The sequence below is a fragment of the Leopardus geoffroyi genome, chromosome E2 (assembly GCF_018350155.1).
Source record: "Leopardus geoffroyi isolate Oge1 chromosome E2, O.geoffroyi_Oge1_pat1.0, whole genome shotgun sequence".
NCBI lineage: Eukaryota > Metazoa > Chordata > Mammalia > Carnivora > Felidae > Leopardus > Leopardus geoffroyi.
Genome location: NC_059335.1, coordinates 29,879,481 through 30,456,196, shown reverse-complemented (window position 1 = coordinate 30,456,196; position 576,716 = coordinate 29,879,481). Strand labels below are relative to the sequence as shown.

The following is a 576,716-nucleotide window of genomic DNA, read 5'->3' as shown; positions in this document are numbered from 1 at the left end:
ACCTCTGCTTTCTCTCCAAGGCATGATAGTTTGGTAATGGAGAACACACTAGAAGAGTCAATTCAAATACTGCCCAAGATGGACAACCTCAGAAGTGGCACACAATGACAGCAGTTGACAAAGGACTTTTCAGAGCTGACTAGCTTGAAATCTACAATGACCTGGCTTAGCATCTTTGGCAAGTCACTTTCTCTCTCCAGATTTTGATGTTCTCATCTGTACCATGAGGGGGTGGCGTTGGGGGCCCTGAAGCATTTCTAGCTTGGGCAAACTCTGGATTCTAAGTGGAGTGGACAGACATCTACCAAAGTGCCCGGTACTTAGGAGGCTTTCAATAAATCTTGCTTGAATGCATTAATGAAAACATGAATGGAGGATACCTCCTCTCTCCCCTGGGTACACAAGGTTTGGGGGCCCCAATCTGTGCTAGCAGGGGAGGCAGGAAGCAGCTGTTTACCTTTGAGGGAGCGGCTGGGTGATGTGCCTGTGCAAACAGCCATTTACCCAGGTGTCAAGAGGAGGGACAGAGAGAGAACACACATTTATTCCTTTCCTCGTGGTAATGATCCAGAAACCCCAACCTGCCTCTCTGCATTTTTCCAGGCAGTGCTGGAGTGGGGGCCTGTTGTTTTCTGACCAGGCTTGGGGCCAAGCAAGACTCCCTCCCTCATTATTCCCACTTGTACTCCAAGTCACTCCCTTCCCAGTAACTGTCCGGGGTAAATATCGGCACCCAAAGTTATCTTATTATTGGACGTTGTTTTCTGCTTGCTGTCTGTATCCTCTCACTGGAATAGAAACACCTTGAGAGTAGGTCATTTGTCTTGTTCATTGCCTTATCTCCATAGCTGGAGGGGTGTCTTGGACGTGGTGGGCCTGCTCAATAAGTAGATGTTGACTGACTGATGGACAGGTGAGCTGTGCCCCAAGCCTGGTCTGGTGACATCACCAGCCTGGAATTACCACCATTAACGTCACCTCGTTGGGTACGTCAGCATCCTTGAGTCAATCATGGCAGTCATTCTCATAGTGTCTGTCTTACCTCCTACTCGTTCTTACTCAGTGTATTTCTCTAATTGAGGTCTCCTCTGTAATTTAAATAAATGTATCTAAACTCTACATTGTATGTCATGACTATAAATGGAAACCAATATCACTTCCCATAAGGAGAAAGTAATCATAAATATGAGGACAATGGTCATAAACCTTAGTGCCAAGGGGATGGCAAATGGAACACTATTTCAACGTGTTTCATCCTTTGTAAAACTAGGCATTGTATTGTATGCGTTTACCAACCTTATTTTGATACAGGGTCCATAGGCTTCATCAAACCTTGTAAGGAGTTTATGTCCTCTTCCTTAAGAGCCATGGAGAAGACATACCAAGGTGCAGTCTTCCAATGGTCCAAGTTTGAGGTCTTTCCTTTTCTAAAAAGGAAAATCCAGTCATGGTAGGATGGTGTGAAAGACATGTTAGCACTGAGCTGAGACCCTCCATGACGTAAGAAGGACGTCATAGATATAGATATATATATGATAAAATTTAATTTCTCCCATGGTAGGTGAATCCCAAGATGTCATAAGATTGATGAGAATGTAACTTAGTCCAGTGTTGGATGGCGGGGCTGAGAAAGGATTCCTAAACTTTGAGCCAAATCCTAAAGGATAGGCCCTCTATTATTCAAAATTGCCTGGTCATGAGAACTCCCCCTGGGACTTGTTAAAATAAAGATTCCTGGACTCTATTTCAGACCAGCTAGACCAGAATCTCCAGTAGAAGGACCCGGAAATCTTAAAAAAAAAAAAAGTACCCCAGGTGATTCTTATCATTAGACAAATTTGGAAACCAATGTGCTACCTAAGTCAGTGGCTTGCAAAGTTGCCTGTGCATTGGTAGCCTGTCAATATATAGATACTGGGCTTATCTAATCAGATTCTCTGATTACAATGGCATGGCCATTTTAAGATGTTCCTAAGATAACTTTTGTGCTCACCATATCTTGAGAATCACTGAGCCTGGTTGGAGATGGGTGGTGTAGAGGTTAGGGTGTGGATAATGAATATCCCAGGCAGAGGGAAGAGCGTAAATAAATACTACCTGGTGTAGTATTTGGGAATCTACAAGTACCAGAGCACAAAGAGAGATCACAGTAAGAGATGCCGTGGCAAGGAACTCGGAATTTCTCCTATAGGTCAGCGCTTCTCACTGATAGATGTGTGTATGTGGTTGGAGATGCACCCATCAGAATCACCTTTAGAACCTGATAAGATGAAGTGTTAGAAGCAGAAGTCTATGAAGTAAGAAGAGCACTAGGATATTTTGTTCTGGTAACTCCTCTAGCTTTAGAGTGAATTTTAAAAATTATTGAAAAAGGTGCGTGGCTGGCTCAGTTGGTAAAGCATGTGACTCTTGATCTCAGGGTTACACGTTTGAGCCTCCTATTGGGTATAGAAACAACTTAAAAATAAAAAATTCTTGAAGTATAGCATGCTTGCGGAAAAATGCAGGAATATAAATTTAAAGCTTGATGAATTAACACAAAGTCAACACCCAACCACCAGCCAAATGACGAGGTAGAATGCTACCATCAACTCAGATGGTCCACTTGTTTTCCCTACCAGTTGTTACCTTGCTTCATCCCCGAAGTTAACCACTGTTCTCGCGTCTAACATCATAGGTTAGTTTTCTTTACTTTTTGAGCTTAATATAAATGGAATCATGCAGTATAAACTTCTTTGGGTCTGGATTTTTCCATTCCACATCATGTTTGTGAAACTTGTCTGTGATGTTACACGTAGAAGTACTTTATATTTTCATTTTTGTATAGTATTTCAATTTACAAATATACAATACTTTGTCTATTCCATTGTTTCCAAATGCTGGCAATTATAAATAATGCTACTATGGACATTCTTGGATATAATCTTTGGTGTACATGTGTGTTCATTTCTGGTGGGAATATATCTCTGAGTGGTATTCCTGGATCATAGGGCATGTGCATATCCAATTCTCTATGCACTGTCAATAAGTTTTTAAAGTGTTTTTTTACCAGTTGACAATTCTACCAGCAGTGTGAGCGTTGTGCTTGCTCCATATCCTCACCTCACTTGGCATTAACAGTCTTTCTTATTCTTTCTTTCAGCTATTCTGCTAAAATACAGTGGTAGATACTTGTAGCTTTACTGTGCATTTCCCCAGTGACTAATAAACTTAAACACTTTTCTATGTGTTTATTGGCCATTTGGGTACCCACTTTGTGAAGTTCCTGTTTAAATTGTTAGCCCATTTTCTATTATTTTTCTTATCTATTTGTAGGAATTTATATATATTCTGGATATGACTTTTTTAGCATTTCTAGTTTATTTTTTACTCTGCGATTTGCTTTCCCACTCTCGTAAGGATGTCTTCTAATGAAGATCAATTTCTTCATTTTAATGAAGTCTAAAGTATCAATGCTTTCTTTTATGTGTTTATTTATGTCATGTTAAGAAAGCCTACCCCCAAGAGACAAGACATGTCCTACATTATATTCTGAAAACTTAAAAAAAATTTTTTAATATTTATTTATGGAGGGGGAGAGAGAATGAACGGGGGAGGAGCAGAGATAGAGTGAGACACAGAATCCAAAGCAGGCTCCAGGCTCTGAGCTGTCAGCACAGAGCCTGACATGGGGCTTGAATTCATGGATCTTGAGATCATGACCTGAGCCAAAGTTGGACGCTTAACCAACTGAGCCACCTAGGAGCCCCAGCGAGTCTATTTTTTAAGGTATTAATCATGGATATTTTAAAACCCAAGTCTAATAAGTTCAGTATCTGGACACCCCTTAAGTGTTCCTCTTTCAATTATTTTTTTAATCATGTAGTTTTGTCTCCTAAGATGGCTGCTAGTTTAGAATTAGATGCCAGATATCATAAGTTGACCTTTGAACAATGGAGGGGTCGGGGTGCCAACCCCATGCAGGCAAAACTCCATGTATAACTTTGACTCTCCCAAATGTAACTACTAAACAGCCTACTACTAACCAGGGGCATTACCAATAACATAAAGTCAATCAATGCATATTTTTATGTTATATATACTCTATACTATATTCTTACAATAAAGTAAGCTACAGGAAAGAAAATGTTATTAAGAAAATACATTTACATTGTACTGTATTTATTGAAAAAAAAATCCACAGATAAGTGGATCCATACAGTTCAAACCTTTGTTGTTCAAGGGTCAACTGTGTATATATAAAATTAAGATCACTTGAGACTCTGGGTAACTTTATTCTCTTACAAAGAAGATTTGCTTTTACCTCTAGTAATCAGGGTAGAGACAAATCACCTAATCCTATCAGAGATTGAGTTTATTCAAAACTGGACTTCAAAGAAAATTTTACCTCTTCAAAAAAAACAAAACAAAACAAAACAAAACTGGACTTCATTCTTTGTGAGGGTTGGTTTATTCTGATTCACTGCCATTTCTTTACTGGGTTCTAAATTCCCATTTTCCCCCTTAGTCTGGTAAGACTGCCAGAAGCATTGCTCAGCTTCTCTGTCCTCAGCCACTGCTTGTGAACCAGATAATAGTCTTTGGGGGAATAGCATGAATGTTGAGCTCACTGTTTGGTATTTGCCTTTTCTCAAGAATCTTAGCCCCTTAAGTCCTCGTAGTCTTGGTAGCCCTTTCATTCCTTCAAACCTAATCAAATATTTTGTCTGGCTTTTCTAGTTGTCCTTGGCTGATGAATTGGTATACAGCAAATAGGTCTACCATTACAAGCCCTAAGATATATGGTTACATAGGAAAATAAATTTAAGAAGAATACATATGTGGAGTGCCTAGGTGGCTCAGTCAGATAAGCATCCAACTCTTGATTTCAGTTCAGGTCATGATCTCACAGTTCATGGGATCAAGCCCTGCATCAGGCTCCATGCTGACAGTGTGGAGTCCACTTGGGATTCTCTCTCTTCTTCTCTCTCTGCCCTTCCTCTGCTCATGCTGTCTCTCTCACTCTCAAAATAAATAAACATTAAAAAAAAGAAGAATATGTAGGTGATCCTATATTCATTAAAATAAAAATATTGATAAGTTGTTAGAACAGAATGCATAGGAATATCATCTGAAAAAAGAGTAGTCACCTATTTACATTGGTTACATATTATGCAGTATTTCATTTTCTATACTACATATATTTATAATGATTGGACTTCAGTTTTCAGTGGGATATATTCATATATAAGAGGAAAATAATAAGGTCTTTTCAAAAAATTAAATAAATAGAAATGGCATAATAGATAAAGTAGCTGGAAAGTGAGCTTATCTTTATGTTTGTTTCCTAATTTAGGAAAGCTGGGCTTACAGAATATCCACCTATATATAGAGAGAGCATGGTTAGGCTTATGCTGTATTTTACCAACTTTCCCCTTGGTAAGCTTCATTATGGAGGGGCTTTTTAGTTAAAGGATTTTCCAGGTTGATGAGTTACCTGTGGGAAACTGACATTACTTACTGGGCCTTGTTATCCATTTGATCTGCAAATAAAAGGGAGACCAAAATTATAGGAGCCCTCCAACTTTAGGAAAACATTTACTTAACCAAACTAACTTTAGCACATAACTAATTAAAAAGGAATTTCTTCTTGGGAAGAGAAGATACACACTTACAGAGTGCTACAATTTATAAAAGGACTCAATTTGAAAACTCCATCCCATTGTTTTGCCAGCGAATACTGGACTCCAAATTTGGGAGTTAATACTAAGCTGAGCTAATTTTCGTCCTATTCATTCTACCCACGTTTCCAGTCTTTCATGATCATTTTGAATCTGAATTTTGTCTCCAACTATATGAAACGACACTTCCATCATTTTATCAGTTGAAAGTTCAGTAGGCAGGCCTCCATGTCCTAATCTAAGTTACTTATTAAAATGTTGGGGAAAAAAATCAGAATCAAGGGTGGAATAAAGCAAGAGTTTACTTAAGGCTTCTCTGCAGGTTGTCGATAATAAATCAACACCCCTTGGGCATGATTGTTCCATCTACTTCAAATCCACCTGCTACAGTATAAAGTTATCCATATTTCCTTCATTCCACTAGGACTGCCAGTTATTTCATTCCCATTCAAATCCTCTCCTTGGTGAACTAACTTAGTCACAGCCCCTAAGAGCGAGCCCTTATGTACCTGGCCACATTAGATTGGACTAAGGGTGAACTAACTGAGGCAAACAAATTTTCTATCTCAAGAGCTTGGTAAAGACTTGATAAGGGAGTAGATCTTAAAAGTTCTCATCATGCGAAAAAACATTAACTACGTGAGGGGATGGATGGCAAGTAAACCTATTGTGGTAACCATTCTGCAATATACACATAGATCAAGTGATTATATTGTACGCCTTACACAACTTATACAAAGTTGTATGCCAATTACATCTAAATAAAACTGGGAGAAAATGAAGAGAAATATACGACCTGAAGTCTGAGTCTGCTGGCTGTAGGAGCTAAACAGGAGGGTCATGTGATTTAGGGGCTGGGGCCACCATCACGGGGTTACCATGATGGGCCATGTATAAGCAGAAGATTAGGGGCTGATCTGTAGGGAGAAAGAAAGAACCAAAACATACATGCTGAGAGAAACAGAAATTTGAAACCAGAAAGAAGGAAAAAGATGAAGAGAGTAGCTGTCTGTTGGCTTCCCAGTTCCCATGAGGTGTCTAACTTTATAACCTGTACTTTGATTCTGTGAGTTTTTCTGTAGTTTTAAAATTAACTCCTTTTTTGGCTTGAGTGAGTGTTGCAACTTTGTTCCCTCCAAAAGTCATATGCCGAAGCCCTAACCCTCAGTACCTCACAATGTGACTGTGTTTGGAGACAGGGCCTTTTAACAGGCATTGAAGTTAAAATGAGGCATTGGGGGTGGGTCCTAACCCAATCTGACTGATGTCCTTCAGAAAAGACATTAGGCTGGAGAGAGAGACCAAGGATGAATGAGGCCACCGGAGAGTGGTCATCTGCAAGCCAAAGAAGGAGGTCTTGGGGAACAAAACCTGCCAGCACCCTGATCTGGGGCTTCTACCTTCCAGAACTGTGAGAAAATATATTTCTGGTGTTTAAGCACCCTGCCTGTGATATACTTATTGTATGGAAGTCCTGGTGAACTACTACAGCAAGTTCAAGTGAGTTTCAGGGCTTTTAATTGTATGAACAGAAGACTTAGACTTAATTGGATCCAAGGATAAGAATATGTATTATTTCCCATCACTAGAAACCAGGAGGAAAAGAGCTCCGGGGTTGGTTACTTCAGAGATTCATGACATTGTCAAGGATCTATGTTCTTTGCATGTTTCTGCTTCACCATTCTCATGTCGGTATGTCAGCTCTGACCTGAGGCTGGATCCCCTCATGTTGACAAGATAGATGCAACATTGCCAGACATGATATTGCCTAGAAGAAAAAAATTATTATGTCTTTTTGAATGTTTGTTTTTAACAGCAAGGAAACCTTTCTCAGAAGCCCTGCTACACTCTTGTTTATGTCTCATGGGCCCAAAAAGCATAACAGCCAATGAAAATGGGTCTGTCACGATACCATCCATCCTGAATGAATATGGCCCCGTGGAGGATGGTGGGACCTACATAAAATGGAGGTAGGGTTGCACAAGGAGAAGGGAGAATGAATTTGGAGTAGGTAACCAACAGTGTCTTCCAGGCTTCTTTTACCAAGATTTCCTAGACAGCAATTATATGCACAAGATTATCACGGAAAATTTTGACAGATGCGTGGCTGAAAGAGAGATCCTTTTTTTAATGTCGCTCAAATGGCTAAAGGTCTCATGTCACATGGCTTAAATTAGAGATATAAGGCAGTAAAATCATAGACATCCAGGTCAGATTATGGGGACCTTGAATGTGAGGGGGAGGGAAGAATATGAAATTGAAAAATATATGGTAAAACCTTAATCTAATAGGAGGCAAAGATATTTCAGGAAGATTGATCCACCACTGATTTCGGAAAACAATTCACAGGTAGATTAACTAAACAGCATACAGAGACCAGACTCCATTTTGGATTCATTCACTTTCCTTCCACCAATGTCTACTGAGCCTATGCCATGTGGCAGGCCCTATACTCAGCCACAGAAATCAGGGAATGAGCAAGACAGATATGGTGCCTTTCCTTGTGTGCCATTTCAAGTGAGGGGGAACTGTATTGACCAGGGTGGGCTAGGCTGCAGTAACTAGGAAACGCTGCTATCTCATGGCTCAACACCATGGAGATAGATCTTTGCTCATGTACATTCTGAGGCTTGAATGGCCCTCCTCTGTCTTCTACCTGTGGCATCTGGACTGCCTGGCCACCAAGCACACCACAGTAGGGCAAGAGAGGTGCATGGAGAAGATGTAGGAAGAGTACCAGCTTTTAGTTGTCTCAGCCTTGAAGAGACACACACGTCTGCTGGGGGTCCACTGCCCAGGACTGGCCATGTGACCGCTCACCTACTGGCAGGACAGGTTGGGGAATCCATGGCGGAGGCTGGGGAGCAGCACGTGGACATTTAGTACACAGCAACGGTCTCTGCCACAGGATTTTATAATAAATACCTCAGGTAAAGACTTGTTTCTTCTTCATCCGCTTATGAAGTTGTACTAAACAAGGGGTGGTTATAGAAACATCATTTTAATGACAACTTCTGCTTGAGGAGAAAAAGATTCATATTAACCTCGCTCTCAGATGGTGGGTATTAGGAAGAGATGGGGAGTAACAGGTCAGTAGTAAAGCAAGGTGACACTTTTATTTCTTTGCCCTGCAGTGATGCAGTGGAAAGAAGAGACCTCAATTTGCATCTCCGCTCCTATGTGCCACTTTTGTGTCCTTAAGCAAGTCATTTAACCCCTGTTTGCCCACTTCTTCAACTAAAAAAGAAGGGGAATTACAATCTCCCTCAGAGAGATGTCATGAGGATTAAAATTTAAAAAATATACATATGCAAATGCAAATGTCTACATTGTGCCTCAATGGGCACAGGGTATAAACTCGTAAAATGTGAATGAATCTGCTGTAGATGAGTTAAAGCAAACTTGAGATCAGAGCACGCAGCCATGTTTTTCATGTCATTCTCCCTCAAATCTAACTCGGCCGCCTGGCCCTCAAGACTCCATGGTGCTTCCGGTCTCCTGCCATCTGTTCCCTGGGCAACTTCCCCGCATCTCATCTCACCAACCCCTTCTCTTCCAAACTCACTCGACTCGCTGCTCCTGCTGAACAATTTTACTAGTTTTCAGACTTTCGCTAAGTCTCTCAAAAATACCCAACACAGGGGCGCCTGGGTGGCGCAGTCGGTTAAGCGTCCGACTTCAGCCAGGTCACGATCTCGCGGTCCGTGAGTTCGAGCCCCGCGTCGGGCTCTGGGCTGATGGCTCAGAGCCTGGAGCCTGTTTCCGATTCTGTGTCTCCCTCTCTCTCTGCCCCTCCCCCGTTCATGCTCTGTCTCTCTCTGTCCCAAAAATAAATAAACGTTGAAAAAAAAAATTAAAAAAAAAAAAAAAAGAAAAATACCCAACACAATGACAACAAAACCTCTTCCCGTGTCACTGACCACCTTATTGGAAAATACAGGCCATTCCCTGCCAGGGGGATCATCCTTTCTGTCCCATTGGCATCAGGCTTGGCCATCTCACTGGCTTTGGCCAGTGTCGTGGGTGGGAGCAATGCGAGCAGACACTTGGGAACACCACAGCATGCTTTCACAATCTCTTTTGCCTCTGCCACAAGACAGCCTCAGTCCTGAGATGAAAGTGTGGAGCAGGGCGGCAGCTGGCTCTTGGTAGGCAGAAATGTGGGTGACCAACAGCCCTTTGTGCTGGTAGCCCACTAACGTATTAGGGGGTGTTTGTTACAGTAGCATAATCAGTCCAAGAAGTGGCCAATATGACCTCATATCCCCACCACCCGTATGACCTCTTCTCTTTCGTTAACTGTGTTGGAAACCTCTCTTCCCCTAGGGCACTTTTTCATCCCCCTTGCCTCCCCTAAATGCTTTTTACTTTGAAATGTCTTCACTAGGAAGCTTCCCCTGATCATCCTGATCGTAAATGATCTCTCCTTTCTCTACGCAACATCCTAACATGTTATCTGGGATACCTGTAAATAAATGTTTGCTGACTCCATCAAGGAAGGAATGCTTCTCCCATGACATGAGGAGAAAATTTCATTATTATAATACTTTCCCCGTGTCTTAAAATCTTCAGGGTAGACATTGATCACGCTTTTTCTTTTTACATTTCTGGAACCCTAGCGCCACATACTTACAAAGGTAGAGGAAGAATCTGTTGAACAGTAACTGACAGGAGTTTCAGTTTTGGGTAGGATGGAGGGATCACAGGCTGAAAGCAGCTATAATACTTGGGACTTCAAGCACAACAGTGGAAACTCGTTTGGTGGTGTTTCCAGATTATGAGAGCTTAATCTTTCAGGGCAACAATAGCTGACAAGTGGCTTCGGACTGCAGAATGGGTTTGTTTAGACCAATTAAATGCAAAAACTGCTTTCTCTGGGCCTGAGAATTGGCCATTCCCAGAGATGTTAACCAGAAGGTTGGACCTTTAATGGTCATAATTTTGTTGTTGTGCGGGTATGTGAATGACCAACAAGACTTTGTAGTAATCTCTCCAGATTTCTGGCTGCAGCATCCCCAGTGAAAGGTGGGGAGGGACACATGATGAAAGACCCCAGGGGATCAGAAGGAAAAGAAAAGGCGAGGAGAGTTGGCCAATCCTGGTCAGGGTAGTGTTTGCATGGCAGTCTGCATACCTCGTGACACTGGCTTCATTTTCCAGCGAAAAAGGTATTTTTTGAAGAACAGTAGAGAGTCCTTCTTGAGCAACCAGTCACGTATTCCTGGGGAAAAAGAAAAGAGTTGAAGACATGGTGGCACTGGACAGGTAGGACAACAAATGAACAACCTGAGGAGAAAAAAGCCAGTTACCTGTAGATTTTAATTTAAGGACGAGAAGGATCCAGGACACTCATGGAATGTGTTGTGGATGAAGGAAGGAGGAATCCCAAAGGGATTCCCAAAGGGGAAAAAGAAGGCAGTAGTTGGTAGGAATCCCAAAGGGGAAAAAGAAGGCAGTAGTTGGTAGCAGAGGCCAGCCTTAGGACCAGCCACGCAAGTTATGAGGGTGTCCCTTGTTACTAGTGATTCTACCTGAAGATGTTTCAGTCCGCCACCATCATGGTTTTCATGTCCTGCCCGCCCTGGGTTTCTGGACTGTGTGGGCTGAGGTGAGCTGGGGGACCGGAGCGGGAATGAGAGTACGACTTTCAGTGCACAACTCAGGTCATGATCCCAGGGGCATGGAATTGAGCCGCGCATGGAGCTGAGCATCGAGCCCTGCATCGGGCTCCTTGCTGAGAGTAGAGCCTGCTTGAGATTCTTTCTCTTTCTCCCTCTGCCCCTCTCCCCCGCTCTCTGTCTCTCTCTTGAATACATAAATTAATTTTTTAAAAAGGCATATTTTGGGGCACCTGGGTGGCTCCGTCGGTTGAACGTCCGACTTCGGCCCAGGTCATGATCTCACATTTCATGAGTTCCAGCCCCGCGTCGGGCTCTGTGCTGACAGCTCGGGGCCCGGAGCCCGCTTCGGATTCTGTGTCTCCCTCTCTCTCTGCCCCTCCCCCACTCTCAGTTCGTCTCACTCTCTCAAAAATAAATAAATGTAAAAAAAATGTAAAAAAAAAAAAGGCATTTTTCAATTCCCAAAGCTCTAGTTCAAAATTTTAAATATTTTCCTTTTCTTCAACAAGTTGTTGACACAGGACACACTGAGTAGATAAAACTAAATGATTTTACAGCTGGCTTTAAAAAGACAAGCTCTTTTGCTAACTAGCCTTACTTCTTTAAACATGCTTTTAAAAAAAAGTGCAAATCCTCTGACCTAACTTGTAAAACATTTAATATTTTGGATATGCGGCTTTAATGACCATCTAAAAGTCAGGCCGGCTGGACAATGGGGAGCTGCTGGAGTATTATTCATCCTTCACAAAGCCATGAGGTGGCTCTTTCTCCTGGGTCAAGAGGTCAAGCTCCACAGCATTAATTTCGCTGAGTTTCTTTGTTATAAAGAACAAACAAGGTCATTTATTTTCATTTTCTTGTTTCTAATTGCGTGCATGTACTCCCAAGGATGAACTCCATAAACAGGTGGTGGGAATGCTGGGGAGAAAGCTCGAAACTGTTCCAGAAAAGAGGGCATGTCCCACTCTGGCGAAACAGTTTGATGAGTTAGAGATTTCGTCACTGCAGGATATGCACCTGTGCTATTACTCGAAAAGCAAACACTCATCTGTTTGGCACGCACAGATCTATGTAAATTAGGGGAGATTATTTTGCTGCTAGTCCTTGGCTGTTTTGTGATCAAATGCAATTGTTTCTCATTTCTTAAGAAACAGAATCTCTATTAGACTCCATTCTCCCCCCAGTTATTTTGACCATTTCATTCTTTTCTGAGGTTATTAATAATAACATGCCCTATGAATTAGGCCTAGAAACAAGGGGTGCTTATCAAAGAAAGGATGTCATCAGAGGCTCCAACTATGAGCAATACGTATGAGTGATGGTATACAGACCTATCATGAAAAGGTTTAATATCTGCTTAATAATTTTCTCTCCTTAATGCTTCTTTAGCTGCCCCTTGGTGAAGAATAAAAAATGGACACTCCCACCCCCCACCCATCCCTAAGAGAGTCCTGACCCTCAGCTTTCATTGTTTGGCAGTGGTTTTTGTGGGCAACACTGCAGGGCCCCTCCTGCTGGGAAAACTCTGAGCTTCCTGATTTTTCACTCCTGTAAAAACCTCCTCCCCCATCACTACCTTTGTCTCTTTGGGGGAAAAAAAAAGGGTTTTCACTTGAGCAAAATAAAAACTACCCCGTATTTGTTTCTGGAGTGTAATTATAAACTTCATTGTACATTCTTCCTGGCTTTGATGCTTATCTTGAAGAGTTCAGTGAAAATAAATTGTTTTTATGAAAGCAGAGAAACCATTTGATAAACACGCTGTCTCTGAAAATTGTTCCTGCAAAAGAGGTCATTCTTTCGCTTCAAAAGAAATAGAACATATTTCAGAAAACAGGCAGGACAACAGTTTAGGATTTCTGTGAATACAGGATATTCTTTTTTTAAGGCAGGGTGTAAACACACTGAAAATTACACACCTTCCGATTGTGTAGAGTGTATTGGTTTTTAAAATAGCTTTATTGAAGAGCTACTTAGGTCACAAGCAAATACTTGCTACATTTCATGTTTCTGGGAATGAATTCTCAGCTCAGTACTTTTTTGCTACCAGGGGTTTGGGGGGTGAGCATTCCATAATTACTATGTATCTGTCAAAACCTATGGGTGTATCTGTTCTTAGTAAAAGTAATAGTCAACTGAGAAAATGATTGGTTTTTCTGAAGTGGTTCTTATGCCTGGTAGTACAGAGACCAATATGGCCAAACTTGGTTGTAGTAATGTGAGTAGCAACCTCATGCATGCATATATATATATATATATATATATAGAGAGAGAGAGAGAGAGAGAGAGAGAGAGAGAGAGAGAGTTTCTCAATTTGCTCATTTCTGTATTTTTTGACCTAAGTAAAAATATCAAAATAGTTCTTATTTCCAGACCTGAAAAGTTTGGATTCACTGAAAACTGAAGCTAACAATGACAATGCATGGGGATTCCACCTGCCCCACTATAGTTCCTGTGTGTAACTCTCTCCTGGTAATTAATTTTAGAGCCTTCCCTGAAGATGTGTATTGAGGGTCCAATGCTTCCTCTATACCATGTGTACATTCACTGTTATGAAAGCCTTGGTCGGTCTTGACTTGATTTTGTCTGCAGGTGATTTAAAATATGAATGTAAGTGTTGATTCTCTGACATGAAACTCCAAATTTCATGGAGATGAGTTATACAGATACTAAGAATCCATGCTGGATAGAAATGCTATGCTTTATGACATGAAGCCAGATTCAGACATAAAACCAAATATAAAATGTTTTACCAATACGATACATTAGCTGTTACTATGGGAATAGGATGAGAAGAAACTCGAGTAGTTCTGGCCTTGTTAATTTCCATTTGGAGCTGCTGTTAATTTGGCTACATTACATATTGCAAACAAGGATCATAATATTTGGATAGGGCTTTTCATGACCAAAACTCAAGAAAATTACACTGTATATAATGTTCAGTGGTATCCTCACCTCATCTGGGCAAGCAATTCACAGAGAGGTTAAATTACTGTTCACAGATTCCGAAAAGCTGGCGTCTCAGTAAGTAAAGATCTTTGGGTATAAAGTTCAGCAGGTTTAATGCAGTCCTCATGGGAACTTTCTTAATGTGGAGACAGATAAAGTAGAGAAATAAAGTTTTTGAGAGTTCTGTCAAGATGTAAGATAGTTTTCTCATCATGCTTTCTCTGCTTTTATAAAAACAATCTATTTCCACCGAATTCTTCAAGATAAGCTTGTTTATCCTCCTCACCCCGCCCCCATTTTTTAAAAGAGATTCTTGGACAATACCTACTGTTCAATTGGAAACATCAAGCTAATAAGACTGACAGTTTTGACCCAAATCATACAGAAACCCGACAGGGATTTTCTTATGCCTAGAAGTTGAATTTTGGCTGTATAACTGATGCTTGTCCTGCCCTCCTAAATCAGTAACTGTTAGCACTGTTCAGCATAAATTCAAAGCATGTTTAAGATATGTTCTTGGAGAAGTTTCTTCAAACTCAAGGCTAACCTAGTACAAAGGAAACCTTTGTGGCATTTCAGAAACAAATGCTGACAGCCTGAAAAAGGTGACACCCTTAAGAATGACAAATAGCATGGCAGTCACAATGGCATTAACGTTTTTAAAAGCCTCATTCTAATGTTTTTAATGGATGCGTTTCAAATCCACTGGAACCCTTAAAATTAGATGGTATTCTGAATGCAATGGGGAGTTCACCCAGATGGGCTCTAAGTGAAACAACATATAATTCTAGTTGTGTTGCGTACAAGAGGTCCAAAACAGCAGGGCGCAGAAGACCCCCATCCCTCCCGCACCCTCATGTAGTGTGTTCTTATTCACGTGATAGGTCTTGGGTTCCCTCTTCCCGAATCTTCCCTTAACCTGGTTCCCTGGGAATGCTTTTCCACTATTCAAACATCTTCCCCCCCTTTCCCTTTCTCCCTCTCTCCCTTCTTTCCCTTCTCCTTCTCACTTTCCTTGCTTAAATGGATATTAATTTATTGCAAACCACCCAAGCACCAAGCAAGGTCCAAGGGGCTGGGGATACAGCAGTGATCCAGCTCCGGCTCCGCAGAGGCATGTCCTACACCCACCCTTGAGCTTTCTTTTACAAATAACCAAGAAGGCACAGAGCCTGGCATCCCTCCCACTGTATGTGAATTTATCAGATTGCTTCTCTCCATAGCAGTGGTCGTTGTGACAGGACAGGATCTCCAGGCCAGGTGAGTGGATGGGACAGGGCGTGTGTACATGTGTGCATATGGAAATGTGCGTGTGCGTGTGGAGTGTGATGGGTCCAAATCATAGCCTCCTTTGATTTCCACGTGCGCCATCCAGGGATCCTGTCTCTCATACACAAGTGCCTAAAACAGTGCCCGGCACAGAGTAGGCAAGCAAAATATAGCTGCTGAGTGTCTGGAGACTGTGGGCAAAACCTTGAGGTCGGCAGCTGTCCCGAATGACCTGTTTCTGCACTAGCGATATTTTTCATTCTAAATGCCTCAACATACATACCTTCAGACTCCTCAGTTTCTCCGCCCCCCCCCCCCACCGGCCACTCTTTAATAGAGATCTACACTCAGAAATCAGCTACCTAAATCATCATCATAATAAAATAGTGACTGATGAATATTGTTTCCTTCTCCAAGGCATTTGCATCTTAACAGGGAGGGGGATTTTATGAGGAAAGCCAAGGGCCAAGAGGTGGTATTGGATATGACCCAGCATTCCTAACTCCTGGGAGCCTCCTGGGAGAAGGTTCTCGCTTCACTTTGTAGTGTGTACAGCTCAGGGCTCCATGCAATTCATCAGCCCACATGCAATTCCCATTCTGGCAGCTAGTGGGGTTTCCACTGTGAATATTTGTATTCTTGATGCTCAAGGTCTGATTACAACTTCAGGTTTAGTCTCTGTGTAACTTTGATTATACTTTCCTTCATCCTGTGTAATCAAGCTCAGATTGCTCCAGAGGCACAACAGAACGGGCACAAGGTGAGAAATGGGAGCGTGCAAAGAAACATTCGGCTTCCTAGCCTTTGGGGCTCCTGTTAACAACTACCTGGGAGAAAATAATTTCTTTTTTGGTACCTCAGATCAGCAAGCTGCTCCTCTCCTGCGGCCAGATGCTGCACTATCCGCCATTGTTAAATACTAATAGTGAAACTTAAAAGATGTTCTCTTGCGAGACAACAGGTGGCCACTGCAACCTCCCGCTCTGATTGGTGGAAAGGCCACAGGCGCCCAGTGGCCCAGAGAAAGGGCCTCCACTTCTGCGTTTCAAGAACCTGCTCAATGGGGTGTTGTCCTGATAATATCTCCGCTCGCTGCCAATTTGTGCAACCCGCTGGGCCATTAGGGAGCGCCGCTGGGTTGTCAACGTTAAATGGAGACCCGGGAGAGAGGACCTAAGCTTTTTCGAGAGGGGGGGGGGGGGGGGAATTGGAGTCAACCCAGGGACAATGTGAGCGGTTGTTCCTCTCCTGAATACACACCGCTCTCACGGGGGCAGTATCCAAACACACGTTTCAGCTAAGAGCAAATACACAAACTTTCACCTAATTGACGTTTATTTTTCCTGCTTGGTTCCAGAAAGATAATATTGGGTGAAGGTACATATACAGGTGTCACCAGGCCGGAGTGCCTGCTTTGGAGAACTGAAGAAATGAAAAGCAACCCATCTGATGTTTGTCTGAAAAAAAGTTCAGGCCCTGGTCCGGCCAAGTGTGCTCAGGGGAGGAAAGTGTTAGCGAGTGTCCGCTAAAATATTTGAAAATTTCTCCCTTCCGGTTGCAGCAGCAACTAGATAACCAAATTGGGGGGGGGGGGGGCTGGCACATCTCACCGCCTCTCCCTAACGTTCTCATCTAGCAATAAAGTCACTTCCCTTCGCCAAGGCTGAGGGCCAAACTCTCAAATTAACCCAAAGCAGTAAAGGGGGGGGGGGGGGGGGATAGGAAGGAGGGAGGGAGAGGGAGAGAGAGATAGCTTAAAGAAAGAGAAAGAAAGAAAGAGGAGGTGGGTGAGTGCAGTCTGAGGAAGTTAATCACCCAGAACCTTTTAGGAAAATGGGGACATTTTCTCTCCGAGAGCAGTGAATGATCCGCCTAGATCCAGTTACTCAAATGCCTTTCGAATACAAACAAGAGCAAAGGAAATACGAAGAGAACCGACACGAGGCTTAACCCGGGAAGCTTCAAGTCTGCCTACCTGTGAAAGGTCAGGCCCCAACACCCCTTCTGGAAAATACCACAGGTGTACATGGATGGGGTCCCGGCTCCCAGGAGGCCCTCCTGCAGGTTAGCTGCCAGGATAGGTGCCTCCAAGCAGAGGACATTCGTGCGGGAAGAAGAGTAGGGTAGACGGGACGGAGGACCCGCACCACGAGGGACTAATGCGGGGGGGGGGGGCGAGGGAAGGAAGCCCATGGAACGGGTGGCAAGGGAGCGGACGGCTTCGGGATGCCGGTGGCAGGAGCCGGGGGCCGAGGGAAGCGGGGCTCGGAGAGGGGGTTGGGAGGGCCACACCGCGCCCCGCGGGCTGGCGGCGGGCCGGCCGAAGCGGCGGAGGAGAGGAGGGGAGCGAGGAGCGCTCCGAGGCATCGGGGACAAAGAGGACCGGAGAGGGAAGGGGGGCGAGGTGGGGAGAAGAGGGGCCCCGGGGAGGGGGAGGCCGCGGCGCGCGCGACGGGCACCGCCGGAGCTGCGCGAGGCGCGGGGTGAGCCGCGAGGGGCCGCGCGGGGCAGGGGCCGCGGCGGGGCGGGGTCGGCGCGCCCGGGGGCGGTCCGGGCCGAGGAGCGCACCGGCGGGGCGGGCGGCGCGCCAGCTGCCCGCGGTGGGAGGGGCGGAGCGGCGGCGGCGCGGGGAGGGGACCGGCGGCGAAGGCAGGAGGGGGAGAAGGAGGGGAGGGGCCGGGCCCCTTGTCTCCGCGGCTCCTCTCCTCAGTCCGCCCGGGGAGGAGGAGGAGGAGCGGGGCCAGCGCCGCCGCCGCCGCCGTCCCAGCCTCGCCCCGCGCACCTGAACTCGCCGCTCCGCCCGGGCCCCCGCGCCGCGCCCCGGGCGCCCGGCCCGCGCGCAGCGCTGCCTCGGTGCCCCGGCGGGGCGCGTCCCCCGGGCCGCCTCCCGCTCTCCCGCGGCTCGCGTGGCCGCGCCTTTGTGTGCGGCGGCCGCGGCTCCCGGGCTCCTCGGGCTCCGGTCGCGGCGCCCCTCCGGCCCCGAGCCCCGCGCGCCGCCCCCGGGCAACCCCGGCCGGGCGCCCCCGACGGTGGATCTAGCGGCTTCGAGGAGGCGGGCACCGGCCCCGGCGAGCCCTAGCCCCGGCCCCTGGCCCCGGGCCCGGCTCCGGCATGGATGTGAGATTCTACCCCGCGGCGGCCGGGGACCCCGCCGGCCTGGACTTCGCGCAGTGTCTGGGGTACTACGGCTACAGCAAGGTGACCGGGCCGGGGCCGGGGGGCGGCGGGGCGGGGGCCACCTCCCCATCCCGGGCGCGCCCCGCGCTCCAGCTCCCCTCGCGCTGCACTTTTCTCTCCCCTCTCCACTCCTTTCCCTTTGCGCCCTCGTCTCTGTCCAACTCTCTCTCTCTACTCTTTCTGCCCCCTTCCCACCCTCCTTTTTGTCCCTCTGCCGGCGCTCCACTCTCTCTCTCCCCCCACCCCCCTCCAACCCCGCCGACTCTCCTTTGCCTTCCCAAAGAAACCAAGAGCGGCCCAAGGACTGAAAGGGGGGGGGGGGGAGGACACGCTTGTGATTCTTTGTTGTTATTAGTAAACACGATAGCAGCGCCCCGGAGTTGGGGGGGGGGCAACGCCGGAGTCAAGTGATCTCGTGGTCCGACGACCTCGCCGCCCTCACCCCCCACCCCCCCCCAGCCCCTCTTACCTTCCCCGCGCACTAGAGAACTGGACCCAGGGCAGCTCGGGGAAGGAAAGGAACAAACTTTTGAGCGTGCCCTGGATTGAACGGAGGTGGGGGGGCCGCGAAGTGTTGGGACCCCCGCAGGTGGCCTTTGCTGCCCTCTCGCTGGGGCGCTTTGACCGCGGAACGGAGATGCCGGGCCCCTCCCTGGTTAGCGCAAGTGGCTTCTCATCTTTCATTTTTTTGGGAGGGGTAAGTTTTGCATTTCGGGGAGATCAGGCTTGGAGACCTCCACACCACGCCCTGGGTCACCCTACCTCCCGCCCCCCCCCCCCCGGTCCCCCGCGCCAACTTCGAGGACGGAGCGTTTCAGGTGGGCGAAGGTGGGTCTCAGAAGGGCAGCTGCGCAGCTCGGACCGGCGAGTCGGTGCGGGAGTCACAGCCCTTGGGCCTGGGTGGCGCGGTCTCCCCTTCTCGGTGTTTCCTGAAGCCCCCAGGGCCAAGCTTTGGAGGAAATATCACCCCGAGGGCGATGTTCGGAGACCGAGCAGTGCTCTGGATGGCCTGTGCCTTTTGAATGTGGTTTTTCTTTCTCCTTCCCCCTGCTCCTCCCTCCTCCCCCCTCCCCCTTTCTTTCAAATCGTAGTTTGTTTATGATTGCTTGGATAACAGAGGAGGAAATAAGGAGCCGCTGAAAGAAAGGTGCTATACAAAACTAATGAATAAATAACAGGAAGAGAAGGAATTGTATCAAGAGTGAGGAACAGTTTGCTGTGCCCCGTGGCTGATGGAGGCTCCTGTTCCTTTCTATTTGTTTATACTCCGTTCCCAACTCCAGTGCTGAAGTTTGTGAAAGACCATTGGGGTCTCTCTGCCTCACCCTTGTGTCCTCGTCGTCCAGCCCCGCGCCTGGCACCGCGGGCCTCCCCACGAGTATAGAACGAAGGGACATTATTCAGTGTGCTTTAACCCTTTGGTGGTGTTGGAGGGGGGGGGGGTCGTTCATGGTCTCCAAATTCCAAGAGTGGTACGTTGAGCGTTGAAAGGGAAGCAAGAAAAGGCCTATCGCGGTAGCAGGGTTAAGGTTTTACTTTCTGTCCTCGGTTTTGGACTTACTCAGGTTATTAAATGCTTTAAAAAGTCCCCCTTGTATGCTCAGTGAGGGACTTAGGCAGCCTAATTAAGTATGTCGTGTTTCTGAGAATCCACCTAATTGTTCCGGCGGGGTATTATTTATCTCCTTACAACTTAGCCTGTGTATGCAAGCCTTGGATAACTGGGCATGCTCTTATTTTTGGAAGCCATTACCTTGCTTAATGTAACTTCTTTCTCTGATTTAAGATCAGCAACACTCGAATGACACCAAAATAGAAACCTTTTGTACTAATCCAGTCACTGCAATGCGTGGCAAATCTCTCTGTTCACTGAGATCCCAAGGGTACTTCAAGGGACCAGAGGAAATTGTGGGTGTTTTGTGTGTGTGGCTTTTTTTTTTTTTTTTGAGAAAAGCTATTTTGAGTCCATTTAAACTGAGTAGTTACTTCAGGGAGAGCATAGAAAGCTTGAAAATCGACATTGTTTATTGAGATGCTTGTTCAACTTCGGGAGGAGGATGCAAGTTGGTTTGCTATCATTTGTTCTTAATGCAGTTTTTTGCCTGAAATAACCTGGTTTCTTAGTAAATCAGCAATCTGGTGGTCATAAGTGCTGTGTGTACCCGATTTGCGAAAGTTAGACACAGCGCTCCATATTGGTAGAAATCAAATTGTACTTATTTTAAGGGATGTTTGCATTTAATTCCTTGCAGATAAAAATACAATAGTCTTTAATTTGAGCCCCAATACTTTATTTTCCTACTCTTAATTTCAGCAGTGAAAAACCCAGTTTTATTCCCTGTAATTTTTCTTTATAGGGAGAATGCAGTAGAAGACGATGTATTAACTTTATGGGTATAAAGCAGCAAGTGCTAATTAAGGGTTTATAGCATTTTGTTTCACAGCTAACTTGTGTGTCTGAGTGGTGCTATTCAATATAGGTCTATATTGAAAATGTAAAAACTAGCATACAAAGACCTACATTTATTTCACTTGGAAATACCTGCATTTATTAATCTCTTAAGACTTAACTTTTGCTGCCGTGTATTATCATTCTGGATGGGAAATGATGAGTTTCAAAGAAGGCATGTTTCTGCCCTTTCTTGTTTTAACGACCATCTGGGAAACTTTAGAAGAAATACAGAACCCTTTGCTCCAGGCTTAACAAGTGAAAAGTTAGCGCTTATCTTTAAATTTATTTACAAACCGTGAATAATAGGGGTTCATTCATTTCTGTCTTTAACAAACGACCAGAGAGTCCTTTGTGTAAATTATATGTGTGTGTATTATCTTTACATTCTGTGAGTATATGGATCCTTTTTAAATGTCAGCGCTCAGAAAGTGTACTGTCTACGGAGAATGGATGAAAGAGTTTTGAGGGTTCAAAAGTCCTTGCAAGTAAGAGAATAACTTCAAATAAAATATAGCCAGGATCATTAAAATCAGTTAATAATTCATGAACCAGCCACTGATGTATAAACTTACAGTCATCTCTGTTTTCTAAGGGCTAATTTCCATTTTAATTTCAAGTGGAAAATCTACTGTTTGAACATTTCTTTTTCTGATGTGGCCAACAAATGAAACTAACACCTACATTTTTAAAAGGGGGAGGGGCCTTATGTTGCTCAAGCGAATTAGCGACCCATTGTCTGTGTATCTAGAATTTTTCTTCTCCTGGGTTCAGTTTGTCTTTTCACCAGCAAGCAGGTAATATGCAGCATATCAGTTGGCATGTCATTAGAAGTCTGCCACCCTGAAATAAACTATTATATTTTAGGTGGGCGTGCACAAGATGAAATCACACAGTGGGTTAATAATGAACTTGGACCAAACTCAATATTTCATAGCTTTTTCTTCATATTCTTAGGTGTTTTTTTTTGTTTTTTTTTTTTTTTGTTTTTTTTTTTTGTTTTTTACCAGCCCCCAGTCCTTGCAAAATCTGGCTATTGACTTCTTATCCTATGCAGAATAGTCTTTTGTTGTTTTTACTCCATCAGTCCCAAACCTTGCTTTGTAATTACTATATGTGTTATTGATCATTCTGCTTAATTAAGACATTCTGATGTGAGTGTTTTCACTACACCTCTTTGGATTGGCCTCTACCTTGGCTAGCATGAAGAGTTAGAAGACCTGAAGGGTAGTTTGTCATTTGTCTATCTTCTTCGAGACCATGGTTCAAATTGAGAATACATTGAGAGGAGGATTTGATTGCAGCTCTCCTTAAATTGATACTTTGCACTGGCGTGAGAACTAATGATTTCATTTTAGGGCCTGCTGCATGGGGGTGTTGAATTTTGAGAGCAGGTTGAGAGATTTTTTTCTTTAAACATATTATTTATTGTCAAGTTGGCTAATATATAGTGTATATAGTATGCTCTTGGTTTGGGGGGTAGGCTCCTATGATTCCTCACTTACATACAACACCCAGTGCTCATCCCAACAGATGTTCTCCTCAATGCCCATCACCCATTTTCTCCTCTCCCCCTCCTCCAACTTGAGGGATTTCCATGTGAGGTCTTCAAGCAAGATAATGGGGCGCCTGGGTGGCTCAGTTGGGTGTCTGACTTTGGCTCAGGTCATGATCTTGCAGTCTGTGGGTTCGAACCCCACATCAGGCTCTGTGCTGACAGCTCAGAGCCTGCAGCCTGCTTCAGATTCTGTGTCTCCTCTCTGCCCCTCCCCCACTCACTCACACACTCGCGCGCGCGGGCTCTCTCTCTCTCACAAATATGATAAACGTTAAAAAATTTTTAAAAAAGAAATTGAAGTCATATTGTGAAAGAGATGTAAAGTTTTTCTAAGAACCTTGGACAAGGGGTCATAAACTCAAAATGCTCCTCGGGACAGCCAGTTTAACCTACAGAAGATAGGGTTTGTGGTCAGGTGGAGAGCACGCCCCATGTAAAGGGGTAGCCTTGTTCAGCATTTGTGGATTGTTGCCATGCCGACATCTGGGCCCAGTGTCTCCACGTTTTGCAGTTATTTTTCCAAGAGAATGATAATCTGAGTTTTTATGTAAGATATGTTGAATTCTAAATGTTGGCAGCAAATTCACATATTACTGAAATCCTTATGTGGGACCCTTAAAACATGCCTGTGGCTTGTGTACTGCTTCTTTGCAGTTTTTGTCTTAGATAAACTCATATGCAGATGAGGTTCAAAAATCAATTTTTAATAAGTCATTTATGGTTTATGGTCAACTATGCAAACAGGTTGGACAGTTCCACTCTCCTGTTCGATCATGCGGACAATTCAGCCGAGTGAGTACAAGAAGTAGAATCTAACCACTTTCAGTGTACTTCTAATTGAATAGTTTGAATTCTATCATTCATTCATGTTAGGTCTCAAGGCAACGGAACAGTTCTAGATCAGGGGCTGGCAGACGGTGGCCCACATGTCACATCTGCCTGTTCTTGTTTGGTTTGTGAGTTAAGAATGGTTTTTATGTTTTTAAATGGCAGAAAAACAAAAGAAATATTTCATGACTGAAACTTACATGACATTCACATTTGTGTCCATAAATAAAGTTGCAGAACTGGCAGCCCCACTCACTTGTTGACATATTGTCTATGGCTGCTTGAGTGCATCAGTGTCCAGGTTGAGTAGTTGTAACGTGTAGTATGGTCCCTTTACAGAAACAGTTTGCTGATCTCTGTTCTAGATAATCAGAGCACTTGATGTACCAGGGTCTTCCTTTGTCCCAAGACTTGGCAGTAGAAGGAAGACGTAGTTAACAAGATGGTATGACTGGAGAGATTACCATTTCAGAGAACGTTTCTCAGAATGTTTCTAAAACAGTGGGAGTTTAGCCTTGGCTATCCTCTAGTCATAGCTGGTGGGAGGAAGCTTGTGAAAGATATTCCAGGTCACCCTTACCTCAGACCAGTTCAATAAGAATCTTTGGGGATGGGAACCAGGTAGCAGTGTTTTTAAAGCTCCCTAGATGATTCCAGTGTGCAGCCATGGCTGAAAACTTTGTTTTAGGCTAGGGATCCTCGTTTGGAGTAAGTAACCTGGAGGGGTAGTAGTAGAACTGAGTAAAGAAGTTTGTGATTGCTATAAAGTACGTAAGACTTACGACAGATGATTGGTTCTAGGTTGACACTCAGGGCCTTTTCAGAACCCTGGTGGGTCCTAAGCACCGCTGACCTGGCTCCCCTCCACATCATATCAGACGTGAAAATGCTGCTTCCACGTCCTGCATTTTATGTTCTGTGATGTATTAATATATCATGGCTGAGTTGCTGCTGATTAGTTGACTTATGTTTGCATTTTGTCAGCATCTGTTAGTTTTAATTTTGTAGTGTGTGTGTGTGTTGTGTGGCCAATTAATTTTTTTCCTCACCTTTTAAACATTTTTGTGTGCCCTTGAGAAGCTTATACTTCTAGGTAACCAGTCGTTGGTGACTAATGGATAAAATAGTCCAGCTGACACTAATTGAAGTCCATAAACTTACCATTTTGACACCCCACACAGTGGAATGTTGATGAAAACCCTGTGCTCCGTAGAGACTGATACACAGTAAGCCAAAGAAAATTAATTTTAGTTGTTTTGGATGAAGTCAATGGAGGTATGTGGCCACGACATTCAAAGTATGTGTAGCTGTTGTAAGAACTATCTGTTTTGGGTCACAAGCTGTCAGGGGGATGCTGAATCCACTTGTCCACTTGAGGACTTGCTTTACCTCATTTGAACCAATATTTTAAAAAATTCAGTAGCTGTCTGTATCTAAAAATCTTTGCAATATAAATCTGGATTTTCAGCCCTTCCTCCCTTCCTTCCTTCCTTTCCTTCTTTCTTTTAAGAAACAATAAATTTGGCAATCTTGGACCTGTTCCCTTGCAAGGCAACATGTTCCTCTCCCCACTCTAACTTCCTCATATTCTGCCCTTGGTATTCCTGTCAAGTCCCAGGAGGCTTTGAGTTTGAAAACTTGAAGAAGAGATGAAGTTAAACAAGCGACCAATGTGATGCTCAAACCCTAGTGAGGTGAGGTTGCTGTCACTGGAAAAATATTCCTTATGGTATGTAGGGTAGTAGGTGAATGGAGACAGGTAATCTGTGATCATATTATTATACGCAGTGTTTCTCAAGCTTCAGCATGAACAAGAATCAACCTCAAGAGCTTTTTGTAATACAGACTCTTGGGCTTAGCCCTAGAGATTCTGAGTCCTGGGGTCTAGGCTAGGGCTCCCACATGATGCTGACGCACTGTGAGTAGCACAGCACAGAGGGCCTTCCAGTGGTAAGGTAAGGAGTTTGTTCTTTTTAAGAGTCTGTTGGTCACAATGGATTGGGCTACAGGTAACAGAACACCCAACAAGCAGTGGCATAAAGCATAAGGACGTTCGTTTACTTACAAAGAAGTCATTAGTTAGGTGGTCTCAGGCTAGTTTGGATGAAGGCAATCATGTCTTTAAGAACCCTCTTTTCTTTTTATTCTGCCATTCCTGAAGTTTTAGCAGTCTCCTCAAGGTCACAAGTTGGCTGCTGTAGCTCCAGACATCACATCTTCACATGATCACATGTAAAATGGGAAGCAAGGTAGTGGTGGGGATGGGAGTGATAGCAAAAGTTCTTCTGTACCTCTCTTAATAAGAAGGGATAAGAACTTTTCCAATAGTTCCATTGCATTCTTGTTTATTGATCAGAAATGGATCGCATGCCCACCCTAAGCCAGTCGTTAACAAAAAAGAAGGAGATTGCTGTGATCGGCTTAGATCAGTCCCACGTCATCTGGTGGGGGCCAGGCACATTGTCACATGAGCATAGATGATCTTTTATACTCTATTAGCAAGGAAGAAGGCCATTGGAAAGACAATCGGCTTTACTGCTGAGCATATTGTGAGGACTTTGGAGTGGGCCAGTGGTGTGGTTGGAGTTGTAAGTTGTGAAGAAGTATCTGACCTTTTGACTAGATCACTGTAGGGCCTGACAAGAGATAGGGGGACCAGGGAGGATGCCACTGCCCAATCGAGATAAAGGTGTGTTAGGATTCGAACTGAGGTGATGTGAACGTGGGTGGGAAAGAGAGGAGGGCACTGAACAGAGCATCTCTCACTTAGAAGGGAGGGAGAGGAGGCAGAGGTGACTCAGAGTGTTCGAACTTGGGCCTCGGACAAATGGTAGGACCTTGAGCAGAGGCAAAGAGGTCAGAGGAGAAGCTGGTTTCGAAGGAAAGGTAGAGGTGATATTGAATATTTTGGCGGAATAGCCCCACAGAGATATCAAGTAGGCACTTGGCACCAATGCCCTGGAATTCAAGAGAGAACTCAGGAGGGCCAAGGGACCCAACTGGGGGGGTCTTCCCGTGTGCAATGGAGCCGTAGAAATGAAACTGCCTGCTCCCAGAGCGGGGAGACAGGACTTGCTAGGACACATCCTTGGTTTGAGGTTTCGTTGGTGTGGTGTTTGCAGACTCACCTCCCCAGGCAGCCAGGCAGTGTTTCAGGAAGTAACGTGTGGAAGTCAGAAAACTTGGAAATCCGCTGTACCATGATCGTGGTATAAAGGAGTACGTGCGCTCATGTGCATGTGCGCGTGTGTGCATCTGTGTGCGCATGCACGTATGCTCGTGCTTCTGTGCGCAGGCACACATGCACTCGTGATGGTTTATCCTTTCGGTCTTAGGAGTTGTTTGGAAAGAAACATTTTTAAATGGTTGCCTATTAAGGGGGGGGGGGAGGATGACATAAAATTTATAGTAACGTAATTTAAAACTGTACAAGCCATATGAATGAAAACGTTTCACGTTTTTTTCTTCATGTAAGAGGTGCAATTTCAAGTTGGATTTTATGACGTGTGAGTGAAGTTGTAAGTATCTTGGAGAATCTGTTTAGATTTTGCTTAATAAGGAAGGACAGGATTTTTGCTGAGTATTCTTACAAATAAAATGTATTTGAAGGTGGGTTGAGCTCTTAAAAAAAAAAAAACAACCCACAAAACCCTATTTAAAATGGAAGTAGAGGCTGGTACTCAAGGTCTGCATGAGCTTCTGGTCGGTTATATCTTCACTCCTTGTAGCACCTTATTTTATTTTCTTTGTTTCCTGGGTTTGTATCCTTAATCCCCTCCTCAGGGAGGCCATGTTCTCTTAAGTATGTCCTATGCTTGTGTAAAGCACATCAGCCATTGGAAAGTGGCCCTTCTTGTATGACTAACGTTCTGTCTTTAATCTTAATTTGATTTTACTTCATTTATAAAAGGATAATTTGAATGTCTTGATAATCCAGAAGTTAAACAAACTGGCCAATACCAAGAAGTATTTGGATTTCACTCTAAATACATATTTGAATGATATGGATTCCTTCTTTTGGAGAAGACACATTTTAACCTGGGCCTTTCTATTCCAAATGTTGGAAGGTGAATGTGGCCTTTTCTACATTAACTGATTTGGTTATACGGAAGAATTATATTAAATGTGATGGAGGTGAGTTTTTTAATATTTCAAATTGATGGGATGTCAGTGACTGTACCATATTGTGAAAATTTGCAGCAATATTCCATCCAATTTGTAATGAGCAAGGGATTTGACATACTGTAGAATAATAACAAGTTTTACATTTTCTTTTAAAAATCATCTTGGTACAGGAAGTAGAAGTCCCTAAGGTTGACCACCTAGAAAACTTTTCTGGAGTGTGTATGATTGGTTGTAAGTTGATTTTCTTAAAAAAGAAAAAAAAAGGTGGGTTAAACTTTACGAGAAATATTGGACACTTAAGCATACTCTGTGGATCTGTCTTGCTTCTCCTTTATGCCTGTGTGTCTTTAATGAGAAACTCAACCCTTATTATTTGGCTTTTATATAAATTCCAATAAAAAATGTTTAATGGAAAAGCAGTTAAAACTGCTGTATTAGCGAAAATGCTTTTGATTGCAAATGGGCAAAAGTCCTTAAACTGAATTAAGTGGAAAAGGGATAGTGAGTTTTGTCTCTGGCATAGTTGGGCCCGGAGTTTCAAGGGATGTTACCAACACTTCCTTACATTTATTTGCCCTGCTCTCATCAGCATGGCTTTCCTGTCTGTCTCCACTCAGGTGGTGGGAAGGTGTCTGGCAGGAGCTGCAGGGCACATCCGCGCGGCTCAGCCTCCCCAAGAGGGACAGAGTCTCTTTCCTCCTTGTTCCAGAAACTTCTCTGGGTTGTTGGACAGACGTGGGTCCTCTGTGCAGGCCCAAAGCCACATACCCATCTCAGGAGCAGGGGTGGGTACTGCTGTTGCCATGGAAACCAGGTGGGCTGGTGGGCTGGTGGGCTGGTGGGCTGGAGCGGTGCTTCCCCAGAGGGAGAGCACAGTGCCGATCTCACCGGGTGGGGGAAGTGACAGTGGGTAGGAGAAAAAGTCTGCTTTTCTCCTAAAGGAAATGAAGCCTGCCAATTTTGTAGATTTCTGAGGACTTGAGTTGTCTGTGCTTATTATTATTCTTTGTGGAAACCAGAAATAGCCTGTGCTTATTGAGGAGATAGGAGATACAATAGTTATATATGAGAGCTAATAACTATCGTTTATTAAGAACTACTTATTAAGGGCTGATGTCAGATGTGGCCCACCTTCAAGAAACCTCTAGTTTGGTAGGGGAGCAGCTGTGTACACATGAGCTGAGCATTCATGAAATGTGTGTGTGTGCGCACGCACGTGTGTGTGTGTGTATATGTGAGAGAGAGAGAGAGAGGGAGGGAGACTATTTTTGTACCTAAGGGAGATACTCTAGGAGGCAAAAGTGCTCCAGGAGCAGATTGGACGAGAGCAATGGTTTCTGAGGCAGCGTGTGGTCAAGTACAAGAGCTCCCAGAGGCTGTCAGGCTTGGAATGGACAAGTAGGAAAAATGGGATGTTAGACAGGCGAGGGCAGGAGAAGGCGTTCCAGGCAGCGCTTCTGCATGAGCGTGGAGGTTCCCCTGGAGGCCTGTGCAGGATGGTCCCATTGACATTGTAGGGGGACGAGTTCGCATCTGTGTGGGAATTTTCTTCTGGTGGGGGATACGGGTGTGGAGGCCCTAGGGCGTCCAGTGAAACATCTGAGGTTTTACCCAGCAGATACTAGTAAAGTTTGTGTGCATGGATGTGTGCGTGGGTATATATACATTTGCGTGTGCGTTTATGGACGTGTTTCCGTGTGTGTGCGTGTGCACACCAGTTTGTGGATGTGTGTGTGTGTGCGTAGGGGAGACTGAATGGAGGAGAGGAGGGTAATGAGAAGATGTTTTGCAGACTCCACCTGAGAATGTTTGAAGGAGAGATTAAAGGGGCACAGAGAGTGATGTAATGATGGGCGGGATGAGTGGTCAGTTGGCGTTGGGATAAAGGCTGTAGATAGAGGGGGATTAGCCTTGAAAGTTGGGTAACCCTTTCTCTGAGTTAATGGGGCAGAAAGAAAAGATGGGTGAAGATTCAGATACACATTTTAGTGAAATGGTGTGGGAGGGAGGGAGAGAGACAGAGACAGAGCAAGAAGGAGGGAAGGAAGCAGGGAAAAAGGGAGATGAGAATGTGGAGGAGGAAGGGGTGGGGGAGTGGACTGATAGGCCCACGATCCATCACTGTTTGTTTCTACCTCGCTTCTTGCCATTACCCCCCCTCCTCTTGACTTTGTGTGTCTTACCCACAGGAGTGTGGCCTGACCACTTAAAAATATCTGAATATCTCAAATCTCTACCCCCCCTCCATTCCTCCAGTCACTGTCTCATTACTTTATTCATAGCCTGTATCCCTGTTTGAAAATTTTTAAAAGTTTATTTATTGATTTTGAGAGAGAGAGCATGAGAGGGGGGAGGACAGAGAGAGGAAGAGAGAGAGAGAAACCCAAGCAGGCTCTGTGCCCCCAAGCAGGCTCAGTGGGGAGCCCCATGTGGGTTTCGATTCTGCAAACTGTGAGATCATGACCTGAGCTGAAATCGAGAGTCAGCTGCTTAACCAACTGAGCCATCCAGGCACCCCCCTATTTGAATTTTTTGTTTATTCATTTATTTATGTATTTTCAGTTTACTTCTTTCCACGAGTATCCAAAACTCTGTAGTGATGACCACTACGCCTGGCTTCTAGAACAGTGCTTAAGCACATAAGAGAAAATGCAATAAAGAGCGAACTAGAGATGAGTAAGAATATTGTTGAGTAGATCTGATTCTAGTTTAATCTGAATAAACCCATGTTGGACCTGTTGTGTGCCAGATACTTGGAGGCAATGAGAATGCAATGGTGACGAGTCAGTTGTCCAGTTCTTAAGGAGCTGGCCTGTGGTTGTAATGATGATCCCTCTTAGATGTTTTTAAGTTTAAATTTTATTTTAAGTTTTTGGATTTCATGTGTTTCATGCACTGCTGGCAGGGAACGGAGCGATGGGTGGTAGGGATGAGGTAGTGAATCTTGTTCAGGCAGGAATAAGAGAAGAGGGGTGGAGAGAAGGGGAATTTGAAATGACTGTTTTCAATCCAAGTATCCAGGCTGGTCAAGGAAGGTCAAATGGTCAAGGACAGGGAGACTCCGATAAAAGGCAAAGAAGAGTATGTTACTTAGCGTTGGCCAGCAGGAAAAAATAACTTGAGTAGCAATGGCATAAATGAGGTAGATGTTCGTCTCTCTTTTCTCTAATGAACTCTAGAGGTAAGTAGTCTAGAGCTGTTACTGGGGCTTTGCAGACAACTGGGAGCCAAGCTACCTCCAACTTTCTTGTAGCCGTTGGCCCTTCAGGCTAGAACTCCAGTCATCATCCCTGGTCCAACCAGGAGGAAGGTGGTCAAGGGAAAAGGGAGGTTTTCAGGACCTGCCATGTGACACTTGCTTATTTCTCACTGGCCAGGACTGAGACGCATGGCCACATCTATGACTTTAAGGTGTCCAGGAAGTGCAGTCTATATTGTGGTTTGCAGTGTGCCCAGCTATGTACTCCATTGCTGTGGAAGAAGGGGATGAGTGGATAGGCAGGAACAATATATGTGTTTTAGCAGGTGCATGGGAGTGAATGATGGGCGAGGTCCAAGAAACCCTTCTGGGATATTTTCATGTTTGAGGTTTTTGCATACCGATTACAGCACTCCATTTTGGTAAACCTTATTCAGTATTTTAGTTTTCATTGCTCTTTGGAAGGTCCCTTTTTGGTGATGCACTGTGATCAGATGACTTTTCAATCCTTTCTTCATTTGGGGGGTTTTATTTGGGGCATGCTTAAAAATCCCCAGTGATTTATGTTCATCTTTGCAGGCACTGCAAACCCGTATGTCCTGACTTTAATTGATTACCTATATTTCAGGCCCAAATTTCTCTTCTTTTTTGAAATACCTCTTGAATTTTTATACTGCCATTTCTCAAGTCCTGACTGTTGGTAACAAAAGTTTTGAGTACAGGTCAATCTTCAGTCAACGTTTTTAAACTAGATTTTTTTTTTAACTGATATTTTTCTTTCTTGATCAAACCCAGCTTACCTCTGACTCCTCATATCCCTGCATCCACTGGACCTCCTTCCCTAGAAACATGAAGTTCTTTATGCTCTTTCCTCCTCATTTCCTCCACTGGCCCATCTTGTTAGCCCTTGACTGTTCTACAGCCTTGGCTACAAGGGTATGTCTGCTGTCCTGGGCACCACCAAACCCCTCAGCCCCCTTCCCTTTTGCTGTGCGTGTTGTATCAGACTTCGGGATATGGCATTTCTCAACTTGAGGGTAACTGAACCCTATGAATGCTGTCGGAGAATACTTGGGCCTTTGGTGTGTCATCTTTTTGTTTATCTGTTGATTCTCTTGGACCTTCTTCACAATGGACAGTCCAGGACTTGTCCAGCAGTAGTTCAGCCAACCCTACCCTCATTCTTGGAAGGTAACTCTGATCTTTCAGTTTATGGGGAACGTTGATAATTTGCTGTCCTCCCTTGTCTGGAAACCAGTTCTCTCATTTTTCCAGACCCAGGGGAGAGCAGTTCTTTGGGACAAATCCTTCCAAAGGTGCTTGTCCCTTTCTGACTGCTCTGTAGTCTTGGTTTTACAGACAGCTTCCTGATTTGTTCCTTTCTACCTTCCTATGTGCCCACGTATCTTCTGACCCCCACCACGGATTTTCCAGTCTTTAGCTTGTCAAGTGCCACCTCCCTTGTGACAGCTTTTGCTAAGACCTCATTCCATCCACATTAGGATACGGTTCATATTTTTTGTCTAACTCCATTTTTTCCCCTTCGATAAATGTGAAATGAAGACCACCACAAATGAAAAATCCTATCACTTCCCTTACATAGAAGAAAATCCTGAAAATAAACACAAGGGGAGTAAACACTATTACCAAAAGCGCACTGGAGACCTTGCTTACCTAAGGCTTTGCCCTGTGTTTGTTGAAAGGGATATTTGCAAGTGTGAGGAAGGTGTTGAAGACCCCTTAGCACCAAACTGAGACTTTGTCTTTGATTTTATTTGGGGTGGGAGGAGGGCTTGAAAGGGAATTCAAAACAGGAGGACTTTCTCAAGATGTAATAAAAGGCTCTTCGGGTTTGTTGTCTTGGTATCTTCTCCTACGTGGGTGCAAGTCCATTGGGCATCTGGATACAATACAGATCTGCAGGGCTGGGGTGAGCCTGAGAATTGGCATTGCTCACATGTTCCCAGGGCACGCTGCTGGCCGCTGGCTGCTGACCACACTCGGAATTGTAGAGTCTGAGAGAAAGGACTGCCTATGTTCACATGTTTGCCTGACTCTGCGGACCCCTGTTATAACACCTCTCTGAACAGTTCCTCAAACAAGAAATCTTGACCTGGGGTTCCATGTCTTTCCCACCCAGGCTGTCCTCAGCACTCTGCAAGTTACTTCCCTCCTTCGTTATATTACCAAAACTATCTTTCCACTTTTCCCCAGGGAGCTCCGCCTTGCCAGATTGGACTCCATTCATTGTCATGCAAGAATATGGAGTGTCTGCTTAGGCCAGATACTGACTGCCCTAAGCCCTGGGGTTACGCTTTGCTGATGACTCCTTGAACTCACCTATTTTTACCCTATCCCTGTTTCTCTAACCTCCAGTGTCCCTGGTTCTCTAATATATCTAATATCATCCCTGCTTCTGATTGCTTTTGCTCTGTCATCTTGTCCACTCTCCCGCCTCTTTCCGGCACTGGGGCTATCCTCCCAAAGCTTGGTTTCTTACTCCTTTGCCTCTGTATTCTTTTCACTTTGTGTGTGGATCTTGTTTTCTGCCTTCAGCTGTTCCCTCTCTGGTACTGTTTGTATCAGTTATCTATTGCTGTGTAACAAACTAAGCTTTGAGGCTTAAAACAAACAAACAAACAGAAACCACATTTCCCTGGTTCCGCAAGTCCACAATGTAGGCTGGGTTCCCTTCTGCGTTTGCAGTCAACTGCAGGTTTGACTTAGCTTCTGGACGTTGGCTAGCTCTATCAGGGACCCCTCATTTCTCCTGCACAGACTCTCTCTTCCACCACGCTGAGGCATATGCAAGAGCTGTCCTGGTGGCAGCATTCCGAGGGGGTACACTAGGGCCCTTGAGCCCAGGTGCAGACCTGTCACACTGTTTCTTCTACCACATTCTGCTGCCCCAAGCAAGTCTCAAGGCCAGCCCAGATTCAAGGGGAAAGGAAAGAATACATTCCATTTCTTCCAGAGAGGAGCTTCAACATTCACACTACAAAGGGGCACAGATACAAGAAAGTGGGAAGAATCGCCTGCCTTTTTGCAGTTTCCCCCAAGGCCCCAAGTCCTCACCCCTACCTTGATCTGCACCTCTCACTTTCTAGATGGCGGGCAGCTCTGTGCAGGAGGCTAACCCCTTCATGGTCTGCTGTCAGTTCAAGTCCAAAATGAGCCCTATGGCAACCTGCTTTCCTTCTACATCCAAAGCTCGTCTTCAGGTTCTTGCCATTTCTCTCAGTGTCCTCGTGATTTCCAGGTACAAAAAATTAATTTTTAGGGGTGCTTGGGTGGCTCTGTTGGTTAAGCATCCGACTTCGGCTCAGGTCGTGATGTCACGATTTGTGAGTTCAAGCCCTGCGTCAGGCTCTGTGCTGACAAAGCTCTGTCCTTGAAAAATGAATAAACATTAAAAAAAATTAATTTCGATTACTTGTCCCCTTTCAATCCCTTAGTGCAGTGAGTCTTTTTATTGGTTTTATTTTGCCTTCTAATGGTCTCTTTTGTGTCTGTCTTCCTTCTTCCATGGATCCTGGTTTAAGCTTCTGCTAGAACCACGGGGTCCTCACTGACTCTCTGTGCTCTGGATTTCTTGTATCTCCACTTGAATCTATGCCCCAATTCTGCGTTAATCCTTAGGAGGATGTCAGTCTAAGCTATCATTCCCCTTCCAGAAACACCCCCCGTTGCTTGTCTTTGTTCATGGCAGCGCTTTCTCAGACTTTACCACCTTCGTTTAGGCCATATCTATTCACCATTGATATTACTCTTTATTTCAATTTTTTTACATTACTCATTTTGAAATTTATACCACTGTTGCCTAAGGCAACCTTGTATGGCTCACAATATATGAAGATTACCCATATAATAAATGCATAACTATTAAGATTTTATAAATTTAGTTATATATGGATTGAATTAGCCCAGCATGCATAATACCGAGAGAATTGGCCTACAGGATAAGTTGCAGTGTCTCCAATTTGACAGTGAGGACCCTTCATATCTAATACTAAAGTTACTGCATTAAGGAAAAATGAAATTCTTTAGAAAAAAGCTAGTGAATTTTCTTAAATTTTAGAGTTCTGCTCAAGGTCATTGTAATGGTTATAGATCAGCACCACAAAGTAGGATTGCCTGCCTTAATATTTTTGCATAGTGCTAAACATATTGGTTGTTTTGAAAATACTAATTTGAAGTAGTTATTTTCCCTGCCCCTCAAAGCCCAATTGTTCAAAATAAATAACTTTCTTTGTGGCATAATAGCCTTGCTCTGTCTTCATTAATTTATCAAATGTCCTCTTCAGTCTTGGCTTTGGCTTAACAGGTTTCTAACTACCAGTGGGCTAAAATCGTATACCACATATTCCCTTTTTGTATAGCTTATCTCAACTTTAGATTCCTGGAAAACACTGTAGTTATGATATATACTGCTTTGATAATCTGGATTTCTCTTTGTAATTAGGCACTTTGAAAATACTGGCACTTAAGCAGGTGTATAATGGTGGGTTACAGTTACCGTTCCCCTCCCTCCACATTTCTTGTCTACGTGGGAGACACTTGTGGAAGGTTCAAGGCAGAAACCAAGGGAAGTCCGAGTTCAGTTAAAGGAAATTCTGATAGACTAATAAGAAAAGTACAAATAGTGGCAACAGAAGACAAGAAGAGTGACAATGGATGAGAACGATCTAGAAGATTCTTACGTAAGGGTGAGAGACAAAACAGTATCAGTTGTGGAGAGGAAAAAGAGATGGTATATTTTTAGGAAATGAGGCCAATTCAACCTAAAGCGAGCAGGCACTTTAGATGACAGACCACACCTCATTGCTTGTTTATGGTTGCTTAACTAAAATTTCCGAATGTGACATAACCCATATAGGTTAGAATTCAGCTCTCTGGGAAAATTTTTTCTGATGATAAATATTGCCATCATACTTAACAGCTGGCACAGAATTTTTGTCCTTTGGTTTCTGATAGCAGAAATTATAGTCTTGACGTCTGCTGCTCAGTCCTTATTGAAGGCTTTGTCGTAAGAAATAATATATTTATGGACAATGGCCTGAAGAAGATTCAGTGCTTCCATTCATCCAGACGACCTGATCTGATGGGAAGCTTCTGCCAGACTCAGAGCCGAATGCTCGGGGTGGTGCAATGTTGCGAACACCCCTTCGCACTTGCCTTCACTGGGTCTCTCACATCTATGGGATTGGCACATTCACTTTGCATTGAGGGGAATTATGAGTAATAGTTTTGTGTACATCCTTTCTTCGGGTTCTGTTTAGATACAGCCTCTTACATAGCACAGTGTCCATTTGTATGACACTTTACCAGAAAGTCATCTTAGGTTACTATATCAGGAAGAGCTGCAAAAAAAAAAAAAAAAAAGAAAAAAAAAATCAGTTTTATCTTATGGGTATTATTAATCTTGCCCTTCTCATTTCTTTCTTGGCATTAGGGTCTGTGAAACCAACATGTAACTAACCACAGTGATACGTGCATTCCTGTGCTCTGACCATCTTGGCTTTATAGCTTTCTTAATTTTATTTTTCCTTTGTGTTCTTATAAGTGTTACCCCTCCTTTTAGAATCAAATATACTTTTAAAAAGTGACCCCCGATTCTTTTATGGAGAAAAGCAGGTTGTGAATAAATACTTAAAGTACTTACAAGTGCGATGAATATGTTTGTATAGTGTCAAGGATACTTTGCTTATCTTTCTACAAGAGAAATTTCCACTTAAAAAAATTGAAGTCTACTTGTGCCAATATTATAAAGCTAAAAAACTTAACACTTCCTCTTTTGGTCTTTAAGGATGAATGTAATTCTCAATTTATAGCACTTCCTTGAATTTGTTTCTTATAGGATATTTCCCCTGGCATTATGTAATCTGCTAAAACGATGAAACTAGAGAAATTGCTACACCCCCTGAGCCTTTAAATTAATGTGTGAGCTCTCTTATTATTTAAAAAGTATTAATTCCTGGGGCGCCTGGGTGGCTCAGTCGGTTGAGCGTCCGACTTCTGCTCCGGTCATGATCTTGCGGTTTGTGAGTTCAAGCCCCACGTTGGGCTCTGTGCTGACAGCTCAGAGCCTGGAGCCTGCTTCCGATTCTGTGTCTCCCTCTCTCTCTGCCCTTCCCCTGTTCACCCTCTGTCTCTCAATAATAAATAAACATTAAAACAGTTAAAATAAAAAGTACTAATTCCTGAAAGTTCGCATTGCACCATAATCAACATCTGTCTTAATTAAGGTGCAGAGTAAGATGCTGAGACCCAGCTAAGATTACCCTGTCATTGGGGGTCCATTGGAGCAGTCATCAAGTGTTGACTGGTCCACACACACATCCCATGATCCATGAGTTGACTTCCCAGTGGTCGGAAGGAAGTTTCTGCACTCTCACCCAAGGCATTTGTCCTTTGAGAAAGCACCACTGACTTGGCCTGGGGAAGCCTGCCTAGTGCTTTGTGAGCCCTGCTCAAATTAAGAGAAGCAGTTAACATCTTGTAAAACCGGCCACCCTCTTAGATTGCTTTCAGGTGACTCATGGCAATGCAAATACGCTTCACCATTGTCCTGGGGTCACTGTTTTGTTTAATCAGCTTCCTGAAAAGTGGAAAATTTTATTTGGTAGCTTTGGAAAGCAGCCTGATTCATTCCTGCTTAGGTTGTTGTTGGTTTTGTTTACCTGAGGTTAGGCCCAAGAGGGCCTTTGGATTTCGATGACTTCACATATCTAGTGGTTGGCAGGCTGGCAGAGGGGGAGCACAGAAGCCTAGTTTGACCCAGTTTCCACCACTTACTTACTGGCTGTGTGATCTCCAGCATTTTCTGAACCTCTCAGTGTCTTCATCTCTTAAATGGGCATTTTACTCTGTTGGGTGCCAGATAAACAGTGGTGAATGAAACAGAGAAAGTCCCACCCCATCGCATGTAGATTCTGGGGAGTTACAAACCCAGATAGGGAATATTATCCCTATGTAATAGGGTGTATTATGTAATAGGGATATTACCTCTATGTAATAGGGTGTATTCCCCTATGTGTGTAATAAATACACTTACCATGTGGAGAATCGTAACAGTATTTACAATATAGAATTGTAAATACCGACTGTAAGTCTCTATATGAAGTACTTCATTAATGTTAGCCATAGTCACCATTATTATTGTAAGATACTATTGTTATCCTAAGATCTGGTAAATTTCTTAACATATGGATAGATTGCTGAACATAGACTATTGGAAGAAGAATCTTGCCTCAGAACTCTTTGGAGGACTTTTCACTTTGAGCATTGATAGGCAGACCCTCTGTTCTTTGCTTAATGTGTAACTTTAGCAAGATTTCTCAGCTTCAGCACTTTGCCGTGGGGGCTTTCCTGGGATTGGGGTATGTTCAGTTGCACCCCTGGCCTCCGCCCACCAGATGCCAATAACACCCACAGCAATAACAACCAAACATGTCTCTAGACACTGCCAGTGGTCTCTGGGGGCCAAAATTGCCCCTGCTTGAGAACTAGTGAGCTTGAGGAATATCGGGGAAAACTTTCTGGTTTTGTCATTTAGAGATTGCTAACCGGGATGAGTTACTCCTTTGTTACAAAGGGCATCTGTCTAAATATAGGTCAGTTATTTCTCTAGGGCCCAGTGAAGCTAAAAGGAGCCGCCATCACTGTGTGTTTCTCAGAACAGCTAAGAAGGCCAGCGTCCAGGGAAGGAGGCTCCAGGACCCAGTATGCAAATCGACACCTGTCCTGGCACACCTGCCAACTGGTTTCTTTCGTTTTCCTTCTCTCGCTTTCTGTGTGGGAATCTCTCTGGCTTATTAAGAGTGTCTTGAATCTTTAAAGCTGTGTGATATACAGCATTAAGAGGAGAAAGTCTGTGTTTATTAGAGGGAATAATGGACCATAAACTGGGGAATGGGCTCATTTAGGGCTCACTTGTGTCTCTAGGTGCTTAACTAAGTCAGCCACAAAACTGTTTGGGATGAATTACAAAAACACCCATGACCAGCTGGTGACTAGTTCTGTGTGATGATTGTCTTACAATAACAGATAGGACTTGGATGTCAAGAATTTCAGCTTCTCATCCTATTTCTTTTAATTTGGGGGCACACTCCGGTTGATTATTCCATATGTTTTGGCCAATCCCGGTTTATATGCTACTAAGTTTTTTTTTTTTTTTAAGTCTTGAGTCACATGAACCCTAAGCAAGTCTTTTCTTCATTTCTTCCTCAAATATTTATGGAATGGCTACTGTGTGTGGTGTGGCATGCATAGAAGTTTAAGAGAGAGCTTTGCCCTTTAAGCTGGCTGCCAGAGAGGAATGACCATATCTGTTTGCACGGTCTTCAGTGCCTCACACTGTGCCTGGCGTGTAGGAAATTTTCAACATGTAACTAATAGTAAGATTTTTATGCTAATATTCAGTGTCCCTTGCCTAATGGTTTCCTAGGCTGACCTACTTTACAAATTTTTTGAACCACTGGCAGGGTGTCTTAAGGAAACTGTAGCGATATGTTTGAAAAGACAGATCCCAAAGAACATGTCTTAGTCGTGGTCCAGCATTTCCCAGGCAGTAAACCGCAAAGCCTACCTGGTTGATCTTTCCCAAAGCAGTTGTCACCATGACCCCTTCCTTTTCTACCATGCCTGGTGTTCCTAAAGGAAAGGGGGAGCGCCCGCAGACAACAATGTCCCCTCTCTGGCTGTGATCAGAGTTTTATTGTCAGGAAATCCCCCTTTTCAGGGACTTCATTGTCCGCATCCTCTGGCCAGCCAGCTCCCATCCCCCCATCCCCCGCACACCGCCCCCCCCCCCCCCCGACAATTTCAAGGCTTTATGGAAATGAAAAGTTGCTCTTCTTCACAAAAAAGATTGGAGGAGATAAAGTGATTAACACTTATTTTGTTCGGGAATCCATCCGCTACCATCCTTGAACACTCATTTGGCTTGTTGGAAGGGTAATCTCTTTCAGAAACATTGGACAGAATTGACCAATTCATTATGTATGTAAGTCTGCTTAAGAATGTTTAATTCAGTGAGCCCTCATCTCCTGGCTTCGTAATCTCCTGCCTTGGCTATTCTGTTCTCTTTGAGTTTCTGCAACTCATTTCTCCCCTGATTATTGAATCTTTCCCTGGACATTCCAGGCTCGGTAGAATCTCAATGAATAGATTTATGGGGGGAAAAATTCCATGCTCTTTTAGATGGTTGTCGATGACTGAATTGTTCTGGGGTAATTAAATTTGGGGAACTACAAATGTAGACAAAAAGTATGAGAGAATGCTTCAGCCAATGGGAATGTTGGAGAATGTTTTAGAGGTAGTGGGAAAATTTTATAAAAAGTAGCTATGTGGGGCCTCATGGACAGTTTCTGTAGAGCCAAGTCTGGATCTAAATGTAAACAAATCAGCATATATTCCTTTATCACAGACCAATATTTTTGCTATTGAAAGGTAGACACAAATATTTCACATAATTTCATGGGTATCTTTCAGTGGGATATATTACACATTTTTATTTATTTATTTTTTAAGTTTTTTATTTTGAGAGAGAGGGAGAGCACGAGTGGGGCAGGGGCAGAGAGAGAGAGAGGGAGAGAGAGACTTCCAAACAGGCTCCACACTGTCAGTGTGGAGCTGGAGGCAAGGCTCAAACTCACGAACCATGAGATCATGACCTGAGTCGAAATCAAGAGTTGGACACTTAATTGGCTGAACCACCCAGGCACCCCATATTACACATTTTTAAAGTTTCTCTTCCTTTTGGGTTTACCTGGTAGGTACATATCGCAGTATTACTGCCTTATCCCTAACAGAGAAGAAGAGAGTGGGTAAAATATAAAAATAGTGGAAAACATTGTTAGGATGTGTGTGTGTGTGTGTGTGCATGTGTGTGTGCGTGTGTGTGCATACGTGCGTGCACACACACTTGCTCAAGCACCTGCACTCCTGGGATTCACGTGGACTTCCCAGCAGCGGGGAGAAGAGCAAAGGCTGAAAAGAGATCCTTCTTTTGGTTGCTGCCTTTGTAATTCATGCTCCCACTATCTCTGATAGCAAAGAAGCAATAAGATAAATTCATAAATGCTTGACAGTAACCGCTGATTTCAAATTAGTGTTTGCCCCTCTAGGTGTAGCTGATAAAGTTACTGATGGCAGGATGCATGCTTCTTAGCAAGTGGTCAGGATGCCTGAAGTAGAATTTGATTTATTATTTTATTTTGTATGTGCTCTACTGTCTTAGTAATTTAGGTAGGCACTCTGGGTTCCAGATAAGTTTTCTTTCCTTTTTTTTTTTTTTTTTTTTTGCAGTAGGAAGGCTTCAGGGAAAAGAACAAAAGAAAAAGAGAAGGAAGAAACAACCCCAGGAATGTATTCAAGTGTATTACATCATACCCTATGGATAGCCCCTCCCCAGCTATCAACCACTGCATTCATCCGAAAGATTCTCCAGTCACTTTATCTGCTGCATCTACTGTATTTACAGTATGTGCAGTGGGATCCACAGAACCACTCCCAGTCAGGTCCTGCGGTTTTATTTTTTAAAAAACCAACCCAAAAAATTAACAAAAAAACCCCCAACAACCTCTCTCTCCCCTTTCCCCTCAGAGATCTCTCTCCCCCTCCCCCTCAGATATTCTACAGGACAAAGTAGAATTTTTCTTTTATAATTATCACCCCCTCTAAAGAAACTGTTGTAGGGAATTTTACCTCAGCGGAAGAAAGAACATCGGGGTGGGTGTGCCAGCAGCATCATGCAGGGCATGGGGTCAGGAAAAGGCGGAAAGGGGGGGCGGTTCTCAGAGAGGAGATCCAGGAAGGAGCGTTGAGCCCAGATTTTGGACGGTCTTGGGCTGCCATGCTTCAGAGTTTGGGTTTTATCTTTCAGGTACTTTTTAGCACAATGGGCATCAAGGGACATGCTTAGATTTCTGTTTTGGAAGACAGGAAGTGGGGTGAGGAGCCCAGGGGGAAGAGGAGAAGAGGACAGAGTGGCCGTGTTCCTGTCCCAGGAGCCAAGCCCCTTCAGCCCTCTATGGAAGGAGGAAGGGCCTGGAAGCCTCCGTTCCCTTTATGTCTTGTGCAGCGAATGCCGACGTCTTCTGAAATCTCATTAGGAGACTTTGTGATCATGCACACGTACCCGTGGTGATTTGAAATCATTTGCATTTACTGCTCCATACATGTAAATCATAGTAATTTTAGGAAGAAAAAAAAATTGCAAACATCTAAAAAATTCATTTGAATTCATTTCACAAATTCCATCTTTAATATACCCTTTTCTTTCAGGCAATCTAATGTCCTACCAGATTTAAAAAAAAAAATGAAATAGACCACTTTTAGGCCCTTTTGCATTCAGCGAGTTATTAAATTTCACATCTTCCTGGGTTTATTTTTTTCTGATGCCATAGTTCAAGATAATGTTTTTTTAATACTACATGCAGAATTCCAGAGATTCATAATAGCTTATGACATCTTAATGTCCACAGTGACATTCCACTGGTCATATCCAACTGTGATAAACAGCTCTATACTCCATAAAGTCGACAGTCACTAAGCAAAATGCAGAAAGAGGCAAACAGTCCCTCAATCTTATGAATAATGTTACAGATCTTGAATGTTAATTTTGAAGAAAACACATACTTAAATTTAAAGTTTATGCCTTCAATTCATAGTCCTTTTCTTCTTCTAGGAAAAAAAAATATCAAGCAGCTATACTTTAAATGAATTTAATGAACTGCAAAGACTGACATTTTCACTATAAAAGTCACACTTCATTTAATGAGTAGTTAAATATTGATGCTATATTAAAATACAGGCAGAATAAAAATGGCACAATGGATTTCAAAATAGGAATTCAGGGTTCTTTTATGTTGAAAATTTCATGAACGGAAAAAAAAAGTACCGTTCATCAGAATGTCTTCATAAACACAAATATTCCAGTGAAATTGCAGAGTAGCCTGTGGTACATAAATCCCGGGGGAGGAGCTGAGGTCAGTCTTTCATTTCAACTACCTCATTCTGTGTCAATCTTTGTTGCTTAAAGACCCTATGACGTTAAATGTGGTTCCTGTTTTTGATGGGAAGAATGCTGAAATTCTAGAAGGGGTAGAATCTACCTTCCTTGAACTGATTTGGATATGAAGAAAAGACAACTGTATGTTGAGGAATATTCTAGAAAAGTAAGCTAGCTACTGTCGCTCCTATTACTCCTCTGGTCAGAGCTCTCCAGTGGTTTGGTTTCATTCACCAAGTCAAGGTCCACATGGAGGCTTGCACAGCCCTAACTTGGTGACTGCCATGATATCCTTGACCATGACATTTCTTCCAGGCAAGGCTCACTCTTGCTCTTGCCACACATTAGCCTCCTTGTTACCACTTGAAACTCTAGGCACATCCCCTACCTCAGGGTCTTTAGTTTACCTCTCTCTGCCCCAAACCTTCCTCTTCAGATATTTCCATGTCTCCCTTCCTCATCTTCTCAGGGTCTTTTCTCTGGGATGCCTTTTATGACCACCCTGTTCAAAATTGAACCCCCTTTGCTCCCCCTCTGATATTCTCCACCCCGCTTCCCTCTTTCATTTTTCTCCAAGTACTTGGTCTTAAAACATACTCTGCATTGATTTTATCTCTTCCATGTTGGACATAACTTTGTGAGGACAGAGATCTTTGTCTCTTTTCTTTGTTGCTTTATCCCTCTTGCCCAGAATTGTGCCTGCCATTGAAGAAGCGTTGAGGCACTGTTTGTGGAATGCACAGATGAATGAAGGAAAGTGTTTTTGGGGGCAAAAGTGGGATTTGCAAGGGAAATGTTCCCCATGAGAGTTGGGAATGGGGACCGGCATGCCAGGACACCTGGAATATAGATCTGGTAACCATATGCATGGAGAAGGTGACTGCTGTGTTCTGGGTTTCTTGGGACTTTCCCAGTTTTAGCATGAAAGACCCATACCCTGGGAACCCTTTCGGTCTTGGGCAGGCTGGCATAGTTGGTCACCATACGCACAGAGAATATACCGTAAAATGTTAGAGTTTGCAGGAGGACAGCGGTTGTAGACACCGGGAAGATGATACATGAGTGCTTCTCATCTGCTCGTGTATGTAGCGAACAGGAGGACACAGGCTCCTCTGAGGGCAGTGGTTGCGACTCTGGCCAACAGTAGCTCTGGGGAATTGGAGGCCAGCATTTCCTGTGCTCCTGACTTCTTAAGGGGAAGATATTTTGATTCTGTGATAGTTTTTAATTTGTAAATGTTGGCAACCAATCTGGAACCGGCTAAGGATTACATATGGCCCGGGGGCTGTCAGTTGGCTACCTCTGCTGAGGTAGACCCAGACTTCGTTTCATTAGGCGAGAGGGCCTGTGAATCTTAATTGTTAAGTGGTTGGGGCGCCTGGGTGGTTCAGTCGGTTAAGCGTCCATCTCTTGGTTTGGGCCCAGGTCCAAGTGGTTGGGGCGCCTGGGTGGTTCAGTCGGTTAAGCGTCCACCTCTTGGTTTGGGCCCAGGTCCTGGTGTCACAGTTCCTGAGATCGAGGCCTGCATTGGGCTCTGTGCTGACAGTGTGGAGCCTGCTTGGGATTCCCTCTTCCCTCGCTCTGTGCCCCTACACTGCTCGCTCACTCTCTCTCAATAATAAACTTAAAAAAATCTTAAGTGGTAAATGAACATAGTTATTAAATATCTGTATTGTTTGGAGAAAATAAATGTCATTATTAGCTGTAGATAAAGGTTTTATGTAGCTTCCATGGAAGAATAATACTATTTGTAGAATATTTCCAGGATCTGTTCTGAGCACTGTTATGTGTGTTAGTAAATTCAATCCTCCGCAACTCTGAGGCAAGTTCTATTAAGTCTCAATCTACAGATAAGGAAATAGAGGCTTGGCTAAATTAAATAACTCGTTCAAGGTCATAGGCTAGGTAGGAGGTGCTAGATCTGGGATTTAAACCCAACGGTTCCAGGGCCTGTGCTTCCCCCCTACCCTCCTCCTTGCGTCTCAAATTATAATGAGCATCTGAATCCCCTGGCGGGCTTGTTAAACTCCGGAGTGCTGGGTCCCACACTCAAAAGTTTTTGATTCAGTTGGTCTGGGGTGGGGAGCAAGAATTTGCATTTCTAACAGGTTCCCAGATGATGCTGATGCTGTTGTCCTGGGATCTCAACTTGAGTACTGCTGCTCTGAACCATGCAGAGGCCTCTGAAGAGACCGGGGACCGTTGGACAGAATATACTGGTGTCCACTGGAGCTGTGCACACACAGTTGTTCTCATACTTTGGTGCATACTTTGGTGCTTAACAGTGTCTTCTGCACGGGCAGCCATAGACAAAGGCAGAACATATTTACCAGACACCAGATGGGTTTTATGTGAAATGAAGCACTTCCTGGACCCGCATGGTCTGACGCATGGGTATACTGAATACTGGAGGCCTCTGTGTGTTTCCAAACGTCTAAAAAAGAAGGTCAGGCTGGCCAGGGTCACGAGCAACCATTGGGATGCGTTGGTGTAGGGGAAGAGGAAGCTAGGTGGTATGAGTTACTACCATTGGTAGTATGTGGTTTGATTTTTAGCTACACTGACGTATCATTTAACCATATTGAATTACATAGAAAGTGTTTTCTTTCCATTTCCCTTCCAGTCTCTCTTATTACATCAATGAGAAAAATCTCCGTTTGGTGCCAGTATGTCTTTAACACCTAACACTTGCTAATCTCTTTTTTTCAACAGAGAGATTGAGAGACTGAGAGAGATGAAAGGGAGAGAAGGAGGGAGGATGAAGGGAGAGAGAGACAAAAAAAAAAAAAAAAAAAGGAGGAAGAGAACACAGGACTTAGTTACAAAACCCTTCTGTTGCCAGTAGTTTGGTAGAATGAAATCGATTATTTTACTTTTATTGTATGTCTTTTGGTGATTATGTTCTATTTATGGCAAAGAATACTGTTTTTTTTTTTCCACTTAGGATGTCAAGTTTCTTTTCTGTTAATAAAAAACACAATTGTTTTTTATTCAAATGGCTGACTTGAGAAATAATAAATTCCAAAATTCTAAAAGTTCTGGGAAACAAAGTTTGTAAAAAAATAAGTTTATGGCAACATATTTGCAGCAAAACTGCAGCTGAACTCACATGAGACTGTTTTTGTTCTGTATTTATATCCCTTTGTGTGAATACTGAGACATTTTGCTGCAGAAATATTTGTGGGTTATGGGGTGCTGCCTCAGACCACGAGAGGTATTATATAATACATAGAATATGCCCCACATCGCTTTTCTAAATCTTAAAAACTCTCAACTGTAAAACACATTCTGGCCCCAAGGTTTTGGATAAAGAAGAATGTGGATCTGCTTTAAATTTTTTTTTAAATTTTTTTATGCTTTATTTTATATTTGAGAGAGAGAGACAGAAAGAGAGAGTGAGCAGAGGAGGTGCAGAGAGATAGAGACAGAATCCGAAGCAGGCTCCAGGCTCTGAGCTGTCAATGCAGAGCCCTTCATGGGGCTTAAACTCACAGACTTCGAGGTCATGACCTGAGCCAAAGTCGGACGCCCAACCAGCTGAGCCACCCAGGTGCCCCTGCTTTAATTTTTTTTTAAATATTTTATTTATTTTTGAGAGAGAGAGAGAGAGCATGAGCAGGGGAAGGGCAGAGAGAGAGGGAGACACAGAATCTGAAGCAGGCTCTAGGCTCTGAGCTGTCAGCACAGAGCCTGACATGGGGCATGAACCCATGAACCTTGAGATCATGACCTGAGCCAAAATCAGATGCTCAACCAGCTGAAGCCCCCAGGCACCCCTGCTTTAAATGGCAAATACATAAAGGTAATGTATGAATACTGATATTTGGCAGACACTGATCTAAGGTGAAGAGCTATAATCTGCGGTGAATATATTAACATGAATGGAACAAACATGACATCCGATAGAGTACTCAGCTGTTGCTTGCTATAAACAATTGGTAGTGTTTGCATCTCTGTTAGAAGATAACTGTCTTCTGAGTAAGGTAAGGTGCTAGTCCTGCTGCTAAAGCTGATCTTAAAATAAAAGCTTTTCAGGGGAAATTATAGTATAAAAAATTACCCTACTTTCATTGGAAAACTGAAGACATCCAACCAAGAGGCAGTTTTTAAGTAGATTTAGAGGTACTATCTCAAGACTTTTTTTTAATACACTGATTACTTCTATGGACCTACTTTTTATGTCTGGATTTTATATACCAATACATTATACAATTGGGTATATCTGACATGTGGTATCTGCATCCACATTTCAGTTTCCATTGGCCATTTTACTACTTCTTACTTGGTAAGAAGTGCTGTTGGGTGTTTAAGCCCATCTTCTCACCAGAGAAGAAAAATGACTGATTGCCCAGCCATCTCTTCCTTTCTTCTTTTGCTCAGCGAGGATTCACCTCTTCCACCTAAGGCAATCGAGCAGAGGCACAGAAGAGGCAGAAGTGGCAGAGAGGAAAGACTCAGAAGCTCCCAGAAGATATAGGGAGGGGTGATTGCCTGGCTCAGGGAGCAGAGCATGTTGACATGAACTTTGGTTACCTGATAACCACCTATCTGATAGTGAGACCTAATCTTCTGGTAAGGTTGGCTAATGGATCCTGGTGGGCCAAGTGGCAGTGTGTTTTATCAGTTTGTGTGATGAATGAACTAGCCCTTGCATTTCTAGTTTCAAGAAGATGAAAGAGATCGGGAGTAACAAGGTATAAATTTCAATAAAACATGTGGGAGCTAATGTCAATTTCGTGAGCTTTAAGCAGTTTGTAGCCTCCAAAATATTTGTAGATAACTCAAGACAGCTTAGCCCATCCATCTGCCGAGGAAGGACATTCGGTGCTAGAAGAGGTTGGTTTTGCATGCCTTGAGTGGTACTGTTTCCCTTTGATCTTCTTGGCTATAGTTGTCCTCACTGCTAGGAAGGATTTCCTGATAACTGACATTCTGCCCTTCTGTACCTTCTTCCTGCTCCTAAATCCAGGCTCATCAGTCATTGTCCTTTGTGTTTACACTCAAGTGTAAAGTTTGGTAGAAAAAAGATGAAATGATTTACTCAACCACAGAATATTAATGACCATAGAAATATGATTCAAATCAGAAACATCCTACCATGGAAGAGGATGTTTGGAAAAGCAGTTCATTGCTCATTATGCTTGAAATCTCTGAGAAATATATCAAGTAAAGTAGCTGTTCCTTTAATTTATATTATTCAGGCAAACACTAAGCATCCTAAATTACTATAAGGTACTCTTCATCTCTGTGCCATATAGTATTGCCACGGTTGCCTTTTACCAGAGTAAATGTGGATATTTAAGAAATATGTTGCTGACAGTTCTTGTAAATATTAGAATTCTGTGTGGGAATATTGATATTAAAGCTGTATTAGGACTGATACCATTAGCAGCAATATAGAGAAGATGTTTTATTAAATACTAATTTCATATGTTATTTAACAAGTAGCCGGCTTTGAACACATTAATCTCTCTTTTTAATTCAAGGTTGATGGTCTGGGTCTTACATATTGTATCCCTGAATAGGCCATTCAATAACTATGCAAAATATCTATTTCTCCCATGGGTATTTGTGCTTTGATATATTCTGATCCTTATTAAATTTAAACAGGATCAAATTTATACAGCTCTGGCAGAGATTTATTAAAATACACTGAATGGACAGCTTGTGGGAGTGCAGTGTACTGTAATAACATATGCCTTTTACCAGAGAATAGTAATTATTGAGAATCAAATAAATCTGTAGGAGGTTAAGTATATATGGAAAAGATATCAATTGCAGATCTTCAAAACTAGCCTGAAATATTATTTGAAGATGTGTTACTGTGCAAAATAATGAACCTCATCCTTTTAGACTCTAAATATTTAGCAATATTTGAAATGCAGGCTTTTAGGGCTGTTGTAAATTCCAAAAGCAGGGGGTGGGGTGGGGACTTGGAATTATCAGAGGGGTTACACGTGTTTAGCATACTCCATCTGTAGAGGCACCTGCTTTTTACTTTGCCCTACTTTTTATTAAATAAAGTTGAAAGCACATGTATTATACAGTTTGTAAAAAACTATTTTTTTGGAAGCAGAAATCTGTGTCTCCTTTACTTGGGGGTTTGAAAGAGGGATCACAGATGGATGAAATACAAGTGTTTTCAGACTCTTAGTTTATATTCTTCAAATATAATGATATGTTTTGTTACTTTTGGGTTTTCCTGCATAATTTCAAAGTGGTCTTGGTGTCTTCATTCTGATTGAAGAGATCACGGTATTCCCCAATTTGTTAGTTTTTGTGGTGTGATGGCACTGTAGAGAACAGTTAGGTTTTCAAGTACTGAACTTGTGCATAAGACACATGTAGCCTCTCTGTTCTTTCAGAGCTCCCCGTGGCTCTAATATTTTATCCTTCATAAATTATTTAATTATGATATATTAGTCATTATTAGTGCTTTTGTCTTCTCTTCTCTATTTATAGACACTCTTGGGGGCCGGGCAGGGCACCTCCAAGGAGAAGGGTGTTATCAGTGGGGGCAGGAAGAGATTTTGCCATAACAAACCTGGCTTACCACTACATCTTTCTCCTTCCAGTATTTGAATTTATTTCTCTGCCTGGCTCTTACTAGTGTAGGGGCAGAGGCACAGGTATATTACGGTGAGCCATTCTCTTTCCTGGTCAAAATAATTATGAGCATCGAGACTAGACCAAAGTGTCTGGAAACCAAGAGAATCTTTGAGGGCTGGGTATCTAGAGAAAGTGAGTTAAGATCTGGAAATCCCCCCAATTCTGCCCTAAATTACAGTGAATATTATTAAGGGATTGTTAGGACGGGGTGGGAAGTCTGTTTTCTGCTCTGTATTATGGTGTCTAACTTAATTTTTGTACTTATTATCCCTTAACATACAGTGTGTGTGTGTGTGTGTGTGTGTGTGGTTTTCTAGGAGAACACTATTTACTTTATACATGCTTTGTAGCATACGTTGGGTCATAGTATTTGTGTGTACATGGTGTTCTAGATAGGTACACCATAGAAATTATTCTTAGGAGGCATCAGGGTATGGGATTTTGCGGGGGGGAGTGGAATTCAGATATATTGAGATATAATTTACGCATGATAAAATTTGCCAATTTTAAGTGTGTAGTTTGATAAGTTCTGATAGAGTTGTGAACAACCACCACCGTAATCATAGAACATTTCTGTCCCCTCAAAAAGTTTCCTGTGTCCCTTTGTACAACTTACCCCCAACCACTCATCTGCTCTCTGTCTACATGGTGTTTGTGATAAACACTTATGTGTAAACCAACTGAGTTAAGCCAATAAGTATATAAATGTTTAAATATATGTATATTGGTGAACCTTTATGGTTTAGCATATGTTTTGTTTCTTCAGTCTCTTGCTACTTTTGGTAATGTTGAGTCATTATCAGAAAGAAGGAATGTCCGAAATTTTAGTGAAAAGTTTGTATCAATTATAGCAAAAAGATTTTTAAATGTCCCAAATTGTTTGTCTCTTGGAAAATAAGTATAATTGTCTCCATTGCCAGCCTTTCTTTTTCATTGTTGCTGATGAAATGAGATAGATTTTTCTAAAGGCGTGTAAGTGATGCCTTCAGTTCCCTTTCTCTTGCAATTATAAATTTTCATTTTTATATTTTTATATGGGAAAAATATTATAATTTTTCTTGTATAGTGTGTTGTACATGGCTATGTGGATCTAGTTCCTGAAATTTGAAAACTGATAAAAATGTTAAATGAGATGTTATTTTAATCTAAATGTGTTAGTGTTAATTGATTGGCTGATTTTTGTAACTGTTATATCCATGACCATGTTACATAGCTGTGTGAAATTTGAAAGTTATTTTACATTTGAGATCATCTGCAATACTGAGTCTGGACCAGATGAACTCAGGTGCCGCTTTCAGTCCTGAAATTCTTTGAGGGTTTTTTCCCCCACATATATGTGTGTGCTGGATTTGTGTTTGTGTGTATAGAGGTGTGTATATACAGACCCCCCGCTCCCCGTGCACATACGTGAATAATAAATGAGAAAGAAAAGAGAAAAACCCAAAGCATTGTACTGTTGGTATTTTAGAGTTATTGGTTTAGAGGATTGATTATAAAAATAACCAAAATAGTTTAAAACCATTCTAGATGTTGACTGTGTCCATGAGAAAATGAAGAAAATGGAAAGCTAACTACTATCGTTTGCTATAGATCTTCTTACTACCAAAAAGAAGGAAGTTACAAGGGCAAAAAGCTTAAGCTAGTCTTCTTTTACCTCCTTCAAATTGAATGTAACATGATCACTAGCTTCATGAATGCCAAGCTCTTAAATCCTTTGCAGTAACAAGGGCATGTTTTAGTGTTGTCAGAACTTTTGTTTGCACCTGGTGTTACACTTGATCACTGAATAATTGAGTGATAATGACTGTTATTTTTAAACTGAAGTATAACATCAGGGGAGGATGAGAAACACATAACGCCCAACTTCCCAAGGGGAGTAGGGGAAATATTTATAAGTACAGCATGATAGAAGTGTTGAAAGTACGTGCAGCCAGCAATGCAAACTAAGAGCAGAAGTCAGGGGATGATTTGTTCTGCAGCTCAAAAAATCAGATTATTTTCTTTATGTCATAAAGATGGAAAATCAAACTGAAAAATCTAGTAGAATCTGGACACCAGTGAATTGGAATTAGGAAACAATCCTATCTAACCAAACACCATTATTCAGGACCAAGGACAGGGACACAGGCACGCCTCTCCCCACTTAAAAGTTGTTGTTTTTTTTTTTTTTAATAAACTTCAAAGCTATGCTTTTAAGTTATCTATTTGCTTCATTTATTTATCCAGCAATATCTAGTGAGTATCTACTGTGTGACCAAACAAGGCAAAACTCTGCCTTCATGGGACTGCATTATCTTGTGTCCCTTTATGAAAGTTTGTTCTTTTCTAAGATTGTATATGCTCGTTCTCTTTTTCTGGGGCTTGGCTCTTCCAAGTAATTCGTATCTCCCATATTAATACCTGTTCTTAGATTCTCAATCTACTTGCCTTCTTCCAGCATACGTATCCTCTTAATCGGCTTCTAGAGTCTTCTGTTTCCTGCTCTATTGAGCTTGCTAGAACCGTTCTTAACCTCAGCCTTTACAACCATACTGTGAAAATGGTACCTGTTTCCCCTTCTTTTAAATGACTGCTCCAAACGTGAGTGACACATGCTATGAGTAGTTTAGGGGTTAAGTATCAGTCGGGGATCTTGCTGAAGACCAGTCATGCGGAGTTAAATTAGAAAGCACTGGCTCTTTGATTTATGCTTGCAATGATACCCAGAAACACAAAAGAAGACATAAAGTGTTTCATTAAAATATATATATTTATTTAGGTCCCAATCATTTGGAATTTGTTAAATTTGTATATCTGAGAGGCAATCTGATATGGCAGAAAAACACCTAAATTTGGAGCCTAAAAACCTTCTGTTTGACTCCCACAGTTTCCACTTACTGGCTTTGTGCCTTCGTTAACATTACTTAATATCTTCGAACCATGATTTCTTCAGAAGTAAGGAGATTGTAACATCCACCTCAGTTCCATTGCAAGGTTTAATGTATGTAAAGTATCTAGAAAAATATATGTAAATTCCCTGCCCTTCTTCTAACTAGTTTTAGTGGATCAAATAAGTAGCGAGCTTATTTTGAAAGTTCTGCATTTTAGATTTTTCAATTTAAAATTTTTTTTTCAACGTTTTTATTTTATTTTTGGGACAAAGAGAGACAGAGCATGAACGGGGGAGGGGCAGAGAGAGAGGGAGACACAGAATCGGAAACAGGCTCCAGGCTCTGAGGCATCAGCCCAGAGCCTGACGCGGGGCTCGAACTCCCGGACCGCGAGATCATGACCTGGCTGAAGTCGGACACTTAACCAACTGCGCCACCCAGGCGCCCCTAGATTTTTCAATTTTAGTTTGGCCTTTCCATTGCAGTTCTAGGGTACTCTCCTTTTACTAAGTAGAGTTAGCTTTAGAACTAGGGCAGAAGCAATGCAGAAGAAAACTGTGTCCCTTTCATTTTGGGAAGGAACTAACATTTACTGAACCCTTATAGGATCCTAGGTACTCTGCTAGGAGCTTTGCATATATTATCCTATTTTAACTACAAGAGAAATTGTTTTCAGTGTATTTTCAATTTCTGTCTCATCTAGGCTTCTGTGATTTTCACTCATGCCTTTACTCCTGCAACAGCTCCAGTTATGTGCATGTTTGGGAAATATGTGCGTGGTCCTAGATATTTCTGTACATTGAGCATACAAAGAGGAGATGGTTATTTATCATCCTGTAGCAAATATACTATAAATCTCCAGTTATCATAACACAGAATGTTTGTAGGACACAGGTAACATTGTGTGTGTGTGTGTGTGTGTGTGTATACATACACACACACACACACACACACACACACACACATCTGATTGCTTGGAAGTTTACTGGTAATGATGGCTGTCAGTGGGCATGAGTGAAAATGGAGGACCAGTTGCTTTTTCTACAGCTTATGTCCCTACCAGTGTTTATTGAGTAAGGCTGTGATTTATTCAACCTTTTGTATTGGTGTCTCCACCTCTATTTTCTTAAGCCCCTAGAAGAATCAGTTGCTGTCTATATATATTATAGCCATTCTTTCCTTTTGATCCACTGCTGTTGTACCCAACATGATATTATGTACCTACATAGTGTTTGGAATTGCAAAAAGAAAATTGATCAACTTGTGGATGTTAAGAGTGGTATTATTTATTATTTTTGCTTACCTTGCTTATATTATGTTCTTTAGTGCCTTCCTTCCTGTCCTTCTGAGCTCAAGTCATAATATTCACTGGCATTCACTTTGCTGAAGCCATCTTAGTTTCCCTGCTTTACTTGCTTTTTTCTCTCTTCCCTTCCCTTCCCCTCCCCCTGCCCTCTCCCCTCCTTTCCCTTCCTTTCCCCTTTGCTTCCCTTTCCTCTCTCAGGCACATTCATTCTTAACTCAGGGCTTTTATACTGTTTCTTTCTTCTGCAAGGAATTCTTTCCCCAGCTCTTGGTTAAGGCTGTCTCCTTGTTGTATATGTCTCAGCTCAAAGTGTCACCTCCTCCAGGGAGCTTTTCCTATTCCCCTTTCAAAAGTGTCCTTCTACCAACTCAGTTTAAGTAATATAATCTTGCTGTATTTCCTTCCTCTGCAGTTCTCATCGATTGTCCTCTGTCTCTGCCTGTCACCACTTGTCAGGCTCGGGGACCTTGTTCTCTTTTGTTGCTATCCACATCTTCAGCACATGGTAGCACCTGGCATATGTTGTATAAATGGGCATACTGAGCAGTAAATATGCTCTGGGTAAATAGAAAACAGAGAGGTTCATGTTGGTTGGAATATCCCTGGAGTAAAGTTCTGGATTATAAAACATTTGGAATTGGAATCACTTTGAGGAGGTTGACCACAGTCTGTCAGCTGTGTAGTGTTTCCTTCTAGAACCTTCCTGGCACTTCAGCAACTGTTTCTGAGGCAAATTTTTATCTCTTTGATTCAGTCAGAAGAGAATCAATTGGAGCTAATATTTATGTTTTCCAGAATGAGTCCTGATTTCTGAAATGTGGTAATAGAAAAATATCTTATTCTTTTCATGGTCAAACTGTCTTAAAGATGAACCAACAAATACAGTCAAACAGATAGACGCCACAGGGATTGTCTCTTTAAACACATTATTTCACATTTGATCCTCTCGTTTTCTCTGAGAGGGAGGCAGGGCAGGCATTAACGGTTTTGTAAACTGGGAAATAGGCAAAGTGGTGTTTGAACCTGGAATATCTGATTCCACGTTTGTTTCTCCTCTGTGCTCTGCTGCCTCCCTCAGGAGTTCTGTGTTTATCCAGTTAGTTACTGTGTTGCTTGCTTTTAAGGATTCTTTGAAATGATAAAGTCAAATGGGATTTTATACTGAAGAATTTATTTTTAAGTACACTAAATTGTTTCTTTGATGCTTACTTATTTATTGAGAGAGAATGTGTGTGAGCAGGAGAGGCGCAGAGAGAGAGAATCCTAAGCAGGCTCTGCACTGTCAGCACGGAGCCCAAAGTGGGGCTCGATCTCATGACCCGAGCCGAAACCAAACGTCGGACGCTCAACCAACTGAGCCACCCAGGCGCCCCAAGTACACTAAATTTTTAAGTCATGAGAGTATGGGTTAAGAGTTCTCAAACTTCCTGACTTTTTAAAGATCAGTCTTTCAACTGTTGGTGGGATCCTTCATGTTTTCTCAGAATATATCTTTCTTTTCTGGAAGTATTTGGGTTACTCAGAGTTCTCGTATTCGTTCTTTTGTACAAACACAACATAATGAAAAATGCAGGTCTATACTTTGTAAAGAAACAAATGCTTTATAGAAGAAACAACATTCCAAATCTCTCACTCCTTCACCACCAATTGAAATTTATTTTAAAATACTTTCTTATCCTCACTCTTCTTTTGTATTACAAATAACCTTTTTGGTATACTTTACATTAACTTTTCTATTTTAGTACCCTGAACTCAGAGCTTTTAGAAGACACACTTGCTCTGTTTAATTATACTCCATATTCTTACACTGCTTCTCAAATGGTCACAGGGTGACCTGTGGGGCTTCCTCCTTGGCCCTGTCTGCATCACCCCCAGGCATTCCTGAAAGCATTTTTGTTTTCTGAGAACCACAAGAAGTTCCAGTCAATCTTGATTTTCTTCTGTTCCAACACTTGGAATCCGCTATTCTCCAAGGAGCTCTGATTCTTTTTAGTAGAGAATAGTATTAGAGTCCAGAGTTTGGCTACTGTTCCACTCAAGTGCTTTTGGAAGGAAGAAATGACTTCTCCATTAGGTCATTTTTAGGAGAGAGCTGAAAAGATAATTTTTTGTTAAGGTCACGAGATCAAATACCTATTTTCAATTTAAAGCCAGCATTACTAAAGCCATTTTTATTTTCTTCTAATATAAATGTTTTTATATATATTTCTGCTCAGCATACCTACGTTAGATCTTTAAGGCCCTCATGCTAAATACTTTTATTCCTTTCTCTGTTTTCATCTTTCTGTCCCATGCATCACTTTATGGACACAAACATTTTAAGATTATCTAAGGTTGTCATAATAGAAAGGGGAAAGACAAGTAAAAAAGAACCTTGCATTTTATCTTGTAAGTGGCATCTTTTTTTTTTTTTTTTTAACCAAGGCTTGTATCTTTGTTCTTTCTCTTGGAAATGCAAGTATGTTTTTTGAGGCACAGAGGAGGAGGAGGTGGGTTTCCAGGGATTGGAGGAATATAGCGGATTTTGTACTTAGAAGCTCCTTTCTCACTGTAACTAATTGCAAGTATCTCTGGTTTCTGGGAGGGGAGAACGGAGGGGTCCTTTTAGATCTGGAAATACCCCGACTCACCGTTATGGCACGAGCTTGGGAACCATCTGTGGACCTTAGACTCTGGACTTGTCAATTCACATTTAAAGGTTAATTATATTAATAGAACTGCTGCTATCAATCATTATGTTCAGCGTGTAACGATATGGTATATGCTAAAAATCTGTTTGTTTGACGAGTACCCAGCAGGAACTGTTTCTGTGTATCTAAGTATTATGTGTGCTGTGTGTGCCCACGTATACACACATACACATGCACATTAGGCCACACCGCATCATCTGGAGGAATCGTGCGTGGGTGTGTGTGATTGGCAAGTGTGAAATTGAATTTAATATGAGATTCTCTGTCTTAGGTAAAATATTTGAAAGAACGTTGATAGCATAAAGCTGTCGAGCTTTGGGAAAAAATGGCTTCTGTGTTTTGGGAGCAAGAGATCTGAATGTTAAAATTGCATTTAGCTGGCAAAACACTTTCAGGACTAAGTGAAGAATTTGGCTTTAGTGGGAAAACTTTAATTTGCCTATAACATGAAGTACAAGTTATTAATTGCACCAAAGATAACACACTAATTAAAAGGTTCATGTATAGTTGTCAGAGGTTAGCAGTGCACACTGACAGACTAGGAATAGAAACTAATTATATTATGTTCTCTAAACGGAGTATTTTTACCCACTAATGTAAGATACCTTATTATAGTGCTGGGTTTTTTTTTTTTTTCTTAGCTTGGAAAGAAATCGTTTAGATGTTCTTTGTAATAAAATTGCAATGATAAGCATTCAAACCAATGATGAGGCTATATAAATAGCTTCCCTTGCAACGTTGGCTTCAAGCATAGTTATAGAGATAATTCTAAGTAAACATTTATTCATACTTGCAGCTCAGAAGAAAGATACACTAAGTGGAACTTTCCTGAACTTGGTTGTCCTGGGCTGAAGGAACATCACAGCAACCAGGATTTTTGGCCATACCCTAAACGCTTCTTTTTTGAATTCTCTCATCAGTAACAATCATCTTTTGATTGTTAGGATGCCACAGATTTGGGCTTGTCCGCTCTTGGGTTGCATTTTAAGCCTCTGAATTGTTACATATGTGATACATACATGTATATAGAACTACCCGTGTGGACTTAAATAATGAAATGCATTTTATACATAAAAGTACACTTAATGAGAACATTTAAAGAATAATAAAATGATCACCTGTTTACCCAACACCCAACTGAATTGGAAGTTGTCAGGGATTTTGAAGCCCCCTAAGGGGTCCTTTTCTGTTGCAGCGTCCCCCATCCCCACCCCCAGAGGTGGTCACCCTCCTGAATTTTACATTTCTCATTCCCTTGTTTTTCCGGATGGTTTTACCAGACGCCTAGTGATCCCTCAACTATATACTATCTGGTTTTGCCTACTTCTCATCTCTGTAGCAGTACAGTTGTAACTTGCCTCTTCTTCTGTGACTTGCCATGTCCCCCTCAATATTATTATTGTCACACTCTTATTTGATGCACCTGGCTGCACTTCTTTGGTTTTCACTGCTCTGTAGGATTCCCTTGTATGAAGATACCACTACTGTGAGTGGACACTTGGTTTGTTCTGAACATCCTGCCATTAGGAACAAACGTCCCTGCAAACATGCGAATGTCCGTGCCCCAGTGCAACATGCAGGAGTCCCTTTCATCTGTTTACCGAGGGGTAGAACTTCTGGGCTTTCAGGTAGGGTCACTGGCTTGAGTAGGTCCTGGTGAACTGTTTTCCAGAGTGGCTATGCTAGTCTGCACTCCCACCCAGAACCCATCGGTGCTAGACATCTTGTCCAAATCAGTCGCCATAATAATGTTTCCAGATATTTGTGGACTTGCTTATTTCTCTAATTAAATCAAAGGGAAACTTCTTATATAATGGAAACCTAGAGGAGTTCTGCTTTCATGGCATATTTCTTTGCTCACAGTGTTTCGTCAAAAGTGCTCAATATTTTTGATCAAATATTTAACATGTTCTGTAACCAACCTGAAACTTACTCACAATGTTGCTGTAGGTACGCCAACACCATAGCTTGGTTGGGACATAGTTGAATCATCGGATTGACTCACTCTTTCCTGGGCTTTTCTTCTGCCATGCAGCATGATTAGAAGTCATTACTTTCAAATAATATAACCTAGATACCAAAAGAAAAGAGGGAAAGTGAAGATAGTGTTAGCCCTCGTAAAGTGTAATTAAGATCATAGATAAACTGTGAAAAGTCTGATGTATATCATTTCTTAGGGTATGACTTCTAGACTTCAGTACCGGTTCTGGACAAACTCATCTCTTGGGTTATCGGTGGCATTCCTTTGCTCCATTAACATGGACATACTGAGTGTATATCATTTTCCTTAAAAATGGTCTTTGGCATCATATTATCGTCACTATTTCTTTTCCTGGTTTGTGGTTTCTTTTGTTTACTACAGTATGTGCAAACAATTGAGCATAAATGTTGAAATGAAGACGTCAGTGACTTCTGAAAGATTCACTTGCCTGACTTTTATCACAGAAGCTCCCTGATGGTGAAGAAGGTAGAGAACTCATATTCTTCAAAGTCACTCAGCTTCTTGCAGCAACTCTTTAAAGTTCTTTGTTTTATTTTTTTAATGCAGATTTTGCACTCTTGTGTAGCGTCTCTGTGTTTGCTATAATACACAAGTCATGCTTCCTTTTCTTTCCACACTCTGTATTTTTTTTTAAATTTTTTTAATGTTTATGTATTTTTGAGAGAGAGAGACACAGAGTGTGATCAGGGGAGGGGCAGAGAGAGAGGGAGACACAGAATCCAAAGCAGGCTCCAGGCTCCGAGCTGTCAGCACAGAGCCCGACCCGGGGCTCGAACCCACGAGTTGTGAGATCATGACCTGAGTGAGCCGAAGTCAGACACTTAACCGATAGAGCCACCCAGGCGCCCCATCTCCCCACTCTTTGAGTAAAATGGATTCTTTGGGAAACCATCACCTTCAGTCCGCAACTCTGAAAATGTTTCGTATGCATCCCAGGTGTCTGTGTGCCACGGTAGTGGGATGCCTCACACCACACATTTTAACAATAAAGATGAGCGTATGGGACTCATCACCTTGAGGGTCAGTGACCACTTTTTTTTTTATTTAAAAACTTTTTTTAAATGTTTATTTATTTTTGAGATAGAGACACAGAGTGTGAGCAGGAGAGGATCAGAGAGAGCGGGAGACACAGAATCCGAAGCAGGCTCCAGGCTATGAGCTGTCAGCACAGAGCCTGATGTGGGACTCAAACTCACAAACTGCGAGATCATGATCTGAGCCGAAGTTGGCCGCCCAACCGACTGCGCCACCCAGGCACCCTGAGTGACCACTTTTTTTTGGAAGCTTTGAACACTGAGCAGAGTTCACATCTCTCTGGGTGACTCTTAACTGGGACTCCCAGCTACTTAGTCTCCATGATAACCTTTGACACAAACAATACTACATTATAAATGGTAACACTTCATAGATGAAGTAGATTTAGAAGGACATTCTAAAGAAAGGCAGAGTTCTAAGGAGGAGAGTGTTAAGATGTGATTTAGTCATGTTTTTGAATCTTTGCAATGATTGTAAATAGCATCTCATTATTGACGACCTCTCCAGCCACCCCTCTCCCCCGTCCCAATAAGAGTCGTCTTTCTGGTACCTCGTCCTTAGCTTCTAAAGGGTCCTCGTTACTTTATGAACCTGACCAATACGCTTATGGTAATGAGCATCTTATGGTAGGTGGCTGGCCACACCACGAGCCTGTGGTTATACCACTGTCCAGAAACCCTCCTTCAAAGGAAGAGCTACGAATTCATGAAGCCCTCAAGCTGTATACAGCAGCCACTTTATAAAGCCTCTAATCTGCCTACCGTCCAGGTTGATACATTACTTGTGTGGGTTGGGTTGAGATGAAGGCACTGATGGCTCTGTGTTTTGAATTCTTATCTGGGAGAGGTTGTTCACTTTCTTGTTCTAGCCTCTTTCTTCACCTTGGACTTGGGGAAAACGTTCCTCTTTATCTGTTCTGTTTGTTCTTGTCTTTTGGCAGCTAGACCTTTGGGTGCATGGGTATTAGAGCTTGAGCATGCAAGAAGTACTTTATCCATTGTTTTTAGCATGAGAAGTTTGAAGTACACCGCTCCCAAAGTTCTTGGATGTAAATAAAATACGCTAAGAGTTTAGTACTAAGCCCCTTCTCCTATGGTATTTGTAATTTTGACTAGAAGTATCAATTCAGGGCTAAGTTAGTAAAATTTATCATTGAGGTTTCAGAGAGGGTTAGATAAAAACTGAGACCTTCCTGGAGATTCTGAATTTTTATTGTGATATAAAGTTATTAGCTCGCTGAATATGTTTTTGACTGTTTTGCCTTCTCCGGAAGGAACTTGGGGCTTATCCATGAGGCCATTCTTTGGACGCCAAAGCAGTTAGTGATTTTTTGTGGCAAAATCCAGTCATCAGCTTCATGAAAACCCAATCTTGTTGTATTGTCTAGCATAATCTGTAATTATTCCCATGCTTCCAAATTATCAATCAATTTGTTTAATGCTTAGTTTGGAGACCCTGGCATTCAGAACTTATTGTAGCTAAGGAAACAAGCAAATAAGTAATCCCTCTGAAGCAATAGATTAGCCAGATGACTATTGTTTGAGAGATTAATAAAATCAGAACTTTTGGTGGCATCTATTAATCATTATACCTTACCCGCATTGACTAAAATGGCTATTGTCATTTTAGCGGTAAGATTCAGAGATTCCTATCCGGGCCTTTTCTTTCCCATATATTGCCCTCCTTACCTGATCTTCACTGTCCTGTTTCTTCAAAGGTTTTACATCTTTCAGTACATCACCAGGGACTGCTGTTCTCTTGGACTGCTCTCATCTCCTCTTCCCATTTCCCTAGATCGAGCCCCTCGTCTTGCCTTTCTGTCTTTCATGCCTGATTCCCCGCTCGGCCATCTCAGGAGACGTTTATTCCCTTTATTCTCCTTTATTCCCTCGCTGAAGCAAACCACATCTCTTCCCTTGTGCAGATCTCCCCTGGGCTTTGAAGTATTGGCATGTGAGCAAGAGAGAGAGTAGAGCTAACTGGGCCCTCCAGCTCACGTGTGTCTACGGGGCCCATAGGCACATAGACCTTTCCTCATGCGCCCCATTTTAGAACGTGAGCTTCTTAAGGGAAGGTACTTTTTCATTGTTTCCCAACAATAAAAATTATTGCACAACTCGGTTGGCCTACGCTGCCCTCATGTTCAATTTTGCTAGAAGAAACTACTTACCCTGTATTTTCCCGACCTGTTATTTGTTAACTATCTCATCTCATGCTGTAGTGAATAGGAAAGTGGTGATTCTGTTGGGGAACAAATACCAGCATATGACCACTTGATTTGAAAAACAACAAAGCCGACTTTGGAGTGATGGGTAATTGTTGGGCACGTTTGTTCTTGGAGTATCGTTTTGGGCTGTTCCACCGAACACAACCTTTGGTTCAAGTCCTGTTGTACAACAGCAGCTCTTTTCATTTACTTTTTATGTTTTCTTTGGGAGTGCGGGAAAAACAAATTGTATGGAATTTTCTCTAGAAAACCTATCGATGCAGTTTACACATTAACTATTATTTTCTGTTGCCTTTCTCTTCCGTAAAACATTAGGAGTTTCAACTTTTGTTTTAATTTGGAAACGAAGGCCAGAATTAGCCCCCTCCCTCCATGCTTTTACTGTTTTCGTTTGCTTGTTCTTTGCATCTGAGTACATCCCTGCTTAGTTATGTTGGCATTAGGCTGGGTGTTTTTTAATGTAATCAGAGATAAGTTAGAAGAAAATTGATAGCAGTAGTTGTGATAGGGCAAGTGGTGGGGTTATGCTTTGCACACCTTCGCTTGTCTGGTCCTCACTGTGAATGGCACAAAGTCAGGATGGTCATCGTCTCGATTTCCTAAGTGAGGACACTGGCACTTTGAGATGGTTGGTCACTAGCCTGGATTCACATAGCTCGTGTGGAACCTTGCCCTTTGACGTCATAGTCCAGAGTTCTTTTTTCATCCTGCATTTTCCTACTTTCCGAATTTTTTTAATGAACAAACATAATTTTTATGATGTAAAGAGCCTGGTAAACATTAATCTTTAAAAGAAACTAAGTAGCTACAAATAATGGTTTAAACCATGGGTCAGCCAACTAGGGCTCATGGGTTAGTTTGCCTGTTTTTGTCAATAAAGTTTTATTGGAATGCAGCATGCTCATTCATCCATGTCTTCTGTGGTTGCTTTCATGCTACATCAGGCAGAATGGATGGCTCACAGAGCCTAAAATGTTAATATTGACGACCTGGTCCTTTAAGAAAAGGTTTGCCAGGGGCACCTGGGTGGCTCAGTCGGTTAAGCGGCCGACTTCGGCTCAGGTCATGATCTCGCGGTCCGTGAGTTCGAGCCCCGCGTCGGGCTCTGTGTTGACAGTTCAGAGCCTGGAGCCTGTTTCAGATTCTGTGTCTCCCTCTCTCTGACCCTCCCCCGTTCATGCTCTGTCTCTCTCCGTCTCAAAAATAAATAAACGTTAAAAAAAAAAAAGAAAAGAAAAGGTTTGCCAGCCCTATTTAAAGTAATATGAAAAAATGCAGTTATTTTTATTAGTAGTATTAGTATTTTACCAGAAAGCCAATGTTTTACTTAATGTAAGAAACGATATTGTTTGACAGTGTTTTCAAATTCCCAGAAACTGAGTTACTAAGATTAGTCTTCAGTAGGGTATCATGGAACTCTTCAGTTAGTTTCTCAAAAAAATGTTTTTTGCAATGATTGTAAAATACTTCCTCCGCTCTTAGTTTTGTTAAAAAGCCACATTTGAGAGCTCTTTGGAAAGTTCTTCATTTTGACTACAGTGCAATTAATTTATTTGGTCAAACTTCAATACTAAAGATTTTCTTAGAAACCTCACTGCTTTTCATTAAACATGGCAGCATGGATCTGAGAATTGTTTCCTTTTCTTGAAGATCTGTTCTTGTAGGTTTGACTTGCATTGTATTTATTGCTGCTTATCTTACTGGAAACTGGCTTTCTGGCTAATGTATAAGGGACAACATTTTAGAAATAAGAATTAAGCTTGAAGCATGGAAGAGTGGGGCTTTTTCCATCAATGTTAGATTTTTTTTTTCCTCCTAGTTTTTACTGTGAAATCTTGTTCCTGAATGATTGTCGCTTTTATTTTTGTGCTCCTGGTACTGCACACGGGCTGGCAAACAGTGGGCACTCAAGAGATGCTTAATTTTTTGTGCTATTGGAGGGTTGGAAGGAACTTTCAGGAAGAAATGGAGTTGCAGTGTCTCAGGATACCATGTATTGACAAACCACCTGGGAGATGGTTTCCTCCTCTCCCTTATTGATATGGCCCAAATTTTATTTGGTGGGTATTGAAATGACAGTCAAGTGCAATATTCTCCTTCCATTTTCTGTTGCTTCCTTCCGCAAGTAATTGTAGGATTTCAGTTGAGAAGAGTCCATTCTACCCCAGGAAGGAAAGCTGAGGGAGCCTTAGCTGGTGGCATGATTGTTTCTTACAGATTATTCCAAATAGGTGAGGTTGTCAAAAGGACTCTGTTTAGATTAGTGGCTTGGGGCAGTGGTTTCCCCAATATGGTACCCAGAGCGCAGGGAGTGACCTTTATGACTGGAGAAAATATTAGTAATTCTGTATTTTCAAATATTACAATACTTGATATTTTGAAATATGCATAATTTGTCAGATGATAGCAATTGTGTATAGAATTTATAAACAGATCGGCATATGTTGGGGGTGGATGCCCATTTTTTAGAGAGACCATACAGTGGCTCACAAGAGTGTGCACTGTGGAGCCCACGTGTCTGCATCACCATGTAAGGCGCTCAATTTGTTCTTCTGTAGAATGGTTATAAAGACAGTACCTGTCTCCTAGGTGGTTGTGACAAATTAATGAGTTACCACATGGACGGGGCTTTGGACTGTGTTTGGCACGATGGCAGGTAATAATAAATAGCTGTTATTATTATTTATATGAGTGTCTTTAGTAGAGGCATGTGATAAAAATAACTGGAGACTACTCATTTAGAATTTAAGATGTCAGAATCCAACCGTTCTTAGTTTGAGCACGGATTTTCTTTGTGTGTGATTATAGACAGGTTACTTAACCTCTCTGAGCTTTGAGCTCTGAGCCTTAGCTACAAATGAGAATAGCAATGATGATGATGATAATAATAATAATACCATATTTCATTGACTAAGGCACACATTTTTTTTCACATTGTAACATGTCTTCAGTTGGATTTTTTTCTTATAACAACGGTGTCTTAGATTTTGTGAAATACGATAGTTCTACCTCCTAAGATAGTGGTAAAGGATAAATTAGGTAATGGGAGGTGATTAGCACAATGCCTAGTGTACAGAAGGGGCTCAGCAAATACTGTTATTAAGACACATTGGCACGTGGATTATTCTAAAAGGGAAGCGTGAAAGCAAATCGCAGTGGCAGTGAGTGGAGGGTTTTGGAGATCAGCCCTTGATATCTAGTAGGAGCATAACTGTCAGCCATCACAACTCTTGGAAATGCTTCTGTGGTGCCCTGCTTGAGAAAGTTGGCAGCATTTAAATGTTCCTGAACTCTCTGTGAAGCAATCCAGCATGGTACCGTTGGTTCGTGCTGATCAGTGCTGCTGAGGCAGGACCAATACCGGTCAGTTAGCTGGCAGTTTGTTGATGACAGGGCTGCGTCAGGACTTCGTGGCCTGTGCTGAGCGGGTGATGTGCATGGGATGTACCTGTTTTATTTACATAATCCTCGGTTTTTGTTTTCGTTGTAGTGCCGTCTCCTCCAATAACAGATGTTTAAACATGCAAAGGGAGTATGGAGATACGGGATAAAATTTGATGTGATGTGGCTTCCCTCGCCAGCTGAACGTTAGCAAGTTGTTTCTCTTAGGTCTCTTAAATGTAGCAGAATCTCTTGTATTGGGAGAAGGAAACCATGTCCTGCAAACCCTTCTGCAGTTCTAGAAAGCCCTGTCTTTGCAGAGGTGGAATACTTCTGTCCTACATGAACGTATCCTTTCTTAAGCCAGAAGCCACAGTTCACAGTTGTCACTTTGGAGCCAGTGTGACTCTTGTGTTTAAGTCAAAGATTGATGCTTGCCATGGTTTCCACTTGTCTTAGACATCTCATACACCCTCAGAAACCGAGAAAGAGCTGACTTGGGAAGAGCTTTTGTGAAGGGCCTTCCATCTTTATCTCGTACCTGGGGGGACGCTGGGATGTCGTCCAGCAGCTTCTCTGCTCATGACCTCTACCTGCCCAGGCAGGTCTGCATTTGAAGCACTAGGGAAAGTGTAATTTCAGCTTGGTAAGACCTCAGGTGCAGGTGTGCATATCCTGACATGGGTCTTGGATCCTTCCAAGACTGTGAGGGAGGAGATTGGTTTAGAAATCATCACGAGGTGTATGTCCTTTTTATTTAGGGTGGAGGACAGGGAGAGAAGAGGGGCCTTTGACCAGAATCCTTCAGGCAGTTTTGTTTCATCATTCTGTTTATTGTGGATTTTTGGAATCCGCCTGGTCCCAACGATCTGGTTCCAGGAGTGATGGATCCTTCATACTTACTGTAGCATTCTGTCATTTATGGCTGTCTTTGAATCACAAAGCGGTGCATTAATACTACCCTCGAACATGGCTTAGCTAACGCTGTGAGTCTTTGGAGCACATGCCATAAAGGAAAACGAAGGGAATACCTCTCAGATAATTCACAAGGACTGGGCTTTGGATGTCGTTCGATGTAAATGCCGCCTGGCTTCGTATGAGCAGGTGCCCGCATTGCTAAGACTGGTGAGGGAGCACCTAATTCCCTTCTTGCCTACTGGCTTTCTAATTTTTCCCCTGTGATCAGAGTTATAAAACCTAATTTCCAGGGGGTCTTGTGAATCATATTAGTAGCTTTGTGTTATAATAGCAATTTTCTATTGCATCGGTATTCATTTTCACTATTACGGAATAATCAAATCAGCACCTCTCTTATTATGCCGTTGAAATAGAAAATAATGGGGCTGTAATGTAAAACTGCTAATGTGATGAAACCCGCTCATTGTGTTAGGGTAAGAATGCCCTCCTTTCTTGTTCCAGCTCACTTGAAACTGTGATTGAGGAAGGAAATGGGAAGCATTTCTACATCTGTGATAAGGCCCGCATATATCCTTCATTTGAATACCTAATTGTCTTCCCCCCCCCCCCCCCCCGGCTCAGGGGGTGCTCGTCAGCCCCCTTGGAGGCCTCCCCTGCCACCCTGGCGGTGCGCTGGCGAGCAGGGGGCTGCACGGACCTGTCTTGCACCATGGTTTCCCTTTTAATCATAAGTAACGTTTGATGTCTCTTTGCATCCAGAGGAATTGTTCGCACCCTCTTTCATGCTCATGGAGGGCCTTCTTCTGGGTTTAAAAAAAAAAAAAAAAAAGGAAGAGCACATTTAGGCTACATTGTTAGAAAGTACAACAAGCCCCCCAAAGGTTCTGATTTGACAGGGATGTTGGGAGGCAGGTCAAGTGACTGCCTAATGAAGATGAATGAAGAAAATTGCTGGTACCAGGATCACGCGGGGGCTCCAGCCCAGGTTGTTGAAAGTGTGATGGAATCTCATCGCTCCATTTATCAGTGTCATATTTGGGCTAAAAGTGAGCAGTATTGTTCTCATTTCTCCCAGATGGATAGGTCAACTTTAATATTTATTGCTCTTGTAGAACATTTGTTTGATGTATTTCCATTAGCTAGGCAATAATAGAAAAGCAGTGGAGAGAAACATAAAACAGTTCCCTTCCTATTCAGTTGAAATACAGCATACACTAATGTGTAGCTACGGCTTGAAGTGCCATTGATTTCCCCCCTTTTGGTTGATGACATGATTGTATATATTAAAGATTCCCATGAAAATAATGGGGAGGCAGCATGAATGTAATATATATTGAGAGCAGCTGGCGGGGTATAAATTGTGTTGTCTTTTGATTTTCACGATTTGGCCATATAATTGGTGAATTTCTCTTGGCTATATATTAAATTCTTAGCCCACTATCATCTTTTAGGATTGGGAATAATGTGCAGTAGATCGCATCATCCTCCGGGTTCTACGGCGAATCTCAATAAGGCCAGAATTTTCTTCACATTACAGAGCAAATTGTTTTCGGTCACTGAATTATGTTGATTTTTTCTTTATATCTTTGTAGGAGAAAACCACCCTTGGTATAAAAAGTATTTCCCCATATGTTTTGAATATATTAAAGATAAGACCCTGAACACTCCAAAGAATTGGCTCTGCAAGGACATCTACCTCCGAATTCATTAGCTGATGTTCACAGTTTGCAGGAATCCGAACGTTGGGATATTATTTTATACTGTGGAGCAAACCCAGCTCTTTGTGAGGAAGGTGTTGTCTTAAGTGCAAAGCAAACATCCTAGCCGTATGTTTCTATAATTTAAATTAATTTGGTACAGTCCTACTGTTAATCTTTAGTGACTTGTTGATTGGCATTTTGCAGACATATTTCTGGAAGGCTCCCAATACCATTTTCTGCAGCCTTTCTGGCAGTAGCAAAGAGCAACATTTCCACAAATTGGAATCTTGTACAGCACTGGGAAGCGAGCCAAGATTTAAATTAGACAATAACCTCTGCTCTGTATATAGCTTCTATACTTCAGCTGTAGGCAGAGTGATTTGTTAATACAGTCAGCCCTGTAGCATATAATAGACTGATATATGAGTCACTCCTTGGCAATGTGTGTTTCTTAAATTTATATAGATTGAACAACTGGTTGGTAATGTACTTGGTTACAGTTGTACAAACAATAACTATTAGCAGGGCTGAGACAGGCCTGGAAATGCTGCACGGGGCTGGTGTTTGCGAGGATGCTGACGTATTGCCGAATTTCAGAATAATTCCCCTTTGGAGGCTAAGGGAGACTCTATTTCATAAACATGAGTGTGCTTTTTTAGCAAAGTAGCAATAAAAGTTTTATGTTACAGTTTTCTGTTTCTCATTTTCTATTTGTTTAAAATTGAATTGGGGAACCTAATTTGCTTCAAAAATTAAACTTAACATCAGTCTGTGTGGGGCAGGATAATTTGGTGGCAAGGGTTTGTGTGTTTGTGCCTGTGTGTGTGTGTGTGTGTGTTTAGCATTTGCCATTTCTTTTAAAAGAACATTGGTAGAAATACAGATTTTCCATTCCCTCCCCCCCCCCCCCAGGTTAGATTGTGGCTGGTGTTAATGTTCATAGGTTGAAAGAGATCTTTCTGAACAACAAAGATCTTTTCTTAAGGGAAAAGCTTGTGCTCCAAGTTCAGTTCATGTTTATTTAAAAGATTAAAATCATTAGAATAGATCTTACTTTTTTGTCCCAAAGAAAATTGATTTTGCTCCCCCATAAAAGTGGGATCTGAAAGAAGATATTCAGGAATACGCAAATAGAGGCGATGTCGAAATCTGTTTGTGCAGCTGAACAAAGCAATTCTGTTTTTACCGCTGAACATTTACTCAGCCTTGGTGTGAAGATGTCTGAACGGAATCGTCACCTGTCTGTAGAGAGCACTTCTTTTGTAAGGCAAAGGAGATCGTTTTGATCCGAGATGTTTTAATGTCTTTTTTTTTTTTTAACGTATGCCAGCTCGAGCATTTATAAAATAACACACCCTATAAATATTGAACAATACAAAGACATCTCTCAAAACAGTTTATAGTATGTTGCATGTGCTTGGTGGCAGCCAGGCAGTAGTTAGTGGCAAATGATATGCCAATCAAAAATTATTATTGCGAGTGTAACCTGGTATAATGCGGTATCTTATCTGGAAGTGTCAACTTGATATAAGCCAACTCTTTGTCTTTTAAAGTTAAGCTCTTGTTTGCCCTCAGTTAATTCTGTTTCCCAAAGGCTCATTTGAATTGCATAAAGGATAATCTACTTGACAGTTTTATACATTTAAACAATCTTGATTATATGGTATTTTACATGTTTTTTTAAGCTCCCAGTTACTATTTTATGTAGGCTTTTAAGTCTTCAGTTAAAAAAGAATGAGAAAAAAACCTCAGAGGTAGAATACTGTACTCGTTTGTGAGCAGCGTTTAGTGAAACTGGATAGAGCACCTCTTTTCACCAGCCCGTGGCTCACGATGGTAATATCTGACCGTTGTTGATGATGGGGTGGGGGTTGTTGTCGAAGTTTCTCAGGGCAAAATTCTAGTGAGAATAAATGGAAGAGAATGTAATACTCAAGTTTCACTATATCGAGATGGAGACTGATGGATAATCTTCTGCCCTCTCCCCGTCCCCCATGATGATTTAGAGAGTTTCTAGATGAATTTTGGGAGAAATTTTAGGATCCAGTGCCTTGCTGGAAGAATCTAGAGATCGTAGATGTGCCAGCTGGGCTCTGGAAGGACAGGGGTGTGTATAAACACTGTGGTGATTGTGAAAACACGCCATCTGGCAACAGACAGGCTGCCTTCAGATCCCGTGTGCAACACATGTGCGTGTACCGTGTGACTTTTGAACAAGCCACTAAACTTCTCTGAGAATCCGCTGCATCTGTAGCCGGGAGAGGTAGTGATACTTTCCCCACAGGGCTGTGGTCAAGACGGTGTCCTGAAACTTGCCAATAAATGTCACTGTCCGTATGGTCTCCCCCTTAGATGTTTTAGAGCTTGTAAGGTCTGGAAACGCTGATTCAGAGTGCTAAACGTGGTACCTAACCTTCCTATCACTGCCAAATTATTTGATAATTATTAGCGAAAAGTCACATGGCCATTCTTCACGTCTCCAACGAATCTTCTCTTCAAATTCGTCTCCGGTGCATTTTGAAGAGAAGTAAGGCCTCAGGGAATTGCATTTTGAGGACTAGGAAGACCTCTCCCCCTTTTCCAGAAGCACTTTCTCAAGTCTTGACTCGTTGGAAGCCCATATGATTGACATCCTCAAGGTACAGGGGCTTTCTTCACGTCTCTTACCGGCTGATGGACAACAGTCCTGTAAGGCCAACTTCAGTATTATCTCCACTCCGTAGACGAGGAAGTAGGAGCTCAGAGGATTTAAGGAACTTGGGAAGAGCTGGTCTACCTAGCTGGTGGGTGGGGTTTGAACCGATGTCTCCCAGACTGCAAACCTGTGTCCTTTTCAACCACAGCAATAGGCACCATTCCTATTTCTAGGAAGTCTTCATGGAGGATTTATTAACCACCCCTCCTTGTAAGGTGCTAAGGACGGTGTGGTCATAAATAAGCTAATGAGACCCTGTTGGCCAGTTGACATAAACTCTTGCACCCACTGGCGTGTGACCCAGGTGGATGGTTTGTCCCAGGGAATCAAGCCAACTAAAAATAACCTCTTCTCCCCTCCAGTTATCCTGTGATCAGGCTGGCAGAAACTTTGCATCTGAGGTTAAGTACTGAATAAATATTTGCCAAGGGAGGGATTGAAAGACTGATCTAACCCGATGCAAGTGAATGACAATGTAAACAATATGTGTGTCCAGAGGATGATTTTTGCTAGAAGTTTTTATTAGATGAATTTGGTCAAAAACTTGAATGACATGAAGGACACAGGATCATCTAAGTAATGTAGAAGCGTTGGGATGGCCCCAGAAGATATGAGAAGTGGGAGTAAACAGGAGACGGCCGCCCAGTGAGAATAGCCCAGTGGCTATAACATATAGATCCCAAATGGATAATGAGTACACATAATAGAGGCGTATTTCTCGTTCACCTGTACAGTTCAAGGTTGGTCTGGTTGGTGGTAAACCCAGGCTGATGGAGGCTCTGCTGTCTTCCTTTAAGTGCCAACAACCAGCTGGGAGAGAAAGCGGGGAAGCCACCCTTGCTTCTCAACTGCTTTGGCCCAGAAGTGACGCACATCCTTTCTGCTCACACTGCGACGGCAACAGCGTGCAAGGGAGCTGGTCCCACGGCCTCACCAAAATGCGAGGGGCTTGCCAGTAACTCTACCTGATGGAGCGAGGAGCCCGACTTTCAGAAAATAATTAGCTGCAGCCGCCACAAATGACAAGCAGATTTGTTTGCCAGTATTAGAGGATTCTTTGGGGAGTTGGAAGAAGAGATTGTAAAATTCTTCCCAAACCTGTGGATGGAAAGGTTATAGGGGAGTTTTGGATTATCAGTCAGAAGCTGTCTGCACTCCTAAGATAGAAAATTCAAGCCTTTCAGTATTGGTGGAGATAAATGTTTAAAGAGCACGTGCCTGCAAGGGAGAGGCAGAAACACTGGAAAAGCATCTGAAGTATTGACATTGAATAGAGGAAGTGTGGCAGTGACCGAAGACATGTCTAGATAATTATGTGTTTAAATGGATGGGAGTTTGGGAGATAGTTACTGCCTTTCTTCCAAATTAAGGGAAGGACTTTGTAAGAAAGGTGGGGTTTCTAGAGGAGGAAGCAAAGGTGCTGAGTGTTTGGAGGAGAAGGCATGCTGTGCAAACAAGGCACAGTTGTGAAGAAGATTCTCTGAGACGGACCGGGATGAAAATAAAACAATTGAGGATGTTTCCTTGGGAGGAAACGGGGGGTTGAGAAGGACAAAGAGAGTATTTGGGGTTGTCAAACATGTGTAACCAATTGTTTCTCTTTATTCCTGCCAGGAAGTAATTCTCTTCAGATGATATTTAGTATAAAATGTTGCTTATTGCTTTTCATCACCCTGTGGTTTATTTATACGTTTATTTTTTGACGCCTCCTGGGAACTCGCCATTACTACATTTATTTTATGGTCCAATTTATGGATACGCTGAACCTGTAAAGATTGTAGCGCTCACTATTCCAAAGAGCCGGTTTCTGAGAGGAAGCGGGTCGACGTGCATGGGGGCTCCTATGTGAGAGGCAGGGTGTGTCCAGGGTGAAATACTTCTTAACATTAAAAAAAATAAAAGTAAAAAAATAAAAACTCCTGAGGGGAGCCTGGGTGGCTCAGTAGGTTAAGCATCCGACTTCGGCTCAGGTCATGATCTCACGGTTCGTGGGTTCGAGCCCCGCTTCGGCCTCTGTGCTGAACGCTTGCTCAGAGCCTGGAGCCTGCTTTAGATTCTGTGTCTCCTCCTCTCTCTGCCCCTCCTCCACTCGTGCTCTGTCTCACTCTGTCTCTCAAAAATAAATAAATGTAAAAAAATTTTTTTAAATATTTCTTAACATTTCCTTAACATGTATTTCTCCCCTGCACATGATTCTGCGCGAGTCGTTGGGATTACGGCTGCTGAGTTCCTGTCCCCTTTGCCTCGGTGACAAGTCACTGGTTTCCGTCCCCTTTTCCTTTGCAAGACAGGAGTCTGTCCCGTGCAGGTGTGAGTATTTGACGAAGCACAGAGAAGCTCGGTTCTGTCCACTTGTTCTGTGTTCAGTGAAAGTACAAAGTACATATTTGTTTCACTTGTAAGTATAAAGGGGAAAAACCCACCTGTTTTGGCTTCAGAAAAATTCTTTTGATCTGACTGTTCTCAGAACGAAAGCTGGGGTGAACTTTTTTTTTCCAGTTGGGTTGTCTGATCTACCTTGCGCCTCTCATGAAAACAAAATCGAGAGTTGAAAGACTCCACTCATGAGGAAAAAGAAAAAAATGAAGATGCTTTTCATCATCCTGCAAATCAGACGCAAGGATACGGCCTTTTATTTTTCTTGTCATACCCGATAACACCTGGTCACGTTTGGAGCCCCGACTCAGTTGGGAAGGGGAAGAGCGACTTAATTTTGATTGGCCATCTGTCTTCGGTCCCAGATACAGGATATGAAAATTCAGCTCCTCAGGAGTGTTCTACATAAAAGGAAAAGGAAGGCATTTTGGGTTTTGGTAGCTTTGAAGGTGACTGGCGTTAATAGCTCCCTTAAAAAAGTTTCGGAATATCGCCAGAATAATTTGATAACCAAAATTCGTGGGCCAGATCCATTTCGGAAAATGGCTCTTATGTATACAGCCAGGAACAACTGAGAGAGTAGTATTTCGAGGGCAGCCTTTACTGTGTCCAGGGGGCCTATCAGAGCCGCTCAGATGGGAGTCTCTCAAAAGCTGGACTTCCTCTTGCTCCCGGCAACGTGGCATACAGCCCCGAGCGCAGCTTGGCATATGGCCGTGGGTGTCTCCTTTCACGAGAGACGAGAAGCAGTCACAAAAGTTGTTAGGGGACGTCGAAACATACTGGCGCGTCATCGGCTTTTTGCCGTGAACCCCCAACCGAAGTGCTTGCCCTGGAGTTTCCGCTCTTTAAGGATGAAGATTATGCCGTTAATGACCTCACGGGGGCATTTGTTCATTAATGCGGGAAATATTTATGTGGCACCTACCACGTTCCACCCGGTGTGCCCAGGATTCGGAACAGAGCAGTGAGCAAAAGGGGAAGCAGTTCATTGTGACGTTTACAGCCAAGGGGGAAGAGGCATGTATGTCAGGCAAATACTCGTCCGAATACGTGTAAAACCGCAACTGTGAGGCTCGAACGACATCTGACGGGGCACGTACTTAACATTCAGGACGTTTGAGCCCTTGTTATTGTAAGTGTTACGTCGTTAAGTCCCACAGTGGTGACACACCCGAACAAAAAACCACGGTCCCCACTTTTTTGACACAAATGTGAGGCTTTAGCTGTGCAAGGAGATGATGGGTCTCATAGAGGGGCTCACACACTAACTGGGGGAATGGACAGACACAGTGTGAAAAACAGCCCCGGGCATCTCAGCAGCAAGACCTGTCACCACTGGGTAGTAAGAGGTAAGGGCACTGGTGGGAGAGGGACTGGCAGAACCAAGAAGTGAAGGATCATGGGAGTCGAGGGGGTAAGGTTGACAGCGGGCGAGGGGAAGGGAATGAGGCTGTACAGATAAGGTGATGGCCATTCGTGAATGGCTTTTCTCCCCCTACTGAGGAAAAGAGCTTGAAATCAGTAAGCTGCGGGCAGCCTTTGAAGGATTTTAAGCCCCACAAGGATACGCATGATCAGATTTCCATTTTGGAAGACTAACCTTACTGAGAACTAATTATGTGAATTATGCTATGCCCATGCCTTGACATACCCTGTAACTATTAAAAATCACATCTTAGGGGCACCTGGGTGGCTCAGTTGGTTAAGCATCCGACTTCGGCTCTGGTCGTGATCTCACAGTGCGTGGGTTCGAGCCCCGCATCGGGCTCTGTGCTGCCAGAGCACAGCTGCCCCCCCCCCCCCGCCCCTCCCCGGTTTGCACTCTGTCTCTCTCAAAATAAATAAACTTTAAAAAAAATCACATCTTAGAGGGTAACAGTAAGGAAAATGGTTGGGGAACATCTTTAAGCTTAAAAACTATTAGACACTTTGGTCCCAATTTTACTTTCAAGATTACACTATACATTGTGGAGAGGAAAGACAAGATAGGAAGTCATTATGTGAACATATTGAACTGTCGGTCATATTGGGCAGGGGTGAGAAATGCCTTTTCTGATAGTCCTACTCTTCAGTATTATCCGCTGTTTTACAATGTAGTAAAAATGTTGTTTGGGAGATGAATTGAAAGAACGGTAACTCCAGACATGGATTAGAAGGAATCAAATCTGGACTGGAATCTGAGGGCTGGGTGGCACTGGCATTGGCATTGCCATTAGAAGAACAACGCGAAAGATGTATGTGTCACTGGCCGCTTGATGGCTGAATGACCTTTTGTGGAAGATGACAGAGGGGATCAAGGGCGATGTTTTGGATGGGAAGTTTAGATAGTGGTAGGTTACTTGAGGCAAACACGCCTGTGATTTGTAAAGAAGATCTCTGCGTTGGGTTTGTTGAATTTGAGTTGTTGGTAAGACACCCATGGTGAGATTCAGAAGGAGTTGGAAAATTACAACTCAGTACAACGACTGATATTTAGACTGGAGGGCTGGTGGTGGTTGACACATCGGACGTGATGAATTATCAGAGCATGTGTTAAGAAGAAACTGAGAAATCTTCAGGGGGCTAAGAAAACTGTCTGAGAGTAACTAGTTCCAAACGAAAACACTCTTTCATAAAAGGAGTGGTTGAAAATGTCAGAGGAGGAAAAGCGATCATTTGAGACCGAGAGATTGTGGGGAAGTGTCCTTGGGATTGGGTAATTAGGAGTCCACGGTGTACTTAATGACAAGCAGTTCATTAAATGGAGGAAGACGGATTGCAGGAGGGTTAGGGGTGAATGAAAGATCAAGGTGTGGAGCTGGGTTAGGGGCGATGGGGGAAGGAAGTGATGCTAATTTGAGAGGGACTCAGTGGTTTTCCCCGCACCCCTGGGGATGAACAGGGTTGGAACATTTTTGTAAACTGAGGGAGGAAGCAGCAGGGTGGGAAAAGCTGAAGAACCCAATGAGAGGTGACTTCATGGAGCCATGTCTAGATGGGGGTGGGATTTAGAGTAGCTGTGGAAGAACACAAAAGAAGGAAAAGGATGATTTAAGGTGCTGGTGTGGGGGTGACAGTTGAAGAATTCAACTGATAGCCTCTGTATTTCTCAGTGAGGGACAGAGTTCTTTAGAGGAGGATGGGACAGAATGCTGGAGGTGGGGGAAGGGAGGGGGGAGGAGAAGAGGGTGGGGGAGGGGAAAGAAGGAGGGAGGAGAGAATTTGGTAGAGCTGCTGTAGGAAATGAATAGGAAGAGTTACAAGGGATTGCTGAGTGCTCACAGGGGCTCTGCTGAGATCAGAAACCTAATAATAAAGAGATAGATCATGCCTGTTGGGACATACCTATTATTGGTGCTCTTGTCTCCAAGGCTTATTTTAATCCTTGTATACATATGTCTGTGTGTGTGTGTGTGTGTGTGTGTGTGTGTGTGTGTGTGTGTCTATTTATATATTCCATAATGAAGGCTCAGTGTACCTTTGTTGAATAAATGAGTCAACTGTAGATTTGCAGACCATTTGGGGCGGGGAGGGAGTCTATTTCCTGGAACCCAAGTAATATAATGTTAAGACTTGAATCCTTTTTCCTTGTTATATTTTACTTCTATGACCTTTGTTTTCTTTGTCTTCAGTTGGTATTTCCTCTTCCGCTAAAAAAAAAAAAAAAAAAAAAAAGGTTCATGGAGAATGCAGAGATACATCCAAACACTTACTTGGGTCCCTTCTGCTGATAAAGCATTGTATGTAGTTAGTCCTGCAAGTGTCCTCTGGGACAAGATGGTTCTTGCCCCTTAAGAAGCTTCCAGTGTGTGGGAGATGGGGGGGGGGCGCGAAGCATAGGAAGAATCCCTTATTATCAGCACATGCTGAGGGCCATAAAAGAGGTGGAAAGGAAGGGCTTTGAAGATTCTAAAGGAGACAGCAACTCTGGTGGCCCAAGCTGAGGAGGGTTTCTGCAGGAGGAGGTGTTTGCATTGCATCTTGATGAATGCATGGAATTTCAGCTGGAGGCCCCTAGCTGCAGGCAAGGGTGTGTTGCACTGGGGGTGGGAAGAAGCATTTCAGATGGGGACTGGAGCTTGAGGGAGCTTGAAGTCTGGAGAACGTGGGGTATGTTCGAGATGGAAAATACATAGCAGGAGGCCACCTAAATAGAAAGTATAGTCCGTTAGTTACTCAAATTTGGGGACGTGGAAGTTTCTCTTCTTATTTAATAGAGCTGACAGGACAGCAGTTGAAAGGGGAAAGAGTCAGTGTGGATGAATTTCATTCTTTAGACACATCAGCATGGAGGGGGTGGGTAGAATTCACTTTTCACTGTTAATCATTATTACTTTTTTTTTTTTTTTTTTTGCTTTTAGACTTTATTTCCATATTTTCTTCATAGTTAAGTTTTTGGTTCTTAAAAACCGTAGACTTGTAGGAATTCACCTGGCTTCGCAGAGGGTTTAAAAAGTACCCCAACATCAACAATCACCAAAACAAATTGTTTTGTGAGGAATGAATGGTTTCAGATTTTATTAGAAATTTCCTCAAATGTTCACATTTACTATTTCCTGCATTAACTTGAACTGCAAAATCTAGTCCGACTCTCTTGTATTTTACAACGGATATTGAGGAGACACGTGGCAGTGGCAGTTTCCGGCTTACAAACGGGTGTCCCAGAGACTGAGACGGTGCTTTTAATCCTGTTTCTTCTAGTGGATGTCAGATTCTTCTGAACACATTGTGGAAGTTCCTCAAACTTAAAGTCAACAAAACTGGAGATGAGAGGTATTTCTTGCTTAATAATACACGGATGTTTAATTTTGAATTGGTTAGTATTAAGTCTCGAGGTAGGAGTCAACCTGTAATACCTTTTAACATATGACCCTTCCCTAGCAGTGAAAGAGTATTGGGAAAGCTCGTCTTTGTCCCTTTTGCACCACTCGTGATGAAGGGGATGGCATTTGATTTTTTCCTTTTTTGTCATCTATGACTCAACTGCTCCAGTGACCCCTGATAATCCAGGCAATGGGGAGGGATGTGAGGTAGCGGTGTGAGCACAGGGTGGCCCTGTGCTTACCACCACTGGAAGCCAACCAGTTTCCGGAACGTACAGTGCTTACAGATCATAGACAAGCAAGGCCATTCCACTAATCCCACAAGGTAGATCTCTGCTTTATTGTAAGAAAATCTCTTTTGCCCATTTGTTCCAAGGAATTTTCCTTTACAGACATTTTTTTAGACTCTTGTCTATCTATTGAGGATAACTTATATGCTTAAGGGCATAATGCTTACTATCTCTTCTCCCATAATAAATCAGGATCATATGATGGGTATTCACATTTTCTTTATAAAGTTGACCCTTGAACAATGTGAGTTTGAACTGTGTGGGTCCAGTTTTATGTGAATTTGGGGCGTAAATACAGTACAGAATTATAAATGTCTTTTCCTTATGATTTTCTCTTTGTTTTTTAAAAGCTTATTTATTAGAGAGAGAGAGAGAGAGCAAGCGAACGTGAGTGGGGGAGGGGGAGAAAGAGAGGGAGAGGGAGAATCCCAAGCAGGCTTCTTGCTGTCAGCGCAGAGCCCCCACACGGGGCTTGATGTCACGAGCCATGAGATCATGACCTGAGCTGAACAAGAGTCAGAGGCTTAACCGGCTGAGCCACACAGACGCCCGGACTTCCTTATGATTTTCTTTTTTTTTTTTTTTTTAATGTTTATTTATTTTTGAGACAGAGAGCATGAACGGGGGAGGGTCAGAGAGAGGGAGACACAGAATCTGAAACAGGCTCCAGACTCTGAGCTGTCAGCACAGAGCCCGACACGGGGCTCGAACTCACGGACTGCGAGATCTTGACCTGAGCCGAAGTCGTTCGCTCAACCGACTGAGCCACCCAGGCGCCCCCCCTTATGATTTTCTTAATAACATTTTCTTTTCTCTAGCTTGCTGTGTATGTTAAGAATACAGTATATAATACATATAACATACAAAATATGTATTAATTGACTGTTGTCGGTAAGCCTTCTGGTCAACTGTAGGCTGTCATGAGTTAAGTTTTGGGGAATCAAAATTATATGGGGCTTTTCAACTGCACAGCAGTTGGTGCCCCTAACCCCCACATCATTCAGGCATCACCTGTATGTGTGACTCACCCTTAGCTACAGCATGACCTCTTGGCCCCTCCATTTTGTCTCCTCCCACCAAAACTGGAGTGAGTATTTGAGTTTCTTTTGGATATGGTTCCATGATGTTGCATAGAGGTCTGTCTTGTCTTCGCAAGTCCTGGAGGGCCTTGGGGCCTGTCCCCCCCTGCATTTCCGCTCTGTGCTTTTTGTGAATGGCAAAGTGTCTTGGTGTCACTAAAACAAACAGATCACATTTCAAGCTTTTCAGTATTTAACATTACTCATCCCTCTCTTCTTCCTGAAGTCTTCTCCTAACGTCAGGAAGACCACCCTCTCTAAGCTGCTTCTACAACCCTTGTCACTTTCACAGGCTCCTTTGCTGGATCTATATCTGGGTCATTAAATACTGAAGTTCCTCAGGGTTCTGCCCTAGACCTCCTCTTGCCCCACTCCAGATGGTCTCTCTCCCCGGTCTCATTCATGTTCATGGCTTCGTTAAACATCTGCACGTACAAAATCTCTATTCCACACTGTTCCCATAAACTACAGACATCTCTTGGCGCCTCAATCCCAGCACATTGAGAATGCACCCATGATTCAGCCCTCCTTCCCTCAAGACTGATTCTTTCCTGCTGACTCGTATCCAGTTATGGAAGCTCCAACCCTGATAGCCCCTTCTCGCTCTCGCCTCTCAACTCATCAAGTCCTCCGGGGTCAAAATCCTGGGACTCCATCCACTTCTTCACTTTCCTCATCACCTCCTTAGTTCATACTACCATCATATCTCACCTGCTCTGTTGCAGTATTTTCCTGGCTGGTCAGCCAGCACACATTCTAATCCATCCCACACCCTGTGTCTTTCTCAGTGGCATACTTCACAGGTGACATTTCACTCGATACTTTTTTTTTTTAATTTTTAAAAATATTTATTTATTTTTGAGAGAGAGAGAGCGAGAAAGAGAGGGCAAGCAGGGGAGGGGCAGACAGAGAGAGAGGGAGACACGGAATCTGAAGCAGGCTCCAGGCTCTGAGCTGTCAGCACAGAGCCCGATGCGGGGCTCAAACTCACGAACCGTGATCTGAGCCGAAGTCAGACGCTCAACTGACTGAGCCACCCAGGCGCCCCTTCACTCCATATTTGTATAATCGTTAGGTTGTTTTCTTATTTCTCTGCTCAGGGTTGTGTGCTCCATGAAGGCAGGGACTTTTTTGGCTGTGTGCTATTTTGACTACTTCAGCAAACTGCTTGGCAACATAGATGTTATCAGAATATATTTGTTGTTAGAAGGAGTAAATGAATGAACAGTAAAAATTGATTATTGCTATTTTTTTCAGGATTTTTATACACTTACGTGCTTTATGCTGATAGAGACTAGGGAACTCCTTTCGGGGCAGTTCCATTGTAAATGTATTTTTTTTTTTTCTGATTACAGAACTAGTAGGTACTAATTTTAGAACGCACACAAAAATAAAAGAAGAAAAATTCCATAACAATGTATATAGTTTCGAATCATGGTGTTTACACCATGGCCATTTTCCTATGTCATTAAAACCACTTCACAACTGTTTCAAATAAAATCAATAAATTTGAGACATACCACCTTTCTAGAATGTTTACATCTGACGCAGTTAAACTCCTAGGAAGACCTTGCCCAGTGAATGAAGTTTCTCTCCACTACTGGAGTCCATAAGGTTTGATGAACATTGGGCACTTGGGATGAGCACTGGGTGTTGCATGTAAGCGATGAATCACAAGAATCTATCCCCAAAACCAAGAGCACACTGTATACTGTATATTAGCCAACTTGACAAGAAACTATATTAAGAAAATAAAATAAAATAAAATAAAATAAAATAAAATAAAATAAAATAAAATAAAATAAATATATTACATTGTGTTTAGTGTCAAAGATACCTTTTCTACTTCATTACTCCTGCTACTTGGTAAAACTCCATATCTTATCCAGACCTTCCATCATGAACGTCTCTCGAGAGCAGGATGATAATTCCTTGGTCACTCTTTGTCAGAAAGCCATACTTTATCTAGTTCCAGATTGGACCGCATAAAGCATCAACGTCAGGTTCTGCCGCTAGAAATTAAATCTCATCTCTTTAGTAAAGTTACTTTTCTTGTATTAAAAACTGTCAGGACCAACTTTAAAAAACTTTTGGCCAGTGTACATCCATAAACCTGTGAGGGTTGGTTTCTTTTTATTTTTAGCTCATTTTCGAAAGGCATGCGAGGGGAGTTTGTAATTGTTCGATGCTGGAACGAGATGAGCACTTGGTATTTTCTCGGGCTCTTATGGTCAATGCCAAGAGCTTTGACTTAATATAACCTATTTCCTGTTATCTCTGGAGGGTGTATTTTCCCATTGGGGAAATCTGATCTTTTACGTCGAGTTTTCTTCTACATGTACTTTTTTTTTTTTTTTTCTTTTTTTTACCAGTTGTTCTTTAGGCTATTATCTTTATCACCTGAAGAATGTTATTAAAACATAAGAGTTAAACAGTTTGGGCAGTAAGCATGGTCTTTCCTGTGAGCACTTATTTTTGGTATGGAGTGTTTGCACAGCCCGTTGGGGAAGGGAGCCGCTTATGGCCAGTACCAGATGGACATCCCTCATGGAATCTGTTACTTATCCCAGGGGGCCCTATTAGACGGGGTTTGTTTTCAGTATTAATCTTGATATGAAAGCAGCTGCAGTTCTTTTTAAAAAAAGATCATACCTCTAACTTATTTTTATGATGGCCAAAGAAATTTATAGATAGGCTTTATAGATGGTTCGTACTTTTTCCCTCAGTTATTAACCAGCGCCGTGAAATGTGGAGCGATTTTTCCTTTGTGCCATATATATTCTTCCACTAGTAGCAATGAGAAAAAAAAAAAAAAAAAACAACAAAACACATCCCTTTCTAGGAATAAATGGAGTCAGGATTGGTTGGTCATGTGTGCACTTTGTAGAAGTCCCTGTAAAATGGTGCTAACATTTTATTTTAAAGCTAAGCACTTTGTCCTTTTGTAAAAAAAAGTCCCTAAGCAAAAATGTCCTCCCCAGATAGGTTGCATTTGTAACTGTGGCATATTGAGAAGGTTGGTCAGTATTTAGATAGTATTCATGTACTGTGTTTAGTTTAAAACGCAGCCCCACTAATATCCTTTTACGATTGTTTTAAGACTTTTGCATCTGCTTTATCTCCTTTTTGGTCACTTTTGCCTTTACAACTCGATACAGTTTTCCTTCATATAGTTGAGTTACTCCTCTGGAACAGGATTGGACTTTTGCTGAAGTGGGTAAAATTTGATATATGATTTGAGAAGAGCTGCTTACACATTGCTGTATAATCACATCTTTTTAAATTCACGCAAGGAAATGTTAAGGTAATCTTGAATGTGTTAGTATACAATGACTTTTTGGGATTCCAAGAATAAAATGCCTCTTTTATATAGGAATACTTGAATTCATGGTTGTTTTATGTAAAATGCTAAAATAACTTTGACATCTTGACTGAATTAACATTGACATCTTGACTGAATTCCATTTTTTGTCTTCAAGATGAAAGCCAATGACCCCTCCTTTGAAGGGATTTTATTTTATGGTTATGTTTAAGAAATCATTAGCCTCCTAACCAAAAGTAATTAAAATACAAGTCTGGGGTGGGGGGAACCTCTCTTTTTTAAAGTAAACATGTTACGAAATCTGAAATTGCAGATTTCGGAAGAGCTGGCGGGGAGGAATGTAATTTTGCTTTCTCTTGCCCCAGACCTTATCAGAAGTGGGATTTAGGGTCTTGTGTGAGCCCCTTCCCAGTACAAGATTTTAGATTAAAAAACAAACATAACTGGTAAGATAGAGACAACTAATGAAAGCCGGATGATCACCCATCTGGCAAAAAGTTGTCCCTACAGAATTCAGGCAATCATAAAAGCACAGAAAGATGTACGTAATCAAGATATTCTTGCAGCGTGAGCAAAAGTTCCCTGCCACTGTGCTGTAAAACACTAGGCCTGACATGTTTCAATCGCCACAACAGTGCTGGTGGCTTCTTATGTTATCATCCTTATCAAGTATCTGAGGCTTGCTCTTAAACTTTTGGAAGTGATGGATGTGAATTCGTAGACATCAATCCTGTTGGATTTAAATGATTGTATTTTATATATGTTTGGGATCGTCTTATCACTGATGGTTTTTGAGTGACGTACTTGAAGTATTCGGTCTATCAAGTATGATCGAGACTGGAAAATAAACACATTAAGTCACAATTGTTCAGGAAGAATTTATTAGAGGTGTGTTGCTCTCTTTTTAAATGTTAGCCTTAGAATAACATGTTACACTATTTCTGTTTCTCCATTTATTTGCGGCAGGAAAAAGAAAAAAAAAGCAACTGAGCATTTATGTAAATGGAAAGCTTCCTAGCTGACAACCAACTATTTGATACATATTTGAAACACATTTAAGATAATCCTTGGTTGCAGTCAATAATCTTATAAGTAGGTCTATCCAAAGTCAGCATAATGCCCACTTGAAGAAAGAACACTGATTGTGTTTGGATAGCGCAGAAGCAGTAATCCTGTAGTATTTATTTTTAAAACACTTCAAATATCTTTTGTTTATGCTTAATGTATGGATTGATCTATATCAGGGTTTCTCAGTCTTGGTACTATTGACATTTTGGACAGGATGATTCTTTATTGGGGGCGTTGCTTTGTGTACTGTTGGATGTTTAGCAACATCTCTGGCTTTTACCCACTAGATGCCAGAAGCATCCCCTAGTCGGGACATTAAAAACTCTCTCCAGACATCATCAAATGTCCCTTGGGGGCAAAACTGCCCGTGGCTGAGAATCCGTGGTCTGTATATCTCGATGCTTTACCTCTGCACATCTACATCCTTCGCTTTATCGGCCTCTCTGTATTAGCTATTTGTCTTAGGCACCTGGACGTGATATAGTTGAAGAGCACTACGTTTTATACTTTACAGATCAAGGCACGGAAGACCGATAATGGGAAACTGTCGATGATTTGAAGGAATTCGTAACAAATCATAATTGGAGGGACTGATTGAAATTACAGAGCATCGTGAGTTTTACCCCTGGTTAGGAGAGTTTAGTTATTGAACTCAAGAAATGCTGTGATTGTTTAAAACATTTTCACTTAAAAATCCTGCAGGATATTTGGCCACTTTTACATTTGAAATTTCATATAGTTGTGTAAGAAGGGAAGCCCAGGAGACTTACTAAGGGTATTCGGTATAAATAGGTCACATCATTAGAGACCTTAAAGTTTGTTTTCAGTGGAAAGTCTCTGAGGTCCTTAGTCATTTGATTGCAGCATGAGCTACAGAATCTGGAAGTATGAGGAAAATAACTCCCCGATTTTATCTTCTATGACTTCCCATTTCTGTTTTGTTTTAGGCTGTGCAGTACTTTGGGGGTCCATAACCATTCGGGGTTCGCCCGAATGCAATGTGGACTGAATCACGTGCACAGAAAAAGAAATAGCTCAGTTACACGTTTTTCAAACCACGCTGAAGCTGCCAGTTGGAAGTACCCCTGAGCCTGATCCTGGGGCACTGTCTTAGCAGTTGAGTACCTACTGTGTGCCAGGATATGGTGCCGCGGTGGCCAGTGAGGCTTTTATAGCCTCTGCCCTTGAGGGAGATGGACTGGGAAGTAGGTCACTTTAGCGCCATGCTGCATGACACACAGACTGCCTTGGAGCTTGGAGGCGAACCCCGTGCAGCCGGAGGTGGGCAAGGTGGCTCCGAGGAGCACTTTTCCAAGGTGTTATTTTCTGACCACCCTTGCAGATGATACCTACTGTGCGTCTCCATGGATCTACCTACTATAAACAAATTCCCACTGAAGTGCCCCTAACAGATGAGAGCTAAGTTGTTCTTCCTCCCAGGAATATTAGAATTTATCAGGAGACACAACCCTTTCTACACCCAAGGGATGTACCACTGTTGATGGAAATCTGCACACGAACATCAACACTTTTGGGGACGGGGAAGGGTTCTTTCCGGTTCTAACACTGACATCAAAGAACGTAGCCGCCTTTTTCCATCCAGACCAATAACTATTAGCTATCATTTCAGTGATTTTCAAGACACCAAAACAGACCAAATACATCTATCTCTTTTACAAGTTGCTGTCACTGTATAAAAGATGCCCACAGTTTGCCAAAAACAACAGAAACCACACAGAAGAGACGTTATTCGTACTTTCTGGAAATTATGCTCTGAATCTTCTCTTCTGCTTATTGTTGGCTGATCTTCCTTCACTTTTATGTTTTCTCTCTCCTCCACCTACAAACATGTCATGAGTCTCCTTTTATCCATACAGCATGTTGGAGCTAAACTTCTCCAGAGTGTCGTCTGTAAACCTCTCCAAAGTATAGTCTGTACTTGCTGGCCCTGGCTCCTGTTTCAACCCTCCCTCTGTCCTCTGCCAAGAAGGCTTGTAGCCCAGTGTCCTGGTCAGCCAGGCCCACTTTTATGACAGGGCTTTGCCCAAGTAGTTTTCTCTCTGCCAGAATGCTCTTGTCTCACAGGCAAGCTCCTCTCCTACACACCCCTCAAGACCCCACTTGAATGGCTCCTTTTCTTTGAAATCTTCCGCTGACGTTTCATGGGGAGTGCTTTGCATATATCCATACTGTAGCACCTGTCAAAATTCCTACCTTTTGAGAGTGAGGCTCCTCACTCTCAATTCCTGACATTTACCAAGTGCCTCTTCCATACAAGACCATTTGCTCTCCCTTCTCACACAGCCCAGCCCCGACAGAGCTCTATTCTTTCATCCTTAGAAATGAAGAACAGAAACTCAGAGTGGTAACACGAAGCAGCTCGCAAGTGTGATAGAGCTGGGATTTGCACTTGGATCGCTCTGGCTCATTCCTTCCCTCCCCCATTCAACAAATATTTACCGAGCACCTACATATCACAGGCCACCGACTGTCCCAGGGTCAGAGGAAACGGCATGGAGCCAGACATTAAGCAGAAACCTGCCTAGAGTAAGGAGAGAGGGGAGAGCAGTCGGGGTCAGGAGGATGGCAGGGGCAGAGGCCCAGAGAGTGAGGAGTAGTCAGGGCAGTGTGCTTGGGGCTTAGTGGGCAGGAGCGGCCCTCTGAGGAGGGAGTTTGGAAAAGCAATGAACAGCCAGATCATCTGGGAACTTGGATTTTACTCGAAATAACATTGAGAAGTCACTGGAGTTCTTCGAGTAGTAAAACTCTCTTCCTCTGCCAATATAAGCCACAACAGTCTGTAAAACAGATAACACGTGGTCTGCTTTGGTTTCTGAAAGACTCATTGAAATGTTACCTAGCCATTAGTACAGATAGAAAAGGTGGCTTCTTAGGTACAACGCTATTTAGTCCTCAAAACCCCCAGGATGAGGCAAAATGCTGTTCTTATTCCCATATCGTAGATTGGGGCGGGGGGAGGCGGAGGGACTTAAGCGCACAGAGGCTCAGTAGCTTGTGCACAGTTAACATGGCTAGCAAGGGGATCAGCTGGGGTTTGAACGTGCCCTTAAGACAAGTTAGGCAACTTGTCTACCATCCCGCAGCTAGTGTGGCAGGATTGGAGTTCAGAGCCGGTTAGTTTGACTCGAGATGAAGCGTTCTCTGTATCCGCTCCTCCCGCTGCCCAGTCTGGACGCCTGCAACCCCATGCCAACCTTGACGTGTTCTTAATCGGTCTTGCTTCCAGTTTTTCCCAGAACTGACCTGTCCACCCCGGACTCTCCATGTGCTCAGGTGTGGGTTTTGCATCTCTCTCTGCTTCTTCCCTCGCACAAAATCCTTCACAGACCTTCCGATGTAGTACATTTCAAAATGCTTAGACTGGCCCTCAGGGCTCTGCAGAGCCTGGCTGCCGACCATCTCCCCTAGCTTACCTCCCCTTCTCTCAATACCTGGTGCCTCCCTGCAACCAGACTGGTCTCTGCTTCTTTGAACGCAGCCTATGCACACTTTGCAGCCTCGCGCACTCCCTTCTCTCTGCATGGGACGTCCCCTCTGCCTGCCCCCTTCTGTGGTTCCAGACTTGTTCCTCAGGGTGGCCATTCCCTTTTGTTCCTCTTCTGAAAGTACGTATCATTGGTCAGCGCCACTCCCGGACTTAGCCCTTAGGCTGAGAGATGTTTTTGCCCCATCACCCTAACTGGGTGGTCATCCCTTAAAAGCAACAGTCGGATCTCTTACTTCTTGACATCTTTGGAAAGTTAGATATGTTCCCCAAACACATCCTACTAGTTGGTATCCAGTAGGTCCTGGGTTCAGTGTCAGTAAGGCTTTTGGGAGAAAGGGGAGAGCGGAGAGAATTACACAAAACGTGTGGCCACTTAACAGCAGGTGCATTACCACTGGCTTCTTTTCGTTGGTTGTGTGCTTAAGACCTGTTGGGTCTTTCTTTTCCCATCCTCACTATTGGTGATGCTTGCTTGCTGGGCTTGTCTCGAAGATTGCTCCATTTTTGTGAAAAAGAAAACTTGATTTGGGAAGCTTAGTGTCTTCTCCTCTGCTTCTATTTGTTTTTCTGATATTAAACAAGTGCAGTTGGGTTTGAGAGGGTGTTGTGTTTTTTTTTTCTTTGCCACCTCTAACTAGTCCAGATGGTTATGCAATTTACAGACTCAGATGCATCCAGATCATGAAAATCCAAAGGCCTCCATGTTTGAGTAGAGTCCATATGTTGAGGCATTGTTTTTTCCTTGTGTGGGTCCCTGGAACTTGTTGAGAAATCTAAAACCTGTATTCTAGAAGTCTAGAACCTTTATTCCCTCCTTGGTCCAACTTAGGACGTTTCTGTCTTTCCTTCTGCTCATGAGGGTGGGAGGGGGGCTGATGGTCCCCTCATGGGTGTTTACATTTTCCCATCAGTGAGGAAGGTAAGAATAGATTGGAAATAATTGAGCCAAGCATTTATTGCTTTAAACAAAACAGCTTGTGCTACATCAGCATTTCAATAAGATCATCTTCAGATGTATGGAAAGCTTTATTTAAAAAAAATTTTTTTTTCTACATTAGTCCAAGATGAACTAGACTAGTAGTTTTCAAATATTAGCACGTTCTAGAATTCCCGAGAAGCTGGTTAAAAAAAAACGCAGAATTTTAGGGCCCCACCGGCTAGAGATTCTGATACAGTAAACTCTGGGGAATTAGGTAATCTGCATTTTTTTTTAAACAGGCATCTGGTTAATTGGTAGTCCCTAGCACAGCACTTTGAGAAACTCTGACCTAACCTTTGAAGCAAAAATTTCTTAAAAACAGAATATTTTAAATTAGAAAAAAAAAAATCAACTGTCAGATTTAATACTCAGACTCTTGGTCCCTTGATGTTAGGTTATTGGCTTTCCCTTCTCTGGGCTTTTTGCCTGCAGGCCAGAATCAGCTTTGTCCACTGCAGTGCATTTTCAAACACCAAGCCACCCACCCTTAACACTCCAGCCTCACCCACCCAGGCCTCTGTGTCTTTTTGATAAAAGGACTAGTGTGTTTTCTAGAACGAAGCTTTTTTTTTTTTTTCAAGCTAAGTGTCTCTAACATTTGAAATATTAATTTTATTAGAATACATAATTCTTCCCTTCACCCCTTCTTTCCAATAGGTGTGGTTTGTGCAGGAACATTTGGTGATGGATGCTTGGTTTCTCCTTTTTTGCTTGAATTTCAAGTGCTTATCTGGTGCCCTGCTTGGCTTGGAGAACAGTTCTGCGTACCAGCATTTCACATCTAGAAATTAATTTATTTGCTCATGCATTCAACACAGATTTGTTGAACACTTACTATTTATCAAACTCTCCTTGGCACTGGGACATCAGCGTAAACAGTAGACAACACGTACTTATCCTCATTAAATTTACATTCTAGGTCGGCGGGCGGGGGGGGGGGGGGAGAAGACAGTAAATATGTTACGCTGAAAAGCATTATGAGAACAATCAAGGCAGGGAAGGGGACTAGAAAGTGCTGGAGGAGAAAGAGGGCTGCAAAGAAATCTTAGAGGGTAGTCAGAAGATGACCTTTGAGAAAAGACTCAAGAGGGAAGTGAGGCTCAGTGGTTCAGTCAGTTGAGAGTCCGACTTGATTTTGGCTCAGGTCATGATCTCAAGGTTCGAAAGTTTGAGCCCCATGTTGGGCTCTGCCTTGGGCTCTGTGCGGGCAGCAAGGAGCCTGCTTGGGATCCTCTCTCGCCCTCTGTCTCTCTCTGCCCCTCCCCTGTTCACATGCTAGGGAGCTCGTGTGTGCGCTCGCTCTCTTTCTCTCTCTCTCTCTCTCTCTCTCTCTCTCTCTCAAAATAAATAAACATTTTAAAAAGAGAGAGAGAGAAGGAAGTGAGCAAGAGCCTTGAGGACATTGCAAGGAAAGAGCCAGTACAAAGGCCCTGGGGTAGGAATGTGTCTGGGGTATTGGAGCAACAACAGGGAAGCCAGCAGGGTTGGAGGAGGAGAAGCAAGGGGGAGAACATGGGCCAAGGGTTAGAGAAGAAATGGGGGGCCATTTTGAGGTCTTGGCTGCTTCTCTGAGGGAACAGGAAGCCATTGGAAAGTTCTATGCAAAGGAGGGGTATGACCGGACTTAGGTTTTCAAGGTCTCTCTTTGGTTCTGTGCTGAGAATAGACTGGTGGACATTGTGGTAGGACCAGCGAGACTTGCCAGGAGGGGCAGCATTGACCCCAGGAGGGGATGGGTGGCTTGAGCCTGGGTGAATCCAGTGGAGGGAGTGACCAGCGGTCAGTTGTGTGTGTAACTGGAAAGAGGAGCCAACAGGATCTCTGATGATTTGATGGCGGAAGGAGAAAGAGTGGATTCAAAGATGATTTTTGGCCTGAGTCACTGGAACTGAGTCATCTCCCCATCAAAGGAGTTGGGGAAGGCTGTGGGTGGAGCAGGTTTGGGGAGAAGATGAGGAATTCAGTTTTGTGCATGTGATTGGGATGCCTATTGAGATCTACATGCAAATGTAGGCAGTTGGGTATGTGAGTCTGGTGCTCAGGAGATAATTATCTAGGAGTTTTTAGCATATGGAAAGGCAAATAATATTTTTGAAAGTTTATTTTCTTGCAAAAATCTTGCTTTATATTTGAACCTGTTAATATATATATGTGAATTTATATATGTGTGTGTATAATTATACATATATGTGAACATAATCATCTCTTTGTGTATGCATAATTAGCGGAATTGTGTGTGTGTGTGTGTGTGTGTGTGTGTACACTCTCCTGCTAATTACACATCTTAGTCCATTGTTTGCAGTTTCTGTTTCCAGACTGCTGTTGAACCCGTAGCCTTTGGTTGGACTGTCTGTATTCACTACGTCGTTGTTCGTTCATGATGTGGTGTGCCAGATCCACCCCTGATAATCTCCAGTATTTATTGTCACTTGCCATATCTGGCTTATGTTCACTCTTTGGGGCTCTATATCTCGAAACAGATTCCCACTGCCGGAGATGGTTAAACCTTGATTGTCTTTGGTAAGTTCTTTTCCACGGGGTAGCGAACAGAGCCTTTGAGAGTGTGCGAACTTTGAGGCACTGCCTTCTCATCATGTGACCGTACTTTGGCGCACTTGGTCCGTGATGGCGCAGTTCATCTGTGTAAGCAACTTGACAGATGTCCTTACTGAGGCATCAAATTGGATGGTGTCTGCTAACAAATCTAATGGGAACAAAGAAAAGAGAATTCGAAGGATTATCTTTTTTTTTAAGGATTAAATTGGTGCCATTTAGCTGTTTGATACCCTGTAGTTAATGCAGCTTTATTAGAAGCCTACACAATTCTTCACATGGGTGTCAAAATAATTTTAGTGGAAATCATGTTGTGTGGACTGATCAAGCCGAAGTATCCGTCTTGTGATTACAGACGGGTTTTGTCTGGGCTGCTCTACTTTCTTCCAAGCCTTTTGCTGGACAAGCGAGAAATAACAATCTCCATTAATTTACTTTGGCACTTCACACGGGTAGACAGGCCATGAACACGATGGTCTTTAATAAATTTTTTTAGAAATCCTGCAATGCTCCTTTTTAATTGATGTCCTTCGCAAATTGTATTTGCCGAAGCTATAATCATTCATCAAGCCGCAAAAGCAACTCTACCTCCAGGTACAATGAAGATGTGCTTTTGTGAAATTATTAAGATACAGAAGTTCGACATGCAGAGTAATTCCGTCCTGCTTTATAATTCTATCTTTGGGGATTATATCTTTGGGGATCACATCTATTAGAGCCTATCAAAGTGGAAACGACCGATCATCACCAGTGTACTTCATAAATGCCCCTGCCTCGCAGTGACCATTCCCCCAACGTGTAAGCTCTTTGAAACACTTGGAATTGGCCTGTTTCTTAAGAAAGAAGCATTAAGGAATGTTTTTACGTGCTCTCCGTCGTAGGTAACTCTGTTTCACCTGACGTTCCTTCAGTTGATTTGAAATATTTTGTTTTGACTCCTGAAATCACGGTAAATAATCTTAATGTGGCTGAACTGGGGGATCTTCAAAGGAACATCAGTGGAGAGCTACCACCTAGAAAACTTGGAAGTCGGCCAAATTACGAAAGCCCAGAATGAGTAATTTAGAAATTCTTATTTAGGTGATTCATAAAAGGCGTAAACTTTACCATGGTGCAAAATGAGGATGTTAGCTTTTTGTAAGAAGTATTTGGGAAAAGTAAAAGAATATTGTCAATAAGGGGTTTGGAACAAGGTTTCCCAAAGTGTTCCCGCAGACTGTTGTGGGGGAAACCAAAAGAGGTGTCCCATGGCAAATATGGGGGGAAAGGGGAGGTTTGCTATCTCCCACTCAAAGAAAACTGTGAGCTGCGTCCAGGTAGGAACTTTGTCATCTTTCTCACCGTTTCGTTGCCAGAGCCTAATGCAGTGCCTTGCACACAGTAGGCACATAAATAAGTGTTTGCTGTGAATGAATGAGCTGCAGGACTTCTCGGAACGTTTGCCTGGTGTAGTGGGCACAGGGACTCATAAAAGAGGGGCGGTAGTCGGCAGCCTTTCTCAAACTTATGGGCTTTGCAACTCTGCAACTCTTTTCTTTAAAAAAATTTTTTTTTAATGTTTATTTTTGAGAGACAGAACACAAGCAGGGGAGGGGCAGAGAGAGAGGGAGACACAGAATCCAAAGCAGGTTCCAGGCTCCAAGCTGTCAGCACAGAGCCCGACACAGGGCTCGAACCCACGAACTGTGAGATCATGACCTGAGCTGAAGTCAGAGGCTTGACCGACTGAGCCACCCAGGCGCCCCTGCAACTCTTTTCTTAAGGAGCATTCTGCTAGACTTAGGTACCTGGAAACACCTCCTGGGAGACTGTAGCCTTGAATGAGAGGATAAAAACCAAGTTCTAACATTGAATTCATCACTGAGTGAAATATTCAAGGTTCTGTGCCTATTGAAATGTTAAGAGGGGTACCAGACTCCAGTATTTACCTCTATGATTTGGGGCATGGACCCCTTGAAGCCTCAGTCTATTTATCTATAAAATAGGGATAATTTCCTTTTTTCTAACTTGTTCTTGGGAAAATAAATTACATTTAGTCCTGCTTGGGAGAGTTAAATGAAATAATGTATGTAGAAGGCCTCTCAGGGTAATTAGAATGTGATCAACCTTTCTCCCCCTCCCTCTCTCTTCAGCAAGTGTTGGAGTGCTTCTAATATGCTTGGCATTGGTGCCAGTTTGTGGGGAGACAGCAGTGAACACAGTGAAGGCCCTTTCCCTCGTGGACCTAGGGATTTTTTTGTAATATATTCTGTTTACCGATGTCACTGTCTCTTCGAACGTAAAGTAAATTTAATTGTGCACAATTCAGTTAAAGCTAATTGTTCTGAGGTCATTATATTAGAGATCTGCCCCCAAAGGATCACTTTTTCTCTCAGAATCAGATCTGTTCTTACACAAAATGAGTAAAGCAGGATTCATAGGTCACATTTTAAAATAAAGCAAATTGAATTAAGCTAGTGTTACCAGATAAGGTAAATCAAATGGAAAGTGGCATTCTTGTCACCCTGATCAATTTAACGATGCTGTAGGGTGGACAAATTTAGCAAGTAAAAATACACAATAGCGGGGTATGGTTGAATCACAGATAGAGAATACTTTTTTTTAGTATAAGTATATCCCAAATTGTGCATGGGGCATACTTACACTTTGAAAGTCGTGTATTTGAAAGCCAGATTTAACTGGACAGCTTGTATTTTATCCAGCCACCCTACCACGCTCAAGCAGGGACCCAGCCACCTGTGCAAGAGAAAGACCCTTCCCTGCACAAGTCAGTATCTGAGGCCATATTTGTAGGGGCGATACGTTACCCCCAGTGGAACAGCAACCCTTGCTTCTATTTGAAATGATTTATAACTGTTCCCGCCCAGTGGCCAAGTGTTTCCAAATTAAAAGCCATTAATTAAGGCCTGCTATAGATACAAAAGATATGCAAGGAGTGCTTTGTAATTCCAGCTCAGTACTTCAGGTGAGAGCTTTTCAAATTACGTGGACCACTGGAGCCACCTGCTTGACTAAACGCAGCGCGGCCGTCGTGTGGCTCGTCAGCACACCGCCGTGCCAGCGTCGTTCCTGATTTTTCTCATTTCTCCAGGGCAAATACTAATTAATGGATACAATTCACAGCTGATTAGCTGTAGTTTCTTCAGTAATTACATTCGCATACTAACTGTTCAGAAGAGGATTTCTAACCCAGTTCTTATTTTACTCTAAGCTTAATTTGTTTTTTGAATTGTTTAGGCCCTTAGTTTAATAGCCATTTTATTTTTCTTTGTTGTTTTAGGTGCTATTAGGTAATAAGTGAGTTTAATCTTAAAAAAATACTCTCTGATAATGAGGTGCTTTCCGTAAATGGATTTCTAATTCCCCAACAACACGTACATTTAAATAACGTTAAAGCTGGGTGGCAGGCTTTGGGCCGCTTGCGGGAGGCATGGAATGAGTGCCTGGAAGGCACATGGTGACCGAAGTCCTCACAAACATCCAAAAAGAATAGTCAGAACGGAGGCCCCGAGATTTAATTCTAGGATCATTAATTCGTCAAAAATTCCCAGACAGAAACCTGTGCTTTTGCTTGCATGCATTTAATATCGTAGGAAAATGGGGGGAAATGTGTCCGTGTAGGTGGGCGGGAGGTGCAGGTGCGTGCGCACCCGCCCACGTAGGTACCTTTTTTCATTTTAAAATTATTTTAAAACCGTTTTATTGAGGTGTGATGGGCATACCACAAGCGGTACCTATTTAACGTATATACACCTTGATGGGTCTGGACGTAAGTATGTGTTGGCGAAACCATCCCCACACGTTTTGGATATCCCGTGCCTTCAGAGAAACTAGGTAAAGGTCTCTCTTAAGTGCTAACAAATACATCCTTCAGAAATCCTTATAAAGATGTTTATCCAAATGAATCTGAAGCTCATTGTGTGAGTATGTATTTAGGAGTCGTTTTACAGGGTGGGATTTTGCTTCCGGAGACCACAACAGCACTCTGGAACCATTAGAGCCTTCTGTGTAAATCCTGCTTAGTGCTTGGATCCCTGACATGATAGAGTGTAGCATGTCAGTTGGGCTTCTGTGCACGAATCCTACAGGTTCAGAGTCAGGGGCCGAGAGCCCCCTAGAAATAAGTGTTGGTGGGTTTACTACGAGGAGAATTATGTGGATCTTCCATATCTATGTGTCTATATTTCTTCTCTACATTTATCTATCTGTGTATCTGTATTTCTTTTCTCTCTCTCTCCCTCTCTCCTTGGGGGAAGTTATGCCTTTTACTTAATTTTTAAATGTTTTGTAAAGTCTATTTATTTTGAGAGAGAGAGCAGGGAAGGAGCAGAGAGAAGGAAAGCCAGAATCCCAAGCAGGCTCTGCACTGTCAACATAGAGCCCCACGCGGGGCTCGAACTCACAAACTGTGAGATCATGCTCTGAGCTGAGATCAGGAGTCAGACATTTAACTGATTGAGCCACCCAGGCTGCCTGCCTCTTAGTTTAAATAATTGATAGCTCTATTTACATGAGAGAATGGATGTATACAGTTCACCCTTTGCAGACCAAACCTTTATGTTACTTGATGCACTGAAGGAAAGAAACAGTACACGTTACAAAAAGAAGGGCATTCTTTTACCACTTCATCAAATCGTGAAAATAATATAGCCCCAGATAATTATGCTCACAGAGCCTTTCCATATTGCCAGACTGATAACAGAATGTTTAAAGCAACAAAACGCGCCTCCTTATACCATCTGAACCTGAAAATACATTTCTGGCAAAATCCAAGTTTTACATTTTGATAACAGGTCTCTAGCAGTAAAGAGCTTACGTCTGAAATGCTGATACAGTCTTATTTGTGATGGTATGAATGGGCTATTGTGTTAGGGAATTAAAGAAAAATTGCTGTGTTCATAGGATTCCGTTTATATTTTAAACCTCTTTGCACTTAATGTTACATCGAGAGATTAAATATCACTGTTTTCAACAGCTCTGATGGATACAGATATCGTTTTCAACTCTGTTTGGAGATTTGAAAAATATTCTTTAGTCTTATTATTTATTTATATTCATGCCACACCCCATTCGCTAGAAAATAGAATTTGAGTCCTGGGAATTGGATTCTATTCCCTTTAATTCACATTTTAACCTACTCACACTCGTGACATCTGTTCTTGAAAAGTGAGCTATGAAATCTCAACATGCTGTAAAAATGTGTCAAGGTGGTTTTCTTGGAAACTTTTCCTTCTCCTCTCTCACAAATGCCAGTTCAGTAAACAACACCCACTAGTGACCGGGCGGCCAAAGGTTCGTCATGGTCTCCCTTCGCTGTTAGTCTTGATGAGAATCAACCCGTTTCCCAGAATTCTCAAGCTTCTCTTAGCTTGACTCTGTGCTTTATCTTCTGAGGGAAGCAGCCGGACTACATGTAGCACAAAACCTGTCACAGTTCACATTTGGTCCGAGTGAAACTACTCTTTTAATTCGTGACACTAGCATTCTTTACAAATCCCATCTGAGTTTTAAGCACACCACCGGGATTCTTGATCTGTCTGCGTATTAACGTAAAACAATCTGTTTTCTTTTCAGTTTGGAAACAACAATAACTACATGAACATGGCTGAGGCAAACAGTGCTTTCTTTGCAGCCAGTGAGGTAGGTGTCTGTCTTCACGCGTCCGTTCACGTTTCGTGTGTTATTTGGATCATTTAAAAGGCTGGAAGGGAAAAGCAGAGTATCAAATTTATCTCTCTTATGTGGTGCAAGGTAACGACTTTGGAGGAGAAAAACCTTTTGGAAAAGAAAATGACCTGACAAGACTGTCACTTATCCGGAGGCTGTTAGGAACGTTAGTAATTCACACACATCTCTTGATGAAAAGAAATGTACATGCCAACAAAAGTAAATATGTAAGACAGCACATAAAATCTGTCTCTCCAAATTGGCATCTAAGCAAATAAGTGGTTATTTTGAAAACCAGGGGGTGGAAGAGACTTTTAATAGAAAGTATTTCAATTCCACAAAGCTCTGGGGATAATTTCATTAAGTTGCCATGGTTTGGGAAATGATGTGGGGGAATATAGTATTATAGTTTCTTGGGTCTTCAGTGGGAGTGATGTGAAGGGAGTGTTTCGTTTTCTTGCTAGATCCCCATGGACCATTACAGTACCTGGCACATAGTAGGTGTTCAATCAATACAGAGAGATGGAATGAGTGAAAGGGCATGCTCCAGGACTTGGTCATAGCAGGGAAGACTGGATGATGGCTCTGGGTTTGTCTACAGCTTTACTGGTACAAATGGAAAAAAACAAAACAAAACAAAACAAAAAAAAACATCTTCTTATTGCTGTTTTTACTGCATTCCCTACTTACTGACCTAGGGCTGCTGTCTGAGCTCATTGGCCTGCCCTTCCAGAAAAACCTCCATCTTGATTAGATCAAGAAAACGGTTTCCTCACAAGTGGCAAACGGCGAGATCTAAGATGCTAGAACAAGAACAAGCAGGTGAAATTGGTCCAAATGGAACATTCCCTCTTGTGGTCCCCGTAATAAAAAGTCTTCATTTTCCAAGTACGTTCACATACAGGAAACTGAACTAGCCTGACCCCAGAGGATGGAAATCATAATGGCTTTGCAAATGATCTTGGTACAGGGAAGCAAGTGGTGTGAAAGAAATGAAGTTTGCAAAATTATTAGAGAAAAGGGGGAAGCGAGGATTAAGGGTATTCCTAGATTAATCATTTCTGCAGTGGCCATCATCTGTCTAACCAAGAAGACCGCCTACATAAGGGATGTTGTCTGGCACTGGCTGCTGTGTTGTTTGTGATAATGAACACAAACCCCATCTGTAAGGACAACATGATGTTTCATTCTGTAGGATTTTTTCCCTACATTTGAATCAAACATTGATGAAAGCTCTACTGCCAGCAGCTGTTCAGAGACAATTTAATTCCAGCTGTGATAATTCACCGTGTCAGACATTGGCTGTTATATGTTGATACAACAGTTCTCCAGATTTGCATTTTTATCAAAAGGAACAAATGTTTTGAACATTTCAGTACAGATGGTATTTAACCATGTACATACTATTTTAACATGTTCAAGGTAAACACTGAAAAGCCAGTATCCGTAAAAAGTAATCACTATAGACTCCGAACGACTCACCTGATAGCGGTCAGATGGCGGAGTCACAAAAGTCAGTGTCTTTTTTTGTTGGTACTGGTGCCAGACGTGGTTATTTTTATAATCTCGGATTTATCCGGTGTTTGGGGTTACTCTTTTCTCTAAGGAATGCTTAACTTTACCTCTCTTTTAAAAGTGGTTTAACATTTTAGCATTTTCTTGGTGATTTATTATAATGTCACTTTATTAGGTTATGCTACAGCAATATACTCAATTCTAACTTAAAATTAATTTGTTTTTGAAAAAATTATACCATAGGGACACATTATGCGTAAGACACCTCTCTGTTCCTTAACGAAAATAAAAGTGAAAGCCTCCTTAATTTTGACCGCCTAGCATAAGACGTGCTTTACGTTAGAGTTTTTAAGAGCTAATCTTACGCCATGATTTCACTGTACATCTTGAACAAAAAATAAAGCCCAAGTAAATGTTAATGTGCCACATTACAGCATGTGCCTAATTTCCCGATCATTGCGTTAAAAGTAAATTTATTTGGTTTTTTAACATTTTAATGAGTGCAAACTAATTCAGGAAGACTTTAGGTTTGAATGCTGTGAAGTCGAAATTGTGCCTGAAACCAATTCCCTTCACATAGATATTGCCCTGTAGATAACGCCACAGGGACTGGGATACTCTGAGTTGGAAATTCACACATTTGCTTTATGTTTTCTGTCTGTGTCATGATTACCCTGACCATTTTTAAAGTACTTTAAATATTTATTGAAATAATATTTCAAGTGTTAATTACAGTGGTAATGAAAACAGCCAAATGCCACATATCAAGAATGAGTGTTTATCCGTATTGTTAATGTGATATGTTAGATTTCATTAAGCAGTAATGGGGTAGCAAATGAGTCACAAATTACAGTTGCATCTGTTACTAGACCACATTAGTGCCAAAATAACGGCAAATGCAGCCATAGGGTTACGTTCATTAGCCAACCACGTTTGTGGCCAATCCATCCCTTTGTGTTTGGGAACTCGGGGTACCACAGTAAGAAATTAACGTCTTTTGGGGGGTCAGTATTAGAATAAATATGTCAGAGAATCTAATACTTCATTCTAGCTTTCAGACATGTTTTTGTGCTATAATGTTTTTGCATATGTCGAATCTGCTGAGAACCTCAAGATGTTCACCTGTCCCACCGTAGACTCCCATAGCTTGTGACCTCTTTATTTCTGGTGAGATACAATTAACAGTGGACAGGTTCTATATGCACAGAATGTTTTTTTTTTCCTTCAGTTTGTTTCTATTTTCTCTCAAGTGGTTATTATGTATCATCATTGATCGTTCGAAGAATGATGGTTTTCCATTCTTAATTAGTTCTCTTAACCGATTACAGCAGATCCAAATTAACTTGCACCGGTTAATTCTTCAAAAAATGGTACTAATAATGAACTATAACTTTGATCCTCTGAGCTAGAAAGAATATCTGACCCCTTCACCCTACCCAAAAGAATATCCTAGACCTTGACTACTGCCCCCCCCCCCCCACCAATCTAAGTTCTATTTTAAGAAAGGTGGTTGGTGTAATAGAACATGGAAGCCCTCATTTACATCAAAAGGCCCCGTTTTTTTGTTTTTTTTTTTTTTAATTTTTTTTTTCAACGTTTATTTATTTTTGGGACAGAGAGAGACAGAGCATGAACGGGGGAGGGGCAGAGAGAGAGGGAGACACAGAATCGGAAACAGGCTCCAGGCTCTGAGCCATCAGCCCAGAGCCCGACGCGGGGCTCGAACTCACGGACCGCAAGATCGTGACCCGGCTGAAGTCGGACGCTTAACCGACTGCGCCACCCAGGCGCCCCATAAGGCCCCGTTTTAAAACACTGTCTTTAAGGATCTAAGGTCCTTATTTACTTAGGTCTTGAGAGATAACACTTGCTTAAGTAAATGAGCCAGTACAGTTAGTACATGTATATCAGTGTATCTCTGTGCTCATTCTATAGATAGTCTTCCAGACTTGAAGACTCCTAAAAATGTTCTGATAGATACACATTAAAATCATCATAAAAGCGAGTAAGTCCCCCTTATTATTTTAACTCTCCTTTTTATTTTATTTAAAATAAAAGCACTGGGACCTTTTAATATATGCTCTGATAATCCTTATGTAAAATTTTGTATTCTGAACTGTAACAATTTCCATAGAAGCGTTCTCGGCACTTGGGAATATACCCATAAGGAACTTTAAAAAGCAAACCACCAATTTCATATTACTTGTTTTATATGTTGTGGCAGAAAGTAAACATGTGTAATGTTCACTCCTGGATTAATGTTGTGTGTGTGCACCACAAAATCGTCAGCATTTTATGAAGCATGTGGATAATGTAAGCGGTTTGAGCTGTTTCGCTAACATATCAATAAAGTGGCAATTTGTTATATAGCCAAATCTAATGTCTCTGATGCTCCAACTAACAACAAAGACAGATGTTGCTAATTAAGTACGCATTAAAAAACTGTTAATACTGATACTCCATTAAAACCATATGATAATGAGACTTAAATCTTTAATCAGAATGATCAGCAAAACTTTATATATGGAAATCTGTGTTTAAGATGTTTTCATTTGAGAAATAAATATTTGGCCTAGCTATGCCGTGTTTTCATGCAAAATCTTTCTTCTTCCCTCCAAGGAGAAATAAGATATAGGAATAGAATATGAAGATGTCTGTGTTTTGTTTCCTTTTAGCAGACATTCCATACGCCAAGCCTCGGGGATGAGGAGTTTGAAATCCCCCCTATCACGCCTCCTCCAGAATCAGACCCTGCCCTGGGCATGCCCGATGTTCTTCTACCCTTTCAAGGCCTCAGCGATCCGTTGCCTTCCCAGGGAAGTGAATTCACACCCCAGTTTCCCCCTCAAAGCCTGGATCTTCCTTCCATAACAATCTCAAGAAATCTCGTGGAACAAGATGGCGTGCTTCATAGCAGTGGGTTGCATATGGTAGGCACTACATTTATTGCTTGAAAGTGTTTTTTTTTTTTTAATCATTGCACTTCTCATGGTAAAGACCAGGAGTCTATGTTCTGAAACGTGCTCCGCCTATCTACTGATGGACGTGAGGATTGTTCTTTCTAGTGCCATTGCAGTGCAGGGACAAGAGGGTTATGGGTTGGTTCATGATCACCTAAAGGAGGATGACCCAGCAAGATCCTTCCGATTTGAAATGATTTTCAACAAGTCTGATTCGTTGGCTTGGAATTAGCCAATCTTCCCTTGGCTTTGGTTTACCACAGAGATGTCCTCGAGTTAGAAGTTTGCCCAGGAGAGATTTGAGAAATGGAGGCCCTTATCTGGTGCCGAGGTCTTTTGCATTTGTTGGATTGTGACATGATGTTTATTATGGTACATGTTCTGTTCCTACCTCAAATGAAATCTCAAACTGTGATACGGAGAAAGGGAAGAAGAATAATTTCTTATAACCAGCAGAGGAAAATATAGAGTGAGTTATTGTGTGAAATATACCTAATTGTGTTATTTATTGTCATAAACACGGAATAAGGCACTCCAGAGAGCCAAGATCACTAATGCAATAATTTTGGTTCCATTTTTCTTAGTGTGCAATTATAGTCAGCAATCACCAGAGTAAATCTGCTTAAGTATTTTAAACTCTTCTGCTGGGATTTTTTTTTTTTTTTTTCCCATCATAGTGTATAATACATTTGTGTCGATCTAGGTGAGGTACTAAGCAGACATTTTAAAACAAGATTAATAGTTTATAGGGCTTTTTTTTTTTTAACCCTGATAAAATGAAACAGATGTGTTGGTATAACAAAAAACAAATCCTATTGCTTGTTTACATATTTCTCTGCACATTAGGACCACGCCAATGATGTTTATTGGTTTCATTGTTAATTCCCCAGATAACAACAGATGATTGCAAAGTATGTAGTAGATTAGCGGTGTAAAGATTCAGCGTGCTCTCTGAAATGTAAGATTGCTTTCCCAAATAGGATTGACGCAACATAATTTTCTTTTGCCTGTGATCTCTTGTGTTTGAGCTGAACATCGGGTTTTTAGTTTTCCTTTTTTGTCAGAAAAGAAGCAGCAAGCAGTCGGGAAGTGGTCATTAAGTATTCATAAATGTTCCTCACCCTCACAAATAATTGTTTCCTGTGGACTTCCTTACGTTTTTGTCCCTTTGACACTGGAATGGAGGGTTCTTGTCCTCTGTTCCTCTACAGTCAGGCTTGCAGTGCGGTGCCTGGAAAGTCATAAAAATAAAAAAGGGTGTTTAGTCACCAAGGGAGTTTACCAGGGCTCACCATTATTCATAGATGCTCAGCAAGGCCGATTGAAGTTGCAGAAATAGTTAAAAGACCATATAATGCGTGCTAAAATGTGTATTTTATTAAATTGGTAAATATTTATTAATAATATAAGAATCTGCCTTTGAATTAAACATCTGATGAATTACCTTGCCTTAAAGCTATAAAACTGTTATTGCTGCTATAAAAAAGTGTAAAGGAGGCATTTTGACTATGAAATTTCATTTCATGGTCAATTGAATTTACTATATTGGAAAGAACTTAAGATGGAATCATAAAATAATTATGATATTCACATACACTTAAAGAACAATGCTTTCACGGACTGGCCTTGGGAGAGAGGACTCAATTTTTAATGCTTCTTTTGTAATGTATTGCTAATCACTAAAGCAGTTGAATTATTTCATTGATTTTTAAGGGTATAAGTACTTTAGCTAAGTGCATGCTGTTGTCATGGTATTTACATGGACCTCATCACATTTATTGGTGCCTTTCTGAAGTTTCGCTGAACCTGAATGATATTTATTTGGGCTTGAAACAAACTAATCTTGTTGAAAATTCTAGTAGAATTTCACCTTGAAGAAATGTCATGGGATTTTAAATCACAAATGTTGGAAAAAATAAAATGTACTTGGACAGAATTATGATGAATACAACGTGTCGTTGGCTTTGTTCTATGTACTACCTGACATGTTCACCTATAAACTTGAATTCAGAATCGCCAGAGGCATGGTTAAAAATAGGCTATGTCAAGGTTCTTCTATATCTCCCTCCGGGTACCGAGTTGGCTGGCTACATCATAATACTCCACAGCAGCTCCTCAGAGATTTCCCTTCGGAAGGTCACCAGAAAAAGAATAAATAATACTTTATACATCATGCATTCGGCTTCCCAGTGTGCAGTGGATATTTCATACCTTATGCAAGTAAGAAGTTTTATTATCCAAATGAATATGGCTGTCTGTTAAGGTTTGCTGTGGTGAATTAAGACTCTCATAGAAGAAGAAAAGCCAGCTTGTTTATGTTGTATCGAACCAGCTTTTCTTCAGAGCTTCATTGGTTTTCCTTTAGAAAGACTGACAGTTTTGTCACATTACTGATTAGCTGCATTTTTGTTGGCAACAAGCACGACGTGTTTATCTTCCTTAAATTTGTGCCATCATATTTAAAAACAGAAAGCAGGAACAAAAAGGAGGGATTAAAAAGAGCCCAATGATTAGCATTCACATTTCAAAATATGCAAATAATGCCCTCGTAGTCAGAAGCAAATTGTTGAAAAATTGAATGTCGATGCGTTTGTGAGTTCAAAGAACAACCTTGATTTGCTTGTGGCGGATGTGTATATTTTCAAACAGGATGTGGTCGGCAAGTCAAAGCCAGCAGTATATTTTGGTTAGAAAAATCTTTACCTCTAAGCATTATTGTCAGTTCAGATGATCATCTGGAAATTATTTTAATCTACAAAAGATTGCAATTCTAAAAATCTACAACGTGCGCTCCAAAGGGTTGGCTGGTTGTTTTTTTTTTTTTTTTTTTTTAACACCTCTCTATAATCTGCCCAGCCTGCTGAGTAGCATTGACATCAGTAGTACATCAATTTCAGAAAGTGGATTATTTTTACTAGACAGCTATTGTGACATATTGGGTCAGTCATAAATGAAAGATATTCATGCAAGCATGCAATACTTGTAATGAAGTCTCACTCTGACCTTCTGTATGATTGATTCTGTAATTTAGTTTTCTCAGGCAGTGCCTGAAATGAAATGAAATCATGTTGAACAAGTTTTGAATACCCACAGTGCACCAGGAGAAGAAAAATCTGCAGCCCTAGAGGCTTGAGAGAGAGCAGCTGAACGATTTATCTCTGTGCTATTATAGCCTTTGCCAGCGTTCAACATTTCTTTTTTTTTTTTTTTTTTTTTTTTTTCTTATTTGGCTTAAGTACTTAATTCTGCAGGTAGCTGTAAATGGGAAAATAAAATGCTGTTCAGATTTAAAATGACAGGACAGGAGTATGTGCAGGGGACTGATAAAATATCTTGAATAGAACTGACCTTTCATGTAGCTGAAAGTTACTGGGGGATTCATCCTCATAATTACCATATAGATTATTTTTATTTCTTTCCTGCAATGAAACATTTCAGAGAGCAGTAGTGCTGATTGAATGAAAATTGAACTTGTTAACATTCTTTTCAGCTTAGCCTGTTGTACATAACAGAAGGTTAGCTTTGATGAATTTCAGAATTCTCTTTGATATCCAAGAAACAGACAGTAAAATAATTGTCTCTGGTCTGATATTTTGTATGCCCCCCAAAAGAGAATTTATAAAACACACTGATAATTCACATACTTTTTCTTCATACATTATATTTCATGTTTAGAGGACTGACATTTTCAGTTTGATATTGCTTTGGATTTCATTGTGATACCACATGTTTATAGAAAACGCTACTCTGGTCGCTCTGGTAATATCAAACGTAGCGTGAGGGACCAGAAGAGGATGGAAGTAAGGGAGGTGGATTTGAGTACAGGAGTCTCTGTACCTAGTAAGGAAAAAGAAAAAGAGAGAGAAACGTCCTATGGAAGAAACGCATGCCCAGAAGAAAATTAAAAGCTTTTAAAATATTCATAAGACTCTGAGGTCACACTCTATACACAGATGCCACTTTTGACCAGAGAAATGGGAATATAGCAGAATAACACATCTAAAATTACCAGGCTTATTTTCCAAGTTTTACTTTTTCACGCCATCATTTGTTGTGGCTCCAGTTTCGAAGGTGAATTATTTTTGTTTTTACGAAATGACTTTCATGCCATTTTTATACTTTAAAAAAATCTTACATTTAGAGAAATAGACTTTCAATTAATACATTGTTTTAGCAATGTTGCCTAATGTGTTACAGATAAAACAGTTATTTCATGGGTCATTAATGTGTTTAATGCGTGGAACGTTCTATTAAAACAAGCCCTTATTATTGTTATGAACATGCTCATTGCCATTGTCAATAGGGTCTGCAGAGCTGCATTCCACAGGATTGCCTTGTAGCCACTGGAGGGACCAACAGTCTCTCATACAAATTGAATGATGACTTCGTTTAGATTTATTTTTGGTCAAGTGATGGTCAAAAAGCATTCTTATTCTGAGTTAACACTGGAAAAGGCACAGCTTACCTAAGCAAAACACTCGCTTTGAGTGGAACTAATTCAAGTCCAGATTGTAGAATTGAAACGGTGTGAACCTTTAACAGATATTTGCTGAGACCTACTAAGTGCCATATGTTGTTCTTAACCGTTAGAGACTGATTACACTATTTACAAAGTTGTTTTCTTGGCTACCAGTGTCTGTTCCATGTCATACAAAAACCACAGAGTCTGATGACTATTTTACAGATGTTTGTCGTCCAAAGTCACTTTCTAAAAAAATTTTTTTAATGTTTTTATTTATTTTTGAGAGAGAGAGAGAGAGAGACCGAACACAAGCAGGGGAGGAGCAGAGAGAGAGGGAGACACAGACTCTGAAGCGGGCTCCAGGCTCTGAGCTGTCAGCACAGAGCCCGATGCAGGGCTTGAACCCACAAACCGTGAGATCATGAGCTGAGCCGAAGTCGGTGCTTAACCGAATAGGCCACCCAGGCAGGTGCCCCCAAAGTCACTTTTAATTTAGCTGTTACTACACCTTGGCAATTGTCTGCCAAAAATGCACAGGCCGCAGACATTTTTTATGGGCTGCCTTTCTTTGTCGAGCAAATAGCCTTGTACCATACACCGCTTAAAATAAATATTCTTTGTTCTTCTTGGCCTGTAAATACTCACTGACCCTGAACGTACGAGTGCTGTCTTTAAGGTCAAGTTAACGTTAGGCTCATCTATTAAAAGAGGAGCGTGTTCCAAACTTTTCCGCTAAACCCGCTTAGCTTGTGTGCAGTATGACACATGGTCACGTGTTTGATTTATAACATGCAAGAAAAAGCATCGTTAGAAAGTTATACTGTGATTTATTTCTCCCTATCTTGGTTTTAACATGTCTAATCTATAGCTACCAACTATACTGTGGTATTGCCAGTAACTCCCAGTGGGTCAGGGACAGTAGAGACACCATTTTCCATCCCTCAGATTCCCGAATAAAACTGGCTTGAGGACTCCAGTGTTTTTTCAGAGGGATGGGTGTTACTTTCCATGCCACTGCCCCATCCTTTTATTCATGGCACCTGTCGCCCTTTGACACGGTTTCTGTTGCTTGTTCACATCCTGTCCCCTCCTCTTGCCTGTGTGAAGTGGGCAGAACAGAGTCTGGGCTGGAATACAATTCCAGGCTCTCAGTAAATATTTTATTCGTCGGATATATGCACGAATGAGAGAACGACGAAGGAATACGTATTTGCTGTGAAGAGAATACCTTGACCACTAAATAAAAAAGTGGAGGAGGGGGGTTTAAAGTTCCAAACAGCTGTGAACACGGAATCCCCCTTGAAACTTTCCATTTAGACCCGAATAAAATAAGCAGGGAGCTGACTCCTTGGTAAAACAAAGGAGTTACAGGGTGTATCGCTGAAATACCATTAAGTGTTTTATGGTAAACTCTTGGAAATTTTGTTTTGCTAAGAAACTATTAATTAGCTCTCGGGAAGACTGTGTTTCACAAAACACTCATGTGTAGGTATGTTTGATTACAACCCTGAGAGTAGCTATTAAGTAAAAATTATCTATTTTGGTGAAGTTCAAGTTTGTGGTATTGAAGGTCTGTAATTATCATTGGTATGCATTTGTCACACCTGTGTTTGTTTCAGGGTTCACTGGGGTTCCGAATATACTAGCTTTGCACGGCAGCTGCCTGCTGTTCACTTGGAAACAAAGTTTTCACATTGCAATAGACATAACTTAAGTAATGGAGCATAAAATTACCGGGCCTGAATTTCATATTTGTACTTCTCTGATCTTTATTAATATGAAGCAATTTTTATTACTGATAATTGTTTAATTGCTCCGTTTCTCAAGAAATATTGATTGAAAAAAAACACCACAGTGAAAAATGTTATTTAGTCACACTCGCTAATATATTTGGGTTATTTGCTTCTTAATTAGATGCTATCCTCTCTTATGAAAACCTAACATTGGATCGTTACAGAGAATATTTATTTGCATGGAAGGTGCGTCTCAGATGTTTCAAAGTCCTTTATGATAAAATCAACCCAGACAGAAGTCAGCACCACTGTCGTGAGTAAAAGGAAATAAAACAGGGGCGCCTGGGTGGCGCAGTCGGTTAAGCGTCCGACTTCAGCTCAGGTCACGATCTCGCGGTCCGTGAGTTCGAGCCCCGCGTCAGGCTCTGGGCTGATGGCTCAGAGCCTGGAGCCTGCTTCCGATTCTGTGTCTCCTTCTCTCTCTGCCCCTCCCCCCTTCATGCCCTGTCTCTGTCTCAAAAATAAATAAACGTTAAAAAAAAATTAAAAAAAAAAAGGAAATAAAACAGAGTAATAATGTGTGGTTTTAAAAATAAGGAATCAGTTTGAAAGCCTCTATCTTCCATTTGCACAAGAGACCAAAACCCAACGCTAGAGGATGTGTAATTACATAGTACTGAGCGGGCAGCACAGAGATAGTATAATAAATACCGGGGGTGAGAGGGAAAAGAGTCCCTGTTCAGGCACCAAGATGTCATAGAGGCTCAGACCCTTGCTCCAGACCTGATAGAATGAGTGAAGACAGATTTTAATATGTAGAGGAGGGAGAGTTTTGTTGGCTGAGAAAGTCTGAACAAACTGCTCATTTCCCGCCCCCACACCCCCACCCAGAATCCCCACATATCTTTATATGAAGTATGGCGGGGGGTTGGGGCGGGCGGTAATAGCCCGTTGTGATTCATACAGGGAGGACATTTTTCACCTTGCCAGCCTCCTTCAATCTTGATTAAGTCTAGGAGAAAGTCTCGATTTGGGACTAATAAGTCTTTCACCCCTCTTTTATCTTTCTAAATAAGAGAAAGCAAGGCTCACAGCCTTAGGCAGGTCCCATACCTTGACCGTAAAGGTGTTGTTTCCTTTCCTTGGTATTTATTTGGCAGTCCATTGATGCGGGTGTCCCCGGTTTTTAATTTATGCTAGTGATCCAAAGTTTCCTTTTTATTTAACCTAAAACTATTCAGATTTTTAACAGTTCACTCAAATGGTTAATGTTCAGTAATAGACTAGATTTCAGGCAATTTAAGAAAATGAGGGACCACCACCAGAAATCTCCATTCCTTGGTTTCCTGTTCAAAAAAAAAAAAAAGACAAGACAAAGAGGCTCTTTTATCAGGTGGAGAGAGGAGCCAGTCTCAGCTGAGCACTCCCCACGCCAAGACCTACACCGGCCATGAAGGCTTCGCTGAACTGTACTTCTAGGCAAATAGAAGACCCTGCACGTCCTATTATTTTGTGAAGTCCATGGCCTGTCCATTCAGAAAGAATTGGGTATTCTTCAAAATGTAGGAAATGTAGGTTAAAGTGTTAGGATATATATTTATATTTATGTTATTTATATCGTAACCAAATTGCCCCCCACTGATTTCAATGGGTTGCCCATGAAGTGCAATCAGTTACTATCTATTGGAATAAATAATCCCCCTAGATAGATACAAAGCCTGTAAATTTATCACGACATCCTTCTACACTATGAGTAAAATCCAGACTTCCTAGGATCGACTACAAGACTTGTCACGTTATGGCCATTCCTTGCCTCTACAGCTTCAATGCCAGTGTTGCTTTTCCTGGCCCAGTAACACTGGCCCCTCCTTTCCTTCCTCATGTACCAGGCCTTTGCACGTATTCTGCTCTGCCTTGGATGCTCTTCCCTCTTTTCTAGCTGAGTAGCTTCTATTCTCCCTTTATACCTCAGCCCTAGTGGGTCACCTCCTCAGGAAGCCTTCCCTGATTACCCCCACCCTTTGCACCATCTGGCTCATTGCCACCTCCCCAGTCCACTGAATGTCACTCTTCACCCTGCCTACCCTGCTCCCATCTGTACTGGCATCCTTTCCATTTCTCAAGCAAGCGAAGCTCTCTCCAAACCTCAGACTTTGCACATGCTGTTCCCTCTGCCTGGAACATAATTCCCGTACCCTTCTTTCCTGGCTAGCTCCTCATGCTCCAGGTATCTGCTCACATGTCCTCACCAAGAAGCCTTTCGTACTGACCCATCAAACGTAAACCCTATTCTTGTGCCAACTTTTTTTCTTTAACCTACTTATTTTCCTCACAGTATTTATCGCAGTTTGTGTCTTGTTTATGCAAATGTTTTCTATTCTTACCAGCAAAACATAGGCCGCGGACACTCCCTCCACACCCAAGATGATGTTTTCCATTATATTTGTCTAATGAAGCAGTTCTCAAATGAGCGGGATTTTGCCCACCAGGGGACATTCGCCAATGTCTAGAGACATTTTGGCTGTCACAACCAGATTGGGGAGTGGAGGCTCCTGACACCTAGTGTGCAGAAGCCAGAGATGCTTCTAAGTCGTCTACAATGCACGGGAGACCCCTCCCCCAACAAAGAATCATCCAGACCACAGTGTCAGTCCTGCCGAGGTTGGGAAACTCTTATCTAATAACATCAGAGGACAGAGTGAGACGAAGAAGAGAGAATGAGTTTTTCCCAAAGGATGAACTGTTTTAGGAAATGATACACGTGAACCCTGCAATTGTGAAAGCTACCAGCCTTCAGTTCTTATGGGGGATATAATCGTGGCAATCTCTTACAACCCGCTAGTTGCTTTGCCTTTCAGTGATCGTTGGTAAGGCTTTAGGACTTAATTTTAGGGGCACCTGGGTAGCTCAGTCGGTTAAGCATCTGACTCTTGATTTCAGCTCAGGTCATGATCTCACGGTCCATGAGTTCAAGCCCCACCTGGGGCTCTGTGCAGACAGTGTGGAGCCTGGCTGGGATTCTCTCTCCCTCCCTCTGCCTCTCCCCTACTTGCTTCCTCTCGCTCTCAAAATAAATTTTTTAAAAAAATCTTGTAAAGACTTAATTTTAGTAAGTGAGAGGTAATGATTTTCAAAAATGCATTAATTTCTTAGGGCTGTATCTGTGGTTATACATTTCTTTATTGTGTCGTGACTACTGGGAGAAATTGCGAGCTATTTTTGAGGAGTATATATGAATTATTCTTGCCTACACTTTGTCAGAGTATATTTATTAGTCCATTCGAAATCATGTTTAATTTGGGTAATGCTTAAAAGAATCACATGCTAGCTTTCTAGTTTTCAAGGATTTGAGCATTGGTATATTGGTTTCTCTGGCCTGGCATATAGCAGGTGCTTAATAAACACCTTTAAACTGAACTGACATCTTTCTTTTTTTAAGTGGGAGTCCTAAGATCAAAGGAAGTATCTTTCAAAGGGTACCTTTTTTTTTATGGAAAATGATTGGAGCTGCTAAGAATCAACAAGTTCCCCAAGGCAGTTGTTAATAATTGGTGGTCCTAAAGGAACTTGAATTTCTAAAGAGACACTTGCACTACTAATCTTCTTGTTCTGTAATAGTCATGCATAGAAAGTTATTATGGCATAATTGTGGACCATGGCAAATGCTAGCACATTTTGATGCATCAGTTATGTGGGTTCAGGGGTTACTGGAAAATATGTTAGAGGACCTTGGTGCATTGTCCTATGGGAGATAAGAAAAATGGCACCAGCATGTTTGGGGGTCTGAAGGCTATGTGGATGGCTCGAAGTTTTGGCAAGGCCTGGGCCCCACCACCAGTAGGTTTCGGGAGTAGTTTTCTCTCTGTCCCCAAGGTAGAAATTTCTTGTTATTTCTCTCTCTCCCTCTCTCTTTCTTAAGTGAAATGTTACGAGCACTCTCAATTTATAAAATAAATGAATATAGACTGCTTTCATTAAAAGGGGGGTGATGGCAGTAGAGAGCCTGGGGCCCCATTCATTTCTTTCTGTCAACACATGTCGCCACTGTTGGGCCATGGCTCCCGAGAGCGCTGTTTTCCCATCAAGCTAGCTCAGTGACACTGCAGGTGGAATTTAGAAAGAGCTGATGAAGCCAAGAAAACTTACTTCTTGGCCTTCTGTTTGACCAGGAGCTCCATTTGAAAGGCAGTAGGTGTGGGATAAGTCAATCAGATACCTGTATGTGCTGAATTTCCTAGGCATTGGAGCAAAGCAAGTTCTCTGTTAATGAGAAAGTTGTGTAAATCAGATCATCATATTTCATGGTCACGCCAGTTAGCTGATTTATTATTTTACAGTCAGAATTGAGATACGCAATTTAAATGTAATCTGGAAGTTCCTTGTAAATACTTAAAACATCTAGATTTAAATAAGTCTGAAAGGACTATTAAAGTGCATTCTGAAAGACCTATATGGAGAGTAGAATTAAAAATAAGATCGCTTGGGTGCCAGGGTAGCTCAGTTGGTTAAGTGTCCAATTCTTGATTTCAGCTCAGGTCATGATCTCACAGTTTGTGGGAATGAGTTCTATGTTGGGCTCTGGACTGACTGTACAGAGCCTCCTTGGGATTCTGTCTCTCCCTCTCTCTGCCCCTACCCTGCTCACGCTGTCTCTCAAAATAAAAAAATAAACTTGAAAAAAAAAGAATAAGATGGGGCATCTGGGTGGCTCAGTCGGTTAAGTGTCTGACTTTTGGTTTTGGCTCAGGTCATGACCTCCTGGTTTGTGGGTTCGAGCCCCACGTGGGGCTCCACGCTGACCGTGCGAAATCTCTCTCTCTCTCTAGCCCCCCTTTCTGCCCCTCCCCTACTCACGTGTGTTCTGTCTTTCAAAGTAAATAATAAACTTTAAAAAAAGTTACAAATCAATAAATAAATAACAATTTTTTAAATGAAAAGAGTAAGATCACTCAGTTGTCACTAGTTGGAGGGTAGAGGCAACATAAGCAAGCAATGGTGGAAATTGAGAAGAGCATGGGAGAGCAGGGAGACAGCTCAAATTTTTTAGGAGGGATGGCTAAATGAGTGGTAGGACGCCAATCAATAAAAACAAATTAGGACACACCGACACTGTAAAATCCACTTTTGTGATACACGTCTGCAGAGGGACACCTGCCAGTAAGTGGAATGTAATATTTCAGGGACAGCAGAAGAGGGTGTCGGTATTGTCAGTGAGACCAGGAGGAGTGGGATTGTTCCGGTACATGTGACACGTTTCTCCAGGATTCCCCAGCAGTTTAGGAACTCAGAAAGTATTAAGAAATGGGAAGCTTATACATTTAAGATGAAACCCTAGCACTTAGCTCTACTGTTTAAACTACTCGTAGATCTTTTTAGCTTTTCCTCACTAGTGTGTTTTTTTCATTCATTTTGTTTTGTGTTTTTATAAATGGAAACGTTTAAGATGCTCTTCTCTTCACCCTTCCAGTTCTTTCTCTTATAATGTGACCATTGTTAAAAGTTTAGATACTTCTTAAAAAAAAAAAAGAGGGGACTATACACTATAATTATTTTACAACTTGCTTTTTCAATTTCTTTTTTTTTTTAATTTTTTTTGTTAACATTTATTCATCTTTGAGACAGAGAGAAAGAGAGAGAGAGAGTGGGTGGAGGAGGAGCAGAGAGAGAGGGAGACACAGAATCTGAAGCAGGCTCCAGGCTCTGAGCTGTCAGCACAGAGCCCGATGCGGGACCCGAACTCACTGGCTGTGAGATCATGACCTGAGCCAAAGTTGGAAGTCGGATGCTTAACTGACTGAGCCACCCAGGCACCCCATCTTTTTCAATTTCTATGTCTTGGATATCCCTCTAGGTCAGTGGTTCTCAGATGGGAGAATTTTGCCCCTCGAGAGATAATGTCTGGAAGTATTTTTGATGGTCATGACTGGTCAGGAGAAGGAGAAGTTGCTTCTCCTGAAAGAGGCCAGGGTTGCTATAAACATCCTACAGTGCAAAGGACAGCCTCACAACAAAGAATTATCTGCTCCAAAATGTCAATAAAGCCAAGATTGGAAACCCCATTCTAAGTCAATACACATAAATCTAATTCATTATTTTACAAAGCTTCGTAATACTTATAGGATGCTGGATCATCGTTCATTCAACTAGTTTCCTATTGATATTTGCGGCTTCTTATTTAGTGATGTTTATATATTTGATATTTAGAAACGAAACGCTCCTATTTGGGTATTTACAACTCATTTGTTTCTTCAGAGAGCAAAAGTAAGTCTTCTCAGAGAGACTCAAAAGAGGAACAGTTAAGAATTCATAGGCTTCTGTATAAAATTAGATTCCGGGTCACTGTGAGTCGAGAGAAATTTGGTTTTGGTAAAAATCACAGACTCACACTAAATGACAAGTCTTCAAGTAAGTTGTTTAAAAGCAGGTCTTCATTTTTTGATTCTTCAAAATTAAAAAAAGAAACAGCAGCAACAACCCTAAAGCCTTTTAAATGACTGCCCACAACAGAAGGGCTGCTCTTGAAGTCACTGCAGTAACTTTCAGAGAAGCTACTTCTGATGATTTCTGCTTCCTCTTCATATGTATTTTTAAAAATCCATTAGTATCTTAAATCATGGCGGGTTGAACGAAAGGTTTCAGAAGAAGAAAGTGATACCCAGTCCTAGAGATGTTGAATGACTTCCAGATGCCATTGGCAATGGAATTCAGACTGGGAATGGCCCTCTGGTTAACCACAGAGGGTTTTATAGAAAGGGTGCCCTGAAGCAAACAGATGTTGGCTCTGTGCCTCCCTAAGCCCCTCCTCTCTGCTTGTCAAATGCATTCCTGGAAGGGTCAAGTGAAGACCAGATTCTCCCGCCCTTGTAGAGCTGGGTCTATGGGAATGGTACCAGAAGTATGTGTGAGAATGTTGGAAGACCCACCTGGTAAGCTGGGAAGGAGTAAAACCCCTGCTTCAACCCTTTCCTTCTTGCCTGTTTCCTCAATAAGAAGCCTGAGTTGGATGTTTATCCTTCTTTGCCAATAGGCTTTTATTATTATTTTTTAAAGCCATTTAGTGACAGTTCTAGAGTGAAATAGACTAGGCTGGATGATTTGGTCTTAGTGCTTTTGACCCTTCAACTTTGAGGCAAGAGTCCTTCTAGTTAATGAATGAATAGGGACCATCATCCCGGAATAAGTCAGACCTGTCTAAGGAACTGCTAACATTTTCAGCTTGTTGACATTTGGGAAAACAGACAGCTCACCTCCTCGTTGTCTGTTGCCTTTTTAGGACCAGAGCCACACGCAAGTGCCCCAGTACCGTCAGGATCACTCCTTGATCATGAGGTCCATTGTCCACATGACTGATGCTGCTCGCTCTGGGATCATGCCTCCCACTCAGCTCACCACCATCAACCAGTCTCAGCTCAGCGCCCAGTTGGGGTTAAATTTGGGAGGCGCCAATATGCCTCACACGTCTCCTTCACCTCCAGCGAGCAAATCAGCGACACCCTCCCCTTCCAGCTCCATCAATGAAGAGGATGCTGATGAATCCAACAGAGTAAGTTGACTGCCTTAGTGTGTCACGTACCCAAGAATTTCGAATCACTTCATGCTGTGTCTTTAAATTTCATTCATGGTAGTTCCTGCCTTCTCTTCGTGGATTTGGCTAGCATTTAACTTTATGATGGTTTGATTCCCCCCCCCCCCCCCGCTTTACTTATTCTTTTTTTTTTTTTTTTTTTTTTTTGTGAAAAGTGTATTCTGCTGGAAATTGGGAGATCTGGCTTCTCCGTCTGATTGTAAGGCATCGAACATGTCACTTAACTCATGTAGACATGATTTTCCCAGTCTGCAGAAGGGAAGGCTTATACTAGATTCCCCAGGAATTCTATACTAAAGTGCTCTGGTTCTAAGTTAATGTCCATGTGGATAAGTTTCATCCAGTTAGTTGGCTGAGCCGCTGTCACATTGGGGAACCTTGCACCTTGGATGATGTTCATCACATAGTAAGTTCTAATTGTTGCACATCTCTGCTTTTGTCATGGAGAGTGACGCTCAAATATGCATGGGTTGAAATAAAAACTTAGTTGCAGGTGGGACTTTTATGAATGCCTAGAAAGGTATTCTGTTTCATTAAAGTTACTTGTCCAAGATACACATTTATTCATTATGTGTTGTATACCTACTCTGTGCTTTGCCTTGTACTTGGTTCTGGTGACATAAAGATTTATAAGAGAATTACTACCTCTGGGGCTCCCCACTGGGGACGAAAAGCAATGCTTAAAACTAGCTCCAGATGTGATTAGTGGTATAATTGATGTATCTGGTGTGCTAAGATTGTAATCGATTCTGCTTGGGAGAGTGATTTGAGGAAGACTTTATTGAGAAGGTGATATTTGAATTAGGTCTAAGAGGATACATAAAAGTTTGTGAGGCAGAAGAGAGAGGCCAGCATTCTGGTCGAAGGAGCAATGGAAGTACATGTCAATTTATGAGTGTCGTGAACAGTTTGATATGGGGAGGAAAGACATAGGAATTGAAGAAAGCAGTAGCTGAAATGTGGAAGCCTTTCTCCTGCAGGTCGTTGAGAGCTGATTAATGATTTGCATAGAGGAATAGCAGAAGCAACTTTATGCTTTAGAAAGATGGCTTTGGCTGTATATAGAATGCGTTACAAAGGGAGGGACGGGAGGAAAGGAAACTAATCAGAAGGTCTTTTTGTCATGAAGTGTTTCCTTTTAGCAAAGGAAGGAATGGACAGGAGGTACCAGATCCGTGAGACATATAAGAGGGAGAATCATAAAGTTTTGGTGGTCCACTGGGGTTTGAAGGAATAAAAGATAAATGGGGTTTTAATACGAGAGTTAGCATGGATATCGGCAAATGAGAGAATCAGCCCAGAGAAAGAAGAATGTTACTTTTTCTCCCACGGAAAAGATGAGAGTTTGGCATGGTATGGCTTGAATTTGATACACCCACATTTGAGCTAGAACTCAGTTCATTGGAGGGAGAACAACCGATTTGGGGACCATCACACGTAGATAGGAAGACGTGGAAGTAATCAGGATTTCTCAGAGTGCATAAGGAGCCCTGAGCATCATTTATTTTTATTTTTAAGTAGTAAATGGAAAAAGAAGAGCTAGAGAAGGTAGAGAGTGATGAAGGAAGAGGGAAGCGAGGTTAGAATCTATTGCAGGGATTTAAAGGAGGGTTTGATCTGTCCTGACATCTTAGCACCCCACTGGATATGTTAGCACCCTACTGGACACAGATTGGGTGAATGGATGACCAGTCTCTGCTCACACTCAAAAGAACTTTCGTAAGGTGAAGTGAGAAACAGGGATGTGAATAAGGCACAGCTAGGTTACAACTGGCCATAACACAATTCAGATGGATTCCTTTCATTTCACTCACATTTCCACTGATCTGACACTCACTTTTGTACCACACTGAAATTGTCATGGCTAAGGAGAACCTTATCTGTGACTCCTAGCTTACTCCATTTTAAGCAAGAGCCTAGGTTTCGTGTAAAGGCAAGGAATCCAATTTGTTCTCCTTTAAGCAACTGAGCCGAGAAAGAAAGATTAAAATTATCATTGATTGTGTCTCTTTTGAGGAAAACTATTTCCCCACCTTTCCCAACCCTCCTCAGTCAATCACATGCAGGTTCCTGTAGGAGAATTAATTCTAAGATTTTATTTAAACTGCATTTTAATTGCTTTAATTGCATTAAAATGCAAGATTCTGCATTTCAGGTTTATTCTTAAAAGGTAATGATGTTTAGGGCATGTCATGGTTATCCAAGGAAGATATCAAAGGTTGTCAACATTTGAATGCTACTTTACAGGAAGGGAGATTGAGCTCTTTGGGAAAGGTTGCCCTGGAAATCACGTTCACCTTGCCACTGGTCAGGTCATTATTGCTGCAAACAGTGCCAAATTTTCTTCCAAGAAATGAATATAGTTGTTGGACTCAATTGGAAAAATCTGTGGTATATGTATGTATTTTTTTCCTTGGGGCCAAAGCAGTATTTTTTCACCGAAGGAAAACTTGGCTCCCACTGAAGCTCTAACTGAAAGGCATCTGACAGCCTTACAATAAGTTCAGATTCATTAACTAGAATTAAACAAGTCGCATTGATTCTGAGAATTTAAAAAAGAAAAAAGATTATTGAAAATTATTGCATTCATTGTGTGAGTTATGAAAGATGGCATTTTGGAGAAGAGGTGAGATGTGGCTTACCAGCCTCTGAAGTGGGTAACTACTTGTATGAAGTATGGATGTTGTTACCACTCAAGTAGCGTGTGTAATAGCCCGGCCGAGAAGTGGACTTGTGATACCCCAACACATTGAGGGTCCAGAGCGCTCAGAAACAAGGCACTAATCAGTTTCCTCCCTGAGCATTTCAGTAATTGGATTACGTTCCAAATGACTGTCATGCAGAAAGTAATGATACTCTCGGAAAATTTGAATTTAGGATTCAAGACTCAAGGCCATTAAAAACCAATCTGTCAGCAACTTGAGTCTATCTCTGTTGATCTTCCCTACGACTGGCTTTTAAAACTGGTCTTGTCAAACATTTCAGCATTCTTTTTTTTTTTTTTTTTTTTTTTTTTACAGTTTTTAAAACAAGCTCTAACCAATTTTATTAACGAAAAATTTTACGTGATTTACTTTTCACCAGTCTGTTCTGGCATGCTTCGAATGATATCAGAATCACCTGGATCAATAATAGCCAGTGTGCACACTCTGTAGTATTTCCCACACGCTGTGCCCAATTCAATATTATTGCCGCTGTAGTGATGGACACCAGTTTTGGCCAACATGGCATAGTATTCTATTTCAGACTTCCTCAAGGCTGGGCAGTTGTTGCCGAGGATGACCAGTTTCGCTTTGCCATGTCTGATCATTTTCAGAGTCTGCTTGTACCCCAACACGTACTTCCCACTTTTCATAACGAGTTGGAGCCTAGAGTTGATGGACTCCGGCGACTTTTTCGTCTTCTTTGCGGCCACCATCTTCCTGCCTTAGGTGTGGGGCGGACCCAACCAGAAGCAACCGCCAAAATGGCCGGGAGAGAGAAAGGAAAGAGAGACAAACATTTCAGCATTCTTGATGAAGTTAACGGCAAAAAGATCTTCAGTATAGTCCTATTATAATCTAGGGGGATAAAACAAGGCTGATGTATCTTTTCTCCTGCTTCTCTGATAAGGATATTTTACGATCACTGACGTTAGATAATGGTAGTAGCAGGTGACTCTGGAGCTCATTGGTATATCAATGTAGGGAGCTATACCCATGTCATGTCTGTGGTTTTGATCTCAGAGAGTTTGTATGATAAGTATGTGTAAAGTATTTACTGTCTCTATGGCAGGATTCTTCTGGGCAGAGTTAGTCACCATATATCATAACTCTTTTCTTATCAGTCTTCTTTGTAGCCTGGGTGATTTTAAGTATCAGTTATTGCTCTCATACTGGTTTTTAGTTCAGTGAAGAATACCAATTTCCTTTCTATCTCCAGTTAAAGGACTTTTGACATTTTTTTATGTTTATTATTATCCTATTCTTCAGAAAGTTTTAATTGCTTAAAGAAATAAAGACAACCTTTCTTTTATTGTGCAAGCTTAGGGATTGTAGCTACTTTCCACTGGCGTTTCTGGAGACCCATTAGCCAAGTAACATTCTGGTAAGATAAAACTTGAAGCTTCAAAAAATCGATTCAGACTGATCATATATATGGCAGGTGACTATGGCAAGGGACCTCATTTCAAATATCTGAATATGATCCACGTCCTGAATTATTATTTAGATTTACTTCTAAGACCTCTGAAAATGTAAAATATTTTATGCGTACACATGTAATGCACACACACATACACACACACATATGCACACACTTCATTGCCTGGTATAATGTTCTGTTTTTCATTACTCATAATTGCTATTTAGAGCATATGTTGTGAATGTATTGAAGATACTTCTGGGTCTCATTAATCAATGTTCTAAATGCTAATCTCTGCTGTCCAGTTAACTCTAAGAAAACTTACCCCTCCCCTGCTTTCGCCAGTGATTCATCTGTTGATGAATCTGCTTAACAAAACCTTAAAAGAACAATTGTGGATCTGGTTAGGTCTTGCTGCCTTCTCTGCGAGTACATTCTAGGCAGTGAATTTTCTTCCTGCTTTGCAGGCCATTGGAGAGAAAAGAGCTGCTCCAGATTCTGGCAAGAAGCCCAAGACTCCAAAGAAAAAGAAAAAGAAAGATCCCAATGAGCCCCAGAAGCCAGTGTCAGCATATGCCCTGTTTTTCAGAGACACACAGGCCGCAATTAAAGGTCAAAACCCCAATGCAACCTTTGGAGAGGTCTCGAAAATCGTTGCATCTATGTGGGACAGCCTTGGAGAAGAACAAAAGCAGGTGAGGCAGAGATCCATCGTGACCATAAAATGAAGAAGTTACCAGAGTATTTCTTACATCTTCTCTGAGTGAATGTTCGCTTAATACGACTGTTTCCTATGAAGGCCTTTCTAAGCTGTGGAATTTAGAGACGCAGTTGTGTAAACCTAAGCCGCTCCCCAGGTATATGGATTTCTCGGTCCCCCCTAAGGGTTCGTGTTGGGAACTCATTCAGTGGAGAAATGGGGGAAATTCACGCAATATCCTGCAAGCATAAACTTTTGACGATCATCGTTTCACGTTAGATAATGTGGTATTTGCCCCCTTGGTTCAGAAAGGGCACTACAAACCGATCAGGACCATCCCACTTGCCTTTTCTCTGATCATCTTCCCGAACCTTTGTGCCATCCCGGTGGGTTTCCAAACTTTGAAGCCACCTCTGCGAGTCTCAGTACTGTCCCCGGGCATTCAAAATTTTATTCCAAGTTCATTTGAAAGCTTGGCTGTATGAGATGTATTGAGAGATTACCAAGCCAGTGGGAGATACTTCCTTTGGGGCCTCACCTCCTATGCTTCCCTTGAGGCTCCTCCACACAAAGGGAAGTAAAAATGGCTTCCCTGCACCTCGCATGAAACTCCAGTGACCATTAATGGGATTTCACGTTATGTGTGCTCAGATGACCAGACTTCCCTTGGGAATAAAATGGAATAACCATTTCGGGAATGAGGAGTGCCAAGGCCTCGAGTTTTCTTTTACGAATCATGACCTCATTCCTACTCGCTGGTTACTCTGGGATGGTGCAGCTATAGAATTTGCCCATTTGCGGTGAGCTTATTGTATGTGGCACACTGATTTTCTGTCCCAGAAATGTAATCCTCAGGGACTGCCAAAGCTGCTGCGTCTTTTACCTCTGGAGAAAAAGGCAGTTGCACTTGGGTCTAACACACTACCATCAGATACTGTTAAGAAAAGGAAGAGCAAATCATGGGATTTGTTTATGTAACTCGTTGGCCTCACTAATGGAAATTTACCACCTTTTAACTATTTCTGCGTTGTTTTTTGTTTTTTTCCTTCAGAAGAAAACTGTGCTAGTTCTGTCTTTTTCTCTTACGTCTTCGCACACCGCACCTGTTGTTGGTGGTATTTTAATCTTCTTACTTGGTGCAAGTTAGACGTGTGTCAGGGCAAGAGAAGACACTGATGGAGAAACTCGTGATTTCCTGTAATTTGAACGATTGGTAGCAAATTTTGCTCTTTTTGCTATACCCCATCCGCGGCCTTAATGCGAGGCCCTCAGCTGGCTCTCTCAAGGCATCTAGGCCACAACCTGAAATCTTTTTTTCTCATTTATCATCGTAAACATCCAAATTGTGCTCCTGTGAGGATGGCAGGGTTTTGTTTTCGTGTGTGTGTGTGTGTGTGTGTGTGTGTGTGTGTGTGTGTGTTTTCACGTTTAAAAACCAAAGCCACTGAAACCAGCTTTCTCTGTGAGTTACGTTGTGACCCAATTTGTGCGGCCGTTCTTTTATGGCTGAGAATTTGTAGGCTAACGGTGATGCTAATTGTGTCTTTTAATAGGTTTATAAAAGGAAAACGGAAGCTGCCAAAAAAGAATACCTGAAGGCCTTGGCTGCGTACAGGGCCAGCCTCGTTTCTAAGGTAAACCTGTGCAGGAACGGCCAGTCTCTGAGTTACAGTGTTGAAAACAGCCCAGTGCACTGAACACATACAGGCAGCTCCCCTTAACAGTTGGCAAAAAAAAAAAAAAAAAAAAAAAAAAAGGCGTTTTGAACAATTCATTAGCTTATTTGTTCCCGTTGGAGATTACCTCAATGATGGCATGAAAAATAGGAGTTCAGTTAAACCGCTGCATCTCCATTGTTTCCAGAAGCTTCACTTTATGTGTGTTGAGACTGTTTAACAAAACACAAATATTAAAGACTGATCTCGAATAGCCTCTCATTTTTGCTTTTTGTCAGGGACTGGGATCTGTGCCCATGTCCTCCATTTAAACTGGGCGGTATTTTGGCCAGGCGGTTTGGGACATCCTATCATAAATTCTCGAGTGCTTCTATTATTGTCCTAGGGGATGTTGCAATTTGACCAAACTGTCCCACATCATATACATAAATAAACCTCACGACTTTTTAAAATAAAATTAGGCTCCAAATACTTAAAAAAAAAAAAAAAAGAAAGGACATGTATTTTTACATAGAGGAGCAAATGGGCCCTGATGTATTATAAAATGCACCAGTATCCCAAAGCAAATGTCACTCTGGATTATTATTACCTTGATCCAAAAGGAGTGTGAGCTATTACATTATATTTTAACATTTAATTAACCTTGTCTTTAGCCTCTCAAGAATTTTGAGAGGCTTTGGGGAGAATAATTTGAACTAATGTTTTTGCTCTTGATATATTTCGTCTGGCAATCAGGGATTCATTTCCATTGTCATGCTTGTTGCCAGAAGTACCACACGAGGCTGCAGGGCATGGTGGGTGTTGCTGGCAAAGCCATTTCAAAAGAGGCTACTTCCGGGGCACCTGGGTGGCTCAGTCGGTTAAGTGTCCAGCTCTTGGGTTTCGCTCAGGTGATGATCTTGAGGTTCGTGAGTTCGAGCCCCGTGTCAGGCTGCAGAGCCTGCCTGGGATTCTCTCTCCTCGTCTCTCTCTGCCCCTCCCCTGCTGGCTCGCTTTTTCTCTCTCTCTCAAAATAAACAAACTTTAAAAAAAATTTAAAAAGGGCTCCTTTTTTCTCTTCTTCCCCTGAGTTGTTTCTTCTTTATATTAAGATCCACCAGCAGCAGCAGCTCAAATCAGATCAAGAGGGGTCCCCCTTGTTTAGCTGTCCGCTGTTAGGACAACTTCCACGTCATTAGAAAGAGAATACAAACATTCATGAGGTCAATAGTGAGACCTTTTTCTGAGACACTGGAAGACACACATTAAAAGACGTACCAGTTCTGGACTCAGATTTGCCTACTGGCAGAACACAGCCAAATGTGTAGGCTACTGATGTTAAGAATGGAGGTATAGTTGGCTAATTAGATAGAGTGACCCGGCTAGAGGAGCAGTGCACATGTACTTCCTAAGTGGATCATTTATTCATTCATTTACCCAGGAGCAGGCATAGGTGATCTTTGTGTATTAGAGCATGAATAATTGACCACACATGGATTTCAGCCAAGAGGCAGTATCTCAAAAGACATCCAGAAAATAGCAACCATGATTGGGCTCATCGAGTCTGTGACTGATGTGGAAGGGATACCATAAAAGTTATACATCGGGGACTAGAGTCACAATTCAGAAGTATGTCAGAATAAAGCTTAGTGAGTCCCCCAAACCAACAGGATGGAATTTAAAAAGAATAAATGTAAAGCAGTGTTTGTTTGGGGTATTTTGGGTTTTTGTTTTTGTTTTTGTTTTTTTCACTAAGTTAGTGCAGTTTGAGAGCATCCTTAATTTATATTCAGAGTCCTGGCAGGTACCTAAAATAGTCCGTGAAGTAGAAGTTCAGAATAATTTCAGTCCGAACCAAAAGCGTAAAACAGCTTCTAATGTGATGATCTCACAGGAAATAGTATCTAATTGTACAGCATGGTGATTAGACCACATCTGAAGTATCGGTTCCATTTTGGAATCCACAATTTAAAGGGGCGTGGTAACCAACCAACAAAAGTTAATAGAAGCTTAATATTAAAACACAGGGAGTAAACCTGGCAGGCAAGCAAGAACTCTTTCCACTCGCCCACCCATTTCTCTTCACCAGTACGGTGGTGTCTTAAAGGCACACTGGTGTGATTGGCCAGGGGTCTAAATATAGACTTCCCTTGCAGTTTCATCCTTAAGACTAGCTGGGTGATTTTTAAATATTAGAATATATAAGAATTGTCTTCCTGTTTATATGTAGAACACTGTGTGTATTCTACCTTATGGGTGATTTCATAGTTTTTAAAGATGATTAATGAGTCTTTGCAGGCTTCTTCTTACCTGAGGACTTTAGAAGGTGAACCTCCAGTAGGCATGTAACCCACCAAGCTTCCGTAAAAAATCGGAGAGCTGTCCACCCATAGCTGGTGTTTCGCCATGATGATGTGCTCAAACATAATCCATCAACAATGGCCTCTCCTCCATTGAGTGACTGTCGACATAAGATCACCACTCATAAGATCCTTCTACTAGTAGAGTTTATAAATGGGAGTAATAAAAAGCTGGAAGTAAACATTCAGTATCACTGAAGAGTGGATGCCAGCTTGATGCCTCCAAGGTGCTCCCACTCTCCCCTTCCAAAAACACCTAATTTTGTGAAGAACAAGAGAAGAAAATAGCCAGTAAGAGCAATCACTTCAGTCACGGTTACATTAGTAAAAGAATTTATCTTTGTGGAGGTGATTACGTATTTTTGGTGCAAAATGTAATAGCCTCTCTCCGTGTTGAGCCTCAGATCAGATCAGTTGTTTATCTTATGACAGGTTATTCAGACACCCGAGTGTTGAACGTCCTCCCCTGACCTAGGACTCCTGTGATAAATTCTGGAAATCTTTGAAGATATTGGGTAAACTAAAACATCTCTTAAGCCGTAAAATACTTGCATTTAGTATCTCTAAGGGATTCAGTGACAGTCCTCCTATATTCAAGTGAGCATTGTCATACACTGCCTGGAAGTGTAGGGCTTTGACATTTTCTAGTAGTAGTTTTCTGGTAATAATTGTTAATTAATAAAAAAATAGCTAACATTTACTAAAGGCGTCCCCTGTGCCACGCGCTATTCTAAATGCTTGACAACGTATGAATTAATTTAATTCTCACAACCTCTACATAAGGTAAATACCGTAACACCCCGTTTTATAGGTAAGGAAACTGAGGAACAGGTGGGTGAATTAACTTGCCCAGAGTCATGAAGCTGCCAAGTAGTGGGGCACAATTTGAACTCCCCGGCGGCAGTCTATTGTGTTTTCAGTATGAGTCATAGTGATGAGGGTTAGCTCAGGCTTCACTGCTGGAGGTATGTCATTTCTTGAACATGTGTATCAGTTATCTTTTGCTACCTTGTGCTGTGTAACACCCAGCCACAAAGCCCAGTGACTTGAAAAGACAAGCATGTGTCTCAGAGGGCGCCAGTGAACTGGCTGGTTCTTCAATCTAGGCCTGACTGGGCAGGATCCACCAGTCCTGCTCATTGGTCTGCAGTCGGCAGGGGGGTTGGACCTGGCTGGGGCTTGTTCTGGGACAAGGCAGTTGGCCGGCTGGCTGGCTGGCTGGCTTTTGAGTGGTGACTGGGCCCTGTGCCCCTTGTCATGCACATGGTGATGGCAGATGCCTAGAGAGGGTACAAGGCCAGCCCGATTCAAGGGGTAAGGAATTTGACTCTACCTTTTGCGGGGGGGCGGGGGGGGGGGGCTGAAAAGTCAAAGGACAGGAAAATGGAGTCCAGGGAAGAAAAATGGTGGTCATTTTTTTTTTTCTTAATCAATTTGCAATACTTAAAAAAAAACAGTTGACTATTTTAAATACTTGGGTATTTTAATATCTGGGGATTTTCTCCCCCCAAATGCAGGCTGCTGCCGAATCCGCAGAAGCCCAGACCATTCGCTCCGTTCAGCAGACCCTGGCGTCCACCAATCTGACATCCTCGCTCCTTCTCAACCCTCCGCTGTCGCAGCACGGGACCGTATCAGCCTCACCTCAGACTCTCCAGCAGTCGCTCCCCAGGTCCATCGCCCCCAAACCCCTAACCATGAGACTCCCCATGAACCAGATCGTCACGTCGGTCACCATCGCCGCCAACATGCCCTCGAACATTGGGGCCCCGCTGATAAGCTCCATGGGGACGACCCTGGTGGGCTCGGCGTCCTCCGCCCAGGGGAGCCCTTCCGTGCAAACCCAGCAGCAGCACCTGCAGAGGCAGCAGCAGCACCTCCAGCAGCACCAAATGCAGCAGCAGCTCCAGCAGCAGATGCAGCAGCAGCATTTCCAGCACCACCTGCAGCAGCACCTGCAGCAGCAGCAGCAGCACCTGCAGCAGCAGCTCAGCCAGCAGCAGCTGCAGCAGCAGCTCCAGCAGCAGCTCCAGCTGCAGCAGCTGCAGCAGCACATGCAGCACCCGCCTCAGCCCTCTCCTCGGCAGCCCTCCCCGGTCACCTCCCAGATGACGTCCCCCATCCCCGCCATCGGGAGCCCGCAGCCAGCCTCTCAGCAGCACCAGTCACAGATACAGTCTCAGCCACAGACTCCGGTGTTGTCCCAGGTCAGTATTTTCTGAAGGCGCCCGCGGCAGGCGCGCCCGGATTGGCGCGCGCGCGCGCGCGCGCGCGCGGAGGCGAGTGGCGGAGGAGGGTAACCCGAACGCGGCCGAAGCTTGTAAGTTGCGGTCGGTTATGCAGAAACGTGTCACAGATCACATGGTCCTCTCAAGTGTCTATTAGATAGGCAATAAGAACACAGTGTAGCCGAGTATCACCTTCTAGCTGACTGTAAATCACTTTGTTTTTAAACAAGAAAAGCTGTGCTCTTTTATGTGATGCCTTTTTTATTTATTCAGGCTATACCTACAATATGTGAATCAAACCGTTTAATGAATCCTGGGACGTACTGAGGACTCTAAACTGGCCTCTCTGAGTCATAGAAAACGGCCTTATTTCTCCAGAAGTGAATAAACCGCACTTCCAGGCTATTTGAACTTCCGGAGCCCTAAAAATAAAAAGCACAGTGGTAATTACCTGACATAGGAAGATCCAGTTTCATACAAACATTTGTATGACGTGAATAGTTGATGGCATTTTTTTGTCATGAAAAAAAAAATAATGTAAATCACAGACTTTTGCCAAAGCTCTTATTTTTTTTTCCTAAATCTCTCCAGAAAAAAAAAAAAAAAATACAAGTGATTAGATTCAATTATTGACTTATTTCCACTTTTTTAACCCATGACTTCTCCAACTCAAACCACAGTATATGTTGTAACGATATCTATGACCACTGTTAGCCCATTATGTTCATCCCAATTAGAAGAAAAGAATGTGAATATTATATTCTGTGTTTTGAGTGACAAGTTTCGAAAATAAAAACACTGTATTTTTAAAAGGGAAATGCACTTAAATGAAAACAGTTATTACAAAAGTTAAGATTTAAAAAAAAAAATGCAAGAGTTTTTATTATGATGTAATACCGGTAGAATATTTAAAAGGCACACCACATCTGAATAATCAATGTAAATATTTTCTTTCAAAGTTGTAAGTTTTCATATCATGTGTTGTAAAGTTTTCATACATGAGGCTTTAACGTAAACACTGGTGACATAAACCATTCATTGCTACGTTGCTTATTGTGTTTTTATGCTGTTTTATACTTTTTTATGAGTTATGATAGCAGCGATTAAGTTGTTTGTATTTTGCTTAACTAAAACAAAAAATGCTTTTATCTTGCTATAGAATAAACACATTTCAGTAAAAACTGTGGACTGTATTTTGATGCAACAACCAGGAAAATGTTCACTTTTCAAATAAAATGATATGTCAAATTTCACTTTCGGTTCCTTGAATACGTATGCGGTGGGAAAACAGGCCACATACCAACTTTTCTTGAGCCAACGCGTCATACTCTGTTTTCAGTCGGAAATAGGATGCTCATTGCCAAGAATTTGGGTTGCGTGGCCCACACCCAGGACCTCTTAAAAAATGGAAAATATTTTTTTTAACGATCCTTTTGTTAAGATGCAAGGGACAGGTAAGTATAGAGGAAGAAGCAATTGTCTTGTCTTTGGGGCCAGAACTTGCCGGCAGTGTGTTGGTACTGCTGGTAAGAGGGATGGCGAATGCTGATTCTTAAGCCAAAATAATTATTTCGGTGCTCATTTCTTCCCCCCTTTTCTTGCTCTGTAGTGGCTCCTCTTTGAGAACAGTGTGACCACTATCCCCAGTTGTCTTGCATGATTAATTACAGCATCTGTCCTGTCAGAAGCTATAATGAAGAGGTCTTGATAAAAATTGCAAATTACCACTGGCAACAGTCTTAAACTGTTTATGATAAAATGAAAATTAAAAACAGCAAGTGTCAGCCCTGACCAGAATCCTAATCTGGAAAACATGAGGGTGTGAGTAGGGTGTCCGTAGCTCCCGTGCACAAGACATTCAGACATAATGGAATATGGATTCCTCAAAGTTGTTGTTGTATTTTCAAAGAATATTTACTGTATGTTGTGGGCTATGAATAATGAATTCAGCTTTCAATATTTCATAGTCCTCTCGTACTCTGTATTATGTACAAATATTGAACAGCAAGAGATTCTAATTATAAATTTATAGATTTCTTGCTGTAGAAAAATTTATGTCTAAATTGAAGCTTTTCATAAGATGTATTAGTTGACAGGTATCAGTGTTCAAACAGTCTTAGAATGATGCCTAATCACATCTACAAGGAGGCAATTGTGTTCCACAAAGAAATGATCTGCTTGCCTCGGACCCATCAGAAGGAGAGCTGATGGTAAGAGATTTTCTGTGAATTGAAACTAACATTACATAACAATAAGAGCCATTTTATATTCTGTTGTGAAACCTTTAGACAAACGTCTTCAAAATTAATTGCTAAACTACATGTGACAGTAATTGTGTATTAGTTCTGTCATTGTCATTTTGAAAACCCATGAAGTATTGCTTGGGAAAAAAATGTCACTAGTGATAAGACTTAATTGCAAGCGAAGTCTGTTTTCAACTGTTTGCAGTTAGAAGCAGGTGTTGTAACATCTATTAAATGATTTTGTAAATCTTGGGTTTTATCACATTTGATTAAATGCTGCTAAGCCACTGACGGTCAATTTCAAGGCAAAAAAAAAAAAATAGCTTAATTACGACAGTTTAAGAAAATTAATCATCAGGCAAAACTGTATGTTTAAAATGTCAAAAGGCTTGAATCATGAAAAGAATTCTCCAACCTTGTCACCAGATTATTTTTCTCGGAATTCACTAAGGCATATTATGAATCAACGTGTATTTCAATGTATACATGTGACTGGTTCCTATTCCTGAGAAGTCAGTAAGTACTTGCTGTACTTTTGTTGTTGTTGTTGTTGTTGTTACAGGTCAGAAATAAATCAGGGTAATGAAAAATAGACATGAGAAATGTGGTATCTGATTAGTGGGATTTCTAAACGGTCTAACTGCCTTCCCTCTTAAGCTGTCTCCAGACGTGAAGGAGGCCCCTCCGCACCCCCGCCCCCGCCTCTACCGAGCACACCTTTTCACTCCCCCTGCCCGGTGTGCGTTGTTTTGTTACTCTAGCTGAATACATTCCTTTTTTTTTGCATTAACCTGTACTGCTGTATGATGGAGGAACATAAGGAGTTTTCATTTTTAGCTGACACGGGGTCATTAGTTCCCAACTCAAAGAACAAAAGCTTAAATGCCTTCGTGCAGCATAATTTTTGCAATTTATTACCACCTGACGGAGGTTTGAAGGCGTTCTAGACAGATGGATTAATATCTCAAGCTTAAGTAGAACTCCTCTGCTGTGTCCATTCAGCGGGTTTCAGACATCTGAATGGTTTCTTTCCCGTAACTCACTTCATGGAGCATTTTTCAGCACTGGACTTCAATCTAACCTTTCCTTCCACCCCCACCCCCCCACCCCCTTTGTTTGGCTTTTGTTTTGCAACAGCTGTTATTATCGTTTTTGGTCAGCTGTGATTGCTGGAGGCAAAATAGGACCAGATGGTGTTTTGCTATGCATGAATGGCGAGTTAGAGGCGTTGAGATTGAATAGGCCAAGTTTGAATGGTGTCTGTATACCACCTGCCTGCCTGGGCTGTGGCACACACATCACAGTGGCAGGATCCGCCGCCGATCTACTAGAATCGGATGGGAAAGTGGGGCGCCGCGGTGGATTTTCCCCATATTTATTGATCTTCCATGCACTAACAGAATAATGCAGTGTACTGTCAATCTGAGTTAATTGGATATGACACAGCATGGGTGCGTAATCTATCACTCTAGAATTCTGGTTCACCGTAAGGATTTCATTGCTCACGCAGACACACACACATACACACACACACACAGGGCAGAAATTAATGGGCTAAGTAGACACAAGTTTAAAAAAAAAAAACAAGTCTGTCTAAAATTATAGACTCACAAGTCTAAGGTTGAGGTTTTGGAAGGAGAAGACCTCTCAGGATTTGTGTCAGCTAATAAGGCAAGGTAAAGAAGAGCCATGATTCTAGTATGTTTACAGAGCCCTCCTATTTGTCAGTTACCCATCAAGTAGTGCACATTTAGAAGAAATGTGCCTTGGTAGGAAAACCGCACAGATTCACAACCAGATTAGAATCCTCTTAGAAAATATTCCTAGATAGAATTTTCTCCTCACCCCCCTCAAATATAGTTAGTTTTGCTGACCATCTGAAGTAAATTTAGGGATAAACACTATCCCTGAATTTTAAAGTCTGTGAACGGCTTAACCCATGTTGCTTAGGATCCTACAGGTGTGACGGGTTTGTGTGTGCCAGCGTGTTGGAGGAAAAGCTTAACCACCCACAAAACATGGAGTTAGATATGCAGACAGGCAACTCCATTTGCCTACGGCCCTAATTACTTAAATTTACTTCTGCTACACGCAAAACACTGTGATAGGTCCCAAAGGAAATGGGAAAATAAACAAGGCCTTCTGTTTACTTTGTATATGTTTGAAATCTTCCATAGTAAAGGTTAAAAAAAATAAACAGGTAATAAGCCATCTTCAACATCAGGAGCTTTTTTATTTATTTATTTATTTATTTTTTTATCGTGGTGAAGAAATGTACCTACCAGACAGAATATGAACATGACAATAAGAGACAAAACAAACTAAGCAAATTGTTCTGGGTGATTGTATTTTTGTTTTTGTTTTGTTTTATTTTTTGGGTTTTTTTTTTTGGTACTCTAAGAAACTGAAAATTTATTTAGAAAGGGAAGAGATTGTAATTGGTTAGGGGCGTTAGGGAAGGCTGCATGGAATCATCGGTGTTTAAGATGTGCCTTGAAGTTTGGGTGGATTTCAGTGGGCCGGGATGGAAGTCCTATCCTGGTAGAAGGAGATGACTCCGGACGACAGGAAGCAGGAGAAAAGCCATTCATGTTGAAGTCACAAGCACCATCAAAGCAGCAGTAGACAATATAGCAGACTGGCTACACAGTGCTTCTGGGGAGGTGAGCAGGAGAAAGTTCTAGAAAGGAAGTTAGAAGTTGGATTTGTAGAAGGTCTTGCAAGCCTGGTGAGGGACTTAAAAAGCACTGAAGTTGTCCAAATGACAACTTGATCAAGATTGATTAAATGCATGCAGGATTGTATCAACTGACTTTTGAGAACGTGGTATCCAGTTGGCTTTAAAGCAGAATGAAAATGGAACAGGATTCCCACTTGAACATATATCTCAAAATTTTAATTATTCACATACTAAATAAAGCTATCACTTCATGCTCTCTCACCTCACCCCATCCCTATCTCCCTGGTGCAAGAATACACCAATGACAGAGCCAAAGGAAGGCATTTTTGGCGACAACTGTAGAATAAGCCTTGTCCCTACATTAGCATCAAGAGGGAAATCATTTTTCTGTGTTTCTGCTGTGAAAAGAAAGCTATTTTCACCACTGGTAAAAAGTACCTCTCGGTGCTTGAACTCCAATGTGATGCATGATGAAAAGAAGCCCTTGCTTTGTGGCCGAGTAAAACCTCAGGCAGGCAGCACTGGGAGGGATGTTGCTTATGGTCTCAATTTCATTTCAAAGAAGAACCTTCACAGATAGAAAATGTGAATGTGGCTGTACACTTCTTAGCAGAGGAATAATGCTCTTTTGTAAAACATCTCATTATCCTGAGCATCTGTATAGTGCTCTGCACTTTTCAAAGCCGTTCCCTCGCCAGATAGGGCAGGTGTTAACCCCATGTAACAAATTAAGAAACTGAGGCACAGAGGGACTTGTCACATGTTTTAATATCTCTGCTTATAAGAGGCACAGTCAGAACTGGAATGGAAATATTCTCATTGTAGATCTGCTTTTTCATCTTTTTAATATTTTATTTTGAGGGGGGAGAGAGGGAGGGTGTGCATGCATTCACGTGTAGGTGGGGGAGGGGCAGAAAGAGAGGGAGACAGAATCCCAAGCTGGCTCCACACTCTTCAATGCAGAGCCCGACACGGGGCTCTATCCCACAAACCTTGAGATCATGACCTGAGCTGAAATCAAAAGAGTCTGGAGCTTAACCAACTGAGCCACCCAGGCACCCCCTTTTTTAATGTTTACTTGTTTATTTTGTCATCTTCTGATATTTGTATATGAATGCCATGTCGAAGACATATATTTATATCTGTTATATATCTGTATATAGACTATGTAGATAAGTGTGTGGATAGTAGATATAGCTAGATAATGGATGATGGATGATGATAGATGATAGATACATAGATAGCTACATGCATAGATGATAGACAGATGACAGAAATCCACCAATACCAAAAAGAATAAGTAACCCACGTTTTCCTCATGGTTGGACAGTCTGTAAACCAGGGTGAATGCCACCTAGTCTGTGTTCTCCACGGAGCATAACGCCACATGGCAGTTTTTTCAGTGTGAATACTTTCCAGTCTGATTGTTTTCTCTACCAAGGTCTCTCTGTAATTATTTTGTATTCAGGCAAACAGCTTTGACCTGTGGTGTTCGAGCGTTAGGGCTGGAGGCACCACAAAAGTGCCGAAGCATACTATCCCACTGCGTGTGTAAAAAGAGGGGAAAAAAAATCGGGTTTTAAGGAAGATGGAGATTGATGAACATCAGGTAGATGTGGGTTGTTATGCATTATTTAAGGCATCCAGTGAATCCATATTGAGCATGGGAAATCAATGACTATATAGGGAGTGCATCTCCTTGGGGATTATGCAGTGCTGACCCTGCCTACTGCTTTGTGAGTTACCACTCCATTTCCAAGACTACAGCCCCCACCCCCTGCCCCCTGGGCTAGGTGGGGTATGTTCTACCACAGTCCACCACTTGTTAAAGGAAATAACAGGGATGAGGACCTCTCTAATCCTTTGTCCCTTATCTGCAAGAATTTATTATTGCCTTAACTTTAAACGAACAGAGCTCTAAAGCTATCTTCGCAAACAGTCACTTGGTAAGATTGAATAGAAATGAATGACAATTCCAACTTACTCCCCCAGAAGACCAGGCATGAGCACTCTGGTGAATAAATATTTGGGGACTTTCATTTGCAAGGTGTTTGAGTGACTTACACGGAGTCAACAGAGTCACGGTTATTTTGAGAGCCACATCTTAGGTTTATTTTCAGATTTTTGGCCTACTTTTTTCTTTCTGGTCAGTTTGCTTGCATCCAAGGGTCTGTTGTTACCGATAGGTACTTTTTGAAAACAAAAACATTCTTTTTGATAACATTCCTTGTTACCTGTCATCCCTCTGACTCGGAGAGGGAGTCTTAATTTTCACTTTGTCACAATGAGTGAACACGATGCCATGTTCTAAACCTGCCTTAATTGGTAATTTGCAAATTTGATACAAGATCTTAGTCCAAATCATTCAGGCCTGTTGTTCTACCCTTGCCCTCTCTCTGCTCATTCTTAATCCTCTCCTCTGTAATTGCTATTGAGTATGTAGGATCCCAGGGGACAAATAATAGCATCTGAGGAAATTACCTACACGTAGTCCGACCTCGTGTGTGCTTTTTTGGATGCCAAATTAAGATATCCATCTTCAGATGTTTGGACAGTTACCTGGAAGGACTGGCACCATTTTCTCCATAATAACACTTTTATAAATTGTGTCCAAATGCTGGCATACCTAGCATGGGATTTTCTAATGATGTTCAGAATATTGTGGCCAACGAATGTCAGTACAGCTATATAGTTCTTTTCAAAGCAGAACATAATTCCATGGGGGAAATGCGCTATCCTTTTATGTGCAGAAAATAAAATCACTGTTGCTTATGCTATTTGGAGGTAGAAATTTCTTACCAAAAAAAAATAAATAAGTTTTCTCACAGTTTAAATCCTAAAATCTTAGCAAGGAGATTGGGACTATTATCAGGAAAATTTTTCAGGATTTAAATGTGCAAAGAAAAGGTGGCAATGATATTTGCTTCTAGACTATCAAGGTCCCCAAAATGGGTTGCTTGGCCTCAATCAACTACAGGACAAAAGCAACCAGTCAAAGCAGATGACTCTTCAGAATGGGTGCAAATAATCCTTTTTGGATTGGGCTTACTTTCTGTGAAGAAATTTGTTTGTTTACTTCTAGGTTGTGCCTGAAGTTTGTTTATTGCTGAAGAACATTGTCATGGACAAAAATATGTGCTTTGTTTATATTTGGAACAAAATAGGAAGGTCAGACTCTTGAGAAGGTTAGGCAACCTTCTACAGAGGTTTCTATCCTTTGAACCAAACACTGTTCTAAGATCAGAGTCACGTTTCTTAAAGTTGTTTTCTGTAATCGCTAAATATTTTTACGGGGTGAGGGGCCTCTTTGGGAGGAAACCTTCATTTGGGGATTTCTGGAGGAGAAACTGGTACCCCACGACCTCATAGTACTTCACCAAGGGAAATTCAGGAAGCACCAGTTGGCCAATTTCAAGTGCTTACATCACTGCCACACGTACGAGAAATGAACAGAACTCTGCAGAGCATATCAAGTGTACTCAGTGCTCCACCAATACTCTGACAAGTGTCAGCGGTCTGCACACAGGGGCCACAAGTCCTGCAAAGAACCTGAGCTCACAGGTAAGTAGCCTGTGTGTCAACGAAACAGAACTCAGCCCAGGAAGGAGGTGATCGTTGAATTCCTGTGGTTTGGCAGGGGGGGCCCGGGCAACAGCCATGAAACTGCTTGGCCCCAGAACTAATAAGCTGCATTTTGTAAGCCTGTATTCTTCAAGCAACTAAGAGTTTTATGTTTGATACAGATGGTGTTTATATGGAGTATACGAGCTCAGCGTGAGAAGTAGTCATAAAACAGACTGGGGCTTGGTATAATTATTCACAATTACTATTGTATAATTGGATGCCGTAACTATTATATAAAAAATATTTTAAGAAGTAGACTCTGCTCATACTTTCATAATAGTTCTTAACAATAAGAGACATATGTTGTAAACATCGTAACATATTTTATGGTGTTTACAAACTTCTACAAGGTTTGGCAAAGTTGCAAATATAAAAAGGCCAGGTTCTCTCTCTTGCATTTTCAGGAGGACCAGTGGCCCTCGTCACTTCTGGTAGCAAGCCACCCGGGGATTTCAGGGGCCAACTGCTCTAGGCCACTCAAACGAATGGATAGTTGTGGCTAACAATATTTCAGCAGTTAAAAAAAAGAGAAAAAAAAATGGGTCTGTTCTGCGGAAATTACCAAGTTCTTCAGTTTTTTTTTTTTTTTTCCCAAGCAAAGTTCTGTTATGCCACATTGTCACAACTGGTGCATCACATAATGCTTATTCTAATGTTTCTGGATGGAATTAGTGAATCTACAGACATCAGATCATTATACACATAAACGCTTATGTCTTCTAATAGGAAGAAAAGACGAGCCTATGTCCCTCTCACCCCCAAGCTACAAAACAGGCACGGAGAAAATTCATTAGCGTTTTAAGCGAAACTTCATTTCCTTTTAATTGCGTTTACAAAGCGGGTCTGTGTCCATGAGCACAGCAGCTCTTGCCGGGAACAGTAGAGCATGGGAAGTAAATTTCAGAACAAATGACTTCAATGGTAGTCTTGTTTTCCGATGCATGTGTAATGGACATTGAAATCCGTGCGGCTCTCCAGGTGCCCCCCTCACTCCTACTCATGGGTGGCATCCATCGCTGAATTTTTGCCTGATTCTTGAGGGTGATTAATGCACTTCGATGACTGGAGTCTTCAGTAGTATCAGGGGTTTCCAATGTTCCTGCGTTACCGTCAAGAAGTGAGAGGCATCCTACCATCTGGACGCCTCTCTAATTTCCACGATTCCTGATGCAGAGGAGTGAGGGCCAGGCTGGAGACTCTTACTCATATCAGCTCACCCCCTGTTGCTACAAGGATGGTGCCCTTGGGTATTTATCTGCCAGGCAACAAGCATGGCGTCTTCTGCCTTAGCAGTCAGGAAGAGTGAGGGTTAGCTCCCTTGTTATGTCGGAGGCCAATACTGAATGTTCCTAGCGTGGACTGTTTGAGGTATGGTTTCCAGAAGGACTGCTTCCCGTTGTCCTCCTTGGCCCTGAGGAGGGAGTCAGTGAAGAATGGCTTTGGTACCCTGCTGTATTATGCCTGAGTGTGCGGCCCTAGCCTTTCAGAGATTCTCAACTATGCTGCTGTTTCCTGTACCTGGAAGGTGGCCAAGAACGCTCCTGACTCGGTGAGAGCAGCAACATGTACAATGAACCCCAGGATCAGGTTCTCCCGCAAAAGAGAATATGAATGCTTAGCGAGTGAGGATGCTTGGGATTTTGCCTACTTGGACCTACACTGGTACACCCTGTTTCTTCTTTTTTTTTTTTTTAATATAGGTCATATAAACATGCATATGTATTTATGTACTGCTAAGCTTAACCAGTATATCACAACTGTTTCTTTTATTTGACTGTATGGAATCCCTTTTTTGCCAACCCGGCTTAATTCTATGGTACAAGCAGCCCAAGGGGACTTTTAATAAAAGCGGACAATTGTCCTTTCTGACATTAGCCTCAGAGTTCAGGATTTGATTTCCAACATCCTAGCGTCCATTAAGAGCTCATTGTGAGCGTACTACCTATCAATTATTCTCATCTTCTCACATTTACAAATTTTATGATTTTTCTCTGAGCTTTATGAAATAGAGTATCTATTGATTTGACTTCTTATGCTTTATCCCATCATCTTATTGGCTTATTGTGCAGGCATAATATTAATAATACTATTATTGTTATCATTCATTCATTCATTCATTTGTTCAGCAAATATTTACATGGTGCCTCCTTTCATGGAGTTCTATTCTGATGGGGAATATAGTTTTATTAATTCATTAAGTAATTGGGTACTTACTAAAGTGCATTGGAGAAAAATAAGCAGAGGGAATGGGGATGAGTGAGTATGGAGGGATCAGTAGAGAATGTACCACAAGTTTGAATAATCAAAGAAAGCCTTATGAGAGAGTGACAGTGGGCAGGGGAAGGGGCTGTGTGTCCATCTAGGGAAAAAGCATCCAGGCAGAGAGAATAGCAGAATGGCCCATGCACAGACTCAAGGCAGCCAGTGTGGCTGGAGGTGAATGAGCATGGGAGAAAGCGGATGAAATCCAACTGGGAGGCAGAGAGACAGGCCATGGAGGGCGGTGGTTCATAATCGTCACAGTGGATCATATTAGCTATTATTTTCTTTGTCTAGGTGTGATCATAATATTGTGGTTATGTTGAAAAAAAAAAGAGTCCTTAATTTTCTGAGCCACATACTGAAATATTTATGGATCAGATGAAATGATGTCTTGGGTTTGCTCTGTAATAGTGCAAGATAGAGAAAGTATATGGGGATATGGAGGGAGCAGCCTTGGCCATGGGTTGAGAGATGTGGGGTCTGGGTGTTGGGTACATGGAGGTCAGTGTATCATTTTGTCTACTTCTGTGTATGTTCAAAATTCATCATAATCCTAATAGAAAAAAGAATCGCATGGGCAGCCTTTAAAAGTAAGTAACAGCTCCAGTAATCGGTGTAATTGGTTTGAGGTACAGCATCCACATTGTTTTGTTTTGTTTTAAGCCTCCCCAGGTTTTGTTAATTTCCTGTTCATGTGAGAACCATGGGTGTGAGACCATTATTAGGACATAGGCTTTTACTCTAAGTGAGAAAGAGAGCGAGAATTTTGAGCAGGAGAATGACACAATCTGACTTCTACCGAAGCAGATCATTCTGACTGCTGGGTTGAGAACAAACTATAGGGTGGCACGGGCAGAAGCAAGGAGATCCAGGCAATTATGGACAAATGTACCAAATAGTGTGGTGAGGGCTGTGACAGAATGTTGGGCACATGAAAAAGTAGACTGAACATACATATTGTCACTCCATCCAAGCCATTCCTGGGCAAAGGACTTTCCAAAATATGCTAGGATGCTATGCTGAGAGGATAATGGTATTTCAGGTCTTGGATGGAATATAGTGAGGGAGAGAGTAAGATGACCCAGGGAAATACACACAGCTAGGCAAAATCACTTGCCCTAAAGACTTTTGACTTCCTTCACCGGAAGTAATTATGTTACAGTTATGTGTCCAATCCCTGCCCCGATTTGTTTTTAATGGGTGGGGCAGGGTTGGGAAGGTTAGAAAGAAAATTTCAGGGCCCAACACACAGGAACTCGGCATCTCCTAAACCATCTTTCATTCACTGTGAACATACAGAAGGCTTTGGAAGTCCAGGCGAACCGATCAAATCAGTCTTTCAGTGACATTTCTGGCATGTTTTCCCATATGATGGAATCTTAAAGTAGAGGCGGGGCATTCCCCACCACACCCTGACCTGTATCTTCCAGATATTACTCTGAGACATTTTCAGCAAACCTTATTTAATCGATAACTACATATTGAGTGTGCCTTCTGTAAGGCCTGGTATTGGACTTAGTGGGGAAAAAAATTGCTCGATATGTAAACCTTGCCTTTATAATTGTCATACATTCTGACCCCCTCTTCTTTTTTTTTAAATTTTTTTAAATATTTATTCATTTTTGAGAGACAGAGAGAGACAGAAAATGAGTGGGGGAAGGGCAGAGAGAGAAGGAGACACAGAATCCAAAACAGGCTCCAGGCTCTGAGCTGTCAGCACAGAGCCTGACGCGGGGCTCGAACTCACAGACTGCAAGATCATGACCTGAGCTGAAGCTGGACGCTTAACCCACCTAGCCACCCAGGTGCTCCTCTGACCCCCTCTTCTTGAACCAACCATTGCCCTTATTTAATACACAAATAAGTACTTAGTGATGATCTCCTTTGTTGTGTACTTTGCTACTGGAAATACAGTAGTTCATGGAATACAAGGTCTTACATATAAGCATTCATAGCCCCCCACCACCAAGGAAAGTACTGAATCCACAATGGATGGTTAAAGATGTTGGCTGACTGATTTTCAGATAATTTTCATGTGAAATCAATAGACGTTATTGATTTTACATAAAAGGGTCCTTAACTTTTAATCAATATTGACTTTATTAATAATTCTTTAGTTTAAGAATTGTGCCTTTCCTAACAGTTATTGCAGGGGGATGGGAAGATGACTTGGGCTGATCTGACCCAGCTTCTGGAGCACTGGGATAGTTCCCCAAATCCAGCTTAACAAAGAGCACATGAGATGGGGAAGTTGAATTGGTTAGATTTTCAGGTGGCACCTAAGAAGATCGCAGAGTTGACCATGACTCTTAGTGTTGTCTCCAGCTTAAATCCTTTGGCCCAGGCACGTCTGTCTAAGAGGGAAGAAATGCCAAACTTGACATTGAGCCAGCTGATCTCACCTCCGAGAAAACCCAACTTCTGCCTTCTACTACGTTGATCTTTCTCTTTGTATCACCTCAACCCTCTCCTATATCATTTGATACACAAGGCTTAAATCTTCTTACTGTTTTAAGTAGAAGTGATTCTGTATCTTATGCATGTATGAACATTGTCTCTTCCTTGAGCAACTAAGCAACTTTTGGTGGAAGAACAATACCTTCTACTTCTTTAGAAGCCCCACAGCAGGTGCTCAATAGATAGTTTTTAAAGAAATAGAACTAACAAAATGCGTTATTGTGTTCATTCCTGTTTTAATTAGGACTCTCAATTGTGGGAGATTAAAAACCCGAATCAAATTGGCTTAGGGGAAATAAGGGAATTTATTTGCTCATATAACTGAAAAGTCCCGGGACAGAACTGGCTTCAGGCACAGCTGGTGCCAAGAGCACAGACAAGTCATTAGGCTCATTTTCTCTTCTGTCTACAGTGTTATCTTCATCCTCTGGTTCTACTCATTGAATCCTGGAAGTACTGGTTTACAATACCCTTTCTGCTGGCCTTCCCAGCAGAAAAGAGAACGTGCTCTCCCACCAACGCAGAAAATCCCACTGCCTTCAGTTGGTTCTGATTGGGTCTTGTGTTCAAGCATGACCAATCACGGTGGACTATGATAATGTACTACTCTGATTGGCTAAGCTCCAGTCACCTGTTCATCCCCGGAGAGGATGGATTAAGTTCCACTAGAAGTACACGGAGTAAGACCAGAACAGGTTGTTCTCCTATGGAAAATTAGAGAATTGTTACCAGAAGAAGAGTGCATGGATTCTAGGGGGCATCAACAGTGCATGTAACATACTTTCTGCCTAGGAAAGTCCTCTCAGAGCGTTACAAAGCATCTAATGGAAACTGGGAAAAGGGTAAACTTGCCTTTGGTGTGTGCCAACATAATTATTTTTGTGGCTTTGTTCTCTGTTGCTCTCAGCCTGCCTTTTAAGTGAGGACATTGCCTAGAGTAAACTCTTATAGTTCATCCTTTAAAGTGAGGCCATGTGACCTGGCTATTGTTCAGATTCCCTGTCTGTGGTTTGACGTATATAAAATAAAGAGAGAAATTCTTCTCTGCAAAACCCACCAAAACATCCAAGCCCACTTGCCTCCTCTCTTTAGTTTCCCTGGGTGACTGTTGAATAAATGATTGAACATGGGACGGCGCTTATCTTCCCAACAATAGCCCTGCAAACATCCAACACTGTCAGATGCTTTTTCTGGCATTTGAAAGTACGCCTGCAGCAAAACCATCTATTGAATGTTCACTGTGACTAAGACCTTGTGGACAAAGAAGACTGTCTGTGAAGCTGCCATCATTTGGCAAAATCACTCTCTGCAGGGCCTGCTGGGGGAAGAAAAGCAGAAGATGTGGTAGGTGACACCCCAACGCCAGCCAAGAATGGGGTGTTGGGGATTTCCCAAACTCGTACACTGTCTTGATGCTTTCCATAGAGCACAGCTGGGATGGGCTCCAGGTTGAGGACATTTCAAGGTGTGGGCCCAGGAGTTGGGAAGAGGCACTGGCCTTCTGCAGCCTAAGCAATGTCCCAGATGTTGCACTTGTCTCTGTAAGGCTCTGTGTCTTGACTTCTTGCCACTTCGTGCAAACTCCTGATTCAGATTGGATTTTCCAGGGGGATATTCCCTCTAAATTTCCAGTACAGCTATGTTTCATAATTTTAACAACTGCTGATATAATATTTCAGAACTCTAAATGAATTGTAAAGATCTGATATGAATTCTACACAGCTTTGGCTTATTGTGTTGGTAATAGGCACCACTTTGTGGTGGTTCCCCTGCTCTTGGTGATTTCTCCTCCTCTGATTCGTTGGACAGGGTCCTCTGACACAGCCCTTCTGGCCATAGCTGATGGACCAGGGACACCTGTCCTTGGGTGAGCCAATCAGATTATCCTTTCCTGGAACTTGCCAATTGGAGCAGAGCCTGAGGGCCAATGGAGTGGAATTAATGTTAGCCCTTTGCAGTGTTTCTCAGTTTTTTCTGGTAAGTGTGCAGATTCTGGGTTACTCCCTGAAAAATTTTGATTCGGTAAATTTGGACTTGAATCAGGAATCAGTCTTAGCAAGCACTCCTAGATGATTTCCTCTCATCACGTTGATTTGGAAAATACTTGGAAGTCTAGAAATTTCCACTCTGAGTTCTCCATGGTAGGTTGGTTCTTCCTTTCCAAGTTCTTACGAGTGTGCAACCCTTGATTCTACAAATAACACATTCTCTTTTGTCTTAAATTGACCAGACTTAGTTTCTATTGCTTGCAGTGAAAGATTACTAATTTGGAAATATCCCATGTCTTGAGAGACCAGCCAAAGGGCATCACGTGTTGAAGGCAGAAAAGGGAAGGAGCTACAGATGAATGTGGGAGAAGTAGATGAGGGAATGAAACAAATCCGCTAGCTGTTGAAGAAGATTCCATACTATGGTATGCCCTACATTCAGTTGTCCTGGGAAAGAGAAAAAAAGCATAGTAAATGAGGGACTCCGACCCTTTGAGCAAATGAATGAATTGTAGCTCTTGCTTTCAGAGACTATGCGATCTCTTAGTACATGTCTGATGCCTTATTTTGCTCTCTGTCTCATTTTATGTTCAGAAAGTGCCAACACCCCGGGCTCTCTTGGTCAATACCCCCTTTTGTGTGAGAATTAAGTGTTCATCTTTGGATGTAACATTGACATATGAGATAAACCTGTGGCTAAATTGGGACAGCACCATGATACCCCGCTTGACAGCTGGGACAAGAATTGGACCAGCCTACCAGTAGGCCAAAGGCTTTTTCCTTGAGCACGTAGTTAGTGAGTTCTAGTTTCATTCAAAGTCTCTTAATTCCCAGGCACTGGTCGGCAGCTTCTGCCTGCTTAAGCGAGATGAGTCTATCAAATGCACCTGGATGTTCTTGCCAAAGGATCAAACTCTAGGGGTCATGTTACTTCACCAGTTTTTTACTTAGAGATCTCTAGCTCAACTTTAGTCTTAAGTACAAGGAGATTTACAACCCCATGCTCTCCGACTTAACACCAATGCAACCAACAGAGGGTTTCCAAAAGGGTTGTTCTTCATAAGAAGGAATCTCTTTTGGGACGCCTGGGTGGCTCAGTCAGTTAAGCGTCTGACTTCGGCTCAGGTCATGATCTCACGGTTCGTGAGTTTGAGCCCCGCATCCGGTCCTCTGCTGTCAGCATGGAGCCTGCTTCAGATCGTCTCTGCCCCACCCCCTTCCACACGTGCGTGCTCTCTCTCTCTTTATGAGGGAGGTACGTATGTGTATGTTAGGGCCCCAGAGCAAGAGATAAGTGCAAAAAAGACATCTATTTCTTGAGTTCTACGATACTGGCATACTCTCTCTTTTCTCTGTTGCTGAGAGCCAAGCCTTACAAATCACTTTCACCACCCATTCCCCAATATCTGGTATGTGGATGGGATTCTAAGTCACTCTAGATTTCCCCAAAAGTGCCGGTTTGGGCCTGTCTGACAGTGTCCTCTGGGCAGCCCAAGATAATTTGATACAGAGTGACAGTGTCTACTATGGTATATCAAACCTTTCTTCTTATTTCTCAATCCTGAACTGGCTTTTTGTCCCCTCTCACACTGACAGCCTGCTCTCAATTCCAGCCGGGAGAACACAGCCTGGATATTTGGCAGGTAATTAGTTGGCTATATATCAGCAAGAGTTGGTCGTTTTATTAAGCGTGTTCCCATCTTGTTCGCGGTTCCCCACCAGCGTCCATCAGCATTGTGGCAGCCTTCGTTTGCTCGTCTAATATTGTCTCCCGGGTAATGAGGAATTGAGGAAGAACATTCAAGGGGAGCCATGTTTGGTGTTCGCATTTTGGCATTGCACCTCGGGTATCTAGGATCAGCTGTAGGACCCCACTGTCAGGGAGAAGTGCTATCTTATTTTATTTTGAGTCCCTACCCGACTCCCCACAAAAGTGTCATCAGGGAAAGTTGCTCACAAAATACCAGAGTGGAATTAACACCAGGAATTCTGAAAAGCTTCAAACCTTCTCGACGCGTAGCGAGATCGCCTTTTCGATCCATGCTTGAGGCTTCCCCTGGTTTGGCTGCTGGTTTGACAAGGTTGATGTGTGCCTCAGACTTCATTAAGACTTACCTATGTCTCATGTGTTAAGTAATGATTTCACCTGTGGACCAGGCTTGCCTGAATTTCGGGGCCCATCTTCTACTCTCCCCCACATTCAGAGTGAGGTACAATCCGTAGAGTTGTTTGCTTGCCTGGTATCTGTGCCTCTTCTTTCGGCACCTGAATCCTGGTTCTCCCTTGTCTGTGAGGCATGGGTACTGGCCAGTTCCATTCTTGGCCCAGAGTTGGACATGTGGACCAGGCCTGGCCGGTTAGAGCATCACATCTCATGAGCCATGGGAATAGATTTCAAGACAAGCGTGGGACCCAGTCACAGCCTAGATCTCCAGGGAAGGGAAAAATCTCCATTTGTTCCATAGTCTGCTCAGAACCAAACATAACGTTATCACAAGTAACTACGAGAGACCCTCCCGTCGGTGAAAATGGCATCCGACAGAGGAAGGTGAAGTCAAGAGATGCAAGAATAAACCTGAGTCGGGGCTCCTGGGGGGCTCAGTTGGTTGAGCGTCCGACTCTTGGTTTCTGCTCAGGTCACCATCTCATGGTTTCGTGAGTTCAAGCCCTGCATCAGGCTCTGCACTGACAGTATAGAGTCTGCTTGGAATTCTCTGTCTCCCTCTCTCTGCCCCTCCCTCAATCATACTGTCTCTCTCAAAGAAAGAAAGAAAGAAAGAAAGAAAGAAAGAAAGAAAGAAAGAAAGAAAGAAAGAAAGAAAGAACCTGAGTCTGGTGAGATGGTTTAGGTTTCTGGACCCACTTGTCCCTGCAACAATTATTCACGCCAATAAAATCCCATTTCTACGTAAGCCACTGAGTAGCATGAGTCCCGACCAACACTCTTACCTCTTTTAATCCTATTTCATACGTCTGCTTTGCCTTCCTGTTCCCACTCCATTAGATGCAACTCTGCCAAAATCCCTTCGTCCTCTCAGATTGAATTCATGAGTCCTTGCTTCCGAAACTGATGTCCTGATACTCACCCTAGTCAAAATGAATCACTCCCTTGTCTCTTTTCTTTCCACCTAAAATTCCCTATGGGATTTTGCATGTTCACAATTCACATTCACATCTCCACTTATTAGAAGCTGTCTGGTGATACTGTGTCCCGAACACTTTATTCAGTGAAGGATGGACTTGAAACTAGTTCCTTTGGAGGATGTGAGCACTTTTACCTTCTTAGGAAACATTCACTAGATTAGTGAGGGTCCCCAGAACAGCATTTCCCAAACTGATCTGTGGAATACTGGTGTACTTTAAGATACTTGAGTAACAGGTGCTCGTCTATAAATAGGTCTTATGGTCAAATAAACCTGGGAAAGTTAGTTGAACAAAATTGACAGTTGGTGCTTCCTGGAGCCTTTATCACACTCAAGAACAAGAGGACACTCCAGGCAGGATATGGGGGATGTGGATATGAAATAAAAGTACCAGTCAGGGTCTAGTCAGGAGACAGAACTCATAGAGTCATTCAACCCGGCAAGGTTTAATGTGAAACAATTATTAACTGGAACCAGAGGACTGGCTATTCTAAAGAATACAGGAAGGAGTAAATTTGGGAGAGGGCTCCCCCAGGACCGAGATTCATACCTCACTGTGCGGGGTACAGCTCAGCCCACTGGATGAAAGAGAGTTCACTGAGGCTCCACAGCCCAAGGCTGCAAGCAGGAAACCACCCACTGAGATGCCAACAAACCTTTCCTGGAAGGTGCCCAGCAGGTAGTCTTGAACTTGCGCCTCAGATCTTCTGTCTGAGGGAAAGAACCCTTTACAATCTTACTTTGAAAACTGACATGTTTTAATCCTTATTTCAGATGTGCATTGACAACTACCACTAAATATTTTAAGTTGCCTGAAGGCAGTAAACGTGTCTTCTTGTTTTTCTCTCTGGGTCTCACGGTGCCTTGAAGAGTGCCTTATATATCTTGTCTTCTTTTCCAACTTGACACTGAGTTAGCTACATTTCTTTAAGGCTCTTACTACAGTTTACCTTGCATGAATTATGTCAGAGCGTCAACAAGAATTCTAGCTTAAATGCTATTTATTCTACTAAGACTTCCAAGACTTACCCAGCTGGACATTTCATTTCTTATTACCTATGATTAACTTTTAAAAATCTTTATTTAAATGGCATTGTTATTCGTATACGTTCCTTAGCCCCCTGTTCAAGGGCAGTCGTGGGCATAGCTGACTGACTTGACATCTTGGTGGTCTTGACAGTGTCTGAACGATCACAGCTGAAACTGGGAGAAAATTCCATCACACCAGATTTAAAAATGAAGATATTTACTTCTCTCATGTAATAGAAATCTAGAGATCCATGGTTCCACGTTAGCTTAGCTATTTAACAATGCATGTAAAACGTATAGAATCTTCCATCATCCACAGCCTCTTGGTTTTCTTTTTTTTAATCTTTATTTATTTATTTATTTATTTATTTATCTACTTGAAGGTGGGGCAGAGAGAGAGAGAGAGAGAATCCCAAGCAGGATCTGCAGGGCTCAATCCCATGACCATGGGATCATGGCCTGAGCTGATAACAAGAGTCAGGCACTTAACCCACTGAGCCACCCAAGTGCCCCCCCCACTTGGTTTTCACACTCAGACCTGTCACCTCAAATTCGCAAGATGACTATTATAACCTAAGGATCAAGTCTTCACATGAGAATATCCAAATAAGGAAAGGAGGGAAAATTAATGTCTCTCATATCAGATCTGGATCACATGATCATGCCCAACTGCTGGGGAACCTGGGAAAATAGGGACTGGGCATTTGTGGTTCCGTCATGGGAAGTGGGGGGTGGGGGAGAGGGGGAGGGCAACACCTGTTGAAAGGCAACCTATGGTGTCCACTAGAGTGGAGGCTCATTAAACATTCACTGAGTGAATGAACGAATGTTTTTAGTGCGCACTTCTTTTCCATTAAAGTATAGTTGACCTACAATGTTGTATTAGTTTCAGGTGTACAGAATAGTGATTTGACAATTCTATATGTTACACAGTGCTTGTCATGATATGTGTAGTTACCATCTGTCCCCATACAAAGTTATTACAATATTATTGACTATATTCCCTATACCGTACTTTTCATCACCATAACTTATTTATTTTATAAGTGGAAGTTTGTACCTCTTAATTCCCATTGCCTATTTCACCTGTTCCCCTTCCCTGGCAATTGCCAGTTTGTTCTCTGTAGTTATGAGTCTGTTTCTGTTTTTGTTTGTTTCTTTTCTTTTTTTATTTTGTTTTCTTAAATTCCACATATAAGTGAAATCATGTGGTATCTGTCTTTTTCTGCCTGACTTATTTCACCTAGCGTTGATACACTTTAGAACCATTCATATAGTCGTGAATGGCAAGTTTTCATTCTTTTTTGTGGCTAATATGCCATCACACACACACACACACACACACACACACACACACACTTTCTGTATCCATTCCTCTATCGATGGACACTTAGTTTCCTTCCATGTCTTAGTTCTTGTAAAGAATGCTGCAATGGGGGTGCCTGGGTGGCTCAGTTGGTTAAGTGTCCTACTTCAGCTCAGGTCATGATCTCACGGTTCGTGAGTTCGAGCCCGCGTCAGGCTCTGTGCTGACAGCTCAGAGCCTGGAGTCTGCTTGGGATTCTGTGTCTCCCTCTCCGTCTGCCCCTCCCCCACCCATACTCTGTCTCTCTCTCCCTTTCTCAAACACAAATAAACATTAAAATAAAATAAAATAAAATAATGCTGCAATGGACATAAGGGTGCATACATATTTTCAAATTAGTGTTTTCATTTTCTTTGGGTAAATACCCAGCAGTGGAATTACTGGAAATTGTGCATTTCTACATTTCTGTTATTTACAGTATTTCCACTCTAAGCGAGATGTGCTGGATAAGCAAACTGTAGGTCCTACTCGCCAGTTTCTTATTCCTTAGCAAATTGTTTTCTTTGCTTGTTTCTTATTTTTCTGTCATTGAAACATTACGCTAGTAATATTTAGCTGGTATGAGTAATAGAGTTAGAGGCAACAATGGGAAAAATGATCTGGTTAAAAAAGTTTTACTGTCTTCTCTCATTTACGTGTTACACCGATCTCTTCATTTTTATGCGTGTGAGGCTCTTAATGTTCTCACTATTTGAAGCATTCCACAAAACTCTTTATTCTCCATATACTACCCAGGTATTATTCACATTATTACTTTTCACAAATATTCACCGGGTCTGTGTTGGAAAATTTATAAATTAGTCTGGCTATGTATTACGAATATTCTGCCTCTACCGGGTAAGGATTTTTGGTACTGTGTTTTACTTTAATTTACTTATGTTCTTTAAAAGTTTTCTTCTTCTTCTTCTTTTTTAAAGTTTATTTATTTATTTTGAGAGAGAGAGAGAGTGCATGAGCAGGGGAGGGGCAGAGAGAGAGGGGGAGAGAGAATCCCAAGCAGGTTCTGTGCTGACAGCATGGAGCCCAATGCGGGGCTTGATCCCAGAAACTGTGAGGTCCCTACCTGAGCCAAAATCAAGAGTCAGACCCGTAACCAACTGAGACACCCAGGTGTTCCTATTATTATTTCTTGCCTGTGATATTTAGCAGATATATTTACTTTTTCATAACAATGGTAACAAAGGAGGGTCATAAGCACCATGGAAAGCTTTGGGGAGAAGTCATTTGGGTTATATTATGACACATAGATAGATAATGACCCCATTAGAATGTAAGGAGAATTATAGAATTGCTTCATATAAGGAGCAATTTTTGGCCTTCTACCCACCATTGTGTCCCTAGTATCAACTACCATAGTGACCACTCAATAAATCTTTGAGTGGATAAAAAAGTAAATACTTGGGGTGCCTGGGTGGCTCAGTCAAGCGTCCAACTTCAGCTCGGGTCATGATCTCACAGTTTGTGAGTTTGAGCCCCACGTCAGGCTCTGTGCTGACAGCTCAGAGCCTGGAGTCGGCTTCGAATTCTGTCTCATTCTCTCTCTGCCCCTTCCCTGCTCGCACTCTGTCTCTCAAAAATAAATAAACGTTAAAAAATTGTTTTAAAGTAAATACCTGTTTGATAACACCTGCTCATCAGAGATTCTCACTCAGATCATCTAGGAAAGCTGTTCCCCAGGGAGGAGTAGCTTCAAGCAATTATTAAGCAAAAAAAAAAAAAAAAAAAAAAAAAAAAAAAAGGATAAAATTGCACACAAACATTTGACATAGACTTTATGAATTGCCCCACTATCCACTATATCCACCATTGATAAGCATTGTTATGTATTCATTGAAGGCAGCAATATGGCATATGTTCATATTAGTCCCTTTAATATTTCTGGGAAAATAAGAAAATGCAGATGATAGGACTCTGGATAGGGTAGCAGGCAGTTTCTGACTCTGGAACGAAATACACTGAAGTTAGAGTCTAAACCTTGCCTTCATTATTTACTAGGTCTGTGATCTTGCTCAAAGCGTGTTATGTCCTTATCTTTAAAAGACAATGATAATCTTTTCTCTGCAAGGAGATTGGACAAAAATGGAAATGCAGTGTATCAGGCACAAGGCTTTGCTCATAAGGGTCCCATGGGCCTTGGTCTCATTATTTTAATGAGATCGAGTGTTCCTTCAGCTTTATTAAAACCTTGTATAGCCTAACACTTCCAATTCCTTACAATGACCTAAAAGGCTGTATATAATCTGGCCACTGACTACCTCTCTGTTCTGATTTACTGCCACTCTCTTCTTACTCACTAAAGGGGCCATGTTGGCCTACTTTTTATTCTTCCCGCATGCTAAGCTTATCCCTGCCTCAGGGCCTTTGCACTTCCTACTGTCTGTGCATTGTGCTCTTTGAAAAACTGGCTCGTATTCAGCTAAAATGTCATCTCCTTAGAGAGACCTTCCTTGACCTATCAAATGAAATCCCCATCCCACATCACTTTCTATTAAATCACTCTATTTTATTTTCTTCATGCAACTTAGCACTCTCTGAAATGATCCCATTTATTTACTTGTTCACTTGGATATTGCCTGTCTCTGTCCACTAAAATGTGGGCTCCCCAAAAAACTTAAACTATATTCATTTTAGTTTCTGCTGAAGCCCAAGTATGTAGAATGGCACCTGGCACATAATAGGCCCAGGAAATATTTATGGAGTGGATGAATTGTAATTAGTCATTATCTTCCCTTTCTGACTATTTGAACAAGCATAACTCAATCAGTCTCCATTTTTCATTGAGATTTGAGCGTAACATGGAGAGTTTCGCAATGCCCAGATGATTAAAGTGAAAATTAAAGAGCTAGGGACGCTCAGAAAGAGGAAAGTCTTGAAGAAAAAATATCCCCAAACTCTTTTCTTCCCCCAAAGTAGTGCAACTGATTTTCAGTGTTTACTTCGGGGTCCCTTTTCAGCATTCATTTCTTTCCCTCCATCATCAATCATTGTCAATTTGAAAAAGTACAATACTTAGGGTCATTTATCTAGACCTATTGGAGTCTAAAATTATGCAGCTTCAGTCAAATATATGTGAATAAAGACTGTCATTTCTGATTAATGACATGTGACTTGAATGTCTCACAAAATCATTTGTGCCATCCAAGCTTTACAGAAAGGTTATTATGTAAGGTCTTCCCCTAATGTTTCTGCCTTCTCCCTGTAAGAATCCTAGAAGATCCAATTTCTCAGTAGGAGGAAAAGCGAATGTTTAATGATTTCAGTTGTAATTGTCACTCAGGTCCTTGGTTTGCTGGACCAAGAGTATTTTTCAAGTTGAAAATTCTCTTCCACTGGATGGTTAGGCAAGCTTATGATGTTGCTGTTTTGCAATTTTTGTTGCCAACATAGCCTTCTCTATTATTGAAAAAATAATCCATGTAAGACACTAATCTTATTCAGTTGATGCAGAAAAAAAAGAAGAACGAAAAACATGCCAATTCTTTGTCAATTACACTTTCCATGATTCATCAACTCTCTTCTTGAAGCATAAAATTCCACTTCAGCATAGTCCCAAAAACATTGGAAAGAAAGATTTAGAAAGCAAACTTTGAAGGAGAAAAAGCAAGGACTGAGATAATAAAAAAAGAAAGAGAAATTTTGCATGTGAAGTGACATTATGTCCACTTCTCAACGGTATCACCCAGTCTCTCAGACCATTTCCACAATATCTCTTTGGGAACTCTTTCCCATCATTAAGAGTATCAGAGGAGGGGCGCCTGGGTGGCGCAGTCGGTTAAGCGTCCGACTTCAGCCAGGTCACGATCTCGCTGTCCGTGAGTTCGAGCCCCGCGTCAGGCTCTGGGCTCATGGCTCAGAGCCTGGAGCCTGTTTCCGATTCTGTGTGTCTCCCTCTCTCTCTGCCCCTCCCCCGTTCATGCTCTGTCTCTCTCTGTCCCAAAAAAAATAAATAAACGTTGAAAAAAAAAATTAAAAAAAAAAAAAAAAAAGAGTATCAGAGGAGACTGATGGCGGCCACCAGTCACAGGCTCCTAAGGTTTGAGCAAGGTAAGTGGCTAGGGGCACATGTGAGGGATGGGAATGCTTCTTCCTTGCGCTTGATGTTTCCTTCAGGGTGGAAGCATGTGGCACTCTGGTTTTCTTCTCTTCATCCTTTCCTTGGGGAGTTAGGATGACATATTTGATTGTAAATATAAGGGAAATAGCTGAGTAAGGCAGACTCAAATCTGACTTCATTTCTCTTGGGAGCGAGCCGTCCACAAGGAACATGATTTCTCTGCTTTCACTCTGGGGGAAACCTCTCTGGTCTAGTGCTGACAAGACTAGATAATTCACTCTTTTTGATGTCGGCTCCAGTATTAGTAAATGCATGTGACTAATGGCTCACCTTCCACCTTGGTTCCTATTAATTTAGTAACTAGGTTTTGACCATTATTTTTTTTCTCTGTTTCTTCAAATTGCATAGAAGCCAGCAGTGGTTGGGGGGCTCTATTTTCAAGGGCCTCCCTCAGAGACTGATATAGGCGTGTCCTTTTGGGTCACAGCAGGAAAAGGACAGAAACTCACAGTATCTTTGAAAAGTGCAATAGCATCTTGGGACCTACTTAAGTACCCTCTGCATCATAAACATCTCTCCTTTTTTTTTTTTTTTTTTTTTTTGAGAAATGTCATACAATAAATTAAGGAGTCCCTACTATGTGCTAAGCTCTGTTTTAGGTCTTGATGTGAATACAAAAGATCCATGAAATGTAGCCTTTTCCTACAATATTGTACTTTGTACAATCATTTACTTTATAAAACTCATTTTTCAAAAAGGCACAGTAGGCCACAAGCAGATGAAATTGCTATGGTTTAAATACTATGTGTTCGTTTTTTTTAAGTTTATTTATTTTAAGAGAGAGAGAGAGAATGAATGGGGGAGGGGAAGAGAGAGAGAGAATGAGTGGGGAGGGGCGGAGAGAGAGAGAGAGAGAGGGAGAGAGAATCCCAAGCAGGCTTTGTGCTGACATGGGGCTCAATCCCATGAACCGTGAGATCACAACCTGAGCCAAAATCAAGCGTCTGTCACTCAACCGACTGAGCCAGCCAGGTGCCCCTGAATGCTGCTTGTTTAGAAGAGACAAAAAAGTGAAGACTATCGCGGATGGAGAAGACTTCTTGGAAGAGATGACACCGAGCCTTTAAGAAGAAACAGAATTAGAATAATAGATGAGCCGTATTAGCCATGGTTCTCTTGGTTGCATGTGACCAAATCAAATTCGAACTGGTGTAAATGAAAAAGGGAATGCCTTCGTTCACACACTTCATTCACACACTGTGTTTAGGCATAGCTGGATTTCCAGTGGTGGTCTAGGTGGTGTGGTGGTATTCTCTGAGTTTGGTCTTATCTGCTCTGTCTCTTGGTTTGTCTCTGCTTTACGTTATGTTGGCTTCATTCCCAGGAAGGCTGTGTCTTTGGTAGCAAGATGTCTGCCAGGATTTTCAGATTTAAATCTCATCAGCAATCCAACAAAAACCAAATTCTTCCTGTTTGGCAGGAAGTTCTAGAATTGAGCCCAATGGACTCTGATTGGGTCATATGTCCATCCCTGAAATAGTCATTGTGGCTGTCTGGTCTTGTTAACCAGAACTTAGGGGAATGTGGATGGCAAGTGGGAGGAGTATTTCTTCATTGAAATTTGGGGTGCCAAAAGCAAGATGTCTGGAGGAATAGGTGTTAGATAGACAAATGTAAGACATGGTGTTAAGAGGTAAACCAACAGGTACATGGAGGAAATGCTGTTCAAAGAATGTTCTATAATCATGAAAAAATATAGAGGTTGGTTATGGAGTGGGAGTTGAGGTAAACCCTGGTTAATAGGACATCATCAGGGGCACCTGGGTGGCTCAGTCGGTTGAGCCAACTCTTGATTTTGGCTCAGGTCATGTTTTCACAGTTAGAGAGATCAAGCCCCACATCAGGCTCTGTTTCTGACAGAGCAGAGCCTGCTTGGGATCCTCTCTTTGCCTCTCTCTGCCCCTCCCTCCCTCCCTCCCTCCCTCTCCCTCTCTCTCATAAATAAATAAATAAGCTAAAAATAAAAAAAAAAGAAGAACATAATCAGATGGGACAATACCGTGTTCATGGAAGAAGGGAGAATACAGACTGATTAGAATGTAACATTATCTTGGAAATGGTCTGTAAATAAAGCTAGAGCAGCAGAGTGGACCACAACATAAAGGGACTAGAAGTTATCTACAGCTAGATTTCATACAGTACATGAAAGCAACTAGCCATTGAGAGATGTTAAATATCTTCTATAAACATTGCACACACCTCTTGCTAAGTCAGCCTACTAAAAAGACCTCCCTACCTGTTTTCCTTTTTTGGAGAGAAAGGCAGTTGGCTCACCAACACACCTTCTTCTCGAGAATCTTGGTGTAAGCCAGCAAGGGTAAGCCCTTTTCCTTGTCCAGGGACTGGGTCAGAGGTGGGCATGGGATCCAACTCAACTCCTGAGAGGTGAAACATCTGTTGGAGGAATTTATGCAGAAAATGTTCTTCTTTCCTGGAAAGGAAGAGGATGAAGCCCATTCCAGGATGATGTAAGAACCTAGATGTTTGATGTCATTGTCAGGCTGGCCAAAATTCTGCAGTATACTCTACTTTGGGCTTTCTGTTGTGTGGCATGATAAATATCTTTATCATCTTGGCCAATCCGAGTTGGGTTTTCTGTTATTTGCAGCAAGCAGCAACCTAAGAAACACTTTTATACTGAAAATATAGACATAGAAACCCTAATTATAAGTCATTTATTTATTCTTCTATTATCCACACAATAAAATCCTCCTTAAAATACAAAAGAAAAAGTTTCACTATCACACACAGGATTGTATATATATTGGTACCACAATCTCATGGAGAAAAATATTAGAAGGAAATTAACGAAAGTCTTAATAAGTCCCTTTTAGGGACACAAGTATGGATGGTGTGAATTTTTTTTCTTTCTATTTTTTTTTCCCTCAAATGTTATAATAGAAAACTTGTTACTTTTATAAAAATTAGGAAATGTAAGGTTTTTTCCCCCACAACCAACCCAAATTCAATTAAATCTGAATTTTGAGTAAGGGACTATTTTTGATATTTTAATTTTTGAGTGATTCAGATCACTTTTGATTTCAAATGTTGTGATTAGAAATCATTCTGAAATGTATGAGTCACTTTTCTATCTTTGTAAATTGTGTAGTAACCGGAATGGAATTTTTCTTTACTGATAGCAGATGTCTCAGGCTTCAGGTCATTTTTCTGAAGGTCAAGGCTTGCAGATACAGAGTGAGCTGGTGTTGGAAATTAAGCTTAATCTATACTGACTGAGTACTGCCCTGGAAATTGCCTTCCCGCCCCGGCCTGTAAGTGAGTTCCTGGGACTCATTTGTACTCTATTATTTGTTTTTTTGTGTTTAAAATATAATCTATGGTCAAATTGGTTTCCATACAGCACCCAGTGCTCATCCCAAGTGCCCACCTCCCAGCCCATCATGTACTCGATTATTTGAATGATTTACTTCATACTTCTTTTTAAATTGGTTTACTTTCTTTTCAGAAAAAAAATAATTAAAAAGAAAATTTATAGCACCGTCATAGGATGAAAACTGGTATCACTTCAGATAAATAGAAAGCAACCTATAAGGAAAACCCAGATAAAACGTAATGATACTAATCATGTTCGATCTTGCTGCTGTTGAATGCTAAAGGTTCTAAGCTTGGCTCCTGATAGGTCTTTATTTAAAAGGGAGATTATCACGTAGTAGAGGGATGGTAGAGAGTCTATTAGTACTAACCTGAATCTTCTTGAGTAGTGAGAAGGGTTGAAAAGGATTAACTTCCTCCCTAAACAGATTCAGTATGATTTAAAATCGCATTCCAGTGCCATTTAAAATCACATTCCCCAGACCACCCAAAGTGAGTCATCTACCACTTAATATCTGTGCGTCACCAGTGCTATCTGTTGCATTCCACGTTTTAGGAAACAATGAACTACATCAGCGGATATTAAAAGCAGCCGGAGGTGGGTTCGCGGGCGCGGGTGCACGCACACGGTTCTCAAACATTCGTGTGCCTCAGATTCACTGGTAGGGCTTGTTGGACTACCCAGCTTCTGACTCACGAGGTTTGGCAGACAGCCCCACAACTTGCATTTCTCAAACAAGATCCCAGGTCACACTAACACTGCAGCCCAAGACCACACTTGGCGGACCAGTGCGCTCAATGATGGAAGAGCCAATGTATGACTAACTTCTCACGAGTTTTTGCCTCCCCAGTGTTCTTGAAGCCAATGCATGCCGGTGTGGATAGTAAGCAGAAGACTCGAGCAGGGTAGAAATCCAGATGAATTAAGATGCACGTATTTTTTAACCTTTCCTCCAGCGAGGAGTACATCAGTTCCTACAAGTTGAACTGCAACATAAAGTAAATAGATCTGCTCTGAGAAAAGGTCAGTACTCATGTTCTGCTACAATCTAATTTCAGTCTATTGCCCTATGCCCTATTACTCACTCTGGTGCAAGAGATACAATGGTGAAAAAGCTTGAATTTAATTGTCTTTTCTCCACTAAAAGCTTCTCGGCTCACGGAATATTCATGAGGGCTAAATAGATGAGCTAAAGAAGGCAAGCCTCTCCAGCCACAGGATCACAGGCAGCCCTTCTCAGAGATTGCTTCTTTCCTAGTTTCTCGTGGTTGTTTTTGTTTCTTTGTTGTTGTTGTTGTTGTCGTTTTGATCTACAAAACTTTATTGATGTTAGGAGGACCATTTTCCTTGTCCAAGTAGATTTCAGCGTAAAAAAAATCTGATCTATTCCATCCATGACAACATCCTAGTTGCGAAAGCATGCTACAGTTTTGTAAGATATTATCATTGAAAAACACTGGATAAAAGGTATACATGCTCTCCAGGGGTGCCTGGGTGGCTCAATCAGTTAAGCCTCCGACTTCAGCTCAGGTCATGATCTCGGGATTTGTGGGTCTGAGCCCCCACCACGAACTCTGTGCTGACAGCTCAGAGCCAGGAGCCTGCTTCAGATTCTGTGGCTCCTTCTCTCTCTTTGCCCCTCCCCCTCTCACACTCTGTCCTCTCTCCCTCTGAAAAACAAATAAACATTTTAAAAAAAGATATACATGATCCCTCTGGTATCTCTTACAATTGCTTATTAATCTACAATTACCTTAAAATAAAAAAGTTTATTGAAAAAATGCTTGTCGAAAGACATTATTCATTCAGCTTGCCCATGTAGTACCACCCCAAAATGTATTCTTCCAAAGAATGTTCTGTGGTGCCAGATGCTCGCGGATGGAATTTAAGGTCATTAAAGGGAGTCTCCATTTCCTTCTTCCTAGCGTTTGGGGGGGGGGGGTCCTTCCACATCTGAAAGCAGGCCCCAACTCTGCTCCCTCCCACTTTGCTCAGGGCATGCCATTACCAAGTACCAGATCCTAGGAATTATTTTCAGCAAGAAGCTTTGAACCTTTACTCTGGCGTGCTAGCTATTTGCGAACCCTTCTGCTGATTATGGAACTGTGTTTAGTTTCTATGACTTAATAATTACTTTAATTTCACTTCATACTGTTCTGAAGAACTCTTTTTGAATGAAGGACACTCAGCATATTCCTAGTGCTCTGGAACAGACACAGCTAATCAGAATGTGTAGAATTGAATAAAAGAGCAATTATGGGAGGCTGTGATGTGTTATAACAGATGTACCAAACAAGGCTGGATCAACTCATTGCTCGGAAGAGAAATAATTTATTAAGGCAGTTTCGGTACAGATCTTACAAGCACAAGTGGAAGCATTTTAACAGGGTAGAGGAGGAGAGAAAACTAAAGGTTTGAAGCATGGATTTAATAAAATGATTCCAAAGATTTCCTTTATCCCGTGTGCTAATTTCCACTCAGGCGCATCTTTCCATATTCTTTGGTGTTCGATTCTGTCTTGAATTGCCTGTCCATGGAAACTAGGTCCCTTCTTGGTTCAAATGACCATGAAGGAAAGGTCACTGGGGGGGGGGGAGTCCACTGAGAGATATCCCCAACCTTAACTGGTCAACAAGTTACTCACCTCTCCCAGTCTTTTGAGGTGATTCATGTTGTGCTGGGTGGAAAACCCAAGTGAGAACACATGAACGTCTGCTATTTGTGGTAGCCTGGATTTATGGGGTCTTGTGTCCCCAGTTGCTCTAAGGGCCCCATCTACTTCTAAGTTATGACAGCTTCTCAGGGAATGTTTTTCCTAAACACTGCATGGTTAAAGCAGCTGGCGACTTAGAGCTCATTAGCTAAATTAGTTTTATTTTGATACTGGTTTTATAGGACCTAGCTTTTGCTCTGGATACAAACTCTTGCTAGGCAAGAGGAGTGAGGAGGGGAAGAAAAGGTAGAAAACAAATTCTATGTCCTCCGGAGGCTTATGATTAACTAATAAAGACAGGACAAGCCCATGCACTTCCAAATTTGAGAACAATTCCACTACATCATTAACTAATTGCTACCAAAAAAAAAAAAAAAAAAAACACACACACACAAAAGTCCAATTGTTCATAAACAGCTTAAAGAGTAGAGTTAGTGTGATGCTTTTGGTAGGACCCAAATCTTGACCTGGTCTTAGAAAACCCCTGAACTTCGAGTGATTTGCTGTCACTCAACAGGTGTAATTTGGCAAGGAGGGTTTTTTAAGATGCCATCTTTTCTTTGAACCCTTTCTCCATTTGTCCTTTGTACAACTTGTGTGGTACTTTACCACAGATTATGACAGTCATCTTCTCATTTATTTTGTCTCAAGTTCTTTTATCTGTATATCTATCTATCATTCTATCTAAATTTTTATACAATTTCGGGGCGCCTGGGTGGCGCAGTCGGTTAAGCATCCGACTTCAGCCAGGTCACGATCTCGCGGTCCGTGAGTTCGAGCCCCGCGTCGGGCTCTGGGCTGATGGCTCAGAGCCTGGAGCCTGTTTCCGATTCTGTGTCTCCCTCTCTCTCTGCCCCTCCCCCGTTCATGCTCTGTCTCTCTCTGTCCCAAAAATAAATAAACGTTGAAAAAAAAATTTAAAAAAAAATAAATTTTTATACAATTTCTAATTGGGGTGCCTGGCTGGCTCAGTTGGAAGGGCGTGTGACTCTTGATCCCAGGGTCATGAGTTTGAGCCCCACATTGGGTAGAGAGAATACATATATATATATACAGACATACATAAACAAGCAGATAAACAAACTTTAAAAAAAGTATTATAGAATTACAATTTTTATAAAATTTGCAAAAACACGTATTATTTTTTTCTCCAGTGTGTCCTGAATCCACAACTAGGCAGCAAGCTTTTTAAGGATGAGTAATATTCCTCTTACCTGCATCTCTTACCAGGGTGTTTAGGACAGTGCTTTTTTCCATAGAAGCAGTAAGTCTGCTGATCAAATATAATGGAATATAATGGCCTTGGCTGTCCAGGTCAGAAATAGCACACATCTCAAGTATGGATAATCAGGCTTCTTCCGTTTATTTTTTCTTCTTTTTAATAGTTGGGCTAGCACAGAATGAGGTCAGAGGGTGTGTGAGTGACGTTACAGTTGTAAGCTGAGTCAAGGTACAATAAGCTACATCAGAACAAACATGATTTTCAGTCCAAAGAGTGGGACTCCAAACCTCACGAGCCTGCACCAAGTTGAGTTCTGGAAACCCTTAATCGCTTAGGTTGCCAGGGCCCCCTCCATAAAACAGACCCGAGAATAGCACTTACCCTCATTCCATGCGTGGATTTGGGGGGGATCCAATGAAATAATATGTGAGAAATGTACAGAGAAGTTCTGGTCCTGTACAAATAAACAGAAATTGTTGTTTTTGATAATAAAATGGAGAGAATGGAGCACACATTTAAACCAGCACAAACCAGTTTGATCCAGTCCAGACAGCTTGGCAGTTTCAACAAATCTCCTGGCTTTGTAAAGTTTCTATTGTTTACTTGAAAAATCATAACATTTTCCAAAAAAACAAATACAGGCCTCTTTAATTTGGGCTGCCTTGTGGAATGAGTACAGATGGTTACCAAATGGGCCGGTGGATTACTAAGAGGCAGCTAGATTAATTGCCCTTTTCATCAGGCTGGGTGATCTTGGCTGGAGACAAACAGGGTTGCCCTGTACTTGCCCCGTACCTGCGTGTGCCTGTCGATCGCCGCAGTCATGAGGGGATCTAGAATCTGCCCTCAAATCTTCTTTCTGCTCCCAACCAAGCCCTAGTGAAAGCTTGGAAAAGGTGAGCCTGGTCTTGGTGCTTACAGAGCATTCTGCTGAATTTTCCTTCTGTGCTACCTTTTTCCTTGAAGAACCACCCTGCTCGCAGCTCCAGGAAAGGTCATGTGACCCAAGCGCAGCCAGTCGGAATTATTGTATTGTTCTGCCTGTTAGGGGCACTTCACTCAAGGCAGGCTATCCGGGATCAAGGAGACTCCATTCCAGAACTTGTGTCTGCACTATCAGAAGAGAGAAGCCCTCTTGCTGTTGATGCCAGAGGGATGCAACATTGGAGCTCCTGGTAGCAGGCACGTGGGAGAATATGCCTGACAACAGGGCTGGTGCTGAGGAAGTGAAGCCAAGAGGTAAGGACACCTAACTGACTTCATTGTTTGACATCTGGATGTAGCCACCCATCGGCAGGTCCCTCCTTGTTCACAGCGAGAACACAGCCAACACCCATTTTTGAGGCAAGTGAGAGAACAGTGAAATAGAGGAGATTGTCATCAATAACAAGCCTCATCTACTGGGATGTGCTATCCTCCTCTGAGAAGACCGCCTCCCCCACTGCACATTGCCCATCCCTCCCAACTGGAGGTTTTCATAGGCTGTTTGCTGTTTGCTCTTGACGTCATTTCATGTCTGAGTTTTGACTCTCTAGTGGATTGACTTATCCTAGAGGGCACGGTCTTTGGGGGATTTGTTTTGTCCCCGACATGGCATACAGAGTGCCTAAAGAGTACAGGCTCAAAGGGCACCTGGGAGACTCAGTCAGTCAAGTGTCTGACTCTTGATTTCATGGGTTCGAGCCCTGCCCTGGGCTCTATGCCGATGGCACAGAGCCGGCTTGGGATTCTCTGTCTCTCTCTCTCTCTCTGCCCCTCCCCTGCTTATGCTTTATCTCTCTCTCTCTTTCTCTCTCAAAATAAATAAAATAAACATTAAAAAATTGTTTTAAAAAGAATACAGGCTCAGGGTGCCTGGGTGGCTCAGTCGGTTAAGCGTCTGACTTCGGCTCAGGTCATGATCTCGCAGTTTGTGAGTTCAAGCCCCACGTCGGGCTCTGTGCTGACAGCTCGGAGCCTGGAGCCTGCTTCGGATTCTGTGTCTCTCCATCTCTCAGCCCCTCCCCTGCTCATGCTCTGTGTCTCTCTGTCTCTCAATAATAAATAAAGGTTAAAAAAAATAAAAAAATAAAAAGAATACAGGCTCAAGATTTATCTCTGTTGGGACAACTAGAGGCACGGGGATGTATATTCAACTCTCAGAGGATAGTGACTTCCCTGCGGGGCCTGTGTGTGAGCCAGAGTGGACAGGTCGTTTGGCTATAGCAAAGACTCTTCTGTCTTTGAGGGAACTCTGCCTAAGCTTCTTAGGGCATTCCTGGCTTGAAGGTGGGGAGCAGGGAAGGGTATATTTCCCGAAGAGCAGGTCTACTTCCTTCTGCCTTTCCTGTCTTGTCAAGGGTTACATCAACACCTCTGTGTCATAAAATGTAGCCTCGTTAGACTGCCAGTGCTACACTGGGTGTGTGGAGACGTGGGTCAGAGAGGACAGGGCTCTTTGACAACCTTGTGCTCTAGGCTCTGGACCAGGACATTCACCCAAGAGTGGTGGAGTCATGATCTTTCAGTTTCTCCCCCCTTTCTTTTTCCACGGGACCTTCGGTCAGATCATTCAGGCTGACAAGGGGTCAGAAGTTCTGACATCACTCCATCATCAAGCTTTATTTCTCCTCTTCCCATCAACACCCTACCCTTGAAACACTTCCTCTTCCTATGGCCAAAAACAAGAGGTCTGTTCATAGCCAGTGATCCTCCAGATGAAGCAACCAAGTGCTAGGTTCCCCTGGCCAGGACATTGTTAGTTTAACAGCCATTGTAAAATGGACATTGATTATTATTTTACAAAGTGCTTTCACATGCATAGCCTTTTTTTTAAATATATACAATAGGGGCGCCTGGGTGGCGCAGTCGGTTAAGCGTCTGACTTCAGCCAGGTCACAATCTCGCGGTCCGTGGGTTCGAGCCCCGTTTCAGGCTCTGGGCTGATGGCTCAGAGCCTGGAGCCTGTTTCCGATTCTGTGTCTCCCTCTCTCTCTGCCCCTCCCCCGTTCATGCTCTGTCTCTCTCTGTCCCCCAAAAAATAAATAAACATTGAAAAAAAAAATTTTAATATATACAATAGATACTATTTATTTAAGTTTTAAAAACACACAAAACAATGCAATCTATATGTTTATGACTTAATGTGTACATAGAAAATGTATACAATTTTTTTTGAGAGAGAGAGAGAGAGAGAAAGAGAAATGTAATTAGGCTGAATACAAAGGGAGCTTTAATTATAATTTTAAGATTTTGGTTCTTAAAAAAATTACTCCGCAGCAAATATGATAAAATGTTAAACCCCTATCACATCTGGAAGATGGGTATGTACTTGACTGTACACAATTAATATTTATTAGTAAATAAATAAATGAGTAGAGAAAGTTTCTAATTTCTAGACAGTCACTCAAGCCAGCAATCCAAAACGAACAAATAATGTTTCCTATGGATGCCTGCTGCCAACTCATTCAACACTTTAGATACACTCACTATTTTTTTTTTAATTTTATTTTTTTAATTTACATCCAAATTAGTTAGCATATAGTGCAACAATGATTTCAGGAGTAGATTCCTTAATACCTTTACCCATTTAGCCCATTCCCCCTCCCACAAACCCTCCAGTAACCCTCTGTTTGTTCTCCATACTTAAAAGTCTCTTCTGTTTTGTCCCCTTCCCTGTTTTTATATAATTTTTGCTTCCCTTCCCTTATGTTCATCTGTTCTGTGTCTTAAAGTCCTCATATAAGTGAAATCATATGATATTTGTCTTTCTCTGACTGGCTAATTTCACTTAGCATAATACTCTCCAGTTCCATCCACATAGTTGCAAATGGCAAGGTTTCATTATTTTTGATTGCTGAGCAATACTCCATTGTATATATATATATACCACATCTTCTTTATCCATTCATCCATCGATAGACATTTGGGCTCTTTCCATACTTTGGCTATTGTTGATAGTGCTGCTATAAACATTGGGGTGCATATGTCCTTTGAAACAGCATACCGGTATCCCTTGGATAAATACCTAGTAGTGCAATTGCTGGCTCGTAGGGTAGTGCTGTTTTAAATTTTTTGAGGAACCTCCATACTGTTTTCCAGAGAGGCTGCAACAGTTTGCATTCCCACCAGCAATGCAAAAGAGATCCTCTTTCTCTGCATCCTTGCCAACATCTGTTGTTGCCCGAGTTGTTAACGCTGGCCATTCTGACAGGTGTAGGGTGGTATCTCATTGTGGTTTTGATTTGTATTTCCCTGATGATGAGTGATGTTGAGCATGTTTTCATGTGTCTATTGGCCATCTGGATGTCTTCTTTGGAGAAGTGTCTATTCATGTCTTTTGCCCATTTCTTCATGGGATTATTTGTTTTTTGGGTGTTGAGTTTGATAAGTTCTTTATAGATTTTGGATACTAACCCTTTATCTGATATGTTGTTTGCAAATATCTTCTCCCACTCCATTGGTTGCTTTTTAGTTTTGCTGATTGTTTCCTTCACTGTAGAGAAGATTTTTTATTTTGATGAGGTCCCAGTAGTTCATTTTTGCTTTTGTTTCCCTTGCCTCTGGAGACGTATTGAGTAAGAAGTTGCTGCAGTCAAGGTCAAAGAGATTTTTGCCTGCTTTCTCCTCGAGAATTTTGATGGCTTCCTGTCTTACATTTAAGTCTCATCCATTTTGAGTTTATTTTTGTGTCTGGTGTAAGAGAGTGGTCCAGGTTCATTCTTCTGCATGTCGCTGCCCAGTTTTCCCAGCACCACTTGCTGAAGAGACTGTCTTTATTCGATTGGATATTCTTTCCTGCTTTGTCAAAGATTAGTGGGCCATAACTTTGTGGGTCCATTTCTGGGTTCTCTATTCTGTTCCATTGCTCTGAGTGTCTGTTTTTATGCCAGTACCATACTGTCTTGATGATTACAGCTTTGTAATACAGCTTGAAGTCTGGGATTGTGATGCCTCCTGCTTTGGTTTACTTTTTCAAGATTGCTTTGGCTATTCGGGGTCTTTTCTGGTTCCACACAAATTTTAGGATTATTTGTTCTAACTCTGTGAAGAATGCTAGTGTTATTTTGATAGGGATTGCATTGAATATGTAGATTGCTTTGGGTAGTAACGACAGTTTAACAATATTTGTTCTCCTATCCAGGAACATGGAATCTTTTTCCATTTTTTGTGTCTTCTTCAATTTCTTTCATAAGCTTTCTATAGTTTCCAGTGTATAGATTTTTCACCTCTTTGCTTAGATTTATTCTTAGGGATTTTATGTTTTTTGGTGCAATTGTAAATGGATTGATTCCTTGATTTCTCTTTCTGTTGCTTCATTGTTGGTGTATAGGAATGCAACCGATTCCTGTGCATTGATTTTATATCCTGCAACTTTGCAGAATTCATGAATCAGTTCTAACAGTTTTTTGGTGGAATCTTTTGGGTTTTCCATATAGAGTATCATGTCACCTGGGAAGAGTGAAACTTTGACCTCTTCCTGGCCTATTTGGATGCCTTTTATTTCTTTGTGTTTGATTGCAGAGGTGAAGCCTCCAATACTATGTTGAATAACAGTGGTGAGAACGGACATCCCTGTCTTGTTCCTGACCTTAGGGAGAAAGCTCTCAGTTTTTCCCCATTGAGGGTGATATTAGCGTTGGGTCTTTTGTATATGGCTTTAATGATCTTGAGGTATGATCCTTCTATCCCTACTTTCTTGAGTGTCTGTTTTTATCAAGAAAGGATGCTGTATTTTGTCAAATGCTTTCTCGGCATCTATTGAGAGGATCATATGTTTCTTATCCTTTCTTTTATTGATGTGATGAATCACATTGATTGTTTTGTGTATATTGAACCAGACCTGCATCCCAGGTATAAATCCCACTTGGTCGTGGTGAATAATTTTTTTAAAGTATTCTTGGATCCCGTTGGTTAATATCTTGTTGAGGATTTTTGCATTCATGTTCATCAGGGAAATTGGTCTGTAGTACTTCTTTTTAGTGGGGTCTCTGTCTGGTTTTGGAATCAAGGTAATGCTGGCTTCATAGAAAGAGTTTTGAAGGTTTCCTTCCATTTCTATTTTTTGGAAGAGCTTCAAGAGAATAGGTGTTAACTCTTCCTTAAATGTTTGGTAGGATTCCCCTGGAAAGCCATCTGGCCCTGGACTCTCATTTCTTGGGAGATTTTTGATTACTAATTATATTTCTTTACTGCTTATGGGTCTGTTCAAATTTTCTATTTCTTCCTGTTTCAGTTTCAGTAATGTATATGTTTCTAGGAATTTGTCCATTTCTTCCAGATTGCCCATTTTATTGGCATATAATTGCTCATAGTATTCTCTTATTATTGCTTTTATTTCTGCTGTGTTGGTTGTGATCTCTCCCCTTTCATTCTTGATTTTATTTATTTGGGTCTTTTCCTTTTTCTTTTTGATCAAACTGGCTAGTGATTTGTCAATTTTGTTAATTCTTTCAAAGAACCAGCTTCTGGTTTCATTGATCTGTTCTACTGCTCTTTTCTTTCTTTTTTTTTTTTTTTTTTTTTTTGGTTTTGATAGCATTAATTTCTGCTCTAATCTTTATTATTTCTTGTCTTCTGCTGGTGTGGGGTTTTATTTGCTGTTCTTTTTCCAGCTCTTTAAGGCATAAGGTTAGGTTGTGTACCTGAGATCTTTCTTCCTTCTTTAGGAAGGCCTGAATTGCTATATACTTTCCTCTTATCACTGCCTTCCCTGCGTCCCAGAGGTTTTGGGTTGTGTTGTTATCATTTTCATTGGCTTTCATGAACTTTTTAATTTCCTCTTTAACTTCTTGGTTAGCACATTCATTCTTTAGTAGGATGTTCTTTAGTCTCCAACTATTTGTTAACTTTCCAAATTAGTTCTTGTGATTGATTTCGAGTTTCATAGCGTTGTGATCTGAAAATATGCACTGTATGATCTTGATATTTTTGTATTTGTTGAGGGCTGATTTGCGTCCCAGTATGTGATCTATTCTGGAGAACGTTCCATGTGCCCTGGAGAAGAATGTATATTCCACTGCTTGAGGATGAAATGTTCTGTATATATCTGTTAAGTCCATTTTGTCCAGTGTGTCATTCAAAGCCATTGTTTCCTTGTTTATTTTTTGATTAGATTATCTGTCCATTGCTGTGACTGGGATATTGAAGTCCCCCACTATTATGGTATTACTACTAATGAGTTTCTTTATGTTTGTGGTTAATTGATTTATATATTTGGGTTCTTCCATATTTGGTACATAAATGTTTATAATTGTTAGGTCTTCTTGGTGTATAGACCCCTTAATTGTGATATAATGCCTTTCTTCATCTCTTGATACAGTCTTTATTTTAAAGTCTAGATTGTCTGATATATGTATGGCTACTCTGGCTTTCATTTGGTGACCATTAGCATGATAGATGGTTCTCCATCCCCTTGCTTTCAATCTGAAGGTGTCTTTAGGTCTAAAGTGGGTCTCTTGTGGTGTGCCTGGGTGGCTCAGTCGGTTGAGAATCTGACTTCGGCTCAGGTCATGATCTCGCCATCTGTGAGTTCGAGCTCCGCATTGGGCTCTGTGCTGACAGTTCGAGCCTGGAGCCTGTTTCAGATTCTGTGTCTCCCTCTCTCTCTGCCCCTCCCCCACTCATGCTCTGTCTGTCTCTCTCTACCTCTCTGTCAAAAATAAATAAACACTAAAAAAAAATTTTTAAGTAGGTCTCTTGTAAACAGCATATAGATGGATCTTGTTTTCTTATCCATTCTGTTACCCTGTGTCTTTTGATTGGAGCATTTAGTCCATTGACATTTAGATTGAGTACTGAAAGATATGAATTTATTGCCATTATGTTACTTGTAGAGTTGGAGTTTCTGGTGGTGTTCTCTGGTCCGTTCTAGTCTTTGTCACTTTGGGTGTTTATTTATCTATTTATTTATATCTTTTCTCTCCTAAGAGAGTCCCCCTTAAAATTTCTTGCAGGGCTGGTTTAGTGGTCACATACTCCTCTAATTTTTGTTTGTCTGGAAAACTTTTTATCTCTCCTTCTATTTTGAATGACAGCCTTGCTGGATAAAGAATTCTTGGCTGCACATTTTTCTGATTCAGCACATTGAATATATCCTGCCACTCCTTTCTGGCCTGCCAAGTTTCTGTGGATAAGTCTGCTACAAACCTGATCTGTCTTCCATTGTAGGTTAAGGACTTTTTTTCCCTTGCTGCTTTCATGATTCCTTCCTTGCTTGAGTATTTTGTGAATTTGACTATGATATGCCTTGTTGATGGTTGGTTTTTGTTGAATCTATTGGGAGTCTTCTGTGCTTCCTGAATTTTGATGTCTGTATCTTTCCCCAGGTTAGGAAAGTTTTCTGCTATGATTTGCTCACATAACCCTTCTACCCTTATTTCTCTCTCTTCCTCTTCTGGGACCCTATGATTCTGATATTGTTCCTTTTTAATGAGTCACTGATTTCTCTAAATCTTAAATCATGCTCTTTTACCTTAATCTCTCCTTTTTTTTCTGCTTCATTAGTCTCCATTAGTTTGTCCTCTATATTGCTTATTCTCTGTTCTGCCTCATCCATCCTTGCCAGCGTGGCATCCCTTTGAGATTGCAGCTCAGTTATAGCATTTTTTATTTCATCCTGACTAGCTTTTACTTCTTTTATCTCTGCAGAAAGGGATTCTAATCTATTTTTGACTCCACCTAGTATTCTTATTATCATGATTCTAAATACCGGTTCAGACATCTTGCTTGTATCTGTGTTGGTTAAGTCCCTGGCTGTTGTTTCTTCCTGCTCTTTCTTTTGGGGTGAATGCTTTCATTTTGTCATTTTGAAGGGAGAAAAGGAATTAATGAGGTTAAAAAAATTAAAATTAAAAAATATTAAAACTAAAAAAATATTAAAACTAAAAAAATATTAAAATTAAAAAATTAAAAACAAACACACACACAAAGAATTGAATAAGTGACGCTAGATCCTAGGTGTGTTTTGGTCTGGGTGTTGGAAGGGGCTTGATAGAGTAAAGAAAAAAGGGGAAAGAAAAAAAAAGAAAAAGAAAATCACTTGAAAATTTGAAAAAAATGAATACACTGAAGTAACTCAAATGAAATGATGGAAGTAAAATAGAATTTGAAAAAATTTATACAAAAGTAAAAAACATAGTAGAACAAAAATTTTTAATAAAAATTGAAAATAAAAATGAATTGTTTCTCTTTCTGTATTCAAGAAAAAGAAAAGAAATGAAAAAGAGATGAAAGAAAAAAGTAAAAGAAAGAAAGAAAATGGAATAGATGGACTGGCGAATAGACTGAAATATGACTGAAATTACTTTGTTTTCCCCTAGAAGTCAAACTATAGTTTATAGTCCATAAACTAAGCAGGTGGAGAGACTTGTGTTCCTGAAGAGTGAGGTTGGCCTCGTTCGGCGGGGCTTAGTGTAATGGCTCTGCTCTCCACTAGATGGCGCTGCTAGCCTACTGGGGTGGATTGTTGCCGCGCTTGTAGGTGCGTCTGTGCATGCGCGGGATAGGTGACGATGGCGTCACCCATCTACTGGGTCTCTAGTATCTGGAACTCCGTTCTCCCCGATCAGCGATCGTGCACCCGTCCTTTGTCTTCGGCTTCCATCCACTTCCTGCTTTTACACAGTCCGTGACCAAATCCCAGGTAGCACCTCCCTCCTGAGTTTTGTCTCCGATACGGCTGTTTTTCCCGACCTCTTACTTCTGAAGGACAACGGCTTTGACCCGTCCCACCCCTCTGCGGAGGGTCTTGCCGAGCAACGGCCAGGTGCCAGCTGCACCCAATAACGTTTGCGGGTCCCTGCTGCTGCTGAAGCCCAGAGACTGTGACCGGGTGCCAGCCTGCCCCAGAAAAAGTTCGCGAGGTAGTGTAGCAGCAGCGTTTCAAGGATTATGGAAAATCACAACACACTTCTGGCTCCAGGCATCACCCTTAATGACCTTGTTCCAGCACCAGCGAATGTGGTCGTTCTCCTGGGTCCACTGGGGCCTTGCCTTTGGGAGACCCACACAGCCTCTACCAGGTGTCCTCCCAGCAGGTGAACTGCCTCTCCCCATGTGGCCTGAAGAACCCTGGACTCCACTCTGCTCCTGGGGATTCGCCCTTCCCACCAGAGCATCACCAGGTATTGAGCTGCAGAGTTTCAGCCTCTGCACTCCCCCTGTTTATAGTCTTAATGGAATTTAACCCCTCTCCTTTCTCCCTTTTTAGTTCAGTCCCGGCAGCTGTTTCCACTTTTCCACTTTCTCTCCAGCTGCTTTTGGGGGGCGCTTTTCCCATATTCTCCCCCCACCCCATCTCCGTCCATCCTTTCTCTGGACGCAAAAACAGCTCCCTGCCCTCTGTGCCTTCTCTCTCCCCCAGTTTACCTATCTGCGCCGTGTACCTGCTGCGTCCTGTGGTTCAGGTTGTGCAGATTTTTCTGTTAATCCTCAAGTCAGTTTTCTAGGTGTGCAGGATGGTTTAGTGTTGGTCTGGCTGTATTTCATGGATGCGAGACGCAAAAAAACTTCCATGCTCTTCCGCCATCGTGGCTCCTCCTCACATGCATAGCCTTTTTAATGCTTTATAATGCTGTGCTCAGTTTATGAGGGACAGGACCAAGTTTAGGAAAGATGTCTCCCTGTGGCACCTGAGTGAATCAGTTCGTTGAGCATCTGACTCTTGATTTCAGCTCAGGTCATGATTTCATGGTTCTTGGGATTGAGCTCCACTTGGCACTGCTCGGGAAACATGGAACTTGCTTGGGATTCTCTGGCTCCTTCTCCATCTGCCCCTCCCCCACTCATACACACATACTCTTTCTCTTTCTCTCAAAAATAAATAAATAAACTTAAAAAAAAAAACAGAAAACATGTCTCCTAACTATTTGTGTTTAAAAAAATTTTTTTTTAATGTTTATTTATTTTTGAGAGAGAAAGACAGAATGTGAGAGGGGGAGGGACAGAGAGAAGGAGACACAGGATGCTCCAGGCTCAGAGCTGTCAGCACAGAGCCCGACGCAGGGCTCTAACTCATGAACTGTGAGATCGTGACCTGAACTGAACTTGGACGTTTAACCAACTGAGCCACCCAGGCACCCCTTAACTGTGTGGTTTTATAAGATCATTTCTGTTTCCATAATACCAACTTTTGGACCAAAAGATGGAGACCAAGCTCATACTTCCTTAATCCTCCTCATAACTTTCTTTTTTAGCTTCTCTGGGTGGAAATAGAGCCCCCTCTTGCCTAGTCCATCTGTGGAACTTTGAGCCATTTGGGCTGGAAATTCAACCCAGTCTCTACTGGATACGTGAATCGGGTTCCAGCATCTCTCCCAGTGCTGACCAACCCTAACGGTGCTCAGGACTCGAGGTGTGGGTTGTGGTGGTGATGATACCTCTGAAGTAGAATTCTTCCCTTACCAGATGAGTTGTGATTATTACGAATGATAAAGAGGTTCAGTGCTCTATTATTTTTACTTTTAAAAATTGTGAAGCAAATGTTTCTCTCTGCACCATAACTGATCATTTTAATTTCCTTGCCTTTGCTATAATAAAAATTGACGTTAAAGAATGCCTGAGGCAGGGTAATGAGAAAATGAAATTAGTTTTTCAGTTGACTGATCAAAAACATTTTATATGTGATAATAAACAGTTTATTTTACTCTTTTGCTTATGACATAATTAATGGCGAAAATATTTTCCTGAAATTCATATTGTCTGCTGAACTCTCCTTCCAAGTTCCAGGAAAATAATATTTTTGTAATTCTCCAGACTGGATTAAAAAAAAATAAACTTTACCACTCCCCGCTGACGAAAGTTTACAATCTTTGTTTAACCCTTCGTGATTTGTGGCTACTCTCAGACCAATCAGGTCAGGGAAAATGTTTGTCTGCTATGTTTCCTTCCCAGGGGTCAGCAGTATTTTTCTGTTCAAAGTGGAATCAGCCCTCCCTGTGGTCTTTCTTGTTGGAACACTTTTCCTTAAAACCTGACAAGCTCAACCAATCTGAGCTTGCCAGAATTAAAAGGTACAGGTATTTTAAAAGTGTAGACTGGTTGTCACCCCACAAACTGAATTTGAACTTCTTTAATTTTTGACTGAAATATGTGCTGCTTTTCTTCACTAGCAAGATAAGACAGTGACGGATTTGAATGAGTGTTGAATTGGGATTTGAAGGCCTGGCTACTAATCCCAAATATCTCCTTCCCCATGCAAAGTTTGGTGTTTTGGTTTCCTCATCTGGGCAACTTCCTAATTCACCTTTTTTTTTTTTTTTTTTTTTTTACATTTTTTTAATGTTTATTTATTTTTGAGAGAGAGAGTGCACAAGTGAGGGAGGGGCAGAGAGAGGGAAACAGAGATCCCAAGCATGCTGTGCACTGTCAGTGCAGGTCCAACATGGGACTTGAACTCATGAAGTGTGAGAGCAAGACCTTAGCTGAAATCAAGAGTCAGATGCATGACTAACTGAGCTACACAGATGCCCCCAATTCACCTTTATTTTTTATTTTTTTTTTCAACGTTTATTTATTTTTGGGACAGAGAGAGACAGAGCATGAACGGGGGAGGAGCAGAGAGAGAGGGAGACACAGAATCGGAAACAGGCTCCAGGCTCTGAGCCATCAGCCCAGAGCCCGACGCAGGGCTCGAACTCCCGGACCGCGAGATCGTGACCTGGCTGAAGTCGGACGCTCAACCGACTGCGCCACCCAGGCGCCCCAATTCACCTTTATTTTTATGTTTAATTATTTATTTTGAGAGAGGGGGGGGGAGCAGACAGAGAGAGAGAGAGAGAGAGAGAGGATGAGAGAACAGGTGACAGAAGGGGCAGAGAGAGAGGGAGAGAGAGAATCCCAAGCAGGCACCATACTGTCATCACAGAACATGACTTGGGGCTCGATCTCACAAACCATGAGATCATGACCTGAGCTGAAATCAAGAGTCATATGCTTAACCAACTGAGTCACCAGGCACCCCCTAAATCATCTTGATAACAGTAAAAGGACCAATTACGAGGACCTTGCTATGTGCCAGGTGTACCAAGATGTAAATGCAAAGGCATTTCCTAAAGCACCATTCATAAGACCAGAAAACTGCAGTTAACCTGTATCCATTAGCTTTTGCTGCCTAACACCTACTCCAAAACGTGGTGGCATAAAACAATAACCATTCTATTTAGCTCATGATTCTGAGTTGGCCAGATCGCTTTTCCGGTCTCAGCTGACTTGGCTGATCCCTATTTGGCTCTCTCATGTGTGCCAATGTTTCAGCTTGCAGCTGATGGTCTAGAATGGTCCCCTCACATGTCTGGTTGTCAGCAGGCTGAATGGTCAGCTGGGACCGCTGGTCTCTGCTCCGCGTGTCTCTTTTCCCCTGGCAGGTTAGCCTGAACTCGTTCACATGGTGTTCCCAGGGTTCTAAGTGCAGCAAGAGAGAGTAGGCCCCAGGGTACAGTATTTTTAAGTGTCCACTTGAATCAACATTTGCTATAATTGCATTGACCAAAGTAAGCCACATGGCCTACCCCACAGTCCATACAGTAGGGTACTACCCAAGGGAAGGGAGACCTTGCAGCCTCTTCAGCAGAAAGTCTACCACATGACCTAACTAGCCGTCCATACCAAGAATGGTTGACTCAATTAGGGTTCATATCTGTTGTTTACATAAAGTCTTTGAATATATTGTTCGTTTTGTTCGCAATGCAGTTGAAGACCCCTTCCCTGGTTTTTTGATCAGGTCAAATCCTATCTCTAAAGCTCTCACAATGCTATGAACCTTTCCCTGTAACCCTTCCCACATTTGCAATATTACATTAATTTGCATGACTTGCCAACGGGTATTGGTCACCCCACCAGACTGCAAGTTCGAGAACACAGGGACTGTGTCTTATTTTTACTCAATGCTCTATCCTCAGCCTGCCAGAGTGTATGGCATAGAATATAAAAGTATTTGTTAGGTAGTTGTTTTCGATTATCTTTAATTTCCTTCAATGTCATGTCGTTGTCGACAAAGAAGGCTTACATATCTCTCAGTAAATTTATTCTGAAGTACTTGATGTTTTCAGTAGATTTTTAAAAATTTATCTTTTTCTTTGTTGATGGTAAATAGTAATACAATTGAGTTGTGTATCAACCTTGTAAACAAAGACCTTGCCAAATTCACTAATTAATTCTAATACTTTGTAGATTCTTTTGGATTTTCTTTATGTGAAATTATGTCATCTATGAATAATGACTCCTTTATTTCTTATTTTGTTATTTCTTATCCCTTTTATTTTCTTGACTTATTATGGTGCCCAAGACCCTCATTACAATGATCAGTAGAAGTAATATAGGGCATCCTATTTTGTTTATGATCTCAGAGGAAAGTATTTGGTAATTCACCATAAGAATGAGGTCTCTTAAGTATCTCTTTTTATTTATTTTTAAATTTTTATTTACTTATTTATGTTGAGAGAGACAGAGCGTGAGCAGGGGGAGAGGAGCAGAGAGACAGAAGAGAGATTGCCAAGCAGGCTCCGTGCTGTCAGCTCAAAGCTCTACCCAGGGCTCAAACTCACAAGCCATGAGATCTTGACCTGAGCGAAAATCAAGAATCAGACACTTAACCGACTGAGCCATCCAGGTGCCCAGTATTTCTTTTTACATTTAATGATTAAAGGGACACTTGGGTGGCTCAGTCGGTTAAGCGTCTGATTTTGGCTTAGGTCATGATCTCGCAGTTCATGTGTTCAAGCCCAGAGTTGAGCTCTGTGCTGACAGCTCAGAGTGTGGAACCTGCTTCGGATTCTGTGTCTCCCTCTCTTTCTGCCCCTCCCCTGCTCTCACTCTGTGTCTCTCTCTTAAAGATAAATAAACATTTAAAAAAATGTTTTAAATTTAACCATTATGGAACTTTCAAATTATAAGCTTCATGTGCCATCACCCGGCTGTACAATTGTCAACATCTTGCCATTCTTATTTATCTATAATCCCACATTTTTATTTCTTTGCTCATAAAATAAGTGTATTTTGAATAAGTACAGTAATGAATGCAATGGAATTCTGTGCAACAATTAAATATATAGTAGATCAATCTGTATGGATATAGAAAAATGTCTACCATATGGTAAGTAGAAAGAAATACATATACATACACACATATCCTATGTTTGCAGTAAAGCTACATATGTATGTCTCCCTATGTGTATGTGCATGGAAAAAAGAAGGGTATTGATCAAACTAGTAACCACTGGAAAGGGAGAAAGGGAATAGAGGAGAGATGGTGTTTCTTATTCTTTATACACTCCTATGTTATTAGAATTTCTCTCAATGAGCATGCACTGCTTTTGTAATTGAAGAAAACCAATAAAGGAAAAAACATATTCTTAAACAGCTAGTTTGTGAACATTGAGTAAAGAAAGCAATGATCCAGGAGCTAACAAGCTATCCAGAACTAATTTCATTTCTTCCTTCGTCTTTTTAAAAAATATGATTATTAGACTCATAGTTTAAGGGAATGCAATAGCCTAATGTATCTTAACATCCCTTAACCTGGCTTCTTGTGATGCCCTTTTGGACAAGTTCAAGACCTGAAGGCTGAGGACTGTTTGGTCATCCATCAGTGTTTGCTGAGAACCTGTTAATATAGCAGGCACTCTTCTAGGATCTGGACTATAACACTAAACAAGTGAGACAAGATCTCTGTCCCCAACGATCTTCCATTCTAATCAGAGGGACAGTTACTATATAAATGAACAATTACGCATCAATACAGTATGTCCTCTGAAGAGATTAAAGTAGAGAATGACATGGAGAGCAACGCTTTGGCTACTGGGTGGTCAAACAAAAGTCTGAAAAGAAAAGAATGACTCTTAGGCTGAGATCTGAAAGCTAAGAAGAATCATCCAGGTGGAAACCAGGGGGAAAAAAATCTACGTTGCGGGCCTGGGTGGTGCAAAGGCCATTAAGTAGGTAATGAGCAGAGTGGGCTTGAGGAACAGCATGTAAATCAAGGAAAGTGTGGGGTAAGGAACAAAGTGGGGACTGGAAAAAAGAGGAAGGCAGGGAAGGAGGCAGGTTTTAGGTTAGGTTAGGCTGTGAAGTCAAGGTAAGGATTTGCATTTTAATCTAATTGCAAATGGAAAGCCATTGAAGGTTTTTAGGCAAAGAAGTGACATAATCATCTGATTTTTGTTTCTTTGTCATGTTTTGTTTTAATCGCACTGGTAGCTCTGTTGAGAATGGATTAGAGTGGGCCAAACAGAACAGATACCAGGAGGTTACTATTCCAAGCAAAAAAAAAAAAAAAGATGCTAGAGCAGTTGAATTTGTGATACACCATGGGAGCCAAACCTCCCAGGATTTACTAAAGGATTAGATTAGGCAAAGAGAGGAATCAAGGGTGACTTCTAGTTTTCCTGCCTGAGAAAATGACAGGAATACCAGATGGAGAAGACTGGGAGGTTCATGAACATGTTAAGTGTGAAATGCCTCTCGAATGTCCAAGTGGAGATGGCCAACAGGCACATGAAAAGATGTTCAGCGTCGCTCCTTATCAGGGAAATACAAATCAAAACCACACTCAGATATCACCTCACGCCAGTCAGAGTGGCCAAAATGAACAAATCAGGAGACTATAGATGCTGGAGAGGATGTGGAGAAACGGGAACCCTCTTGCACTGTTGGTGGGAATGCAAATTGGTGCAGCCGCTCTGGAAAACAGTGTGGAGGTTCCTCAGAAAATTAAAAATAGACCTACCCTATGACCCAGCAATAGCACTGCTAGGAATTTATCCAAGGGATACCGGAGTACTGATGCATAGGGGCACTTGTAGCCCAATGTTTATAGCAGCACTCTCAACAATAGCCAAATTGTGGAAAGAGCCTAAATGTCCATCAACTGATGAATGGATAAAGAAATTGTGGTTTATATACACAATGGAATACTACGTGGCAATGAGAAAGAATGAAATATGGCCTTTTGTAGCAACGTGGATGGAACTGGAGAGTGTGATGCTAAGTGAAATAAGCCATACAGAGAAAGACAGATACCATATGGTTTCACTCTTATGTGGATCTTGAGAAACTTAACAAAAACCCATGGGGGAGGGGAAGGAAAAAAAAAAAAGAGGTTAGAGTGGGAGAGAGCCAAAGCATAAGAGACTGTTAAAAACTGAGAACAAACTGAGAGTTGATGGGGGGTGGGAGGGAGGGGAGGGTGGGTGATGGGTATTGAGGAGGGCACCTTTTGGGATGAGCACTGGGTGTTGTATGGAAACCAATTTGACAATAAATTTCATATATTGAAAAAAAAATAAAGTTCTTAAACATTTCCTTTGGGTTAAAAAAAATAAATAAATAAATAAAATAAAACAGCTTGATAAACAAATCTGGAATCTCCAGGGGAGGCCAAGATTTGATGTAGATTTGGGACTCTTTGGCAAATAGATGGTATTTAAAGTTGGTGATTTCATCGTCCATTGGCAAATCTGTCTCTGAAGGGTATGGATTAACCCGGGATTCTGCCACTGTTCTACCCACATTCTATCCACATGTGCATTTAATAACCGGGAGAGAGAAGAGAACTTGTTCTGATCACATTTGTGGTCAGTAGTCTGCTTGGGGAAAAACACAGCATTCTGGATGAAAGAATGAAGATGTAAAAATGGTAATGGGCAGGCCTGACTCAAGATGACAGGGATATGCATTCACTTTATTTCCAGCCCTCCACCTCAAGAGTGGAGGACTGTTAACTGACTAGGTAAGTCCTTCCTATGAAAAATGACACTGGTTGACCATAAGTTTAATGTGTACCAATAGTGTGTTAGAGAAATTTACACCCATGACTAGGACCAGACCAAAAGATATGGGCCACTAGGTAAGCTAATGAGGAAAATCTCTTTGACACCATGGCATGTAGGTAGAGACCTAAGGAGGCAAAAGAGGGAGCCATGCAGGGGTCTGAGAGAAGGGATTTTCAAGTTTTAGGAACAGTAGGTGCAAAAAGTAGAACCTTGTCATTCTTGATTAGTTCCACATGCCCAGCGCCCAGACATTGCCAAGTGTTTCATAAGTTTTTAAGTATTTATTTATTTATTTAAAGAAAGAGTGAGAGAGAGCATGAGCAGGGGAGGGGAAGAGAGAACCCCAGGCAGGTTCCCTGCTGTCAGTGCAGAGCTTGATGTGGATCTCAATCTCACAAGCCATGAGATCATGACCTGAGCCAAAATCAAGAGTCAGATGCTGAACTGACTGAGCTGACGCGCCCCATTAATAAATGTTATTTGAATGAAAAAGTGCACTTTTACTAACATTCACATGAATCGTGATAAATAGGGATGGCAACTCCCCTCCCCCCTCCCCCCCGCCCCCGTTTTTTCTTGATCCCTTCCCATGCTGAGATTCTCTGAGCCCTCCACATCATCATTATCATCCAAAGTACATTCTTGAGTTTGAGTTCTTAACTGCAAATGGGGCAGTGCTGAAAAAGGGACAAAAAGGACCATGTAGACCTTTCTAATTGTATAATCTAAAATCTACCATTGTAGTTTGGCAGAAGAACACACGTAAAATTGTGTGGCGCGGTGCTTGGAGTGTAACAGCTGCTCATAAAGCAAATGCTGGAAGCAGAGTCTCTTGTAGAGAAGAAAAAAAAAAGGATGGTGGGTAGTTAGATGCTATCCAGGTAAGGGGTAAATGTATTGAAATGTATTGAATGGTAAATTCTATTTTGTTCTCTACTTATTCATAGAGTGATTATTACATATTTGGCATTTGGCTAAAGGAAGTGAAGACAACTAAGACATACTGAGCGCTTGGCATGTGCCAGGAATTATATCAGATGTCTTATGTCTCATTTCGTCTTAAAACAGTCATGGGAGATGGTAATCGTCCTAATTTTCAATTGTGAAAATATTAGGGTTCAGATCGTTTGCTTATGGACACAATTTTCTTCCCTCTTTGGCAGTATTAGCAACTGGCTAATTCTGTATACTTTTAATTTCTGAATTAGGTAAGGCTCGTTTGAAAAAAAAATCCTTTTGCATTTTAACCTTTGTTGTTGAAAAGTTTGCTGAAAAGTATATGTTACTTCATTCATTTTAACAAGTCCAAGGAAATACCCTAACTTATGTCCCCTGTAGAGAACCTGGGGTTGTATAGGGTTGTCTATATTCTATACATCATTTTTTTAAACAGTTGAGTGAAATATATATATATATATATATATATATATATATATATATATTCAACTGGATAGAAAACTTTTAAATCCACCATTTTAACCTGATAATGTAAGTACATTTATTAGAAACAAATACTAGACAACAGATTAAACAATAAAATACTAGATAATACCAGTAAAATTGTGAGTAAGATAAAGATGTTGGCAATCACTACTATTACTTAATATTTTGAGGTCTTAACCAGTAAAATAAGATGTGAACTAAAAAATGAGACATAAAATTGGAAAGAATATAGTCATCATTTTTATATGATTTGATTGTCTACATATAAAGTGTCAGAAATAAATCAAATGAAAAACTACCAAGACCGTAATTGAGTTCAATAAGAATATCAGACTAGTACAAAATTGTGCTTTTTAAATTCCAGAAGTAATCATTTAAAACAACAATAATCCCCATTAACAAGAATATAAACACCAAAAGTAAATATAATAATGATTTTGGTTGAAATGTGAACTTCATGAAACTTTTGACAACCACAGAAAATAATTTTATCTGAATTGTTTTACTGTCAGTCAGCTTTTTAGAAAATAAAAAAAAATCATCCCTGCAACACTTTTTGAAATCATCTTGAGTTTTCAGCAATTTAAACTCCATCTAATGTGGTTCTGTGAAAAGAATGTTACTACAGTTTTAAGTGTATACGTGTGTGGGTGCCAATAATTTTGTATTGTTTGTAGATGGAAAAGGAAAACAATTCAAGCTGAGAAAATTATTCTTGAACACCAATTTTTTACACATTTCAGTAAAGAATTTTTTAAACCACTGTCCAAAAAATGCAAGCTCTCTCTAGGAAAACTGTACAATTTCATAGCATAGCAACTTTATAGTTTAGAAATAATATGAATGAACGGAATATCATAACTAACTCCATAATGAGAAGAATTGATGTAGTTCAGTTTCCTCCACATCAATCCATACAATGACTACAATTTCAATGAAAATGCCAATAAGATGTTTTTATGGGTATCTTTTTATTGTTTTTGTGGGTATCTTCTGCGGGAGGGGAAATTCAGGTTGATGTTACACATTATTGGGAAGAGTAAACATACAAAAGCAGCCCTTTAAATGTTTGAAAAGGAAGCCTAATTAAGAGGAGGACAAAATCTAGCAGATACCAGAATTACTTAAAATATAGCAGAGGGGTGCCTGGGTGGCTCATTCAGTTAAGCATCCCACTCTTGATTTCAGCTCAAGTCATGATCTCACGGTTCATGGAACTGAACCCCGCATTGGGCTGTGTGCTGACAGCACTGAGCCTGCTTAGGGTTCTCTCTTTCCTTCTCTCTCGGTCCCTCCCCTGCTCATGTTCTCTCTTTCTCAAAATAAATAAATAAGCATTTAAAAAAAGTAGCTGAATAAATAATAGACAAGTATTGACTAAAGTCCCACTCTGTGATCACCACTGAGCCAATATGATAGGATTGGGATGTCCCATCATTAATCTCTCTTCAAAGGCAGTGTAACCATTTTCTACTTCCTTGGTTCTCTTAGTTAGCATTATTTTTTAGTTTTAAATTTCTTATCTGGAAGTCAATTATTTACCTGCTTCTCCTTCTAACTTGCCTCTGTAAGGGCAGAAATTTTGTCTTATTCATGTTTTATCCCTGGATACAACACAACTTTTTTTATTCAACTTAAATGAAATGTTACTGCACCTTGGGCTAAGGAGCAATTTGAATGGACATTAGATTGCCTTCTCTTATCTTTGATGAATCCAGAAAGGCTTCTTGGAAGAGGTTAGATTCTAAAAGCTCTTTGAACAGTACGTTAGACTGAGAGGGAAGGGAAGTGGTCTACTTATGCTATGCTCTTCTAGAGAAGCTCAATGGGGGCTGGGTCCTGGTGGTCTTCCTGGAGAAGTGACCACAGCATGGTAAACACTGAGAAATGGGTGACCCGTTGATGCCGTTCTGGCCCCTGCAGAATCATGTGTCCAGGAATGACAACAAACATTATATACTGAGGGAGAATGGAGAAGCACCGCTGCTTTCTTTGGGAGAATTTGTGGCCCTGGCGCACTCCTTCTGATAATTTAGTAGTGGATTGGGCTCCTTCTGCTCGCCATTTCTCATGGGCTCCTGACGTGGTGCAAGGCACAGTGGCCAGAATATGTGGCTCATTAGCCATCTCATCCAACCTGCCATCACTGTCACAGAGAGAAGATGAAGTGATTTGTTGTGGCATTTTTTCCTTATTGTGCAGTACAGTCGTGGGGATCGGGAAGGGGACATGGGGTGGGCGGGGAAGGAGAGTGGCAACCCTCACATTCTAGTTTATTTTCATAACTACAAAGACAGGTTGAGAGTTGAAGAGTTGATTATTAACATGTATGAAGAACATGAGAAGAGAAACTGGGGATGAGGCACCATCGGGAAGATGATTCCAGCTCAGTCAGTGATGCCGAACTTGGCTAGTCCCCAGTCTTGTCTGGCAGGTAGTGGCGAATGATGGCGGGGACATTTGGGGCCTGGAGCTCTTTCATGAAGATGGGCGAGGGATCCATTTTCCTCTCTAGCTCCACCTCTGTGGGGGCACACATCATGATCTGGAGGACCTGGATGTATCCTCAATGCCAGTGAGTGGTATTAACTTGTCTTTATGCTCTCAGCTTATCTAGTATACTACACTCACAATAATAACCAAATGTAAGTGGACGTTGCAGGCAGGCAAATTTTGCCCAGAATTTTCCAGCATTAGAATTCCTAATGCTAATGGAGACATCTAAGTCAGCCAGTCCAATACCATCAAGAGATACTACAGAGGGAAAGGACTAGGTCACTTCACTCTCAAGGGCTCTGCCAGTCTGAGATCTTGGAGGCAATGAGAAAGCAGGACACTTGGGTCAAGAACTTGCTGTGTGATCCTTATTGGTCACGTCCCCTCTCTGAGCATCAGTGCCATTGTGCATGGAATGAAAGGAGTGATCCAGGTAAATGCAGTATCAGAGTTTTCTCCAGAAACTTAGTTTTCTGTGGAGGTTTTGGGTTTTCCCACATCATGGGACAGGAGGAGACAGACTAGAGTTCCAGGGCTCCCCACCCTCACCAGTGTCTACCAAGGTAATTCTGCTTCAATCTGCTTTATATTCATGAGGTCACTATCAAGATTTTGTCTGGGGGAAAAAAAAGTTCCATGTTTTTGTTTTTGTTTTAATCGAGGGGCGCCTGGGTGCTCAGTCAGTTAAACATTCGACTCTTGATTTCGGCTCAGGTCATGATCTCATAGTTCATGGGTTTGAGCCCCGCATTGGGCTCTGTGCTGACAGCGTGGAGCCTGTTTAAGAGTCTCTCTCATTCTCTCTCTCTCTCTCTCCCTCTCTGCCCCTCCCCAGCTCGCTCTCTTACTCCCTAAATAAATAAATAAATAAATAAAATATCGAAGCAAAACCAAATTCCCTGACCTAAGTAATAATAGTTAACATATACTGAGGGGTGGCTACTCCTCCAGGTATTATATCATCTAACTCTTACAATAACCCTATAAAGTAACTACTATTATTTTTTAATTCAAGTATAATTAACATTCAGTATTATATTAGTTACAGGTGCACAAGATTCAGCAGCTCTAAGCATTACTCAGCACTCATCATGATAAGTGCCCTCTTAATCCCCTTGACCTATTTCACCCATCTGCCCCCCCCCAGTCACCTGTACCTACCATTATTATTCCCACTTCACAGATGAGAAACTGAGTCTGAGCGGACTTTCGTCTCTCACTCAGAGTCATACTTTTTACATGTGGAGCGCCTATCTGATTCCAGAACCTGGCTTTGACGCTGCGTTTGCCCCCAACGGGCAAAGGCAGGTGCCCAGAGGATTTCCAAGTCTCCTCAGATTTGGAAGGTTGTATCTATGTTTGCCATTCTAACTATGTTAAATTTGTGCTGCTCAACATTCATTAATTGGGTCATTTAATAAATAATTTTTGAGCACGTACTACGGACCGGGGTCTGGAAGCACAGGAGCAGAGTGCTTCTCCTTGCCTTCGCGGGGCACCCACCTGCTAAGTCAGCTGCGTGCACTGCCCAGGAAGCTTTGGCAGCTGCGAACAGAGCCACTGAGTGTCCCGTGGGCTCTCCCTTTAATGGGCCTGCTCCTCATCCTTCAGTGACCACACTGCACACTTGTGGAAAGCACAATTAATTTTTACTCACTTCCTGACTGCAGTAAGTGTCATCTGTTACTGAGACCACCGTACTGCTTTGATGGGCTGCAGAGGGTCTGGGGCAGCTCTGAGGAGGTCACAGGTCGCGTTAGGTCAGAGTTTCTGCCTGAGGGCAAAGATAAAAGGATTTGAAACTCATAGGAACAAGCGAAATGGTCAAGGACCAGGGGCGTCAGGGAAGAGGGATTGAAATTTTAAATCTTTTGAAAATGTCAACAGATCCGTTAAAGTCTCCTCAGCTCAGGGTTCTTTGAGACTCACCTGGAGGGAGATAATCAATTCCAGAAACATCAGGGATCACCAGGTACTCAATATAGATAAATATAGGTTAATGAGGCACATTTAGTTAGATGATTTCATAAGCACTGCTATGCAGATCTATTGATGGGAAGAAAGAAAAGCACAGTTAAGCTCTCCTTGGAAAGAATTCTCCCCCAGTGTGTATGCCCAAGCTTTACTCAGTAGTTTGGAAAAAGGAAATCTGATGAAATGTAAAATTACTCCATTTAATCTGAGTTTCTCATGCAATGTGTGTTAATATTTGTCTTTTATTTTTCTTCTTTAAGTGGCTCAGTCGTTACCTTTTCAATCACATAACCACTGAATATGCAAGATATAAACCACAGGCAATTAAATGATAGCTAAGGTAGGAGGGCTGACTTGATTAAGCTGGGGTGTTATTAAGATTATAAACAGGGCCCAGCCCAGCCACTGAATAAAGTGTGTCTTGGCTGAGGGTCCCTTTTCCAAGAGACAGTTAGCTAGTGCCTTGGGTGCTGGCAGACATGAGCGTTTCTGGAGTTTGAGAGGCATTCCCCCGAAACTTATCCCTGCCATTTGCTACTTTGGCTCTCAGCATGATGTTTCCTGGAGACACCAATTAAAATATACATTTGTTACGGGGGACAGAGGAAGAATCACAGGAACGAGTGCATGGAGTTTGCTTTTTTTCTTCCTGCCTCGTTGATGGCTCCTTTTCCATTTCCTTCAAAAACTCTTCTGTCTAAATCTTGAACATAGGGGCTCCCCAGTTTGCATTAACGCCCCCTTTCTTGTTCAGCAGTGAGACGTGGACACTCGAGCTCCACTCAGAAAATAAAAGCAATGCCACATGGTCCAACAGAAGATGCTCGTAAGGGCAACTGGTTACAAAAGGGCTGGGAGCCAAAGGGAGGAAGTTGAGGCAGCGCAGAGAGCAGCAACAGTAGAAAACTTGCACCACACCTAGGGTGGGAGTAATCATGGGAGCGTGTGGCGGTTCCTAAGCCCCCAAAGCCAAGACTACTCATGGAAGTGAGGGCCACAGTTGGACATGCAACCAGTGCTGGAGAAGTCATTAAAACAAGCAGAAGCGGCAATACCCTGGCTTTCCTTTCTCTGCCCTCCTGTCTCCTTCAGGGTCTTCCACTAGGTGAAGCCGGGCGAGAGCCAGCGGCCAATGACACCTGGGAAATATGGCATAACTAGCAAGGAGGCGCGGAGACTGGACCTGAGACTGAACGGGAAGTCCCCACCAGTAGTGTCCCCACCTGGGGGGACGGGGACTCTTATTCACTCCTGTAGGCAGGTGACGCCCTTTTTCCAGCCTGGACCTCTCTTACCGAGCTTTAGACCTACTTGTCCACCATTTACTGGATGCGTCCATCTGGATCTGCCCAAATATTTCAAGGTCCCATTAGAGAGACTAACTCATTATCTCCCACTTGTCATTTCTTATTTTATGTATTTACATCTTTGCATCCTCCTCATTCCCCCATCTGCTGGACCGTTTTGTTCCGATTATTATTTCTATTCTTCTGTTTCTTTTCATTTCGATGTGTCCCTACTTTTTTGAGCTGGGACTTTGTTTTCATGGCATCACTGTGTGTTTACAAATATCCAAGGCTCTGAATTTTCCTCTGATCACCACTGTCGCTGTGCACCTAGAGATTCTGACATGAGGTATTTTCTGTAATTTTCTTTTAGGAGGAAATTTTCGTTTACCTTTCACCTTTTACCTGGGAATGTTAAGAGGGGTGTTTTTAAAATTTCAGAGAGAAGGACTTATTTTTGCTTTATTGTGAATTTCTTGTTTAATGCAAAAAGATCTGAGAATGTTATTTGTATCTTTTTATTTTATAGACTCTATTGTGGTTTCTTCTGTGAAATAATGTATCTTCAGTTGTCATGAATGATTCATTGTGTGCTTGAAAGGAAAGAAAAAGTCTCTCTTATTGGGGTGTACATCTCAATGTTTACCTTCAAGATCTGATCTTCCTTATGCTCATGCTGTTCAAATCTCTTCGATTGTAACTTATTCTATGTCTGCTTGACCACTGGGATTGATCTGTTAAAGTCTTTTATTATTGGTTTCTACCTATCTCTGCTTGCATCTCTAGCAAGGAAAATGTGAAAGTAAACTCTTCCTTAGAGTTGGGCATTTAGGATACGTAAATTATGATATCCACTCAATGGGACATGGTGTAGACATTAAACATGATAATGAAGAAAAATATTTATTTTACAAGATATATCATTGAGAAGAACAAACATTGCATTATATGGTCAACATTTTGTTAGAAAGCATTCCTCCAGACAACCTAAAATAAATCTACATTGCTTACATTTTCTATAAGAAACATGTATTACCTATTTAATTAAAGAAAGGAAGATAAAAACTTGAAACAAAGGCAATCATAGCTGAGTGGAGCTCCACAGTATTTATTAATTGTCTAGAGAAAACGAGCCAGGTGTGCTGCAGGGGTGAATGAAACACAAATCCTGCCCTTAAGGAAGTCACATTCTAATGCTGAAGGCAAACATGTTTTTTGTTTTGTTTTGTTTTAACAATTGTAGCAGACAATAATAGAATAAACGAAGAAAGTGTTATCCGGAAGAAAGAGGGATTAATTTACTTTTATTATTATTATTATTATTTTTATTTTTATTATTTTTAGAGAGAGAGATCGTATGCGAGCAGGGGAGAGGGACAGAGGGAGAGAGAGAATACCAAGCAGGCCTCGTATAGGGCTCCATCCCATGGCCCTGGGATCATGACCTGAGCCCAAATCAAGAGTCCGATGCTCAATGGACTGAGCCACCAGGTACCCTGAGAGTAATTAATTCTTAGTAGGCTAGTGAATGAGAGGCCCTTCAGAGAGAAGATACCCGATTAATCAAACTGAAAGAAGGTAAATATGCATATTTCTAGCTTAGGACCATACATGCATATTTGAATACAAAGCAAGCCAACAATGGGATAATTCTTCAGTTTCTTGGTGATGAGATTAAAAAAGTTTTTGGTTCTTGTTCTTTTAATATTTTTATTTTTTAAAATGTTTTTATTTATTTATTTTGACACAGAGAAAGAGAAAATGAGAAGAAGAGAGAAAGGGAGAGAGAGAATTCCAAGCAGGCCCTGCCAGCGCTGAGCCTGATGCAGGGCTCGATCTCACAAACTGAGATTTACAAATTTTTAGAATTATTTAGAAATAGCCAAATGCAAAAAAAAAAAAAAAAAAAAAAAAAAAAAAGAAATAGCCAAATGCTTTGTTATATTCATTTTATTAGTCTAGTTAGACATGCATATTTAAAATCATGAATTCATAAAATAATACTACTTAGAAATATTGTGTTTTGTACTCATCTTTCGAGATATGTGTATTCTAACTCTTCACTCAGTCTTCACGTCAGTGTTTTATCATCTGTATAACCATAGTCTGAGGCGTCTCAAATAATTTTTAGACCATCATCCTCGCTTCTATGTTGTTTCAGATAGAGCACCATTAGTGGCCAAACTGTGTTTGCTGCCCAAATTCATATTTTGAAATCCTAACCCCCCAGCTACCTCAGAATGGGACCTTATTTGGAGATGGGGTCTTTATAGAGGTCATCAAATTAAAATTAGGTCATTAGGGTGGGCCCTAATCCAATATGACTGATGTTCTTATAAAAAGCAGAAATTTGGAGACAGATGGGCATACCAGAAGAAAGCATGTGAACTTTCTAAGATGACTACCTTCAGGCCAAGGAGAGAGACCTGGAATAGATCAGATCCTTCCCTCATGGCCCTCAGAAGGAACCAACCCTGCCTACATTTTGACTTCAGACTGCTACCCTCCAGAACTGTGAGACAATAAATTTCCGTTGTTTCAACCACTCAGGTTGTGGCCTTTTGTTATGGCGGTCCTGGCCAACTAATACAAGTGGTTTTCTTTCCTTCCTGAAAAACTAGTATTTGTACATCAAGGACAGATTCACACTTACTCCTCAGTTTGTGGCATACTATCACCTGTACTGTTGGAAAAATAGTTTTATTTTTACTGTACTTTTTATTATTTTCTGCATCATTTTGCATTTCCTGTCTCATGCCCCTTTCCTCTATAGATGTCTGTGCTAATGTCTTAAATACACATACTTCCAATTCACCTCTCATTCGTTTATGCATAGGCAGAGGGCATCCTTGACATACAGTGGTGTTGTCTTCTGTGTGTTTGTCTTAAATTTGCCTCATCATATTATCTGATGAACCTTATTCTACTTCTAACCTGGTTTACTCAACACAAGGATTCTGAAGTCTGTCCGTGTCACTGTGTCACTAGAGTGTTTGTTATTTCAGACCACTGTGTTGTATTCCATCACCCAGTCCCATACTTTATCCATCTCCCTACCAAACTATGGATATTCAGAGGCCATCCAGCTCCTTACTACCACGAACAATGTGATGAAGCACTTTTGAACCCATACACGACCCTGTTGCTAAATATGCTCTGCGTAGGAGGATTCCCAAGTAATGTTTTAGTAAAATAATTCTTTTCATTCAGGTGAGATATTATTTCCACCCAGATGTCTTCATATTTGTCATGTCACTGGATACACTGATCATTCTGGTAAGGTGGGTAAGGATGAAATTATTGAATTTATTCCACAGATGGATAAACAGGGTCAGAGATCTGGAGATATTCAAGGCTTACTAAGTGATCAGTGGTGGATGAAAATGGAATCCAGACCTTTTCTAGATGGAAATGATGGTAAAGTTGGTCTATAGGGAGTGTGGGAGGGTGGATATGAAAACTGAGTGTGTGTGTTTGCGTGTGTGTGCGTGTGCGTGCACACATATTCCCATGAGTTGGCTACATTTTTTTTTTAAATTTTTTTTTTTCAACGTTTATTTATTTTTGGGACAGAGAGAGACAGAGCATGAACGGGGGAGGGGCAGAGAGAGAGGGAGACACAGAATCGGAAACAGGCTCCAGGCTCTGAGCCATCAGCCCAGAGCCTGACGCGGGGCTCGAACTCACGGACCGCAAGATCGTGACCTGGCTGAAGTCGGACGCTTAACCGACTGCGCCACCCAGGCGCCCCAACATTTTTTATAAGAATGAGGGAAATAGTCTTTAAAAATAAGTACGTAAAGAAGAATACTTATTGAAAGTTGTTTTGTGTATGTCTCTTAAAATAGTTCCCGTTTTGATCCCCTCACGATCTTGTCATGGGAATTCGGCCCTGATATTACTGCAGTACTGGGTCTAGAGTGAGAGCCCATACAGGTCAATAGGATATGCTGACCTTCAGGACTGACTTTCTTGTTTTTTGAAGGTGGAGATAGTGCCTGGCTGCAGATCATGTTATACTCTCAAGGTTGGCTGATACCTGTTGTGGAGAGCATTACTTTTTATCTGTTTGGTTTTTTCAACAGATGCATATTGTGTGTTTTCTATAGGCCTGGCTGTGTGTGAATTCTAGAGATACTCTAGTGAAGACAAAAGAGTTCCTCCCCAAAATAAAAAGAGAAGCCCATCAGATAGACTGTTGGCTGCCTGGCTTTGGAGAGTAAAGGATGTGATGGGGACACAGACATGGGGACAAGGTTTGGAGAGATCCTTGTCTTCCAGATTCTTTCCCCCAACCCAATGTAGCCATACTTTCTTTTTCCTTCTAATTTCTTGGAATTTGAGGTAGCATATGAAAATTACTCCCTCTCTGTCCCCAAGAAATAGTGGAATCTATGTTTGTGTTTTGAATATTTTGATCTTTAGGCTTAATGGACTAACAAAGTCTCTCATGAAAGGGACAAAAAGAAGGGGTGTTTTAGCAAAAAGGTGGAAAGCTATGGGGACATGGGAGGATAGTAGTGGCCATTCCCCTGGCTTTGGACAGGAGGAGAGACCTATGGATATACTGAGAAGCTTGACCCAAGGGAAGCTTGGGCCAACTCTCTAAAGAGATGGCCAGGCTTCATAGGGTAGACTCCCATAGTTTGAGGAAGGAGGGAAGGGCTCTCAGGCACTGTACCTCTGTCACAGACTTCTCATGGCATGGAAATGAATAGCAACAAGACTCCAAGAGACCAATGGAAAAGCCAAGAGATTGCCAGTAGAAAACATGGTGGGCTGGGGTCTAGAAGTCTTCCCCGTCTTTTGTTCTACAACTCCAACAAAGACAGAGAAAGGATTGCCCATGAACCTCTTGCATTGGAGGCTTAAAGGAAAAATTAAGTTGAATAAGGAAAAATAAAGATTTGTGATAGTTATTGCCTGAGTCTTATGACAGCTTCAAGCCTGTGATCAGTGTGTTTGATTGGAGCGCTATTGAGGAAGAGCCACAGCCTCTGGCCACATGCTTTACCACTATGATGGTTCTCTCGCCCAACCTTTTTGACTGATGCCTATTTTTTTCTTAATTCACAGAGTAATTCCTGGTCCCACTGTCACCTTGCCCCATAGTTTATCCAGGAATTTCAGGTGCACCCATTGGTGGTTTCCAAGGAGAAAGGCAAATTTTAGAGTCTTAGGCTCTTCACCCAGGGAGCCTGCGAAGCACAGTCTGATTCTCTGGCAGGAGTTACAACGTTACCATCCCATTAATGGGTAATATGCGCAGGGATAGGTTAGATTGCTTCCATTATTCAAGGAGCTCCATGTGCCTGGTAGCAACAATTACCAAGACGCATAAATACAACAAAGTTAATTAAAATGTTAGCTGATATAAATAACCTAAGGTTATTGAACATTGTTCCATTTTAAATTAATAAGTACGCAAAGGTAATGTTTATAATTAAAGCTATAATTTATCTTCATGCTCTGTTTATTTAATAGCAGTGGTAATATAACGCTACATGCAGAAATGTAGTAATAGATTTGTTTAGCACTGACATTATAAACAAATGTCTCAGTCTATTTATTCTAAGTTATGATACAGATTCTTTTCACATGCATCTGATGGCCTTTAAACCATTTAAAATGAACTGCATTAACGTAATCTAATCTTGATACTGAACATAACATTTCAGTTTGAATTATCCTGAATCCATGATCCATTTTATTACTCACAAAGCACTTTATACATTTATGATAATGGCAAACCTTGCTCTGTTATTTAAATCCCATTTCAAAAGGGATGTTATTTAAAAAAAAATAAATAAATAAGCCCCACACATTTGGGGTAGTAAAGTACAAATAAGGAAAAGTCAATGCCCAGCAAGCCCTTTAACAAAGCAAACAATTCAGATTTTTATGACATTAGCAAGTAATAAAGGGAAGAACTGACATTTACAGTTGATGAAATTTTATGTTATAACAGATGAGGAAAATGGAATGAAAATCACATGGAAAAATTTGTCCATGCGGTTCAGCCATTCTGAGGAAATCTCTACCTGTGGACTGTCTTTGGGGACAACTTTTCTGATTCCAACCTTTATTCAACCCTTGAAGAGGTCCCAGGGTCACCACCTTCCCCCCCCCCCCACACACACACCCAGAGTCTGAGGTTTGCCCAGGCAGCTGAGCAGGGACTGGCCCTTCTGGTCTCCATTCGGTTGCCCCTCCCTTCAGCCGGTTCTTAGCTCTCCCCACACCTCCCTGCCCTCCCTTCCATTCAGGGGACACTTGTTCTCCACCCTCTAATTTAAATTATAATGAGGCAACCCAGCCTGCTCCCTCCTCTGCTAGCCTGAGGTGTCCAGGAAAGAGGAAGAGAGTTTGGCACTTTCTTTCTTGTATGCTTTTAGCTTCTTCTCCCTAACACAGCTCCTGGTTTTTCTCTCTCTCCTTAATCCCTTTTAAAATAAATGTTTCTTCTGCGTTTATTTGCAGTCAGTGAACGAAGTTTCACTTTGTTTTAGTAGGAATATTTCACTGGATGTCTTAGAAACGGTTGCCCCTTAAGTCAAATAAATAACAAAAATATTTTTTTTTTTTTTTTAAAAAAAAAAGGCATTTCTTTCCTTCTTTCTTTTAAAGGAAGTTAAAAATGTAGCAAGCCTATTTTTGGAGAAAGAATGGGCTAGAGAGTTTTTTTTTTTTTTTTTTTTTTTTTTTTTTTTTTTTTTAATTCTAAACAGATTACACACTTTGAAAAATCCTAAAAGGATTTTGATACTGGAACCTCGGAAAGTCAGGAAGGATTTAAATTTAGGATTATAAGCTATCCCACCACAAAATCCTTCTGTGATCAAATATCACATTTTAGGAGACGAGTGTCTTTGTAGCTGCCACTCAGGCTGGTTCTTCTCGTTATGTGCGGTATTAATAAAACAGAAGGACTGCCGGGCTCAGGGCAAACTTTGCAGAACTGAGGCTTGCCGGCTGGCCTGCTGTCAAAGGCTCGGGCTTCAGAAAGAAGTCAGAGGGCTCCAGTCCCCCTCGCAGGCTCAGAGGGACTGGGGGAGGCTGACACAGTTGCCTGCGTTGGTAGATCTCAGCTGTGAACAAGTTCTGAGCCACAAGGCATGGGCTTGGATCAGAGGAGGCCCCGGTTGTGAAAAGCGGAGGTGGTGAAAACCCCAACCTCCCCCCTCCTCCTGCAGCCTTCTTACACATCCTGCAAATTCAGGTCTTCCTGAAGATACCTTCTTTTTGGCCCTTTCCCCCAGGGGGTCCCTGGAGGTTATATACGTAGAGTGAAGGAGGGGGAGGCACCTGGGTAGCTCTGTCGGTTAAGCGTCTGACTCTTGAGTTCGACCCAAGTCATGACCTCAGGGTTCCTGAGTTCGAGGCCCAAGTCGGGTTCTACGCCGACCGCTTGGAGCCTGCTTGGGATTCTGTCTCCCTTTCTTTCTCGGCCCCTCCCCTGCTCCTGCATGCGCCAATGCTCACGTACTCTCTCTCTCAAAAATAAATACACAGTAAAAAAAAATAAAGTGAAGGAGGAATGGGTTGGCATGCTACCCCAAGATATGGCACAGAGACACATGAATATTTGAAGCTCACGGGTTTTGAGAAATGACTGCCTGACCGTCCCCTGAAGCAGGTCAAAAGATCCTCATGTGAGAGGTACTACCCCTAGACCTGGAGGAAAGAGCATCCCTATCTCTGGAGGCAGAGGGACACCGAGAGGAATCTGAAGGAACAGACCTAGCTAAATTTTCCTGAGCTTACTACTTTAAGTTTATATCTTTTTTTTTTTTGTCTTCTAACTTTTATCCTACAAGTCTCTACTCTTCATCAAAACTAACATAAAAACACTGAAGTTTAACTATTCAGGTCTCATTTCCTTATGAAAGCACATGAATTCTCTTGTTAATCTGTCTTTTGTTGGGGAAGTTGGGGAGGCATGCTGAGAATTTGGGAGGTAGAGGAATAAGCTTTATTTTTCCTCTGCAGGATTAAGTTCTTGCCCTCTTTCTGTCTGGGTTCTAGTGGCCATTAAAGTATTTTTGCACAGAAAATTATTTCTATGTTAAAGGCTTTTCTAGAATACTGGAACCAGAGGGTTCCTTAGTGTTATCTGGTCTAAAGATTTTAAAACTTTAATAACATTATACACACTGACAAAGATTCTTTGCTTGATCAGACTTTAATCAGGCTCCTGAACATTCTCCTCTAGGCTCACTGGTACCTTTCCCTGTAAAATCCAGTTTTAGCAAGAATCCTGCTAAGTCTGTTTAAACACCACCCCCCCCCCCAACCTTGAATTCTGATAACTCTTAAGAGATCTGATCAGGTTCCTCATCCTCCACCAAGGTGATGTCTGATCACCCTGACCTGTTTTCAGGGAGAATCCTGTTGGGTTGGTTTAGCCAGAATCCCCATGCTTCTGATTCTTCCCTTTAGTAATCTATCTACTGACCCCCACCTTGCTCCTTGAGCACAGATTCCCACTGCCCTTGCTATATTCACAGTTTTGCCCAATCTCTCTCCCCCACCCCCACCCCTAGAAAGTTCCATTGCAGTGGTTATACCTGTAGAGGTCTCCCCAAACTCTTCCTTATTATCTTTAATGCATATCATTGAGGTTTTTATTTTTTCTTTAAGAACAATAATAACACACACACACACATTTGATGTTGAAACTTTGGGGGTTTGGGTGCAGAGGAAATTTGACTCAGAAGCCCAGTATGTAGAATAGGTAAGAGAAAAACACATCTATTGACTTGGCATTTGAGCAGCAGGCTGAGCTCCTGATCTCACATTTTCTCTTACCTCCCTAGGGGCTGCCTACAATACCTTTATTAAACTTTAGAAATCGACGCAACAGTTGAAAAATCCTTAATTGGGTCCACCCCCTTTTTTCTGCTCCCCTACTGCAAGTCAAACAAGGAACGTAAAGGAGTCGCCCAATGGCACCCAGCAGCCCAACAGCAGATCTGGCCCCAAAACCCACTTGTCCCCACTCAAAGCGTAGATGCTGTTCTCTAAGATTGCATCAGGCATAGCTCAGTTTTGCTCTCTGTATGTACTGTAATACACAGAGGACCCCAAATTGGGCCTAGACATTGTCTAATAAATTCAGCTATCACATTTAGAGCCAGGAGATTTGCTGGGGCAGTAGAAATATGTAGTTTCATATTGATTCTCAGAAGACAGGTCAATGATTTTGACGGGGTGGATCAAAATCATCATGCAGGTTTGATAGGGAGCACCATGGAGACAAGAGGCATGGTGGGTTGTGATACTAAAGGTACAATTCTCCTGGCTCACTTCGCCCTCAGGTCACCATCTCTTCATGAAATTGTGCTAGCATTAGACCCCTTCCCCTGTGATGCCCTAGGGTTCTTACTTGGGGTGCTCTTGCCCACCAGGGGGTATCTGGCACTATCTCAGATATTTCAGATGCTGCTAACAATCATAGGAGGTTCTCCGCAAACAAAGAACTATCTGGCCCCAAATGTCAGTTGTACCCAGGTTGAGATAACCTGCTTCAGAATTGAGCAATCATTCTCGAATACATGGTCTCATAATTGTCCACCTGAATCTCTACCCTCAGTAGGATTCTCAATATAATTCAAACAGCATTAAATTGGACAATAAGCCGTAAGTGGGGACAGCAAACATGGTGAAGAGCTCCAGGTTTTGGGGGGCTCCGTTCTGATGGGAGCGGTGAGTGGACTGGGTGGTCAAGTGACTGTGTCACAGGCAGAGGGAGAGAAGAGATACGGGGAGTCTGCGTCTCTGGCTTTTTGCCTGTGTGGGAGGGGTAGTGAATGGTGTGTATGCCAAGTTTCTTTGTTGACTTTTGCTGGGGATCAGATGAGTCAGATAATTGCTGGGCTGTGATGCGGGGTTGGGAAGGGGGGGGAAGAGAGAGGCAGAAAGGTAAAAGGGAGGGAACAAACCCATTTAGTTACTTAGGACCGGCATGCAGTAAGAAAGGCAGAACACCACGGAGAACAGATAGGGCTTTCAAAGGTTCAAGGGTAACCTGGCCAGTCCTGTGTTAAAGGCACAGACCAGTGGGACCATCATCAGATAAATGTGGGAGCTTAAAGGACTCCCAGAATCAGCCCTCACTTTGGATCCTATTTTCTAAAAGCACTGCCCATTGCCTTGAAAAAAGAGCTTCCTCCTCTGCCAGCCCAGGAGACAAAGAGCAATGCTTTACAAAATCCATAAAACAAAAGACTCCAACAGTGTCAGGCCTCTTTAAACAATCACTTGTGCTATGAGGCAAAACAACTGAGACATCCGGATAAGCACTGTGGTGGTATTTTTCATGTTGATTGCAATAACACCATCAAAGCCATGCACATTCTGTGTAAAATCAATGTCTGCTTGTTGGAGGGGGGCATTGGGGAGAGGCCTGGGGATTTTATCTTGTAAGTCAGCTTTGCAGATAATCGCATGCCTCGGGCTTGGAAAAAATTGATGTTGGATCAATGGTCAGAAGCATGAACTGGACTCATTTGTGACTGTGCAGTGCCCAGTGTTAGCTGGGAAACTGGGGTGACTGGGACACTACCTTTGAGTAGGCTGGTAAAATCTTGGCATTATCTGCAAGGTAACTAGAAGGATCACTGGGGAGGGTTCAGGTGTTAGAGAAGACAACCTGTAGTGGGAGAAAATTTCCAGGGGCTGTAGGATGATTCTATCCAATAAGGGAGACTTGTGTGTGTGTGTGTGTGTGTGTGTGTGTGTGTGCATTTGAACATGCAGCCCTTATGCCCAAGGAGAGGACAAACTTGAGTTTGTATCAAGTAAATTTTTATAAGGTATTTATGTCCTGGTCCAGGGTATCTGTTGGTTCCTTTGTTTTAGAGAATAGGCAAATACTTGCACTGGCTCAGGCAGGTTGAATTGTGAGTCCAATCTGGTACCAGGCTCCTTATGTTTGGCTGATGGGGTTTCTACAGCTCTTCTTTATTGATGGGGAAGGAAGGAGGGAAGGAAGGAAGGAAGGAAGGAAGGAAGGAAGGAAGGATCTTCCAGATGAGATTTCTATAGGAATGGACCCCTTTCCCCCAAATTTCCCACCAAAGTGGTCTCTATTCTCTTCCATTGATGTCTGAAGAGAAAATGAGTTGCCTCCTTTAGTTGATACCCGTTGAGGATTAAATGAGTTCTTTCATGGGACGCCTGGGTAGGTCAGCTGGTTAAGCGTCTGACTCTCGATTTCAGCTCAGGTCATGATCCCAGGATCTTGGGATTAAGCCCTGCATTGGGCTCCATGCAGAGCATGGAGCTTGCTTAAGATTCTCTCTCTTTCTCCTTCTGCCCCTTCCCCTGCTCACATGCACTCTCACTCTAAAATGAAAAAAAATAAATAATCAAATTAAATTAAAAAATGAGTTCTTTCATGTAAAGTACTTAACACTACTCAGTACAAATTTAAGCTACTATTTTTTCATTGTGTTTGCTGCCTACACCTCACAGACACAACAACCAAGAGAGTTTCAGACAGCACTTCACTTGGTATTTCTGGGAATAAAAATCCAAATCATACAGAGTCAAGATGGGATGGGAGACGGGAAGACGGAGAGGTGGAAACACCTGCCCACATGGTTGCTCCCACTTATCCATGCCTCAAGGTCACAGTGGCCTCACCAAGACCTTGGGCCAGCTCATTCCCTATGGATTCCTCCCACTACCCCTTTTCTTCCCTCCTTACTTCCTCTGTCCTTTGAACTTTCTCTCATCTAGAATTCTCCATTTCCTTCAATTTGTCCTCTTTTCTGATTTTCCGGCTTTTCCTGCAGATGTCATAAACTCCAACCTTCCTCTGCTGTCCATAACTCTTTCAGCCTCCTGTTCATACATTTCCCTTTCTAGGGGATATATTTTGAGCCGTAGATGAGACAGGAAGGATGTTAAAGGCAATGCTCCACTCCCAATGTGGAGTTGACTTTCTATTTCCCTTCAGTATTGCAAAGAATCTGGAAAAGAAATTCATCCCATCTGACTGCTTAATGCCCTATCTGAGCCTATGGACGGTCCCACCTAATCTATCCTTAGCCTTATAAGATATTTGTTCTTTTTGTGTCCTTTGTGTATACAACAAAATCATCTTGAATGAACCTGATGCTAGAAGACACCTCCTTACTACAACAGAATGTGAGATGTAGGTGCTATAGGCGAGGTGGAAAATAGCCCCCTACCAGATTGTAGTTGGTGCTCACTTAACTAGAGGCTTGACCTGGCATTGCTATTTCAACTCACGTTGATAATGCTCTCTTCTCTGAAATAATGGCACCTCATTTACTATCTTGCATCACTCATTGATTTGTTGCTGTGTTTTGTGTTTAGCTCCCCAACTCGATTGTAAACTCCTGAGGACAGTGGCTCTTTATTATCTCCTTGGATGACTCACAGGATGCCTGGCACAGTTTGGGGCTCTTGGTGAGCTTCAACACACAGCATGCTACTGTGTAAGGGAGAATTCCCCGCTTTAAAAATTGTTGGTGAAATTTACTAGTGATTTAGTTTGATACCTTTTTTCCATCTTGCTAAGCCTTTCTTTCTTGAGGCCTGAGACCCCATTCATTAAAGCTTATCTACCCACCCCTGTCTCAGCATGGTCTCTTTGCTTCCCCTCATTTAATTATTGGAAAACTATGCTCTAAAGCCATTTTATTTCCAGATGAGATCATGTACCATCTCTGAGACCAGTACTCATGTGCCCTCTCTGAAGTCAGGTTCTCTTTGTTTGTAATAATAATCACCACTAAATAGGTTTGTCTTCAGAGAGAAATTCTTGAGAAATTAAGCCCTGAGAGAGAGAGCATGTGATTCTGGAGAGTGGTGTCAGTTACACAGTAGTTAATTACAAATCTCAAACTGGAGGGAATCCCTGGTTTAGTGCAGAAGGTCTCCACCAAACGTCCCTATTTTTAAAGTAGATGCAAAAAAGTGGGGGTGTGGGGTTTGTGTTCCAGATGAGCTGCAGCCAAAATACATGAAACATTTGTTTCTGGGTCCCAGAGGCTTGGACCTAACAGATCATGGTGTTGGGAGTCAGCCAGTATGGTCCTAGATGTACTTGTCTCACAGAAACTGGCTGCCCAATGGAGAAAGGGGCTCAGGAGACGAGCTCTGGTTTTAACCTCAGCCCTGAGGTAACCCAGCTGTGGGACAGGGGACAGGTCACACAGATCGTCTGAGCCTCCGTTTTATCAGTATATAAAGACCTTGGGGTTAAGATTGGGCTTTGGGGACAAGGTGACCTATAAGATGGCTTTGTTGGAAACTGTTAAAAATGTATGCCCAGCTGAACCTCTTGAGAGGGACAATGTGATACAAGGTTTCTGTTAGAACTTTGGCTCCAATCACTCCATGTTATTTTCATGGAGACTCCTTGGTTGTGAGAAAGATAAAATAGATTATTTGTGGATCATTTACTATAAGATTTTTTCACTAAAAGTTACTCAAAATCTTATAAGAAGTATTCCTAAATTGGGAGGATCAAAGATCTTTTTGAGAGTTAACAACTATAAATCCTCTGTCTAGAACACACACACACACACACACACACACACACAGGCACACATGCTTTTTCATATAATTTGGGGGTAGTTTCTGGACTCTGTAAAGGCAGCTGGCCCCTTGTAGAACCTTTGTTAAGAATGTCTGCTCTAATGGCTGGACATAAGGACAATCTCCTTTCTGTCATGGCAAATTGTTACTCTAGATCTCTCTGACTCCGTCGAATTCAGAGTCTTGGTTCAGTGACATCATGTAGGACATGAGGAAAGGAGGAAGTACAGGACGTATGTAACTTGTTCTTACTCTCAGTGAGATTTTGGAGCTGTCCAGACCTGACTTGGCCAAGTTACTGAGCCTCAGCCTTTTTATCACAAGAATGGGGATAATTGTATTTATGTCATAGGATTATTGATAAAAGTACCCAGGGAGTAACTAGCATGAGGAACTGAGGAATTCTTGCAGGGCATTTAACACAGCACCAAAATCTCAGTGATCAAGAGAAATATTTGAGTGCAATATTTTTAAACATTTAAGTCAGTGCAAACAATCCACGATGAACAAACTATCATGATTTTAACTAAAGACAGGATTAGTATCACTGGTTTTCCCTTTCACCCTGTATTCCAATATGGCCGGCAGAGCACCATTACTGATCCTATGAATTTGGTGGCTCAAAAATATCTGGACGTTGCTAATCTAATCCAATTTTTATCTGGAGCCTTAATCTTGTCTAAAGTACATGGCTCTCTAAGCTCCCTGGCACACTACTGGGGACAGAGTTAAACTCCTCTGGAAGCCCACAGCTCTGTGACAATCCTCCCAGGATGTTATTCCTGTGGGTCTTATTTCCTCCGGGATAAGCATCCTGGAGCAGTTGCTTAAAATTTCTTCAGCTAATTTCACAGGGCATAGTGTCAAACCAAGAGGTCATAAAGTTGGCTAATGTCCAGCCTGAAGGTAGACCTGAGAACTTAGCCACTTCTGTGTTATCTGGGGACATCTAGGACAGGTAGTGTGGGGGAAGAGATAGGCAGACTTGTCTTCTCCTTGCTTGCAAAGCTTAAAATGTTGCTTAGAGGAGCCACATCTTTGAGACGGTGCAGCTTATGAGTTTTTTCCTCCAGTGCTACCTTCATGACATACCTAGACAGTCGTGTATAGGTAATTATGATCTGAAGTGAGTGTGAATTATGATTCTCGATGATATGTCCTTGTGATTTGTTGCAATATAAATAATGGTGATTTATGGTGGCTTCACCAACTGCTCTGCTGGTGATAGATCATAATAGTAGATCATGATAATTATGAACTCAGCACAGAGCCGTTTTCCCCCTGTAATGCAATTGTAACACGGCTGCCGAGGCTGCTGAACATTGCAACCTGTCTGCTGGATGCTGGATTGTGTTCGGGGGGGGGGGGTGATTTGGTCTTTCATGGAATTCACAGGCAGTTCATCACTAATAATTGTCCAGGTGGTTGTAATATTATAGGCTGATGGCATTTTGCTTGTAGATCTTTATTCTAGAACCAATTAAAATTCCAGAGTTGGTCATTCCTAGGCCAGAGGAATGAACAGGGAAATGTTGAAGGTCGGAGGTGGGTTGGGGGGGGGGGCACAGTGAGCAGGTGACAGAATCCAGATCCCTCTCTTCCCCTTTCTGCTGGAGCCCCCTCCTTACCTCAGGCCTGGGATATGTCATGCAGACTGTGTCACCGTGTTTATTAATTTTTCTGATTTACACGGAAGAACTTTTTCCCCATAGAACACGTGATACTTGTCATTTGGACTCTGCATTAAGCAACTCTAATCTATAAAAATCCACTTCATTTAGAACAGTCATTTCCCAAACTGAGTGCAAGGATGCTAGGGGTTCTGTGAAAAAAAAGAGTACTTGTGGTCAGCTAAGGAAAATGCTACATTAATATAAGTGAAAAATATGAACAGATATACATAAATGAAAGGTAATTTTTTGAATTTTAATTTTTATTTGTGTCTTAAAGTGATCTCTACATCCAACATAGGGCTCAAACTCAACCTTGAGATCACGTGTCCCATGCCCAACAAACTGAGCCAGCCAGGTGTCCTATAAAAGATACATTTTTTAAAATGTGTATTTATTATTTTGAGCGAGATAGAGAGAGAGTGCATGAGCAAGGGAGGGGCAGAGAGAGAGTCCCAAGGAGGCCCTGCGCTGAGCCCGACGGGGGTGGGGGGCTTGAACCTATGAACTGAGGGATCATGACCTGATCTGAAATCAAGATTTAGATGCTTAACTGACTGAGCCACCAGGTGCCCCCAAAGATACATTTTTAAAAAGCTAAGTGAAATCACGTTCTTTACTGCAGGACTTCTCAGGGACTTTGGTAATGGGCACCGTGAATATTTATGGAAAAGTCATGGTATCCAACAGTCCCTTAGCCATGATCTGTCCCAACCTCCATGTGGCGGATAAAGAGGGCCATCAATTCTTCACCATTGCTCCCATTACCAGGTGGAGTCTAATTTACATACCCTTGAATCGGGAATGGCCCCCTGACTTGTTCTAACCAGTAGGTTGCAGTAGGAGTGACACTGTAATTTTGTGGCTGTGCTTACAAGATCTGAGGCTCCCATCTTTTTTACTTGGAACACTCCTTGCAACCTGACCACCATGTTGAGGAAGGTCAAGCAGCCTCATGGAAACACCTACGTGGATGAGAACTTAGCCAGCCACGTGATTGAGGCCACGTGATTGGACTTTCCAGCCATTTCAGCACCCCGGTCAACATCGCAGGAACCTGAAGACCCCTCTCGCGCATCAATGGAATTGTGAGACATTGTATTGTTGTTATGTTAAGACACTGAATCTTGAGGAGGGTTATTATACACAAACAATAACTGAATAAACATTCTGCCTCTTCTTCCTTGTTTTGTTCTATCATAGCATGCAGAGTTTTGCACAACTTGTTTAATTTTCTTTCCTGCTCTAAGCTCTCAGAACGCAGCATCTGTATTTATTTTGTTTACTTCTGTATAGCCCCACTGAGCACAGGGACTGGCACAGACTTGACCTTCACTAAAGCGTGTTGAATGAATAAGCATTTTTTGGGAGACAGTTTCAGAACACTAGCTTAGTGTGCAGACAGAATTAGGAGACTGACTAATGGTGCAACAGAAGGATCCTTCACTAAAGCAGAGATTAGCAAGTCTCCTAGAAATATTGAGACTACATGATGCATCAAAAATAGGATTCAATGAGGAAAACCCCAAGTTACTGAAAATTCACTGTAACATGAACTGGACCGAAAGGCAATCATGTAGCAGTCACATCAGAAACGACAAAATTCTTACTCACGTGCCTTCTTTTCCGTCCCTTCTCAGGGGAAACAAGGTTCTGAGGTTATTGAGTATCACCGTCCAGGTGTTTTTATTCTTTTAGTATATAGGTATATAAATGGAAAAATCCGGAATAAACACCATATATTGTATGACACGCCTCTTACGCATTTGCTTTTTGTTTTATTCGCTCTGTGGTTTTGAAGGCTATCCACCCTAATACATGTATATCTAGTTTGTTCATTTCAACTGAGGTAGATGCTTCCATTTTATGACTAAACATCAGTCTATTGTTCACTCTCCCACTGATGGATAGTTAAATTATTTCCCATATTTATTATGGTGAACCAGGCTGTAAGGGACAGCCTCCTATACGTCTCCCTGTGCGTGGTACGAGTTCGTTGTTGCCCTTTTCCAAATGAGGAACTCGAGGCTCCTAGCACTTTGGGGACTTGTCTGATGTCAGAAGGCTAATCAGGTTAGGGCTGGAACTCAGATTCAGACCACTGTGCATCATTTGCTGCACTTAGCCTCCCACAGGCTGGAAGGTCTTCCAGATGGGGGCGTACTGCTTGGAGAGGGATCTGAGAAAGGAAGTGTCATGGTTGCCTCGTGAGACTGAGCTGAGACTTACTGAGGTTCCCTGGTGCCGATCACGGAGCAAAGACACGCCTGGAAACTTGGTCATGTGGACACCGTACAGGCTCAGCGATCACACATCACAGGCTCAGGACTCAGCTCCGCCAGTTCCAGGCTGTGCGACGTGGGGGCTGTTGCTTAACTTTTCTAAAGGTCATCTGTGAAATGGGGAGTCTAACTCTCAGCACCTCAGAGACTGGTTGTGAGCCTCAAGGAAAGGAGTGTGCAGGGAAGAACCTTGTGCATAAAATGTGTGGCATTCGCGGACATCTAGTTGGTTCAATCTGTTGATGGAAATTCAGAAAGTGTCACTCAGGTTTTGGCTGTCTACAATTTGTCTGAGAGAATAAGTTGCATTTAAGGTCAGCTGTGCTTTGGTTGCCCTGCGAAGGCAGAGCCTGAGGTCTGAGAGCAGGAAGGGGTGTTTTCTTTTTTTTTAAAGTTTATTTTCAGAGAGAGAAAAAGTGGGGGGAGGGAGGGGCAGAAAGAGAGGGAGAGAGAGATCCCAAGCAGGCTCCACACTGTCAGTGCAGAGCCCGACGTGGGGCTCGAACTCATGAACCTTGAGATCGTGACCTGAGCCGAAACCAAGAATTGGACGCTTAACTGACTGAGCCACCCAGGCACCCCAGGGAAGGGGTGTTTTCTTGGGGACTGGCAGTCTGGAGTTCTGTGAGGTGGGAGCCAATAGCTCATGCTGCAGGGACCTCTGGTCTGGCTTGTGATAAAACTCCAGTCCGGACAGCATGGGAGTATCTAACCATGGGGATACGTGGCCAAGGTTCTGGGCTTTTCTGACGATCAGGTGAATGTGGGTCCTTGTTTCTTAGCTTTAAGAGAGGGGCTTAAAGAAAGTAAATGCATTTGATGGTGGTTTAGGTCTTGGCTTCTGGAATCTGTGAGAGGCGGGCTGGTAAGTTAACAGAGGGGAAGACACGTTCCAGGGATGTTGAAGTAGTGAGGGAAACTTGGGGGGGGGCTGCAGGTCTCCAGAGCCACAGGGTGGCTTGGGTTCCATTGAAGTTAGGGATAAATGCTGTTTGGTGTGTGCCAACCATCCAGTGCTAACACAGTGACTTTTGTCCTTGCTTTTCCCCTGTTATTCTCTTCAGCATGCTACAATTTGATCCTGGAGCCCAGCTCTGCTCCCCCTTGGCTGAGTGCACGAAGGGGTTAGTGAGTCCCTTAGCAGCTTTATGTGTCTAATCGGAATGGACCTGGCCTTGGGTGGCTCCACGTGCATCCAACACCTGCAACACGTGTCCAATTGGACCATTAGACACTCATACCTCCCTCATTTAGCAGATGAAACTGTAAGGACCAGACAGACAGAGACTCACTCAGGATCTCACGGTCACTGAACAGTACAAAGAATCAGAACCAGGTAGTGGTGCTTCTTTTAGCTTTTGTGTTGGACTCCCTACTCCCGCAGGCCCTATCCAACATGGCCCTTCCCCCGGAACTGGCTCTTTATGTCTTCGCCAATAGCCAGTTTGTTGGTGTCTCCCTGGGCGGGGTGGGGTCCGTTAGGAGTCAGACTGTGTTCTGAGGGCCCCTCTGAAGTCTGGCCAAGGGAGAAAGAGGTTTCTCATCTACAGCTTCCTCCATCCCATTGGCCTGATTTGGAAAGGGCAATTGTTTACCTGAGTTGGGGATCTCAAACCACTCACTTTGCCCAGCATTTTTCCTGCTACCAGAGACACCAACAATTGGTAATTCCTACGCGGAGGACTGTGTTGAGAATGATTCAGAGGCTGAAGTAGCTCTGTGATCCATTATTGCTGTCTGCCATCAGTATGGGCATGGGGAGTAGGGCTGTATGTGGAATGTGTTTACATGTCTGCCTTCCTTCTTACCTGAAGTCTCCAGAGCTGTCCTAAAATCCTGGGAGGTGCAAAAATTGGCACATGCAGCCTTGCAGTGGTTGTCACAGAAGCCACCACTCACATAAGGAATTTCTCAACCCCAGGATGCATCCTGAGCCGGCTATGCACCCCTCTGGCCTTTCTGCTCCCCCCTCGTTGAGCAGCTGACCCAGCTTCAGCTACTGAGATCCTGACTAATTGTCATCCCCTCCAAGCAGAACTTCACTGAACCTTAGAAGCAGAAAGGCTCAGAAACAAAAGCAAGAAATAAAAGAGCTGTCAGAAAGAATCTACACAGACCCCTGAAGTTGTGTTTTCATAACTGAATAAATAACTCCTTGAGCAATAATTTGTTTGCAAGCTGTTAATTAGCAGCATAATTAATTTCTGCAGATTATAAATAACAGAGCACAAAGTGGCATTCCCAGGAGAACCAATGAAAAATTACCTAAACCGTTTTAAGAACCAAAAATAGTTCACAATGTAACAGATTTAAATGAGCTCGAGAATCTGGATGGTGCCACTTTCTTTTTCCTATTGGTTAAAACAAAAAAGAAAGAAAAGAAAAGAAAGAAAGGAAAAAAAATTCCCAGAAAACTCAATAGCTATGAGCTTGTATCTGAAGTCAGAAATTTATTGGCGAAAAGCAGAGTTTCATTAATCACTGTGTTCTCTCTTATGCCTGGCATGTCAAGAGGGGGAAAAAAAAATCTCTGTTTATCTCTGCTTCAAACAAACAGCCGGATAAGTAGATTATTCCCAATAGAAAGATTTTCCCTGTACTCTAATCTCAGTGCAATCATTCACTGCTCTAAATGAGCAGTTACTTAAAATGTGAAGAAGGGTGCTAATTAGTTCAAGGAAAGCCCTGCCAAGTATTTAATTTTCAGAAAGCAAAATAAAGATAGGGAAGGCCTTTCAACCTTCTGCAACCTGGAGCCATTGTTTCATATCTCATCGCTTGCCTTGGGTGTCTTCCTAGTCTTAGCATCTGGACTATGGAATGCTGGCTGAATGGTATGAGTTGATGTCCAGGTTTAGGACCTTGAAGGTCAGCGTATTCTTGACCCTTGAAGAGAAAGAGCCTTACCTTTATTCATAACCCAAAATATTTTCTAAAAGGATTGAAGGGACCTACCCAAGGCAGAACATTTTTTTAAAGTGATAAAATTAATCTAAGAAAGACCAAAGTGGATGGATGCTGGAAAGAAATTGACCTGAGAGGAATGAAATTGATATATCAGTAACAGCAGTCAGCAGATGCTATGGTTCAGCAGATTTAGCTCTGAGCTTCCCAGTAGCCAAGATGAGGAGGGCAATGGGATGCTAAAGAGCTCTTCTTTTCTGAAAGGAGAAGCATGGACTGCAAGCAGCATAACTGACGGCAGAGGCCTGGGCTCCAGTATCAGGTGAACGGTGGTTCACGTTGACCTCTTCATATACAAACTTTGTGATCTGGGCAAGCTGTTTAACCTCCCTGCGTCCCAGGATTCTTTTTTATTGAAAAAGAACACAACCACAGTTTTATTGGAAATCGTTTTAGACCTGCAAGGAGTTGTAGGAATAGTACACACAGCTCTCTTGCACTCTTTCCCCAGCCTCCTCCAATGATAACATATTAGATTCAATAGATTCAATTAGGTTCAGTTCTCAATGTCAGGGAATGGACATTGATGCAACACTATTAACCAAATTACAGGCCATATTCAGATTTTACCAGTCCCAGGTTTGGATTTTTTAAAATACGTATGAATAGTGATAATAATTAATGATAATAATAATAATAATAATAATGTAGTTATAGGGTTTTGGTAAAAACTACATGGCATAATACCTGTGACTCACTTAACTGGCCGCATCATATGCACCCAATCAATGGTAGCTACCACCTTTCATTACTATATATGGGTTAATGAGAAGAAGGTCATTAGCCACAGTAGCTACGTAATGTTTCCTAGACACTAAATGTGTCTAATCTTTGTTTATCAACGTAGCCTTCAGTGGAAAGAGATACATTTGCTCAAGTATGACAAGGCTTCGACCATAAAGAGGGTCCGTTTAAGAATGTGGAAATGCAGACTGGCACATTTAATCAGGGTTCTGGTGATAAGACGGAAAGAATGGAAGGATCTTCATTTCTGTTTCAGACAGTGCGTTTATTTTCTGCTTCCCCAGCCACCCAGAAAGTAAGAGCTCCTTTCTCATCCCTCAGATATAAAAAGAACAAAATGCCTAATTATAGATAGTGCTTTTCTAAGATCTGAGCCAATGCTGCAGAGGAACCGGGTATGAGTTCGCAGTTTTATTGTTGCCTCTTGTGTGCGTTTGAACATTTCTGCAGACGCTTGTGCTATTCTATTCAATTCCATTTGACATAGCTAAGCTCTTATTATACATGCGCATTTCATGGTGCTTGCTAGGCACTTCAGGAAGCACAGGATTGAAAAAGAGATGACTTTTACCCCCAAGGAGCTTATAATCTAGTGAGGATGTGATGGACACACACTTTAATATTATTTATCATTGAATTTCTGTATTGCTAGCTATTTTATTCAACTATTGAGTAATACTGTATCAGTCTCAGTAAACAGACTATAAAGGAATGTCTGCTTTAGAAGGTGTTGCCCTGAAGCTCCTAATCGTTTTGGGGGGAAAAGGAAAACGTTACTTATTCATTTATTAAGTATTGAGCGCATACTATGTAATTTTCTACGTGTTAAGGGTCTAGCAATGAACAAGGAAAATGGAGTGTGTCTCCCTATAGAGGAGGAATATGGAAAATTGGGTACACCAAGACCTGAGCACAATGTGATATGTGATATGTGATATGATCATAATGCTCCGTGCAATGTTGGTACACAATACTTATGTGCAGATAGGCAGAAGTACCAACGAGCATGCTTAGAGGGTCGAAGACAAAAGGTGGGGCTTAGGCAGTGAGCTTCCCAGAAGAAGGAGATATTTAGCTTGGCTTTAAAGATGAAATCCTTTGGACAGAGGGAGAAGGGACGGCCATTTCCTGAGAAACGCAATGAACAAAAGCCCTTCTGAGAAAGTCTTATTTGGGACAATGTGAAAACGGGTTAGAAAAATGGTGAATGCAATGATGGGGGCTAAAGAGCATCCATTATCATTCTCGTTATCACCATTATTATTCTAATAGGAATTATTGCTACTCATTGCTTATTATTCTTAATATTAAAATATGCAATAATAGTAAACACTTATTAAAAGGTTACTATGTGCCAAGGCCTGTGATAAATATTTCATCTTCATTGTCTCATTATTGTCCACATTTCATTTTATAGTCAAAGAAATTGAGGGTCAGAGAAGTGAAGTAACTTGCCTGAGGTCACATAATTAAGGGACAGAGTCAGGACATGAACCCATGCCTGTCTGAATTCAAAGACCATTCTACGTTATATGAAAATGTTTTTTTGATCATTTGCTGTTGAATTTGTTTCCCCAAATCATTCTCTATGAGATCTCAGAGGAACTGGCAAATGCTAACAAAATTTTATGGCACAGTGAAAGAGTACAGTGGTGATTAGTTAGATAACTTTAGTATCATCATCAGTGGTAATGATGTCATTTCATATCTATGCCATTATCATGCCCAGTGGCAGTGGTGGTGATGGTGGTAATGGGACATGTCATGGAGGGTTAAATGGTATCTGGTAGAGGAGATAGGTTGTACTGAGCTTCTCATTTTCTTACTTGGCTCCTTTTGTGAGGAGGGTAATGCTTGGCTATGGTGGAAAAGCACAGTATTTCCCACTGATACACTGTGGTCCTGGAGCAGGTTTTTCTGTGCCAAGCAAATGGTTCTTGTACATGGCTGAGGTTGTCAAATGATAAGGCATGGCAGATGCCTTTAAGGATGCCATGCTTTCTGGGCATAGATCCAAAGTCATAATGCTAAAGGGAAGTGTCTGATTAGAGCCCAGGGGTAAGAATAGCAAGACTGTGGCTTTCATCACACTGCACCCATGACCTAGTTAACACCACTTAGCCCATGGCCACCGTTATAGCCATGATCTTGGCACTTTGTCATGTATACCTGTGCTATTGTCCATAAAGGGCGCTGATCAAGAGAATAACTGATTCAGCACACTCACAACACCTGAATTCTGTTCCAAGATAACATGTGCAAAGCTGCAAGCCCAATGCCTCAATTGACATGGCACAAATTCACTCAATAAATTGAGTTTCTTTTCCTTTTCCAACGCTCACCCTGCCCCACTCTCCCTGGCTCTGGTGCTTACTTCTTTTGTGCTATTAAACAACTCATTTCCCCCTCTGAACCCTCTATCATCTCTAGATAAAGGTCGGTCAGGGAGGCAAACTGTGTTAATTTCACATGGCAGCTTGGATCTGTTTTTAAGGAGCATTGAATACAGGAGACTTTTAGAGCTATATCCAGGCTCAAAAGGAAAGAGTTCCATGATTGATTGGTGATGTCTGCCATGGTTGTAGGAAAAGAGAGTGTGTGTATGTATGCATATGCTACGTATTGACCTTGTTGGCTTCTAACTTTCTACCATGTTTAATGTTCTCTGATTATGTCTCAACAACTCATGTAGGATGAGTTGTATGTCTCAACAACTCTACTGGGGAGTGGATCAGTGGAATCATCTTTACCTTTAAGAGTAGCATGTTGGTGTATCAACCTAAACAATGTAAGAAAACGCAAGGCTTGGCAGCTGTAGGAGGGAGGTGGCCAGGCTCTCACAGTCATTACAAATCCTTTTCTCCTGGGACTCTGCGCTTCTTGCCAGCTGGGAGGACCACACAGACAGTCTACCTTTTAGCTGTGCTGTGGAAAAGCAAAAGAGTGAAGATCTGGTCCTCTGCATGATGTGGGTGGTGAGATGCCCCCACCGTGGTTAACAGTGGTGAACAGCCTGGGAGGCACAGGAAAGGTGGGTGAAGGGTGACCTTTATAAAGCTCTGACTCACTCCCGCCTTTGACTCGAAGCCTGGGCAATACAGCCTTGCCTGACTCATTACTATTTAAAGCTGCAGCCTCTTCTTTTCTCTTCGTTATTTTCAGTTCACATTTTCCATGATGTTTTCCTGTTTGGAATGAGCAAAACTTTCTATTCTCCCCTGGGCTTTTTTGGGGTTCCCAATTCTTCCCAGGTATGCTATGTGTGTGGCAGGGGGTGGGGAAGACAGGGGTTATAGACTTCTGAGCAAGTCAACCAACTTTTTCATTCTTCTCCATGCCATGTTCCATTATCTGAGGGTCAACGTTTGGACTCATAAAGACCTTCTTAGAGTATTATAGGTAGTAACCATTTTATGTTACTTTGCTGATATGACATTAACATATATATATATGTTATATATATGTTGCAGATTTTCCTGAAAGAGTATTGATCTTGTGATTTTGTAGATTGCATCTTGGGTACCATCAGCTTAATACAACAGACAAATAACTCGATAGAGTTATTTAAAGAAGAGGGAATCCAAATGGCCAATAAGCATATGAAAAGATGCTTGACCTCATTACTAATCAGCAACATTTCTAATTAAAGATATAATGCAAACATTTCATGTGTATTATCACCCAGTCCTGGTGATGTGCCAAGGGAAAGGGGGCACTCACATTCAAAACTCCTTTCCTCTACATCCAAGTCCATTTTCACTTTGCTTCAGTCAGCATCCATCCTGCTGGGGTTCATCTAGTGGGTCATTCGTTTCTAGGGGGTTGGGAGTATTACCAATTTGGTGCTTCTGGCATCTTTCATTCATTTTTATCATTGGAAAGGCAGCAGCAGGAACCTTTGGATTCTCCTATTACTTTCCCTCACTTATATTATGTGGCAGACACCCTCTTCATAGCAAAGATTGATCATGTTAGCCAACACTTTCTTTTGAGGAACATGGAGTGGCCAATAGGAAGTCTCAGCTTCATACTGAATGATTGTGGCCTTTGTGGAGGAAGACGTCCTAAATCAGCAAAGTCCAGAATCATGGAAATAAAAAGGAAATACTTATTTAGATGGTTTATTATTAGTTGTGATAGTCAGAGGAACCGCTGACTCTCCCATTTGTGTTTCCTGCTCCCTTAGATTCTGGCTACAAGAGGAATGAATCCACTCTAGGAGGAATATTGGTGTCTTCTTTGCTCAGAGCATATATTACAGGCTATTGGACTGTTATTCGATCTCTCAAAATGTTGTCTCCAGTAGTGTTGTCATTCTATCATTTTGTAAGACCAACTATTTATGGATGAGGAGGTACATGGAAACATAAGTAAACCCCATGAACATTAGAAACTTACTTCCTGATTTCTTCTGCTATACAATGAAGAGATGGTGTTGTATGTGATACCATGATCTTGAACAAAGTATTTAGTGAGTCCGTGCCTGGTGGGACTGTGGCGAACGAGGAATACACATCCATGCAGAGAATGAGTATCTATTCCAGTAAGGACAAATTCTGTCCCTTCATGTTCAATGTAATCAGTTGCTACCAGATAGCAATTTGGTCCTCAGACAGTGATGCAGAATGCAAGCAAGACTCTGGTGTGCTGAGCAATATGATAGCCAGAATTAATTTTGTTATTAAACCTGTGTATCACTCTTTCTTTGCCACCGTGACCATATCGTCCATGAACCTCGTCACTAGAGTGTTTAGAAAGAGGTTGACAGATATCCACAGGGGTATAATTTGCAACATGATTATTGAGAACTTCCTATGCAATGACTACATTTTCTGAGCATTCGCATGGGTCCAACTACTCTTTCTTGACTCTCTCTCTCTCTTTTTAATGAGGCTCCACACCATAATGGAGCCCAGTGCAGGGCTTGAACTCATGACCCTGAGACGAAGACCTGAGCAGAGATCAAGAGTCAGATGCTTAACTGACTGAGCCACCCAGATGCCCACAACTATGCCCTTATGCTGGGCCCATTTAGAGTTGCTCATCCTTCATTCAAACCTTGTTACCAATCATCTAATCTTATTCTTCCAAATGCCTGGACCTTGCATCACAAGACTAATTGCTTAAAATCCTACATATTGGAAAATTCTCCCTTTCTCCATTGTCCTCCAAGGCCATTCTTGAGTGAAATTGAAATGGCATAGCATTCCATTTCTCACTGGCACCATAAATCAGGCTTGATTTTCCTCCTCAGTCAACTGATCATATGAACTCTCAGAAGTTTGGGACACCAATATGGCAGGAGTAACTATGCTGGAAGTATGGGCCTCTGGTAAATAAGTTATATCTTAAAGATTTGTTCAAACCTATTTCTGTTTATATCATATCCATTTGAATATGGACTGATGCAGGGCTTGCCTGAATTTATGGCTCCGTGGATTAGACAACTCCCATATCATGATGTCAGTGTTCATGGATTCGTGGCATTTGGGTATGTTGAGAAAGAGCTGTTTTTTAAATTTTTTTAATTTATTTTTTATTTTTTAATTATTTTCCTCCCATTTTTTTTAAGAAAGAGAGAAGGAGAGAAAGAGTGAGGGGGATAGGGAGAGAGAGAATCGAAACAGATTCCATGCCCAGCATGGAGCCCAACATGGGGCTCTGTCTCACAGTTTTCAGATCATGGCCTGAGCCAAAATCGCGAGTCAGATGCTTAACTGACTGAGCCAACAGTCACCTCATAGAAAGAGCTGTTTTTAAAAAAGAGAAAGGAACATGACTTTCCTACCAATCTCTGAAGGTTTGCAACTATGATTCTCCTAACACTTCTTTCTGCAAGCTTCATTTAGCAACTTGATCAATTACAAATCAAACATCATTGGATCTGAGGTATCTCAAAAGCCAAATGGCCAAGTTGGGCCAGCTGGAGAACCTTCTCTTGCTCTGGACTCCTTTTAAATTGTCAGCCTTATGGTCACTTAATCATCACTTCTGGTATTTTCTGCTAATCGGGATAGAGAAAAATGCATTAGACAGATCAGTATCTGCATGCGAGGTGCCAGAGGCTGTATTGATTTGCTTCACTAAGAAGACTACATCTGGAATACTAGCTGCAATTGAGGTCAAACCTAATTAAGCTTAGAATAAGCCACTATAATTCTCCAAGATCCATCCATCTTCTGCACAGATTACATAGGCAAACAAAATGGGATTGTGATAGTGTTGATTTTCCAAGTCTTGGTAGCATTAATCTTTGTATTCTTATAGGAACTATTATTGTCTTTGGTTTACTATTTGTATATGGAGGAAAGCTCCAGGAGCTTCCCTTTGACTGAACTCAGGAACTAGGGAAAGAACTAACATGGGTTCATATATCCATTGAACCACTGTTAGGTGGTCCAGGCCTAAACTCTGCTATCAGCTCCCCTTCAGCCTTGGTCCACAATTGTGTTACGAGGTCCCAGGAATTAATGATAACTCAGAATAATGCAGTCTAATGATGCCATAAAGGTCTATATATCTCCTGTTTCCTACTGCACAGTTACAATGGCACAGGACCACCGTTTCCTTTGGGGAAGACCAGGAAGGATATTTGAAACACATGCTATTATTGCAAGCTCTTTGCTTGGGGGTTGCTAAGGTTGTCCCCTTTTTCAAGGAATTCTGGCTCAATTCTGAGATCAAGTTCTCAGAATTGGATCAGATGATGATCCTTTGTCATGCTGATGGAAGTCAAGTTTCTATTCACCTGTTTGAGTTTTTCAAGACTTGGGTCAAGTTGGACCTTAGTTAGCTGTCTTAAAGACCACAGGGTAGAGACCCTTATGGGATCAAACCATTCTGACTGTCTTTTCAACCATGTGGCCTAGCATGCTCCCTTTGCCTCTGGTGTTTGTGCCAGCCTATCAACACCACTCAGATCAGAAAGCCCTTCTCAGTGGCAGCGTCTTGCATTTTCACTTCTAGCTTAGAGTACAGCCACTACAGTGATTTTCAAAGATTCTGTCATCCTTCTCATCAAAGTATTTCTCAATGCTTTGGTAAGGGAGTGTTTTTTGAACACTCTCAAAGGTGGGTGAGTGGATGAATTACAACAAATTTACTCCAGCATTCTTTGCTCCTTACCTTTTTTTCTCCTTACATTGTATTAAGGAATTACATGACTATTGACTTTATTTACAAAGTCAGTAGGCCACCACTGAGTCAAGAGTTCTGTCAGCCATTTAGAACCACTCCCAGATGCCTGAGTGAGCCCATTTATTTCATTTATTATTTTTTTTTAATTTATTTATTTATTTGTTTGTTTCTGGTGAAAACCTTGTATTCTTCTTCATGGTTCAAGCTTGTTTCGAGAAAGTGCAACATTTTAATTTATGGTTTGGAATAGACTTCCAGCTGTATTAAACGATGGAGAGATGAATTGGTTACCTTACCAAAGTTAAATCAAGAAGATTCCAGTCAAAAGGTTAAATCACAGGTATTTCCTACCGCACCAAAAACCAGCTTTCCAGTACTTGGTGCCAGAGGCAAGAACTCCAACAGGGAAGTGCCTCAGGTCAGGAAGTGAGCAGAGCCTACCTGCTGAGCAAAAGGCCTAGAAGTTTCCACAACCTGGTTTTACCCATTTGGTAAGCTCCCTTAGAAAATAGGGACAATGGATTACAATATTGTACGTGTCTCTGACTTGTGTTTTCCTAAACATCTCACACAGTAAATTACTACCCTGAACATAGTATATTCATTGTGGGGGTCAGATAGGCAAACACTAGTTCAATTTCTCAGGGTTGTGGGCCACTCCCATCTGAAGAATCTAGGAACCCAATCTCCATCTGGAATATTCCTTGTGATCCCTACAGACCAAGAGCCCAAACTCACAACTTACAGGGATAAAACCAAACAAAAAGCATACGGGAAGAATCCATGGCATAAAGGGAAGCAACTTCAAGGCACAGGTTAGGCACGCTGCCAAGGGCTGAGTAAATGTCTTCAATGTGAAGATCTTACCCCTCTTTCCACTAGTAAGCAGTGGGAACAATTGAAGCTGGAATCCTAGTCCATATCTGTCCCTCTCAGGGTTACCAGAAAAACTTCAGTCCTGGTTAACAACCCTACTGTTACATGTTATAAGTATCCAAGAGATCTAAATAAGACTGTGCAGTTTTGAAGATAGAAGGCACTTTCTGGTTTGCAGTGTGGAGAAAATGATTATCCATCACTGAGCGCCAGAAACTGCAGTCATCAGCACAGTGCTATGGCATGCAATGTCAGCTCACAAAACACCTCTCCCTAGTCAGAGGCAGACAAATAATGGTAGCACTAGGGTTTATTAAGTTGTGGCTTAGTACAGGAACTGGGGCTTGCCCATGGTGCTGCTCTTGATGTATAAAGCCTGGACATTCCACCAATTCTTCTTGAGCAATGACACCAGGAAATTGACAGCTAAGTAGATGTTGTACACAAGCTCATCATCTGTCATCATCTGGCCACTGCCAGACACAGCAACTTCTTCATCTGGAATTTGATCATGGACTTCACTTCATCCACTTTGGCCACCATGTCCTCATTGTGGGTCAGCAAGGAAGGGACCTTGCCAGGCCTGGGCCCAGGATTTGTGGGAGCTCCTTAATCAGAGATCCTGAAGCCAGAAGGGCATCATACTTCTTGGCCAGCTTCTTAACTAATTTTTTTTTATTCTTGTTGAGTTTCTTCAGTCTCCATGTGGGGAATATCCACAGGCTTGGCTTCATCACGGTGCTGCTGGTCCCCCAAAACACAGATGGTGAACTTGGGGTGGGGAGTGGACTTAAGCCTGACAGTGCTCCAGAAGCATTTGTCCTTCTGAGCGTCATTGTTCTTCAAGATGATCTGAAACTCCACCATCTCCAAAAACTTTAGGCACGTGCACTGGTTCCCATGAAGGACTTTCTTCACCACCTCATACAGGGTGTCATGGGAGACTTTGCTGCTCATGGTGCCACATGCCATAATAACTGGAAAAGAGAGTTGTGAACCCATTCTGGTAAATAAACTCATATCACTAAATTCAGCTGCAAAATCTCTTAGTTCTTTGAGTGTGCCCCCTCTTTTATCAGTTAACTCATGCCCCAGGGCTTGTTGACTTGTTGATGCCCCTGACTCTAGTTGTAGGCTTGGAGCCTCTGAGAAGTAGTATATTCAGGCAGGGGAATAACTGGTATTTCTGTGATGATATCTACCTTAGATGATGTCTTTCTTGGTTGTTCTACTGGACAGGACCAGCGTCATCAGATAGAGAAAGAGGGGCTCCTTCCACTGGCAATAAATTTCTGTTGGCAGATTTGGGAGGTTAGATGTCCTCAGAATCATTCAAATTCTCTCAAATGTAACGATTTCTATTCTCAACATCTTATTCTTTCCAAATCAGTGCTCTAACTTGTACACAAGAGATCCAATCAGGTTGTTTATTCCATCTATGTTGAATTTTGGGCATCCTACAGAATTGGACTCGGCATCTAATTTTTGTAGCCACTTTCTTTCAAGTTAGTTATAGAAACTGACTCCCTGGCTATGTCTTGAGTAGAGAATTTAAATCCTCAACTTGTCATTTTATTTTTTAAACTTGTCAATATAGTTGGAAGTAGCCAATTATTTTGGTTATCTATTGCTGTGTAACAAACCACTTCAAAACTTAGTGACTTAAAATAATAACCCAATCATTATCTCTCACAGTTTTGTGGATTGACTGTATTTAGTGGTGACTGCTAAGATGACAAGCATCAGAGGGACAAGAGAACCTGGGACATTCAAGACAGATAACCAAAATGGCTGGTAGTTGATGCTGGATGTTGGTTGGAAATTTGGGTGGGGTTATCAGCTAAGAATACCTTGGTTCTACTCCCCAGTAGTCTGTCTCATGGCTGCTTGGGCTTCCCCACAGCATGGCGGCTAAATCCCAAAAGGGAGTATTCTAAGTGATAAAAGCAGATACTACAGATCTAAAGCCCTGCCTCTGAAGTTAGTTACAAGGATTAATTTTGTCTTTCTCTACTCACTGAATCAAATAATAGGGATGGCCTATGTTCAAGGGAAAGGGAAGGAACAGATGGATGAGTGACAAAAAAATCTGTGACCATCTTTAATCCACCATATCGATCCACTTCCCATATAGCAGCAGCCACTTGGTCCTCCAATGCCTACACGAGTTCCACCTTCTAATGCTAACTAAATCTGCATTGATTTCAAACTATAATCAATCTCACATTCCCATCTTCTTGAAGATTGATTGCCTATAATCACTTACTGTATTACTTAGGATCCTTAATTGCAGACCAAATAATGCACTCTAACTAGTTTAAGCAGAAAAGGATTTATTATAGGCCATTAAGTCACTTACAAGAATGTCTAGGAGGGCCAGAGAAACAAAATTGAATGCTATGCAAGTAGGAGCAAATAAGCCATCGGATACTTCCAGTGGGAACCTTGATGCTGCTAACACTTGCCACTCGGGATCTAGGGGTCAGAGGGTAGACCTAGAACCACTCCACAGAAGAATGAAACACCACTGCCAGTGAGTTTGCCGAAGGACGTTACAGCTGTGGTCTCATGGATCTCACTTCTGCTTTCCAATTGAGCATGTGTGGAACTCTGGCTGCAAAGATATCTTGGAAATATGATCTTGTTTTCCAGCTTCTAGATCAGGGTTCCTAACTTTGACATTATTGACATTTTAGGCCAGATGCTTTGTTGGGGGAGAGAAAACATCCTGTATGTTGTAGGATGTTTAGCAACATCCCTGGCCTTTATCCACTAGATGCCAATAGCACTGGCCAGCACCTCTTCACTCTCCTTCAGGTTGTGATAGTTGAGAACATTTCTTGTTACTGCCAAATGTCCCCCTGGGGAGTGGCTGAATCACCCTCTGCTGAGAATACCACTCTTGGGATCATAAAGGCATGATAGAGAGAAGTAAAAATGGGACTAAGTACTGCCACAAACAGATTAGTGGCAGGGTAGTTTAGGAGAAAAAGAAATTCCATGATATCTCAAGGATCAGTGTTACAAATAAAAATATCATTTGAGATATACTCATACCTATTACCAAAGTGGATTGAAAAGATCCAACCAGGCTGTGGTGAATGAGACAGTGGTAAATCCCAGGCCATTTTTTCCCCCGATGATGTTGACAATTAGAGTTTGGAATAAGAAAAGCTCTTTGAATGTGGTCGCCTTCAGATAAAACTCACTTTACAGCTCCCTTGTTCGAGGTTCTGGCAATCTGGCAGAATGGTTCTTATTGTGCCGGCGAGGGCAAGGTGCTATTAATCTGTCTGCATTTCTCACTACACAACCAGTTTAAAAACCCTAACACGACTCCAGAAGCGCAATATTAATACCAGTGTCATCTGACACTTTTTCACGTTCTGTTCTTCACAACTTTTATTCCTCGAATCCAAGTTCTACTGTGTTTATTTTTAAAAAGTGACAAGGGGGAAACTGGGAAACTAGAGGAGGAAGGGAAGAGTCTCTACATTACTGTGGATAAGGAGTTTTTATTCTGTGCAGCTATAAGGATGTCAGTCTCATGGGAAATTGCTTTTGATACAGAATCCCTGGAGAGACAGATGTGGGAGAGACAGTACTGCTATGTTGTGGGGACAGCAGATGGTGAAGGTACAGTTGGTCAGCCAGCTCTAATCTTTACATTAAAACAAGTATTGTGATGGGATAGAAAATTGAGTTAGCAGGTTTTAATCTGCTAATTCCTGATACATTGGTTGGTGCTGGTATATTTATTAAGCACTTACCATGAGCTCAGTCCTATGAAAGATAAAAGGAAAGGAGAAGACATTGGCTTGCCATGAACAACCATTGTCAATTATTCATCACTGCTTCCATTTAGCGAGAACTCACAACATGCCAAACATTGGTTGAACTGCTTTACGTGCATTACTTCATTAAATGTTTGAAATAACCCTGTAGGGGATATACTTTTATTATTTCCATTTTACTTAGTAAAAATTTTGTGACCAAAGTCTCATAATTGAGCTACATTTTGAAATCAGGTATATGTACCTAACCACTGTGTTTACTGTATAGGGAAGACAAAAGAGTCTTAAACTCTCCTTAAATCGTTAGGTAGCAGTCTCCATAGTTTCCAGGTCTACTCCCACCAACCTCAAGTCCAGCACAAAGAGAGAGGCTCTCTTAATAACCCTATATTTCCCAATTGTCCCCACAAAGTCCCAACACTGAGTTATCTCGGATTGATTTCAGCCCTTTCTTGAGCAGAGCACTGGTGGGGAGGGATCAAATTACAGTATTTGACCAAGTCCAATGGCGAACTGAATCTCCGCCCCATAATCTAGCAACCTTGAGGCTCAATAAGGCAATGTAAGTTGGAGCCAGTCTGTGCTCCACTTTCCCTGCTTCTGGAGGTCAGTGGGGTTTAACGGAGAGCTGAGCTTCCCCCTCCAACTTCACGGCAAGGAGGCTGAATGAGGCAGTGTGAAGCAGGGCTACTCAACACTCTGCTTTCTCCCCCTGTCTTCTGAGCTGCCACCCTCCCCGCCCCCCACTGGCATCAACAGGTAGAATGTGGTGGTGAGGGGCGGAGCTAATTGACACTTCACTCCCGCCCTTCATGAGTTGGGACCAGTAGGGAGCTGAACTTCTACCCCTTCCGCGAAATGCTATGTCAGCCCCCTGCGTTGTAGCCCTCAGCCCCCATCGCATCAGTAGGGAGCTGAACTTACACTCCCACTTTGAGATAATAAGTTGGATTGAGTCGGTGCACCACTTTTTCAAGAAAGATGTTAATGGGGTGAGGATGGGACTGAAGGCCTACCACATCTGTCTGCAACAAGGTGGTGTGGTGGGAGTCTTGGCTCCACTTTTTGGAGGTGATGTCAGCGAAGTTCAGCAGGAAACGGAGCCGATACACCCAGCCTTCACATGACTTCAAAATAGGAGGACTTCCTGCTTAAAAAATGAAGATTCAATAGAATCCAGAGCCTCATACTATATCCAAAATGTGCAGGATACAATAAAAAAATCACTCCTCATACCAAGAAACAAGAACATCGCAAGTTGAATGAGAAAAGACCATCAAAGATGCTAACACCAAGGTTAATCAGAATGTTCTGGCAAGGATATTCAAGCAGCTGTCTTAAAAATGCTTCAGCAAGTGATTATGAATTCTTTTGAAACAAAGGAAAAAGTACAAACTCTCAGCAAGGGAGAAAAGTTATAAAAAGAACAAAGTGGACAGTATAAACTTAAAAATAAAGTAACTGAAGTTAAAAATTCACTGCTTGGGTGCTTGGGTGGCTCAGTCGGTTAAGCTTCCGACTTGGGCTTAGGTCATGATCTCGTGGTCCATGGGTTCCAGCCCCACGTTGGGCTCTGTGCTGACAGTTCAGAGCCTGGAGCCTGCTTCGGATTCTGTGTCTCCCTCTCTCTCTCTCTGACCCTCCCCGGCTCTCTCTCACACACATTCTCTCTCTTTCTCTCAAAAATAAATAAACATTTAACAAAATTTTTAAAAAATTAACTGGATGAGTTCAATGCTGGAGCAGAAATGAGAGAGGATTGAACCAGTAGACTTGGGGATATACCAATATGGTTTACCCAACTTAAATAACAGAGAATAATGTCTCTTCATGTCTTCTCCCCTTTTTTAAAACTGGATTATTTGGTTTCTAGGTGTTGAATTTTAGAAGTTCTTTATATATTTTGGATAGTAACCCTTTATCAGATATGTCATTTGCGAGCATCTTCTCCCATTCCGTAGGTTGCCTTTTAGTTTTGTCGATTGTTTCTTTCACTGTGCAGAAGCTTTTTATCTTGCTGATGTCCCAATAGTTTATTTTTGCTTTTGTTTCTCTTGCCTCAGGAGACATATCTAGTAAGAAGTTGGTACAGCCAATGTCAAAGAGGATACTGCCTGTGTTTTCCTCTAGGATTTTGATGGTTGCCTGTCTCACATTTAGGTCTTTCATCTATTTTGAGTTTATTTTTGTGTCTGGTGTAAGAAAGTGGTCCAGATTCATTCTTTTGCATGCTGCTATCCAGTTTTCCCAACACCATTTGTTGAAGAGGCTGTCTTTTTCTATTAGATATTCTTTCCTGCTTTGTGAAATAGTAGTTGACCATGTAGCTGTGGGTTCATTTCTCAGTTTTCTGTTCTCTTCCATTAATCTATATGTCTCTTTTTGTGCCAATACCATACTGTCTCGATCACTACAGCTTTGTAACGAACAACGGAGCGAAAATAGACTGAAAGAAAAGTGAGCGAAGTCTCAGAAACCTGTAGTACAATAACAAAAGAGCTGACATCTATGTTATTGGCATCCCAGAAGGAGAGCAAAGAGAAAGAAGTATTGAAATGTTTGAAGGAAAATATCTGAAAACTTTAGAAATGTGGCCAAAATCATAAACCTATTCAAGAAACTGAGCTAACTCCACGCAGGATAAATAAACAAGGCCACACAAAGACACATCATAAATGAACTTCTGGGGGCGCCTGGGTGGCGCAGTCGGTTAAGCGTCCGACTTCAGCCAGGTCACGATCTCGCGGTCCATGAGTTCGAGCCCCGCGTCGGGCTCTGGGCTGATGGCTCAGAAGCTGGAGCCTGTTTCCGATTCTGTGTCTCCCTCTCTCTCTGCCCCTCCCCCGTTCATGCTCTGTCTCTCTCTGTCCCAAAAATAAATAAACGTTGAAAAAAAAATTTAAAAAAAATAAATGAACTTCTGAATACTACGCATAAAAAAAAATCTTGAAAGAAGCCACAAAGAAATGAGGCTTTACTTACAGACAAACATTGGATGATAATGGATTTCTCCATCTGAGACCAGAGAGGCCAAAGAACAGTGGCACTGCGTTTTTCTTTTTAAGATTTTATTATTACTATTATTATTTTAAATGTTTATTTTCTTTTTCTTTTGACAAAATATTTATTTATTTATTTATTTATTTATTTTTAATTTTTTTAAATGCTTATTTATTTTTGAGACATAGAGAGACAGAGCGTGAGCAAGGTAGGGGCAGAGAGAGAGGGAGACACAGAATCTGAAACAGGCTCCAGGTTCTGAGCTGTCAGCACAGAGCCCAATGTGGGGTTGGAACCCACGAACTGTGAGATCATGACCTGAGCCAAAGTCGGGAGCCTAACTGACTGAGCCACCCAGGTGCCTCAAAAATGTTTCTTTATTTTTGAGAGAGAGAGAGAGAGAGAGAGAGAGAGAGAGAGAAAGACAGAGTGTGAGTGGGAGAGGGGCAGAGAAAGAGGGAGACACAGAATACAAAGCAGGCTCCAGGCTCTGAGCTGTTAGCACAGAGCCCGACATAGGGCTTGAACCCACAAACCGTGAAATCATGACCTAAGCTGAAGTCAGACACTTAACCCACTGAGCCACTCAGGTGCCCCGGATATTTATTTATTTTTGAGAGAGAGAGAGAGAGAGAGAGAGAGGGGCAGAGAGAGAGAGGGAGAGAGGGAATCTGAAGAGGGCTCTGAACTGAGAGCGGACTGCCCAATGCGGGGCCTGAACTCAAAAACTATGAGATGGTAACCTGAGTTGAAATTGGACGCTTAATTGACTGAATCACCCAGGCGCCCCAGCGCTACAGTTTTCAACTATTAAGATAAAATAAAATAACTCTCGACCACAAATTCTAAATCCAGTAAGCTCCATGGACTTAGAAGGAAAGAGAGTTATATACAAATTTCTGTTAACAGTAAAAGGGTGTATGGCTACCTGGGAGACCAAATGAACACATGTCACCTCAAATATAACGGATAATTACAGCCATTTTCCACTTCAACTAAAATATTTTTGCTTCTCTTACTTTTGTGATCATGACTCTTTCTCCATTCTTTTAGAAAGAATATTGGGTGCCTTCCACTGTTGACAAATCTTAAAACATTTACATTCTGCTTTCTCTTCCCAGTGTGTAAAATTATCTTTGCTCCTACTAAGGAGTAGCTCTGACCCAGGCCAAGTAGACAAGACTGTATTAGGAATGAATGTCTCTTTGTGGCACCATATAAGGCATTTTGGAGATGAAATCCCTGACCTGTCTTTGCTCTGACCACCAGGGATTACTTTTAACAAACCACATTTCTCTGAAAAAGAGGTTGGATTGAATTGGGTCAGATAGTCATAACGCTGACACCAAACTCTTACCAAGATTAGACTTCTGCCATTCAGTGGGACTAGGTATTTGGTTATGGAACACACACACAAAAGTTGGCTTATTCGATCCCCTTCATGCAAGTACTTTAACAGATGGGCCTACCAGAAGGAAGACAGAGCCTCAGCAAACAGAAGTGAGGAAGAAGCTGAGAAGCATTGACCAGCAGGAAAAACCAGAAGCTCTGCCATTTCAGCTTAGATTAAAGGCTCCATCAATGCCTGGATTCTCTTCCTGGAAGTTTTTAAGCACCTTTAGCCATTCTAAATTTGATTTAGCAACCTTAATCTCACTGAATATTCCTTCTATTCCTTAAATAGATTGGCCCATGTACGATTATACCCGTTTCTTAGATGAGAAAAATCACTGTACAACTTTTACACGGTTCAGGTCACTGGTATCTCCATCTGAAAGCTATTTCAGTATTCTACCTGCTGTCCCATAGACCTTTGCTATAGACTTGAATCTCCATGTGACTTAAATAATTCCCTCCATTCTGGTCCCTCACTGACAAGTAGGCTCCAAATAGACTTTGCCACTCAGTGATGAGGAGGTAATTCTGTCATGACTAAATGGATCTTGCAAAGAATCATTGAGGAGAGGCCTTTTCACTTGGGAAACCACAGCTTGAAGGCTCAAAGCTGTGAAAGATAAATTAACCTTCCCTCGGACTCTGTCCAACCTGCCAAGCAAACTGGAAGTAATTATTTTATGTGGAATGCTTATTGCCATTACAGTGGCAGGGACTTGATTTCACCATTTAGCAGACCCATCTGTTCCTTTGTTGGCAGGCACTCTGATCGCATGTCACCTGGGGCCCTGGCACTCTTGGGTCTTGATTGCAGGGCATGTCCGAGGCGAAGATGTGGGATAGAGAGAGAGAGTGAGAAGACCTGGCTTCCACCCTCAGTCTAGCTGGGGAGATGGGAATAAGTGTGAAATGATGAATACCCTTGGAGACTTGCTATTACCAAAAGAGTTGATCAGAGAGTTCATATTTCAAAAATTAGCACTAATGCACTGTGGTCACAGCCCAGGTTCTACCACTAGGGCTAACGCTGCGATCTTGGGCAAGTTACATAACCTCCCATGTGCCTCGATTTTCTCAATTTCGAATGGGTATAACAGCGCTTACCTCACTGAGCATTGAATGAAAGAGGTGTAAAGTGCTTAGCACATAATAAATATTTGGTAAATGTTAGCTTTTATGATATTGCTCAGAGGAGAGAGAAAGCCTTGGAGTTGATCCAAAAGGGCTTTCTTTGGATTGGAAACAGTGTTTTGTCTTTTCTGCTCCCCTCCCACCCCATTTCACAGCAGTGTCTGTCTCACTGGTCACACTTGGCTGGTCTAAGCATGGTCACGAATGACCAAGGAGCCAATACGCCTTCTTCTCCAGAAAATGTAGAACTAGAAAAGTCTTCACCCCCTTGGCGTCTGAGACAGTAAGAAATAAAACTTGGGAGATGGTAGCCAAGTTTCCTGCTATGTGGGATGAGACACACTTTGAGTCCCAGCTAAGTATTAAAACAAGACGAATTCAGGGTTTAGTAACATCAGTAGTCTCCAGCTTCTAACATATTGACAGTATTTCTCCTTGATAGGGAGGTTTCTGCAGTCCTTGTGCCTTAATTACCTTTCTGATTGACCCAATCTAATTTTTCAGACTAGATAATTACCTCTCATTTCCTTATGGGGAGAAGTTGCCAGCGATTTTTATTTAGAGCAGGAGCCATTTGGTGTCAGGTACCACATGGCTGCAAGAAATGATGGGCACCTATGAACCATCACTTAAGTTCTTGCTGAGATGGTGTTGTTGTCATGATGAGGAATACACATTACAAAAACAGCCTTACATCTTCATACGCAACAAACCAGTTGTGACAAATGGCCTGCCACTGTGCTCCTGGAACTCTGATTTCTGACAGAGACCCCAAAGAGGAGGAAATGGATCTACCATTGTTCTGATTTTATGTGCCAGCTAGCCTGGCCGTTGTAGCCAGTCAGCCTTGGCTTTGACACTGTTTCTCTCTCTACCTCCTAATAGTGTGGGCAGGATTAGCTGGTGGAAGGCATCGGTAGAGGGCCTGGCACAGGATAAATGCTTGACAAATGACAGGAATTAGTGTTATTTTTAGTGATAGCTCTCCCGAATTTGCTAATTCTGTCCTTTTAGCTAGATCACAAATCTTCTTAAGCAGGGATGATAACACGTTGGCATCTTCTGAAGTCTTGGATTATTGATCCCGTACCATTCACTTTATTTCTTCATTTTTTGGTGCGCTTTTTAAAAATGCGTGTGTGTTTGTGTGTGTGTGTGTATAGTTTGACAACACATTCATACAATCATGTGACTACCACCACAACTGGAATTCTGTCACCCTCCCTTCCCCCCAGAAGCCCCTTTGCAATGTCCCCCGACCCTTGGCAGCCACTGATCTGTTTTCCATCCCTATACTTCTGCCTTTTTCAGAATGTCCTATCAATGGAACCATATAAGTATAATGTTTCTGAGGTTAATGGGTTTATTTCTGTACTCTTCTGTCTATTCCATTTATCTGTATGCCTATCCTTATGCCAGTACCAGAGTCATGATGATTCCTGTAGCTTTTGTAGCGAGTTTTGAAATCAGGAAATGTGAGTCCTCCAGTTTGTCTTTTCTGAATCCCTTGCATTTTTATATAAATTTTAGGCTCAGCGTGTCAATTTCTGCAAAGAAATGATCTGAGATTTTGACAGGGATTGTGCTGAATCTGTAGATCAATTTGGGAGTGCTGACATCTTAAAAAAATTACATCTACCACTCTGTGATTATGGAATGTCTTTCCACTTACTTAGATCTTCTTTAATTCCTTTCAACAATATTTTATAGTTTTCAGTGTATGAGTCTCGCATTTCTTTTGTTAAATTTATTTGTGAGCACTTTACTCAATTGATGCTATTGTAAATGGAATTGTCTTCTTTTTTTAATTTTTTTTTAATGTTTATTAATTTTTGAGAGACAGAGCATGAGCAGAGGAGGGACAGTGAGAGAGAGAGACAGAGACAGAGAGAGAGACAGAGACAGACAGACAGAATCCAAAGCAGGCTCCAGGCTCCGAGCTGTCAGCACAGAGCCCGACCCGGGGCTCGAACCCACAAACTGTGAGATCATGACCTGAGCCGAAGTCGGACGCTCAACCGACTGAGCCACCCAGATGCCCCTGGAATTATCTTCTTGATTCTATTTTCACATTGTTCATCACTGGTGTATTGAAATACACTTGATTTTTTAAAAATATTCATCTGATATCCTGTATCTTGCTGAACTCACACATTAGTGCTAATGATTTTTTTTTTGTGGATTTTTAATATAAAAGATTCACCCAATTGTAAATAGAGACTTTTACTTCCTCCTTTCCAATCTGGATTTTAAATGTACATTTTTTTTTTTTTTTTTTTTTTTGCTTAATTGTTCTGACTAGAACCTCCAGCACCATGTTGAATAGATGTGGTAAGACATCCTTGCCTTGTTCCTTATCCTCATCCTAGAAGGGAAGTCTTCATGATTGAGTATGATTTCAGCTGTGGGTTCTGTCATAAAATGCCATTTGTTGTGTTGAGGGAGTTCTCTGTAGTTCTAGTTTTCTGAGAATTTTTATCATGAGAAGGTATTGGATTTGGTAAGCAAAATGCCATAGTATTTTCTTACCAAACTTCAGCCACCCTTATCTAATTTGTATAAGATGTGAGGTTTAGGTTAACATCAATTTTTAGGATTTGAATGTCCAATTTTGCAACGCCATTTGTGGAAAGTCTAATCCTTCCTCCATTGAATTGTCTTTCTGTCTTTGTTTAAAACCAATTGGCCACTTTGTGTGGGCTTCTTTATAACCATTGTATCGTCATTTTCCTGTGCCTTTACCAGTTCTACACAGTATTGCTTACCATAGCTTTATGGTGGTCTTAAAATTGGATGGTCTGAATCCTCTCCTCGAAATTCTTTTTCTTTTTTTTTTTTTCAACGTTTATTTATTTTTGGGACAGAGAGAGACAGAGCATGAACGAGGGAGGGACAGAGAGAGAGGGAGACACAGAATCGGAAACAGGCTCCAGGCTCTGAGCCATCAGCCCAGAGCCCGACGCGGGGCTCGAACTCACGGACCGCGAGATCGTGACCTGGCTGAAGTCGGACGCTTAACCGACTGTGCCACCCAGGCGCCCGAAATTATTTTCCAAAAAAAATGTTTGGCTAGTGTATTTGCCTTGCCTTTTCTTATAGACTTTAGAATCTGTATGTGTGTGTATATATATATATATATATATACACACACACACACACACACATATATATATATATATACACACGTATATATATATATACATATATATATAATAAATAGATATCCATATCTATATATCTACATATATTACCCCCAAATCCTAACAAGTAATTGATTGGAATAACATCAGATATACAGATCAGTTTGGTGACAATTCACATCTCAACTACACTGAGTGTTCCAATCCACTTATATGGCCTGTCTCTGCATTTACTTCGAGGTTCTTTAATGTATTTCACCAGCATTTTGTAGTTTTGGCATACAGAGTTTGCACATGCAGATGTACACTTGAGTATGTCGTATTTTGGAGCTGCTTTCAACTGTATTGATTTCAGCTTCCTATTTTTGATTGATAATGTCTAGAAATTTGATTTTTTGGGGTAAATTTGTCTCATTTTTGCTAAACTGCTTTATTATGTCAGAGAACTTTCTCCTAGATTTATTGCCTTGTTGTTGTTGTTGTTGTTTTTATTTTTATTTATTTTTTTAACGTTTATTTATTTTTGGGACAGAGAGAGACAGAGCATGAACGGGGGAGGGGCAGAGAGAGGGGGAGACACAGAATTGGAAACAGGCTCCAGGCTCTGAGCCATCAGCCCAGATCCTGACGCGGGGCTCGAACTCACGGACCGCGAGATCGTGACCTGAGCTGAAGTCGGACGCTTAACCGACTGCGCCACCCAGGCGCCCCTGTTGTTGTTTTTAAATACATGGAACTGTTGCCTGTGAATAGGAAGAGTTTAATTTCTTCTTTTCCAATCCGTATGACTTTTATTCATTTTGCTTGACTTATTGCATGATTAGGACCTTCAGTATAATTTGGATAGGAGTGGTGAGAGTTGACGTCCTTGTCTGTTCTTCATCTTAGGAAAAGAAGCATCAGTCTTTGTCCATTATATTGTCAGTAGTGTGTGTGTGTGTGTGTGTGCGTGTGTGTGTTTGACCCTCTTTATCATATTATGGATGTTTCTATTCCAAGTTTGATGGGAGTTTTTACTTGAAATGACTCTTAATCTTTCTGCTTTTCTGAATAATTTTATATGTTTATGTGTTTTTTGTTCTTTAGTCTATTAGCATGGTGAATTTCATTAAATTATTTTCATATGTTAAACTAGCTTTACGTTCCTGGGATTAACCCCATTTGTCATGGTGCATTATTCTTTTTATGTATTGCTGGATTTTATTTGCTAGTATTTGGTTAAGGATTTTTCCTATGTTCATGAGGTATATTGGTTTATGATTTTCTTTTCTTTTACTGTTTGTCTGGTTTTGGTATGAGGGTAATGCTAGCCTCATAAATGAATCTGGAAGTATCCTTTCCTTTGCTCTTTAATGTCTGTGGTTCTGTAGTGAGAGTCCACCTTTCATTTCTGATATTGAAAATTTATGTCTTCTCCCTTTTTTCTTTGCCAATCTTCTTAAAGATTTATCAAATTTATAGATCTTTTCAAAGAACCCACTTTTGTTTTTATTGACTTTTTTTCTATTGGCTTATCATTTTATTTTATTTTTATTTTTTTAATGTTTATTTCGTTTTGAGAGAGAGAGAGAGAGAAACAGAGACAGAGTGTGAGTGGGGGAGGGGCAGAGAGAGAGAGGGAGACTCAGAATCTGAAGGAGGCTCCAGGCTCTGAGCTGTCAGCACAGAGCCCGATGCGGGGATTGAACCCAGGAACTGTGGGATCATGACCTGAGCCGAAGTTGGAAACTTAACTGACTGAGCCAGCTAGGTGCCCTGGTTTACCATTTTAAATGTCAGTAACTTCCGCTGTTTTTTTTCCTTTCTTCTGCTTGCTTTGGGTTTATTTTTCTCCTCTTTTAAAAGTTTCATAGGATGGAAGCATGGACTGTTGATCTGAGATTTTTCTTATTTCCTAATACAAACAGTTAACCATTAATTGTACTCTAAATCTTGCATTAACTGTTTCCCACAGATTTCAGTATGTTGCATTTTCTTTGTTTAGAAAATACTTTCCAATTCCTTTTGTTATTCATCCATATATTATTTAGAAATGTATTATTTAACTTTCATGTGTTGGGACAATTCCAGTTATCATTCCATTATTTATTTCTATTTTAATTCTATTATAATCAGAGAAAATAATTTATGTGATTTCAAATCTTTTAAATTTGTTAAGGTCTGTTTTAGAACAGTCTGTTATAATAGTCTGGATGCTTGCGTGTTTGCTGTTTGATGTAATGTTCTATAAATATAAATTTATTCTGGTTTGTTGACGGTGTTATTTGGTTCTTCTATATACTGGTTGATTTTTCTGTATACTTGTCTTACTGATTCCCAATAGAGGAATGTTGAAATTTCCAACTATAGTTGTGGGTTCGTCTGCTTCTCCTTTCAGTTAGGTAAGTTTCTGCTTCATATATTTTGAGTCTTTATTGTTAAATGCACCCACATTTAGGGCTGTTAAGTCTTCTTGGTGAGTTGATGTTTTTATCATTTATAATGTCCCTTTTTATCCCTGGTATTTTTTATTGCCATAACATCTTCTTTGCCTAACATTAACTAGACCCTGCAGGTTTACTTTGATTAGTTTTTGCACAGCATTTCTTTTCCTATCACTTTACTTATAACCTAGCTATCTCATTATTTTTAAAGTAACTTTCTTATAGACAGCATATAGTTGGGCCTTGCTTTTCTTTGATCCATTCTGGCAATCTATCCTTTTTACTTTGTGCGTTTAGACTGCTTACATTTAATGTAATTGCTGATATGTTTAGATTTAGCTTTATCATTGTATTATTTGTTTTATGTTTGTTTCCTCTATTTCCATTTCTCTGTTTTCCCTTTCTTTACTTCTTTCAATTATTTATGTATTTTTAGTATTCCACTTTAATTTGTTTTATTCAGTTTATAACCATATCTTTGCATAGTTTTTAGTGGTTGCTTAAGGGGTTAAAATATACATACTTCACTTCTTATAGACTAGAATTAATATTTTCCTACCTTAAGTGGAATGTATAAACCTTACCACTGCATAAAACACTTTATCTTCCTTCATTTAAGTTGTATTAGTTCAGTGCATAGTTGAACTGAACTAATGCATCTATTGAAACATCAGAAGTCCCATCAGAGAAAGCTATAATTTTTGCTTTCAACTGTCATATGTATTTTAAAGAACTTACGAGGAAAAGCATAATATATTCCTTTTACCCAGATATTTACCACTTGTGTTGTTCTTCTTTCATTCCTGGTATTTCTTATTTCCCTATGGGATCAATTTCTTTTATTCTGAAGAACTTCCTTCAGATCTGCTGAAGATGAATTTTCTCGGTTTTCCTTCCCCTCAGAATTTCATTCTTTCTTCTTTATTTCTAAAGAATACCACTGGATATAAAACTATGAGGTTGACAATTTTTTTTTTCAGCAATTTAAACATGTTGTTCCACCATCTTTTGGTTTCCATGGTGTCAGATGAGAACTCTGTATTCCGTTAAATAATGGTTCCTTTATATGCAATCCCTTTTTTTCCTTTGGCTGCTTCCATTGCCATTACTCTGCAGCATTTTGATTATGACATATCCAAACATGGGTGTTTTTCCTTTTCTTCTTCCTCTCCTTCTCCTATCTCCTCCTCCTCCTCCTTCTTCTTTTTCTTCATTTTTTTTTTTTTTTAGTTTGGAGTTTGCCAAGCTTCTTAAATCTGTTCATTTATGTTTCTCACCAGATTTGAGGAGTTTTCAGCTATAATTTCTTTATTTTAGTTTCATTTAATTTTGTATTTTGTGTCACAGTCTTTATCATCTTATGGGATTCTAATGACATGAATGCTAGACCTTTTGATATTGTCCCACAGGTTTCTGCAACTCTGTCATTATTTTTTCCCCAAACTTTTTCCTTTCTATTATTTGGATTCAGTATTTCTTTTGATCTACCTTTAAGTTCACTAACTCTTTCTTCTCTCATCTCCATTCTGCTCTCAACCCAAAAAGAAAATGTTTTATTTCGGTTAATGTGTTTTTTAGTTCTAATATTTATATTCTGTTCTTTAAAAATCCTTTATTCCTTCTATTTATCTGCTGAAACTTTTTGTTCTTTTTTCTTTCTTTCTTTCTTTCTTTCTTTCTTTCTTTCTTTCTTTCTTCTTTCTCTGTTTCTTTCTTTCTTGCTTGCTTGCTTTTTTTCTTTCTTTCTTTTAGAATATTCATTCCTACGGTTTGGAGCATGGTTAAATAGATCACTTAAAATCTACATCTGATAATTCCAGCATCTGTGTCATCTTTAGATTAGTATTTGCCGACCATCTTTTCCCTTTTCAGATGATCAGATTTTTCTTGTTATTTGTATGCAGGTTAATTTTGAATTGTATCCTGGACTTTTTGAATATTATGTTAGGATACTCTTGCTTTTATTAAATCATATGGAGAATGTTATTTATTTGTTTATCAGTCAGTCAACCAGATTTTATTCAGGTTGTAAGTTCCTACCCGCTTCCTCTGAGCTATTGGTCCTGGGTCAGTCAAGTTTCAAAGCCTTTGCAGTGTGATTTTTGTCTCTGTCATGTGAGTGCCATACAGGTGCCAGTTTGGGGATGATGCAGTGGTCTCTACCATGTAGTTCAGATCTTAAAGTTGTTTGGCCTCAGATCCATGTATGCACAGCTCAGGGTGAGTAAAGGAGTTTGTACAAAATATATCTGGCATCACTTTCACTAGCTCTTTACTCTGTGACCTCTCAGGCGCTAACTGGCTCACAGAAACTTCATTTCTTGGTCTTTTGATTGGAAAGCTGTTACTTAATTCCTCCTCTCTGCCATGCCCTTCACACAATATGTCTGCTTCTGGGGCTAAGTGGCCACAAGATACATAGAGAAAAAGAACAGTGAGCCTTGTCCCTATGTTCTCTGTCAAAAAGAAGGATTCCTTCCTTCTAAGTTTAGGTACCTGCTCAGCTTCTGGTTCCATCATTACCACTGCCTCTGAGTGATTGATTGCCCAGGGGCTGCGGTAAGAGAAAATGGGAAAAATGGGATTTTTTTTTTCAACTCTCTCTTTTCCAGAGGACTCCCCTTTCCCACTTCTTAAACCAGAAGCTGAGCTTTCTTGAAGCTCTTCCTGTCTCTTTCCATTTATAGTTCTAGGTTTCAGGATGTCTTTGAATCTAGGTCAGGAATTCCTGGAAGAGGAAAAGTGGGGAGCATACCACGCGTATAGTACTACTTAGAGTTTTGAACTTTTTCCCCTAACCTTCCTGCTGCCATTTATTTTTCAGAATCCTTAGCTAGCTGTTCCATGCATTTTGTCAGGGTTTTTAGTCTCGTTGAATGAGAGAGACAGAATGGAATGTGTCTATTGTATTTGGAGCACAACCTGAACTGTCACTTGATGGGGTATGGGGGGAGCTCTTCTGAGACTTAAGCTAATCTCTGGTCCTTTTGTTTCTTTTTTAATTATAAAAATTACTTAGAGTGGTACAGAACACCTGGGCTCTGGAACCATATGCTTGGGTTCAAATCTGGATTCCACCACTCTCTAGAAGTACAACTGTTAGTAAGTTACTTGATAATGGTGATTTGAAGAGATAACTTTGATAATAGAAATTATTTCATAGGGTTCATATTACATGGGTTCATATTTTATAAAGCATTAGAACTTTTCTTGGCACCTAGTAAGTGATACATAGACTAATGTTTATGGGCTCCATAGAATATAAGTGTCTTTGAAGGAAGGAAATTCTGTATTGCCCAATTCCCTTGGTGTCTCACTTCTCCTTTTGTTTGCAGAAGGTTACAGAATAGGGTAAAAAGTCCATTGGGCATTAGAATCAGGATGACCTGGACATAAATCAAGTGTAAAATATCTAGCCCAGTATCAGTCACATGGGGAGAAAAATGTAAATGTTCCCTCTTCCATAATTTAAGGAAAAATGTACTGTGTTTGCAGTCTGCCATTCTTGATTATTACCCTAGTCCTCCTTCCTCGTCCATTCACCCATCAATTCATTTCTTCATTTGTTTATTGATTCATTGATTCATGTATTTATTTCTTTTTTTTTTTTTCCAACGTTTATTTATTTTTTTTGGGACAGAGAGAGACAGAGCATGAATGGGGGAGGGGCAGAGAGAGAGGGAGACACAGAATCAGAAACAGGCTCCAGGCTCTGAGCCATCAGCCTGGAGCCCGACGCGGGGCTCGAACTCACGGACCGCGAGATCGTGACCTGGCTGAAGTCGGACGCTTAACCGACTGCGCCACCCAGGCGCCCCTATTTCTTTTTTTTTTAAAGTTCATTTATTTATTTTGAGAGAAAGAGAGCGAGAGAGCGAGAAAGAGAGAGCAGGGGAGGGAGAGACAGAGTCTCATGCAGGCTCCATGCTGTCGGCACAGAGTCCGATGCAGGGCTTAATCCCCGAACTGCAAGATCATGACCTGAACTGAAATTGGGAGTCATATGCTTAACTGACTGAGCCACGCACGTGCAGGTGCCCTGTTTATTTATTTCCATAAAATGTCTAAGTACCAACTTTGTGCCAATCCAGGTGCTGAGTACCAGGGAAATAATAATGAACAAAATAGACATGGTTCCTGCCATCATGGAACTTCCATCAATCAAAGAGTCATCTGAACACACAATTACAAATTACGGTGGGTATATTGAAGAAAAAGTACATGGGGCTTTCTGAACATGTAACAGACGGATCTAACCTAATTGTCAGAGATGAGAGAAGAAGGTGGTCAACAATGGCTTGAACTGAGACCTGAATAATGACTGGGAACTCAGTTGATAGGCTGGTGGAGTAGGGCAGGGAAGAGGATGAGGAAGAAGGTTCCTGGTAGAGAGGACAGCACCTTTAATGGCCCTGTGATGAAATGAGAGTGGCATTTTAAGGGGACAACTATTATGATAGAGGAGGTGGTTAATGAGGGAGTCCAGAGGAGAATGGCACCAGAAATGGGCAAAATAAGATAGAGAATTAGGTTGGGCCAGGCCTCCTAAGGTTTATGAAAGAAGGTACTTTAAGAATAAGATGAGGAAATTGAATGTTTTTTTCCTGGGGAGAGTGGGATAGGAGGGACAATCATGTGATCATATTTATTCTAGAAAATGATACCACTGACCACCTGCATTTGGGGAAGAGGCTGAGGCTTACAGTCATTGTTCCTCGTCAAGATTTTCTTGGACAAAACATCTTCCATGATTACTTCCTCTGAGCTCTTAAGAGGCATCACAACCTCTTCAGGATGAAAGTCAAAAAGCTTAGCATCAGCATTCAGAAATATGGCCGGTGATGACATCTACTGCCTAATGGTCTCCCCACGCCTCCTGGATGTATTTTGTTGGTTTAGGCAAATTGTTTTCCGCTGCAAGCTAACATCAAAAACTTTAGGGATGAGTTCTCTTTTTGTGAGGAAAAAAAAGAAAAGAAAAAGAAATAGATCCACCAAGAGAGGTACAAATGGGAAATGAGAGTTCCCGTGATATTTGAGTTTCTGGATCCAGTCAATCCTGAAACCACTTCCACTCCTAGTTTTTTCCATGGTTTGGGTTTCCTGGGTCAACACATTTCCTTTTGTGCTTGTGCCAACTTGCAACCGAAAGAGTCGTGTCTAATGCATTCTTTTGAGAAGTTCTCAGGGACCAGGTTTTGCTTTGTGCGCTAATTAATTTAATCAAGGATTAGCTGGGGTCAACCTGCCCTTTGGATTTAAATAAAGCTTGGCACAAACTCTCATGCTACACGCAGAGGAAAAGGGCAATGTTTTCCCTTCATGTTTGCTTGTGTATTGGAGGGGGGGGCAAGAGATAGGGGTGGAGGGTGGAAGGGTTGTGTGAAAGTTCTCTGGCAGCTGGTTCTGCCCTCAGTGAACTCCCAACTGTATTCCATTCTCATATTTGGCTGCGGTTCTCCTTCTCTGCCTCTCAGATCAAGAACATGGCCCCATTAACGTCGATTGCCCCAAATCTTTCTTTCTTCCCAGGCATCCGTGCATTGGGTAAGACTGGCTCCAAGTCTTGGTGACAGAGATGTTGACATTTCAAAATTGCAGACAACTTAAAAATACACATTAGACATCAAATCTTCTTGGAATATGCTGGAATTTCTCAATGATCACTCTTTGCTACACACTTCTGCCTGTCATCATGCTGTTCTCACCTTACCTCTTACTTAGTTGCCCTAAATTCTCTTGAACTTCCTATGCAGACAGGTTTCTTATCTTCTGATTCCACTGTCTTCTTATAGAAGCTCCCATGCTGAGTGGCCTGGAGACACATGCCGCTGATGAATACAGTCCCCTCCTTATGGAAAACTCCCTGTTGGCTGTTAAATAAAGGGTTTTTTTCACCCCACTACATCATCTATTTCCACTCTGTTTTTATCTCTTTAATATCTCCTTTACTTTCTATTGTTTTTAAATTTTTTTTAATGTTTTATTTATTTTTGAGAGAGAGGGAGAGCACAAGCAGGGGAAGGGCAGAAAGAGAGAGCAAAAGAGGGAGAGAGGGAGACACAGAATCTGAAGCAGGTTCCAGGCTCTGAGCTGTCAGCCCAGAGCTGGACGTGGGGCTCAAACCCACACACTGCGAGATCATGACCTGAGCTGAAGTCAGACACTTAACCAACTCAGCCGCCCAAGCACCCCTCCTTCCAAATGCAGCAAAAACAAGCAAAAAAACTCTTGGCGTGATTCCTAATGGTGTGCTTTGCTCCCGTTGAGCAAATGGCTTTGAAAGGATCACTTTCACTCATCTGCTGGGATCTGGGGAGAGGCCCCAACTCTCCCCACTCCTGTGACTCACTCATTCTTAGGCACCAAGTTGGCATCGGCTCTGGGCAGTCTATTTTGTGTCATGCAACTCTTCCCTTCTCCTCCCTCCCTCCATGCCCAAGGGGAGATTTGGCAAAAGAAAGAAAGAAAACCAACCTGAGTGGGGTCCAGCTCTTCTCTTGCCTTTTTTCTCCCAGGTCTCATGTTACTTGAATGAGGGGCTCTCTGCCGATTGAACCTCCCGTGTTCAGCTTTTTAAGCTTCCCTTTCTTCTCCTGCCATGAGAAAGCTTGCAGGGGCGCAGGTGTGTTACCTCTTCCCTGGCATGGAGGCGGGACAATGCTCCTGCTTAGGTCAGTCTCAGAAGGACAGGATCACTCAGCCTCTGACCCCCCAGTAGCTGGCCCTGGCCCTCCCCCGCCAGCCCCTCCCCCCCTTCGGCTGTCCGTTCATGCACCTTGTTTCAGGAAACGCCAGTGGTGGTGGCTGATCTTTCATCCTGGGCATAGCTGTCTTCTCCTTGGACACAGGAGAGGGAAGCCCAGAGAGGGCAGAGCAGTGAGGTGTGCCTTCTGCGGTATAAACACGTGGCTATACCACTTCAGTGGTGGAGTAGATTTTCTGAACAACTACAGCCAGAAAGAATGCCTGCAGGCAACAGAATAAGTCTGCAAATGCCCTCTTCACCTTTCCTTCTTCCCTTTAAGCTATAAACTGCCAGTGTTGTGTGTTATTCTTGGGTATACAATTCCTAGCCCATACCTTCCAAATGCAGATCCTAAATCCACCAGAAAAGGTGAACAGATGCCAGGTGTCACAGATAATGTGAATTATCGTCATGGGTCACCATTGACACCATCACTATGGATTGAGCACTTAATTACACCCCAAATACCACGCAGTGACCTTCACATGGAAGGTCTCATTGGGTCCCTCTCAACAAGCCTATGAGTTAGATTTGATCATTCTCTCTCTCTTAGAAACAGAAGCCGAGAGGCTGAGCCATTAACCCAGCAGGTTTGTAGCGGAGCCAGAATTAGAACCCAGAGCACCTGCACACTCTGTGTGCCCGATTGCACAGCACGTTCATGCATGTTATGAATGTGCTAGGAAAGCGGTCTCGGTTCTTGCTGGATAGTCTACAGCTGTTAATGGGAAAATTCATATCCATGCAAGGAAAAGCAAAGTGAAGTTTTCTCCTTTGGATATTCTTTGATTTGTTCTCCTATCGGTATCAGGTTTCTTTGGATGATTTCAGCTCATGCCACTCTAATGTCAAGTAGACTTTAGGAATTCCAGTTCTCTGAGAAGTGTCTCTGAAGCTAAATCAGAAGTTTAGAGACTCAGTCTCTCACCCCCAATGCTGCACATGTGTTTTAAGGAACTGGAAAGCAGGGCTTTGGGGTGCAGGGCTTTGGTGTGCAATAAAGAAATGCAAAGCAGGGGCACATGGGTGGCTCAGTCGGTTGAGCGTCTGACTTCGGCTCAGGTCACGATCTCCCAGTCTATGAGTTCGAGCCCCACGTTGGGCTCTGGGCTGACAGCTCAGAGCCTGGAGCCTGCTTCAGATTCTGTGTCTCCCTCTCTCTCTGCCCCTCCCCCACTCATGCTTTATCTCTCTCTCTCTCTCTCTCTGTCAAAAGTAAATAAACGTTAAAAAAAATTTTTTTTTTTAAAGAATTGCAGGGGCGCCTGGGTGGCTCAGTCGGTTAAGCGGCCAACTTCAGCTCAGGTCATGATCTCGCGGTCTGTGAGTTCGAGCCCTGCGTCGGGCTCTGTGCTGACAGCTTAGAGCCTGGAGCCTGTTTCAGATTCTGTGTCTCCCTCTCTTTGACCCTCCCCCATTCATGCTTCTCTCTCTGTCTAAAAAATAAATAAACATTAAAAAAATTTTTTTTAAAGAAATGCAAAGCAGAGAGCTATGGAAACATCCAGAGTTTGGGTATTTGAAGGGAACTAAAAGGCTTGGTGACTCCTCACTGCCAAAGGAATTTGTAACACTCTCATTTGGCCAACATCCTAGGATCATGGATCAGGCCCTGTCTGTGGGCTGATTGCATAGCGTGACGGCCTGGTCCTTGCCCCCTGGGGCTTACAACTTAGTGTAGGTAGATAGGCGGAAACACATGTGGAGGTTTCAGGTAGTGATACATCAATGCCATGGAGAGAGTAAAGCAGTATACCGGGGGGGGGGGGGGGGGGGTGGGAGACTGGCTAGACCAAGTTATCTGGGAAGACCTCTCTGAGGAGGGGATATTTGAGCTGAGGCCCATTTAGACAAAAAAGAACCACCCATATGAGGTGTGGAAAGACCCCTTCAGAGAGGGAATGCAGAAATCACAAAGGTGATAAGCCAGGGATGAACTTGATGTGTTTGGGAAACAGAAGGAAGGTCAGAATGCCTGGAGAAGAACAGAGGAGGAGGGTAGTGAAGAAAGAAGAGGCCGGGGCTAGAGGAAGCAGGGCTTGTAGGGCACTGAGGTCAGTTTGGGAAGCGACTGAAGGTTTAACTGCAGGAGACTGACATGATCCAATTTATATTGTTAAAATGAATTCACTGGCTGCTGTTTGGAGAACAGATTTCCTTAGGGCAATCTCAGAGGCAGGGGGTACATGAACAGCCTACCAGATCTGGCCACGGAGGAAGTGACGGGAACTCAGAATCTGGAAATAGCAGTGGGGATACAGAGGACAGGACAGATACAAGACCTTTTGCCATTTTTTCATTGGGTGGCTTGTTTTTTCTTATTGAGTATTGAGAGCTCTTTATTTATTCTGGATACTCACCCTTTGTCACATACCTGGTTGCAAATATTTTCTCCTAGCCTGTGGCTTTTTATCAATTCTCTTAACAGTGTCCTTTGAACAGTAGAGATTTCTAATTTGAGGAAATCCGACTTACCAAATTTCCCTTTTATGAATTATCCTTTTAGTGTCATAGCTAAGAAATCCTTGCTTACCTTAGAGTTGCAAAGATTTTTCTCCTCTGTTTTCTTCTGGAAGCTCTACAGTTTTAGCTGTTATATTTCAGTCTATGACCTGCTTTGAGTTAATTTTCATATATGGTGCAAGGTATGAATGGACTTAGTTTTTTTGAATATGAATATCCAATTGATAAAGCACCATTTGTTGAAGACTAATTTTTATCTACTGAAGTGCATTTGCACCTTGTCAAAAACCAATTGTCCATGCAAGTGTGGGTCTATTTTTGGACTCCACTTTGTTCTGTGGTTTATTTGCCCACCTTTATGCCAATGCCACACTGTCTTGATAACTATAGCTTTATAAGAATTCTTAGAGACAGGTAGGATTTGCCCCTCTTTTGAATAGATTTAAATAATAATAAAATAATATATTTATTAATATCATTACCATTTCCAGTATTCATTATTACTTTGTATAGATCTGTATTTCCATCTGGGTATCATTGTTCCTTCTGCTTGAAGGGCTTTCTTTAACATGTCTGGTAGTGCATATCTGAGTCTTGAATTTGAATTTCAGGTGGCGTTTCTTTCTTCTTCTTTTTTTTTTTTAATGTCTGAGAGAGTCTTTATTTTGCTTTTGGTTTTGAAAAATATTTTTGTTGCTATAGAATTCTAGGTTGATAGGTTCTGTTTCCAGGACTTTAAACATGTTTCTCCACGGTCTTCTCACTTGCCTTGTTTCTAGTCAGAAATCCACCATCATCTTTATGTTTCTCCCTGTGTACATATTGTGTCTATTTAATCCGGCTTCTCTTAAGATCTTCTCTTTTTTCTAGTTTTAAGAAATTTGACTATGTTGTGCTTTGGTGCGTATATATATTTCATATTTCTTGTGCTTGATATTCATAGAGCTGTTGGGACTTCTGGACTTGTAGGTTTTATTACATTGGAAAAATAGCCAACATCCAGCTATATGGCCATTGTTTTTTTTCAAATATTTTTTTCTCTGTCTTCCTTTATACAAAACACACATATATTACATTGCTTAAAGTTATACCACGGCTCACTGATGCTCTGTTCATTTTTCTTTTATTCTTTTTTCTTTCTCTTTTGCATTTTGGATAGTTTCCATTTTTGTGTCTTTAAATTCACTAATCTTCTCTTCTGTGATGTCTCATCTGTCACTAATCCCCTCCCACACTTTTCCTTTCACACATTGTAATTATTTCTCCAAGCTCAGATTGTCATTTTTTAAAAACTGTCCATATTTCTGCTCAGCATGTTCAATCTTTCCTCTAGTTTTGGTTAATATCTACAATGCAGTAATAATAATTTCAGTGTCCTTTTCTAATAATTCTAGCATCTGGGTCAATTCTGGGTTGGTTTCAGTGCGTTGATTTTTCCCCTCATAATGGATTCTATTTTTCCATCTTTTTTTCATGCCTGGTAATTTTTTATTGGATGCCAGATATTTTCCAGTAATATGCTGAATTCACCAGGGGGACTCTCTCCAGATCCACAGAATCTCTGTGTAACTCTTTCCTCTCTGGTCCTCTGCCCTGTGAACTCTAGTTGTCAAGGTCTCCTTGGACCCTCACCTTCCTATCCTCAGTCAGGGAATTTGTGTAGTTCTAGTTGCTTCCCCTTCCTGTGCCATGTTCTAGAAATTCGATTGGAATGAACTGGGGAGACTCTGGGGCTCCCTTCATTGGTTTCCTGCTTTTCAGGCACCACTGTCCTTTGTGGATGATGCCCAATGTCTTGAAAACCACTCCTTCACACATTTTGCCTGCATTTGAGTGATTTCAGGAACCAGGGTCCCTGTTACCACATCTCAGCTGGAAATAAAAGCCCGGAAGTTTATTTTTTTTTAATAAATGACTCAATAACAGGAAGGTTACTAATACTACGTTATCCCTTTGGCTTTCAGATAGCCCCTGGGCTAACTTAGCATTGCAGGTGAGGACACATTCATTACAAAAGATATGGGACATTTTACTTTTTGAATGTTCTAACTCCAAGGTGCAGGATATGTGAGTGTAGCCATAAAGGGTTTGAATACTGATTGACTAATCTTTCAGAACTCTGGGAGTTAAACTTGATGCAATCTCAGTGAAGGTGTTCACAGGACAATTACTGATGACAGCCCATTTATGGTGCTAATGGAACAAATAATGATTCTGTAAAGTTTTGGAACAGATGGACAGTTATTTGTTTCTACAAAGTCGATGTTCAAGATAAGAGTAAATTAATTGTCTTCTAACCAGGGAATTTTGTTTATGATATGGGAAAAGTCATTCCTCATAAAGAGTGGGAGTTGTCATTGACTTAGAGGACCCAGAAGATTCCCAGGCAGATGATAATCACTTTCATAGATATTTTTTTACTAATATCTTTTTCTAAGTTTATTTATTTATTTACTTCTTTCTTTATTTAGAGAGAATGAGTGGGGGAAGAGAAGAGATAGAGGGGGAAAGAGAGCATCCCAAGCAGGCTCCACACTCAGCATGGAGCTCGATGTGGGGCTGGATTCCACGAACCGTGAGATCATGACTTGGGCTGAAATTAAGAGTCGGACGCTCAACTGACTGAGCCACCCATGCGCCCCTCATAGATATTTATTGAACAAAAAATATTATCTATCAATTACAGGAATAGCAAACTGGAGGCTTATAGGTAGTATTTTTCCTGTCTGCAGAGCCTTTTTAAGAATCAGGAGATTTCACGTAAAAACATCCAGGTTTTCGCATTCTCTTTGATGAGAGAAGCTCCCTCTTATTCAAGTTGGCCTCTTTCAGGTGTTCATATGAACTGCATAGCCTGTGTACTCCTTCGAGCTTGCAAGCCTTTCCTCAACACTTCATCCCTCTTCATCTTTTTCATTGAAATATCTTCCTAATAAAGATAATGCCTGGAATATCGTGAGTAGTAAAAGTCTAGCATTGAAGTAGGATTGCTCTAAGAGGCACTTTAAAGTTATTACTTCTGGTGATGGTTTAAAATAATGACCGCAAATCTTTGACATCACTCTCACTGAAAGAAGAGATTATGTTCTTTCTCCTTTTTTTTCCTCCTCTGGAATCTAGACAGGCTTATGACTCAACCGAAACTAACCAAGTATGGCAGAAGTAACACTGTGTGACTTCCCAGTGAAGGTAACAAAGGGCCACGCACTTTCCATCTTGTTTGCTAAGTTCTCCCCTTGTGGGGCCTAGAGTTGCCATTCAAGCAGTTCAACCCCCCTGAGGCTGCCCTATTGTGCAGAAGCCCAGGCCACATGGAAGAGAAGCTACAACCAACAGCTCCATCTGAGGACCCAACCAATGGTTGTTGTGAGCTGCTAGATGTGAGTGCAGATGCTTCCAGATGATTCCAGATTCCAGCCACCATGTCCTCCTGAGCCATCACTAACTCCTAGCCAATGCCTTAGACATTATAGGCCAGAGACACACTGTTCCTCTGGGCTCTGCCTGGATTTTGACTCACAGAATGTGTAAACACAGGGGGGAAATTGTTTAATAAGCTATAGGGTAGATTTGCACACATCAATAGTAACTGAAACATAAGCATTTCAAAATCTGTCTGAAATCATTCTATATTATAGAACACAAATACACTGATTTGAACTTCTCTGTCTGCCAAATGGGGATGATAGTTTGTCTAAGACTGAAGGAATAAAACCATGTAATCTACCAATCCCTATGCCTGCATGCAATAATAGGTTCCTGCTTTTAAAAATAATCAAAACAAAAATAATTTTTGTTTTTGTTAGTGGCTCTGAAATAGCAATTTAGAAAGAAAACTAAAAGTAAAATAATTTTATCTTATCATGTGGGTATTTCTCACCCCGCCTCCCCCCCACCGGCCCCCAAAGCCTAACTTCTCACAACAAAATGAAACTGGTACCAGAGAAATTATTTGCATTCTAGGTGAAGATCTGATTAAATGGGGAGCGCCTGGGTGGCTCAGTTGGTTAAGCGTCCAACTGCGGTTCAGGTCATGATCTCTAGGTCTGTGGGTTCGAGCCTCACGTCGGGCTCTGTGCTGACAGCTCAGAGCCTGGAGCCTGCTTCGGAGTCTGTGTCTCCTTCTCTCTCTGCTCTCTTCCCCCACTCATGCTCTCTCTCTGCCTCAAAAATAAATAACCATTAAAAAAATTTTTTTGAAAAAAAAAAAAGAATCTGATTAAATGAAGACATTACACAAAAGCAGCATTCTAGGAACCTTAGTGACAGAACAAAACATGATATTTTTATCCTTTAATCAAACTGTAACTGGGATTTGTAGGTTTTTCAAATAATTGAAAAAGTCCGTTAACGCCAGGAATCACAATACATCGGCTCCCTTGGTCACCTTATTGTTTTAACTAAACACATCCACACCACCCTCTATAAATATATAAAGTACATTTATCGTCTTTTTCTCCTGGGTGAAGGCCTTTTCTTTAGCTGTGGGCTCCCTAATTGGAGTTCATATCGCCTTCCTTGCCTTCAACCATACCTGTGCAGTACTGGCTATGATTTTTACTTCGATTTCTTTAGAGAGGAAAGAGAACTTTAATGGAGCTCAAGAATCAACTGAGTGCAGACTCCTTTTGTATTCTTGCAGCCTAATTAAATAGACATTTTAAAAGTCACTCATCACTTATTAATTCTGTTGGAAGCATTATTTTAGTTTTGGACACCCATTCTCTTTATGCACTTCTATTAAACAGATAGTTTACACCTGTAAATTAGTCATGGAAGCTTCCTTAAGTTCCTTATATCTTTTTTTTTTATGTTTATTTATTTTTGAGAGAGAGAGAGACAGAGTGCAAGTGGAGGGAGGGGCATAGAGAGAGGGAGACATAGAATCCGAAGCAGGTTCCAGGCTCTGAGCTGTCAGCCCAGAGCTTGACTGGGGGCTCAAACTCACGAACTGTGAGATCATGACCTGAGCTGAAGTCGGACGCTCAACCGACTGAGCCACCCAGGCGCCCCTCACATTCCTCCTATCATTGTAAGTGTATTATAGTTAAATTCTACTTTCAGCTTAGAGAAGGGACTTTCAGGGTGTGCCACTTTGGTGTTGAGACTAACTCACCAAGATTCTCTATTCCACTCCATTTTGGAAGATGGAAAGTTGAATTGAGAGCTCACCTCCATTCTGGATTCACTTCCCACCTCTAGCGCCTCATCAGAAACGTATAACAAAGTGGATCTCTTTATGTGTGTTGGAGGCCTTTCCCTGAAGAGGAAGTCACCGGAACAAATGAAACTTGGGGGGTGGAGGGGCTTAAGTTTATTTATTTTGAGGGAAAGAGAGAGCAGGAGCAGGGGAAGGGCAGAAAGAGCAGGAAAGAGAGGGAGAGAGAGAATCCCAAGCAGGCTCCACACTGTCAGCACAGAGCCTGATGTGGCTCCAGCCCACGAACCATGAGATCATGACCTGAGCCACAACCAGGAGTTGGCCACTTAACCGACTGAGCCACCCAGGTGCCCGGACACCCCTCTTTAAGTCTCCCTACCCTGCTTTCAACACCCATTTCCCCCGGTGCTGCTCATTCTGTTAGACTCTGAAAGGAAACGGACACTTTCTGGGGAGCTGACAGAGAGGAAGCTCTTTCTCTTTGTCTCTCGCAGACACTGGGCTGTTGGAGGCTTTTCACAGTGTGGGGCGGCGTCCTGAGCGGGGGCTCTCCAACACAGGTGCACACTTTGACTTCATCTTCCTGCCGGCTCACAACCAGCTGGCTGCAGCCTCTGCTTTGGCCTGTGTCTGCCCCTTCTCAGTCAGATGACCATTTCCAGGTGCTTTTCCAGCATGTAGAAATCTGTTTGGATGCATGAGAACATGCTCTTCGGTGTTGCGTAAAAGGTTAACTAACTTGTTGGAAATCCGGTTCTCAACTGCAGGGGTTACAATGACTCTGAGAATGGGATCCTTAACCATTGCAGAATCATGGCCAAGAAGGCGTTTGTCCTCTCAACGAACATTTGATCACCTCCTCTAGTGCAATGGCTGCTCCAGGTCCTGGAGAGAGAGGAGTGAGCAAATCAGGCAAAAATTTCTGTCCCCCTTGGAGACTACATTTTACTGAAGCAGGGAGAGAGATGATACATAATATAGTATATAAAATATAAAACATATGAAAACATGATAAATACTAATGAAGAAAGAAATCAGGGGGTACAGGAAATGGGGAGGGGCAGGTTTGAAATAACAGATATGGAAACCAGGGAAGTCCTCACGATAAGGTGACATTCTAGAAAATACCCAAAGAAAGCAAAAGACCAGGCCATGTCTTGTGGAGGGATGTCCCAGGTGAAGGGCACAGCAAATACAATAACCTTGAGATGACACGTTCAAGGAGCAGCCAACAGGCCACTGGGTTGGAATGAACTGTTCTTCCATAGTTGCTGATTTTCACATTTTCTCTGCATAGTAGAGAAGGCTTGACATCTGACCTAACAGTTCTGTATACTTGCTGGATTATCATTAACTCCAGGGAGCATTTGGAAAATCTAGGTGCTTGAATCCCCATCCAAGCTATGCCAGTTGAATGGGTCTGGGGTGATGGCCAGGCATTTGTTTTTGTAGATAGTTTCTCATATAGTTTAGATGAACTGCAGGTCTGGGGATCACTTATCTAGAGCCAATCCATCATGATTTCCGCTTTCACCTTGGCTCCAGCATCTGTGGGTCCCCTCTTCAGGGCAATAAAACATTGAGGCCAATATGATTAGTGTTGGATTCTGTGGTTTTATCAGCGGGGAAAAGGCATAAGGCACGGTGATGACAGGCTAATGTTTTTGTGTCTTATGGTCCGGAATTGCAACGCCATGTGGGGTTTACAATGATTTCCAATTCTACTATCAATTTGTGCTGTGCTCTGCTTTCCTTCCCTGAGACCTGGCCTTTGTCTTTCGCAAGTTCTGGTTGCTCTATTCCGTGTCTCCCTGTATTCAAGGAAGGATTAAATAAGCTAAGTGTGGGTAGATAGGGATGTAAATAGAATTCACCAGGAACTAGAATACAAGTTGAAATAATCTGCTTCTTGTGTTTTGCTGTTCTCTGCCTTGCGTTCCATCATTTCTGCAAAGTAGAAAACATGGCCACCCCCAACTCTTAAGTTTTATACCTGAGAACTTCTGCCGTGAGAGAGGGTCTGATTTCTGTTCTCTGAGTCTCAAGTCTAATAGATTCCCAGGAAGGAGACTCAGTGGCCTGTTCCTGGTCTGATGCCTCCTATTGAGTGGTTGGAACATGGCCAGTGTCAGGTAAGAACACAGTGTCTCTTCTGGTAGCCATCCGTGATGACAGATAACAGTTCCCAGAAGAAAGATGGGGTGTGATGCATATGAATACTTCTTTAGATGGTCCCTCCAGACCTGATATTTGCCTTGGAACTTTTCTTTTGAAATTGATTTAGAACGAGGCAATGCAAAACCAAAGTCCTTAAACTTGGATAAATGTGCCTACTAGATCTAATTCCCTATTACCTCTCTGCAAGTTCATCAGTGGACATCCTTCCTGTACTTATGCCACTCTGGCCACACTGGTATCCCCAAGCAAGGTCTTTGAACTTGTTGTTACCACTGGTTGGAAAAGTCCTGCCGCAGAAATCTGCATGGCTCCCTCCCTCACCGCCTTCTGATCTTTGCTGCAACATCATTTTCTCAGGGAATCTTTCCCTGTACACTGTACTTAAAATTGTTCTCACCCACCCCAGAGCTCTCAGGGCCCTCCAGTCATTTTATTCATAGAACTCATTACTATATGACATACTATGTCTTACGAATTTATTGTCTCTTTCATTTGCTACAATATCAGCTCCATAAAACCAGGGATTTTTGTCTGCCTTGTTTACTGCCATATCCCCAGCACCTGGAACAGTGCCTGGCACATAATAGGCACTCAATAAATAGTGAGTGATGGGGTGCCTGAGTGACTCAGTCGGTTAAGCATCTGACTCCTGATTTACGCTCAGGTCATGATCTCACAGTTTTGTGAGTTCAAGCCCCACATTGGGGTCTGTGCTGCCTCCTTAAAATTCTCCCCCTCTCTCTGCCCCTACCCGTCTCGTGCTTCGACTATCTCTCTTAAAATAAATAAATAAACTTAAAAAAGAACAGTAGAGTTCATGTATGTTTTCTTGGACATCCATAGTTATTCTTCAGCCATACTTTTCTATGACTGTCCATGATTAGGAACCCCCAAGTAGGGAGCATCACCTGAGCCTCCTTTGGGTTGGATCCAGTGATGATTCCAGAAAACAGAGAAGCAGGAAGGCTGGTGTTGGCAAAGCAGCTGCTGAGCTGGGAAGGGGCAGGCATCTGTATTACTCAAACACAGCCGCCTCCCCGGGGAGAGGGCAACCCTGAGGCTTTGCAGGTCTTTTCAATATCTTGGATTAAATGAACTGTGAAATATTTGTTTTATTAGTAGAGCTTGGGTTTGTTTCTAAGGCCCTAAATTGTGTCTGTTCTGGGCAGCCGATATGTAGCACAGTGGAGCGTGTGCAATGTTTAGAGAACTCACAGGAACTTCTTTCGTCATTTGGGGCCCGTTTCCAGGGACCCCTCTCATTTCTCCCTCCACTCTCCCTCCACGACCAGTAATCGCCTTGTTGGTACAAAGCACTGGGGAAAGAAGAGGTCACTGTCGGTAAAGGAATGTGGAGAGGAGTGGCCTCACGTAGCACTAAGTCAGAGGAGCTTAGGAAATTCTTTTGCCTGAATGGCTGCAGTCCATAGAATTTCAGACTGGGGCGAGTGCATTAAATGAGGTCAGGATTGGGGGTTCTGGAAGAGTCAGTTCCTAAAACTAATAGGAATTAGAGAACTTTTATAGGACCTGAAAGAAAAGCCCCTCATGTGTCCAGATGTGCTGAATACAGTTTCGGAGCGTTTCCTGCCAAGTGTGTTGCTCTTAAATTGCATTTTCCACCTGTGTCTAGGAAAGCTGAGGGTCTCTGAGGTTGATGAGGGAAGCCGTACTTTCCGAGTGGGGAATGATAAAGCCCAAATCCATGATGAGTTTCCATGGTGAATGGAGTGGGAGCCTTCGGACTCTCAACCGTGAATAGTAAGCTTACTTCTCTCTGTAACAGATTTGTCGTTAATTTTTTGTTTGTATGTGTGTGCATATATGTGTGTGTTTGTGAATGGATGTGTACATATGCATGGAGGTACATGTACAGGCATGTGTATGCGAACGTATGCGTGCAGTTGTGAGTGCGTTAAATGCATGGGAGAAGTTTGGGAACATTCCTCTCCTGATGGTTAAGTGTTTAACTCTGGGAAGGGAAGAAAGAATGGGGCAGGGTGAAATAAAGGTGGCGGTGGGGTTTCATTTTTAACTTTATACCATTCTAAAATTTCTACATCCTTTTTGCTACCAAGATGTATCCATGCATTACTTGTGTAGTTTTTAAAAATTGCAAAAATTATCATTGACAAACGATAGTTTGAATGATGTAATTAACCAAAGATAAATTGACTAATGCTTCCTGTTCTGCTCTGACTCCATTTCCTGCCCATTCCAAATGACCACAGTGGTAGTGACTTGGAGAAGGAAGTCTAATCACATCATGTAGGAATCATTGTTTCTCTAATGCCACTGACCTGTTTTCCTCATAGATGCTATTTTTTCATGTTGTCCATTATACCTAGACTGCATCCTTCTGTAGTCCTTACGGTCTTCAATTACCAAATTTTGTGCATCCTTTAAGGCTTGATTAAATCACCTGCATAAAGCTTTTTCCCATTTGTTCATCATCCATCTTATTCATCCATCCATCCATCCATCCATCCATCCATCATTTAGTAAATGCCTACTGAATGCCAAACATCGTGTGAAACTTCAGGTACTATAGGTATCATTCTTGCCTTCTTGAAGGTAACCTTATAAAGAGAAGACACAGAAAATATATAATTGAGCAAACAAAGGAGTATATAATATAAAATTTAAAATTGTAATGAATGCTAACTAGAAAATAAACATGGTGCCTTGATGGAGAATGGTGAAACAATATCCAAATTAAATAGGGAGGGGAGTCAGATATGTTATTTATTCTAAGACATAAAAATAAAAAGAATGAGGGGTGCCCGGCTGGCTCAGTCAGTGGACTGTGCAACTCTTGATCTTGGGGTTGTGAGTTCGAGCCCTACACTGGGGGTAGACATTACTTAAAAATAAAATCTGAATAAGAAAAAAGAAAATAAGAGTCATGTTGAAGGATGATAGAGGGGAAGTACAGGGATGTTTTCACAAGGGAACAATCTATATGATCTATTCTGCTTCTGAAATCCTTCTATAGGATCCTTTCACTGTATTTATCATGTGTATATTCATATTCTTTTCAAACTTTTTTGGGGGGGTGGCTTTCAGTTGCCTGTCATGTGGTAGGGACTCAACAAACTGCATCAAGCTTCTGTGGCTTCCAAAGAATGAAGAAGAAATCCCTTCGTATTATCTCAAAGACATCTTAAATTTCACCGATAGCCTCACTGGAGAGTCTCTAAAGACACAGAGATTATTTTCAAAATGATCTTTAGAACTGAACATTAAAATGGTTTTACTTTTCCGAGTTGCTTCTCTGCTAGATCTTTAACTCTGAACCAGGAAAGATCATCAGCATCTACAAATCTGATTTGATACTTTGTCAAACTTCATTTAAAATCATTTAAATTTCTCTTAATAGGAAGCACTTTCTTCCTTTTGTGTTCCCTTGGGACTGTGGTTTGTGTTTGTTTGTTTCGAGAAAAGAGAAAGTAGACTTTTGGTTGATCAGAGATTATTTTCTTTAATGTAGTATATGACGTATAGACTACATCCAGCCTCTCATCACCTTCCCATGTCTCTAAATTGAGTTGGTGCTACTTTACCAACCTAATGAGTTGTCAGTCATTTTGATTTTTCCCTAGGGAATGGCCTTGAGGCATGGAAGTGTTTTATTTTCTAAGCCAAAAACCAGAAAAGGTTTTTGCTTTCTCATTCTCTCAAGGATAGCATATTCAAGACAAGGCGCTAGAAAGAACAGCTCCAATTCTGAAACATATGACGGTCAAAATAAATTGAAAATACCTTGACATCTCTAGAAAGTCATAGGATCTTAGAAATTATATCACTCCCCTACCTAATGCTGGAATGTGTTTACAACAGCCCTTTATGGGAGCACCTGGGTGGCTCAGTCAGTTGAGCATCTGACTTCGGCTCAGGCCATGATCGCACAGCTCGTGAGTTTGAGCCCCACATTAGGCTCGCTGCTGTCAGCAAAGATTCTGTCCCCCTCTCTCTGCCCCTGCCCCACTTGTGCTCTCTCCCTCTCAAAAATAAATAAAACATTAAAAACAACAACAACAAAACAAAAAACAGACCTGGGGTGCCTGAGCGGCTCAGTTGGTTAAGTGTCTGACTTTGGCTCAGGTCATGATCTCACCGTCCGTGGGTTCGAGCCCTGCATCAGGCTCTGTGCTGACAGTTCAGAGCCGGGAGCCTGCTTCGGATTCTGTGTCTCCCTCTTTCTGCCCTACCTCACTCATGCTCTGTCTCTTTCTTTCTCTCTCAAAAATAAATAAACATTTAAAAAAATTATAAAAAAAACAGCCCTTTATGACCATGTCTTACTTATCCTTGAATGTTTCTCTTGATGAAGAAACTTGATACCTTCTAAGAAAAACCATTCGAATTTTTAGTTATCTCTGGTCATTAGACATTACTTCTTCATGCCAGTTTTATCCCATAATTTTCAAGGAGACAAAATCTACATTTCTAACATCTCTCCAGTAATCCTAAGTGTGCTCACTGAAAGAGTAAAGAAGATGTCTGATCTATCCATGGCCTATAAGACCAAACTGGTCTTTGAGTCAGAAGATACAAATTTTGGCCCCACAAATTTGTTGATCTTGGGCAAGTTTTTAATTTCTGTCTCAATTCCCTCCTCTCTAAAACACAGATAGCACCTCCCTCACCAAGTAATTGTGAAGGTTAAATAGGAAACGTTTGTGAAAATGCCCAACATACCTAACCCATAGTAGGTGCTCGGTAAATTTATTTGTTCTATTTTCTCTTCTCGTTAATTACATGTCTGATGGCTGAGGACACATGTATAGATAAGAAATGCATTTGGCTACAAGTATGTGACAGAAAACTCAGGTGACGTTGGTTTTATCATAAAGACATCTATTCTTTAATAGGAAGCTCAATGATATACAGCCTTAGGCTAGGTCTGGTGGCTCACTGATCTCATCAAGGCTCCAGGCTCTCTCTCTCTGCTCAGTATACTATTCTTTGCATTATTGGTGCTTTTTTGCATACTTTATGCCCTATAGCCCTAAGATGGCTGCCATAGCCCCCGCCATCATGAATGAATTCAAAGCAGGAAGAAACAGAGAGGAGTGGAATCTAGAACTCTCTTTTCACTCCCTTTCCTTTTCTCAGGAAGGAAAATAATGTTCCCTGAAGTCCTTCTGCAGACTTTTGCTTATCTTTCATTGGGCAGACTGGGTGAAATGGCCAGCCCTCACACAAGGTGAGCTGGGAAGGCAGTGTAGGCAACAGGAAGGAGGTTGGGAGCTATGCATTAGCCAATGAACCATAAATGCTGCTGGAGCAAGCATTCATGTCCCCCCAGAATCACCAGTCCTGCAGGCTTATCACTCCCTGGGGCCTCAGTAGCCCTGAAAATGACATGATTTGCATACCCCTTGCCCTGTTGGTCTCCTTGGTTGGGTTAATCATGGTCAGAACCAGGTAATGACGGTACCCATTGGGGCTCAATGAAGGAGCAGAGTCATTACGAGTATTATGGACTGCTAAAGAGAATTCATTGGGGGATTAGATCTTACAAAATGTGGAAGGAGCTGGAGAAGTAAGGTCCAGAAACAGTTGTTGTAGGATCAAACAAAAGTAGCCAACCACCTCTCCTGAGTCATGGGCAGCAGGGGACGAGTCATAACCTGCAAGGACATCCAAGGAAACCAGGCATGTCCCATTCTCAGAAGAGAGGCACAAAAGGGATATGGTAAAAACAAACAAACAAACAAACAAACAAAAAACAAACATTTGCTGGAAAGCTGTTGTCTCTGTGTCCAGCAGTGAGCCAGGGTCACCGTTGGTCAGTCAGGCCTGTGGTCAGGAGGAAAAGCTATGCGCAGGGGGGAGCTAGGACAGGCAAGAGACCCTCGGCACCTCTTTTTCTGTCTCTTACTTCATCCAACCACGATGAATCTTGGAGTGATTTGAATGAGTTCAGTGTAGCTTGTTCAAGCTCAGGATACACCACGTGTGGGGAAAGAGAGGAGCTGGAAACCAGAATGGGCTTTGGCCATTGTGAGGTTTTCATTGCAGCAAGAAGCACTTTTAGGCACAGCAGGTTCTCTGAGGGTGTATCAGACAATGGAAATAGGACCTAGAGCAAAGGTAAAAAAAGAACACAGGGTTAGCGTGGGATATGAACACAGGCTTATACAAATCCTGTAGAGGAAGAGTGTGAGTAGAGAGAAGGAAGAGAATGGAATATTGAAACACAAACTGGATCCCCCATCATGTTGCTACATGAGCGCTTCACAACTCCGCTATTAAGTTTTGTTTCACTTCTGTTTCAGAACCCCACGACAGCCGCTTTTCCTTAAGTGTATTTTTCCTTGGAATGAAATCTTTTATCTTTGCCTTGACTTGTATATCAGTAAATGTTTAGCAGTATGTTAACTGTTATCTTCTGTGTACTAAAGCACAAGATAGTTTAGTATAATTAAATCATGGGATGTCTCCTCTGCCCATCTTAGCGCTGATATTCTTTTCATCTAGGTGATAAAAGCCAGACATACATTAATCCACATCAAATTGTCTCATGATAACTTGAAAAATTACGAGAGAATGTTATCTAATCGTGAAAATAAGTTAAATTCCTCCTTTCCTATAAATAAGAGGGTTTTTTTTTTTTTCCTATTTACAAAGCAGGCAGAAGATCAGTGAGTAGGGTCATTTTTCTCTTCCATTATGGAACACATATGATATATTTATTGTTTCTAAGAGTTGTTCCTTAGGGCTGATTTGTCAAAAGGACAGCCTGACCTATGTCTTCCCTACACAGCCAGCTGAACGTCAAACAAATGTCTCCTTCATTCCAAAGACACCACTCTATTCTATTTAGGTAGAAGATGCTGCTGGCTTCAGTTTGCAGCAGGAAATTGCTTGACTGGAGTACCTTCTGATGGCAAGCTCATTTCACAGACGTTTGTAGAGAAGGTAAGTTTTGATGCCGGTGCTAGTTAAAGCAATAGTCCAACCTGATTTCCAATTATTCTTGTCCAAATGGGAATATTCAAGGACTGGGATTTCCTTATAAAAATTGTTACTCTAGAAAAGTCACATTAAAAAAAAACACACACAACATGACTTAAGGCTATCTACAAAAGCCAGCGCTGTAAATTCCATATTGCTCTGGACTTGGGGAAATAAGCAGATGGAATATATTGGAAGGGTGGAGGGCACAGATGTCTTCTTGGCTTGGGTTCAGAGTCAGAGAAGAAGCCCGTTCTGTAGCTGAGTCTGGGATAGGAAAGATCCAGATACATGAGGTCTAAAAAAGAAAGTGCACAAGGTTTAATGAACTATTTTTCAAACAATTAATACAATATTTAAGCAACAACTTATCGTTTGGGAATGTGCTCTTCCAATTGATTCAAACATGTGTTTTGTGTGGGAAAAGCTTTTCCATGGTAGTTGAGCTACATAAGGTGTCCTTAGACCTATTAACAGTTGCCCAAAAGAAAACTCACCCTCTTGACACTCCAAGCCCTTTGTTCATTACAAACATTGTGTCCATGACGTTCAACAAACTGGGAATGGATGTCGACTGTGTTGACCTTTCCTTTAAAAGTCAAAAATTAAAATCAGCTGCTATTCTCTGTTTAGGGGCTATATTCTTAAAGGAGAAGCCATGGAAAATAATTGACTTCCATTGTTTAGATTGTGTTTAAAATTGATGCATAATTATTGTAGAGAATGCAAGAAAATACAGACAAGAAGAAAAAGTTCCAATCATCAGAAATTCTATCAGTAAACAAAACTAACGTTTTATTTTTATTGTTTTCAGAATTGACATTTGAAAACAAACTTTCCAATTACATATGGAATCACTGTGTCTTCCTTTTCATATTGCTGCTGGTTTCTTCCAGAGGCTGTTGCTTGTCAATAAATACAGACATAAATTGCCAAGGGTAACGAATGCTTATATTGTATCTAACCTATAATTTATCTGACCTATCCACCATTTGTAGACACTCTGATTGTGTCTATCTATCTATCTATCATCTATTTTCAATAGCATAGCGATGACTATTTACATAGCTCTCTGTGTGCTTATCTGATTATTTCCTTGGGTTGAGTTCTCAGAAGTAGAATCTCAGAAGTAGAATGGGTCTGCATATGTTATTACACTTTTGATAGGTATTGCCAAATTGCCTGCCAAAATTTCATACCCATTGTACTCCATTCACCGGAGTATGAGAGTGTCCTTTCTCCATATGCTCCCAAACCCTGGGTAATATCAATCTAATTCCTCTTTGCCAAGCTGAAAGGCTAAGACACTACGGCATCAATATTCATTCTTATTTTTGCATTTAAGATTATTACTGAGTTTGCACACACTGAGTTTGTTGAACATTAATTAGACTTTTGCACAGAACTTTATACATTTTCAGACATGGGGGTGCCTGGGTGGTTTCATCGGTTATGTGTCCAACTTCGGCTCAGGGCATGATCTTGCAGTTCATGGGTTCCAGCCCTGCATCAGGCTCTGTGCTGACAGCTCAGAGCCTGGATCCTGCTTCAGGTTCTGGGTGTCCCTCTCTCTCTGCCCCTCCCCCACTCATGCCATCTCTCTCTGTCTCTCAAAATGAATAAATGTTAAAAAGTTATTCAATTGGGGCGCCTGGGTGGCTCAGTCGGTTAAGCGGCCGACTTCGGCTCAGGTCATGATCTCGCGGTCCGTGAGTTCGAGCCCCGCATCGGGCTCTGTGCTGACAGCTCAGAGCCTGGAGCCTGTTTCAGATTCTGTGTCTCCCTCTCTCTGACCTTCCCCCATTCATGCTCTGTCTCTCTCTGTCTCAAAAATAAATAATTGTTAAAAAAATTAAAAAAAAAAAAGTTATTCAATTAAAAAAACGTTCAGACTATGAACATCATTTATTGTGTTTAAAGCAATTACATTTAATGTAGCCTGGAAGTTGGTATTTAGCCCTGCCAGGGATCAGTTGCTACTTCTCTCCAGACACGGCTATAAAACGGGTGCAAGATGATAACCCAAGTATAGCATGATGATTATTTTCTCCCATTATGGAATCAAAAAGAGGAGATTATGTGTTTGTTTACTTTGGGGTTGGGTTTTTTGCATACTTTTAAAATTTCTGTCCACTCATGTGGTAGGCAACCTATAAAATGACCTCCCTCCTTCCCCCCCACACACACACCCAGGGATTCCCACTCCCTGGTATTCACATCTTGTGTAATCTGCCCTTGAATGTGAGTGAGATCTAGTGACCCGCTTCCAACTAATAGGATACAGCAGAAGTGATAGGATGCCACTTGTGAGGTTAGATTCCAGAAGACTCTGGCTTCCATCTTGCTTGATCACTTTACACTCTCTCAGTGTCCAGTGCTCTCTCCTGGAGCCCTGGTTCTGGGGCAAGCAAGCTGCCATGTTGTGAGTAGCCCTCTGGAGAGGTCCATGGAGCAAGAAACTGACGTCCCCAGCAACAGCCAGCAACCACGGGGGACCTGGCCGATAGCCACTGAGTGAGCTTAGAAGATTCTGCCCTGGTCCAGCCTACAGATGACAGCAACACCAGCCTGTAACACCCGATGGCAGCCTCATCGGAGACTCTGAGTCAGAGACACCCAACCAAGCTGCGCCTGGATTCATGAGCCTCAGAAACTCTGAGTAAATAAATGTTGGTTTGAAGCCACCAAGTCCAGGAGTAATTTGTTATGTAGCGATAGATAACCAATACGACTCCTGAGTTACCCTCCTGGCAGTTACTACCAGGTGTTGTGTGCTCTGCCTCCTGCTCCTGGCTCAGCCCACACTGCCCCTCTGTCATCACTGATCATCACCTGGAACCTGGAAGCCCTCGGCTCAGTGTCCTTGGCCTAGATTAGCAAAGGGGGCAGGAAAGCCTACCCTCCTGTAGTCACCACGTCTTTTATCGTCTGTATTCTGATGCTTTAACATCCGGGGCCTTGCTGACCCTGGAAGGACTACCTAACCGACTTCCCATGGTTAGTGCCTTCTTAGTTGCTTTGCCAATGCAAACCAACCCATCCAGAGTCCACATCCCCAACCATTTCATTTATTGGCCCTTACACTCCAGGCCACTATTTCCCTGCCCCAGTCACACCAGGGCCAGGTACTAGACAACTAGGGCAGCCCCTACACCCCAGAAAAGATGCAAACTAGCCAATCGTATATCTCTTTACTCAGCTTCACCCATTTCTTCCCTCAGAAACCACAATAAAAGCTCCAGTGCACAGTTTCCTTCTCCCTCTGCCTCCAGATGACCCTGGTGCTTCCCTACTTGCTACCCCCTCCTCCCCAGTAGTGGGTCCTCCTCCTCCTGGAATCTGTGAGCATAACAAAATTAGCTTTTCCTTTTTTAAAAAAAAAATTTTTTTTAACGTTTATTTATTTTTGAGACAGAGACAGAGCGTGAACAGGGGAGGGGCAGAGAGAGAGGGAGACACAGAATCTGAAACAGGCTCCAGGCTCTGAGCTGTCAGCACGGAGCCTGACATGGGGCTCGAACTCACAGACCGTGAGATCATGACCTGAGCAGAAGTCGGACGCTTAACCGACTGAGCCTCCCAGGCGCCCCCTTTTTTTTTTAAACGATTATTTATTCATTTTGAAAGAGAGAGAAAGCATGTGCGAGTGGGAGAGGAGTAGAGGGACAGGGAGAGAGAAAATCCCAAGCAGGCTCTGCACTGTCAGCATGGAGCCTGAGGAGAGGTCCAGACCCACGAACTGTGGGATCATGACCTGAGCTGAGATCAAGAGTCGGTCGTTTAACCAACTGAGCCACCCAGGTGCCCCAACAAAATTAGTTTCTCAATGGCAATAGTCTTCTGATCTGTTGGCCTTGTCATACCTGAATAAGAGAAATACCTATTTAAATTATTTGTAATGTTCTTTTAAGTGTATTTATTTCGAGAGAGACAGAAACAGCATAGCTAAAGAGGGGGGCAAAGAGAGAGGGAGACAGAGAATCTCAAGCAGGCTCTGCACTGTCAGCGCAGAGCCTATTGCGGGACTCAAACTCACAAACCGTGAGATTATGATCTGAGCTGAAACCAAGAGTCAGTCACTTAACCAACTGAGCCACCCAGGTGCCCCGCAATACCTATATTAAAAGAACTCCTTTTATTTCTGCTTGCCTCATTCCCTATACCACCTCCTTTCAATACTTTATTGAATGGTTTGCATAAATGAAAATGTTTAACTTGTTAACCTTAAAAATAGACACTGCCAGTTATCTACCAGCAAAAGGTGGGTTTATTTGAGAACGAAAGAGAAGTACAATCCAGGTGACAAAACTGCAGGCAAGTCCAGGGGACAAAGGAGAGGCACACTTTTTTAAGGAGATAAAGGGTGGACTGGGAAGGATGTTATGAATTAAAAGTCCACTGGAGCAAACTGGGAGCTCAAAGAGCCGTGGCTTTGGTGGTGGGCAGATGGAATGAGGAGAGTGTCTCGGCTGGAGTGGTAGAGTAGCATCTACATGCAAGGTCGAGTCCTTGTAAGGTCAGGTCCATCTCTTCCTACTGGGTCTGCAATTGACTACAGGTGGTAGGGTCGGGGAGCTCCCCCCGCAGAGACCTCCTGACTCCTGATTAGTGAGGTTTCCCAGTCAGTGTTAACAACTACACAACCAGCAAAGGCAAATACTCATAGCAGCTAAAAACACAGTAAGAAAGACACTTTTGTAAGTGCGCTTGATCTGTGCAGATTGCCTGCCTACTAATATGCAAATCTTCATCGTGTCCTCCTTTGTTTATTACAACATCCAGATTCTGCCTTAAACTGGACTCATTAGAGAACAGGTTGTTCCACGATGGTTACTTTGCTTACACAAAGACTGAGCTAAAGTGCTGGAAGTATTACTTTTACAAATCACATTATTTGCTGTGCACTTTCTTCTCACCTTCAGCTCCTGTGGTAAGAGGTGGGAAAGAGTTCAGGTTTCCTATTATCTTCGTGAAAAGCCTAGACCCAGTGGTCCTTCAAGGTCCTATTTAGCCCTTAAAGTTGTTTGTGGGTTAGTTCTGCCAGTGGTAGAATGAAAGTCATGGATACTATTGTTTACTTATCTGTCATTAAGTTGTTTGTGTTTCTGTTTCCTTTTCGAAAAAATAGCACTCCACCTTGCATGACTCATCATCTTGTCTCAGTTCTTTTTTTGAATAAGTGGGGAATACATTTGAGCATATTTCACGTAGACTGTCTTCCGGATTCCCCATACACGTGTTTTCCTGAGCAGGGTATCATCTTTTGCCTCTAAGCAGAATCGACTTTGAAATTACTCTAGAAGAAAAGAAGTGAAAGGCTATGCCTTCCTAAGGTGCAATCAAATTTTGTCACAAATTGTGTTCAAAAAGCCTATTTGTCAATATTGCATTGTATCTAAAGACGCTTGTATCCTCATACTTGTCTTAGGTTGAACTAAATAGTATGTAATTTACTAAATCACTAAACCATGGGAAAGAAAAGAGAAATATTTCTTACTCTTTGTTCTGCGTTTCAGCTGTGAGGTGCAATGCATCTTGTGTTTCAGGCCCGTCAACCTTTTCTGATTCTCGACGTGCTTTAGAAAAATTAAGATATTCTGATAGGTTATAGTCTGATTCTTTTTTCTTTCTTTCCTTTTTTTTTTTTTTTTTTTTTAAGACTCTTCTCTTTGTTTAGTGATCTGCCTCTTAAATAATGCTCTTACTCTGTTGAGGAAGAGAATGAATCGCCGTGTGTGTGCTGACTATCAAACACACAAATGGAATAGTAGCGGGGCTTCTGTAACCAAGAGAAGTTTACGAAACATTTGATTGTTGAGGGAGTCACAGCATTTCAGAGATTGACCTTGAAGTTTTAGAAGAAAAAAAAAAAGTGAATTGATCCACTGGAACAAGTACAAAGCCAGCTTTGGTGCTAAATGTAAATTGTTAAAAATGGTTCGGAATAACATCTGCCTCGTAGTATGCCTTAATCAGCACTGTGAAAAATGAAAATTTAACAATCTACTATAGTGGCTTCTAAGTGAAGGATAAACAAAGGATGAAAGAGTTTCTTGCATGGTTTGTAACTGATGCCATGAAAAATGTCAAGAACCATCTGCCTCAGACTTATCCAAACTGTCATCAAGTATTCTAATCCAGTCAAACGAGATACAACTAGAACAACCTATGTAACTTGCTGAAGGCTTATCAAAAGAGTGGTAAATAAAGAAGAAAAAAACCTATCGACTGTGGAACCACAGATTGCAGCCAGCTTGCCTGTGGCTTTGAAATTCAATCCCATTTCTCTAGTCTGACAAACTGTACTAAACAGCAAAATGGATTTTTATTGCTCTCAGCCATTTCGCTTTAGTTGCTATCAGGAGAGGAATACACAGTGTCCTAATAGAATCAGAATCATGATTTGAAAAAAAAAAAAAAAGTTTTTTTTTTTTGTTTTTTTTTTTAAAGTAGGCTCCACACCCAACGGGGAGGCCAGGGTGCAGGCCGGCGCAGGGCTTGAACTCAGGACCCTGAGATCAAACCTGAGCTGAGATCAAGAGTCGGACGCTTAACCGACCAAACCATCCAGGTGCCCAAATTTATTTTTTTATTGCAAAGTCTGGTTTGGACCTACCACTCACACTTACCTGTGAGTAGGTGCAGAGAAGTTAGGCATTGTGTTTCTGGCAGGAAGAGATCACTCACCCCTGTAGGGCCTAAGATCCCACACGTGCTTTCCTGATGGGAGCCCCTTCATGCTACTTACTAAATCAAGTTTTCATAATCTACTCATTAAGAATACTGAGTTTAGAATCATACCAACGGGGTTTAAGTCCCAGCTCTACTACCTACTGGCTAGTGATCATAGACAAGTTGCTTCATTTGTCTGAACTTCCTGTTGTCGTCCAGAAGACTGAGGTAATTATAATTACCTGGACTGTAGGTACCCATGAGTTTGTGCTTATGAAGTTCCTGAGACATTGAAGCCTACTATGGCAGAGACAGTTAACGTTCACTAAGCTCCCCTTGGTTTCCCAGCTTCGTTTGCATTGGAGTGGGGACCAAGTCGCTAGTTCTGGCCAATGGACTGTTACGGAAGGCATGCGTGCCATTTCTGAGCCAAGGTATTCAACTGTCTGTGTGCCTCCTCCATCTTTCTCCTTCCCTGCCAACGCAACCTTGGAATCCATGTGTTCCAGACAGAATAGTTACAAGATGGCCATTGGTCCCACGTTGGACTCCCCATGAAAAAGAAAAATGTCTTTGTTGGGTTTAACCGCAGACGTTCAATGTTATTTTGTTACTGCACATGGCAGAGCTAGGCCTAATACATAAACCCATAGGTGTTGGAGTTTATAATTATATATATATCTACTTTGCTATAAACAGATACATGATAGCTATGTATTTAAATGGCATATAGTCTTCTGACTGTTGTGCTGCCTTCTTCAGCAGTTTTGACTGAACAGGAAAAGAAAGTGAGGGGAAGAAAGATGCTGATATAAATAACCATAGAACAAGGCAAAATGTTAAAGCCACAAGGATAGTTTTAAAAAAGGACCTCTGAGAAGTTAGATGAGGAGATTCCTTATGGCTGAGACGTTCTGGAAAAAACTTCATGGGTGTGGAGTCCCTCTGGCATAACCTTAAAGGACAGGCAGTAGTGAAGCAGGTAGGTGTTGGGGTGTGCTCACATTCCTTGCCCCACCTACCCAAGATGGAGAACAGTGCCTAGGTCTTTCACAAAAAGAGGAAAAATAGAAATGACCAGTATACATATGAAAAGGTCTTCTCTCCCACTAATAATAAAAATAATCAAATCAAAGTGAATCAAAATTGAAAGAAGCAGCAGAGATTATATTTCTGCTCATCAGATTGGCCAAACTAAGATGACTAATGATATCTAATGTAGGTCTGAGAGTGGGGAAATGGAACTCTCACTGACCTCTATGGAAGGGTAAGCTGCTACATTCCTGAGGATTTCGGCATTAAATATCAAAATCCTTAAAAATGTGCCTGTGTTACACCCAGTGATTTCACAACTATGATATTTATCACTAAAAAACCTTAAATAGTAAAAACAGATGAAACTGGGCACATTCAGGGTGGTAAATAATAAAAGCAAACAAAACAACCCATAGCAAGAAACAACCCAAGTATCTATCAGTAGGAGGTTGATAAAAAATATATACAATATGTATTGTATTAATAAAAAAATGAAACACATATAAACATACTGACAAAGAGCCATAGCATATAGTTAAATAAAAGGATATTTTATTTTATTATTATTTTTTTTAATTTTTTTTTCAACGTTTATTTATTTTTGGGACAGAGAGAGACAGAGCATGAACGGGGGAGGGGCAGAGAGAGAGGGAGACAAAGAATCGGAAACAGGCTCCAGGCTCCGAGCCATCAGCCCAGAGCCCGACGCGGGGCTCGAACTCACGGACCGCGAGATCGTGACCTGGCTGAAGTCGGACGCTTAACCGACTGCGCCACCCAGGCGCCCCAATAAAAGGATATTTTAAATAATTATGAACTGTATGATCTGCTTATATCATTATTAAATTATATATTGTCCATGTTCTGTTTTTATTGATTTTGATTTTGATTTATTTTTTCTATGTTCTAGTTTTAGAATTTAGAATTATAGTTTATAGAATTATATGTTTAATTATATTTGCATGCATATTATATTATATATATATATTTATTTGGACTTCAATTAGATTTAGATTGACATATATGTGCATATCCTTTCCAATTTTTTACATATCCAAATTTTAACAGATTATACTTGGGTGGTTTTAGGTGGTAGGATTATAAATGACATTTATTTTTACTCTTATTTTCTGAATTCTTTCCCATGTATATGTTACCTTTCTAATAAGAAGAAAGCTATTTCTAGAAGAAGAAGAAGAAGAAGGAGGAGGTGGAGGAGGAAGGGGAGAGGGAGAAGGAGAACTTTGGGAATGGCCTTCAAGTTTAGACATTGATAAGGGGCACTTCTAATGGCCTCACTTCATGTGTAATGGATACAATCTCTTCCAGCCTGGTTGTGTCTACTCTTTGCACAAAGGAGACGATCCGCACCATGAAATGGGCCATTCCTGCTCATGTAAATCATTTTGCATTGAATAACACTGCGTACCAACATAGTATTTATCTATTTAGTATTACCTACCATTTCTTGAGAAGTAATTGTACCTCTAATAGGTTGACCTCCCACAAAGGAAAAGAGATGGATTAATAGTTTAAGAGCTAGAAGACTAGAAATCTCTTGCCTTGTACAATCAGGGCGGAGAATTCTTTGTTTTGTTTTATTAAAAAAAATAGCAAATAACAACAGCCACCATTTATGGAGTGCTTCCTATTTGACACGTCTGTGCTGAGGACCTACTGTGCCATACCTCGACCTCACTGCAATCCAGTGAGGTCCGTTCCTTACTATGTCAATTTTATAGATGAAGAAACTGAATTTAAGTAACTGAGGTTCTGTAGCTAAAAAAGTGGCAGAGTCATTGTTTTGCTTGATAATTGAGAGACGATTAGATTCCAGATGGTGGAACAGCTTGATGAATGGAAAGGGATCAGATTAGGGATTAGATGATCTAGATCATATTGCCGCTAATTCTTGGTTAATTTCTTCCCCTTGGGTCAGAGTAAATATGGCAAATAGGACGCATGTAATTTACACAATCATTCACAGGAGAGTAAAGGAATAAAATCTATATATCTATATATCTGGATCTAGATCTATACCAACAGAGACAAAGAATGGGAGAGGAGAGGCCACAGAGGAGCCATGTGAAGGCATTTTTGAAAGATTGAAAGCAGAACAGGGGTGCCTGGGTGGCTCAGTCAGCTAAGCATCTGACTCTGGCTCAGGTCATGATCTTGTGGTCTGTGAGTTCGAGCCCAGCATTAGGCTTTGGGCTGACAGCTCAGAACCTGGAGCCTGCTTTGGATTCTGGGTCTCCCTCTCTCTCTGTCATTCCCTGCTTGCTCTCTCTCTCTCTCTCTCTCTTTCTCAAAAACAAATAAACATTAAAAAAATTAGACTGAAAGCAGAACAAAGAGTAATAATTAGCAAAGTACAGAGAATTGAAACCTAAGTGCTCACAGTATAAGGAGATGACACAAAGATATTTCCTCTGGAGGCTCATGTCAAAGCTCAGAGGTGGAAGGCATCCCAAATAATATGTATTTATTTATCTATTTAGCTGTTCTCTGAATAGTTTATCCCATGTTGTAGAATTCTTTTCTGCCAGTGCATCACTTTATGGCCATTTCCTTTTGCTTGCTTTTCCTTTTTGTTTCAAATTTAAAAGTTTTGAGGGTTTTTAAATCGTGAAAGTATCATATTCCTATTGCAAGAATTTCAAATATTACAGAAACATAGAAAGTAATAAAAAGAAAGTCTTTCACACCTCCATATGATTCTCTTGCTGTGCTACCCAATCTGGTATTCACTAGCTACATGTTGACATTTACATTTATTTAATTAAAACGAAGTAGAATGAAAATCCAGTTCCTCAGTTGCACTAGCCGTATTTGAAGTACTCAACTGTCATGTGTGGTTAGCGGCTACTATATTCAACAATGCAGAACTAGATCATTTCTATCATCACAGAAAGTATTTTGGACACTATCGCTCTAGAGGTATTCACTGTTAGCAGTTTACTGTACAAAGCTTCAATTGTTTCTCACTTGCACTTAGAAATAAGAATGTGTCATCCTACACGTTCTCGTGATTTTACGCAAATAGCCCGGCTGCTTCAGAGGAAAAGCAGCGTTACCTTATCCTACCCTTCTCTACTCCAGCACAGCTTCCCCGAAGCACCTACTGAAAAAACAAACAAACAAACAAACAAACAAACAAACAAACAAAAAACAACCAACTTTAAATCAAATCAAGTGTATGCATTGTAACAAATGAAATAATGCAGAAGCACAAGAAAATACCCTCACCACCTCCAGTTCTATGTGATAGAGGCAACATCTATTTAATGTTTCTGGTTTTTTCTCTGTTTATGTTTTTGTTTTTTTTTTTTTTTTTTTTTTGGTGACCGTTTCCATAACTTCATTTCTTAATTTATCACTCAGTCAATATCTATTAACTCTCAATGTGGAAGATGAGGAGTAAGCTCACCCCCCACAGGCCTTTTGTTTCCTCCTCCCAGTGTTTGAAGTTTATATTATTCCGTTCTATTGGTTGCATCTCTAACTCTAGGTAACATTATTTAACTTGACTTGTAAAACTGCATTATCAACTCCTCAATCCTCCTTTCCATTTCTCCCTCCCATTCCCAAATCCCATTCTCTGCTGCCACGCTTTTACCCGCCCACCATTTATTCTGTCTACTCCCCAAAGCTGCCTTTGCGATGCTGTCTCCTTCAGTCGGCTCTAAAAGTCCAAAGTCAATTAGCAACATTTAAAATAAAATATGTGGGGGCACCTGGGTGGCTCAGTCGGTTGAGCGTCCGACTTTGGCTCAGGTCATGATCTCACGGTTTGTGTGTTCGAGTCTCGCGTCGGGGTCTGTGCTGACGGCTCGGGGCCTGGAGCTTGCTTTGGATTCTGTGTCTCAGTCTCTCTGCTCCACCCCTGCTAACACTCTGCTCTCTCTCAAAAATAAATAAAGATTAAAAAATTTTTAATATATATATATGTGTGTGTGTGTGTGTGTGTGTGTGTGTGTGTGTGTGTGTGGCTTGCACTAAATTCACTCTAAAGTTCCTAAATTTGGATATTCTACAATTTACTTAGCTAGATGTAATGTTAGATCATATGATATAAACCAAACTCACACCAGCAAGGGAGTCTTTCTGTGTATGTAAGTGCGTGTGTGCGTGTGTGCGCGCACGCGCATGCGCATACACGCGCACATGTTCCTGCATGGGCAAATGTTCTTCCTCTAATCGTGTCGGGTGGCAGGTGCATTTTAGGGACTTCTGGGGGGTCCCTGGGAGACAAGCTACAGTAGTGTGATTCTGATCCCTTTAATAGTATACAGGCTTCGTATCCTAGATCTTTATTCAGACACTATCTCTCTGGCATGGCCCGGGGGCTGTAGATACTTCTTATCTTTCTGATCTTCCAGAGTGTAAAAGATTCCCTTGGCTGGGGTGGACGCACGTGAACTAAGAGGTATGGAGAGCAAAATTTCAATCCCAGAGATCTATGCAAATGCATGGAGACATCTCTATTATATAGTCCATGAAAGTTGACACAAGTTATTTATAATTTCAATGACAGTATTGGATTGCCTTTAATATGCTCTAGTTGAAAGGGGGAACTAACCAAAAGCTAATATTGGAGCTTGCTCTTGGGCTGCTGGGAGGCCCCCAAGAATCTCATTGGCAATCTCTTTTGAAGATCAGTTCTCCTATGTCCATTAAGCCAAGATTAAATTAGTTTGTGGGAGCTGCTTTTAGCATTTACACTATTACATTATGCATGATTCCTGACTGCACATCTCATGAACAAACTACACTGAGCTCCATTAGTGAATTTTTAGGGCCGTGCTTAACTTGGAAATGGATTGATTCTGTGTAGGTTAATGTATAGTGGTGATGCTGCCGTGTCCTTAAAAATACCCCCTTACATTTGATATCAATAGGGAAGCACTCTCTGGGGATTATGGCTCATTTTAAAAGGATAAATTATGTAGATTGCATGATTAGAGAGCAGGAGACCCTATCACAGCATATTGTATATCAGGAAAAATACCAGTCCCCTCCTCCACACGTTGGCGAGGTCAGGGTACCTCATTCAGTGTGTTTTCCGCCAGGAACTTCCCCACGTAGGTAAAGATGACATTCCCAGGACCATTCAGCAAGTCAGGACAGAGCTGGAAATTGAACTCCTATCTTTTAAATTCTGGTGGTGAGAATCAGAAGACTGGGTTTTGGGAGACCTTAGACCATCCTTCCCAAGAGAGGGCCACACCCATTTTTCTGTCCTTTCTAGAGCCATGCTGGGATGGTGTAGGTGTTGGTATGTAAGTGCTGGATTGAACTAAGTATAATTTAGCTTCCTCATTTTATAAGGAAAGTGGCTGAGACACGGTGTCAGTATTTAGTGAAAGAGTTCTCTTACTAAAGTAAGAGCACCCAGGGCCAGGCACCAAGTTTGGTCAGCCATAGTCACTGGCCTGTAGGAGCTGTGAGTTCAAGTGGGGGAGGGAGCAGACCAGGCACAAGTGATGCCCCTGGAATGGGAGGGGGGGAATGCAGCAGCTGTGCCGGGAATACAGAGGGGGGCCCCCAGCTGCTTTGGGGTGATGATGCCCACGCTGAGTCAGGCCAATGAGTTGGTGGAAGGCATCCAGGCAGGACAGGTGGGAGCAGAGGCACAAAGAGGAAATGGTGCAGAGATGGGCGGGAGTCTGTAAGCCATGGTGGGAAATGGGGAGAGAAATCAGGAGAGGTAGGTAGGTAACAGATAATCAGGGAGGACTCTCCCTGCAAAGGAGCCTGCTTTGCCCAGGGACGTCTGATACTCCATGCCAGACGCAGGACTCAAATTCATTCTCTGGACTCCCAGACACGTGCCACCCACCTGTGTCACTTCTATAAATCTTGTCCTCCTGCCTCAGTCCTGGAGTCTCTCTTTGGCTGCCCCTACTGACAACTTCTGCTGCAGACCTTGCTTTCTCTTTTTCATGTTTCTATGTTTTTTAATGTTTATTTATTTTGAGAGACAGAGCACACACACGGCGGGGGGGAGGGGCAGAGAGAAAGGGCGGGAGAGAGAGAATCCCAAGTAGGCTCTGCACTGATAGCACAGAGCCTGATGTGGGGCCTTTTTATTAGTATTCTTTAATCAGAAAAGTAGGACCTTTTAACTTTTCTTTAAGGGCTGAAGGTTATTATAAAGAGAAAAACAAAAATGTCCCTCTTGTTTGCTTTTCCAAATTCAAACTGCTAATGGTTTCAGACATATCGCATGTGTGTAAGAAGTGGGGCATACACATGGCATCAGGCAATATACGCGGCTCTGTAACTTGCTTTATTTCCTTTGATAGTGAGTCGCATATATGCTTCAGTGACTGTGTAGTTCCGCCTCAGTTTTTAAAAAATTTCTGCATACTGTTCCATGACCCTAATTTATTTAACCAGGACCCTGTTGTTGAGCATTTGACTGTTTGAGCTTTTTCCTTTCCCTTCTTAAAATTTTTTTTTTAATGTTTACTTATTTTTGAGAAAGAGAGAGACGAAGAATGAACAGGGAAGGGGCAGAGAGAGAGGGAGACACAGAATCCGAAGCAGGATCCGGGCTCTGAGCTGTCAGCACAGAGCCCGACGCGGGGTTCAAAGTCATGAGCAGTGAGATCATGACCTGAGCCGAAGCCACATGTTTAACTGACTGAACCACCCAGGTGCTCCTTCCTTTCCCTTTTTATATATACATTCACACACACACACACACACACACACGTACACACGTGCGCGCATGTAGGTATTATATATACAGTATATGTATTGTCTATACATGTACTATACATCTATTATTATATATATACTATACATGTGCATATATAGGTATGTATATATACACACAGTATATAGGTCTATATGTTGGTATAGTATAAAGGTATGTATGTCTATATAAGTGTGTAGTATATATATAATATATACTATATATAGTACAAATACATGGTAGAAAAAGTATGAACCATGGATTTGATATACTCAGGAGTCATGAGAATGGTTGTCTCCAAAGAAGGAATGGGGAGGAAAACATAAGTGATCTGATGTTTATCTATAATGTTTTATTTCCTTAAAAAAAATATATGTTTATATATATATATAAAACATAAACATATATACTATATATAAATAAATACATATATAATATATATACACATACACATACATATATCAGATAAGGAAAATACATTGGTAGTTATTATATTATCCTTTGTGCTTATCCTTTCTGTATCTTTCTGTTCTCCAGATTTATTTATAAAATATACACACATACAAAGCAGGCTGACATAGTCATCCTTTGATATGCATTATTTTGTTTCCCGCAGACATACTCTTGGAGAAACTGTCCCCAAGATCACAAAAGAAGCCCCTGTGACAATCATCTCAGGATTAATAGCTCTAAGAGTCTAGCTTGTTTTACACCAGAAGACCAATGGGAAGCAAGAGACAGGGGGGAGTCAACTTCCCTTTCTTTTCTCCATTTTGTGGTTCTTCCTTGGAGCCCTTCTAGAAAAGTCCAGTGTGCCAAGCAAATTTGCTCACCAAGGGGCCTTCTATGTTACCTTGTGGCCAGGCCAGGAACATATTCTTTCCGATGCTTTGCATTATTTCCGTTTTCCTCATCTTCACCACTGATGAGGGAGCATAAGGCAAGCCAAGGACAAAGTACAAGCTAGCGCACCCCCCCACCCAGGTGGGATATGTGTGATATTCCTCAGGCACTCCGGGCTGCCCGAAAACAAAAGAAAGGAAAAGACAAATGGTTAACTGATAGAGATCACAGTCATGCAGGACAGGAGTCTCCATCAGTTTACGCATATCTTAGTAAATTATAAGAAAAAGGGAGTCTTCTTATCAATAGCCTAATCCCCAGAAACCTATCGACTCAGTTTCTGGGAGCCCTAATATCACCTTTCCCTCCACAGTGATGTGGGGAACAAAGGCAAGAAGGAAATGGCAGGTAAAATTAAATTTCTTTATAACCTGCAGCCCATCGACAAATACTTGAGGCAAATATAGAGTATAACATTTCCTCAAGAACCCCCTCAGGTCCTAATGTTACTGCTTTACTAGAGGGAAAACAACCTTATCTTGACAATAGCTAGGCCTCTGGTATCTTATGAGTCTTCTTTAGCATATCAAAGTCCTTCTGGAGGCCTTCCTTTTGCCTTTATTTCCCCCAACTCCATTGTATATAACCAGTCACTCTTCACAACTCCAGTGCAGCTCTTTCTGCCCACAGGTCCTGTCTCCAGGCTTTAATAAAAATCACCCTTTTTGCACCAAAGACATCTCAAGACTTCTTTCTTGGCCGTCAGCTCTGAACCCCCACCATTCCAAAACCCCATCACCACTGTGGGCTTGCACCACACAAATCAAGTATTGGATCCTTGATACTTAATATAATATCCACTCCTTGCCTCGCCTCTGCTTGCCCCAGGACTCGGCACATCCTCGTGCCCCACGTGTTGGTTGGCACAGAGTTCCTGGGGAGCCCCGGAAACGTTGGTCTGACGTGTTTCTAGAATCAGACGACGTGGGTTAGTCTAACGCTGATGCTGCTGTGGAGCCCGGCGTCCTAGCCTCAGCCTTGGCTCCAGTTCTCATTAACTGTGTGACCTCACTCAGAGGTCTGATGGCAATCATGTGACCTGCCTTCCTTATCTTGAAATGCCATCATCAGGATCAGGAGAGATAAGGTTGGAAAAAGTAATGTGTGAGCCACCAGGTAGCACAGAAATAATGATTGCTATGAAACAAGAATTTGATCCAATGGACTCTGTTGCTTTTTTTTTTTTTTCTGTCAAAATACCAATGTTAAGAATTACTTCTGTAATTGTGAAAACCTCCAGTAGGTTATGTGCGTTATTTTGTTTTTAGAGAAATAATATCCTACTGGAGCAGGGGTCATTAATCTATGACCCAAAGACCAAATTCTGAGGGAAGTCTTTATTTTTGTAAATAAAGTTTCGCTGGAACTCAGGCGTGCCCAGCCCGTCACATCTCTGAAGCTGACTTTACACCACAGAGGCAGAATTGAGTATCTGCAGTTGTAACATAGACTGTAACATGGCCTGCGAAGCCTAAAATATTTACTATTTGGCCCCTTATAGAAAAATTTGCTGATGCCTGCACTGGAGGAAATGCTAGGTGCCTCGTCCTTTTCAGCTCACGCTGGATGTCAGAGCTGTGGTCTTCAATTTGCATGTATCTGCAGGATGATCATTCCTGGGGTCCAGAAGGCAATATTATCATTGTGATTTTTTTAATCTCATTTTTTTCCCATTCCCATTTTAGTATGTGTTTTATTTTTTTTTTCTTTTTTTTTTTTTTTTTTTTTCAACGTTTATTTATTTTTGGGACAGAGAGAGACAGAGCATGAACGGGGGAGGGGCAGAGAGAGAGGGAGACACAGAATCGGAAACAGGCTCCAGGCTCTGAGCCATCAGCCCAGAGCCCGACGCGGGGCTCAAACTCACAGACCGCGAGATCGTGACCTGGCTGAAGTCGGACGCTTAACTGACTGCGCCACCCAGGCGCCCCTAGTATGTGTTTTAGAAAGTACAAAATGATCAGCATGATTGAACATGTATGTAATTTGCAAATAAATACACACAAATAATTAACATTTGGGGTGAAAAGGCAAAAGTATTTATGAAAAACAAGTCTCTGAGATCTAGCCACGTTACTACATACAGCTCTGGTTATCTTGCCTGAACTCCTATGTGGTGCTCCGCTATCTGGATATGCCACAGTGTATGTATTAATTCCCCTTTGATGAATATTTGGGCTGCTCCCAGTTTATGCTGCTACAAACAACGATGTAGTGAACAGGTATGATTTGCTTTCCTCCAGACTCATGACTACTTTGGAAAGCCTGGTGATGGGGACTTATTCTGACCTTGACCAGGGTTGAGAAACGCAGAGAGCCAGTAAGATCCAGACCCAGACACATTTGGGCCTTTGCTCCGTTATTCTTGGCTGACTACAGATACGCTTTATTTGCCTTGATGACAAATGAATTACATGCAAAACTTTCATGAGTTTCAGAAGACGAAAGGGAAAAGGTCTCAAAGGCTCTGCTAACTTGGGAATCTATAGAAGAAAAAACACTGATCCGAGGTGCCTTGAGTCAGTGTTCTACTTCTCACCTGTCCTCAGTTGTTCTCTGACACCTGTCAGGGCTCTCTCCCTGGTGCTTCAGAGGTTGACCCCACCTTACCCCTCCTCCACCCACGCTGGCTGACTTCTACTCCTTTAATTAGACAGCACCTCTTCCCGACCCTGGTATCTTTGATTCTATGCAGAATCCTGGAAGCTCTGTGAACCTGTACTCTGATCTGAATTATTAACGCAGGTCAGTATTTGTGCATTTAGAAGCAAGATTCTTTGTTTTCAACCATCCCTACAGTGTGAAAAAGGAAGTTTTCAACCACCAGTTACCTGCATAGTTAATCTTTTCATCCCCTCTATGGTTCTGGGTTTGTTTGTTTGTTTATTTGTTTTTCAGTTTCTCTGTTCCTTAGCTTTTCTCTCTCTCCCTCCCCTTCTCCCTCTCCCTCACTCTCTCTTTCTTCCTTCTTCCCTCCCCTTCCCCCCCCCCTTTTTTTTCCTTCTCCAGCACCCTCTTTCTCCCTCTGTCTCACTGTCTGTCTGTCTGTCTCTCTTAACACCATTTACTTGGCTGTGAGTCAAGGAGCATTCTCTGGACATGGAAATGTACATGTTACTTTTTTCTGCTTCCTTTTGTTTGAGTTTTAGGTTGACATGACCAAAATCATATTCACTCTTGGTACCCAAAGTGAAACACTGATTTGATCTCTGGGGCCAATGTTTTAGCTACCAGGAAACTATAAGTTCTGTAAGGGCTTGTTTTAGTCACCATTGGGACCTCACACCTAGAATATAGTAGATGTCCAATAATATTCATTGAGCGAATAAATGAATGAATACACAATCAAGTAATGAAGCAGGCGGTAGGTATGATAGGCCATTTAGATTCAGTATATAGAAGGAGAGTCCTAAGGGAGAGATTCCTCAACCATAAAACTGGGGCACTGAAGTGTAGAGAGATTGGGGGACCATCCGTCACTGGTCAGATTGTATCTTTGATGTTGTTTAGTTGCTGAAGAAATGGGACAATTATTCCACACAAAATTTACTCTAGAATTAAACTGACAATAAGAAAACTTATCTTGAGCTTTTGATTCAGCACAACGAAGTTAGAGTTTTACGTTCCCCCATTTACTGTGAGTCTTTAGACATAATGCTTTATTCTCTGGGGCTTCAACTTGTTTAGCTATAAAACAAACAAAAACCACAACGTTTCCTTTGCAGGTTGGTTATGATGACAGAATGAAAGAATTATTGTGACCTTGAGTAATGATAAGTATTCAATAGATGTAAGTTTCTTTCTCCATTTTTTCTTCTTTTCCTTAGCCAAGATGATTCAGTTATTGGAATTCTGAAAGTCTTCTTTAAAGGATGGTTTCATGGCACAGATTTAAATGACTGCTATATGGCTAAGCTATGATATATGTGGGACAGGGAAATTTGAATTTAAAAAGTGGCAATTTGAACATGGATCTTGGGGAGAGATTTCCTTTTTTTTAATTTTTTTATTTTAGAGATAGAGAGCTCACAAGCAGGACAGGGGAAGAGGGAAAGAGAGAGAGAGAGAATCTTAAGCAGGTTTCAGGCTCAGTGTGGAGCCCGACACAGGGCTCGACCCACTACCCTGGGATCAGAACCTGAGCTGAAATCAAGAGTCAGATGCTCAACCAACTGAGTCACCCAGGCACCCCTTGGGAAGAGATTTTTAAGAGCTATTTATTTTGCTTATTAATAAGAATTGTACTTCTCTTCATGTTTCTAACTTCATAGATCACAATACTGTGTATATATGTGTATATATATTATATATATTATATATATTATATATATTATATATATATATAATATATATATTTACATGTATATATATTTTAAGAGCTCTCATGACTATTTTAGGTCAAATTATATCACAGAAAAGGTACAGTGAAGTTCTAACCCCAGATACCTGTGAACGCGTATCACAGGTAGATTAGAAACAGAATCTTTGCAGATGTAATTCATGTTATGATGAGGTCATGTAGGATTAGGGTGGACCCTAAATCCAATGATGGGTTTCCTTAAAAGGAGAGAGATCTGGAGATACAGGGACACACAGAGAGGAGAGGGCACGCAAAGGTGGAGGCAGATATTGGGAGTTACAGTGCCACAACCACGCAACTCCTGGGGTGACCAAAAGCTGGAAGAAGCAAGGAAGGACTCTAGCCTTTGGAGAGACCATGGTCTGGCTGGCACCTTGATTTTGGACTTCTAGCCTACAGAACGGTCTTAGAATAAATTTCTGTTGTTTTAAATCACTCAGTTTGTGGTGTTTTATTACAGCAGTCCCAGAAACTAACATAATGAACTACCTGAAGTTTTACAATTTTATAAAAATTTTTTGAAAAATATTTATTTATTTATTGAGAGAGAGAGAGGGAGAGAGAGAGCATGAGTGGGGGAGAGGCAGAAAAAGAGGGAGAGAGAGAGAGGCTCCATACTGTCAGCGCAGAGCCTGATGCGGGGCTCTATCCCTGGAACCATTAGATCATGACCTGAACCAAAATCAAGAGTTGGACACTTAATACACTGAGCTACCCAGGCGCCCCCCCCACCCCCAGTTTTATAAAAGTTTTAACACTGATCTTGTATTGACTAAAAAGGGCAACGGAATTCACTGCACCAAATTCATGTTTGGTAGCAATCATTATTTCTGTGCTACCTGGTGGCTCACACATTACTTTTTCCAACCTTATCTCTCCTGATCCTGATGATGGCATTTCAAGATAAGGAAGGCAGGTCACATGATTGTCATCAGACCTCTGAGTGAGGTCACACAGTTAATGAGAACTGGAGCCAAGGCTGAGGCTAGGACGCCGGGCTCCACAGCAGCATCAGCGTTAGACTAACCCACGTCGTCTGATTCTAGAAACACGTCAGACCAACGTTTCCGGGGCTCCCCAGGAACTCTGTGCCAACCAACACGTGGGGCACGAGGATGTGCCGAGTCCTGGGGCAAGCAGAGGTGAGGCAAGGAGTGGATATTTTATTAAATATCAAGGATCCAATATTTTATTTATGTGGTGCAAGCCCACAGTGGTGAAGGTGAGGAGAAAGGAAATAATGCAAAGCATTGGACAGGGTATGATTCTGGATTGGCCACACTTCCCACTGAGCCAGCAGGTAACACGGCAGGTCCCTTGGTGGCTAAATTTGCTTGGCACACTGGACTTTTCCAGAAGGGCTTCATGGAGGAACCACAGAATGGGGAAAAGAGGGGGAAATTGTCTAACTCCCCCCTGTCTCTTACTTCCCATCGGTCAATATTCATCTTATGCCAAGCAGACTACCCTTCTACCCAAGCACCCTCCTCTGGCCCGCTGTGGCTGCAGACATGTACATCAGCTTAACAACGAAAGGTTGCACTGCTCGTTTATACTTGACTTGGTGGTAAGCTCTTAACAGTGACTTTTTCTTTTCTCTGGCCACTAAAATAGTTTTGCAGAACTAGCAAGGAAGCCAACCACTTCCCTAGAGCCTCCTGCTCCCAAGGGAAAAGGCAAAAAGACGGGATGTTGTGAGGCCTCTGCCAACGCAGATAAAATCAAGAGCCATTCACAGATTAAATGCTTGCGGGCTCTCTGCTAAGTTTCTCACACACATTCTATCGTTCAGTCATCACTAGGCTGTAATGGGCCCCTGCGTTTTCTAGAGGAGCTCCAGAAGTGTTGAGAATATAGTAGTTTGAGAAAATCAACCAAAGCGATGTATCACCCAGCTCGATTTTTGTACTCAGGTTACCTGACGTCGAAACTAGAGTCGTGGTTTTGTGTTATAAGTATTGTGTTTTACTAGTTGATCATTATCGCACTTCATCGAATCTAAGACACCATTGACTGAAGCCAGATTGTTATTTTTTGTGGAATTGAGACACTGAAGAAATCCAGTGCCAATTAAATGGCGCTCAGAACTTTCACTTTCTACCTGTTGAAAGATTTCTTTGACACTCCTTTATTAGCCTAAGAAAAGAAAATCTAAGTGAAATCACTTTATTACAATATTCCTAAAACATCTTCACTTCGGAGTCATGTTTCGTCTGGGTTTTCGATACCGCTGAGACTATTGGTGATAAACATTCTGCTTAAGACAATCTACTTTTGGGGCATGTAGGTGGTTCAGTCGGTTGAGTGACCAGCTTTGGCTCAGGTCACGATCTCGAGGTTTATGAGTTCAAGCCCCACATCAGGCTTGCTGCCGTCGGCCCGTCAGTGCCCAGCCCGATTCGGATCTTCTGTCTTCCTTTCTCTCCCCCTCGCTGATTCGTGCACTCTCCAAAAAAAATATTAAAAAAAAAAGAAAGAAAGAAAATCTACTGTGGTCTTTAGGATTTTCTTGCAAGCCAGTGCTACACGGTCTGCACATGTGGATGCTGATGAACAGACAATGACAACTACATCATGAATGCCACCTGGGTGATTATACTATGCACCCAATTTCAGAAATGTGAAAAACACACATTTCGAGTCTATGAAGTATGAAAATTTTGTCCTTGGCCATAATCTAGATATTGTTTTCCATTTAGAATAAAATGTTTTCCTCCCATTACCGAGGGGATTTCCACTGGCTGTATAGGCTTATTTGGGGGGAAAAATGTAGAAAATCTCCCTGTCGCCGGGTTTCAGTAATCCCAGCAGCAACATCAATGAACTGGATTATTTTATCAGTAAACCCAACCCCCTCCATTCTTTGCAAACTCTGAGATTTAACTGTGTTTGAGAAAGTTTTCCACTAAAACTCCTGGGCTTTTAACTTATGTGGAGTCTTAAGTACAATTCATCATCTTATCTAATCTGATAGCCAAGGATAGCTTTGTCAAAGCAGAGTCAAGTATTGGCAATCCCTCAGAAACCTCAGAAGAATGAATAAAAGAAAAATGATTTAAAGCTGGAAGATTTAAGTACACGTTTGAAATCTTTTTAGAAACTGAACAACGGACCCCTTCCTGAATCTGCTAATGCCGGCTTTGGAATATGAATAGAAAAGCAGACTCTGGGAGCAGAGGTGGATCCTGGGATATCATCTTGTCTATTCCGAGAGGGACGCCTAGCTAGCATCCTGCCCAGAGAATAATACGCTGTGGTGATCCCAGAATATCCCCACAACGAACAGATTCTCTAACCTGCAAGAGCTGTTCAGTGCCTCACTTTCCCCAAAAGACAGGCTCCAGATTGCTGTTGATGCTATTTATCTTCACCCTTAGAACACATGCAGACAGATGACCCCGTCCCTCATATGGCAAAGGGGCTGCTTAGTATAGCAGTTATAAGTTTGGTTCCAGACTCAGGCTGGAATCTCAGCTTTGGCATTTATTAGCTTTGGGACCTTAGGCGATTTTTGTCACCTCTCCGTGCCTTTGCATTCTCGTCTATAAAACGGAGAAAATAATTATGTCTATTAAACGGTATAGGTGTAAGAGTTAAGTAAGGCACATGGTGAGTGCCTGACACTAGCAGGTGCTTTGTAAATGCTTTCCGAATAAAACAAAAGGAACAACTGTCTTCTCAATTCAAGTTCTTGTAAATAGTGTATAAACTGAATTGGACTCTTTTGTTAGGTCCCATGTCTACGGCTCCCTTCAACTTTAAAGGGAAAACGATGAACCAGCTACATCGCCACCAGCGTATTTACCACCAAAGACATACACGTTTTCCTGGATTCTGATCAATGGAGATGAGAATTGCCTGATGTCCAGCCTGCTCTGTGTGCAAATGCAAAATGCACACCTTGCTTTCTTTTTGGTTCCCTCTCAGTTTGTGTTTCTGGCTACAGTGGAACAGATGGAGTTTAGAGAATCTTCTGACCAAGGCAACGTGGACTCCGCATTTTCAAGCAATGTTGCCCGGTACCAGAGCCGGGGTTGTTAACCGTGCGATGGAAGGCTTCTCACTCCAGTGCTCTGTTCTAAGTGCGATTCAGCCCCACTCCGAGGATTGCTTTTCTCTCTTCTGTTACTTTCTGGTAACATGGGGGGTTTTTTTTGTTGCTTTTTTGTTTGTTTATTTGTTTTTTTGTTTTTTGTATTTTTTTTAGTTTAATGAAAGAAATCTGAATGTCCACCACACTTTTCTTTTCTAATTAATTATTTTGAGAGAGAGAGTGTGCGAGAAGAAAGGTGCAGGGAGAGAGAGAGAGAGAGAGAATCCCAAGCAGATTTGGTGGTGTCAGCACAGGGCCAGACATGGGGCTCGATCTCACAAACCATGATATCATGAACTGAGCTGAAACCAAGCTTAGCTTAACCAGCTAAGCCACCCAGGTCCCCCCTGCCCCCCACCCCCTGCAACTACACATTTCTTTCAGTCAGGCTATTTAGGCCACCAACCAACCCCATTCCAGTCCGTAGCCACCTTTGTAACCACACAGAGCTGCCTCTGTGGTCAGGGCATGAACAGAGGCCATAGATATGTTGACTGAGCATGAAAGGCAAAATTTGCTCTGGTGGCAAATAAATTGATGTGCCCAATGCCGACCTCCTAAGCCTACTTTTTTCCCTCATGGAAGCAAAATTCTTCAAATTATGATAAGCACATCTTTTGGGTTTAAAGTGGCTTATTTCAAAGTCGGAATTTTACTCCAGATTTGATAGTATTCTACGACTTCCCTCAGAACTGGGACATTTCACCGAGTCAGCCTGTTGGCCTCCGTGTGCCAGTGCCTTTCATACTGTCCAGCCCGTGTTGGCCCTCATTCACTATTTAAGTGAGTGGATTGGTTGTTTCCTTTGTCAACGCTTATGTTTTTGAAATATTGTTCAGCTAACTGGAGTGGTTACTGGAGATGCACTGAATTATTTTAAGGAAAGTTTCAGCCATGCTTGATGAGTAAGACTAGAGGTCCACAGTTCAACACGAGGCCTGCATTTAACAATACATGTATTACGCACTCAAAATTTGCTAACAGGCTAGACCTCCTGTGCAGAGTTCTTACCACAAAACAACAACAGCAATGACAGCAAGAAAACCAAAGGGACACAAAGGAACTCTGAGAGGTGTTGGAAATGTCTTGTGGTGTTGGAAATGACTGTGGTGATGGTATCATGGGTTCAAAATCATCAAATTGGACACACTGCATATGTACAGTTCTTTGTCTATGAGTTATTCCTCCGTACAGCTGGAACACAGAAGAGTGGAAAATATTGGCAGCAGGAAGAGATGGGGGGCGGAAAAAGTGAGATTAGGAAGAAAGAAACAGAGGCCTCCCTTTCTCCAAGTTGTTGAGTGGAGAGCGACTATTTCCTTGTTCATATTGTTCGTCCAGGACCACGCTTGCTTCCATTGAAGTCCAACACCTTGTCCTAGGAACTGCCAGCAAGTTAATGCTAGTTACAGCAGCCATTGGACATGAGTATCTGATACATTCCTGGGTCTTTTTTCTCTCTTTGAAAGCTATCATACCTTTTCCTTTTCTTGCCCTTGCGTATTTACCTCAGTCCTCAAAATCAGCTTGTTAACAGGTTGGTGTCTATAGTCTCAGGACACTCTTCTATGATATAATACAAATGTGTGTGTGTGTGTGTGTGTGTGAATTTATATACATTTGCAGAGAGATTGATATGTATGTTAGGTATGGATCTCAGGACACACACTCAAAAGATATATTCTTTTACTGGGGCGCCTGGGTGGCTCAGTCAGTTAAGTATCCTTCTCTTGATTTGAGCTCAAGTCATGATCCCACAGTTCATGGGTTCGAGCCCCATGTTGGTCTCTGTGATGACAGGGCAGAGCCTGCTTGGGATTCTCTCTCTCTCTCTCTCTCTTTCTCTCTCTCTCTCTCTCTCCCACTCTCTCTGTTTCTCCCCCACTTGTGCTTTTCTCTCTCTCTCTCTCTCAAAATAATACATCAATTAAAAAAAGAGAGAGAGATTTCTTTACTTTCAATAAATCAATGTAATTTGACTCTGAACTTGTGTGTTTCCAAGTTGCCAGGGAATTCAACCTCAAACTAAGGTCCCGTAGCTCCCAAGGGTCATGACAATGTCTTGTGAGGTACTAAGTCATCATGAGGCCTCCTTGAGATTTCCCTCCATACTCATTATTATTGAGAAGCTCATTGTCTCTATGCCATGGTCCTTTCTAGAAACCTCTGCAAAACCTGGTGGCAAGCACACTTGAATGGGCAGAGGGAATGGTGGGGAGAGCAAGGAGAACATGTCATTTGTCATCTACAAATTCTAACTACATGTCTCTATACTGTTTCAGGAGAGCCAGAAATGAGGATATCGTGGTACAAATCTGTATAAAAAATAGGTATAGTTAACCAAAACACCATCCTTATATTATCTACGAAATCACTTTGGTTATTCTTCCTGATATGGAATTAGCAGACTTCAATGAGCATAAGGAAAAAGCTGAATAGGCCTCCTCTCTGGTTCACGTGCACATGAAGTTCTTTGCTAATGGATCCTTTCTAGTGGTGCTCAGAACTAAGCCTCATAATTCAATCTAAGCTCAATGAGCTGCAACACGGAGTGAATCATTACTTGTGAGAAAGGCTCTGTTTCTGTAAAACTACCCCTCGTACTCTCTCATTATGCTTTCCTCCCCTCTCTCCTCATTGCTTTGCCAGTGTATTGATTCGTATTTTTTTTTTTAATTTCTATTTTCTTTTCCTTCTGTTTGCTCCACTTTCTGTCCTTATTTTCCTAACTGCAGCAGAAACTCAACCCACTCCCCTGTGAGGGATGGAGTCCCTTAATGAAACAATTGGCGATAAGGAGCTGGGCTCCTCACACACTGTCAATAACTATCTTTGAAGTTTAAAGGAGAAGCATGAACCTTGTCAGCTCGGAGGAGCCAACTCACTTTGTAATTTAAGCGGAGCAGTTTGACCCATCTATTGGAGGCAGTGGGAGAGGGGGAGGCTTGACCCACTTCACATTATATACCCAGCTTGAGTTCCAACTGATTTCTCAGGCTTTAGCTAAGTCAAGGAACTTTTAGAGCTCCAGAATTCACAGAGTACAAGTACAATCTGAGAACATTCATCATGTTATCTTATCTGATAGTGCCATTTCCCCCTTCTGTTCACCAAAATAGAAAAGTCAGTGCATATGGGTAACGCACCCTTGGCATTGCGGTGTAAGGCATCTCTTGGAGAAGTTCTCTTGGCCGAGTTGACGTGTGCTATTGGGATGTGGGAAGTCAGTTTTATCTTTCAGCTCCCAAAATTTCTATCAATTGGAAGTGCAGCTGCTATCTGAAATCTCAGTGTCCATTTAGATAACACGTCAACCTCTAAAATTTATACTAGAGTAGCTAATAAAGCTGGCTATCAATCGAATGCTGTGCTTTGGGGTAAGGAGGGAAATGTAGAAAATTGGAATGCTTCATCTTTTTAGCATACTGTCTCAGTGGCTCCTTATTATGATCCGTTCTAATTTTTTCCATTACCATGGGATAGAAAGTTACGGGATTCCGACACATCAGTAGCTCTTAATGCCTCCAAATGATTCGTGACTCACTAAAGCCCCAAATTTGTTTTGATTTCCACTGCTTCTTCAACCCTCCAAACTGTGGCATATGAGACTCATGATCATCAACAAAATATCCTATATCCTGTTCTTTGGACATTCTCTTTCGCATTGTGCTCTGAGGCCTGGCTACCCTTTGAGGACATTGCTTCCCATAGTCTTGGATCAGAATCTGGAGGTAGTTCATGTCCTTCTTTTCCTCATTGCTCTTTCTAAATCATTTCATGTCTCCTCTTCCCTAAACACCAGTGGCTCTGAGATGCAGGCTGTCAGACAATTTACGACTACCCCTTTTGAGATAGTCATCTATTAATGTCCGAGCCCCTCCACATCCCATTCATTGACAGTTTAAACAGCTCAATAGGTCTCTCCCATAGTTGTGTCTTTATCATTTGGGGGGAATGCAACATCTACCTTGATGACCCATCCAACCTATTGGTATCTCACACTCTTGCCTCCCTTCCTTCCAAAGGTCTTTCTTCTCCATACTCCCTGTTTTAGTCATCCTTTTCCATGATGCCACCCTACATCCCCAAGCTTGTTGTCACTTTGGCATGTATTTGGGATATTTTCTTCAGACCTCTCGTGGTGTGTCCCCTGTGATTCAGGTCTTTGTTAAAAGGAAACTTCCTTGGAGAACCCTTTTGGAGTACCTATCGAAAATAATCATTTGCTCTAGCTCACTTCACCCATCTTTGTATCCTGCTTAGGTTTTCTTCACACCTCTTATTACTGTCTTGACAGTATGAAAAGTATTTCCCATCTCTGTCTCGAAAGCATGCCCATGAAGACAGAATTTTGTCCGCTTGCCCAACACCGTGTTCCTTGCACCTAAACTCTGTCAACTCATATTAGACCCTAACTAGGTATTTGAGAATTAAATAATGAATAGATTATATATGTTTATAGCTAGGTACCAATTTACTGCGATACTTTCAGGCCATTTAGTGAATTATCACACTATCTCAATACTCATATAGTAATTCTGATATATTAAGAGCATTCCTGGGAATAATTTCCATCAGGGTTTTATTTCCCCCACTTGAAATTTTTCTGATGTGTTCTAATTAATCCAATCACATTCATAGCCTATCCTGAATTGCTGTGTAGATTCCTCATGGGAGCAATTTTGAAATAGGCAGGCCAGCTCTTGATAATATTTCTGGCATAAGTTTTGATAATTCTTTTTATGCTGGTTGAGAAAAATTGCATAAAAGGCAAGGGTGAGAGAACATGGGTCACTCTTGTGAATGAGAAGATTTATTGCTTGCTTAATTCTCTAGGAAATACCTTTAACTCCTTCCTAAAGTATGGGTCAACAATTTTTTCCTGTGTTTGTGTCATAGCATTATTCAGGGTCCTGATATTTGGCCCCTTCTGGGAAGTTCTGAGATCCCAAATCAGAAAAGTGCTCTGCTTTGTGTATCAGTGATCATCTGTTGACCTGACCACAATGAAGCATCCTGCTGGACTATTTTTCCAGAGGTGAGGACTTTTTTTGGCTTCTAAGGCATTTGCTAATTGTTTTCTGAATTTTCTTATGATCAGTGGCCTGAATTTGTAAAACATTAAGCAATATCCAAAGACATGGACCAATGTTGAAGAAAAGACTTTGCTCTTGTACGAACCTAACTAGACTTTATATAGACTTTGACCTCATTAGCTCCTCTTTCTAAGTAATTCTGTAGTATACTAACAGGTGAAGAAGCACGGATGAAGGCTTTCCCTAAGGTAAACTCCTCTGAAAATTTGATTTTAAATTTGGAGACTAATGATTCTGATTCTGGTCACCAATGTGTGAAGGTTTTCCCCACACCACCAAGCTGGATGTCCTACCATTCAACTCAATTCTGACAGTATCCACCAGGAGATTGCATCAGATCCCACAGAGGAAGGCCTTAGTCCTACAAGATTGCCTTCCGCCTCCACTGCAGATGTTAGTTGTGAGACCAGGTTGGCTCTAGATGAGAGGATCCAACAACCTCCATCTTGAGTTTGATAAATTTGCTAGAGTGGCTCAGAGAACACAGAGAAACATGTTACTTACTAGGTGACTGGTTTATTATTAAAAGATATAACTCAGGAATGACCAGATGGGAGGAATGCATAAGGCAAAGTATGGCGAAAGCATCTCCCATGTTTTTTCCAAGTGCACCATTCTCCCCAAATTTCAACATGGTGACCAACCTGGAAGCTCTCCAAATTCTGTGCTTTTGATCAAGGCTTCATTACACAGGCAGGATTGATTAAATCATTGCTTGCTGAGAATTGAACTCAATTTCCAGCCCCTTTCCCCTCCCCTAAGATGGGGGGTTGTGGAGGGCTTGAGACTGAAAGTTTCAAACCCTTAATCACGTGGCTGACTCCACTGGCAACCAGCCCCAAACTTTGGGGACTTAGCAGACTTCCAAAAGTCACTTGTTAACGCAAGAAAAGACAATTTTAAGGCTCTCATCACTTAGGACATTCCAAATGGTTTTAGGAGCTCTATGCCAGGAGCAGGTCAAAGACCAAATATCTATTTCTTGTTATAAATCACAATATCACATGGAGAAAACCACAGGTCCCCTGAACTTAATTCAGTAAGAAGGTACCGTAGTTTATCAAAGTACATATTCAATAAATGCTAAATAATTGATTGAATAATAATGTGGAGAATTAGAGGTTAGAAAAGGATATGCTCCTCACAGGGAAAGAACATTCTCATGTTTTGCGGAGGGGGGGAGTCTTTGTTGGTAGGAGTTTTAAAAATCAGACTGGGAAACTCTCGGCTTAAACATTAATCATAGGCCTGGTAAGGAAGATAAGATATTAATAGCACAAATTCTCATATTAGTGTGATGGGGAAAATGCATGTATATCATCATCCCTTTTCCCTCATCCCCCCATTATTATGCCAAAAAGGAGAGAGAATGACTTTACCAAAGCAGAGAAAAGTGAACAGAGAAGATGAAGAGCCAAGTTCAATGTGTTTTCGGTAGAATGGTTGGTGTGGGAAGCACTGAACGTGAGAAATCTCAGAAAAGAGCATTTTAAGAATAATAAATAAAGGAATTGCTGCCGTCTGTGTGGTTTCCTTCACTTTGTACTTTTTAAAAAAATGTTTATTTAGCTTTCGAGAGAGAGATCGACAGAGTGTGAGCAGGGGAGGGGCAGAGAGAGAGAGGAAGACACAGAATCCGAAGCAGGCTCCAGGCTCCGAGCTGTCAGCGCAGAGCCCGATGAGGCGCTCGAACCCACGAAGCGTGAGATCATGACCTGAGCCGAAGTCGGACGCTCAAACAACTGAGCCACCCACGCGCCCCCATTTTGTACTTTCTTAAGAGTGTGTCCTGATGATTCAAATTGTTTTCAGTGTCCTTTTCCAGTACCCTTATTTTACTGAACGCACATTTATGCCACACGAGGCCCAGTTTTATATGGTTTGTGTAAGGTGACCCATCACTGAAGTTGTAATGGAGGAATGGTCTTTCAGGCTGTCTCTGGATGTTCACGTGATTACAGAGAATGCTGGCTTCTTATCTAGGGGATCAGAGAAGGCTTCTCAGAAGGGATAGTATATTACTCAAGTCTTAAAGGATGGGGGGGGGAGAGGGGGAATGTGGATGAAGAGAGCTTGTCTGAGTAGAGCTCCAGGTGGAGGCAGTGATGAAAGATACCGAGATCAGGGAAGGAGGAGTGAGGAGCTCAGTGTGGCTGCAAACTTTGGCCTGGAATATATCCTTTACACCCAACAACCCCACCCCTCTATGCTTTTACCTAGACAACCCTCACTTATCTCTTATGTCTCAGTAGGCCTCACTCCCTCCAATAAGCTTTCTTGGATTCCTTGCCACACAGGATTATGTGAGGAACTCCTGGATGTGAATTCAGTGATACCCAGGGCTTCTGTTATCAGAGAGATTATCACACATCGATGTAAGTACCCGTTGAATCTCCGGTCTCCAGGAGGACAGAGCCCTCTTGCTCATCATCATTGTCCCCTGCATCTATCATAGTACCAGGGGCCTAGTCATTTCTTAATTTTTTGGGGGGGGGTTCCCCAGAAATACTTAAGTGAGAGAAAGAGTTACGGGGGTTACTTTCTGAAAAATCCCGGAAGATGTTGCATGGGAGACATGGGTCTTCCTGTACACCTTACCTGCTGGGTGAGTTGATTATTTGGTCATAGCTACCATTGTTGGATGGGTCTTTAGAGACACCTAAGTCATCCCCTCATTATAGCAGACATTTTAGAGTTGAGAAAACAGGGTAATAAGAAGGAAGGGATCCCCCCCCCAAAAAAAACACACAATTTAGTGACAGTTGGACTACTTACTCGTCATTGATTGATTGCTACATTGGTACATTTACCCCTGTGTCACACAGTGGCTTCACGAATAAGAAGTGTGGCATTATTTTTATTGAAGAGCCAGAAGCTTGCCATCCAAGATGCAAAGATACTGAGAAAAAAATCATGGCTAACATAACACTTAGCGAAAGCTGAGTCTCACAGAGTGACAGAATTGGTTTGCCTAGAAATATTATACACAAAATTATAGAATACAATCAGCAAATTCCCCCTTTCCTGTCTTGATACTTGCTCCCAAATCTACTGTCACTGTTGTCAGTCATGCGGTTCTGTTTCTCGCCCACTCACATTTATATCCAATGTATCTATATGACTTTAAGGTATAAGAAGCCATAATAATCAGGGATTTATAGTAAAAATTTTCTCCCATCAAACATATAAACTCAGCAAAATATTGATTTAAAACCACAGATATACAAACATATTCATCATATTGGTGAATATATTGATCATCTCCATGAAAAGATTTGTTCCTTTAACTTTCTTGGGAGTTATAAGAGCAAAGACATGGTAAAAACTTATGTCTCCACTGTGGGTTTTCCATGTGTATCCATCCCATACTGATTTACCATGATAGGTTCTTGAGGAGCAGCAATGAACAACAGAACTGACTCTTCACATCAGGATGTCACCATCTGAGAGGCAAGATGGACAGTGACCACAAGACCATAGGTATGACATTCTATTCCAGATGCTATGTGCTGGAAGGAAGAACCTACAGCAAGGGGGTTTTATAGAGATAGAAATAGGGAGATAGAGAGATAGAGATAGAGATAAGTATATGTAGATATAGCTATAAAAAAGATCTCTATCTATCTATCTATCTAGATCTCTCTCTCTCTCTCTCTCTACCTATTTCTATCCATCTAGATCTATCTCTCTATCTACCTATCTACCTATCTGTATCCATCTAGATCTATCGATCTCTCTTTCTCTATGTCTCTATCTCTCTTTCTCTCTCTCTCTCTCTCTCTCTATCTATCTATCTATCTATCTCTATCCATCTAGATCTATCTGTCTGTCTATCTAGCTATCTACCCATCCATCCATCCATTTATTGAGAGACAGGGAGAGAAAAAATTTTAAAAATTGACTCACATGATTGTGGAGGATTGCTGAGTCCAAAATCTGCAAATCTGTGATAGGTTCCTGGGGTTGCCATAATAAAATACAACAGACTAGGTAGCTCGAACAACAGAAAGTTATTTTCTCACAGTTCTGGAGGCTAGAAAGTCTGAGGTCAAGGTGTTGGCAGCTTTGGTTTGTTCTGGGGCCTCTCCTTGGCTTGCAGATGGCCACTCTCATGCTGTGTCCTCGCATGGTCTTCTCTCTATTGATCTGTGTCCAAATGTCCTCTTCTAAGAACACCAGTCAGATTGGACTAGGGCCCAATTAATGGCCTCCTTTTAACGTAATCACCTCTTTAAAGACCCTACCTCAAAATACAGTCACATTTTGAGGTACTGGGGACTAGAGCCTCAACATATGAATTTTGGGGAAGAGGGGGGCACAGTTTAGCCCATAACAGATAGAATTTGATGAATAAGTAGGATTTTCCAAGTGGGAAGGAGGTAGGGAGGGAAGGTGCATTTCACAGAGAGAATGAAATCTTAAAAGGCCCTAAGGCCTTCTGGCTAGTTTAATTCTGCTCTAAGTCATTTTTTTGGTAAATGAAATATAATTGGCACGCAATGTTACATTAGTTCCTCGTGTACGACATAGTGATTCCAGGAGTCTATAGTCTGTATGTTACACTGTGCTCACCACAAGTGTATCTACCGTCTGTCCCCATACAGTATTATTACAATATCATTGACTGTATTTCCTCTGCGGTACCTTTCATCCCAGTGACTTATTCATTCTATAACTGCCCTAAAAGCTATCTCAACTCACATAATCTTGATGACAACCTGAACAATGAGGCCCATCATAGCCCTTGTCTTACTGATGAAGGAAGTGGGGAGGTTAAGTAAGTAGTTCAAGATCACACAGCTAGCTAATCAGTTGGGGAGCCTGGATTTGGCCCTCGGGAGTCTGGTTACAGTTCTTGCCTCTAACCACCACACTGGAATGCACATCTCCAGGCCACAGCTGAGGATCCACAAGGTATGAGAGAAAGCAGGTGGTGAGAGATGAAGCTGGAGAGAGAGGAAGATGCAAAAAAAAAAAAAAAAAAAAATGCAGGGGCCTTGGAGGCTTCTGGAAGGAAGCGGGTCTCCATCTTGAGATCGGTGAGGAAGCTCTGAGGGATTTAACAATGGGAGGGACAGGATTAGAGGAGTCCCCTTGCTGCCTGTTGAGGGCAATAGTGCAAAGAGGGAGACCAGGATAGAGGCTTTCTCATTTGTCCAATGAGAGAGGACATTGGCAACACAGATGGGGATTCACACACACACACACACACACACACACACAACTTATTTTTTTCAAGGACATCTGGGTGGCTCAGTCAGTTAAGTGTCTGACTCTTGATTTCCGCCTAGGTCATCATCTCACAGTTCATGCGTTTGAGCCTCCCATTGGGCTCTGCTCTGACAGCACAGAACCTGCTTGGAATTCTCGCCACCCCCCTTTCTCCCTCTCTCTCTGCCCCTCCCCACTCATGCACTCTCTTCCTTTGAAAATAAATAAACTTAAAAGAAACTTTTAAGTTTATTCCCATAAATAAAAATTCCAGGTATAATTTGGTGGTAGAAGAAAGAGGACCTGGTGATTGATTAAATATTGGAAGATAAGACTAAAAAAAATTATATGTGACTCCTATATAATATGCAAGTGTATATCACCATACAAAATATTTTTAGATCACACTATATCCTGGTGATGACAAGTAATTTAAGACACACTGAATGTATTTCTATTTATGATGACAAATAAGATATAGTGAATGTATTTCTATTTACACAGTGCTCTGTGTTAGCCTCTGTCTCCTTTTGTTTCCTCCTCCACCCATTAAGAAAATATTAAAGAAAGAAAATGAGCCACACAAAAGTCAGATTATACTAGAGTCTCAGCTCATGGGCTCCTGCTGTGGTTCGGTTCCCATAGTTTCTGTGCATATGCCTTTTTTTAAACATCTACAGTATGTGGAGACATAAAACGAGTCCATTTACAATGACACATTTAGCTCTAAGATGTGTTATCCTAGCCAATATGTTCACAGATGAACTGCCTTTTTGTAACGTGTGTTTTCTTTATTACTGGTGAAAAGAGATTGGGGGCCCATCAGGGGGGACTGGGGTGAGACACCGTGAGACTGACCACAGGCCATTCTCTGCGGGCATTTAGGATGCTTTCTGTCTGGTCAGAGATCTTCCCATGTGCACTGTCCACTCTGGTGGGGAGTCCCTGCTGGGAGACCCCGCTGCAATTCCGGCCTCTGCTTCATAGCTGAGCTTCTCATTCGCTGACTTTGTTGTAGGGGTCGAGGGTGGGACATACAGGGTCCTCGGTGACGACAGCACCATTAGTGACAACTGTTTGTGCTAAGCAAAAATAATTCTACGAAATGAACGTAATTGGAATGAAAAGCAAGTGACAATAAAACAAGATAAAATAAAATAAAGTAAAATAAAATAAAATAAAATAAAAAAGAGGCACCTGGGTGGCTCAGTCGCTTAAGTGTCGGACTCTTGGTTTTGGCTCCGGTCATGATCTGGAGGTTTGTGGGATCCAGTCCCATGCTGGGCTCTCTGCTGACAGTGCAGAGCCTGCTTGGGATTCTCTTTCTCCCTATGTCTCTGCCTCCTTTCTCTCTTTCTCAAAATAAATAAGTAAATAGATAAACATTTTAAAATAAAATAAAATAAAATAAAATAAAATAAAATAAAATATAAAATAAAAAGCACAAATGAATGGAAAAGAGATTCCTTGCTCCCTACACAAATACTCTGGCCTTGAGGACACTCAGAAAGGACTGGTCATTGGGCCTTCTGGGAGACCCAGCTGTGAGCCTTTCTTGTGTCTGCAGCCTTACCACAGGGCATTTGCTACAGCAGATAGGTCAAAGCCATGCCGGCCCTGTGAGGCCAACCTCAAGCATTACTGCCTTTCCCAGTGTCACTTACCTGGTTCACCTCTCTCCTTAATTCCTCTGATTTGCTGCTTCCCTGGTCATCTGTCAGGGATGAAATGCGATCATTCTAGGTAGTGCATGGGCAAGGCTTTAAATAATATCCCATAGGGAGGAAGTTATTGCCCTTTCAATTCTCCTTCAATCCTTATATAGAAATCAAGGGAAAAAGTGCAAATTTGGCACTAATATGCCTTTTAACAGTTCTCTGATATTTGCTGGTCACTTTGTTTTTTGTTTTTTTTAGTAAAGACAGAGACCACCTTGGGCTTAAAACCTTGGCAGTGTCTAGATAGAATTGAGTAACATTGTTTGATTTTTCAGATACTTTCAACTTATGGCAGGGGATACTGGTGTTCCATTTATGTCTGTGATACAGATCTTCCTTTATTTTATTTTAATTTTTGTTAATTTTTATTTATTTATTTTGAGAGAGAGAGAGAGTGCATAAGTGGGGGAGGAGCAGAAAGAGGAGAGAGAGGGAGAATCCCAAGCAGGTTCCACACTGTCAGAGAGTCGACGTGGGGCTCGAACTCATGAAACGGGAGATCATGACCTGAGCCAAAATCAAGAGTTGGACGCTTAACCAACTGAGCTACCCAGGCGCCCCTATTCATTTTTGTTTTTAAGAGGTAAAGTGCAACAATAAAATCGCTGCTAATTGTTTGAACAACCTGCTTTGAAGTTAGAAACAGGGCCAAACCTGGAGGGTCGACTGGCAGTGCAGCAAACGGAGGCTCCAGGGAGAGCTTGGGGAAGGGGATATACCACTTCGGGGCACACGTGGTGAAGGGGCGTCAGTGGGAGCAGCACAAAACTGAATACTAAAAGGAAACTGAAATTTCGGAAGTTAGCGATATAAGATGCTCCTGTCATAAGTTCAAATTCAGACTTGATATGAATCAAGTGCTGTTTGGTTATTTATGAATCAATTTGTGATTTTCCTCCAACTAAAATTAAGCTCCTCAACTTCAGGGACTTTTCTTATTGCTTTTACTACCAATACCTATCTGGGGTGCACCCTTTACCTTCACAGCATTTCTTATTTTGGATGGGGCGCCCCTGATATTCTTTTAGGAAATCACTCTTAGTCTGTCCATGTAGTTTGGATGGGGCTGACCCCATCCCAGGTTCCATGTGTGCTCACCTAACCCACACCTATGGAAGTGAATTACTGCCTCCCATTGGTTAGTAACTCATTGTAAACAGGCACCTAATCCAGACTGAATCAATAGGAACACTACTTAGAGTTTCGTTTGAACTGTTAGAATAAAGGAATCTTCCCACAGCTAAGCAAGGGAAATGTTAGCCTGGAACTACCAGGACTATAGTCTAAAGAAATCCTAAGAGTGAAGCCAATGCAGAGAAAAAAACAGAGCCTTGAGTAACAGAGAGAGCAACAAAGTCCAGAATTTTTTTTTTTTTTTTTTTTGTGCTGTGAGTTCCAGCCATTCTTGCAGGCATTACCTTGAACTTTCCACTTATATGAACCAGCCAATCTCTACCACCCACACCCCTTTTTATGTTTAAGCTAGACTCGGTTGTGTTTTTGCATTTTGCTGCTGAAAGAGTCCTCGCTAACACACGCACTCCCCGCCAAACAAACTAGCACAGTGCCAAGCATGTGATGTGTGCATGGTAAATACTTGCTGATCCGAGCGGTCCAAGGGGCCCTAGGTTTAGGAAACAGTATGATGTCATCTAAAGGTCATTGTGACAAGAGTTTGGACATTTCAGTCATTCTCTCCTTTAACACATTTTTACCGGGCACCTACTTTGTGCCAAGCACTGTTCTAGGTGCCGCAGATACATCAGTAAACAAACAGAATTCCCATTTTAATGGAAATGATATTCCAGTAGAAAAATACTTAATACGTTACCTGGTGATATACATAGCTTTAAAGGAAGGCTTTCTGCTGTGTGGGGGACCTGGAGAAAGCTGCTTTCATCTTTCTGGGTTGTAGTTTTCTCAGATGTAAAAGAAGAGAGTTGCAATTCTCATTCCCTTTTCCCCTTCCCCCCCCCCCGCCCCACCACCACCCCTGTCAGCACCACCAACAACGACAATAGTTTCATTTCGTGACGCACTTTCACGAACCTGAATTCTGCAGCACACCAAAAAAATGCCTCTGTTGGTAGTTGACATTCCCAGGAAATTCTCATTTTTCCCGTGTTTACTGGTCCACTTCGCTCTGCATAGCTGTGAGAGCTCTGAATTCTTTCTCGTTCAGGTTTCCCAGAAATAAGCCAGATTCCCACGGGAGTTGGGGGCTGCTTAAACAAGCTGGAATCCCTAGAGGTCTTCACCTGAAAGCGCTATCTGAGTCCACTGGTTCTGTCCGAGAGCTTTCCCCGAAATCAATGACAGACTGTCTGCTCACAGCCACCTTTCATTTGGTGAAAAGTTTCTGTTATCTCTGAACCTTGGCTAAGTTGAGTCTCTTTTCTTCCCCCCACACAGCTCTTCAGTTAATCACTTTACTTATCACAATCTCTAGGCTTGCCTGCCTCGTCCTACAAGTTTTCAGAGTCCTCAGAACTTCTCTCCTAGTGGAAATGATCTCAGTGGCATTATCGTCACCCATTCTTAAAGTGCCATGGTAAATACAATATGACTCTGAAAAGTGAATAGCATCCTGTGCTTCTCAAGTGATGCTTTTATACCTTCTATCCATATTTGTATAGTCTTTTTTTAAGTTTATTTATTTGTTTCGAGGGAGGGGCAGATAGAGGGAGAGAGAGAGAGAGAGAGAGAGAGAGAATCCTAAGAATCTCTGCACTGTCAATGCAGAGCCCGACTCAAGGCTTGAAACCACGAACCATGAGATCATGACCTGAGCGGAAGTCAAGAGTCAGATGCTTACCCGACTGAGCCACCCAGGTGCCCCAATATTTGTATCTTCTTCTAACAAATATTTACCAAATATCTACTATCTGCCAGTGGATGTTGCATCAGTTGAATACTTCCAGCAGAAGCTGGGGAGAATTAAATTTGATTTCGGGCAACCACTTTCTTATTCTCACCTTGGTGCTATTCCATCCCTCTGCGTGTTCCACATGCTTAACTCACCACCCCACATTCCTACGTGTCGCCCATGGCTAGTCTCCAGCTATTCCCTCCTAAGGCAATTCCCAGGATGCCTGATCAGGCCACTAGGATATCAGGCTCTTGCAAAACAGATCTTTTGATTTTTTCCTAAAAGCTGTTTCAAAAGATAACTGTTGAGTCCTCGAGATTGACTCCTCAAGAAGCAATTTGGAGCTTGGGCGTGAGGTAAATCCCTCACAAACACCTCCTGATCATTCTGCCCATAGTCCTAGCTAATTTCAGGCTGAAAGTCTTTGGAATGTCCGTGGAAGGGATGGAAGTTTCCACTTAGCCCCAAAGTGGCGTGTGTTTGACAGCTGTGATTTTGGGGTCTCCAGTGTCAACCGTAGGTTAAATAACCCCAGGTAGCCCTGCTTTAGTTTCAACCTGCTGAGTAAGTCACATAGTCTTTGCTATGTTTGTCTCTGTATAATGCATATTGGAATTGTTCCTCTGGTCCCATGCTTATGCTATTTGGTGACACTTCTTCTGAGAAGGGAGAATGCATCTCTGAATCTTCCCAGGACCCTGCACACTGTTTTGGCATGCAACAAGCACCCAGTGAAGGTTTCGACAATTGGATTTTGAATCAGTTACTCTCTTGGAAGGCTGTTGACAATATCCCAGCTTCTTGATAAAGTAAAACCTTATGTTAGTCATTGAATTTCTATCAAAGGCATTGCAAACTGGTTATTGATTTTTTTTTGAAAAAGAGAAATAAATCTACTTCGTACTTACTCTTGCACTAAAATGTGTGCTAAGACAACCAGATGTGACTCAGAAGTCAGATAGAACCCCGATGAAATTAATAATAACATAAATAACAGAATAACATCACATGGGGGTTTAGTTACCTTTGAAGAATAGCTAATTGCACTATCTAGAGAAAGTCTCCAGCACTGTCCATTGTTTTGGGAAGGTTTTAGCATTTGATGCCGTGTTTTCTGTATTTCCCCCATTTTTTTTTTAATTCACCCATGCTGCTTCAGCTCTGTCCCACCCTTTATCAATCTCAGCATGAAGCTCGGTATCTTTGCTGTTTCCACCAAAAATTTAAAACGCAAGCATTTTATGAACTTCCTAACACTATTATAGACCTGGGAGAGTCAGGAGACAAGCCCTGTGGAGGTCATATGCTGCACAACCTTTCTGGCTACCCCCATCTCCTTCTCTTTCTCTTCCTCCCCCCCTCAGTGAGGAGGTGACTTAATTCTTCACCCTGTCGCCCACCAAATCCCCCTACCCATATTCATGCTCCTTCAACCCAAAGCACCTTTCCAAACAGCCTCCATCCCAAGAGTTCTGGTAAAATCAAAATGTCTCTCTCTTATGACCCAGAAAATGGGCCTCCTGTATTTAATATGAGCTTCAAGAGGAGTTGTCATTTGAAACTCCACCTCTTCAAAGGACAATACTCTAGGAATGGGGTGAACTTGAAGACCAAGTGGAACACCAAAACACCAAAAAAAAAAAAAAAATGGAACTCATCTTCGGCCTCCTAACTTCAAAAGGAAGCTTCTCAACAGCTGTGCCTTCATGTTCCACTTTAGCAGAGAACCTCTCACACCTGAGAGACATCAGGAGTCATGCAGCACAAAATCTAAAGAGCCATGTACAGGCTTTGAGAGAGCTTAGTTTTCATCCCGAAGCAGGTGCCTTAGCTTTGACAGGGACGCCTCTGTCCATCCCACCTGCGCCTTGGGCAGGAAGTCCCAAGTTTGCCACGAATGGTTATGCAGTGGGTCTCCAGCAGTGGCCCTGTGGCGTAGGCTGTAACAAAACAGATTCAGTACCGGACGCCCGCTCCTTACCCATCAGAAAGGAATGGTGTAGAGTCCCAATTTTTATTGCCAGAATTTTATTGCGTGCAAACGTAGCAATTTTCTGCTTTCTGCAGGATGAATTAGATGAAGGGTACTCAATATATGCTTGTAAATGACGATGCTCTGGCAACAGCAGCCTCCCTCTCTCCATGCTTGAACTCAGCGTGGTGCTGACTCTGTTCTTCCGAGGGGAACACAACTGCTCTGCCAACGCTTCTCAGTCTGCAGCCTTCTGGGAGCCTTGCTCTCAGCTGCAGTGAAGCCCTGTGGTGGCTTCCTGGAGGTGTAGAGTGAGGGGGCAAATAAAGGGCAGAGGATCGCCATGCCGGCCAAAGGGACTGCGGGGTCAACTTGGCCATTGAATTCTGGGTCAAACCAAAAAATGCATTAGATCACGGGAACTCCAGGGCTAAGGTCTTCCGACCAGGACTCAACAAGCTGTGGCCTGTGGACCAAATTTGGCCACCGCCTGTTTTGGTAGAGCCCACACCTGAGAATGGTTTTTGCATTTCTAAAGGGTTGTAAAAAAAAAATGATAGAATTTGGGATGGAGAAGGTAGCTTGTGGCCCACAAAGCCTAAAATATTTATCATTTGGCCCTTCACAGGAACTGTTTGTCAACCCCTGCTCTAGACCAATGGTATTCAATCTTGGCCACACACTGGGGCCACCTGGGGAATCTCTGAGAACAGAACATCACAAATGAACCAGTAGATAACTGCTCTAAGCGAACTTACTCTCCGACAGGTTGTTTGCGTTTTGTAGGCTTTCACGGGTAGCTCTGAGGGTTGTTAGTGTTGAGAATGATGCAGATCTTCTACTTTTCAAAGCTGTCCGATGGCTGGCCTTGCACTCTGTGTACCATTAAGCAGAGCACCAGGCCTACGCAGGGTTACTCACAGCCTCTGTTGCAGCAGAGGGGATGTCTAGGACAGGACTGAATGTGAGAAAGATCCCAAGAAAGTTTCTACCTTGCCCAGACCAAAAAAAGTCTCAGTTTTCTAAACACTTTACTTATTTTGACAATTCTTGCAGCACCTCTATGAAGTAAATTATTATTATAAAGCAACAGAGGCTTAAGAACGTTAAATAATCCACCCGAGGCTACCCAGTTATCAAGGCAAAGCTGGGATTTGAACCTGGGTGTGCCTGCCACCAGAACTGAGTTCTTAACCTTGGCTATGATGCTGTCATTGGCTGGGACCATCAACAAGCAGAGATCTGATAGACCATCTGGGGAGTGGATGGGGAAGAGTGCGTGAAATTAGTTGACGGACACTTGCTCTCACATACAGCCACAGATGCTGGGAACATGGGGCCTTCCTGACAGCCATCTTGGAGAGAAATGGGGGGCAGGGAGCATCTGGATTTAAGCCCCTTACTCACCTGGAATATTTACCCAATATCGTTGCCCTCCACCCCTCCCAGGACTAAAAACACCACACACAGACACCGGCCTCTGCCCTTTTGGCCCCCAGGGCATTGTAGAAGGCAAGCATATGCTCACTGGAATGAAGGCAGGCAAACAGACTCTGACCTCAATGATGCCCTCAGGACTTGTTCCATGCAGAAGCCCCCATCTTGCCTACTTTTCCAGAGGAAACCGAACCTCACGGAGTTGAATGAACTTGTTCCAAGTTGCACTGATTCGAAGGTGACATCTGTCCAGGACCTGTGCTCTTTCTGCAGTCATCACTGCCCTGACAGCTGCCAGGTCATGGGCCAGCCTGACTCAGAAAGTCCTCTCTTCCCCTTCTCCCTCCATTTCTTTGGAAACCCACGAGGGCTTTTCCCAGTAAAGGGACAGCCCGGTGATTCCTGGGGCCTCCTCAAGAGGCATGGGAATGAGCTGTCCCTTCTTGGGCCTCTCAGTGGCCTGGTCTCTGTTGAAGATTTTCCCCTTCAGGAGGCCCAACTGCCGCCACATTGTCAATTGCTGGCCGGTTACCATGGAAACAGGCCTCAAGAGGGATCTGCTTTTCTCTCCCTCCTTGAATGAAGAGGGGGCTTTGTGAGGGGGCAACGCTTCCCCCTTCGTGGCCAGGAGAAGGACTGGCTCTGGGCAACAGGGCTTATGCGATTTTGCCTCAGGACCCCACTCTTTGTCAGCAGGGGGTTGCCAATTTTTCATTCCGAAGAGCAACCGTCCTTCTGCAGATACATATTTTTCCTCCTTTTTTGATGGTTAAAATGCCTTTTCTTTCATGAAATGATTATGATGGTAGAAGGAATGGTTTGAAAGATGTCATCACTTGGTAACGTAAAAAGTTTGTTAATACATGCAACAATATGGATGAGTCTCAAAATCCTTATGCTGAGTGAAATAAGCCTTGCAAAAACAGAGTGCATGCTGTAGGAGTCCATTTACATAAAACTCCAGAGACTGCAAACTAATCAATCTATTGTGACAGAAATCAGACAAGTGGTTAAGAGGGGTGGGGCGGAGAGAGGGATGGATTATAAAAGGACGCGAGGCAACTTTTGCGGGTGATAAAAATATTTCTTCTCTAGATTGGGGTGATGGGTTCACAGGTGTGCACACCTTTCAAAAGCGATTAAATGGTACATTTTAAATATGTGCAATTTAGTGTACTTTAGTTATACCTCAATGAAACTGAGACAAAATAGCAGCCTTTTGTTGGTCTCCAATTTTTATTTTTATATATCTTTGTAATTCAGACTATCTGTGGAGCAGAGAGACGAAGAGAAGTATAGCATAGGCACTAGAGTTAATAATATTGTAAACATGCATACATAAATATATGCATACATATAAGCTAACTATCTGTGGAAAACCAATGTGTGGAAGCTTAAGGCCCCACTAGCAACGTTTCTGAATACAATAACGAAGGAGGTGAAGTTTCGTTTGTCCTCTCTAGACTCAATCCCCATCCCTGGGGTTTCTGTGACAGAACATTATTCCATAGGCTAATTGGCACTTAGGTGTCTGGAGATTTAATGTAGCTTGTCTCCTATGAGTATTTACATTTTATAAAGAATTCTTAGGTGAGTCATGTTCAGCCTGAAAGCATCAATCTCCAGTGGTGGACTCTTAAGGTCCAAGGTCACCAGTCAAAGTAATACTTTAAGATTCTTTCTATTTGACCACCCTTGTCAAATGTTGGAATTATTGATTCCTTCTGTGTTCCTGAGGTCCTTTGTTGTTTTAAGGCTCATCATCCTTACCATTTCTGTTCCATGTTATCATTTGCCTAGAGTTTGTTCTTTAAGGTTTATTTAGTTTTGAGAGGGAGAGAGAGTGAGCATGAGCAGGGGAAGGGCAGAGAAAGGAGAGAGAGAACCCCAAGCAGGTGCCACAATCGCAGTGCAGAGCCCGACTCGAGGCTTGATCTCACGAACTGTGAGATGATGATCTGAGCCAAAATCAAGAGTCAGACGCTTAACCGACTGAACCACCCAGGCGCCCCTAGAGTTTTTACGTAAATGTGATGTATATAGATCTATCTATGTATCCATGTATCTATCTATCTATCTATCTATCTAATCTATATCTGTCACAATGATACATGTATTTATGTTTCGAGCTATCATTTTAACCAATGAGGGGAAACTCTGAGTGGGATGAAACACTGCGTAAGAAGATCTTTGTAGGCCCCACAATGTGTTGCATGTGTTTGTTCAACACCAGAATAAACCTCATCACCACCTACTAGGTGCTGGTAACTCTGCTAGGAACTAGAGATACAAGTGAAAATAAGACATAGTCCCTGTCTTGATTCGGAGGCAGTAATAATGTGGTAGGGACTGTAGTCTGGATAGAGTATGCAGTCAGCTAGGTACGAGCAGGGAACTGGACTGTCCCACAGTTGAAAAACGTGGAAACTGTCAATGACCTCCTAAACACAAATAGCTGGGGAAAACTCTGGGGAACATACATTCACCCTTCCCTATAACTGCTGCCCTAAAGTAGCCTATTGCTTCATTATAACACATTTACATTGTGGTTTTGACCTCTCCGCCTTCCACTCACAGGGGGAAGGCTGCCATGACAATTCCAACAAGGACCACATAAGGCCAAAAACTCCCCCTCCAGACCCATAGGAAAAATCCCTTTGGTGCCTGGACGTAACCTCAGTCAGAGACCACCCTAGCTATGACTCATAACCAATGCAGGTATAAAAAACAAGACAACCATGGGGCACCTGGGTGGCTCAGTCGGTTAAGCGTCTGACTCTTGGCTTCAGCTCAGGTCATGACGTCACAGTTCATGAGATTGAACCCCATGTCTGGCTGTGTGCTGACAGTGCAGAACCTGCTTGGGATTCTCTCTCTCTCCTCTCTTTCTGCCTGCCTCCCCCCCACCCCCCGTTGTATCTGTGTGCTCTCTCTGTGTTTCAAAATAAGTAAATAAACATTTATAAAAAAAAAAAAAAAAAAAAAAAAAAAAACAAGAAAAGAAAAAAAGATAACCCGGACCCTGGGCACAGTTACCACCTTTGGGGCCTTCCTCTCTTCCTCTTTGAGAGTGTGCTTTTGCTCTGACTGCTATTAAACACTTGCTTGCTTAAGAGTTTAGCTCTGGATTCTTTCTTGGCTGAATTCAAGAACCAAGTCCAGGGTACAGGACTTGCTGCTAACAGTCCTTAAGTGGGTCGTTTAAAAGAAGTGACATATAGGGGCGCCTGGGTGGCGCAGTCGGTTAAGCGTCCGACTTCAGCCAGGTCACGATCTCGCGGTCCGTGAGTTCGAGCCCCGCGTCAGGCTCTGGGCTGATGGCTCAGAGCCTGGAGCCTGTTTCCGATTCTGTGTCTCCCTCTCTCTCTGCCCCTCCCCCATTTATGCTCTGTCTCTCTCTGTCCCAAAAATAAATAAACGTTGAAAAAAAAAATTAAAAAAAAAAAAAAAAAAAGAAGTGACATATATAAGAGATCTTGGTATGCACTGACCTATGGCAATTGGTCAGCTATGACCTGGGGCATCTATTGGGGTAGCAGCAGAGTTCCTGAAAGAGGTACTAGCTTCACTGGATCTGAAGGACCAGGAGTTAGGCAGCGAGAGGGGAGAAGGACTTTTCTGGCAGTGATGCTCTGGCGAAATTGCAAGACTTGATTATTCTGGAGTGTGCGTTGATCCCGGGGAGAGACGAACCTGGAGGAGATATTTAGGAGCCAGATTATGATGTACCTGTTTTAAGTCCCAATAAGGAGGTTAGGCTTTGTCATGTGGCCAGCAGGCAGCCTTTGTAAAGTTTCAAGCAGGGCAGGGCAGAAACCAAAATTTCAATGCAGAAAGACCATTTTGGCTACCGTGGATTTATTTATGGGTGGACAAGGTAGCAGTTGAGAATTAAGTTGGAAGACCACTGGGGCAATCTAGTGAAAGACAATGGTGCTCTGACGTAGGGTGTCGGAGAGGGGATGGAGGCAAGTGAATGTGTTTGAAAGGCATGGTATCTTAGGCAGTTAGAGCTGCTACAACAGAATACCGTAGACCACATGGATTAAGCAACCAATAGTTATTCCTCACAATTCTGGAGTCTGGGAAGTCCAAGATCAAGGTGCTGGCAGATCCATTGTCTGGTGAGGGCTTACTTCCTGGTTTGCCAATGGCCATCCTATTGCATCTTCCCATGGTTGAGAGAGACAACGTCACTCTCAATGTTTCTTCTTATAAGGACGCTATTCCCATTGGTGAGCGAGCACTCCACCCTCATGACCTAATTACTTCCCAAAGGCTCTAGTGCCTAATACTATCACATTGGAGGTTAGGATCTCAACACACATTCAATCTATAAGCTGTAGCCAACAGACTGGATTATAGCTATAATCCATACAATCCATATAATCTAGAATCTGTAGCTAAGAGACTAGAATCAACAGACTGGATTCAACAGATTGTTTGGACATGAGTGGGAATCACAGAGAAAGGAAAGACAGGAATGATGCACCAAGTTTGGACTTGGACAACTGTGTGGATACTTAATGGAAGATGGGTTCAGGTTTAGGGAAATTGTGAGAGATGATGAGTTCATCTGGGAACATGTTGAGTTGGAGCTGCCAGAGAGGCATCTAGAAAGATTAGGAAGGAAGTCAAACTTAAGGATCTGGAACTCAGGAGGTGAATCCAGCCCATAATACAGATTCAGCACATTGATGGGGCATGGAATCATCAGGAGAAAATGGAATAGTAAACTATTTAGTTCAAATAGTTGAATTAAGTTCCCTGGGGTTGGTTATTTCAGTCATTACTTTTCATGTCTTTCAAGAAAGACAGGTGAGTCTTTCTTTCCACAGTGGGGAAAGAAGGTATAACTGGCCATTCATTTTCTTTTGACGGTGGGGAAGAGCTTGGCTGTTGGCGTTTGGGTTGAAATTACCAAAAGCCCTCACTCTTACAGGTTTGGCTGATTATACACTTAGATTTTTGGAAAATATACCCTCTCTGATATTCCCACTGCACTTGATACAGACTTCCATGAGAGTACTTTTTCACATTGGCTGCTAATACACATTTATGCACCTGTTTCCCCTGGTGCATTAAGCCCCCTGAGGCCAGGTACCATGTGTAACTTATTTAAATTTTGGCACACAGTGAGGGATTGGTGTGCTAACCTGAGCGCTTCCTCCCCCCACTTCCTATGTTGAGTTTTTAGCAAATTACTCCAGACTTTCCCATTGACCTGCGTGTATTCATGAGCGCAAATTTAATGGGGATGCGTATGGACCCAACTGAAAGGAGAATTCTACTCATTCTCACGTAAGGAAGAAATAAGTGGTGTCGTACAGTGGGTTGAGCCCTAAGTTTAAAGGCATGTCCTTGCTGCTTCCTATAGATCTGAGCCACTAGATAGATACTTCTCTTGGTTTTCTGTTCCAACACCCAGGAGATCCCTTTCACTCTGGTTCGTGGACTTCCTGTGATTTCTCTTAGCTTGCCAGACCGAATCATAGTTCTCCAAAATCACCCGGAGAAGAAAAGCAACCAAAGATATCATTATTTCTGTTACATGCTAAGATAAACCAATGACATCAGGACATTGTCTGTTTGTGTTTACATCTTCATTTTAAGCCAACTGATTTTGTGTTTACAGTCTGCATTAATTAATTTAGGACATCATGAAAATGGTCTATGCCTGATGGGTGAGTTTCATAACGAGCAGAATTTCTGCATGGGTTTCTTACTCATTTAACAGTTGAGAACACGTTATTATTTTATAAGCACCACTGATAAATCATTTGGCAAATACTTCTCAGTCCTTTAAAATAATTTTTATTTCCTGTGATTTCAATTGTCTCCGCATTTTTCCTTGTAAATAGTTGAAGAGTAAGCACATTTTCAAAGAGCTGTAGGGAGGCTAAGATGCCAGTTGCATTTTAACGATATAGGGCATTATCGTTCTTACTGTAGCCAATTCTCTTTTAAATCATTGCAGTTTCTGCTCTAGCCTCCAGCTATAGAATTCTTTTCAAGCTGGCAGTGAACTTGGCAGGCTGCCAGGAGAAATATAAAGGTGTTTTGGTCCACCAAAGTATTTTGAGTGGTTCTTAGTGATACAGTTTTCTTCAGTACATCTGCAAAACATTTTTCTGAAGTGAATTTTCATGTGAAAAGCCTCCTTAATCATCACCAGCATTGTTTGTTTCAATGCAGTTATTTAAGTGCCCCCCTGGGTGCTTACAAAATAAACAAGGGAATCTTCTAAAGAGTTTTAAAAGTGGCAGGTGCTGAGGCTGCGCCCTATTCACTTAGTTTGCAATGACATTTTTGTGCTAATCTATAGACAAACAAGAGACAGGTGGCACACCAAATCAAGTCCAATGAACAAGAGAAGACGATTTTGGCCAATGGGGTCAGCTCTAGATAAAATGCTTTGGAGGCAAATGCACGCAGGAAGCAATCTTTAACCCACTTGCTGTTTGCATTTTGGCTGTGGAAATCTGATATTTAAACTTGAGTTGTTACCTCAACTTTTTTGGTTGTAAATGAAAGCAGAAGGAGATTCCAGATTAAAATATCCTATCTATGTGTCTGTGAATACATAAGTAAATTTATGTATGTAGACACATGCATATACATTTTCATGTAAAGAAAAGAAATACCAGGATTAAGCATTACATGTGAAAATGACCATTTGTTTGCTATTTGGGCTGTGAATTCAATCCACATTTGTCCTATTTCCACAACAAACCACCCTATTTACACACCAAACACCAACACACATGAAGGAACTTAAGAAATAAATGACTGGGCACACTTTTATATTGTTTCCTCTTTATTGATTGCCAGGTATATGTACAAATTCCGTTTCTAGGGGACTTGTTTGCTGTTTTAAAAGTCGTGTTAGTCATCTGTTTAGAGATACTGGATGGAAGGTTGATATATTAAGTTTTAATGCAAATTATTCACCACCACCCTCCCATTTCTTTTTAAAAATAATCCTACATGTGAGTTGGTGACGAAAAGAGTTCTGTGGAAGATTTAAAAGGAAAAAAAAAAAGCTTACTACTTTTTGTGAAATATAAAGTATACCAATTGCAAATAACACTGAATGCGCAAAAACGCTGTAAAATCGTTGAAAAATTCCATTGCACTAAGGGATAAAGTTTTTAGGGCATTTACACACTGCTTAGGAAGAGTTAAGGGGTTTGCTTTTGAACCTTCCTCCCTGCAAAAGGAAAAAAAGACCAGGCAGTGATATTTTCTCCAGCCCTTTTTACCTCACGGAACCTTGGCAAGGTCTACTTTGATTATTGTGATCAAGAACAAGAAATACTCACTTTGCCGTCGGTTAGATCTTCAATATCATTATGTTTCAAGCCCTGGGTCTGTTGGTTTGGGCTCAGCTGCTTCCATGGCAATCAGCCTGGGTTTACAAAAATGGATTATTTACCAAGTGGCTAACAGAAACAAACATCTACCTCTTCGTAAGAAGCATGGCGATCCCAGAATTTAAGAAGTAAAGGAAACTTAGCTATCATTGATGTGACACTGGGAGAATATGAACTTCATTAAAACTGAGCTGAGAACTCATGAACCAAATCTCAGATTTGGTTTGGGCTTGCTCGTGATAGAGCGTCCGTCCTCCTGATGACCCCGCAGCAATAGCACGGTGGAGGGCGCGTCGCTGTCACTGGCAATACCGTAACGTTCTGAGTTTTATCAGGAAGCTCTCAACCAACTAGGCAATAAGTCAGTGGAGAGAAAGGAATTGTCTACTGCCCCGTCTGCCGCAAGGCGGCTTTAGCAGTCAAACTTGTAGTGTGCTACTTTTCCTGCTGAACATGTTACCATTGTTTTTCCATCAAAGAATGTATCAGGATTTATCAAAACGGCAAACCTTCTTGTTGCCATCTTTGGACCTTGGCCTTCAGAGTCACGCTCCCAACGTTAAACGAAATATCAATATTTCAATGCCTGCCCGAGGAGGAGAGCAAACAAAATAGAAACTTCAATGGCAAGCTTTGCAGGAATAGACGCCTTCAGGGGAGACGCTGTCCGAGATAAGACTGTTGGGTTTAAATATATTGCGGGTCTCCCCTCCGTTTGAAAATGGGAACAATGACAATGAGATACAGATTATGCAGGTGATGTGTAACAACGGAGCGGAGATAATGCCTCTCACGAAGAGGAAGTGATTGGGTCATGGATCTCTTTGGCATTTTGATGAAATATATGTACTCTTTGTGTACTCACACCCACCCGTGCTTGCACGTGCAAACGCGCACACGCACACTGACTACGTATACATATAAATAAACGCGCATATATGATACAATCTTAGAGGAAACAGAGATCTTCTTGAAGTGAATCCCAGACCTACCCTGGGACTGTGGACACTGGGTTGAAGGCCCTATGTTAGAGCACACAAAATATTGCCAATACATTGGGAAGGGGGTAGGGGAAGGGCATGAAATTTTGCTTTTGCATGTGAAGATTTTATTACTTCGACGGCCAGCACCAAGTAGAAGAGGAGAACCAGCTTGGGTTGTATTCCAGTATAACCAAGATAGCTTGCATTTCCACCGGGCTCTGTACTTTCCAAGCCGAGTTCCCATCTATAGTTTTGTTCAGCAAAGGACAAGGTCCTGGAGTAGTATCTCCATGTCACTGGACAATAAACACATGTGAAAGTTAAGTGTCTCCCTCCAGGCCAGTGATGGCTAACCTTGTACTCCTGCTGCTCCATTGCTCTCACAAGTCTTTATTTGAATCCGAATCCAATCCTTGTCGAACTGGGCTTTTCTTTTTTAGTTTTCAAGCACTTAAAGCAGGCCTATGGTTTTGATATAACGCCCTTGTGTTCCTTCTTATGATCTTTGAGCATATGAGATTGACTTTAGATGTTTTAGGCAGGCCAGTATTGGGGGACCTTCTATAGCCTAAGAGAACACATCACTTTCTCCCTAAATAAGACATTTGTCATTACCTGATTGAGCTTCTACAGTTTCCTTTACCTGTATGCTTTAGAATCCCCAAGTCATGGCCTATGTGGTTTAACAGCTCCATTTCAGAATGCCCAAGAGAAAAGGAAATCAAGAACAGAGGCAATTTTCCAAGTGATTCAGATAGAATCAAGGCAAGAAAACAACAACGACATGATTTCTACTTGAAGTATCCAAATAATGGAGGCAAATCTGACCTACATGATGAGCCCCCCCCCCCCCCATCGGTTCCTGGGGCATTGCTGCTCAGAGCTGGCATTTCTTTGCCTCTTTCACCATTTACAGAAGGTTGCTTGTTTAGAAAGGCAGTGAGAATGCTCAGCAAAAATAACCACGTTTGCTATTTATCCCGTCTCTTTAAGTTTGCAATGTGAGCTTGCATCTATGTTCTCACGTGCTTCTCAGAACAGCTTTAGAAGGTACTCGATTTAGGATGGTTATGCTCATCTGACAGGACACTCTCAGACCCTGAGAAGTCAGATGTGATTCAGTCTGTTGTCTTCGCTGAGCCCAAACCACCAGCTTGAAAAACAAGAAATGCAACTATCTGGAAGTCAGTCTGATCCCTTATACAGAGACGGTGTTTTACCATCTACAAAACATTTTCACGCCTGCAATTTCATTTCATCCTCACCTGTGGAATCACGAAGCAGGAAGCTGGACTCAAGGGTTACAGACAGGACAACTGAGGCCGAGAGAGACCAAGGGAAAGAACCAAACTGGAACCAGAGCCTTCTTAATTCCAGGCTTTCCCTTGTCTTAGAGTCACTGGTCCATTTTACTGACATGATTGTTATACTAGGGAAGGGCCAATGAAGTTGGTTCTTATTTTATACCTATTTCTTCTGACCCTCCTATGTCCTTGCAGACAGAGCCTCAATTGACTTTCAAGATTCAGGTAACCAATTTTCTTGCTGTTTGCTTAAGAGCACTCATTTCGAAGTACATGAAACCAGCTTAGACCGTTAGACAGATCCCCAGGGGATGACTTATATGTGCCGTGGTGAAAGTCGATTTAACAAAACCATTAATTTGAGTTTCTGGGAATAAACAGTAGCTGTCACCCGCCATCAGAAAATACACAGATAGTGCTTTGTAATCCAAATTGCAAAGTGCCCGAGAAAATGACTGAATCAAGGAAAATAACTTTGGTGGTTGTTCAAGTCTGTGTATTGTTTTAACTTTCTGGCCAGGATGGTTCATTTCAGCGTGGTTTTCAGAAAACTAGGTATTGGGTTGTGCCCTGCCACATTTCATCAGTCATGCCACATTACGTGCATTAGGAGGCCCTATGAATTCTTTTGGTCTCAGATTTACTGCAAGATGAGGCAGAAATCCATTTATGAATCCAAGAAAAGAGACTGCTACAGATAGTCCCCCTTCACCAGGGGAGACAGCACATCACATGCCTTTCTCTCACCACCCTCCTGTGACAATCCTGCCAAACACAGTCTTTTCCCCAAAATGAAAAGGCAATTCTAACAAAGCTAAATTCAAACAGAGGGAAAACATATATATATATATATATATATATATATATATACACACACATATATACACACATATATATACACATATATATACACACATATATGTATATATGTATATATATATATGCACACATATGTATGTATATGTATACATACATATATATTTGAGAGAGAGAGAGAGAGGGAGGGAGCTAGCATGAGTGGGGGAGGGACAGAGAGAGAGAGGGAGAAGGAGAGGGAGAGAGAATCTTAAGCAGGCCCAACGCTCAGCATGCAGCCTGATGCGGGACTCGGGATTACGACCTGAGCTGAAATCAAGAGTCAGACCCTCAACCAAACTGAGCCACCCAGGCGCCCCTTGGAGGGAAAATATTTTTCAAAGACCCATGGCTGATTATAAAAATATCTTTTTTTTTTTAACAGTCCACAGTAGATAGCATTAACATGATGTGCATAAAACACAGCTCTGACGCCAATGGGCTGATGAGCTCAGGAGAGAAGAGCTACTGGTATTTTCAGATGCCTGAAGTCTACGCTCATGTGCAAGTCCAGTTCATTGACCTTCTGTTTCAAAATTATTAAAAAGTATATTTAATATGGAATATTTCTTTTTTTTAAACATTTATTTATTGTTGAGAGTCAGAGAGAGACCGAGTATGAGCAGGGAAGGGGCAGAGAGAGAGGGAGACACAGAATCTGAAACAAGTTCCAGGCTCTGGGCTGTCAGCACAGAGCTTGATGTGGGGCTTGAACCCACGAACTGTGAGATCATGACTTGAGCTGAAGTCAGATGCTTAACCGACTGAGTTGCCCCTAATATGGAATATTTCAAACAGAAAAAAGAGGGAACACCATACCCGATACCATCTAACCAATGTGAACATTTTGCCTTATTTTCTTCAGCTCTCCCTTGTTTCTTATATAAACAACACAATTGCATACACACGTGCGTGCACACACAGGCATACACATGAATAGACACGCATAAGTCTATGCACACATATGCACATATACATACATGTGGACATATATATATACATACGGATTTATAGCTTTATGTAATATGTACGTATGTATAACTGGCTAGAGATCATACTCACTAAAGCCATAATTAGTAGGCATACTCTTTTGGGGACTGAGGCTTTCTCTATATACTTGAGACTTTAAAGCCCCCTTGTAGCATGTCTGCTAATAATTATTTTATAAAGAACATCTCCTTACAAATTCTCTTTGTGTATCTGAAAATGTACTTATTTTGGCTTCCTGTTTGAGTGAAAAATTAGCAAGATATAACATTCTAGGTTGGCAGGAATTGTTTATACATTGCTTAGTTTTTACCCTTTCAACTGAACGGATATACTCCACTCCCTTCTGGTGTCTTCTACTGCTTTGCTCCGCTCTGTCACTTTACATGCGTTACATTTAGGCTCAGATACTCAGTGGGAGCCAAAATCTTAGAATGAGGCTCTCTTCACATCACCTCATTCAGTGTTCTGCATTGTCTCCCATTTCTGCCAAGGAGGGGCTAATCTCATTTTTGTTTCTTTTATTTATTTATTTATTTACTTATTTTCACACTCTATATGGGCAGAAGAGTCAAGTGGGTTTTCATGGATCTGAAATATACACCACTCCTGGTCCCCTACTAAATGGGCCTGATGGAGGAAACGGGAGTAAAAGTTAACTTGTAAACTACAAATCTTCTTTTTTATTTTATTTTTTAAAAATCTTTTTTTTATGTGTATTAATTTCGAGAGAAAGAGAGAGAGAGAGAGAGAGACAGAGCATGAGTGGGGGAGGGACAGAGAGAGGGAGACACAGAATCCAAGTCTGGCTCCAGGCTCCGAGCTGCCAGCACAGAGCCCCACGCAGGGCTCGAACTCTCAAACCACGAGATCATGATCCTAGCAGAAGTCGGACGCTTAACTGACTGAGCCACCCCGGTGCCCCGAAACTATGAATCTTTTTATGATTGCATAATAACTTTGAAAAGTAAGAGCATCATGTGCTTAAAAAGAAAAGGAGTCGTGGGTGGGCAAGAAAGAATTCATAGAAAGTAAATGTTGGCCAAAATTAATAATAGATCACAGACACTAAGTAGCTGAACAGTGAAATAGCAGACTGGTACGCTAGCATAAGACATTTGTTCGAAGTGCAGAGCCAAAGACAAACATTAAAATTCTGGATGAAAGAGAGGAAACACAGGATAAATTTAAGAGATGGGATGTCTAATGGACATTACAGAAGAGAAAACAAGAGGAGGACGACATTTTTTTTTTTAAGTGATAATAGATCAGAGGAAGAAATTCTTTTTTTATTCTTTTTTTATTTTTTTTATTTTTTTAAACAAAAAAAAATTTTTTTTTACATTTATTTATTTGTGGGAAACAGAGTGAGACAAAGCATGAGCGGGGGAGGGGCAGAGAGAGAGGGAGACACAGAATCTGAAACAGGCTCCAGGCTCTGAGCACGTGGCAGCATAGAGCCTGATGCGGGGCTCGAACCCATGAACTATGAGATCATGACGTGAGCCAAAGTCGGACGCTCAACCGACTGAGCCACCCAGGTGCCCCAGAAATTCTTTTTTTTTTTTTTAATTTATTTTAATCTTTATTCATTATTTTTGAGAGAGAGAGAGAGAACAGGGGAGGGGCAGAGAGAGAGGAAGATACAGAATTTGAAGCAGGCTCCAGGCTGCTTGAACTCCAAGCAAGTTCAAGTCCAGGGACTTGAACTCACGGAAGTGTGAGATCATGACCTGAGCTGAAGTCAGACGCCCAACCGACTGAGCCACCCAGGCGCCCCAAGAAATTCTTGAGTCATACAGAAACAGTATGGTGACCATAAAGGAAGGAGAATCAGTCTGGCACCAAATGTCTCATCTACAGTGTGAAAATTCTAACAGTAATAGACAAGTAATTCCAAAATTCTAGGGGGAATTGATTTTGATCCCAGCATTCTTGGGTCCTCTCAAACTATTCTCCATGTGTAAGAACAAAGAAAAAAGAAGATAATAGAATAATGTTAATAACAACAAAATCCAGGTGTCAACATTTAATTAAAGTATCGTTTTGGTTCAGGTTGCTGGCTTCATTCTTGATAGAGAAATATAAGCTTGTTTATATTTGTTAATGTTCTAATAGGGATCTTTGTTCGCACAGAACAGAAACATACTGAAGCTAATTCAAAAAAGGAGGCTTATATTAAGGATTTGACAAGAAAACTGCGAGTCCAGCCAGCTCCGCGGGAAATAGAAATTAGAAGCCAGTGCAAATCAAAGCCCTGCCCTCAGTTTTAGGGGCTGCTAGGCCCTGTCTCTCACCCTCAGTGCCCGTGTGGTTTGTCACACCTTTTTTTCTTGGTGGCTTCTCTTTGAGCTGCTGATGTCTATGTCTACACAGCCCAATAGGGCCACAATTCGTGAGTCTAAGAACTGGACACGTCCAGGCCCAACAACCACAGTCTCTGTGGCTCTTAATTCAGATTTGCAGGAAAGACCGCCCCCAGCTGGTTGCTAGCCAGCACAAGATTGCCTGGCCTCGTGTTATGTGTCTCATCCAGAACGAATTCTCAAAGCTGGGGTGGGGTGCGGTGATGTGATATTACATGGCTGAGTGGGACTGTCTCTTCACAGGACATAAGGATAAAGGACATTGCCAGGGAAGTGAGCTTTGTAGCAAAGACAAGAAAACATGGCCAGTAAGGTGAAAAAATGTCTGAGTGGCTATTGGTAGCACAGAGATAGACTAACTCAGTGGTTCACGATGAAGCTAGCCTCTTATGGGAACAACATACCTGGCAGAACTCTCTTTCTGTTGTCCAATTAAAATGGGTCTTATAAATATTTAACCAGATATGCTTTCTTAAGCTACTCAAAGAAATACTATTCCACCTTCTCTGGGGTAGCTCCTCAGCTATCCGAAGCTAGCAAATGATATCCACAGCCTCCCTCCCCCATTATCGTTTCTTCAGGTTAAACAGACTTACCTAAGTTTTGTTAGTTTTAAGACTTTTAGGGGAGAGAGACAAAACCGTACTACTCTTGCCCCTCCTTTGTAGCTACTTCTATAATAGCACTCATGTCTCTATTAGGTAACAATGTATCTGCCTTGCCTGCTACATCAGTAGCTTTTTGATGTATTGTGTCCAATTAAGTTTTCAACTTCCAACAATTTGACCTTATGCCAGGAACATAGTAGGGGCGTAAAGAAATGAAATGTGTTAGTCAAAATAATCTTCATTTTGAATCCTAAGGCATTTTGGATTTAAATTCTAGACACTTCTATCCTGTTGGTGATTATTAAACCACGAGACAGAGGGCTGAATTAGAGGATCTCTTCCTGCACATACTCCGGATTTTGTGAAGTGCTCTCTCCATCAGGGACACTTTGTAGCAGGTGTCTTCTGAGTTGATGGGCACAGAGTTTTCCAAGGCAACCTGGAAGGGAAGTTAGCAAAAGTGCAGAGGGACAGTGTCATTTTTCCTGAAGTCGCTTGACCATTTGGGGAATGGTAAGTAAAGGAACTGGAGTGCCATTACCAATTTGTCCCACTGGGGTACTCAATGATAACCATTGCTTTTACATCATAACTGACTTTTTGGGAAAAAAACAGCAACAACACGGTTCAGGTTTCTCAGACGTGGTTCCCCTGAGGTTCCAAGGAACAAGCGATGAGGTTAGCCCATGAGATGTTCACCTCTGGAATCTTGCGACCCAGGTACTGTATTGCTATGGCAACCCACTGTTTATTTAGAAAGATGAAGTTGCTTAAGGTTGACAGTTGGACTAAAGGGGCAGGTGCACCGTTCAAACTCTGAACCAAAATGCATTACAGAAAATGTCCGTTCATATAAATATGTAATAGCTAGAAAAAACAATCTAATCCGAACCGAGTTGGCCATTTTCTGTGCTGCAGATGCAGTTAAGGAGCCTAATGAGAAATTAATATAAATACCTTAAATGATAGGATTTAGAGAGTGCTACCGCTCTCGAGTCTGATTATTGCAGCCTTACATTGCTCCTTATCTGACCCAGATTTTGAGTCACTACTCTGAACTTAATTTAAGGAGTGGTTCAGTGTAATGAGTTTCCAACTCTGTGCAGAAAACAAATTTGCATTTTTCCAACTGATTAGTTTCTCTACTGATTAACTCAGCAAGGTCAACTTTTGGTCACTGATGCTGCCGATACGCACAGTTGATATTTTCCAGTTTCAGAGGTGGGAGGCCCAACGTGAAACTGTTGTTTCCATTACTGAAGGACAAACTACAATATTCCAGAAGGGAAGGAAATGCTGGGGCACCTGCCCATCTACCCGGGTCTTATTAGCCTCTGTTGCTCAGAGTCTTAGCAAAGGAGAAGCTCCATTCACCTCTTCTGTGTTCCTAACTCCCATTACAGAGTCCTTTTAGGGGAATTTCCCAAGACGGCCCATGGCTTTCATTTCATGCTTTCACTGGAAACATAGTGTGCAGTAGAAAACATGGGCTTTGGGTACAGGAGTTATGTTATAAACATATAAACAATGTTTATAGCAGCACTTTCAACAATAGCCAAATTATGGGAAGAACCTAAATGCCCATCAACTGATGAATGGATAAAGAAATTGTGGTTTATATACACAATGGAATAGTATTTGGCCATGAGAAAGAATGAAATCTGGCCCTTTGTAGCAACGTGGATGCAACTGGGGAGTGTTATGCTAAGTGAAATAAGTCAGTCAGAGAAAGACAGATACCACATGTTTTCACTCTTATGTGGATCCTGAGAAACTTAACAGAAGACTATGGGGGAGGGGAAGGAAAAAAAAAAGTTAGAGAGGGAGGGAGGCAAACCATAAGAGACTCTTAAAAACCGAGAATAAACTGAGAGTTGATGGGGGGTGGGAGGGAGGGGATGGTGCGTGATGCGCATCGAGGAGGGCACCTGTCGGGAGGGGCACTGGGTGTTGTATGGAAACCAACCATATTGGACAATAAATTTCATATTAAAAGAAGAAAGAAAAAAAAAGAAATCATTGAAAGTAAAATAAAAAAAAGCAAAGTTAGCACCACTTATACTGTTCCTGTATCTCAACTCTTCTCTGTAAATGCCAAAATCATTTCCATCCCTGGGTCTAATAGTAGGACAATCCTATCTAGTCAAGTTCCACTCAGATGCTACACCCTTCATGAAGCCTCGGCAGGTGACCTGGCCCAGAGATCAGTCCCTTTTGTGAATGCCTTCTGCCGTTATTTTCCAACTAGTGGCTCCCTAACTATAGGGTGCATACTATTTGCAGTGCTTTGATGACTTCGGGTGAAGGAAAAATGATTTGAGACGATACACATACATAGCAGGTCTCAGCTTTCAGCAGGCAAAAATATCTAGCTGAAATTTTATAACATCGTTTTATTTTTAGTGTATTTCCTTTTATACTTACTGACTTATGGGAAATGAGGTTACCATTTATGGTAAAGACCTTTAAGTTTCCTTTGACTATGGGGTTATTTAAGGAAAAAAGTAACTGCTTTCCTTTACATAAAAACATTGTGTAAATAATAGCACCTCTAGTGGCATGCGAAAATGGCAAAAGAAAACCACATCAGATTAGCATGCACGTGACTGAAATTTAGGAATTATCAGTCTCTTCCACTTAAGCAGAAGCATGTTTAAGTAGGCTGGGGTTGTTGAGGTTTTCACATTGCTTTCTACTCTGAGTCCTTCCCCTCCCCCTGCCTCAAATGGATTATTAACCTCTTGGAGGAGAATGTCTGGTACTGTCTTTTGACTTTTCATCCTGTCTAGCAGTTCTACAACACAATAACCACTTATTATGTGATTGGAGAAGAAAGCAACTTATTTATTGGCCCAGCCACAATCCAAAGAAAAATAGGTACGTTGGGAACAATGAAGAATGTACATGTAATTAAGAATATACACACAGTTAAGAATATATACATAATTAAGAACATATAGTAATTAATACATAATAAGAATTATAATAAAAATGAAACACACAGCTCACCTACTGCTACTTTTCTTCCTTACAGGCTTCTCTTAGTCCTTGCTGGACACGGAATGTTAGTATGAGCCCAGCAATCATGAGAAAGGCTAGAACACAATCCTACTGGCTATTAGACTGAAAATAAGTTTATCTTTGAGGCTCTACCAAAAGGGACTCTCTACTCTGTCAATCAATCATGAGTGGCAGTTGAAGAGAGGAGAATTTTGATGTGGTGGCCCTTGTCAGTCCCTATTTGTCATAGGGATTATTCTCCACTTGGCTTCTTGGGAGTCGTTTTGGTGCCAAAGAACATGAAAGAAATTCTTCCTTAAATGTGTATTGCCCATGCGGTCTCACACCTCAGAAATGGCTCCTGCACTCTTCAGCAAGTAGTTTTATTCGGTTAAAATTAAGTCTCCGTCTGTCACGAAGAATTGCTCTTCATCAGTCATTCAAAGAGAGTTCCTTATCTTGAACAATCAGATTGGTGTCTTGGCAATAGGGAAACAGCCCGCTATTAATGTAGCCATCCCATTCATCTCTGCGGATTCCCAGAGTGCCCCACTCTAAAGTTAGAAGTGACTGCCTCTCGCCCTTCGATTTCTTTTTAAAATGATGTAGTTAGACCATTGAGATTGATTCTTTAATCAAACCTGGCCTGCAAGATGGCCCTCACTTTATAAACAGATAGCATATCAACCTTTTCATTTTCCATTATTCACATGTACAGAAAAGAGCAGTCATTCTTACAGTGTTATATATACGCTTTTCAGGCTTAGCATTACAGTTTATTTTTCTTTTTTCCAGGTGGTTAACCTCCATGTTGCGTGCTGAGCAGAAATCATCACAGAAAAAAACACTTTTCTTGTATGATTTTGCTGCTGCTTTGAACTGACCCTTTGGTGTAGAACGGCAGTCACAAAATTAGGACAACATTTATGGATTCCAGTAACTTATGCGTAGCCTCAAAGAATAAAATCATGATTTGAAGAGTGAAGTTTGATGACATATAAGATGTGGATCTATAACCATATGGCACTGGGGTTTCTTAATCTTTTACTGTTTGACTTTTGATGCATCTAGGGAAAAAAAAACAAAGGCCCATTTTAAGCATATAAGGATAGAGTTGCAATAAGATTAAACTGCAGAGATCACTCATTAGGAATCTTTTATTTGTTACCTGAAGAACTCGGTTCAAACCAGCCAGGGCCAAAGTAACTTTTTTTGGGGGGGGGGGAGGTGTTCATATGGCCTCTGAAGTTTAGGTGTTTGGCTTAGGGTAACTGGAAACAACAAAGGGCTCTATCTTCTTCCTTTCTGTACATTGACCTCATTCGTGATAATTGCAAAAGAGCTTCACAAGCCAAGAAATTCCTGTTTCACAAGAGAAAAAGTGCCTACTCTTCAGGAAGATTCCAGGAAAGAACTCTGACTTTCCCAGCTCCTGTCACATGCCTATTTCCTGGGCAGTCACTGTGGTCAAGGAGGCAAAGTCATCTACAGAAGGAAACACATATCACGTTTGGAACGCTTGCTCAAATTCTGAATGGAGATTAGGCGGAGGCTAACAGTGACCAAAAAGAAAGAGGTGGCTCAAACAAGGCCTTGGAGGGCCATAGTCAGCCCAATTTGTATGTAACATAAAGAACTGAGGAAGGAAGATGAGAATCAAGAAAAGGTTATAATAGTGATAAAAGTGAACAAATGATAGGAGGCAAAATTGTCTCTTGAGACCATGGCTACCCAAATCTAATGTGTTCATTAAGGAAAGGCTACATTGCAGTAAAAAAGAGGCCCCCACATGCAGATTGATGATAGACATTAATTTCTCTCTTCTGCTACACTCCAAAATTGGGCAGGAGGTACAGGTTTGTTAAGGTACTTTGTTCCATAAGGTCATCCAAGGATCTGGGTTACTTCTATCTTGCTGCTCTGTCATGCCCTAATTAGAGCTCCGTGTGGTTAAATCTGGCTCACTCCATTACCTTTCACAATAGCCCACCTGAAGGGAAGACAGGAAGTAGAAGGTAAGAGCCTCTTTACAAAAAATCATAATCTGTAGGTTACACACAGTTTCTGCCTGAATCTCATTGTTCAAAACATATTCATTCACATGGCCACACCTCCCTACCAAGAAGGCTGGGAAAAGTAATCTTTAGATGGGTGGTCATGTGCCTATGCGAAGCTCAGGAGATTCTGTTATTACAGAAACTGGGAAATAATTAGCATCTACTGTCCCCCCAAAGTGGAAGATCTCCTATAGGTGCTCCAGCTTCATGTAAGGGGTGATGAAGGAAAGCGTATTCATTATGTATAGTCCTGACTAAAATGTAGCCAGATGAGTGTAGGTGCATCCAACGTGTAAATATGACTTTACATATTTCTATCTCTTGTTGAACTTCCTTAGTAAGAGAAGTATCCCTTTGTTTTGCCACTGAGGCTATATTTGGTTTGCTTTTCAAAAATTGTGTCTGTTAAAACAGAAGGTAGTTGGGGTCTATGGTATCATGATATGGCGTCCAATTTAAGTTTTAGTAATGCGGGTGAAAGGTAGACAGAGACTTCTTTAGCTTGGAAGAACAAGACCCACATTGTGGCATTTATAACGCATTCATCTGTACCATCATCATTGTCTCACCTCTCTTGTGTAATTTTTCCTAGGCATTCTCTGGCAGTTTCCAGGAGTCGAAAATGCTGGCCCTCATAACATCTCTCTTGTCTTGGGCTAAACCAGCCTTCTCTTTTCAGGTCTCCAAGCAACAGAATCTTAAAAATGAAATATTCATTTTCTGAAGCCTAATTTAATTCCAGCATTGACTGGGTTGCAGAGCGTATCAGATCACAGGATCTGAAAAATTCTCTGGGTTAGTAATTCTCTCCTAGTGATGGAGCCCTTAAGTATTTATTTATTATTTATTTATTTATTTACCTATTTATTATTCGTTCATTCATTCACTTGCCGCACCTTGTTAAAATGTACACACTTGGTTTTAACCTTGGTTTGTCTGACAGTGATTTACTCATTTGTGATCTAGGGGTAATGAGAAACACTGTGGGCAATCATCTTGCTGTCAATAAATGAAATACATTGTTATTTTTCTGAAACAGGGATTAGTGTTTCTTCCAAATGTAGCTTCCACCCTTACTGAGAAATGATTTTTTAGCTTTATTTTTGGAGCAAATTCTGAGGTTCGGTAGTAAGGAATTTATCTTTCATAACTTCTGGAGCTGATGAGTCATTACTGACATGTAATATCCAATTAAAGCAGTGACAAATGTAATTGTGTGTCATGCACCGTGGGGGTGATAAATTGTACCACATTCTGAAAGGCATGTTTTGGTAAATGATTTTTTGCTGAAAGATTGCAATTATAGCCTGCTTTGAATGTGTGCCTTTGTTTTAAACACAAAGTTCTAAAGAGAGAGATCAGGTTAATGAGAGACATATTAGAGAAGAGTATAACCAAGCAACCAGCAGTTGAAATTTTCCTACCACTATCATTTCCACCTGCAGCCAGAATCTATCATAATTCCTGAAAGTATGGTTGTTCTTAAAATGCTTGGTTCTTAAAATCATTGGCCATTTGGCTAATAATATCTCTTTGGAATTGTGTGACATTGCAGCTTCCTAAGTAAGGCAAAACAGAAATGCAGGAAACCATCTAATGATGTTGGCTTCTATTTGGACAAATGGGAAGAGTTTATATCCTTCAAAATTTACCTTTCTCTCAAGTATTTAAGTAGAGAAGATAGACAGTTTCATTGAATTTTGAATTTATTAGTTTTTCACCTCTTGGCTTTAGCTACATAAACCTTTCTTTGCTAGAATATGTATTTTATGATTGTGTCACACTGTTTTATATGGGTGTCTGGTCTGAAACTAGATGAGTTCTGATTTTAATAAGGAGATTAAGATAAGTAGTGATGATCATAACCTAAGTTTTCTTTTTTAAAATTTATTTATTTTTATTTTTATTTTCTTAGGTAACAAAGAATCAAGCATTTAGTTCTACATAATGATTGCTGGTCCATTAGACAAAGTTTGCTGAATTTGGTAAGTAACTAAGTCATTCTCAGCCAATTATATTACTGTGACAATTTTCTTCATTGTTTTGCTGAGAGCTATCTTATAGAAACATAACAAGGCACTTACAATAATAGTGATAATAACAGACTATATTAATTGAGAACATTTAGTATGCTTAAAGTGATGATAATGTTAGTGATTTTCAAATTGCATGAATAAGCTTTCAGTACTTAGATCCCAATCTGCTTCTCCATTGACAGATACATTGTCACTCTATTTAAGAAGATTGCTATATTAGAGACAAATAGAGTGCAATACAAGAATAAACAGGTGTTCTTATCTAGCACAAATATTCCTAACAATATTTGAATATGAGATAGGTTAATTAGAGAATGCCATTTGCACTTACCAGTCAGATGTTTATTATAATCATATGGGAAGTTCTTCCATTTCCATTTATCATGGAGGAGCAGACCAACCCTCCTGCTAAGAACAACTAGAAACACTGAGCAGAGTTCAGAAAGATATGGTTTTGAAAGTATTAGAGAGATACTAAGGTAAGGAGATTGGAGAGGTCAAGATCTTGGAGGGAAAGAAAGTACAGAGAAGTAAGTCTAATAGTGTACTCATTTTTCCATTTAAAGCAATTTCCAATTCAAAAGTAGTTCAAGGCAAAGAGTAGAAAAAACCAAGTAGAAAGTTTAGAAGAAGGCTTCTAAAAGGATGAGAATCTGAATAGAAACTTTTGACAGTTTAGATGCAACAAGTAAATTCATAAGAACACAACTTACCAAAACTGACGTAAGAAGAAAGAAAAAATCTGAATAGTCCTATATCTACTCAAGAAAAGGAATCCTCCCAAAGAAACTCTGGTTTTAGATGGATTAACCAAGGAATTCATTCAAATGGTTAAAGAAAAAATATGACCGGTCTTATGCAAATGGAGAGAATACTTTCTGATTCATTTTATGAAAGCAGCATAACCTTTGTAGCCAAATATGATAAAGCATTACAAAATGGTAATATGTAGACTGATCTCTCAAAAAATTTTATAGACATAAAAGTCAAATGCCACAAATCTAGCAAATGAAATCAACAGGTGTGTAAAAAGAAATCTAAGCTGGGTTTCACATTTTGAAGTCACTGTAATTTGTCATGTGAATGGAATACAGGAAAATTATCTCAATAGATTACATGATTATTTTAATAGGTAGAAAAGATGCATTTGCTTAAATTCAACATCTGTTTCCAGACAAATTCTTAAAAAAAAAAAAAAAAAACCCTGGGATTATCATGTGAACTCTGTATTCAGTTCACATGGTAAATTATATTACATTCTAAAGTGAGGTACCACTGAGGGCTCTCTGCAGGAAGCTCTCCAGTATTTCTCAGGTAAAAAGGGTAATCTTGCTCAAGGCCACACCCCCTTCTCTGGAAGCATCTAGCTTCTCCCTCTGTTCAGTCCTCCTTCACTCATATCCCTTCCATGGGTGTTGATCCCAAAAGCTGCACTAAGAAGCCTTCCACATTCTGGTCTTCATCTCAGATTCTGCTTTTGGGGAACCAGACCCATAACAGTTGGTATGAGAAGTGGGTGGAGAAAGCAGATGTGAACATGGAGCCGAACTGCCAGCTGCCTGAATGGCAAGAAAGACTCGTTGTTGGTGGTAAGTAGAACACAGCCCCTGGCATCAGGTAGCAGTGTAATCAGTGTTGTTACTGGTGGCAAACTGGGATAGCATTCTGGCAGAAAGGAATTCACAAGCTGGTACAACAACAGGCATTTGGGAGACGTGTGGCAACCATAACACAAAGAACAGTGGGTTTGGCTAGCTGTCGCTAAGCTTCACTGATGCTTTGGAGAAAGAGAACAAAAGGCTGAGAGTGATAAATTGGCAATTAAAAGTTAAGAAGGAGATCCAGGGGGCTTTCTTGGTAGCATATAAAGAGGTCTGCATCTTCTACAGCCCAGGACTCTCATGAGTGAGGGAGCTCCAAAAGTTAAACTGTAAACATAGCCATGAATTATGGCCCAAATGTGTCTTCCTGCCACCCCCAAATTCCTTTGTTGAAACTAAACCCTAAAGTGAAAGTATGTGGAGGTGGGGCCTTTGGGAGACGGCTAGGCCATGAGAGTGGAACCACCATGACCAGGAATAGTGCTCCTAGAGAACATGCCCCACAGAGCTTTCAAGCTCCCTTCTGCCACATGAGGACACAGCCTGAAGGCACCCTGTAAGAGGAAGCAGGTTCCCACCAGACACCACATTTGTTGGCACTATGATTTTGGACTTTCCAGTTTCCAGAACTATGAGAAGTAAAATTACCACTCATCTGTGGTATTTTGTTACAGTAGCCCAAACAGACTAAGACAGCACGTTTGTGATGTGTTGGCCCTGATGAGGAAAGAAGAGAATTAAAGCAGACTAAAATCTTGAATCTTAAGATTCCTCTGAACCGCTGAACCTCTAGAAATGGTGTGCACTTCCATTAATGGACTGCTTCCCCTTATTTGAAGATTGCAGATATTTTTCCCCTGCCCAGGATCTGCCCCTAGTTTCCTTTCAGCCAATAAGCCAGTAAATAACAAGGGTCAAGTCCAAGATGATCTGGCAGGGCTATACTGGGCCTCATGAGAGAGGAAAAAGGGCTAGACTTGAAAGCAGAAGCAGGATATAGCCAACATGTACCAACAGGAGCCAGAAAACATGCATGGGACTATAGTCTGAGGGTGCTGGAGCTACGGTCAAAACATAAGGTTCCACAAAACAGAGTTTATTGATTTGTGAAGATTCTGTCAAGATATAGAGTGTAACATCCTGGCAAAGTCCCTACAAGATATGCAAACACACTGTTAGAGTGGCTTCTACAGGCATGGAAGTAGTAATAGCCTACAGTAAATGAAGTAGAAAAGTCAATGAAGACAGAAATGCCACAGTGAGGAATCACTACATAGATAATGGAAGAAAGGGATAAAGGCTCAGAGAACTAGGTGTAGATATATGTTACAAGGCCAGATATATGTCCCAACACAAGGCCTGGCCAATGGCAATGTCCTCTACAGTCCACCCCATGTACCACTAAGATTCACTTCCAATAACTTCTGGAAGAAATACCCTGAGGATTCTCATGAACCTCTTTCCCAAGAGAAACGTCAGTGGGGTAATTTGTAGCCCCTGCCACTTGCAGCTGATTTCTTTAGACAAGGATTTCTTTAAAGGCCATATAAAACACTATCTTTAAGGGGAAAAAAACTGGTACATTTTCTTATATAACACTTATATAAAGTTTTGTAGATCAACTTTAAGGGAGTGCGGAAACATCCACAGTTGTACCATAAGTTAGTGCAGCTACTTTGGCAGTACCTACTAAAGCTGGATGTAAAACACCTTACATAATAAACAGAAATATATACATATATGGGCCAAGAGACTAGAACTAGAATGTTCATGATGGCACTATTTTTAATTGTCCCAAACTGGAAATAATTGAATGCCCACAGTCAAATGCATAGTAGAGAAATAACTTGTAGTCAGTAAGAGAGTATCAAATAATACTTTAGGATTTCATTTATACCGGTATAAAAACCAGGCTAAGCTAACACCAGGAAGGGTGTTAGTCATTGAAAAGGGGCACGAGGGGGTCTTCTAGAGGATGGGGGACAATGATGTTCAACTTCTTGATCAGGGTAGACACATGGGTATGTTCACTTGGAGAAAACTTATTGAGCTGCACACTGATCCTGCACTTGGTTGCATGAAGTCATACTTCAGTTTCAGTGTTAAAAATGAAGCTAGGTAGCTAGCAGAGTCTCAAGAGTAGCAATTTCGATTTATATAGCAAAACAAAACCTTGTTGTACATGCGATGGAATATTTTTGTCTGAGTGGCTTTGCATGTTACCTTTTGTATATTCCATCGGCTCGCTAAGCTTGCTCCCTTACTCACATGCCCAGGCATTCTCTAGTCTGTCAGCCTATTTCTCTTCATGGTACTAATTGCTGTCTGAAGTTGTTTACTTGCCCTAGTATAATGTCTATTCAGTGGCAGGAGGAATCTTCTCTTTTGCTTACTGTTGTACACTTGCATCTAGATCAGTGTCTGACACATAGTAGGAGCTCAAGAAATATTTGCTGAACGAATGAGTTATTGAATGAATGAAAAAAAAAGTGTTAAGAATGTGTATAAAAAGACAAAGGACTTGGCTTGAGCAGAGGTTAAACTTATTCCGATACTGGATTTGTTCAGTGATATTTATATTTCATAGCTATATACAATCATCTATTATTCTTAAATGAGTACAGAAAATATAATCAGTTCCTGTGATTTGGAAGCTCTCTGCCCTCTAATTTCTATTTTCCCCATCAAAACAATTGCTTTTTAAACAACATTTTCCATAATGATAATCTCTTAGGGATGCAACTATGCATTAAAGTAGAAAAGCTGGAGGTAACAAAAGTGGCAAAGTGGAATGGCTAGATTATAAGCATGACCAAAATTTGAGGAGGAAGAAATTTCTCTGGGGCTAAAGCAGCCAGGGAAATTCCTGGAAGATGTGTCTTGAGCTTCTGTGAAGGATAAACAGGATATAAGAAGGGGCAGGGGAAGCAACCTGGAAACACAGAAGGGAGATCTGGGCTCCAGGGCAACCTGATAGATCAGGGTTTGATCACAGAAGCTCAGAAGAAGTAGGAGGGAATGTGGTTCAAGAGTCCAACCTAAATGTTTAAGCACCTGGGGCAGCATCCTGTTGCAGCTCATTGTCTACCTCTTCTGTTCCCAGAATCACAGTTGTTATTATTTTTAATTCAGAAGAACCTTAGGGTTACCTTCCCTGGTGGGCCAACCATAGGATTTGATTGTAGTGATGACGACACTGCTCAGGTGGGGTGTCTGTGTGTGTGTGCGTTTGCATGTACGTGCATGTACACGACATGTGTACTTGCTTGCAGCATCATACTAGTGTTTACCCACTTCTTTAATTTGTCACATTTGTTCCTTTTAGGACAACAGAAATAGACGGAGACGGTAATCAAAGCCGTTTGGTGCAGGGGGTTTTCAGGGATGAGGAAAGATAATTTGAAGCAGCCATTTGGAACCACAGGTGACAGCTCAAGGGTTAAATCCAGCCAGAAAAAAATGGCCTATTTGGCCTCTAGAGTTAAAAAGAGAGAGTAAAAAAGATTAGTTAGCAGTAATTCCAAAGTAGGGAGATTACACAAAGATCTGGATTAACAATTTCTCTTGAGACAGTGGAAGACCCAACAACACCTGGCCCTTGTTTTTTCCATGGCGATAAGCGGATCGTGCTTTCTGGTTCGCCATAGTCCCCACCAATCCCTTCTCATGCAACTGCTTCCCCTTCCTGGTCCCTGTGTGGATCTGAACTCGAGCCCTATTTAGTGGGATGGTGGGGTTAAGGACTAGCTGAAGGTGTCAGTAGCACACAATCCTGGGTAAAAAAAAATCTGTGCTTTTAGGTTATATCAAAAGTCTATGGACCCATCAGAGGAGGTCATTAACATGTAGTGATACTTGAGAAGCATTTCAAATATCTGCTATGGAATTGTACACTCATTGATTCAGAAATAGCCTTAAAGAATGGAATCATTAGCAGCATTTATGTCCTTAACATACTTCACTATCCCAGGGTGACAGAGAGGATCAAAACAGGATAACAAATATTGAAGCGTTCTATGAAACGGATGTGATTTACAAGTACAAGAGAGGATATAAAGAACAAAACAAAAAATGCACTGACACTGTCACAATGACAGAATAAATGTGACTATGTGAAAGCAGGGAAAGAGAGTGGCATTGGAGGAAGTCCTCTAAACCTTAACAATATAAAATTTTTGTATTGGGTAGACCAGAGAGGGCATCCTGATAGTTCTACTTTCTGCATCAAGGGATGGCAATTGTGGGTGAATATAATATGCCTACACTGACATGTGATGACCCCAAGACACTTACCATAACTCTCTGCTTACGAATCTATTGTGGACGCAATGTTCATGAATTTAAGCCTTCCTTTAGCCTGTTAAATGGTTCCAGAAAATCACAGATGAAAAAACAAACAAACAGGAGAGCTCGCAGGCTCAAGCAGTATAGTGAACCAAAGTAGATTAGAAACTCAGCAATGCATGTATCTTTTCTTAATCCAGCAAGTGGAGATAGTTTATAGTTAGTATTGTTGCTGGTTATTTTCACTTCCTCCTCAGAAATTTGGCCTATTAAATAGGAAATCTCTTCCTGTAATTAATAAATGTAGCATTCATATAAACATCTCATGGGGTCTTCTTGAAACGAACGAGGAATTCCCTCCTTCCCCTGAAAAGGAACAGAACTGAAGCTGGTGGCAGGGAGAGTAAGGACAGGAGAATAATTTCTTCCTCCGAGCACATTTTCCAGCAGTTTCACCTTTTTGTCAATTTGTATTACTAGCTAATATGATGACATCATGGCATTGAGACTAGGATAAAAAGACATTAGGGGGAACAGCACGAAAGCAGAACACTGACAAGATAAAATGTGGTACTCTTTAGTATACTTACTCGCTCAACATCCAACAGAACCGACCCTAGTCTCTTCTCAAGCACCACCCCCCTGGCTTTTAATTCTTCCAAGAATTTGGACCTGAGTGGGGAAAACTGGTTTGGTTAGCAAGGATGAGAGTTCTTGGGAGCTGGATGAATTCCACTCCCCGCCCCCAGCCTTTTGTGGTCATGTTTACTAAAGAATGGAAGGCAGGTGCCTCAGGACAGTGGTCAAACTTGGCTGTCCAACACAATCACTTGGAGGAGCTTAAAAAACAAACAAACAAACCCATACCTCCCCTCCACCACCATCAATTAAAACAGACCCTCTGGAGGAGGTGTCCAGGCCCTGAGATGTTTCAAAAGCTACTCACGGGATTCTTAACCGGCAGTGTATATGAGAAGCGCAGCCTTGGAGATGTAGGGCAATTTCTGCAGCCATTGCAAGGTCTTTCAGACGTGCCCATGTCAGCTCAGCGGTCAGCAACCACTTGAGGCAGGCTAGTAGACCAGTAAACACATCTGAGGAGCAATCACCCTCCCTCTTTCTCCTCCTGCCCCCATCCCAGTCCTCCACGGCCTCCCCTCTGCACTCCAGCGCACACCTGCCTTTTTACTGGGCCACCGCTTATCCACGCTCCTTCCAGTAAACAGCAGCATCTCGGGCAACCACCCCTGGCCTCCGACCCGGAGCCGCGAAGGTCACGTGGTTCTGGCCCCACCCACGACTCCCCAAGGACCCCGTGACCCTGACCTGGCCAATCAGAATTCAAACTCCCCTCACGGCAGAACTGTTGCGTAAGAGGTGGGCACGTGACTGGTCCCGGCCAAAGACTGGCAAGTTCTCCCAGACTCCGACAGAAGCACCCTGGTTCTCGTCCGCGTGGGCGGCGTTTCGGGCTCTCCTGTCAGCATAGGGCGCTCCGCCCGAAAAGGAGCTCGGCGCTGAGAAACGCGGGTCTGCCCCGGGGAGAGAAGGAAACCTGGAAGTGTGTTCAGTCCAGGTTCAAAGTTGGGTCCACCCCTGGGCTTCCCGGCCCTTGGCTTCCTTTCCGGCTGAACCCGTCTGCGTTGGCCTCTCCGTCCCTTGCAGCTCGGGTCCTGGCTGACTGGCCCGTTATCCTCTGGCTGGCGGAAGCGGACAGATGGCCAGAGGCCTCCTCCGTCGGGGGACCCTGTGGGGCACAGCCACCCCCGCCCCCTCATGAGGACAGAAAACGGCGCCCTCTCTGGGCTGACACGGTCGCACGCGTGGTGCGCAGACTCGATATCAGCCCCTGCGCTGCTCTGGGGGCCCTCGTGCGGGGGACAGCATGGACGATGGCCTTGAGGACAGCCTAGGCCTGGTGCACGCGCCTTGGGCAGAAGCCTCTCGCTGGGGACCCTGCTGGGACCATCGGTAAGTGCTTTGATTTCCTTTCCCCTAGATTCAGTGAGAACCGGTTCGAGCTCACACCCCTGTCTTCACTGTACAGTGTCACGAGGGGAGAGGGGCCCAAGAGCGTTTAGTCCCTCGTCTTCCATTTTGCCCTCAGTTTTGAAGGAAAGCGTATACCAGGCTTTGGTAGCTATCAGACGTGTTCTAGCTAATGTTTACTGAGGACTTTCTGTGTATCAGATAATCATATATGTGATGCATATCATACATAATACTCTATGTGAGACACTGTGCACATTATATATAAAACAATCATTTTATGCTCCTAACACCCAGAGCACGTTGTTTCTGGGATTGTGTGCATTTTCTGTATGAGAAAACCAAGGCACAGAGGGTTTAAGTAATTTGCTCCCAGGCACACGGCCATGAAGGTGTGGACTTGACATTCCAACCTCAGAATTGGTATTCCAGAGCCTAGGTTCTTAAGCAGAGTGCTTAATCCCCAGACTCAGCAATCTAGAGCCATGGTCATTTATGGCAGAAAAGAAGAAAAAAAGGTTGCAGGATCCAAGGTAGGTGCCTTTGGCAAAGTCGTAATATTTCCCTAATATGTGTGTGTGTGTGTGCAGCCTCCCTCCTTCTTCCCTTGAATGGAACGTTTGCTCTGTTGGAAATGGTCATGGTTATATAAATATATATTCCTTTGGAAGGGCCGCCCCAAGGTTGAGGGGAAGAGTATCAGATTCGCCAGACCGCTGTTCCCAGTCCAGATACAGAACCTGATCAGTGAGACCATAAATGGTGCTTTGTTGACAGAAGGAAACAGTTAGCAACATTTTTTCTTTTCCTTTTAATATGAAAGTAGCATTTGATTCCCTGGGCATTTTTATTTCTAACAAGAGCTCTGAAATGCAACCTAATTAGCAGCATTGCCTGGAAAGTGGAGTTTTCCTCTCCCAGGGAATTGGGGTGGGGGGGGGGGCTTTAGAGAGCGCTTCTTGTCTCTTGCCCTCACTTGCCGTACACTGATTTCAGTTTGTTCAACTTGTCCCTCCTTGCCCCAAATAGCCCAGTGGAACAAAGAGAATATAATCTTCTATCTTGCCACACCTTGAATTTTGCTCCTTTTTTCTCCTTCTTCTTGGGAAGGTTGAAAAACAAAGCATTTCAATGTGGCTATTCTCTCCTGTGGTTGGAGGCCAGCCGTGAGATTTCAAAGAAACCTCCTTTGTTCAAGATTTAAGAAAATAATCACTGCGCAGCAAACATTGATATGACTTTTAATGGCCATTTACCTGATTAATATCCTTTCATGCTACAAGGCAGCATGAGACACAGCGCTTTAATGAAAGCCAACAACAAAGCGTGGACCAGGTGTGTTACTAAGAAACAATCTCTTGTGTGATTTAATTAGTCAAAGCATTGCATGGAGCCATTATAAGCAACCTTGCAGAAGTGGCAGCAGTGTGGAGCCCTGTGTTATAAATTGGCCTTTTAAAGAAAGACATAATGATTTAATAACTGTGCATCTCTAGTGAAAGAAGAAACCCCTCTTTAATTGGGAGCAAGAGGGGGGAAAAAAAAAAAACCAATACGCTAATCACAGTTTTGAGATCTTCCTCCACTCCCCCTCATCTCTAATTGGGTACCAAAAAACCCAAAACCCAAAACCCAAAAAAAAAAACAAAAAAACAAAAAAAAAAAACTTTCAACAGTTTTCTACAAACACTTGAATGCGATTATTTCTGTTATTTTGTTTCCTCTGTTCCTTGGGCCGCTCAGGGCCATCTTTGAGATCAGCACTCCAGTTCATGGGACATCGTTGGAGAAAACCTGGAAAAACTTGAGCTGGTCAGGCTGTAGGGAATCCTGTCATTTGAAGAGTTGCTGTTATTGTGTTGTTACATACGAAAGAAATGGGAGTTGTGATGGTTTGATGGGGTCCTTTTTTTTTTTTTTTTTTTTTAATCCTCATGCCTTGGTTTAATGATGTGTCAACCTGCCACGGAAAGATTGACTGGCATAATGCTTATTACTTAAGATAAAGATAGATTTCTTGTGTGATGTGGGAGCTTTACCATAGATAGGGTCTTATCAGGGAAAGTCTGCCTAACCCAGGTAGGATTTGTGACTCACTTCTACGTTTCACTTCTCTATACTTCCACTTAAATTAAGGAGACAAGCGTTCAGTACAGAGAGAGGGAAATACACATTTGAGAACCAAAATTGAAACTTCCCTTTTCCATCTGACTTTTGTGCGTTTCCTCAGTTACGGGCCTGGAGTGAACTTGTTCCCTCTGAGTACCTGAGTTTCCTTGAGTATGGGGAGTTGAACTTCACACACCCTGAGAGTGTCCTTTATCTTTGAGTCACCGGGCAGTGCTGGGGTGGAATTGCTTTGGGGCCTTTTACTCCGTACAGAACTCCTAATCTATAAGGTCTCATCTAGGGCTCAGAATCTGATACCAAAGACCAGTGATCAGCCAGAGAGAGACAAAGTATTGGCAATACTGCCTGTCATCCTTTGGGGTTTGTGAACCATGGCTTGCCACAGGCCTCCTTTTGTAAAGGATGTTTTATCGGAACATAGCCATGCCCGTTCACTGTATTGCACTACAATGGCAGAGTACACAGATTTCCATAGAGACCATCTGGCCTGCAAAGCCAAAAATACTTACTATCTGGTCCTTTATGAAAAAGTGTGCAGACCTCAGCAAGTTGTCAGAGTTGAGTTCTGCTGAGCAATCATTGCCTTTGCAGCCTGGTAGGTGGGGATGACCCTAGAGGGATTCTCCTGCCCTATTTCTCACTATCCAGGTGGCTCAGGCTGAAGAGGAAGGTTGGGTTTGGGATTTGAACAAAAGAGAGTTAGTCCACCTTTGTGCACTGTGAGGCCATTCCCAGGCTGGAGGTGGGGGTTCCCTGGTGTGTTTTGAGTCCAGCTGAAAGTGTTGAGGAAACATCCTTTTGCTCTTGGCCAGTGTGTGTTATGGATCAGTGGATCAAAGTCTGCAGACGCCATGGCCAGTATTCACCAAGCTCTCTTTGTGGACAAAATACATGAACCTTGTGCATAGGGTCTTTTCTTATATATGTATTTTTAATTTCAAAAGAAATCCATGAATTCATCTGATAAAAATATTTGACGGTAAAGATGAGGCTAATGACCAGGGGTGATATTCAGAATACCTAACAACAGTTCGGTGTGGGCACTGACCAGTCAGGTTGATGCCAGTTATAAGCCAGAAGTGCCGCCCAAAAGTCTGTCCCAGCCCAGTGTGCTTTCTGCTCACGACCCCTTTGACCACCCACCCCTGACTCTCATCCATTTTGTCCCTTTCCCATTGTTCTTGGTTTGGCATGTGGCTTCCCAGAGAGTGTTAATGTTCTTTTGTGTGAGCACTCAGTGAATATGGAGTATCTTGGGGATAGTTTTTATATAAATGGTGTATAATTATTGCCAAACACCTTTTTTTACTAGCTCTTTTAGCGCTAATACAGATAGAACTACTTCATTCCTTTTAGCTGCTGTGTGATACAGCGTAGTTTAGGTGTTTTTAGTCTCCTATAAAAACAATTTTTTAGATGGATGCAGATACTATTAATAAAGCACTAATTCATTTAAAATGATACTAAATTTGCTATCTAAGTATTTGGAAACAAAAATATAGCAGCTATCGTGGGAATCTGAGAAATATTGCCTATGCAAAAAAAATACAGAAAACGAAACCAAGCAAAAAGTGTGTATATTCATATATTTGCCTGCTTTGGCAAAAAAACAAAAACAAAAACAAAAAAAAAACCAAAAAAACAAAAAACAACCCAAAAAACAACAACAACAAAAAACCCCCAAAGTCTTTGGAAGGACCCTAAAAGCAAACCTGGAAACTGGTAAACTTATTGTCTTTAAGGAATGAATAGGTAACGAATAGGAAATAATTATTTAGTGCCTTTAGAACTTTGAATCACGTAAGTATATTATTTGTTGAAAAGAATAAAACAGCAACAAAAGCAGAAGGATATGTCTTGGTGGTTGACATAGGGATCTGCCGGTCAGGCCTGTGACCTCTAACAATTGTTCTCATATCAGACCAAATAATTGAGTACTTAAATTACTATCAACAACCTCTAGGGAGGTCTGGGGCTAGATTGAAAATCTTTTCTTGAGAAAGCTAAACATATAACATAGAACCACTAAATTGAAATCATTTCATTGAAACTTAAACAAATAATCCCCAGGGGACCCAGCCCAGCAAACTGCAGCTGCCACTCCTTGGGGCCCTCCCCTTCCCAGCCTGTGTTTGACCTGTGAGTCCATGGGGTTATCTGTTCAGATCCGCTTCCCCTAACCCTTCCGGCCTGTGAGTGGTGGGGGGAGAGAGGAGCAGCTGTTCCTGAGAGGCAGTGGGCCCAGATGCCAAGGTTGGGACCTTAGGCCCCAATTCCCCACCCCCTTCCCAGACAGCAGGGTTGAGGAAGAAGGAACCTTTGTCTCTTTTGCTATCTCTAGGACTTATAAGGGCCCCCAGATCGGGTCACAACTAGGATGAGAGATTTTTTTTAATGTACTCCTCTCATCCTAAAGTGTATGCTCATACCAGCAGCTAGATTTTTTTTTATTATGTTGTATAATAATAACAAATATTTATTGAGCCCTTACTAAGTGCCAGGCGTTTTGGTAAGAGATGGATTATTCAATTATCTTTGAGATATATGTTGGTATTATACCCATTTTGCAGATGAGGAAACTCAAAGTGGTGAAAAAATTGATCATTCAGCTACTGGGTGTTGAGTTGGCATTTCAACTCCAGAACGAGTGCTTCTAACCACCCTAGAACCACCTTTCTTTGTGTCCTAAAGGCTGACTCTCATGTTTAGATGCCAGAATCAGTACTCCAGTAGGGGATTAGATGTCTCAGAAATCCTGCATTGAGAGCCGCCAAATGTAATCTTAACCCCTGAAATGATTTACTGAAGAGTTGATCGTAGCCGTCAGGACCAAGAAATGTATTCAGGGTCTTCTCTACACAGGGAGCTGAGAAAAATAAAGAAGTATAATAATATCCAGTAGGTATTAAGCACTTAACTTTGTGCCTGATTCTAAGGTCCCCACTTATCACATTTATTCACAGTAATCCCATGGGAAAGAGGTTTATTATTTCCCTCATTTTACAAAGGAAGAAACTGAGGCCTAGAGATTGAGTCCTAAAGGTACTAAATAGTGGAGCTGGGGATTCAAACCCAAGTCTCTTCTTATATCATCTGTCGTATACTGTATCATAGGGTGTATAATGTCAACATGATTTCAAACTGGTGATACTAGCATTGGCCACTTGGTGAAGGCAGTCACTGTCTTTCCCTCCTCATAGTCTATTCTTTGGTAGCAAGTCACTAAATGCAGTTCACATATGAAGGGAGGGAAATTAAGCTTTACCTCCTGGGGGTGGAAGATTTCTTCCTATTCCCCATTTAGTTATTTATTCCAGCATTTATTTATATCTGTATGGATTAATGTTTACTAATTTTATACTTTGCATTGTAATCTAATGTCACATTATTTATTTTGTTCAGATTTCTCCAGTTTGGGTCACTGAGAGATCTTCCAGGTTGGCTCCTGTGTCCTTTTGTCATGGCCTCATCCTTTATTGTTTTGGTTTTGTTTTGTTTTGTTTTGTTTTGTTTTTTAAGTACTTTCTTACTGTCTGGCACGATAAGATGATCAAACTCATTTTGTATTCTCTGTGCTTCATTCCTTGAACAAAACATTTCTCTGAGGAGCCCAGATTCTTTCTAATGAAGAATGGTATTTAGAAACCAAGATATGGGCACTGGGTGTGCTCATTACCCACTGGTATGTCCCTGCTTCTAGGCCCTTTCAATGGACAGAACCATGAAATACACGTATATATACTAAGCAGCGTATACACACATCTATCATTATTTCTGTATCTACCAAGACATAAATTAAATGCAGATGAGTTTATGCTTTTGTCTCTGACTCTAACTCAGCACCACAGTTTTTTTTTCCAGTTTCCCGGTTTTAATTTCTAGTTTGCTTATTTGCAGATTTCTTTCTCTGGCAGTGAGAAGTCTGGCCCCCATCATCTACTATTTATTTTCCCGTTTGTTCAACTCTAGCTCCAGATGGTTTTCCTGAAGCCTATCTAGACCACACGGCCCATCTCTTGTGGGTAGCTGCTGTTCATCCTCACTGACAGCCACCATGTGGCAATGTGAGTTCAGTGTTCAGGAGGAGAATGTGCGGCATTAAGGTTCAGGTTGAGCTCTGAAGGTGGAGGCAGCCTGAGAGCGCGTCTTGGAGAAGGGGTCCTTCAGGCTGAGCCTTAAAGGAAAGGCAGAAGAGAGTGGGAATGGAATTTGAGGGGGATGTCATCTGCCGGGAAGTGGCAGAAGAGGTTTGTAAGTAAGCCCAGAGCTCTCTTACTCCAGATCCCACCGTTGTAACCTCTGCGTAAGGGCAGTGCAGGCCCCGTGGAATCTCTTTTCACCATTTTGGGAAGGCAAGAAGGAAACTTCACCCCGATCGTATGTGTGTAACAAAGCTTTAAAGACCTCGAGAGTGGTTGCAAGGCGGTGAAACCCTTAGTGCCGGCAGGTGAAATCAGTGAGTGGCGGAGCCAAGGGAAGGACAATAGGGAGTAGAGTGAGCTGGAGTGAACTGGAGAGCTTGTGGCCCATCTCACGTGGGCACCCGTTATTCATCTCCACTGATAGCTGCCATGGGGGAATGTGAATTCAGTGTGCCAGAATCCCAGTTTTTCAAGGGAAATTGTAAGTCTGTGTTTTAAAAAATATTCTGCTATTTTAAAAACAGAAAAAGCATGTTTGGCAGCCAAGGTTACCACGTACGTACAACTGGGTAGTTTGCGCTTTAGCCGAGGGTCCTGAATAGGTCCAACCACATGTAGGAATGCCTTTTCTGATTCATACACAGGTGTACATAGGGCTGCAGAAGTCCTAATTAGGTTATATCTAGCCTGCAGGTCTCCAGTTTGAAGCCTCTGGTTTGGGAGAAACTTGCGTTCTCTGTTCCAGCAAGTCTTTCCGTAAGCTAGTGTGAACAGCTTACAAAGCACACTCGGTTCAATGCAATCAGCCCTCTCACCTGTCATGGAAGCCCCAGGTCCCCTATGGCTGGTGTCCAGGCACACAGGGTGAGGGAGGTGTGAGTGGGCATTTTAAATGCTGGCTGCTGGGCACTTCTAAACAGGTGCTATTTACATGGTGCCTGTTGTCTTGAACTACAGCATTACCTGATTTTACAGGCCGCCATGCAAAATATAATAGCATGATTCTTGTCCATCCAAAGGAAGGAATAAAAACAAAAGCAGGGTAAAATTACACATTATGAACACTCACTACACTGCACACATTAACACTAGTAATTTGGAAGGGAGCAAGTGTCTAAGCTATCATTAGAGGCTCTAATATATTTCTCTAGCATAGTTTTACATAGAGGCTATTTCATGAACCACTCCTTGCTGAAGTTTCCTGTTTTTCTTTCCTTCTCTTGGAAAGAGAGAAGAGTTTCCTTCTTTCCTTCCTTGTTCCAAGGCAACAAAAATCAGTGGAAAGGTATTTTGGGTTTCCCTACCAGAACGGCAGGCTTCCATTCTCCCTGCTGGGCCTATGAGAAACACAATCAAACCCGGCTTTCAGGGGGAGTGGTGAACTCTGAAGTATGCTCTGTGCCATGGAAAAGAGGAAGGACTTCCCTGGACTGAAGGGTCCGATTCTGGTTGTAGATGTGTTTCACATCTTGTGGGGCCCCAAGACTCTGCTTGCAGCAGTGAGCATCCGCTGTCTTTTGCTAGCTGGCCATGATAGGCCAAACAAAGCACACACTGAGTAGGGTTGGGGCCAATGGTTTATACCTCATTCAGGCATTCCAAGGACGCACAAGCCATAGTCTCTGTTTGTCTACAGAGCGCACAGAGACGAAATGTGACGAGGTAAGGCTTCTCTTTTAAAGAAATCTTTTCTAGTACATTATTGATAAGACTTCCCTCTTTGCTTTTCTTTTTGCTTCTTTTTTTGTTTTGGCTTCTCTTAGTTTTCTTTTGCTGCCATTAGGTTTTGCCATTGCAGTTTCAACGTGCCTCTCCACACTTCCCCCGTGGGAGTTGAGTTACGTTGTGCCTCGAGGGGGCCAGTCTCCAAAAAGAAGAGAAAGGAGGGGAGAAAAAGCCTATTAGAAACCTAATGAGCCTCTTTAGTTTCTTACTTTTTTTTTTTTTCCTGGCCTTGTGCATAATTTGGAGAAGAGAGAAGGAATTTGTGTACATTGCTGTTAGGGAGCCTGCTCTGTGGCATGTCGGTGGGGGACATTAAAGGATTAGTGCTTCCAGCCAGTGACCAGAATTCAGTGGGCATTCACTAATGTAGTGGCTCTCAACTTATCTGTGTATTGGAAGCTCTCTGAAGATTTTGGCTCAATAGGTCTTGGTCTCAGCACCTGTGGTTTTTAAATCTTCAAAGGCGATTTTGACAGATAGCCAAAGAAGGAAATGTATGTTTGTTAGATGGAGAGACAATTGAACGAAGGAAGGACTAACAGTGCAACTAGACCAAGAAACAGTTGTATTAAAGCTGAGACAAGAATTCCTTGCCATCACAAGGTGAGCCTGAATTTAAAGTGTTTCGCCTCCACTGGCATGTGGAGAAGACCTCAAGCCAGACATAAGAGAGACACGTTTTAGAATCATAGAGCCAATTCATCAAGAAGACATAATCCTAAATATATGTGCATCTAAGAGCATGTTATCAGTGTTGGCCGTGTTATGGCTCATCGTGTTCTAGGCTTGATGCAGGACTGATAGGATTGTAAACGGGTGTCTCTTGCTCCAACCATTTACTCGCTTAATGAATATGTATTGTGATTCTCTTGAACAGCCATAGAAAGCACACGCATGGATTAAAAATCCATAGAGAAGAGAAAATGAAATCCGAAAAGGTACTCGGTGAATACAAAAGAAGGCAGGAAAAGAGGATCAAGGATTAGAGAATAGAAGAAGAATAACAAAAATCACAAAACGGTAGATTTAAACCCGGTTTTTATCCATACTTCTATTACATTTAAATGGAATAAATACTCCGGATCCAAAGCCAAGATTATCAGTTACTCTATATACTAACTAGAATTAAAATAAAAATTTGAAAAAGAAAAAGAAAAATAAAGCCAAGGTCATCTGAATGGCTACACAACTAAATTCTGTCTACAGCTGATGTACCTTAAATATAAAAATGCAGGTAAATGGGAAGTCAAAAGAGGAAAAAGATGTACCATGCAAACACTACTCATAAGAAACTGGTATGCGTCTGTTAATCAGACAAAGAAGACCTCAAACCAGACATAAGAGAGAGCCATTTTAGAATCATAGAGCCAATTCATCAAGAAGACATAATCCTAAATATATGTGCATCTAATAGCGAATCAAACTACATGCAGCAAAAACTGACAAAACTAAAGACAGAAATAGATCAATCCGCGTCAGAATTGGAGACCTTGACATTCTTTTTTTATCTGAAACAACACTGAACAACACTGTCTGAACAACTTATTATCTGAACAACACTGTCAACCAACATAACGTAATAGACATTATGGAATTCTTATAGTCAACAGATGCAGAATATACATTCTTATAAGGACACATTAAAGATTAACCAAATGGACCATATTCTGGACTATAAAACAAGCCCCCCAGAATTTTAAAGATTGAAAGAATATAAACTATGTTCTCTGACCAAGGGAAAATTAAATTAGAAGTCAGTAATAAAAATGTATCTACAAATTCCCCCAAATATTTTTAAATCAAACAACCCATGCTTCAGAGAAGAATTTATAAAGGAAATTAGAAAATATTTCGAAATAAATGATAATTAAAACACAAGTATCAAAATTTGTAGAGTACAACTAAAGTGATGCTGAGAGAGAAAATCGTATCTTTAAATGCTCATATTAGCAAAGAAGAAAGGTCTAAAATAATAAGGAATGAAAAACAGTAGATAAATATCAAGTTCCAAAGTTGATTATCATTTAACAAATAGTGATAACACTGATAAACTACTAACAACACTGATCAAGAAAGAGAAAACACAAAACCAATATTAAAGATGAAAGAGGTTATTGATCCTCTATGCCACCAAATTTTACAACTTTCATAAAAACACAGCTTATCAAAACTAATTAAAAGAGACAGATGACCTGAATAACTCTAAATATTCATTAAAAATTAAACTCATAATTAAAATCCTTTTCACAAAGAAACTTCTGTCTCCAGAACTTTGCTGGTGAATTCTATTAATTGTTTAAGGAAGAAATAATTCAAATCTTATACACACTTATTAAAAAAAAAAGGAGGAGGGATTTTCTAATTCATTTTATAAAGCCAGCACAACAAAACCTGAGAATGGCGTTGCAAGAAAAGAAAACTGCAGATCGTAGTAACTCATTAAATAGACTCAAAAAAACCTTACGGTATTATTAGCAATAAATACAGCAATATATTAAAAATATAATATATCAATACCAAGTGGGTTTAATTCCAGGAATGTAAGTTTGTTTTAACATTCGAAAAACCAATGTAATTCATCACGTGATAGAGTAAAAAGAAAACTCGTATGATGATCTCAGAAGGTACAGAAAAAGCATTTGGACAAAATCCAGTACACGTTTATGATTACAAAAGAGGAAGAGGAACCTGTGAGAAACTTAGGAATAGAAAAGAATTTCTTCAATTTGGTATAGGGCATCTCTGAAAAAGATGTCACCATTCTTTTTTTTTTTTTTTTTTTTTTAAATTTTTTTTTTCAATGTTTATTTATTTTTGGGACAGAGAGAGACAGAGCATGAACGGGGTAGGGGCAGAGAGAGAGGGAGACACAGAATTGGAAACAGGCTCCAGGCTCTGAGCCATCAGCCCAGAGCCTGACGCGGGGCTCGAACTCCCGGACCGCGAGATCGTGACCTGGCTGAAGTCGGACGCTTAACCGACTGCGCCACCCAGGCGCCCCTCACCATTCCTAATGGTAAAATAGCATCATTTGCTAACAGCACTCATAGTGGTGAAATATTGAAAACATTCACACTAACATTGAGAACAGGCAAATATTTCTACTCTAAACCATTTCTCCTCAACATTGTGGTGGAGTTCAACGTATCAAAACATAGATAATGATGAAGCAAAACCAGTCACAGTGACACGATTGCATATATAAAGGAATCTTAAAATATTAATTGATCTGGGATGTGAATTCAGCATCACAGTATCTGTATCAAAAGTCATCTCAGTATCAAACAAAGTACATCTCAGTATCAAAAGTCAGTGTACAAAAATAAATTTTACCTCTATATATTAGCAGTAATCCGAAAATAGGATTTTAAAAATACCATCCATAATAGCATAAAACCTACCATTGTCTAGAAATACATTTAACAAAAGATGTAAAAGTCCTCTACACTGAAGTCCATGAAATACTGTTGAGGAAAAAGTAGAGACCTTACTAAATATGGTTTTACTCTGCTCATGGAGTTTGCAGAAAGTCCAGAAATAAATGCACACATATATGTGGTCAATTGTTTTTTCAAGAAAACACCAATGCAGTTCAATGGGAGGAGGAAAGTCTTTTCAACAAATGATACTGGATAACCGTGGGGAAAAAATGAACTGCAAGTCATACCTCATACCGTATACAGAATTAACTAGAAGTAGATTACAGCTCGAAATGTAAAAGCTGAAACTATGAAGCTCTTAGATGAATAAAATAGGCAAATACCTTTGTGACCTGGGCATATGCAAAGATTTTTTGGACACAAGGCAAAATGCAAAAATTATATAGAAAAAGATAAACTTCATTTCATTAAAATTAACTCCTGTTCCTTAATAGTCACAATTTCAGAAATGAAAATGCAAAGCACAGAATAGGGAAAACATTCAAAACATTTTCCATAAAATGTTCCACATAAGTCCATAAGAACTACTAGTTGGTTTGCAACCCTCTCCGGAGCTTCGTGAGTGTAATCTGAAACTGGTCCCTCTTGTACTCAAGAGGGCAGAGAGAGAGAGAAAAAAGAGGCCACTCCCGTTGGTAGGTGGCAGTTTTAGTAAGTAAAGGGAACTTACATACAAAGCTTGTCTTGGGCGGCGCCAAGATGAATGGATCCCTGTACTGGCCCATCGAGTCTTAAAAATGCACGAAGAGGCCTTAACTGGGTCCAGTCCTGTATACATGCAGGTGTTTTCAATACCACATCCTTATGTCAAAGGCTGTGTCTTTTGAGCAGCCTCTGGAATCAGGAAAGGCGAGTTGAACCCACAGTCCAAGGACAGGAAAAGGGGTGGGGAGTCTCTGAGTGCTTGGGGTCACAGGTCAACCGGTGGTCGTGTCTTTTTGACATCCCTCATCACTTGTATCCATGATATTTAAAGAACTTTTATGAATAAATAACAAAAAGAGAACCCAATACAAAATGTTCAAAGGATTTAGACAATTCACAAAAAAGGATATATGAAAGACCGCTAAGTACACGAAAAGATGCTTGACATCACAAGCCTGCTGGGGAATGCAAATTAAAACCATAATAGGAAATTACTATATATTCCCTAAAATGTATAACATTTAAAAAGACTAGTAGAAAAGACGAATACGAGGGATTCAGAGTGACTGCACTGCTCATGTGTTGTTGGTGGAGGTGTAAAATTACATCAGTGCTTTGGAAAACTGGCAGTTTCTTCTAAAATTGAATGTACACCTATCCTATGATCCAGCAATTCAACTTCCACTTATTTACCCGAGAAAAATGGAAGCATAGTTCTGCAAAATGACTTGTGTAAAAAAATGTTCTTTGCAGCTTTATTCATCATAGTAAAAAATCCAAAACAACATGTTTAAACTTTCTTGTTGGCCATTAACAGGAAAACGGATAAATAAATTGTGGTAAATTCACGCAATGGCATAGTGTGCGGCAAAAATGGAACAAAATTACTCATCTAGATAACACATGGGTGAATCGCAGAAATATGATGATTGATTCACTCCAGACACAAACTAGTTCATACTGTATGTTACCATTTATATGAAGTTGAAGGATGGAGAGAACCGATCTATGAGGATAGAAATCAAAATAGTGGTTGCCTCTGGTCAGAAGAGGGGTAAAAGTGGAAAGGGACACAAGGATGATGGGAATGCTCTGTACTTTGACTTGCTATATATGCTTGCCAGAATTTGCTGACATGTCCACTCAGGATTTGTGCATTTTACTGTATGCAGTTCAATCTAAGGAAGCAAAGTGTAGACATCCACTGTGCTAGACCCTGGGAATAGCCTAGTGAGCAACACAGACCTAGTCCCTGCCCTTAGGGATCTTAGTAAGTAGAGAAGGAGAAAGATCTCAGTGAAGAACACACAATTGAACATTTGAAAAATATAGATGAGTGAAAGGTTTGAGAAGGAAGATGAGTGTAAAACAGGTATGAACAGCAGTCCCTAAACTCCGATGTGCAAGAGGTAGGACATTCTTTCCTTTTAACTCCTCTTCGTTCTCCCCCATCTGGGTAGGTGGGAAGTTCTGTCTCCCTTGGGGCTGCCTCCCCCTTCCTGGTCACTGCAGCCTAGGGGGTTCCGGTGGTACGTGGACAGTGCAGTAAAAGGGCCTCTAGTTTCCAAGCTCCCATAGCTGTTATGGTCATTGCTCGGTATCTTTTTCTGACTAGTGTGGAAATGTCCTTGAAGGGCAGAGGCATGCTGCTCTTGGACCCATAAGAAGTTCTCCAGGGATGCCATGTGGCCATCCATTGAAGGTCTTGCCATCTCTTCAGGGGGGCTGTCTGGGAGCAGAGAGAAGGTCTCTACTGCTTATAGGATTTGTCGCTGTCTCGTGCTCTACATCATCTCTCTGGACGCCTGGCATTATCTCTTCGATAGGCTTAAACTGCTGCAAACACAGGACGCTTTTGCCCTTTGCTCTGTAAGACTTGGTAATGCAAGAAAGAATAAAAAGGCCAAGCCATAGGCTTGAAATGTGAGAAAGAAAGGAAAAAAAAAATCACATCTGTATATGTACTACAAACATTCAATGAATTATCCTGCCTGAGATTATATACTAGAGCAAAGTGATGCAGTCAGGGAAGCTGGGGAAGAGGTTGTCTGGGGAACTAATGATGGAATCAGACTTTTTGAAGAGGTGGAACGAACTATGTAATGCAGGATAGGGGAAAGGGTGTTTGGGGAACTCTGACGGTGTAGGTCAAGGCCCTGTGTTGAGGGGGAGCATGCTGTATTCAAGGAACTGAAAGGAGACTAGGGAAGCTGCTTTTCAGTGAGCAAAGCAAAGAGATCCATGATGAGACCAGAGAGGCTGGCAGGGGCCAGTATACACGGGAGGGCCAGTATTTCCATCCTGATCTTAGGGCAAATGGGAAGCCATCGAAGGGTTCCAAACTCCTTTTTCTCCTCCCTTAAACAAAAATAACTTTGGCTGTAGTCTTTATTTAAAGCAGGGCTGGTCCTCAGTTCTACCCACTGCTGAGGCTGCTTCTCAATGGCGTCAGGAAGCCCCAACACACTTTGTAGACTCAGAAGGGCAACTGACCTCAGAGGTGGGCATGCCCGCGCCTACAGATAGGAGTCAACATTGTACCCCAGCCAGCTCTTAACGACTGCATATTTCTGCAACTTGGGATATGTGATCATTTTCCCATTTGATTCGAAGTAGTTAGGCGAGATGGCTGGAGAACTAAAAGTAATTCAGGTTATAAATGAGAATGCTAACCATATGATGGGTTGCTATAAAGGAAGACCAACATTAATGTGCTGTAATATGCAATTTGAACTCGCAGAGGAGTGAATTATGTACTGCAATAATAAGGAGGCAAAAAAGTTATGTGAGTACTTACTGTAGGGATAGCTGTTTCTACAGTGAGGCTTTTACAATCCTGGTGCATGTCTGTGCATAATTTCCATATGGTTCCCAGGTATCATATGTTATATCTAAAGACAGAAAGAGGTTAGTGTCCAAAGGAGGAAAAATCTGCTATTAAACTCATTAATTTGAGAGTTCTGGTTGTAGAATGATTGTGAAAGACAATCGCTTCTTGGCTTGAATGTGGTCTTTGCTGTAATTCTAAGTGTGAATGTGTGAAAATATTGAGTGCATCTGCTAAGTGAAGCGAAACGTAGAGTGAAACTTTATTTATTTAACCTTGTCTTGTCAATAATAAGGATGGGGAATCTATGAAGAAGGGAAGAGTCCTTCTTAAAATAGAAGCTGAAAGTGGAAATAAAATGTAACGATGTACTTAAAATACTGAATAGAATCTGTTTTAATTTCTATTTTACAGCACCTCCAAGTACTTTAGAAGCCCAGATTTACATATCAGTTATAAATCAGTTGCTTATTCCAAAAGTATTTTTGTTAGGCAGTAGTTTGAACTTGTTACCGTAGTTTGAATGTCTACATGTTCCTAAAAGTAACACAACCAGCTGCATTTCTTGAAATATACTCTAGAATTTTTCCCTAGCTCAGAATGAATGTCCTACTTCCCTAAGCAATTCTACCCACCGAAGCTTTGGCCGAAGTGGGGAGTCACATCGTTGGCAGGCAGACCCTAATGATGGCAGAGAGTCAGAAGGCCGGGTCTCTGGCCAGGAGGAATAGCACGGTGCCAGAGGTGTGAGCTCTGTGTTTTAATTCTGCTGATGTCACTGGAAGAAGAACTGGGCTGCAGGGCACCATCGCAGACCTTTGGTATCTAGCTTCTGCTGAGCTCCACATCGCTGCTTTGTTGCTGATGGCTCAATTTCTTCATCAGTAAGACTCTTTCAACTTCTAACTTTGGCCTTTGTCCAGAAGGGGGGAGGTGTGAAGGGGAAGCTCGCTCTTAGACTCCCTTCCTTGAGGTCTTCTGTAAGTGCTGTCTTGTCTCTCCTTCCTTCCACTTGTGAACGCCTGACTCTCCTCCTTGCCCAGCCTCTTCCCTCTCATGTATTTTCAATATCTCCTCACTGACGACTTCTCCCTACTCAGCCCCTCGGTTTCTCTCCGACCCTGAACAACTCTTGCTCTACAGAATTTACAGGTTCGCCTTCTGGCTGTTGCCATCTTCCTCTTTTTGCAATTTGACAATCTTTTGCTGTGTCTCAGAACAGGTAGGGAAGTACCCATTCAAATGGCGGGGACCTGGGGCAGAGCTTCAGAGACTGACTCTCTCCTGAAACTTTCCTTACCAGGCAGGTGCTCAGCTGCCCTCTCTTAATTGCACCCCTGTCCCCCTGTAAGTCTTTTTCTTTTCCTGTCTCATCTTTATTTGGTATTGTTAAAGGATTTGCCATTCCTTAAAAATGTACCAACATTTATTTATTTATTTATTTGTTTATTTATTTATTTTTAATGTTTATTTATTTTTGAGACAGAGAGAGACAGAGCATGAGCAGGGAAGGGGCAGAGACAGAGGGAGACACAGAATCGGAAGCAGGCTCCAGGCTCTGAGCCGTCAGCACAGAACCCGACGCGGGGCTCGAACTCACGAGCTGTGAGATCATGACCTGAGCCGAAGTCGGATGCTCAACCGACTGAGCCACCCAGGCGCCCCCAAAATGTGCCAACTTTTAAAATCTGTGTGTCACATATGCTCATTATAGAAAACACTAGATGTTTACTAGCAAAAGGTAAACGATAAAACTTCTTCTTTATCCTTTGAGACATTTTATGCACATTAAACATCAGTAGTAGTGGTGTCAGCAGTTAAGAAGAGCATATGGGCTATGGGCCAGAGTGTGAATTTAAGAGCCGGGCTCTGCACTTACTGGCTGTGTGACCTCAGGCCCATTAGTAACTTCTCTGTGTCCTGGCGGTTTCATCTTTGTTTGTTTTTTTTTTTTTTCTTTTTTTGTTGAAGTGTAGTTGACACACAATGTCACATTAGTTTCAGGTATACACCATGGTGACTCCACAAGTCTCTACTGCCATGCCCACGACAAGCGTAGCTACCATCTGTCACCAAACAACACGATTTCCACTACCACCGACTGTGTTCCCTATGCTGTACCTTTCATTCTTGTGACTTATTTACTCCAAATCTGGAAGCCTCTACCTCTCACTCCCCTTCAGTCATGTTGCCCGTCATTCCAGCCTCCTCCCCTTTGGCAACAACCAGTGTGCGCTCTGTATTTACCAGCGGTGTCATCTTTAAAATGTGCTAACAGTAGTAATATCCCTGGAGTTGTAAGGGTGAGTGAGTTAATATTTGTAAAGTATTGAGAACCATGCCTGGAATGAGGAAGGCCCTCAGTAAATGTGCTGCTATTATATCATTTATAAAGAAACGCGATCATGCTACACGTGGAACTTTGCAGCTAGCTTTTTCACTTAATATATATTTTGCACATTTTTCATGTGACTGAATGACTAATCTGCTTATGTAATGCTCCATTGTGTAGCTGAACTTGTATTTATTTAATGTGCCTTAGATGACTTGTTTCCAATTTTGTGAAACAACACAGCAATTAACATCCTAGTCCATGACTACGTCTTTGTACACATCCATGGTTTCTAGAAATGTGATTTAAGGGTCAACAGATAGGCACATTTTATTTTTTTAATTAAAAAAATTTTAATGTTTATTTTTGAGAGAGAGAGTGAGTGAGCAGGGGAAGGGCAGAGAGAGAGGGAGACACAGAATCTGAAGCAGGCTCCAGGCTCTGAGCTGTCAGTACAGAGTTCATGGTTGGGGCTCAAACCCACGAGCCGCGAGATCATGACCTGAGCCGAAGTCAGACACTTAACCAGCTGAGCCACCCAGGCGCCCCCAGATATGCACATTTTAAAGACTTGATTTAAACTGCTAAAATGATCTCCAGATTATACTCCCATCAATAAAGTCAGTTGTGTGTTGTTTTTTTTTTTACATTAATTCCTTCAAAAGACCCCCGGAAGCTTCCCATTCACTGTATTCCACTGTGTCTGCTGTGGCTAACTCTTCTGCCTTTATGGCTTTCTAATAGATATTATGCCAGATACTGATTTTCAGAATGTTATAGCAAGGCATGGTCATGAGTATGAGGTTTCAGGAAAGGGGTCCTTAGATTAGCTAAAGTGGCTTGAGAATATAACTGAACCCCATAGGATGCTCTTAATGAAGAGATTCTCAAGTATAGCTGCACATTAGAATCTCCTGGGGGAAGATTCTATGCTTGGCTCTAGACTCAGTGGATCTGGGGTGGGGCCCAGGCATTGAATGATTTAAAAAGCTTTCCAGATGATTCTAATATGCAGTCTGGGTTGAAGACATTAATGGATTGAATTTCTTTAATTACAGACGAGATTACCTGAATTCATCACATCTGTTTTCGTACACCTGCTGTAGGTATCATCTTGGTACTACATTCAGTCATTCCCTTCTTCTTTGTGATTATAAAAAAAAGAACTATTTCAAAAAATTGGCAGTATCTGAAAACTCAGGTTAAATATTTTCTTGCTATTCACTTCTCTTTCAGTTACGCTGTAGACCGCTTCCTAACATTAATCTTACTGCTAACATCAATCATCTCTCTTTTGATCAGACCTCTTCTTCAAGACACTAAATATCTCTTTTCAGGTGATTCCATCTACTATTGTGCTTCATAAGTTGAGTGTGATGTAAATGTCATTGGTTCTATTTTGTTGCTTTTATAAGAAACCTGAGCACTAGCCATATTTGTTGGAAATGTGAGTTCTTGATGGAGCTCGTTGAACCAGAGATTTGACTCTTTTGGAAATTTATAAGCTGTAGGAAATATCTTAGGTAATGACTCCCAGTGTAAAACCAGGGAAGGCATTTGATAAAAATGCTTTGCAGTAGCATGTTACTGAGTTTTCACAAGTTAATTCAAAAAGAAACACAAAAGGCTAATCTCCCTACAAAAAGATACTTAATCATACTCTATAGTTCGAGAAGCAAATGAAATTGACAATAGTGTGTGTAGTCATTAATAATTCATTAATAAGTCAGATAAGAAGTCAGATTTATAGGTCAGCATAGTAAGGGGGTAAAGGAATATGTACTCTTACAAACTTTGGGCGAAAATGCATATTGGTAAAACCATTTTGAAGAGCAATCTGGCAATATTTACTAATGTTAGTAATAAAATCTCCTTTGACCCTAAAATTCCTTATTTAGGAAGTTACTTTATGCATATTCTTATAAACCTACACCAAGACAGATGCATTAAATTATTTGAGTATTGAATGTAATACCAAAATATTGGTAACAACCTACATGTTCATTAGCAGGGGACTAGCTTTTTAAAAAACAATTTTTTTTAATGTTTATTTTTGAGAGAGAGAGAGAGAGAGCACGAGCAGGGGACGGGCAGAGAGAGAGGGAGACACAGAATCCGAAGCAGCTCCAGGCTCTGAGCTGTCAGCACAGAGCCCGATGCAGGGCTCGATCCCACAGACCACAAGATCATGACCTGAGCCAAAGTCGGACATTCAACCAACTGAGCCACCCAGGTGCCCCAGCAGGGGACTAGCTTTATGAACACACAGCACATCCATCCAGCTGTTACAGATATGTATTAGAGTGGTATGTATAGACATAGAAATACTGCTGTGATGTGTAATCAAGCAAAATAAGCAATGATCACTAGGATTGCATTTGTATAAGTTAAAAAACAAAATCATAAATGTGATTTAACGTCCTTTCTACTTGGGAGGATAAACGAGAAACCGTTAACAATAGCAATCTTTGAAATGCAAAGGGTTAGGAAAGAGCAGAGACTTGTACATTTTAATTTTGTACCTTTCTGTACTTTGGGGATTTTTAAACAACATTTATGTGTTATTTCTTTCTCACAAATTAGGTAAAATATTATGATGGTTGTAGGATCTGCTGAAACCCTTTGAAATTTGGAAAAAAAGAGAAAATTTACAGAAAATGCTTCACACATATTTCTGAGGGGTTAATGAGGAAGAACGCCACATTTGATGTTAAGTGGTCTGGCACAGTGTTCCCCCTGAACTAATTGTTCTCCAAAGCATACATTTCAAAAGTGATCCTCTGGTGAGTGTGCAAGGATTGATTATGTTACTCTCGTTATCTTTTTTTTTTTTTTTCAATATCTGAAACATTTCCTTGAGAAAATGTTACCTTCCAGTTGGGTCAAGTCATACAGTGATTTGGAAAAGAAAGTTGGGATTGATGAACAAATTTTTCTCTCCTATCCTTTGTTCCCTTGCCTTTGGTATATCAGAAGTTTTAGGGAACACCAAGTAGAATGGTTTAGCATGAGTGTCATTCTCATTGCTTTAATTGCAGTCTGTATCACAAACATCCAGATATTTAGGGAACAAAACCCCAGATCTTTATGTGAATATCCTGATGACTCTTGAAAGGCAGTATTTAAAAGAAACACACCAACCAAGCTTTTCATCTCTAATGCCAACCTTGTTCTCCCCCCTGTCTTTCACCCCTGACCCTGTCCCTTCCTACACCATGACCTTCTCATCAGTGTTCACTATACCCCCGTTTCCTTTCTGCCCCACTACCATTGCCCTGCCCTTTATGAATGCATGCCGGGGTTAAAGAGCAGGAAGTTTTGCTGTTTCCTAGTAATCTACCCTGCAAAACCTATGGGAATCATTTCCCTAAAGTGTCATTTCTTTCCTGGTGCCTCTGATTCTGCATCAATAGAGGTTGCCTATGAGTTTGAGTCCACGTTCCTTAGCCTTATATTCAGACTCATTCTAGATCCAGCAAGTCTTTCTTGGTTGAACCCAGAACTCGAAACCCCCTGAATTCTCTTGCATTCAAACACACACTCACATTCACAGATTGTTCTTATTAGGTCCAGTCCTCACTAATGAACTGAATTTCATGGTATCTTGAATTTAGTGACATGCGGTTTTTAATGGTCATCTAAATGGTGTCATGCAAATTTATATATACGTATGTGCAGACAAGTGTACAAAGATGTTCCTAAGATTTATTTACCAAAAACAAACTTAGTTACCCAAAGAGACAATTTGAATTGGAAGACACTGAAATGCCAGTGGATAGCACATCCAAATCCCTTTTGGAGTAGGGTTAAGATTTCATCAAGAAGATGAGGTCAGCTACGAAGAATGGAGTAGTTGTAATTTCTTTACCTAACTTCAGCGTTCCGTGTAAATTTTCTATCTTGTTACACAGGCCTGCTCTTGACAGATTCCTTTTTTTTTTTTTTTTTTTTTTTTTTTAAATTTTTTTTTTAACGTTTATTTATTTTTGAGACAGAGAGAGACAGAGCATGAACGGGGGAGGGTCAGAGAGAGGGAGACACAGAATCTGAAACAGGCTCCAGGCTCTGAGCTGTCAGCACAGAGCCCGACGCGGGGCTCGAACTCACGGACCGCGAGATCATGACCTGAGCCAAGGTCGGCTGCCCAACCAACTGAGCCACCCAGGCGCCCCTTGACAGATTCCTTAAGTGGAGTGGCTGCACCTTATTTCTCTGGAATCCCCTAGTACCATATGTACTTCTGAGAATTAGTTGTCAGGGCATCCAGTTCTAGAACCCACGCCGTATGGGTTCTGATAGGTTCTTATCTAGTCATACAGCCAGTCCCAAGGAAGAAGTGCGAATTTGCAGGTTTCCAGGCCAGTGCACAGAGTTCTTGGTAGCTTATGAGACTGTGTGCTCCTTTCACTATAGAAACCACATACTTGTAGAACTGCCTTCATAGACCATGTCAGTGCCCTTTGCTTCTTGGGATCAGTCTCAGTCATCATCAGTATTAGGGAAGGCATCATTTTTTTAAGCATCGAAAAAAGGATTCGATTAAGGTGTGGACAGTAGTGGTGTGGTCCAAAAGCTATTTTCTGTGTTGCAAAAGCCTAATAGAAGCTATAGACTTGCCTCCAATGGTACCACATTGCTTATTATGGAGTCAGTGCAGTTTGTTGGACAAAATTTTGGCAAATGTGGAGTTTGTAGAGGGAAATAAATGAAAAGTGGTCCATGGTGGAGTCTAGTTGGTCTCTATGTCCTTTCCAAGCCCCCCTTGACATTCTTTAACCCAACTGGTCCATGAGCTTGATAGGCTGGGTAGGATACTTTCATTTCACCTGCCATTTTTTCTCTTAAGGGCCTAAACACACTTTTGGCATTTGGGCAGTGCCTCTGTCTTGAGCGGACATCCTGACCTGAGGTTGACAGCATCACTCACCTGTTTTGAATCTTCACTCCTCAGTCTGAACCCAAAAGGCTGGAAAGTGCCCTTCCTTCCTTCCTTCTGCTTTCCCCTCCTCCTCCTTCTGTATTTCCTCCTCCTCCTCCTCCTCCTTCTCCTCCTCCTCCTCCTCCTCCTCCTTCCCTTCCTCCTCCCCTTCCTCTGTCTTTTCCTCCTCCTCCTCCTCCTCCTCCTCCTCCTCCTCCTCCTCCTCCTCTCTCTCTCTCTCAGCTTGGACCTGTCAGTACAATTTTCTGTTTGTTTTACTTCCTAGATCTCTTCTCTGTTCTATGTATGCATCTTTCCGGTGCCTCTCCCTGAAGCTATGCGAATTTTGCTCCTTGCGCTTGCCTTGGATTCAACTTTATCAACACGGTAGTCCTAAAACCCACTTGCGTTCTTCTTTTAAAAGGCTGACGGTTATTTGGATATTGAGTTTCAGCAGCACACTGGTCACTGTAGGGTGGCAGTTTTAAGCGGTGCTTCTTACAGGCCTCCTTATGATTGGTCCTGGTAATTTTATAAGTGCATACTAGCTAGTAAAGTACAATTAACATTTAATCATCAAAAATGTAAAGAGTCCATTGTACCTCCCTCATCTTAATGATAAGCAAAACCTTTTATGTTGTGATGTCTTAACAGTTAGCTGCATGAGTGCTAAATGTTGCTTTTAATTAAACACTAAAGAATGTAACACCCTTTCTGGTATCGTTATAAATTTTGATGGGGTACAACAATTTGATTCTTTAAAAATTAATTGCCTAGGAGTATGTTTAAGTAGTATTGATTATGTTGGTGCCTCGTGTTGATCTGTGATACTTAACCCAACATTTAAAATATCTTTTTTCCATTATATGTTGTGATGCAAGAGTAAAAGCAAAGTACAAAACAAATAGGCACTTGAATTCTAATAGCAATAAGCAATAAATGTCAGGCATCTGGAAATTATGGTTGCAATTTCATCAGAGTACACTTTGTTCTTCTATTATGCCTGCATGAATTTTGCTACAGGCAAAATCTATTACAGATAACAGTTAAGAACCTTTCTAATCTACACAGATAGTCATGGCAAAATGCTAGAAAACTAAATGTTGGAAAATGTAATATTGCAGCGGAAAATTGACACTTGTGGAAAATAATGTGGTCCTATTTAGAGCCACAAATGATAATCATTTCTTTAAGATCGTGGTGTGGCGGATGTTTCTGTGATGGGTGACCCGGCTGAAGGACACAGCACTGGGAATGAATCCTGTTCTGGGGCCTGGTGTGTGCACATATAGGTAGATGCTTATCTGTAAATTGAGGGGTGGGGCGTGTGCTTAATGATCGCTACCTGAAATTGTAATTACAAAGTCAGATTGCACGTGAGAAGCCTGGGTTTTTTCCACTGCCCTTGGGTACACTGTAGAGGAATATTTCTATTCTGGGGCCAGTTGACTCCCCTCAGGAGAAAGATTAGTTAGTATTCACCACTCTTGATGGCACACAGCGACCCTGGGTAGTTGCTTGGTAAATTTACTAACTGAGCTTTCAGGAAATTGGCTTCTGGCTATTAACTTGGAGAAATGGCTTTTCTGCACTTAACTCCAGCTTAACCTGCATCTTCTAGATCTCAGAGCATTAGAAGTAGGGTTTGAAGTTGTGAAGTCTGCCATTTACCTTATTATCCTTATCCGCTTTATTTTTCACATCCCTTCAATACATGTAAAAGCATTACCACCTGGATCGGTTATCTATTGCTGTGTAACCAACTGCTCCCAAATTTTAGCAGCTTAAAGCAACACATGTTTATCGTCTCACAACTTCTGCAGATCAGGAACTTGGGAGCAGCTCAGACGGGTGGTTCTGGCTTGGGGTGTCGTGAAGTGACAGTCAAGATGTCAGCGGGGCTGCGGTCGGCTAAAGACTTGACTTCCAGCTGGGGATGGAGGGTCATCTTCGAAAAGGAGAGCTACTGGCAAGAGGTCTCAACTCCTCGAAGGTTATCGGCAGGAGGCTTTCATTCATTGCCACGCGGGTCTCTTCACAGAACTGCTTCAGCGAACCCACAACAGGGCCTCTGGTTTTTCCAAGAGCAGTTGATCCAAGACTGGGGGACGGGAACGACAGCGCCTTTTATGTCAGAGCCTGAAGAGTCACTCCCTGTCACTTCTGCTGTATTCTGTCTGTTAGAAGTAAGTCATTGAGTCCTGCCCATATTGAGGGGGAGAACTAAACTCTGTCTCTTGAAGAGAGGCACGTCAAAGGATCTGGGGACATATTGTAAAACCACCACACCACCTAGACAGGGCTTGGGCTCCCAGGACAGACCTGCTTTCCAGGCAGGTCCGAAAAGACCTCCTGTGCGTCTTGGACCCACATTCTTCTTCCTTCTCTCACATCCACATAACACCGTGTCACCACTTTGAACGGTTGTTTTTGACTGCTGTGAATTATTTTAAGTGTGTATTTTTTTTCTCCCCAATAAAATGTTAGGTCTCTCAAAGCAAAGGTTGTGCCTTACAACTTCTCTGTAGGCCATTCCATGTTAAGCTAATAGCTGGTGCTTGATAAATAAGCGTGGGGGGCTGCTGAGGGTGGTGAGTGAGAGCAGGGCTTTGGAGCAAAGGGGCCCTGAAGTTCCAATTCTGGCTCCACTGTGGTTATCAGCTTGGGGAAGCTGATACACAGGAGCCTGTTATGAAGATGTAATGAATTCATGCATGTTGAGAATGTAGGAAGTGACACACAAATTGTAGGGATTGCCGTGTTATTACGGTTTACAGTCATTTCGCCTGTCCGTAGGCCACTCTTTGTTGTGTGGGATGGACCGACGTGGATCCTTGTCCTGCCAACTTCCTGTGTGACATCGGGCAATTTGCTGCTTTTCTTAGCTTCAGTTTCCTGATCTGTGAAATGAAGGTATTGTACCAGATTATTTCTATGACACTTTGCAGCAATATTCTTTAATACAGATGTAAGTAAAGAGAAGAGATTTTCTTTTTAATCCAGGCAAATTCTGCAGGACATACCATGTTAAATCTTACAGAGAAGGACATGGGGTCAGAAGATAAGACCCCTGCGTCAGGCCTGTCTGCAAGGAAAGATAGAGACTAATATTTTTGGCGTGCTTACTGAGTGTTCGGGTCTCTGCATATGTAGCACCGTTAAGTATAGTTATCCCTGTGGACCTCTCGTCTCTTCCTTAGACTCATCCCAGACGGTCCACCATCCAAGATCCCCAGCAAAGATGGAGGTGTCAGGTTACATGGCTGATAAATACTAGCAGGAAGACTTGGATCCAGTTCTGTATGATTCTAATCCCAGATCCTTTCCATGACCCGTGGCTACCGCCAGTTGAGAAGGGGGTAACCTGTCAAGTGATTCAACCTCAGCCTATCCTTCTGTACATGGCAACAGCAGTACTCAGGTAGCCGAGGAGAAGCAGCAGTGGGGTAATTTCTGTAGCCGGATAGGTGTGTCTGGGTCAAGTTGAAGGGAATTATCTGGAGTCCTTTTAGTCCCCTTTTAAATCTGATGGGTCATTACCAGCTGTCTGGCCTCTGTGATTTATTCTGAATGAGACTAAGAGGGTGCAATTCTTTGATATGAAAATTCTAGAGCTTCTGCTAGGGTTCTTGAGGGTCTATACAGGAAGTAGTGTTTGGTCGTTTGTTTTGTTTTATTTTGCTGTCGTTTTGGTTTTGTTTTCATTTTCCTTTGCCCTGGTCCCTCTAAGCTTGGGAGACTGTTGACTTTGTGTGGCCAAGCAGGCAGATGGGCTCTGTGGGGTTTACCCCTTTGAGTTGGTGCCCACGCTGGATTGGTGCCTGGGAAGTGTCTTTTCCACAGTGAGATCAGAGTCTTGCTCAGAGTCTGGGTCACCAGTAGGTCTCTCTCTCTTTGGATGGATTAGGAGGCCCAGCTGGCCAAGTCCTGCTTACCCAGGATCCAGAGTGGGGCTTTGTCAAGGGTACCTGGTTTCTTGAGAGCAGGTGACTAACAGGGAGGTAGGACTGTCTACCTCTCCAGGTACATGTGGACGTGAGGAGAGAGGAAGAACGGGGGAGGCTGTTTGTGCCATGTGCCGGTGCGGATGGAGGCCATCACAGGTGGGAGTGATAGGATATAAAAATAGAACATGTAATAAAATGGTGGGATCGGTCACAGCGCTCAGGGAGTGCCCACATGCCCATGGCTGGCAGGGATAGAATGGAGGCAGTGGAGAGTAAGACGGCACCAAGTCTGATTGCTCAACTTGACAGATAGACAAACAGACGTGCTAAGGGGTCCTCTGCCTTCTACTCCTTGTCACTTCCCACCCTGTAGTCATGCATGTCCAGTCTTGTCTCTGCTGAACTGAGGTCTCTTCGTGGTGAGAAGGGGCATCTGGATTCTGAGACAGAGAGCCCAAGATTCAGAAGTGCCAGTCCTGCACCCGCCCATGGCCCCGCCAGCCATTCACCACAAGCAGCCAGAGACCCCCCCCCCCCGGCATTCAGATTGCCTCTAGATTTGGATAACTTGTTCATTGACAAAGGAAAAGTAGGGCAAGGGTAGCATTCTTGAAAAATTATGTGTATAAAGCTAAAGCCTACAGTGACTTCCTGTCATAGTTGGAATAAAATCCAGATTTCTTACCCTGTTGTATGTTCTTCATGAGCTGGTCACAGCTCACCCCTCTGACCTCATTTCCTTCATCCCCCCTCAGTTACCCTTTCCGTTCATGTTCGTCTTCTTTCTGTCCCTTCAGTCTGCCAACTTTGCTCTCTCTTCAGGGCCTTCACGCTCACAGTCCCTTCTGCCTGAAAGTTCTTCTGCCAAATCTTGGCATGACTGTCTCCTTGTCATTCAGATCTCATGTCTGTGTGGTCACATAGACACCTTCCTGACTGCCCTATTTTATGTGATTGTTTAACAGATTGAACCAATGGCAATTGTCTTGCTGATTTATTAGTTTCCTGGTTTATTATCTGTTTCCTTCCCTGAAATGTGAGCTCCAAGAGAGCAGGGATTACATCCTGGCTCATTCATTCCTGTATTGTCAGGGCCGGGCCCGTGCCTGGCACAGAGGCAAATGCTTACTGAAGAAACGAAACCAGGGGCGCCTGGGTGGCGCAGTCGGTTAAGCGTCCGACTTCAGCCAGGTCACGATCTCGCGGTCCGTGAGTTCGAGCCCCGCGTCGGGCTCTGGGCTGATGGCTCAGAGCCTGGAGCCTGTTTCTGCTTCTGTGTTTCCCTCTCTCTCTGCCCCTCCCCCGTTCATGCTCTGTCTCTCCCTGTCCCAAAAATAAATAAACGTTGAAAAAAAAAAATTAAAAAAAAAAAAGAAACGAAACCATCTTGGTTCTGCCCGTTGCCACCTGTGTGACCTTGGGCAAGTCACTCTATTTTCATTATGTTAAATTAGGTTATAAAATCTACTTCTTATGAAGATGAATAATATGCATAGAAATTGCTTAGCACGGTGCCAGGTTCATAGAACGTGTTTAATAATTAGAGTTATTTTTCTAAAAGGCCTGAATCAACGTGTGTGTGTGTGGGGGGGGGGTGGGTGTGGGTGCGTGAGCGCGTACGCGCGCTCGTGAGCACATGAAGTGGGCACTGGATAAGGATGGGTCAGTTGAACAAAATGAGTTCCCTAAATTATTTATTGCAGAGCCAGCTCTTCATCCCAGGTTGGTAATGCCAGGCATGCCTGAGGGGTGGGTTGGAGGAAATGGGATCTAAGGGGATGGAACATTTAGAGAAATGAGTCTAGGCTGGCTTTCCAGAGATGCCGCTTCTAAGACGTGATTGTGCCTGTAGCTAACTAGGTGAGTCACTGAGGAAGCCATGCTGTGTCTGTTGGCCTCTGTTCTTCTCCTCTATAAAGTGAAGCTGATAATACCGGTTTTCTCTCCTTGTTAACGGATTCTATTTTGTTACCTGCTTTGCATCAAGGTAGGAGGCATGGTTCTGCCCACATGTTGCATTTGATCTAGTTGGGGAAATGTACGATGGGCAGGTATTGCCAAGAACAACACAAAACTCTGTCAACTAAGCAAGGTGGGAATAGAGCAATCTGAGTTCAGAACTGGGCATTGTTTGTCACTGGAAGCTGTGGTAGCTCAGAATGTTCTGGAAGAGAGGCTTACATGGACTCTTAAGGAACCTCACTTGGTGATTGTATGACTAAGATGATGTAAGGCATATGAAATCCTTCCAACAGTATAATGGGCTTCACAGTTGTGAAGTGTTGAGATTATTACCCTCTCCAGACTAATACAACTTATCCCAAGATAATCGGTCTAATTCTATACTCTTGTCATGCTTTATACCTTAAGCAAAATGTGACCGAGAGATAAACCATCCTTTCTTCCTATTCCTGAGTACATTGTGGGAGGGCAAAGCACCATAACAGCTCAGAAAGTTTGAGCTCAAGTCGAGATTCTGCTCCTTAGTAGCTACTTGTGCCCTTGGCCATGTTGCATAAGCCCTCTAAAACCTCTTTTCTTTTCTATATATAATGGAGATATACCACCTACCTCATAGGATTGTGCTGAGCATTACATTGTGAAATATAAGGCACTATCCAAAAAACTATGACACTGCTTTAATTGTCTGAATAGCTATTCAGGATAGAATTATTCCAAGCAATAGATTATATCCTTCCTAAGATATGGAATATGCCTCAAAGGCAGAATCTATATAGTATTCTATTTTTTGGTTTTCATTTCTTCTTCCATATGGTATCTGGTTGGTGATAACTCAGTGGCAGTAATTGTTGATTAGTCCTGAGCTGGTCTCCAAATGAATACTTTCCACATTTCTGCCCAAGTCCCGACTCAGACAGTTTTGTTTGTTTGTTTGCTTGCTTGTTGTTTGTTTGGTGGTTTGTATATAAAGGTGGGATCAGTGGATTCTGGGCATTTTTTGATACTGGATCTTGAGGGAAATATTAATTTCCAGAATTAGCCACAACAAATAAGTGCTTATTAGATGAGAAAGGTAAGGGCTGGAGTCACTGAAATTCTGTAGCATTTTCAGAGAGGGATTTTATGAACATCTATCTCAAGTAGCCTTCTCCCAAGTCACCCTGTGTATCAGCATCCTCTCCATTTCCTTTAAGGAACTTACAATAATTTAAAATTACCTTATTGGGGCGCCTGGGTGGCTCAGTCGGTTGAGCGTCCGACTTCGGCTCAGGTCATGATCTCACGGCCCGTGAGTTCGAGCCCCGCGTCGGGCTCTGTGCTGACAGCTCAGAGGCTGGAGCCTGCTTCAGATTCTGTGTCTCCCTCTCTCTGCCCTTCCACCCCTTGCGCTCTCTTTCTCCTGCAAAAATAAATAAACATTAAAACATAAAATAAAAAAAATAAAAAAATAAAATTACCTTGTTTACTTGTCTTTCCTATGCTCTACTAGTTGCTGGTAACAAGACTTTTATTTTCTTATGCTCTATTAGAATGCTTTACTAGTTGATGGTAACGGGATCTTTATTCATTTCTCTATATTTGCAGGCTAGAATAATTCCTAACATATGGAGGCAATCAAGAAGTATTTTTAAATGTTTATTTTGAGAGAGAGAGAAAGAGACCACACGTGAGCAGGAGAGAGACAGAGAAAGAGGGGGAGAGGGAGAATCGCACTGAGAAGGCTCAGTGGTCAGTGCAGAGCCCAATGTGGGACTCAATATCAATATCAATATCAATATCAATATCATGAACTGTGAGATCATGACCTAAGCCTCAATTAAGAGCTGGACACTTAACCTACTAAGCCACCCACGCATCCCAAAAAGTATTTTTAATTAATCAATGATTGAATGTAGTCTCCGAGCCAGAAACGAAAAACAATTCAATTGTCTCCTTCTTCCTTTATTCCAAGGATGACATCCCCTAGATCTAGCAAGAATAGACACACTTAAGCATTCCATGTCGGCTGAGTAGAATCAGTCAATCAGCATGGTAGAGGTATGATATCAGCGAGCCTCACTCATACACAAAGAAACTCAACTAGAAGAGCATTCCCATTGACTCAAAATAATGTCCTGAGTCCTGAAAACATGAAAACAGACTCAGCTTATACGTCACTTAGGATGTGGTTGGTTATAGCAACGTCAATTTGCTGGTTTTCTTTTTAGTAGACCATATTCCCTCTCTACTATAGTGGCTTCTGAAAGAGAGTTAACTCTGTTTCCTTTTTGAGGACAAACTGCATGAAGCGTGTTAAGTTGTCTGCCACCAGGGTTATAAGGGTCATAAGCTGGAATATGCAGTGATTAAACACTGTCAAGCTGAGGGCCCCTCAGGCAAGGATCACCTTCCTTTCCCCCCGCCCGGAGCCTATGTGGCATTGTAACCCTTGGGACCAGTGAAGTCTTTCTTGAAGATTTGTGCTGTGTTCAGTACTAGTAAAGTTAATTTTCAGTTTGCAGTTAGTTGTGGTGGTAACTTCTATATTAATGCAGAATTCTTCCTTGAATGGAATTATTCAGGTTAACATTCAAAGACACTCTCTGAATCCTTTCGCGATAATCATCTTGAATGAAAATAGCTGATCTGAATAACTTTATTCAGAGGTGTTGATTATGGACTGAAGTTTTGTATTTTTATGTAAATTTCAGTAAGCCCTTTCTCTCATGTATTTGACATTAACATAGCTGGATAATTTTGAAATTCTGGTGATTGTATTTTTAAATGCACAAAACAAAGTTCCAGTGCAAGGAGGTATTTTTTTTTTTTACCAACTGAAAGACTTCAGTGTGTTGTAAATATTACAGAAAGGGTGACATTCTAGTCTAGCTATACTCCTACAGATTTATTTTCTGTGAACCCTAGATCTAAGCTTTGTAATGGTGCACTTAGTATATCTCCCTTGTCTATCACCTCAGGCCATATTCAGTATTTCCTCACTTAAAATCCATAAAGGTTTGGATGATCACATCTTTACACACAGTGGTCCTTTGGGCATCCCTTTGATTCTTTTGAATTAGGAGATGTTAGAAGTGGAAAAGGCCAGTGATTACATATAAACCAGCAGTGCCCAAACTCTTTTTGGTTGACTGACTGTGTTCAAGTCAAAACACCCGGGGCTCTTTAAAAACAACTCCAACCCCCAGAAATTCTTATTTAGAAGGGCTGGGGTCTGGTCCTGTAATCTGTATTTTTAGAAACCTGATGCTCAGTTGGATTTGGGAACAGATTGCCTCTAGTGCAACACCCTGATTTTATAGACAGTAAACAGCCACGAAGAACGGAGGAGGCATACATGGACACGCAGCTGGCCAGTGACCCAGCACAAATATCCTCGGTCCCTTTCATGCTGACTTCATCACCATTTATGAGGTTGACAATATAACAATCAATAACCATTTTGTCTACAACTACCACTCAACAGGTGCGCCTAGTGTACCTCTTTTGTACTGCCCCAAGGCCTCATTTTCTTTCATCTTCCTGCGAATGCTGCTGAGATGTGTCTTCTCTGCTTCCCAGAATTACCAGGCCTTGCAGTACGTCCTTTTGCAACCAAGCGCCTTTTTTTTTTTTTAATTTTTTTTCAACGTTTATTTTTTTGGGGACAGAGAGAGACAGAGCATGAACGGGGGAGGGGCAGAGAGAGAGGGAGACACAGAATCGGAAACAGGCTCCAGGCTCTGAGCCATCAGCCCAGAGCCTGACGCGGGGCTCGAACTCACGGACCGCGAGATCGTGACCTGGCTGAAGTCGGGCGCTTAACCGACTGTGCCACCCAGGCGCCCCACCAAGCGCCTTTTAATGATGTTTCTGCGCGTTTCCTGATGACAGTGTGAGTGCCCGAGTTAGGAGGGTGCTAATATTTTGCAGTGCCCATGGTTCACAGACATAAATAGGATGGAAAGGGATTTTTTGTTTGTTTGTTTGTTTGTTTAGTGTTTATTTTTGAAAGAGAGAGGGAGAGACAGAAGAGCACAAACAGGGAGGGACAGAGAGAGAGAGGGAGACACAGAATCCGAAGCAGACTCCAGGCTCAGAGCTTTCAACACAGAGCCTGACGTGGGGCTCAAACCCAAGAACCACAAGATCATGAGCTGAGCTGAAGCTGGACACTCAACCGACTGAACCACCCAGCAAGCCTGAGAAAGGCATTTTTAAAAGAGTTAAAGCTGATGGTTGTTTGTAAATCTTCTACTTTATCCTGGGACTCTCAGAATCGATCATCACTACTTTGTTTTAATCAGAAACTAAAACTTTCTCAGTTATTCTCAAGGGAACAAATTCTCAGAGGTAAAATAATTTCCAGATTCAGTCGAAACAACCACCCTCCCCAAATCTCTAAACAAAACAAAACCAAAAAAAAAAAACAAAAAACCCACACAAAAAACAACTCAATGCTTAATAGATGTGTCATATGGACTCATAAAAAATGGAGCCTGACATTCCCTAGAGTACTTTTCTGATCAGGCTTCTGGGAGGCACAGGATTATTCCATGAGTTGAATTTCCTAATAGGGAATCTGGAGAATGGATAGCTTTTCCTTTATGAATGTGAGTAATGTGTGTGAGGGGGGAAAGAGAACATGCCTTTATGTGTGCAGGTTCATGTGCAACAACGGAACGTGCTCCAAGGTCTTCCCCTTCTTTCAGGAACACGCGAGGCTGCTTTCCTTTTGGGGTAGGAGATCAAGCAGGCAGATCCACCTAGGATTTCAAAGCCCTGGGAGTTAGGTTACTTCCTCTCAGCTTGGCTGATTTCTTTCTAATGTCATGTGATGTCACATAATGTCAACGTAACTCATTCTAGTTTTCCTCGTTCTCTAATTCTCAAGACAGGTTTTTTTCCTTTTGGTTATATTTTTTTCTTGTTATCAAAGTAATACATTTTAAACTATAGACTTGAGTTTTTTTAGAGCAGTTTTAAGTTCACAGCAAAAATGAGCGAAAGTACAGAGAATTCCCACATAACTCCAGCTCCATTCTCCCAACAAAGCACAGCCTCCTCCATTAGAAATACTCCTGGCACCAGAAGTCCCATTTTTAAAAAAAAATTTTAAAAATATTTTTGAATGCTTATTTATTTTTGAGAGAAAGGGAGACAGAGCGTGAACAGGGGAGAGGCAGAGAGACAGGGAGACACAGAATCAGAAGCAGAATCCAGAATCCAAGCTGTTAGTACAGAGTCAGGCGTGGGGCTCGAACCCACGAACTACGAGATCATGACCTGAGCCGAAGTCAGACGCTTAACCAACTGAGCCACCCAGGCGCCCCAGAAGTACCATTTATACCAACACAACACATCATTATCATCCAGAGTCCGCAGTTTACATTAGGGTTCACATGTGTTGAATGCAATACGTTTATTTGTGAAAGCTTTGAAACACTCAAAAAGGAAAAGCTGAAGAGAATTAAAAACACCTATAATCCTATATTCAGATTTAACTACTGGTAACATTTTAGCTGTATATTCCACTCATTTCTTTGTGCATGTGTGCACTCACATGTGTGAGTGTGTGTCTGTGTATATGTTCCTCTTCTTTACCAAAGTCATAGTGGGAGTACCACTTTTAACACTCCGCTCAATTAATATTAGATCTCAGAAATCTTTTGACCTTCTTAAATATCCTAACAAATGGTTTTTCGTGGCTCTATAACTTCATATTGAACGCTTGATCATGTTTTTTTTTTTTAATGTTTATTTTTGACAGAGAGAGAGAGACAGAGCATGAGCGGGGGAGGGGCAGAGAGAGAGGGAGACACAGAATCCGAATCAGGCTCCAGGCTCTGAGCTGTCAGCACAGAGCCCGACGCGGGGCTTGAACTCACAGACTGCGAGATCATGACCTGAGCCGAAGTCAGATGCTCAACCAACTGAGCCACTCAGGCTCCCCTGATCATGTTTTTTCTACCTGCAAATTGTTTTAAACATTGATGACAGGAACCTTGTCTTACACTCTTTCCTCCTCTCAGACAGTTTCCTAGGGGAGGAATTGGAAGGGAGAGGGCTCTGTGCTGTCAGACTCCCTCTACAAGAGCCTCTGGAAAGGTTCCACCCATGTGTACTTTGATCTGCAAAGTAGGAAACTGCACCTTTATCTTCCTACTTCCCCAAAATAGACATTTAAATTAAAAAATTCTATTATAAGAGCAATTTTTAAACTTGCTATCTCAATTCTAAATAAGGGAAGGAATTATGTCTCCTTTACTACAATGTCCCCAAATGTCTAGTCATTTAAATGAACCTTTTTAATAAGCACCTCTAACACTGTCCTAATTGTTACGGCCATTAAATAGATGAATAAATCATTTTTTACCCTCAAGTATTTCATTCATTATAAAGTGGAGATAGAAAAGTATATAACTATGTTACGTAATGTGCTCAGTTCTTTGCATGTGGTTGGTACTCAGTAGCTATTTTTTTTTAAGTGTTCATTTAATTTTGAGAGAGAGACAGGGCACAAGCAGGGGAGGAGCAGAGAGAGAGGGCGACACAGAATCCGAAGCAGGCTCCGGGCTCCGAGCTGTCAGCACAGAGCCCGACGTGGGGCTCGAACTCACGAGCCGCGAGATCATGACCTGAGCCAAAGTCGGACGCTTAACCGACTGAGCCACCCAGGTGCCCCTCAATAGCTATTTTTTGAATGGAAGCTTAGATGAAGAGGACCAGTGGCCTATGGAATTGCAAAGGAGAAAGTCATTGATTTTTCGCGTGTGGCAGGAACAAGCCTCCCAGTGGAGGTGACTTCCTACCTCTTCATTCTTAGTTGTGTGTAGGCACTGGACACTCTTCTTAAGTCCTGGAGATATGGTGGTGACCAAGGCCAACAGATTCCTTGACCTTAGGGAGCTCCTGTTTTAGGTGGGGGAAGACAGAAAATAAGCAAAGAAGTGAAACCAGTATGCAGTATTTGGTAGTAACAGTGATGTGAAGACAATAGGTGAGTGAGAGGGATAGAGAGAGGCTGTGTAAGATGAGGTGCTTCCAGCTGACTTAAAAGATCAGTAGGCTTTTGTCGAGCTGAGATGAGGAAGGCACTGGGAAGGGCGTCTAAACAAAGCCACAGGTGGGTGGTATGGTCCAGGGAGCCTTGGAGGCCATGGCGGCGCTCTCGGGAGGAAGGGGGCAGTGGCAGGGGTGGAGGTGGAAATGTCATCTGGTGAAGGACTTGTAAGGATGCCCTCCTTAGCTGACAGACTGACCAACAAAATCCTCTATTTCCTGCTGAGCATTGAGAGGATGAAGAGAAATTTGGTTTGATCACTGGCTCAAGGTACCTCCCACAAGGTAGGTATGAAGAAACGTTTCATATAGTTATTCTATATGCTTCATCATGGCATCTCTCCCTCCAGTACCCATCAGTATTTCTAAAAGCCCAACTACTCTTTGGCATGTTTTGGATCCTTAGAAGAGTGATCCATATGCCAAATATGGCATGCCTTATGTGAAAGTCCACTTTAACTGGGTGTTCTCTGTTTTCACCCACTAAGTCTGGCAGTCCTATCAGGAGAGGCTAGAAAGCCAGAACTGGATGCCTCTTGCAAGGGCTCTGAGAGTAATTGAGAGAACACTGGAGAGGAACAATAGTCCTATTTTGGTTTTATTTTTCCCAGGACTGACTAAATTATTTGCTAGGTAGTTTCTTTCTCCCAAGAAGCCAGAAAGACGATTGTTAACGAATACTCAACTAGAATAACAAGGAACCACTGCACTTTAGGTCACTTCTGTGAGGGGAAGGGGTTAGGGGAAAGGAATGTCCTCATCATGGTCTTGCATCGGGAGATGGTGGTGGTGGGGAATGCAAACTTCATAGATGCGCTTCTTTGAAATTTAGTGTGGTTGAGGGAGGATTGACTATGGGTCCACTTGGCCCAGGACAGTCCTGATTTACAACTGTTGTCCCAGAGTAATTATGAATAGTGTCACCTTTCACCCTCAAAAGTATCCTTGTTTTTAGATGATAAGTAACATGGTCATTTCATGAGATGGCCAGAGAACCCAGAGAACTGAACTGCACTTTTCTGGGCTGGGGATGTCCCATAACTTCACTGGGCCTCCCTTTGTTCATTTGCGAATGAAGGGGCATTGTGCAAAACTCTAAGGCTCTTTCTAGCTTCCATACTGTCCTTTTCAATGTATGTCTTTGGGCAAAGCTAATAGTAAGAGGACATTTGTTCTCCTCCAGTTTGAGAACAATGCATATTCCATTTTCTTATATGCTCTATTTGTTCATGCTAGCAGAGTTGAATTAGTGTCTGAAAATTTTTGAAGAGTGAAAGCTTAGAACTGTGTTGTTCTTGGGATAGGAAGACCAAGTACTAAATAGTGCCTGAAATACAGTTTTAGTTAACAAAGAAACACAAGTGGCCAGGCAAGACATTGGCTAATTTGGGCCTAAGAGCATAAGTAACTTTTTATACATGTTAAAAAAGTAATTACACGAGTGATAACAGAAGAATATGGTGAAATTTCCATTTTCTCACCCCCTCTCAGATCTACATCGCTCCCTCAAATCAGTTGTACATCCTTCCAGACCTTGTAAATACATTTCTGAATTTTGCATTCATACACACACACACACACGAATGTATGTATATGTGTATGCATACATATTTGCATATATAAACATATATAAACCATATATTTTTACTTTTGGAGGGACATTGTTATTAATATTTCTCAGCCATTCTTTCTGTTATTAAATATGGGCCTACCTCATTCTTTTTTTTCTTAAGCTATATGATATTTCATACTATGGATGTACTAAAATATATCTAAATAATCCCTTGTTGGTAGACATTTAGATTGTTTCCAGTTATCTGCTATAATATAAATAATGCTACCATGAATATCCTTGTGTGTGTGTGTGTGTGTGTGTGTGTGTGTGTGTGTGTGTTCATGTAGGGTGGATTTCTAGAAGTTCATTTTAATAGTTATTATTAAATTGTTATTTTAAAAGGATCTTCCAGTTTGCATGTGAAATTAAGAGCATTTTCCTAGGACTTGAGAGAAAATTTGCAAGGATTCAAGGTGTTGATTCTTCCTGAAATTTAGCTCTAAGTAGCTTTTATTTATTTATTTATTTATTTATTTATTTATTTATTTTGGAGGAGCGGGGGCAGTGATTCCTTGACCTGTGCAATTGGATCATACCTAGACCAAATTAAATCTTACTTATGTAGAAACTTGGGTCTCCATGACCTTGTGTTTATCTGGGGAATGATTTATTGGTGTAGCCTTCAGTCCAGCTATGAAGGACTCTGATGGGAGAACATACTTATCCCTCCATCTATAGAAGCTGAATTAGGCTTACTGGGATTAACTGAGACTGAAGGACTGGTTCATCTACTTTAATTATCCTTCCAATGAGAGCTTTTTCCCAGACTGGATTTTGGATCAGGAGAACAGAGGCCAGAGGGAGTGATAGAAGAGCTCAGTTAAAGATCTTACAGAGAAGGTGTTTAGAAGGGAAGGCTGTAGCCTAATGTAGGTAGATAAGATTTTAGGTTTTTGTTGTTGTTGTTTGTTTGTTTGTTTTGTTTTGCTTTGAAAGGAGAGGCCCTATTTTAAAAAAGAAAAAGCTGCATTTGTAAACTTTGAGTAATTTTGCTTGCCAACAAGATTGTTTTTCCAAGGAATCCCATTAAAAGAAAGAATGGTTTTCCTTGCTTTAAAACAAACCAGGCTGTCCCATCCTGAAACTTGCACCCATAAAGCTAAAGTTAACAAAAGGATGAAAGCTGGGAAAATTGAGGGACTTGGAGAGCTGAAGACAAAGCCTGGACAAAATGGCCATTGTGCCATCATTGTGTTCTCTGCTTCCCTCTAGTGGTCAGATGAGGGAGTTGGGTGTAAAAAAATGTCTCAAGGTCATTCTTATGTGTAACTAGATTGCAGAAGGAAGAAAAGTGGATTTAGGGAGTCCTTAAAACTGCCCATCCCGTCAACAGCCTGCCTAGTGATGAGGGAACAGATATTCTGGCCTAGAAAACATCCACATGTTTGCTGCAGTGGGGCTACTTAATAGTAGAAAGGAAACTTGGGGATCAGGACACTCCATTTAATTCAGTGCATCTCACATATATATAGAACACCAAGGGTGTGCCAGGTTTCTGGTCCATAGCTTAAGGTACACGGACGAATTAAACCTGACCCCTGCACTTGGGGAGATGGAAGCACAGAGGGCAGGACACAAACAGCTAGTTAGACTACGACCAGTGTTACAAGAGGCATTTGACAAAAGATGTTTGTTCTTGGTAGTAATTCTCAAGATGGAGTGAGCTTACTCACTGAGTGTTTTCATATACATTTGTTCCAAAGGAGGAAAGTCTTTCCCTGTTCTGGAGAGAGGTGATGGTACATCAGAGAGGAGAGGGAGGAACGGGTGAGGTTTTCTTTCTGTCTTTTGTAAAACACTGAATTTGGACTGCTGAGATGGTACAACCATGATAGCTCAAAGTCTCAGTGTTGGTCTGATGATGAAAGCCAAACCGTGGACGTGAGTTCTTTATTCCTTTGCTAAATAAATGCCTCTGTGAACTACAAGGAAACAAAAGGCTCCATTGAGGGAGGCAGTCATACTACATGGCAATAGAGCCGTAGATGGCCACTTGTGCCCCACGTGTGTGCGCAGCTGCGTCTGACGCTGCTTAAGGAATCCTTTCTAGACTCCCCCCATCTTCAATCTTTAGCAACTTTATTTAGGGACATGTAGGCCTTGCTAAGTAATCCTTTCTCCCTGGTCCTTTGCTAGCAGTTGTTGGATGACATTTAATAAGAACTAACCCGCCACTTTTTGCATTAACTCGGAAGCCAGAAAGGCCAGAAAGGGTTCTAGGAAGAGGGTAGGATTTTAAAAGGGTTGAGTTCCACCTTCAGTATCTAGAGTAATGCTAATGCAAGATGTATGGATTTAGGGAAGCTACCCTTACCTTAATCTGGAATTTGTTGGAAGACCAAGGACTATGCACCTCTCGTGGATATTTTGGTTTTGCCTGGCTGGTGTCCGCTCCCCTGTCTTACTGTATCAACACTGGATTTTCTGTGGGAAACAATCCTTCCTTACTCTCTTTATTCATGGCTTTAGAGTTCAAACCACTGCGCCTATAAACTATGACTGGCCACTCAGTGTTTGACATCCTCAGGCTACTGTGGTAAATTCAGGGAAGGGCACAAGACCCAGGCGGAACCAATGAGGGCAGTTAGGACAAGAAGTCCATCCTGGGCCTTTTGTTGAAGCTGTCAGGGGAAAAGCATTCTTTTTCTTGTGCATTCGTCAAAAAGCTGGGACATAAGCCTGGAGCTGCTGACATCCTGCCACCACGAAGGGAGGGGTTATCTAAGAGTGTAACCACTCTAGAGGAGAGAAGAAAAATTGAGACTTGGGTCCTAATGACATTGTTTGAGCTCCCGAGTACAATCACATTTGAGACTTCCTATATCCCTAAACTTTTGAGTTATATGAACCAATCTGTTTCTTTTTGACTCTTGCTCAGATCCATGGTTCTCAGACTTTGGTGTCTATTGAATCGCCTGAGGGGCTTATTAAAATACAGATTGATGGGGCGCCTGGGTGGCTCAGTCGGTTGAGCCGTCCGACTTCAGCTCAGGTCACGATCTCACGGTTCTTGAGTTCGAGCCCCGCGTCGGGCTCTGGGCTGATGGCTCAGAGCCTGGAGCCTGCTTCCGATTCTGTGTCTCCCTCTCTCTCTGCCCCTCCCCCATTCATGCTCTGTCTCTCTCTGTCTCAAAAATAAATGAACATTAAAAAAAAAATAAAAATAAAATACAGATTGCTGTGGCCCATCTGCAAGTAGGTCTAGGGTGGGGACCAAAAACTTGCATTTCGAATAACTGTTCAGGAGATGCTGCTGCTGCCGGTCCGGGGACGGTACATTGAGAACCTTTGATTTTTAAGCCTCTCGATTGCTGCTGCTTATAACCCAAACTGTCTTGACTGCTACCAGACTGATACTGGCTTAACTGATTCTATATGGGAAAGAATCTTACTCCTAGAAGAATTAATAGAATAAGAGATAAGGAGTTTGAGAACTAGTCAACAAGACCCCAAAAAATGACATGCTTTGTGCCTGCGTAGGACCAATGTGACACTTTCTTTAGGTAGTTTTCCACTGTTTCTGCGCATGCCTGAACCCCTCATATGGCTAAAGGCAAGGCCGATGGTGTATATGACAAACGAGCAAAAACGGCAGGACTAATACATGTTTTGTCAAAGACTTAAAGCCCATGCATTGAGAAAATGCACGTTTTTTCCACTCTGATCCAGTCTGTCAACAAAATGCTTTTCATGAGAAACATCAAAGCCATTTCATCTGCAAATTTCATTTTTTTTTTGAATCCCTTAATCTATACCGTTGACAAAAATTTCTGTCAAGTGCCTCAAACCATTGTATTAACAAATTTTGTTTTGTCAATCATGATTTAGCCCGCTTGCAAATGCATTTCGTAATATTCCACTCCGTCCTGCGGGGAAGAATACCTAACAGTCAATCCCTCAATCTTGATTTTGAAAGCAAGTGAGGAGGGAAAGTAAAAGTGGTGTCGAGCCTGCTCATTTAGCACATCTATTGGATGTCTCTGTGCGTTTTAAATAAATCCAGCTTATCTGAAGTCTTCTCTGGGTGATGCAAGCCACAGTGAGGGTTAAGGATATTGCAGTGGGTGAAATTACACAGTGCTGTCCACGTTTGCCAGTTTTGTTTCTTATCTGCTAATCACAGCCTCTCTGTCCTTAGCTCCGAGACTTCTCGCGGTGGCTGGTCTCGGTGGCTTTTATGAAAGCATCACCATTTACAGTTTCCCCTCATTTCCCTAATTAGGAGGATGGCATGTACATTACAGTGACTTCAGATTCCAGGATGCCTTTACTTCAGCTATCATGCCATTAAAGTAAGGGATAGTCACTGCTGTCTTCCAGAGATGCTACAAGAGCATCTGGCTGTTTCTGCTCAAGAAGTTATGGTGGGTGATCTCAAGCTTGAGATGACTCTTTTCTCCCCAGCTTATCCCTGAATTCTTGGTGATGATATGACAAGAAGACCGAATTTTCTGATAGTCTCTGACATGTTAAATTGCTAAGTTTTTCTTAGGTGCTTCAAAACAAGAGAGTCATAAATCGATGCCACCAACACAAATTATGGTGGATACCCCTATGGCAAATTGTCAGATGCCAATATATCTTGTAAAGGATTGAGCTTATCTTGTACTGCGGACAACAATGAAGTGTGTATTAGGTTAAATATAGGACAATCTGAGTTTGAGTTCTGGCTCAACCTCACAATAGCTATTTGACCTTGAGATTTGACCTTGAGCAAGTCACTGGACGTCTCTGTCCCTGGACATCTGCCGAGCAGAACTTTTATAACTACTTGGCTTCCAGACTTTCTGGTCACGTGAGAAGATCAAAGGAAATGAGTTTGAGGAGATTATCCATTGCTAGATAAATATAAGGCTTCAGTGGATGTTGTTTCAGAAGTGCTTCTTTCATTTTAGCTATCTTGGAGGAGCCACTAGAAGCCAGTGGCAGAGCGGTGATGTAATTTGCGAATTCACCTCAAGTCTCTCCTGTGTTGACCTGCCATAGAGCCTGAAAACCCCCTCTTGGGTGGTCTTTGGAGTCTGGCATGCAGAGGACAAGAGGCCACATGTAAAGCGCATTGGCAAAGGTTGATGCGTTTGTGTATACCACATCGCTTTCTTGTAGGAACATCACTAGAAGCAGAGATGGATTGGTCTGATGCAGGGACAGTTGAGACCTAGAACCCAGAATCTGCCTTTAAAGAGAAGGTGGCAGAGGGCATAAGGATAGTTGGAATAGAAGACTCTTTGGTGTCTGGGGGAAGTAGGAGGCCACATCAAGGCCTACTGTGATCTCTTCCACAGTTTTGTTTTCATCTAGCCGTGAGCAAAGAAAGAGTCATCTTCTGTCTGAGACCCAACTCTGCCTAGAAAAAGTGGTCGCTACAAACATGCCATCTGAGTGGTTATGAATTTCGCCAGTGAGACCCTCTGTCCAGCATTGTGGAAGGTCCACTGAGTTCTGTATATTCTTTTATATTCCTTCTTTGCCCCTTAACGACCCCTTCACACTTCTCCTCTCCAGGCAGAAGTACCTCAGTTCCTGCACTCACTCTTCCCAAACCATTCATCATCTCTGTGGCCACCAAAATCCATGCTCCTTCACATGACAAATGATGTGCAGATAATAATAGACTTTCTAGAGCTCTCGGCCCCAGATTTGCTGTCTACAGCCAAGGGAATCGAGATTGAGTGCACAGTTAGGGAGAAACAAATCAATTATAATAAGTGACAAACAAACAAACTCTCCTTTTTCTCAAAAGCCCAAGCTAGTGGGGTGAGTTATACAGATGACAACTTTCTGGACTGGTGGTTTCTGGGGAATCATCCTCAGACACGCTCACTGGCATTAGGAGGAAAGGGGCCCTGAGCAGCTCAGGAGTAGAGAGAAGAGCAGAGTGGTAGCCTCTGGCTGTGGGTTCTGCACATTCTCTGCATGTAATTGGTGCTTTCCCAGGAAACAGTTGTGCTCATTTTGACTTCTAGAAGCAAAGACAGGCCTGCGACATAAACTATTGTATGGGCAGTATGACGATCAGGACTTTTTGATTACAAATGTTTGATAACGCAACCTAAACTGACTGACAGAAAGAAAGGAAAGAAAGAAATGAATCTCTTGCCTTGTATACCTCAACCATCTAAGGGTTAATTTTACTTTGGGTGCAGCTGGATACAAGAGCTCAAGCCACCAGGTAGGATTTCTTACTGTCCTTTTCTTGCCTTGACTTTCTCTTTGGAGGACTTATCCTCGTATGGATTTCTTCTCCATCGTGGATGTAAGGTGCCTGCTTCCAGTTCTCAGTCATATCCTACTAGCCTCAAATCTGATGGAAAAGCGTTAGAGTCTTTATTCCTAGCATTCCCAGAAAACTTCCCTGAGATTCACTCTGACCGGGGGGGATTTGAGTCACATACGCACCCCTAAAGCATAGACTATGTGCCTTTCATTGGCTTAGGCCTGGGCTGTATATTCCACCCACAAGGGCCTAGGAGGACGGAGGTGGGACAGGATGGGGCTTCAACTGAAAATTTGGGGCAGATAGCCAAAGAAGAAGGTCAGTTAGTCATGACTTAGTGGTAGGACACACAAATTGCTGTCCTAAGCAAAAAGCAATTTTCAGAATATTCAGTACTTAGAAAATGGTTGGAGGAGCTAGGCTCAGGCTCCAGAAAGACTGGAGAGTATAAGACAGAATTCAGCCACATGGGGGATGGCCCCTGTATGCCCAGGAAGTAGAGAGTTGAGAAGCTGCACTAGTTAGTGCCGGGTCCTTGTCACACCACCTTTGTGTGATCCAGGGATCAGGAAGCTGCCATCATAACCACTGGCCATTGGCTCCGGAGATGTGCCACTTCTGGATCCACGCAGCCAAACAGTGCCCTGCATCCTGGTTCTTGATACCCGCAAAGCTAGTGAGTCCCTTCCCTGAGTTCTGCTAACCCTGCCACAGAAAAATCAGATATTGCTATGGTAACTTCAGCTAGAAGAAGCAGCAGAAACATGGCCTCTGCCTCATTGCCATCTTCCAAACCTTGTGCATCTGAGAGCAGCCAAATCTACAGGACATCTCAAACGCCGGGGAGTCTGAGAAATAGCGTATTCAGCTTTACGGCGTCTGTAGCCACTAGAGACAGGGTAGAATGGAAGTTGAGTGGTCATCTCCTAATCACAGTATGGAGGGTCAGCTACGATGCTTCATGCAATTAAGACTTTAACGGGACACAAGGCCCCTCGTGGGCACTCTCCATGTTGAAATCTTCCCCAAGATGGGCTCATCCTGGCGAGACAAAGCTGCAGAAACTCCTGGAGGGACAGACACACTGCATCACAGAAAGTCACTCACGAACACCGTGGATGCCCAGCAAGGGCTCTCGTGTGCACACCTAGCTGGGAGAAGAAATCTAACGATGGAAGCATGGCGGGAACAGCAAGTTCGTGTAATGCCTGGCCAGCAGCAAACAGAGTACAAAGCAGGCTATGGAGGAAGAAGTGCTCCTCATGATCGCCTTGGCTCTACACCCATGGCTGTTCAGGTGGTGAACCAAACCTGAGGCTGTTGCTGTGTATTTAGACTTAGTTTAGATTATTGGGACAATGCTTGTTGGCGGTGTTTCTTATATGAATACCATGGACCGACACCATTCTATGGCCTTCACAGGTATAATTTCATTTAAACCACACTGCAACGCTGTGGATAGGGACCATTGCTCATTCATTCAACAGACCCTTATAGAATGCCCATGACGTAGCAGACCCAGTTCTGGACGCTGGGGGTACAGCTATAAACGAAGCACTCAAGGATCGCTTGTGTTTCTTGTATCCTAGTCGTCACTATTATTATTCCCATCTGACAGAGGGTGGGGGAGGACTTGAAACACAGACCAGCTGGGTCACTTACCCAGGGTTATTTGGCCAGTGACTGGCATGGTCTGTGTTTGAACTTGGCAGTCTGGCCCTGGAGCCTACGCTCTCTTTCGCCCTGCCACACTTCGCTTCCTCGTGGCTACCTTGAGAGAGGGTGTCAGCACAGCCTTTTAGCTTTATTTCACTGTTGGATAAATTGAGGCTCAGATCTTAGTTGATGCGGTTAGACTCACAGCAATAGCAAGGAGCAAAGCTGAAGCTCTGTCATGGGTGCTTAGAGCCAGGGTTAAGTCTTTTCATGGGAATATTCTACCTCCAGAGCTTAGCCTGTTACTACCATTCCCCCTCCCTGCAGTGCTGCTAGTAATAACGATGATGTCGCTGACGGCTGGCATTCAAGGCTAACTGTGTTCCAGGCTCTGAGCTAATCACGTCACATGGTTCTCTCATTTAATTGTCACTACTCTGTGAAGGATATAGTGTTAGTCCCATTTCACAGGTGGGAAAAATGACTCTGATTTTCCCAAGGTCACACAGCCAGGAAATGGGGAGCCAAGGTTTAAGCCAGGTTTCCTGATCCAAAGCTATGGAAAATTTCACTTGGGTGCGGTGATCCTCTGTCTTTCCCCTATATTTGGAGGGAAAGCTTTGGGGCTTGGCAGAGAAAACACTTTTCTTAACGTAAGAAGCATCTCATTTTTTGCCTGTGTTGTCACAAATAGGTTCAGAATTGTGAAGAGCCATTCTAGCTCCGTCATGTATTTTCATTGGAGCAATAACTTCCATCATGAGTTAAATAATTTGGCGTTTTGCCTGTTGTATTAAAGGAAAAAAGCCCTGTGTTACTTAAATTTCACTGTTTCATGTCAGTCTTAGGAGCATTTTCCATGGAATAACCTCTGGAGATGGTCCCCTTATCCTTAGAATGGTAGAAATGTATAATGTTAAGAGCAGAGTTTGTCCATTGGGGCATTGTTGGCATATGGGCTAGATGGCTTTTGTTATGGGGGCTTTTCTGTGCATTGTAGGATGTGTAGTAGCATCCTTAGCTAGTAGCAGCCAAGGCTAGCTTGCCACCTTCCTGCCAAGCTGTGACAACCAAATTGTCTAGAGACATTCCCAAATATCCGTGCAGGAGGGGGGGGGGGTGGTGCGGGGCAGGCAGGCACAGTTGTCCCTGCTTGGGAACCACTGGTTAATAGAGTAGATTTAAGTGGCAGCAACTTGCATTTTGGGCATGGTTTGGGGTACGTGAACTTGGAGAGGTGTCTGACTTTCTTTAGACTCAGCTGTACAGTTGTACAATGGAAATGAAGTGGTGTCCCCCTCCTACAGTCATTGGCAGGATTAGATAATCACGTGAGAAATGGGTGATGGTGGAGATGGCTTTGTGTTTGCTAAAACCTTGTCCATCTTCCTGGACACAAAGCCGGTCTATGCTTACCAACCTATCCTGCTGTCGGGTGAGATCAAATGGCTGGAATACAATGGAATGTAAGTGTTAGTGACATGAGCCAGTTCCATAAAAGTCCCCTAGCGATGACCCTCCCTGGTCTTTCTCTGACTCCTAGCTATTCATGAGGTCTCTGAGGCTCTGGGGAATGGGGAATCCACAAGATGGAAGCAGTTTATTTCTCTCTTTGGGTGCATGGAGCATAACCAAACTCTCTACCTGCCACTGCTGACTGTATATTTTGTGAGCAGAAACAAGCTTTTATTATGTTAAGCCGCTGAAAAGTGGGAGTTTATCTGTTACAGCCGCTAGCATGACACTAGCTACTATGTGCATAACGATACTTTGGCACATAGTAAGCATCATGTTGGATAGATGTTCGTGTCACACAGATGTTAGATAACACTATTATTATTAATAATTGGCGCATCCTATCTTGGTTTTCTTAACCTGACAGACAATTGGAGATCAGCTAGGGGAAGAAATGGGAGCTGAGTTGATTGACATATATCACAATGTGTTTCTTCTTAAGTCATGAAATTTGATGGATGAATCAGCAGCAGCTTATGTCAGACATTCAAGAGCGATCTTTTGAGCCCCACACAACATCTCAAAAACCAGCTGCTTTGGGTCTCCCAGAGCATGGATCTTTCCAACTTGTAAGCAGAATCTGTGATGCTCTTCCTCTGGGGCAAGCCCAGATCTATGCTTAGATTCAAGTAAAGAACATGATTTAAGGGGCAGGCCCTTTCAGTCCCCCGATATTTTTGTCACATGCTCAAAGTTCACCTTTCTTTCTTTCTTTCTTTCTTTCTTTCTTTCTTTCTTTCTTTTTAATGTTTTAATTTATTTTTGAAGGAGAGAGAGAGAGACAGAGCATGAGCAGGGGAGAAGCAGAGAGAGGGAGACACAGAATCAGAAGCAGGCTCCAGGCTCTAAGCTGTCAGCACAGAGCGGGATGCAGGGCTCATACCCACAAACTGTGAGATCATGACCTGAGCCGAAGCTGGACGCTCAAGTGACTAAGCCACCCAGGCGCCCCTCGAAGTTCATATTTCTGTTGGGAACTATAAATAGTGTACATTGGACAAAGGCAATGCTTAACCTAATAGGAGTGCAGATTGGCGAAATGACAATGAGGACCTTTAAGCCCCCAGGGGGGACCTGGTGACTGTATTCTTCTTTGTCCTCTGCCTTCCTTGAAATTGAAGACACTTATAACATTTGTCTTTGGAAAGACTGCAAGTGCCTCTCAAACTTTCTTTCTGTAAACACTTTTTGCACACAAACTATGCTGGACTTAATAATGGCCCCTCAAAGATGTCCACCTCCTAATCCCTGGAACCTGTGAATATGTCACCATCCAATGGTGAAGGGGATGTGGTAAATGCAGATGTGATTAAGCTGAAGATCGTGAGATGAGAAGATTATCTTGGATTACCCAGATGGGCTCAAGGAAATCACAGGAATCCTTAGAAGAGGAAGACAGGAGGAGCCATATTAGCAGTAGGAGATGTGACAACCACAAGAGCAAAATTTTGGAGTGCTTTGTGGAAGCAGCCATGAACCAAAGAAGGCAGGTGGCCCCAAGAGCTGAAAAAGGCAAGGAAACAGAATCTCCTCTCAGAATCCCCCAAAGGAACCAGCCCTGCCAACACCCTGACCTTTGCCCATCATGACATTTTTTGGACTTCTGACTTCCAGAACTGTAAGATAATGAACTTGTTTTGTTGTAAGCACTAAGTCTGTGGTAATTTGTTACAGCAGCAATATAAACTAATACAAACTAATACACCAACCCATTGTCATTTATAGGTTGAGGAACTGGGCATAGGGTAATGGTTCTCCAGCCGTGGAAGACTTCCCTGAGCTCAGAGTCTGCTCATGGAGATGGACAAGTAAGAAGCAGTTGCAACCAGTGCCGATTTCAGAGAAGATAAACTAATCCAGTTTGGGGGGCAGTCACTGTACAGGCCAGAATTATTTCGGCTGTGACAGAAAACCCAGCACAAATTAGCATTAGAAAGAAAAGAACTTCGTGGCTTCAGGTGTGCTTAAAATGAGGAGCTCAAACAATGCGATCAAATCTGTCTCTCACTCTAGCTACTGTTTCTGCCTCACTGATTTCATCTGTTTTTCCTGATTCTGAGTTGATCTTCTCTCTGATTTCACATGGGAAGATGGCTGCCAGCAATTCTAGAAAAAAATAAATCCAACTCATCCTGTGGGAAAAATGATTTCTTCTTGTCAGAATTCATAGGACAGTTATGAGGAGTCTTCTTATTGGCTGGTTTGGGTCCCATGCTTATCCCAGGACCAATCACTGGGACTAAAGGAATCACATACTATGATTGGTTAATCCTGGGGCATACATCAACACTTGGGGTGAGGGCAGGCCATGGTGATGGACTGCTTCATGGGAACCACAGGCTGAGTAAATTTTTAGGTGAAGTGGAGGCTTTCTTTCCAGAAGAAAGAAGAAAAGACAGATCAACTCCTGAGATGACCATTAAAGACAGGGAACATTTTGCAAAGCTGATTATAACAAAAGTCTTAAGTGATTGGCTAAAGAGGCCTACCTAAATTGGTAATTGCGTGATCACCCTCACCCCTCTCCATTCTTTAAAGGAATGGCTGTATCTCCAGTTTCAGTTTTCCACATTAAAAAAAAAAAAAAAAAGCTGCTGCTGAAAAGGTCAGAGCTATATTGGCTCCCCGTTTTGCCACTCACCCTATTACCTTTTGGGCTAAGAACTCCCAAGAATTCACTCTCGAGCACAGCTCTTAGGGTCTTCTTTGTAAAGACTAACCTCAAATGGATGTAATTAATCATTGTAACGATTTAATTTTCTTATGGAGAATGTCAGCCTTTCCTAAAGAAGCAGAGCTGCTGAGTTCTGGCAACATTTCATACCTAGAATTAGCTGTCTTCCCCTTTTGCCCTGGCCCTGATCTTTTCTGCACATTAATATAGCTTATTTGGTTCCTGTGGAGTTGACCATGAGAGCCATTGAGTGAATTTTTTTCCACTGTGGTGCTGGATTAGGATAATTCCAGTGAGAACCTGCTGATTATCTAAAAATGACTCAAAGAGTGTGTATCTGACTCTATTAATCTTTCCTAATTTGTGCCAGCCTGTTATATTTGAACTCAAGGAATTTTTCCTTGCATTGATGTTTAAATGATCTCTGGCTAAGATCACCTTCCACGTGTCTGTGTTGGAGCTGGTGTGAAGGTGTATGCGGTGGTGAGGGGTAGTCTTCCAGCTAGGTTAAGAATCTATACCCCTTGCTCCTACCGCTTTGGAGAGAGGACATGTTGAAATGAAAAGGGGGTGTTATGGGGGTGCCCGGGTGGCTCAGTCGGCTGATTTTTCTATTCTTGATTTCAGCTCAGGTCATGATCTCACGGTTTGTGAATTCGAGCCCTGCTTTGGGTTCTGCACTGACAGCGCAGAGCCTGTTGGGATTCTCTCTCTCCCTCTCTCTCTCTGTGCCCCTCCCCTGCTCGTGGTCTTTCTCTCTCTCTTTCAAAATAAATAAACTTTAAAAAAAAAAAAGAAAAGGGAGTGTTATGGAACAGGGGCCTCTGGGAAACCCTAGGCTTACTGATGAGCACGTTCTAGCCGTGCCTAGGCAGGGCCGTGTGAAAGGTTTGCTCGTTGACCTTGTGAAAGGTTTGCTCGTGTGAAAGGTTTGCTTGTTCAGTGTTCCCACACGTGGTCCACGCATTAGACCCAGGAAGTGGGGCTGCTGATTGCTGTTATGTGGCAAAATGGGTTCCTTAGTGATAAAAGGTTTGGAGGAACCGTGCACTAAACAAAGTAAAACATGTTTCCTGCAGACCCTCTCAGGGCCTTTATTTTTGCTGATCTGTGCTGGGGATCTGAATTAAGAGGATAAAACATGTAACATTTCTCAAATGTATTTGACAATAGACCCAGTTTTCACGGCAGCATTGTGCACTCACTTAACAGGAGAAGGAGACACGGAATCCAGGGCAGCTCCAGCCTCTGAGCCGTCGGCACAGAGCCTGACACGGGGCTCGAACCCACAGACCGAGAGATCATGACCTGAGCCGAAGTCGGACACCTAACCGACTGAGCCACCTAGGTGCCCCAATTTTTTGGCTTTTTTAACTGAACAAGGAAAGAGCAAAAATGAAGTTAGCTTTTGGTGTTATAGATCCCAGGAACCAGAAAATCTGAAGGCACTCTATCTGCATCTCTGTGGCTCTTTCTCTCTCATACACGCATAACTACTGTGTGCGTATACATATGAGCACGTGTGTGCATATGCACGCATACACACTCATGCACTCGCTTCTCTTTGTGTGTAACTTTATTTCCCCTTCCTATAGTCATTCTCCTCTACCTGCTGGGGGATGTGGTCCTGTGAGAACCATATAGTCACGGTCCTACATTGCCCTGGCCACAGAATAAAGGGAATCTGGTCATCATCTCCAGTGTAAAAACCTCAAAGTAGGCTCATCAGACTACTGATCAGGCTATGTTCATGTGCCCATCACAGACCAGTCCCGTGGGCAGGGGGAGGGATACCCTGGGATGACTCACTGGCCAGACCCATGGCCATGGGGACATGCTTTATTACCAGAAGGGAAATATGCAGTGGGCACTCAAACAACATCCCCTTCAGTTCTGTATCTTCTGGGAGCATTGAGAAGGTTGGGGCATTCAGTGAATGCCGCTGGGTAATGGAACGAGGAGGCGAGAATAATGAACAATGCCTGGATGTGGGATTAGTTGTGATTCAAGAATCTCTCTCTCCCCTCTTACCAAGGTCTTCAGATGTAGTAGATGCTCAGCAAAGATTTGCATAATGGGAGCTAGGGTCTGTGTTTTGGTTTAATGTTATATAAAGTTTTGTTGTACTCCATTTTCTCTGGGAGCCTCTGAACTTACGATTTTTATAAGTGTTTGTATTTTACGAAGATTTTATAGTGAGTTTCGGGGGGCTGCTGGCAAGGTTCTGTTCCCAAATAAATTCCCTCTCTTCATCCCTAGCACTGGACGTGCTTTGTATTTCTCATCAGCCTCCTGGTTTTCGAGGTATTTGGTGTTTCACTCCTTGTCCTTATATAAAGATAGCTGACCTTCACTTTATCACTCACTTTAATGAGGTTCCACACAGAGACACAGGTCTGTATGGACTCTCCTAATTGCAGCCCAAGAAACTTCATGCCATTTTATAGGCTGATGAAACACACAGGTAGGGAGGGTCCAGTCGTGACTGAACAGTGACCTTGGGCTGGGGAATTAGAGCTGAGGGTCCGTGGACTCCTCCTCTCTCTCTGTCTCCTGAAGTACGGCTCCACATGAGCTCAATTCTAACGCTGTCTTATTAGGAAAGATGGAACTGAACACCTGTGTGTGTGTGTGTGTGTGTGTGTGTGTGTGTGTGTGTGTGGAGGCGGGTTGTCTAAACATATGGCCTATTCCTCTAGCTCTGAGGCTGTTCTGCCTGGTTTTTGCTTCTTTCCTAAACTGCAGAGAGCATTCGCTGGGTTGGAGCAGAGAGCATGGGCAATACTGGTTATCCTCTTAATAGGTAATATTGTTTTGAGCGTACCCTACGTGCCAGGCATTATATTAGGTCCGTTATAGTTAATAGTTCGTTTAGCCTTCAGTCATTTGAGTGTTACTTTTCCTACTTGCAACTGAAGAAACAGATTCAGAAAAGTTTGTGTTATGTAACTTGCCCAAACTGACAGTTAATAAAAGTCAGATCCATATCTGAGTGAAGGCATTTTGGTTCGAGAGCACCTTCTCCCACACCCTCTGCTCCCCCCCCCCCCCCGACCAACTAAACATCCACACTCTATTTGCCCGTGAAGTGAAAAGAGAGAAGGCATTTGTTCGATGCCAGTTAGGGTGCTTGATAGTGCACTCCAGGTGAAGGCGGGTCTGCAGAGTTCTGGAATGCAGAGGCTGGAAGACGCTTTTAGACCTTGTCACGATGTTGCAGAGGAAGAGACTGGTTGAGAGAGGAAAGTGTAAGATCTGGTGTCTTGACTCCAAGAACTCCAAGCTCTCTCTTTATTCCAGGACCTTGGAGAACAGTTGTGTTCAAAGTGTGGTTCACTGGCCATACTTCTCAAAACCGCCTTCAGCAACCAGAGGAATTGCATATTGTGTGCATCCCTGTCCCCAGTTGCCCTGGATTGGAACAGTTCCTGTATCTTGGTCAAGCTCCTAGAGAAACTTTATGCACTACATATACATTTTGTTGAGTTCTGTGGTCAGAATTTTGCATTGCATGTAGTGTGATTCATGTAGAGCCGCTGTGGCTTGGAGGAAGCAAGGCAGGATTTGAAGGTGGAAGTGTCCACTGGGAGAATGGCCTCATGCAGAAGTTGTCCGTGGGCACTGGAGCAGGGGAGGACCTGTTTGGAATGTGGTATGGATCCTGTGTCTAAGCTGGGAGACCAAGGGTAGGGATGGGTCTCATGATCCACGTGTTTGCTTGCCATTGAGCTCCCTAGGGTGGAAGAAATCTCAAGGGCAGTGGAGAACTGCAGGTGGTGGATGCGTAGTTGGTAGAACTTAAGTGGGTGTGTTACCACCTCGCAGACTTTATGCCTCCGGCCATCTCTACCGTGTGTAGCCCTTCATCTGCCTGGGGTGTCCCTCTGTCCCCTTGCATGCCACCCAGCCATCTCCCTTGCCACCCTGTAGTAGAAGTTTAGATCCAGGAAGGCAGAACTGGAAGAGGCTCTTGAGACAGTCCAGAGAGAAAAATTTCCAATGTCGCCAGCATTTCCCAAAGCCCGGTACACAAGCCACTGGTGGCACTTGAAATTTGTTTAAGTGCTAATGGACAAATACTCTATTTTTCACTATAGCACATTAGAAAAGAACTTTGGGTTTTTAAAATTTGTGGTAAGGATATAAAGTTTCCTTTTAAATATGTCCGTTGACAAAAACAATAGCATAGGAGCTACAGGCTAGCAGTGCCATGATGACATATGGCCGTGTGAAACACCTTAACTCGGTTTTACAGAGGACGTAATTGGGACCCAGAGGGGGAAATGATTTGTCCAGGGACACATGCAGCTGATCCGTGTGGAGCTAGGGGTCGTACTGGGCCTGGGGCTCCTTTCCCAGCATTCTCTGCTCATCAGCGTGGTTACTGTCGACCCTGGACCTTAAGTCAAATGTGGTTATGAAAGTCAACCAAACCTCTCCAAAATGTTCTCTGCGGTCAGCTAAAATACGTTTTGGAGTAAAATCTCTTTTTGTTTTGATTATGTATTTGTGTGTGAGTGATCCCCAGTGAGAAAAACAAAAAGCCAAGACCGACGGTACCAGCTGGGATTCCACAGCGGTGGCGCAAGGGGAGGGAGAGGTGAGCCATGGATTCACCCATCAGGGCTGCTTTTGGTTCTGAGCAGAAAGTTCAGGATGGTGGCCAGGACCATCCCCACGGTGTCCTCAGTGCTTCAGGCTGCTGCAGGGGAGTCTCAGGGGCGTCTGAGAGGCCTCCGTGTGTGCTGGCTGCTGAGTAGGTGGGTGCTGTCCCCATGCCCTCTCTGCAGTCACATAGTTGATAAATCAAAGTGCCACATAGGACTCCATTTTAGTTTTAAAAAATAGGGGTGTGGGATTCCTTAGCAAAAGCTGGGAAAATGGCTGGCATGGTGGAAAGGGGGTAGATTCCCAAGAAGACTAGGTCTGACTTTGAATCCGAGCTTCGTTATACACCTGAAGTGTGATTTGGGGTAAGTTAACTGACCTTTGTGCACCTCAGTGTCCCCAGTGTTAAACATTCCCTATTTCCTAGAGTTTATTGTCAATATTAAATGAGAAAACATCCAGGAAAGCATCTGGCATTGTTCTTGGCATAAGTAGACACTAGATAATTAGGAATTTTATTCTTCATCATCTTCATCATCATCATCATCATCATGATGTCACCCCTCCTGAGGTTATTTGTGTTTCAAGAAGGTGCAGAACTCTCAGCTAGAATACTGTTCTCAACAAGGTATCCAAAAACAGGGTGTGTGTGTGTGGGGAAGGGGGGATGGAAGAGGTTGGTGGTGGAGGTGGGGTTCATTTCCTGGTATGCGTAAATCATGTCTCCTCTTTGTAAGTGCGTGCTTAATTTTTTAGGTTAGGGACCATAGTTATCATTGGTTAACTGAGCCAATACTCAGTTAACCTCTGCTGTAGCCACCGAATTCAGAACTCTACTTCTTGTCTGATGATAAAATCTCACAGGGGAAGCCAAGGAGAGAGCGTTGGTGTGCACTTAGGTAATGGCCCAGGGCGTGTGTATTAGCACAGGATATGCAAGCAGTTTCTACGGTGGTCAGCCTATTTGCCAGTCCCCCAGAATGGGCTTTCTTCCCATTCGATGACTCCATTCTGGGGAAGGGAGAATAAAAACGGGCTCGTTGTACTTATGGATCTAGAAGATTATTCCTAACGGCCTTTTTCTTTTTTCCTTTTTTCACGTGAATTTTTGCAGGAGTCAGTCCCTTAGCCAGCGGGGGCTGAGGAAGTGCTCTCACTCTAATGGATTATCTAAAGTGACCCCCTCCCCAACCTTCCCACTGTCTCCCCTTCCTTCAGCACAGACACTCTATTCTGGCCCAATTAGAAACACACAATGACTCATGTTCACAAAGTGTGTTTTGAACTTTAAGTTGCCTCTTCATATTTTTAAATCATTGCATTTAAGTCTAATTCAATAAGATTCTGTATTTCCTTCAATTGAATCTGTGAGCTGCTTTCGCCTACCTGTTACTAGGACAACCGATGCCTGCTTTGGCGTTCACTTGCTGTCCAGGCGCAGGCTGTGTTAATTAACTCCCTGAAATTGCAGGCCAGGTAATCAATACCAAATGTATGGACTTGGCTGGAATGTTTTAATTAAATTTACAGTAATTTTATTTGCAGCTTCTTCTGTAATCTGAATGATGGGCAATTGATTTTTATTTCAGATACAATGGCCTGCTCACCAGCCTGGTCATCCCTTCTCCTAAGTGCCTTTCTCCATCAGCTGAACCACACTGTTTAGTGAGGAGTAGCCAAGGAAAAATATTGGTTAAAATAATAATTTAAAAATAGAAGCAAACCTTAGAATATCAGGAGGGTCGAGCTTCTGCCGGTTATGTCTTCCCCACCCCTCTCCGACCCTGCTGGATATGTTTTGTGTGGAATGGCTCCAGAAGACAAGGGTCAGTAGGATCTTGTGGAAAACATCGACTGATGATGTTTCATCTCATCTGTGCTCATCTGTGCTGCCTAAAATAAACGGTGCAAACAGCTGCCCTCCACCACCAGTACTCTTGGTAAAGACGTAACAGAACGGAGCTGTATGCTGTTTAGGAGAGCCTGTCCTCCCTTCTTTAAGCATAGTGGTTCAATGTTTGGGCTCCCAAGATAGGTGAACCTGGGGTTCACACCTCAGCAATGCCTCTAAGCCAAGTTTATCAACTTCTCGTCATATCTAAAGGAGAGGTAATCATATCTACCTCATGGGGTTGTTGTGGGATTAAAGAAGATGATAGGTGTATTAGATCATGATGTTAAAAGCATGCATGAGCTCTTGAATCAGACAGTCTTGGTTTGTGCCCCAGCTTTGTCACTTCCCTTTCGGGTGACCTTTGGCCAAGTACTTAACCTCTCATGGCCTCAGGCTTCTCACTTCAAAAATGAGGATATTGCCACCTGTCTTCTAGAATTATTCTGGGGATCTTGTGAGATAATGCATGTAAAGCATAGACTCAGTACCTGCCACATACATTTGCTGGGGTTTTCTTGGGTTTGAGGTCTTATCAGCCTCTTAGTGGTAGCTGTATAATGTCAGCCAAGCAGGTTCCTTGGGTGTAAGGACCAAAACTGGGTCAAGTTTTGGGCGTGGTGGAAGTTTATTGCAAGGATCTGTGAAGATACTAAACAGAACTAGAATCTGTCCCACAGCAACACTAACATTCTAGACGGTGTCTCCCCTCTCATGGAGGCCTTTAGAAACACCACCCAAAAGTCTTTATCTTCTTTAAGAGTGGGAACTCGAGTTGAATGCTCTCCCATTTTCTTTGTTTGCTTTGCATTTCCACTTTCCACAGGGAGGATTCTCTTGGGTGGTTTCCCTCCTATCAGTAATGGGGAGCTTCTACTAGTCAAATTCCCTTCAACCACTTCAGAATCAGTTGAATTCTCTTATGTTCTTCTGTTTGGATATGGCCCTGCTCTGGTTCTCTGTGGGAGGGGTGAAGGCTGGCTGTGGTGCCCCTATCAGGGAAAATGGCCTCACATGACTATAACAGGAACAAAACACACAAAAATAGCCCTAGCAGGGTGCCCTGATCCAAACGTGGCACTACGACTTTTCCATCTTCCAGTATAGAGCCAACTTTACAGATAAAACCTTTTACTGTTTGAAATATCTGGTAGGAAAACTCACCAGATATCATTGCACGAATAACAGAAAGTAGGAGCAGTTTAGGGAGGAATGCATGGTTCCATACGGTTCCTTCAAAATGGTGGCAAGGCAGCCAGCCACTTACTCGACTAATGTGTTTCAATAGCCATTTTCTAAGAATGATGATTAATTCAACTAAAGGCGTTATTGGCCACGGGAGCTTGGAATAGCCACTAGGGAATAAGAGTGAGATTTTCTTATGGTGAACACCTGCCTGAAAGTTCTTTCTCTCTGCCCACATCTTACATTCCAAATAAACAGAACTTTAATGAGAATATATTCATTTCCCTTCAAAGGCAACAGTAGAATATTATATTGGAAGAGCTTCAGCTAATAGGAAAAAAATATGTGTCCCCTGGTGAAAATATAGCCGTCATGCTGGAATTTGAGGATATTTCCCTTGATAATAAAATTAATCTTTTTCTCCTTGTTTAAGATGATTTCCTGATGGGAGACACTGTGTCTGTGGAGATATTTTTGCTAATTTATTTGAGTCTGGTTAGAGAATTGATTCTAGTTCATTGTAGCTAGGGGATAGCTGACCCTCGACAGCTGCTTATTCTCTAGTTAGGTTTTCTTGATAAACACCTCTTTCTCACTCACTCTTTCTTCACATTTATCATGGAATCGAGGCTCAGACACACACGTTAAGCAGAAACTGAAATCTGTAAAGGAGAAGGCATGACTGAGTGATGTGAGGCCCAGTTGCCCAACCTTTTCTGTAGAGATGAAGGAGTGGCATCGGTGAAGAGGCAGTCATGACCTCCAGCGCCAGAATCACCCCCCAACCTCTCCTCCCCCCGCCCCCCCCCCCCACCCACCACCTCAGGAGGCCTGACTCAGGACTGTGCCAGATTCTGGGAATCTTGGAGAGCTCAGGATTGCCTTAAAATAACATTAACAAAGCTGAAAACAAAACAAAAATTATGCCACTTTTTGGTTGTTAGTCTTGTCATTCATTGCCTGTGAGCAGATTTCCTTTCCATCCACATATATGATTTCATATAATCATAATGTGGCTTGCTTTTCTCTCCCAACGTTTCTTTTTCCCAACTGCCCCAAACACCAGCACTGTGTGTACATTTGCCAAGTTGCTGCTCTGTCCTTAAGACCAGGTTGAGTTTGATAGTAGACACGCTCTAACTATGATCCCTCAAATGCAGTGCTGATCTGGGAGAGTTTGTTATGGGCTCACTGTTCATTGTCTCCACCAATTAGAGCAGAATATATGCAGAGATAATAAAAGAACACAGTAAATATGTACATAATACTAACCATGTGCAAGGCCCTAAGTTCTCACATATATAAACTCATTTAATTGTCATAGCAGCCCCCGAGGAAAGTGCTATTATTGTCACTTTTTTACAAGAGGAAAGAAACCAAGGCAAAATGAATGTAAGAAACTTGCCCCTAATCACCCGGCTGGTAAGGGGGAAGAGCCCAGATTTAGACCCAGGAAGTCTGGTTTCAGAATCTGGGCCTATTGTGTTTCTAATGTTCCTGCCTGGCTCTTGAAAATATTTGGTGGTTCTCTTCCTAATCCTTTTGGTTATTCATTCATTTACTTATTCAATTATTCATACATTCATCCATTCAAACAATATTTACTTGGCATCCAGTGTGTTTAGACTCTGTGCTAGATCCTGGACTACAGTGATGGACAGGATGGCCACAGGGCTGCCCGTGAGCATGTAGGCTAGCAGGGGGACCAGAGGAACATGTGCGCAGAGGATAAACTGACTGCTTGTAATTTCTAATTGCATTTAATCCCACTGCACTTACTATTTACTGCTTGAAGCGGTGGAAGGATGTGAACAGATTCATGGAGAATGCATGAAAAGGGGGCAAGAACTGGGCAGGGCGAGGGACAGGGAGGCTGTTGCAGGAGTCAGAGGGAGGGGGCAGGTAAGGGGAGTGTCTGGTTTCTGAGATTCACGCTTCTTCTAATCAAGAGGGCTTGATACTAAAGAAAATAGGGCTAGATACTAATAACGGACAATCCTGGGTGAATTTCAAAATTTTACTTATTTAAAACAAAAAAAGGAAAAGGTATGGGACCAGAACCTTTCAGACTTACTTTTTGTTTCTTGAAAGCAGAATGGACTTTCCAGAGCAAAGATCTAATCTGACCTGGAGTAAGAGGTGTGGATTGACTCTCTAGTCTGGGAATGAGGTAGGTCAAAGGCAGCCGGCCCCTTCTCTTCATCCTAATGCAGTAAGCATTCTGAAGGTGAGTCGGCAGGTCTGTGTGTGCCTGGGCTTGTGGGTAGCATCTCTCCAGCTCAGGGAACAGGTGGAAGAGGCAGCTCCTGAGCCTAGGTGAAGTATCAGGGCTCCATTTCCCTGCCTTGAAGAGAGAGCGTCATACGTATGCATATTCCTTGTTGGTTGTGTTTGGTAAAGTAAAGGCCTTGGCTTCATGAATCAGGCCTTGCAAGTGACGGAAGAAGCAGACCTTGTCAGGGCTTCCTCTGTGCGTGATGCTTGTGTCAGCAGTAGACGACTGGCAAATTGCTCCCCTGCCCGCTAAAAGTTGCCCCCCCCACCTGGAAAATGAAAAGGGATGACCCAGAATCACAGTCTCAGCGATGGAGGGTCCTTTTAAAGGTCACCTGACCACTGACTTCCAAATCTGACTGCTTATCCAAAGCACTTGAGAGCATTTGTGAAAAATAGATTTTTTACAAAAAGTTTAGAGATTCTGATTTAACACAATTGGGATGGAGCACAAGAACCTGTAAGCTGACGATTCAAAACCTTGATCTAGATTATTGCTTCTTTCCTGGTGGATCTTGATAAAACACGGGTTCCCAGTATTCCACGTATCTTTTCTTCTTTTGAGGAGTCTCCATGCCCAACACAGGACTTGAACCCATGACCTTGAGCTGAGATCAAGAGTTCGACGCTTAACCACCTGAGCCACCCAGGTGTCCTAAGATTCTCCATTTCTAGTAAGGGCCCCAGTGATGCTGCTGGTCCAGGCATCATCCTTCTAATAGCAAGGTATTAGAACAATTTTACAACCAGTGAGGTTTTCTTTTTTCAGTACTTATTTCAATTCTTCTAGAGATATGGAGCTCTCAGCCACATAAGGCAATTCCTACCATTTGAGAGAAGTTTCAGTTTTTATAGCAAGGTCTTCCTCCCTTCCTCCCTTCCTTCCTCTCCTTCCTCTCCTCCCTCTCCTTCCTCTCCTTCCCCTCCTTCCCCTCCTTCCCCTCCTTCCTCTCCTTTTCTCCTTTCTTTCTCCCTCTTCTTCCTTCCTTCTTCCCTCTCTTCCTTCTTTCTTTTTTTTCCCCTTTCCTTCCTTCCTTCCTCTAGTACGCATTTAAAACGTGTGTTCAGAAATTTAGTTCATCTCTTTGTTTCAGGCTGTGTAAGCCCCTTCCTCCTCCCACTTACCAGCTATTTCTAAATGGAATCAGAAAAGTAATGGATATAAGGAAGAGGGAAGAGGGAAGAGGGGATTGATTGGAACAGATATCTCAGTCAGTATTCCTGATAAGGACCGTTAAACAAATCAGCACTGATGACTGCATGTTATAATTAGCATTGAGTAATGTCCTACCTCTGCAACTTTATTGTATCTGCTTATTATCTAGAGATCTTGTTAACACGTAGAGTCTGATACCGTAGGTCTGAGTTGTGAGTTGAGATTGCACATTCCTAGCAAGATTCCAGGTGCTGCAGGTGCTGCTGGTTCTGGACCAGGCTTTGAGCACCAAAGATGTATGGATGGAGCACACATTTGTCTCATACTTGAGTTTGAATCTTGGCCCTGTTGTTTTCGTTGTCTCAGGGGACTGTGGGAAAATTAGTCTCCAGTCCGTGGCTCTCATCCTTGGCTGCACATTGTAGTCACCTGGGACACATTTAAACATCCTGTGCTCAGGCTGCACCCCAGATCAGTTAAATCGGAATATCTTAGGGATGGAACCCATGCATCGGTAGTTTTTGAAACTGTCCAGGTAATTTCAGTGTGCAGCCAAGACGGAGAGCCATTGCCCCAGGGTGGTGGCTCTCAAACTTCAGCACCCATCACAATAAATCTGGAGGGCTTGTTAAAACATAAATTTCTGGATCCCAGCCCCAAGTTTCTGATCAAGTTGGTCTGGGGTTGAGCCTGAAAATCTGCATTTCTGACAAGTTCCCAAGCGCTGCCGCTGCTGCTCATGCTCGAAGGGCTTAAGTTCTCATCAGTCAGATGGGTATATGTATTACCCATCTTTCATGGCCCATTGGAGGATCAGTGAAATAAAAGCAATACGATGTCTAGTATGTAGTAGACAATCAGGAAACGGTGGTTACTGATAGTAGTGTTGTGTCTGTGGTTGAGTGAGATGTTTGGTTAATCATTTGCTCGCTTACCCATAATATTGGTTAGGTTATTCTTCTACTTAAAGAGTCATTTCCAAGTGTTGTTAAATTTGTGCCATCCCCTCTCAGAGGGATTTAACTCATCCTCCGGTCATAACTATGTTATTCTCAGGGACTGGCCTTGTTTACTTTTCCAGGCCACCTGTATACATACCTGGTGGTTAACAAGCGACTCTTCATCCACAATCCACTTGACTGTGTCTGATAAGTCCATCATGGCCCTTACTTGTTTTTTATTTTTATTTTTTTCCCAAGACAAACCCTATGGGCCATGTCTTCCTGAACCAGAGGCCCCAGGACTTCAGTTTGTGTAAGACCTGTGGTCTCCAGATGGGCTGGCAGATGGAAATGGGAAGGGGTGGACGGACCCCTCCTGAGGCTTGATGCTCTGCCGTGAACTCTTTCTCCACTGCCACCCCGGTACGTGCGGTAACTCCACCGTGATTTTTCTCCTCATGAATTCTGTATTTGCACGTAGCTCCTTCCCAGGAAGAATGGTTCCCAGGTGGTATTCTCTGGCCTGAAGGCTGCTGCTTCATTATCGTCTTTGTTAACCTGAGAATACCGCCCTTTGGGTCCTGCAGAGGAGCGCATCATTCTCGCTAAATTCACTGTGTCAAAAACGACTCCTTGCTGGGCTTTGGAGCATCGTTGGTGAACTGCAGCTATGGATCTAGCTTCCAGCATTGTGAATAATGCAGACAATACAGTTTCTGGGCACCTTCTCTGAAAACTGCCCAGATTTTGGACTTGAGCTTGATGCAAACCGCATGATAAACATGCCAAGCTTGTGCTGACAGCGCTGAAGCACTTTGGGATAAACATTTGTGTTTGCTAAAAATGTCTCTGAAGAGTTGGAAGTATTTTGTCAAAAGATTTATCTGTGCATCTCTGGGCGGGGGGGGGGGGGGGGGGGGGGGGGGGGGGTTAACGTTTTCCGTGACCCAAGAGCAACGGTTCCCGAGTGTCTCATTTATCAGTTTCTTGTCCGTTTCTAACCTTAAGCTTCAGAAGGAAAATTGGAATTAAAAGGTTAATTCTGGTTTAAAATTGACATGTGTTCCTTCTGAGGGATAAAAGAATTTAATTGACAGGACGTGTGCCGCAGATAGGTGCTTGTGGCTTCGATTGTGATTATTTTGCTATCTCTTCAGGTTTCTTAGCAAATCTGGACCTCGGGATCAGAACTGTTGCCTCAGAAAAGCTGGTAATTATCACTAAGCAATTGCTGGGTTAATTAGGTCTGTCAATAATTCAGAGGGCAATTGGAGCAAAGTTGAGACAGGTTTAGAGACAAAGCATGTTGCTGTTTTGTGAGAGCCTGAAATAAATCTCTCTTAAGTCGATAACTCTGACTTAGGTAACTTTCCACCTTTAGAGTTGAGTTTAGACAGGTGGACTCAGTAAGAGCTATGTGTTTATTAGGATCCCCCGACCATGAGACATTAAAGTCCTCACTATTCTAGAGTGGAACCTGAGGTGGGAGGAGGAAATATCCATTAAGGAGAGATTAATGTTGCTTGTCCCATTTGCAAACTCGGTCTGTGCCTTTGTGATGGTAGCCGGTGTTGCGGCCACATGTTATAAATGGCCTTTTAATGGAGATGATATAGTGCTGGATAGAATATATACATCTGTATTGAGTTTTCAATATGTACAACGAAGCTGCTTTCGTAATCGTGATAATAATAGAACAAAAACCATGATGACAACAATAGCGATTCTGATGTGTCGAATGTCTCCTGTGTGCCAGGTACTTGCGTATGTGATCTGCAGTCCTCACAGTGATTCATAAAGATAGGGATTATTAGCCTCATTTTACAGATTAGGAGACTGAGACACAGAGCAGTTACGTGGTTTGCTCAAGGTCACATAGGTAAAAAGTGGCAGAGCTGGGGATTTAACTTGGGACTCTGGCTTCAAATCTGCCTCCCCCTGAGGAAGCAAATGATTCAAGGAGAAAAAGATCCAAGGGAGCATCTGAAATGCCAGAGGTGATACTCTTATACCTGTGAATTGGACTTTTTGTCTCTAACTTTGCTCCCTCACGTTGACTCATCAGTAGTGTTTTCTGGCGATAGATGTTCAGGGAAAGGGCCCAAAGGCAAGGTTTGGTTTTGACGAATACCTGTTATAGATTGGGAAGTTGAATGAAGCACTTTATGTGTTGTAAATCCTTTAATTATCACAAAAACTTGGGGAGGTATGTTTTCTTGTCCCTATTTTACATATGTGGGAATTGAGTTTCAGAAAGAAAAAAGGCTTGCTCCAAGTCATATGGCTAGTATGCAGACAGAACAAGGATTTAAACTCCAGTTTGTCTTAAAAGTTTGTAAAATATGAAAGGCAAATAAACCTCACTGGATTTTTCAGCATGTAAGCCTCATATTTGAATACTATAGTTAGATTCTGCAAATATAGAAGCATGTTGAGTTGCTTGCATTCATCTTGGGTTAGTTATTCTTTCTATCTATCTATCTACCTACCTACCTACCTACCTACCTATCTCTCTATCTTATCTATCTTCTTAGTTTGTTAGGGATGTCTTAGCAAAATGTCACAGACTGGGTGGCTAAAACAATGGAAAAAATATTTCTCACAGTTCTGGAGGCTACGGGTCCAAGATCAAAGCGTTGGTGGGTGTGGTTTCTTTTGAGGCCTTTCTTCTAGGTTTGCAGATGTCTGCCTTGTTAGTGTGTCCTCCCATGGTCTTTCAGCTGTGTACCTGCTTCTCCAGTGTCTCGTTCTATATTCAGATTTTCTTTCTGCATAAGAACACTAGTCAGACTGATGTAGGGCCCACCATGATAGCCTCATTTTTTAAAAAATGTTTATTTTTGAGAGAGAGAGAAAAAAAGAGGGTGAGCATGTGTGCGGGGCAGGGGTAGAGAGAGAGAGAATCCCAAGTAGGCTCTGTGCTGTCCACACATAAGCCCAACGTGGGTCTTGAACCCATGAACCCGTGAGATCAGGACCTGAGCCAAAGTCAAGAGTCAGATGCTTAATGGACTGAACTACCCAGGCATCCCTATAATCTTACCTCTTTAAAGGCCCTGTCTCCAAATGTAGTAACATTCTGAGGCACTAGATGTTAGGGCTTCAACATATAAACTTGGGGGGTGGGGCACAATTTAGCCCATAACTCTATAAAATAGCCCATACATTATTTTAACATGTAAAAATAGAGAGGGGCACTTGGGTGGCTCAGTTGGTTGAGCGACAGACTCTTGATTTCAGCTCAGGTCATGATCCCAGGGTCGTGGGATTAAGACCTGTATTGGGCTCCGTGCTGAGCATGGAACCTGCTTAAGATTCTCTCTCTCTCTCTCTCTCTCTGCCCCTCTCTCCTCTGATCATGTGCTCTCTGTCTCTCTAAAATTAAAAAAAAAATTAGAGATAAATATTACTTATACTTTAACGAACATCTGTCAGATCAAGTTGAAATCTCCTATGTCTACTTGTATCTTATTCTCCTTCCTTCCATCTGAGGGATAAACATTATTATGGAATTTTCCATGTATAGTCCATTTTTCTACTTCTGTGTTCACTGCATACATACCACATTCATAAAAACACATAGAATTTTTGTACTTTTTAAACGTATATCAGTGGTACCATATGATACGTATTTTTCTGCAGGCACTTTTATCTTTCAAGGTGAATAGATATGACGTTGGGCCATCCTTGAATTCCTGATGTATCATGTCTAGGTTGGGTTAATTATTTTTAAATTTTTTTTTTCAACGTTTATTTATTTTTGGGACAGAGAGAGACAGAGCATGAACGGGGGAGGGGCAGAGAGAGAGGGAGACATAGAATCGGAAACAGGCTCCAGGCTCTGAGCCATCAGCCCAGAGCCCGACGCGGGGCTCGAACTCACGAACCGCGAGATCGTGACCTGGCTGAAGTCGGACGCTTAACCGACTGCGCCACCCAGGCGCCCCTGGGTTAATTATTTTTAAAAATAAACTGTCAAATTCATTTTATTAACATTTTATTGTGAGTTTTACTTAAGATTGGTCTTTAATTTACTGTTCCTGCCTGAACTTGCTTCCTTATGGATTACTATTTAACAAGCTTACAAATATGAATTAGTGGAGTCCGCCTCCGGAATGGCAACATGATTAGTTCTGTGAACCTGCTCTTGAGCAAGACAAACATTCCTGTTGAAAATTATTTTAGGAAAAACAGCCATTTAATGTTTCTGGAAATTTTCTTAAGGGCATATAGCAAACAAACATTGATTTAAGAAAATCTAAAACTTGTTAAGACCACTGAGAATTTTTGGCATTTGAAACGAGACCTTTTCCCTCCTTCCCTCTTCTTAGTTCATTATGACTGAAATCCCCCTCCAGGCAGATGTGGGCAAGAACACAGGACTCCTTATCACAGACGCTACAAGTTGAGAGCTAAGTTCTCTTCCTGGGAAGGGCAGACCACCAGCGTTTCTTATCTTTCCTGGCTACAGGTTGCAGAGGGTAGATTTCAGGTGAATATGGCTGATGTTTGGAGGCCCCATCTTCCACCCAACCACCACTCATAGGTTGGAGGCTCTACTTTAGTCATGACATGCTGAAAATACTGGGGTACCATCATCCCCACTCCAGCTCATTCATGGGGTGCAGGTTCCTTGCCAGGAAAGACAATTAGAGACTATAGGGTACCATTCCTGCTAGCATCCTGCTCTTAAGGCAAGGGTGTTATTTAAAGAGAAATAGGCCTCCGTCCTTGTTTGTAGCCTTAGAGCTCATGGCTCAGAGATTTAAAAAAAATTTTTTTAAGCTTATTTATTTATTTTTGAGAGAGAGAGAGAGTGAGTGAGAACATGAGCACGAACAGGGGAGGGGCAGAGTGAGAGGGAGAGAGAGAATCCCAAGCAGGCTCTGCACTGTCAGCACAAAGCCAGTGTGGGGCTCAAACTCGTGAACTGTGAGATCATGACCTAAGAGTCAGACATTTAACCGACTGAGCCACCCAGGTGCCTCTGGCTCAGAGATTTTATGCAGGGGGAGAGGCAGGCCTTAGTACCAGAGAACGTCAGAGCTCTCCCCAAATAAAGTCTCTTCAATGACTTTATTTGAAACAGAGGGGGAGAAGTTCAGGCCTTAAAAAGTTCTCTCAAAGATAGTGGAGTTTTGGAGGTGAAGGCAGAAGTTAAATACTAAGCCAGTTATTTTACTAGGGAGAATCAGGGAAAGAGACACCTAAAAAGAGCCTTCCTATGGTCAGAACAAAACTCTAGCACTGACTTAAAAAATTACCTATAGAAAGGAATGCAAATTACATTGGATCAGACTATGGAACCATTTATGCTCCAAGCCGTTGTTAAAAACAATAGAGTAATCATTTGGCAATTAGTGAACCTAGCAGTTTGGTGTGATCTTGGAAAGACATAGTTAAAGGGAGTCCTCCCAAAACCACTGTCATCCCAGTGTGACTGTGGACACACCCCAGATTGTGTCCCCAGAGAAACAACACGAAAGGCTACACACCTTACAGGCAGTGGTAAGGAAGAGACTTCAGGGACACAGTGTAGCCATTCACTAGTAATACGATCCCATAACAACAGGAATTCTCAGAGGTGGACCACCAATACCCAGGGTTGCTACAATATGTCTCTGAAATGTCCCATCTCCCCACAGCGCAAAATGATGAGACGTGCAGAAACACAGGCAACTATGATGCCAAAGTGAGGGAAAAAAATCAGCCAACAGAAATTGCCTGTGAAAAGAATCGGTTGTCAGATTTGATAGACACACTTCAAAGTAGTCATTCTAAATACATTCAGAGAACTAAAGGAAACCATGATTAAAGAAATAAAGGAAAGCATGATGACAATGTGATATAAAATAGACACTGTTGATAACGAGATAGAAATTATAAAAAGGAACCAGGTGGAAATTGTTGTTAAAAAGTATAGTAACTACAATAAAAAAATTCACCAATGAGCCCAACCATATATTTGAACTGTTAGAAGAAAGAATCAGTGAACTTAAAGATAGACCAATAGATTCCAGTTGGAATCTAAAGAACCCAGAGGGAGAAAGAAATGAAGAAAAATGAGCAGCGTGTCAATTGTGGAATACCATTAAGTACACCAATGTATACGTAGGAGTACCAAAAGAGGGGAAAGAGAGAGGCAGAAATAAACACTTGAAGAAATAATGGCTGGAAATGTTCTCAGTTTGATGAAAAACCACATACACATGCAAGAAACTTAAGAAACTTCAAGTGGGATAAATGAAAAGAGATGTACACACAGACAGGTCATAGTATAAATGCTGAAGGTCAAAAATCAAGAGATAATCTTGAAAGCAGCAAGAGAAAAATGACTTCTCATATACAAGGGACTCCAATTAGGTTAAAGCTGACTCTTCATCAGAAAGAATGAAGGCCAGAAGTCTGAGGGATGATGTATCCAAAGTGCCGAAAGGGGGAGAAAACTATTCACGAAGCATTTTATATCCAGCAAAATTGTCTTTCAAAAGTAAAGGTGAAAATTAAGGTCAAGTAGAGACATACTCTGTCTTTATTTATTATTAGACTGTTACGAAGAAATAAAGTCAGGGGTGCCTTGGGTGGCTCAGTCGGTTGAGTGACCGACTTCGGCTCAGGTCACGATCTCACAGCTAGAGAGTTTGAGCCCCGCATCAGGCTCTGTGCTGACAGCTCAGAGCCTGGAGCCTGCTTTGAATTCCCTGTCTCCCTCTCTCTCTGCCCCTAACCCACTCACATTCTGTCTCTGTCTCTCCCAAAAATAAATAAACATTAAAAAAAAAAAAAAAGGAAGAAAGTCAATTTCCTATCTTACCCTATAGTAGTAAACCAAAATGACAGAATTCATCCCCGTACAGGAGATGCTAATTGTTTAGAATGAGAGCAGATGACCCCAAGCAGTAATTCCAATTCATGAGAACAAACAAAGAGCACGGGTCAAGTGATTAGGTATTATAAAAGGCAGTGTAAATGCATATTTCTTCATCTTTTTAAACTGATTCAAAAGGCAATCATACAAAGTCACATGTATGTGCACACACATACATACACATACACACACTAATATGTTGGCCTGTAATATATAAATATGTAACATAATTTTGCAAACAGCACAGAAGAGGTGGGTGGGAACAAAGCTGTACTGAGGTACAGTAATGACAGTAAAGTAAATGACACCAGATGGTAACTTGAATCTATAGGAACAGATGAAAAGAACCAGAAATTATAAATAAGTTTAACATAACACACTTGCCGTCCTTATTTTCTCAGCTTTTTTAAAAGATAAAATTATCTAAAGTAATAGCTTTAACAGTGTGTCCTTGAGTTTATAACATTTATAGATGTAATATGTATAAAAACATAACACAAAAGGGCAGTGGGAATAGAGCAACATCCATATACTTTCTATAATTTTGTATCTCACTGGAATTAAGTTAATATAAATATGAAATAGGTTCCACAAGTTAATATTTATATAAAATTATATTTATATTTATATTCCACAAATTAATATTCACCCCTAAAGAAATGGCTAAGAAAATATCTCAAAAAAAGAGAAAAATTATTAAAGGGATTAAGTTGCTACAGTAGAAAAAATTCACTTAATGCAGTGAAACAGAAATAGAGAGGAGAGAGTGTCATGAGACACATAAACCAAAAAGTAAAATAGCAGAATATATAAATAATTGCATTAAATGAGAATGGATTAAGCAATCCAATCAAGACTCAGAGATTGTAAGACTGGAGGAAGAAAAATAAGATCCAATTATATGCTAATGGAGACACACTTTTGATTCAGTGTTACAAATACATTAAAAGAAAAAGGATGAAGAAAATATATCATGCAAACAGCATCCATAAGAAAGCTGGAGTGACTACTTAACAATACTATTAAATAAAGTGGTTTTTAAACATTGTTACTAGAGAAAAAGAGGGACATCTAATAATGATAGGAAAGAGTCAATCTCTTAGGAATATATAACAATTTTAAACCATACATGCACCTAAAAACAGAGCGCCAAATACCTAAAGGAAAAAACTGACAGAATGAAATGTAGAAATAGACATTTCAACAATAATACTTGAAAGCACCCACATCCCTCCTTAAATAATGGACTTAAATAAATATGCAGAAGATTAACAAGGACCTAGAAGACTTGAACAGCCCAGTTATGCAACCCATCCTAACAGACATCTGCAGAATGCTACATCCAAAACCAACAGAAGATACATTCTTCTGAAATGCACATGGAACATTCTCCAGGTAGACCATATGCTAGTCTATAAACCAAAGTTCAATAAATTTAAAATTATTTAAATCATATAAAGTATGTTCTCTTAACTATAGTGAAATGAAGTTATAAATCAATAACAGAAATAAATTTGGGAAATTCACAAATATGTAGAAATTAAGCAGCACATTTCTAAATAACCAAGTGGTTAAATAAGGAACCACAGGGGAAATTAGAAAATACTTTGAGATTATGGAAATTGAAGATACAATATAAAACTTATGGGGTGGAAGTAAAACAGTACTTAGAATTTATAGCTGTAACATGTGTGTATTCAAAAAGAGGAAAGACCTTAAACCAGTAACCTAACTATCTACCTTAAGAAACTGAAAAAAGAACAAACTAAAGGATGAAATTAATACAAAATAGGTCAGAAATTAATACAATGTTGATTATGTTATTAGAATTAGAGAATAGAAAATAGTTGATAAACAATGAAACCAAACATGGTTCCTTAGACCTTTGGCTGGACTGACCAAAAATGAAAAGAGAACACTCAGATTACTAAAATTGGGAAGGAAAGGGGGAAATTACTAACAACCTTACAGAAATTTAAAAAAGAATATTATAAGGGAATACTATAAATAATAGTATGCCAATAAATTAGATAAATTAGATGAAATGGACAATTCTAAGAGAGCATAAACTATCAAGAAGAAGTATAAAATGTGAACAGAATAGAATAGCCTATATAACAAGTAAAGAGATTGAATTACAATTTTAAAAGTGTCCACAAAGAAACACCCAGATCCAGATAGCTTCATTGGTGAATTCTATCAAACATTTACACAAGAATTAAAAACATGTTTGCACAAAATCTTCCAAAAAATAGAATCGGAGAGAACACATTCCAATTCATTCTATGAGGCCAGTATTAACCCTGATACCAAAACCAGATAAATCATAGGAAAATAGCACTACAGACTAATATCATTTATGAATATAGATGTAAAAATTCTTGTCAAAATACTAGCAAACTAAATCCAGCAACATACAAGAAAAGATTATTTACCATATCCCACCAAGTGGGAATTAGCCAGGAGTGCAAGGTTGGTTTATGATCTGAAAATCAATTAATGTAATATGTTATATTAGTGGAATAAATGACAAAAACCACATGATAATCCCATTACATGCAGAAAAAGCATTTGACAAAAACCTAATAACCTTTTACAATAAAAGTACTCAACAAAGTAGGAGTAGAAGGGAACTTCCTCAATGTGATAAATACCTATAAAAAACAACTAACATCATACTTAATGGTAAAAGACTGAAAGTTGCCCTATTAAGATCTAGAACATGGTGATGTCCACTCTCACCACTTTTTAAAACGTCAAAAAAATATTTTTTTTTATTTTAAGAGAGAGAGTATGAGCAGGGGAGAGGGTCAGGTGGGGGAGAGAGAGAATCTCAAGCAGGCTGCATGCTCAGAATGGAGCTTCATGAGGGGCTCAATCCCCTGACGCTGGGGTCATGATCTGAGCTGAAATCAAGAGTTGGACACAACCTACTGAGCCACCCAGACGTCCCCAGTCTCACCACTTTTATTAAACATTGTTCTGGAGGTTCTAGCCAGGGCAGTTGGGTCATAGAAGGAAACAAAAGGTGTATCATTTTGCTCAGGCTGCTGTAAAAAAAAAATCATGGGCTAGATGGCTTAAGCAACAGAAATTTATTTCCTCATACATTTGGAGGCTAGAAGTCCCAGATCAAGGTCTGGTAGGGCCAGTTTCTGGTGAAGACTGTCTTTCTAGGGTGCAGATGGCTACCTTCTCACTGTGTCGTCAATGGTAGGGAGAGGGAGAGAAACTGGGGGGAGAGGGAGAATGCAATCTCTCCCTTCTGTCTCTCTCTTTTTTTTTTCAACGTTTATTTATTTTTGGGACAGAGAGAGAGACAGAGCATGAACGGGGGAGGGGCAGAGAGAGAGGGAGACACAGAATCGGAAACAGGCTCCAGGCTCTGAGCCATCACCCCAGAGCCCGACGCGGGGCTCGAACTCACGGACCGCGAGATCGTGACCTGGCTGAAGTCGGACGCTTAACCGACTGCGCCACCCAGGCGCCCCCCTTCTGTCTCTCTTTATAAGTGCACTAATACTTTTGTATCAAGGTCCCACCTTTATGACCTCATATAATCTTAATTACTTCTTTACAACAAATACAGCCACAATGGGGATTATGACTTCACCATATGAATGGGAGGAGGCACAGCCACCAGTCCATGACAAAAGGCATTCACATTGGGGAGGAAGAAGTAAAATTATGTCTGTTTGCAGATGACATGATCTTGCATACAGAAAAAAAAAAAAAAAGAAAAAGGAATTCGCTAAGAAACTATTAGAATGAGTGAATGAGTTAGGTAAGTTTTAACAGATTCTGTTTCTATACATTTATAAAGAATGGTGCAAAACTAAAATTAAGAAACTGATATCACTTATACTCGCATTACAAAGAATAAAATAGTTGAGAATAAACTGAACAAAATTTCTAGAAACAGAAACTACCAAAACTGAAACCGGAAGAAGTAGAAAATTTGAACAGACCCATAACCAGAAAAGAAATGGAATCAGTAATTAAAAAAAAAAAAAAAGAACTCAACAAACGAAAGTCCAGGGCCAGACAGCTTGATGGAAGAATTCTACCAAACATTTAAAGAAGAGTTAATATTCTTCTGAAACTGTTCCAAAAAATAGAAATGTGTAAGGAAAACTTCCAAACTCATTCTATGAGGCCAGCATTACCTTGATTTCAAAACCAAAGACCCCATTAGAAAGGGGAATTATAGGCCAATATCCCTCATCAACATGGATGCAAAAATTCTCAACAAGATACTAGCAAATTGAATCTAACCTTAGATTAAAAGAATTATTCACCATGATGAAGTGGGATTTATTCCTGAGCTGCAGGGGTGGTTCAATATCTGCAAATCAATCAACGTGATACACCACATTAATAAAAGAAAGGATAAGAACCCTACGATCCTCTCAATAGATGCAGAAAAAGCATTTGACAAAACACAGCATCCTATCTTGATAAAACCCCTCAAGAAAGTAGGGATAGAGGGAACATACCTCAACATCATATAGGCCATATATGAAAGACCCACAGCTCATATCATCCTCAATGGGGAAAAAACTGAGAGCTTTTCCCCTATGGTCAGGAACATGACAGGGATGTCCACTCACACCACTGTTGTTCAACATAGTACTGGAAGTCCTAGTCTAGCAGTCAGACAAAAGGAAATTAAAGGCATAATATAAAAGATGTAAATCAGCAGGGAAGAAGTCAAACTTTCACTGTTCGCATTATGACATGATATTATATGTAGAAAACCCGAAAGACTCCACCAAAAAATTGCTAGAACTGTTAAATGAATTCAGCAAAATCACAGGATAGAAAATCAGTGTACAGAAATCTGTTGCATTTCTGTACACCAATAATGAAGCAGCAGAAAGAGAAATCAAAGAATCAGTTCTGTTTTCAATTGCACGAAAAACCGTAAGATACCCAGGAATAAATCTAACCAAAGAGATAAAAGATCTGTACTCTGAAACCTATAGAGTACTTATGAAAAAAATTGAAGAAGACACAAAGAAATGGAGAAAGATTCCATGCTCATGGATTGGAAAAACAAATATTGTTAGAAAGTCTATACTGCCCAAAGCAATCTACACATTCAGTGCAATCCCTGTCAAAATAACACCGGCTTTTTTTTCACAGAGCTAGAACAAACAGTTCTAAAATTTGTGTGGAACCAGAAAAGACCCCGAATAGTCAAAGTCATGTTGAAAAAGAAAAGCAAAGTGGGAGGCATCACAATTCCAGACTTCAAGCTGTATTACAAAGTGGTAATCATCAAGATAGTATGGTCCTGGTCCTGGGACTTCATCATGATAAAAAGCTTCTGCACAGTGAGGGAAATAATCAACAAAACTAAAAGGCAACCTACAGAATGGGGGAAGATATTTGCAAATGGCATATCAGATAAAGGGTTAGTGTCCAAAATCTATAAATAACTTACCAAAGTCAACACCCAAAAAAGAAATAATCCAGTTAAGAAATGGGCAGGACACATGAACAGTTATTTCTCCAAAGAAGATATCCAGATGGCTAACAGACACATGAAAACATTCTCAACGTCACTCATCATCAGGGAAATACAAATCAAAACCATGATGAGATACCACCTTACACCTGTCTGAATGGCTAAGATTAACAACCCAGGAGACAACAGATGTTGGCAAGGATGCAGAGAAAGGGTGGGAATGCAAACTAGTGCAGCCACTCTAGAAAACAGTATAGAGGTTCCTCAAAAAGTTAAAAATAGAACTACTTTACAACCCAACCGTTGCACTACTAGGTATTTATCCAAAGGAAACAAAAATAATGAATCGAAGGGGTACATGCACCCCAATGTGTATAGCAGGACTATCAACAATAGCCAAATTATGGAAGAGCCCAAATGTCCATCTACTGATGAATGGATAAAGATGATGTGAATGAATGAAAGAATGAAATCTTGCCATGTGCAACGATGTGGATGGAACTAGAGGGTATTATACTAAGCCAAATAAGTCAGTCGGAGAAAGACAAATATCATATGACTTCATTCATATGTGGAATTTAAGGAACAAAACAGATGAATATAGAGGAAGGAAGAGAAACAATAAATAAGATAAAAGTAGGGAGGCAAACCATAAGAGACTGTTGACTGTAGAGACCAGACTGGGGGGTTCTGGAGGGGGGAAGTGTAGGGGAATGGTCTGGGTGGGTGATGGGCATTGGAGAGGGCACTTGTTGTGATGGATGCTGAGTGTTGTGTGTAGTAGATGAATCACCACAGTCTACTTTTGAAACCAGTGGTAACACTGTATGTTAGCTAACTTGAATTTAAGTAAAATCTTGGAAGGGAAAAACAAAGAATAAACTGAACAAAAGGAAGTATTAAACTTATACTCTGAAAACTATAAAACATTTTGGAAAGAAACTAAAGAAGATATAAATAAATGGAAAGACATCAAATGGTAATGCATCAGAAAATATTGTTAAGATGTCAGTAGTCCCCCAAATTTGTTAACAGATTCAGTGCAATCCCTATCAAAATCCCAGATGGATTCTTTGCAGAAATTGACAATCTTATCCTAAAATTATTATAAAAATGAAAGAGACTGAGAATAGCCAAAACAATCTTGACAAAGAATAATGTTGTGGGATTTAAACTTTCTGATTTTATAACGTACTGCAGAATTACAGTAATCAAGACACTGTGGTACTTGAAGACAGACATGTTGCTCGATGGGATAGAATCAAGAGTCCACAAATAAATCTTCACATTTATTGTCAATTGACTTTCCCAAGGATATCAAACCATCCTGATGGAGGAAAAAATGATCTTTAATAAATGATGCAGGGACAGCTGGATATCCACATGCAAAAAATAAGTTTGGACCCTTACGTCATACCATACACAAAAATTTACTCAAAATGCATCGAAGACCTAAAAGTATGAGCTAAAACTTTAAAACACTTAGAAGACTCCTGTATCCCTTGGGTAAATTCCTATCAGTGCTATTGCTGGGTCATAGGGTGGATCTATTTTAATTTTTTGAGGAACCTCCACCCTGTTTTTCAGAGCGGCTGCACCAGTTTGCATTCCCACCAACAGTGCAAGAGAGTCCCTGTTTCTCCACATCCTCTCCAGCATTTATAGTCTCCTGATTTGTTCATTTCAGCCACTCTGACTGGTGTGAGGTGGTATCTCATTGTGGTTTTGATTTGTATTTCCCTGATGAGGAGTGACATTGAGCCTCTTTTCATGTGCCTGTTGGCCATCTGGATGTCTTCTTTAGAAAAGTGTCTATTCATGTCTTCTGCCCATTTCTTCACTGGATTATTTGTTTTTCGGGTGTGGAGTTTGGTGAGTTCTTTATAGATTTTGGATACTAGCCCTTTATCTGATATGCCATTTGTAAGTACCTTTTCCCATTCCATCAGTTGCCTTTTAGTTTTGTTGATTGTTTCCTGTGCAGTGCAGAAGCTTTTTATCTTGATGAGGTCCCAATAGTTCATTTTTGCTTTTAATTCCCTTGCCTTTGGAGATGTGTTGAGTAAGAAATTGCTGTGGCTGAGGTCAGAGAATTTTTTTCCTGCTTTCTCCTCTAGGGTTTTCATGATGGTTTCCTATCTGACATTCAGGTCCTTCATCCATTTTGAGTTTATTTTTTGTGAATGGTGTAAGAAAGTGGTCTAGTTTCATTCTTCTGCATGTTGCTGTCCAGGTCTCCCAGCACCGTTTGTTAAGGAGACTGTCTTTTTTCCACTGGATATTCTTTCCTGCTTTGTCAAAGATTAGCTGTACCCCAATGTTTATAGCAGCACTTTCAACAATAGCCAAATTATGGAAAGAGCCTAAATGTCCATCAGCTGACAAAGGGAGAAAGAAGATGTGGTTTATATATACAATGAAATACTACTTGGCAATGAGAAAGAATGAAATCTGGCCTTTTGTAGCTACATGGATGGAACCGGAGAGTGTTATGCTAAGTGAAATAAGTCATACAGAGAAAGACAGATACCGTATGTTTTCACTCATATGTGGATCCTGAGAAACTTAACAGAAGACCAGGGGGGAGGGGAAGGGGGGAAAAAGAGAGGGAAGGAGGCAAACCATAAGAGACCCTTAAATACAGAACAAACTGAGGGTTGATGGGGGGTGGGGGAGAGGGGAAAGTGGGTGATGGGCATTGAGGAGGGCACCTGTTGGAATGAGCACTGGGTGTTGTCTGGAAACCAATTTGACAATAAATTATATATTAAAAAAATAAAATATAACACTTAGAAGGAAACATGGGGGAGGGGTAGATTGTCCTGACCATGAATTAGGTAATGGTGTTTTAGATATGCACTAATAGCACAAGCAACAAAAGAAAAAATAGATAAATTGGCCTTCATCAAAATTTTGCTTCAAAGAACACTATCAAGAAAGTGAAAAGACCACCCACAAAATGGGAGAAAACATTTGCAAATCTCATATATGATAAGGGACTTGTATCTAGAATATACACAGACCCCTGTAACTCAATAATAAAAAGATACGTAACCCAAGTGATAAGTGGACAAAGGATCTGAACACACATTTTCCAATAAAGTTTATAAAAATTGCCAATAAGCACATGAAAAGAAGCTTTCACACTATTAGCTGTCAGGAAATGCAAATCAAAACCACAGTGAGTTACCACTTCGCACATACTAGGATGGGCATAATAGAGAAGACAAATGATAACAATTTGGGGGGAAGATGTGGAGAAATTGGAACCCTCATACCTTGTTGGTGAGAATGTACAATGGTCAGCCACACTGGAAACTGTCTGGCAGTTCCTTAAGAGTACCATGTGACCCAGTGATTACACACCTAGGTTTTTACCCAAGATAATGAAAGGATATGTCCACACAAAAACTTGTACCCAAATGGTAGCGTTACTCATAATAGCTGCCCCTCCCAGTGGAAACAGCTCAAATGTCTACCAACTAATGAATGGATGAATAAATATGGTATATCCACAAAATGCAATATTATTGAACAATAAAAGGGAACAAGCTACTTATGCATGCTACAACATGGATGAATCTTGAAAACATTATGCTAAGTGAAAGAGGCCAGTTACACAGGACCACATATTGTAGGATTCCATTTATATGAAATGTCTGGAGCAGACAAATCCACAGAGACAGAAAGTAGGTTAGCAGTTGAATGGTTGCCTAGTGCTAAGTAGGATGAAGAGGATGGGGAGGGACTGGGAAACAGTATAGAGTTCCTTTGGGGTGATGAAAATCTCCTAAAGTTGATTATGGTATGGCTGTACAATTGCGAATACATTACATGATACAGAATTATTTGCTTTAATTGAGTAATTATATGGGGCATGAATTATACCTTAATAAAAACTATTAATGAATGCATGAAAAGAAATACAAACAATTAGAGAAGCTTTATCTATCCTTATTGCTAGTTTCTGAAACTGAAAACTCTCGAATTCAGGAATTAGCTTTTTGTTGTTCATAGAAAAATTAGTGCAGAACGTGTGGGTCTGGTGTAAGGGAGAGATTCTTTTTTTCCATTAAACTTGCTTAACGATCATTACTTTCAATATATTCATGCGTTAACTTAGATTACTTTCCCCCCTAGAATATTATCAGTTTCATCCAAGTTAAAAAATATTGATAGAAATTAGATTATGGTATTTATTTATTTTAAGATTGGGGGGGTTATTGGTTTGATTTTTATTGGTATTTTTATGGTATTTCTTTATTTTAAGATCTTTTTCTCTATTGATGGTTCTCAAACCATCCCAATGGGGAAAGAATAGCCTCCAACAAATGAATGAAAGTAGTTGGTCCTTCTTGGAGAAACGGCCAAGTTGAGGTCAGCAAAGTTTAAGGCAAACCCAAAATATTTTGTGATGTTTGAAAGTAAAAAAAGTGTAAGACATGAAGGTATCATGTTTAAAAGGCACAGAAACTCATCCAGGAGCTTTGAATGGCCATATCTTGGATACTTAGAGCAATAAAATAAATAATGATAGATAGTATTGGATGATCATCCATAGAATAAAACAAATGTCTATGAGTCCATACTGATAGGAACAGATAATTGAATAATTGATGAAATAAATGAAGGGAGGAGAAGGGGCAGCTTTTTCCTTAAGGAGGATTTCAATTAATAGAAGTTGCATGAACGGTGAAATAGAAAATCACATTTGGCAAACACCATGGTTACAATTGTAGCAGACAAATGTCATTGATGCATTTTACATTTGGGAGAAATGACAATGCTAAACAGAGTTTTTGTATTGCCTCCTTGTGTCTCCCCACAAGATGTTCATTAATTTCAAAGGGAAAAGGGTAACTTTATGGTGGAGAAATCATCTTAACCATCTTAACCAAGTTAAGATCATGGTTAGTTCCTTATATTTTGCACTGGTAAGGACTCCATATCACTTCTGTGGTATTGGTGCCCAAAATGCATAACCTGAGTTTAATCATGAGAAAACACAAGGTAAACCTCAGTTAAGGAACATTCTACAAAATAACCTACCAGTACTCTTTAAAGTATAGTGATAGAGGAGAAGGGACCGTGGAACTGTCTGAAAATGGGGGATATGACAACGAAATGCAGTGTTATGAATTTGGATTAAATCTCAGTCCAGATAAAGGATATTCGTTGGACAATTGGTGAAATTCAAATTAGATCCTTGTAATAATTAACAATATTGTATCGAGGTTAGCTTTCTGTTTTTGATCATTACAACTATGCTAATATTGGACAGGGTGTTAACATTTAAGGAAATGAGTGAAAGTTATACCAGAACCCTGAGTAATTTTTCAATTTAAAAATATTCTGAAATTGTTGTAATACTAACAGTCAGAAGGTTTTAAAATATTTTAAAATCTGTAATACCCGCTGTTTGGTGGTTTTCTGTTCCTAATAGTGCCACGAGTGGGTTTTCTCTTAATCAGTTTATAAGTTTGTTTTTGTTTTTTTGAAAAGTGACCATATGAAGTTGTATTTTCTTTCTCCGTCTCCTTTGAATTTTTTTGTATTACTATTATTATTGTTATTAATTATTTTAAATGCTTATTTATTTTGAGAGTGAGAGTGAGCACAAGCAGGGGAAGGGCAGAGAGAGGAGAGAGAGAATCTGAAGCAGGTTCCATGCTCAGTGCGGAGCCTGACACAGGGCTCCATCCCCTGAATGGTGACATCATGACTGGAGTCAAAATCAAGAGCTGGTTGCTTGACCAACTGAGCCACCCAGGTGCCCCTTTTTGGGTGTTACTATTTTTTCAAGTATGGTTGACCCACAACGTTACAGTTTCAAGTGTACAACATAGTGACAGTTTATAAGTTATTTTGTAATTTATGTCTCCTCCCCAATCCATTCAGCTCTTATTTTTGTTATTATTTCTTTTACTTTTGCTTCATTGTTCTTTCCTCATTAATTACAGTTCTCATTGATTGCTTGTTATTAACTTTATTATTATGCATTATGGATTAGCTTAATTTTATTATTTCATTGTTTCTGACTTCTGCCTTTGAGTATGTGTTTGGTTGCTTTTCTAGTTTCATTTAGTGAATTCATTACTGCATGAGCTTTGTAGGGGTCACCGTAATAAAGTACCGTCAGCTGGGTGGCTTTTAAAAAAAACAGAGCTTTATTCTCTGCCAGGTCTGGAGGCCAGACATCCAAGATCAAGGACCATATGCTCTCTGAAAATTCTAGAAAAGGATCCCTTTTTGCTTCTTGCATCCCCAGCTGTTCTTTGGTTTGTGATGGCATAACTCCAGTCTCTGCCTCTGCCATCACGTGGCCTTCTTCCCATGTCTCTGTCTCTTATTTTCTTGTAAGGACATCAGTCATCATGGATTTAGGGCCTACCCTGCTCCATTAAGACCTCATCTTAACTTGGTTACATCTGCAAAGACCCTATTTCCAACTAAGGCCACAACCACAGGTACAGGAATTAGGGCATCTCTTTGGAGATATAACTCAGTTACTTACTTTTATTTCTCTCATTTTTTAATACAAGCATTTGTAGGCCATACTGTTGTCTCTACATAGTGTTTTAGCTGCATTTCACGATTTGTAAAATAAACTTTTATAAATGTATAATGTGGATAAAGAGAAAAGTCTAGAAGTAATAAATATAACACTCCATGAATTTTCATCAGTTCACCATTCCTGTGTAACAACTACACAGATTACACAGTATTTCTTACACTCTGGAAGCTCCTGTGAACACTCTTTTAGTCACTACCCACCGAAGAATAAAGAGTAAAGAATAAAGAATAAATCTTGATTTCTAAAAGCATTGATTAGTTTGGCCTATTATTTAATTTTAGATAAATGGGATCATAGATCATGTAGTCTTATGAAACTGGCTTCTTTTGTTAAACATTTTGTTTGTGAGATTCATCCCTGTTGTTGCATGGTGTTGTAAATTATTCATTCTTGTTGTTGTCTAGGATTCCATGGTTTATCCATTCTCCTGTTGACAGACCGTTGGTTAATTGTCAGTTTTTGGTTTATAATTGGTATGCATATTCTCTGCATGTCTTTTAGTGAACGTGCATATGCATTTCTGTTTCATATTACCTGGGAAGAGAATTATTTGGTCACAGCGTATACAAATGTTCAGCTTTATTCAGTGCAGTCATATAGTTTTCCAAACATCAATTAACTTCTCACCAGCAGTAAAAGAGTTCAAGTCAATTCTCCAACAGTTATTTTGTCTGTTTCCTTATAGGCATTCTGAATATGTGGTGTTACGTATTGTGATTTTAATTTGCATTTCTCTGATGACTAATAAAAGAGAACATCTTTTCATAGGTGTAATGACCATTTAGATATTGTAGATTTGTGAAGTGCCTATTCAGGTGTTTTGCTCTTTTTTTCATTGTCTTTCTTTTTCTTTTTAATTTGTAGCTCTTTATACATACTGTATATCCTTTTTAAGTCCATTCCTGGCTATATGTATTATACATCCCATAAGTTTTAAAGTATATAATATTTATAATTGTAATTTGTTCTGAATATTTTAGAATTACATATATGTAATTACATGCATAATATATACACATGCATACATAACATGCATATATTTTATATATATAACATGCATAATATATATCATACATACATCCGATTAAAATGCCACCTGAAGTAAACCATGGATTAGAGACATTGTATTATGACTATAGAGTATATGTATTTCTTCTTTGAAATTTACTTGAAGAGTTTTTGTTTTTCTTCTCCAGATGTATAGATGGATCTATCTATAAATACCTCAACTGAGGTGACCTTCCAAAGAGAGTCACTTCAAGTGGAAACTATGTCACTAAAAATAAATTTTATTATGTTATTCCTATCTCTTGTATCCTTGTTTTTGGTCATTTTGATCTATTAGTTTCTAAAGGAAGTGTTTTAAAATCTCCTATGAAATTAAAACATTTTTGCTTTATAGTTTTAAGATGCATATGTTAGATGCATGTAATTTTAATATCTTTTTGGTGGTTCTCTTTATGCAATGGATATTTCTTTATGGTTATTTTATTATCCAATATTTTTATTTATTTATATTAGTATATCTTGCTTTAACTGCTCTTTTACTATGATAATAATGTAACCTTACCAGCTTTTAATGTTTATAATGGCTTTTCTTTTCAACATTTTATTCTCAATTTTTCTATATCCTTTTCCCTGAGTTCTCTCTCTCTATGCGGAAACACTTGGGTTTTGTTTGTCCAATATGATATTTCTCGGCATTATTATTTATCCTTTTTTTTTTTTTTTTACTTATTTCTACTATCTGTCTTTGGTTTTCAGTTTCTGTTCTTTTTCTTACCTTTTTTTTCTTTTCATACTTCTTATAGATTGGTAGGCTTTTGTTTATTTCCTTTTATTTCCTCTCTTGGTTTGATTTTTATGATTTATAGTTTTGGGGCACCTGGGTGGCTCAGTTGGTTAAGCATCTGACTTTAGCTCAGGTCATGATCTCATGGTTCATGAGTTCAAGCCCCACATTGTGCTCTGTGCTCACAGTGGGGAGCCTGCTTCATATCCTCTCTCTCCCTCTCTCTGCCCCTCCCCCACTGGGATGCACGTGCTCTCTCTCTAAAGTAAATACATGTTAAAAATTATATGATTTATAGTTTTTATCTCAAGTCTTTCATTGATTATACTTAAACTTACAACTTAAGTTACCTAACTTACCTTTTTCCTGCTCCTCTCTTTATTTTTTCCCTTAGGTTTTATTTAATAAAATAATTCAGTGACATAGTTTCAAAAGTTAAATAGATTTACAAGGCTTATTAATGAAAAGTAACACCCTCTTGGTATGGCTGTTTTTAAAATTTGAAATTTATTGTTTGGGGTACTCTGTAGACTCTTTTAGTAATCCAAAACTGTTATTCTAAAAGAAGCGATAATGTATGAAAAAGAGAGTTAAAAACAGTAGGTAAGGGCCTAAGACACTTTACTGTCATCATCCAAAAGTATTTGGGCCTCTAAGGAGACCAAGGGTCAAGGTAAACTTAGTGATATGATCTAAAGGGAATGCTTCCATTGCTCATATGTGAAAAGGGAATGCACAGGAGGAAGGGAAACCTTCTCAGTTGGAGGGCCCAATATAGGTGCTGTCTTAGTTTCTGAATATCTTGCAAAGTGAGTCAGCCTATGGTGAATTTGACAAGTGGGTGCTATACACTGTGGATCTGTTTCGAATGTTAGTGTCTTGATAGTTTCATCCTTGAAACAAACAATTATGATGAAGAAGAAATGGGTTTTCAAAGAAAACAAAAACATGAATTTTAAAAGATCTATGTACCCCTGTGTTTATTGAAGTGGTATTTACAGAGGCCAAGATAGAAGCAGTCTAAAAGTCCATCTGTCAATGGATGGATATAGATTGGTACACACACACATACACATACACACAATGGAATATTACTCAGCCGTGAAAAAGAATGAAATCTTGCCATTTGCAACAACATGGATTGGACCTGCAAAGTATAATGCTAAGTGAAATCCGTCAGAGAAAGACAAATACCATACGATTTCACTCATATAGGGAATTTAAGAAACAAATGAACAAACAAAGGAAAAAATAGAAACAAACAAAAAAACCAGACTCAAATACAAAGAACAAACTGGTGGTTGCCAGAGGGGAGATGAGTAAAATAGATGAAGGGGAGTAAAAACACACAGCATGATGATCACTGAGCAATGTATAGCATTGTTGAATCATTACATTGTACACCTGAAACTAATACACTCTGTGTGTTAATTATGCTTCAGTTAAAAAAAAAAAGTGGGCTTTAAGATTTGTGGAAACTAAATGGGAAGTAGAAACGTCAGACATCTTCACTTAATTTAAAAATTAAATGACTTTCTTAAATCAGAGGAGTTCCTGAGCTGGCTAGTTAATGAACTTCCACATGGCATAAAGGGATATAGACTAATTTTATTCTCACTCAGACCCCTGCCACGTTACATCTTAGCCGATTGCATTTTCTCTAAATGGCTGGAGGTGGTAATATATGGACAGTCGATAATTTCTGAGCATTTCATCTTTACAGTACACATCTAATGAGTTTATGTCTTCATTCTTAATTGCTTCCGCAATAGATATTATATGATCCCATGTGAAAAGACGTATTTAATTAATATTGCCTCTTAAAGCTTTGTGAGGAAACATTTCCTCAATTTGTTGTATAAATTTATAGGCTCCATCGTGGGTATCACTCATGCAGTAAGTGCCTCGGGAAAAGAGTGCTAAGCAAAGCCACTCAGCAAGCTGATGGTGAACAGGAAGCGAGGCAACAGCTTTACTTTCGATGTAAGGCCCCGGGTGGAATGCGCGGAATACGTGTAGATCATCTCAAGTGTTACTAGATGTGTGACAGGTTCTTCTCTCAACCAACAGAGTGAAGGAGGGGAGATGGCAGAGAGACCAGATTCTTCTGGTGCATTGAGGGAGGAAAAAACAACAACGACAACAACAAAACACCCACACACAGGAGGCTGGGATCATCTCTTAGGATTTTGTTTTGGTTTTTCTTCTTTATGTGGAAAAGTTGACAATTAGAAAATAGTTTAGGGGCTCCTGGGTGGCTCAGTCGGTTGAGTGTCCGATTTCGGCCCAGGTCGTGATCTCGTGCTTGTGGGTTCGAGCCCGGCGTCGGGCTCCATGCTGACAGCTCAGAGCCTGGAGCCTGCTTCCGATTCTGTGTCTCCCTCCCTTTGCCCCTCCCCTGCTGGTGCTCTGTCTCTCAAAAAATAGAAATAAAACATTTAAAAAAATTAGAAAAAAAAATAGTTTAAAAAACAGAAAAAAATCCTAACACCCCGACGTAGTCACTGTTGTTAATGGATTTCCTTCCAGTCTTCTTTTCTTCTTCTTCTTTAAAAAAAAATTTTTTTTAATGTTTATTTATTTTTGAAGGGGAGAGAGACAGTGTGACAGGGGAGGGACAGAGAGAGAGGGAGACACGGAATCTGAAGGGGCTCCAGGCTCTGAGCTATCAGCACAGAGCCCGACGTGGGCCTCGAACCCACAAATGTGAGATCATGACCTGAGCCGAAGTCGGATGCTTAACCGACTGAGCCCCCCAGGCGCCCCTATTCTATTTAACATGCTTGATTATCCTGTGTATAATTTGTACCCTCCATTTCACTTCGCATCTTCACAAATGCCACTCTCATGCCTACAAAACCTATTTTTTAGGTATGGCTTAACTTAATTCATTTCCCTCGCAGTGTCCGTGTTTTGGGGAAGGGGTAATGATGGTTCTGTGAGTGCTTATCAAGTGGCTGGCTATTGGCTTACTGGCCTCTTCTGCATCCCCCATCTCTAAAATGGGATTCTGAAGTATTAGACCTTTTCTTTCTGTTCCTGAATCTATACACGTGGACGTATCCACCGCAGCCATCCACATTTTGTTGAGGTGGAGAGCTTTCCACGGGAGATTCGGGATCCAGTAGGGGAGAACCAGGGTTAATAGTGGATGGAGTTTCATGAATTTTAATTACTGGCAAACCCAAATTAGATTCTCAGATAAAATAGCGTCAGGTATTAACAGGGACCAGGAGGTCAGAAGGGCCCGGGCCCTGGCAGTTCTACCCGCCATCAATGCTGTAATTGATTAAAGCATCGCCGGGTAATATTTTTCTAAGTGTGTCACAGCATTTCTTCTCATCAGGTGCTAAATTTGCTTTCTGCTGTAAAACATGCTGAAATAATTGGATTACCGGTGACCAGAAGGAAAATAATGTCTGCCATGGATATGAAGTCATAATATTTTAAGGGAAGAAATTCAAGATACTTCTTCCTCAGCTTGCAAGCGTTCTGTCTTCTTCTTTACCCTTTGTTCACTCTCTGACTTCTTGCCGCTTTGCTAACAAGCAGAAAGGAGTCAGAGTTCTCCGGGGTTTCAACTGAGCGGCACGAGAGGGCCTAGGTAGAGTAGAAGCGGATATGTTTTCCTGGAGGTCTTTAGAGATGGAATATCTAAAGGGATATTTATATGGAATCTCAGAGCACGGGAGCTTGTGCAGGCATCTAGAGAGTTTACAACATTGTAGTGGGTGCCATGGGGATTATAGGAGGAATTCCGAATTGCAGACAGTTTTGGGGTCCCATTTCCTGACTCCGTTGGTCATCTAACTCCACCAACCTTCACTTTCTTCATCTGTAGAAATAAGGAAGTTGAATTATGACTTCAACAGTCCCTTCTTGTCTCAAGCCTGCCGGGAGAAGAAGTTTTCTCTCCTTGTGTTGCCTACAGAGAGAGCTAAAGATCTCCTACGTTACAGCCGAGAAACAGAATCATAGAACACACAAAGTTGCCTAGGGATGAAGAGGAAGGGGAAATCAAGAAATCTTGGAAGTTGGTGGAGAGTGCCTCTTAAAAAGTTTGGTGGCCGTTGACTGGTGGGAGTGGCTGGAAATTCATTGATTTGCTTGTTGCTTCCTCCCCAACCCCCCAACCTTGAATGCGAGATCCACAAGAGATTGGCTGGCCTGTTAGCTGTATCTCTGCTACCTTTGTGTTCCTGCACCGCAGAGGTGTTAGTATTTGTTGAATGAATGTACACGTTGAGGGGCTGAATAGGAAAGAGGTTTGCTTAGTAGTGGAAATTTGTAGTGTGAGATGCAGGTCCATCCAGTTACTGTCCGTGAAGAGGAAAGACATTTTTGGTAGAGTGTCCTCAAGTTTTAGTTGTCTTCATGCCCAAGGACTGAGATGGAGGTGGGTCTATGTGACAGACCATTACGAACTAGGGCTAGTTTCTAAAATGATTGGATGGCAAATGGATTGACTTTCAGGAGTATATTTCAGATGTTAAAAAGACGGTATATACTGAATCGGCTCTACTCTCCGTTTCGTGGTTGCTCACCTAAACAAGTCCTACTATTTGTATCTCTATCTATGCATCCTTTTTAAGAAGGATGTCCTTTTTTAGAACAGTGGTACATTTACAGAAAAATTGAGAAGATGGTAAAGAGTTCCATATACCTGCACTCAGTTTCCGCTGCCATTTACATCTTACATTAATGTGGTACATTTATTACAATTAATATGCCAATATTGACACATTATTATTAACTGAAGTCCATGACTCATTCAGATTTCTTTGGTTTTAACTAATGCCCTTTCTGTGTCCCAGCATTTCATCTAAGATACACATTACATTTAGTTTTCATGTCTCATTAGGTTCCTCATGGCCATCGCACTTTCCAACTTTTCTTGTTTTACGTAACGACCTGGACAATTTTGGGGAGTACTGGTCAGACATTTTGTAGAATGCCCCGCTATTAGAATTTGTGTGATGTTTTTCTCATGATTAGACCAGAGTTACAGCTTTGGGGGAAGACCTTACAGGTAAGTGCCATTTTCACCACTTAGCTTCCAGGGCACACACCTTAAACATGACTTATCGCTGTTGGTGTTGACCTGATCCCCTGGCTGAGATGGTGTTTGTGAGGTACCTCCACTGTTAAGTTAGTCTTTCTCTCCTCCTTTCTTTAATGCACTTTTTGGAAGGAAGCTACTGTGCACTGCCCGCACGTAAGGCCTGGGGAGTTCTGTTTCACCTCCTTGAGGGCAGAGTAATTACATAAATTATTTGCAATTCTTCTGAAAAAGGAATTTGTCTCTTCTCTCTTATTTATTTCCTTAGCCATTTATATCTGAGTGGACACAGGCGTATTTATTTTATCCTGTGAGATATAACACAATACTATTTTATTTATATTGTGCTCAAGTTGTTCTAGTATTGGCCATTGGGAGCTCTTAGAGTTGGCTCCTATGTGCCTTTGACGTGCCCACATCAATGTGTTTTTGTTTTGTTTTACTTCTTTTGTTTCTTAGCACTTCCTTACTTTCTGCTGTTACGAAATGCTCCAGGCTCAGCCTGTATATTTGCTACTCCAATCCTAGAATCAGTTACTTAGCCAAAGATGTGTATCCTTTAAAAATTGACTTTTTTTTTTCCTTCCTTGAGAATGTTTTAATTCTTCCTTTCAGCTTTAGCTGAACTCAGAAACTTTCATTGTTAAGTTCTGTGTATGTCAGTCCAGAGGTGCGGGTATTAGAAGAAAGTTTTCAGGTTCTATTACTAAACAAAGAGTTCAGAAATAGACTTGCAATTTCTCTTCCGAGGCTCCTATATCACCGGTGTCAAACACAGTAGCTTGTTAACAAGAAAGCTACTACCAAGAGAGGGCTTAGAAATGCCAATTAGAGTCAGATCATTTATTTATAAATGTACGAATTCATTTCACGTTTTATCATGGGGCAAAGCATGCCTTGCCCCTTTAACTGTCGAGATTACTGAGCCGGGCAGAACGAATGACATGTTCTCCAGATGACATTTCTGACTTCCACAGCTGCTTCTCTCCTCCCCAAAGGCTCCCACCTCTTCTGAATTCACGGAGGGCAGGCTTTTATTGCTTGTAAGGATTGTTTTCCATAGGAAGAAGAAAAGGTGAGTTTCCCTTGGTTAAGTAATAAGTGTGAAGAGAGCAGTTTAAACACACGAGAAGGATAATTTTAACCCTGGGCAAGTTTCCTGAGTTGGCTTATTGAGCGATTATTTATTTATTTTTTTTAAGTGGCAAAATATAACACACACCCTTTTCCCAATCATCCTCAGTCTAGGCCTTGTGAAGGGAGTCTTTCCCTTGGTAATGTGTGGATTCTGAAAGAGCAAAAATAATTTCTGCTGGGATTCTCCAGGGTGTCCTGCCTGGCTGGGGAGCAATTTCTTTTGGCCTAGGGGAAAATTGTACATTCAGATCCAGGAAAAAGAGAGACTACCTCTGGCCAGCTGCCTTTTGGTTCTGGAGACACAGATTATTAGTATCCTCTTTTGGGGCTGGGACTGCATCTCAGTGGCCTGCCTAGAGGAAATGTAAATCTACCCCTCTCCTTAGACCTTCCCCAAATCGGGAAGCAAGTGAATTACTCAAGGTGAACTCCATTACCTGTTCCAGTATCCCAAACAAGATTGGCAATGTGAATAGTAGGGGCAGTATTAGCTACTTCTTAAAAATGTGGCAAGGTGAACTAGGAAAAGGGAGTGGGGAAATTTCCTTTCTGGTTTCTGCTAAGATATCCAGTTGTCAGTAACTGCCACAACATGCTTTTAGTTTTATAGATAATTTGAATAAACTTTAAATTGCATGTGTGTGTGTGTGTGTGTGTGTGAATATCCTTCTAAAGAGAAAAAGAAGAGATTTTCTCTTTTTAAGAAAAATTGTTCAGAATACCAGAAAGCCATTGATCTGGGTTGATTGAGATCTGAGAGCTCCAAATGCACACTATCTGTCGTATCCTTTTTTCTTTTCCCTTTTTTCCTCCCCGTTCTTTCATCTGGATAAGTCACTTGACATGAGCTCCAAAGTTCCCTCTCCAGATACAGAATGAGATGCCATTACTATTGGAATTGCCAGCCATTTGATCCATTAAACCTCACTCACCCAATTATATTTATTGTAAGCTGTGAGATAATTACTCGCTGTAACTTTGGTTCAGGTGAGCTTAACTTTTCCTTTGACTGCCCTCTTCGTTATGAAGGGTTCTGCTTCCAAATTAACCATCCATCAGGGGAAGTTTCCATTGACTCCAGCTTTCTAGACTTTCCACCCAAGTTTGCAGGTCTGCTTTGGCTTTGGTGTGGGTGGGTGGATCAGATGTGATGAGAGGTGGAGGGCTCTCACCATTCCTACTAAGTGACCTCAAGGGTTCATATGGAATGGGGACTCAAATTGCAAGGCTATTAAACTGAAAGGCCTCCTTTACACTCCCCATTTCCAGGTAGAGCTTGAAAGATATCCGCATTAAAGTTTACTACGGGTGAAATGTACATAATGGTGCAAGGCAAAATGTGTGACAGTCTCCTGGCAGGAGTCATCAATCATTCCAGACTTTTTTCAGTGGGGATAAAGGGCTCAGCATGACTCCAGTAAGGGTTTACGTCCCAGGAATCTTGGTTTAGTAGAAATATATCCTCTGAGTTATTTTTTATTAATAGCTCTTTGGGGAGAAAAGGTTGTAAGAAAATTCCCCCTTCTTGGACCATGGATTTATTACTAAAAGCCCATATCAAATCTCTTGATCCATTAAGTACTGTGTGTTACTATACATCATAGGTGACTATCTTTGGGGAAGCAGTGACATAGTGCATAAGACAGACAATACTTTGTGGATTGAAGCCATTTAGTATACTTTACTGCTCCTCATTTTTTAGAACCAAGAATGATCAGGAAATAGAATGGACCATGCAGTTAAATATTTGGCCAACTGATATTTAGTAATATATTTGTGAATATTCTGGCAGTTTTCAGAGATTAGAGAAAAATGAAATGTTCACACTTTTGAAATATTTCAAATTTTTGCCATTTTTATCTAAAAATAGCTAATATTTACTGAGTGCCCAGTATATATGCTAGCCACCCAATTAACTGCTTTCAGTGCATTATCTCACTGATTGTTCTCTATTTTTCTCCGAGGTAGGTGCAAGGGTTGGCTTCAATTTAATGACTTGATATTTGGGGTTCAGAGAGGTTTGGTATTTTACTCAGGGTTACGCAGCTACTCAGTGATGGGACCAGGGTTTGAATCACGGCAGGCTGCCTCCGCTCTTGACCGTTACTCTAAACTGCCTGTTAAATAGTATCAGTTGGTTTTGTAGCCTAGTCTAACCTCTCATATTCCAGATGCAGGCCAGCCTCCGCTTCAGCACACCAGAATGTGAAAGTCTCTGAGTCTCAAAAATCATTTTCCTTTATTATCTAAGAATCTCCCTTCTTGTAGCTGATAGCCACTGCTTGTAGCTTTGTCCCTAGAACTAGTATATATGACAGCACATTAGGAGCTGGAGAGCCTTGTGTGGGTACTGAATGTTTTTCTTTTCATCATTATTATCTGCAAGGTGAATGGTGCTTCTGTGTGGAGTCCTGCATGTATTTAAAGACAACTGTAATGATCCTTCAGCCCCGCCAACTAACTTCCAGGGCAGTGTGCCAAGCGTTTATATAAGCGTGAATCCACTGAGTCCTTATGGGAAGCCTTAATATTGTTTCCAATTTAGAGGTAGAACAACTGAAGCTCAAACCAGTTAGGTTACCATGCTCAGGCCTTGTAAATAGCTGAATTTCAAACCTGATTTTTTTTTTTTTTTTTGAGAGAGAACGGGGGAGGGGCTGAAGGAGAAAGGCCGAAAGAATCTTCAGCAGCCTCCAGCCCCAGCGCGGAGCCTGATGCAGGCCTCTGTCTCATGACTTTGAGATCATGACCTGAGCTGAAATCAAGAGTTGGATGCTTAACTGACTGAGCCACTCAGGCGCCCCCAAACCTGAACCTTTGTAACTCCAAAGCCTTTGCTCCTCCTGTAATGCTTCTGGTGGCAACCCTTCCAAGGCCTTTCTGTTTCTGAGCTCCAGAACCCATTGTTAGTTTTAGGCCTGGGTAGCCACCCTGCGATTTCCTTTTCCTTCTTGATGGTTGGTCCCAATCCCCAGACGTCTCATCTGGATAATTACTCATATTCACTCTTTTTATTTTATAGGAGCTTCTATCAAACTGGCTGTAGAATGGATTCTAGTCTCCTAGCCCCTCTTCCTTTTCTTTTTCATTTCTGCAGAGGTACCGATGGAAAATCAAAGCAATGCAAAAATACCTTTAAAAGTGTAGTCATTCTTGTCTTTCCTCTGGGAGTATGCTAATCAGCTCATCCCAGTTTGCCTGGGAGTCTTCCAGTTTTAGCACTGAAAGACTCTTATTCCAGGATCTCCTCAGCCCTGGGGAAGCCAGGTTGGTTGGTTACCCTAATGGGGAGCGTAAATGGACAAGCTTTTAGAGTTAGAGGGTCTTTGGATGGTCTTGGAGCAGAAGGAAGGTGTAAATGAACCTCCTGAAGTGAAACACAAAATCGAGTGTTGATTAAGGAGCAGGTCGTAGTCATGCTGTCAGTAAATGGCAGAGCCGGCTTTCAAACCCATGTCAGCCTTAATCCGAGTTAGGCCTAGTTGTACCCTTACCACACTGGCCCTGTGAAAACTCTCCTATGGCAAGGGCTCAATGGATTACCAAAGGGGTGAACAGATGACCTGGAAAAGGGCAAGTATTACGGGCCTAAGTATCCTTGAGTTAGTACAATTTTTTTGTAAGAAGAGATTGATTCCTGGAATGTAGCATTTTAGGCATCATTTTAGGAATATAAACTAAGACTTCTAAATCTGTTCTTCTAGATGCTGTTTGTTTACCAACATAGTCTTAAGATAATAGTCATGGCTTTGAGAAGGCAGCCACATTACTCTTGATTCTAGAGTCTGAGATCAGTTAACACCCATTTCCCCCCCCCCCCCTTGAACCAGTATTAATTTGGGCTTCTTCCATTTGTATTTTCCTCCCCCTCTATTATTTGTGGGTGCCAGAAAATACTCTTATAATTATTTCAGATTTCTGGATGTTAGTTTGTATTCTAGATTTTCCTGTGGTTATCTCTGTCCATAAGCTTAGTGCCTAGTGACACCTCAAAATAACAGTATTGCAGATATAAAACAATTGCATGTTCACTGCAATTGTAGACAATTTCAGGGTCTGGAAACTTCTTGCCTTTTGGAATATGACAACAACAAATGAAATTTAATGTGAATTCCTTACAGGTTCTATTTTGCCATCCGGAAACATTGATTTCTTTCTCGCTTAAAATAATAGTGGTTAAACTATGTAGTTATCCAACCTGTCTCGACCAGGAAAAGAATAATAATAGGACAATATGAGCTCAGGTGCACACATGTGTCATTGAGAAATATTTCTCACAAATAGTTTTTTACGCAAGTGAGAACTTGGCTAAATACTTTACCTACATTGCTTGTTCACCACAAGCCTATAATAATCATTAACATTTACTGGGTGCTCACTATAAGTCATGCATTGTTTCTGGAATCTTACTTGTATGATCTCATTTAATTATCATTATATTTCCAGAAGGAAAGATTAGGAATACTTTCTACACATGGCTAAAGGTGGCTTAAACAGGTGAAAGTCCTTATTGTTTGCTTTATAAGAAATCTCAAAGCAGCCCTTACCAGTGCTCAGTGATGTCCCAAAGGACTCGTCTTCTTTGATATTTTCTCTCTGCCAACTTCACTGAGTCATCAAATGAATTGAAAGATGGCTGCAACAGCTCCAACATCACGTCTTCTTAGAAAAACACCCAAAGCAGGAAACAAAAGAGGAATAGCAAAGGGCCTTTTCTCTCCACTGTTCTTTTATTTTCAGGAAGGAAAATCTTTTCTAGACAACGCCAGCAGACTTTCTTTTCAACTCATTAGTTAGAACTAGGCCATACCATCGTCCTCACCTTCCAGAGAAACGGGGAGAGTGAGTATGTGGCAAAGGAAAATAGGGTTGCCTTGATTGGCTCAGAAGAGTGGGTCTCAAACTTTGTGGGCCTAAGGACCTATTTTCACTCTTTGAAACCTATTGAGGACCCCACAGAGCTTTGTTCTCTCTGTTAATATTTACCATATTAGAAATTAAAACTGATGAATTAAAAAAATTTTAATTAATTTATTAAAAATAACAAGACACATAATACATATCAGTATTAAAATATTTTTTTATTGGGGCGCCTGGGTGGCGCAGTCGGTTAAGCGTCCGACTTCAGCCAGGTCACGATCTCGCGGTCCGTGAGTTCGAGCCCCGCGTCAGGCTCTGGGGTGATGGCTCGGAGCCTGGAGCCTGTTTCCGATTCTGTGTCTCCCTCTCTCTCTGCCCCTCCCCCGTTCATGCTCTGTCTCTCTCTGTCCCAAAAATAAATAAACGTTGAAAAAAAAATATTTTTTTACTGAAAAATAACTTTTTCAAAACAAAAAAAATTAACAAGAAGAGTGATACTGTTTTATGCTTTTGTAATTCTTTTTAATGTCTGGCTTAACAGAAGCTCCTCCTATTCAATCTGTTGTGATATGTTGTTTTGATTATAGTACGTGAAGAAAATCCAGCCTCACACAGATATATAGTTGGAAAAATTAAGATATTTGAAATGCATTTCTAGATAATCATGGATATTTTTTTTGACACTACTCAGACTCACCAAGTGATAATATCTTAAGGTTCATTTTGTTGTGAAATCTGAAGCAATCTCAGTAAATGTTTTGTACTCTGTTTCATTAAAATCCATCGGTCCCTTTTGCAATTTGAAGGGAAATTTTACCCATATGTGACTTTGTAACATCATGTACTGGTCACTTGGAAAGTACTGACTCCATGAATTATGTGCAGATCTTCCATAATTCATTATGCATTGCAAAAACTCACGCTCATGAGTATCACCACTGATCTCCTCGAGAAAGTCTTTATGTATTGGGACATTGTCAAGTTCTCAATGGCAGATACGAGTTTTCCAAAATTCTGAGTTTCACTTGAGAGCTCGTATTTTATCATTGGCGGCAAATATTGTCAATTGTTTTACTTGAAGTGTAAGGTTCATCTTGTCTGCCAAATACACCTAGGTGTGAACAACTCTGATTTTTCAGTTGTTCTTTTAGTAGAAATGACGTTCTGTGACAAAAATGCTTGAGCCTGTAACTCAAGCAGTTGCACCAGCTGCCTTTTCCTTGAGACGTAGTCCTTCAGGATGCCCAGAAATGCTTCCTGGGCACCCCTCATTCCGTCACACAGTGTGTTTAGATGTGTATTCAAAGATTGAATAGAATTAATAATTTGTTAATAATTTTCATGGTTCGGGGCGCCTGGGTGGCTCAGTCGGTTAAGCATCTGATTTTGGCTCAGGTCATGATCTCATGGTTCGTGAGTTCGAGCCCCGCATCGGGCTCTACACTGACATTGACAGAGGGATTCTCTGTCTCCCTCTCTCCCTGCCCTCCCCTTCTCTCTCTCTCTCTCAAAATAAATAAATAAACTTAAAAAATTTTTTTTTTCATTGCTTTACCAGGGATAGTTTTAAGTGAAACTGGCTTTATTTTTGGCAGCCTGTGACTGCTGATACCATTTGGTGCCCCTGCCTTGACTCATTCTAGGGTTCTTTTACACAAATGTAAATAATGCCTTAGTATTTTTATGAAACTAGTTTATTTCTTGAAGACTCCCTGAAAGGGTCTCAGGGACTCCCAAGAGTCTGTGGACCACGCTTTGAAAACTACTAAGACCATTAATAATTCATCTCCTAAAGTTTGGCAAGAAGCTAAGCAAACAAAATCAGAGATGCGTTAGCAAAGAGAAGGTAAAGATGGCTGTTGTATAGACACCCATTGCGCACAAGACAAGTCTGACCTCTGAGACAGCAGGCCTGGGACTAACTCCAGGGCTTAAGTACTGGCTTTTAGTCACTCCTTTTTTCTGCCTCCTGGGAAGTATTGCTAATGCCCAACCCATAAAGCTGTCTCTGAGGCTGCTGTTTCTGGGTCCATACCATCCGCCCAGAACTCATGTCCTCTACTGTCTCTGCATTATATTTCACCAACTTCCACTTTTCAGCTTTAGCTACACCCAACTCATTCCTTCTCCAGTTAACCCTTGCTGTTCACATTGTTCCCCATTCACAGAGCAGTGCTTGACTCCACCACTGTCTGTTGAAATCCTGCCTGGACTAAATACCACCTCCTTCACTTCCTGGTTTCTCCATCAAAGTTCATCTCTCTTTTTGTGACCTCATATTATTATAACATTGATTGCACCTTGCTGTGTGTTACACACAGTTGTGTCCGTGCTGTAGAGGCCACTTTTAGACAGTAGGGTTGAGCAATGGAAGCGTGATCAAGGCCGAAAGGCCCAAAGTGACCTGAACCCCTAGCTCAATACAGACAGGACCATCAGGGACGCCCCCCCTTAAAATATCCACTGACCAGTGGGCTACTTACAGCCAGGCAGTTACCAAAAAAGGGAAAATTCCATGTGTCTCAATGCCTCCTCATCTTCCTGTTTTAAATATGACCCCGCCCACTTCTTGGTTGCAGTCTCTCCTTTGCTGTCCCATCTGCCACTCCCTTGTGGTGTATTCAATAAACTTCGATCTCCTTTGCTCTGCCTTGAGTAAATCCTTTCACCACCTGCACCGCCGGCTTCCACCGGGTCATTGCCCCGCATTTGGGGACCCGCATCTGATTGGGAGAGACATGACACACGCCCATTTCTTCTACTGAGTTTCAGTTTCATTAAGGCTAGGGTCTACAGCTTTACAGGTCCTGGCCCCTGCGGGTGCTCACAACCGTTTGTTGGGGAAATTTCATCCACAAAATGTCCTGATGCACAGAGAGTGGGGCACATTACTGAATGCCTGAAACGACCTATCCTCTCATTGGCTAGAAAGAACAGAGAACAGTTAGGATTGGCTTTGGTACATATCCATCACTAACTTGACGTCCGTTTTCTCTTCTGAAAGTTGCTGCATAATGAGATGTAGGTGGAGAGACAGCAATGCATCCGTTTTATTTATTTATTTATTTATTTATTTATTTATTTATTTATTTATTTTTGTTTCCTTTAACATGGTTTATTTCCTTCATGCCAACGTGCACGATGAGATGAGGGATCCTTTTTTGGATGTGAATTCTTGCCTGCCTCAGAGCCTTCGAGGTCGTTGATACGAAAATTTGGCGCAGGTGTGTGATTCTTCTGCTAAGTTAAGCTACTTTATCCGACTCAATGCCTGATGCGAATGAAAACCCCTGAATGACAAACATTTTTTTTTCAAGTCGCTAAAATAAAAGCGGATGGAAAATGAAGCTCTAGCGAGATGAATCTTCCGAGATGCTAGATGAGGCGGCTTGGCGAGTGGCTTGAAAACCATAGTAACGTCATTGGGAAACGGAGGTACAGAGCTCCTCCGTGACTCTCCAGAGCCTTTGTCAAATACAGCTATGAGGAGGATGCCTCACCCTGGGCTGTTACACGAGGGCTCTGGGGAAGGAAACGCTAAACTTGTTTTGAGGCAGGCATATTGGTTTGGTTTACATATAGCAAAAGTCAATCCTTTTCAGGGTACGGTTCTTCGAGTTTGGAGAAGCACAGTTGTGTAATCATCACCGCATTCAAGAACTAGAACAGCCCCATCACCCCCAAATACTCCCTCTTGCTCCTTTGTGCTTAACCCTTCCCGCACCCCAGACCCTGGGCTCCCCACGTATCCATGTTTTTGCCTCTCTAATTTTGCCTTTCCCAGAGTGTCCTGTAGATGAGATCACAGAGTATATGGATGTTTGTGTCTGGCCTCTTTCCCCTGGCAGGATGCGTTTGGATTTTATCTATGTTGAAGCGGGTATCAGTAGCTTGTCTCTTTTATTGCTGATTGTATAGCTGCACCACAGTTTGTTTCTCTCTTGGCCACTTGAAGGACATTTGGTTTTAGTTTTGGGCGGTTATGGATAAAGCCATTGTAAACCTTTGTGTACGGGTCTTTGTGTGAACATAAGTTTTTGTTTCACTTGGGTAAATACCAAAGTGATGTGGCAATGAGGTTGTTGGGTCGTCTGGTATGTTTAGGTTCTGGTGTGTTTAAGTTTGTATGAAAAATACATTTCCTATATGAAAATGATGACCCTTCATGGTTCTTGTGGTTATTTGCAAAATCATGGATCACCTAAACAATACATGATAATGCTATTATCTCTTGGTTTGAATAGACATTGTGTGGTTGCTTTGTAGCAGATTTAGCTTTCTAATTACATTTTGCTCCAAGCTGATGTTTAAATTTGTCAGTGCTCCCTGGGCATCCACCAGTGTTGCAACCAAGAAGAAGGCTGTAGGCACGAGGTGGGGGGGGGGGGCAACCGGTCGAGGCTATCGGTGGGGCCGCAGATAATCCACAAAGTGGATAACAAGCATGCCAACGATCGATTGATACCTCCACAGTATTCTAATAGTTATGTAATGACAATTGCCTATTTTGCTGGTGCAGGATATTGATTTTTTTTTTCCTCAGAGCGCAGTATGAGTCAAGATGATCCCCATTTTTTAAAAAATGAAAGTATGAAATTCAGTTTTTCCCAGAAGGCCTCTTCCACATGTCACCTCATCCAAGCCGATCAGCAAATGTCCATTGAGTACCCATTTTCTTTTTCTCTACTCTTTGATGGCTGCTGGGGGAGAGCTTGGCGTGTGAAAAATGGTATTTGTCCTTAGGAAGCCTTACTTCATTTGTTCAGGGCAATGAGGTTTGTATGGGAAGAAACAGTGACTAACATCCGGTAATCTGTCATTGTGGGCTAAAGCGAGTGGGCAAGAGTGTAAGTAGTTTAGGAGTGCAGAGAAGGGCAAACTCAGTGGGATGGTTAAGACAGGCACAACAGAAGGGATGTGGAATTGGAAGCGAGTCTAGTAAAGTGATTTCTGCAAAGCTTGGGACCTCCTTGTCTTTGTTGTGTCCCCCCAGTGCCTGATGTGGTCCCTACATTAACAGATATATATCAAATACGTGATGGGTAGGAGGCTTTCTTGTGCCTCATATTTTATTACGTTCGTTTCCTCCATATTCTAAGAGTGATAGATACTCATTGCTAGACCACCAAGCATTACAGATTTAGACAGGAAAAGCCTATAATCTCCTTTATGTGCTCTCTTTGAGATGGTCACTGCTAAATTTGACCTTTACCCCACAATTGTTCATGTGCCTGCCACTGTCACACTCGGCAGCTGGACTGTTCTGCAACTTGCTTTTATCACAACACGTTCTTCCATCTCAGCATAGAGTTCTATTTCATTCTTTAAAAGCCGCAGCATCCCCATTGTGGAGATGTACCCAAACTTATTTATTCAACCTCTTATATATGGGCTATTGGGCTATTTACTGGGAGGGTTTAGAAAGGTGGAGGGGAGAAGTGGCTGGTGATGGTGGCTCTTCTAGGAAATGGAAAATTTGAGGGAAAAACCTTTAGTGAAAACTTCTACACCAGTGATAGAAGCCATAACGTTCTTAAAGATGAAATAAATTAGAATATGTAAAGCCAAATTATGAAATATCTAGGAGACAATCTAGGAGGATATTCTTATGATTTCAAGGCAGGAGAGGATTTCTTAAGACTCAAAAATGCTAAACATAAAGGAAAGGATACATGAATTTGAGGATATTAAATTTGTTGACAGTTCTTCTCACTGAAAGACACCATAAGGAATGAAAAGCAAGGCACGGATTGGGAGAATTTGCATCACATATAACTGACAAAGGATTAGTACCTACGATATATTTGAAAACTGCTCTGATCATAAAAAGAAGCTAAGATAAGGTAGAATAATGCACAAAAGATAAAAACAGATGTTTCATAGAAGATGTATTTGAATAGCCTATAAACATATGAAAAGATGCTCAATCTCATTAGTAAGCTAGGAAATGCAAAGTAAAATATCACTGAGTTATTTCACAGTTGTCCAACCCGTAAACATTTAAAAGTCAGACTGCTAAGTGACGGTGACGACATGGGGGTTTGGGAACTTTCACTCACTGCTGGTTGAGGTAGAAATTATTACCACTGCCGTGGGTTTGCTCTTGCCTAGGGTGTTTATTCTCTACTGTTGTGTAACCCGTTACTGTAAAACTCAGTGGCTTAAAAATCACGTTTATTATTCCTCGTTTCTCTGGGTCAGAAACCCTGGCAGGACCTTGCTGGGTCTTTTATCTCCTGGTCTCACATAAAGCTGTTATCAAGGTGTTGGATTCTGGTCTGATCACAAGGTTTGACTAGGGAAGGATCCACTTCCAAGCTTATCCACGTGGTTGTTTGCAAGATTCAGTTCCCTGTGTATTGTGGCGCTGGTGGGCCGTAGCTCTTTGCTGCCCTCTAGCCTGGGACCTCTACGAGCTCCTTGCCACGTGGGTCTCTCCATAACCGAGGTGGGGAGTGGGGTGGGGAGGTGTGGCTCGCATGACAGCTGGTTTTATCGGAGTGAGCAAGTGAGAGACAGTGAGAAGGGGACCTGAGACAGAAGACACAGCTGTTGTTGTTTTTTAATTTTTTTTTTTTTCAACGTTTATTTATTTTTGGGACAGAGAGAGAGCATGAACGGGGGAGGGGCAGAGAGAGAGGGAGACACAGAATTGGAAACAGGCTCCAGGCTCTGAGCCATCGCCCAGAGCCCGACGCGGGGCTCGAACTCACGGACCGCGAGATCGTGACCTGGCTGAAGTCGGACGCTTAACCGACTGCGCCACCCAGGCGCCCCTGTTGTTGTTTTTTAAACCACTTTATTGAATTCTAATTTATATACTGTAAAATTCTTCTATTCAGAGTATCAGTTCACTGGTTTTTATATTTACACATTTGTGCAACCAACACTATCATCTAATTTGAAACATTTTCATTACCTTAAAAAGGAATCCCATCACAAATACAGGCAACTGATCTTTGACAAAAGAGCAAAGATAATACAATGGGGCAAAGATTAGTCTTTTCAACCAATGTTTTTGGAACATATGGACATCCACATGCAATACATACATACATACATACATACATACATAAATGCAGGCACAGGCTTTACACCCTTCACAAAAATTAACTCAAAATAGATCATAGAGCTGTATGTAAAATGCAAAACCAGAACTATTAGAAGACAACATAGGAGAAAATCTAGATGACCTTGGGTATGGTGATGGCTCTAGATAACATCAAAGACATGATCCATGAAGGACACAGTTGGTAAGCGGGACTTCATTAAAATTTGAAACTTCTCTATGAAAGATGATGCCAAGAGAATGAGAAGACAAACCACATTCTGGTAGAAAATATTTGCAAAAAAAAAAAAAAAAAAAAAAAAAAAAAAAAAAAAAAAAGAACCTGATGAAGAATGGTTATCCACAATTTAAAATGAACTCTTAAAATTCAGCAATAAGAAAACAAACAACTTGACTTAAAAATAGGCCAAAGACCTTAACAGATACCTCATCTCTGAAAAGATGTTCTACATCCTATGTCATCAGAGACATACAAATTAAAGCAACAATGAGGGAACACCATACCCATTAAAATGCCCCAAATCCACAACACTGACAACACCAGATGCTGGTGAGGATACGAACCAGCAAGGAGTCTCATTCATTGCTGGTGGGGATACAAAATGGTACAGCCACTTTGGGAGACAGTTTGGTGATTTCTTATAATACTAAATATATTTTTACCACATGAGCCAGTGAGTTTTTTCCCCCTTGGTATTTCCCCATAGGAGTTGAAAACACATCCATACACAGATTTGCACGTGGATGTTTATAGCAGCTTTATTCATTTAATTGCCCAAACTTGGAAGCAACAAAATTGTCTTTCAGTAGGTGAAAGGATAAGCAAACTGTGGTGCACCCAGATAATGGAATATTACTCAGCACTAAAAAGTAATGGGCTGTCAAATCATACAAAGACATGGAGAAAAGTTAAGTGCATATTGTGAAGTAAGCCAATCTTAAAAGGCTACAGAGTGTATGATTTCCACTATCTGACATTCTGGAAAAGCCAAAACTAGGGAGGCAGTAGAAAGATCAGTGTTTTCTATGGGTTGAGCGGGTGGCAGATAGGGACAGATGAATAGACAAGCATAGTATTTTTAGGTCAGTGAATGATGGATGCATGTCACTATACATTTGTATAAACCCATCTAATGTCCAACACCAAGAGTGAAACCTAACGTAAACTATGGATTCTAGGTGTCAGTGCTGTGCCTCATCAGTCGTAATGAATATCCCACTCTGGAGGGGCATATTTATAATGAGGGAGGCTATGCATGGGTGGGGGCATGGGATATGTGGGAAATCTCTACCTTCTTAATTTTGCTGTGAACCCAAAATTACTCTAAGAAAATAAAGTCTTAAAAAATAAAAGGAATCCCGTTCTCATTGGCAGTCACCCCCATTGTTGCCCTTCAGCAACCCCAGCCCCAGGCAACCACCCTGGTAACACTTACTGTTTCTGTGGATTTGCCTGTTCTGGACATTTCCCATCAATGGAGTCACACAGTACATGGTCTTTGTCACTGGCTTATTTCACTTAGCATGATGATTTTCAAGGTTCGTCTGTGTTGTAGCATTTATCAGTACTCGATTCCTTTCATTGCTTCATAATATTCCCTTGTATGGTTATACCCCGTTTGTTTATACATTCATCAGTTGGACACTTAGACTCTTCCTGGTTTTCACTATTATGAATAATACTGTCAGACACGTGTGTATAAAGTTTTTGCATGGACATTTTTTTTTATTACTTAAATCCAAGTTAGTTAACAGATAGTGTAATAATGATTTTAGGAGTAGAATTTAGTGATTCATCACATATGTAACACCCAGTGCTCATCCCAACAAGTGTCCTCCTTAATGCCCATCACCCATTTAGCCCATCCCCCCACCCAACACTCCTCCAGCAACCCTTATTTTGTTTTCTGTATTTAAGAGTCACTTATGGTTTGCTTCTGTCTCTCTTTTCATCTTATTTTTCCATCCCTTCCCCTATGTTTCTGTTTTGTTTCTTAAATTCCACGTATGAGTGAAATCATATGATATTTATCTTTCCCTGACTGACTTATTTTACTTAGCATAATACACTCTAGTTCCATCCATGTTGTTGCAGTTGGCAAGATTTCATTCTTTTTGATCGCCGAGTAATATTCCATCATGTATATTCCATCATGTATATGTGTGTGTGTGTGTATATATATATATACACACACACACACACACACACACATATACACACCACAACTTCTTTATCCATTCATCAGTCCATGGACATTTGGGCTGTTTTCATACTTTGGCTATTGTTGATAGTGCTTCTATAAACGTTGGGGTGCATGTGCCCCTTTGAATCAGTATTTTTGTGTCCTTTGGATAAATACCTAGTAGTGCAATTGCTAGGTCATAGGATAGTTCTATTTTTAATTTTTTCTTTTAATGTTTATTTATTTTCGAGAGAGAGAGAGAGTCAGAGTGTGAGCGGGGAAGGAGCAGAGAGACAGAGACACAGAATCTGAGGCAGGCTTCAGGCTCTGAGCTGTCAGCGCAGAGCCTGATATGGGGCTCGAACCCATGAGCTGTGAGATTATGACCTCAGCCGAAGTTGATTGCTTACTGACTGAGCCACTCAGGTGCCCCTATTTTTAAATTTTTGAGGAACCTCCATGCTGTTTTCCAGAGTGGCTGCACCAGTTTGCATTCATGTGGGCATGGTTTTTATTTTCCTTGTGTATATACTTAGGAGTGGAATTTCTGGGTCACATAGTAACTCTGTGTTAAACTTCTTAAGGAACCGCAAAACTGTTTTCCATAAGAACTTAGCATGTATCATTTTACATTCCCACCAACAATGTAGGGAGATTCCAATTTATCCACATCCTTATCAATACTTATCATTACCTGTTATTATGTTGTTGCCTTTTTGATTACAGTCATCCTAGGGGTATGAAATGGTATATCATGGTGGTCTTTTTTTAACCTTTTTTTTTTTTTTAAGTTTTTAATTTATTTTTGACAGGGAGAGAGAGACAGAGCATGAGTAGGGGAGGGGCAGTGAGAGGGAGACACAGAATCTGAAGCAGGCTCCAGGCTCTGAGCTGTCAGCACAGAGCCTGATGCGGGGCTCGAACTCACGGACCACGAGATCATGACCTGAGCCGAAGTTAGATGCTCAACTGATTGAGCCACCCAGGTGCCCCTTTCATAGTGGTTTTAAGCTGCATCTCCCTAATGACTAACAATGTTGAACATCTTTCCATGTTCCTGTTGTAGCTCTTATTTGGAGAAGTATCTGCTTAGGTCCTTTGCCCATGTTTAAATCGGGTTATTTGTCCTTTAATTATTGAGTTATAATGGTTCTTTCTATATTGTGGATATATGTTCCTTGTCAGATAAATTCCTTGTCAATTATTTGCAAGTATTCCTCCCATCTTGTGGGTCATCTTTTCACTTTGTTGATGCTGTCCTTTGAGGCACAAAAGTTTTTAATTTTGATGAAGTCCAATGTATCTATTTTTATTTTGTAGCTTGTGATTTTCATCTTGTATCTAAGAACATATTGCCTGTTCCAAGGTCACCTTTTCAAAGCATCCCACCACATGTAGTAAAGTTGAACCTACATTTTCCTAATAAACTGACCATTTACATCCTCCTAAGAATGAATCTTAGAGAAATTTTTGCATGCATGCACATCAAGAATATTCAGAGCAACATAATCCATAGTATCAAAAGAAAATAGGAATGAAACATATGGTCGTCAACAGTCGAAAGGATGGACGCATTTTGCTAGCCTTTTAACGAAAATAAAAATGAACGAACTACAGATACATACTTCAACGTAGTGGATATCTAAAATATCATATGTTTGGTGAGAAAAGCGAGACAGAAGAATCCATGCTGTTTTCATAAAGCTTATTTATAGAAAGTTCCCAATGAGGCACAATCAAACAATATGTATTTAGAAGTAAATACGTATGTGGAAAAACTATAAGATGAGCAAAGGGTGAAGGCAAAATTTAGGATATTGTTTGCCTTTGGAAGAGAGAAAGGGGGTGTGATAAAAAGGAACATACGGGAGGCTTCTAAGACTAGTAACATTTTATTTCTTAGCATGGCAATTGGTACTTCAATTATTCTTTTATTATCTTTCTTTAAATCATACATATGTATCCCTATATTATCTTTCTTTAAACCATTATTAGGGCGCCTGGGTGGCTCAGTCGGTTGAGCGTCCGACTTCGGCTCAGGTCACGATCTCGCGGTCCGTGAGTTCAAGCCCCGCGTTGGGCTCTGGGCTGATGGCTCAGAGCCTGGAGCCTGTTTCCGATTCTGTGTCTCCCTCTCTCTCTGACCCTCCCCCGTTCATGCTCTGTCTCTCTCTGTCTCAAAAATAAATAAACTTAAAAAAAAATAAAAAAAAAATAAACCATTATTATACACGCATTTCATAATAGAAAAGTTACAGTTTTCTGATAGATAATAAAAATTTTGAAATGCCCATGGCCTTATTGTTTAACTTCCCACCAAGGGGGAATCTACCACTCCACAGACACTCCGGGTCTTAGTTGGAAGCGTCTAGCAACAGGGATCGTGTCTAGCCCCACCCTTGTGGGAACCGGTTCCTTTTTTTTATTTTTATTTTATTTTATTTTTTAATAAGCTTGGCTTTTTTTTAAGTCTGTAATGTGTTGAACTGAAAACCGTCTCCCATTGACTTTGCCTACTGGGAGGAGTGCTATACCCAAATAAGTCATGTAGAACTTTCTTCCTTTTTTTTTTAATGTTTACTTATTTTGAGAGAGAGAGAGAGAGAGAGAGAGAGAGAGAGAGAGAGAGAGAATCCTAAGCATGCTTCACACTGTCAGTGCAGAGCCTAACTTGGAGTTTGATCCCACAAACTGAGATCATGACCTGAGCCGAAATTAAGAAATCAAGAGGTAGAGAGAGGCTTAATCGACTGAGCCACTGGGCGTCCCAGTCATGTAAAACTTTCTAATCTCTCATTTGATGACTACCCCTAAGTTTTTAAAAATATCTACATGTGTCTTTCCTCTGACACTCAAGCGTTCATTACCAAGACTCCTTAGTAAGCATGCTCTGTTTCTTGAAGTCCAGACCAAGTAAAGAATGAGTGGAGCCCTCTTTATCCTGGCCCTTTCTTCCAAAGCCTCCTGGTTATTTTTCAAAAAGCCTATAGTCTAGTTGGGAGAAGTGAGATGAACCGAAGAAAGGAATTTAACTGTTAATGTCTGTGGCACAGAGAAGACATACTATAGAAGTTTAGAAAATAATTCTCAGGAGAAGGCTCAGTTGTGCTTAAAAGGAGATATAAAGCATCTTATTATTTAGTAAATTGTGTCACAGCGTAAAATTTTAATTTGATTTATCTGTTGATAATAAAACTGCAAACCAAAGGCACGTACAGTACACAATGACAATTGAATGTAACTTTGATTTTACAAAGACTTGCCCTTCAGAATTCGTGAAAGATGAAAGATATTAACATTATCTAAATATTAGTTTTTTATCATTAATACCATTAATATTAGTAACAAGATGGGCAAGAGATCTCATGCAAGCATTTAAGAATAGCGGGCCCCAGGGTTGCCTGGGTGGTTCAGTTGATTAAGTGTCTGTCTTCGGCTCAGGTCATGATCTCACAGTTCATGAGTTTGAGCCCCATGTTGGGCTCTGTGCTGACAGCTCAGAACCTGGAGCCTGCTTCAGATTCTGTGTTTCTCCCTCTCTCTGCCCCTCCTCTGCTCATGTTCTGTCTCTCTCTGTCTCTCTCTCAAAAATAAATAAACATTAAAAATTAAAAAAGAAATAGCAGATTCGTCCCTCCCTGCAGGACAGGGATCTGCCCATTATTTAGTCATCGTTTATGAATTGACACTTTGGGGACTCTGATGTGTTTCAGTTAGATCCCACTGGGAGGGATGCCCAGGCCCTTTCTTCATCATTTACTAGCTGTCATTTTGCTCCTTGGTTTCTTGTCTGTAAATTGGTGATCAGAGCTATACCTACTTCAGAAATGGTAGTCAGGACAGGAAGCGATGATGCTTCTGAAGAGTTTAGCCCTGGGCCTGGCACATGGTAAACTTTCAATCACCACAAGCTAGCTTTGCTGTAACTTACCCCCCTATGGTCAAGGATTCTCTAGCCCTGGGTCCACAGTTCCACAGCACCATCCTTGGGGCTTTCTTTTTCTTCTCAAGGACTTCTCCTGTTGCAGACCAAGCTTAGATATTTGAGGTGGTCCCGACATGCCTCCGTGCTGGAAGCTGAAAGGGGAACTTTGAACCCCAAGAACCCCATTCGGTTTGGGGCAAAATAATCATAACTTGGAAAACTTGAAAATTGGGAGATTCCACTTGAAATCTAGTAGATTCTAGTGTCTCTTTAACAACTGCAATATTCACCCCACTGGGACTGTGCTTCCTCCAGACCTGTCCGGTTAGAGGGAGCAGTGGCTTCCGACCTGACACGGGCACACTTTCTCCAGGTCCCCGTCATCGCCAGCCTGGTCACTTTCTCTCCCACTTAACACAGTGGGTTCCTGTGGGCGGTGAGCCTGCGGCCCTTCCTCCTCCTGACTGAAAAGACCTTCCTTTGTGGGGGGCGCGAGCTTGGGTTGTGCTCTCCTAGATTTCAGCTTTTGATTTTTTCAGGAGATTTGGAATTTCTTCTTGCTTGTCAGAGGAACTTTTTTTTTTTCCCCCCTGCAGCAGGTTTCTTTTTGTACTCTCCAAGAACAGCTTGCTGGCTTGCAAAAAAGAAGAAGCAGGGTTCTTTGGGGAGCTGTCAGAAAGAGCAGATGCAGCCTCAGCATGGCGCTCCTGATCCCCGCAAGTGGCACGGAACACTTTATTTGTAAAGGGAAGGGCAGAGAACCTCTCTTCTCCCCACGTCCCGATTTGCATTTTATTAGGCACCCAGTAGGATGGTTTGCACATCGCCATCTTCCCTCACAGCTCTCTCTATCAATCCCCAACCTACCAGAGGGCAAAACACAGGGATAAAAAAAAAAAAAAAAAAAAAAGGATGGCGTTAAAAGGAATCAGACAAATGCAGCCCACAACTGTGACTTTTTATTCTTCTTCAAAAAGTGCCTTTTGTTGATACGATTTCCACGGGAGAGAAGTGGTCTCTGCCCAGAGACGTGAAGGTCGTATAAGGTTGAGCAGAGGAAGGCTGCCGTAGGGCAGAGAGGCAGAGAGACCGGGGTTCTGCGATTAGCACCTCCGTTTGCGGGCTCTGGGTTCTGGCATAAACGACATCATGCCGCAGCCTCAGTTTCCACACGGCCTTTTTCATCCGCTGGCCTGCTTGCCATGGAACAGCACCAGTAACTTCCCTGGCCTTCTCCTTGTGCCCCTCTTCCCCTCGGTCTTCGCACTTTCCCTTGTCCAGGGTTTCCATATTCAGCTCTGCCTAAGTCAGCTCTTCTAAAGAAGAGCTTTGCTTGACTTCTCAACCCAGTCGATACTATTATTTTAACCATTATAGTGAAATCCTGCTCTTGAAACAAGGGGGAAAAAAAACCCATTCCCCCGCAGAATTTTATTACATAGAAGACGGGAAACTACTACAAACAATTATGATTACCTTCAACTGGGCACATGACCTGGAGAGTATTTTGAAACCTGGCAGAAAGACCAAGTTGTGTTTGGATAAGTTTATACTAAATATACGTTATGCCAAGTGGACAAATGGTATATGTGACACTTCCTTTGTTGTCAGAACAGCTTGGGACCTGGCCGTTCTGCAGTTAGCTGAGACTACCTTTAGTACAATTTGGATTTTAAAAAAGCGAAGCTGTCAGCTCATTACTGAGGACATTGGGAGGTACATTTGAAGTTTGGGATCAGTGTTAACTTGTTGTCTTTTTCTTAAGTATAATAAAAATATTTCATGAAGACTTCCCATTTTCTTGGTTTGATTTTCATCGGTGCATAGGAGATGGCTTTGCTGTCATTATTTCATTTTTCCAGGATATTGAGAAGGGACTGGATTATTCAGTTGCTCTCAGTCTTTAACCTGCTGGATGGCGAAGTTAGATGTTCCATATCTCTGGAAGGTTGAAGGCGGTGATCTCTGAGTCTCTTCCAGGCCCATGGCTCAATGAGGCACCACAGGATCCATTCTATAGGCTGGCGAAATTCATGGCTCTTGTCTTTGCATCTCTTATACCCCTTACCATGGAACAAAGACCATCTCCTCTGCAGTGATATCCTCTGTTATCACAGAGGCACGCCTTAACGCCATGTCAGGAGCTTCATTTCAGCACTTAATACACTTTGTTGTAATTATGTTTATGTGTTGTCTGTGAATTTCCTGATGACAAATACCAGGTCTCATTCATACTTCTATTCCTGGAACTTTCCATAATAGGCAAGTACTTGGTAGGAGGCAAACCCAATACTGGTTGAATGAAATAGAATGAACGAACATGCCTCCTGCTGCAGTCGTAAGTCTGGCCCACCTTTTTCTTAGTCACATGTGCATACACCCAAAATAGGAAAAAGTTTGGATAAACAGAGAAAGGTTCCTGGGAGGGAAAAGACTCATCCATATTCCAACTCTTTGACACAAGCTTTGCCACTGGGGAGGGGATGGTGGGAGAGGAGGTTAATGAAACAGACAGGGTTCAATGCATAAAGGGACTTACAAACAACACACAACCTTGGCTTTCATTGGTTTGTTTTGACCATCATCCTGGTGAAAAACGGACCCCACCCCTCACTTATCCCAATCTTTCCCAAGGTAAAGGTTATGGTGGAGATGCTTTACCTTTACCACGAGTACACCCCTCAGATGTCAAGGCTTCACCTTCTATACCCTTGATACTATAGTTGTCCATCATTATAGAGAAATCTCCTCTTGAAACAAGAGCAAGAATTGTGTACATGTAGAAAAAGACTGGGCAAAATCTTGGGTATCAGGTCTAGTCAGTTTTCAGGCAGAGCTAACCAGCTACTGGCAAAGGGAAATCCTTCCCAGAAACTGGAAGTAAGCAAGGTGGGCAGAGTCTCTGAAGCAGTGACTCTGGAGGGCACTCAGTGGGCTGGAACCGGGAACCTATGGGCTACCCACTCAGCTGCCACAGTGAATGTTTCTGGTGGGGTTCTCTGCTGAAATGACCTATGTTCCTGTGGCCCGTATGTGCTGATCCTTTTTCTCTGGACCCTGTCTGATCTCTCTTCTCTTATTTCTTTCCACTTGTGTCTAAGCTCTCTCTTCGACTCAGGGAAATCTTTTATAATTGGAGGTAGCAAACTAGGCCCTGATCTCTCTCACAGTGTTTTTCCCAAATATTTTCCCAGGCCATCTGATACCTTCTGAAATGTCTAAGGATTTGCACCTTTGGGAAACAAAAAAAGGAACACTGCCTCCCCCCCCTACCCTTTCTTCCTGGTTTCACTTCCCTTTCCTGAGGCAATATGTGTGGCAATGGCCTACCTGACTTAAAGGGAGTGGCAGTGGGCGATTGGTGGAGCCTAAATCAGCTGGTAGGAAAGAAATGGAGTTACAGATTGAAAAATACCATCTTGCCAAATTTGCTATGCTGTGGCAAATTCACCCTATAGGTGATGGGAAGCCATAGAATTTTGAGCAACATAACAGTGTTATCAAAGTTGACCTTTATGACTGGCCTGTTTTTTTTTTTTTTTGATTTATTTTTTTAATTTACATCCAAGTTAGTTAGCATATAGTGCAACAATGATTTCACGAGTACATTTCTTTATGCCCCTTACCACATCCCTCCTCCCACAACCCCTCCAGTAACCCACTGTTCTCCATATTTAAGAGTCTTTTATGGTTTGTCCTCCTCCCTGTTTTTATATTATTTTTGTTTCCCTTCCCTTAGGTTCATCTGTTTTGTCTCTTAAAGTCCTCATATGAGTGAAGTCATATGATATTTGTCTTTCTCTGACTAATTTCCCTTAGCATAATACCCTCTAGTTCCATCCACGTAGTTGCAAATGGCAAGATTTCATTCTTTTTCATTGCCGAGTAATACTCCATTGAATATATATACCACATTTTCTTTATCCATTCATCCATCGATGGACATTTGGACTCTTTCCATACTTTGGCCATTGTTGATAGTGCTGCTATAAACATTGGGGTGCACATGCCCCTTCGAAACAGCATACCTGTACCCCTTGGATAAATACCTAGTAGTGCAATTGCTGGGTCGTTGGGTAGTTCTATTTTTAATTTTCTGAGGAATCTCCACACTGTTTTCCAGAGTGGCTGCACCAGTTTGCATTCCCACCAGCAGTGCAAAAGAGATCTTCTTTTTCCTCATCCTCCTGGCCTGTTTTTTATTAACTCATACAAGGAACTACCTTGTTCTCAGTATTGGACTAGGAATTATGTGGAGGAGGATGTGAATAAAAGGCAATGCTCATGACTTCAAAGTGCCTTGAAAACATAATAGAATAAAATACTTTATCCATAAATAACAGGCACTCAGTTATGTATATACATCAGTACTCTGAGTGATACAGAATGGACTGTCAAGTGTTACTGGGTGGATGGAGGAAAAACCTAGTGGCTTGGGGGAAGTCTTTTGTGGAGAGGTTGTATATGAGTTGAGCCTCAAAGGATGGATGATCAAAGTTTGATTGACAAGAAGAGTGAAGGGAAAGGGCATGTGGAGGGAGAAGTGGTAGGGGCTCGGCCTCTCTGAACATTTCCTCTTCTACCCCTCTCAGGAGTCCCTGGCTTTGTTTATGGATCTGCATAGTTCTGGGAAGTTTACTCCCCTCTTACTTCTAGGAGCAGATCACATGGCCTAAGCCGGTCATCATCCCATCACTCCTAACTCTTCATCCCCAGGCCTTGGCAATTAATTTAGTCTCTTTAATTAATTCAGTGTTCCTATCAGTATAGTGTGCAGAAGTGAGGCCCAGAACGGCTGCGTGAGAGAAGCCATTTTTAGAATGATGCCAACACAGTGTTGGGTATATTCAAGGGAGTCCAAGAAAAATAATGGAGGACATCTCCAGATCATACTGAAGCCTACTCCAACTCTGAACTTCTTAGTTACATGATATACTAAATGCCTTTCTGAAGTGGGCTTTCTGTGCCTTGTACTGACACATATTAACTGAGAGAGCTGATTGTCGTATGCTGGCCTATGATTGGAAATAATGAGTAGATCCTTTGGAGGGAAGGTTTGAGACTGCAGGAGGAGATGATGAGAGGCAGACATTGGCTTGTGGAGGTAATATTGAATTCTGGAGGATCTTGAAGGCTACACTGAGGCAGATACACGTGGCCTTATTGATAATAGCAAGAAGTTACTAAACATTTTATAAAGATGTTAGAATGATATTGGCCACTAAAACTCAGGATCAGAAATCATATAATGAGCCCGGAGAAGACTCTTATCTTAGAGTTTCTCTTTTCCCAAAAAAGGAAGACCCATTGGGTCCAATTAATACCTCCCCAAGCCTTTATTTTGCCAGCTACGATCTTTATACCAGGCTTCTAGAAGTGCTCCCATAAAGTTTAAAAGTTGGTGTGTGTAAGTTTATGTGTTTCCTTGGAAAATGCATTTGCTGTACTGCTTCTGCTTGAGATAAAATGTGTTTCCAAAGTTATAAATATGAAGTTTAGAAGAGAGCATATTTCTTGGGAGGGATTTATTCTCTGTGACACGTTTTGAAGTCTGTTTTCCATTTTTTCTTTATCTCTACTCCTTCAGAACGGTGTTTGTTTTTGCCATTATGCAAGATTTGCAGCCAGCCTCTCTATAGTGTTTGTATATTATTCCTTAATCAGATAAGAAAATCACTCTAAGCTTTATCTAGAAATTTCCATAGTAAGTATGGTTAAAAAAAATTCAAATAATACTGAGAAAAGGACTAAATCTCGCTAGGTGTGAACGCAATTGTCCATAGTAAACACGAACTCCGAGCAGATAACAGATAGTATGGGTTCATATGAAACTCCAAGCTCAAAGACTACATATTATTTACATTTTCAGGTAATATTACTTAATAATAAGGAATATCTTGCACTTTGTGATTTATTTCAAAACAGAATGTTTCTACTGAACTCAGTTTAATAAAAGTTTATAAGTAAGAAAAAAACCCAGACTGCTTCTTTTTACTCTACATCATTGGTGTGATAGGGGAACAGGGTGATTTCTAAGCACCTGCTGCCCACAGATGTTGCTTAACACACCTCCGTGTACAGCACATTCGAGAGGCTCAGCTCTGGGTATCCCAGAAAGATGCTGCTGACCTTGGGAAAATTTGGGCTGAAGATCCGAGCATTAAGTTGACTCGGACGGTTACAGTTTAGTTTTCAGGGGCAAAATCAGTGATCAAAGTTCAGTTTTCTGAGTCTCTTTGTTTTGTTCTCAGTATAGTCCCTTAAAAACACCGGTGACTTTTTTTTTAAATGGGGAAGAGGGAGGGCTGAATAGGGTTATTATGGAAATCGAAGCAGAGTGTACATATGGAAAGCTATTACACCATTCACACAATCATTTAGCCACTGATAACAACACATGCTGAGGGCTTCGTTTCTTTCAAGAACCAAGTCTCTCACAGAGCCCCAGAATGCTAAACTGGCTACCAATCAAATTAGACTTAGTTAGACTATAAATGTGGATCCTCTCAAAGGGGGAAACGTTGGAGTCAGGAATCAACAGAGGTGTTAGAACATAAAATTATTTCATGGGAGAAGAGTTTTCTTTGTCAATAACAGTATTTTCTAGCTGGTAGATCACACAATACATGTTAAAAAATAACAAAAGCAAACAAACAAAACCCCACAACAAACTTTAATGGTGGGTGACCGTCTCTCTCCTGTCCCTCCATGTTCTGTTAATTTGCTTAACCTGATAAGCTTTGTAATATATTAGTAGATTTTTATCTGATTTAACACAGCATTCCTCAAAGTATGTTTCATAGAACACTACTCTTACAAAACAATCTAATAAAAAATTGTTGTGGGATCGGTTAAATGTGGGAAGGTCTACAAATTTTAGACCCTCCTTGGAAGCATTATCTGCACACTAAAGGCTCTGAGAAGAAGACTTGTTTAACTGTCCCAGTTTTCTCCTACTTACTTGATCCATGCAATCATTTTATGCCACCTATGATTATGCCTTTTCCTTTCTATAATTCTAGGAAGGTCCACATTATTGAGCATGGACAAAGATAGGCAGTAGGCAACATGGTGGCTCTGACACCAGGACAGCTTACACAGGGCACCAGGAGAGCAAGAGCCTGTGAACTCTCCTGACCAGTCAAAAGAGACAAGACAATGGAGATTGGCAGCTATATGATTTACTGTCAACAGTGACCCAACCAGACCCAACAGGAAAGGCAACAGGTCTATAGCACATAAGAAGTCATCATACAAATGATATTTACAAATTCATAATAAATAAGACGTCTTCCTTGCTTTGTCTCCTTCCTCTGCCCTAGCCAACTCCCTGCCCGGGACTCTAGAACCATCTCTACTGCCATCTAGCCTGGTGCCACATTAGGCTTCTAGTAGGGACTCACTTTTACTTTGATTAGATCAATTGATTCCTAAGCTTGATGACACAAGCACACTTTTAATTCCTTGTTATTGTTTAACCTGGCACCACTAATAACAGAGCCACTATGGAACATTGTTTTAGTAACAGAATTATCACCTACAAGTGTTTATTGCATACTTTTGCATAAAAGACCTGAGAGGCATAGGTAAGTGACACTTGTGGATCCTGCTTTCAAGCAATTAGTAGTCTAGTTGAAGAGACATCAAAAGGAAGTGACAGCCATCTTGTTGGGATGTTTACATGTCCAATAAAGTGTTGCAAACTGAGGTAATGAGGAACAGACTTCAAAGCAGAAGAGGTACCTCCATCAGAGCTAGAAAGGAGGGTGGAGTTCACAGTGAGAGTGTTAGAGCCAGTGGTGCCCATAATCATCACTGTGGCTATGCCTTTCATGCTGTCTCTCTCTAGGAAGGTCACTAGACTTAACAGTGCAAAAGGACCTTGGCAATAAATCCCTCAATTTGACAAGGCACAGAGATGTGTTCTCTTTCCTGGGAGGTCACAGTATGGTGGGGAGGGAACACAGGAAATGCTAAGTGTTATGACAAGGAGAGGTAATGGATATTATGGGAGTACAAAGGAGGGAACCCAGCTTAAGTTGGGAGTTAGGGGGAACCAAAAGAAGGAGCTCAGGTTTGAAGGATGAGAAGAACTCTACTGACCATTGACTGGAAACATCTGTGCGAAGGTAGAGAGAAATGAGAGATTGTCGCTCTGGTAGGGGACCCAAGCTAGAACATGGGATCATGGTAGGAGATTGGCATTGGAAGGTGGACAGGGCTCAGATGCCAAAGTCCCTTATTGTGTGTCAAGAGAGCTCATATTCCTTGGTCCAGGGGGTCAGAAGACCCAGGTTCCAGTTCTTTGCTTCCACATGCTGGTTAAGCAATGCTGGTCACTTCTTTGTGGGCCTCAGTTTTCTAATCTGCACTCAGGGAAGATTAGCCCCTTTGAAGTTCCAGTTTTAATGATCTTTGTGGTAGAGCGTTTAATGAATCATGGCCTTTCTTGCCTTGCTTCTCTCCCTGGTCTGCCTTTGTCAGGAAGCCCTCCATTGACCAGGGCCTGTTGGCTACCTGTATTCATGGGCAGTAGTTTTCCACTTGAGCACATTAGGAAAAGTCCACTTTTCCTTAGAGCCCGTGGCCTTTGTGTCCGAGTAGAACAAAGACGAGTTGCAATGCCAAACTGGAGTGATTATTATTCAGACTTTTCCCTTTTCCATGCTGTGTGGTCTTTTTCATGTTTGTACGACTTTTCTGTTTTCATTGGACCAAATACAATGAACTTAATGCACTCTTTATTAAATTCCATTTCGTACAACTGGAAAGAATTCTATCTCCTCTCCACTTTATAGGTTTGTACATATTACTAAATACTTGGGCTTTTAAAACATGTTTGTGTCTGTTTTCTATTTTGTTATGCTTTAACTTGGTATGAATATTTTTGAGAAATTAAAAAATTAAGAAACTGGAAAAATGTAATTAACATTTGTTTTCATCACCTAGAATTAACTGCTGTTAGAATTTGTCAGTATTTGCTTCAGGTTCAACTTAAATGTTTTAATAAGATAATAAAGTCATTTCAGATGAATGTAAAGTTTCCTTTGATCATTGTCAAAAACCCCCAGCGTGTGGCCCATCTCCAAATTTGTAATGCCTCCATTTTAACAATATTTATCCAGCACCACCTGGGTGGCTCAGTCGGTTAAGCATCTGATTCTTGATTTTGGCTCAGGTCGTGATCTCATGAACCGTGAGATCGAGCCTCATGTCTGGCTCTGCATTGACAGCATGGAGTCTGCTTGGGATTCTCTCTCTTCCTTTCTGTCTGCCCCTGCCCTACTCTCTCTCTCTCTCCCTCTCAAAATAAATAAATAAAAACTTAAAGAAACAAACAAAAACCAAAACAACAAAAAACCCAATATTTATCCAGAGTAAAAGCGTCCAATTTACATGTACAATAGACTTTCATAAATTATATTAGTATTTTCTAGTGTTTTAACTTTTTAAAAATATATCCCCCAAAACCAAATGAAGAATTAAACTGTCATCAAGGGGAAACCAAGTAAATAAGGATTAAGAAAATGAGCTGAGGTCACTGAGGTGACAGGAGAAAGTAGAGGGAATGGTCAATTGGCCATTGGATTGTCCCACTAGATGTGTCCTTTGGCCCCACGTTACTTTTAATTGGCCGCTACTGTTCTAAATTGGATTTTGCCTCATACCTGTCAACATCAGCTGTGGGGCCATTTGTCTTTCCTTTATCTTCAACTCAGTCCCCAGATCGTCTTCTCATTTAGAAGGACACTACTCAATGGATGAGACAGGACTCTGCTTTCCCTATGGAAATAAAGGGAAAGATTTTTCTTGTTTCCATCCCTTGAGAGCTGGGGAACGATGGATTCAAGTGACCCCATTCAGAGGTTTGAAACTTGGGAAAGAGAGGCAAAGTCTCAAGGGCAGCTGAGAGATTATTCATGGTTGGGCCTATAAGAATAATAAGAGTTGACGATTTCTTCCATTTATTTTCCACGGTATGTGCCAGGCAGGTGCTGTTTAAGTAATTTATATGTAATATCTTATTTGATGCTCATGATAATGTATGGAGTACTCTTATGTTATTCACTTTACACATGGGGAAACTGAGGCTGAGATTTTAAGTGACTTGTCCCACCTTACCAGGAAGGCATATTGCTGGACAAAACCCTAAGCTTAGCACCTCAATCAAGCATCTTTAGCAAAAGTCCAGAAACATACCTATCCACCTGTTCCTATTGCATAACCTAAGTCATGTTTCCTTATGTCCAGCCTCTCGTGGTTTCTTCCCAAAGTCAGAGCTGAGCCATCTAACCTCCCATTGATTTATCAATGCTTGGATCAATTTCTTTTCTCCTTAGCTGAAGTTAGCTGAAGTTGGATTGGTACTTTTGCAACTAAAAGCCCTGTTGGTGCATAGGCTCTGCTTCCATATTCTTAATTGTGTAACATTAATCTTTATTTACTTCCAAGAAACTGCTTAAAATACTGTGTTAAGGACTGAGCCTCATGTTACAGGTTAGATTTACCTTCTTTGCTTCTGTTCCACATATTGTTTCTGAGTAATGCATTATTATTTTTTTTTAATTTTTTTTTCAACATTTATTTATTTTTGGGACAGAGAGAGACAGAGCATGAATGGGGGAGGTGCAGAGAGAGAGGGAGACACAGAATCGGAAACAGGCTCCAGGCTCTGAGCCATCAGCCCAGAGCCCGACGCGGGGCTCGAACTCACGGACCGCGAGATCGTGACCTGGCCGAAGTCGGACGCTTAACCGACTGCGCCACCCAGGCGCCCCAGTAATGCATTATTTTAAAAGAGAAATCAGGGGCACCTGGGTGGCTCTGTCGGGTTAAGTGTCCAACTTTGGCTCAGGTCATGATCTCACAGTTCATGAATTCAAGCCCCACGTTGGGCTCTGTGTTGACAGCTCAGAGCCTGGAGCTTGCTTTGGGTTCTGTCTCCCTCTCTCTGTGCCCCTCCCCTGTTCGTACTCTGTCTCTTTTGTCTCTCAAAAATAAATAAATGTTAGAAAATCTTAAAAGAGAAATAAATTCTAGTTCCACTTATTTTTTTTTATTTTTAAAAAATCTTTATTAAATAAGTTCCACTTATTTAAACAGTTAGTTGATGTGGCTCTCTGATATTTAGGTCTCACCTTCTGGGGCCTGTAATTTATATGGCAAAAGGGACTTTGCAGGATCTTGAGATGGGGGAGATTATCTTGGATTATTTGGGTGGGCCCTCAATGTAATCACAAGTGTCCTTATAAGAAAAGGGGATGGGGTGCCTGGGTGGGAGTGTCCAACTCTTGATTTCGGCTCAGGTCATGATCTCATGGTGATGGGATTGAGCCCGGCGTTGGCCTCTGAGCTGAGTCTGGAGCCTGCTTGGGATTTCCTCTCTGCCCCTCTCTCTCTCCCTCTACCCCTCCCCCACTCGTACACTCATATGTGCGTTCTCTTTCTCTCTCTCAAAGTAAATAAATAAACTTTAAAAAAAGAAAGAAGAGGAGGGAGACACAACTTCAGAAGACTGAGACAATGTGATGACACAAACAGATTATTAGAGAGATGTGCTTTAAAGAAGGGGAGAAAAGGTCCCCAAACCAAAGAATACAGGTATCCACTAAGGAGAAGTTGAAAAAGGCCAGGGTTGGGATTCTCCCCTCGGAGCCTTCAAAAGGAACCACCTCTGTCAACACCTTGGTTTTAATCATTGTAAGACTCTTTTCAGAGTTCTGACCTCCAGAACTATAGGAGAATAATTTTGTGATTTTTTTTTTTTTAAACCACCAAGCGTATAGTAATTTGTTACAGCAGCCACAAGAAACTAGTCATTGATGAGACAAGATCATTTGTAGGTTTATGCTTGGTTTGTGAAACAGTACATGTTGACTCTGTTATGTTTTCAGCCTGGGGATGATCCATGGCTGCTCACACATGTGCACTGTAAAATGTTCAGGCAGCTAGAGAGAAATCGTGTCATGATTTCTGTTGTGAGGAAGGCAGAGTACTCTTCCGGTCAGTGGATTTTTTTTTTTTTTTTGAAAGGCGAATGATATGAAAGGACCAGCTGGCAAACGCCTGATTAATTGCAAAAGTTTATATTCCAAATTAATTTTTTTTTTTAATGAAGCAGTGTTAACAGTGTTTCTACCACCAGCTTTTTTATTAATGTCGGGAGACATTCAGAGTTAACAAGAGCAGTGGCAAGAATTAAGTTTGGTGCACCCATGTAACATGACTTACACCTAAGGAAAAACCCTAGAGAAAATACTGGCGCAAAATCAAGCTCTGTGTTTTTGTTCTTTTTTGTTTTTAATTTTTTTAATGTTTATTTATTTTTGAGACAGAGAGAGAGACAGAATGTGAGTAGGGGAGGGGCAGAGAGAGAGGGAGAGACAGAATCCGAAGCAGGCTCCAGGCTCCTGGCTGTCACCACAGAGCCCAACGCGGGGGCTCGAACTCACAAACTGTGAGATCACGACCTGAGCCGAAGTCGGACGCTTAACCGAACGAGCCACCCAGGCACCCTTGTTTTGGTTCTAAGTGCCATTTGCCCTTTAGAGAATGGAAGGGTAAATTAATCACCGTGGCTGAATCATTTGAAAGATCACAAGGCTTGTAGAGTATAGTCCTGTGAAAGCTATGTCTCTTGAAGACACTGTATACCTGGTATAGGGTTTTAGAAATTTAATTGAAAAAAATGTTACCAAGATTCTAAATGATGGTAGGATCCTTTGTTAAGAAGGGAGATTAAAAAAACAACCAACCAACCAACCAACCAACCAACCAACAAGCAGAGCACTGTGATTCTTTTGAAAAGGTGTGTGCATGCACACATGCGTGTACACGTGCACACTGAGGATAGTGGGGCGGGGTGAATGAATACCTGTTAGAATTCCTTTGAATAATGTCTCAATACATTGCCATTGTTAATAAAATTATGGTTGGTGCACCAAGCAGAATAAATTTGAAATAAATAGCTTCTAAACTGATATTACCCAGATTTTCAATATCAACTTGTTTCTGTTTCACAGTGTGTAGATAATAGGAGGGGAGACACGTCTAAAGGTCATTGCTTATGCTGTAGTTATATGTCTTACAAATGCCTGACTGATGTTTTTAAAAGAGTGGCTGAATACTTACACCATCCAGGATGGATATTCTCTCAGATGCTGACAAACACACATCTATCTAGATAATGGAACTGATTCTTTTTTTTTTTTTTAAGTGTGTGTTTGTTCACATAAATATAACACACAGAGCATTCAGCTGTGACTCATGAATAAATCTTGAAGATGCATGAAAAGACACAGCATTCAAGTTTGATTTTCAACTAAAAGTAAGTGGGGGCGGGGGGGAAGCTCATTCCATGGGAAAGCTATTTTATTAAATTCCTTTGATTCCGCTGGGGACGTAAGGTTGTACATCATGGAGAATTTGTATGTCTTAGAGTCAAACCTTTCTCATAAAATCCGAAACGTTTGTGGTCTTGTTCTTATCGCTCTTGTTACCATAATAGCATCATGTTCTTTGCCATCTAGCCCAGAGGGAAGACCATTTTGCTTAATTCAATTTAACGAGTTGAATCCACATGGCGCACCGAAGGTGTGCTTCAGTTCAGTTCTGGAGGATTAAAGGAAAGTGATGGTTCCTTCCCACAATAAACTAGAGAGGCAGAAGAGTAGAGTGAGTGAGGCATAATTTTCAATTAGGATCAGCAAAATTTGGCACACCTTCTTGCCACCGTCCTCTTCAGCGTCCATGGTGGACATTGTCCATCACTCAGCCCTCTCCTTTCCCTTGAACTTGGATGCCGCTTCTCTTCTCAGCATCATACTTCAAGAAGCCACCACCAGTGGACTGAAGACGACATTCTCAGTAAAACTCATTTACTCTTCTTTTCATCCCGAGGAAGGTGCCTTTGTCAGTTTCGGCTGCTGTAACAAAAGTGCCATCTGCCAGGTGATGTAAATGACAGATACAGCGAAGCACTGGATGGAGGTTACGCTTTACTCACATAGAAGAGGGACAGAGTAAGATCAGCTTCAGTGGTGGATGTCAGTCCCCCATGCTCGGTGGTCCCTCCCACCGGCTGACACAGGGCATTTGGCCTGCACGTACCCATCTTGTCCTGCAGCAGAGGGACCTTGTTCCTTCCCTGAAGAGGACAGAAAGAACAATGTGGTTGAGTGTGTGCCATGTGACACACACGTTTAAGTGGAATGGAGGAGGATGAAGCAGAGAAAGATGTTCCCACGTAAGGTGGGAAGTCCAGCACAGGCTGTGAGGACTCTTCACGTCTCGGTAAGGAAGTGTTACAGGTGTGAGGCCCATTGTTACATGGCCAAGTGGCTGTCAAAAGGCTGCAGGCAAGAGAGTCTTTCCCAGCGGACTCTAATCGTCCGCTCCACAGTCATGGGGGCTCCACAGTCATGACCTAACGACCTTCCAAAGCCTCCACCTCCTAATACCATCCCATTGGTGGTTGGGGTTTCAGTAGATGAATTTTGGGGAACACACATATTCAGTCCATAAAACTAAGGTGATCCCATCTTATTGGGTGAGCTTACTTATTTACCTGAAAACTGAGGATAAAAGTATCTACCCTCAAAGGAACTAGGGGAATAGTTGAAACTTCCGAGGTGTTAATAAGGCAGCCAAAAGTGGGAGATGTTACCTTCCAGGTGCCCAAATGAGATCTGTAGTTTGAACTAAATAATATTTGATTGTGAATAGTACTGTGATCAGTAACAGCTCTTGGTAGGCTAGAAGTTAGTTTTAAAACCAAAATCCTACCCCAAATGGGGAATTTCTCCTTCCTCCGTTCCTTCCTTCCTTCCTTCCTTCCTTCCTTCCTTCCTTCCTTCCTCCCTTCCTCCCTCCCTTCCTTCCTTCCTTCCTTCCTTCCTTCCTTCCTTCCTTCCTCTCTCCCTCCCTTCCTCCCTTCCTTCCTTCCTTCCTTCCTTCGATAATTCAACAAAGAGCATCCCTACTATATAGGCCAGCACCTGTGGTTTTTTTTTTTTTTTTTAATTTTTTTTTTCAACGTTTATTTTATTTTTGGGACAGAGAGAGACAGAGCATGAACGGGGGAGGGTCAGAGAGAGGGAGACACAGAATCGGAAACAGGCTCCAGGCTCTGAGCCATCAGCCCAGAGCCCGACGCGGGGCTCGAACTCACGGACCGCGAGATCGTGACCTGGCTGAAGTCGGACGCTTAACCGACTGCGCCACCCAGGCGCCCCTTAGGAGACTTCAGACTAGTAGAAGGAGAAATGCCCATGATTTACACTATTTTGTATCTCAGATTTGTCTGCAGCTCTGGGACCAATTAGCATTTAATTTCAATAAATAGGGCAAAAAGCCCTCCATGCTAATCCAGTTTGTTACGGTCCTCAGCTCACCTGCCTTGCAGATCTTTCTGGAAAGAACAGAAGATGGTAACAACATAACGTTGGATGCTCAGATGGGGCTTATGTGACTTTCCAGTGACTTTTCAGACAACTCAGCATCTTTTTGGCTCAGCCATGATAGCCTTCACTGGGGGATAAGAACCATCATTCAGCATATTGGAAATATTCGTCTGTAGCATTTGTTTGGCACCTGCTACTTATGCAGGTCTCTTGATAAATGGGCACTTAGGAAGCGACATGTTTAGGACAACAGTATATGCCAAATATCTTAAATAATTGTTATTTCAGATGCCTGGTGCTTTTATGGCATTTTGGCTGCAAGGCTCAAGTGGTATTGGAACTCCTTCTGCATAGGTGAGCCTGGAGTTAGCTTTCATGACACATGGGTGGCGGCCTCATTAAAGATGCTCCCATGAAATGATGACAATTTCTTTTGATATCTTCTAGTGAAAGTAGAGATAAGGGACAGGAGAGGAAGAAAGGGAAGAGGAAGCACATGAGAAAAGGACATCTGTTTAAAAATGACAAAAAAAACATTTCTCAGTTTACCCTCATCAAGCCAGGGTCAGGGAAATGTTCTGCCTTATGGAATTGTTTTGAAGTACAAACTGGGTACATGATTTAAAATTCCTTGGAGGGTAAGAAAACACAAGGAGTGTCCCGCATCCCTTCCGGTTCTAGCTTAAAGGAACATAAGATAAAATGTTAAGTCACAGAAAGCAAAATGGTGTTGGAGTTACCAGGAATAGTGCTCCCCCAACCTTTTCGCATCATTGTACTCAATGAATGTAACAGCATAGTAGCCAAATGGGTGAACAGAACCAGGGCTGGGGGAAGGCACTCCCCACCTCAGGTCGACCTGGTCACTTAGACGACTGGGTCAGATTCTTGGCATAACTGTCATCTGGAGGTAACTTTAACCGGGATGCTTTTGAAGCCACGTTTCTGGAACCGTCGCTTCCATGGACTCCATCCAAGGTCCTGCACCTAATTTGGAATCCATAGGTTTTTATTCGTTTACTTTTAGGTTTCCCAAATTCCAAACTGACTTCCACCCCTGTTTGTAACCCGCGCGTGGCACGCTTCCTGGGGAATTCTGACCTGTAGTTTATGCTGGGCTCTACAGTGGCAGTTCATTCAGGAGACCTGACGATGTCTTGGATTAAAGGTGATGAGCTTTTCTACACATTTGCTAATTCGAAATAAATAAATGTATACTTGCTGACATTAATTAATTAATGTGCTTTTCACAGCACCAAGCATATCTATATAGAATTCTAAAACACAAAACTCATAATCCCTTTGGAGGAAGGGTTAGAGAAATAGAATGATAATGTATGTAACGTGTAATGTATATAATAACAATAATGTATCCGATTTTAGTGTCCGCCGAATAAATCTGTTGTTGCCTACTCCTAGTTAAAATAATAAATTCTGTATTTTAACGCCTCCTTACAGAAGTGATGGGAATTGAAAGCAGCTTCATGGTCTGTGACTCTGAAAGATGTTCGGGACTTAGAGGTCTCAGCGATATCTTAGGGATCTAGATGTTTCACAGCCCTCACTTCTAGATGCCACTTAATAGGATATGGTAAGGGACTCCGTGGCTTCAAGTAGGTCTTCTCTCTCTTTATTCAGTTGTTCTCCAGGCAATCTTACTTTATAAAAAATACGAAGTAAATAGAGTTTATCTTTGGTGTCTTCCCCGTTTTTGTCTCAAGCCACCCTCGATTCTCTAAGCATCTACCTTGTAAATTTTGTTGTCAATGCATAGGGAGATCTGGGAGTTAGAGAGCAACTTAAGAGTTATTGTAGGCCAACCCTTAGCTGATTCTCAAAAGATCTATATAGCCTCCTTGACAAATGAGGCCATTTGCTACCTGGACACATCCAATGATGGCGAATCCACTGCCTCTATCCATTTGATTTTGCTCTGATTGTAGGAAGGTTCTTCCTTACATTTGGCTCAAATCATTTTCCTTTTCTGTGCATTCGAACATCCTACCTCTCTTTGTTCAGTGACTTCATGGCAATTCTCTCCTTATTTTGTTAGCATTCCTACCAAGGTGCTAACTGATGATTGAAGCTCTTCTATAAGGACTATTTTATCAACAGGAAATTTTAGAAAAAAATAGTATATAAAATCTTGTAATATCCCTGAAGAATAATTAAAAGTGATGAAATTCCAAGATGTGACTTATGGGAAGGATCTTATTACTTGCCCATCAATCACATCTAGAGGATGCTACCCTGCTCCTTTTTTTTTTTTTTTTTTTTTTGTCTCACAGCACACTTAGGAAGCCCTAAAGGGACACCTGGAATGTCCATGAGGCACAGAGGATCGATCACTGGACTAGAAATTGACAGACTTTACAGTGGGTGGGACCTTGATAAGACACAGTTTCTCTGATAATTCTCTGTATTCCCATCTGTAAAATGAAGAGGTTCATCTCAATCTCAAGTGCCCTCCAGCATCAAAGTAGATTTGGGGGTGCCTTAGTTATTATCTGGCAGTGCCCTTATTTAGATTTACAGGTTACAGAATAATGGTTGTTGCCTGTTCAATACAAGTAGGACACCGATCCTGTATATTTGGGTGAATTTAACCTTTGAAAACCATATGCTTGGAAAGTTGGCGTTTCTTTAAAAATCACATCATCTCTTGGTAGATACTAGTTTGCATTTGTGGTAAGTGCTCGCCAAACCATTTCAATCCTTGTTGGCCCTGGATTGGTAAGTATCACAAGAGAGCTGTCAGAGAGTTATGTGTGAATAAAATGCATATAAATTACAATAGTTTACCTCTAAGCAGTCTATTAATATAGTCAGAGAGCACTTAGAAGTCTTTTTTTGCACCTCGACTGTGTTAAAGCAGTAAAGATTAGAAACTAATTATGCGTACGTTGTCAGTACCAATATTTGTAGTTAATTTGATTCACAGTACACTAAATAACAAACTGGGTTAAAATTTTAACAGGTTATGTGAATCGTCATTAATGCGTTCCTTTTCTATTGCCTTATTCATTTTTAGAAGTATATTCAATGAGTTTTAGTGTTTTTAAAAGCAGATTAAAGGCATGTGCAGCCCAGATAAAGCCCAGTGAAAATGATTATTTAGCAGCAATGCAGATTGTCCTCACAGCCTTTTCCTTCAGCGCATTGTGATAGTGTGTATTTCAGGACATGAAAAGAACTCTGGAAACAATTAACTTCTGTGAATTGGATCCATCCATTAGGACAGGGTCTGTCCTTGGGAACCATGTATTGTGATGAAAGGGGTGGACGGTGAAGGTGCATCGTGGGTCATGTTCCTTCCAAGAGGGTACAAAGCGGTGAAGTCATGTAACTTCATGTGTTAGTGGACAGAACCAACTTTGAGAGGCCATGTTTGAGTCCCACTAGTGACACTGGGTGACACCAGTCTAATACAGATGATCCTATGGTGTTCTTACTCCATTTCTAGAACGTAAACATCCCCTCTCCCCATACCCCCTTCTTGGTAACTCCATAATTGTTGATTTGTTTCTCAACGCTGCAGAAAGACTCAGGTTATTTACATCATAGTACCTAGCAAGGTGCTGGTTTCATTTTTAGGTGCTCCACGATTCATTATTGAAGGAATTGTGAAGTGAATTAGCAGTAAGTGATTCTGTGGTGCCCTGATTCTGGTGTCCTAGGCCAAACCAGAATCATAGTTCTCTCTCTAGCTCCTTGTTTCCTGTTGCTTTGCCTTCGTCCACATTGGCTATCATACAAGCGAAGACCACCGTTCATTGTGATTTGGCTTGGAGGCTTCCTTCCATCCTAGGACTTTTGGTTGCTCCAGTGGGAAGAGTTCTCTCCTTCTTCCACTCTTGTAGCAGCTTTGCAGCTGTTTGGCGTAAGTAATGATGTGGCACACAGATGACCATAATACATATCAGCATTTTCAGTACTGAATTTAACAGTCTAAAGAAAAAATGCCTTGGGGCGCCTGGGTGGCGCAGTCGGTTAAGCGTCCGACTTCAGCCAGGTCACGATCTCGTGGTCCGTGAGTTCGAGCCCCGCGTCGGGCTCTGGGCTGATGGCTCAGAGCCTGGAGCCTGTTTCCGATTCTGTGTCTCCCTCTCTCTCTGCCCCTCCCCCGTTCATGCTCTGTCTCTCTCTGTCCCAAAAATAAATAAACGTTGAAAAAAAAAATTAAAAAAAAAAAAAAAAAAAGAAAAGAAAAAATGCCTTGTGAAACACAGTGACCGGAGGTAACAGAAACTAAATTTCTGGTTCTTGCAAAGATTTTATTACAAAAATAGAACACACCTTGCATATGTTTGGGAAGAAAAATCAACTAGTATTAGGACTGGTGACCAAGGAGGGCTGCTCAGATACCAAGCAGGTTTGCCCCAGACTCCGGAACGTTTCCTACAATACGAGAACGTGCTATCATTTTTCACTGGAGCGTGCCAGTGGCCAGCTCTTAGGAGTAGTGTGGTGTGGTATCACCCTGTAGGGCGTATAAATGAAAGACAGAACAAAGAAGGAAGGGGTTTTGATTTCGTGAAGACTGAATATTTAAGTGGATGTGTAAGAACCTCTCTGGTACCTACTTCTGTTTCTTGTTGCTTGGCCGGCACCCACTCTTTCCCTTTGCATCACTGCGAGGTTGCTGCAGAGACTGCACACTGCGTGTGCTTATGAACTGCACTGCGATTGTAGGACCCGGCAGGCAGTTGCTGTGAATAAACTGCCATCCTGTTCCTTTCGGCCACCGGGGGAGAGGCAGACTCGCCATGGAGGGGGCACACAGGATGTTGTCAACATTGTCTTACATCATTTAGTATGTGCATACAAATAATAATGAGAACAACAGCAAGCGGTGCAATTGCTACTCTTTTTTTAAGGTTATTTTGAGAGAGAGAGAGAGAGAGAGAGAGAGAGAGAGAATGAGTGGGGAAGGGGCAGAGAGAGAGAGAGAGGGAGAGAGACGATCCCAAGCGGGCTCCACCCTGGCAACACAGTGCCCGACGTGGGGCTCGAACTCATGAAACCGTGAGATCACGATCTGAGCCGAAACCGAGTTGGATGTTTAACTGACTGAGCCACCCAGCTGCCCCTATAATTACTACCCTTTGTTGCATGCTTACTATATTTCAGAGTTCCAGGAGGTAAAACTTGGATTTTTTAAGAAAAATACTCACTTTGGAGATGAGAAAATTGAGGTTCTCCCAGCTTATATGTGGCAGAGTTAGGAGCTGTCCTTAGATCTGTCCTAGGTCTGTCTTAGATCCATCTTTAGGATCTTTATCTGTTCCACCTCAAGCCTTCTTCTTCTTCTAGACATAGAATTCTTGGGGTGCCTGGGTAGCTCAGTCGGTTGAGGATCTGACTTCAGCTCAGGTCATGATCTCATGGTTCATGGGTTCGAGCCCCAGGTCGGGTAGGGCTCTCTGCTGTCAGCACAGAGCCTGCTTCAGATCCTCTGTCTTCCTCTCTCTGCTCCTCCTCCACTTGCACTCTCTCAAAAAGAAATAAACATTGGGGCTCCTGGGTGGCTCAGTCGGTTAAGCGTCCAACTGCAGCTCAGGTCATGATCTCATGGATCGTGAGTTCAAGCCCCGCGTCGGGCTCTGTGCTGAGCTCAGAGCCTGGAGCCTGCTTTGGATTCTGTCTCTCTCTCTCTCTGCCCCTTCCCTTCTCACCTCTGTCTCTATCTCTCTCAAAAATAAACAGTAAAAAAAAAAATTAAAAAAAAAGAAAGAAACATTAAAAAAAAGATATCTTGGGGGATAGGGTCCTATGTTATGCATCTTGATAGCTGTGCACCAAGCACATGCTACAGTTGATTAAAGCAATAGCTGAAGGAATGTTCTTCTCCCTCACCCCTTTTATTATGAAATGTTTTTTTTTTTTTAAAGAAAAGTATAAGGAATGACATAAGAAATGCCAATCTACTAAACTAGTAGTTCTTGACCCAGGGTGATGTTGCCTGCCCCGCTCCCCCAGGACACATTGCCAAAGTGTGTGACATTGTTGATGGTCATGACTGGGGGAGGTGCCACTTGAGTCTAGTGTGCAGAGGCCAGATGCTGCCACACCGCTTGCTATGTGCGGGACACTTCTCCACAGTGAAGACTCATCTGTCCCAAGATGTCGGTGGTGCAAAGATTGAAAAACTAAATGAATGGTTTAATAAACCACACATTTTGGAAGCCTTTTTAATACCCATTCTTGACTTCTCCTTTCTTCCTGATGTAGGTGCCTCTAGGCAGGCTTTTATGTATCTACTACAAATATAAGAAAATATAAGTTATGCAATCAGTTGTTTTAATATTGTTTGTAATTATCATTCAGCAATTTGATATTTTTCACTTAAAATGATCTTTTTGAGATTTATCCATGTTCATAAATTTAAACCTTGTTTATGGATTCAAATAGTAGACTATTGTGCTATTGCATGAGTATACCACAAATTATTTATTTGTTCACCTTTTCATAGAAATTTAAATTGTGTCTGATTTTTTTTAATGCAGGGATGCAGTAAACATCCTTGCAAATGTGCGTATACACCAGAGCTCCTCTAGGGTTTATACAGAGAAGTCACATTTCTGGGTTGTACCAAAATGAATTTCCACCAACAGTGACTGTGAGTTTCCATTTCCTCATATCTACTCCAGGGTGTGATATTGTCCGTTGTAATTTTGGGGAGCAATTCCTTCTTTTACATTGTACCGTCTGCTAAGGTGTCCTTAATATTTAATCTTCTTAAAGGATTATCAGATCACTTTAACATTTGATGTGGACAGTCATTAATATGTCTCATTTCTGTTGCCTTCTATTGATGTTCAGAAGCAAAGTAAATGAATTCATGTGTGTGTGTGTGTGTGTGTGTGTGTGTGTGTGTGTGAGTGAGGGTGTGTGTTTAGTAGGCTACATTACCTTTTATCCAGCTGCCAGTTACACAGTCATTCCTGGGGTAGAACATCCAAACTCAAAGTAAAAAAAATTCCGGAGTAACTACTGAGTCTTCTTTATCCTTGACCACACCTAGGCCTTCAGTCTTAACCTTCTGAATCTGTCCATCTCTGTCTGCACTGCTAATCCCTTAGTCTGGGTCCTCAATCATGTCTCGTGGAATTTCAGCAACAACACCTTAACTGACCCCCCTATCTCGATACTACTCTTCTCTCATCTGTTTTCCAAATATAGGACAGAATAATCTTTCTAAAACCCAAGGCGTTCTCCTTAAACCCTTTATTGGTTCTTCCCAATGGAGTTCAGACACCTTAGCATGGTCTGACACCTGCTTGCTGTCTAGTCTTTTTGCTAACTACTCTCCCCTCCCGCCCTGCCTCCACAGTCTATTCTACATTCCAGTCAAATAGAACTACCATCATTTCCTGCAAAGCCAACTCCACATGCCTCTGCCCTTGTGCACGCTGCTCTCTGTGCTGTGATGTCCTCGGCAAACTCTTTGGCCAACTACTCTTACTCATCCTCTAGGTCTCTAAGTAGATGTCTTCTCCATTAGGATAGCTTCCCTTCCACTTCCCCTGTCCTAAACAGGGTAAATGTCCTTCTTTGTACTGCCCTGACACTATTTTATACCCCATTGATCCCATGTTGTTGTTGTTGTTGTTTTTCTCTTTTCTCATATGGTTTCCTCACTAGGACTTCAACTCCCTGAGGAAAGACTGTCTTTTATTTGTATTATCTCTGATTCCTAGAACAGAATAGGTGTTCATTAAATGGATGGGGAACAATAGTATAGGCCTTCTTAACTTTGAAGTATCTTGATACATTCCTCTGAGTCATGAGCCTAAAAAGGAGTTCAGAGAGTTGACTCTTTCTTTGAAATCTCATGTGAGGTGTCAGAAGATCATTTGCACAAGAACCAACCTGCCATGTTGACCTGCTTCGAATGTCCTACGTATTTTAGGTTCACCATATTGTGGAGTGTGTTTCTCCTAAGGTATTTCCATTAGTTTTTAAAGCCCACATGCATCCTAAAGGAAATGTAAACCATATGTTTGACATTCATTTACACTTAACTATGTTTTTTTTCCCTATAAAAGAGAAAAATGTAAATTGATGTTCAAATGCCTTTGGGGCTGTTTAATAAATACAACTTTCAAGTTGTTTTTCTTTCCATGGAATTATTACAAAGGAAAATGCCTTGAACAATAGAAGGTCATGGCTCAGTCCCAAACTCTGAGTAAGTGGTATTTTAGGAGGTTCCAGACTTGATTAAAGTCCTTGTCCCAGAGCCCTGACTCACAGAGTCCTAGGTACATTTGTTCTCTTCATCTGCCAGAGGCAGAAACAGAAGGTACTGACCTTTTGTTTATCTTTGCATCTTTAGAGTGTAATTTGTTTGAGGCAAGCATTCTGTAATTAGAATAGGAACATCCTGGTTCTAGTCTTGACTCACGCTAGAAACAGGAGTGACATCCATCGTTCTACCTGCTGCATGATGTTGGTCGAAGCGTCAAGTGACCTGGACATGAAAGTGAGTGGACGCAGTAAAGGACACCACTCACAACCTGTCATTGGGAAGGCCAATTGAAGAAGCCTCTTGAGAGGGAAATTTGGCAATGTCTACAGGAATTCTAAACCATGCCCATGGCCCCTGATGAACAAAATCTGACTGCTATATATTTATCCAATGCAGATATGCACACACAAAAAAACTGTGTCGAAATATATGCATACGAACATTCACTGTGTTACAGTTTTTGATTACAAAAAAAAGAGGATATCATCTGAATTAACATTTTTGGGAGCTAGTTACATAAATTAATGGAGTACTAAATGATTATTGAAAAAATACACACACACACACATAAATGCTGATATGGAAAGAGCACCAAGATATGTTAAAAAAAAAAAGCAAGGGGTATGTCAGTGTATATTGGATTGTCCCCTGAAGGGAGGAGAATAACATAGAGGACCAAACAAAATAAATGGGAGGAGGAAACATATATGTACTTCATTAGCCAATGCAGAATATTATTTCTTTGTAGGACACATAAAAAATATACAAATGGTTATTCTGGGGACAGAGCTTGGGGAATGCTTTTAATTTTCATCACATGCTGTTATACGCTTGGGCTTTTATGCCATGTTCATATGTAGGCGGTGGGCTTATGGGACATTTTTGCTCTCTTCATACTCTTTTTTACACACACGTATACACATGAACATACACATGTACACACACATGAATATTTCAATAATTCTGAAAGAAAAATGAAAGTATATACTCCCTTAGCTTATTAATAAAAAGCACATGCTTCCGAACAGGCAGATCTGGCTGTGAATACTAGCTAAGACCCCATTTTAGTTGTATCACCTTCGGAAAACCATTTGGGCTCTCTAAACTTGTTTTCCTATATGAAATTGGGGGACAATAACCTACCTTTCAAGCCTACTATGAGAGTTAATTATATAATAAATAATGCATAAAATTGGATATAACTTGCCATGTGGTAAAAACTTCATTAAGTTATGTTTATAGTTCTTGTTTATGTTACTGTTATCACAATAAGATAGCAAACACCTTTAAACCTCATTCACCATGAAGAAGACCAGTTCAAAGCAATTTAGTCCTCAGTCTTGATTTAGGCCTAGTTTTAAGAAAAAGAAATGTGAGAGTGGGGTCCTGATAAGGCCTAGCTGTTATAAGCAAAGGCCTCAGGCATTTGGATGTGGATAAACCAGGTATGTTTAAACAGCAGATTTCATTTGAAACATATTCCCCATCTACTGTGTATGGCCCTAAATGTCAACACCACGTCCCTTGGAATTCCCAGTTGAGATACGGCTTCTTAACCAGCTCACAGTATCTAGCTTTCCTGTTTCCAGAAGAAGCCCCAGTGCCAGGTTCAGATTCTAGAATCCCTGGTCTCCAGCCTAGTGTCCTTCAATGGACCCATGGTTTTGTGCATCCCTAGAATAGACTTTTCTGAAGTTTGAAAAAGTTAAAGTGTACTCTTGACCCACAACCATTTCTTGATTCTGAAAAGAAATTGTTCCTGGAAGTGCTTCAGGGGAAAGATTTGGAGGAGCAGCTTTCCATTTTGACTTGAATTGCAAACTCACATTAAAAAACATTAAGGATAATAAACTGGAAATTCAATTACCAGGCTTGAAGCCAGAACACCGCACACTCGATTTGGATTTGCATCTTAACTTATAGCTTGTTCTTGCCAATATTACTTACAATTCAGACCTTTGCTCATGGTAAAAAAGAAGCACTTAGTGCACAGATGATTTCTCACCAAGTGCTTTTTGATGGACCTGCCCAAATGTCAATTTGGATATGAGTTTAAATTAGAAGGAAATTTAAAATATTTCTCCCTTTTATTTTTACACTTCTGTTATTGCACTTCGGGAACCCACATGACGAGGATTTCAAATTTCCAAACAATGTCGAATGTCTCCTCTTGGATACAAACTGAGGTTTCTATTAGGCTTACAATCTAATTTGTTTACGAGATACTCAGTTTGAGATGTTAGACACCTGCCTTTATGAAGATGATTCCTACTAGGGGGTTGGAGAAAGCAACTGGAAGAGTATGAGTTTTTGGCTTGCCTTCAGTTTTTAAAATAATTCAGGTGTCCAGATGAGGACTTCCATGAATCTGGACAAGTGATCCTCAAGATGGATCTTTCCAGTTCCTGTCTGAAGAGTGGCCTGACTTAGCCATGAAAGGCATAGGCAGTAGCAAGTATGTTGTTCACATTCTCTAGGTGTGAATCGAAGCTCGATCTTTCATTATTTGTGTGCCTATGGACAAGTTACTTAAACTTTTTGTGCCTCAGTTTTCTCATCTGTAAAATTGGGATTAATGAAGAAGACAGTACCTATCCTCTAGGGTTGCGTCATGATTTAAAAGAGCTAATAATGCACACAAAGCTCTTAGAATAGTGCTTGGCAATAGTAAACCCTCAATAAATATTAATTTTTATTATTATGAGGTGTGACTCATGAAAGATGGGAATAATTAGCTTGTTATAGTTGGTGTGGGGAAAACAGTGGTTTCTTTTCGGATGCTTCCTGGGATCGTGGCCTCTGTCTGTAGCAGTGAATCTCAGTCTTGGATGCACATTCGATCACCTGGTGTCAAAGTATAATTTCAAAAGTTGAAAACTTGACTCTCATACAAATATGCAGTCAGTACTTGCCAAAGACTTATTTGATTCATTTAATGAGAGAACCAGCAGGGTACATTCAAAGAGAATTAGAAAGACCAAACAGATATAGGTCCTGAAGAAAATGCTGGAATAAGATGGCTAGGTTAGACATAAAACTGGTTAATGTCCTATGGAGCAAAAACAGCACTGTAATCTTGGAATTGGGCGGAAATTATTAGCATCTCTACTGGAAAAATGTGTTTGCATTGTTATCAGACCCAAATCTATAGCACTGCTGTCAGACTTTGACAACAAAGGTTGTCACACTTGGGCCTGTGTCGTAATCACCTGGGAACTTGCCAAAATTACAGAAACCCAAACTGTATCCTACTTAAATAAGCCTGGGCTTCTGTATACTTTATTTTCTTTCTGGGTAACTCTGTTATATAGCAATGTTTGACAACCACTGTTCTAGAAGGCATTATCTACTCTTACAGAGTTGTGAAATAGCTGAGTAAATAGTAAATTAAATGAAGGTACATTACCCTGAAGAATTACGTACTCTTTGGCATGAGCCCGTTGAGCAGTGCTCCACCATGACATTGAAAGGCTATGTGGTTATCCTTTTGCTTATTCCCAAGTTTTGGAATTGTTTTCTTAATACTGGGCAGTGTTAATAGAAACTACTTAGGGCTAGATAACCCCCAGCTTCTGATTAATCGATCTGAAGTGTGGCTTGGGAATCATGGGTTTAAAAGCTCCCTAGGTGATTCTGATGTGCAGTCAATGTTGGAACTGGGAACTTCTGGTCTTTAAGTTTGACAAAATATCCTGACTACATTCAGTGTTTTATGCAGTGTCAAGAACATGGTGTGTGTAACATATTATGTATTTAGTTAAAGAGATAATAGAGAGTTTGGGGCGCCTGGGTGGCTCAGTCATTAAGTGTCTGATACTTGATTTTGGCTCAGGTCATGATCTCACGTTCTGTAGGTTCAAGCCCTGGGTAGGGCTCTGTGCTTGAACCTTCTTGGAATTCTCTCTCTCTCTCTCTCTCTCTCTCTCTCTCTCTCTCTCTCTCTGTCTCTCTCTGCCCTTACCCCACCTGTGCTCATGCGCGTGCGAGCGCACACTCTCTTTCTCTCAAAATAAATAAACTTTTAAAAAAAGAGATAATAAATTTAATAAACACAGACCAATTTGGAATGGCCCAATTTAGAATAGACAGGTTTATCTGGCCAGCCTTGAACAGGGGTGGATGCTTCCACAAGGAATAGCTCCTGTGTTCTCAGTTTCAGGAAAACAGCATAGAATTCTCGAGTGAACACTCTTTCGTGTCCAGAACACTGCTCACACTGCTGTACCCAGTTTACAGGTCTCCTGTATGTGACTAACCTATCTTTTCCATTCCGGCTGTTCTAGACAAATCCTTCTTGTCACACACATGCATTCTTCTTTTCTTTCAGTCGTTTGCAAAGTCTTAGAAGAGAACCTTCTAAACATGAGATAAAAATAATTTATTTTGACTTCTGTCTTACTGTCACAAACTCAAAGGTTATTGGAACAACTCACCTGTTTTCAACCCCAGGCTTCCATGTCTTCTCAAGATGGCGCTTCTAGTATGGTGTTGCTGCTGGTAGCAAGTACAGTGGATGACGTAGGAGGTAGACCCCTCAGTCATCATTCCCTCATTATGGTGTATTTTAAGGAGTCATCAGTCTTCGCTTGCAGTTTTTAAAATGTCATTCTTTCCCCTCTCTGCTTTTGCTGGGGCATTCTGTAACAGGGGTGAAAATTATCTTCATTACTGTCACCCAAATTCTTTTTGAGGAGGAAGCTGCTTTGTGTGGAAAAATAACGTCAGTAAGTGCTGGGATTCAAGATGAGACTCTGAGATCACGAGAGTTGGTTGGGACTCAAACTAATAGGATAATGGCTGACCTTCTCTACCTGAGACAAACAAGGTATTCGTTTCTGATCCTGGGATGGAGGAGGAGAATCCAGAAGGAAATAGAGAAAAGACAAGGTGATGGTAGAAGGCTGAGCAGCTATATGAGGTGAAGGCCAATGTAAAACCTCTGGGGGCAGGGTGGCTGCAAGGACACTTAAGAACAGACCGGCTTTGTTGCAGCTCTTGGGACTGCTGTGGTGTGAGGGCCACCTTTTTGCAACCCTGCTCCCCCCAAGTCTTTAGGAAAGTCTCGTTCCCACATAAACGTGTGCATATGTCATTGACAAGAAATAGCACAGAATTTCATGACTAGATCAAGGCAACCCAGTCAATATACAGGAAAGCAACAGCCAAAGCCAGAAGGAAAGTATAGTTGTGGAAATCTTGAAGAGGACTTTAGGTACATGGGGTTCTGGAATGGGGTTCAGGGCGGTCTTATGTGTCTTGTTCATGGGTAGGGTTACATTGAATTCACTCTTTCCACTATGATTTAATGGAAGGATGAAGAATGTGTGGCTCTCTCTGCTGTGCAGAGTCTCAAGACCACACAGACGTGCCTCATCAAGGGACCAACAATCTAGTCACGAAGAGCCAGACCTTAACTCCGGGAAGATTCGGAGTGATTTAGAAGTGCAAAATGAGGGGCGCCTGGGTGGCGCAGTCGGTTAAGCGTCTGACTTCAGCCAGGTCACGATCTCGCGGTCCGGGAGTTCGAGCCCCGCGTCAGGCTCTGGGCTGATGGCTCAGAGCCTGGAGCCTGTTTCCGATTCTGTGTCTCCCTCTCTCTCTGCCCCTCCCCCGTTCATGCTCTGTCTCTCTCTGTCCCAAAAATAAATAAACGTTGGAAAAAAAAATTAAAAAAAAAAAAAAAAAGAAGTGCAAAATGAAGGAACGTTAGTTCGTGGGAGAAAGGGCTTTCTTCTGACTGGGGAAACTACCACAGGCCTCACGGAGGAGATGATGCCTGAGGTGAACTTTGAAAAATGGATGGTGTTTAGACCTAGAAGAGAGGGCATTATAATAATTGCTCCCACTTAGTAGACAGGAAAAAACACTCTCGTATTACCTTACTTCCATCGAGATATACAGTATCTTTGTCACATTAGAAAGTTTCCTGTTGCCCCTATCCAAGAAACACCCCATGACCCTTCACTCTAGGCAGCCACTCATCTGGTAAATACTCACTTGTGTTATCTCATTTGATCTTACAACAGCCCTTTGAGGTAATTTCAGTGACTGTGGCCACTGTGTGCATGAGAGAATAGCCCCTTTTGGTAAGAATTTTCCTCTAAATCCCACAGCTAGAAGATGACAGCTCGAACTTGAACCCAAGGATAATTCCAAAGCCCAAACTCTTACACAACAGTGGGAGTAACGTGAGCGAGAAGGAGGAAGAAAATGTCACATCTGTATGGTTACTAGTGAATAGTTTGACTGCAGGATAAGTTACATGAGGGAAAGTAGAGGGAAGTTTTCCACTAGAATATTGTGGTTTTCTATGGATCTGTTTTCCACCCAGAAGAAGGGTTGTGTGTACTTATACTCCTGCCTCCTGAGCCTACAGGATTAACTTACCTTCTAAGTGATTTTTACATGTCAAAGAGTGTCCTATTTATGAGGCTGAGGATAACTCTGGGGGGGGGGGGCTGTGAAATATTAAGTGTCGACTTCATAGTATTTGGGATTATTTATCCATATGCGTGTACACATTTGTACAGAAATAAATACACATTGTACACATGGGCATCTGTGCCGAAGTATGCAGCCAAGTGTCAGCACATTATCAGATTTAAATTAGCTGCCTGACTCTATTAATAGCCCTGGTTTTCCAGTTTCTAAAATAAAAGATCCCAGAACAGCTGGACTAAAGTCTGAAACAGAATGGAAGAATACAACCCTGTATGCGGTGGTAGTCTGTCTGTAACTGCTAAATAAAGTGTGTAGCTTCAGAGATTTGTGGAGATGCCTATAAAAGAACCCTTGAAATGCTAAGTGCTTTTTAAAAAACAGCTTAATCTCCAGCCAGTGAAAGGGATTGATTATGCTTTATCAATCACAGGATTTTGAAAACCTCTCTGACATCCCATTATAATTTGAAAGCAGAGCTAAATCCAGATGCAGACAGGTTCCACTTTGGCCACATGGCTCTGTGAAAGGGTGGCATGAAGGCCACCACTCCCCCCCGAGGACTTCTCTCCCAGCAGTTTATCATTTCTCGAATCTCACGACTAAACATTTGGTCTTTTAAAATGCAGTGCTTTACACAGTCCAGTCCAATATCCCTTCTCAACTGGACTCCCGGCCCCTCCATGCCTGTCTGTACCTCTAAGTATCATGTCCTCCTTCCTTACTGCTACCTGAGCATACCATAACGCGGTGCTCCCCTGGTCACCTAGTTCATGCTGCCCCCTCCACCCACGTGTCCTTCCTTCCTCCACCTGGAAAAATGCTACTCACTCTTCAAAGCTCATCTGAACAGCCCCTCCTCATGACACAAGACGTCCCTCCACTGCCTCCCTCCCCAGGCAGAATAAATCCTGTCCCCCCACTCCCTGTTGTTCCCATAGCACTTGGTTTTAGATCTATGGTGAAAACACATCCTTTCCTGGTGTCTGCCCCTGGCTTGAGGGAGAGCCTACGTCCTTGTGGCCTTAAAGCGTGATCCTGGGCCCGGCAGCATTGGTTTCACCTGGGAGCTTGTTAGAAAATCAGAACATCAGACTCTGTCCCAGATACACTGCATCAGAAACTCACTTTCACAATATCACCAAGTGGATTTATATAAACATTAGCATTTGAGAGGCTGTCCTAAAGGACAGAGATGATGGCTTAATGGGCCTGTAATTCTTTGGTAGCACATAGCAGTTTATGTATTCACTCTCAACAAATAGAGATAACGAATCATAGGCCAGACATTGCACGTACAGCCAAGAGATGTAAAGATGCGAGAGCATTTACAAATATGGCTGGAGTTGAGGGTCCTAGAGATGAGGTAGGAAAAGGCCAAGTCTGTTGGAAGCCTTGAAAAGGTCTTATGATCACATTAGTTCTGAAAAACACAGACTGGACATTATTCCGTAGACTCCTTTGCTGGGAGTCTTTTCAGAGCACTTAAATGTCACTGTGTCTTGTGACTCTGTAAGATGGGGGCATAGTTAGTGTGCAGTGTGACCTGAACTTATTTGATCATAGAATCTTTCTTTATTTGCTCATTAAATAGGGCCCATTTGGTGAGAGTGATGCTTTTCAAGGCATTGGGCATCACTGGTCTATTCCTGTAAGTTTGGAATTCATTTTGTCTGGTCTGGTGACAGTGTTTGTATTGTCTTATCTTGTGAGTTAACTATTATATATCTTTCTAACTTTCCTTCTCAACTGGATTGTAAATTCTTAGAATAGAAGGGGGAATCTTATGCTTATTTGTTTTTCTACTCTCACTTCACATTGTCAGTCAGTGTTTGCTGATGATTGTCTTTTACGTCTACCTTGCAATCAAGCAGAGGCTGAAGGCATGGTGGGCGCTTGATTAACATCTGATTGGCCTAAGGGGGATTTAACATAGTAGGGAAGACATTGGATGAGGATTATAACCCTGGCTTGGACATTAGCTGTGTTGCCTTTGAGCCAGGCATCACCCTCTCTGGGCCCAGCCTTCACTTCATCAGCCAAGCACATCCACTGGGTGACAGCCTCCTATGCACTCTGGATCTGCAAGCTTCTGATTCTTCAAGTAGACGGAAGATACTAGTGGAGAGATTTGAATTTAATCTTAGGGAAAATTCTATACTCTGTTTTCCTGGAAATAGTGTTTGAAAATTAGAGAAAGTCAATAGTTGAGAAGAATTTAGAGGAGAGGCCCAACCAAGGTCATGATACAAAGTCTTGAAAGGGATTTTTCAGGACTGAAATTCTGTGATCTATAAAATGAGAACGACAATGTGTTTCCCTCTTCCATGCGTCATTCTGAACTTGAATAAATCTGAGATCTAGCCTTACTAATTTTAAAAGTAGCTGTCGGAAATATAATTTGATTGTAACCACCATGATGAAAGAACCTAAACGTGTTGATCTCGCAAGCATTATTAACAGTAGGTTAAAAACAGAGTACCTTCTGCTTATAGAGATGGTTCTTCCAAGTGGCTCAAAGCACTTCACACTGAAATGTTAATGTCCTCATTTTGTGGGTAGGGGATCAGATGTCCAGAGTGGGGCTGGCTGACCAAATTCCCCACTGACATCCTGCTCAGAGCCAGACATCACCCTAGACCCGATGTTTCCCAGGATGGCCTTTTCCCCATCGCCAGATGCGCAGAAGTGTTCATTTTGATCTCCAGCCTGGTTGATAAAAGCTGTCTGTCTTCCCTCTGAAGTAGGCGGTATGTATGTGGTTGCTGCACGTTTGTGTCCCATACAAGACAAGTGATTTCCTGAAACCTGCAGATAAACAATGATAATTGGAAACGGACAGTGCGCGTTGGCAGATTTGAGATACTGTAATACTGAATATGAAGGCTGAATGCTTCTTGCAGCCTTCACTTACCCGAAACCAGGGCCCATGATTAACCGGCGATTGGCTGGTATTAATTATGAGGCGCGTCCTGTAAATCTCCATGTTGACGGGGCCCCAGGCAGGTCTGAGGCCAGCCCGGGTCTGCGGCGTGTGGACTTGGGAAGCGTAGGCGAGAGCCTTGAGCTCTTCCTCCCCAGCCCGCGTTTGCTTCCTAGTTCCTGGCAGCCCCGATTGCAAGTACATCAAACTCCATTTCCATCTCAATGAGGTTATGTCCAATGTGATTGTACCTTCCCCAGGCAGGGCCCATCCACCAACCTTGCTCTTTTGTCTCCCCCCTCGGCTTCTTACATTGGAGAACTTGTAGCTCCTTATGATCTGCTGAACATTAATATTCACTAACTTGCTCCAGGGAGCTACGCTTCGCCGAGCGCATTTTCACCTGAAAGGAGTTGTTTAATATAAACATTTGGTTAATATTCTGTACATTTGAAAGTATTTTATCAGCATCGGTGTAGGACCAAAAGTCATTTAAATTCAATGGGAACTGATTATGTGCCAAGAATCGGTCCTTTCCAAAAGAGTATGCCTCCCCCCCTACTATAATGTATACATTATAAAACTCACTTACACGGTTGATGGGAACACTTTGTGGACAGACCAGCAGGCCTGCATTTCATCTGACTGCGTATTCATCATCTCTGACGCTGGTGTTAAACGGGGGGAAATATTATACAATATTGCTTTAAAAACTGTCTAAATATAATTATCAACATCTTTGGAGTGATAATAATTATCATAACAAGAGCTCATCAGAGGAAACACACAGTTTGATGAGGATCCTCTACTCCCGAGTCTCTGCCCCCTTGCAGAAGAAGGATGAAAATTCTTCTTCTTTTTTTTCCCCCCTTCCTAAAGAACCCTAGCTCTCTGAACCCTTCTTCTGGCCACTCTACAATTTTTCTTTACATGTGTCTCTGTGAAACTCATTATCCCAAGTAGTTGTTAGGTAGGCAATACAGGCAGCTCCAAGAAAGGTTGGAATAGATGAATGGAGCATGCTCCTAAAGCTTGTCTGAATTACATTCCGAGCTTTTGGATAAAGTCTTCACCAAAACAAACTTAAGACTTTCTACTTGAGGCATCTGTTGGATACAGATTTTTCTTTAAACTTTTTTTTTTCTCCTTAAATAGAACTTACTGGAGAGTGGTGTGTGTGTGTGTGTGTGTGTGTGTGTGTGTACATATAACAAGTAAAAATCCGTGTGGCCACCATCCAGGTCAAGCACCTGTTTATGTGTCTTCCCGACAACAGCTCTACTCTCCCCCCGAGTTGACCATGTCTTCAAAGTTTGGCTGAAGTTCAGTCATATGATCACTAAGTCATACTATTTGCATTTCTTCCATTGTATTGGATAATGCCCAGCTGTTTTCCACAGTGGTGTTACCAGTTTGCATTCCCACTAGCAGTATGAGACTTCTGGATGCCCCACATCTTCCTCAGTACTTGACATTGCCAGGCTTTTAAATTTGAGCCAATCTGGTGGGCGTGTAGTGGCATCTTACTATAGTTTTGATTTGCATTTCTCTGATTATCGGTGAGATTAAGCATATCTTTGATTTGTTAGTTGGCTGTCTGGAGTTCTTTTGTGAAGTGCCTAGTCAAGGCCTTTGCTCATTTGTTTAGTGGATTGTCTGTCTTTTCGTTATCAATGTGATGCCCTGATAAAGAAACAAAAGCCCTAGCATGGTGTCTATTTAGAAAGTACCCAGCACATAATTTAGCCGCGACAAAGACAAAAAAATAGTGTAAATGCCGAGGCTGAGTCTTCTGTTTCTGAGATTCCTTTGAATTTCTAAAGTAAAGAAAATATGAGTCATTAAAAAAGGTCATTGGGGCCATACATCTCAGTGCCAGGAGGCCTTTCCTTGTAGTTGGGTTGTGTTGGAAGGGCTCTGGATCCTTCAAGGATCATTTAGATTTCTGCTGCAGGGATTTAATAATGCATGCCATAGAGTTCCAGAAACAAATAAATTCCTCTACCAGTGAATAGCCAATTTGCTCACAGGACCCTGGAAGAATACCAAAAAATAAGCTCTTGGACATTCACAACACTCATTAGTGTGCTGACGGTGGAGATAGCCACACCCTAACTGGCAACGTAACCACATCCATGATTGTTACCTTGAGTCAGACCATGGAACAGCCAGCCTGGAATTCTTCAAAGAGAAGGAGTTTGGGCAAGAATGTGCCCAGCTCACCCTCTGAGATGTTGCCTCAAAGGGTCCAGACACCTTCCAACTGTAGGACTTGCTGAAGATCTATCTTCTATGATTAAATACTTCTCAATTCTGTTTGGGGTCCCAAATTCACACATTCCCTCTACATATCTCCAGTCTCTGCTCTTAAAGAGAGGGCATTAACTGCTCCCATCTCCCCTCCCACCACCAAGAAATATGTCCCTTTTTGGCTGTAAATCTTTACTAAGATCCCCTCCTGGGCCATTTTGCAAGTTATAAACACTTCATTTGGGTTAGGTGCCGATCAGGCTCCTAGAGCAGTGGCTTATGTGTGAGAATCCCTTGCAAATGTGTTTGCTCTGAAACCATGGCTGTGGCCCATATTCTTTCTCAGTCCCAGAACAGAGGCTCATGTGACATCTCAATGCTAACTGGAATTTTGGGATAGGTGAAGCTGTGCAGCCCCCCTCTGCGCTCTCCTCCTTTTGTGATGGAATCAGTTGACTTGAAGCTGAACATATGGCAACTACCATCATAACACAGAAACCGTTCCCTCTGCCATGGCAACCGAAGAATCAACGCATACTTATGGCTTGGACTTATTCAATAAATGTACAATGTATAGGAGGGTTTTTTTTTTCTTTTATAAAGAAGATTTCGGAATGGCAGCAGAGAATTAAGATCTTTCCTTCAAACACACCTCTTAAGTCCTTCTGTGGAGAGGGGTGTTTGGAATTTCTTACGTATCTTGTTCTATTTCATTACTGCAGGAGCTTCATAATGGGACTACATTTTGTTTCCAAATTTCAGGGATGTTATTTACCCCTGAATGAATTGGATCGAATTCGGTTTTCTCCCAAAGATCTTTGAAATTCATTCACCAGTATATTGTTCTTAAGTTCTGCACCTAACAGATAGTATTGAGATTAGAACCGTCCTGATGTATCTGACATCTACAGACTAAATAGTTTGGCTCCACATTGATGAGAATATCAGAGGCATGCATTCTGTCTACTATTTTAAGGGCACGTGTCTTAGTTTTGTTCCATGGTTCATCTTGGTGTATTCTCTCCTTGCCCAGACCTGGAAGTTAATGGCATATTATTGTCTGTATCAACGTGGTTCCATTGCATAAATAGTTGGAGGGAGAAGGAAAAAAGGCACCTTTTTTTCTGTGAGAAAGCGTTGCCAGGGGCTATTTCTTCAGACTTCACATAACCTCATTCCAAGAAAAGCCGTAGAGTAGAAAGGAGCGATAACTGAGACTAGGAGCCATGAAAGTTTGGTTTCTACGTCTGTCCTACTTTGGCTGTCTCGAGCTCCTCAGATGGAGCGGGTCGCACAGACTGTGGTTCGAAGGGCCCTTCTGCATGAAATCCATGTTCCCTTAACTCTCGGCCGTGTGTTGTTTTCTCTGTGTCGTGCTCACCCATTAGCATTTTAATTTAGCTTCATATGGCACCGTTCTGCAGACGGATTTGCTTTCTTGCTTTTGTTTATTGTACGAGTGACAAACATGAGGGCATTTTCATGATGTGAAAAAATGCCGTGAAGTTGTGAAAATGAGGTGACTTTCCCTTGCCAAGCCCCAAGGAATGGTAAAGCAGAGATGGCTGTGACAAGGAACCGAAACGCTCCCAATATTAAAATGTTCAGGAGTCTTGATCTAATGGAAATGAGAAGTTTTGGCAGAAGCCTAGAGACTCAGACATGACCTTGCACTTCTGTCTGTTAAATGGGATGTGGCTGGTCTGACTCTTCAGGATGTCACTCAGTCCTTTAGTGGGCACAAAGCCTTCTTTCTGTGGATTTTGAGCAGCACTTGGAAATCAGATAGCTACTGCTTTGGGGGCATAGCCGTGAGTTGATGGTGAGGATTCTGTTTTATGGATCCATCACTCCTTGAGATCTGTAAATTCTCATTGGAGGGTTTTAGGTAGGAAAATGACAGTTTTTGGGAAGGGAAGCATAAGAAATTGTCTTACGAAGGTTGTCTCTTTCCTATACACTGGATATTCTTGAGCACTTCCCTTCTTGTTTAATATTTGTCCAGACTTCTTAGGATAAGTGTACTTTTTAAGGCAGAGATAGCCAATACCTGTTCAACATAGAATCACCAAGCCAGAGTTCATAACAGACATCATTAATCAAGCCCAGAACTCTTTCCTGCTGAACCGAGAAATACAGTTTTCAGAATCCTTGTCAGTGCAGCCCTACTGGCAGACTCTACTGGTTGATCAGAGCTGTGATACAAGATGAAACTGACCTACCCTCCCTGGTCTGGGCTCAGCCAGTGATGTGATTCATGTTAGGATGAGTAGCCATATATAACAGACAATCTTCGTCTGGAAACTCTGAGTAGTATTCAACTCTTTCTGCAATTCCTGTCTCCCTGTGACCCTAGTGAAGCTCTTTTGACAGACAGATACAGTGTAAGAGGGGCTCCTTTGACAGACAGATACAGTGTCTTCTTTGTCTCATCTCAGGCCACCTTCTCACTTATATTTCTGTGCCTTCCCTCTGCATTCATCAGGGGCTTGGCATGCTCCTTCATAGCACGTCCTTTAATGTCTGAGTCCTGGTTCTGCAGGTGTGGTAGGCAGAATTCTGAGATGGTCCCCGAGATTCCTGCTCCCTGGTGTTTACACTGTTTATTCTCATGTTTAGGTCGATGATATGACAAAGGTGAAGAGATTTTGCCGGTGTCATCAGGGTCTCAAATCAGTTGATTTTGAGTTAATCAAAAGGAAGTCTATCATGGGTGGGTCTGATCTAATCAGGTGAGTTCTTAAAAAGCTGAGTGGGCCCTTTGTGAAGGAAGAAACAGAAATTCTCCTGCTATCCTTGAAGAAATGAACAGCCAGGTTGTAGCCTGCCTATAGTGAGTGCTACATGGCGGGACCCTGAGAGCATCCTCAGCCAATAGCTAGCAAGAAAATGGAGACCTCAGTCATACAGCATCTGGAAAATATGTTCTTCTAACCACCTAAAAGAGCTTGGAGGCAGATATTTCTCTAGTTGAATCTCCAGATGAGGATGTAGATGGCCAACATTTTCTTTTCAGCCTTGTGAAGACCCAGTTGAAACATGTTTGGCTCCTGACCCATGGAACCTGTGACATAATAAATTTAACCATGTTAAGCTGCTAAATATGTGGTAATTTGTTACACAGTGATAGAAAACTAAACCTCCAGGCGAGATGCAAATTAGGGTACAGGATTGTCCACTTGGCCCTTTCTGCTGCCTTCCAAAATCAGCAAAAAAAAATCATTTTGATGGGGATGTAGGTTGGCGGGGGGGACGGGCGAAATAAGTGATGGGAATTAAGGAGGACGCTTGTTGTGATGAGCATGGGGTGATGTATAGAAGTGTTAAATCACTAAATTGTACACTGGAAACTATATCATACCATTTGTTAACTAACTAGAATTTAAATTAAAACTTAATAAAAAAAAAACACCCACATCATTTTGCTTTGATGGTCTGATTGGGTTTTCCTTTGGGAAAATAATTGTAGTATGACAACAGTTACCAAACAGTGATAGCGTTGGGAGAATTAAAGAAATTTAAAAACTCATATATCACAGTAATTATTTCTAGTCCATATGGAAACAAACAGAGATAGAGTCAGTCCTCCCTCACTTCCTCACTCCCTCATGGGTAATGGATTGGATGTGGCCCTTGCCATAGGAAACACCAGTAGCCATTTCTGTTGAGGCCTATCTTAGAAGGAATCTGAACACTCCCCAGGGGCCTTCCTTCAAGAATTCTCTTATTTACAAGACTTCCTGCTTTCTCCTCTGGGGCTTTGATGGCACTTGTACCCCGATATTTATAGCAGCACTTTCAATAATAGCCAAATTATGGAAAGAGCCTAAGTGTCCATCAACTGATGAAGGGATAAAGAAGATGTGGTTTATATACACAATGGAATACTACTTGGCCATGAGAAAGAATGAAATCTGGCCATTTGTAGCAACGTGGATGGAATTGGAGGGTATTATGCTAAGCGAAATAAATCAGGCAGAGAAAGACAGATACCATATGTTTTCACTCCTATGTGGATCCTGAGAAACTTAACAGAAGACCAAGGGGGAGGGGAAGGGGAGGAAGTTACAGAGAGGGAAGGAGGCAAACCATAAGAGACTCTTAAATACATAGAACAAACTGAGGGTTGATGGGGGAGTGGAGGAGAGGGGAAAGTGGGTGATGGGCACGGAGGAGGGCACCTGTTGGGATGAGCACTGGGTGTTGTATGGAAACCAATTTGACAATAAATTATGTAAAAAAAAAAAAAAAAAGAATTCTCTTATTTACAAGACTTAAATCTATTTACCCTTCTTTTTCCTTCACTTCCTGTTTACTTTTTCTGTATGGACACCTCATCCTCCTCAGGAAGGCAGGCAGCTTTCTTCAAGGTATTTGGTAGAAAAGAAACATTCATCATTTACATTTTTGAAAAGTTCTGGCCCAGAGTCTGTGTTCTCAGTCTGCAATTGCCCATGAGAGGCAGTTTACCACAAATAACTTTTTACCATACCATTTCTTCCGCAATGAATAAAAGGGATCCCCTCCCTCCTTTGCAAGGGTCTCTTTAATTCACATTTTTATTTGGGACTTCCATTTATTTATTCTGAAGAATGCAGGGATAATAAGAATCTTACCTATTTCATAAGGTTTTTTGTGAGGATTACATCTGGAAATACACGACAAGTTCTTAGTACCAGAAGGCACATAGCACATGCTTAATAAATGTTAGCCATTATTATTATAATTATTAGTATAAATCTATTATGTTCCCAGCAATTTGCAGGATCCTAAAACGGTAAAGAAAAAACTCCTGTGTGCCATCTGACTGCAACACAGTGGAGACTCTCAGATGAAACCTCACAGTGGCTTCTGGTCATTCAGGAGTGGGTGGGGCTTGGGAGCAGGAGTGAAAACCAGGGGACCTGAGCTTATTGAAATCAGACAACCAAGCTCTCTCAATCAAAAGGGGCTTAATCCAGAAAGGTAGAGTGCAGGATTGAGATCATGGTGGAGGGAGGGAGGCGGCAGTTGAACAAAGTCTCTATGTGGGAGGTTTTCTGGATGAACAGCACTGGAAAGGAAGAGAATTGAGTGAATAGTCACAGAATCTCAGAAGCAAGATGGTTTTTAAATATTAGAGCCACAATTGAGTATAAAAAAACGGGGTGTGGGTTATGGGTTGCCTGAAAGTATGCCAAGTCAGGAAGCATTAGGTTCCTGTCAGAGTCTTTTTCTAGGCACTCAGAAGAACCTAATTTGAATTATTAAGTTGTAAGTTGTGTGTGTGTGTGTGTGTGTGTATGTGTGTGTGCGTGTGAGCATGTGCGCATGCATGCATACATAATATACCGTAAAAACAGGACAGCCTAGCGGACTATAGGACCTTAATGTATGTTTCTGTATCCTTGCTGTCTGTTCAAATTATAGGTAAGCTCAACAAAGGCTTCTTTATAAACCTAGGGAGTTTCCCTTTTTTCGCTATTTGGCCTATATCATTCTTTGTGTTTTACATTTTTAGCCCTTTAAAAAAGGTCACTCTTTTCCCAGGGTTCTTCTGATCATTGGGTCAGAGGCATCTGAGTCCTTGTCATCAGTTGTGCTTCGGCCATGCTAGAACTAACTGTAGAAGAATATCATAATCCCAGAGTGATACAAAGACCTTTCCGAGGAAGATGAGATACCCGGAGACTGGAAAGGAGGATTTGACCACATTAAAATGAAAAGCTCCAGTTCAGCCAAACACCAGAAACAAATTCAAAAGATAAAACACACACCGGAGAAGCCCATTCTCTCAACGCATCTGACCATTCACAAAGAGTAACTACAGTCCAACGTGAAAAATGAACAAAATGATAGGGAAATGGGCAGGGTACACTGAGGGGCAATTAAGAAATAGCGATGCCTAATTAAGTGGCAAAAATCTGTTCAATCTTAATAAAGAGTGAAGATAAAGGCTTAGTAAAGATTAAGGTTTCCTGAAGATTGAAATGACCCTTCTGCCATAAATAAAAACATTGTTGGCAACATAGTGGGTAATTGGGCATCCTCCGGGGGGTGTCTGTACGGGAGCATCCACTAGGAATGGCAGAGAGCAGCACTGGCTTAAGCACTGCCTGAGTTTGTGGTTCAGAATCTGAGCCAGGGTCCAGCAAGGTGGAGGCCTCCCCCATGTCCTGGACCCCACCTCTGAGGTTCGAATGAAGAATGACTTCTTTTGGTGACTTACCTCAAGTATAAGAAATATTTTTAACAGTCTTCTAGTGTTCATTTGGTTACATCTGAGGCTAAAATTCTTCTTTACGTCTTTTCATACCTGCATGTTCTTATTTACTTGTTTGTTTGCTTGTTTGATGTATTGTCCTTGAAGTTCATTAGCAAAATGTCTTGGTGTTTCCCAGGGTATGAATAGGCCTTTCTAGTCTCAATTGGGCCATTAATTCAGCAATATTTTCCATTTTTGTGACTCATTTCTCTTTTTCTGTCCTCTGTCCCTACTCCATAGGCTGCCAATTTCTCCGTATATTAGATCTGTTTTGTATGATGCCATGTCTATAATCTCTTTATTTTGTACCAGGGATTTTTGTCCCCCGGGGAACATTTGGCAATGTCACATGGTAGAGACGAGCTACTGGCATCTAATGGGTAGAGAGGCCAGGGACACTGTTAAACATCCTACAATGCATAGGGCAGCCACAGTCACAACAAAGAATTATCTGGTCCAAAATGGTAGAGTGTGGAAGTTAGGATACATCGCCCTAGGATCAAGCCTGGACCCTGATAGACTTGTAGTTTTCAATTATTTCAAATGATGTAGAAGAAGTCCAGAGCTTCTATAGAAGTAATATGTAGATGATATTTCCTCTTGTAGGTAATATTTTTCTATACCAATACTAAAGCTGAGAGCACTTGGGGGCATACATATGAATATTTGAAGCACAAAACCAGAGAGCTATTTCTCTCTACATACATTTATATATAGCTTATAATTTTAAGTGATACTATAACAAATCTTGATTAAAACTTGATTACCTAACGTGCTAAGGGTTTGTGCTATTTGTGTGGGTTACACTTTCTAGCTAATGGAAACTTAACCTCAGAATATTTTTGTCTCAACCTTTGTTTTTCAAAAAGGGTGGCATCTCTAAGTGAGGTTCTTATAGTGCTTCTGGATTATCAAACAAGTTGAAAAGTCTGTAATCTTCTATAAATGTAGGAGGGGAGAATTATGGTCATTAACACTGTTTCTCCTAGATATGATATTGGACTAAAATGATACTGAGCAAAATACATTTTCTAAAAGTGATTTAAAAACATTCAGTATCTAGTCGTATTGAGTTCCAGTTATTTGACGTCTGACTGGAATTTTATTTACTGCTTCAGTCACGTATGTACCTCACTCTTATCAGGATGGAGAAATTCCACGGGACTAATGAACTGACCCAGACCCACTCTATCTCCTTTTTCCATAAATACACATATTTGAGTGCTCCCTGTTCTTATTGTTGCAAATTCATTTGCATGATTTCTCTCAATATTTCATAGAACTTAGAAAATTAATTACTTGATCTCTGTAATAATAACCACCCCATCTCCTCCCTTTCTGTATTAAAGCTAATTTAAAGGGAGGAATTTAATTCAGTAGTCTCATTGTTTACTCAAATTACACATGCATAATGAGATCTCAGTAGGAAAGAAAGCAGCAGAATGCCACCTTTACGACTCAAATCAATACCTCGGGGCAAAAATATGATAGTCTAACCATGCAGTTATTAAGAGTTCCCAGATTATAGCGTTTCATTGATCAAACCTGTGGTTTTTTGGGGCTCTCTCAAATCAAAGATGCCAAAAAGATTCAGAAGGGGGTGGGGAATAATTTCAGGAGGCAGAAGTCACCAATGTCACACTGCAGTGAGCTGCATAGGTTTGCAAATTTCCAAAAACCACTACACTTGATAAAACGATGTGACATCTTCAGTTTATTTTCAGCTTCTATAGCCATTCCTTGATGTTTCCTAATATCCTCTCCACAAAGGGTTGAAATAAAACACTAACAAAACTGATGCCTACGGTATTGTCCATATGGACCAACTTTTGGATGCCATTTTCATTTCTGTCTCTCTGTCTCTGAGCTCAGCAGTTCTAAGGGGTTAACCAGAGCAATCTTAAATGAAGTTAAAGAAGTTTTAACAATGACTTACTTTTCATTTGTATGGGCATTTATTTCAGAGGTCGTTCAACCCATGGTCTCTTTGGAAATTGTACTTTTTATTCAAGGTTAGTTTGCTTACACCTAACCATGTTCCAGAAAGAGTTTAAGTCAGCTTACAAGGATGCAAAATTAAAACCATGCCGAGTTCATGTTTTACTACACCATGCAATCCCGAAGGCAATCACAATAGCAGCTAGTGCAAAGAATCTTTTGGTCATTGTGGGCACTCTCTGAAAACAGTATAATCAACAAGCAATTTGTTTAGTGTCTGCTGTGGGCTCAGCACTGAGTTGGACACTGTAGAGGTTATAGAAGACATTATCTGATGGATATAGAAAACCATACCTCGTGGGCAGGAACATTTCCTTTATCTGGAACTTAGCTATCTAGGAAATTTAGCTATTTAGAAAATAGTCAAGAGAAAGAAATTAAATCTTTTATCAGCCTAAATAATGAGATAGCCCTTCTAACGCTAACGGATGACCTGTTTACTCATACTTTGCTTATAAATCTAACAATCGTGATTCTTTGATTTCCAAGTTCATAGCACTTTAGGAGCAGTGAATTGGAAGGTGATAGATTGCTGCTGCTACAGGCTGGTGGCTGAAAACTTCTGCAAATAAGAGACAAGAGATTTGAAAAACCAATAGATAAAAGTCAAAAGTCTACAGAGTGTGAGGACACTAAGTACAAAAACATCTACTGGGAAGGTACAATTCAGCGATGGGTGGCAAAGATGTACTTAACATATTGTTTTTTCAAAAAGACAGATACATGAGATATGCCATAAATGTGCTTTCTGCCAATATGGCTATACTTTTTAAAAAACAGGCCTAGGAAGAAAACCCTCGATTGCCTGGAAAACTCAGGCACTCTGATGGACTTGTTTTCTGGAGACCTGAGATTTTAGCCTCGTTGATGAGTCAGGGCTAATAGTATACACAGTAACAGGATGCCATCACATATTGGGTTGTCTGCTGTCTGCTTTGATGGATGCCAAGATGAAGTGAGTGACTATAAGCTCCATGAGTTGAAAGGATGGCCAAGGATTTGTGCGAGGCCTTGAAGGTGGAGTAGAATTTGAATAGATGTTGGGGTTTCGTGCTGATTAAATTTGAAGTCAGTACTTTCTTGGCCTTTTATCACCACTTTCTCTTTGGAAAGTGATCCAAGGAGATGGACCCCTTGGGGGCAGAGATTCCAGAAGGGGGCAGGTGGTGGTGCCAGAGCACCTTCTGTCTTCACCATTTTTCTCAGTGCCCACTTCTGTCTCCCTGACCACCTTCCTTCTTCCAGCCATCCTGAGTCAAGTGATTCTGTTCCAGTGTGAAGTGGGGAGCAGAGCAAGGCATTAAGAGCCATGTTCTAGGTTCGCATTCTGGAGTCTTTATAGCTGGATGACCTTGAGCAAGATGTTGAACCTGAGCTCCTAGAGATGACACCAGTACTCATGTAATCACGAGGATGAGTCAGCAGAACAGTGCAGGTGATGAGTACTTTCTAAACCTCGAATCCCGTGAGAAATGTCTCAAGTGTTCGTTTTCCATTGGGCGATGAGAATCTTCAGGATTCCTAATTCTCTCTTCACAAATCTAGGGCCTCGGGGGCCTGATTATGGGCACAGACTGCTCTTTAGGACTTTAAATAACTCAGTGATAGCAGTGCTGCAATGAGTACACGTGGTCTACATCTCAGCATGAAGAGCAAGTGGTCAAAAAAAACCTCTTCATTTCCAGCATTTGTTCTAAGAAAGTATCTCAAGATGGACGTCGTTTGGTTGATCGAGTGACGTGTGCTAGGAAAGTATAGAAACGTAGATGGCAAGGTTGAGAGTGGGAAGAGTAATGGGTCCAAGTCCATCTGTCTGGAGGTTTGTGGAGAGTCTGCTAGTGATTGATGACTGCCCATTTGAGCCATTATGGCCTGTTAGGTTCTAGTGCAACAGGCTGGAAATCCTTATCAAATGAGACAGGTGGTGTGGCCACTTACATATGATGAGCCCTTCCTGTATCCTAGACTAGCCTGTCTACCACTCCATTTACCAGGAGCAAGGCCTGCTGTGTCTCAGAAGAACCGTACTCTACTCAGGTTTTACTCCTAATGAGAAAGAGCTCATTGTTCTTATTGGTTTGAGAGCTAATCCCACCCCCTGAACCCTGGGGAAATCTTCAATGCCCAGAGCATCACCATGAAGCCTCATCCCTTTGAACCCCTCTTCACCATTGGGATCAGAGTGATTTTTCTAAAATACAAATCTCTACTATAACACTGTATACTAACTGGAATTTAAATAAAATTAAAAAAAAAAAAGCCAGTATAACTTCTACTCCTCCAAGTCCTCTAGTAAATTCTGAATTCTTCAGCATAGACAGAAAAGCCCTCTGTGATCCGGTCCCCAGGTCGGTGATACAGCCTTACCTTTTGTCAGTCTCCAGCTAGCAATTTATGCTCTAGTAATGCCAGAGTACTTGAAATCCACACCCCTCTTACTCCTTACTTTGCCCTGTTCTTTACTGAAACACTCTTCTATGCCTCCTTACCTGGCTATTATTCCTCAGCCTTCCAGACTGAGTTCAGACATCTTTTCCAACAACCCTTTCTTATAATTCCAAGTGGGGTACAAGGAGGGTTGTGCTCCGTGTTTGCATTCAACTTTGTGCCTGCCTCTCTACTTATGGTACATTGAAATGATCTCTTGTGTATTTTTCCCATTAGAACATGGGTTTTTAAAAAGGAAGGACTGTACTTTGTTTCTATCTAAGCCATGAGCGCTTAGCGAGAGACTTGGAAGGCTACATAGCAAGTGCCTGTCAAGTAGAGGCATGAGTTGTGTCTCTAGAACATCCCTACATAGAGGTACATCTGTTGGTCCATGAATGGAGATCTACCTTGATGACTGGATGAAGGGGAGAATGGAAGTGCTTACCAAGCCAATATTGGATAAGCTGGGTATGGTCTACAGTTTCCACTGAAGGAATATCCCTATATTTCAAAAGTCATTTTAGTATCTCCTCTGTTCCTTAATAGGCATTACAAGGATGCATCAATGACCAGAAAGAGCACCTGTCCCCAAAGGATTTGTTTCCTAGGGGCACAAAGCTACATGTGTGCTCTAAGAAAAGTCACAGCCTTAGGGTTTCAGTGAAGAGACAGACTACCTACTCCTGAAGGAGTCAGAAAAGACTTTGTAGGATAAGAGAGACACCAAGTAGCCTTGGAAAATGGCAACGATTTTGAAAAGTAGAGATTGGGAAGAGGTAAAAGGGGGAGTGGGAGATGAGGCATTCTAGCCTGAGGAAATATCAAAGGCAAAGAGATCGAAAAGTATTTGGGAAACAAGAGACACAGATGATGGTTCTCACCTGGATCCTGATGTGATTCGTGTTCCCCCACTTAGCCCCACTGCCATGCCCCAGCCACCCCAACTCCTTTCTCTGGCCTGGTGGTTCACAAACTCGAGTGAGAATCACAGTTGTCTGCAGGGCTTCTAAAACAGATCGCTGGACCCCATTCCAGCTACTAAATTTCTGGTTCAACAGGTCAGACGATGATGCTGTGGTTTGGGGCCATATTGAACAACCGCTGCAAAACTTTCCTGTGGACGCCACCGTGGCAAAGACCTGAAGACATGTTCCTCAGTCCCACTCGGGAGACTGTGGGAGACAGTGGACGTTAGAGCTCCCCGGGAGCCTTGGGCCTTTCGGTCTCTGGAGGAGCAACTGCCCCTGGAAAGCCCAGCCAGCCACCCATCGGCACAACGGCCACCACCATTCAAGCTGTGCAGCAGGCAGCATTTTCCCAGCATCCCGGCAAATGAAAGACTAACTTGAACCATCTGGTTCTGTAACACCCTCCTACACCACTGCTTAAAAGCAGCCAAACATATTTTCTCTTACATTTTGTCAATAAAATATTGCTCCCCGAGGCTGTCGGCTTGTCATGTTTGCAGCCCATAAGCAAGGCTGGAGCACTTAGTGGTAGAACCCGCAAGAGGAGAGCCGCGGGAAAGTCCCTCAGCCTTTTGCTGCTGACGTCCCCATGCACCCCCACTTCTCAGGCAGATTCTCTAAACGGAGGCCCGCAAGTGTTTTTGTAAAAGTGGAACCAAAATGTGTCCGGAACCAAAATCTTTGCTGGCCACTCCGCCCTTTTCTGGCCTTGTAATTTTGCTTTGCCTTATGACAGTAAAGAATCAACGTGCATCATTTCCAACAGCCAGGTAGAGTGTGTACACATTTATTAAGATTAATTAAAAAGTAACAAATTGTAAAGGAATAACATTAACAGCCAGCAGAAAAAGTGTAGACATTTTGACAGTCTTTTTGAATTTCATTAAAAGATGGTAGTGACAAAAACCCCAGAGACTATTTCTACTTTACTAAAGAAATAGGTCACAGATTCAATTACAGTCACTGAAGCATGGACTCAATCTATCATGGCAAATTAAGTACATTTTAGCAACCTACTTTCCTTTAAAAATTTTATAGACACTTTCAGTGGAAGAAGAAAGACTATAGGAAAAAAAAAAAAAAAGAAATTGCAAAACCAAGTCCCACCCTTCCTCCCCCCCTCGGCTTTTGAGTAAGCATTTGGCTTATTTGCTTTGGGTATAAGACAGAAAATCATTAAGAAATACTCGGCTCGCTCACAATTATTACTCTTCACTCGTTCATGGTTTAATGATGCAGATTTGGAATTGGGAGTGGGAAACAGCTCCAAATTAGAATCGCTGGTCTTCAAAGGGGGGCTTTGTTCTACAGGATGAGCCCCACCCCTTTCTTTTAAAAGAGGACTATTTGTACTTTACAGCTTTTTATGAAATTTTTGCGCTAGACTCTCAGAGCAGACATGTTGTGTTCATTTGGGGAAAGATACATAATTAAATAAAAAAGTGCTCATTCAGCCTGTGGATATGGTTTAGCCAAGTGCAAATATTAAGACAGTGAAATGGCTTTTTGCCCATGGCAAAGCTGATTTCATGTTGACAGCTGGAGTTTACAGAGGGCCTCTGGCAATGAAGCAGTGGGGACCATCTCTTAGACACTAGCAGCAGCAGCAATGGTAGAACATGAGATGGTGAGACCTTCGTGTTTCCCCTTTGACAAGTAAGGACCTAGGGCCAGGATACTCACGAGCCAGTCTTAGGAGTCTGTCGAAGCTTCGGAAAGCCATGTGAAGTCTTGTGCCTCAAACAACAGTGCCGCCAAAGCACCTTTTGAGTTTAGGGCTTGTGTTGCCCCCTCGCTCCCCAGTCTTGCCTTTTCCCTTAGGACCCTGGCTAGCTTTCTCCTGACGCCTCTGGGGAATGGGCTCAGACTTGAAAAGAGTGATTGCCTTTGCTTCCCAGAGAAGTGATAGAGATGCTGCACGCCTCTCTGAATTATCTTGCTATTGAGCAAGAGCCTCTCTAGCCAGGCAGAAAGGAAGCCCACAGAACCTCATTTCTGCTTTTGATTGCAAAATTGCAACTTCCTCAGGGTGTGAGGCGTCACAGTAGCTAGTAAGGTGAAGCTCTCACATGGTCAGCATCACACCCTTCAAAATACCTCGGATCTATAGGTAGCCACGGCTTATGTGCGTGGTAGAATATAACTCTGTGAGCTAAGAAGCCCATGGATCTTTCTTAGACCACAAGGTCCTCCAAACTACGGAGGTAAGATAAATGTGAGCTGATGTGTCTACCTTGTGTGCTCTGAGAATCTGATTGCACCCGGAGAGGGAGACTGGTGTGTAGGGGGGTGGCTCATGTGACTGGAGTGGTAAAAGATTGCAACACGCTGAGGCTGTGGGTTCTTTATGTAAAGGTGATGAACACCTGTTGGTGTTTGTGTGCAGGAGCCGCACTTGACCTAAACGGATGAGAGGGCCAAAGAGACTCCATGCTTACACACGGCTGCCTCCCCTACCGAGGAGATCAAAATGATATGACGGCCCCAGTTCCTGTGCCTGTCCTTCAGCTCGCCAAGTGTAGCTGTAACATCTGTTGCATCTGAGGCTGTTTCCCACTGCCATGGTGGCGAAATATATTTACAAATGTAGGATATATACAGTAATGTATAATATAGAAAAAAATCATATGCTAAATATGATTTTGCAGTATATTTTAAATTCAACTCAGTGCAGTGAGACGCTTCTACTCTGCAAGGCCACTGGGGACCGAGACCAAAGGAAGAGCTGTTCCCATCTCAAGTGCGTTTGCAGAGCGTGGAAAATGCCGGCAGTGTTGAGAGCAAGACCCTGCTCTCAGGCGTTTGGGGTTAAGTCCTGTGGGGTGGGGAGCTGAAGGTTTGTCAGGTGATTCGAATGTATAGCCTTGGTTGAGTGCCATGGATTGAAATTATTTTTCTTTCTCATTAAGTATGTGTTGAATCTGCCTATGTTAAAATCAGTTTCCGCATGACTCCCTTACGCTGCTGTCTCCTGTCATTTGGGGAGCCATCAACTTCCAAGACCATCCTTGTTGCTGGAGAAGCATTCTTCCCAAGTGGGAGGGGTAAAATGGTGCTAAGCCTGCTGAGTCTCCACATGGGGCCCCTCTCGACTCGAGAGCACACAACTTGCCCAAACCGACAGAGTAGATAACAGGTGGGGCCACCTAGGAAGACAAGCGCTTGGACTTGCAGTCCTGAAACTGAATTTAAACCTCTGAGATCAGTGTTGATACGATGGGTATTTGAGTGCAGCCAGAGGAAGTCAAGACCCAGTGGGATCATCTCTGGAAATATATAAGGGACAGCTCAATGCTCTGGATGAAAATCCATCTTTCTCTTGTTCGAGTTTTTAAAAGGTCTAATCAGATGGTGCACCAAGCTTAGCATCCTTGGGAGATAGTATAGCATCATGGCGGGGGCCATAAATGGAGCAGCTAATTTACCTGTATTGAATATGCATTCTGCCACTTGCTCGGTGATTTGAGCAGGATACTTACTTAACCCCTATGTGCTTCAACTTCCTCATCTGCAAAATGAGACAATAACTGTACCCACCTTATAGGGTTGTTCTGAGGATGACATGATTTAATGCATGTGCATTGCTTAGCTTGGGGCCCGGCATGGTGTGTGTGCTGAAGGAATGTAGGTATTATCATAAGTACCGTCATAGGCATTATGTAGGTGGCCCTGATTTGGGGGATGGCCCATTCTGTTTTTAATTACATTTTCTTTTCTTAGCTTAAATAATGAGAGACAAAAAGGTATATGTTCAGAAACATAGTATTGATATCTGTCTCTGGTGGACCATTGCCAAGACAACACAGGAAAGTGGATTTGGAACCGGAACACCTGTACCTTTTAGCTTCATATGAGTGGCCTTGGCCAAGTCTTTGGAACTTTTTGAATTCCAGTTTCATTAAGTGCAAACCTGGAGATTCTATATGTTCCCTGCATCCTTCGATGGGATTGTCATTAGGACCTTATGAGAAATTCTTCATAGAAACACCAACATAGCATTTGTTTTACAGAGCGTTTCTCATAAATCATTGCATTTAGGCCTCACACTAACGCTTTGGGATACGTATTCTCGTTCCCAGTTTGCAACTGAAGCGGAGGCTGAGAATTTCCCAAGGCCACCAAAATGGTTCAGTGGCAAGTACCTAAGTCTCCTGGGTTCAGCAGTATTTCTCATAGGCCATGAGCACACGATTTTAGATAAATGATCTCTGGGAACAATCTCCTTAGGACACGATAGCATGTGATGTAAATAGTATGTCGTATTATTATTTGGAGATTCTCCCTTTGATATTATGTAAAGAGAAAGGTAGACAGCACAGAAGCAGCAAGCTTAATTCCAAGAGTCATCCATCACTCGTTAGCAGTGAACTTGGTACCCAAACAGCAACTGAATCCCTGTATCCAGGGTTGACTCAGGAGAGGCATCATACTGTTGATCCCTTTTCATCATTTACCCTTCTTTGCCGCTTTTCACTTCAGGGTGACACATAGCTGACCTACTAAACAGTCATCTTTGTCCACGTGGAAATTAATTAGCTGATATTTGTCTCCAGGATATCATAGTGAATTTGAGCTCAGGAAGCAAAAGGAAGGTCTCTGGAAAGTAGACTAACCAGGGTTTCCTGGTTGAGTTATTCCCTTCCATCTGAATCTCCTTCTGCCTTCCCCCACGCCTGCTCTCCGAGAAGCTCAACCATCTCTTGATGAACTTGGCATAATAACCACGCACAGCTGGACTGCAATATGGTTTGAGAAGAAGTACACTCACAGCCTGTGATGTTAGATGAGCTTCAATTTGTTCAAACCACTTGCTGTGTCAGTCTGACTCCAGGCATCAGTGTGAAAAATGGGAAATTTAGTTACCTATATAGATAGTAATAGCAACAGTCATACCTTGAAATTTTGTAATATTTTTCAAGTTACTATGCACACTCACACGTGTTTCAGGCCATTCTCACAACAATTTGGGGAGACAGATGGGATGGTTATTCTTATTATGGAGTAAACAAACCTGAGACTTGGGGAATTTTTGACCTGTTCTCTTCTATGGCTGGTCAGGGGGCAGACTCCTATCTTTACTCATGTCCTGCCTCTTTGTTTTTTCTATCCAGGGCCACCTTTCTGAAAATAGACTACTTTTAATTTTGGGAACTCCTATGCTCCCAAACATTTGTTTGCAACCCTACGTTCTTATCAGGCCTTTTCCTCCTGGCCATACTTGATTGATCCAGGGTTGGACAAATGACACAATGTGGGTCCAACTTTCTCTAGAATTTTTCAAATTGGAAATGGGAGAGAGAGTCAGGAGGTTTCCAGTAAAGGAAACGTAGCCATGATTTTTGCTATGTTAATAAAGCTGATTGGAGGGGAAAGAATGACACTGACAGAAAAGCAGAGCTGGTGGAAAATGAGAGAATCTTGGTGGCGATGATGTCCCTGGTTCCAACTGTTATTTTTGTGGGGTTTTTTGGGAATGTTTATTATTTTTTATTTATTTATTTTGAGAGAGGGAGACAGAGAGAGAGAGAGAGAGAGGGAGAGAGAGAGAGAGGGAGAGAGAAAGGGAGGGTCAGGGAGAAAGGGAGAGAGAATCCCCAGCAGGCTCTGAACTGCCAGAACAAAGCCCGATGTGGGGCTTGAACTCACGAATGGTGAGATCCTGACCTGAGCCCAGGTCAAGAGTTGGACGGTTAACTGACTGAGCCACCCAGGCGCCCCTCGGACCATTCTTAAAGCAGCATCCTTTGGGAAAATAATCTTTCAATAAGTTCTTTTTTCCTAAGTTTCTTCAATATATTCTCATATTTCTTTTTTTTTTTAAGTTTATTCATTTATTTTGAGAGAGGTGGGGGGGGGAGAGAGAGAGAGAGAGAGAGAGAGAGAGAGAGAGGCAGAGACAGGGAGAGAGAGAATCCTAAGCAGACTCCGCACCATCAGTGCGGAGTCCATGGTGGAGCTCGAACTCACGAACCGTGGTATCGTGACCTGAACTGAAATCCAGAGTCGGATGCTTAACTGACTGAGCCACCCAGGTGCCCCATACTCTCATATTTCTAAATGAATAAAGTGACAGACTCTCACCCTAAAAATCATGTTGATTTGTGTCAAAAAGATGACTCCGGTTTTCATGTTTGTCCGTGCTCAGTAGCTATCTATCTAACTCACCCATGTAGTTGTGGACATTATTAAACATGATAACAGAGAATTGAACAGGGCTGCTCATTAGTTAAGCAGATCATACGTATTTAAGATCTCACCGTTGAAATTGGCCATACACAGACAAGTATCCCTTATCCACCTCTGCCAAATTGGTATCATTCAAAACCATGTCAGCTCTCTCTTGACATAAGCAGATAATTACGTTCCTGAAGAGATTTTAGAAAGGTTATCATGTCTCTGCTTTTTAAATCAAGGTTCCACATCCTTAATGCCATGGTAATATTTTTTGATTGGTGTAGAGCTCAGAATATGGAGCCAGATTGCCAAGTTAAAAGTCTCAGCTCTGGCATTTACTGTCTGGGTAACCTTGGGTACATTTCTTTATGTCTCAGTTATGCCATCTGTAAAATGGGCCATAATGATAGAGCCACGTCCTGTGGTTATATAAAGGCTAAACAAGTCAATATGTATAAAAGTGCTTAGAATAGTACTTGAGCCTGATGCACACTACATACACAAAGCTATTATTACTCAGTGAGTTTTTATTTTGGAATACCTCCCACACATGAAGAACTCACTGTAGGTATTATAAACGAATACGTTACAGTTTTGCTTGCAAATGTAAAGAATAAAAGCAGGACTTCTAAACAAAAGAACATTTCCAGATACTTCTCAGGAGGTAAGTAAAAGATATTGAGAAACATAGTTAATAATGGATATTTTGAAGTGGTTCCATATAAAGAACATTCCTGACTCTACTGAGTAACAAAGACATGTTAGAAGAAAAGAGATTTAGACGAGGAATTCCTGAACCTTCTGTGTTTAAGATAAGGATATTTCTAAGGGTAGGAATTAAGTATATGATCACAGATTTAGAGACAATCTTTTTAGTTCGAGCTATTTTGAGAGCAGCTTAGAGATGGGGACCTCATACATGTTTGCATCCCAAATACCAAGCAACATTTCTGAAGAACAACGCTGGTTCTATTTCATATTAAATGTGAAAAAGACTTTTCTCCTTTGATTTCACATTGTGGTCACAGAATACTGGTGGCAGAGTTCGCTGGTGGAGGTGAGATGGAAAGAATGACATCCTAACTCTGGTACAGTTAACCAAAGATTCTCATGCCCGGAAAGAGAAAGGGGAAATTTTTCATATTCTTTCTTTAAAGCTCGGAAGCATTATGGGCATACAATAGTGATTTCTTATAGAACCCCAGACACTAAGAAAACGAAAAAGATGGAGTGGATCATTCTTATGTTAGAAAAACGTAAAAGATAAGTTAGTGATGACCACTGAGAGATAAAGGGATAGAAAATGTGCCTGTGTGCTTAGGAATTCTATTTCTTTTAACTCTTGCTCCTTGCGTAATTCTTTATTTGTTTATGTCCCACTCTCCTAGCAGGTAGTTACTTGTCATTTCTATAAATTGCTGAAATTAATTGAGAAAAAAAACAATGTTTGGAGCGTGATGCCCCATCGGCCATATCCACGACCATGTTTCTAGTTCTGTGAGCTCACTATCTCTAAGGCAGAGCTGCTTACTGATACCTACTGGCCTATCATAAAAGACATCCCAGAAGAAATGAGACAGGTACTCTTTTAGAAGGGTATTCTTTCAAATGCAGCTCCGTTCAGCAGTGGCAGGTGTTGCATTTCAGAACTTTCGCTCTTTGAAAAAGTGTTGCAGCATTTTAGATTTTTACTTGATAATTCTTAACGGTCTGCTCTACCAGTGGGGCTGCTTAGCCAGCTCTGAATGCAAGTGAAGACACTTAGCGTCTACAAAAAGCTCACCATACTATGTGGAGTGGATTTGGTGAACGGAGAGATTTGAGGTTGATGGAGTGGAGCTAATGGGAGATTGGTGTAAATGAGGTACATGTAACCAACAGCCACCTATTTGGGAAAGGTCAAAGGAGAACCTGTTTTCTGGCAGACTCTTCTTTCTTTCTCAGCGACTTAAAACTATAATGTCCAGCAATTCAGTTTTTACATTTATGTAGCATTTGTATGAACAACCCGAAGACCATTATTTTAATTCTCACAAAACACTGAAAGTGGGAGCTCTTACCACCCCCAGAAACATGTACTAATGAGGGAAGTGTAGTTTGGAGAAACAGGTGCTTGGGCAGACAGAATACACTCTGAAGTTTAAGAAGATAGCCCTTCTCCTCGTAGGTGTTTATGTAAGGGACCTAGCAAGCTTCCAGACTAAGTAGATTTTCTGTTCTTACATTTCCCCCCCATTTGTAACCTCTCAATACTTACCTGCTCTAGAAGCCTGAGCTCTGCAGGGCTACGGAGCAATCCTCTGCTTTCTAGGCACCACATGTATGAATTTGGTTTTCAAGTTTTCTAAAGCGAATGCCTGAGGCCTTCTTTGGGACATTGGACAATCAATTCCCTTATAATTGTGCAGCAATCAAGGCCGACCTAGAACGCTCACAAATTTTTATTTATTCAAAGGGGCAATGCTTTATAATTTATTAAGTTCCAGAAAAAGGGAGGATGTACTTTGATTTCCCAGAATCCATTTCCTCCTTCTGGCTGTCCTTTTGGGTAATGTACCACTGACTCATTCTTAGCAGTGAGAGTTTGGGGGGAGATTAATGCTACTCCCAGCTTCAGTGTGGGGATCCTGATGAGGGTAATAGGTAACACCCAACTTCCTAGCTGAGATTGGTTCGGACATGGATCCAGTCTGAGCCAATAAAGGGTGAGTCACAGGTGAGGGAACTTTAGGGAGAGACACGATTTCCTCCAAAACAATGTGGGTCAGTGGGACTTTATGAAAAATGGACCTGCTTAGAGTATTTTGTTACCATGAGGAGATAGCCTGAGACTGCTGAACCTGGTATGCTGAGGTCGGTGAGGCTGGCAGATGAACCAAAGACCTACCTCAAGGACTGGGTCCATGATGACATCCTTTAAGCAACTAGGGCTTCTTGACTTTTCTAGTATGGGAGCCAATAAAGTTTCTCTGTTATTTAAGCCAGTTTGGCTGGGTTTCCAAACTCATACAGTGTGTATTTGGCCCTCATACACATGCATGCTCTCTTCCTTCTAATAAGTCCTTTCTCCCCTTTCTATCCCCCCCCCCTTCCCATCTATGGAGTTGTAAGACCCGAGTTCATGCCTACCTCCAGTACTTACCTGCTGTGCATATTGAAAAGGTAGGTATCCTGTATTGTTGATATCTGAAACAGTGATGATGAAAACGATATTTAACCCATAGTGTTATTAGGAGAATCAAATGAGCTAATGATGATTAAAAACACCACAGAAATATTAACTACCTTTTTGAAGAAGGCTAATTTAATCCAGAAATGGCTATCAAGCCCATTTTCCCCAAGTTCTTTCCAGGGATACATTTATAATGATCTGGTAACAGATCTATAACCAGGTAGAAGCAGGAAGGGTTATGTGCAAATAGGTCATAGGTAGAAAAGTAAAACTCTAGTTTTATCTAAATAAAACTCTGCTTTTCTGGTATCATAATTATTTTATGTAGGGCCTGATTTAATGCATTATGGAATATTCCACTGAATGAAATCATTGCAGACTTTAAGCAGCAAGCTAAGATATTAAGAAGCAGAAATCGTACGTTGTGATTGATCATATTAAAATAATTTAGTTCAAAGTAGGCATCATTATAACTCATCTAGAATTTCCTCCTAATGTGAGGCAATGTTTCCGCATGGTAAATTTGCTCAATTTTGCAGCAGCTGTTCCTGAGCAGGAGACCCTTACAGCTCCCTGGGGCTGGAATGCTAGGGGTTCTGGAAGCTGGGCAGTGTCCCTTTGACCTCACTGTAGAGTGGCATGTGCCCTAGGCTCTCTCCTCTTGCCTAACTCTTGTCTGCCCCAGGCCAGTCTTTTTAGACAAGATTACACAGTTGCATAAACAAGTTCAAAACTGGGTCCATTTTTCTGGTCTCACCAAATCGAGCTGTATAAACATGGAAAAGGCATTCACTAGTGCCTTTCTAGTTGAATTCGTTCCGATTGCCCCATCTTGTGGAAGAAAGAAAAATAGCTTTTTTTCCCCCTTTGGGCACCTGCCCCAGAAGAACAAACTCAGCCCATCTGTCTTCTCTATCTCTGTCCGTAATCTCGTTCACATAATACATTTCAGATAATTTATTCTGAGGAAAGGCCGGCATTCCTCATATATTTGCAACCTGACCTCTTTTCTTTACTGATAGGATCAGTACATGATCTCATTCACGAGTGCTAGATAGAAGTCTGTTGCATGGAGGACTCCAGCCTGCTACCATAATTTAGATCCAAATCAGAGTGCATTCCTACAGGTCTCTCAGCCTGATGAGTTCTCAGGATTTGCGGAACATAGCGACCATCACGCTTTCAGTTATCCGAAAATTTCACAACTATTTCCACGCTACCTTCTATGCACTTTGTATGTGGAACTCTCCGTTCAGAGGAAGAATAGATGGGATCAATTCATGCATTTGTTTACCAGTTTTCTTATTCATTCAGTCATTCATTCATCTGTTTAGCATTTATTTATGAGGACCATCTATATGCCAAGCACTGCTAGGTACTCGGGAAGCAGAGATAGGCGAAACAGCCATATTCACTACTCGGATGGGCTTTACGCGTTAGTTGAAGTTGACTGCATAGACGTTAATCAAACAATCAGACAAATATAGAATTGCAGATTGTGATAAGTCTATGAAAGGCAATTAAAGGGTACTATAAAACGATAAAAGAGGAGACCTGACTTATGTCACCCGACCTTTCCTGAAGAAGGGACACCAAAGCTGAGATCTGAAGAAGTAGGCGCTAAGAGAATGGCAAGAACATTATAAGCAGAGGTTTTGAGTCCAGAGGGAAACAGAGTTCTTGGAGTAGAGAGAGAGAGAGAGAGCAGTGGCTGGAATAGAGAAGAAGGAGGAGAGTGGCTCCCAGAAGAGGCTGCAGAAGCAGGCAGGGGCCAGAGTAAGTCAGGCCTTGAGGACCTGCTGGGAGCTTGGCCATCTGACCACATTACTTGCTAATATGGAGCACGGTCCATTAATCAAACAAGACTGATCTTCCTCTGTTCTCGCCCACAGCAGGAGTCAGACCAGTACTTTCGGGATGTCTCCATCTCTTTCTGGGCCGTGAGTCTCACGGTCCATCCTGCACTTACTCATTCCAGCCCTTGACTCACAGATGCAGTTTTAGGAGGGGCTGTGTACATTATCAAATCGGTTTCTTTGTAGTGAACGTCTAAGATTTATCTAGCACCTAAGAGTGTTTGTGTTCATGTGTATAAACGACTGTTGATTCTGTCTCTAAGCGACAAAGACCAGCTTGCCTCCTCAAGCAGTCAGCCTGAAAGTTGCACAACACTGACATCTGGTGCTTGCGTGTGATGTGAGATTGTACAAGGTCAGAAAGAGGCTTCTGAGACTAGTCCGCATTGCAAAATGTAGCAAGGCTGAATGTTTGAAAATGTGGAGTAGAGTGCACACACCCGCATGTGCACGCACACGTGCATGCGCACACGCACACACACACACACGCACACACACACAGCCCGTCCACAGTCTTTTGTTTTGAACTAATTCCGACTTTCCAATAATACGCTTGCCAAAGGCTAATTTCAACATGATGCTTTCTTACTGGCATTATTTGCCATTGGACACGGGGTTCACATGATGGAAGGTGAGGTTCTGCCTGGGTTTGGGAGAAAAGCAATTAACAAAAACAAACCAATGTTCATTTAGTATACATTAATGTAAATCCTAGGGTTAAGTGGAAAAAGAGTCACCCTCATAAAAACAATGTAATAATGGTGATTTTATGTATGATAAATAATATTTGCGTAGTAATTTATAGTTTCTGAAGCATTTTAGCATATACCTCCATGTTCCCCCAGTCATTCAATCATTTATTCATTCATTTAAGAACCATTTATTGAGTGCCTACTCTGTGTGAGTGATTGGTCTAGGCTGCAAGGAATCTCTTCGTCCTGGCAGGGCAATTAGGAGAGAGTAATAGTGTAGTTCTTAACCAAGTATGCTCTGGATTCAGACTTAGCTGCTCTAAGTATCTGAGTCTTTGTGTGTTAACTGGCCAGTGATAATAAGGGTGCCTGTCTTATTGAAATGTTCTTAAGATTAAAGGAAGAAAGTCAATGTAAAACCGTCACCACAACCTCTAGTACATCACAAGTTACCAGCAAACTATGGCTTTAGGTACGGCAAGAATTATTTTAACTGAGAATAAACTGAGGGTTGATGGGGGGGGGGTAGGAGGGGAGGGGGGTGATGGGCATTGAGGAGGGCACCTGTTGGGTGAGCACTGGGTGTTGTATGGAACCAATTTGACAATAAATTTCATATTAGAAAAAATAAAAAAAACTTCCTATAGTTGCTTTTTATTGTAAAAAAAAAAAAAAAAGAATTATATTATTGCTTATTTTCAGTTTAGGAGACCAAAGACGTTCAGCTTGAATATACTCAGCAATGGAAAAAAAAAAAATGGGTATGCCGTTCATGAATTTATCAGTTTAGGAAGATATGAAGATTAATGGAAATACGTAAGTTGAAAAGGTTAGAAAAGAGGGCTGGCCCTATTGTCAAGGAAGTTTGGTGTCTAAAAAGTTTTGATTTCTCTCTATGGGGACATTTGTTGGAGATCATGTTCTCGGAGTACTTCTTTGGGAATTTGGTCATTGGGGCTGAATGATGGGAAGGGTGAGAGATGGAAAGCAAAACCATTGGTTAGATAAAGCCCTTCCAAGGGTCCTGGTCTGAACGAATTGGACCTTGATGCGCACCACAGATCATGGTGGGCATGTAGAGGAGGAACTTGATGAAGGCTATTGTGGAAAATGAACCTAGATGGGATGTTGTCTGTTCATCGCATATTGGCCTTTTCATAGGATGGCTGCATAGAATCTCATTCCTGGGAAATACAAAGCAGTCTGTTTCTTTTACTGGTTTCCTGTCTGTAATTTGTGGAGCTTGAATTCTACCTCAGAAAATTCAGTGTATCCAAGCAATTTATTAATGCAGTGAACACTTAGTGGGTTCCCTGTCAGCGTATGACCTGTGGTCGTCAGCACAGTCAGACATTTTTTTTTTTTTTTCTGGGAAAGAGAACCAAGAGGGACTTTGCAAAAATGATACGACTGGTCTAGTGTCTGGATGCTCTGGGTTTAGACCTTCCAAGAAAGAGTCTCTAAAGAATGCTTCTAGAAAGTGTAGAGAATTGGTTATTTAATGAAGCGAAAGTAAAGAGAATGCTAATTAGTAGGTGGACACTATTATCTCATTTAATACATACATGTAACATTTTTTCATCCGTAGCAAATTCTTTTCTTATGACTAGAAAATGTGTCTATACTGATAATATAGCTGTAAAGAAAACTGTATCAATTCTAAACTATAGGAGTCTTAGAGACATTCAATCCCAAGCTTACAAATCATTTAGAAAAGCATGTAGCTCATTTTGAATATTTTAGTTATTAAACAAGAACTATGTTTTAAAAAACTCAAATGAACTCAAAAAAACTTAAATGAATAATTAAGAAACTAAAGTTAACATCAAAGCAATCCAAACAAAGGTATGAAGCAGTCGATGATGATGGAAGCCAATTTAATAGAAACAAAATGTAATTAATAAATCAAAAACTTCTTCTTCTGAGTGTCAAGGTGACCCCCTCTGCCTTGAGAGTCTAGTGGAGAGAAAACGAGAGAAGAGAGAGCTAAACCCTTTGGAAAAAAAAAAGAAATGTAACTATAGATGTAAAAAGTTTAGAAGAAGTAAAAGGAATGTTTTATGCAACCGTATGCCAACAAATTTCAAATGGATAGCTTCCAAAAAACATGAATTATTAAAATTTGTTCAACAAAGGTAAATATTCATACTATTTCAATAATTATAAAAGTAAACATTTGTCTAAGGGTCACAATTTGAAGAGCTATCAGGATTATGAACAACTCCTATGATAACCTTGGTGGAAGAGACCAATTCCTTGAAAGTCACACCTACCAAAACACACAAGGAGAAATAGATAAACTGCAAAGGTCTATATCTTCTAAAGAAATTGATTCAATAATTAATAACCTTCCCAAACAGAGAGCACCAGGCCCAGGTGGGTTCACTGGTGAATTCAAACAAATATTTAAGGAAGAAACAATACCAATTCTCTTCCAGAAAATGGAAACAGATTCTATTTTATGAAGCCAATGCTTGTATCCAACATATACAAATAACTCTTAAAACAATAAGAAAACAGCCTAATTAAAAACTGAGCAAAGGCTCTGGACAGACACCTAACCAAAGAAAATCTACTGATGTCAGATATACACAGAAAAAGAGGCTCACCATCCTCCTTCATCAGAGAATTGCAAACTAAAACAAGGTGCCACCACACGCCTATTAGAATGGATAAAATCCAGACCACTGACAATACCAAATACTGGCAAGAATGTGGAGAAACAGGACGTCTCATTCATTCTTGGAGGGAACGCGAAGTGGTACACCTACTTTAAGAAGCCGGCTTGGCAGTGTCTTAGAAAAACGAACATACTCTTACCATACAATCAACAATTGCACTCCTTGGGATTTACTCAGATGAATTGAACATTTATGTCCACGCAAACCCTGTACACGAACGTTTATCCCGCTTTATTCATAATTGTCAAAACTTGGAAGCAACCGAGGTGTCTTTCAATAGGCAAACAAACGAGCACATTCATACGACGCACTATTACTTAGCAATAAAAAGATATGTGTTTTCAAGCCCCAAATTGACATGCAGGTATGTCAAGTACATATTGCTAAGTGAAAGAAGCCAGTCTGAAAAGGTTATATAGTGTATGATTCCAACTATATGACCTTCTGCACAAAGGCAGAACTAGGGAGACCGTAAAAAGATCAGTGTTTGCTCAGGGTTTGGAGGAAGGGAAGGAGGGAGGACTAGGAGAGCACAGCAGATTTTTAATGCAGTGAAACTTTCTGTATGATACTGAAATGATGGATACATGTTTTTATACATTTGTCAAAAAACCATGGAATGTATGGCACAAAGAGTGAACCCTCATACAAACTACGGACTTTAGTTAATAATAATGTGTCAATATTGGCTCATCAGTTCTAACAAATGTACCGCACTAATGCTTGATGTTAGTAACAGGGGAAACGGGTGGGGGACGGGTGGGGAGTAAGGGGTCCCGTGTGCTTTCTGCTCAATTTCTGTGTACCTTCTGCTCATTTTTTCTATAAACCTAAAACTGCTCTAGCAAAGTCTGTTGTTTTTTAGAGTTAGAAGATGCAAAATAAAAAAAAACAAATAAATGAAAGATACCAGGGTTTAATGGTTTTATAGGGCACACTTTCTAAACTTTTAGGGATGGCTAACACCTAAATTATGCAAATAATGCTAGAATACAAGGAAAAAAGCAAATCTTTCCTCTGAAAAATTACCAAAGACGAATAAAAATCACACTGAAAAAGAAAACTATATTCCACTCTTACTGTAAGTAAAGATGCAAACATCCAACACAATATTAGTGAAGAGAAGACCGTCATGTATTAAAAGAAAAAAAAAATTACAGTGTTGTAGATTTTGTTCTAAAAGTCCCACAAAAGATCACTATTTAGGGATTATCTTGAGGGGCATTCTACCTCAAATCTGCTTAGGAGATACACTCTTGGCAATTCACCATGCACACTAACATATCAAATATTCCGAAATTCGACAGAAAAGAAACCTGTTTTGGGCTCCTGGGTGGCTCAGTTGGTTAAGCGGCCTACTCTTGATTTCGGCACAGGTCACGATTTCACACAGTTCGTGAGGTCGAGCCCCAAGCTGTCAGTGCAGAGCCTGCTTGGGATTCTGTCTCTCTCCCTTTATCTCTCTCTGCTCCTCCCCTGCTCTCTCTCTCTCTCTCTCTCTCTCTCTCAAAATAAGTAAACTGAAAAAAAAAAAAAAAGGATTAAAGGAAAGAAACCTGTTTTAGTTTAAAACAGTTTTCCCAAATATTTCTGTTACTCTGATAGCATGGTGTTCCTCTGAACACCCCACTCAGTACAGAAATGCCTTCCTCCTTCAACTTGTATTAGGGACTGTGTAGACAGACAGTCTAAAGATCCCAAGATACCCCTGTCCCATTCCCTGCAACCTATGAATGTGCCACTTTACAAGGCCAAGGGGGATTAAGGTTGCAGATGGAATTAAGATTACTGATCAGCTGACCTTCAGATAAGGCAATTTTCCCGGATTGGCTGGAAGGGTGCAATGGAAAACACAAGGTTCCTTCAAAATGGAAGGAAGAGAGAGAAGAGAAATCAGAAGAGGAAGTGTGATGATGGAAGGAGGTCAGTGATGTGAGAAGGACTTGGCCTGCCCTCGCTAGCTTTGCAGACGGACAAAGGGGCCGTGAGCCAAGGAATGTGGACAGACTCTAGAAGGCGGAAAATACAAGGGTATAGATTCTCTCCTAGAGTTTTCAGGAGGAAATGCAGCCTCACTGACACCTTGATTTTGGCCCGTTGATAACTGTGTGGGACTTCAGGACTGTAGGATAATAAATTTGTGTTACTTTAGCCACCAAGTTTGTAGTAATTTGTCACAGCAGCGATAGCGAATGAATACAGGGACTGTCTTAACACCTTTAAGAACCCAATTACACAATTTTAGGACTTTTATTTTACAATGAATTCTATGAAATATACGTACTAAAGATAGAGGGAGTTGGAATTAATACAGAATCAAAGTTTTAGAGTATGCTGAGAGTATAATTGTGATGTTCTCTTCTGTGGCTCTGGTATTGCTGGTAGGAAATAGCATTTACAGTTTTAATGCTCGTGTAACCTCGGGGAAACTTTTTCTAAGCTCTGTTGGTGCTTGCATAGTTATATCATGGAGTTCTTGTGAAGACCTAATAGGAGTCAGTTTTGGAAAGAACTTGAAATCCGGGCTGTAGAGGAACCTGGTGGCATTTGAAACCTGGATGTGGTCCTTGCTGGCCGAGATTTTGGTAAATTTCCATGATGCTTACTCTGTCTTTCCCCATTCTTTCCATTTCTTCTACCTTTCCTTTTCGTAACAGACTTTGCACAGATAATATACACTCCCATGTGTCTAATGCCAATAAACTCATTATAAAATTTCAAGCAGTGAACTGTCTTTCTCTTAACCTTGTCCTACCTCTGCCCGGCTCCTCCTAAAATACCTCCCACATGCTGTTCTTAGTTTCTTATGTATTTTCCAGACGTTACCTTATGAGATTCAAGACAAAAATATAGATTCATATTTTCCCATTGTACTGAAGACGTGCCACTTTATACACATGATGCTGCACTTTTCTTTTTTCACTTAAAATTATTTTGAATACTTTTCCCCATCAGCATGTGAAAGTCTCCTTTATTCTCTTAGCACGTACAACAATGTTTCAAGAACTTACCTAATGAGCAGGTTAGAGTTCTTAGCAGTTAGCATATTTTTTATGGGTTCATTATGCTACTCACTTGCTTAAAATGTTTTTTTTTCTCCTAAAATGTGCTAAATACTTTCCCAATTACCCAAATTATGACAAATTGAGGAATAGTGGACTACTCTAATGGCAAGTTGTTCTTATTCTTTAACAGAATGAAAGCCACATTTCAGCTCAAACAGCCCCGGTTGAAAGTTGTCCAAAGGTGAAATGAAAAAAGATGAAACCCATGTTGGGGGAAAATGAGTTTCCTAGTCATTAGAATGGTCAGAAGACGTGTACCTAACCCTAGCGATGAATATTTCAACAGGGAAAAAAAAATCTCGACTCAAACAATTCAGTTCTCCCATGATTAAGCTATCTGTAATTTGAAAATTGCTAAAATGTATATAAACTGCATATCCTATACATGTTTACATATTATATGGGAAGTATCTGTTGTATACCCATCATTATTTTATTCATTCAGAAGTTAATACTTGCTTTTTTGCTATGCATTTGCAGAATAATATTAGGGGTCACTAAGTAGATAAAAAATGCAAAAATAATAACAAATACCCATCTGTAATTAGCATGTTATGAAATTTTCAATTTAGAGACTTTATTTGAATGTCACAGAAAGAAGTTCTGTGGCATTTTGACATAATGTACTGGATCAGGATTTAGGTAACTTCTTTGATTTTCGGCTTTGATTACAAAGAACGGAAACAAATCATATTGGCAGGATATGAGGGCATCTCATGGAACCCAAGGGCAAGAATTACAATTGGTTTTTATGAGGGCCTGCAAATGGAATTTACTTATCAGGAGCTCTATTTCTACAGGTTTTGTGGTCCCTGCTCTCTCTTTGCTGCCTTAACCAGCTTTCTTGTAATATAATGGGTTTTAACTAAATTATTTTGAAATAATTGCTACTCCAAAAGGGTATCTTCCTACCCGCAGCTCCTTCTACAGTTCCAAGCAAACAACTCTCTAGAAACCTCATCACAAAACAGAAATTCACAATGGAAAGAGTATTAGGCTAGACAGTTGTCAGCCATCCAGGGTCCCAGGACTGTCTCACCCAAGGTCTTGCTACGTGAGAAAGAAAAAACTCGTGTAATTACTTTGACCCTTAGTCTTTGTCCTGCCACATTGCAATGGTACTTCCTCCCCAAACTTATCTCAAATAATGCCTCTTCTTTCCATCCCTCATATTGGAGCCTTACACTGAACATGCCCATTGTGATTGCAGCCCAGTTTCCCTCTGAAGAACTCACTGCTGGAGTGATATTGTCAATAGACTGGGAGAATGAAGGTTCAAAGATGTTTGCATTTTTTATCTGGGCAATAAGCTTCATCATGGCATCTTGAGCAGAGAGCTATAACATGGTGGAAAGACAGTCGGTAGTGAGATGGATTCATTCTTCTGCATATCAGAGTCAAAGTTGTGATGCAAAACCTAAATTGACTTCGTCTAAGACTTAGCATGGAGGTCTACAGGGGTAGATTTGGAAATCATCAGAGTGCTCGTGGTGGTAAATCCATCGGAGTGAATGAAATGCCCCAGGGGAGTACATACAAAGAAAAGAAAATCCAAGCAAATGATTTGATGGATGTCTTGTACGAGGTACTCCACCGCAGGAAAACCCCAAAGCCAAAACCAAAATAGTTTGGGACCTTGGTTTCTACACAGTTTATTTTGGCAAGACATAAATGTCCTAGAGATGGGTGGTGTGATGGTTGCATAACAATGTGAATGTACTTCATACCACTGAACTTTATGTTTGAAAATGGTTAAGATGATAAATTTTATGTCATGTGTAATTCACCACAATAAAAAAAGAGGGTGTAAAGTAAAAATCGCTTAAGCTAAATTAAAAATAAAGTATTTAAAGCCAAATTTTTGACTACCCAACATTACTTTTTAAATCTTTTTTATTATTTTTAAAAATTTTCAGGTTTATTTTTCAGAGACAGAGAGAGACAGAGCATGAGGAGGGAGGGAGGGGCAGAGAGAGAGGGAGACACAGAATCTGAAGCAGGCTGTGCTGACAGCTCAGAGCCCGATGTGGAGCTCCAACCCAGGAACTGCAAGATCGTGACCTGAGCTGAAGTTGGACGCTCAACCGACTGAGCCACCCAGGCCCCTATTTTTAAAAAAAATTTTTATGTTTACTTATTCTTTGAGAGAGAGAGAGAGAGAGAGAGGCAGAGAGAGGGTGAGAGAATCCCAAGCAGGCTCCACACTGTTAATGCAGGGCCTGACGTGAAGCTTGAATTCGAGAACCATGAGATCATGACCCGAGCCAAAACCAAGAGTCAGATGCTTAACCAACTGCCCCACTCAGGCGCCCCCACCCAACATTATTCTTTGAACCCTGCAGAAGGTGTCTCATTGGAGACCCCCATGCAGCCATCTTCTCCAGTGTGGAACCAGGCTGTTGAGGGCCTGATGAAATCGTTGGCCCTGTTGTACAAACAAACCCACTTGTCTTTGGACATCAGGATCCTAGCAACACGGTGAGATGCTCTGTGAGAGACCCAGAGGGCCTGGGACCCAGTGAGAGAAAGGCAGTATGAGAATTTCATCTCATCCTCACTGCAGGCAACATTGGTTATGTAGGATGCTGGGCTGAAATGTGGCCTTATTGAAATGTTTTCTTATTGCCTCTTTCCCTTTCCTGAATATGTATGGTTGAATACACGCAAGTAAAATGAATATTTGGTACAACGCCACAGGAATAACTATTATTTATCAATATTTTACAGTGTGCCAGGCATCGTGCTTGGAATACGTCATTCACTTTTCACAACCAACCATGACAAAGGTCAATTTGCTGAGTCCGCTGCAACCTCTGTAAGAACATACAATATCAGCCACACGCTCCGTGCCTAACTGCAAAAGATTTGACCCACGTCCAGGTTATGTCTGCCACTAAGTGAATTAGGAGAATTAGAGGTCATTGTCAATGGCAAGAGGGGCTGGCGCACTAGGGCCTGTACACTCATGCCCTGGGGCTGGTGGCCAGGTGGGGCCATTTGTAAGTAGGGGCCAGTGGGGGAGAGAGAGGAGGCTGAGAAGCAGAAATGAGAGAGACCCACCTGAGAGGCGGAAGGAGATACTTCCGTGACTGAGAATTTTCAAATTTCCGTGACACCTGGCTGCACTTTGACCTTTGTGTTCCAAGCAAGTCCCTCGCGTATGTTTCGTCTCTTTTATTTGAACTAGCTTGAGAGCGTTGCTGTTCTTTCCAGCTCTGATTAGAGCCTAAGCCTGCATTACTGAATGCCAGTTGCATTCATAAATGGTTCATCTACCCTCTAAGGGCAAAGAGCTTTGTTTGAAGGGAAGGGCCAAGAGCTAGGGGTCGGAAGGTGTGTTTTAGTTCCACTACTACCGTTAACTTGTGTGACCTTGGACAGTTTACCCTTTCTGAGCACGCCAAATCCTAACCACTAGACCACCAGGGAACCCTTTCCCCTTTCTGGACCTCAGTGTCCTGACCTATAGAATGAGGATTACACTGCTTGCTTGATTTCCTAGAATACATGTTCAAAGCATTTTAAAAAGCTTTGTGTAAATGCAAAGAATGACGATTACATTTGGCCTAAATGAAAATATACTTCTTTTGAGACTTTTTCCATGATAATGGAAATCTTCCAAAATTTCTGAGAGCTCATCGGCCACTTCAATTTCAGGGGCAGTTCCCAGAAGTGGTCTGACTGGTATGGGACCAAGAGACCATAGGCGGTTGTCTAAACGTACAAAACCTCGTGCTTTATCTCGCAAACTAGAGTTTAAATGTACAGAGGGCGGGAACTCTAGAATATGTTTCTTTGTTTCTTCCTTAGGACCAAGTGCACTGTAGATGCTTATAAATATGTGTTGAGTGAATATCTGACTAAAAGAAAAGGTGCATGGGTGCTATTCCAGGAGAACTTCACCTTCTATGGAAATTCGAGATGAGTTTCAATTCTGTGTGACTGCTTCTGTTCTCAGAAAACAAGGGGAAGAATAGGAAAAAACAGTTTGCCAGTAGGCATGCGTATTGCGTGCGGTGGATACCCATTTCATGGATGATCTTACCCTGGGGCATGCAAATGAAATCAGTCTTAGTGATCCTCTCAGCTGGGTAAGGAGCAATTGTACAGTTGAAGTTCATGCACTCACTAGTATGAATGTTCTTAGGCAACCCTGTACAATACTGCTCAGTAGAAAAAAGTTTCTAGTCTTCTTGGACAGAAGGTGTTGCCCGTGTCAAGATTTCAGTATTTGGCAATGTATCAAGTTGGTCTATCAGTGGGACAAAGAGAGATCTAGTGTCAAAAACACTCTAAAACACGCGCATGCCCCTTGATAAAGACGGGTGACTTGTGCAGGCGTGAGCTTCCTGTCACTGGACATATTGGAGCCACGACTGGGGTAGTTTCGAGGGCAGGACTTTGGGAGGGGAACAGAAAACAGTCTTGATTCCTACTGATAGTCCTGTTTGCATCTTGGATTCCGGAATTAAATTGCATATACTTGAGATTTACGGCATGTCACTATATAACCTGTTGGGAGTAATGCCCAAACGTCCAGGAGTGCGTATTCCAGAACAGGGGTCAGCAAACTAAGGCCACAGGCCAAAATGACCTGTCACTTGGTTTTGCAAATAACGTTTTATTAGAATGTTACCATGCCCGCTTATTTGTTTATTTTCTCCGGCTGCTTTTATACGACCACAGAGTTGATTAGTTATCACAGAGAACATCTACCTGCAAAGCCTAACAGACTTACTCTCTGACCCTTTACAGACCCTTAAACCAGTCCCCATACGAAGTAGACTGCAGAGTTCAGTACATGCTTCCTGTATACCCTCCTTGGGTATACGGCATATTAGAACTTCTCTGTATATTTATTTTTGTCTTATTTTTAACTTTTGACCCTTTCTAATGTTTATGTTCTTCGTCTCTAGAGCGGGGATATTATTAATACCTACTCCACTGGGTTGTTGTGTGAGGATTAAAAGGGGTGATTTGTGTGAAATCCTCACACAGCTTGAACCTGAACTCCTAACCCTTACACTGTATGGCGAAATAGAGGGCAGTGGAGTAGGTGAGGTCTGGGGAGGTGAAGGAGGTCTTGTTGTAGGAGGTGTGAATGGACTTGTCTGTTTGAAGAGACGATGAGGACTGGAATAGGCAGGGGGACACTGTTCTCTCCCTCAGTTACAGAGAGGCTGGCTAAGCCGACCTCTCATCTTCCTAGCAAGGGTCCTCCCTCCCTTCCCCCACACCTCCACCGTGTTTTGAAAGGCCAGAGAAATTTTTCACCTGCTAGTTATTCACCTGCTCCAGAGAAGTAAGCGCCTCTGTAATTTCAATCTGTGCTTTCTATCACTAAGATAAACTAGTAATGATTTGCCAATAAGATGCAATTACAGTGCCTGCTGAGGTCAATATTCAATCAGTGGTTCCATTCCGAGTGCTGCTTTGATCAGTTGGTCAAAAATTTCCTTTCTTCAGATGCTTTGTAAACCATGATTGATCGAGAGGTGTAGGGGTTTAAGAATGGGATGTGATTTCATTTTTAATCCAACTTTTGAGCAGCACTTCAAACTGACCCCATGTGACAGGGTCTCCTTTGGGAAGCCCCCACCCACACTGAGACCAGACTTGTTATTTCTTCGCCCTGCTCCTAACCATCTCCTCTCCTTCCCCCATGGAACAGTCAAACTCTAAAGTATCATACATAAAATAGATTGTTCTGGAGGTGTTGTGGGGAGATCAGGAAGTCACATTGGTCACCCCATAGCAAAAACTTCATGCATTTTTAAAATTTATCAGGCATTTTTTTCAGCTCTTTCTAGTGTCTCCCCATCTGCTTGATTGTTGTTGTTGTTTTAATCTTTTATCTTCTCTTCTCCCCTACATAGCCTCTTAGACTTTTCTCTATCAACCAGAGCAACCTAGCTTTTCCTCTCACTTTGGGAATCTCAAAGTAATGAAGTCCCTATAGATAAGCAAACAAGGCCACTGATGATGCCTCAAACATGCCCCTTGGGAGTACCAGCCCAGATCACCACACTAGGAGATCTTTGGCTGATTTTTAGGAATAAAGCAAGATTTGGCTGAGAATAAATAAAACTGAAACTGAGAAATTTCATCCCAGAGACCCAAGATGATGGTACTTGATTGGATTTTGGTGTTCTGCTTGGTAATAATCAAAGTAGACAGCTTAATGTTTTGGGGGCCTCTCTTTCTGTCTCTCTCTAACTGAATTTATCTGCATGTCTGATTTAAGATTCGTTTAAAGGCAAACTTTTCATGCTGGTTTTGATATGGATTCACATTTGCTTAAGATATAATCAGGGACTTCAAGTAGCTAGTGACAGTGCCTCTGTGGAGCTAAGATTTTACTATTTTATGTTTGAATTTAAAATTTTTAATCCTTCTGGACTTAATTTTTCTAATGTGACAACATACCTTAAAATTCACATTTAAGATACATGTAGATTTTATGCCAGAAATCCTTGTTGTGGCAATGTATGCTAATGACATACTAGCCCTAGGACTTATAATCAAGGACATTTATCACAACATCATTTGTCAAGGAAAAAGCAAAACAAAACCCCCAAAACATGATGTGCATCAATTTGGGAAAGATTGGGTAAATTCTGGTATAAATCCTACTGTGGAATATTAAATGTTTGCTAAAATAGAGAAGTTGAATCTCTATCTGTTGATCCAGAGGACTGTCAATAATGTATTGTCATGGGAGAAAGACACCAAATGACAGTAACAACCCCACATCCCATACCTCAATATTCATTTTTTTAAAAAATGTAGCAAGATGTGACTAGAAAAAAACACCCGGCTGGTATATTTTACCTTTTTGCGAGCTGCACACATGTATGCAGAGAACAGTTTTGTGTGGTGTTCCAACCACAGTCAACCTTCTTGAGAGCTGGGACAGTTCAGGTAGGGAGAGGGCCTTAGATGTGAATTGTGACGGGAGAAATCCTTGAGCCATTAGTCTTGAATTCTCATGATTTTGCCTTTATTTTTCCCTCTATGGACTCCCACTAGCACTCAATTCCCCATTTCCCCACCTGCCATTTAACCCATTAAGGGTTAACATGATTCCAACCACACAATATCACAGCAAATTTTTAACCTGCCTTTTTCCTGTTGCCTTCTGAATTTGCGTTATCGTTCAGCTTTTTAGAGAGAAAAAGGGATTAGATGTAGAAGACTCAAGACCCAGGTTTGAGTTGAGCCTCCTGGCGCCATCTCTGGGACCCTGGGTAAATAACTACTAGTTTTAGATTTCTTCCTCAACACAATGGAGACCTCTTCAGTAGACCTCACCAAGCCTAGCGGGAGGCCTAAATAATGTATGATGGCTGTGAAAATACTTTGTAGTACTTACAAATTGAAAAACTGTAAATTATCTCATTTTTCTATGATTACCTTCCTTTTGAAAAAAAAAAAAAGTTACGTCTCTCTTTTGTGAGGGTCTCAGTTGGAAGTAATGTTGGACTTCTGGTCTTTCTGCCTCTCCTGCTTCTGTAGTAGAGAGTTAAGTTCAAATTACTCATTTTGCCTTTTGGGTGAGGATTAAGTGTTCCCATTGTTTCCTCTGTTATGGCAAGCAGCAAGCCTTTGATAAAAACAAAATCACTAACTCATTAGCTCTGGATTTATATATTTGTGTTGTTATCACTGGATAGCAACAAAATAATCTCTTATTAAAGTACTTTTAATTTTAGCTTAGATATTCAATCTGTTTTCTCTTGGTCCCATTGAAGTTAAACATTCTAGTTCATACATTTGCTCCCTTAAAAAAAAATTTTTTTTTTAATGTTTATTTATTTTGAGGGAGAGAGAACCAGAGTGTGAGCAGGGGAGGGGCAGAGAGAGAGGGAGACACAGAATCCAAAGCAGGCTCCAGGCTCTGAGCTGTCAGCATAGAGCACAATGCGGGGCTCAAACTCGTGAACGATGAGATCATGACCTGAGCTGAAGTTGGACGCTTAACCGACTGAGCCACCCAGGTGCCCCTACATTTGCTCTATTTTTAAAGATAGATCAAAGCAATGCTTTAATTATAGGAATATTCTACATTTTAAGTTGGGTATTTTTTTTAAATTTTTTACTTTTTTAACATTTATTTATTTTTTTGAAAGAGAGACACAGAGCCCAACTGGGGGAGAGAGAGAGAGGGAGACACAGAATCCGAAGCAGGCTCCAGGCTCTGCGCTGTCAGCACAGAGCCCAAGGCGGGGCTCAAACCCACGAACCATGGGACCATGACCTGAGCCGAAGTCTGCCGCTTAACCGACTGAGCCATCCAGGCGCCCCTAAGTTGGGTATTTTTTAAAGCAGGTGTCCATTATAAGAACATGTTAACAACCAGTGTTAGTCTATTATTGGCAGGTGACTAATGACTTGTACATGTACTCTCTCACTTAATCCCCAAAGCAGAGGCTTAGGAGGGGTGCCCAACTTGCTCACATTGCTAGCGAGTGACAGAGTCAGGACCTAACCGATTGTTATAGATGAGCAACCAAAACTCTAGAAGAAGTGATCACCTAGATTGAATTAATGACCATATCAAATAGACGAGTGACAATTAACCTGGTCAGTTTCTGTCCCACGTAACCCGCAGGCTTCTTATTCCTGGGACTTCTCAGAAAAACTAACCCATATTCCAACTGATAGTCAAACTTAGTCAAATATGGAACTCTTTTGAAGTCCATTTCAAGGGCATACGTTCGAAACAACGTGCCTCAGCAAGAGCTGCTCCAGCCAGTGTCAGACTCTCGTAGCAGCCCTGCGGTCCCCTTTCTCCCTTCCCCACCTCTGGAGACTGGTTTCGCTCTTGTAAAAGGCAACACTGAAATACTGCTTGTTGTTCTCTTTTGGGTGTGCAAGCTATTCATTCATTTTACTTGTTAAGAAATGGGAATTTCCAAGTGTCCTTTGTGCTCATGATCTGGTGTTCTTTTGTCAGAAAGCCCCGCGGCCCATTGTTCTAACCCCTCTTGTGCTCGCATTGTTTTTTCCAGGACAGAGCACAGTTTATTGCCTTCCATCCTGATGTGAGGTTCTGTGGGGGGGGTGGGGGGGTGGGCGGGGGCGGGGGTGTTGGCAGTTGCCATTCTGAGGAGGAGCAGAGCAGAGCCAGCGGGTACTTGAACAGGGAGGCTAAAAGTGACCAGCCTTCTTAGTCTCCCGTGTTTCAGGTGGCTTTTCCATCACAGATGCTAACTCAGGGTGGAGGAGAGACTGTTCACTGCCTGGATATTAATTTTCTCCCCCTGGAAAAGGAGCTGGGAGATGGATCGCTGGGTATTTACCTGGTGAACGAATGTAGTCCGCATCCATCTATCTTCCATTCAGTCTCCTTTCAGAAAGACATTGTGGGTGAGTGCCACTCCTCTGACGGCAAGTATCACCAGTGACAGCTTTCCAAGTGGCCTTAACAGCTTGTCAGGAAACAAATCAATGTAGCTTTTCACAAAGGAATCGACTTGATCAACATCACCAGGCAAACCCAGACCTAACAAACAGATCACATACGCGTTTTTGTGATCAGTAGAAGTTACACAGAAAATAAATTATTGGGGGTGTTCCAGTGAACATATCACAGATGCTTCCTGCTGATACCTCTTTCTGAGAGAGCTATAGTGATAGAACACAAGTGATAGGAGAGAGAGTATATAGGTTGTCACACAGAGCCTCAGAGACATGATCTCGACAAGGGATGTTACAAGGGGTGTAACTCTCCTTATGAAGGAAAAAATGGTTTAAATCTTTGACATCCTAATTTTTCCCCACCAAGGAGGTTGTGACTTTTGGATGGGTGGGGTCATTTAGGTGTCTCAATACCATGGGCATGGGCATGGGCATGGGCATATAATACCATGGGCATGGGCATATAACGGGGACATCAGTAGATTCTTGCTGGTTGATCAACATTCCCTGTGCCTATCCAGGGACTAGTGACCTGGTACCAGGAGGTCACCCCTGTCATTTATACCTTCTGCCCTTTCCTCTAGACTCCTTGGGGACTCCCCAATTGTAAATATTGTAAAACTTCCTGACAAATAGTCTACAAGTGTGGACGGGATGAGATGCTGGAAATACCTGGCAATAAACCCCAAGGCATAGCTCTACCATATAAGTGCATTGAAGCATTACCCAACTCTTCTCTTCCTGGTGTTTTCTGTCTGTATCACTTTTCTCCCGCCCCATGACACATTATTCCACAACTTAGTGGCTTAAAATAAATAGTATTTTATTTGCTTACAATTTTGTGGGTCGGCAGTTGGGGCCGAACTCAGTGGTGGGCTTTTCGGCTGCTCTTGTCTGGGGTCACTCATGTGTCTTCAGTAATTTGGTGGCTCAACCGGGGTGAATGGTCCCTGACACGTCAGGACGGGGTGCTGGCCGTCGTCTGTTCATGTGTACTCACCTTCAGGAAAGCTGGCCTGGGCTTCACCTCGAATGCCACTGGGTTCTAAGAGAATGAAAGGGAAAGCAGCAAGGCCTTTCCAGGCCTCATCTCGGGGCTCACACAATATCACTTTCTCTGCATTCTGCAGGTCAAAGGTAAGAGACAGGGTCAGCCCAGACTCAAGGGATAAAGGAAATAGATGTTACCTCTTGATTGAGCAGCAAAGTCACACTGGAAGGGGGCAGAGGAAAAGGATGGAAAGGATTACTGAAGCTATCTTCACAAAACATATCTGGATAGGACAATTTGCCTTTATCCCTCTCCCCACCCCACCCCCGACGCATGGCCACATTCAAGAAGTTAGGTTTTCTCTGCTCCAAAAGAGGCTGCAGCCAAGGAAGGATGGAAGTGGAAAGCAGAGAAAAAAAGTGAATCTTTTCCAGGTTTTACGTTCTGAAGGACTAAGCCTAAGGGTAAGGGGAGGCAAGGCACAGACAGATGCTGGGAAGAAACATCTTGAATCAGCCTCCCTAGGAACTAGGTAGAAATTATTTGGACTGGGTCTGGCCATCAGGGTCAGGGTCAGGGAGGATGCAGAAGGAAGGATCCAGGTAACTATGGGAGGGACCCGAAACAGACTTACAGAGATAGTTATGCCCCGATGTCACGGGAGAAACAAAACAAATCCTGCAGTGTGAAGCTCTTTATCTCAGATTCAGAGCCAGAATTGAAGAGAAAATGGAGACCCACATGGAACAGTGGCCAAAGACCAGAAGGGAGGTCGTGTCTCAGAGGGTAAGGGCATGGACGGAAGATACAGAGGATCAGACAGCAGTTTTCCCTCTCCCCCTTCTATGTTGTCAGTTCTGTGAAACTCTGACTTAACCCCCAGGACTTTTCCTGGGGGAAGAGGAAGAGTCAAGTTATTTGAGATTACATTCCCACTACTTTGGTGGGACAGGGGCTTGTCTGTATATCTGTATCTGTATATTTTGGTTAATTCCCTGATTAGATCTCTTGAAGCTGTACTATTGAAAGGACTTTTCCAACATGAAGCCAGTGGGATTCTGGATAAATAGCACCAGGGAGAGCTCCTTTTTTTGGTGGTGGTGGTGGAGGGCGGGGTGGGGGGGGGGGAAACTCTTTGTCTTACAGGAAATGGGAACATGGGGTGTGTTTATTCTTTCCATTTAATAGAAGGTGGACAAGATTGTCCCAGGACTCACACATGAATTTGCCCCACATGTGGTGATGAGGTGGAGAGTGTTTATGTTCTCACATTTTGGTCCATCAGTTCAGGTTGAAAATGTTTCCTCCATGTGCAAATTCTTTTTTTAAAAAAATTTAAAATTATTTTATTTATTTTTGAGACAGAGAGAGACAGAGCATGAGCAGGGGAGGAACAGAGAGAGAGAGGGAGACACAGAATCTGAAGATGGCTCCAGGCTCTGAGCTGTCAGCACAGAGCCCAACGCGGGGCTTGAACTCACGGACTGTGAGATCGTGACCTGAGCTGAAGTCGGACGCTTAACCAACTGAGCCACACAGGCTCCCCATCTATGTACGCATTCTTAAATTGAATAGTATTTTTGAACACCTATTGTGTGCCAGGTGCTGTGGATACAACAGACTTAGTCCTTGTCCTCTTGGAGCTTGGAAGGTCCAAGAAGGGGTTCTCATTGAGATATTATAGTTTCCGTTATAAGACACAACTATATAGTCCAAATGGATCTGAGCGACTCCTGGGAGGAAGTATGCACCATGGAAGTGTCAGAACCAGCTTGACATTAATCTTCCCTGGGACAAACCAGATCAAACTGGCTCACCTCTGGCAAATATTTCCTAGCTGTAGCCAAAAAAGAAAGCAAAACCAATTAACCAACTTAACATGGGTCAAACATTGTGCTATAGGACTTATCTACATTACACTCCTTACTTTCCTCAACACATTGGACTGTCCAGTGTCTTCCAATTCTGCGCCCCATCTACAAGGGTCCCCTTAGATATTAGTGAATGTAGTGACCATTGTCTCTCTTTCATCTTAAAATAAACAGCATTCTGTCAGTGGAGTTAACTTTCATTCAAACCCATATTATCTTCTAGGAGTGGTAAAAGCCGATCTGATAAATTAAGACAATGCGACAAAGGGTGATTATGACCCCGTGATGACAACAATTATGCTTCCATACTATGTAGGAAATTAAGCCATGGGTACCATTAAGAGTAAGCTAAGAACAGAAGCAGGATTAATACAGAGCTTTGGGAATTCAGTATCAATTCATCAATTCATCAGTATCTTTTATTCTGATCCCTGTTCAACCCCACTTTAAGCGTAATGAGAACTTATTTATAAGTTTCCTTTCTTTTTTTAACTTTCAGAGGAACCAGACAGTCAGCTGGGGAGAAAAGATGCACTGACATTTGTGAATGAGCCCACAGCCCTCTCTCATTCATCATTTCTCCTCTGTGTGTCCGCTGAGAGATACACATTTATAATTCTAGGGGCAAAAATCTTTTCTCCGATAATGAACAATCTGTAGTTATGTCCTGGATAAACCCAGCCAAACTCAGTGATTTGGTAGATGTCAGCTAAGAGCTTGGGAGGCACTTAGGAATTTCTTGGGGGTTTAAAATATCCCAGTTCTAGCCAAAACCAACCAACCAACCAACCATAAAAATAAATAAGTATATAATATGCATTAATCATTTTCCTTGTCATCAGAAAAGCAACCTTTGGAAGTTTACAATATTTTGACTTTCAAATAGTAAATCAGAAGAGAAGTCGTCCATAGTGCTGGATTTTTGTGCCATTAACCTCAAGGAAGATACTTGGAGGGGAGGCTTTCTGCTACTGACGTTCCTTTGACTTTTATTTTTATTGGTATTGAATAACTAAGTGTAGTAGAGGGCTACCTCTGAGGTTGGCAAAGAGAAAGCAATGTGCTTATGAGGTTTTAGTTCTTCCTGAAATATCCTTAAATACCTGACGAAGTCTCAACAACATTTGAATATTTCTAGGAGATTAAGTACCTTGAAAAATTGATCAGCCAAACTGTCCTATCTGCATATCATTTGCAGGGATCTGTTCTGAAAACAATCAAGCCTGGGTCTGTTGATTGGATGAATGGCCAGAATCAAAGCTTTTGCCGAGTCCCAGGGGGCACGAGGCTCTGGAGTTAGACGTGCAGGGGTTCTAATTCCAAATCCACCTCTTCCTGGCTGCGTGACCTAGGACAGATCACGTGTCTGGCATGATCTAGTGTCTTTGTCTGGAAAATGAGAACACTAAGGGTGTTTACCTAACAGGTTTATTGTGGGGATGCAAATGACTTCAGTGGCACTTGGTGTTGCATGGTAAACACACCAAGTGCCTAACAGATGACACTTATTACAATGATACCCTGTGAGCTGCTGGGTTCCATTCAGCAGAGGCTGTGTCGGCACCATCAGAGATCCTTATCTCTGTGGAGGAGGGGTATATGGGTAGCAGCTCAGCAAGGAAGTGAATGAACATAGATGGGAAAAACTAATATTTCTGCTAACTTCCACCCCAGATCTTCAATTATGAATGTACATGACAAAACACAATGTACTAATGGTACCTGTAATGTTTCCATCAACAGAAATCCCTGGTAATGTCATGTTACAGTTACCATGGGGATCCTGAAATAGTATTTATATACAACAGTGTTTCAAAATTAGAGTAGTTATTAGATTTGCCAGTAGATCTTGTTCGTTAATGTCAATGGTCCACATGTTATGAGTGGGCAGACTTACTCTCGTAAAGGGTAGAAGGGAAATGTAATCTTCCTCTTTATGAACATCTGGGACTTCCAAGTTAGGATCGGCCACCCTCTCTCTCTCTGTTCCTTTTCTCTGTTGGCCACCTCAGGTTCAAGGGGGGGAAAACATGAACAAGAGCTCTCATTTAGTTTTCTGACTTTGAGCAACATTGTCCAATTCAACTCTGGAACTATATGGAAGAGTTGAAGCAGAGCCTATAATCCCAACCAGCTACAGTTCCTTATATTTAGGGTATTTTGAACAGGATCTCCGTAGGGAAAGAAGAGTTGATAGTTTTATCCTGTTCCTAAAGTACTGCAGCAAACCCCTATCAATATCCCTGCTAGATAATCCCTATAGTAAGATACTAATATTTAATGAGCACTTACTATGTCCCAGGGACTGCACTAAGTTTTTTACATATATTATCCCATCTAATTCACATCATTGTCTTAGGTATGGCTGTTATTACCCTGATTGTTCAGATGAGAGAATTGAGGTTTGGAGGGGTTCAGTAATTTGCCCGAGATCACCCAGCGAGGAAGTGGAAAAGTGGGATTCAGACACAGGCTCCTCTGACTCTTAAGTTTTGTGTTGCTTCTGCTACTCTGCACAAAGTCGAATAGAAAAAGCTGATTTTACTTTCTTGTTTCGTTTCTTAATGAGAAATCTGATACTTTTATCATAATACATTATGAAAAAGAAAACTCTTCCACCTGTACAAAAATGACAGGGAAAATATTTCTTCCAGATGGTTTTCTTTGGGTGAGGGCAAGGCAGTTCTTTATACATATATATATATATATATATACACACACACACACACACACACACACATACGTATATATATATACATACTTATATATACATATGTATATGTACATATGTAGATATATATATATATATATATATATATATATATATATATATATATACACACACATATATATATTGGCTTCAATGATGACATACTTGGAATTGTTTAAAAAAATACCTGCTCTTTCAGATAGGGTTGAATTTTTTTCTTGCTGATGAATGAATGTTGGCATAAGCTCTTTGCTGAAAACCATTCCTGGACACTAGCAACTTTGCACTAACTGAGAGCCTGTTTGTTTTTGGCTTCTCTTTTATTGGCACCCATCGTGTAAGTGGCCCCAACATTCATCCAGTTGGACAAGCCAGCAATCTGGGAGCCTCCCTCTCTCTCAACAGCCATTGTCAGTTCATTACCAAAGTCTCATTGATTTTAATCTCCTCAGTAGATCTCGGATACATCACTACCTCCCACCTTTGCTACCATCACCATAGCAAAACTATCATGATCTCTTGCCTGGACTCTGCAGCAGACTCCCAACTCTCCATTCCTACTGCCCTAGGATTTGGCTTCTTTCCCATCTTTTCTCCATATGAAGTCAGTGTTTTGTTGTTACTGTTTTTTCTTCCAGATCTTTCAGTGATTTCCCTTTGTTCTTAGGATGCCATCAAATTTCCTTAACATGGCCTGCAAAGCTCTTACCTATTTGACCCCTAAAAACCTTCTTTCACCTCACTCCATGCTCCCCCTTACCCTCTCTTTGTCAGTTACATTTATCTTCCTTACCATTCAGGATACGTGTGATAGGTTAAGCGATAGCAACAAACAACCCCAAATGCCAGCGTCCTGGAAGCACACAGGCTCATTTATTGCTCAAGCTGTGTGTCCAGTATGTATCAGCAATGGCAGGAGGTGTGCTGATCAGGAGAAGCAGGCATGGCAAATTGCATATTTGTTCTTGGGGCTTCTACTGAGGAATGGCACACACTTGTATGCTTACATTCCACTGGCATGAACGAGTCATGTGTCCATGCCTCCCTTTAAGGGGGCAGAGAAGCACAATCCCAGCATGTTCCCAGGATGACAGTCCTAATCAACATCGGGGCATTTTACTTGCCTCCTGCCTTCACAGGCCTTTGAACACGCCTGGCCCCTCTTCTTAGAACAGATTTTCCTCCATTGTGGGGGGTAACACCTCTTTATCCTTCAGATCCATGCTAAACGTTGGGAAACCTTTCCTAACTGGGTCAAATATACTTATGAGAGACTCTTACAGCAACATAAATATGTATAAAATTTGTCATCATTGCAATGATGGAAAGATGGAAAAGAAGCCCAATAATAGGGCAGTAGGAATGGAGAGTTGGGAGTCCGCTGCAGAGTCCGGGCAAGAGATCATGATAGTTTTGCTATGGTGATGGTAGCAGAGGTGGGAGGCAGTGACGTATCTGAGTAATTAAAATCTCTCGCCTACGTAAGATTGTAAGATGTACAAAGGCAGTGACTATGTGGGATTTTACTTACCCGTGTCAACGACAAAACAACATATATCACATGCCACGCATCATTCTAAGTACTTTGTCTGAAAAACCCCATTAATATTGACAATAACTCTATGAGGTAGAGTTATTGACACATTTTAAAGGTGAGGAAATTGAGGCACAGAGAGGTGAAGTAACTTGCCTCAGTTTGTGTAGTAAGACATGAAACCAGGATTCAGACATAGACCTTCTGCTACTAGAATCATCCTCTTAACCACTATAATTTAAAGCTTTTTAAACATCTCATTATGCCACCGAAAGAAGTGCGTGGTGAATATTTGTTGAATGAATTGATGAAGCAGTAACCTAGTATTGTGTGGAACACATTCAGGAATAGGCTAAGACAGAGCGATTTTTCTGGAATGTGCAAACTAGAAAGTGCCTTAGACTTTGGCCAGTTTAATCCTCTTTGCCTGCAGACTGATCCACCATTGCTCAGAGTCAAGGTTGACGCAGAGGCTGCATTCTGGCTCCCCGGGCAGGAATGGGGTACGGATTCATGTCTCCCAGAGCCATGCCTGCCTTACTTCATCGAACAACAAGGTAGAAAATGGCGCCAGAGGGGTTTTCTTCCAACAGACCAATGGAGACTTTTGTGTACATGAAAGATTTGAGCGCAGGGAGTAGAAGTGTATTTTACCTTCTCCTCTCTGTTCTGAAATTAGATTTTCTAGGACAAAAAAGAAAGTCAAAGGTAACGAAATCTCCACCGTTAACACACACAGTTTAAATTAACAGTATGAGTCAGTGTTCAGAATAGAAATAGCAGCAAAGGCTGACATCCTGGGAACAAATGACTCAATTAACTGTATGTGCACTGCCACCAGTTAAAATTTCCTTGATGATTTATAATCAGAAACCCATGAGAGTTAAATCCCAAAGGGACTGCGACGAAAGTTGTATCTAGGTACCAGAGTGGCTGTACATTGGAGTGGGTTGGGGGTGCTGCCTGGGAACCTGTGGCTTCCTACCCTTTGTTGAGTTCTAGATGCCTGTTACCCATATCCCAGAGGTGCGGCATGCCTCCTGTACAGGGAAACTGCCAGCCACCACCTCCAAAATTCTCCCTACTGGAATCCAGGTCCTTAGAAAGCGAACCCAATTTCCCCAGCTTCCCGAGAAGGGAGAGGTATAGAAGAGGTTTGGGCCAAGCAGAAATGCTTCTGGGGAAAGGCCGGATCAGGCGGATATGGTGTGTGCAAAGAGAGTACCTTTGATGCAAGATTTACTCATTTTCTCCTCAAGGGGAGAAGGGCAGCGATGGCACATTCGAGGCACTTTGAGCCCCGAGAATTAAGGAGATAAGGAGGGAGAGTTGCGCCTTATGGTAAATGACCACCCTTTGTTGCCAATGGGAATTGCCCTGACCAAAACTTGGTGAGTAGGAGTGATAAGAGAAAATCCACCCGAGGCCTCTTGGAGATCCAGCCGGAACAGGGAAGTCATGGCAAGGCGAGGCTCCCCCTTTTCAACCTCATCTTCTTGATGTTCTTTCAGTTTTCCACCTTTGTCAGAAGGTGAGCTCCTCTGACCCATAGGCAGCCTGGAAATCCAATGTAGCTGTGTCCTTTCTGCAGCCATAAGGGAGTGAGAGAGGGAGCACGTGGTTTGGGGCTGGGAAACAATAGTCTGAGACTCATACCCTGCTCTCAGCCCCACTCCACAGTCGGATTCTCTGTTTCTTGACCTGAATGGACCCATAGGTTAGAGTGGGCGTGACAGCATCTATATACCCTATCTCCTTATGAAGCAGAATATTGCAGGCTTTGTTGCAGTTAACCTGGTTACCTGATCTGGAAGCCGGGGCCATTGTCTCTGGACATACCTTCCGGGACACATATTCTCTGTTTGTCTTCATTGCTCTCTGCCTAGTATCCATCAGCTCATCTACCCACCCTCCCATACTCCCTTCCCATATGTTTGTTTATTCCTTTAATCAGTAAACACTTGTTCTATGCATACGTGCCAGATACTGTGCTCTGTGTTTTAGAGGATGCAGAGATAAGCAATGCAGCTGGGTGGATTCAGGGTCTGTCTGCACAAGAGACTGTGAAAGGACTGTCGGGGCTGACTCATCCCTCTTGGAGAAGGCATTAAATTATTCTGTCACCCACAGTGCCAAGCTGGATGACTGGATCTGAGCTGCCTTATAATCAGCCTAACCTGGACGGAAGGGCACAATGACCCTAGAAACATCAACCACCTCCTTCTCCTACCCCCTCCCAGCAGAGGACTGCCCCCTTCCCAGGATGCCCCGGGGCCCCATTCCTGCTTTGCTGTGCCCAAGGTCTAGCTGGACACTTTCCCCCTTTGGAGAGATCTGGGTCCCTTCTTTCAGGAAATTGTAACAGAATGGAAGAATAGAGAGATCAGCTCCATCTGAGGGTGGGTAGGGGCTGGGTGATCCTCAGCTAGCCCACGGTTCAGTGGAACCACACACGCATGTTCTTTTGTTGTGATTGGACAATGTCCATTTGAATCACGATCTTTCAGGTGGGTCGTCCAGAATCCCGCACAGAAAAAGTGAGAGCATTGTGCTTTGAGACTGCAAAATGGTATGATGGCCATCTTATGAAGAGTTTCTCTGTAGGCCTCTGGAGTGGGCAGGGCAAGGGGCTATCATCCTCTTTTATAGACAAGGAACTAAGGCTCTAGTAATAATAACAGCTGGTGTTTCCTGAGCATTTCCTGTGAGTCTGGTCCCGGGCTAAACACTCCTCATGCACTGATCTCATTGAACTGAGACAGCCTCACACTGCTAGCTTAAACATCAGTAAAATGAGGCCCAGAGAGGAGAAGCCATTTTCCCCAGACACCCGGATTAGAGAGGGGTAAAGCCAAGTTTTAAACCCAAAACTTCTGGATCCCAGGTTCACACTCTTAAAGACCCTGGGCCATATCCAAGGTCTAAGAGCTTTCTAACTCACTTGAATGCCATGACCTCAGCTAGGTTGGAATATCTGGAGTAAGGAGATTCCCTTGGCAAACATAAAACATTTAAAAATATAGGTCCATCCATAACCAGAGAGAATGAAACAGCAGAGCCTGGGATCCTTTCCTGTGTGCCGGGCAGGGAACAGCCACTGATACTATCGACTTGCACAGTAGGTAGGTGTTCTTATCTCCACCTAAAAGATAAAGAAACTGAGATTCAGAGAGGGTAACTGGGGTGCCCCAGGTTACGCAACTGATAAGGCCAGCTGAGCTTTGACCTCTAATCTGTGTAGCTCCCAAAGTTCAGTCACCATTAGACCCCCTCTGCTGTCTGTTTACTGAGCCAGAGTCAGAACTGGAGCCTCAGACCAGGAGTCACATTGTGAGCAAGCAGTAAGGGGCTAAAGGCAGGGCAGATGTGGGATAGAATGCAGGCCGGCTCTGGGAGGCTGATGTTAATGCCTCTCTACCAGGGTCGCTGATTTTTCACCTTGAAAGGGAAATACAAACTAAGAGCGGGGGAGCACCCAGCTTCCTCTCGGGCGGGACAGGCCAGTATATGGAGTTCCTTCTTTGCCAGTGAGCTATTGAATGGTTCACTTTTCTCTTGAAATTTACAAGTGGAAAAATTTACATTTTCTTGGAATGTGTTCCTCCTTACTGATTTGAGTGAGCAGATACAAACATGTCCATATTTACAACATGTTTGCGGGGGCCATGTGGCATCTCCAGTTCTGTTTGATTTTGCTAATTGCCAGAGTGCCCCCCTCTCCTAGAGAATCAATACTAATAATGATGAAAGGCCTAAAAACGCATAAGCATTTTCTGTTTCCAGCTTCTATTTTACGAATAAAACATTGATGCTCTTTTTAAGTTGGCCATCACTCATCTGGCAGGTTTTGCAGACAATAACAGTTCATTAGTAATATCTGGTGGGGAAGATGTATGATGCTGTAAATATTTAAAATCAAATTTGAAAAAGAAGACAGAGATGAATGCACGGGGAGGGGGGGAGGGGAACGAGCTTGGTGCTCAGGGCTATGGTTTTTACAGCAGCTTCCACTTGGGCCCTGCCATTGTTTTCCCTTCTAAGTCCCCTGTGAGGGGACTCAGCGATGGGGCCTGCGCTCAGCAGGGTCCAAAATGGCAGACAATGGACTCCACGGGTATCTTAGCCTGTGGTCCTTCTAAAAGTAGCCCCCTTAACAAGGATTTAGGTATTAGTAATATGGTGAGAGGATGATTCCAGGGAGCATAATGAGAGAGTGAGAACACAGGACAGGGCAGGGAAAGGCCATCGGGGGTAGGTTACAGGAAGACCATCACTATAGATAAATAGGCGCAGTCCTACTGGGATCCCTCTTTGATAAACCTCTCTGACGGAACCCTCAAGATCCAAGAAACTGAGGTCCATCCCCCGCCTGTCCTTTCTCCTCATCAGTAGAGTGTTGTCCCTAAGAAGGCCCTAAGGGATCTGTAGGTGGCTGGTGTGTGGAAACTGCCCGCCGTATCAGCTCCCAGGTTGGATGTGCAGGACCCCGACAGCCCAGCTGATCTGGGTGCAAAGAGAGCCCAGAGTTTGTTGAGGCGGATGGGACAGCTAATAAAGAGAGTCCAGCTAGGGACACTGGGGCCAAGAAGGAACAACCTGAGTGAACACAAGCCCCTGAGGCACCAGGTAAAGGGACTCAGCCAGAGGAAATGGTCAGCAGAGAAGGCCGCCCGGAGCTGTTAGGAGGTGGCCTGAGAAAGGCCGTAGTGATGCCCCTTCTTCTGTCTACTTCCTGTCAGCGTATTTGGAGGAATCTGGGCCTGGCTGGGACTGACTAGGGGATGCCCTTCCCTTTGAGCCCTCCTTCTCTGTCCTTTTTCCTCAGACCGAGTCTCACACACCTGTCTCCACATCTGTCCCTCCCACTCTCCCTAAAACTCCCCCAAATGTGTTTTATTTCTTTGAATCCCTGCTTTAAGCCAAAAACGTAATCTGTATTCTGATGCTTATAACTGAGATTGGGATAAAAAGGTGTGTTTTTCAGTGAATAATCCTCAGGTTCAGGGTTTAACTTCTCCTCCAGCTCTGATTCATATACATCGATAAAACCATGAAAGGTCAGGTTGGAGAGCAAGGACCTCAGGCCCATCTGATGAGATGTCCTCGTGCCACAGAGGTACAAATCAGGGCTCAGAGATGGGAAGGGACTTCCTGCAGCTCGAGACTATGTGACCTTGTGACAGGCTAGTTGAAGGAAGATATCGTATATTCTTTAAAGGACCTCGGAACTGGGACAGAACCTGGGAGAGATCTACTGTAGTCCAGGGAGCACAGGAAATGGGGGAACCAGGTACAACTTCCTAACCCTGACTAAACAGGACCTGAAGGCACACTTCTAGCCTATCTGATCTTGTCAGAGGGCCTGGAAAAAGCTTTATAGTGGGTCCTGAAAACATTCCTGGTGGTCTTGGCCCTATCCTTACCCCCATTCTAGAATCTGCTTTGAAATGTGGAACCCAAGGAGTTATCTAGTCTCTGTTGAAATGTCCTTCATGACGAGATGTTTACATATATATATATATATATATATATATATATATATATATATAGTGAGGCCATAGCAATACATTTTATTTTAAACACAGTGAGAAATTTTAGGCATTTTCTGTTTGTTTTGCTATCAATTCCTAACCACTCCCCACTCCGTCATCCTATCCTTGGGTAACTGGTATCTGGGCTCTGAGAGCAGGGGTTTCATTTTTGGCAGGCCTAACCATGTGTCTTATGTGGCGACTAGATGATTGTATAATAACATTACTATATGTAGATGTTGTAATGATGAGTGAGGAGTAAGATTTTGTCAATGGCATCACATACTCAATCTATGAAGTAAACAAGCTTAATGGAAGAGATATTTTACCTGAACAGAGTTCTCTTGAACACACTGAGGTTATTGGAATAAAGAATTCTGCACAGGCAGGTGAGGAGTAGAGTGGATGGGAACCAGTATCTCTAACTGTCTTGATGGAAGTCAGGGGAACCTTGTGCTTGGCCAAAAGGCCTCAATGGAGGGCTTCATATTATATGAGTGACCATAGAAGAGGGGTCCAAAAAATATTACTGGGGGAATTCTAGACTCAGAGATCTTCCATGGAGAGAGGGTTTAGATATGGAACCTGAAATCTGGCATATTAACTTCCCCTCTTGGAGGTTATAAGCATATTCAAGGGGTGGAGAAATTTTGCAATGAAGAAACACAAATAAATTTGTTTAATTATGGTTTTCTAAGCCTTATTTGAACACCCAAACTTTTTCTTTTACAAATAATTCCAACGTGTGATAAAGACTGCTTTATATAGACCACTTTTCTCTCTGCCTCAGTTTGCCCATCTGAAGCTTACCGGCATCTGAGTTTGCTCTTTACAAGGTGCTCTCCTTGGAGGTCATATTTGAACTCACATCTATTTATTCACCTGGCGCATTTCAAGTCATAAGTTGTGAGAACTGACACCAAACAAGGGATATCCTTTCTTGAAATTCCAGCACCTGATTAAGATTCCAATGTAGAAACAAAGCATTTGCTCAAGGATTTCATTATTGGGTTAAGAACAAAAGGAAAGTGGATATTGTTTTCCTTCTTCCAAGTGGGGATTTTTCTGTTGTCATTGACTGTTATAACCTACAAGTTATAACTTACATTTATAACCTGCAAGTATTTACTGAGCCCAGTCTAGGAGCTCAGGATTGTGCTAGGACTTGGAGCAGATGTAGAAGGAAAATGATGAGCTTTCATTATTCCCAAGGCACTTACAGGCTAACAAAACAGTACCAATGAGAGAAAGGGAAAATGTCCCAAACAGTGTTGCCCAGAATATGAACCTTGTGGGAATTAATCAAAAGAATAAATCAGGAGTGCCTGGTCAGTTAAACATCTGACTCTTTGGTTTCAGCTCAGGTCATGATCTCATGGTTTGCGAGTTTGAGCCCCACGTTGGGCTCTGCGCTTACAGTGTGGAGCCTGCTTGGGATTCTCTCTCTCTCTCTCTCTCTCTCTCTCTCTCTCTCCCCTTCTGTCTCTGTCCCTCCCCTACTTGAATGCAAGTTTGGTTTCTCTCTCTCTCTCTTTCTCTCAGTAAATAAAAAAAAAAAGAAAGAAAGAAAGAAATCAGCAGGTTGGAGTAGATGAGGAAGATTTCATAGAATTAGTGTGACTTAGATATGGCAGGGAAGACTGGGAAGAATTTTTTAAAGAAAAGAGGATAAATGGAAATCCAGGCAATAAAAAAGTCAACTCTTGACAAGAGGCTTCTGGGAAAATTCCTTTTCCTGAGGCCTGGGCTATTCCAGGAAGAGGTCACTGTGTAATGAGAGTGTTTTTGTTCATCAGACTTTCCCTGGAAATAGTTGAAGCTTATAAGCTTTAAATAAAAGCTGGCCAATGCGACTGGATTATGTGTCTTAGGTTTGAATTTAGATGCCGATATATAAATTCAGCATCTACTAATTGAAGAGTGAGAGGGTAATTGGCTTTTATTTCTCTATGTTTTTATAAAGACTGGTGAGTTACTTGAGTAGCAGCAGCCTAGTCCTGGAATGAATATTTTTAGCAATAGTCAGAACAACACCCAGCTTACTTAATAGGCTGATAGCCCACTCTTTCGGCAGTAGGTCAACAGGGTAGCAACTCATTCCTCATTGCCAACATTTAATGGTAGATGTGCTTTTTTCTCCTCCTGACTAGACATGGAGGAAGGTTCGAGTCTCCTTGGGACCCTACAGGCTATTTGACTGTCCCTGTTCCAATTTGTTTATAGTCAACGTGAGCAGCTTCTCGCTTGACTGTTGGAAAACCATAACCTGAATTTTCCTCTAAACAGGGACCCTCCCCTTCTTCCATACTAGGGGTTGGGAAGATAGCAGATGGTTCTGAAGCTTCCTTGCCTTTCCTCCATACTTCTGTTCATATCCACATGAAATCCCACTCATTTAAAAAGACTTTACTTCTCAGCTTCACCCCTGAAACTAGAAGGTTAAGGTTAGTGTTAGCTAGAGAAAGAAATGGATTATCTCCAAGTCCTCATTCACTAGCTATCTTTCCTCCATCCTCTCTTTTCCACTCCTTGGACAAAAATTTGACAAGAGAAAAGAGCAAGCCAAGAGTGGTGGATTTCATCAGGGACTGGTCCGCGGCCCAGTGAATTGCTGTTGGATGGGGGAGCTCTTCCGAATGCCAGAAACCATCTGCTAGCTTGTAGGCACCATCCACCCAAACAGAACCATCCGCCCTTGAGAGGATTTCCCCCAGAGACAGAACAAGTATAACGAGGACCAAAGATAAGATATGTAAAACCATTGACACACTGCCTAGAATGTAGCTGGAATTCACTAAAATAATTCACTTTCTTCTAGTTATCATTATTATTAGAATCCTTGGACTGTGTTGGCCCACCTGGGAACAGTGCTGGATCCAGAATGTCAAGCCCCATGAATTGTGTAAGATCGAATAAAAATATCAGAAGGACACGATTTGAGAATGAACTATAGCCCTTTAATATGATGCAGTAGTTAAGAAAGGGTGAGGTAAGTGTGTGGGCACTAATGAGGAATGAGTTTTAAGAAACAAGTTGTAAAACAACATGAATGGTGTGATCCTGTTTTTGCTTTTAAAAACCAAAGCCCCATCTAATGTATAGCTACCATTTAATGAGTTATTACTGTTTAGCTAGCACTGTGCTAAGTGCTTTTAAAACACTTACCTCCTTTTTTCTTTAAAGTTTATTTATTTATTTTGAGAGAGAGAGAGAGCATACAAGTGGAGAACGGAGAGAGAGAGAGAGAGAGAGAGAGACAGAGAGAGAGAATCCCAAGCAGCCTCCGCACTTTCAGCATGCAGAGCTCTTGAACTCACGAACCTCGAGATCATGACCTGATCAAGAGTTGGACAATTTACTGACTGAGCCACCCAAGCGGCCCACCCTTACCTCCTTTCATTGTTACCAATGCCATTTCACAAATGCAGAAATTGAGGCTTGGGGAGGCGAAATAACCTTCCCAGTGGCGTACATGCAAGTGGTCTGATGCCAGAATCTGTTCTAGAAGTCATGAAATAGAAGTCTTCATGCCTAGAAAAACACAGAATGGATAGACACTAGATTGTTGTCGGTGGTTACATCTGAAGAGTATGATGTGGAGGAGGGAGGAGGGGCAAGGCAAGTTTGGGACATTTACTTTTTATTATAAGTTCTTGTATTACTTTATATATTCACAACAAGTGTACCTCACTTTTACAGTTACAAAGAAAGCCTTTTGCACAAAAGGACAAATATTGTATGATTCTGCTTATATGAAATCTCTAGAATAGGTAAATTTATAGAGCCAGGAAGTAAAGATTAGCGATTACCTGGGGCTGGAGGGAAGAGGACGTGGGAATTACGGCTTAAGGGGTACAGAGTTTCTTTTTGGGGTGATGAAAAATGCTGTAAATCCATAGTGGTGCTGGCTGTGCAGCATTGCAAATAGAATTAATGTCCCTGAATCGTACACTTGAAAGTGGTGAAGGTGGTAAATTTCATGTTTTGTGTGTTTTACCACAATTAAAAAAAAGAAGAAGAAACAACCCTTTGAATGGAAGTCCCTTGGTTTTTGGAAAACTTACTCTATAACCCTTTCTTTTTCTCCTTTTGCCGATACTACATTGAGTCTCACGGAGACATGGCATCCCCCACGGTTCAGAGAGCCAAGGAGACGGAGCTGCAGCCTTACCTATTTGGACAGGTTTTTTCATCATTGTCTGTGAGTGGTGGGAAGTGCCTCCGGGCACGAGCTTTTTTGCTTCCCTGTGGTGCCTGAAGACGTATAACTGTGATCAGCTCAGAGGTCCCCTTGCCTTGTTAGGGTACCTGGGAGTGCTCTGCAAGATCTGAGAGATAGCCAGCACAATAATGGGAAGCATCTTGTATTCTGCATTTGCAAAAGATGGGATTGGGTCCGCCTCCAGAGGTTTTATTTAAATGAACCAGGCTCCCAAGTGGAGGCTCAGAGAACTAGACAATTACTCATCTGTCTGCCCATCCGTCTGTCCATCTGTCCACCCATCCATCCGTGTGCCCATTGTACATACGTCCATTCTGTTAACAGAACTTTAAGGAGCACCAACTATAAGGTGGACCCTTGGCCAAATGCTTAATATTAAGAGTCACATTTCTCACGAGACACTGTCAATCAGCATAATGTATCAAAGACATTAGAATAGGCATTAAGGATCATGGCTTCTTCTGGCATCATTTTTACTCACTTGCTGTGAGTCTTCGGGCAAGTTCCTTCTCTGAGCCTCTAAAATGATTTAGGACTTGCCCTTAAGCTCTCAGATTTGCAGATTCTGTTCCTATAGTTAGTATCAAGCTGTCCACAAACATTTTGTGATAAGTTTGCAAGTCTGTGATCGTGAGCAAGACACACATAAATTGAAATTTTGCTCGCATTGGTAGAAACTGATAAGAGTTGTTGTTGCTGTCCCAGGCAACATTTGAGTGCTTAATATTGGTAACAATGATAATAACTGGGGAAGCATAAGCACTTGCACATATAGAAGGAATATGTGAGGGTGATTTATAGAATTGAGCTAAAGAATAGTTGTTCATCCGTGAAAAGATTTTATAAACACCAAATGGAAAAGCATGTTCAACTTCCCTATAGATGGCATGAAAAAGCACTCAATAATGAGTAAATATGCTTTTTCGTGGCATGTGTGTGTCTTTAACAAATATTGACCTGTCCTTTACTGTTATATTTCAAAACGTGAGTAAATCAAAATAAGGTGTGTTTTATGGGACTCTCTTGTTTTATTATCTGTCATTTAATTTTTAATACCTAAGTGACACCTGATATATTACCTAATCAAAAGAAGAGAATTATACATTGCACATAATCAGTTATTTTTGCCATATCACTGAAATTAGACTAACAGATGAGGAAAATAAATAAGATGAACTTTAAAAATGAAAATGCTTAGCCTTTGGAATTTTAGTTGACAGCTTTTGAAAATTAAATTATAAGTCAAGTCCTGATAGGTTTGATATCTTCTTTGCAGCTTTGCCGATGATGTATTGCAGCTTTAATGGAATATCATTTATCATCTGATAATAACAAATGTAGTATTTCTGAGCTTGTCATCTCTTCTGTGATGACAAATAGTCCAACTTGTAGCGGTGATAATGGAATTTTATAATGATCTGTCCCAAACTGACTCAGCTGCTGCCTGAGCTATTTTTCTTAAACCTCATAATGCCTATTACATGTAGATTACAGCAGTCAGTGCCTCCCATCCAAGCACGGGAGCTGATCAGTGAATCCAGAGTTTAGGCAAACAACCCACAAGTATCGATTGCTATTTACTTGTTTATCAAAATTATCCCTCCTCGGCTAATAAGAGCGCTCGTTGGAGGCTGTCTGAGATGGCAAACTATAAAACGTGGCAGATAAAAAAAGGTGACGAAGACTCTGTTTATCTCTTAAACAGTAGGCAGCGCATTCAGTTTGCCGTTCTACTCATCTAATCCATCATTTCACCGAGATTTATTTAATGGAAGCCCAGTGCTGGGAACGCGGGTTAGAGAGCCCAGTCACCCCTCCACTTTATCTTGAAGTAGGATTTATTTTATGTCTTAACTCTTGGCTCGTCTGATATCATCACCTTGTCGCACGTGTGCATTCTATAGCCCAAATCACTTGCCCTCTTGACTTTGCTGAAACTTCAATTGGCCCGAGGCATCATGGAAAGCCTAGGTTTGGAGGATACGGGCTTCTCAAAAGAAACACTCTGTCTATATGTGGATGTGACTATACCAGCCATGATGCTCTGCAGGCTGCCTCACAAAAAGGAACGTTATCAATAAAATCAGGGGGAGGGGATCTAAGTGGATACTGGAGGGTGAAATAGTCCATGTTGCAGATCTGGTTTTTACCCTCACCTGCCTGTGGTCCCAGCAGGCCAGCATATGTCAAAGGGGTCAAAGGGACAGGCCCTGTGTGAAGGTCTGTTTTGACACCCAGGGAGCTGAATGAAATAAAGGACAGGGTGTACTGTTAATGTCATGGACTGATATGCAAATCGATGCCTGGCAGGTGTGACACGTTTACCTGGTGGGGACAGACACAGGGAACGGGAGAGAGGTACGCATTTCAGATGGGCTCTGATGACAAGGTCAGCGGGGGACATTTCAGAGCTGCTCAGTCTTTGCTGTTTCAATGCCATGGCGGATGTCTTTTTCGGTGGAGTTTCACTCCAGTCCGTACCAAAGCGCCTCGCTCCTTCCTTCGTGTTCTGGACTTTCTGCGGGATTTCTTTGTGAGAGAGATTATGCTAGGGATTGACATCTATGCAGCCGCAGGAGAACAGACCTTGTGTTGCGGTGAGGTCTGGGTCCCCCCCCCACCCCCCTCCACCAGCTTTCTTAGTTCTTCCCTTCACTTCCTTGTGCTTCTCTCCTTTCCGTTCTCTAAGCTTCCCTTTTTGTTTCTTTTCTCTCCCTGCCCTTATTCTCCCTTCCATTTTCTTTACCCAAGGGGTCACAAATTAAGCTGTAGGACCAAGTAAATAAGATAACAGGGTAATGGGAGGATTAGTGAGTACTTGCCTCATCCAAAAAACACCCCAAGTTCATCTAATTGTTGCCAGGTGGGAAGACCAGCCACAGGTGGCCAGATCGGAGTGCTTTCCAGGAGAAGCTGGAAATTTTTAGATTAAAACCATACTTTGAATACTGAAAACACTTTAACTTAAAAGAGATTATTGTGGAACCCGAAAAAAAATGAATTCCAAAACACTGAATTTGTGAGCTGTGGTTTAGACATTCTACTTGGGTGACCTTTTTTTTTTTTTTTTAAATGTATATTTATTTTTGAGAGACAGAGTGCCAGCAGGGGAGGGGCAGAGAGAGAGGGGAACAGAGGATCCAAAGCAGGCTCTGCACTGACAGCAGAGAGCCTAATGTGGGGCTCGAATTCATGAACCATGAGATCATGACCTAAGCCGAAGTCAGATGCTCAACCAACCAATGTTCAACTAACTGAGCCACCCAGGCACCCTTTGGGTGGCCTTTTCTACTCTGATGGCATTCGAGTACCCACCACTAAAAAACCAGTGTCCCCAAGTATATACGATAAGCTTCCTAGTCTCTCTTGTCTTCTGTCTGTATTTCCAAATGCCTGCCAGATGTTCCACAGACATTTCAAGGTTAAAGACAGTATAGGAATATTGAGAGAGAGTCTTGGTTTAAACAGAGGGCTTCCATCATGAAGAGTGAGGAGTGAGATCACATAGTTTGGGGGTCAGAGGAGAGAATTTTAGCGGACTCGGGTGAGAACGAGGGAATGTCAACTCATTAAGCAATTGGGAGCCATTGTAGGTTCCTGAGTAGGAGAGTGGCATCCAGAGAGGGGATACTCTAGGAAGATGAGTCTAGGATTGTGTATGGGATAGAGAGGAAATGGAAGCAGGGAGAAATGAAAGGGAGCCAGTGAGGGTTGGGCAGAACTTCAGCAGTAGGGATGGAGATGTGGGTGTGAAATGAGAGAAATCCTGAAGACACAGAGGATGGGATTTGACATATTTAACAGGGAAAATGAAACATCTGGAAAAGACTGTTGATAAATCTGGTGGAAACGCAGCAGCTGGGCAATGGAGCCCCCTCCCGCCACCCCACTAGGGAAAATGGAATGATGTCCTCACTGGATTGACACTCCCTTCATCTGGGTTTTTCCTGGAGTGTTCAGTGTTGATCTGAGTCGACTATACTTTAGGCCTTAGCTGGGAAAAGCCAATGTTTTGAATGTGGGGTGCCTCCTCAGAGCCAGGAGCTTTTGGAGGGGCAGGCTCACAAAGATAAATAAGATAAAAATCTCTGCCCGTGAGAAGTTCCAAACCCATAAGGAAGATGGATGGTGTAGATCTCAGTGGAGAGAACTAGATTGATCTTGGAGAAAATTGTACAACCTTATTTTACCTTATTCTCTTCATCTGTAAGATGGGCATAAACCCTTCCCTCCCTAACTCATTGGGTTGCTACAGTGAGCAACCATCCCAGCCTGCACAGGACCAAAGTGTTCCCTGGATGCAAGACTTTGAGGGTTAAAACCAAGAGAGTTCTGGGCAGACTGGGACCTTGGTAACCCTATGTGAGGCAAAACAGAACACCACATGTGGAAATCCTTTAGAAAATACAAATACCCACCAAAATGTGAGACAGTGCATCTTGTCAGGAATGCCTTCTAGGTGTGCTGCAGTAAGATGGGAAAATTCATATCTGAAAACGGGTGAACAGTTGATTGAAATCCAGTCACAGAGGGTGGCTGGCTTGTCCAATATCTCTCGTGGATTTATATAATTTTACCTTTCTCTCCAAATGTCAGATAGTAGGGTATTTGGAATTTGATTAGTACTTCCGCATTTTGACTGAAAGATATTGATGAAGATTTAGATCAATTATGAAGCCTGGAAACTTTTCCCCAAAGAAGACAAAGACCTAAATCAAGGATGAAGAAGGTTTTTCCTGTTGTCTGGAAGACTACCAGTTTTCCGGATAAATTGGGATATAAATACTTTCAGTAATATAAAAACTTTCAGTCTGTGTGGGTTTAAAATTTTATTTTTCTAGTGACTCTGAAGCCCTGTTCCTATGGCCTTTGTGTGTAAAACATGACGATCCTGTCAGCAAGATGTCCAGAAGCAGTGAAAAAAAGAAAAGAGGAAACTTAGAGACCTTGGGTCCGTGACATCATCGTTGTGTTAAAAAAATTTTTTTTTTCAACGTTTATTTATTTTTGGGACAGAGAGAGACAGAGCATGAACGGGGGAGGGGCAGAGAGAGAGGGAGACACAGAATCGGAAACAGGCTCCAGGCTCTGAGCCATCAGCCCAGAGCCTGACACGGGGCTCGAACTCACGGACCGCGAGATCGTGACCTGGCTGAAGTCGGATGCTCAACCGACTGCGCCACCCAGGCGCCCCCATCGTTGTGTTTTAAAAAGACAGCTGTGGTCTTAAGAATGAGTAAATGAACAATCTTTCTGTTTGTTTTCTTCTTTCTTTTAACTGAAGTCTAGCTGACACACCATGTCACATCAGTTTCAGGTGTACAACGTAGTGATTGGGGAAGTCTGTGTGTTATGCTGTGCTCGCCACAAGTGTGGCCATCATCTGTCCCCATACAACACTGTTACCCTACCATTGACTCTACGCCCTCTGCTAGTACCTTTTTCCATGACTCACTCATCTCATAATTAAAAGCCTGTACCTCCCATTCTCCTTCCCCCATTTTGCCCATCGTCCATCCCCCCCCCACCTCTGGCAACCATCAATTTCTTCTCTGTATTTCTGGGTCTGTTTCTGCTTTTGGTTTGTCTATACAATTTTGATGATGAAGCCGTCAAGAGGGAGGTGGGAGCGAACAGCACAGCCTGTTATACCCAAGAACAATGATTCTTTCTGGAAGGGTAACATGGCATTCCTAGATAACGTGAAATGTTTGGGGAGCTTCTCAATTAAGTCCACAGCTGAGAACACGCTCAGTGGTTTATGAGAGAGGAGATAGGACTTCAGTAACTAGCTGGGAAGAAAAGGAGGATGTTTTAAGGTCTGTTGCCATTGAGATCTCTCCAGAGAGTCTCGTGGCGAATCCTGGCTTTTCCACAACTTTATAATTACCCCATTGTGGTTTGCTGTGGCAGATTCTACCTGTTTAATGGCTTTCCTGCTGGAATATTAATCAGAATCCAGCCCGACCTCTGTCTGACAGGCCTTCCAAACATATTCTGTCAATAAGTGTATGCAGAGAACGTGTATTAGATTAGGTGCAGTGAGAGATGCCACCGAGAATATAGCCTGGATCTTCTCCCAGGGGCTTTTCATCTAAGTGGGAAACTAGATCTGTACCTCTGGGAAATTAAATAATCGAAGGCTAAGTGCCAGATAACCTGTACAAACAAAAAAAATTCTGTAGTAGTTCAGAGGAGGGGAAACAGTAGGCTTACAAGGTAGGTAGAATCTGAACAGGGGAGTTTTAGGTACCCTCCTGTCTAGAGAGAAGCCATGTGTCTGTCTTTTCCCTCCTAGAGTAAGCGAGGGACGGCTCAGTGATCACTCTCTGTCTCAGGTGCAGCCCCAGCCATGATTCAAGACTCATTCAGATTGTCCTATCAGTGTGGTTTTTCATCATGGCTTGGGGATGACGTGGTACCTTATGAACCAACATCACGATGTTGGCATCCCTATAATCCTATTCCATACCTTAACATTTCCTTTGAAATGGATAAGTTAAGACATCTTTTGTTTTTTTAACTTTATTTCTTGATGTAGTCGAGGGAACCCACTTGGAATCACAGAGTTAATATGAAGGTTATTTTAAACTGAAGACATTTGAGATTCAACAGATGCAGGAAAAAGTGTTATTGGAGCTTCCCTTATCTGACTAAAAGCAGCAACTTCTGAGAACTAAAACTGGATAAATTCAGGGTGGATCTACTCCCAGAAAGGATAATACAAATAAAATCTACCCCAAATTCCTTCTTTGGGGGAATTTTATGGCCCTGAAGGAAACAGATCACTCATACTTATGTAGACAAACATTATCAGAAACCTTTTTTTCTATTAAGGTAGAATTGATATATGACATTATATTAGTTTCAAGTCTATGACATGATGATTCAATATTTATATATATGTATATTGTAAAATGGTCACCACAATGAATCTGATTGACATCTGACACTATAAGTTAACATTCTTTTCCTGTGATGAAACTTTTTTTTAAGTTTATTTATTTATTTTGAGAGACACAAAGGTAGCGCAAGTGGGATAGGGGCAAAGAGAGAGGAGACAGAGAGAATCCCAAGAGGCTCCACGCTGTCAGCACACAGCCTGACGCAGGGCTCGAGTCCACGAACCATGAGATCATGACCTGAGCTGAAATCAAAAGTCGCACGTTTAACCAACTGAGCCACCCGGGTGCCCCGAAAACTTTTAAGATTTACTCTCTTAGCAACTTACAAATACACACTACAGTATGTTAACTATAGCTACTATACTGTGCGTCACCTCCCACGACTTGTTGATTTTATAGCTGGAAGTTGGAACACACCCAACAGGGGGCTTGAACTCACGACCCCGAGATCAAGAGTCACGTGATCCACCCACTGAGAGAGCCAGGCATCCTGAAGTTTGGACGTTTTAACCCTCTTTACCCACTTCTCCCACCCACCATGTCCATTGCCCACTCTTGCCTCTGACAACCACCGATCTGTTCTCTGTATGCCTGAGCTTGGGTTTTTTTTGTTTACTTCTTTGTTTTCTCTTTTGTTTTTTTGATTTCCCTAAAAAAGGACATTATATGGTATCTGTCTTTCTCTGACTTATTTTGCTTAGCATAATACCCTCAAGTCCTATCCATGTTGTTGTATATGGCAAGATTTCTTTCTTTTTTATGGCTGATTTATATCACATATATGTATACATATATATATATATATATATATATATATATATATATATCACATCACACACACGCACACACACATATATATGTATGTATCACGTTTTCTTTATTTATTCATCTGTCAGTGGACATTTAGGTTGCTTCTATATGTTGGCTACTATAAAAAATATTGCAGTAAACTTGGGGATGCATATATCTTTTCGAGTTAGTGTTTTTGTTTTCTTTAGCTAAATATCCAGAAATGGAATTTCTGGGTCATATGGTAGTTCTATTTTTAAGCCTGCAGAAACTTTCTTATCTCTTGCTTGTTCTCCTAAAAACCCTTTTTCTCTTTTGTCTAGGGAAACCTGTTTGTTCCTCCCATAAGAATCTTTTCTTGCCCCTCCCTTTTCCCAGTTAAGTTAGGTATATGAGTCACAAATTTTAACCACCTCTTTGATTTACTCAGCACTGAGCACTTTTGTGTGGATGCACGGTACACATGTGAATTAACTTTTTTCTCCTGTTAACCTGTCTTTTATCAGTTTAATTCACAGGCCCCCAGAAACTGAACCAAAGAGGGAAAGTTGTTTCCCCCGCCTGAGATTGTAGTTATAGGTTTTTTTTTTCAAATGCAAATTTAGTATGTAACAATTAAAGTAAAGCACAGGATATTTTGACAGTGTGCTGGGAAATCATGATGGGGGGGGGGGTGATGAATAATAAATACCCCCTCCAGGTGTGGGGTATTTGGTGGGAAGTATAATCTCATTGACCTTCACAGCAGCCTAGTGCAATATCTGTATGATGGGGATATAGGGTGGCGGGGGGCTCAGTCAGCTAAGTATCTGACTTTGGCTCAGGTCGTGATCTCAAGGTTCCTGAGTTCGAGCCCCACTTTGGGCTCTGTGCTGACACCTCGGAGCCTGGACCCTGCTTCAGATTCTGTGTCTCCCTCTCTCTCTGCCCCTTCCCCGCTCACGCTATCTTTCTCTCTCTCTCTCTCTCTCAAAAACAAACATTAAAAAAAAAGTAATGCTATGTATGTACTCACTGCCTCTGAGAAGATGTCTCTAACAACTTGTCACATCTCTTGTGATGTTTGTGTTTATAGGTGAGGCAGAGGACTGGGCAGTAAGCTAGTCTGGGTTGTCTCACTAGAGAGGTGCATGGGGTGGGGGGAAGAGAAGTGGGGGTGGGGCAAGGGAGGAGGGAGGAGAGGAAAGGAGGGAATTGAGAGAGAGAGTTGAGTTTTGAGAGAGCTGGGATTTGGGAGGGGAAAATGAGGTTGAGGACAGCTGCTGTCTTGCGAGAGATAGTATGACAGGGATCGGGAGAGAAGTTTCTGAGTTTTGTAAATGTCTGGATGGAGGTCTCTGGCATCTTCTCATGAGACTTAAGTAAAGCATCGAGCTGCCTTTCCGTACGTTCAGGCTGTGAGACTGACCCTTTTTCAAAACGTGATACTGTGCTCAGACGGACCACGAGGCAACTTTGTGCGGGTCACACAAATATTTACTCTCCTCGTTTCATACATGAGAGAGGAGAAGTGACTTCCTGAGGTAGGAGAGCTGGTCTTTGAATACACTTCTTCCTGTCCGCCCAGTGTTCCTTTGCATTTCACTGCTGTCTATGCTTCAGAGCCTCTAATAATCTAAATTGATGAAGCAAGGCAAAGTCTCTTTTTTCCTACGGAAACTTCCCATTTAAAAAAAAATCTTATTTTTGTTCATGTGAATATTCCCAAATATTCTCCCTGCAAACTCTCAACCTTCTGTCACTACTCAGCTTTCCCGGTCTTCTCTCTCTTTCCTTTTCTTTTCTTCCCACCGTATATACACATTCTCTACTAACACTGCATTCCAAATATATGTTTCTGGTGGATTAGGAGATCTAAAGGAAGCAGGAGAACAGAGAAAAAAAAAAAAACAGAAGCCCTGGAAAAACAAACAGAAATAAACAATAGAAAGCAGACAAAGCTGGAATATTATTCAGCCATAAAAAAGGAAGTCTTGCCATTTGCAACAACATGGTGGAACGTTCTGAGGACATTATGCTAACTGAAATAAGTCAGACAGAGAAAAGACAAATACCGTATAATCTCTCTTACATGTGGAATCTTAAAAAAAAAAACCCAAACCTCTCTCTCTCTCTCTCTCACACACACACACACACACACACACATGCAAACTGAGTTCATGGATATAGAGAATAGATAGTTGCCTAAGGCAGAAGGTGGAGGGTAGGCAAAATGGGTGAAGGAGGTCAAAAAGTACAAATTTCTGGTTATGAAATGAACGTGTTATGGGGATGTAATGAACAGCATGGTGGCAACAGTTAAAAATACTGTATTTCTTTTCTTTTCTTTTTCTTTTTTTTTTTTTTTTAAGCAGCCTCCATGTGCAGTGCGGAGTCCAACACAGATCTTGATCTCAGGGTCATGAGTTCATGACCCTGAGATCAAGACCTGAGCCGAAATCAAGAGGCAGATGCTTAACTGACTGAGCCACCCAGGCGCCCCTGTCTAGCGATGGATGTTAACTAGACTTATTGTGGTGATCATTTTGCAATACATACAAATATAGAATCATCACTTTGTACACCTTGAACTCATATAATGTGTCAATTATACCTCAATTTATAAAGAAAGGAGGGGCACCTGTGTGGTTCAGTTGGTTAAGTGTCCAGCTCTTGATTTAGGCTCAGGTCAGGATCTCACGGTTCTGGGTTCGAGCCCCATGACAGGCTCTGTGCTATTAGGATTCTCTCCTTCCCCCCTCCCCCCCTCCCGCCGTTCGGTCTGCCTCTCCCCTGCTTGTGCACATGCTGTCTCTCACTCTCAAAATAAATAAAAAAACTTTAAGAAATGAAAAAAAAAAAGTCAATAGAAAGGGAAACAGGCAGAGCTGTGTTCTCGCTCTGACTGCGTTGTTCATTAATTGTGTGACTTCGGGAAATTACTTGACTTCTCTCAGCTCCGTGTCCGCAGCTGCTTAAAGGGGCGGGGCTAATGACAGCACATCTAGCCGCGGGAAGTCACGCAAGGTGCTCAGCACAGTGGCTGGCGTAGTAAGTGCTCAGTAAATACTGGCACATAAGCACAGGCATCTGTCTTCCTTCCCCTCCCTCAGCCCCCTACTGTTCTATTACTATTGTTGTTGCTGTTGTTAACTTTGTGCCGCCCTCCCCTCCCACCACTCCTGTGTGCCTCAGGGTTCCCAAAGGATGAAAAGGCTGCTCCTTCTCCATCAGCCTGGTAACTTAAAGGGCAGGCGGCTGGAGGATGGAGTCTGTTCCGTGCCTCCTCTGGCCTCTGAGCACAGCGGGACTCCTGTCAGCCTGCCTTTGTAGGCAGTCACCGGTCACCTGCGCTGGCTAGGAGCCAGTGTCTCCGTTAGCCCTGCCACGTGCCATCGTATTCCTGTGATTTAACCTCTGTCAGCAGACATGCCTGGCTCCTGGCAGACTCCTGTGCATCACTGCCCGGAAGCCTGCCTTGCCCCTGATCTCAACAGGCAGCCAGAGCAAGGCCCGCTGCGCCCTTTGGGCCTCTGAATACCTGTTTTGCTCTTAGCTGAGAATAGGTGTTTGGAGTAGAGGGGCTCCCCTCCACCCAGGCGTGCAGTGAACTTCTTTCCCCTGGATGCCAGCGCCTGCCCTAGGATGCCCGGGGAGGCTCAGCGGCAGGCCTCCCGCTGCCCTTACCTATTCCTACCATCACAGATATAAGTCCTTAGAGATGGGCAAGCAGGGCCCTGCCCTGGCCTTGCCTTCGGGGACCTCCTGCTTTGGGACACCATGTTGGAAGTTTTCGAAGTACCCCGCCCCAGATCGATCTGGTAGGGTGTCCATATCAGGTTGGGATTCTCATGGGCACAGTCTTGGGTTCTACCCCTATTCTACCCCATGGAGTGCCTATATAGAAGGGCACTCCATGACCTTCTACTTGCAGAGCTCTATCAGTTGATGGTCTTACTTTTAGGAAGGCAGCCTGGAGGTTGATTGCTCCTGCTTCTGGCACAGTATTTGTTTTTACAGGATTACATGAGATCCTGGAGCCAGAATGGTGCTGACACCCTGATTTTGAATGACTCTCACATGGGGGCAGAGGAAAACATAGCTCTGGGCTACCAAAAATCCACAGCAGACCCATGATCTTAGCCACACTTGTAAGCCATGCGTACATTCTCTATGTTCATGTTTCCACTGCAGTGATCCCTCAGGGCCATAGCCTCCGACCCCAACATGATGTTAGTCACCCTGTCCCCTCCATAAGCTTCCCACCAAGAGTCAAGGGTGGCCACACTTAGGTCCTCTGAGGACTACCTAGAACATTGCTCAGCATTGCCATTGGGTCCTTCCATGCCCTTTCTTGCCTGCAACGGATGTGGCAAAGTTACGCCCTCCAAGGTCATTCTTAAGCCACACCAGACAAGACATGGAACATGGCTTATGCTAAAGGGACCTATCATTCTTCTTGCTCTGACTATAGACCCCTCACCTACGCTCCGTCTGGTGGTGATGTAGGGGCAGACATTATTAAAAGCAAATATATTCTGGGGCCCCTGAGTGTCTCTGTCAGTTAAACGTCCGACTTCAGCTCAGGTCATGGTCTTCTGGTTCGTGGGTTCGAGCCTCACATCAGGCTCTCTGCTGTCAGCACAGACTCCACTTTGGATCCTCTGTCCTCCTCTCTCTGCCCCCCCAAATAAATAAACATTAAAAAAATAAATACATAAAAACAATCATATTCTATGGGCATCGAGTAATGTATAGAATTATTAAATCATTATATTGTACACCTTGGACATTAATATAACCCTGCATGTTAATTATACTTGAATAATAAAAAAGCAACCACATTCTAGAAATGAAGCAATTGCAATCTCTAGAGCTCAAGAGAAGACCTAGGTGGAAGATGCGTTGTTCTGCTTTTTACCCAAAACATTTGGGTCAACAAATTTAACGTGATCAGGGCACTCATTATTCTTTATCCTTTGGGTAAGACTTACATTTGTAGTCATCATTAGCAAAGGTCAGTAATGACCTTGGAGACAGTCATTGTAGGCCATTGTGGGGGAGGGGCCCGTGGCTGATGCAGCTTCACGAACAGTGTTGTAACCAGCATTAAAGAGAAGGTGTTAGGGGACAGCAGCTGGTGAAGATCTATATTGTTTCTGTACAGACAGGTCGGAAGGAGTCGTGGTGCTGTGAAGAACGACAGTCTTGTCATCTTTTTCTTGTGGCAGAGATTTAAAATTCACCGGGAATGGTGCGTTTGGCAATAGACAACACAGAGAGTTGGTTCCCGGATCTGGATAGGAAAAGTTAGTGTCTGTGGGAAGGATCTTCACGTGCATCGATTTGCTAATAAACAAATACGTAAATATCTCTCTTCTACCCATTGGTCTGCATCATCATAGATAAACCACAACACCTCACATGGGCCCATGAATTTTGTAATGTATTAGAAAGAATCAAGTAGATGGTATAGAAAGGGACACTGCAAAAAATATTTGTCCAGAGCTAAACACACCATAGAGGTGGCCCTGCCTTGGAGTAAATGAGGGCAACTTAGATGAACTGCCTGGAAAAAAACTGAGGCTCCTAACCTCATTAAACCCTCCTACCATCTCTTCGTGGTGTTAACACTACCTCCATACACACACGCGCACACATACACACACACACACACACACGCAGTATGTAAGTCTCCCTCCTCTGTACACACTCTGTAATGTGTGAGCAATGCTTGCTTGCTCCTTGAAGGAAGGGGTAATTTCCCATTGTATACCCAGCCTAAAAGCACGAAGAGGGCATACAATAAAAATTTGTTAAATAAATGAATAAATGTTGAATGCTTGCGAGTGCTTCCTTTCATTGATTAATTAGTTGGTTAGTTTCCTAATTAAACTCTGTTGACAGTCCTGTGATATTGTTCCCATGTAACTTCAAATCATTCATTACTGCTGCGAGAACAAAAGTTCTCCTTCTTTTCTTGGTCTTGAGGTCTCTACAAAGAAAACAGTTGAATTCTAAAGCTGCCTCTCTATCGGGTACCACCCACCTGATCAAAATGTAATACCCACATGTTTTATTGTTGGGCCTTATGTTGACTTTCCTGACAGAGAGGGGATTTAGGTATGCGTGCCATGTCTGCTGGACCCTCAGGACCTTTTCCCACTTCTAAATGATGTCGGGAATTTCCACTGTTAGTACTTCATTTCATTGACTTGACGTAAGCAGTCCCATGGCCCTCCAATAGGAATGCAGTTTCTCAGGGATAGTGAATACATTGAGCCAGAGCACTTTGAACACTTTGGTTTGAATTTCTTAAGAGTAAGCTATGTCAAAGGGAACGTGTGAGAGAATGTGGGTGCTGGCACCTCAGGTTGGGAATTAAAGCAGAGGCTGAGGCATTGCAGCCAAATGCGGACCATTTAAAAAAATTATATTCTAAATCGTTCTAGTTTTGTATGAATGACATAGCGCTTAGGTATTCTATCATAATATAAATCACAGCCATAGCTTACAAATACTAAATTATACTTCTTAACTAACATTTATGTTAGTAAGTTTTAATTAGGTACTATAATTTACGGTTCCCTTAAACACTGGCCCTTTGACTATCACCTCCGTCATTCTTGCTATGTCTGTAAATCCTTATGCTATCATGAGTTGCATGAGTGTTTTACTTGTGGTTCCTGAATGCTTTAAAATACCTTTCTTTAAAATACCAAAGTTGATTATGAGATGTAATAATACAAATCATTATATAACAATAAAAAATACTGCAATATGTGTAATTGAAAACATGAGTTGGGTGATAACTATATTTAAAGCGATTTTCAATCACATCCTTATTTATGACTTAGCTTTGACCTCAGCAGTAGTATCTACAAATTCATGAGTTTGCGGTACATCCCCCCTCACTGCCCTGATCATAACTTTGATGTATGTTTTATAATGCATCAAAATAAACATATCGTTTAACTTTAAACAGTTTATTTATATGACTGACATTTTAAATCATCTTGAGCAGCATTAGGGGTATGTGTTCCACACTTGGAAAACACTTTTTTTCCCCAAGTTTATTGAAAACACTTTCTTTTTTTTCAAGTTTATTTATTTATTTTTTGAAAGAGAGGAAAGAAAGCACAAGTGAGAGTGAGGCGCAGAGAGAGGAGAGAGAGAGAATCCCAAGCAGCTTCTTCACTGCCAGCACAGAGCCTAACAGGGCTTGAACCCACAAAGTGCAAGATCATAACCTCAGCCGAAATCAAGACTCGGACACTTAACCGACTTAGCCACCCAGGTGCTCCAGAAAACACTGTTTCAGTGGTTCCTATGGATGATTTTGCTATTCAAAGAGATAGTATCTGTGAAGTTCTGCCTTTTTTTCTTTTTCCATTCATCTGTGGTCACATTTGTCCATTTCCCATAGACAAATGTGCTGGTGATGGTGGAGGAAAGGACTAAGAGCTTGGGAAACTTGAGCTATTTCTGCCGCCGAACTTCTGAGTGACCTTGACCAAGTCCCTTCCTCTCCCTGGGCCTCAGTTTCTCCTTCTGCCCAGCGAAGAAGGGATGGGGCCCTCTAAGCCTTCCTGTTCATGATCCTCTAGATCGCTTGATTTCCCTACAGTTAAGTCAAGTATGTTTAAGTAAGCAAGCCGCCTCCTGCTTGCCTCATCCGGCCTCTTATCTTAATAAGTAATGAGTGTGCCAAGGGCTGACAATGACATATTTTGAAAATAGTTTTAATGCATAGCTGGCAGAGGACCTGTTGGGCGTTGACAAATTACACAAACAGAGATGATGAGGAATGCATCAAATATTAACGGCCTCAGGGCCCAGATGGTAATGGAGAACTTACCTGTATCTTACATAAGCCTACTCATGTTCAGCAGAAGGGAACTTTTCATTTCAGCCTCTTCAGGCAAGTGCAAAGCTGGCTCTCAGCAAAATGGAGAAGCCAGAGTTGGTTTTTACAGACCCTTGACTTTGGTTTAATTTATTCCTGAAGAACATTTGAGAGTAAAGCTCTTTTAAGTGGACCCTCTTATTCCCTATATAAATGTTATAAATTGGATTTCTGTTCCTAGATGATGATTTCTATTTAAAAGCACAAAATTGACTATGAAGACTATTGAAAACCACTAACAAGTTACAAGCAGATACACTTGAAAACATGTACTGAAAATATATCTCTAAATATTTTAATGTAAGAGCAAGACTGTTTCTTATAGGGGATTTTTCAACATAAGCTTGATTGATTGCATCTTTTTAAACATTAGTACAATATCATTTAAGCCATTTTTCCAGTAACTATTTAAGCAGTCTGTCACTCTAAGTGCCTTTGAACTGAGTTCAAAATCAAGGTGATGATGTCCAAAATAAAATGCTGGAAGTCTCCGTGGTGGATTTTTTTCATCAGTAGCTCTCACTCTTTTGTATAACTGATATGTTGAAGGTCTTTCCTGTGGGCAAAGAACAATATTCTAGCCCAGGTAAGATTACCAGATTTGCAGATAAAAATATAGTATGCATAGTCAACTTTGAATTTCAGATGAACCAAAAATATGTTTTATTATAAGTATGTTCCATACAAAGGGACATACTAAAAATTATTTGTTGTTTATTTGATATAAAAATTTAACTGGGCATCTTGTATATTTTTTTGGCAACCCTAAACCCAACATTTGACAAACTTTTTTTGATAAGGGCCAGCTAGTAAATACTTTCGGCTTTATGGGCCATAGATAACTATTTAACCTCTATCACAGCCAGAGAATATACATAAATGAATGGGCGTGACTATGTTCCAATGAAATTTTCTTCATGGACACTAAAATTTGAATTTTATATATTTTCACGTGCCATGAAATGTTATTATTTGTTTTAAAATTTTTTTCTTGATCACTAAAAATGTAAAAACCACTGTGACCTTGCAGGTGATACAACAACAATAACAACAACAACAACAATAATAACAACAACAACAAAACACTTGGTAGGCCAGATTTGGCCGATAGGTCTAATTTGCCAACTATTAAAGATGCAGCCACTGTTTTAGCCAGTTCAGGTCGTCAGCACCATAGACCGGGTGGCTTACCAACAGCAGATGCTGTAAAGGCTAGAAGTCTCAGACCAGGGCGCCAACGTGGTTGGGTTCTGGTGAGAGCTCTCTTCCTGTTTTGCAGATGGCCATCTTCTTGTGTCCTCACATGATGGAAAGAGGAATAAACAGACCTCGTAGAAAATGAATCCTATTTATGAGGGCTGCAGCCTCATGACCTAAGTACCTCTCAAGGGCCCCACCTCCAAATAGCATCACATTGGGATTAGGGTTTCAGTATATGAATCCTGGGAGGGACACACACATTCAGTCCATTGAGGCCACCTTCTAAGGTTTTGGAGTCACCACTGATTTCATGGTAAAGGTTGCTCATCAATTTCGAGCTATGTTCTATAGTAGCCATTAGCCACGTGTGGCTATTGAGCATTTGAAATGTGGCCATTCAAAATAGAGAAGTGCTGTTAAATATGTAATTCACACCAGATTTTGAGGACGTCATATGAAAAAAAAAGAATTTAAGCAAAGAAATAGAAAATATGAAGAGACAAATTACTAGGAAGGGGAGTAAGTCAGTAATCAGAATCTCCCAACAAAGAAAAATCCAGGACCAGATGCTTTACTGATAAATTATACCAAATATTTAACAGAGAACTAATATGAATCCTTCCCAAACTCTTCCAAAAAATAGAAAAGGAGGGAACACTTCTAACCTCACTTTATAAGGCTAGGCTTACCGTGACACCAAAACCAGGCAGGACATTACAAGAAAAGAAAATTATAAGCGAGTATCCCTAATGAACACACATGCAAAAAATGCCCAATAAAATATTAGCAAATCAAATTCAGCAATACATTAAAAGGATCATACACCACAATCAAATGAGATTTATTCCAGGGATGCAAAGATGGCTCAACATTCACAAGTCAATAAATGTGATATACCACATTAACAAAATAAAGGACAGAATTATATGATCACTTCAATAGTTGATAAATTCTACATACATTTATGATAAGAACGACTCTCAACAAACTGGGTATAGAGGGAATGTAAGCCAGTATAACAAAGAGCATATATGACAAGCCCAAAGCCAAGTTCCATTTTCAGTGGTCAGAAATAAGACAAAGGTGCCCACTCTTTTTATTTATTTAATTTACTTAATAAATAAGAAATATGTTTAATTTCTTTTTTTAATTCATATCCAAGTTAGTTAGCATATAGTGCAACAATGATTTCAAGAGTAGATTCCTTAATGCCTCTTACCCATTTAGCCCATCCCCCCTCCCACAACCCCTCCAATAACCCTCTGTTCTCCATGTTTAACAGTCTCTTATGTTTTGTCCCTCTCCCTGTTTTTATATTAGTTTTGCTTCCCTTCCCTTATATTCATCTCTTTTGTCTCTTAAAGTCCTCATATGAGTGAAGTCATATGATATTTGTCTTTCTCTGATTGGCTAATTTCGCTTAGCGTAATACCCTCTAGTTCCATCCACATGGCTGCAATTGGCAAGATTTCATTCTTTTTGATTGCCGACTAATATTTCATTGTGTATATATATACCACATTTTTATCTATTCATCCATCAATGGACATTTGGGCTTTTTCTATACTTTGGCTGTTGTTGATATTGCTGCATTAGGGTGCATGCACATAAACATTGGGGTGCATGTGCCCTTTCAAAACAGCATACCTGTATCCCTTGGATAAATACCTAGTAGTGCAATTGCTGGGTTGCAGGGTAATTCTATTTTTAATTTTTTGAGGAACCTCCATACTATTTTCCAGGGTGGGTGCACCAGTTTGCATTCCCACCAGCAGTGCAGAAAAGATCTTCTTTCTCTGCATCCTCGCCAACATCTGTTTTTGCCTGAGTTGTTAGTGTTAGCTATTCTGACAGGTGTGAGGTGGTATCTCATTGTCATTGATTTGTATTTCCCTGATGATGCCGTTCTCACCACTTTTATTCAACATAGTACTAGAAGTCCTAGCCAGAGCAATTAGGCAAGAAAAAGAAATAAAATGCACCCAAATTGGAAAGGAAGAAGTATGCAGATGACATGATATTATACATAGAAAACTCTATGTTGTAAATCAATATACAAAAATCCATTGTGTTTCTATACGGTAACAACTAGCAGAAAGTAACAGAAAGAGAAATTAAGAAAATAATCCCCTTTATAATTGCATCAAAAAGAATAAAATATTTAGGAATAAATTTATCCAAGGAGAAAAGATCTGTGCACTAAAAACTAAATGCATTGGTGAAAAAAAAATTGAAGGAGACACAAATAAATGGCAAGATATTCCATGTTCATGGATTAGAAGAATTAGTAATGCTAAAATGTTCATACTACTGAAAGCAATATGCAGATTCAGTGCAATTCCTATCAAAATTCCAATGGCATTTTTCACCAAAATAGAAAAAAAAAATCCCAAAATTTGTATGGAACCACAAAAGACCCCCAAAAGCCAAAGCAATATTGAGAAAAAAGAACATAACTGGAGGCATCACACTTCCTGATTTCAAACTCTATTACAAAGCTATAGTAATGAAACCAGTATGATAGTGACATAAAAACAGGCACACAGATCAACAGAACAGAATAGAGAGCCCCAAAATAAACCCATGCATATATGATCAATTAATTATGACAAAGGAGCCAGGAATATATAATGGGGAAAGAATAGTATCTCCAATAGATGGTTTTGAAAAAACTGAATAACCACATGCCAAAAAAAAAAAAAAAAGAAAAAGAAAAAAACTGTTCTTCTATCTTACGCTGTATATAAAAATCAACTAAAAATGCATTAAAGACTTAAATTTAAGATGTGAAACCATGACGTTCTTAGAAGAAAACATAGGGGGTAAGCTTCTTGGCATCTGTCTTAGCAATAAGTTTTGAGATTTGAATCCAAAAGCAAAAGGAACAAAAGCAAATATAAACGAGTGGGGCTACATCAAACTAAAAAGCTCTGTGCCGCAAAGGAAACCATCGACAAAATGAAAAAGCATCTTAGGTAATGGGAGAAAGTATTTGCACATTATATCTCTAATAAGGGGTTAACATCCAAAAACAAAGAATTTGTACAATTCAACAGTAAAAATACACAAATAATAAAAAATTCAATTAAAAAATAGGCAGAGAAACTGAATAGACATTTTTTTCTAGAGAAGACACACAAAAAGACCAACAGGTACAAGAAAAGTTTCTCAATATCACTATAATCAGGGAAGTGCAAATCAAAACCACAATAAAATATTATCTTACACCTGTTAGAATGGCCGACATCAAAAAGACAAGCTGTAACAGGTGTTGGGGGAGGATGTGGAGACAAAGGAATCCTCGTAGACTGTTGGTGGGAATGTAAGTTGGTGCAGCCACTATAGAAAACAGTATAGAGAGATTCCTCAAAAGATTAAAAATAGAACTGTGATCCAGCAATCCCGCTTCTGGGTATATATCCAAAGGAAATGAGAAAAAGACATTGAAGAGATATCTACATTTGCATGTTCATTGCAGCATTTTTCACAATAGTTAATATATGGAAACAACCTAAATGTCCATCGGCCAATGAATGCATAAAAAGATATAGTATATTTCATTTGTGTGTGTATGTGTGTGTACATCATATATACTATTTGCATATTATTTAGCCATGAGAAAGAAGGAAATCCTCCTATTTGTGACAATATAGATGGACCTTGAGGCATTATGCTAAGTGAGATAAGCCAGTCAGAGAAAGGTAAATATTGCATGGTATTACTTATACGTGCAAATCTAAATCAAAAGCCGAGACCATAGAAACAGAAAGTAGAAAAGTGCTTGTCATGGGCTAGGGGCTGGGGGAAACAGGGAGAGGCTGGTAAAAGGGTACAAACTTTCAGCTGTAATATGATTAAGGGCTAAGGATGCAATCTATAACATGGTGATCATGGTTGATAACACTGTATTTTGCAATTGAAATAAACAAAGAGAGTAGAACATAAATGTTCTCTGTTCTTACACAGATAAAAAAGGATAACTATATTAGATGATGGGTATATATTTAAAATATTTATTTATTTATTTATTTATTTATTTATTTATTTATTTTGAGAGAGAGAGAGTGCACGTGTGCAGGGGAGGGACAGAGAGGTAGAGAGAGAATCCCAAGCAGGCTCCACACTCTCAGTGCAGAGCCTGACACAGGGCTCAAACCCACGAACTATGAGATCATGACCTGACCCCAAACCAAGAGTCACCTAGGTGCCCCTAGGTGATGGATATGTTAATGAATTAGATGGTGGAAATTCCTTCACGGTATATACTTATGTCAAACTACCATAATCCACACTTTAAATATCTTACAATTTTATTTGTAAAATAAAGAAAAAAGAAATGGAAAGAAAAAAAAAGAAATAATGAAATAAAATAAAAGAGTACCCCCTCAATTTATGTTTAAAGTTATGTTAAATATACCGGAATTGAAATTTAAAAACAAACGTTGGGAAAACCTCCCGTTGAGCTAAAATCTGAAAGAGAAGTAGTTGGTGAACTGAGGATAGAAGGGAAGGGAAGGGGCATTTCAAATAGAGGGGTGTGATGGTCACAGGAGAATTGAAGGAAGCCATGTGGCTGGAGTAAGGGGATGAGGGCAAAGGCATTTAGGGGTGGAGTGAAACAGGTAGCTGGAACCGCATTACCCACAGTCCTTTTCTTTCATGGTCTTTGCATTTTTTAAAAATTAAGTTAAATTAAATTTTTAAATATAATTTATTGTCAAATTGGTTTCCATACAACACCCAGTGCTCATCCCAACAGGTGCCCTCCTCCATGCCCATCACCCACTTTCCCCTATTCCCCACCACCCCTCAACCCTCAGTTTGTTCTCTGTATTTAAGAGTCTCTTGTGGTTTGCCTCCCTCCCTCTCTGTAACTTCCCCCCCTTCCCCTCCCCCCTGGTCTTCTGTTAAGTTTCTCAAGATCCACATATGAGTGAAAACATATGGTATCTGTCTTTCTCTGCCTGACTTATTTCGCTTAGCATAACACTCTCCAGTTCCATCCACGTTGCTGCAAATGGCCAGATTTCATTCTTTCTCATTGCCAAGTAGTATTCCATTGTGTATATATATACCACATCTTCTTTATCCATTTGTCAGACGATGGACATTTAGGCTCTTTCCATAATTTGGCTATTGTTGAAAGTGCTGCTATAAATATTGGGGTACATGTGTCCCTATGCATCAGCACTCCTGTATCCCTTAGGTATGTATTTGCATTTCAAAAGCCTCTCTTTGCTGAGTGTCTTTGGTCCTTGGTAAGCTGGGCTGCAGTAAGGGTGCCATGTGAGTCACAATTCAAACCAATAAAATCCCCTGAGGGCTGTCCCACGACTGAGTTGTTGGGGGATGGCGAGGTGACGGCAGTGCTTACCAAGGTTCTGCATCAGCATTTCCTAGAGCTCCCTGAAATCTCAACCCAGACTGTGCGTTCCGTGCAGCACTCCCAGAGGAGAGGCTTCGAACTCGCAGCTGAGATCGTTGTCATCCAGAAAGGGCAATAACGTAGAATGTTGACGTGGGAATATGAAATGTTCGTTCTGGAATAGAGAATGTGAGATCTGAAAGAGACAGTACCTTCAGTTAAGTGAAGTTACCTACTCTGGAAATCAGAGGGCTCGAAAGAATGTAGGTGGTACATGTCGGAACCAAAATCTAGTAACACTTGAAGGTTCAGCCCAAAGGAAGGCACATGTGGAATTTCAGGCAGTAGCTTGACCAATTACAGCTTTGTCCCTCTTCCTCCTCCTACATGCACACGTGTGCACATGCACCTTTTGATGCCCCGCCCCTTGCCGTTAGAGATTTATATTATGTCCTGATTGATGTGGATCATTCCATGAGTGCTCTGCCTTTCTAGTTTGATGTAAAGTTTGCAGAACAAATAGAACTGTGACTTAGGTTTCATTATTTATGTAGCTGATTCTCTGTGAAATTGTTTCCTGTCCTATCATATTAAATTCGCCTTATATTTGCCCTCTCTCTGAGCTGCTTGGACATTAGTTGTGAGGTGTGGTGGGAGAATAGAGTGTGGCACCACAGCAGGGCAGGCAGGAAGGCATTTAAAGTAAGGGCCTTCCACTGACTATTCTCAGCTTTTACCTGCTAGGCACAATTGCCTCCTCCAGCAAAACATGGAACCAGTCTGGGCCGAGTGAAGCAAGGATGCTAAGATATATAATCCTTGTGTAACCTGGATGATCTGTTGAACAGGTGTGTGTCGAATAACATGATAGACAAATGAGGAAGGAGGGAAGAGACAGAGGGAGGGACACAAGGAGAGAAGGAAGGAAGGAGGGAAGGGAGGGAAGGGAGGGAGAGAAGGAAGGAAGGAAAGAAGAAAGGAAGGAGGGAAAGGAGAGGAGGGAGGGAGGGAACAAAAGAAGGAAGGAAGGAAGGAAGGGAAGGGAGGGAAGGAAGGGAGAGAAGGAAGGAAGGAAGAACAGGAGGGAGGGTGGGAGGAAGGAAGGAAGGAAGGGAGGAAGGAAAGGAGGGAGGGAGAGAAGGAAGGAAGCAAAGAAGAAAGGAAGGAGGGAAAGGAGAAGAGGGAGAGAGGGAACAAGAAGGAAGGAAGGAAGGAAGGAACAGAGGGAGGAAGGAAGGAAGGAAGGAAAGGAGGGAGGAAGGGAAGGAAGGAAGGAAGGATGGGAGGGAAGGGAGGGAGGGAGAGAAGGAAGGAAGGAAGGATGGGAGGGAGGGAGGGAGGGACGGAAGGAGGAAGGAAGGAAGGAAGGAAGGAAGGAAAGGACGGAGGGAGGGAGGAAGGGAAGGAAGGAGGAAGGGGGCACCAGAAGCCTGTGACAGTGGCCCTTCACTCCTGCAGGAAGGCACCTCCTCTTCATCTAGCCCCAGCTTGGAGGTTTGGGGGTGGACCTTTCTCACGGGGACACTCCAGTGCTACTTTGCACTTCCTTCGCTTGAGCTGAGATCTACCACTTAGAGCTTTCCCCCCTCTTTCTTCCCTTGGGGATTTGAATTAGTTCATCCAAGGGCACTTTTCCCCAGTAGATGGAGAGTGATGGAAGACATTCCGTCTGGAGGAATTCCTCTGCGGAGCTACGAATGGAGAACTGCTGGAGCTTCTTGCCCCAAACTCTTGTCTAATCCAGGAGTGGCATGTTCTAGCTCCACCCTTATGACAGGGAGGAACAGAGACAAGGGTTTGGGCAGCTGGTGCTGTCCTTCTCTTCAGAATTCTCCTAATAGTCCTGACTTAGGCCTGAGCAACTTTCTGTATTCTGCTTGACCTTGCCCCGTTACCAAAGCTGGTTGGACTGGATGGTCACCTGACCTAATCTGAGCCAATCAGTCTTTCTGGAAAGCAGGAATGGCATGGAACATACAGCTGAGCCACATTGGCCTTGGAACCACAAGGCTATATGGAGTTAGGATCACAAGGAGCCACGATTGAGTGAAACTTGCAGAGGTCTGGAGGGGCAGAAGAAAAGAGGCTCAGAAAGGAAGAAGTTTGCAGAAAGAATAGAATATTCTCGCCGAGAGAAGCAGAAATGAGAGGTCAAGCATCCCCCCAAATAAAGAGGCGAAAAGAAGAGCTGGCTGGTGACTTTCCAGTTGCCATAATGACCAGCTGTATTTCTTCAAATAGATTTCACAAGATTTTCCTGCATCCTTCCAATAAATTCTTCATTGCCAAAGCCAGCTTGAGTGAGGATCTGTTTCTTGAAATAAATTGATCTTTCAGACTGGGTTGTAAAATTTGATATCATAGGGAAAAGATAACCCCACAGTTTACTGGAGTCCTGGAGTCATTGCCAGTCTTAGGCATATGGTTTTTAGGGGGGGGGGTGCTCCAGGTCCAGAATTCTCTCCTCCTCTGACATGCCATCCTGCTGTAAATTTCACCAGGAGGGAGCCATGCCTTTGGGTTAAGATTTGCTTTTCAAGGAACTTAACTCAGTGTAACTCAAAATAACTATAATGAGCTACTCAGAGATAATTAGCTTAGAGGAACTTTTAGGGGAGCCCTGCAAAAATGAAACTCCAGATGGGCAAGCTCTGAGATACTCTGCACAACCCATCCCTTTGAGCCAGATCGCTAGACCTGCTTTTATCAAAAGCATTCCAACAAAGGGACTCTTCATATATATAAGAAATCATACGCATAGAATGCTTTCTCTAAAGGCCACGAGGACTTCTGACCTCCTTTTCAAGATGCCAAAGCAAGCCCCACCTCTCTTTAGCAAGCAGAGATTTCCAGGGAGATATATATGCATTTATATGTGTGTGTGTAAATATATACATGTATATTCTAATTTATTATTTTTTTCCTGAGTAGTTTGGTCTCCTCATTTGTGAAAGGGCGATGGCGGGGGAAGAAATTGACTGGTAGCCCTCTCTAAGGCCATGTGGCCCACTCAAATGCCTTTGGGCGAGTAACATAAAGGAACAAAGTGGGCCAGGTGCAAATGGGGTAACCTAAGGGAAATGAGAAATGCTTGAAGAACTTCAAATTAGAAAAAGAAAGAGAGAGAGAAGAAAGAAGAAAGAAAGAAAGAAAGAAAGAAAGAAAGAAAGAAAGAAAGGAAGGGAGGGAGGAAAGAAAGAAGGTCAAGACCAAAAAACCGCCTCTGAAGGGCGGAATTTGTCCCTTGAGATGCCAGTTTATAAAGTTCGTCTGTGGTTTCTTCCAGTGCCGAACGTTTAATGCTTCTAAATTTGTCTTATGGAGAATGGGGAATCATTTCGAATTCCTAGAGGGAATGAATAATAATACAGATGGCGGGGGGGGGGGGGGAAGAATTCTGGGAATAGAAGTGACTTTTTCCTCCTCCTTCTCGTCTTCCTTCGTGCCTTCTACCCCCATTTCCTTCCCTACCTGCTCTATGGGGCCTCCTGTGACTTTTGTGGGCAGAGCCAACGGTTTGTATTCAATGACTCCTACATCATATGGGGGTTTTGGCAGAGGCCCAGAGAAATGGCACGTGAATAACTCTATGGCTTTGTGCCAAGTGCAGTTGAATTTGTCACTGAGGATTTCCCATGGACCGGACCACGTGTCCCTGTGGTGTTCAGAGATGCTCAGTAATGAGCTAATTCTCTGGGCATGCAGGTGAACTGGAATCGTGTCTCCCCAGATATAGTGCTGATGGCCTTGTTAGGTCCTCCTCACTGGCTCAATGGGGGGCATGTCTCCAAAGAATGCACTAGCCCAGGCATCCTGCTAGACCTCATATGTAAGTACCAGAGCCTGCCATGGCCCAGGACCCCATTGGTGCCTGACTCATAATCATTTTTGCTGCTTTCTCTTGATGAGTGTCACCAAAAATCTTGTCCTACGATAATAGTAGCGATTTGAGTAAGACCTTGGTTTCCTATGATTTTGAAATAATGAAGAGGGTAAATGTATTAAGAATTCTGGCACCAGCTGAGTTTAAATTTTTCATGTAAATTGGGCCAAAAGAAGGTTTTAAAGTTACGCCATTCTGTATTCTCTCTGCCTCAGTCCTCTGCCTGTCTGTTGTCCAACAGGACACGGGTAGACTCAAGCCTGCATGAACCAATTTCAGTCTGACCCTGATTAAAATTTCCTTCCAGCAAACCTGAGAAACAGCTGTTTCTCAGCGAATGGCCCCCAGCACACCCCAGCCATCCTGTCACCCCTAGAGGCCATTCCTCAGAAGCCATCTGTTGTGAGGGAGAAGATGAAAGGTGTCAGTCCCGTAATGCTTGTAACTTAGGGGAGGGAGCAAGGTTCTTTCTTTGTTTTATCCTTTTAAGTTGAGCATATAATTGTTACGATTAAGGGACGGGTTATCATTTCCATTCCCAGCGGATGGGGCGAAGGGATTTGTCAGTCTCCTTAGTCAGAAGAGAACATTTCTGCTCCTGATATATGGGGTTGGGTTATTTTGGAATACCAGCTTTCCTTTTGTTCCAGTCTGTCTTGTTGTTGTGACATTACAGTCATTGCCATGTAAATTGTGGAGGGGACAAGAGTTTCGGGTATCAAACTGAGGTCCTGAAAGAGTTTTACCAAGTGTCCAAGCTGGTGAAGTTGACTCAGTTGTTGCTCTTATAATAGGAGAAGGGGTGGTTTTGGTTTATCAGTGGGAGTCTGGAGGCTTTCATTACCTGAGGTTTTGACCTGCCTCTCAAGATGTCTTCCTTTAGCCCATCCAGGTGGGTGTAGCTGAAAAATAAGGCTTCAAACGCTGTCTTTCATGCTATACTTTTCATCCATCCAAATTCTGGATCCATTCTCCCTCTTCATAACAACTAATATGTGCATACTGAAGTACCATGTATGAAACATCCATTCTCTCATTTTGAAAAAAAAGTGGGGGCTAAGAGAGTTTGCCTGACTCGGCCAGCATTCCCTGTCAGTAGATGGTGGAGACAGACCAAAGCCCCACAGCACGGTGTCGTACCTGGCATTCACAGTCCAAATCTAAACATAAGCTTAGGAGAAAGTTCTTGGGAATGCATCACTTTTAAAAGGGCAAAAGTTGTAGGATCTGAAGATGTAAGTAAGTTACACATGCACACGATGTGTGTGCACACATGTATATAGTGAGGGATGCAAAATCCGGATGTAATTGACTGATTTATGTTAAAATGTAAGTTATTTGGCACACTTTCCCTCCTGGAGAAGTTTCTTTAAACACATTTATTTAAAGATGACTAGAAAGGCAGTGTTTAGGTTGCAGGAATGCATAGCAAATGCTGTAATTTCATAATATTGTATACAGTATACATATACTGGACAGTATAATACAGCTTCAGGTTATTTAGAAAGATAATTTGTCTCAGGCAAAAAATGTTGTCTTTCCCGTAACCATCAAATTAAATGATGGTTATATTTTAAGATAGATGCACATCTGAGAGCAAATTCTTCCTTGTTTTTATACCATAACTTGGAAGTATTTCATTCTTTCATTTACCTAGTAAACGCATTTTGAGCTAATTTATTACTAATCAGGGGATGTTCTAGAAACTGAGGATATGAGGATCACTACACCAAGTGTTGCTTCCCAAAGAATATGGCATGAAAGGTCCTAAAGACACTTCTGCGTTATTGGAAACCAAGATGGGACACTCTTATTCTGGCTCGAGTGTGAACATCTGAGCTGGGCTTTGGAGCATGGAGTCCACTGGGTGGAGGAGGAAGGGATGGGTATTCAAGGCAGAGGGAATAGCCTACGAGGGGTGGCACTGACTGGAATATTCCATGTTACAGAAGGTCCTCAGAAGAATTTGTTACACATCCACCAAACCACCTGAGCACCTGGTGTATACTCTCAGGCACTAGGGATACAAAAATCACTCATATTTTGCAGACCCTGCCACCCGTAGCCCTAGAATCACAGAAGGCAGGGACTTTGAGGGATCTCAGCAGTGATGTATTCCAGGGCTTTCCTAGGTTCTGTGTTGCTGAATTCTAAAGCTATGCTTCCTAGGCCCCTAGTGAGGCCAGAGGGCACTGGGAATGTGAGTGTATTTGTCAGTTTAGGTCAAGTTGTGCTGCAGTAACAAATGATCCCCAAATCGTAATGCCTTACAACAGCAAAGGTGTATTTCTCACTCTTGTGGAATGGCCATCATGGATCAACCCTGGCTTTGCTTCATGGTTTCTTCATCTGGAATTTGCTGTAGGAGAGACTGTTATGTGCGACATGCTAGGCCCGTTTCAAAGAGAGAAGAATGGTGGACCATGGCTTTTAAAGCTTCTGCTTGGCAATAGCACCTATCACTTCTGCCTACACTCACTGGCCAAAATCATTGGCCAAGTCGGATGTCAGGGCAACAAGGAAGTGTATTCCTTTCTCCAGGAACAGGAGGAAAATATTTGAGCAGTGATTCAGTATTCATCATGGAGTCTAGGAATTCCCTACCTCTGGCTTCAACCAGTGCAGCTTCGTGTCTAACTGTTCTGTATATTGGACTACCATGCAATTTTGGACTCACGTTTTGTTTGAAGAAGCAGGGGAAGGAATGCTGTATGTCCACTAAAATCTGTTCTCCCCTCCCACGGTGGAGTCCCAACTCACCTCACACGTAGATGTGGCTGTACGTGTACTTCTCACGAATAGGACGTATGTAAAACTCATGTACGGATTTTAGGCTATTATTTTTAAGCAGCAGGTGTATATATATATATATATAAAATTTTTGCCTCTCCCCCTAGTGCAGGAAGATGCAGATAATGGCGAAGCCACAGGAGATGGCTCAGAAACAAGAGAGACAGTCTCTGAATCACAGGATGGAAGAAAGCTGCCAACTGTCCCGCCGCGGATTGTCGGGTAAGTGAGAAAGGAGATCCTATTTTTTTTTCTTTGTTCAGCCATATACGTTTTAGGGGCTGTTTGTTATAGCTGTTTAAACTGTAAAGGTTGTGCCTATAAAGATAAATCTGGCCTCATCTAATTCTCTCCTTGTTCTAAGAAGGAAGCAGAAAATCAGGGAGGGATGGTAACTTGCCCGCATTTACACAGTTACGGTAGAATGAAGATTCACCCGAGGTCTCTTCGCCTGTATCTGGCTGATCCCCCAAGAGATGGAACAGGTGAATGAAACTTGGGTTCCAGATGGCTGGTTCATGGCCAGGATCTAGGCCAAAGGTGTGTTTTCTGTTTTCTGTACAAGGTTTTAAAATAACATGAATTAGGGGCACCTGGGTGGCTCAGTCGGTTGAGCACCTGACTCTTGATTTGGGCTCAGGTCATGATCCTGGTGTCATGGGATGGAGCCCTGCATCGGGCTGTGTGCTAAACATGGAAGCTGCTTAAAATTCTCTCCCCCCCCCCGCCCCGCAACCTCTGCCCCTCTCCCCCACTCTCTCTCTCTCTCTCAAATAAATAAATAAGAATTAATTACAAATATGTAAATATCAGGATATTTCATAAGAATAGTTAGGTTTCAACTTCTCTTGAAAAATGATAAGGTCTGGAAGTGCTTCAAGACCCTGGGTCTCAGCCACAGTTGCCCCTGCTCAGTACACATAATGGATGATTTGCTCACTAGGAACATCTCTACCAAAGTGCGTGTCCTGTCATGGTATTTTAGAATGTTTTTTTTTACTGTACCTCCTAACAGCCCCCCTAAGTGCCTTGTCCTGCTCTCATGTCTCCCGGGACAGCTAACATAGGAAGGAAAGGTGTTCTGGCTTTTGCTATTTGGAAGAACAGGTGGTAAACTCTAGCAGAGATTCGAGGCTCCAAGACTGGGAAATGGCTCCACATGGACATTTATGCAAACCCGTGTTCAAATGTACACTTTTTTATGAAGACGTTTGCTCACTACCCAGTTTGAAGTTACGTGCCTCTTCACCATCCCTCATTCCTCTCCCCACTCGTCCCTGAGATACTTTGGTGCACATTTTGCTGGCTTAATGGCGTCTCTGTCTCTAGGTTGTGAGCCCCACGAGGGCAGGCACCTGGTCAACCTTGTTCATTGGGGTATGCTCAATGCCAGGGCAGGCCCGGCGCAGAGGAGCAGCTCAGCAGACACTGAGCGAATGAATGAATGAGGTGAATTTGATATTGGTGGGTCTTTGGGCAAAGGCTCAGCTCTCTGACCCATGAATTGGATCCTGGGGTGAACAGTGTAGGCTGAGGGTGAGAGCAATGGAAACCACATGTAGCTTATGAGATTTGAAAAGGAAAGAGAAGGTTGCTCCTTCTCAGGTAGAGATGGGGGAGGCTGATGTTTCTACAGTGGCCATAACTGCATGGAATATGTAGCTAGACATGCCCAATGGCAGGAGAATGCTTCCCAGGCACTCAGAGCTCTGGGTTTAGCCCAGAGAGCTGACGGAACTGGCAGCCCTTGAGACTGCGGACAGAATACTAGACGCGGATGAGGAAAGCACAGTGGGTGCCATCTTGGATAAAGGACGACACTGAGGATGTGTGTTGCGTTCCCCTCCTCCCTTCCACCTCCATCCAGGTGACTTGGGAGGGCAGCGATGCCCTGACTCAACTGAAATGAAGTTTACACCGCTTGGTGAAATGAGGGTCTCCACAGAAACAGTAAAAAACTGAACCACAAACCAAACCAAAACCAGGCCAAAACAAACTTCACATCCCTCGCTCCTCTGTGCTTACGGACTGAAATTTGTCATCCCAACACGGGCAGCGCTTCACAGCTGTATCTCCGCCACTTTCTCTACCACTCATGGAATGCAAATAAGGGTGATTTTGCGATAGGAATAAGTGGGGATCCACGGTCATTCATTTCGAAAAGGTAACGAGTTCACCAGTTTCCGTAATTTGGCTCTCATTTGTCAGGTTACTCATTACGCCCCATTGCAACTGACTATGAAAATGTGTTCAGAGACCCGCTGCTGTGATCAGTGGGGCAAAGGTGCCTGTCGTAATGGGGGAGGAACTCTGGGCTGTGGATCGCCAAGACCTGGGTTCTGGTGACAGCTGTGTCCTCTATTAGCTGTGGGCTCCTGGCGCGGTCCTTTCCCTCTCCCTGGGCTTCTGCCTTTGCACCAGACAACTGTGGGGATGAAATGGCCTGGCGAGTACATGTGATTGTCATAACTGCATACCAGCCGTGCTGTTATTCATGTAACGAGTCTCTTTAGTTCCCCTAAGGACCTGGATACTTCTGCGAGGTTGCTCGAGACCATCCAGCGTGAGAAGCGTCAGGATGGGCGAACTTTTTTTTTTTTTTTAATTTTTTTTTTTCAACATTTATTTATTTTTGGGACAGAGAGAGAGAGAGCATGAACGGGGGAGGGGCAGAGAGAGAGGGAGACACAGAATCGGAAACAGGCTCCAGGCTCTGAGCCATCAGCCCAGAGCCTGACGCGGGGCTCGAACTCACGGACCGCGAGATCGTGACCTGGCTGAAGTCGGACACTTAACCGACTGCGCCACCCAGGCGCCCCAGGATGGGCGAACTTTAAACGTCCTCTCTCTCTCTCTCTGACATTCCGGTCTTCACCTTGTGACTTTCAGAGGGAGAGCCTGAGCCACTTCCCAACTTCCTGTGGGCAGAGAGTCTATTCAGCCCACCACTTGAACGACGGGGGGGGAGCTGCCATCCGTTGTTCCCAAGACGTGGTGGGAGCCACAGGTGACTTTTTTCCAAGTGGAGAGGTTCTTAGGAATTGTTTGACAGCCTCACCTTTGTTAAGTGTTCCCCCGGGGATTTCGGTTGGGTCCCTGCTTTCTTGTTTATATTTTACCTCTCCTAAAGTGCCACTTACCTTCGTGGTGTGATGCAAATGGAAATGGCTGGCGTAGCAGGCTTGGGTTGAAAAAAAAAAAAAAAAAAAAGAAAAAGAAAAAGAAATCCAAACGAAGGCGAGGATTTGTCGGCTGTCCACTAGAGGGCAGCAGAGTAGTGAGAATCGGGATTCTCCGAGGCTTTGTACATTGAAGTGTTGACATGTGACTTGGCAATTGAATAATTTTTGATACTGTCCTGACACATAAACACCTAGAAGCAGGTTTTCAAAGGTTATTTGCACACTAAAAGAGGAATTAACAAAACGAACTTGCATGCCAAAAGTAATTTTCAATATTCTACAAAGAACCGTGGCCTCATTACGAGATCCCTTTTAGAGAATATTCGGCTATCGTTAACTGGATATGTTAAACTTAACTGGCAAACACTCGTTCAAAATAAATCAGGCTGAATGGACCTAAAAACGTAGATCCGGTGCCTAATAAAAATTTCTGCTGGGGTTGGGGCCTGGCCAAGTCACCCAAAAGGAGAAATTTGGTTTTAAGTGATTTTTCTATGTCCCTCAGGCCCTGGTGCTCCCAGATATGCGGTCCTAATGTGGTTAAACAATTGTACACACACTATGTGGCTGTGTGTGTTATTGCGGTAATTTATTTTTAAACCCTTGCTCTACCTTGCGCAGAAAAAGTCAGCGAATTATCAGAGTTTATTCCATTGACATTCTCACACCTTGAGAAATAGCCCATTTGTATTATCACAGTTTGATATATTTCCCATTTACTGAGCTTCTTTGGCAAGTTGGCATTTTAATTTAATTATACTTTTTGCTAATGGTCTTTATTTTTCAGTGTCTGTGTGTAAAACGCCCGTGGGTTTGATTATCTCCCCCACCCCTTCCCAGTGCCAAGCTGTAGTGCAAATTTATAAACTGACAAAATTCAGCGTAAAATTCAGGAGGTGAAATTAAGGAGTTTGTAAAGAAACCCTGCCCGAGCCACGAGGCGTTTTCTTCACTTGCAGAGTGCGGCCCTGTCTTGCTTGGGCTTAGTTCCTGTCCTTGGTGTGGCTCACAGGACCTTTAGCACAAAAGAAGGTGGGGCCAGGGCTCCCCTGGGTCAGAGAGGGACAGAGACCACGGGGGGCTTTGATTCCTCCCTGGGACTTTTCTGCGCCTCTTAGGATCTGGCAACAAACGGTAGTAACTTACCGTTTCCTTGACTTCTTGGCAACGCTTGGAGCTTGTTGGGGCTTTTCCCTTCCGAAAAGTAATTGATTGTGGAGGCACACAGCTCTCCTTGAAAGCTGCAAGCAGGCTAGTGGAGCCCGGATGAGGGCTCTCCCAGGACCTCAGGGCTGCACTGGCGTGCCTTTCATAGCAAAGAGGAGCTGCTGAATGGATATACCCGGAGAGGTGAGTGTACAGGCTCATACTGACATTTACGCAAGTGTGGGTACCCCGTGTCCTTGTGCTCACACGCCATTGACTCTAAGGCACACCCACCGATTCAGTAATAGCCTTTCAGGAAAAAATAAAGAAAAGAGGAAGATGCACTGCCGTATTAAACATACACATCGATCGTAGGGTGCATCCCAGTGTCAGAGATGCTAAAAGGGGGACGCCTGGGTGGCTCAGTTGGTGAAGCATGAGACTTCAGTTCTGGTCATGATCTCACGGTTCGTGGGTTCGAGCCCTGCATCGGGCTCTCTGCTGACAGCTCAGAGCCTGGAGTCTGCTTCCGATTCTGTGCGTCTCCTTCCCTCTGCTCCTCCCCCATTCACATTCTATCTCTGTCTCTGTCTCTCTCTCTCTCAAAAATAAACATTAAGAAAAAAAAAAAAAACGAAATGCCAAAAGGTAGAAAAAAACAAAGGCTGATTTTTAAATCTTGGAAATTGAGTGTGTATAATTTTGATAGATCTATTTAAGGCAAAGTAGGCTTTCAAGATGGGTCCCAGAATACAACTCAGCACCCGAAAACCTGTGGAACCATAGTCAAGTTCATAACGTCCCGACTCCTCAGTGGGAAAACCGTCCTTGCTGTAATTCGCAGGGTGGGGGAATAAACACGATGCCCATCTGTAGAAGCTCTGGGCAGGTGCTGTTTCCTGTTCGTGTATTTCACTGGATGTGTGTTCTCTGTGTTTGTTTCATTCTGTTTCTGTTGGACTCCGCTGAATTTTCCCACAGGAACCTCACCCCACCTGCCAGCGTCACCCCCTCATACTCTCACCCACCCGGCCTGCTTGGATGATTTGCCTGATAGAAGTGTGTGGACAAGAGCCAATTCATTTAATCGGTTTAGCAAAGCCTGGGACAATTTATTTGCCTGTTCTCAAAAAGACATCCGTCCGCTCCTGCAGAGAAAGCTGAGAAAACCAAGAGAGTTCTAATAGAGGAGGGTTTTCCATTCAAGCAGAGGGGGTGGGGCATGCGAGTATATCAGGCAAGATCTTGGTGACACCATCAGGGACCCTGTGAACCCATCCATTACACAGGATCCCAGCTACAAGAAAGGTGCTGCCTGCTCTAGGGCGGCAGGAAGGAAAGAAAAGAGGCTCTGTTCTGTTGAAGAACAGAGCATGTTAATTACCTCACTCAGGGGATCCTATAAAACATGATGCATATGTAAATGGATACAATGAATATGATTACCGCAGGATTTAATTTTCATAAGGAGGAGCGGAGGAGGGGGGTGGGGTGGAGAGACAAGAGCTCAGATGGCACTCTCTTCAATCTTTGCCCTCATAAGAATCTAACTGGTAGCATCTCTACTGGCTGGCCTCCCTGGTGTTCGTGCCTCCCTTGCCTCTCAGTTGCTACTCAGTTGTTTGCTTGAGCGAATGAAATCCTTTCACGCCGTGAAAGATAGGCTATAAGGTCAAGAGAGGTAGGTCGTGGAAGCCAACTCGTGTAGAATGTCTGAGATCTTTTCGGGAAGGCGTTGCATCTCCCCGGCTAGTCGTTGGTGCGGAGAAGTGGGAGTGTGGGCAGTGGGGCCACGGGGAAACATGGGGGCCAGTTAGCCAGAGATGGACGGGGGGTGGGGGAGGAGAGGAGTCATCAGATTCTGATGTATTTTCATTGACGTGGGTGGGACAAAACAACACCCAGGGCACAGAACGATGATGCCCCAGGTTTTGGCTTGAGCAAATGGAAGTCCGGTGTTGTCAGTTTTTGATGTGGGAGAACATTCATTTTTTACACGTAGAGTGTAATCTTTGTACCAGTTGCAAAAGGAAACAAGTACCGTTTGGGACAGAGTGAGGCTGACTGACGGAGAACAAAAGAATTCAAGACACGGTGTAGGAGAGAGAAAGCATAAGAGAAAACAAATGTAAGAACGGATTCCAACTCTTGACAAATGTTCAGCTGTACAGCGGGCTGGATTCCCCTCGACCCGGGAGGACATACACACACAATTATTAAATGTAATTATTATTGAATTAATTGTGTGTGCGTGTCTCCCCTTCATTCAGGCCACCGCGAGCGCTTTGACAGTTGCCCCCTCTCTGATTCTTTAGCTGACTGTAGTCATTCAGGTAACACTTCTGAACTGTCTGGTTGGGGCAGGCATGGTCACTGGCCCCTACCTGGCCTCCTTGGCTGACTTCCAGAACTGCTTGGAAGGGCGGGCCAAGCAAGGGAGAAAATATTTTTCTCATCTTTGCGGGTGGGACCTTCCAGTCTTCACGTTCGCCTTCATGTTTTTCGCCCTCAGAACAGCACCCCTGTCCTGTTCTCAATGCTCAGAAGATGCTGTGTGGAATGCCACGATGTCCTTGTCACTGTCTGTGTCTAGTCTGGGGGTCTAAGAGAGAGAGAACAGTCCTGGCATAGTTGTCTTAGTGCACAATTTGTCCTTGGCGTTAGCGGGGTTAAAGACGAGAAGCCGTAGGCTGAAAAGAAGTGCGATCAGCCTTTTTGTTTTTTGTGTCTGTGTTTTTGTGAATGGTGGCAGACGGGATGGTTGGAAGTTCGGTGTTATAGGAGACACTGGACTGTTTTACAAACCAAAGGCAATCCGCATCACTCCTCTGTTCTCTTTCATTGCAAAGGGGATGTGGCAGCCAAATAGATACTGTGATGAGAACTGGTGGTACCCCTTGATTCAAGTTTCCCTTTAGGTCACGATTTTATTGTTCAGTCATTCTTTTATGCCAATGTATTGGGGCGCCTGGGTGGCTCAATTGGTTGAGCGTCTGACTCTCGATTCTGGCTCGGGTCATGATCCCGGGGTTGTGGGATCGAGCCTCGCGTTGGGCTTTGCACTCAGCGTGGAGCCTGCTGGAGATTCTCTTTCTGCCTCTGCCCCTCTTGCAAGCATGCTTTCTCTCTCTCTGTCTTAAAATTAAAATTGTGAGGAAAAGTCACCCTGTAAAAAATAAAAACTAAAATAAAACAATGTGTCACTGCCCCCTGGTATGTTTCTCTCATTTTAAGGGGTTTAGTGGAAACAACAAAGACTCTTCCTGGGTTTCACTTCTTAGTCTGCCAGCGTTGTCCTCATCACTGACTGCCAGGGGGCCCTTTGCGCCCAACATCGGTGTTTTGTGCACGCGGAAAAGAGCATCCTATCCAGCTGCGTGAGACCAAGCATCATCAGGACCCTTGGTCGCTGAGAGGATTGGGAGACCCAGAAGGCAGCTTTTCTGGCAAGATGGAGACTGTCTACTCCACGGAGTCTTTGCTATTTGAGCCTGTGACTGTTGGGTGTAAGAGGGCGATTCAGAAAGCTATTCCTTTGCCCCAGCAGAAGTCTGCCTCTGAAATTGTGACGCATGAGCACCAAGTGCCCAGTTTTTTTCTGGAACGGAGATGAAGGATCAAACAGAAGAGACGGGCTGTTTCCTGTGGACCCTCAGCCGCCACACCTTTGTGCCTGAAAGGTATTCGGCATACAAATGTCTTTATGGTTCCCTGTAGTTATTGTGACGAATCGAATCACATGCCTCCAAAATGCTGTGTGGGGAGTCCCAGTACCTCAGAATGTCAGCTTTTCGGAGATGGGGGTCTTTATAAGGCTAATCAAGTTAAGATGAGGACATTAGGCTAGGCCCTAATCCAATATGACTGGAATCCTTATAAAAAGAGGAAATTGGGACACAGATATGCACAGAAGAAAGACAATGAAAAGAGACATAGAGAGATAATGACCATTTATAAGCCACTGGGAGAGGCCTAGAGCGTATCTTTCCCTTGCGGCCCCCAGAGGGAACCAAATCTGCTGACCCCTTGATGTCAGACTCCCAGCCTCCAGAACTATGACAGAATATGCATTTCTGTTGTGGAAGCTGCCCGTCTGCGGTCCTTTGTTATGGCAGCCCTAGAAAATGAATGTAGTTACCTATGACATTTACTACACTTTGAGTCATTCCATTGGCTCCTCCTAATATGTATCCACTGGTTGGCTGATGCGGTCTTTAGTTCTGTAGGCAGCAGAATGTGTGATGTCAGGATTACTTCCAAAGACAAATGAAACAGACTACACAGAATGGTTTGTAATGATCATTTTGTGGAGCAGCAATTTGGGTTGGACTCAACTGAGTATTTTTCTGCTGGACTTTTCTAGGGTCACTCAACTGATTTCAGTCACAGTGGCTCAAAGTTGGGTGGAAAGTCTAAGATGACTTAACTCATAAGACCAGTGTTTGGGGAGCGCCTGGGTGGCTCAGTCAGTTAAGTGTCCGTCTTCGTCTCAGGTCATGATCTCACTGTCTTGTGGGTTCGAGACCCGGGTTGGACTCTGTACGGACAGCTCAGAGCCTGGGACTGCTCTGGATTCCGTGTCTCCTCTCCTGCCCCTCCGCCACTCAGTCTCTGTCTCTTTCTCTCTCTCAAAAATAAATAAACATTAAAAAAAAAACAACAACAACACTGGTGGTTGGTATTGGCTAGGATAGCTGGGGTTGGCTGTGACAGCTGAATGACCATGTGACCTCTCATCTTCAAGGAGGCTAGCCTGGGCGTCTTTGCATGGCAGTCATAGGGTCCAAGATCTTTATACGCATTCTTAATGATTTCCTCAGGATGGTTTCCCGGAAATGAAATTACTAGGTCAAAGGGCATGCCTCGTTTTCAGGCTTTACCTGGGTCTTACCAAAAACGCATGTTCTTTTAACAGATCCTATGACCAGGTATTGTATCTGTAGTCATTTTCCATTTGTTGATGTTTTCTATAACTCACATTCATGTGTAGAGGGAAAAAAAAAGCCACATTCTCTACCTGACTGCATTCAATCAATTCCTAAATTAAGTAGTGCGAGTGGAAATGTAATTCAGTACACACATCCCCAAGGAGCACGGGGACTACAGATTCGTTAAGTGGGCTTCATCCCCCATTATTAAACACATCCCAATTTTCCTAGCTGAAGAAGGGGATGGGACAAGCACTTTTACTCTAATTAAGTTACTGTAGCATTGAAACCAAACAACTGGTCTACAGTTGCCTTTGTTCAGGAAGACCATGAATTTCTATAGCTTCTACACATGTCCCAAACCTGGAGCTCTCATTCATTTAAAATCCAAGAAGACCTGCTGGTGTAAAAACCTGGCTGCCTTGGGGCGCCTGGGTGGCGCAGTCGGTTAAGCGTCCGACTTCAGCCAGGTCACGATCTCGCGGTCCGTGAGTTCGAGCCCCGCGTCGGGCTCTGGGCTAATGGCTCAGAGCCTGGAGCCTGTTTCCGATTCTGTGTCTCCCTCTCTCTCTGCCCCTCCCCCGTTCATGCTCTGTCTCTCTCTGTCCCAAAAATAAATAAACGTTGAAAAAAAAATTAAAAAAAAATTAAAACAAACAAACAAACAAACAAACAAACAAACAAAAACCTGGCTGCCATTTTGTCTCAAGAGCTCGAACAGAACATCGTTCAACCTTATGTCCATCTAGGTGTTTTCCATTGGTGCACCAGATCGGATCAAAGTCAGCATAGTGCCAGAGTAGCAAACTTCAGAGACAGTCCTTTCTTTCATCTAAGACCTGCGTAAATAACCATGCCTATCTGCTGGTAGCACAGACACTTAAAGGGGAGAGATAAATAGAAAGTCAATAGAAGAGTGTCTTGGCAACTCCTGGTATCTTCCCCAGGTAGTCAACTTCTCCCAAATTATCTTTCAAGAGGCACAGACAGACATAGGCTAAATATTAAGTAGCTGCGTTTCAATATCATTTATCAGTCAGTCAGAAGAGGACTTTTAAAAAGTGAAACCTCTAAAATGGATTCTGAAATCCAAATCTTTTGATAAAAGTTCTGGAAAACAGTGCCTAGAAATCTTTTCACCCCATGGTAGGGATGGCGGTGACGTTAGGAAGGCAGGGAGGGCCTATATCCCAAGCTATGTTTTGAGATAAACTGCCTTTCTTTATGCTTTTATAGAATTGAAAATATTCGTTTCCTCGCTGGTAGGCAAAGGTCAAGGCAAACAAAGAGGTAGAAAATACTGCACTTCACCCCAAACCCTTTATTAAGTTTACCTTTAAAATCGCACTGGTGTCTTCCGTCAGTATAAAGCTTTGAAACAGTCTAAGCATTGTGGCCACAGAGACTTAAGTCTCAGTAGAAGTTCAACTACATAGCAGTGATGTGACAGGCTAATCACACTCTGCGTCTCAGGAGTACTCATTTTAGGAATGAGAAACTGATCTTCTATTCGAAACGGCTGTTATAGTGTAGATTAATTGCAATTGTATATAAAGCAGGTGACGCCAAGCTAGGCGTATAGTACTATGAATTAATCATTATCCTTATTGGTACATTACTTCATTATACTATGTCCTGTAGGTAACTAGGTCAGATGTTATTATTCTGGTTTTAGGGGCAATAATAACAGAGAATGGAAGAATTCTCCCAGGTTTGTGCTCCCAGTTCCAGAAAGCCAAAAAGACCTAGCCCTACACAACAGCACTAGCAATGACTTTCATATAGTTGATTGGGCTGATGAGCCTGACTCATCATGACCAAGACTTCTTTGGGCTGAAATACATATACATATACATATACACATACAGATACATATACATATATGATTCATAGTGGAAACAAGCAAGACGCTGAGCATCTGAGTTTAATACAGTATCCCTTGTTTTCCATGACTATTGATATTGGGTATAAGATTCAAAATCAGTTTCAGGACATTGGCCTCCACCATATCATAAGTGCACCACAGTCTACTTTGGTTCTTTTTATTTATTTTTCACTTTTTAAAAAATGTTTAAGTAATCTCTGCACCCAACGTGGGTCTTGAATTCACAACTCTGAGATCAAGAGTCACGTTCTCTCCTGACTGAGCCAGCCAGGTGTCCCTACTTGTTCTTTCTTGATGGCGATACCATCCTTCTAATTCCTCTTTTCTTCTTCCTGCCTAGAATAGTGTTGAGGTCAAGCTGCAGGGATATAGCATCCATGAGGTGGTATGTGTATGGGCAAATGCCTTCTAAGAGAGGGCAGAGTATCTAAGAGGAAAGATCCTGGGCCACCATCTTGAGCCACACGCTAGCTCTGAGGACCAGTGTTCTGTTATTTGAACTAAATACATTCTGGAGACCATTGATAACATCAGACAAGACCTGAATTGGTTAGGGTTAAGTATAGCTGCTGTGCACAGCTGCCAAATATCAGCGCATTTTATGCAAAAATTTATTTCTCACTCACATAACTTCCCAAACTGATATTCTTTTTTTTTTTTAATGTTTATTTATTTACTTTAAGAGAAAGCGAGAGCCCACAAGCATGGGAGGGGCAGAGAGAGGGAGAGAGAGAGAGAATCCCAAGCAGGCTCAGCACAGAGCCCAGTGCAGGGCTTGATCCCATGAACGTGAGATCGTGACCTGAGCCGAAATCAAGAGTAAGACGCTTAACTGATGGAGCCACCCAGATGCTCCCCCAAACTGATATTCTTGATCAGCATGGAACTCTTCTCTAAAAACAGTGATTTGGAGGTACGGTCTCGTCCTGTCTGGTGGCTCTGCCGTCTTCAACACATGGCTTTCAAAGTCACCCTGTTTGTGGGTCTGCTACCAGAGTAGGAGGCGAGAGAGTATTGAGGGGTGGGATGGGGGCACTGGGAGGATGTGCGCCAGTCCTCAACGTGGCGCTTGTCACCTCTCCCCTTTTCCCATCGACTGGACTCGGTCCTTTGTCATCAGTGACTACGTGCGATGCTGGTAAGGCAGTCTATCTGAGGCAGTATGCCAAGGAGGGAGAGAAGATGGTTTTGCGACAAACGAGTGGGCATCTTCGGCGACTGTGAACGCCATACATAGTCCGTCATTGCTTCATCCTTGGGGTGTTGCCTTGGAGTTCGGAGGGACGGGCTGGCACCTCATTTTTCATATTGGTGATTTACAGTCCGGCTGGTCTTTCTTCGGTATTCAGATGATGGGATGTGAATATAGATAAGCAACAAGGCCTGTAGTTTTCTTCATCTGATAAGGAAGAAGCGAAGGTAGTGGAGGATGGCGGGATCTAGATGCAGATATTAATTTCCCTGTTTGACTTCGGGGAGGCAGGATGTGGGGGAAGAGAGGAATAAAAACTATTGGAATTTCTTAACTTTCAAAACCACAAACTGTGTCTCACAAAATGGCAAATAAGACATAAACAACAACTATTTGTTTGGCCAGGGTTTTTCACTAAGCTTGCTGGAAAGCGGGTGGGGGTATAGTGGTTAGAAAGTCAGCCCGGGGCTCCGAATCGTGGCTCCCCCACTCAGTGGTTCTGTGACTCTGGGCAAATTTCTTAGTCCCCCTGAGCCTCAGTGTCTTTACCTGTGCAAAGGAGTTAGTGAAGCAGTTGCCTCCTAGGGGTGTCGAGAACAGCGGATGAGATGAAAACTATAAAGCTCTCAGGATAGGGTCTGACCTACAGTGAACATTCAGTAGACATTAGCTGACGGTGATTTGGAATGAATGAAACACTTGATTTAGTTCAGGAAGCACTTAAATTTCAGAAGTCAGCTTAACACTTGTTTGCTTTAAATTTTCTTTCATTGTGGTAAGAACACTTAGCATGAGACCTCCCCTCTTAACTAATTTCTAAGTGCATGATATTGTTGATTAGTATCATTATTATTCACCCTGGGTGACTGAAACGTCTTGCCCATTGATTAGTACCTCTCCATTTTTCCCTCTCCTCAGCCCCTGGCAACCTTCATTCCACTCTTGGATTTTATGAATTTGACTGTTTCTGATACCTTGCACAGAACCATGCAGTGTTTGTCCTTCTGTGACTGGCTTTTTTCACTAGCATAATATCCTCAATGCCTATCCATGCTGCTGCATACACAGATTTTCGTTCTTTTTAAAGCTCGTTGTACTCCCTTGTATGTATACAGCACATCTCCTTTATGCAGTCATCTGTCCATGGACATTTGGATCATGTCCATATATTGGCTAACGTGAAGAAGGCGGCAATGAACATGGCAACACCAACATCCCTTGTAGATCCCGATTTCAATTCCTTTGGGTAAATGCTCAGAAGTGGGTTGCAATTGAAAGACTTTTGCACAGCAAAGGAAACTGGCAATGGAATGAAAAGGGAGAAAATACCTACAAACCATATGTCTGACAGAGGGTAGATTTCCCAAAAAATAAGGAACTCCTACTACTTGGAAGTAAAAAACAAAACAAACATAACAAAAGAAACTACTGCCTAGATTAAACAATGGACTAAGGACTTGAATGGACATTTCTTCAAAAAAGACACGCGAATGGCCAGCAAGCATATAAAAAAAAAAATTGTCAATGTCACTGGTCATCAAGGGAATGCAAGTCAAGACTACAGCGAAATATCACCTTATGCTGGTCAGAATGGCTATCACCGAAAACAAAAACAAAAGCAAAGCAAACAAAAGGCAAGTGTTGACGAATGTGGAGAAATTGGAACCCTTGCACACTGTTGAAGGGAAAGCAAAATGGTGCAGTCAGCGTGGATAACAGTATGGAGGTTTCTCAAAAAATTAAAAATAGCACTACTGTTTGATCCAAAAATCCCACTTCTGAGTATTTGACCAAAACTAGTATTATTATTAAAGAATTACGATTCATCGGCTTGGAGTGTCCAGAGAAAGCCTCTAGATGGTGCTGAAGCAGAGAATCAGCTTGGTACCCAATCTGAGAAGTTCAAACATAGTTGCTTATCATTTCTCCCAAGCCAGGAACCTCCCAAGTCAAAACCGTAGCTGTGTTGGATGAAGTAATCTGGAAAACTCCCCTCTCTACCTCTGTGAGCCCATGTGTCTTTGGAATGGGAATTGTTGGCCACTCTTTGGTTGCTCCCTAAAATAATGTCAACCTCCAACCTAATTTAAATCAAATGAAACAGCATATGTTAAGGACACACAATAATACACACTAAATGCTCAGTAAGTGCAAATTTCCCCTTATTTTCTCTAGCAGGCAAAGAGTATTTCCCTCTATTTCTTTCCTCATCAGCATGGTCGGTGGGCAGCGAAGTTTGAAAATCTATGTATTTGCTTAGTAAAAGTTTGAGGTAAGCAAGGTTTCCCTGATCTATTGATCCGAAAGGCTGTTGGGTGTAGAGATTTCAAGTCTGAGCTCTGGACTCAGACAAACTTCAAGTTAAAACCCAGCTCATCCAGGAGCTATGTGAGTCCTCTCTGAACCAGCTGAGTTACCTGAGACAAGCCTCGTCCTGTCTCTCAGAGCCAGCTCTTTGTCTATCGTATGAAGAGGTAGACTGAGTCATCTCCACGGGGCCTTTTTGTCCTTGGGCTGTCTTCTTTATGAGTGCAAAGGTGGCTACTGTGGGCAGTAAAAGAGACCATGAGACCATGCGTCCTTCCTAGGGGTGGGAGTGAGTTTTGGTTACTCTCCTACTTATGTATTTGACTATTTTTTCAACCTTCATGGGGCAGCTGGCCCGGTTTGATAGATGAAGACAGAAATCGTCTGAATTGCAAAGTCAGTCCCGAAGGGCAGCGTGGGACTAAGAAACATGAATGTCCCGGGAAAGCTGCTAATTTGGTGCCTCTTTAGACATACTTGTGTGTGTGCATGTGTGAGAACTTGATTTATTACAAAACTTAAAAAATTTCATTACAAATATAATATTCATATACCTCTGCCTTCATGTTCAGATGAGGGTCTTATTAAGGTCCTAAAAATGATGTTTCTTTGAAATATTTGTTCGTTAAAAATACAGATAAGTGTGAAGACAAAAACCCCAAAATAATTCACAATTTCCACATAAATCCTGATAATCCAAAAAATAGAAGGATGTGTATACAGTTAGCAAGTGTAAACAGGTCAGAAAGGAACACGATGGAAAGGGAAGTCCCTTCCCCAGTCCTTTTTCACTACCACTAGAAGTTTGCTTTGATTCTTCCAGAAACATTTTATGTATTTGCCAGTATACATGTATACATGCGCGCACACACACACACACACACACACGCATGCACATTAATTGCAGGAAAGGAATGTAGCAAATTTTTTACTTCCACTGAATGTAATCTTATATTTCAACTTATCGTTTTGCTTTTTTTTTTTTTTTTTGGTTACTCAAAACAGTGTAATGTTGGTTGCTTATAGCCACCAACATAATTTATGCGGGTATACTTAGTAAGTGTTGTTCAAGCTGCCTGTAAAGTTTCTTTATCTAGCCTTTATGATGGTGCAATATTTTAGTATCCCTTGTCCTCTCTTAAGTTCTCTTTTGTAATTTTCTAAATCAGACGTCTTCTTGGGAGGCATATTAAAAGGGTTTAAAATTTGGATAATAAAATAAATTGCTCATTTCCTGTAAACAGCATTCCGGCATGCATTATTCAGTTTCAGAATTATCCTGATTACAACTGCTGACTTCAGGCAGCTATGGGTTCTTGTTCTTGGACTTGGTGACATAGATGTATTTCAGAAAAAAAAAAATCAGTGGAATTTTCAGAGAGGATTTTTGTGTGTTTGTTTTATTTTGTTTTAATCTCCAATTATGGGAACTGTCTACTTTTGTGAGACTAATTTCTGTTTTGTCAATTCTGTAAAGAGTCGCATGTGGAACCTTGAATTAACTGGAAGCCACGTTGGCAATCAGGATACGTGGTGTTTTCCGGCCCCTTGCAGAAAGCCAGCCATGGTGACGGCATTGTTGACCTGACCTTAATTAGACTCTTCTTTTTTTTTAATGGGTTTTTTTAGTGTTTATTTATTTTTGAGAGAGAGAGAGAGAGAGAGAGAGAGAGAGAGTATGCAAGCTTTAGAGGGACAGAGAGAGGGAAACAGAGGATCCGAAGCAGGCTCTATGCTGTAAGCGCAGAATCTGACACGGGGCTCAAACTCACCAACCTCGAGATCATGACCTGAGCCGAAGTCAGATGCTTAACCCACTGAGCCACCCGGGTACCGCCTTAATAAGAGTCTTCTTAAGAGCAGGGGCAACCTCTGCATTTTTCTCTGAGTCTGTAGGGAAGGGGTGAGTAGGATTTAGAAGTTCTTGGAAGTATCCAGATTGCTCTGGGGAGTGAGCACAAAACAGAAGGGAAGAAGAAGACATACACGTTCTCCACGTGGGAAGTGCTGTGAGCATGGCACACGGGTCGTCTCCAGTAACAGCCCAGTTGATGCGAAGATTCTGCTCTCAGAATCAGGACTGCGATGCCATGCGGTTCTCACACACCCATCACCTGTGCACCACTTCTGTGATAACCCTGAGACGTGTCCACTCAAGACCGGGATGGGAGAAGACAGCTGTCACTGTAAGCCTGAGGAATGCTACAGACACAAACTGTGTTACGTAAATAAAATTACGCATCCGTTCGTAAAATTGTCATAACCGACGGGCGCGATGTGACTTTTCTGAAGCGGGCACTCGGATTGGGCGCAAGGAGCAAGTAATGAAGGGACTTTACGGAGATGATTAACAAGGGCCTCCACTTTTTATTAGACTCATTTTGCTAATCCCTAGAATTAAAGAATTCCAGGTGTATGGAGCCAAGTATGCAAATGATTTCCTTCCGCCTAGCTGCTGATTTCATAAAAGGTTCTCAAACAGAGAAATAAAACACACAGAATGGGAAAGCTTTATGGCACAGTCGAGAATATTGTGCCTTTAAATAGTTCAGACAAGCAGTGCGTGCTGTAAATTTGCCACAGAGACAAATTTGTGCAAAGCTATAAAAAGAGCAGAAGTGAAGCTGTAAGAAGGCGGGGGGGTGGGGTGGGGTGGGGTGGGGAGGGGACTGGAGAACTCTCGAGGCCTCATGGTGGCCAAGGCAGTGTGGATTCAGCTGGGGTGGCCTCCCGGGCAGTGCCAGTGGGGAGCACGTTGGACAGAGTGGGCTTGTCCAACACAGAAACAGATGGAGGAAGAAAAATGGAGACATTTTTATTCAATGCGCTGAAAGCATTGCATTTGCCTGGTGTTTCCAGTTGTAGGGCTTGGCAAACTATAGCCTGAGGGGCCAAATCTAACCACTTACCTGTTTTCCTCTGGCCCAAGACCCTAAGAATGGTTTATGCATTTTCAAGCTGTTCAAAAACAAAAACAAAAACCCAAAGCATGGTATCTCATGACATGTAAAATTATATGAGATTCAAACTTCAGGGTCCATAAATAAAGTTTTATTGGAAGCTAGTATGGGTGATCTATGGTAGCTTTATGTGACAATGAGAAAGTTGCATAGTTGCAACAGAAACCGTATGGCCTGCAAAGACTCATATATTTGCTATCCAGCCTTTTGTAGGAAAAGTTGAAAGACCCCATTCTAGATCAGTGGTTCTCCAAGCACGGTCTCCAGACAGGCAGCATTAACATCACCTGGGAACATGTTAGAACTGCAGCATCTCAGATCTCCTGAATCAGCCACTCTAGGGGTGGGGCCCAGAAATCTGTGTTTTAATAAGCTCTCCATCCACCCCCCCCCCCAATAATTCTGCTATACGCTCAAGTTTGAGAACCACTTCTGTAGAGTAGCTCGGCAACTAGAGCCTAATGGGACATGGAATGTGAAATCCCCATAAGAGTGGGCACAGGTCTTTAGGAATGTGGCAAGTCTTCTGGAGGGATAGTTCACACCACAGTGGGTGCCCTGGGCTTGCTCCTTGAGGAGCTCTGCTGAAGGAAAGAAGAGGGACCAGATAGATGCTGTTGGAGGGCTAGACTCTCCGCACACATAGGCTTCAGGCCCTCTTGTTGTTTCCCATTTTACAGATGGGGCAATAAATAACATGGGCAGAGTCACACAAGTGAAAGGAACAGCTTTCAAGTATGGGTTCTGTGTGACCTCAGTGTTTGAGTTCCTTCCCCCTTCCCATGGAAACCTTGAATGAGGCATACAAATGCTGCAGGGACTCACCTCGTATCAGGCTCCAAAGAATTATTGGGAGCCGGTGCCTTGGATTTTGGAGTTCACACCCTGCTAAGCACGGCCTCTGCTCTCAGAGCTGGCGTTATGGAGAGAATCATTTTGCCCAGTGCAGGGAGATCCGCGGTCTCTTCGGGAAAATGTCTGGTTATTCACAGTATTTATATGTGTAGAGCACAGAATATTCTATTGTGAAAATATCGAGATAACAACTACTTGGGGAGCATTTTCAGTGAAATATTTACTTGGGAGAACAGGAAACATGTCTAACGATAAAAAAAATGTAGGCACATCTGGGTGAACATTATTTAGCTGCAAGTGTTTGCTTAGATATTTTTAATATACATTTATGCACTTTAAATTTATTTTATTGGGTGAAATAAGGACTTTGGGGAGAAGAGCTAGGGCATAGATTTTTAAATGTTCTGGGCAAATGAATACAGCCTCTGGTACACGATGATGCTCCCAGCTGCTTTTGTTTGACGGATTATCCTGATGCCCTTTGTTTTATTGTAGTGCTAAAGTAATGGGTCTGCCTGGAACAGTTTGCTGACAGATGAGGGCCTTGGTCTGTCACTGAAATCCCAAGAATTTAAAGGGAAATACATAGCAATTCACCCGGGCTCCTACTTATTACCTGCAGTAAAGGGGGCACACATGGGAATTGACTGGCTTTTATTTTAACTTTCAAAGGAGAGATTTCATCTATATTTCTGCAGAGACTGAAGGTGCGGATAGGCAGGTGAATGTCCGCAGACATGTCACTGGCACATTAATCAGATTTCCTGCTTTTCTAGCAAAGCATCGCTTTCCTGAGACAAGTTCTCTCGCAGCTCACATGTGGGATATTTGTAGAGAAGACGTGAGGCAGGGGCCCTGGATGGAGAATCTTCCCCTGAGATTTTTTTTTTTAACTTTGCCTGCTGAAAGATTATAGACCAACAGGGAGTTAAGAATACAGAATATTCCCATGTACTGTTCACCTAGCTCCTCCCAGTGTTAACATCTTATGTAACTATAATACATTATCACAACCTGAAACTGATATTGGGACGATACTAGTAACTAGAGTATTGGCTTTAGTGACTATCACCAGCTTCTACGTGCATTTGTGTGTGCGTGTATGTGTGTGAGGGAGAGAGGATTAACCAGTGAATCTCCTCCGTGGAAGCTTACACTCCTCCCCTCTCCCTGGTGAAGTTAGGCATGGCCATATGACTTGCTTTGGCCAGTGACACGAGAGCAGAAGCCTTCACCAGGTTCCCGTGGCCCTGCCACAGCTACCACAGAAGAAAAGATGCACATGGAGGGGTCATGAGACCAAAGCCACCTTGCGTGGAGATAACCCAACCCGGGAACCTAACTCAACCAGCAACAAGAAAAATAAACTTTGTTGTGTCAAGCTGCAGAGATTTTGGTGCCATGGTTACCTAAACTAGCCTTTCCTGATTGGTGCAATGCTACAGCCTGGGGCCATTTTGAGAGACGAAGAGAAGTCGATGGCTACTCTTCTCCCGTGGTGTGTGTGGTCCTTCTAGGATTGTTTGTTCTGTTCTGGTAGAGACTGACCTTCCACCACCGATGGGGTAAAATTGGTCTGGTGCTCCTTCCTGCTTGAGAAATGTCTTCTTCCATCTCCCCTTGTCCCACCTGAGAAAGCCAAGCAGAGCCGAGATGAGGCCCCACCACCTCCTCTGAATCAGGAGCTCTGGAGTGTGATCCAAGTTATTGTGATGCATACCTAAGTTTGAGATCCGCAGGCCTCGGTGCTCCTTCACTTCACTCTCCATGGCTTATTTGCTGTTTCCTGAATCCTTGAAAGCCTATAAGTATTGGAGCTCTGGCTTTTCACCAATATGCGTGGAATCTAGGAATGCCTTTTTTTTTTTTTAATTCTCAAGTTAGTTAACATACAGTGTAGTCTTGGCTTCAGGAGTAGAATCCAGTGATTCATCACGTACATGTAACACCCTGTGCCCGTCCCAACGAGTGCCCTCCTTAATGCCCATCACCCATTTTCCCCACCCCCCACCAACCCTCAGTTTGTTCTCTGTATTTAAGAGTCTCTTATGGTTTGCCTCCCTCTCTGTTTTTATCTTCTTTTTCCTACCCCTTCCCCTATGATCATCTGTTTAGTTTCTCACATTCCGCATATGAGTGAAATCATGTGATATCTGTCTTTTTCTTCTGGCTGACTTATTTCACTTAGCATAATACTCTCCCGTTCCATCCACGTTGTTGCAAATAGCAAGATTTCATTCTCTCTCATAGCTGAGTACTATTCCATTGTGTGTGTGTGTGTGTGTGTGTGTGTGCATATATATATATATGCATGTATGTTCTGGGAGAACATACACCACATCTCTTAATCTATTCATCAGTTGATGGACATTTGGGCTCTTTCCATAATTTGCCTATTGTTGGTAGCGCTGCTGTAAACATTGGGGTGCATGTGTCCCTTCGAATCAGCACTCCTGTATCCTTTGGATAAATTCCTAAGAGTGCAATTGCTGGGCCATAGGGTAATTCTGTTTTCAGTTTTGTGAGGAACTTCCACACTGTTTTCCAGAGTGTCTGCACCGGTTCCCTTTCCCACCGACAGTGCAAGAGGGTTCCCCTTTCTGCACATCTTCACCAATATCTGTTGTTTCCTGAGTTGTTAATTTTAGCCAATCTGACCAGTGTGAGGTGGTGTCTCACTGTGGTTTTTATTTATTTTGAGAGGGAGGGAGGGGGGAAGGGCAGAGAGAGGGAGAGAAAGAATCCCAAGCAGGCCCCACATGCTGTCAGCACAGAACCCAGTATGGAGCTTGATCCCACGAACTGTGAGATCACGACCTGAGCAGAAATCAAAAGTTGGCACTTAGCTGACTGAGCCACCCAGGTGCTCCTTTAGCAATGCCTTTTAAAGAAAACACAAAACATGTTCTGTTTTGCACTGGTATAAGGGCAAGGATTTGTTGAACCTTCACTGATTTTAGCTGAAAGATTCAGGCTGAATGGGACCTGAAGGCCTCTGTCTCATTACTGGGAAGTTCTTCTCCTGTGGCCGGTTTCTCTCTTTTGCTCTCACATGCTCCAGCTCAGATGCAATGTTTAGGATTCATGGTTGGCTGTCTTGCTGAGATTTTCCACCTTAATTCTAGCATAGTCTCAGCATGTAATTATATTTCTGTTTTCAAAGGGGAAGAAATTCTAGGGGCACCTGGATGGCTCAGTCGGTTAAGCGTCCAACTTCGGCTCAGGTCATGATCTCATGGCTCGTGAGTTTGGGCCCCACCTCAGGCTCCGTGCTGACAGCTCAGAACCTGGAGCCTGCTTTGGATTGTGTGTTTCCCTCTCTCTCTGCCCCTTCCCCCCTGACATTCTGTCTCTCTCTCCTTCAAAAATAAATAAACGTTAAAAAGAAATTTAAATGAAAGGAGAAGAAATTCTAATGGTGCAGGCACCAGGGAAAGATTATTATTGTTTACATGAGGATTTCACATCTCCCGGGTGAAGATCCACCAAAGCCACCGTAGCTTTGGCCGTGGTGCCAAACTTCATTCATGATACTGCAGTCCTGCACTTAGATACCTAAACTGCACGTTAAGTCTACCCTAGGTACAAAAGGGGGCTGTTCCACAATGCTGTCTTATTTATCCACAGGCAGCAAAGTTCCGAGCTGAACTGGTCCCACCAAGCGTCACCGCATCCAAAGCAAAAGTCAATACTTGCAGCTTGGAATCTCCTTAGCTGGCCCAGTGTATAGACCAAGCAGGACCTACAACAACTGAGACTTCCACCCTACTGTGGGCAGCGGGAAGACAAAATGCCATGAGCTAAACTGTAGACACTAGAGTATCATGTTTTGCTTCTATTAGAAAGGAAGAGTTCCAGATGAGGAGCGGTGACATTGTGCCGACATTTGGGTACTGGCTTCTCCTCCAAAGTGATCCTCACACATGGGAATGGTGCAGGTCAGGGCATTATATTGATAGATCTTGGGGACTCTTTACGGTATGGCAACCATGCACCATGGAGGCCCAGTAAAAGAAAGGGTTGTGTCTCATTTTTAGTTTTTATTTTTTTACCTGTTATGACAAATGATGACTGTATAACCCAGAAAACTTAAAAGATAAAAAGACATAAAAATAAAGTATAAATTGCCCATAATGGCAAAAATGGAAGTAACTCTTATTAACATGTTGGCACAGGTACTCTCAAAGTTATATATAAGTATTAGCAAATCAGGATTATACAGAATATACATTATTATGTTAAATCTTTTTCACTAAACAATGCAGAGTGAGCTATTTGCCCATATTATTACAGAATCTCTAAAATTATTTAAATCCCTACGTGATATTTCAGTTGTTTGCTTTTTAAAAAAAAATACGTATTTATTCTTTGTTGGACAGGCATTTCCTGGGGCCTGGCTGGGCCCTGGGAATACAGTGGTGAGGAGAGATGCCCCTCAATGTACCAGTCTCTCTCTTGTTGGATGTCGGGGTCAGGAATCACACAGACACTCAGGAGCCCCCCACGTCCCACCCACAGGGGCCGTGGCAAACAGTGGCTCATGATTCTTGTACTTTGAGCGAACCTGCTTATACTTTGGAGTTTCCAGGATTCAACTTGCTGCACACAAATTGGAAACTGCTGCTTTGGCTGCCTGCGGGGCGAGGCCTGATGTCTGTATGGTTCCGATCGATGACAAGGTGAGTGTAATGAGCAGACCGCCTCTCCTCCTGGGGGAGCTCACTGATTCATGGCGCCACATCCTGGGTTTCCTTCCAGCTCAGTGCCACTTGCTGGGCCTGGCCATTTATCTTTGACAAAATTTCCACCTGAAGCTTTCCCCAAACTCCACTGTGGCCCACGAGACTCAGACATGTGACTGGGGGAGGCTCACAGGGGTAAATGAAAGGGTCCACGTTTAGAAACTCCCAGCCTCTGCAGCATGAAAACAGGACACATCACGGGGTGTATTTGGTACCACAGCGGATCTTTCGAGGCCCGCATCCTTTTTTTTTTTTTTTCCAGTAAATTTCACCATTAGTGCTCAATATTCTTTTGGGGCTTGGGCTCATTCTCTGCTCTTTGTTTGGCACAATGGCTGAGGAGTCTGCACTTTCAAGTAAGTTATTCCAAAAGCTAATATCTTGTTTGATTCCCGGGGATTCAGAATGCATTTCTTTTGGCCCGTAAGTATCACGTGAAAAGTAGTGGGTAAGGTTTTGTAGAGGCCCCTCAAATCCACTTGAATGTAGGATGTAGCCAAAGGTAGCATCAGGCGTACAAGAACGAGGTTTCCATCTGGGAGCAGGGAACGGGCAAGAGGGCGTCTTTGCTCTGTGTTCCAGTAGAAGACTAACCCTAATGGAACGTTTAAATAACTTAGACTTGCTTTTGGCTTTTTTCTCCCTTCCTTACCGGGCCCTTCTCCCACCTTCGAGGACTCGCTGACTGTCAGAAACTCTCACTAGAGGACCTCGGCCCCACCTGCCTGCCCCACAACAAAGCCCGCATTTCTTCACCTCATCTGCCTCCTGTGGGCCTTACAAGTACTAAGCTTAAGGGGCTGATGTCTGTTGGCCCTGCCACGGATACAGGATTGTCTCTGGAGGCTTCTGTTTGGTGGATTTCTGGGTGGACCAGCATAGCAAGGCAGCACAGTTTAGGTGGGACTTGTGGAAGAGAGTTTTGGCTCTCTTCCTGTGTAGTCTGCCATCTAGGAGAGTTTGCCCTCACTCCTACCTCTTTGTGTCTCCTTCCCTTTCTGCATTCTCCACCAACAGCCTCCCTGAACTGGAGTTAGAACTGGAGTCTGAAGGCTGAGGGGGTTGGGGTCGAGCCAAGTTCTTATAGCTTGTTAGTCACACCGTCATATCCACCTGCGGGGGAGGCCGGGCGACGCAGTCCTTAGCTAAGGGGCCAGGTCCTTAGCATTTTCCTTTACTTATGCAAGTAAGGGAAAATGAATTCTGGAGAGTGTATTAACTTGCTCAGGCTGCCATAACAAAGTACCACAGACTGGACAGCTTAAAACAACAGAAGTGTATTTCCTCGCAGTTCTAGGGACTCGAAGTCCAAGGTCAAGTTGTTAGCAGAGTTGATATTTTTGTGGGACGTCTATCCTTGGCTTGTAGACGTTCATGTTCTCCCCGCGCCTTCACGTGGTGTTTCCTCTGTGTCCTGATCTCGTCTTCTGAGGACACCAGTCACACTGAACTAGGGCTCACCTGTATGATCTTAATTGTCACTTTAGAGACCCTATTTCCAAATAGTCACATTCTGAGGTACCGGACATTAAGACTCCAACTCATGAATTTTTGGAGGCACACAATTCAGACCACAGGAGGGGGGATCTGAGAATCTCTGCTATATCCCTTCCCTGCCCTCATGTTGTCCCAATTTGCTTGTTCTCATTGCCAATTAGACTGAAGGCTTTCTGACGGAAGTGGTGATGGCCTTTGGTCTTCATTTCCCTCCGTAGCATTTGGCACAGTGCTTTACACCGTGCATGTTCAATAAATGCAGTTGGCTGAGTACCAGTGGTACTGATAATAATAACCGTGGTGATGCGAAATAAGGCAGTAATCGATAAATATATTTACGGATCCTGGGGAAAGCAAAAGCAGATTGGAAAAGGTTGAAATAAAGGAGCAGAAGCTATATATTAACTTACTCGTTCGTGTTCTTTGTTAAACAACTGTCCATTCGGTACACATTACGGAGCATCTTTGTTACAGGTGTTGGGGATACCATGGTGAACAAGGCTTTGTTCTCACAGAAGTCACCTTCTGGAGGGACAAACAGTGACAAGTAAATTAATTAAGAAGATAATACCCGCTTGCGATAATGGCTATTCAAGATAAAAGAGAAATAATATGAAATTTAGTTTGAGAACGGCATTTAGGTGTTCCAGAAGGGTTCGCTTGTGGGGAAAGCACTGGAGGCGAGACATACAGTTGCGAAGGGAGCAGACCCTGGAAGGGTTGAAGGGAAAGCAGCAGGCAGAGACAACAGCGAGGGCCAGGGCCCTGAGCTGGGGACCCAGCTGTCTGTTTAAGGAGTAGAAAGAAGGCCGGTGGGGCTGGAGCAGAGTTAGGGAGTGGGGTGAGGTGGGAGGTGATTAAGCTGGAGGTCAGGAGGACCAGAATGTACAGGGCCTTGGAGGCCAAAGTGAAGGCATGAATTTTACTCTAAGGAAAATGAAAGCAAAGAACCAATGATTCCCGATTAAACTCGTGGATATACATACTACTGATAACAACTTCCCTTTCTAAGCCACGGTACACAGAGTACTTCCAAGGCCGCCATTATGGTCATGCTTTTAGTGGATTGAATATTTTTTTAAAAATTTTTTTAAATGTTTATTTATTTTTGAAAGAGAGAGAGAGATGGAGTGTGAACAGAGGAGGGGGAGAAAGGGAGGGGGAGACACAGAATCCTAAGCAGGCTCCAGGCTCTGAGCTGTCAGCACAGAGCCCAACATGGGGCTTGAACTCATGAACCATGAGATCATGACCTGAGCTGAAGTCGGGCACTTAATTGACTGAGCCACCCAGGCATTCCTGGATTGAATATTTGGATCCCTTGACTTGTGGAGAGGACATTAGGTGGGTTATGAGTTCCAGAAAACATCTGAAAATAATAAAACGCCTGCAGTGCTAGTATAGAACTAGACTGAGTATAGCTAGTATCTGATGTGTGCAAAGGCCCATTGAGATCTGTCTGGGTCTTGGAATTATGATCATTATAAACACCAGCTCTTGTTGTCTAATTAGAGATCAAGTTGAATGTGCAAAGATCTTGAGACAGACCTTAGAAACTGCTTTCAAAAAATATATATGCCGCTGTAATTATAAAATGCGTATTATTTTATAGGTGCATATATACTTACAAAATTACTTTCAAAAATTATTTTCTGGCGTGACTTCCTTGCCTTTTGTCAGTTAAGCCCTTTCTTGTAAAAGTGCTGGAAAGAGTTCTTGTAAACTGAACCCTCTAAGCGTTTGGATGCTGGTGCCTGAGAATTCCCTGTGTTGTAATTAGAGTTGGCCACCTTGATTGGCTGCAGAGAATTATAGGAACACCAAGTAACGATGCAACAATTATGCCCCAGCAATTAGCAACCAATAAAGCAGCAGACCTCATTGATATAGCTGTCCTACTTAGTAAAAATATTGGAAAACAAATACCGTGCAAAATAAATAACACGCAGCTAGCCCTGGAAGAGGAGCAAAGTGAACTTGTCTATGGAAGGGGATCTAAGAGCAACGGGGCCTGGGCTGAGGGGGAGCGATTCCTGAGCACGGGGTGGCCGATCTGACGACCTGGATAACTAATCCATAGCCCCTACACCACCACCCCCCACCCCGTTTGAGTGCTTAGGGTGTATGGAGGGCCATTCTAAGCGTTGGACAGGCTTGGCCGTATTTCATTTTCAACACAATGCACAGAGACAGCTGCACGGTCAGCAACATTTTACAGATGAGGAAACTGAGGCCCAGAGAGATTACACGGTCATAAGGGGCAGAGCCCTGATTTAAACCAGAATTTAAATTGAACCCAGAGTCTGCGTGTTCCCAGCTAGGTCATCCAGCATTTCTAACTGAGCCCGTCTTTGTTGGAGCCCCAGGGATGCTCCCTAAGGATGTCTCCCTCCACTCTCAAAATTGATTGCTACTCAGACTGTGGATAATAGAGCCTTGTTGTAAAAGTAAGTCCTTTTTGACAGACACAAACCATTTAAAGCATGTTTGAAGGTGTGTACTCACCACTTGTGTTTTGCCATTTAATTTTCAGCAAACTACACTGTGATACAGCTGGACATACAGTGGGATCATTGGACTTAGCCACCATTTCTTTTTTTTTTTTTTAATTTTTTTAACGTTTATTTATTTTTGAGAGACAGAGACAGAGAGTGAGTAGGGGAGGAGCAGAGAGGGAGGCACAGAATCCGAAGCAGGCTCCAGGCTCTGAGCTGTCAGCACAGAGCCCTCCGTGGGGCTCGAACTCACGGACATGAGCCTCGAGATCATGACATGAGCTGAAGTCGGATGCTTAACCGACTGAGCCACCCAGGCGCCCGGACTTGGCCAAGATTTCTATGAATTGAGAACATCCCATTCTGCCCTGGACACTTTAAATTGACTCGCTGCCCACTCATCACTGTTCCCCTACTCCTGGACCCATCCAGACCCCTCCCTCTTCACCTCCATTTGCCATACTTATTCTCCTTTTGTGCCTGGCCCCTCAATACCGTGGCTTCACCCCAGTTTGGTTGTGTCCTTCCTCTAACGTGCTTCAGCTTAGAGGACCTGCTTTATCCTCCTCATTCTAGCCAGCCCTCATAATTCCCTTGCAGGCATACCCCAGATCCACGTAGGAAGAAGACCAACGTGGTGCTTGAAAGCTTGGGTTTGTATCTACCCATGTGACCATGGGTGAAATGGTGCATTGCTCTGAGCCTCTGATTCTCCACCTGCAAGATGTAACTATCAATAGCATTTTCTGCTCTGGCTTGGCACAGAGCCACTGATGAGATCACGTTCAGTACACGTTCAGGACTGTGCCCTGTATGGTTGGGATATGATTGAACATTGGGTGTGTTCAGTGAATGATAGGTACTAATTAAGAGAAATCTCCGTCCGCCCTGTCCTGGCCAGCAGTGCAAGGCTATTCTCCAGCTAAGGACTGAATGGGAAGAGAGTCAGTTGTGTGCGAACAAACATTAAGCCTGTGTTCTTTCTTTTGTCGTCCCCACATCTAGCATAGCTCTCGGAAAACTACAATAATAGCTAGAAGAAAATCCATGCACATTTATTGAGCACATACTAATTTCTAGGTACTATGGTAAACACTTTATCTGTGATATTTAATCCTCACAAGGATTCTCTGGGGGTAAGTCCTTTAATGTTCCCTGCTTTATGAGAATGAGAAAGCCAAACTTCCTAGAAGTGAAAGGATTTGCACACACAGTGGCAGCCGAGCTGGAATTCAAAGTGAGGATGGTCTGTCTGTAAACCCTGGGCTTTGACCATAGAATAAGATGCTTCAGTAAACAGTGTGAAGGAAGGAGGGAGAGAGGGTGACAGGAAGGAAGGAAGAAGGAAGGAAGGGAGGGGGAAAGAAGGAGAAAAGAAAAGAAAGAACGCCCTCTGCAGTCCCAGGTCTTCTTAAACTTGACTGCGCACTGGAAATCCTTTGGCCAACTTAAAAAAAAAAAAAAAGTCCTGATACCTGGCTCCTACCCCCCAGAGACTGTAGTTTAATTGCTCTGGTCTGCAGCCTGGTCATCAGGATTGTGAAAGCTCCCAGGGGATTCTCGGGTGCAGTCAAGGTTGAGCCCCGCTGCCTTAGCTGGAGCACATTGCCCCTGTCCTCCAAGGTGGCCGGAGAGCACTTTTCATTAGCACACGTGAGCAGCACCTGAGGCCTCCGATGGCGGCTGCAGGTGCACTGGGCCCCGACAGGGCAGGGGTACATGCAGGGACGGACGGTGTGGTTGATGTAGAACCCGGAGGGGCACAGAGTTCAGGAAGTGGGGTTTATTACAGTCCAAATGACAAAACCTTCTGTGCCGAGTTGCATGCCGACAGTGCTCAGACTGCAGGAGGGGATTGACGCAGTCCCTTCTGGTGAGTGTCCCCCTCACTGTGGTGACAGGGCGCCTTGTGTCTGGAATTTCCTGGAAGATGACTTTTTCAGATTGCCCCAGGCTGGTTGCCCCAATCCACCTCCTGGTCTGGCTCGCTGTGGCCGAGCAGCTGGGCCTGGGGACTCCCGAGCCGGGCTGGGCAAACCCTGGGACTTGGCACCGGGAGGGGAGGAAAGACAACAGCCTGTTGTAGGGGGCGGTGTCTGAATCACTGTGGGAGTCGCTGAAGTTATTCGGGCTGCACTGCCAAGGGATATAGCATTTCCTTTGATTCAGGAAGGAAACAGAGCTTTTTTTTTTTTTTTTTTTTTAAATACGAGTTGGTGAGTATTCCTCAGATTCACTGCCAAGCCTGGAACTGGAGGCTGGTCTGCACAATTCCCCAACTTTGCCCTCCATGGAGAGCCATGCAGGTGGTCTGTTCTGCATCTCTTGGCTGCCACAAGATGCATCAGTACATGGGAGATCTGCCCTCTGCAGAAAGAAACAAAAAATAATCAAACAAAAATAACCATTCTCCGCGCTTGGCCTTGCCATCGGCTCAGAACGTTCTTGAAGCGCATAATAAAAGTGGCTATTTATGTTGCCTGTGTCCCAGATCGTGTGCTAAGTGCTTTTCGTTATTAGATCATCTCACGGTCGCTTGCTCTCCAAGTGGTACATGATATTACCCCCATTTTATAGAAACGTTACTTGAGTTT

The 576,716-nt window shown here is 42.0% G+C and overlaps 2 protein-coding genes, 4 long non-coding RNA genes and 1 pseudogene across 11 annotated transcripts; 2 read left to right on the top strand and 5 right to left on the bottom strand.

Moving 5' to 3' along the window:
• Positions 1-7,207: 7,207 nt before the first annotated feature.
• On the bottom strand, positions 7,208-28,263 carry LOC123579150. Of its 2 annotated transcripts, none has more exons than XR_006702649.1 (3): positions 19,146-28,263; positions 10,795-10,881; positions 7,208-7,428 (listed from the first exon to the last, which is right to left on the bottom strand). It is a non-coding gene; the product is annotated as an uncharacterized LOC123579150 (long non-coding RNA). The 2 variants fall into 2 exon arrangements; XR_006702648.1 differs by lacking the exon at positions 19,146-28,263 and adding an exon at positions 17,475-17,973.
• Positions 17,214-126,501, top strand: TOX3 (TOX high mobility group box family member 3). Of its 5 annotated transcripts, none has more exons than XM_045442753.1 (8): positions 17,214-17,483; positions 95,836-95,901; positions 100,119-100,373; positions 113,872-114,141; positions 118,773-119,000; positions 120,559-120,639; positions 124,538-125,227; positions 125,522-126,501. In XM_045442753.1, the coding sequence occupies exons 2-8, from the start codon at positions 95,857-95,859 to the stop codon at positions 125,573-125,575; spliced, it is 1,623 nt and encodes a 540-aa protein (XP_045298709.1). In that variant the 5' UTR covers positions 17,214-17,483; positions 95,836-95,856; the 3' UTR covers positions 125,576-126,501. The 5 variants fall into 5 exon arrangements, with proteins under 5 accessions (XP_045298709.1, XP_045298706.1, XP_045298708.1 ...); XM_045442750.1 differs by lacking the exon at positions 17,214-17,483 and adding an exon at positions 18,311-18,697 and having other exon boundaries at positions 100,122-100,373; XM_045442749.1 differs by lacking the exon at positions 17,214-17,483 and adding an exon at positions 18,322-18,697.
• Positions 117,204-117,666, bottom strand: LOC123579149 (60S ribosomal protein L30-like). The gene has a single exon (XM_045442754.1). It carries the CDS (start codon positions 117,599-117,601, stop codon positions 117,254-117,256), a length of 348 nt encoding a protein of 115 aa, XP_045298710.1. The 5' UTR covers positions 117,602-117,666; the 3' UTR covers positions 117,204-117,253.
• Positions 126,502-154,155: 27,654 nt separating the features above from the next.
• On the top strand, positions 154,156-547,541 carry LOC123579144. Its single transcript, XR_006702644.1, has 7 exons — positions 154,156-154,511; positions 249,880-249,974; positions 312,292-312,407; positions 313,528-313,597; positions 315,117-315,237; positions 321,199-321,504; positions 547,041-547,541. It is a non-coding gene; the product is annotated as an uncharacterized LOC123579144 (long non-coding RNA).
• LOC123579143 lies at positions 211,940-212,673 on the bottom strand (annotated as a pseudogene).
• LOC123579145 lies at positions 306,842-307,407 on the bottom strand. The gene is made up of 2 exons (XR_006702645.1): positions 307,097-307,407; positions 306,842-306,994 (listed from the first exon to the last, which is right to left on the bottom strand). It is a non-coding gene; the product is annotated as an uncharacterized LOC123579145 (long non-coding RNA).
• LOC123579146 lies at positions 318,530-319,608 on the bottom strand. Its single transcript, XR_006702647.1, has 2 exons — positions 319,543-319,608; positions 318,530-318,724 (listed from the first exon to the last, which is right to left on the bottom strand). It is a non-coding gene; the product is annotated as an uncharacterized LOC123579146 (long non-coding RNA).
• Positions 547,542-576,716: the final 29,175 nt, after the last annotated feature.

Coding starts and splice junctions, on each gene's coding strand:
- TOX3 (XM_045442749.1), top strand. CDS start 18,611: ATGGATGTGAGATTCTACCCCGCGGCGGCCGGGGACCCCGCCGGCCTG. Junction 119,001..120,558: donor TTGGAGAAGAACAAAAGCAG/GTGAGGCAGAGA, acceptor GTCTTTTAATAG/GTTTATAAAAGGAAAACGGA. Junction 120,640..124,537: donor GGGCCAGCCTCGTTTCTAAG/GTAAACCTGTGC, acceptor CCCCAAATGCAG/GCTGCTGCCGAATCCGCAGA.
- LOC123579149 (XM_045442754.1), bottom strand. CDS start 117,601: ATGGTGGCCGCAAAGAAGACGAAAAAGTCGCCGGAGTCCATCAACTCT.